We start from the raw sequence: 557,248 nt of genomic DNA, 5'->3' as shown, positions 1-557,248 counted from the left end.
TTCCCAATCTACAGGAAAAACGGAATGGAATGGGATTTATTTGTAGGAAATGGATTACCGGTAATTTGCCTACTTTGGTATTTGGAACAAAGAAATAGAATTTTACTATGACAACAGAAGAGAATATTTGAAGCTCAGGGTTGAAATGAGAGCTCCTTGGTGATCTCTGAGCTGGGTGGTTTCCTTGCAGACGTTTCATTGGCCAACTAGGGAACATCATCAGTGCTGGAAGGGAGTGGGGTTCGCTCTCTGTTGATATACAAGTACTGGTGGGAGTGTTCTTGGCTGTCAGACGATTCAACAGTAAATAGCCTAATCAAGGATCCATCAAGCAAAAAACCACCAGCACCACTGGCAGGGCAGGCTGGTGTATATAAAACCACGGCACAATATACACACCCCCTTCCCTTCTAGCAATGATAATGTTACCCATTGTGGGTCATGAAACATCTCCAAAAAAACAAGCAAGTTCAGGAAGTACCAAGGACTTCACAATTTTAAAATGGATAAATGCTAGTAGAAAGATCATATGCGCTCGGTTGCAAGGAAGGAACGATGGTAGGAAAAGGCTTCTGAGAATGTGCATGTGTGTGTGTGTTGCGTGATGAAACAAGAAGAGTCGATTTTAATTTTAATTATGTTTACAATTTTTAATTTATTTTTAATTTTAATTTATTGCACAGATGACTTTAATTTTAATTTTATCTTAATTTCTGTTATATGTTATTGTTGTTAGCCGCCCTGAGTCTTTCGGGAGATAGGGCGGGATATAAGTCCCATTAATAAATAAATAAATAAATAATGAGGGGCGCATGAATGTACTGTAGGTTGAACAGAAGAGAGTACAGAAATGAAAAGAAAATACGTTGTGGGTACAGGTAGTCCTTGATTTATTTTATTTATTTATTTTATTTTAATCCCATTTATAACCCGCCCTTCTCCGAAGACTCAGGGCGGCTTACAATCTAAGCACAAATCAAATGTGCTTAGCAATAGCCTTCATTCTATGTATATGCCTGCTTATTAGGGCTTTCGCCCCCCCCCCCAAGCGGCATTATTACAAAGTCAGCTTATTGCCACCAACAATCTGGGTCCTCATTTTACCTACCTCGGAAGGATGGAAGGCTGAGTCAACCTTGAGCCTGGTGGGATGCGAACCTGCACTAATTGCAGGCAGCTGGTGTTACTTAAGGAGGCATTAGCCCACTGCTCCACCAAGGCTCACATTTAAGACCACAATTGACCTCAAACTTACTGTTGCTAAGTGAGATATTCGTTAAGTGAATTTTGCCCCGTTTTACAACCTTCCCTGCCTCACAGCTGTTAAGTGAAACATTCCAGTTGTTAAGTTAGTAACGTGATTGTTAAGTGAATCTGGCTTCCCCGTTGACTTTGCTTGTCAGAAGCCGTCATAAATATGAATCAGTTGCTGAATTTTGACCATGTGACCATGAGGATGCTGCCATGCTCGTAAGTGTGAAAAATTGTCCTAAATCATTTTTTCCAGTGCCGTCGTAACTTTGAATGGTCACTAAACGGACTCTTGTAAGTCAAGAACTACCTCAACTTACAACATAACGGCAACTTTCATTTTATGGCTTTCCAATCGTTCTTCCATCAAAAACAAAAGGAGAGGATGAAGCACCAAGAGGACAGGCTAAAGAGGCAGCAGCGATGGCCGGTCAGAGGCGATGAAATCCTGAGAAAGGGAAAGCGGAGAAACTCTGGAAGTAAAGGCAGTGCTCAATACTCTCCACGGACCTTGAGAAAATAAACAGGTTTTGCAAAGGGGCAGGGAAGGATATTACTGCCAAATTGGCGTAAATTGGTTTTTAGTTACCTTTTTCACGATTGCATCTTAATTGAAATGTAATTAAAGTTAATGGCTGTAATTAATATATTGGATGGGGCTATTCTGCATTTTTAAAATAATTCTGCCAAATTAAAAAAATTTGCACTTTGACGGCAGGTTTGAAAAGCCTTCTGGGCAAGTGCCCAAATTGGGGCCTTCTCCACCTGCAGCCAAAGCATAAATTTGAGTCTGTTGCTGTGCATCTGAATCTTGATCACGTGATCACGGGGATGCTGCAGTGGTCATAAGTGAATAGTCATAAGGTGAAGCCTGCCCCCCCAAAAAACACACACACACCCTGAGCAAAGCAGAGTCCTGGGAGAAAGTCTTCTCAGGCTAAGAACTGACTGGCCCCTGAGTTGCAAAGTTCACACCAGGTCTTTTGCAAGGCTGAGAAGATCTGGGCCCAGATGACCTCTGGGGAGCCCCATCCTTTCACCCACAACAGCAGCTCCCTCCAAGGACAGAGAGTCCTCAACTTACAGCAATTCATTTAGTGTCTGTCTGAAGTTAAATGGCCCTGAAAAAAAAATGGCCTATGACCGTTTTTCACACTTACAACCGTTGGAGCATCCCTGTGGCCACACGGTCAAAATTCAGACACTTGGCAACTGACTCGTGTTTATGACGGTCACAGCGTCCCGGGGTCGTGATGTGGTCCCCTTCTGACAAGCAAAGTCAATGGGGAAGCCTGATTCACTTAACAACCGTGTTACTAACTCAACAACTGCGGTGATTCATTTAGCAACTGTGGCAAGGAAACGTTGTAAAATGAGGCAAAGGCCACTTAGCAACTGTCTCATTCCGCAGCAGACACAGGTCGAGGACTGCCTGTACAGTGGAATATCACATGGCTCTCCAGATTCCCTGCCTCTGCAGCCATGGGAGTTGTAGTCCATGCCGGATGGAGGGCAGAGGCCTCAAGGCGCAGGGCTGCCTTGGCGAAGGGGACCCAACTCTCAGCCAAGATGCTTCAGTGCAGCCGCTTCCAATTCGCTCCTCTCTTGGGCAGCTGCCACAACGTGTGACTGACTGAGAAGGACGTGTGTTTGTGTGTGATGTCCAGAGAGATGCTTGGAGTTCCAGAGATGTTTTTGCTCTGAACAAGCGGGGATGTCTTGGAGAATTCCTACTTGGGAGCAGATCCAGCAGGAAGAGACTTGGGCACGGCTGACTCTTCTGACTCTCCTTGCAGAGAGGAGAACCGATAAGGAAGGCAGAGCCTCTAACCACCACCACCCGTCCCCCCCCCAGCCCCTGAACCAAGGGCAGCCCACACCCCCACCACCTCTTCAGTTTTTATTAGGTAAGTAAGTCTGTAGGGTAGGAGTGCAAAGGAGACCTGTGAAATGTTCGTCAACGAAGAGGATGAAAAATACAGAACGGCTGCAGGAATTGGATATGTCTAATTTAATGAAGAGAAGGACCAGGGGTGACATGATAGTAACCTTCCAATATCTCAGGGGCTGCCCCAAAGAAGAGGGAGTCAAGCTATTCTCCAAAGCGCCTGAAGGCAGGACAAGAAGGAACGGATGGAAACTAATCAAGGAGAGAAGCAACCTGGAACTAAGGAGAAACTTCCTGACAGAACAGTTAACCAGTGGAACAACCTGCCTCCAGAAGCTGTGAATGCTCCAACACTGGAAGTTTTTAAGAAGAGACTGGACAGCAATTTGTCTGAAATGGTAGAGGGTTTCCTGCCTGAGCAGGGGGTTGGACTAGATGACCTCCAAGGTCCCTTCCAACTCTCTTGTTTTGTTCCAATTGGGGATCACTAGGGGATCTCCTGTGGAAAAAGGTAGAGCCATGGCAATCTGACTTTTACCTACAGCAGTCAATCACCAATTTACACTCGGAAAATAAGTATACGTAAAGGTCTTTATTAGCACAGACGCATCAAACTCAAAGTATAGTATTAGGTTCCTTGTTAAATATTTCTTTATGTCTGAAGAGTGTTCCTTCACAACTTTAAAACCCTTTAGACCTCAAGCCCCAGAATTCCCCAGCCAACATGGTCCATTACAGGTCAACTTATGACGATGATCGGGACCATCATTTCTGTCACTAAGCAAGGCGATTGTTGTTGTGCAATGAGGTGTGCCCGATTTTATGGCTAGTTTTGCCCTGGTTCTGCATATCCGCCTCTCCCCACCAAGGACCCTGCTTGTCGGAAGCTGGCTGGGAAGGTCACAAACAACAAGCATGCGGTCCTGGAATGCTGCAACCATCACGAATACACATGCCAGTTGCCGAGTCCCCAGATTTTGATGGTGAGACTGGGGGAATGCTGCGACAGTCATAAGTATGACAACCGGTTATCAATCCCTTTTTTTCAACACCATTGTAACTTTGAATGGTCACTAAACAAATGATTGTAAGTCATTTAGTTAACAGGCTGCCCAACTCCCAGGGACACCAGGGCAGATGTTCTCGGATGCAGTAAGAGGGCAATTCAACATGGGGGAAATGCAGATTGTCCCCAACTTCACCACCACAAGTGGGACATTGCCAAGCAAAGGGCAATGTTAAGAGAGCCTTGCTTGATTTTGCAACCTTTTTCCCCTTCAGTTGTTAAGCAAATCGTTGTAGTTGTTAAGGGAATCCTGCAATGATTAAGAGAACCTGGCTCCCTCCCACCCACCCACCCTTGGCACAGCTGGCCAGAAGCTGGCCAGGAAGGTCACAAATGGGAGATCACATGGACCCCGAGGCAGGGCAATCCTCCCACCGGTTGCCAATCTCCTGAATGGTCACTAAATGAAAGGTTGTAAGTCGAGGACGACCTATGCTGACCCACCCGGCAGGTTGTTGTAAGGTTTAACCACTAAACAGTAAGGGAACCACAGGGACTTTTGAACACAGGGTGAGCAAGGGAGGTTTTCATGTCTACCGTTTAGGCTGGGGTGGGTGGGGTGGGGGTGGGGATAGGTGGCATTAAGCCATGCCCGGCTGGGATTCCTTGCCCATCAGCCTTTTGTCCCTTGTGAGAATGTGGTTTGCCCACAACCTGAATGCCGGTCTTCCTGTGGCTACTCTGCAGGGTTTAACCCCAACTCTTCCTCAGGAGGTACCGTACATGCAAGCAAAAGAGGCAGATTGCTTCCAGCGTTGTCCTCTCTGCCTTAGCTACTGTATGGGATTGAGTCCTGCACCACCAGTATGACAGACGTGCTATTAATCAGGAAGGCATTCCACGGGAGAGCCTCTTCCGCTATGCTGGAGCAAATGACAGCCTTCCTGGGCAAGGGATTTGGCAGGTGGGTGGCCGCCCATTTTCCTGGCCAAGGCTGCAGAGGCTTGACAAAGGGAGCCACTCGGCCATGAAATGGGATCCCACCAATCCTTGTTGCTGCACCCCCTCCGGAGAGCTTCTGGACTGGTGTCCACTGCCTGGTTCCCATAGTAACCTCTCAAGGGATGCTGAAGCCCAGGTGGGGCTGGAGGGGGGAGGGGGAAAGCATCTTGCCCTCAAGTTCAAATCCACTCTTTGAGTCTAATAAGAGGGAGATGTTCCAACGCTCCCCCATAAGAAATGGCCATTGGGGTGCTTAGATTCTTCCCACGGAAAGACACACACACACACACACACACACGTGGGGAGGAGGGAGGGAGAGACAGAGAGACTGTCAGATTATATGCTCTTACAGAATCCGTCTCTTTGGTGGAAAGGAAAGAAGAGTGAATGAGCTGTTAACTCCCTTCTCATGCAGGAGACCCTAGGCCAGGGGTAGGCAACCTCGGCTCTTTTATGACTCATGGAATTCCTCAGGAATTCTGGGAGTTGAAGTTTATGAGTCATAAAAGAGTCGAGGTTGCCTACCCCAGCCCTAGGCCATCTTAGACAAGTGGTTGTCCAATCTCTTCTGGAAAACCTCCAGTGTTGGGAGCATCCACAACTTCTGGAGGGAAGCCTGGTTCATTACTCTCGCTGTCAGGACAGTGAGGATGACCACCCCCACCCCCCACCACCCCAGTTGCCACCCTGCATGCCAAATGCAATGAGGAACCATCTTGACCCGGGATGCGTCTCTGCCTAGCACCACAGCAGCTGCAATCCAAATGACCCCCCTCCCCCTACACACACACACACACAAACACGGACCGTTCTTTCCTGTATATGTTCCCTTCCGCAGCACAAAAGCCCTTCCGAGGCCTGGCAGCCAGGCAGATTTCTCTGAAAAGCCCCACAGTTTGCCCTCCTCCTCGCTGAAAGACTCCCCACGGAATGTCCTCGGGCACCATCCGCCCCACACCCACCCCTTTCCCTGGGGAAGCCTTTCAAGGCAGGCATTTGCAAATGCTGCTGATAGGCCTGGCCGAAAGTGGAAGACTAAAGGCTTCAGCGGCAATGCAGGCCCCCCACCACCACCCTCCCTGCCGCCCACAGGAACAGCCCCTTCCCCTCAGATCTGGAGGTCTCCCTCCCTCCCAGCATCCAGGAAGGGGGCTGAAACCCAACGGTTCAGAAGCCCTATCCAGCTCGGGTCTTCAATTTCTACGATAGCATATTTACGGCTACATCTTCACTTTAGGGGTTTTCACCCTGTGAGTCACCAGGAGTCTGTTGAGAACAGAGGGGGGAGGGGGGGAATAATTAAATTCAAAAGGAAGAGCCCAGGCAAGGAGCGGAAGGAGTCACATTGCGAGACAGAGACCCAGGCTCAGCACCAGGGACCAAAGAAGACCGTTTTGTGGGGAGGGCGGGGAAAAAACCAAGGATGCAAATACTAATCACCACGATAAGCAGAGGATAGAAAAGACATGGGGGGACCTAATAGCAGTCTTCCAGTATTTGAAGGGCTGCCACAAAGAAGAGGTGAGCTCAAAGCACCTGAAGGCAAGACCAGAAGCAACAGATGGAAACCAATCATGGAGAGGAGCAACCTGAAACGAAGGAGAAATTTCCTGACAGTGAGAACAATTAATCAATGGAACGGCGTGTGGCTGCTCCATCGCTGTTAGACTTTTAAGAAGAGATTGGACAGCCATTTGTCCAGAATATTATAGATCTTCTGCCATGGGAGGGGGAGTTGGACTAGAAGACCTCCAAGGTCCCTTCCAACTCTTATTATTCTGTTATCTGGAGAAGAGCCTGCTCAAAATACTCCTCAAAATATCAAAATCCTCAGGAGAAAGGGGAGTTCAGAAGGGCTGGGAACATAAAAACCAAAATATATTGGAAATGCAACAGTGCACACACACCCCACCCCCGCCCAGTGAGAAGCCAAATGGGGGAGGAAAGATCCTGAAGAATCTTTGACTGCTTAAAAGGAAGAAGCAGAGGGAAGGTAAGAGGGAGGAACTGCCACGAGACCTACTGACGAGAACCCAATGGCTGCAGAAGGGAAGTTAGGCTGAAACGCTCAAGGGAAAGTAGAAGCAGCCAAGGGGTCTTTGGGGCTATAGAAGGAAGGGGTGGGGGGTCCTGCTTGGAGACGAGGGCAAGATCGGAGAGGCGGCAAGGGAAGACAGAGCCTTCTTGCCAAAGGGAAACAGTTCAAACAGTTACAAGCAGAGCAACCAGGAGAAGAGAAGATGGGGAGCGGGCACAGATGCGTGCCTTGGAAAACCTTGTCCATTCTATCTTCTCTGGTGAGAAATTAAGGAGGATGGGCAAAATGCGAAAGGAGTGGAGCAGAGCCAGCGCTGGTCCTGTCAACCGGGAACAGAGTGCCAGGGTAACCAACTTGACATCAGTGCTGGTCAAGACTCTGCAGGAGATTAATCAGGAGCTGGCTTGTGCACATTTTGAAAAGAAAGGCCACCTGGCAGAAATTCCCAGGAATATATCAACCAGGCCAGCCCGATCTTCATTTTCTGACAGAGTGACCACTTTAATTGGTCAGGAGAGTGAGTGAACAAAGCCTGCCTCGTCTTCAGCAAAGCACCTGACCGCGTCTCCTCGAAGGTCCCCGCAGAGAAAGCGGCAGAAGCCAGGCCGGTCTGCCCTGCCAGCAGATGAAGACGGAGCTGGTGAACAATCGCATCCTGTGATTGCCCATCGATGGCTCTGCAGGTAGATGGAAGAAAACCTGGCAGAGCTGTGCCAGAGGCCCCGTGCCATGCAGCGTGTGCGCTCGCGGTCTCCAAGAGGAAATGCTGCCATCGGATTTGCAGGTGACAGGTCTGCAGAGCCCCCTCCTCCCCGAGACTGGGCCATAGCAAACTTTAAGAGGATAATGTCAAAATTCAAGAGGAAGTTGGCAGGCAGGGTCACTGGGCAGAAAGAGGCAAGATGAACGGAATGGAATGGAGAAAGGGGGAGGGCAGGGGGGGAAGACAGGAGAAGAGAGAGAGAAAGAGTTGTGTGGGAAAGAGAAGGAGGGAAGGAGGGAGGGAGGAGAAGGGGAGGGCAGGGGAGAGGAGTGGAGAAGACAGGAGAGGAAAGAGTTAGATTTAGATTTATTAAATTTATATGCCGCCCTTCTCCCCAAGGACTCAGGGCGGCTCACAACAATAAAAAATTAAAAAAACAGAAAGTACAAAATTTAAGAAAGAATTAAACAATGGGTGTAATAAATAAATGACAATTTAACCCAATAAAAGCCAAATTTAAAACCACAGTCAGTCCAGGCCCGCTTTGTTGGAACATCCATGTCTTCAGGTCATGGCGGAAGGATCGAAGGTCACGGGCCGTCCACAGCTCCAGGGGACAATTCATTCCAGAGGGTCGGTGCGCCCACAGAGAAGGCTCTCCCCCTGGGGGTCGCCAGCCGGCATTGCCTGGCGAACGGCACCCTGAGGAGGCCGACTCTGTGGGAGCGGACCGGGCGATGGGAGGTTAACAATGGCAGCAGGTGGTCTCGCAAGTACCCCGGGCCTAAGCCATGTAGGGCTTTAAAGGTGATTATCAGCACCTTGAATCGCACCCGGAGGACAACCGGAAGCCAATGCAGCTCACGCAGGAGTGGTGTAACATGGGAGTACTGAGATACTCCCATAAGCACCCGCGTGGCCACATTTTGCACCAGCTGAAGCCTCCAGGTGCTCTTCAAGGGCAACCCCATGTAAAGAGCATTGCAGTAATCCAGGCAAGACGTGACGAGAGCATATGGGAAAGAGAGAAGGAGGGAAAAAGAAGAAGGGAGGAAAGAGTAAGGGCAGGGCAGGGCAAGGGAGGAGAGGAGAGGAGAGGAGAGGAGAGGAGAGGAGAGCTTGGTAGAAACCTTGGCGGTCTTCTAGTCCAACCTCCTTGTTAGTTGCGAAGTCGTGTCCGACCCATCGCGACCCCATGGACAACGTTCCTCCAGGCCTTCCTGTCCTCTACCATCTTCTGGAGTCCATTTAAGCTCACGCCTACTGCTTCAGTGACTCCATCCAGCCACCTCATTCTCTGTCGTCCCCTTCTTCTATTGCCCTCAACCTTTCCCAGCATGAGGCTCTTCTCCAGTGAGTCCTTCCTTCTCATTAGGTGGCCAAAGTATTTGAGTTTTAGCTTCAGGATCTGGCCTTCTAAAGAGCAGTCAGGGTTGATCTCCTCTAGGACTGACCGCTTTGATCGCCTTGCAGTCCAAGGGATTCACAGGAGTCTTCTCCAGCACCAGAGTTCAAAGGCCTCCATTCTTTGGCGCTCAGCCTTTCTTATGGTCCAACTTTCACTGCCATACATTGCAACTGGGAAGACCATAACCTCCTGCTCATCTACAATTGCACCTATGGATACAAACTGGGCACCAATGCCAGAGCCCGTGGTGGCAGGCGCTTGACCACCAGAGCTGCTGCTACACCACTTGTACCTTCCAGGGGCAACAGATGCAGCCCGGGCTAGAACCTCCCGCAATAATCCCCACGGCAGTCATCAAGGCAGAAGCTACGGAGTTGGCTGATGCGCCAGGAAAAGTTGCCGTGGGTGCGTTAAGTGGAGATGGGCAAAGGCCCTCCTTACTTTCCGGAAGATGCCCCCAAGGACCACAACGGGAGCTGGGGGTCAAGAGTGGGGAGGCCTGACCCCGCCCAGCTCTAAAAAAAGGGATCCTCCCCGGAGCCAGACGCCTTCCTATCCCAAAGCCACCCTGTCCAGCTGTTTTGCTGCCTACGCTTGACAATCCCAGCCAGACCTTGACATCCCCCAGGCCCCACTGCAAATGCCTCAGGACCAGTTGGGTCTCTCTCATCAGAAGATGGATGGTGCCTGGCTTTCCGCCAATCGATGGCCTTGCCCAGCGCTTTCACGGGGATCTTAGCCAGGGGTGGGGAGAGCACCAAGGCCTCTGCCCCTCCCCGCTCAGGAAGGAGAGCCCTTGCGATACTGGGTCATCCTGCCGTTATTATTGGTGGTCCCCAGCAATGCCAGTAGGTCCCTCTTGTGCTCTGCAAACTCAGCAACTTTTTTAAGACTTGTGGACTTCAACTCCTAGCATTCCCCAGCCAGCATGCGCTGGCTGGGGAATGCTGGGAGTTGAAGTCCACAAGCCTTAAAAGTTTGCTGAGTTTGGTGAGGCCTGCCTTGTGCTAAAGATCACCCCAAGCACGCCCAATCTTGGCTGACCCCACGAAGAGGCCAAGGGCTCCAATGCCAGGCAGCTGGCAAGCCTTGGGCACCTCTGCAAACATTCCCAGCCCCAATGGCCGGATGGAGAGGAACAGCCAGGCGAGGGAAGACCAGGGCGGGCTCCGGGGACTCCCCAAACTCTAGAGAAAGGAGACCCCGAAACCGGCAGGGCTGCCCCTGTCCCGGGGTCCCTTCGGAGGGAGAAGCCAAGCCTTGGGCACCTCTGCAAACATTCCCAGCCCCAATGGCCGGATGGAGAGGAACAGCCAGGCGAGGGAAGACCAGGGCGGGCTCCGGGGACTCCCCAAACTCTAGAGAAAGGAGACCCCGAAACCGGCAGGCCTGCCCCTGTCCCGGGGTCCCTTCGGAGGGAGAAGCCAAGCCTTGGGCACCTCTGCAAACATTCCCAGCCCCAATGGCCGGATGGAGAGGAACAGCCAGGGGAGGGAAGACCAGGGCGGGGTCCGGGGACTCCCCAAACTCTAGAGAAAGGAGACCCCGAAACCGGCAGGGCTGCCCCTGTCCCGGGGTCCCTTCGGAGGGAGAAGCCAAGCCTTGGGCACCTCTGCAAACATTCCCAGCCCCAATGGCCGGATGGAGAGGAACAGCCAGGCGAGGGAAGACCAGGGCGGGGTCCGGGGACTCCCCAAACTCTAGAGAAAGGAGACCCCGAAACCGGCAGGGCTGCCCCTGTCCCGGGGTCCCTTCGGAGGGAGAAGCCAAGCCTTGGGCACCTCTGCAAACATTCCCAGCCCCAATGGCCGGATGGAGAGGAACAGCCAGGCGAGGGAAGACCAGGGCGGGCTCCGGGGACTCCCCAAACTCTAGAGAAAGGAGACCCCGAAACCGGCAGGGCTGCCCCTGTCCCGGGGTCCCTTCGGAGGGAGAAGCCAAGCCTTGGGCACCTCTGCAAACATTCCCAGCCCCAATGGCCGGATGGAGAGGAACAGCCAGGGGAGGGAAGACCAGGGCGGGGTCCGGGGACTCCCCAAACTCTAGAGAAAGGAGACCCCGAAACCGGCAGGGCTGCCCCTGTCCCGGGGTCCCTTCGGAGGGAGAAGCCAAGCCTTGGGCACCTCTGCAAACATTCCCAGCCCCAATGGCCGGATGGAGAGGAACAGCCAGGCGAGGGAAGACCAGGGCGGGGTCCGGGGACTCCCCAAACTCTAGAGAAAGGAGACCCCGAAACCGGCAGGCCTGCCCCTGTCCCGGGGTCCCTTCGGAGGGAGAAGCCAAGCCTTGGGCACCTCTGCAAACATTCCCAGCCCCAATGGCCGGATGGAGAGGAACAGCCAGGCGAGGGAAGACCAGGGCGGGCTCCGGGGACTCCCCAAACTCTAGAGAAAGGAGACCCCGAAACCGGCAGGGCTGACCCTGTCCCGGGGACCCCTTCGGAGGGAGAAGCCAAAAGGCGCGCAGGACTCTTCGGGCTGGGGAGGGGGCGCTGCGCTTGGAAGCCACCTGCGGGGAGCACCTGGGCTAAGGTAGCCGGCCAAGGCAAGGGGTCTGCCCCACCATCCTGAGACGCCGGCGGGGCCAGGGGAGCATCGGATCCCCCGCGCGGAGCCTAGCAGGGGGCGGCTGACGGGCTTTGGGGAGGGGGGTGGCTGCCGGAAGCCGTTTCCCGCGCGGCGGGGTTCACTGCTGGGGTGTTGTGGCGGGGGAGGGGGGGCTCCGCCCGGCGTTGTGTAACTTCCAGCTCCCCCGGAGTTGCTGCCGCAGCTGAGCAACCGAGGAGGGGGCCAGCGCCACGCTCCCTGGGGAAGGGGAGGCCGGCGGCTCCCCACAAATGAGGGGGGGCCCTCCCCTCCCCAGCCCTGGTTGCCAAGCGCCGTTGGTTACTAAGGTTACGGTATCTAGGACGGCATTGCATCCTCCCCCCCCCCCTCGGCGGCCCTTGCAGCAGCCCGGGGGGGGGGTGGGATCCGTCCTTCCCGTCTCTGAACTAGGACGGGATCTCCGGCCCCCGATTCCCAGCGGCGTTTCTTCTAGAGTAGCCGCTTTCCCCCCCCCCGAAATCGCTGGTGGGAGGTGGCGCTCCAGGGAGGGTCCCGGGAAGGGTGGGGTGTCTTTCCAGCCCACACCGGAGTGGGAGACGGATGGTCTCCAGGGGGAGAGCCAAGGTGACCTTCCCCCAGGACTGGGAGAGGATCGGGGCCCTTCAGCCCCCAAGTCCTTCCAAGGATGCTGCTGCTGCTTCTCTCGCTCAAGGGCTTCCGTGCTCTGCTGGGTTCCCTCCCCCTCCCGAGGAAACCCACCATGGGTGAAGCAGCAGAGTGGGAACCTGTGGCTGAAGCATGAGCAGGTGTTGCAAGTGTGGCTGCAAGGGGGGGGGAGAGGAGGAGCACCTGGGCAGATGGTTCCCCCCCACCCCAGCCTTCGGGCTGGCAGGCAACCCGCTCTTTGCAGGAGCCCCCACAGCCTTGGCAGGCAGCGATTCCAGCGTGGCTCTCCTACCTGAGCAGCAGCTGCCAGGTGAGTGGGAGGTGCCGTGATGCCACTCAGCATCTGCCCCACGCTGCTGCCACGTCTCACTTCGCACCTGAGTCCCACGCTCGCTTGACACAGATTAAGGGCCCGCCAGCCTCCACACCACCACCTTCCCCCGCCAAGAGTTTCTCACCCAGCTGGCTTCACCCTGCAGGTACAGCCAGTGGTTTTGCCCCGCCCCCCCATCAGAGCCCTCTGGGGCTGCCCATCCAGACAGGAGCCCTGGAGTGGCCTCCCCTGAGCCTCCTTCTGGGGCAGCCCAGGGACCCCCCTCAAAGCAGAGAAGGGAGGCAGCTCTTTTCCACAGTCTCACCCTGCTCCTCCCTAGACAGGCCACATTCCGGAAGGCCCAGTTGTGGGCCCACCGGGCATCAAGCAGCATCAGGCAGAGCCAATTTGCTTTAGTGGTGAAGGCAGCAGGCTAGAAACCAGGAGAGCCTTGAGTTCTAGTTCTACCACAGGCATCAAAGCCGGCTGGGTGTCTCTGGGCCAATTGCCCCTCTCTCAGCCCAACCCATCCCCCAGGATTGTTGTCGCGGGGAAAGAATGTTCATCGCCTTGAGGCACCTGTAAAAAGAATAAAAGCGGGATATGAATAATTGAATTATAATTTATAAATTTATATGTGTGTGTGTGTGTGTGTGTAAATTGTTTGGGTTGCTAACAAAGAATAAAGGGAGACCTTTGTTAGCAACCCAAAAAATTTACACAAATATGAGCTGCCACTGCTGTGGCTACTGCCTGTAGATGGCCTTGGGCTAAGCTGAAACAGGAAATAAGATTTGTCCCGTGTCTGGGACTAAGCAAGTGTATTCTGAATGCTTAACAAACATTTAACATACATACATACATACATACATACATACATACATACATACATATATAAAGGAGGCAGGACCAACCTAATGTAAATATGAGAGCAGCATCAGAAGAAAAGAAAAGATGGGTCCCTGCTAAGTTGCACTGAGCTGCCAGCGGGAGAACCTCTGTGGGGTTCAGATGGCACCTGCGGAGAGATCCTTGCTACAAGGAAGGTTTAATGTTAGTGAGAGCAAATAGGCGACAGCCAGGGGGGTTCAGAGAAGTTTCATATCAAATGGTATAATATGACTGGTGATGCCCTGAAATCTCCATTTTGATACTGTAGCGGTATACATTTTGAAGGCCAAAAGTTTGTCATCAACCCTATCGCAAGAAGCGGACATTGCTGCTGGAGAAAACGTCACCAGTAAGAGGGTTAGATCAGACGATTTCAGCGCTACTCGAGGTGTATAACTGGCTGGTATAAACCTTGATAGATCTGAAAACCTGTGGACTTCAACTCCCAGAATTCCCCTGCCAACCATGCTGGCTGGGGAATTCTGGGAGTTGAAGTCCACACGTCTTAAAAGTTGCCAAAGTTGGAGACCTCTGTGCTAGACAAAGGATTCCAGATCTGGATGGTCAGTCTGGCTTCCAGGCATGAAGAAGAGCTCAGGACTGTGTGGAAGAGGAATTTTAGATGACTTGGGCGGAGTCGTCTATGGGGTTTATTTTATTTATTTATTCAAGAAAATTTACATGGTCACCTAACTCAGTGACTCTGGGTGGCTTTTACAAAGATAAAAACCTAATAGAAAACAATAGAAAGCAACCACCCCCACTCCATGGATGCCCCTATAAATATATTAATAAATAAGGGCCCATATAACAAGCCATAAGGGACGCGGTGGCTCAGTGGGTTAGGACACTGAGCTTGTCGATCAGAAGGTCGGCAGTTTGGCGGGTCAAATCCCGAGTGCCGCGTAACAGAGTGAGCGCCTGTTACTCGTCCCAGCTTCTGCCAACCTAGCAGTTCGAAAGCAGGGTAAAAATGCAAGTAGAAAAATAGGGACCACTACGGTGGGAAGGTAACAGCGTTCCGTGCGCCTTTGGCGTCTAGTCATGCCGGCCACATGACCACGGAGATGTCCTCAGACAAGCGCTGGCTTTTCAGCTTTGAAACAGAGATGAGCACCGGCCCCTAGAGTCGGAAACGACTAGCACGCATGTACGGGGGAACCTTTACCTTTACCTTTTATAACAAGCCAGAGTTGACAAGGCAGCGATGGTTGAATGTGTTGTCTCGATTTGCACAACATGCTAAGACAACATGCTTGAACCACAAACTCCTCCAACCCATCTGAGCCCGGTCGTGCGTGACATGTGTGAGCCCTGGAATTTCTTTATAAGCTTGTGGCCTTTTGGCTTGTTCCACTTGCTGTGTGAACCCAGTCCACCTGCCAGCGTGGATGGTTTTCGATTCTCTGCCAAGCTCCAAAGATGGGGGGGGCTTTTTCCTCCTCCCCCTGACAAGCAAGGTGCCCAAGTGGGGTTCGGGTCGAAAGAAAGAGAAGCAGAAACCTAGGAACCTGGAACGGCAAAGGGGGCTTGGAAGGAGTCTCTCTCACTTCTGATCAAGGTGGGCACCAGACAAAGCCAAGATGTTAGGAAAGACCATCAACTGGGGCGCCCGTGTCCCCCCCCTGAGCTTCTTCAGGAACCAGCTGGGGTGTGTGTGTGTGAGAGAGGGGATGGGGGGCAGCTTTGCTCCCCTTCTGCTCTGCCCCAGGTCAAACCCCCCCCCCTTCGAGGGAAGGAAGCGGCTTGGGGGAGGGGACAAGCGCTGGCTTTGGTCTCCAGCCTGCGTGTCTCCACAGACAGAGCCACCAGCTTGCCTTCCCCCCCCCCCACACACTCCCCTCCGTGCTTGATTCCCACCACGCACGGCTTTCGTAAGTCGTGGGCAGAGCCGCGCGGGGGAAGCGCATCGCCGAGCTGCCTGCGTGCCTGCCGTGCTCTGGCGGCGTAAAGCAGAGGCGTCTGGCGGGATCACTTTCCTTGCAAAGCTTGCAGGGCCCGGTCGCGGGTGGGCGGCGGAAGCCGGGGCTGAGCGACGGGAGCTGAGGGGGAGCCAAGGCTGCGCTGCTGCGTGGGAACGCGGCTCCTCCAGGAAGGCAGCTCCCCGCCTGTCTGGGTGCCAGATGGCGGAGCAGCTGCCGGCGTGACGTCCCGGAAGGCTTTCATCATTCCGTGGTGCCACTAGGAAGGTCCCTCCCTTCCCCCCCCCCCAAAAAAGAAGAATGGATTACGCGGTAGAAGAAGGCATTCTGCCCATGCTCAGAGGACCTCTTGCCTGGAGGGATGCTAGGCAGGCATCCCGGGGAGAAGGGCTGAGTGAAGGAAACACCAGAGACGACGCAGGAGTAGCTAGGGGTGGAGGGAGGCCGCCTTATCCCCTGCCCAAAAGCAGCTTCCAATTTGGGGAGGGGGCGGGAAGAAGCGTCTTTCCTGCACTGGGGGGGGCGGGGGAGTGCGGGAAACAAGGGTTGCTGGCGCTGCTCATATTTGCCAGTGAGGAAATGTGGGAGGGGGGGGGGAGGACACAGGCGAGCCCCAGAAATGCAGCGTCCAGACAAGACAAAGAGGGCCCTGGGGGTCTCTGCAGGGACAGACAAAGCAGGGGCCGCTGTGACTCAGCCTCTCCTGGGCTGACCTGGTTGAGGCTGTGGGAGGTGCAGAGGAGGTGGCAACGGAAGGCACAGGCCCGCAATCACAACTCCAGACCAAGCCCTGTCGGAGGTGGGTGCCAAAGAAGCTGCTGGTGGTGCTGGAAGGAAAAGGGGGGTGGTGTTAGAGAGGGCTCCGAGTAGTGGGGGAGCCCAGTGACCCAGACTGGAAGAGCAGGGGGAGGGGGGGCAGGAGTCTGTGCCAATCCAAAATGAGGGCACCAAGGCGATGGAATGAGGTGCCAATGCCCTCCTTGCAGACCCCAGGAAAGAGGATGCTCCGTAGCTCCTGGGCGAGGGGCTCCCTTGGCACACTGTGATTGTGGCAAGAAAGGTTCTCCTGAGGGCACCAGGCAGAGCTGGCAGGCCAGCCAGGAATTCACCTCTCCAGTCAGGGCGGCTGGGGGGACCAGGTGTTTCTCGAGCACTGAGGGGTTCTTTCAGGCACAAGATGCCAGAACCAGCCAGGAAGCATCTCAACGGGAGACCCTTTTATTGCTAGTCAGATGTCTTAGAAGAATCTCGCCAGGCTGGCAGCGTGTTCCTGGGAAGGCTTCAATACACTGCTTTCTGCAGTGCAAGGACTCTACCCTTGCCCCCACCCCACCCCTCCTGGAGGGGTTTAAGCTGGAGATTCCATACAGGGAGGGAGGAAGGAAGGAAGGAAGGAAGGAAGGAAGGAAGGAAGGAAGGAAGGAAGGAAGGAAGGAAGGAAGGAAGGAAGGAAGGAAGGAAGGAAGGAAGGAAGGAAGGAAGCCATTTTCTGTAGTGCAAGAACTCTAAGCTCACACACACCCACACCCCAACATCTCCCTCCAGTCTGGCTGGAGATTGCACTACCAATCTCCCCTGCATAAAAAGGGGAGGGGGGTTATATGTAGCAGGGTTTCTCCACCAGTGGGAGTCCATGATCCCCCAAATGAATGTGTTTTCCCTGGGATTAGGCCTAGGCAACAAATAAATACATCACAAATTAAAAATACATTTATAAATGAAATAAAGCAGAGGCACAACTGTGAAGCTTTATATAAAACGGGGACCACCTGTGACTTCCTCCACAGACCCTCCAAAAATGAACCACACAGTCGAGATTCTGCAAAGACATCACTACAGGTAATCCTTGACTTACGACCACAATTGAGGTCAACATTTCTGTGGCCAAATAAGACATTTGTTGGGATTTTTACCCCATTTTACCTTTCTCGCCACAGTTAAGTGAAACCACTGCAGTTGTTTAGTAACACGGTCGTTAAGTGAATTTGGCTTCCCCATTGACTTTGTTTGTCAAAAGGTCGCAAAAGGGGATCCCGTGACCTCGGGACACTGCGACCGTCATAAATATGAGTCAGTTGATCATGTAACCATGGCTTTTAAAGGCCTCAAACACACCATTTCACATGGACTTTTAATCACCATTTCATTTTAAAATGCTGAATCCAACTTTTAATTAATGGTTTGATGGCCCCCTCACTGCACGTTCCTAGCTAAACTAATACACTTTGAACCCTTCAAGGGCTCCTCCAATTCATTAAACTGTGCACCCCCAAAAAAGCATCACCAATCTTAAAATAATCCGATAGGGAAGCGTGTGTGCCACCCAGTTTGGCGTCTGCTCTTAGCGAACACCCAAAGATGCTTTCCCCCCCCAAAAGGTAACTTAAGAGAACTGAGGAAGCTTCTAGGATGTGAAGTGAAACGTTTTCAAGAAAGTCCAGTTTCCTGTTGGAAAAAGCACCTTGACAGCCGTGACCTGGTGGACGGAGACTCTCCATAGACTCTTGGCAAACAGTTATTCTGGCTGTTATCCTGGCTAGAGGCCACGTGTGATGATGGCTCAGAGCCTGCGGCTCTTCTCCTGGAACACTTCTGACAGCCATGCTCTTCCTGGCTCATGGATTCCTCCAGCTGGGCACCACTTGCCCCCAGCCCTGGATCATAGGGGTGGGCTACTCAGGAGCCTCTCTCATCCCTTCCCCCCCCCCCAGCAAATAAGTCCATCGTACCCAGCGCCGCCCGGGGCGCCTCCACGCCCCCGCGCCTCCTCCCGGGATTATTATTATTATTATTATTATTATTATTATTATTATTATTATTATTATTATTATTATTATTATTATTATTATTAATTTTATTTGTATACCGCCCTTCTCCCGGAGGACTCAGGGCGGTGAACAGGGCAGTAGTACATGTTAAAAGACAGAATACAAAAATTAAAAGAGATTAAACATAGTGCCCACAACTCTTACAATAGTAGAGTAGCCAGGCCAAACACAAGGGGAAGGGGCTTCCCCCTCCTGCCCCCAGAAAGTGTGAAGGAGCGGGGCGGGGCGGGGGCTGCTGGAGGAAGCTTATTTTGCAGGCCCCGCGAGGATTTTACTTGGTCTCGGCAGCGGGGGGGGGGGGGAGGCAGTTGCTCTCCGGGTTGTCTTTTGCAGGCAGCTGGTGGGAGATTCTTCCCCCTTCTCTCCCAACGGGGCCGTTGCCCGGCTCAGGTGCTTCCATCAGCTGCAAGGGGAGGGGGCGAAGCCAGCCAGCCAGCCTGCTTGCCTGGCTCCACAACTGGGGGGCCCGCGGATGCTTTCCCCAGGCAGGGCCGGTCAAGCTCTCCCGGGAGCGCAGCAATCCGCCTTTAAGCCGCCCCGAGCGGCACCTGAATCCCATCTCCGGCCGTCGCAGGTGCGGCTCCTTAAGGCCGGCCGGCCGGCCCTGCCCGTTTCACCGGCGCCGCGATGAAGCCCCTGCGGGGTCTGGCGGGCCAGGTGTCGGCCCTCGAGCGCTCCCTCCGCCTGCTGCTGGGGCTGCTGCTGCCCTGCCTGCTCCTCCTGCTCCTGCTCAGCGCGCTGCTCCTCTTGCGCTGGCGCCTGTGCCGGAGGGTGGGGGGTCCCAGCGCCGCCCGGGGCTCCTCCACGCCCCCGCGCCTCCTCCCGGGAGCCCCCAAGGCTGCCGTGCTCGGGCACGATCCGGCCGGCGGGAGGGGCAAGCGGCAGCTGGCGCAGACCGGGGGTGCAGCTCCGACGGGCCCCGCTGGCCCGCGGGCGCCCTGTTGCGGGAGGAGGGCGGCCGTGTCCTACCTGCCCGGATCCAGCCCTCGTTTGCTCCGGCTGGAGCGAGGGACGCCGCCGGCGGCAGCCGGTTCGTCCGCCACCGACGTGGAAAAGCACCCCGTCTTGGTGCCCCCCAACTCTCCCGTCACCTCCTCGAGCACTGGGGTAAGTAGGGGGCGTTTTTTTCCGGAGACCCCTCTTGCCTCTTCCTTTCAGATTTAATGGGCTGCCTCTTCCCAGCCAAGCTCCAGCCAGCCATGGTTGGGGGGTGGGGGTGGGGTGGGGGGTCGAACCTCCTACTTAAATGGTGACTTTGCTTCCCCTCCAACCTCTCAGCAAGACTTTTGAGGACCTCGCTGTGGAATGGAGCCTGCCGTCATCAAGGGCCCACTGATGGGACCCCCCCTCTAAGACCCCTAACCCTTAAAATGCTGCTCCACTTCCCCCTCCTTCAAGGCAGGACAGCCAGGCTTGGGATGGAAAATACCCAAAGTGTCCCTTGACTGGATGGAGGGGGGGAGACTTGGTTAATTTCCCCTTTTGTCCGCTTGTTCCTGCCCAAAACAGGGTGAACAAAGGGATCTTGGTGAGAGTGGGAACAGATCCCGGGAGATCCTTGGCAACTTGCTCCCTTCTCCCTAGGGTGTCCTGGAGAGGGTCTTCTCCAGCTGCCACACCAGCACCCAGAGGAAGCCCCGTAGATGCCGTCGGTTGGCATCAGGTACCCATTCCGGCACTGGGCCTTTTGAGTTTGGCAGCAGCATCCGGCCTGGGGACAGGAGGGTCCATCTCAACTCTGCCAACTACACGGCCTCCCAAGGGCCTGGCCTCGACTCGGACTTTGGCGCCAGTGCGGGTGAGTGGGGGGGGCGCCAAGAGGGGATGAGATGATGAGCTGCTTCTGGTGGGTCCGGGTTCTTGGCCCCCCGAGTGCCTCAAAGGCAGCAGATGAGTTGGAAAGGAATCTGAGGAGGGGGGGTGGGCTTCAAAGCCATGGGTCATGCCCACAAGAGGGTCCTCCTGGAGGAGATGGCTGAGTTCATCCAGACTGGCTGCGTCCCCTTTTCCAGAGGCCAGCAATTAATGGACTCCGAAGGAAAGGCAGAGGGAAAAGAGAGGACTTTGTGAGCTTCAGAGCAGCACAGCCACGGCACAGGCTGATCCAAGGGCTGTGAAGAGGGGGGCCATAAGGCAGAAGCCCCAGTCTGGGGTGGGAGAAAGGGTCAGGTGGCCCCACTGAACAAGGAAACGCATTCAATTTTGCAGCTATTAAGATTGTTGGATGAGCAGGCACAAAAACAGCCAGGGAAGTGATTGAAGTCTGGGAAATGGGCCCCTTCTCAGTCAGCAGGCGTACTGATTTACTACCAGCCTATAAAGTACTTAGAAGGCCAAGGCTGGGCAACAGAAGGACAGCTAATGATTTAAAAGCCAGCCATCAACACACTTTAATCAACAGCTAAAAAGCCACTTACGACGGGCACTATAAATGCCACACACAGAACAGTACACGCACTGCTAGAGGAGTTCCTCGAGGATGGGCTCCAGCATGAGTCCAAAAACTCAGAAGACAAAATCTCTGGTCCCAGTGACCGATCCAGATGGGATCCTGCAACTTTTTCCTGGGACACACATATTTGCCTTCATTCGTGTGCACCTAGGGTCAGCTGAGTGGCCAGTGTGTATGAGGTTCACCATGTCTAGGTATGACATAAGGCAGGGGGAGGCAACCTTGGCTCTTTTATGACTCGTGGACTTCAACTCCCAGAATTCCTGAGCTAGCACGGCTCAGCTTGGAAACCTCTCCCTTTTCCCTCAGCATAGCTGGCTCAGGAATTCTGGGAGTTGAAGTCCACGAGTCATAAGAGCCAAGGTTGCCTACCCCTGACCTAAGGTGTCAAGTGACCCACGCAGACAAAATTACCACCATATTTGAAGTCAGAATTCCTAAGTCAGAATCTTCAGGGGTCTAAAAGGAACTGAGCACTTCTCACAAAACCCTTGTCCCAACGTTATCATCTGGGGAGTACCCACAAGTCTCCCCGACCTCATAGGTCTCTGCCAGGTCAGAGAGGCCACAAGAGGCATGGCAGAGCTTGACCATGCCACTGGTGTTCGGAAAAGGGTCCTGAGCTGTCGGGCTTGGCCACAGCTTGTCTTGTTATTTACAAGGCAAAATGGGCCCCTGGTTAGGTTTAGGTATTATACAAACACAACCCTTTTTGAACTAAGTTGAGCACATTGTGAAGACCAAGTCAATTTCTCAGCCTCGTCAACTTTGAAGTTGTATGGATGTCAACTCCCAGAATGCTGGCTAGGGAACTCTGGGAGTTGATGTCCACACATCTTAAAAGTTGACGAGGTTGAGAAATTCTGGCTTAGAAGGTTGGCTGATGGCGTTGACGGGACTACCAGCCCAACCCAACTCAACAGCCCTGGTTGGATCTCCTTCCCTGTGACAGCTCACCCAAGGCCGTTTGAGCTGCGATGGCCACAACCTGGTCTTCCGAGCTAGTAATTCTTCTGACATTTCGAAGGCGGCCGCCTTCCTCGGCTTCAGCTGAAGGACGTGATTGCTTCTGACACCAAACCTCTTTAAGCTCATGACAGATCTACCAACACTGAACCAGATTGTCTTCCGCTAGAGAGAGGGTGATTAATAAAGAGGGATGAGACATAAGGAGGGTGGTGTTGTGTTTTTTTAAAACATCTCTGTAGTACTCATCTCTGCCAACAAATACGTCATCTGGATATGAGAAGCCGGGTATAGAAAAGGCTTCTTGGACACCCTTCCAGACGGACAGCAGAGTGGAAGAGGGAAAGCTAAAACAAAACGGATCCAGAGGGGCAACCAGCCGCGTTTGCCCCCTTTTCTCCTGGCACACGGAATGCCTGGCTCTTGCTGAGAGGTCTCCCCCGGGGTCTTTTTTTGTATTTCTTTCCTTCCTCCTCGTAATTCTGCAGACCACCCCCGTGCATCGCTAGCACGTTTTGCCCACATCAAGGCTTCCTATTTGGAGGATAACACAGAACCACGTAGGCTGTAGGTTGATAAAATAACGAGGCTGCTGGCAGAGTCACTGGATGACGAGGCGGCTTCTCTCTCTCTCTCTCTGCAGGCATTTCTGTCCGGATCTTGTCAACCGACAGCGAAGGGAGCCCCAACACACCCATTGTGCATCCCCAGCAAGCGGAGCACTTTGAGTGGGACTACTATGACCCCAGTTACAAGAGGAAAGCTCAGCTCCATCACTCCCTGCCTCCCATCTGCAGCAAGCAGTACTGGTTGTAACCCAGGAGAGTGCACACGGTGTCTTTGCCGGGCTTTGTATATGTGTGTATGTGTGGAAGAGAGATGGCTTGTTGGGATTGATTGTGCTGATTGATTTTAGTTGTCTGTCTCTCTCTCTCTCTGGCTTGCACTCTTAGTGGGAAAGAATTCCTGCACCAGTTGAATGTCTCTCCAATGGGAGTATTTTCACAGCACAAAAAGCTTCGTTTACACCTATCTGCACTCTTTATGCCAGGGGCGTCCAACCTTGGCCGCTGTTAAGACTTGTGGACTTCCAACTCCCAGAATTCCTCACCTGGCATGCATTTCTGGGAGTTGAAGTCTTAATGTGGCCAGGGTTGGATACCTCCCCTGCTTTATACAGTAATTCTGTGCCTAAATATGGACACTTTCAGCGTTCCCGGTGTGTGGCTGCCCACTTCATTCATCACAGTCTGTTTTCGCAGTCTTTTCAAGTACAAGACCCACCCCGACACTCGGCTAGGTAGCACTGAATCGAAAAACGTAGCAAGAATGCCACCCATCTAATCTCAATAACCCAAAGTGATGAACTCCTCACTAGGGATGGATGCATGCGGAAAGAGACACAAATCAACCCCACAGGTGCTCATTATCCTGCGCAGCAGCACAAGCCTAAGCAAGAGCTGCAAGGAGAGAGAGCTGGTGGGATACAAACCCAGATGCAGCGCGTGATGCTGATTTTATACGGCGTTTATTAAAGATAACTGAAGTTTTTCTCTTCCATTTGGTTTCTTTTTAAACGTGTATGAAAGCAGAGGCTGAGCTGATGTAACCTCTGTGTCTGTGGTCTGTCTTCCTGGGTGTGCACAAGACACACGGCCACAAAACAGCCATGTTATAACAAAGGTTGATGCGCTAAGGAGAACGCAATAGGTTGCAAGAATGAAACTTGCAAGACGAGAATCCAGTGATTGTTCAGATTACAGGGGTCTTCAAACTTGGCCCTTTCATGACTTGTGGACTTCAACTCCCAGAATTCCTCAGCCAGGCACGCTGGCTGAGGAATTCTGGGAGTTGAAGTCCACAAGTCATAAAAGGGCCAAGTTTGAAGACCCCTGGTTGAGAAGGTAGGAGAGTGTGACCCGAACCTCCTAATTTCTCGAACTATCTGTCAAATTTATGTTTTAGTGTGGGGTTTTCTCCCCAATAGGTTGGCTAAATCAATACCACCATTCTCTTATCTAGCGTAGCTTTTCCCCTCCTAGCAAGCTCTGGTGGAAAGAAGAAAACATACTAGCGCTGTCAATTTTAGGTTCAAAAGGAAGGATCATGATCTTTAAAAACAGGGCATTAAATAATAATGTTAAAGAAATGCTGAACACACATACATTGCAGGTGGTTCAAATACTCTTTGAAAGGTGAACTGCAACTGAATACCTGAAGGTATGCAGAGAGGAACTTTGATGTACCTCTTAGAAATATTTTCTAAGTGAACTGAATAAAACCTAGGAAAAAACTGACAACATTTTGGCAAAATCTTTGCGCTTCATTTGAATTCTGGCAAGCTTCGTCATCTCAAAAGGGCTCCTATTCCTGGAAGCCTACACACAGATCCTGCGAGCAAAAACACTGCACGACAAAAGAAAACATACACAGCTTTGGCAAACTGACGGAAGACGGTGCGCTAAACGGAGCTGCTATCCGAAATGCTAGAGGCTCACATCAGCGTCTAAATTGCAAAAACCATGACATTCCACTCTAAAGGATCCCCCCCTCCCATCCCGTTTTCTGGGAGTTTTCCAGAGGGAACGGCTAGCTCTTTTCATTCACTGTTTTAAGGATGGCTTGTACAGGAAAAAAAGATTACAATGGGCAGAGCCCAGAACAAACCATACGATGTCCCAGCATGTGGTGTGAAGTCAGCTGTAACTATCTGCCAAAACCTCGTGTGTCCGCATGAGACACCCACAGCTACAGAGCTTGTGGAAAGAGCAACCCCTCACTTCAGGCATGGTCTTGAGCTCCTTAACCGTCCCCGCACCTTTCAGTCAGGAGTGTGCAGCCATGATATTCCCCTAACTTCGGCAATCTTGCTATGTTTGGTTTGGAAAGACATCTGAGTTCAGCCAGTGTAGAGAGATCATGGGTGGCTTAGTTTCAGCGTGAAGTCAGCCTGTGTTGGTATAGATTACATAGTTCCACTGGTCGATGCCTAGAACCCAAACTCATTTGCTACACCAGGTTTCCCGGAAGAGTTTTCCACCCTGTAAATCCGAAGTTAAAACAGCAGCAGCCTCAGGAAGAGGCTCTCCTTCCCAGAGACCCAGGCAGCCAATCAACACTGGAAGGAAAGAGGGGAGGGGGGGGGGGGTCTGGGTGGGAACGAGGGTCCCTATTCCTGAACTTATTTCAATCCAGACAGGAGGTTTGATTGCAACAAACGTCAAATCGGATAAGCGTCTTGACTTGGGATTTGCTGAAGATGTTTAGCCACCTGACAGCCAGAGAGGCAGTTTACCGGAAACATCCAGAGTTTTGCTGAAGAGGCCACAGCCAAACAGCCGTACAGACTGGCCTCCTCGCTTAAGGCACGACATGGGATGCCCACCCCATGCGAAGGAGCCCTGCTGGTGGGGCAGAAAGGCTATACAGCGCTATAAATCAAAGACATAAAACAAATGATTCCAAACCCCACGGTGGTCTCGGACACCATGGGGCTTGCAAACCAGTGCTTAGTGCTTCTCTTTACCAATGAAATCAAGCCGTGGTTAAGCCAGGGATAAGCCTAAGGTATGCAAGCCATCTTTGTGAGGGGATCAGAAGACAACGTTCACCGCGGGCTAGAGCTGCACCTCAGTTTCCATCCTTTGACTGTGTTTGTTAGAAAAGGGAAAACCAGGCCAGCTTCAGCCCTTCTTCAGGATGAAGAAAGCCGTAGTGCAAACTTTCTGCTCTGCAGCCATCTTCCTCTGTATAGTACAAAGCTCTGAGGCTCACATCAACTTTAGGGTTCTTCAGAAAAATACATTATAAATACAAATAAAAACACGGAGCGCCATTAAGAGAGTTACTGAAATTAGGATAATTGGCCTGTGGGTGGAATGCGTCCATTGACCGACAAAGGGTGAATACAAAAAGAAGAATTTAAATCAGGAGATAATGAGGGGGGGCAGCCTCTCGTTAATTGCACCCAGCTCCTGCTCCAGAGCTGTGTTCTGTGAAGTTCCAGCCTTTTCTAAGAACTCCAACATTAAAAAGGGTTTTGTGTGAAGACTATTAAGCACACTTAGTCACATCCTACATTTAACGTTTTGTGATTCTGGGCTTTGGAGGGTACACAACCACTGGGAGCGTCTTCTATTCAAGCTCTCCCAGAACACATTTAATTTCTCCACATGCTTCAAGTGAATCATGCATCAAGTCAGTAACAGGCCAGCACTGGGATGAAGGTTAACTAAAGTGAGTTGACTGAGTTCCCGTTCGGAGGCCTTCGAGGGAAGAGCCGTACCCCCAACAGATAGTGCGGTGTGAAAAAAGGAGCAGGCGAGCTGCTCAGACAAAGCTCTCACGTCAGACCTTCATCCAAAGCAAAAGAAGAAGACCTGATGAGGCCAGTGAGCTTCACGTAAAGCCTAAGCAGTAGATACATCCCATGCTGGACTTTGGATTTTGTTTTTTTTTGTTGTTGTTGTTTCTCTTTGAAGATCTTTCACTTCTCACCCAAGACGTTTCTTCAGTTCTAACTCTGAAAAAGCTTCTTGGCTGAGAAGTGGAATGTTCTCAAGGAAAAAAAGAAACCACAATCCAAGAAAGTCCAGTTGCCTTTTGGAAAGGCACCTGAGGGACAACCCAGGTATGGAGGACGGAGACCCTCCCTAGACAAGCAGCAGGGACACACACACACACACCAAATGCAGGTAGGAGAAAAGCAGCAAAGCCCAGCGGGAGGGCAGGAGGAAGAGGCCGGCACAGCAGAGGAAGGCTCTTCCTCGAGGAAGTACTTGAAGCACAAACCACACAGCCACGTCCTGCCCACGGAAAAGCAGCTCCCGTTTCCTCTGTGGAAGGCGTCACCAGAGGAACTGGGTGGCCTTGGAGGAAAAGCTCCAAAGTCTATTTCCATCTTCCCCCAAGGGGGGAGGAGAGATTGCCAAACGAGTTTAATCGGGAACAAAGGAACAACATCTAGGCCAGCTTGAAGTTATGGGACTTTTTTATTTTTGTGGGTTTTTATCAATTTTTTTTTTACAGGCTATTGTTGCACCCGTTGCTAAAGCTGCTGATTCTGCCATAAAACTAGAACAGAAAATTTCCCAGAAGTCAGTTCCCCTCCTCCTCCTCCAACTGCCTGCCTACCTTCCAACCAAACCAGCCAACCAACCGACCGCCTTACATTTACAGCAGGCTCAGCTTAAGAGAGCCTGAGACGCAGCTACATGAGTCTGACCAAGGAATGAAGAAGCCAGGAGTCCGCTGGCCGTTAGGACCGCCCTGTACAATGTGGCCTGTTCTGGAGTTTGGTCCACTCTGGCTGCACCTTAACCATAGAGATCGTCATCGTTGTCTTCGCTGTAAACGTTGCCGCCGCCGCTGCCTCCGGTGCCCTGGCTGGGTCCAGCACCACCTTGGTTACCTGACGGGAATCTGCCAGGAGAAGCAGAGCAAGGGGGGGGGGGCGGGGGAGAGAGAAAGCAGGTGAGCAGTCATAAGAACAACTGGACTTCAGGCCAGATGTGGGGAGCCATGACTCCTGAGCTGGAGCTTGGAGATAACAGAAGCCGGATGCCAACATCTGGAAAGCCAAAAGGGATCCCCCACTACGGGACAGACTCTCCTAAGCTCAGAGTAGGTTCAGAGAGCCCCACATAGGGGAGGCAGACCAATGCAGGAAAAGCCTTTCTTGTTTATTAGATCTCTTCCTTCCAACTTAAGAGGTGTTCTTGCTTGTTTTCATGCAACCCCCTGTTCTGTGTAGACCTCAAGGAACCGGGGGTGGAGTGGGGAATCTCCGGATGCAATTAGAGATATGGAAAGAAACTGGGAGCACTGAACTGGGAGATGATAAGAGGCCGAGAGAACCAGTTGCGTGTGTTGATCAAGCAGTGAGACTGGAGCTAGGATGAGCCAGGTTCAGAGGCCCCCTTGGCCATGAGGTGGGGGGATAACCGGGAGGGTTCGGGCCAGGAATCCCAACTTATTTCACTCAACTCTTTTAGTAAAAAACTGGAAGAGGGAGCACCAAGGACACTACCTGGAGAATACGTGAGACAGAAATCTAGGAAGCAGGTGAGCAGAAAGCAGAGGAGAACCTCATCTGGTTGCCTGTTAAAAGTTATGGATGTCCAGACCAGCAGGCACCTGGCTTGGCCACCCACAAAGAGAATCCCTCCCCATTATCCCCTGCTGACTGAGGGTGTTCAGGAGGAGGAGGGGCAGGAGAGGAGAGGGCACTGGCTGTTGAGATGCCAGGTGAGATGCCCCATAAAGGCAGGTTCCCAAAACACGCCTCAGCGTACCTGAAGCTGCCAAAGCCACGGCTCTGCTGCAAAGTCTGTGCAAACATCTCGTATTTGCGGATGTCGTTGTCGCTGACTGACCGGCGGGCAAAGCGCATGGCTTCCTCAAAGTGGTCCCGACGGATCTCGGGAACTGGGTCGTCCTCTTCGACCTCCTAAACCAGAGAAAGTTTGGCTGTTAGCATCAGGGGACCCGGGAAGGTATCCAATCCTTGAATACCAGAGGGCGGACCTCCCCCGGCTGCAAGGCCTCACCCAGGAGCAGCCGCTCACCATGGCCGAGGGGTTGGTCTGCCTCTCTCGTTCCCGTCTGATCTCGCTCTCAATCGACTCGCGGATGGCCAGCTTGCAAGCTCGCTGGCAAATCTCTGTGAGGTCAGCCCCTGAGAAGCCATTGGTCATTTTTGCCAGGAACTCCAGATCCACATCCTGGAAGACAAGGAAAATTCCCACGTCTCGCATATGCCCATCAAGTCCCTGCTGACGGCTGGCTTTTATTCATCGGCCTCATGAACAAGAAACAGTACTCCAGGGAAAAATAAGAGAAATTTAAGTAATAATAATAATAACAACAGCTGCAACTGTAGGAGATACAGAGCACATTTTAACAATCTCTTTTCTACAGCTGTGAGCAACGGGGAACTGAAACTCTTCCAGTAGTGCTGGGCATGGCTCAACTCTTAAGATTCTACCAACGGAGTAAAAGACAGGAGAGGGTTACCAGGGCCTCAGAAGAAAACCAGACCTTGGAAAACAAGGAAGGTGCCTTGTTCACCTGCACAGAGGCTGGCCGGCCGGCCACCTGGCTGGCTGCAGCTCAGAAGTCTCTGCAAAGATTGCCTTTAAAAGGGCTTCAGGATTCCTGTTTGCTGACTGCTACTACTGATTTACAACCAAGATTCATGTTGGGCTTAAGCTTAGTGAAGGGGGAAAAAGAGGAAGCGTTGCCTTCTCGAGGATTCTCAAAGAATTGTTCTACTCCTCTGAATAGGTATTAAAGCCAAATCAGGATCTGAAATTAAACACAGACAGTCCTTTCTCTCTCTCTCACACACACACACACAAACACACTTGCCTTGGCGACAGGTGATTTCCGCAGGTTGGCTTTGAGGATGGCCACACGAGACTTCTCATCTGGCAGAGGAATGTAGATGAGCTGGTCCAGGCGCCCAGGGCGCAGGATAGCCGGATCAATTATGTCTGGCCGGTTGGTCGCACCAATGATGAAAACGTTCTTCTTGGTGGACATGCCATCCATCTCTGTGAGGATCTGGTTGATCACTCGGTCAGCGGCGCCGCCACCATCACCAATGTTCCCACCGCGGGCCTTGGCGATGGAATCCAGCTCATCAAAGAACAGCACGCAGGGAGCGGCTTGGCGGGCCTGCCGAGGAAAGGACACGGGCATCAGTTGGCAATGCACAAGAGGTCACCTCGGCTTGGGTGCTGTAATGGGCTGGTTGCCGATTGCGCCAGGCCCCGAAGGGCTCAGACTTCCTGGCAACGGTTATCGCTGTTGGTCTTCAGGGGCCACAACCTCAAAAGCTCTGCTATTTTCTTTGTTCTCTCACTCTTATCCCTGAAACCTCCAGGACTTAGAAACTGCTGGCCAGTTTCATAATTTCCAGATTCCCTGCAAACGTTTGGATACATCCCTACAGTCATCGGAGCAACCGTGATGCCCCTACCTCGGAGAAGCCTGAGGTAGGCAGTACTTGCAGGTACAAAGATGGTATGTTGGACTTTTTCAGTTTCCAACAAAACAAAACAAAACCAAAGCTAGAACTCTTTACAATTATTTAAATGTTGCACAGAGCTCCCAAGGATTTTTTTTGGGGGGGGGGGGGGTTAGGGGATTAATTAACAATGAGGCAATGAATCCTGGGTCAGAGGAGGAACTGGGACCTTTTGACAGGGATGGCACATCTCCCTCGGCATGCTTGGAGAGGCCAGGGGCTGAGGATGATGGTGTCCCAGGCCACTCAGGCACTGGGGGAGGCGGCTGATGGGAGGGAGAGCTGCCTGCGCTCACAGACATGAAGGAGGATCGGCTGCTGACAGGCAGTGGTGTTCAGAGGCCTCCCCCACTCAATCCAAGGACACGGAGAGTAGAGAAGAGGCAAGCTCAAAGGAGGGCTGCAAGGCTACTCCAGATAAAGGTCACCTCACCCCGCCCCACAAGGAACACCTGGTGTGGGCTGGCTTGAGGAGAAGCTGTGGGGAATCTGCCTTTTGCCAGGAACAATTGTTTGCTTTGGCCTGCACTACCCCGGCTTTAGGAAAACTCAGCCTTGACTCTTCTTTCTGCCTGAGCCTTGCCTCTGCCCTGTGGACCTTGCCCTGCGAGTGTGCACTTTCTCTTTGGACTTCCTTCCTGCCTTTGCAAATTGGCTTTGGTTGTTGACCGGCTTGGGTTTGTGGGACTGAGGGTGGCTGCCTTCAGGGATGTGTGGGTCCATTGGACAGCAACCGTTCGCTGGGGCAGCTAAACAGGGCAATGAAGGACTCTTATCGATGCCTGCTTCTGCCTAGGCCAGAGGTCCCCAACCTTTTGGGCACCAGGGACCGGTTCTGTGGAGAGGGGTTTTTCCGCAGAACAGAGGGGGCGTGGTTTTGTGTGCTGCCTGCATCTTGCGGATGGGGCTTTGTTTGTTTGTGCGGACCGGTTGCTGGCATGCTGCGGCCCGGTACCGGTTCCACAGACCAGGGGTTGGGAACCCCTGGCCTAGGTGACCTGGGTCATTATCACCAAGCGCTGCACTGAGACCTCCAAGTGAAATGGGGGGGGGGGAGAAAGAGGAGAAAGCGGAGACTCACCTTGTCAAAGATCTCACGCACGTTGGCCTCGGACTCTCCAAACCACATGGTGAGCAACTCTGGGCCCTTGATGGAGATGAAATTGGCCTGGCATTCATTGGCAATGGCCTTGGCTAGCAGGGTCTTACCACAGCCAGGGGGCCCATAAAAGAGAACCCCTTTAGATGGGGTCATGCCAAACTTAAGGAATTTGTCAGGATGCTCCACTGGGTACTGGAGAAGGAAGGGATTCAATGTCAGCTCCAAGAGGAGATAGGGAAAGAGAACAATTTGGACACCAAAATCGCCTGCCCGTGGCTTCCGGCAGGATAAATCAGATCAAACCAAGGACAGTAAAACTAGTTCAAAACTACTGTTTATTTATACGGCCGCTCATCTCCTGGAAAGTGGCTCTGGATGGCATGCAACCTTTATCCTCCCTCCCATCAGTGTGTAGATCCCACTTCTACTAATGATTGCAGCCATTGTCAGCAAAAATCACAAGCTATTGTCTCACGTTTACAACAAACACACTAGAGGTAGGTGATTTAAAGATGAAGCAGAAGGTAAACCATGTTATGATGAATGTAACAAGCATCAAAATAATTCTGCAGCTGAACCCATTAATTTACTCTTCTGGAATTTAGCTACTACAGCCCCCAATCTGACGTTGACAAACGCTTTTAAAACAGCTCAATAGCTATTTTTTTGGCTAAGGTGGGAGTATACCCAGCCAAAAGCTCATATCACAGGGCCTGGCTGTGTTCCAAAGGGCTCTGAAATCCTGGCTTTTTCCCCAGGCTCAAAGCGTGTGTGTGTGTGTGTGCGTGCGTGCGTGTGGGGGTCTTGTGTAACTGTCTTTTATTTTTTGCTTTTCTTCAAGACATTTGGGTTTTTAACTGTTTTTTATGTTTATCACAAAGTCTTGTTATAGAGTTGGGTGGCCTTACGCAGTCAACAGAAATCAACAAACAGGGGGATCTTAAATTTCTCTAATGATTTCACAGGCCCTGAAAACAGAACCATTGAAAACATAAGACTTACCAACTCTTTCAAAACTGAGACTAATTTTTAAGAACATATGCTTTTAACAGCTAAGAGGGAAAAAAAGCAGACTCTGACCCCATGGTCTCTGCTGCAACCTCCAGCTAGCAAGCAGCTGAGGAAATGGCACAAAACGGTCTCACCTGAACCAGCTCCTGCAGTTCCCGCTTGACGTCTTCCAAGCCTCCGATGTCTTGCCAGGTCACCTGTGGGACTTCCACTACGGTCTCGCGCAGTGCTGAGGGATTGCTCTGGCTTAGAGCCCACTGGTATTTGCAAAGAGACGAGGAGGGAGAGAACGTGTGGCTATGTTTGATCAGGGCAGTCGCTCCGGATCGAGAAAGGGGAAAAAAAAACACACCCCACCCCACGACTGTCTTACCCGGAAGTCATCCATGGTAACTGCAAGAGAGTTCATCACTTCAGCATCAATAGTCTCATCTTCAAGGTCAATCAGGTCCATCTTCTTCCGAATGGCTTGCAGGGCCGCCTCTGAGCACAGCGCGGCCAAGTCAGCTCCCACGTGGCCGTGGGTCTCATTGGCCACCTGAAGCAGAGGAGGAAGAGAGGTAAGCATCCGCTCCTGCCTGGAGAAAGTGGAATCCGGCTTCTTCCACCGGAAGGAAGGGATCCAGGACGAGGCCTAGGCTCACTCGGCCCTCACTGACACCCAGGTAAGCAGAGATGCTCCTTGAAATGCTCTCTGGCTTTGGACAAGGCAATTCATCGAGATTTAGCCCCGTTCGGCGAAGTATTTCTGAGAACGCCAAGTGCAGAAATCTGCCGTGTAAAATGTCAGGCTTGACCCAGTTTGAGAACTCTCAAATTCTACTGGTCTTGTGCTCCCTCTTCTGGCCGTTTCCTTCACATCAGTCAGTTCCTGGCTTCGTTGTCTCATACCTGCCGCCACATTCGTAACTCACTTCACTTTTTCCACCTACAGATCTAGGTAAGGGCCAGGCCTGTGGGTCTTGGGGCAGGAGAGACAAAAGGAGCTAGATGCAACTAAGAAAAATGGGGGCCCATCCACCCAGGAAACTGACCATTCTCAATGGTGGTGTGGGACGCTTTCTGGTGGAGACGACCCCTCCCTTTAAGAACTGCAATGCACAGCCCAAAACTATTCCCGGGCTAAATAAAGGACTGGTCTTCCCAGTTGCAATGTATGGCAGTGAAAGTTGCACCATAAAAAAGGCTGAGCGCCAAAGAATTGAGGCCTTTGAACTATGGTGCTGGAGAAGACTCCTGCGAGTCCCTTGGACTGCAAGGCGATCAAACCGGTCAGTCCTAGAGGAGATCAACCCTGACTGCTCTTTAGAAGGCCAGATCCTGAAGTTGAAACTCAAATACTTTGGCCACCTAATGAGAAGGAAGGACTCACTGGAGAAGAGCCTAATGCTGGGAAAGATTGAGGGCAAGAGAAGAAGGGGACGACAGAGAATGAGGTGGCTGGATGGAGTCACTGAAGCAGGAGGCGTGAGCCTAAATGGACTCCAGAAGGTGGTAGAGGACAGGAAGGCCTGGAGGAACGTTGTCCATGGGGTCGCGATGGGTCGGACACGACTTCGCAGCTAACAACAACAAATAAAGGACTGTCTTCCTCATTCTTCTAATCCTGTGGAGGTTCACGACTAACATCACAACGGTTCCAGCACAAGATCAGCGCTTTAAGCTCCCAAGGGGAGGGAATTTAGGTAAGCAATAATAGCTTTTAGCACCATTAAGCGTTAACTGCCATGCACGGTCTCATTTCACGTGGTTCCGAGAGAATCTGAGCCCGAGCAACGGCTTTAGCCAGCTGGGTGACTTTGGCCAGGCACTCTCAGCATAACCCACCTCACAGGGTTGTTGTGGGGAAAATAGGAGGAGGAAGGAGTATTAGATAATGTTTGATGCCTTGAGGGAGGGAGAGAAAAAAAGGGAAGGAGGGAGGAAAATAATAATTTTAAATGAACCCACCTCACATTTTGGCATGATTGTTTGATCGCTATTATCGTGACCTGCTACTAACTTTGCATTGCAACGTTCTAATTACAATTTTGAAGGAAAACAAACCAACAAAGCAACCCACCTGCTCCAGATCCACATCATCAGCCAACTTCATGTTCTTGGTGTGGATCTGCAAGATCTCCAGGCGGCCGGTAGCGTCGGGGATGCCAATGTCCACCTCCCTGTCAAAACGACCTGCAGGGGACCAAGAGCAACCGTCACCTTTCCGTCTGCCTGGACAGACCCGCCCTCTGCAGCGTCCAAGAGTTGACAGACCAGCAGGGCTCAGACCAGGCTCAGCTGAGACTCCACACCGCCGTCTTGACACACACACGGGGTGGGGGGGAGAAAGAAGGACTGAAGCTTTACAGCCTTTGGGGATAGCTCCAGATCCCCCACTCAGGAAGGCCTCTTGCAGCTTGGACAGTGGCCAGCTATGAGCCTCATTCTGTGCATGCCAAAGCCCCAGAAGGCGGGACAAGAAGCAACGGATGGAAACTAGTCAAGGAGAGAAGCAACCTAGAACTAAGGAGAAACTTTCTGACAGTTAGAACAATTAACCAGTGGAACAACCTGCCTCTAGAGGTGGTGAATGCTCCAACACTGGAGGTTTTTAAGAAGAGACTGGACAGCCATTTGTCCGAAATGGTATAGTGTTTCCTGCCTGAGCAGGGGGTTGGACTAGATGACCTCCAAGGTCCCTTCCAAGATTGATGATGATGTCTCCCAAGCACCTCTCTTTGCCCGTTTGCCACCACTGGCAATCCAGGTTTGCTGCTGGCGTGACCACCGACTAGCAGCTGATGCTCCTGGACTTCCTTCTCAAGGCTGGGGGTGGAAACAGCCAGAGCCATTTGTGGCCTCCAGGCCCTCCAGGGCAGTCACACTGTGATTGGGGAGTTTGTGGTCTGGTCCCTGCCAAACTGGTACCCCGGCACAATGGGTGAGGGGGGGGGGCGCATACATTTGATCTGGTCTTCCCTTTTGAATGAAGGTGAGACACGATCTGGACGCCCGTTTTTCTTTGCTTTGATTGGATCACTTCCTTGTCAAAAGGCAGCTCATGGCAGCCGTGGGCCACTGCAATGTATTGTCCACTTTTTCTGGATGACATCATTGTCATTCTCTTTTTTTTAAAAAAAAATTTAATCTGCTCTGATGCCTCACCTGCCCAAACGCCGCGAGGAATGGGGTACAAATACAGTGAGACCCAAAAAATTCTGGTCGCTAAATACATCGTGGATAGGTCTGAAGTGATCAAGAGTTCAGAAATGGTGATGCCACCACCACCCATTTTGCTATGGGGCAACTAGGGCCCCTGAAGCACCTGATACACTGACCTCAAGCCGAGAGGCCTCACCAGATGGACCCTCCCCAATGGGGCAGATTCCCGGGTTCTAGAAACCTGAGGAGGAGTAAGAGGGAAGGGCGGCCTACGGACATTGGAGTAGGCTCTCCCTCTCCAACCGACACCCAACAGCCTCTTCAAGGAAGCAATAAATATTAGCGTTGCTAAACGGAGTTAGAATTCTCTTTATGTGCGGTTGTTGCTTTATCTTTTTTTTTCCCCTTTTACATCCTCCTTTTCCAAAACATTTCTTTTTTATACCTAGAAATTTGGCTTCCCTGATTTTATAACGGGATTTCTCTTTAAAATCTTAAGCAAGGCAGGTCACATCCTGCATCTCTGGACCTCCAGCAGAGCAATCCCAAGCAGCTGCCTGCCTTTTTCTCCCCGGGGCTGGGCTGAAGGGAGACCTCCTAGGTCAGGGGTCGGCAACCTAAAAAAGAAAAAGAGCCACTGGGAACCGGTTCCATCACAAATTAAAAAAAGAGGGAGCCGCGTGCGTGTGTCCATGCACGCGCATGCGCAAAAAGGTTTTTTGCGCATGCGCGGACGCACGCGGCTGCCATTTTTTAAAAAATGAGATGGAACCGGTTCCCGGTTGCCTGATGGCGACGGCCCGTCTGCAAAGCTGCCGCTTTCGGCAGCTTTGCAGACGGGCCGTGGCAGCTTCCGCAAAGAGCGGCGCCCCTGCCCATTCCGAGAGGTGCGCGCGCACCTCTCCGAACGACCGGAGGTGCGCGCGTACCTCCGCGCGAATGGGCAGCGGTGCCGCTCTTTCAGGAAGCCCGCCGCGGCCCGTCTGTGAAGCTGCCGAAAGCGGCAGCTTAGCAGACGGGCCGCGGCAGCTTCGGCAAAGAGCGGCGCCCCTGCCCATTCCGAGAGGTGCGTGCGCACCTCCGGTCGTTCGGAGAGGTGCGCGCGCACCTCTCGGAATGGGCAGGGGCGCCGCTCTTTGCGGAAGCTGCCACGGCCCGTCTGCTAAGCTGCCGCTTTCGGCAGCTTCACAGACGGGCCGCGGCGGGCTTCCTGAAAGAGCGGCACCGCTGCCCATTCGCGCGGAGGTACGTGCGCACCTCCGGTCGTTCGGAGAGGTGCGCGCGCACCTCTCGGAATGGGCAGGGGCGCCGCTCTTTGCGGAAGCTGCCACGGCCCGTCTGCTAAGCTGCCGCTTTCGGCAGCTTCACAGACGGGCCGCGGCGGGCTTCCTGAAAGAGCGGCACCGCTGCCCATTCGCGCGGAGGTACGTGCGCACCTCCGGTCGTTCGGAGAGGTGCACGCGCACCTCTCGGAATGGGCAGGGGCGCCGCTCTTTGCGGAAGCTGCCGCGGCCCGTCTGCTAAGCTGCCGCTTTCGGCAGCTTCACAGACGGGCCGCGGCGGGCTTCCTGAAAGAGTGGCACCGCTGCCCATTCGCGCGGAGGTACGCGCGCACCTCCGGTCATTCGGAGAGGTGCGCGCGCACCTCTCGGAATGGGCAGGGGCGCCGCTCTTTGCGGAAGCTGCCGCGGCCCTTCTGCTAAGCTGCCGCTTTCGGCAGCTTCACAGACGGGCCGCGGCGGGCTTCCTGAAAGAGCGGCACCGCTGCCCATTCGCGCAGAGGTACGCGCGCACCTATCCAAAGGTTTGGGGAGGTGCGCGCGCACCTCCGCCCATTCGGGGAGGTGCGCGTGCACCTCTCCAAACGGGCGGTGCCACTCTCCATTTGGAGAGGTGCGCGCGCACCACTGCCCGTTGGAAGAGGTGCGCGCGCACCGGGCGGCTGGGAGCCGCAAGAGACGGCTCAAAGAGCCGCATGCGGCTCCGGAGCCGCAGGTTGCCGACCTGTGTCCTAGGTGAAGAGTAGAAAAGCCGCCCCCCCGACTAAACTGACTAAAGACGGCCATCTTTCCCCCATGGAACCCACGGAAAGGGGTCCACCAGAGAGAATTCCAGTTATCCTCCTTCCAGCTCAGAAGAGCCACACGCCACATTTTCCCGGGTCTTATGTTAATTTTTTGCTCCAAAAGATACATTAGGGCTTATTTTCCGGTTAAGTCTTATTCTCGGGGGAAATACGGTACTAAATACGGTACTCTGGAAAGAGTACAGAGAAGAGCAACGAACACAATTAGGGGACTGGAGGCTAAAACATATAAGAAACGGCTGCTGGAATTGGGAATGTCTAGTCCAGGGGTATCAAACTCAATTTCACTGAGGGCTGCATCAGCATCGCGGTTGCCCTCAAGGGGCTGGGTGGGTATGGCCTGGGTGTGGGCATGGCCAGGGTGGGCATGGCCTACTGGGTGGGCATGGCCAGCTCTACATCGTTTGCATCAAGGGTGCCTATGGAGGCCTGGGCAGGAGTGGGACAGATCTGAGGGTCTCTGGTGGAAGGAGGGTCTCTGGGCCAGGGCCAAGGCAGCGGGGGCCGTTCCCTCACTGTTTCCAGGATGGCTTCGCGGGCCACATGAAACCACTTCGCGGGCCGAATCCGGCCCCCAGGCCTTGTGTTTGACATGTCTGGTCTAGTCTAATAAAGAGAAGGACGAGGGGGGACATGATAGCAGCGTTCCAGTATCTCAGGGGCTGCCAGAAAGAAGAGGGAGTCAAGCTATTCCCCAAAGTGCCTGAAAGCAGGACAAGAAGCAACGGATGGAAACTAATCAACGAGAGAAGCAACCTAGAACTAAGAAGAAATTTCCTGACAGTTAGAACAATTAATCAACCTACCTCCAGAAGCTGTGAATGCTCCAACACTGGAAGTTTTTAAGAAGAGACTGGACAGCCATTTGTCCGAAATGATATAGGCTTTCCTGCCTGAGCAGGGGGTTGGACTAGATGACCTCCAAGGTCCCTTCCAACTTTATTATTATTATTATTATTATTATTATTATCAACCCCAGAGTTCACAAGTTCATAAGCAATGAAAGTTTGAAAATTCCACAGGAATTTTTGACTACTGGCACCCCTGGACATGGCTGTGCTAGACAGTCTTGACTGTTGCAAAAGGACAGTCCACCGACAATCAGCAACACACACACACACACACACACACACACACACACACACACACACTGCTAGCCCACACATCCCAATATACAGCCCTCCCCTCCCCCCTCCTGAACGGAGCAAGCTGAGTTACCAAACCGCCGGAGGGCTGGATCGATGCTGTTGGGTCTGTTGGTGGCAGCCATGACAATGACGTGAGCTCGCTGCTTTAGGCCATCCATGAGGGTCAGCAACTGGGACACAATGCGCCGCTCAACTTCCCCATGGGTCTACAGAGAAACCGGTTGAGTTAGGCTTGGAAGGAAAGGGCTTGGCCCCGAGGAAGGGACGCCAAAGAGAACACCTAAAAGAAGGAAGGCTTAAAAGCAAACAAAATGGGGTTCCTCCTTTGGCAGCCTAGACTAGAAGTGGTTAATCCAAAGAACAAAGAAGAAACATCTAAAGACTCTGAATGTTAACACTGGTCAGGAAGTTACAAGACAAGAATTCCAGGAAAATCCCACTTGCAAACAAAACTCTCCCTTCAGGCAACCTTGGGAGGGAAAACCCTGTGGTTGGCGTCCCCACATTTCCTTCACACAGAGGGGAAGGGAAAGGGAAAGGCTCCCCCGCACATGTGTGCTAGTTGTTTCCGACTCTAGGGGCCGGTGCTCATCTCCGTTTCAAAGCCGAAGAGCCAGCGCTTGTCCGAGGACGTCTCCGTGGTCATGTGGCCGGCATGACTAGACGCCAAAGGCGCACTTGCATTTTTACGTGCTGTCAAACTACTAGGTTGGCAGAAGCTGGGACAAGTGACAGGCGCTCACTCTGTTACGCAGCACTCGGGATTTGACCCGCCAAACTGCCGACCTTCTGATTGACAAGCTCAGCGTCCTAACCCACTGAGCCACTGCGTCCCTTTACAGAGGGGAAACAGTTCCCCTATTCCTCCAGGTAGGATGAGCTTCATCTCTCCCTTATTCTGGCAGGGATTCTTCCTTCAGCAGAGAAAGGACTCTCAAGCCAAAGGGGCAGCTTTGACCTGGAAAGCCTGAGGCAGCTCAGCGCCATTGCTGCCCTCCAGCTTCAGCTTGCCCTGCCCTAGGAGGCCCAAGAAGGCCCCCACCCCCTCCAAACCCAGGCTGACTCTGTAAACCGCTCAAGAGGGCTGTAAAGCACTATGAAGTGGTGTGTAAGTCTATGTGCAGTAGCTGTTACAAATGTCGGTCACGTGACTACAGAATGCTGCAACTGTCATGTGAGCTTGCTGTCACGTGCCCAGATGGCGACCACATGACCACCGAGGATAGCTGAGTGTTTTGAGGAATTCTATTACGATAGGCGTTAAGACGAGCTGGACAATTTTTTTTTGACAGGTTTTCCCAGACCGACATCAGGCAAACTCAGGAAATAAAAACCACTTGGGTTTCCGGAATGATCTGCCGTTGGGTTACCTGGGAACATATGGAAAGCCCGTCGAAGCAAATTCTTCAGCTCGACTTCTACTTAAGGCCGAGTCACTCTGAATCTCTTTCTTGCATTCGCCCCCGAACCCTGGGGGCTCAGGGCTATTTCCCATCCCCTCTGTGTCCCGAAGGCTGCAACACCCCCACACACAAACCTTCTCTCTCTTTGGAGCAATGGCATCCAGCTCGTCAATGAAGATGATGGCGGGCGCATTCTTCTCAGCTTCCTCAAAGGCCTTGCGCAGGTTGCTCTCCGACTCCCCTGCTAACTTGCTCATGATCTCAGGACCTGTGGAAAAGCAGGGAGAAGGCACTTGCCTCGGGAGGTAGCCCAAAAGAACATGCAGTTCCTCACTCTGCTTCAGAGGGGCACAGCCTGGGGTCCCAGAGCGCACCTGGACCCAGAGACCTCCAGTATCTGTGGCTGAAATTGAAAACCAGGAAGCACATGGCTGGGCAGCCCTCTCATCCCATCCCATGGATGCTTCATGCTAATTCAATAGAAATGGACGTGAAATGAAATTTAGCTTCATTTTGGTTCAGGTCCTCACCACTACTTTGGAGAGCTTAATGCCACTGCAGACAGCCCTCGGCTTGCAACCACAACGGAGGCCCAAATTTCAGTTGCTAAGAAAGAGCGTTGAGTTTTGCCCCGTTTTACGACCTCTCTTGCCTCAGTCCTTAAGTGAATCGCTGCAGCTAAGTTAGTAACCTGTTTGCTAAGTGAATCTGGCTCGCTCATTTAGTTTGCTTCTCAGAAGGTTGCAAAAGGGAATCAGGTGACCCCGGGACACTGTAACGGTCATAAATATGAGTCAGTTGCCAAAGGTTTGGATTTTGATCACACGGCTGTGGGGATGCTGCAACAGTCGTTAAGTATGAAAACTGGTCATGTTACTTTTATCAGTCATGTTCTAATTTTGAACGGTCACCAGATAAGCTGCTGTAACTCGAGGACTACCTGTACTATTCTAGCAAACAAGCAGTGCTATGGGCCACAAAGCCTTTCCAACTGTTTAGCATTACTTCAGTTAAGTCTGGACAGAGATATAACTTAACATACACACACAGCCTAAAAAAAAAAGCACCGTCTGCTTCTTTTTGACTGGCATTAACTGCACTGTGAAGCCTGTGCACCTCCTTTTAAGTTTCCTTAAAGGCACCTGGAGGTTTCCAAGGATACCGGCTGGCTTCAAAGGCAACCGAAAGCGAGAGCATCTTTCAAGCTCGAGTACGAAATGCTCAGGAGAACTCAGAACAAATCAGACTGTGTCACTAAAAAGACAACTCTGTTTTACATTGCGACTCTGACTTTCCCCTGTGGTGTTTTTAAACTATTGCTTTTGATCTATTACTGTCTTGCTTGTTTTTATTGCATTATTAGCTTTAATTTTGCTTGGGGTTATTAACGAATGGGAGAATCTTTGTAATCAAAATTGGAAGAATTAAGGAACTGCACGTTGAAGGTTCGGTACCTGCTGGCAGTCCTGTCTTGCGTTTCAGCCACGCAATGCACACAGTTGAAACGGTCAACACAAAGCTACTCACCATTAATTAGAAAGAAAAATGCTCCGGTCTCATTAGCCACGGCTCTAGCAATCAAGGTCTTCCCGGTACCAGGCGGACCGTACAAGAGGATTCCACGGGGAGGCTGGAGAGACAGACACACATTTAGCCTTGGCACATTAAAGGACCAAAGACTTAAAAAGACTCCCGGAATTCTGCGAGTTGAAGTCCACAGGTCTTTAAAGCAGCCAAAGTTGGACACCCCGGCTTCAAGTTTAAGCACCAGCATAGATATTGCGTAGGGTAAAGGGGGGGGGCTCACTCAGTTCCCCCGGCCCACCCCGTGGATCTTGATTTCTTCAACGTAAGGAGCAGCTGTACGGTAGAGGGTCTGCCTCTAGTCAGTGCAGCTCACGCTTCAAGGTCAGAGAAGTGCCTCACCTTCACCCCGATTGCCTTGAAGAGAGCAGGGTGTCGAAGAGGGAGCTCCACCATTTCCTTGATCTGAGCCAGCTGCTTTCGGCAGCCTCCAATGTCATCATAGCCCACTTCGTTCAGAGACTCCTCTTCGTCCTGGCGGGCAATAAATATGAAAAGGAATGTCAGGAAAAACAAGGCGATCTTCACGATGGTTGCATCTCATCGGCTTGGAAGAATTTAGTCCACAAACCCAGAGTGTCTGCTTTAGACACAGATGGTCCTCCTAGAACAGGGGTGAGCAACTATGGCCCCCGTACGACCTGTGGACTTCAACTCCCAGAATTTCTGAGCAAGCCATGCTGAAGTCCAGAGGTCGTAAAGAGGTCATAGTTGCCCAGCCTAGAAGGGTGAGCTTGGAATCTCTTTAAAACAGGACACTGAGGTAGCCCATGGTAAAGTTGTCAGATCTTACATTTCTGTAGTTAAGGTTATAATTTTCATTGATTTGAATGAATTGTATCTTATAAACCTGAGAGTCTTGAGCATCTGTGTTTCAATCAATCAGAATAGAGCTGAAAGGGACGTTGGAGATCTTCTAGTCCAGCCCCCTGCTCAAGCAGGAGTCCCTGTTTCTTTGATGAGGAATCCACTGGTCACTGTACATTTAGTCCTCAACTTATGTCCATTTGTTTAATGGCTCAAAGTTAAGACGGCCTTGGAAAAAGTGACTTACGACCTGTATTCACATTCATGACTGCTGCACTAGCCCTGAGGTCATGGGACCACAATTCAAGTGCTTGGCAACCGGCTCACAAATGATTGCAGCATCCTGTGGTCACATAATTTGCAACCTTTTCTGCCTATTTCTGGCAAAAAGTGCCCACTGGGGGAAGCTGGATTTACTTAATGAATTTATGACTCACTTAATGTGTCATAAAATCAGGTTACGAGCACAGTGACTCACAACAGAAATTCCGCTCCTAATCGTTGTCATAAGTGAAGGACTACCTGCAGTTGTTTACGCCAATAAAGCCTTTGTTGTGTTACCGCCAATTGTTTGGTTCCTAATTTAAGGGCACATTTTACTACAACAGCTCTGGCAAAGTTTCCCATCCAAGCTTAACAATCTTGGGATTAGCATATCTGTTTTATGGACCATCTGTTTAAAAAACATGGAAGGTTCAGAAAAGACAATTTACTAAACTATTCAGCGTGACAAAACTAACATGATTGTGAAGAGTTGGAAGGACCTCTTTTAAATTGGGTCAATAGCCCAATGGAAAATGCAACACGATACAATCAGGTGCTGTGATGTACTGAATGTTTCACATACAACGTGACCAAGTCTTCACACAGCAATAAAGAACGTGAAATTTATAACGGGTGGTTCCATGAAGACGTTAGCTGTAGGCTTGTTCATTTTAACAGTTTTAAAAAGGGTTGGTTACATTCATGGAAGACACATCTACTGAGAGCTATTAGCCATCAAGAAGCAACGGATGGAAACTAACCAAAGAGAGAAGCAACCTAGAACTATAAGGAGAAATTTTTTGACAGTGAGGACAATTAATCAGTGGAACAACCTGCCTCCAGAAGCTGTGAATGCTCCAACACTGGAAGTTTTTAAGAAGAGACTGGACAGCCATTTGTCTGAAATGGTATAGGGTTTCCTGCCTAAGCAGGGAGTTGGACTAGATGACCTCCAAGGTCACTTCCAACATCATCATCATATTATCATCATCATATTATTGCTATTATTATTATTATCATCATCCCTCTCTAAGCGGTTTAGAGTCAGCCTATTGCCCCCAACAATTGAATGGAAGGCTGAGTCAGCTTTGACCGAACTCCTAGCTGTGGGCAGAGTCAGCCTGCAATATGGCATTCTAAGCCCACCAGGGCTCATCATAAACTGATGGTTCCGTTCAGGGATTTCCATTTTGAAGACTTCAGCACCGTCTCCCGGTTCGGGACATGTTTCCAAATCCCAACTGCAGGGGAGCAACAATACAAGGGAAATGCATCTCTGCGTTTGTGGGCACCTCTGAGGCCTCCAATGGTCCAACATGAAAAATAAATGCTGAATTATCTTTGCTTGACCTAGCAGAGCTGTTCTTAACAATCTTATGTTCAAAATGCAATGCTCTCTACATGGGGCTGCCGTTGAGGACCATTCGGAGACTACAACTGGTGCAGAATGCGGCCGCGCGAGTTGTGATGGGGGTCTCCCGATACTTCCATGTAACACCTCTACTCCGTGAGCTGCATTGGCTTCCGGTTGCTCTCCGGGTGAGATTCAAAGTGCTGGTGATGGGTCCGGGATATTTGAAGGAACACCTGCTGCCAGCATCAAGTTCCCTTCGTCCAGTGCGCTCGCAGAGGGAGGGTCTTCTCAGGGTGCTGCCGGTAAAAGATTGCCGACAGATAACACCCAGGGAGAGGGCCTTTTCTGTGGGTGTGCCTGCCCTCTGGAACCAGCTGCCCGTGGAGCTCAGGACTGCCCCTGACCTATGCTCATTCCGCCGGGACCTGAAGACTTGGCTCTTTGAGCTCTCTGACCCAGGCTGAGAATTTTAACTGGGGTTTTATTTTCAGGGATAATTTAATCTTTTAATTCTCTTTTAACTTTGTATTTTATATTGATGTGATTTTAAAATGCCCTGTAAACCGCCCTGAGTCCTTCAGGAAAGGGCGGTATATAAATCTAATAAAATCTAAATCTAAAATCTAAAAAACATGTTTTACAAGCTCACAGTGATTAGATTCATACTAAGCCAAATCTAAATCTTCTTCATTATGGTTAGTGCCAAAGTTCATGCAGGCGTACTTGCAACTATACTTCTGATGCCTAAATTCCTTCCAGGTGAGCAGCTGTTTGGACAGCTCCCACCAAAGCAGCCTTCTCAATCTCTGGCTCCAACCATATTAACAGAACAACAGAGTTGGAAGGGACCTTGGAGGTCTTCTAGTCCAGCCCCTGCTCAAAGCAGGAAGACCCTCTATCATTTCAGACAAACGGCCGTCCAACCTCTTCTTTAAAATCTCCAGTAATGGAGCACCCACAACTTCTGGAGGCAAGTTGTTCCACTGGTTAACAGCTCCCACCGTTAGGAAGTTTCTTCTTCCTTCCAGGCTGGTTCTCTCATTCTTCATAGGAACATTTGACCAAAGCCTCTTCCAAAAGGCTGCGGGAGGGGAATATCCACAAAGATCCATCCTCAAGGCTCTCCTCTCTCTCAGTATCAAATGACATTGTTCCTCTCTCTCAGTCCTGCCAGATCTCTCAGTTGAACTCACCTCTCGCTTGATCGGTTCTCCCTCACAGTGAATCACAGTGTCTGGAGCGACTATGCAGTAGGGGCTGGGGTCTGTCTCCACCACCTTGAATTCCACTGCGCGCATGCCTCCACGCACCAAGAAGATGTCCCCTGAAATCATTACCACATTCGTGACAGCCCTCACGCTACACCCGCCTCCAAAAACAAGGCAGCCTATCACCAATCCATTCATGAGCATTGATGTTTTAGGCCAGTGGTGGCGAACCTTTTGGAGACCGAGTGCCCAAACTGCTACCCAAAGCCCACTTACATATCGTCGGGTGCCTGGTGGGCGTGGCCCATTGGGTGGGCATGGCTGTGGTGGTTACGGCAGACTGGGTGGGACTAAAAAGTTCAATCAATCAATTCCAACTTTGCGAGATCTTTTTTTTTCCCGTGAGAAGTTGAAATTGATTGAACTTTTTTTTTTTTTTGCACACGGTGGCGGAGACCTAAAGCGAAAAACTTTTATAAAACCCAGTTGAAGGCCTAGGACTGGGGCGACGGCGTGTGTGCCCAGAGAGAGGGCTCTGCGTGCCACCTGTGGCACGCGTGCCATAGGTTCGCCACCACTGTTTTAGGCTTTTGCAAGATCTGGCAATATAATTTACCTGAAACATCTAATAATATCTGCTATTGTTTAGTCTGACTACCATGGCAGCCTCTAAAATTATGGTGACTTAGAATACAGAAGAAGAAAGGTTTTTATAGAGGCAAAATAAACCCGCGTTAATAGTAACAGTCAGATCTCATAAAAGTAAGTCTGGAAGATAAGCAAGAAGTTAGGAAGGAAGAATACCATAGATTACAAAAGGTTTAAGCCACACCAAATATATTTTCTTTTTACTGGACTACCCAATGGAAGTTGAAGAAAGCATAGTTTTGATCTTCTCTCTGTTAGACAGGTAAGAAAGCGGAAGGTTATTCCATGATTTGTTCATGTTCACAGGTACTTTCCCTTTTAAGGAACATCAGTGGTACGGGAAATCAGGTTCCTTGAAGGAAGGATGTTAAAAGCTATTATCTCCTCAAACCTGGTCTACGTGTAAGGAGTTTTAGACAGACCACGCTTTCCCTGCTGCAAAACGATTATAACAGGTTCCTTAAAGGCGGAGGAGCCTTGCGCGCCAGCCTTTAAAAGGGTTAGCTGAGTGGAAAGATCCACTTCATCTTTGTGAACTGGATCTTTATCAACAGGTAGCACGATATCACGAGATCGAGAATAAATTCGTTGTTCGAAATTTGAGATGTAGTAATTTGCATAAAGGGATAACTGTGATTCCTATTATCATGGAAAAAAGTAAACTAATTCTGTTTTTATTTTATTTTCCTTTCCAGTTAATTTTTCACATTTATTTTAATCATTAGCCTGCTTTATTTAATCTTTTTACATAGAACCGTGCTTGAAATGTTTGTATTCACACATTTTGCATTTTTTTTATCTTCGCTTATTAATAAAAAAAATCAATACAAATATTGGTGGCTATCACAGCTGTTATTCTCCCCGAGAATGCTCAGAAATATCCTCCTACTGCCAAATCCAAGAGGCACATAAGCTCTTACTCTGGCATCACTGAGGAAGGCAGCACACTGATGTTTCCTGGCATTTACTCAGTGCTTTGCAAGGAATCAGAACCTTTCAAATACAATCCCTGAACAAGAATAATCCGGATTACATCCAGAATAAATATGGGACTAAAAAGTTTCATTTAGCATTTGAATAAGTATTGATGTGATATTTATATTGCTTGTAGTCATTTTACAAGAGTTAAAGTGCGACAGACTTAACTTATTGTCGTTAGCATATGGTAGATTATGATTGTTTTTACTTTTATACCTTGTATTTAGCTCTGGGAAGTCGGGGAGGGGGGAAGGGGAGGGAGGGAGGGTTGGGTTGGGAAGGGGTGGGTGGGTTGGGAGGGGTTTTGTTTTGTTAAAGATAAAATGTATTGAAAAACTTTTCAATAAAAATTTTTTTAAAAAAAAAACAATAATCCGGCATGGAACAAGAGCCGTTATCCAATACTGCAAACAGAAAGGCAGAAACAGCTTGCATGCCTGTGTTAAGTCTGGAGCTTCAGGGATGAAGGCAAACGAAATTCAGTGCACGTAAGCCCAATCCATCCAACCGTTTTCTTTTACAACGGATTTTTCCAAATTGGGGATACTGCGTATAAAGTCCCCTCACCTTGCAATCCCACAAATTGTTGAGCTTTTCAACATGTTTTGGGGAGAATGTCCCTCTATGACATCATGACCATGCTCCCAGCAGCTCTTGGGCATGGCAAAGATATAGGTAGCCTGCTAGCTGAGAAGGGCGGTCTGCCTCTTTTGGACAATGCATTCTAATCTCCATCACTTAAAGTTGCCAGACTGACAAGACACCTTGCCTCCCCACATCCTGCTGCCTCCCCCTAGATCTTCATGCTTGTTATGGTGTAAAAAGAAAGGTTTCCCCAAGTCCGCTTGTGTCTGACTCTAAGGGACAGTGTTCATCTCTGTTTGCTAGCCAAGGGAGCCATCGTTGTCCGAAGACGTTTGCATGGTCACGTGGCCAGCGTGACTATATGCCAAGCCACTCGGGGGACCTATTTAACTACTTGCAGTGGCATGCTTTCAAACTGCTAAGTTGGCAGTTTGATCTTCTTCTGTACTTAAGATGCTGTGCTTTGGAGGCGTAACAGAATATACGCAAGCATCTTTTAGCTCTCTTTTGACTGTTGGAAAGAGACCAGGGACTAATACTAGCAGAAGAAATCAAGAGGTACTCAGGCACTGTAACCTTAAAGAAACTCACCAGCAACAAGCCCCCGCCCCGCAATCTTGCCACTCCCAAAACACACTGGCCAGAGACAGATCCAGACCCAGCCAGAGAGGATTCCTACGCTCTTGAACCCTTGTAAACAAAATCCTTTCATGGCCTAGTCCAGCTTTCAACAGCACAGGCCCTTTTGACTACAAATCCCACAATCCCTGATTTTAAGGTGACTGATGGGAGGTGTGGTTAAAAGCTCCCCCTCTGGATATTGCAGAGCAGGGACAGGAAAGCCATGGCCTTCCAGGTGCTGCTGAAAAAAAGAGTAACAGGAGAAGGCCAGGGCTGAGGGATTTTGTGGCTCAATGGTCATCGGATGATCAAAGGCTCCCCAACCCCTTTCTCTAGCGGATCCTTTTAAGCAACATCCCCTTCGGGTCAGCTGGCGGGAGCCTGCAGGCCTCTCTTTAGGGTATAGAAAGGTCAGGAGACAATATCCCAGGTGAAGATCTGTGGCAAGCGCCAAGTGTCGCTTCTCCACAGCCGGCTCACAGGCCTGGGTGATTACCTTTTCTGATGGGTCTGTAGGCTTCCAGGAAGTAGGGCTTGAGATAGACCTCAAAGAGGTTCCCTGTGATCCCTTCCACGGTGTCATCAATGGGCAGCACGTGGATGCGCTTGCCGTACTTCACATCCGGACAAGGCTGGATGCTGAAAAGCAGAAGTGCTCCCCTTTATTCTCAGGTGTGGAATTTTCCTTCCCGGCCTCAAACAATCCCCCTATTTCCAGCCCTTGGCGGGCCAGGTTTGCCCCTGCTGAGGATCTGAGAGGGCAACCATTCCTCTTCTCCTTGCCTTAGGTAGCGCCTCACTTTGGTTAATAAACACAGGTAGTCGAGTTACAAAGGTAACAAGAGCCTGCCCATTCCATTCGTAACTCGAGGATTCGTAGGAGTGACTCTCGTACCCTGAATGTGATTTACTCCCAGCTTTCGCCCACGCATTCGCTAATTTAATGCCTGGGCGAATGCGCTCCACTCGTTAAGTGAACATGAGGTATCTCAGGTTGGGGAAGGCCCGGGGGGGGGGGGGAGGTAGTTATGAAACAGGCCATCTTCAGACCACCCCAGGCCTCCCCCGACCCACTGAAATACCTCATGCTCCCTCCTCTGGGAGGCCAAAATTCTCCCCCCCCCATCCTGCCACACTGGGTCACTTACATTGTAAAGATCTGTCTCCTCTCCAGCTTCTCTGTTTCTTTCTCTGCTCCCAGTAAGAGCAGAGGGAGGCCACCGAGGCCCAGAATGGACCTCCGAAAGCATGTGGCTGCCTCCCCGGCCTCCATTCTGGGCTTCAGAAGCCTCCTCTAGGCCTCTGAGGCCCAGAACAGACCCCTCCGGAAGCATGTGGCTACCCAGAAACTCCATTCTGGGCCTCAGAAGCCTGGAGGAGGCTCCAAGGCCCAGAATGGGCCTTTGGAGCCCTGGTAAACCATCCCCTGCTGTCCTTTCCAGGCGGCAGCAGCCCGGATAAGAAATCTGATGCTCAGATGCTGAAGCGTCTCCTGGCATCATTTCCGGGTGTTGGAGGCCTTTTCCGGGCTACTTCCGCCCGGAAAGAACGCCAAAAGATGCTTCAGCAGGCTTTGAAGGCCCAATCTGGGCATCAAGAGGCCTTTTCTGGACTGCTGCAGGCCGGAAAGGACGCCAGGAGACGGTTCAGCGGTCTCCAGGGGAGGCTTTTTGCGTGCCTCCGGAGGTCTGTTACAGAGAGAGCACACAAGATCAGTAACGTGAGATCTTGTGCCACTGATCTCGCATGATCTTGGGTTACTTTAGGGCTCTATTCTCTGCGAACACATCAAAGGAAGCAGTGAAACAGCCAAAAAAGCGAAGGATCTCTCAATCTTTGCAACGTGAGTATCCACTAGTGCAGGGGTAGCATGGCTGGCTCAGGAATTCTGGGAGTTGAGGTCCACGACTCATAAAAGAGCCAAGGTTGCCTACCCCTGGCCTAGGGAGACTTGGGGGAGGGGAGGAGGAAGAGAATAGCCAGAGTGAATGTTGCATGCCACTGCAATCGTTCATAAGGGTGAACAACTGCCATGGTGCGGCAACCTTCATAATTTCAGGACTTTTTTGTAAACACCAGGGGGCGCTTATCGCGTCACATTCGCTAAGGGAATGGGGCTGGGATCCTGCCAGACGGAACTCCTTAGCAGAAGCAGCAGCCTGCCTCTTTTACTCAGCCTGATGGGATGGGTAGCTGTGATTGGGAAGAGGTGGTCGCTCTGACAGACCGCCTCATACCTTGGGGAGGGGGCATTAAAGGTTAAAACCAGCATCTTGAATTGCACCCGGGAACAAACCGGCAGCCAGTGCAGCTCTTGGAACAGAGATATGCATGTCATCCTACGGGCACACATCACTCTCTGTGCAGTTCCTCATCCAACTAAGCCAGCGTTTCTCAACCTTGGTTACTATAAGCACAGTGGACTTCAACTCCCACAATTCCCCAGCCAGCTATGCTGTGGGAATTGAAGTCGACACCGCTTAAAAGTGGCCGCGCTTGAGAAACGCTGCACTGTTTTTCCACAGCAGATTTTGAGGGTATGCATAAAACTGGGGAGGAAGGCGCCCGGCCGGGGGGGGGGGATCTGTCATTGGAATGAAGGTCTTCCTTTGTGAGCAGAATATTGGCTTTCAGCTACTCATCAGTTCAATAACTTTGCAGGCTAAAAATCCATCAATTCCTGGCAACTTCATAGTACATCTTTATGTACTTTTCCTGAAAACAGCGTGGAAGTGGATCTGACACTGCCATTAAAGCTGAGCCATTAAGAACAGATCAATTTACAAGGAAGAGGCACATTTTCCAAAGTCCAGCTGCATTGGTAGTTTACACAAAAATTAGAGCTTCAACAGATGCCTTTGTGTTCGTCAGCCTGACAAACTCTTTAAAGCAGGGGTCTTCAAACTTGGCCCTTTTATTGTCATAAAAGGGCCAAGTTTGAAGACCCCTGCTTTAAACCCTTAGAATACCCAAGTCCTTCTTGCAGCCTCACCTGATGACGTCTCCTAGGCGCACCCGTAGGTTGTTGCGAACCACTCGGTTCATGCGGATTTTCTCATCCGAGCAGGTGTCATCAGAGAGCACAATGCAGACGGCCTCTCGCCTTTTCTTGCCTTTGAGTAGGACCGTGTCTCCCCTGAACAGCTGCAGTTCATCCATCTTGGCCTGGAAACAATGAGTAGGGAGAGAAAAACAACTACTCAAAACCGGGAAATCTGGGAATGAACTTTGTTTGCTTGAAACTGGATATCCCTTCAACTTACTAGGTCAGGGGTAGGCCACCTTGGCTCTTTTATGACTCGTGGTCTTCAACTCCCAGAATTCCTGAGCCAGCATGGCTCAGCTTGGAAACCTCTCCCTTTTCCCTCAGCATGACTGGCTCAGGAATTCTGGGAGTTGAAGTCCATATGTCTAAGGCAAAAGTAGGCAACCTTGGCTTTTATGATTCGTGGACTTCAACTCCCAGAATTCCTGAGCCAGCCATGCTGGAAAGGGAGTGTTTCCAAGCTGAGCCATGCTGGCTCAGGAATTCTGGGAGTTGAAGTCCACGAGTCATAAAAGAGCTGAGGTTGCCTACCAGATCTAGGTCAACCTGACCGATGGGACCTGCTCTAGAGGAGTGGACATTACGCCTTCTTTGGGCATTCTGGCTGCCAATTAGCAAGCTTGTGTCCCAAGAAATCCTGAACAGGTTAATACAGGTAGTCCTCAACTTATGACCACAACTGAGCCCAAAATGTATGTTGCTAAGTGAAACATTTGTTGAGTTTTGCTCCATTTTATGACTTTTCTTGCCACAGTTAAGTAAACCACTGCATTTGTTAAGTTTGTAATGCAGTTGTCAAGTGAATCTGGTTTTCCCATTGACTTTTGTCAGAAGGTTGCAAAGGGGGATCGCCGTTGACTCTGGGACACTGATATGACCCAGTTGTCAAGGGTCTGAATTTTGATCACGTGACCAGGGGGATGCTGCAACTCTCGGAAATGTGAAAAATGGTCATGTCACTTTTTTCAGTGCCGTTGTAACTTCAAACGGTCACTAAACAAAACTGTTGTAAATTGAAGACTACCTATGCAGTTGAAAAGTTGCATTAACTCAACAGAAACAGCAAAAGAGAGACAAGCACCTTTCGTAGGATGGGAATTCATTCTGATCACGCCAGACTACAGAGACAGACTTTCCAAACGCGCATCTATGTTGTATTTTGGTAAGACAGGATTTCGACCATGAAAAACACCAGTAGCCAAACAACAGAGGCTTGTGGAAATCTTTTAGCTTTTCATGGTGGAGAGAAGAAACTGCTCCAAGGGTCATTCAATGTTTTTAATCTTTTTAGTGATCGCTGCTGAGAGATGCATGCTGCCCTCCTCTGCAACAGGGAAGAACTCTTACGCTATAACAGGGGTGGGGGGAAAAATACTGCTGCATGGACCAATTGCAAGGAGCCCAATTTTTGTTGAGAAAGGAAAGGAACAGAGAACAGGAGAGCATCTTATCAATAAAGCTCCCCCACAAACAGCTTGGAGAAGCAGGCTCGCTTCCTTCTGGGAAAATGTCCATTCATCTGCTAACTAGCTCCACTCTATTATGCAGCACACACACACCTGCGACAGTGACACCACACTGTTGTCCTCATTGATTGCTTCATCAACAATTAACCGATTGGGCCGGTTCTTCTGCTTCAGAATTGCAGTTGATAAGTCATCAGCTTTGGAACTGTAAACAGAGAAGAGTTGCTGGTCACTTTAGAAACAGAGCCACACCCCATTCTGTTTTTCATTCGTGTGCTATTGCTTTTACTCTTAAACAAGCACGTTATATTAATACAACACAAAGGCTAAAAGTATTTTAATAGGCTCTTCAAATGGGTTTCTGCTAAGCGGTTATTGATCAGAAGCGTTCACGAATCACTTACTACAGGACTAGCAATTTTGCTACGAGAAAAAAAAGTGTTTGCAGCAGCCTTTTGCAGCAAACGTTTATTTAATTTTCAATATGAGAATTTCTGGCCAATTTCAAATACGGGCAAACCTTTTTCCTTTAAGCCTCTCAGTTCACTGAAGCCTTAAGAAAGAAGTTACGTCATTAAAAAGAAACCATTTCTAGAATTTCCAAAAGGCATTTCAGGCTAGCTTATGTCAGAACTCTGTACAGCCCTTCCTACCCCTTATCCTTGTTTGCAGTTCTCACAGAGAGGGCGCTCGGACATCACCAGACCAAGGAAGGACGACACTTTCATTTACCTACGTGGACAATTTTCAAAACTTCTTAAAGATTGTGACTCATAAAGAGCCTAACCTTTGCTCTGGAAGTGAAAGTGCAACTCCACTGGTGCACAGTGCTCCCTAGCAACCCAACTCCTGAGCAGGAGTTTGCATCCAGCTACGATCTTTGCCCTCACAAAAAGGGATTACTTTGTGCCTTCCAAGTGTAGGCACAGAAACTTCAAGAACCAATTTAAGGCCGACAACTTGAGGATGATGGGCCTTCTTCCGAGGGCATGTCTTCTTTTCTGGCACATGTCCCATCAAGCATTACTCCACTTGTCTGTCCCAAAGGTGCTTTTCCCAAAAGGACTTTCCCAAAAGGACTTTCTTGGGGTTCCCCCCCCCCCACCTTTGAAAACGTTTCGCTTCTCATCCTATAATAAGCTTCTTGGATGAGAAGCAAAACATCTTCAAAGGGAAATCACCAAGAAAGTCCAGTTGCCTTTTGGGAAAAAAACACCTTTGGGATAACCATGACCTGGACGATGGAGAATCTCCATAGACATTTACTCCACCTGCAGATTCCGGGATGCTGAATTTCGAACAGCTTCTGTAAAGTCTCCTTCAACCACCTGAGTAAGATTAAAGACTACAGACCCAGTCAAGGTGGAGTCCAGGAGGAGGACAGAGGGAAGATCCCAAGGGAAGGAAGTTCAGCCCCTCAATCACTAGTTGCTCCAATGTGATTGGCTGGCTGGCTGGGTTTCCTGAAAAGGGTCTCTTGCAATTCTTTCATAGCCAGAAACAACAACAGGCTATTATGAAAACCCACTAAATTCCTTATACAAACTTGTTACTTTATCTTCAAGCAGAAGCTGAAATACTACTACACCCCCCTTTACATATTTCTTCTGAAGTGTTTGATCTGATTTCTAATAACACCAGTCACAAGGAAAAGAAACAGTAATTAAAACAGTATTTTAGTCCACTCAGATGACAGGCAAAAAGCTCGTGAAGTGAGCATATCCAAACTGACTAGGTATCTTTGGATTAAAATTTGGTTTGGATTAAAATTTGGTGGAACATGCAGAAGATTTTTAAGAAAAAGATAAAAGATTTTTACCACAATTGTTTTTGTTGGGTATTATCACTGACTGTACTGTTATAGAAACTAAATTGATGCTGAATTTAATAACAGCTGCAAGACTTTTGGAAGCGCAATACTGGAAGAAGGAGGACCTGCCTACTATTGAAGAACGGACTTTGAAAGTTTCGAACTTGGCAGAAATGGCTAAAATCTCGGCATATGTGAAAGATCACTTGCAACAGAGATATATAGTGGAATGGAAAAGATGGATTGATTTTATTCAGAACAAATATGGGACTACAAAGTATCATTTAGCATTTGAATAGTTATTAGTTATTGTAATTAGAGGCTATATTATTTTTCTTTTCTATGGTTAAGAAGAGTTAAAGTGCGATAGGATTTAAAGAGTACTGTATTTTCTGGCGTATAAGATGACTTTTTTAACCCATGAAAATCATCTCAAAAGTTGGGGGGTCGTCTTATACGCCCAGTCGTCTTATATGCCGGAAAATCAGCGAGCCCGGGAGGGCACGCCCTCCCCTCTCACTGTGGAGGAAGCAGGGCAGGCTGGCGTCTGGTGGGAGCCGGCAGGGCAGTCCTGCGCACACACGCGCTCCCCGGCTATTAAGGAGCACTCCTTAGCAGCTGGGGAGTACACGCGTGTGCAGGACTGCCCTGCTGGCTCCCGCCCGACGCTCTTCCCTCTTGAGGCAGCATCCCCGAGGACTCCTTAGGAGCCGGGGAGTGATGCTGCCTCAAGAGGGAAGAGCGTCAGGGAGCGCGCATGTGCGCAGGACTGCCCTGCCGGCTCCTGCCAGACGCCAGCCTATCCTGCTTCCTCCACAGTGAGAGGAGAGGGCGTGCCTTCCCGGGCTCGCTGATTTTCCGGCGTATAAGACGAAAAATCTTGAAAATCATCTCAAAAGTTGGGGGGTCGTCTTATACGCCGGAAAATACGGTATTTATAGTAATTAAAATATTTTAGAGTAAGATTGTATGATGTAATACCCTGTATTCGGCTCTGGGAAGTCGGGGGGGTGGGGGTGTTGGGATGGGAGGGATGGGGAGGGGTAGATGGGGTATATGTTTCAAAAATGTATTTTAAAACTTTTCAATTAAAAACAAACAAACTGACTATGTATCGTGGTTTGCAGCTTCTGTGTTATCTGACTCAAGTGTCTCCAGGGCAATAGGTAAGAAGGTAAAAATGCTGAGGATACGAGTCCCTCAAATAAATAAATAAATTCAGCCAGCTGAGCCAAACTAGACTGCCAAACTAGAGTCATATGGAAGAGATGTTGACTGCATCAAAACATCCGCCAAACTGAGGTAATAAAACAGAAATAAAGCAGATGCAGGAAGGACACTGTGAGAATCAATACAGCCCTTTTCCGACTTGCCCAAACCCAAGGCCATCTTAATTTCCCAATCGTTTAAGGGCCCCTGGCAAGCAACAGAAAGCTGTTACCGTCATTCAAACCCTGATGACACAGCAGTAAATGACCAGGTTAGAGGGATTTGTTGACTTGGAAGCTGCTCAGAAAGCTGTTCCTGGAGCCCCCAGGGCAGTTACTAGCTGGATAAAATAGAAGGCAGAATCCCCGGAGGAGGGGAGGGGGGGGCAGAAAGCGCCTGATTCAAGGGGCCGGCTGCGCTTGCTCACCTAACATGGCAAGAAAGCTTTTGCTAATAAAAGGAAACTGGCCCTTTAAGCTGGGCTTTTCTCTAAGGCAGGTGATGCTGACACAAGAAGATTCTTTGGGTTGTCTGCTTACTATTAAATCATAGACAGAAAAGACTTTCTGTGCATTTATTCTGAGCCTCTGAGAACATAATGCATAATAAACCTCAAGAGACGAGTGAAGAGCTAACTTTTTTCCAAGGATGAGCCCTCCATCCTATATAATGATATTAAATACCTGCTGACAGCTATCTTCCTTCCATGGGATCCTTGGGCTTGACCTCGGGCTCAATCCTGAGCTACAAATATCCCCTCCCATCCGTATCTTCCTTCCCTAATTTCAAGTTTTTCCATTTATTTATTTTTTAATGAAACTTGTTGAGCGGGCTCTGACTTTTTACGTGATGTCAGTCTGCCAGATTATACCTTCTCTGTCAAATGAGCATCTGGAGTGCTTGGCACCAGAAAGGCATTTACAGTACAGATTAGCAAAGCAGTTTCAGGGGCATAAACCCATTTGGGCCTGCGAGACAGCCTCTATAAACAGACCTGGCATTAAGCAGCCATGCAGAAGAGGCAAGATTTCTATGGAGTCAGAAATGAAAGACAGAAGTTAAGTTTTCATCGGGGAAAGTTTTCAACCGAGGTGTGAGGTGATACTGCATAAAGTTGGCTTGTGAAAGACTCCGTCCCTGCCCTCTCCACTCACAACTGGGAAAGCTTGAAGGCCGACAGAGTCTGGGCAGACAACCAGACAAAGCAGGCATATACATAGAATGAAGGCTATTGCTAAGCATATTGGTTGGTGCTTAGAGTGTAAGCCGCCCTGAGTCTTTGGAGAAGGGCGGGATATAAATGGGATTAAATAAAAAAAAAAGCATTCAACTGCCAGACTAACACCTGCCTGGGCTCTCCCCCACTGCAGCACCTGCTTCAGCTGTAATTTCAAAGGTGAGATTCTTCTGACTACATAAGCAGCCAAGGACAGCCCTTGAGATAATTAAGTGGGCTGTCCCTGCCCACAAACCCAAGGAGCTCTGGGAGAGGAAGCAGACGAAATGCCTAGAGAGATGATGACACCAGAAGCCATGGGGCACAGTGGTTAGGATGTAGTATTGCAGGCTAGCTTCACTGCCAGGAGTTCAATCCTGACTGGCTCAATTGTGACTCAGCCTTCCATCCTTCCAAGGCTGGTAAAATAAGGACCAGATTGTTGGGGGCACCATGCCGACTCTGTAAACCACAGGGGGCTTCAACCTTGGCAACTTTAAAACTTGTGGATCTCTCTCTCCCCCCCTCCCCCCCCTCTCTCTCTCTCCCTCCCTCTTTGTGGCTTTGAAACACAAGGCTGAAAGCCCTGCGACTGAGCTGTTGTGAGGCATCTGGTAGATCCTATCACTTGCACCTTGTCAGAGCTGGAGGCCAGCTGAGCAACCTCTGCTGAGAGGATCTTGCTTAGTTACCTAAGATCAGTTTGGATCTTGAGGAAGTGGACTAATAGTCCAAACTATTAATGCTGCCACCTATGAACTTGAATCCTGTCCTACCTGGTCTGTAAAAGTTGCCAGGGAGGTGACAGGAAGCTGATTTGTATAGTTCCAGCAAGGGGTATTCCCTTCTCCAGAGGTAATCACACAACCTACCTGTTTTAGGCAATTATTGCATACTCCCAGTCTTGCCTTAACTTAAACTTGCTTGCAAAGTGTTTGGCCAATAGAGAATCCTAAAGGAAAAGTATGATCTAGCTCTTATCAGTTGGGATTCAGACACAGGCATGGGAGACACAATGCACTAGGCATCCTAGGAGATAACCTGTGGTGGGATGAGAATAGAGGGATATGACACCCTTGGTCTTGCAATATATTTTGGTAGCTTGTCCCAAAGGTGCTTTTCCAAAAAAGCAAGTGGACCTTCTTGATTTTTTTTTCTTGAAAATGTTTTAATTTCTCATCCAAAAAGTTCTTGGAAAAAGCACCTTTGGGACAACCATAACCTGGATGATGGCAAATCTCCACAGACATCTTTGGGAGAGTTGAACCTGGCATAGCAATTGGTGGTCATGGCCAGCACGATTTTTACACAAATACGTACATCTTGTGCCAACTGTGAATCGTAAAACTTTTCTGGACAGCCATTCAACCCCTCATCACTTCATGACTCAACTACTGCGATTCACTCTACATGGAATGGCTCTTGTGACTTTTAAAGCAAGCTGTATTTTGAGAAATATGCCTTCCTGTTTAGATTGATATGTGAGGGAGACAGTGGCCTCCACATCTCCCAATTCTAAACCATATAGCACTCTAAAAGTAATGCAATGTTCTCTATACCCGGCTTGTGTTATCAAATTACCTATTGATTGTGATTCCACATTAGTTTCTGAATAATCTTCAACAGCAGCTCAGTGAACAATTCACTGCCACAATTGAGACATGATGGGCCATTTTAGCCAGGTCCCACTTCTCAAGGAATAAGATGGAGCTGGCCCACCAAAGACGGCCAAAAGCATTTGGTGTCAAGAGTCAAGGTCTGTGAAAAGTCCCTAAATTACAAACGTGGGCTTTCAAAGGGAAAGCCACTCACTCCAGACCAGTCAGGTCTCAACTGCTGACTCATCAGCTCCACTGATCAAGCCATGTCAGGATTCCATCTTAGCTGATCCCCCTCTCATTGCTATCTGTATGTTTTTCAACTCTGACAACTTTAAGCATTCCCCACCATGTTTGCTGCCAAATTCTGGGAGTTGAAGTCCCCACATTTTAGAACTGCAGGGGTTGAGAAACACTGCTCTGGTCCGTGGCTCAGAGCTTTAACAGCTTCCATGGGATGCAACTGAAAAGAACTATAGAAATGGGTGATGGTTGCTGACTGATGGAACTCCACCAATACTAAATCACCTTCCCCAGCAGTTTCAAAAGAAACCTGAACAGCCTGTGTCTTACAGAAGAGAATTCTGCAGCTTTTTGTGAGTTACTGGCCACAGGCTATGTAGTCATCCCATAGTCCTAGCTACCGAGATTTGTCTTTAGGAAGGCCCGAAACTATCTGTTATACTTCTAATCTTTGCAAGGGATAATGGCCAAATGGTATCCAAACCTGCTGAGCCATCCAACAGAACCACAACAAACACACCCCAATCACTGTCCAAGCATAGACCACTTACTAAGTTGGGGGGGGGGGGAAATGGTCTTAATCTCAAGACTGGGAGACATTCAGGAGACACAAGGATGACTGGAGCTACTTTTAAAAAGTAGTTTTTATAATAGTGTCCAGAGATCTCAAGAGAGAAGGAATCATTCTGCCAAGAGATCAAAAAGAAACAACGGGGAGAGATACCCCCTGCCTATTTTCTAACTGTAGCGATTCACCTAAGCAACTAGGAATATTTCTGTCTAAAAACTGAAGAATGACTAAAAGGGATCTAGGCTTACTCAGGTAACAAGCAAAGACAACTTCTTTAACAAATGTCTTAATGCCACTTACCTTAAATAGAAGAGAACCTGTCCAAATGAGGCATTTACAATTTCCATTGTATGCTTGGCTAGTCCTTTTCTAGCAACTTCCACAAGCCAAGATGGACAAGAATCAAAGCAACTTCTTCCTCTAAGCACCCACATTTTCAAGTCCAAATTCATGGAGGAAAACCAACCCTCTGCTAATTCAATCAAGTCAAGAAAACACACTTCAACGGAAGAGAATGCACGTAGCTCAGGGTTGAACTGTGAAATCCTGGAACTAAACTCAATCCGTATAAATAAGCTTGCCAAAGTGCAGAGAGTCCCAAGGGCTTCCAAAACACACTTCTGACCCAAATCAGTAGAGGTAAAAGCCCCCGTTTTTAGCTTGGAGGCCTGAGCAGAGCATCTTATCTTTCTAATCGCCCAAACCAAGTACACCCAGTGGGGTGGCACTTTATGCAGGCAGGGAAGACAAAGCAGAGAGAGAGAGAGAGTGGGTGTCTGTTGTCTTCTCACTCATTCATCTAATCATCGGCTGAAATACAGCACTGCCCTAAACCAGGGGTAGGCAACCTCGGCTCTTTTATGACTCATGGACTTCAACTCCCAGAATTCCTGAGTCAGCTATTCCTGAGTCATATAAATGTCTTCAGTCTTCAGGGGTGGGGGATTGTATACTTAAATGTCCAACCTAAATTTCTGGTAGATGTGAATAAGTTAGTGAAAATAGATACTTCCTACATTGTGATAGTGCTCATGCCTGGTTAACCTGTGGAATGTGGCTACAATTGCTTCTAAAGAGTACCTTTATAAAGGTACTACTTTATAAAAGTAGTTTTTATAATAGTGTCCAGAGATCTCAAGAGAGAAGGAATCATTCTGCCAAGAGATCAAAAAGAAAACACGGGGAGAGATACCCCCTGCCTATTTTCTAACTGTAGCGATTCACCTAAGCAGCTATGCTGACTCAGGAATTCTGGGAGTTGAAGTCCACGAGTCATAAAAGAGCCGAGGTTGCCTACTCCTGCCCTAAACCAACCCTGGAACTCCCAGCCGTGATTGTGCAGGTTGTGGAATTCTGGGAATTGAAGTCTTTTCTCTGGCCGGCCTCGGGGTGGGGATAGGAAGGAACCACCACACAGTCTCTGGAGTCCCGAAGGGGTTTCCCACCCACCCACCCCCCAAGAGGCACCTGGACTTTTCTTTTCCTTTGAAGTCGTTTCGCTTCTCATCCGAGGGGCTTCTTCAGTTCTCGAAGTGCTTGAAGTGAAGGAGCCCCTTGGATGAGAAGCAAAATGTCTGAAAGGAAAAAGAAAAACGTTCAGGTGTCTCTTGGGGGAGGGGGGGACGGACGGAAGCGCCTTTTGAGGCAACCATGAAATCTCCCGGGGCCACCCGAGGGACGGCTGGGGCAGGAGGGCCCGGCTCTCCTCGCCAAATCTCCCAGGAAGCCCCACGGGGGTCCACGCGGCCCACTCCAGGAGGCTTTGGAGGGTTCTCCAAATAAGCCCGGCTGAACCCAGCCCGGCCACCGGCCTAGTCACGCCGCTTCCCCGCCGGGTGGGGAGGCCCCCAGAGGGCCCCCGGCGCCGACAGGGCAGGCAAGGAGGGAGGCCTCGCCGGCGCCCCCCGCCCCGACCGGGCCCTCCAAACTCCCCTCCCCGAGGGCCTTCCTTGCGGGGGCGGCCTACCCCAGTGCCCCCTCTCGGCTCCCCACAGCGAGGTGTGTCTCCCGGCCTCCAAGCCGTTCCGGCCGCCGCATGCCGGGCCCCGCTAGGCCGTTCCGGCCGCGGCTGGGAGAAGCGCCGCGGCCGGCAGACAAAGGCGCCGCGGCAGTTCGCTCGATAGCCTGGGCAGGGAGACCAGCGCCGCGGAGCCAACGTCGCCGGCCGCAGCTCTTCTCCTGCCGGCGCGGAGACAAGGGAAGGCCGGGCGGGCGGGAGAGACCCGGGGGGTGGGGGCAGCGACGGTGGCTGTTGGTGGGGTCGGGTCGAGGCACTTACTCGGCTCCCGAGGCCATGGCGGCGGGCGGCGATGTGGGCTGGCGCGGTGGCGGCGAGGGTCACTTCGGCTCTGCCTGCTCCGCGCTGGGTTTTTCCCCTCAGCGATCAGCGCCGACTCATCGGGGGTGACGCTCCGCCCGGCGCGCTAGGCCGCACTCTGCCTAGCAACAGGTGGCGCGGCGACCAATCCGAAAAAAATAGAGACGGCCACGCTCGGCCAATCGCAGCCCCGAGCTGAAACGGCTTTCCGCCCTCCGCTAAAGACGAAGCGGGCTCCTCCAAGAAGGCAGAACCGCCCGGCGACCGGACGGACCAATCAGAAAAATCGGCCGACGTCCGAGGCGGAGCCTGGAAGATTTCAGGCAAAAGGCCAACTCGAAGGCCCTTTCCGGCTAGCGACGCAACGCTGATTGCGGGGGGGGGGGGGGGCGGTAGGTCGAAAGAATTCGCAGCCAATCGAAAAACGCAGAGATTGATTGACATGACGGCACTCTTATGGAAATAAGCCCCTTGCGCCAGCGTGGGATGAGCCGGGCCGTGGACGACCCCGGAAGTAGTCCGCCGGCGTGGCATCATGACGTTGGGGAATTGGAAACCTGTTTCTAAGCATGTGCTGCTGTGGGGGGGGGGGGATGGGCCTTGTAGTCGCTCGCGTCTGAAGGCTGCCCGGGTGGCGGCAGATCCGGTGGTGGGGCAGCCGTGGGAATTGCTGTCGCGGGTGGGCCGTGGAGAGGAGGCTGGCAGGGCACTCCTTTGCCCACCTGGAGCCAGGCGCCGCCTTCTGTTCGTTCCTGAGCTGAATGAAAGTTCCTCGTGACACATTAACGGGCGCCTAGTGCCCCTAACCCAGGGGTAGGCAACCTTGGCTCTTTTATGACTCGTGGACTTCAACTCCCAGAATTCCTGAGCCAGCTGGCTCAGGAATTCTGGGAGTTGAAGTCCACGAGTCATAAAAGAGCCAAGGTTGCCTACCCCTGCCCTAACCCAATATTTCTCAATCTGGGCCATTTTAAGATGGGTGTATTGGAAAAAGAATATATTTTTTCCCCAAGAAACTGTAGAAGGGCATGCTAACCCTTGGAAGAATACACTGTATTTATTCCTAATCTCATAGATTCTGTTTAAGCATGGAAATTGTAGGGATCAGAGGCCCCTGCTAGGCTCAAAGCCAGTTTTAACTATAATTAATTGGCATGACCGTTGATTCAGAGACAGCCCTCGGGAACTAATAACTATAAAAGGTAATTTGTAAATAAGGGTAGGGAATGATAGAATTTGAGGAACGGGAGATGTAATCAGGAGTGGAATAATGTGTTCACTTTAGGCGCTCCGGATAGGTTGTGATGGTTTGAGTACTCAGCTAATGAGGAAAAGATGGGAAGTAAATTTGCCACGGCGATAGGGGGTATAAAGAAAGCATATAGATTTAAGGTGTGCCACTGTACCTGCGAGCATGTGATAACACCCTCTTTGCAAAGTAGTAAAAATAAAATACCATTGTTTTCTTTTGGAAGTTTTGGCTGGTGATTGTTTATTCCAAATTAGACAATGAATTCTGGGAACTGAAGTCCACCCACCTTAAAATGGCCCAGGTGGAGAAACACTGCATTCTGGTCTCCTTAGGGTCTTGAACAGCCAAGGCTAAATGTTACCTTATAATCATTGTCAGCAGGTCTTAAAGCTGCCAAGTTTGGACTCCACGTTCCCAATTCTCTTTGTTGCCTCTAATTTAAATACCAAGTCACAGGGATTGAGAAGAAAGGCAGAAAGAAATGCAACATCTGGATGCGGGCAGAGAGAGGAGAATGTCTGCTTTTCCTCTAAGTCTTTTGCTTTGCCGGCTGCCTGGAATTCCCCTGCAAATCATTTCACCAGCCAAGATGACAACCAAATCCTTTGTTTCTATTCTCTCCCTTCCGTGGGGCTTTTGCTCAAGCAAAAGTTAAGACTACACGAAATGAAAAAGCGTGGTTTTGGCCAACCCGTGAAAGAATGGATGTGGCTGCACCACCTCTTTTTTTTTAACACACACACACACACACACAGGGAGCAAGTTGTGAGAGAGGAGGGGAAGGGCCTCTGCCCCTCACCTGGCCTGCTGCAAGTTAAATGGATCTCTTGAGCTTCTGAACAGCAGCAGAGACAAGAGTTGGGGGTTAACTAGCCTCTCAGGCATCTCTCCCATCTTTTCTCCTTCAAATACGATGAACATCGGCACTGAGAACTGGCTTCTGCATACAAGTCGGCTTTTCAGAGAGATGGGTGGCATACAAAGAATACCAATTGTTGTGCAACAAATACGAGGAATCCTCAACCTATGACCACAATTAAGCCCACGTTTTCTGTTGCTAAGTAAGACAGCTGTTAAGTAAATTTACCCCACCGTACAATCTTGCTCGCCACCGTTGTTAAGTGAATCACTGCAGCCGGTAAGTTGATATCAGGGTTGTTAAGTGAATCTGGCTTCCCCATTGACTTTACATGTCAGAAGGTCACAGAAGGGGATCACATGACCCTGGGATGGTGGAACCATCGTAAGTATGAACCAGTTGCCCAATGGCTGAATTTTGATCATGTGACCATTTGGATACTGCAATGGTTTTAAGTATGAAAAATGATTAAGTGCCATTGTAACTTTAAATCACTCAATGAACATCTGCAAGTTGAACACACTCTGTAAGGCGCACTCTTGTTTTACAACAGGAAATTGCTACTTATCGGGTATTCTTTTAGCACAGTGGGGAGCAGATCCTTTAACAAGGGCTGCTTCTGAGTTCAAATCTCCAGCAAAGACTCCCCTAAGCAATCCCTATCAGGTGGCCCTCCAGAACCGTCCTGAAAGTTATACCACTTTTCAAGGGGAACAGCTTTTCTAATATTTACAGCAGGGGTCTTCAAACTTGGCCCTTTTATGACTTCTGGACTTCAACTTCCAGAATTTCTCAGCCATTGTGCCTGGCTGAGGAATTCTGGGAGTGAGTCCACAAGTCATAAAAGGGCCAAGTTTGAAGACCCCCGATTTTCAGAATCATAAAATTTAAGGAAATCTTGTTGTCAAATCCAGTACACAAATTCATTAAGACAGCATTCCCCCTCCAGATGACCATCAACCTTCGCACTCAGCAAAGAAAGTCCAGATTTTTTCCATGGTCGTTTTTAAAATGGGATTTACGGAGGCCTGAAAAACTCCACTAGAGGGTTAGGTTAATATCTGCGCCAGGTAAGTGGGTAGAGAAGAAAAAGTCCATTAAAAGCACCTACAGCAGGCATGTCAAACTCGTGATGTCACATGACGTCGCGAGACGTATCATAACTTTTTCCCATTGCCGAAAATGGGATGGGCGCGGTTTCTCCGTGACGCTCCGGCCCATGGGCCGGCAGTTTGACAACCCTGACCTATAGGAATGAGCCTTTTTGGAGGAAGATCAGCTTGGATTCTGCAGAAGAAAATCTTGCTTCATCAACCATGGGGAATGGAGTCAGCCCTCTGGAGGTTGCCTTTTTGGCATGCCAAAAGGCATTTGAAGACATTGCCCACCGTCAGAGGCTCCCAAGAAAGTTGAGCAGCCTTGGAATAAGCTTTATTGTGGTCTTACAAAAAAAAGACCAAACAGAACAACAGAAGGGAGGGCCTTCTGTGTGGGCGCCCCGGCTTTGTGGAATCAACTGCCGGTTGAGCTCCGGATGGCACCGGATCTCCGCTCCTTCCGGCGCGGGTTAAAGACCCATTTATTTGAACAAACTGGCCTGGCCTGATGGGGAGTTAACTCAAGGTTTTAATATTTGTATGTTTTTACTGTTTTACTTTGGGCAATAATTTAATTCTTTTTTAACTTTTGTACTTGTGTATTTTTGTTTATGCCCTGTTCACCGCCCTGAGTCCTTCGGGAGAAGGGCGGTATAAAAATTTAATAAACTTAAACTTAAATCACCCTGGCTTAGAACTGATAATGAAGATAACGAAGTGGTGGATGGCTTCTGCTTTTGAGGCCAGACTACTGTGTTTCCCTGAAAATAAGGCTTATCCTGAAAATACGCCCTAGCTTGATTTTTACCTGTGCCTAACACCTCCCCCCCCCAAAAAATAAGCCCTAGTTAAGACCCCGCTCACTCCATTGCATTGTCTGGTTTACAAGCTGAGGCAAGGCGCATGCGTAAAAATCAAGTTGCTGCCCCACGGCTCCCTGCACCTGATTACCTCAGGACTGCTGCAGCCAGGCCTCTCACACCCTGGCACCTGCCTTGCCTTGCCTCGCAGCGGCAACACCAACAGCCCCATCCAGGAGCCTGCATGGCCACGGCCGGCCCACCTCTTCTGTGGCCGCTTGCCACCGTTTGGCGCATCAGCCTCGGCCTCCGTTTTGCCAACAGACGCCTTCAAGAGCTCCGTTCTGGGCTGCAGAGGCCTTTCCTGGCGAGGCCGGGGCGACGCACGTGAGCTGCAGCGAGCAGCCAAAGAAGGCCCGGTGGCGGCCATGTGGGTTCCTGTTGGACAGAGTTGTCAGTGCCGCTGCCGCAAGGCAAACCAGTGGAAAAGACATCCCCCACCCCAAAAAAAGACTGATGTCTCTTTTGGAGGCAAAAAAATATATAAGACTGGGTCTTATTTTCTGGGAAACACAGTATCAAGAGGCAGTAAAGGAACCAGGAGTCAAGAAAAACGTTGCAGATCAGTTCTTGATAGAACAACAATGGTTGCGGTATCTCAGGTTGATGTGATCACCATCTGCGGGCTTTCCAACTGGCTTCCAACAAGCAAATAAGCTGGATTCACTTAACGATGTGGTTCACTTAAGAACTGCAGTGATTCGCTTAACAACCATGATAAAAAGATGTCATAAAAGTGGATGAGATTCACTTCACAACTGTCTTGCTTAGCAATGGAAATTCTGGTCCAATTGTGGTCGTAGGTCGAGGACTACCTGTATGGGGGGGAAAAAAAGTTTGCCATTTCTTCCTTCTCACCAGGTGGGCTTGGCTGTTGGCCCTTCCCTGCCATCCCGTTTTCCCCACCCCCACCCCTACTTCCCAGTTTACCCAGTTTTTTCCCCCTACTTCCCAGTTTACTTCCCAGTTTACCAGGGACTCCTGGCAATTTTTCATGGAATGTATTAGCCAAGCACAATCCTCAGCTTTTCCAAGATTAATTAGTTGCTGCCATCTGGTGTTTGCCAGTCACTGCTTAGACAAAAAGAGAACGAGGAGACGTGGATCAAGCTGTGAAAATTACACATCATGTATTGTATACAGAAAGGGGATAGGGAGAAGGAATCAGGTGGTATCTGAAAAAATAAATTAGGGCAAATAAAAAAAAGTACTTCTATACACATCATTCCCATTTTGACCTGGTGGTCACTGACTTCGATGAGTGTAATGGTTAAACCAGGGGTAGGCAACCTTGGCTCTTTTATGACTGGTGGACTTCAACTCCCAGAATTCCTGAGCTAGCCATGGTGAGGGGAAAGGGAGAGGCTCAGGAATTCTGGGAGTTGAAGTCCACCAGTCATAAAAGAGCCAAGGTTGCCTACCCCTGGGTTAAACAAATCATGGAAGCCTATCAAGACCACTAATTTGGAAGACTTCACTGTTGTTTCCCCATATAGGGGGAGAGGCACGGAGAGAAAAATGCTGGTCAGGTAGATCTTGGCTTGATGTAAGGACTGCATGCACAGTACTTACATTCCATTCATCATTCAGTTCTCGAGAGGAGAAATTTGGGAATTTGACTCTTAATTTTTCAGCAAATATTGGGTTATCTAACGGTTCCTATTACCACTAGAACAATCTTGGAAGGTGACTTAGAAAGGAAACATTTGCATCCTATGCCTGGGTGAAGGGGGCTACAGTCAGGTCCCCAAATGGCCTAATTTGGTTCTTAAATCCTTTTAACCTTAACCAAACGATCTCAGGAGGGTACTTCCATACTCAGGAATCTTCTTTCTTTGCGGTGCATCCCAAAGTCTTGCTTTGTCTGCTACTTTAGAACAGGGCTCTCCAAACTTGGTAACTTTTAAGTCTTGTGGACTTCGACTCCCAGAATTCCCCAACCAGCATGCACTGGCTGGGGAATTCTGGGAGTCGAAGTCCGCAATTCTTAAAAGTTGCCAGGTTTGGAGACCCCTGCTTTAGAACCACTCAATTTTCCTCTATGTCCACATTTCAGTAGGTCTCATCCCAACAGGACGCCTATTTGAAGTTCTTCCTGGTCTTTATCCAGACTCTGGAAACGGATGCAGAAGCTCTGGAAACCAAGACTGTTCCTCTAAACTGCCGCCCACTGAGGATCCCCCATTCTCCTCCATTACGAAAGGGAGCCGCGTTCTCCGTGCCTGGGTCTCTTCTCCACTTCCCACCGAGTGTGAAGCCCTCCTGAGTCACACCAGCCAGCTCCACGAGCCAGAGCTCCTGGGCAGATATTCATGTGGGAGCCATTAAGAAAGGTCACCCCTCCCACTCCCCTGCCCCCTCCCCCCCCCCCGAGAACTCAAAACAGAACGTGTCGTCTTCTTCCCACAAACTCCGGAGAAGCCCTTTCGAAAGGGAGTGAAGCAGCTGAGACGAAGGCTGGCAAGGGGAGAGAAGCCACCGCAATACTAAAGCACCTGGCCATTTCCCCCAAGGTAGCTTTTTATATCCTTGGCAAAGGATTCCTTGTGAGGAAACGCCATCTGTTTCATGCACGATCCCAGGTACAGGGGGAAAGATCTGGAACACAAAAAGGAGGGGCGGGAGGAGGAACGAAAGGAGCAGGAGGTTGCGATGAGCAAAGATGGAAGCTCAGCCTGCCCCCTCTCCTACCCCCCCCAACCCCCCCAGCCTTCTGCTGCACAAACCGCAAGGCCAAAGCCGGAGAGGAGGGAAAGAAAGTGCCCTCTTCATGTTTATGCCCAGAATTACACAAGCACCAACTGGCAGCCAGAAACACTTCACCAAAACACCTTCATTTCGCAACACACAGGCAGGCTTAAGCACAGTTTCAACTGGGAAACTGTTACCATCTCAGATCAAGCCAAATTCAACAATGCTAGGGAATTCCTTGAAGCTTGCCCTCCCCAACGACATCACCCATCGACAGGGATCCAGGGATAAACCTTGTTTACATGCCATTTAAAAGACACATTCAAACTTCTAGGAAGAAAGTCAACGGCCCCGGCAGACAGGCCCTCCAACAGCTGCCACTCAAGATACACTGGAAACAGGCAATAAACCCTAACCAAGGCACCACACCATCCCCAAACCCGGCAGGGCAAGCTACTCTACATAAACAGCCAGCAAATCCTCCTCTGCCTTGCACTGAGGATGTTACCAAGTCTGGTCATGAAACGTCTGCAGGAAAACAACCAAGCTCAAAGAACCCAACGGTTCAACCTTTAGCTACAGAAATTCAGGGAAGGCAGCACCAGGAATTTCCAGAAAGGGTTAGGAGTTTGGTGGAGTGGGGAAGGAGCTGGCCTAGAAACCGGGAGACGGTGAGTTTTAGTGTCTGCCTTGGGCATGAAAAGCAGCTGGGTGACTTTGGGCCAGACCCCCTCTCCCAGTCCAACTACCTCACAGGGTCGTTGCCGTGGGGAAAATAGGAGGAAGGAGTATGATGGATGTTTGCTGCCCTGAGTTGCCTATATATATACATAGGCACAATAAAAATAAATCTAATAATAAATAAAATTCTTTTTGTTTTAGTTTTTTTTTCCTTGTCTGGGTCACCAGACAGAGCAGCAGAAACCCCCAGTAGAAAGGAAGTGTTTGTTGTGCGTATTCGTAGCCAGGAAGCAGAACTAGACCCAAACTGAATGCCGTTAAGGTGGGTGAGAGAAAGAGAGAGAGAGACTGGATGCAACCTTCATAGACTGAGTTTACCTAGAAGGACAAACCCAAAGGACACACACCTTCCTGTGTTTTCCTCCATCAGGCCAGATTCTGATGGGAGCTTAGGCCAGTGTGCAACCACCTCCTGCTTCCGGTCAAGTTTCCAGAGGGTGTGCAATAAGTACAAGGTAGACGTGCAGCTGTCTGTAAGACAAAAAGGAAGAGATTGTAGGAGAAGGGATGGCAGAACCTGTGGTGGAGTGAAAAGAGGAATCAGCCTAGATGTCAGATTCTGGCATGATGTCATGGTTCCAATAAATGAGACAATTCAAACAAACTGCAGGCATATTATTTATTTAAAAAGTCTTAGTAATGAAACGAAACATCGGCACTCATGGAGGGATGCCAGAATCTGAAATCTCCTCCCCCCAAAACCCATCATAACACACACACAATCCCCGCCCTTATCTACACGTCATAAATCACATTATCCAATTAGTTTTACGTATGAGTTTTCACTTCCTATTCTGTACACGGGCTTTTCCAATCTTCTCACAACATCCAGGTAGATGTGTCCCCCCCCCCCATGAAGCAATTAAAGTAACAGGCTGTCTCTTATATTGTCAGTGCAAAAACATGTCAATGTTTGCAGCATTGACACTAGAATCCCTACATGGCCATACGCAGGCTACCCTTGAATTCTGTTGATCCAAGAAGATTCCTGTGAATAGGCATCAATAGCAATAAATCAGTTTAACTGGATTCTGTGCCTGACCAGAGATGTGATCACAACCGACCTCTTGGGTATCAGCTTCCTCTCAACCAAATGCTTACCTTGTCCATGGTCTTTGCCACTTTCCCTGTCACGCACCCAGATTCTGTGGCCTTTGCCAAGTCCCCCTGGCACACACAGAAATGCCAGTTCAATAGACTCTGACCTTTCAGAGCAGGAATTTCATGCTGAAGGTACCTGGAGAGACCTGCAGGCTGTACTGAAAATCCATCAAGGCTTCTTTAAACTTCCCCAGCTCCAGAAACTGGATCCCTCTTCCCGTCAGGGCCAGGAGTCTGATTTGGGGAAGCTGCTCTGCCTCAGGTATGGCCGTCTTCTCCCTTTCTGATTCAGCTCTGCAGCTGCCTGGCAAGAGAAAGAATGCCAACAATCCTTGCCCATGAACCAAAACAAGGCCAATTCTTCTATTTTTCAGGGACAGCCAGCTGCCAAATAAACCCACGCCAGGGCAAAGTTGGCAAAAGGGAACTCCTTGCCGGAGGGAAAAGAACAGGAAGCAGAGACATCTCAACTGCCTTGTAGACCCCCCCCTTTTTTTTTTCTCTTTGAGGAAGTTCAGCACTAGGTAAATTGCGCCCTGCACCTTGTGTGAAGGAACCAGCTGATGGCCGGTCTCCAAACCTGAAGAACTGACATCCCTCACTGAAATAAAGAGAAGACTCAGGGAATTAAGTTGTTTGCTTTAGATTCTGTGCCACCCGGGGTCGTGATGGTGACGTACAAAAAAGGAAATGTAAATTGCATGGCCTGCAGATAGGCCAGTCTGAAGTGATCCTGGGAAGATCCCAAAGGGAACCATCATGAAGACAAAGTGGTAATTTTCAGAAGTCAGTAGGGTTGTCAGTTTTGATTGTGCACTTCTCAGGTAGACTGTCATGGTTCCGACTAATGAAACACTTCAAAGAATCTTCAGGCATTATTTACTCTAAAAAGTCTATAATAATGAGAACAAAGCCTCAGCAGGGCATGGCTGGATGCCAACATCTGAATTCCCCTCCAGCACCTAATATCTGGCACAGTTTCCTCCTCCAAATTAGCAATCATAAATCACATTCTCCAATCAGTTTGTTAGGCAAAGCTCATTTCTTATCTTATTAAAAACAACCGGAGTAGCATTCTCCTCCTCCCAGCTTCATCTAATTCTCAGAGCAAAACAATTTAAAGGAAAAGGCTGCCTCTTATGTTGTCAAAGCAAAAACATCCAATGTTTGCGTTGACAGAGATTGCACAGGCATAACGGAGCTTGTCTTTTTGTTTGAGAAAGACTGTCCATCAATAGCTCATCACATTGGAGAAGGGCAGCTCATCAGGTGAAGAACCACTCATGCCTCCCTCTGGGCTTCAAAAGTTTAATAATTTAGTTGGAGGAGGAGAGGTTCGACAAATCTGCAATTAACACAAAATTAGGGAGGATAGCTAGTATCTGGAATGCAGAAATAAAATTCAAGGCCAGGTTACCAGATTAGAACAAGATTCCACAAACTTTATAAACTGGGAATTGTTTTTAATCACTCCCTCCTTGACCTAGTCCTCTGCTACTTTACATATGTACAAAGAAGACGAATGGATTTTTAAAAAAACATTTTAAGGATTTGTACAACTAATTTGGTTGGAGGCTCCATGGAAAAGCTTTCTTCTTCCTCTCTAACCAGAAAGGTAGAAAAACTGTGGCTCTAGGGGTTTTTTGTTTGCTTGTTTTTATTTATACAATTATTTATAGACCAGCCAGCTCCCAAAGGATTAGTGTTTATAAAGGTAAAGGTAAAGGTAAAGGTTCCCCCACACATGCATGCTAGTCGTTTCCGACTCTAGGGGCAGGTGCTCATCTCTGTTTCAAAGCCGAAGAGCCAGCGCTTGTCCGAGGACGTCTCCGAGGTCATGTGGCTGGCATGACTAGACGCCAAAGGCACACGGAACGCTGTTACCTTCCCACCGTCGTGGTCCCTATTTTTCTACTTGCATTTTTACGTGCTTTCGAACTGCTAGGTTGGCAGAAGCTGGGACGAGTAACAGGCGCTCACTCTGCTACGCGGCACTCGGGATTTGACCCGCCAAACTGCCGACCTTCTGATCGACAAGCTCAGCGTCCTAACCCACTGAGCCACCCACTGTACAATACAAATACAGCAATTAAAAACCTCCAACAATCTGACTAGCTAGTTAATACAGCCCAATGCTATCAGCACCGAAACCCTCTGCAGAATGAAAAGGGTTTCAAGGTTGTCCTAAAAAAACGTTTGGGAGTATTATCTGGGGAGGCAGGTACCTCAAAGGCAAAGCCAGCCACCCAAAAGGGGAAAGGGAGAGAACTGATTTCTGCTTTGGTCACATACCCCATCTTGGGTACCACATCCAAATTATATTTAAGAAGATTCCAGAGAATTGGAACAGGTTCACAGAAAGGCAACCCAATTTAGGAGAATTGAAATAAACCCATGAAGAGAGACTAAAGGAAATAGGCACACTTGATTTTGAGAAGACTTTTAGAACAATTAATCAGTGGAACAACCTGCCTCCAGAAGCTGTGAATGCTCCAACAGTGGAAGTCTTTAAGAAGAGATTGGAAAGCCATTTGTCTGAAATGGTATAGGGTTTCCTGCCTGAGCAGGGGGTTGGACTAGATGACCTCCAAGGTCCCTTCCAACATCATCATCTTCTTCTTCATCATCATCATCATCATTATTATTACATGACAAGACGGAGAAGGGATATGCCAACACCCTTCAAACACAGGTAGTCCTCATTTAACAACCACCTGTTCAATGACTATTCAAACTTACAATTAGGACTGGTAGTTATGACCAGTCCTCAGAGTTCCAGCTGCCACTGTTCCTATGTTGATGTGATTGTGATTCGGCACTTGGTTTGTGAATACAACTTTGCCATGAAGCATAGTCACACGTTGATTGTGATTCCTGACATTCCCCACTGGCTTCCCATAAAGTCATTGGGGAAGCCGGCAGGAAATCAGAAGTCAACCATGTGAAATTCTCATTCAACGATGGTAACTGGAACGGTTATCGCTAAGCAGTGTGATCACATAACATCACACTGGCAATTCTAGTCTCAATTGCTGTCATAAACTAAGAATTATTTATACATGGGAAAGTATCAGAAACGAAGGCCAAGACATTTCCTTGGTCTTCCCAGAGTGCACAACACAGAGGATGGATTTAAGTGACAAGGCGGCAAATTCCAAATCAGTGGTGGGGAAAACCCCCTGTAACAGCAGTTCAGTAACAGAACCATAAATGGAAGGCTGTCCATTACTGGGTGGACCCAAATTTGGACTCTTACACTGAGTGGTATTCGTGTATGTGCACGCATGTTCACTCATGGCATGGATCACCTAAATCAATCCCTTCAATCCTGTGATTCAGGTGAAGACCATTTGCCCTGGAAAGGGCCTGCTGGAACTCAGGAAACCAAGTCAAGGAGGCAGAAAGCAGGCAATGAATACCTCTGGCCATACCTGTGCTGACCAAATGGACTCTCAGGAGATCATTAAGACACCTGTTGGAGAAGGATTGAGGTGCCGTTATTTCTGTGCTGCCAGAAGAATCCAGCCCCATATAGGGACAGAAAAACCTATTTTGCTGATAAAGCCCTATTCTGCTACTTTGAAAGAGGGCTAAGAGTTTTCTTTTGCTACAGTGAGACGATGGATGGATTTCTTACCTCTCCTTTCGGAAACAGTTTCTACCTTTCAGAGATTCCAAAGGAGGCTAGAGGTTGGAAGGAAACCTTCGCTATTTCTCTGACTCTCGGCCACAGATAGTGCAAGCAGGGCAAGTAGAATCAAATGGAGGAAATCACATTCAAAATGTGGAGAATATCCAAAATATAACTCTATTCCTCCTCAGGGGACTGTTCCTGACTCCACAAAATGAGGTTAGTGTAAAATGAGCCTCTCCCCTCTAGCCAATACCCAGCTGTAACAGTGCAGAAGGGAGAGACAAACCAGTCAATGATCCTGACTTGGATCAGGATCCACTCAGATTTCAGTTACCTGCTAAAGCTGTTTATGGCTTCCTTGGTTTCTCTCAGCCGGGCTCTTGCCCACCCCTGGATCAAGTGGGCAGCTGCTTGCCAAAGGACACAGCGCAGGCTCTCTCTCTGCTCTTCCAGGACAGCAGCAGGAGATTTTGCCAAGGAGGACCTCTCCGCCCCTATGGCCTTCTCTTCAGAACTCGGGTCCAGCACAATGCGCAGCCTAGCCGGGATTAGCCTGCTTACATGGGAGACCACCTCTTCGCACACCATGATGGCTTCCTGGTGCCTGGCTGCCTCCTCCAGAGCAGAGGCCGCTTCCAGGAAGACCTCTGGAATTCTGGGCACGGCCAGCTCACTGCAGAGAGACACCTGGAAAAAAGAAAAAGCACCCCATCCCACCCACGGCAAATGAGTCCTGCTCCAGGAAACAATATTCACAGATGAGAGCGGAGATAATCACCTCCTCCCGAATTCAACCTTGGTGCAACAAATCCAGCCCAGGACCCTGAATGGAAGATCTTTTGGGATTGCAGCAAATAAAATGAAGGTCCAGTACTTGTTTTAACCCAAAGCTCAGCAGCAGGATTCATTTTTGCGCCCACCTTCTGTCCACAACTGTAGGTGGTTTTTCTTTGTCTCTACTCTTTTTAACACAGAACATACACGAGGGCACCAGAATCCCTGGGAAAGGGAGAGTTCAGTGGTCACAGAGACCACATTTTAAATATCTCTGCACTTGTGAAGAAAAAAATCCAGGAGTCCGATGGCCCTTTTCTAACTTGTCCTTGACTTATGACTGGTCACTTAGCGACCATTCAAAGTTATGAAGGACCTACCTTGGGGTAGCTATGATCCAGAGTTCCAACGGTCACACACAACCCACATGGTCACGTGACTCCACTTCAGCTGCTCTGCAGCCAGGGCCCTTTTATGGTTATTCTAGCATCACATGGTCATGCAACTGCATTTTATGATGGGTTTGGCTGAAAACAGGCATTGACTCCTGGTTTTCGGCAAACCGTGCCCACGGTTTGCTTATCTACTGTGGTGTTCACTTAATGACCACTTGCATAAAATCATCCTGCTTATACGACGACCATGATTGGCACGCTCCATTATAGTTGTAACTTGAAGATTATCTGTAGGCATACTTTATTAAAAGGCATCAATTGTAGTTTGTGAGAACGTGTGCCTTTTCACAAAACATGTTAGTCGGGAAAAGGCTCCACCAAACTATCATGGCTCCCCTCCTGCAACCCCTCCACCTGAGAGAGAAACTGAAGGTTACCGGGTGTGGGGGGGTAGTCACTGGAGTTGCATTAACACACTCAAGCAAATATAACCCAATGAGCTGCAACCTACCTGGGGAAGAGGTCCTTCCTGAAAGAGAGCCAGAAGGTCCAGGTAATGTTCTGCAGCCTCTGTTACCCTGCAGGAGACACCCCCCACACACATCAGGAAACATCATCCATCTCCGTGGCCTGCTGTCCTATCAGCCCAGGGACCCCCTCCCTCCTGAGGCACGGACTGTGAGCCAGGAACAGTTTCCTGCCACTGGGCTCTCGCTGGGTTGTTGTTTTTCCAGGCCTCTGGGATTTGGAAAGAAAAGGCTTCTCTTGAGAAAGTGGGGCCAACGCTTTCAGCCCAGCCCCAGGGGTCTGGGAGGAAGGAGGCCCCCACCTCTCCGCCTGCAAACATCTCTTGGCCAACATGTATTTCACTCCTGATGGGCAGCTTGGGGCAAGGAAAGCAGCCGGATGGCATCCGCTGGTGAGGAGCTCTGTTCGGATAAGGAAATGGAGGTTGTGGGGCTCCAGGGATACCTCTGGAGGACTCTCCAGAGCCTGGGAAGAGAAGAAAGAGGGTGAAGGAAAAATGCCGGATCCTGTAATGAACTTGGGCCTTGCTCAGGTTCAGCACTACTATGTTACTGAGCCACGGGCATGTTCCTACTACCCTTCCCATTTTATCAGACTTATTAGAATCTGTTATTTCCTAATCTTGACCCCTTGAAGATCTGTGGGCTTCAACTCCCAGAAAAACTGGCTGGGGAATTCTGGGAGTTGAAGTCCATGCATGTTCAAGGGACCAAGGTTGGGAAACACCGTATTAGAAGAATGCAACGTGCATCATTGAATCTGACAGATCCCAGGCAGCTTACAGCATTACAATAATAAAACACCCTGCTAGCATTTGCTATGGCCTTTTCCCTCTTCCCAGACTGACAGAAAGGAGAGTGGCGCAGTCGGTCCCCCTCTTCCCTGGGGAGGGAAGGCGGAGAGGCCATCGCTGGGTCATCCTCTTGAGACCCACCTGACAAAGCAGCAGCAGAGCTTCCAGTTCTGCCTCTGTGAGCCCCAGTTGGTGGTACACGAGAGCAGCTTGGTACAAGGCTGGCAGGAAGGCGGAGTCCATCTCCAGGGCTTGCTTCAGATGGTGCAGCGCTGTGTGTGGCTTGCCCTGGAGATCCAAAAGAGGGAGAGAATTGAGGACCTGCTTCTCACCGTAGAGCGTCTACACCAATTGGGTTCACACAACACATTAAGCTGGAATAAAACAAGGCTCGGCAGTTGTGTCTCGATGTTTTGAGGGAGCTGTTTGGAGCCGAAAGGATTTCTGGGAGGTTGCAACAAACTGTTCTGAACTCAGTCAAGCCATCCTTGCTTGGATGGTCCACAAGCTGTTCCATAGGAGGGGAACTTCAGTAAAGAACACCCACCAATGGGGACCCTCCTATCATAAATGGGATATTCAGCAGTTGCTCCCCCTCCTTATCCTATTTTGTAATCCAAAGACTGGAGTGATAAGCTGGCTGGGAAGGACCAATGCACAGAGAAGTCAGTCAGGTTACAGAACCAAGGATTCCTGGGTCTCTGTAGAAACATTCCAAAAACCAGGAACAAGTTGGAAGAACTGGAATTGCTAACGAGGGGAGGCCAATACAAATAGTCCTCGACTTACGACAGTTTGTTTAGTGACCGCTTGAAGTTACAATGGCAGTGAAAAAATGTCATTTAAAAAGTGATTTTTGGTCTCGTGAACAAAATTCCAATGCTTGGCAACTGACTCATACTTATGACGGTTACAGTGTCCCAGGGTCACGTGATTCCCTTTGGCGCCCTTCTGACAAGCAAAGTCAAAGGGGAAGCCACATTCACTCAGCAACCCTGTTCCTAACTTAACAACTGCAGTGATTCAGTTAACAACTGGGGCAAGAAACGTCATAAAATGGAGCCAAACTCTCTTAAGAACTGTCTCACTTAGCCACAAAAATTTTGGGCTCAATTGTGAGGACAGGAGGAAGGCACCGTATGTCAGAAAAGGTCATGTATTGGGATATAGGAATTGGAGCAGGAGAACATCTGGATAAGAATAGAAGGGAGGAAGACAATATTGTTGTGGATGCAATACAAACCACCAGGCTAAGGAGAGGATCAGGAAAATGACTTCCCAGATTAAATCACACTGAACTGAGACACAGCAATAAAGGAATTGCTGAACCACCCAGATATTTGCAAAGTTCCAACAATTCCTCAGTGGTCTGGTTAGCCGTTTCAATTTGCAGAAAGATGATGAAAAGACCTGGAGATCAGCATTCCTTGATCTCTTCCTTGACTGGCAGGGAAGATCTAGTGCACAGGTCTGCAACCCGCGGCTCCAGAGCCGCATGCGGCTCTTTCAGCCATCTCCTGCGGCTCCCAGTCCTCTGCCATGTGAAGTCTAAAAAAAAAAGTGGGACTAAAAAAGTTCAACCAATCAATTCAAATATGCGGGGTAGGTGCATATCTCGCCTTGGCTCCACTCTTCAGTCAAACCCTGTTCTGCGCATGCGCGCATGTACGCGCATGCGCACACATTTTTTGCGGCTCCCAGTTTTCCCTTTTGTGAGGGAACCGGTTCCGAGTGGCTCTTTCACTGTTTCAGGTTGCTGACCCCTGATCTAGTGGAAAAATTAAGAGCAATGGGAACCCTCCATCTATTATGATTCAGGATTCTACAGAAACGCACACCAACTACAACATTCGCTAGACAACACATCGATCAATGAAAGGCAGATGCACCGTGAATTTCTCAAATGTAAGATCTTGGAAATACAAGCACAAACCATTCTGATTAGAATAAAAAGGGGCTGCTTAGGCAACTGCCAGATATGTGCAGCAAAGACCTAAGAAAACTAAGACTTGACATGTATGAAGATGTAATCACCAAAAAGCGGCGAGAAGCTCTTATTTGCAAAAAGAAAGCCAGAAAGGCTAAAGCATAAAGGCAACTGAAGGTTGTGAGAAAAGCTAAAAGCAACCTAAAAGACTTACGGGGATGACAATAAAAAGGAAAGAAAAAAAAGAGAGGGAAGAGAAGGGTGGTGGAAGGTTAGCAGAGATAGGAAGAGGAGGACTACGGTAAGTTCTCCTATCCTCCTTGCTTTTATCTTCTCCCAAAGGGGAACTGCGTTCAAACGAATCCAACAACTGCCACAATTTGGGACTGGCAACCCAAGGACAGAAAGAGACATTTAGAGTAGCAGGCTACCGTGAGCTGGACTAATTATATTCGAGAGTCCTGAAGAAGCCTGCAGTCTGAGGAGATTTGAGAATGACCTTGAGAGACAGGAGGAAGAACTGGCAAGCGTTTCAAAACACCAGGCCTCTCTAGACACCAAAAAGAGGAAATAAATTACTTTCAATCTTACGAAATTCTGTTTAATGTAATCCTACGGCAAAAGCAGTGCTGGTTGTGCTTCTTCTCTGGATTACTTCAAAGGCCTCACACTGTGGGTACAAACCTGGAGCCCGGGTTGTGGCATACAGCACCAGTTCAGGGAAAATGCTGCCCTCTTTTCAGAAAGGAAGAAAAAACCTGGATATTCGCTTCAACAATCCTAAGCAAAACTCCGGAGCAGATTATTTAGCAGTTTGTGGGCATTTAGAAAAACCAAAGCATGACTTGACAGCAGCCATCAAGAACATTTATCATGCCAAACCACACTGATCTCCTTTCTTCACTAGTGGCCACGTGGACATAGTGCAACTTCAGCAAAGCGTTTGACAAAATTCTACCAGAAAAAAAGGGCAAAATGTGATTCCCATTAAATGCAGAGTTAATGGGACAGTTATAGCCAGCAAGGGTTATATTTCATCACGGTAAGAGTCATGAAAGTGGAAAAAGAAGTCAAGTACTATATTTACATGGTTTGATTTTAAGTCCTGTACAGGTAATCCTTGACTTAGAGCAGTTCATTTTTTTTATTTTTTTTTTAATTTAGATTTATATACCGCCCTTTCCCGAAAGACTCAGGGCGGTTTACAGGGCATTTAAAAGAAAGTCAATACAAATGTTAAAACAAATTAAAAAAGATTAAATAAAACCCTGAGAAAATTAAAACCCAGTTAAAATTAAAATTAAAACATTCTCAGCCTGGGCCAGAGAGCTCAAAGAGCCAGGTCTTCAGGTCCTGGCGGAATGAACGGAGGTTGGGGGCAGTCCTAAGCTCTGCAGGCAGCTGGTTCCACAGGGCAGGCGCACCCACTGAGAAGGCACTACCCCTGGGTGTTACCCGCCGGCAATCTCCTGAGGAGACCCTCCCTGTGGGAGCGCACTGGACGAAGGGAACTTGATGCTGGCAGCAGGTGTTCCCTCAAATATCCCGGACCCTCGCCATTTAGGGCTTTATAGGTCATCACCAGCACCTTGAATCTCACCCGAAGGGCAACTGGAAGCCAATGCAGCTCGCGGAGTAGAGGTGTTACATGGGAGTATCGGGAGACCCCCATCACGACTCGCGCGGCTAGTGACTTTTCAAAGCTACAATGGCACTGAAAGGGACTTATGACCATTTTTCACACAACCGTTGCAGCCTCCCCATAATCACATGATCAAAATTCAGATGCTTGGCAACTAACTCATTTTTTTTGACGGTTGCGGCATCCCAGGGTCACATTATCCCCTTTTGTGACCTTCTGACAAGCAAAGTCCACGGGGAAGACGAATTCACTTAACAACCATGTGACAAACTTAAGAACTGCAGCGATTCACTTAACCACTGTGGCAAGAAAGGTGATAAAATGGAACAAAATTCACTTAGCAACTGTCTCGCTTAGCCACAGAAATTTTGGCCTCAATTGTGGCCGTACGTCAAAGACGATCTGTACTTTTCCAGATATGTATGCATTACTTGGGGAAATGGGAAGAAGCTGGTAATGGTAAAAACTGGCAATATGAACTTCAACGTAAACCAAGTTCTAGACCTTGACAGGATAAATCAGGGTCGTGATGCAGGCGGATTATGTGCCATCAAGTCACTGTCAGCTCTTAATGATCACATAGTTTTTCTTCATAATAATCTGCCTCCTCCAACCTGGCCTTTCAACAGCTCACCCTTCACTGCAGTAACTGAGCGCGTCCCCCGAGTGCTGCTTCTCGTTCCCCCCATGTTTCCAAGCAACAGAGCAGTGGCTCTGCATTATAAGGAAGAGGATCTGATTGGCCATCAGGAAACTGTCCCAACTCCAGCAGCTATTGGGCAGCATCACAAATTGCTTTCTTTTATTGGAAATTATTCATGGACGGGCCTCTGTCAGGGACAACAAATTTTTGCACTAGTTGGTTTCCAAAGTCCCTTCCCATTCTTATATTTGATGATTCTCTGGCCTAGATTTTTTTTCATTTTATCCACACTCCTTAGAACACATAATGTTCCCTTACTAGTTTCCCGTAGCAGCTTCCCATTAAGGTGAAGATCTGGGCAAGGACCCGCTTAGAACATAGCCCTGACACAGCCGCTTGGAGGAAGACAAGGGCACGGTGGGGGTTGTCAGCTTCCAGCTCCTGAACACCTGGAATAGGCAAACAGGCATCAAAAAGTCTAATTTGATTCAGTTTAATGTGTATGTTGCTGCATGCTGAGATCTCTGTGCCAGTTATCTAAAGAGAACTACAGATAGTTCCTTGACTTACAACCTTTCATTTAGTGGTGACCTCTTGAAATTACAACAGCACTGAAAAAAGTGAGTTATGAACGTCTTTCACACTTACAACAGTTGCAGCATCCCCATGGTCCCACGATCAAAATTCGGACACTTGGCAACTGACTCGTATTTATGACTGGCTGCAGTGTCCTGGGGTCACGTCATCCCCATTTGCGACCTTCTGAGGAGCAAAGTCCACGGGGAAAGCCAGATTCACTGTAACAAGTGTGTTACTAACTTAACAACTGCAAAGGCTCATTTGACAATTGTGACAAGTAAGGTCATAAAATGTGGCAAAGGTCATTTAACCAATGTTTTGTTTAGCAACAGAAATTTTGGAATCAATGGTGGTGGCAAGTGGAGGGCTGTCTCTGAAATTACAGAAGTGTTACTGGCAAAAGGAACAGGAGGGCAAAGGTGAAAGTTCAAAGGATCATAAAGCCTGCAGAGAATGGAGGATCTCACATTTACCTTGCAAGAAGGCAGCTGAAGTCCACAGAGTCTCTTTCAAATTTGTGGTGGTTTGCACCACCAGGGGGTCAGACTCTCCCATTTCAAGGGGGTGCCACATCTGCAGCAGTGAAAGGAGCTCACTGTCACAGCCAACACAAGAAGGGTCTGGGATCTGAAAAGGAAACAACAAAGAATTCCAAGAGTGCCTGAATAGAGGAAGACCAGCCAACCACTCCCAAGCTGTGAAGATGGTCAGAGAGAGAGAACAACGCCTATCACGATATAATCAATTCGCTGAATCTAATGGGTGGAACTAGGGAAGCATTGAACGGGATCCTCATTACTTTTGTTGTCCTTCTTGATACCCACTTCTGTCTGCTGTTCTGCCTCCTCCTACTTAGGCTGCTAGGGGGGAAAAAGGCCTGCTTTTACCAGAGGTTTGAGCTGACTGTTAGTCAAGGGATTTAATATCAGGCCAAGGCTCCTAAAGGCTGCTGAACAATAAGAGTTTATAACAGTTATCCATGCCCCTCCCCATCACAGAGAAGGCCCTGTGGTATTGGGACTTGGCCTGTGGCCATCTTTTAATGCTGGACTCCGAGGCTAGCAAGGCATTTTTCTCAGCAATTCACCAGGACCTGATTAGCTGCTACTCTAGTGTAAAGCTCCCACTTATCCCGGCTTTCCTCAGGGAAGAGACAGCCAGGGTCGCAGCCCCAACACAACCTTCTCCTTCTCTTCCTCACCTGGCCACCGTTAAGGAGCAGCAGGAGGTCCCGGGCTCTCTCCAGCTGGTGGCCGGCCAACCACGCCGCCGCCTGCAGACCCGCCAGGTGCTGCAAGGGGGCCCGGAGCTCCTCGGGCACGGCCTGCTGGAGGACCCTCGGCCAGAGTTCCCCGCAATCGAGACCCTCCTCGGGCGCAGCGAAAGCTTCCAACACTGGCGGGAGGGAAGGAAGGAAGGAAGGAGAGAGGGAGGGAAGGAGGGGGCCGTTGGCCGAGTCTCCCTTCCAGACCAAGAGCCCCCCCCTTGGCCCGTTCCACTTCTTACCTCGCCGGAGTCCCCGCTTGATCCAAGCCGAGGCGCGCTGGGGGCCGCCGCCGGGCGGGCGCATCTCGAAGGGCAGGGCGTTGCAGAGGACGGCCAGCTCCAAGGAAAGGCTCGGGAGGACAGCGGGGAGCCCTGCAGAGGGGGGGGCGCACACCCGAAAGCTGAGGAGGGAAAGGGGAAGGAGGGGGGTCCCGGGGAAACCCCCCGCCCCCCAGGCAGCCCCCGCCCCCCGCCTGTTCGCTACCTTGAATCTTCCTGAGCAATTCTGCGAACTGCTGACTGGGAGCCGGGCCGGCAGGGGGCACCGCCTGTAACGGAAGCACCAGAGGTTAGTCCCACTAGGCCAGGGGTAGGCAACCTCGGCTCTTTTATGACTCATGGACTTCAACTCCCAGAATTCCTGAGTCAGCTATGCTATGCTGACTCAGGAATTCTGGGAGTTGAAGTCCATGAGTCATAAAAGAGCCGAGGTTGCCTACCCCTGCACTAGGCCAAGGGAAGGCAACCTTGGCTCTTTTATGACTGGTGGACTTCCAACTCCCAGAATTCCCGAGCCAGCCACGCTGAGGGGAAAGGGAGAGGTTTCCAAGCTGAGCCATGCCGGCTCAGGAATTCTGGGAGTTGAAGTCCACAAGTCATGAAGGGGGCCATAGTTCCTCCATACTGGCTCAGGAATTCTGGGAGTTGAAGTCCACGAGTCATAAAAGAGCCAAGGTTGCCTACCCCTGGCCTAGGCCGCTTTATGACTCGTGGACTTCAACTCCCAGAATTCCTGAGCCAGCCACGTTGAGGGGAAAGGGAGAGGTTTCCAAGCTGAGCCTAGGCCGAGCGCACCCCGCACCCTCCCTCTTTTTCTCTCCGCCGCGCACCCTCCGCCAGCGCCGGGCCAGCCGGTCGTTCTCATCCCGCCACGAGGCCCAGCACCCGTCGCCGCCGCCGCCGCCGCCCGCCATCCCACACGCTAGGGCGCACGCTCCTACCGCGCCGCCCGATTGGCCGGGACGCTTCCGTTGCCGAGGCAACACCGACCGGCGGCAAACTCGAGTCCTGCAGGGGAGCCAATGGGCGGGCCCGCGCACGAGGCCTCAGCCAATGAGCAGCGCTCGCTGGCCACGTGCATTTCCTCCTGGCTGAAGAGGCAGAAAAAGGGGACCTGGCTTTCCCTGGTGACGGCATCGGCCCCACCACCTCCCCTTTTACTCGAGGTTGACGGGCAGGTCCTAAAGCCGACCTTTACTATGTTTATCTCCTAAACCAGGGGTCGCCACACTTGGTAACTTTAAGACTTGTGGACTTCAAATCCCAGAATTCCCCAGCCAGCATTATATTTCATAGCTGGCCGGGGAATTCTGGGCATTGAAGTCCATAAGTCTTAAAGTTCCCAATCGTAGAGGCTCCTGTCCTAAGTTTATCTTTCAAGAATTCACTGGAGACCTCCTTTGAAAAGCTCGATTCTTTTGCACTCTTAGGGAGCAGCAGGTTTAATTCATCCAAATGTTGAAGGTAGCAGCAAAATGCTGGTCGGTTGCAAAAACACCTTATTTGGGGGCTGAAAATGCACTTTTGCAGTCAGGCTGCCCAGTGAGGCTCTGGGCTCTGCCCAAACAGCCTCTGTGGTTTAAAGCAGGGGTCCTCAACCTTGGCAACTTTTAAGAGTTGTGGATTTCAACTCTCAGAATTCCTCAGTCAGCTTGCTGGCTGAGGATTTCTGGGAGTTGAAGTCCACAAGTTGCCAAGGTTCAGGACCCCTGCTTTAAAACACTCAGGGATTAGGAAGCCCTAATAACAAGGGACGCGGTGGCTCAGTGGGTTAGGACGCTGAGTTTGTCGATCAGAAGGTCGGCAGTTTGGCGGGTCGAATCCCGAGTGCTGCGTAACAGAGTGAGTGCCTGTTACTCGTCCCAGCTTCTGCCAACCTAGCAGTTCGAAAGCACGTAAAAATGCAAGTAGAAAAATAGGGACCACTCCGGTGGGAAGGTAACAGCGTTCCGTGCGCCTTTGGCATCTAGTCATGCCGGCCACATGACCACGGAGACGTCCTCGGACAAGCGCTGGCTCTTCAGCTTTGAAATGGAGATGAGCACCAGCCCCTAGAGCCGGAAACGACTAGCGCACATGTGCGGGGAAACCTTTACCTTTTTAATGAAAAGAGGCATAGCCATCTAATGAGCCACTCTAGAGAAATGTGTTAACTGTAAAAATAATGTCTGCTTTCTGAACCATTATGCTCCTCTGTGGCTCATACATCCTGTAATCACACACCCCCAATTATTTAGACTAGGAATATACCTGGCCTTTTCTGTAAGCTAAGAAGGAAATCATTTCAAGCGCACAATATCATGCGGAGGCAGTTTCTGGAATTTGCAGTCCATTTACTTCCTTGTGCTCATCCGTTCAATTTCAAAATTCTAAATCCCCTCTCGTGACTTCTAGCATCCTTTTTGTGACAGCCATCAAAAAAGATCTTGGGTAAACCCTCTGGTGAGCTGCCCTGGACTGACAAAAGACACGGCAGCAGGCAACCCCAAAGGGATTTCAGACACCGCTGCAGTTCAGAGCTCCCACAGATCTCTTCCCATGAAGACTTGCATTAAATTTATAATGTAATAAAAATAATACAATTAGTTAATCAATAGCCTACATCTCCCCTTCATGGATTACTGCCTTGTCGTGGCGAAGGGGCTTGCGTAATTCAATGAAGCTATGAGCTATGCCGTGCAGGGCCACCCAAGACGGACAGGTCATAGCTGAGAGTTCTGACAAAACGTGATCCACTGGAGAAGGAAATGGCAACCCACTCCAGTATCTTTGCCATGAAAACCCTATGGACAGTACCAAAAGGCAAAACGATATGACGCTGGAAGATGAGCCCCTCAGGTCGGAAGGCGTCCAATATGCTACTGGGGAAGAGCAGAGGGCTAGTACTAGTAGCGCCAGAAAGAATGAAGCGACTGGGCCAAAGCCGAAAGGACGCTCAGCTGTGGATATGTCTGGTGGTGAAAGGAAAGTCCGATGCTGTAAAGAGTTTTTCTCCATAGGAACCTGGAATGTAAGATCCATGAATCAAGGAAAGCTGGACGTGGTCAAACAAGAGATGACAAGACTGAACATCGACATCTTAGGTATCAGCGAACTAAAATGGACAGGAATGGGTGAATTTAATTCAGATGACCATCAGGTATACTACTGCGGGCAAGAATCCCTCAGAAGAAATGGAGTAGCCTTCATAGTCAATAAAAGAGTAGGAAAATCAATACTGGGATACAATCCTCAAAATGACAGAATGATCTCAGTTCGAATCCAAGGCAAACCATTCAATATCACAGTAGTCCAGGTCTATGCCCCAACCACCAGTGCTGAAGAGGATGAAATTGACCGGTTCTATGAAGCCCTACAGCACCTTATAGAAGTAACACCAAAAAATGATGTCCTTATCATCATGGGGGATTGGAATGCTAAAGTAGGAAGCCAAAAGATAACTGGAATAACAGGCAAGTTTGGCCTTGGAGTACAAAATGAAGCAGGGCACAGGCTGATAGAATTTTGTCAAGAGAATACGATGGTCATAGCAAACACTCTTTTCCAACAACCCAAGAGACGGCTCTACACATGGACATCACCAGACGGTCAACACAGAAATCAGATTGACTATATGCTCTGCAGCCAAAGATGGAGAAGCTCTATACAGTCGGTAAAAACAAGACCAGGAGCTGACTGTGGCTCAGACCATGAGCTTCTCCTTGCAAAGTTTAGGCTTAAACTGAAGAAAGTAGGGAAAAGCACTAGGCCACTCAGGTATGAATTAAATCATATCCCTGTTGAATATACAGTAGAGGTGACAAATAGATTTAAGGAATTAGATCTGATAGACAGAGTGCCTGAAGAACTATGGACAGAGGTTCGCGACATTGTACAAGAGGTAGCAACCAAAACCATCCCAAAGAAAAAGAAATGCAAGAAAGCAAAATGGCTGTCTGAGGAAGCTTTGCAAATAGCTGAGGAAAGGAGGGAAGCGAAAGGCAAGGGAGAAAAACATAGATATGCCCAATTGAATGCAGAATTCCAGAGAATAGCTAGAAGAGATAAGAATGCCTTCTTAAATGAACAGTGCAAAGAAGTAGAAGAAAACAATAGAATAGGGAGGACCAGAGATCTTTTCAAGAAAATTGGAGAGATGAAGGGAACGTTTCATGCAAAAATGGGCATGATAAAGGACCAAAATGGCAGGGACCTAACAGAGGCAGAAGAGATTAAGAAGAGGTGGCAAAATTACACAGAAGAACTATACAAGAATGAGCTTAATGTCCCAGATAATCACAATGAGGTGGTCACTGACCTCGAGCCAGACATCCTAGAATGTGAGGTGAAGTGGGCCTTAGAAAAGCTGAGCAACAACAAAGCTAGTGGAGGTGACAGTATTCCAGCTGAGCTATTCAAAATCTTAAAAGACAGTGCAGTAAAAGTGCTACACTCAATTTGCCAGCAAATTTGGAAAACTCAACAGTGGCCACAGGATTGGAAAAGATCAGTTTACATTCCAATTCCAAAGAAAGGCAGTGCCAAAGAATGTTCAAACTATCGCACCATTGCACTCATTTCTCATGCTAGTAAAGTCATGCTTAAAATCCTACAAGCTAGACTTCAGCAGTATGTGGATCGAGAACTACCAGAAGTACAGGCAGGATTTCGAAGAGGCAGAGGAACTAGAGATCAAATTGCCAACATACGCTGGAACATGGAAAAAGCTAGGGAGTTCCAGAAAAACATCTACTTCTGCTTCATTGACTATGCTAAAGCCTTTGATTGTGTGGATCATAACAAACTGTGGCAAGTTCTTAAAGAGATGGGAGTACCAGACCATCTTATTTGTCTCTTGAGAAACCTATATGCGGGTCAAGAAGCAACAGTGAGAACTGGACACGGAACCACTGATTGGTTCAAAATTGGGAAAGGAGTCCGGCAAGGCTGTATACTGTCGCCCTGCCTATTTAACTTATATACAGAGCACATCATGAGAAAGGCAGGGCTAGATGAATCAAAAGTTGGAATTAAGATTGCCGGAAGAAATATCAACAACCTAAGATACGCAGATGATACCACTCTAATGGCAGAAAGTGAAGAAGAACTAAAGAGCCTCTTGTTGCGGGTGAAGAAGGAGAGTGCAAAACTTGGGTTGAAACTTAACATTAAGAAAACCAAGATCATGGCATCTGGCCCTCTCAATTCTTGGCAAATAGATGGGGAAGAAATGGAGGTAGTGACAGATTTTATTTTCCTGGGCTCCAAGATCACTGCAGATGGGGACTGTAGCCAAGAAATTAAAAGACGCTTGCTCCTGGGGAGGAAAGCCATGGCAAATCTAGACAGCACACTAAAAAGCAGAGACATCACCCTGTCAACAAAAGTGCGTATAGTCAAGGCTATGGTCTTCCCAGTTGCAATGTATGGCAGTGAAAGTTGGACCATAAGAAAGGCTGAGCGCCAAAGAATTGAGGCCTTTGAACTATGGTGCTGGAGAAGACTCCTGCGAGTCCCTTGGACTGCAAGGCGATCAAACCGGTCAGTCCTAGAGGAGATCAATCCTAACTGCTCTTTAGAAGGCCAGATCCTGAAGCTAAAACTCAAATACTTTGGCCACCTAATGAGAAGGAAGGACTCACTGGAGAAGAGCCTAATGCTGGGAAAGATCGAGGGCAATAGAAGAAGGGGACGACAGAGAATGAGGTGGCTGGATGGAGTCACTGAAGCAGTAGGTGTGAGCTTAAATGGACTCCAGAAGATGGTAGAAGACAGGAAGGCCTGGAGGAATGTTGTCCATAGGGTCGCGATGGGTCGGACACGACTTCGCAGCTAACAACAACAACAACAAGCCTACATCTTCCATAGAGCCACCTCTCCTTTCCATTCTGACTGCAGGTAGACATAGTGAATCCAAAAGGCTGTTCTTGCCACAAAACAAATCCACAAGAAGGGAAGGAGGGACAGACGTTACAAAGGCTGCCAACTCAAAGGTGAGAGACAGGTTCTCAGGGTGTGTGTCTGTGTGATATGACCCTTTCTTAGGGTCTGTAGAACAACGGCTAATGACCCTCTTTTACCGGTCTACTATAGAGAGCGTCCTCTCGTACTGTATTGTGGTTTGGAATGCTGGTCTGACAGCCGCGGACAGGAAAGTATTACAGAGGGTGGTGAGCACAGCACAAGACATTGTGGGCTGTTCCCTGACACCACTGGATGACATCGCCAGGGCTCCTTGCCTTGGAAGAGTGAGGAAGATTCTCAGGGGTGACTCACACCCTGGACGGTATCTCTTTACTCTCCTACCATCCGGTAGGAGATATAGGAATATAGCCAGCCTTACCAACAGGCTGGAAAATAGCTTTTATCTGTGGGCTGTTAGGCTTTTAAATGGGACATAATCTTATGCAGAATTGACTTGGGAGGCCGGTGTGTGATGTAGTTGTTTCACATAGTGTGGTGGGATGGAGGGTTTGTGGTCACTGTGTGTTGGGGGGAGAGAGCATGGGGGAAGGCTCAGCTAATCTCAATGTACACATGTTGTACTTTGACAATAAAGGTTTATTATTATTATTATTATTATTATTATTATTATTATTATTATTATTATTAGATACTATCACAGGCAGGTGGGAGAGATTCTGAGTCTCTGGGGGTGCTGCAGACTGAAATCAGTCGTAGTTAAAATGCTTTTCTCCCTGCGCTAGTCCAAAACAGGATCAGTCCAGCCCCAGCTCAGTGGATCTAGGCAAGGAGAAGCTGAAATCTGTTAGGGATACCTGGCTGCATTGAGCAGCGTGTGGAAGAGCAAGTGGGAAGCCAGAGCACATCTTCTGCAGAGAAACATGCAGGCCAGGCCAGCAGGGAGTGACACTTGTGGGGCAGAGAGGCAACTGACTTGGCACCCATGCAGCCTCTGATGTTTCTTCACTGAACCCCAAATCAGGCAAGTGGCTCCTTCTTAGTTCTCCAAGACCATATGAGCAGCCATTGAAGCTACGATTCCAATCTGAAAATCCGTACTTTTATTTCAAAAAGCCAAATCCAAAACCCGGAACCCAGAATCTAGCATCCCAACTTGATAGCAGCAATGATCTTCAAATACCTGGCCATGCAGCCTTCAAGCCTGGCCTTGTGTCTCAGAGCCCCTGAGCCAGGCGAAGCACCAGCGATGCGCCTTTCCGGCCGCTTCGCCCTGTTGGAGCATCCCTCCCCAGAACACTGTTCAGTACCACCCGGGCCTGGGACGCCCTGGGCTGCTAAAGCGCTGCCAAGCCAGTCTGCTGCACACTCTCTTCCCGAGGTAGTTGCTGAATCCTCCAGAATTATAAAGAAAGAAAGAACTGCCACCCAGTCATTCCCCACAAGATGTCTGTGTACCCCAGGCACCCAGCGTGCAGGGGCCTAAAGTTCTCTTTGGTTTCATCTGGTGCTTCTTCCCATTCCTTGGCAAGCCTTGCCAAGGGCCGTTCCGTTGCAACTGCCTGCCACTCATATGGTGCAACCAGGGGTCCCTCCTTTCTGCTGCTCCCAAAGTCTCTGTCCTTGGCAGAGAGAGGAAGCAGACAGCATCTCTCCAGGGCAGATCGGGTCTCCTCATTGCAAGCACTGACTCGACCGACACTCCTTTGCACTGCTGCGCTATCTGGACTGCGCAAGGATGACCTGCTTGAACCACTTGCTGACAGCACAATCCACACGCATCACCAGGCCAAGGCCCAGGAGGAGAAAGACGCAGCTCACCACAAAGCCCACCGCTTCGAAGAGGAACCTGCCAGGGTGAAGAAAAGCACAGGGTGAGGTCACGGCAAGTAGGCAACCAATGCTCAGTGGGCCTCGGGCAGATCTCCCCGCCAGCTCTCTCTGCAGGAAGCTCAGCAGTCTTTCACTGAAGAGGACAGAACCTGGGGAAGGACACGGACTCCTCTGCAGTTGGGGGGGGGCAGTCTGTGCTCAGGACAAATGGAGCCTCATCTCATCAAGCAAAGGCCAAAGCCCCCAGGTATGCCCTGAAGTTCAGGTGCAAGAAATCAAGAACCAAGGGTGTTCAAATGAGTATATGTTTAATCCATGCTGTCTCTAAACAAGAATCTGAACTACTGGTAAGAGTCAACCGAGTTCAAGGAGGGCTGGACTTAGCCAAGGGATGCCAAACTGATGACAAGCTTGACCCCGCCCTCTCTCAGGCTCAGCCTGCTACTCTCCTGCATCCTGAGCAACACCCGCCAGTGTCTCAAGAAACCAGACAACCTAAGTCAGGCCATCCTGGGGCTGACGTTACAGCCTCCCTGTTCTTCATCAATTCCCCATTTCTTCTGCTTTTGGCTGCCTGAAGCTAACAGAGTTGGGTGTGCAGTAAAATGAGAAATCTGGCAAAGCAGCTGACCTCTGATCAGCTCAACTGCAGCTCTTCCACACACCCCACACACCTCACCTCCAGCCCAGGCTGAGTCCTACCCTGACTCTTCCTGTGTGGGTTTTTGGACTGGGAGGAGTTAGAGAAAGAGCTTCTCACCACGTAGCACCGGCTTAGCGGGGACTTACTTTGGGGCAAAGACCTTCCACACCATCAGATGTCTCCTGAGAATTATGGCTGCCAAAACAGAAGCCAGAAGCTGTTGGGAGAGAAGAGAGGGAAGTGACTCAGTCCAGCCAGAGAGGAGAGAGCTTGGTTACCAGCAAAACTAGCCGAGTGAAACAACTTTATTAGGGAACTCCGGAGGGGTCTTCCGTAGGAGGTGCTGCAGCCAGCAAGGAACCAGGTGCCCTGTCCCTGGGTAGAAGCCTGCTGGCCTTCTCACACCTGAGCCAGCAACCTCACCAAGGAAACATAGAGAAGGGACAGAGAGCTCATCTCTCTCCCCACCCCCCAGCAGCTCATCAGCTGGGCCAGCAGCCCTGGATTCAAGCAAGGGAGAGCTAGAGACGGTTCAGGAGAGAAGGGCCCTCTGGGAGACAGAGAGATCAAGGAAAGGCAGCCTCTGGCCAGAGGCTGGGTGTGGCTTTTCAGGGACAAAAGGAGGCCTCTCCCCTGTTACATCTTTGCTTTGGTAAGGCCACACCTGGAATACTGCATCCAGTTTTGGTCGCCACGATGTAAAAAAGATGTCGAGACTCTAGAAAGGGTACAGAGAAGAGCAACAAAGATGATCGGGGGACTGGAGGCTAAAACATATAGGGAACGGTTGCTGGAATTGGGTATGTGTAGTTTAACGAAGAGAAGGGTGAGGGGTGACATGATAGCAGTGTTCCAATATCTCAGGGGCTGCCACAAAGAAGAGGGAGTCAAGTTATTCTCCAAAGCACCTGAAAGCAGGACAAGAAGCAACGGATGGAAAATAGTCAAGGAGAGAAGCAACCTAGAATTAAGGAGAAACTTCCTGACAGTTAGAACAATTAACCAGTGGAACAACCTGCCTCCAGAAGTGGTGAATGCTCCAACACTGGAAGTTTTTAAGAAGAGACTGGACAGCCATTTGCCTGAAATGGTATAGGGTTTCCTGCCTGAGCAGGGGGTTGGACTAGATGATCTCCAAGGTCTCCTCCTCCTCCTCCTCCTCCTCCTCCTCCTCCTCCTCCTCCTCCTTCTCCTTCTTCTTCTTCTTCTTCTTATTATTATTATATCTACTCTGCCCACCAGGAGGGGAAGGCAGGGCACCTTACAAGCCCCATCAATTATGAACTGTCATCTGGTGGGGCATGAAAAAGGCTGTTCTTGGTGGTGCCCCTTTCTTCGTGGAACATTATTATCCCACCCCGCCCAGGTGCAGTTATCCCCTTACCCTGCTGCTTTTCCAAAAGCCCTAAAAATGTGGCTTTGTGGGCAGGCCTGGGGACCCCAAATGGAGATGGAGCCGATCAAGTGGCTGATTAGATTGTGTGGCTGCTGCCATTTATGAGTTTTTATTGTATGGTAGATTTAAAAAAATTTGCAAGCCGCCCATAGTCACCTGTGCGTAAGTTGGGAAGCTATATACGTTTGTTTAATAAATCGATAATGAACGTTCCTGATCTCCACTAAGTCACAAAATGGACATCCTGATGGATCTACCGGTTGCAGATGAAGCAGGTGAGGCTCCCGGGGGCCACCTGTTGGCACTGAATCCCCATCAAGGCCTTCTCTCACAGTGGCTCCCACATGCACACACCTACCTGAAGCCCCAAAATAAGCAGGTATCTGAGGCCCAGCTGCAGCAGGGCTGCTGAAAACCGCTCTGGCGCCTCCCGGAGCCTCATCTCCATCATCGGCTCCTCCCTGTCCTGGAGTCGCGTCTTTGGCCTCCCAGCTCCGGAGGTGCTGGCCTCACAGACAAAGGGCCACAGCAGGAGTAATGGGCAGCCAGCTGCCTCGGGAGAAAGAGGATCCCCAAGAGACATTTTATTTTTTTTATTTTAATTCCATTTATATCCCACCCTTCTCCGAAGACTCAGGGCGGCTTACAAACTTAACAGTAGCCTTCATTCTATGTATATGCCTGCTTATTAGGGCTTTCACACACACCCCAAGCGGCATTATTACAAAGTCAGCTCATTGCCCCCAACAATCTGGGTCCTCATTTTACCTACCTGGGAAGGATGGAAGGCTGAGTCAACCTTGAGCCTGGTGGGACTCGAACCTGCACTAATTGCAGGCAGCTGGGGTTACTTAAGGAGGCATTAGCCCACTGCTCCACCAAGGCTCATTATGGACCAAAAGCCAGATTATACAGGAGAGAAACTCAACGCAGAGTGGCTGGCGCACACACAGAGGAAGAGAATCGGGAAGCACCCCTCCCCCTCCTCAGTTGTGGGCCAAAGAGCTTGGAGAGGCCAGACGCAGAGAGACCCTTCCTCTTTCTTCCGAAGGAGGGCCAAAGGGCAACTCTTGACTCGCCATGGATGCCGGACCCTTTCACAATGCAGAGAAGGCCTGTCCCCAAGAAGGACCCGAACACACACCCCCACCGCACCCTCTGCCAGGGCTCGTTCTTTGACTCCCACCCTCAGGTTGCCAGCCGTCGCAGCTGCCATTCCCTCGGGAGCCCATTTCTCTCTCTGCTGGGCAAGAAGCCGGGCTGGGTCCCCGAGGCCATCTGAGAATCAAGCTACTCGCAAGCACGGAGCTCACCTGCCAGGAGGATCTGAGAGGCGAAGGTGTTGGCCCCAACGAGGAGCGCAGGCAGCAGATTGGTGGCGTGTCCCTGCTGGAACCCCACGAAGGCCGCGTTCCAGTGGATGGCGGGGAAGACGGGCTGATGGCCAGTGGTGTAGAAAAACTGGGCGGCAGCAAGAGCCCAGGCAACCAGGGCTTCCCACGGCACCACAAAGGGGTCTGAGGAGGAGGAACACTAGTGAGAGCCCAGGAGCCCACCCACCCCGAAACACTGCTCTCCTTGCTAAGGAACACAGTGCAAAGCCGCCTCCCCCCACACACGGAGAGTTCAGTAGGAGATTCGCATGCCCCTTGTTCCTGCCTCCCAGAGGCACAGCAGCATCTACGGTTGCTGCTCACAGCCCAGAGGCTGTTGCTAAATCTTTGTGCACATCTGGCTGGTCCGAGGGCTGCTAGGCCCCAAAGTCCCGCTAAGAACCTCTCTCGTGGGCCAGATTTCTAGCTGCCTTTAAAAGAGCTCCCTCGGCTTGCTAGAAGCTTGGGTAGGGGTGGGGGGTTATGACTGGGCCTCTGGCTACTCTTTTCCCTTAAAAAAGTCTCCAGGACTGCACCAAGCAAGGGAGACTGTGTTCATGACAGGTAATATCCACCATCACCTTTCCTGCCTCACCTGGCTGGTTGCCAAGTATTCCTCAGGTACCATTCAAGATGCTGGTTTAGCCTTAAAATCCTAAAGTGCTTACAACCCAGCTGTGACGCTGTTTAACTCTTTACGAACCTGCCTCCAGGATAAAGCTGGACTCGCTTCCCCAGCTCTGTCTGTCTGTCAGACAAGTAGCTGCCTTTTGTTCCAAGATGCCAACACCTTTTTTGCAGGCCGGACCCCCAGCCCTATTGGCCTCCTTTCCTGGGGGGTTTCTCTTAAGCTGAGACTCCTGGCTTCCGCTACTCTGCACTGAGTTTAACTACGTTCTGAGAACGTGCTTTGCTTTTTGACGATTCCTTTCAGGCCCTCCGGCCAGGGCCGAGCCAGAATTCCCTGACTCACCCGAGTGTGCAGAGAGGGCCCTGGCGCAGGCGTGCATCCACAGCAGGGCGAAGGCCTCCACGAACAGCAGGAGGAAGGCCAGGCTGAGCCGCTCCGTGTGCAGAGTCATCAGCAAGAAGCCGAGCAGGGCCAGGGAGATGAGCAAGGCCGCCGAATAGACGCTGCCCAGCCCATAGGCGGTCACCGTGGCCTTGCGGCCGCCCGGCATTTCCTCCAGCTGGCTTTTCAGGGACTCCTGGATCCGGCGGTACAGCTGGGGGATCAAGGCCTCGGAGGTGGAGGACACAAGGGGGGGGCCTTGGCTGCCTTCCAGAAAGACGGTCATGGGTTTCCACAAAACCAGGACCAGCCCCGCCATCGCCAAGACGTAAATTCCACGGGGGAACGCCTCCAAAGCCAGCTGGGCCCAGGCGTGGCGTTTGATCAGCATCTCCTCGGCGCCAGAGGTGATGGCCCAGTAACCGGCCAGGGCCAGAGCCAAGAGTGGGAATCCCCACCGCACAAAAAGGACCAGGGCGCAGGAGCTGTTCAGATTACCGTAATGGCGCAGCCAGCAGCGGGTGCCCCACACCAGACTGGCCAGCGCCCCCACACACAGGCCGTAATAGAGGTTCTTGGTCCTCGGTTCCTGCACGCTGGAGAGAGGCCCCAAGATGGAGGCGGTCTGGCAAACGGGGGTCTCCTCGCGGCACTTCCGGAAAACCCCTGAAAGTCGTGCACACACCACGACAACGCCCAAGGTGGCCAGCAGCTGCCAGCAGAGCAGGGAGCCGTCCAGCCTGCCCTTCCACTGCAGCTTCAGAGCCTCCAGCAGCACCAGGGAGGTGAGCAGGAAGGGTACCACCTCTCCCTCCGCCACGACAAAGCTGTCCGAAAGCATGGCTGCGCAACGCAGGAAGAGGATGCCCAGGGACAGCCCCGCCCAGAGCCTCGGCTTCAGCCTGAAACCCTCCAACGGGGGGCAAAGGCCAACCGTCCGCAGGGCTGGGGGGCGCCTGGTCCACCAATGCCAGAAGAAGCCCAGTTGGGAAGCCGCTGTCCCCCAGGCGGACAGCATGAGGAGGTCAGCTCTGGCCCCCCTGAAGACGTGAGCCAGCCCCAACAGGGCCGCCCCCGCCACCCCCCAGAGCAGGGGGTAGAGGAAGAAGTGGCGGTAGGAGAAGTCCAGGCGAGTGGCCAGCTGGGAGGCCATGTAGCACAGCAGGCAGGAGGAGGTCAAGAGGGCGCAGCCAGCCACCATGCAGCCGGGATGGAAGCGGGCCCAGGACTCGGCACACACGGCCCGGGCTTCCCGCAGGTACTGCTGGAAACGCGCCCGGAGCCCCTCCAACTGCGGCAGGACCAGAGAGGCCTCCTGGGCCAAGAGGCGCTCGTGCTCCTCTGTGGCGGAGTGAAAGAGACGCTGAAGGTGCCGCAGTTTCTCCGCTGGGAGGTCCTGAGCGGCCTCTGCGTAGGAGTGCAGGAAGCGGTCCACCTGCCCAGGCAAAGAGATCGGTCGCTCAGAGCGCTGGAGAGGCTGCTTCAGCAAGGTGGGGAGGGGGCCCTTCACTAAGGGCCTCCCAAGCTCAGCCTGGCCTCCGGAGCCTCACCCAAAGCCTCTCAGCCTGGTGACTGCTGGACCAGCTGTATCTGCAGGGCACACAGGCTCAGTGACAGCTTCTGTGCTGCGGGGGGCAACTGGAGATGCCACTGTGCCTCTTGCAGGCAGGACAAGGGGAACGTAAATCCCCTGGCTCCCCTGCTGAACTCACTCCGAGTGGGGTCTTTTGGGCTGTCTTAACAGTGCTTAGCAATTCCACTGAGACTCATACACCACTTCAGTGCTTCACAGCTCTCTCTGCCAGAGCTTTACAGAGTCAGCATATTGACCCCAACCATCTGGGTCCTCATTTTACTGACCTTGTGGAAGGATGGAAGGCTGAGTCAACCTTGAGCGGGTCAGGATCAAACTCCCGGCAGCAGGCAGAGTTAGCCTGCAATACTACCTTCTGACCACTGCACCAAGACCTCACTTTTGAAGGCCCCCACCCACCCCCACGGGAGGGGATCCACTCTTACCTGCCTGGCATTGATGTCGTAGGCTGCCAGCTGGGCACGTAGCGAGGAGGCTGCATCCCCCTCGCTTGCAAAGAGGTCAGCCATCACTTCCCCAATGTTGCTATACGGCACTGGCACCCCCAACAAGAGAGCCAAGGTCGGCACCAGGTTCACCTGTGGGACCGTCTGGGGCTCCTGAGCAGGAACAAGGAACAAGCAATGGGGCAAAGAGGGAAGATTCCCCGGGAAGCCGCCCACTTTTTCATCCAGCCACCTGGCGCTGCCTGCCAGGTGGCTGGATGTGGCTGCTGACCTTGATGCTTCCATCAGCACCACCAACGCAAGGAATTCTGGGAGCACCTAGAAGGCTGCAGGTAATCTGCCCTTGCCGAAAGACACACCTTATCGCAGCCCAGGGGTTGTCCTTCCTCCCAAAGATGTCACACACCAGGGAGTGCCAGCTCTGTCTTGGCAGGGCTGCTCATGCTGGCCAGTTGCCCTTCTGGCTCACCTCAGGGGGAAGGTCCCGGAAGAGCGGAGCCTTGCTGTACACAAAGAGAGCCGCATCGAGTTCCTCCTCGCTGTCTCCACCGTGGTCCCCGGTCGCCGTCATGCCGTGGTCCCCTGCCACCAGGAGGAGCGTGTCATTTTCCAGGTGGTCAACCAGTGAACTGTCCATCAACAATATAGAACTTAAGCTACACGCTCTTGGCCAGCACCAGCGCGAAACAGACTGGTGGAAATGGTCAACTTGCACTTTTAGAAGCCACACCAAGAAGCCACAGCCCTGGCTTCAACTGGGGCTGGGTTGCTGCTGTACCTTGCACTAGATGAGGGCAGCCAGTAGGAAAGCTGCCTGCCATTCTGCCAGGTGAGGCTGGGGTCAGGAGGGGCAGCCATACTGGGGAAGCGCGGGGGGTGGGGGTGGGCGTCTTCCCCTCCAGTTCCAGTTCCAACTCACCTGAGCATCTCATCCATCTGGGAGAGCTTCTTGGCCATTTCAGGGTGATCTGGTCCATGTTTGTGACCACAGTGATCCACACCCAAAAAATGGGCAATAAGTAGATCCCATTCGCCAACATCCACTGTGCCAACAGGAAAGAGGGGAGAGAGGTCAAAGGTGAAAAAGGAGCACTGCATTTTAGGGAGGGCTGGAAGGAAGAACAGAGGCTGCTTGGAGCCTTCTCTCCATTGCAGTGCAATTGCAGGGTATGGATTCAATGAGGCAAGGTACCAGGAAGAGGACAAATGCAAGAGAGGGGAGGGAGAAGAACTATATCTGCGGCCCCCAAATTCCAGATTGTGGCCCAGTACCAGGCTCCAGCCTGTTCAGAAGCAAGCTGCGGTGGTAGCGGGTAAGCGTGCACACGCAGCTCCACTTGTGCGCGCAGAGGAACCAGCACAGCTCCATTTATGCAAAAGCGGTGGGGGCATGTGCTCACTGCTTGGTCAAACAGAGTTGCGCGTGCGCTCGCATGGAACCATCCCCTCTGCCCTTCTCCCCCCCCCCCCCCCCCCGCTGTCCACAAAGCCGGAAAGGTTGGCAGCTGCTGAGCTAAATGCAAAGAGAATCAAGGGCAGTTGAGGCTGGGACTACCTTGCCCTGAGCAAACAACATTCGTGCCATGGAGAATTCTTCCGTTCAAGGGGCGGGGCAGGGCAAGAACGGTGAAGGGAAAAGAACCTGTTCTTATTTGTGAAACTCACAGAAATTTGATTGTCGGCTTTGGGTTTTTGGTTAAAATATGCTATTTGGCCACCATCGCTGGTTATGTTACGGAAGCAATTAAAAAGCATGTGGTTGTTTTTTTTTTAGCAAAACCCAGATCACTGTCTAGCTGGAGAGATCCTACTCCCTCCCCAGAGTTGTCCTTCCATTCTGACTCTGACTTTACTCATCCCCCATTCTCCCACCCAGGACCAAACCTGCTCACCTGTCTGGTACAAATGCTGCAAAATCCCGTTGTCCACCGTGTGCAGATCTTTCACATTAAAAGAAGGGAAGAAGTGGGCCCGGTGGAAGGCCTGGGGGAAGAGGCCGTCCCAGGTGTCGTCCCCCATGAAGACCACTTTTTTCCCTGAAAGAGGAGGGGGGGGGACGTTGACAGAGGTGTGAGGAAGCGGGGTTCACAGCATGGCAACCAGCAGGTGGCAACACAGCCCTAAGCATAAAAGCTGCTGCTGCTCCACCATCACCACCGCCATTCCGGGAGGCTTTATTCTTGCTCTTTCTCCAAGGGGGTCTCTCTTTTTCAGGGTTAGGGTTAGGGTTGGAATGGAATCAAATGGATGACATGTGAGACCATTCCTAATTCTTTCTTCTTTTATTTTCCCTTAACAAATGTAGGCCTGAAGCATCTTTTGTGTGCCTTGTTCAACCATTCTTGGTGGTTAATTAAAGTACATCTGGAAGGTTAGGATAGGATAGGATAGGAAATAGGATGGGATGGAATAGGAATAGGAAAGGATAGAATAGAATAGAATAGAATAGAATAGAATAGAATAGAATAGAATAGAATAGAATAGAATAGAATAATAATAAAGTTGGAAGGGACCTTGGAGGTCATATAGTCCAACTCCCTGCCCAGGCAGGAAACCCTACTACACAAATGGTTGTCCAGTCTCTCTTTGAAAACCTGCAGTGTTTAAGAAGAGATTGACAACAATTTGTCTGAAGTGGTATATGATATAGGGTCTACTCACACCCCGAGTCCAAAGTTTGGGTGGGTGGGCGGGTGGGCTGAGGGATCAACAGCTAGATTTCCAGCCAGAATGAACACTGTTTATGTCTGACAGGCTTTTTGTACTGACATGACTGTGTGAACCAGAGCCATGCCGAACTTCCAAGATTTCTGAGGAAATGACATCTTTTCAGTCGTGATAAGTAGACAACAAAGCCTAGAAACACAGTCCGTGAACACCTTGAGGTACGGGGACAGCTACACCGTCCTGACTTTGCACCCAACATCAAAGTGCTCAAAGGTCCTAGCACAGGGGTTTTCAATCTGTGGCCCATGGATCCCTGTCATCACAAGGGGGTGGGGGGGTGTTCCACCAAGGCTTGGAGAAATGTTATGATTTAAATCTTAAGTCATGGGGGTCCGTGGCCATGGTCCATGGCCACAAAAGGTATTTGAAGGAGGTCCATGGTGAAGAAAAGGTTGAGGACCACTGTCCTAGATCAATATCGGGGGGGGGGGGGACACACACCAACACCCCCAAGTCAAACGTGCAGGGGCAGACCCCGGAGCCTCAGATCATGGGCCAAAGGTGGAATGGCACAGCCCAACCGCCAACCAATTCCCTTTGCCCCAAAGAGAGACAGAAGGCCGGGCCGTCTCTTTCAGGTTGCTGGGCCAGTTCGTAGAGCCGGAAGGGTAGGGGAGGTCACTGGGGCCAGCTGATACCTGGAGGGGGCTCTTGCTCAGCTTGGGACCAAGAGCTCGAGCAGCCAAGACCCGTCCCAGAGAGGACCGGAGAAGCTTGGGGGCTGCTCAAGGGGCAGAGACTGGACGCCCGGCGAGGAGGGCACCTTCAAGAAGGGGGTCGGGGTCGGGGGGGTCCTTTCCAGGCTAACCAGCAGCAGCGATTAGGAGATACCCCCCCGCCCGCCCATAAAGAAGCGTTTGCGAAGCCCGCGGAAGCAGGAGGAGACGCTGAGCGAGGGCAAGAGAGCCCGGGCAGACTTCAGCCTTCCTTCAAGAGGACTAGCGCCCCACCGAGCCGCTCCCCTCCCTCCGGCCTCCCACCATTGCTGGCCAGCTGCCAGAGCAGGTTGTCCTCGCGGATGGCGTAGGAGGCGAAGTTGCTGCCGGCGTCCACGAAGGTGGGCAACGAGCCGGTGGTCAGCGCCTTCAGCCGCTGCATCGTAGTGGTCGGCGGGTCGGCGCGGAAGCGATAGAGGCGGCCGTGGCGAGGCTGCTGGAGCGCCAGGCGGTGCAGGACGCCCAGCCGCTCCTCGAAGGGGCGCGGTGGGCCGGCCGAGGGGTCGGGCCGGGGCCGCGCGAAGTCGAAGCGCAGCGCGTCAATCAGCACCAGCGCCGCCCGGGCGAAGCGCGCCGGCAACCAGCAGGAGCTCCCGGGCGGGCGGACGGGCGCCGGAGAATCGCCCGGCGGTAGGGCGCAGGCGCTGCGATGTCCCAGCTCCAGCCGCACCAGCAGGAAGCCGCCGGCGAAGAGCGCCAGCGCCGAGCAAAGCAGCAACCCGACCCAGCCCACCAGCAGCAGCCCCGCCGCCCGCCGCCCCGGCATCCTGCGCCCTTGGCCGACGCCCGCCCGCTCGCCGGAAAGGGCACGGCGGCCGGAAGAGGGCAAGCGAGAGGGCAGGCAGAGCGGCCGGAGGGCGCCCTCTTTCGGCGGGAGGACCCAAAGGCGCCGGCTCTCACTTGCTGCCGCCCCCCCCCCCGCGATCCCGGCCCCCCCCCTCCTCTGCTGCAGCCGACACAGGCTCTGCCATCTCCTTTTATTGCAACATGATTCAATCCAATCAGAAAATAAACAGGGGTGCGTCTGGGGCTCCTTGGGGGCCAGTCCTTTTGGGGGGGGGCCCTGGGGGCTCTGGCTAGCTGGTCCTCGACTGCTCCTGCTCCAGCTCCTCGTAGCCGGTGCTGAGGGACTGCTGTGCCAACCGGGGAGGGTCAGCGGGGCCCTCCAGGCTCTCCGGAGGCTCCTGAGTCTTGTTCAGGGAGGAGTAGATGGACAGGGCCTGCGGAAGAAGCAAGCAAGGGGGTCATCACCAAGGATGCGGGATTGTGATTGTGCGAGTGTGTGTGTCCCACCCCAGCTGCTGAGCCCCCCAGGAGGAAGGCCCTTCCTGGGGGGGGGGGTTGCTGCTCCTTCCCCACCCCTAAAGCGAGCCTTGGAGGCAGTCCATGAACCCTTAAAAAAGCTGCAAAGCACCTCAATCCTTTGGGGCTCCAAAGGAGCCTCTCGGCCTAGGCCCCACCTAATCCTGGGGTCTTGCTCCCCCCCCCAGGGCCCTTTTCCCCATATATTAGTGTCTCCCCATCTCACCTAAGATAGGGGGACCCCCACGCCTAAAGAGAGCTTCCCAGATGTTGCAACTGCCATCCCAGCGGTCATCCCAACCTCTGCAGCCAGCCAGCTCCCCCTTTCTCCAACCTCCCCTCCCCCATCCCTTCTCCAGCTAGGATAGGGGTAGACAACCTGGGCTCTTTTATGACTTGTGGACTTCAACTCCCAGAATGCCTGAGCCAGCACAGCTGGGTGTTGAAGTCCACGAGTCATAAAAGAGCCAAGGTTGCCTACCCCTGAGCTAGGAGAAGCAAGGCTGCCACTGCCATCTCCAAAGCAGAGGCTGCCAGGGCCCTTGAGACACCATCTCCTAACTCCCACCACAAAAGAGAGTCCCCAAGACTGGCTGCAGCAGATATACCCCAAAACCCAAGACCCTCCCTGCTGCGGTTGCCTTGATTTCTAGTGCCCTCCCAGCCCTCCACCCCCCGGGCAGCTGGCTCTGTTGTTCTGCAGTTATGGCTGGGGCTTCCCTCCCGCTGCCTGCTAGACCCACAGATCCCACCCTCCGCCCGCCCAGAGTTCCCGCCTGTGCTGCAGCCTGCATATCCCAGAGCCCCCTCTTGTGCTCCAGACTGACCTGGGCAACCATGCTGGTCACATCTCCGGTGCTGGTGGGCAGGAGGATGGTGTTGGACTCTTTTGCCAGCTGGGAGAAGGCCTGCACGTACTGCTCAGCCACCGATAGGGAAGCCGCCATGTTGCCATTCTGAGAGGAGGACAAGAAGCATGAGCCAAAGGCAGTGGGAGGGGGCTCTGGGGGAAGAAGGACCTTCCTGGCCTTCTCCCACCCAGCCTTTCAGAGAGAGGCCACCATTTGGCTCTTCACAGGAATCTTTCTTTCCCTTCCTCGCCCAAAGCAGAATAAGCAGGCCCCTCCTGACTCCACCAACCAATGTCATTCAGCCACTTTTTCATTTCTGCCCAGAGGATGATCGGGACGGCTCTGCTTGGGCGCCAGGAAGGGGGTCTGCATGCCTGGGGCCTCCAACCTGGCAATATCCAGGCCTCCCCTTACCCCACCCCCAATAGTCAGTGGGTTGACTGTGAAATGGGTTGGGCTGAGAGAGAGTGTGAGTGGCGGGACTTGAACTCTTGGGTCTCTGGTTTTCTAGTCTGGTACCTTAACCACTAGACCAAAACACTCTCTTCAGAACCCAGGGTCTCCAACAGAGACAGACACCCCCCCCCAAACTCCCTTTGGCTCTCTTGAACACGGACTCGCCGCCAGCAAGCAGCCCAGCCCCACCCAAAAGCTTGCTTGGAGCCCCTCTTCAGTTGCAAAGAGGGGCAGCCCCCCGCTCCCCGACATGGCCAGCCCCTTCTTCCTCCCTCTTCCCTACTATTACCTGCTGGGTCAGAGCCAAGCTCAGAAGTCCGATGGCCTTGGCCTTGGCTTGGGCCTTTGCCAGGATGGCGTTGGCCTCCCCTGAAAGAGAGACCGCCCGTGGGAGTGAGGTGGCCCACAACAAGGTCAGCTCTGCCCCCAGATGCCTCATCCACCCCCTCAGGGGGCCTTTGGACTGAGGAAGGGGGGGGAATAAATTGCAGCTGCTTTCCTCCCCAGAGAAGAGTGGGTGCAGAGGAGGGGAGGGAGGCGGCCTGGGTCTTCCATGAACCAAGGGCAGCACCCTTGCTCCAGGCTGCCTGGAAGGAGTCTTCAGCTGGAGTGCCAGGCCTCCCTCGAAGAAGGCCGGGACCTCCAGCATCTGTGCTTGCCCCAAAGATGTCTCCTTCTGGGCTCCCATTCCCTCAGTGCTTCTGACCCACCCGTGCCAGATATATGGGCACCCCACACGGCAGAGGAAAACACTCGTGCTTTGGGCCAAGCCTCCTTGCCGTGAGCTGTTTCTGAGCTCTCCGTACCAGAAGCCTGGTTGATCTGCTCTATTTTCTCAGCCTCTGAAGCCAGGATCTGGGCCTGCTTCTTCCCCTCAGCCACGTTGATGGCCGATTCTCGAATCCCTTCGGACTCCAAGACGGTGGCCCTTTTGCGCCTCTCGGCCTCCACCTAAGAGCAACAGGGGGGCTTTTAGTAGGGATCTTCTCGCCTCTTGGCAAAAGGGCCTGTCTGGCCGCACAAGGACCCCCCCCCCAGGCCAGGGGTAGGCAACCTTGGCTCTTTTATGACTCGTGGACTTCAACTCCCAGAATTCCTGAGCCAGCATGGCTCAGCTTGGAAACCTCTCCCTTTTCCCTCAGCATGGCTGGCTCAGGAATTCTGGGAGTTGAAGTCCACGAGTCACAAAAGAGCCAAGGTGGCCTACCCCTGCCCAAGACTGCAGGAGGTCAGCTGTTGCTGCTGCCCTGGGGCTTAGAAGGCATTGCTCCCCACTCTGGAAGTCCTGAGCCCCAAACCGTGTGCGAAGACAGGGCCAAGCCAGATCAGGGAGGCCACTCCTGTTTGGATAGATGACCTGCATCGCCCATTTCAGTAACAGCCAGCCAGCCAGCTGGTGAAAGGAGACGCATCCGAATGAAGAAAGCCAAGTACCAAGCGGCTCCGCAGCCCAAGGACGGTGCCTCCTGGAAAGGCTTCCTTTACCCAGGAATGCCACACACTGACCTGCATCTGCATGGACTCCTTCACCCGGGGGGGCACATGGATGTCCTTGATTTCGTAGCGCAGGCACCGGATGCCCCAGCAGTCTGAAGCCTGGTTGATGGCGTCCACAATGTTGGAATTGAGGGATTCACGCTCCTGGGCAGAACAAGGTTGAGTCAGAGAGTCCAGCAAGGGCAGAGCAGAAAGACAACCCTGGAGCCAGTGGTGTTCCTTGGCCCAGCCCTGCTCAGGCCCACCGAACCGATGGACCAGAAGCAGCCAGAGTGCAATTGGGCAGATTAAGCATCTCAGCGTGGATTCTGCAATCACCCTCCACATTCTTCAGAAGTTGCTGACCTGCCTCTCTTTGGCTTTTGCCTCAATAGGTTTTTTAGTCAAAGGAAAAGGAGGCCAGGTAGCTCTCTTCAACCAAACACCCTGTGCACTGACAGCTAGCTGGTTAATTCAGATTATTTACATAAAATCCTGGGGAGGCTGCCCCTGTGTCAGGTCTGCCATCTTCAGCATACCTCACTTAGCTGGCATCCTGCCCTAAAATGGGGGGAAGGATGGGGGTAAGATTAGGGAGATAGGAGGGGAGAATGACAGGGCAACAGGAACCAGAAGTGTCAATCCAGAACAGACCGGCGGCTGATCAAGCACGGCCAAAACTCCACCAAAGAGGCGCCAACCCTCAAAGCCGTTCCCAAAACATTTAATTCGAACATTATTGGAGACTGGCAGACTGGTCAAGGGCCAGGGGAGAGGGAAAAACGCAGGCTTTGCACGGGAATATTCAGATCCAGCTTTGCTTATGCTGTAATGGCTTGACTTTAGTAACAGTAAAACTTTCACTTCACAAACGGAGTCGGGGGTCTTTCTTTCCTAAATGTCCAAGTCGAGACAAGCCTGACACTCTGCTCTTCCCACTATTAAACAGTGCATAGCGGGATGTGTGTGTGTGTCTTCCTTCACTTCTGTTGCTTACCCGGAAGACTTTATCCAGGGAGAGCTTGCCCAGCTCGGATCGCATGGTAGTCTGGGCAAGCTGTGTGACGGCATACTCAGGATCCTCCACCCCGTAGCTAGCCTAGAGGAGGAAGAGAGACATCGGACGGAAGGAACCAGAAAATATGTGAATTTCTTCCAGGCCAGGCAGAAGGGCCAGACCCACAATCAAGGGGAAAAGGCCTTGACTTTCTGAGCCCAACGTCATCCTGGCCCTAGAAAACGTCAACCCAAGAGAGATCCTTCTGCTTTCATCTGCCAAACCTCCAAAATCCACCGAGGAAAAGCAGTTCTGAGAGCCCCACAGCCACTGAGAACCGTCCCCATTCTGTTTGGAGCTTCCGCTTGGTACCTTGTAAGGATCCATGATGCGCAGGTAGAGGACCCCGTCGATCTGGAGGGTCACGTTATCTGCAAGGACACAGGAATTCTTTCAGCGGAAGCAAAGGGAACGTCTATCATCTGTACGGCAAAGCTTTAGGGAAGGTCCAGATGACAGAAAGCAATCCAGCACTTGGACCGCTAACACAAGGCTCCTGGCTTTTTCAAGCAAAACAAAGAGCAAAAGACCCCACAAGCACCAAACATCCAAGGCACTGGGCTAAAGGCTCAGGTCAAGTGGAGTCCAGCCTGACCCGTTTCTGCTCTTATGTTTAGTCCAAGGACATCAGTGGCCCTCTGAACACCCCCAGCTTTCTGCTTTGTCATTCCGAAGGGGTTTTTTAAATCATTGCATGCGGCTTTGAATAATTTCAATTAGGCAGCCCCAAATTATTATCATTGCCACAATGTTTTTTGTCCTGGAAAACTTTACTGTTTTTATGCTCCAACAAGGGTTATGAAACAAGTACAGGCAGTCCTTGACTTAGGACCACAACTGAACCCAAACATTTCTGCTGGTAAACAGGAGTGTTGTTAAATGAGTCTTGCCCCATTTTACAACATTTCTTGTCACAATTAAGCAAATCACTACGGCTTCCAAGTGAATCGCACAGTCGTAAAGCGAATCCGTGCCCTCCCCCCCTGACTTTGGTTGTCGAAAGCCAGCCAGGAAGGTCGCAAAAAGGGATCATGTGACCCCAGGACTCTGCAACTGTCATAAATACGAGCCAGCCACAAGGTGTCCCAGTTTTGATCACATCTATGTTGCGATGGTGGTTAAGTGTGGAAAAACGGTCCCAAGCCAAATTTTTCAGTGTTGTCGGAACTTTGAACCAAATGAACTGCTGTAAGTTGAGGACCACCTCCATTGAGTTGTGACCCCTTCCGTGGTGCAGCTTTTCCCTGAAGGAACTAACAGAGCTGGCAAACCAAAAGAATCAAGGCTGCCTCAACTCAGTTGGGCTGATCTCTGAATACACAGCAAATCGGCCCCTTCTTTCCCCCCCCCCCCACCCCAGGGCTTCTGGTCCCCCAGCTCCAACTGTCCCCCAGTCGGGCCCTCTCACCATGTGTAACAGCCGACTGCTCTGGCACGTTGATGACAATTTCCTTGAGGCTCTGGACGTAGCGGATGCGGTCTAGGAGTGGGATGAGGAAATTCAGTCCCTGGCAAGGATCAGCAAAGGACAAGAATCATCCTTTTCTCTATCTATAATCATCTTAGGCTGTTCAACAATCGCAGCATCACAAGGTTGGAGGGACCCAGGCAAAAGCCTGTCCAATCTCTGCTAGAAAACCTCACGATGAAACAGCCACCATCAAGATCATCTACTCCGGGGGTCCCCCAACCCCCAGGCTGTAGACTGGCACCGGGCCGCAGCAAGCCAGAAACCGGGCCACACAAACAAACAAAATCCCATCCATGGGATGGAGGCAGCACATGTAACCACACCCCCTCCAGTCCACAGAAAAGCCTCCCTCCATGGAACCAGTCCCTGGTGCCCCAAAGGTTGGGGTCCTCCGATCTAGCCTAACCCTCTGCAATAGGCTGCAAAACTGTCCGGCCTCTTCTTAAAACCCTCCAGGCTGCTGTCAGCCCTTGGGAAAAGCAGCAGCAGCAGCAGCCAGGCAGAAATGTTTCTCACCCTCTTCCACAAGGCTTGGCTCACCCCGCATCCTTTGCCCCAAAGTGTACAATCTGAGAAAGTTGAGATTAGCTGGGCTCATTTATTCCCCACACAATTTATACTCACAAGCATCTGCAGTGATATCCAACTGTCTGGCTAACTGAGCCGCACTCTGGCATCTTTTTTAGGAACGTGCTCAAGTCCATAGGCGGCCCACCACCACCCTCAATTGACAAAGATAAACCAAGCTCCAACTTTTTCTGGGTATGTGGGAGGAAAGGGAGTACAGGCAGTCCTCAACTTACAACAGTCATTTAGTAACCGTTCAACATTACAACGGCACTGGAAAAAAGTGACTTATGAACGTCTTTTCATACTTATGACTGTTGCAGCATTCCCACGGCCAACGTGATTTACATTCAGATGCTTGACACCTGACTCCTATTTATGACAGTTGCAGTGTCCCAGGGTCACGTGATCCCCTTTTGTGACTTTCTGACAAGCCAAGTCAAAGGGGAAACCTGATTCACTTAACAGCCACGTTGCTGACTTAACAACTGCAGGGATTCATTTAACAAATGCGGCAAGAAAAGTTGTAAAATGGGACAAAACTCATTTAACAAATTTCTTGCTTAGTAACATAAATTTCGGGCTCAATTGTGGTCGTATGTTGAGGACTACCTGTAAGAAGACAGCAAGCAGACGAGGAAGTGGCATGCCATCTCTTGAGCATGGAACAGGAAAGCAAAAAGGCTGCCAGGACCCCAAGCTCTTGTAAACAGCTCCTTGTGCTGCGACTCCTGCCTGGAGGCTCAGTTGGAGCGCTCAATGGCAACAAGCCCCTTTCCCTGTCCCCATTGGGGGAGAGGGAGGCCCCAGAGCAGGGTAGCCACCCTGCTGAGGCAGCATCTGATGCCAACAAGTGCAAGAACGTTTGGAGGAAGGCAAAAGCTGGGAGGCCTGTTCGCTTGAAGGACGGAGTATTATTTACGTGGCTGCACCAACTTGCAGAGGCTCAGCAGAGCAGAGGCAGCACATAGCAACGACCCGTTTTTTGGGAGAGGAAGCCTCCCTGGACTACGAGGGAGGCCCTCCCCGCGATCGCCGGGGGCTCAGAGAGGGCTGCGGCGTCCAAGGGCTGCGGCTGCTGTTGCTACGAGCTGAAAAGCACACCCAGCAGGGCCCGATCCTCCGGCCCACCGATCAGGGGGCTCAGCAGAGGACCGTGGGGGGACCCCCACTGTACAAGCGGCCGGGGCTCGCAAGAGACGGAGATCCTCGGGCGGAAGCGGGCGCCGCTTCACTGGAGCGCCTCCCCACTCCCAAGACCGGCCGCGGCAATGGAGCCCGACTAGATGCCCTCCAGGGGTCTCCCCAGCACACACACACACACACCCGCTGCCCCGCGGCTCTCACCGGCTCGAGGATGCGGTGGAAGCGGCCCATGCGCTCCACCACCCAGGCCTCCTGCTGCGGCACGAAGAGCACCACCGTATTCACGGGCAGCCCTGACGCGCTCCTCCGCGGCGACGACCCGGGACCCGCCCGACGGGCGCCCTGCAAGGACCACCAGGGAGAGGATGGGGAAGGGGAGTGCCAGAGCCGCCCCCTCAGCGCTCGCCTCCTCAGCCTCCCCTACCCCGCGGCCGCCCGGCCCGGCCCGGCCGCCCACCTCCCGCAGCAGGAGCCGCAGTCCGGAGACCCCGCGCGCCGCCCGCAGCCCCAGCATCGTGACGCCGGCCAGCCTGGAGCAGGTCCGCCTTTCCCAGGCCTCCGCCGCGCTTCCGCTTCCGGGAAGAACACCCCCCCCGTGCGCCAGACCGCCCCTTCCGTTTTCCTAACCAATGGGATGTCGGCCGCTCGGTTCATCCCGTCACGCTCCGGAGAGGAAACCGATCCGGGCGGCCCCTGGTTCCGCCCCGCAAAAGAGCCCGGCATTCCTCCGGGCGAAAGTCCCGGGAGCCTCCGTCGGGGCGGGGAGGCGACGGCTCGGGTCGCCGTCCCAGAGATTTCCGGCGCTTCCGCCTCGGAGCCTGTCCGTGGCTCGCCATCGCAGGCCTTGCCCAAGGCGGGCAGAGCCGCCGAAGGGTCCGAGAGGGAGGGATGCAGCCAGGCTGGCCAGTGGAAACGTGGGCCGCGTTCCCGGTCTCAATGCAGGCGAAAATCAAAACTAGCGCCTCCCGGGAAACGCCTCTTGTCCACAAGGGGTCTCAGCAGGGGGGGGGGGAAATGCGACTGCCAAGCACCGGATTTACCGGCCGGAGCCCTTCAAACCTGCTTTCCTCCAATGAAAAAATGCCCACGCGTGACGTTGGCCGTCTTTCCCTCCTCCCTTTGCTTGCAAGTACTTGCACAGCCACCCTTTAACCCACTTTGGTCGCTCAGTAGTGTCTTCCAGGAATGAAGCCAAATAACAGCAGCGCTTAAGACTTATATACCTCCACAGTGCCCTGCAGCTCTTTTTAAGCGGTTTACAGAATCAGCCTGTTGCCCCCAATAATCAGGGTCCTCATTTTACCAACCACCGAAGAGCAAGTCTGAATCAACTTTGAGCCCCCTTAGGATCGAACTCCTGGCTGTGGGCAGTTTGCCTTACAGTGCTGCATTCTAACCACTGCGCCACAATGAAAGGTGTCTTCTTTCCAGTTGCTTCTCACCTGGAAAATTGCATGCTGTGGTGCGGCACAGCTAGAAGCCTCCAGAGGTTGGGAGGGGCAAGACAAATCCGCCACAAATCTTATTGGCACCAAAGGCATGGCACTTTCCTTCCCACACTACCCAGTCCGGCCCAACTCCTGCTGTTATAGAGAATGAGGCCTCCTTAAGGAATTTGGCCAACAAGATAGTTCAATAAATCTCTCACGTGGCACGACTGTCCTCCAATTGAAATGGGCTGATTTCTCTCCCCCCCACCCCACCCCCCGAAAAAAATATCAGGTCACCCAACAGTCCCAACCTGCTCAACTGTCTCATTTCAGCCCCATCCCGTTCAGTGGGATCAGACCCTCTTCAAAATATCAAGGCAGACAGACATTTTTTCCAAACACACATTTATAGATTTTTTTTCCTGTTTCAAAAAAAAAAGGAAAGAGAAGGGAGAAAGTATTCCATACATTTCTGCCTGTCTCTCTTTCTTTCCTTTTAAATATAAATATTTTCAAGTCTCTGTAATTGTAGCCCCTTTCATCACACCTGCTCCCTCTTGTGAGAACAATGTAGGAGATGCAACCCAAACCAAAATGATACCAGAAGAACATAATGCTTGGGGCAACAGGGAGCAGAACCGTCCCTCACGAGGCCTGGGCTACACAGCAATGCTTCCTTTCTTCTAAACTGGTGCAGCTCAAACTAGGACAGATTCAAAGCTATCCATGGACCCCTCAAACAGCTCTCAAACAGCTCCTCCTGCCTTACCATCTCCGGCTTGGTTGGTGCCCTCAGAAGAAGCACCCACACGTGTGGTGATAGTTCAGTTCACAAAGGAAAAACTTACACCGATTCACAAACCCTGCTTCATACCTCTAGAGATCAACTGTCTGAATTCTCTTTGGGTCATACACGCACTGTGTGTGGACCAGAACCGGGGGCTGAGAGGCCAGCGTGAGCCTCTCTAGGTGACCCAAGGACCTAGTGTTGTACAGCTGGTCCAGGGGAAGAGGAGGGCGCCTGAAGCAGCAGTCAGGAGGAAAGACACCCCCCCTCTTTGGAGTGTTACAGCTTTCATGGCTTCCTGGGAAAGGGGAGCAGTTATGCTTCATCTGTTCACCTTGCATGGCTGTCTTCCAACTCCCTTCTCCAAACTAGCTTGGATGGGGCTCCAGTGCCTCTCCTGCATGGTGATCCAACTCCATTCCTAAAAAGAGCACCTCCCCCATGAAGTCCCTGGAGACAAAGATCACCTCCCAGTTCTGCACATGCTTTTGCGTGGCCCAAACTCCTAGGCACCCTGCCCGCCTACCAAAGCCAACAGGAGCCCATTCCCTATGGCAACCTGCCCCCTTCTTCTTCCCTTTCCACCCAGCCTCCTGCACCCTGCACAGAATTGTACCAGCCACCAAAACAAGAGGTTGAGATGTGCTGCATTTGTGATCCTGGCTGGGCTGGATCCAATGAGTGAAACACTGGGAAAGGCATGGCTCTCCCTGCTCCAGCTGCGCGGAAGCAACTCCAACCCCCCCTGCCCCATCTCTGCTTGGGCAAAATGCTGCTCCCCGGCTCCCTCCTTCAAGCCCGGGGGGAATAGCAGGGGTTGCGGGGCAGTTCCGTGAAAGACTTCAGCTCGTAAGGGATCCCAGAGTCCATTTCGATAGACTTGCGCGAGAAGAGTAGCCGGATGTTGTCGTGCAGGTAGATCTTCCCCGACTTGGAACTGTGGAACCTGGGAAAGGAAACAAGAGACTTTTCAGAAGGGCCTGCGAGGTGGGGAGATCCAAGGCTGCTGCTCCAGGGGGTGGGGAGGACAGGGGGTCTATTTGGGAACCAAGGCACATTTGCCTGCAATGGGGGTGGGTGGAAAGAACCTGGGCAGCCAGCACAATACTCTATACCAGGAATAGGCAACCTCGTGGACTTCAACTCAGGAATTCTGGGAGTTGAAGTCCACGGGTCATAAAAGAGCCAAGGTTGCCTACCCCTGCTCTATACAATCCTCAACTAACAACAGTTCATTTAGTGACCATTCAAAGTTACAACGGCACTGAAGAAAGTGACTTATAACCATTTTTTCCATACTTATTTCTACTGCAGTATCCCCATGGTCACGTGATCAGAATCCGGATGCCTGGCAACCGGTTCATATTTATGACGGTCGCAGTGTCCCTGGGTCATGTGATCCTTCTTGTGACCTTCGGACAAGCAAAGTCAATGGGGAAGGCAGATTCGCTTACCGACCGTCTTATTACCTTAACAATGGCAGGGATTCACTTAACAACTGTGGAAAGAGCGGGCGTCAAATGGGGCAAAATTCACTTAACAATTTTCTCGCTGAGCAACAGAAGCTTTTGGCTCAATTGTGGTTGTGAGTCAAGGACTACTTGCATATAAACTCAGGGCCCAGTGAGAAGAGCTGCCTGGGGACAGAGGCCAGGCGAAGGGCAGAACTGCCGTATCCTTATCCAGCTGCTGCCCAGAGACCCCCAGTGAGGGAAACTCGCAATCAGACACAAGGGAAATAGCAGTTCCCCTGTCATCTGTTTGTGAGCTTAGAGCAATGAAAAGGGACGCAGCCCTAAGATAATGCTTGTGGGTCCTTCTGAACCAGTTAATCCTGGTTCATTGGATAAGGGCGCAACTGACTGGTTTAGGCAACTCAGAAGGAAAAAGACAGAGGAGGTTCGGCCAAGGTGTGGCATGATCCCATGCCCTGCTTTCCATGCCCACTTTGGTCTGGGCAGCGGAAGAGCCCAATTCTTTCAAACTGGACTTCTCCCCTTTCCCAACCAGCTCTCTCAGCGGATCCCTAACAGGGAGACCCAAATCAGCTGCACAGGAAAGACAGCCCCCTCCCCTAGTCTCTCTCAGCAGCTTCACCATGCCACGGTCCCTGAGCCCACCAGTCTGGTTCAGGTTAATTTTATTTATTTATTTAGTTTTATTTATGAAATTTGTCGGTCATCTCGTATCCGACAACTCTGGGCGGCTTGTTCTAAAATGGTGCTAAACCATATCCAAAATAAGCCGAACCATCAGCTGAGGTGGGGCACAGAATGTTTTCACGGCTGCCTCCAAAGGAGGCCAAAATCAAACCTCTGTGCCAAAGGAGGTCCGACTCTCTGCTGGTATTCGAACCCACCTCCGAATGCACCTGCACGAACCCAGAACAGGTGGCGATATATGGCTAAATCTGGCCTCTCTCTCTGCCAACACCTGCCTCCTGCTTCCCCCTGCCCAGCCCAAATCTGGGAGGGGATTTGGGGGTGTTTTCGTGGGGGCAAACCACAGTGGGATGGGGTGGGCTGGAAGAGTGAAATCTAATGGAATCCACCAACCCCTCCCTCCCATTCCCTGGGCCACTAATGAAAAAGGCCGCATATTTGCCCTCATTATGCCCAAGGTGGGGACAGTGACCGCTGCCGGACAGCAGCGTGGCCACGAGAAAGAGCTGAGAACTGCTCCGAGCACAGAAGGTTCAGGCCCTGCTCCCCCAGGCCTCAGCGAAGCCCCAGATGCAGCCCCACTCGGCTCCCCTGTCCTCTCACTCACCTCAGGTGCATCAGGTAGCAGAGGACCCGCTTGGGCTGCTCTGCAAGACCCGAGGCGGAGGCCTCCCCCTCGCCCACCGGCACCAGGAAGATGCGATGGCGCAAGAAGGTGACGTGGTTGGCAGGCATGTCATGGAAGTCGTAGGTCACCAGGAACATCTTGACCACCGTCTTATTGGGGTTGAATAAGGTCTGGAACGGGAGAGGAGTCAGTGGGGAGGGAAGGAGAGGAGGCCAGCAGCTGCTCGTGGCTCTCGTGGGTGTTGCCGACCGAGGAAGGACGGAAGGCAGGAGCTGCCGTGACATGGCTGGGAGTGGGGCTCTTCGCCCAGCCTCCCCCTGCCACGTCTTCCGTCCTCACCCGACTCTCTCTGTAGAGAAGAGAAGGGGAGGGAAGGAAGAGGAGGAGGGGAGAAGAGAGGCAGAGGAGAGCCAGGCTGGCCCCAGCCCCAGGCTGTTCCCCACAAGCCAGAGTCCTCTTCATTCCTCCCACCGCCACTCACCACTTGGATGGTGCCCGTCCTGGGGATGCTGTAGCCCTTCTTTCCCAAGGCTTCCAAATCAATGACTCCCTACGGCACGAAGGAGGCACGAGAACATTGTCAGAAAAGGCAGGATGTGGCCGGCTGCCACATGAAATTCCCTTGGGGAGCCCCTTGCTGGTGGAATGGGGGGGGGCCAGGAGGAAGCCCATCCTCCTCAGCTGGGTGCTCCTACAGCAGGTTGCCTTCCCTGGGCCAGTCCCCAGCACGCCCCCCCCCTCCCAAAGTCTGTGGCATTTGTTCAACCGCCCGCACAGACCCTGCGGGATCTTGAAGGAGGGCAGTACAGGCCTCTGCCAGCTGCCTGCCTGCTCACCTCCAGCCTTCCAAGAGCAAATGCAGGGCTGGTTTGGGGCTCCCCTCCAACCCTTCCTCTCAGCAGCCACTCACTAGAAATGGGGAGGGGGCGTTGTGCTCGGCTATGTCGAAGTAGGTGACCTCCACCGGCAGGGTGGCGTGCTGCGGGCAATAGGATCCGCTGGCCCCGATCTCTGCGGTGAAGCCTTCGATCCGGCCGGAGGGTGGGAAACGCCCCTTCAGCATTGACTCCTGCCAGGAGGGAGGGGGCGCCGTTTTCAGGAGACCGGGAGCTTGGCCAGGATGCGGCCCCCCCCCCCACATATCCCAATGAGGACCAAGCTTTTCTCAGCTCAGCCCCCTTGGTGGAAAGGAGAGCGCCACCCCACAGCTTCGCGTTCACGTGGGACATTTAACAGTCCTGCAGGTGGTGGTAGGCCAGGCCACACTCAAGGCCTCCCCAGGCCTGCTCAAGGACCTCGGTTACCTCAAAATTCCCCAGAAGGGCGTGGCTGATGGAGGTGGTGGGGGGCCGCCTGCCCAGGAGAGCCCTTCCGGGGCTACTGCGCAGCTGCCTCCTCCTGCTTGGGGCAGAAGGGAAGTTTCACTCCAGGGGGGCCTCCTCCTCCAGCCCCTCTTGACCCCTGCCGAGATGTTGCAGCCTTGGGGAGCTCTGTGGACAGGCCCCGGGGCCGTCCCACCTTGCTGCAGAGTTGGGAGGCTGCCGTGGGCTCCCTGCATCAAAAGTGGGGAGGAGGGGGGGGGACTCACAGTTTGAGGTGCAGCCCCGTTTTCAACTGAGAAGCGCCAGTCCTGCTGCTTGCTGAACCCTGCAGGGGGCAGACCGGAAGGGGAGGTCAGATCCTACCGCTCCACCCAAAGCCCCTGCCTCCAATCCAGGACCCCCTCTGGAGTAATTGTTCCTCCTGGGAGCAGCTGGGCACTCACAGCTCCATCGCCCCACTGAGAGGCGAGGAAGAGAGACAGCCCACACGGGTCACCTCTTGGAAACCAGTCGAGCGTTAGGGAAGGAGGCTGATTTTCAACCTGCCCACCCAGCCAGCCTGCCTTCCAGCACCAGCACCATCGGATGGACCCGCCTGACAGCTGCTCTAAGGGAAAACCAGTCTAGTTAAACCAGTGCTTCTCAACCTCAGCCACTTGGAAGATTCATGGACTGGCTCCCAGAATTCCCTGGCCAACCTGTCGGTTGGGAAATTCTGGGAGCCAAAGTCCACACGTTTTCAAGCGGCTGAGGTTGAGAAAGGCTGAATTGTCTCCAGTCCCCCAGAAGGCCTTAGGGACATCTGAACCGTTTCCTCTCCCCACAGCAGGGCTGGTTCAGGAGGACAAAGAAGCCGCAAGCTCCAGCAGAGAACAGGAATGGGCCAGGGGACACGGCTGCTCCAGCTGCTGAGGACTGCCCGAGTGGGAACCTCAACTCAGTGTCTGTTTGTAATGAAGCATCCACTGCAGCCTTGGCTGCTCATCAGGTTTGAAAGACCAGGCCCAGAGAATGAAGGCCCAGTTAAACTGACTTATTGCTAAAGCCCACTCATAGGACTCTTCTCAACTTGAGGGTCAGCAACTGGTAAGAGTGAGAGAAGGGTCCATGGGATTCAAAGGGGGTTGGACTAAGTCTGCTTATGACTACGTAGGGATTCTAGGTAGATTCCTCTTTTCACTCCGCCCTCAGGTTCTTCTGCCACTCCTTCTCCTACACTGCTAACAATATGAAAGCGGGCTATTTGGGGTATCCTCTCTTGGCCCTGATCACCCAAACTGGGCACGCAGCAATCTGAGCACTGGTGACACCCAGGAACAGGAGTGGAGCTGCCAAGCAGCTTCCGGTTGGTTTCACCCTTTACCGGGATCACCCACTGCAATTAGATTCTCATAATCATTCATTCATTCTCTCTCTCTCTCTCTCTCCACTGCAATTAGGTTCTCATATTTATTCATTCATTCATTCATTCATTCATTCATTCATTCATTCTCTCTCTCTCTCTCTCTCTCCACTGCAATTACTCATATTCATTCATTCATTCACATTCATTCTCTCTCTCTCTCACCCACTGCAACTAGATTATCATATTCATTCATTCATTCTCTCTCTCTCCCACTGCAATTAGATTCTCATATTCATTCATTCATTCATTCATTCTCTCTCTTTCTCTCCCACTGCAATTAGATTCTCATATTCATCCATCCATCCATCCATCCATCCATCCATCCATCTATCCATTCATTTTCTCTCTCTCTCTCTCTCTCTCTCTCTCTCTCTCTCTCTCTCTCACCTACTAAAATTAGATTCTCATATTCATTCATTCATTCTCTCTCCCTCTTCCCTCCCTCCCTCTCTTACAATTATTTTTTTTACTATACTTTAAATTTGCTGCTTTTTGTTCGGACTTTTTAATTGCATAGGAGTGTGTCTGTCAACAGCCAATTAGATCGCAGTGGGGTAGAAGTGCAGTAAATATGTAAACAGAAGGCCACGCATTCTCCCGCATCTCGGAAAAAGCGGAATGTCTGCCCCTCTTAGGAGAGATCCCAGAACTCAACCCAAGCGGTGGGGGAGAAAAAGCAAAGAGGCAGGGAGAAATGGAGCTGGGGGATGAGGATTTGGGGGGGGGGCTCTTCCTTTCCTTCCAGGACAGAAGGAGAGAGACATCTAGCACAACCCCCGGGCTGCAGCCAGTTTGGAAATGGGCCACACAAGAGGCAGGCAAGTGTGTAGATGCGTGCAGCTCCATTTGCATAAGAGGCGCATGTGCAGAAATGGGAGTGCGAGATCATGCGGGTGGACTTCCACTCGCATGGAATCGTCCCCTGCCACCCCCCACGCCCCCCCCACTGCTCTGCCAAGCCGGAAAGCTTGGGGACCGCTGTCTAGCAGGATTTACTCAAAGGCTGGAATAGCCCAGGTGCTTCTGCCGCTTACAAAGGCTGGGTCTAATTAGTGGCCTGGCACCTCTCTTCTCAGCTCTAAGCGAGGGTCCTTTGCAGGACTGCAGGGAGTGCCTGAACTCGGGGCTCTGCCAGCAAGATGGCACCCCTTGGACACCACAGAAAGGCAGCTCTCTACGGCTCCTCACCCCCGGTCAGTTTGGGGAGACAAATGGTGCCCCCTCCTTGCCCCGGTTCCTCACCTTGGCTGCTGGAAGCAGGTGGTTCCAGAAGGGGGCGCCCTTGGCATCGGTGCTGCGGCAGGAGGCTGGCACTGTGGGAGAACGCAGGGCCCTCCTTTTGCGTGCTGGTGGCAGGCTCTCTTCCTCCAGGCTGGCGGCTGCCCTTCCTTCAACTGAGGGCAGCAGCTTCCTCTTGGCCGGGCAGCTGGTAGGGCTGCCTCCCAAGAGCTGGCCGCTGGAGCAGGGCGTTTTCTCGGCCGAGCAGAGCCCGTTGGTACCCAAGCTGGGGGCCTCCGGAGGAGTGTTGGGGGCCTGGGCCTCCAGGGACGGCTGTCCTGGCGGGGAGGATGGGGGTGCAGGGCTGTGCAAATCGTGACTGTGTGGGAAACGGGCCCCCGCGTTCCCTTCTGGCCTGGAGTCCATGGCGGGCTGCTCCCCCCACAAGACGGGGGCCGAGTCTCTTGTGTGCAAAGGGGTGCAAAGCCTGGCGGGCGCCAGCAGCTCCCAGCCTCCGTGCTGGCTGGGACTGGCCTCCCGTCGGTGCTCTACCACTCGCAGGCCGCTGTGAGAGAAGTGCTGGGCGGCGCCCCCCAGGGCCAGCCCATCCACCAGGAGCCCGTCCTCAATGGCCTCCTCCTCCTCCTCCTCCTCCTCCTCCGTGCCCCAGTGGGCCCTCTTGGCATCCCACTCGCCGCTGTCGGCCACCCACCGGGGCTCCGGGCGGCCCCGCTTGACAGGCTGCCGTCGGGGCCCCCTCTGCTGCGGTAGGGCAGGGCCGCCGCCCCGGGGAGAAAAAATGGAGAGCTGGTAGACCTTCTGGCTTCCCAGCTCTGGCGGACTGCAGCCCATCTGGAGGCCATGATGCTTCCAGGGTTGCTGCTGCTGCTGCTGCTCTTCCTCCTCCTCTTCCTCCTCCTCCTCCTCCTCTTCCTGCTGCTGCTCCTGGCTCAGGCCTGTGCTTGGCTGGCGGGGTGGTCCAGGCTCAGCCGTGAGGTGCCTCATGGGGGCCGAGCGGGAGGACAGGATCTAAAGTGCCGTGTGGTCAGGGCGTCCGGCCGAGTCTCCTGCTAGGAAGTGGGCTGCACAGCCACATCTGGAAGGAGAGGGAGAGAAGGCGGACTTGAGCAACGCCTCCTGATGGCCCCTCCCTGCCATTCCCCCCCAAAGGGTGCCTTTCCAGGCCTGAAGCAGGAGCCCTCACCCTGCCCTCCAAGGGGCAGCCCCAGACCCACAGATTTCTCCTCCAGACAGCCTTTCTCAGCTGCAGGTGCTGCACTTCTGGGGAGCCAATTCTGGGCTCCTGTCCCGCCCCAGTTTGCCAAACCCCGGGGGTGGGGAGGGGGTGTCCTGGTACCAGGACACTTTCTCCAAAGCCTCAGAAGCTGGACGGCTAAGGCCTTCCTGACCCTCCAGCCCTATTGCAAAGTCCACAGCACCACTCACAGTTTGTCCCCCTCCCCTCAAAGAGGTGCCACTGCTATGCACTCACCCCACTGTGCAGGGTCCCGTCCCCTGACCGGCGTGTTCTCTTGCTGCAGCAGCCGATGGTGACTGGTGAAGCTGACTGGGGACACCTGCCACCCCGGCACTCCCCAGAAGCGGCGCGGCTGCCGGGGGATGGTTCCCACCATCACGGGCTCCGGGTCGGTTCTGTCCGTAGAGCACCACAACGTCCCCACCAGTCCAACAAAGCAACTGGGCAGCAGCCCTGAGGAGAGAGGATAGAAAGGCCGCCTGTAGCCTCTTCAGGAGGGAGGGGTCCATGAGGGGAGGTCAGAGAATGCTCCTGGCAGGGAGAGAGGGAGGGTGAAGGAGAAGGGGGGGTGTCTCTGGACCTCCTTGATGAGGAGGGGGTGACCAGGGATCTTCAAACCAGAAAAGGATTCTCTGGCCAATCCACAAATGTCTCCACATAAATCCACCGGTGGCTTCAGGAATGAAGGATTTCTTAAAGGAGGAACATACTTCCTCTGTAAAATAGTGGCTTATGCTTCATCTGGGAAACATCTGAATTCCCTGCGCAAAACCTAAATTGGTCGTTTCAGCGATCTGCCTCAGGAGTCTCCAAACTTCAACATGGCTGGCTGGGGAATTCTGGGAGTTGAAGTCCACTCATCTTAAAGTTGCCAAGTTTGGAGACCCCTGATCTAAATGCTTATTCCTAGGTTCTCTTTTCGTCCCTCCCTCCCTCCAGACAATTCCATTGGAATCAAGGGGGGGGGAGGGAAGGAGCAGCTCCTCGCAGAGCAGGGAAAGGCAGGCGCCCTACAAGGGGACACTGGCGGCAGCCCACAGCCACCCCACGGAGACAGGACGCCTCCCGGTCCTCCCAGGGATGCCCACCCCCAGGGAGATGGGATGAATGAGGTTGGCTTCATTCAACCCACCTGGCGAGCTGGGGACAAGGCTCCTTTGGTAAACACGGTAAAAAAAAAGGGTTGCTTAACACCCCACCCTCCGCTCACCTTGGGGGTGAGCTGGAACGACGGGTCCAACCCCCACCACTGCGGAGGGGGGAGAGAGGAAGCCAGGAGGAGAGGAACAAGAGGTTACCTGCCAGCAGGGAGAGCGGCTGAGAGGGCCTCACTGAGGACTTCCTGGAAAGGTGTTTTTCGCCAGGTGTCCCGGGCGCCGTCTGGCTAGGACCAAGCCAGCCCCCACAAAAGTGCAACCGACCCGCTTTCAAAGGCAGGACAGGAGCAAGAGAGGAGGAGGGGGCTTTCACAAAAGGCCTGGGTGTGCCTGAACTCTAGAAGCCCCATCCTATGTTCCCCGAGAAAAAGTCACCGGGCTTCAACCCTCTTTGGGGGACCCACAGACCCCAGAGGGAACCCGAGGCACGAAGGTCCAGGCTTTGGATCCCACCCCCAGGGCAAGGCCAAAGCACAGCCGACATGTGCAGCAGCCCCATCAGAGGACAGGCAGAGCAGGGAGGGCCTGCAAGCCCAGCATATCCCAGCGTTTGCCCAGAGAGACATAAGAGACATAATGTGGTGAATGGCCTCTGCCCACATGCAGAGAACAACCACGCGCAACCTCTATTCCCAGGGTTCTAAGCAAGCAACGAGGTGAGTGAGCCAGACACACACGGGGTGTAGCTGTGCCCCCCTATCAGGGGTGCCCCAAGGAACTACCCCCTTTCCTGCCGTCTGTAGAGCGATTCTGCCTAGAATTCTCTTGCAGGACCATCCAGACTCCCACATGGCCACCAGGAGGAGTCTGGATTGTTGGGGCGTGGGCTCAGCTTTCTCCTAGCCCCCAGAACCTCTGATCAAACCTGCACACCCCAGAAAATGTGGTTTCCTCCAGCTAAACTTTTGCGAGATTTCAAAATATCATCTGCTTCTTGATCCAATCCATCTTGAAAGAGGGAGGCTTGGGCTCCTCTAGAGCAGGGGAGGGGGTGTCTCCAAACTTGGACACTTTTTAAGACTTGTGCACTCCAACTCCCGGAATGGCTGGCTGAGGAATTCTGGGAGTTGAAGTCCACAAGTCTCAAAGTTTGGAGACCCCTGCTCTAGAGTCTAGACCAGGGGTCCTCAACCTTGGCAACTTTTAAGACTTGTGGACTTCAACTCCCAGAATTCCTGGCGGAAGTCCACAAGTCTTAAAAGTTGCCAAGGTTGAGGACCCCTGGTCTAGACCACCCTGGGGGACCACAAGCAAACCACCATCTATGGCAGCCATAGAGCAAGGCAAGAAGAGCTGCTGCCAGAGGTCTGAGCATCTCCCCTCCCAGAGGCCTGGGTGGCTTCCAGCACAGGGGCTCTTGTTTCCAGGGGTCGTGGGCAGGAGTCCACTTAAAAAAAAGGTAAAAGGTAAAGGTTCCCCCGCACATGCGTGCTAGTCGTTTCCAACTCTAGGGGCCGGTGCTCATCTCCGTTTCAAAGCTGAAGAGCCAGCGCTTGTCCGAGGACGCCTCCGTGGTCATGTGGCCGACATGACTAGACGCCAAAGGCGCACGGAACGCTGTTACCTTCCCACCGTAGTGGTCCCTATTTTTCTACTTGCATTTTTTACGTGCTTTCGAACTGCTAGGTGGGCAGAAGCTGGGACGAGTAACAGGCGCTCACTCTGTTACGCGGCACTCGGGATTCGACCCGCCAAACTGCCAACCTTCTGATCGACAAGCTCAGCGTCCTAACCCACTGAGCCACCGCGTCCCCTGGAGTCCACTTGCCCCCCCCCAAGTAGTTACCCAGGCCAGCTGCTGGTGCAGTCCCAATGCCAGGGGGGGAGAAGGCCACCCCAGAGGCTGGTCCAGCTTCCACCTTCCCTGGACATCCCCATTCAGCCCTGGTCACCATGACACCCCACCCCCTGCACCTCCCCTGGGCTGAGCCAGCCAATGGCAGCCCAGTATGTAAATCAGCCCCGCCACAAGAGAATGGCTGGGGGGGGGGCAGAGGTGTGGGGCAGGCAGGGGAGGCCAAAGCTGGGGCCAGGAATTTGTTTCCAAGGTCCCTCGGAGGGCAGTCACCTCCAGAGGCTCAAGGACAGGGGTAGGCAACCTCGGCTCTTTTATGACTCATGGACTTCAACTCCCAGAATTCCTGAGTCAGCTATGCTGACTCAGGAATTCTGGGAGTTGAAGTCCATGAGTCATAAAAGAGCCGAGGTTGCCTACCCCTGCTCAAGGAGAAGCAGGAAGAGGGACACTGCCCCCCACACACCTGGGGCCTCCTCCAGCCCCTCTTCCGAGGACCCCACTGCCACGACTCACAGGAATGTCCCTGTGAGCGACCCTGATTGAACTGGGGGAGGATCGCAGGGAAGATGGCCTCCTTCCTCCTCCTCTGCAGCAGCCCCAGCACGGTCAAAGTGTTCTGTGTTCAACTGCCCATCTCTCAACTCTGCTGTGCTGTCCACTAGGCCCCCAACCTTTTGGGCACCAGGGACTGGTTCTGTGGAGAGAGGTTTTTCCCGCGGACCAGAGGGGGTGTGTGGTTTTGTGTGCTGCCTGCATCCCGCGGATGGGGCTTTGCTTGTTTGTGCGGACCAGTTGCTGGCATGCCGTGGCCTGGTACCGGTCCACGGACCAGGGGTTGGAGACCCCTGCACTAGGGGACCTAAGCGATTGCCAGCATCACCAGAGTGAGGACAACTCCCTGTGGCCAACTCCCCGCGGTTAATTCACTGTGGCCAACTCACCACAGGACAACTCACCACCAAACAATTCCACGCGGGATAACTCAACGCAATCAATGTTATCCACCACTGTTTTTTTAGACGTTATTTCCATTTTTGCCAGCGGAAATAATGTCAGAGAAATAGTGGCAGGGATAACATTTATCGCGCCGAGTTATTCCGCATGGAATTGTCTCGCAGCAAATTGTCCTGACGTGAGTTGGCTGTGGCAAGATGGCCGTGGCGAGTTGGCCACGGTGAGTCGTCCCATTCGGGGCCAGCCAGAGCAGAAGCCAGGCAGCAGCTAAGAGTAAAGAAAGGGGAGAGAGGCAAGAACTGGGGGTTAATACGCAGCAGGGCGTGAAAAGGGCTAGACTGCAGCTGGGAGACAACACCGGCCCTCTTGGGTGCGCTGGAGGCAAGAATCGCCCTGGGGACCGTGGGCTGAAGGAGAAAAGAGAGAGGAAAAAAGCTGAGCTGCCGCTCAAAAAAGAAACAAGAAGCTTCTGCCCATGGGCTGTGCCGCCCCAGTGCAAGAGGGAGCGACAGATGCCAGGCCCAGAATTTCCCAGGAAAAGGGTTGAGCCGGGAATAAAGACCCAGAGACCCATCTCAGATGAAAACGTGTGTTTGTGTTTGTGTGTGTGTCCCTGAAAGCCCCAATAATGAAGCTGAAGCTTTAAACAGCATCCCTGGTGAAGACCCAGATGCCTCTCAGATTGGAGGCAGACCGACGAGACCGATGGCTGGACCTGTCCCCGAAGGGGCCGGCAGCCCACCTGACAAAATGCTGACCTCCTCAGGTCCCAAAGACCTGAGACCAACTGAAGTGCAACATGATGAGATGTTCACATCTTGCAAGCATCTCCCCCACCCCACCCCGCAGAGCGATGCCCTCCCCAAGCTGCTGTCCTTTGATAAGGGCAGGACGAGGCCCCACAGCCACCACTTCCACGCCGCCCTTAGCACATCTCCCTCTCTCCAGGAAGCTACTGCGGCCTCCTCAAACTTGCTGCTGCAAGAAACTGGGTTGCAGGAATTGGGTAAGTCTACTCTAATGAAATAGGGACACGGTGGCTCAATAGGGATGTGGTGGCTCAGTGGGTTAGGACGCTGAGCTTGTCGATCAGAAGGTCGGCAGTTTGGCGGGTCGAATCCTGAGCGCCGTGTAGCAGAGTGAGCACCTGTTACTCGTCCCAGCTTCTGCCAACCTAGCAGTTCGAAAGCACGTAAAAATGCAAGTAGAAACCACTACGGTGGGAAGGTAACAGCGTTCCGTGCGCCTTTGGTGTCTAGTCATGCCGGCCACATGACCACGGAGACGTCCTTGGACCAGCGCTGGCTCTTCGGCTTTGAAACAGAGATGAGCACCGGTCCCTAGAGTTGGAAACGACTAGCACGCATGTGCAGGGGAACTTTTACCTTTACCTTACTCTAATGAAGAGAAGGACTAGGCCACTAGGGCATGGGCAGGCAACCTTGGCTCTTTTATGACTCGTGGACTTCAACTCCCAGAATTCCTGAGCTAGCCATGCTGAGGGGAAAGGGAGAGGTTTCCAAGCTGAGCCATGATGGCTCAGGAATTCTGGGAGTTGAAGTCCACGAGTCATAAAAGAGCCAAGGTGGCCTACCCCTGGACTAGGGAGTTGTCACAGACAGGAGGGGCTCAACCCACTCTCCTGAAGGCAGGACAAGAAGCAATGGCTGGAAACAGATCAAGGAGAGAAGCAACCTAGAACTAAGGAGGAATTTTCTGACAGTGAAGACAATCAACCAGTGGAACAGCTTGTCTCCGAAAGTTGTGGGTGCTCCAGCACTGGAGGCTTTCAAGAGACCGGACAATCATTTGTCTGGAAATGCTAAAGGGTCTCCTCCTTGAGCAGGGGGTTGGACTAGAAGACCTCCAAAGTCCCTCCCAACTGTGTTATTTTGTTCTCAGAAGCCCCAGATGATCGCTCCTAGAGGATTAACCCCACAGACCCTCTGTGGGTCTTTGACCATTTTTAATAGAAATTAATTTGGTGCCATTTTTCTGGTCAGGCCTACCCAAAACAGTAAGAAGAACACAGCAATCCTAGAAGAGCTCCATGCAATTGAAAGGTATTAAATGGACCTGAATCCAGCCTTTCCAAAGCCCCGCCCACGGGAAGCAACCAGAAAAAGACCACCAAGGACCAGCAAGGTTGGCATTCCTAGAAAGGCTTCAAGGCCTCCTGAAAAGGGCAAAAGAAACTACAGACTTCCCATCGCACAACTCCTCTGCCAATGGGCACCTGCTGGACCCAAGCTCAACCTTCTGGCCCCTGACCCAGAGCGCCCTCCCAACCAGGCAGCAGGTCAACGTCACGTAAGGAGGGATGTACAGGCCCCTTTCCTTTGCCAAAACTCAGTTAGCAGCACGGACCGCCTAAAGCAGGGGTCCCCAGTACCGGGCCGTGGCATGCCAGCAACCGGTCCACACAAAAAAGCAAAGCCCCATCCGTGGTATGCAGGCAGCACACAAAACCACACTCTCCGGTCCACAGAAAACCCCTTTTACCATGGAACAGGTCCCTGGTGCCCAAAAGGTTGGGCGCCTCCGGCATAGAGTTTTGGGGAGAGAAAAATTCTTCCCCCAGGTAAACCAACGCAAGCAGACCAATCAAACGCAACATTAGTTTCCAATGGACCAATAGGAAATGCCTTTGCAGCACTCATAACAGTTTTCTTTTGGACCTGTTTGCGAAATGAAAGGTATATGTGCCATTGCAAACCTCAGGCCTTATTCTGCCAGCATGAAAAAGAAATGCAAGATTTTCACTGGGATTAAAAAAGAAAAAAAGGAAAAAAAAGCATCGACTAGCTTAGATATTTCTTCAGGTTGATATTCCCATTCAGTCCTTAAACTCCCGGGTGGGCCTTCTCTTCCCAGTAACCCTCCAGAGATGGTTCCCATAATCCCCAGGCACCGTGGGGCTGACACTCTGGGGAAGCTGAGGCACAACCAGCCAAGAGAGGCAAAGAAAACTCTTGAGCTAACATCCCCCACTAGGCAACTCAAACGTTAAGGAATCATTGCAAATTAAACAATAAGTTAACAAATGTGTTATGGATTACTCAGCTTCGAGAAAACATCTGCTCCAGCACCGTCTGTTTCCATTCCAGTGGCGTGCGCGCGCACACACACCCACACCCACACCGAGAGCCCCTGTCGTTCCTTGCGGGGGGGGCCTTAAAAAGCGCAGGAAGACGACCGGTTGGGCTTCCCCCTCCCTTCAGCCTTTGTCCGCAAGGAGAGCATCACTGCTTGCCAAATGACAGCGGGACTCTGCTGCTAACTTGCAAACCGAGTCAGCAAACTACACCTCCCAGCCTTCTCCTCTTCCAGGATGCAGAGCAGTGCATGCTGGGATTTCTACTCCTCCTGGTTCCCCCAAGGATGAGTGCGTGTCCTGGCTTAACCCCAGCAGTGCTCAGCTGGCCCCGAGCGCATTACGGGTGAGAGGAAGGAAGGCTGAACACGCTTCTCCTCCCCACAGCCGCCCCCACACCGGGGCCCTCCCGCCAGGCAGGCTCAGGGAGAGGATGCCAGTGATGATTCCCAGATGGGCGGCAAAGGCGGGGTGCGAGGCAGCGCCTTCCCCAGCGGAGGCACAGAGCCCTTGGAAGCATTTGCTCCGCCCAGGGGGAATCCAGCAGTCTGAGGTGGCCGGAGCCACGCAGATCATCCAGCTCTCCACCCACGCCAAATAGCAAAGGCTTAACCAGCAATCTAAGCTACGTAGCCCACCACCCACCCACCCAATTCAAAAATACCTCGGCAGCACAAGAGAAGGAAAAGCAGAGGCAGGAATCAAAGGGGCTTGTGTGCAGATGCAGAAGTCCAGAGTCAGGAATGCTGGAAGAGAAAAACATCTCCAGAGTTCCCCCCCCCTCAAGGTTGGCCAAGTGCCCACAGACCCCAAGGAGCCCCCAGGCTTGCGTCTTCCCTGCAGCGGCATCACTTGGCGATTGTCCCCTGCTGGGAGCCTCCTCCTTGGATGACCCTGCAGCGGCTGAGCCCAGGACAAGCAGGAGGGCCGCGTCAGCATCTCGCAAGATTTGCTGGGGGGGGGGAAAGTACCTTCTGAAGTAGCAAAGGCTCTGGGGACAAGATGCAAGAGCTGTACAGGTAAAAGAAGAGCAGTGGAGCAATCTTTCCTTAGTATTGGAGACTACCGTATATCTCTGGGTGACTGGTGGGACAACACTTGCCTCCAATGCTGATTAGGGCAAAATTTGCTTTCATTCTGCCCAAGTCTGCACTTAACAGACTCAATGGAGTTGGTAGTACAATTCTCTAGTTTTAATGGTTGCCTCCTTCCAGCACAATGAGGAAAAAAAACACAAACCCGTTTTTAATTTGCCTATGGAGACTCTCAATCATCCAGGTCACGCTTGTCCCAAAGGTGCTTTTTCTGAAGAATTGTTTCCCTTTTCCCTTAAAAACATTTCGCCTCTCATCCAAGAATCTCCTTTGGTTCAGATGAGAAGTGAAACATCTTCAGGGGAAAAATAAATAAATTAAAGTCTAGTTTTCTATGGAGATTCTCAAGTCACGGCTATCCCAAAGGTGTTTTCTCAAAAGGCAACTAGTGAAATGAAGGCCCATCAGGTCGGACAACTGGAAAACCACGGCTTCTGGAAGCACTGGGGGCCACACCCAGGTTCTTCAGGGCCTCCATACGTGCTTGCTTTTATCTGCACCCACAGTCACACCCCACAGAAACCAGAACTCTGAATCAGCTGCCTCAGCCTTCCCATTCTAAATTGCCAAAGATGGGAGATACTTCCACATTTTGTATCAGAAACCAGTGACACAAACCAGGAATTCTCCTGTGTTTCCCCTTTAACAAGCCAATCAGTAGCCATGTTTGCTTTCACTTGCCAGTTCTTGACTTACGGGAAAAATTAAACCAGAAATGTTGGCTTCGTGACAGAATAGACCACAAAAATTTCAACCCTGAGATACGACTATTCTCCTCTATAGGTGCAGAAATATCCTCAACGGCTTTTGCCGGCAAGAAGTATGTGGAGTTCATTCACACCAATTGATGTGTGCTAAGAGGCGGATTCTACTCTTAGTGACCACACAAATAGATTTTCTTCATGGCGATTGATCTCCAGCCTGGTCGTTCAGGTCTTCCAGTGGTGCCCCATCACCACTGTAATCAAGTCCATCTGCCTTCATGCTGGTGGCCACGTTCTTCTCTCTCCTTTCATCATTCTGAGGAGGCAGAGTGACCTCCAGACAGTGGTGGGATTCAAATAGGTGAACCACCGGTTCTCTGGGTGGATGCCACTTCCGGAAGTCCATTCTGGGCCTGGGCAACAAAAAATTAGCTAACAATTCTGCCAAAGTGGTGCGAACCAGCTGAATCCCACCACTGCCTCCAGGTCTTTGTGGACATTCTGTGTGGACTTGGCCACACAGACAGGTCCGATCCAGCAGGAATCCTATCTTCAGGAAGACAAGCTATGTTGTTGTTAGCTGCGAAGTCGTGTCCGACCCATCGCGACCCTATGGACAACGTTCCTCCAGGCCTTCCTGTCCTCTACCATCTTCTGGAGTCCATTCAAGCTCAGGCCTACTGCTTCAGTGACTCCATCCAGCCACCTCATTCTCTGTCGTCCCTTTCTTCTCTTGCCCTCAATCTTTCCCAGCATTAGGCTCTTCTCCAGTGAGTCCTTCCTCCTCATTAGGTGGCCAAAGTATTTGAGTTTTAGCTTCAGGATCTGGCCTTCTAAAGAGCAGTCAGGGTTGATCTCCTCTAGGACTGACCGGTTTGATCGCCTTGCAGTCCAAGGGACTCGCAGGCGTCTTCTCCAGCACCATAGTTCAAAGGGCTCAATTCTTTGGCGCTCAGCCTTTCTTATGGTCCAGCTTTCACTGCCATACATTGCAACTGGGAAGACCATAGCCTTGACTATACACGCTTTTGTTGGCAGGGTGATGTCTCTGCTTTTTAGTGTGCTGTCTAGATTTGCCATGGCTTTCCTCCCCAGGAGCAAGCATCTTTTAATTTCTTGGCTACAGTCCCCATCTGCGGTGATCTTGGAGCCCAGGAAAATAAAATCTGTCACTACCTCCATTTCTTCCCCATCTATTTGCCAGGAATTGAGAGGGCCGGATGCCATAATCTTGGTTTTCTTAATGTTAAGTTTCAACCCAAGTTTTGCACTTTAGACATGCTATAGAACCAGGCAATTCCTTTGCCCAGGAAAGGATTTGGAATCTGCTCCCGGGCTCAGTGCATGACTGCAGAAAACTCTCCAGAGGAGTTTGATGAGAGGGATCCTGTCCTCTGAGCCCCCCCCCTTCCATGAGGGCTCCCCAGCACACAACTGGGGCATGGAAGAGTCAAGCTGGCAAAGGACACTCAATGCAATCTGGCGTTCCCCAAGAGGAACCGATTCCCTGGCAAACATTAGCCGAATTCCTAATACTCAGGGCTCAGTCAGAAGTCAAGCAAGAAGCCAGAGCATATCCTGTGATACCTCCATGTAATGATGAAAGCCCCAAAGCCAGGAAAGGAGGTCTCCAAGGCGTATGGAAATAGAATCCCCTTGTGGCAAGCAAATTTAATAAATAGATAAAATAAAATACAGAAAAATAAGAAATAGTAGCTTCTTTCATTTCCTTCTGCCAAAGAAATGAAACAAGGAAATGGTTTTTGCCTGTAAGGTGTCAGCTACCCAACCAAGATCCGCGGTCCAGGGATACTGGGCAGGGAATTAGCTCCTCCTGCACACCCACACCCACACACCCCAAAAAAGATCATGAAGGAGCATCTGAAAGGGCAGTTGCACCAGAAGCAGCCTCTTCCTGCCCACCTCCAGCCTAGAAAGCAGAGAAGGGCACCCTCTGTGCCATTTCCGATTACAGAGGGAGGGAAACCCCAGCCTCTTCCCTGCAACCGAGTCTGCCAGCTGCCCAGTCCATGAAAGAAGCAGCAGCCAGGCTAAGTGGCCAGAGTCTGCCTGGGCAGCATCACCACGAGCAGCTCAGGGTCCCAGGCAGAAGGGCTGGAAGAGGCTCCTCCAGCCCAGGGAACAGCCCTCTCCCGTCCCAACCCAAATCCCAGTGCTGGGCTTGGCATGGCTCGGACAGGAGCACCCCCAGAGCTCTCTTCATCCAGCTGCTCCCGAGCAAGGGCAAGGCTTCCCACCCAAGGCCTCTCTGCCCAGACCGGCTTCTGGGGGCAGGGCTGGCGGTTCCTGCTTCCCTGCTGACGCAAGGCTTCTGTCCCAGCCTGGCCTCCTCCCTGCCTGCCAGCTGACTCACTTACAGCTGGGCTGCCACCAGGAATGCCACAGGCAAAAAAGGGCTTTGCCAAGCGCTTCCAGAAAAAGCAGGGAGCCCCTGGTGCCCCAACCACTGACTCCTGGCATCAGCAGATACAAGGAGGGACACCCCCCCTTCCAGGAAGCCAGACTGGGGGGGTTTGAGGGTGTGACAAGCCCCCCTCCCCCCAGGACCTGTGCACCAAGGGGCAGAAAGTCTGTGTGGGGAGAGGAGAAGGGAAGGGGGAGACAGGAACAAAGGCAGGTGGCTCAGACACCAACACACACACACACACACACACACACACCTGGCAAGAACTGATGATCTCACAGTCCCCAGCAGGGTGGGAATCCCACAGAACCAAGACAAGAGCCCAGCAGAGAAAAAGGCTGGCCAGGCCGGGAAGCAGCCAGCTCAGCTAAGCCTGGCAGAAGTGGGGGGGGGGGGGGAAGGGGATTGCATTTAGACTGTCTCTGAAGGAGGGGCAGGGAGAACGGCTGGGAGGGGGAGAACTGGTACTCATAGAGCCCTCCCCTCCCAGCTGGCTGTGATCTTCAGGGTCAGCTATTAAAAGGAATCCCTCAGTAGTGTGTGTGTGTGTGGGGGGGGGGGAGTGTTGGGGGCTGAGAGCCAGTTCTTTCTCCTGCGTGGCACCTATGGAGACTGGGAGCAATGGGGACGGTGCATGCACCCCTTCTCTTCCGCCGTGGGGAGCGGGAAGGCCTTCTGCAGACCCTGCCCGGGAAAAGCAGTTGCCAGGCACCCCACCCCCACCTGTCACTGGCAGGTCTTCTGGCTCCTCTGGGACTACCACCGCCCCCCCCCAAACAGGTGCCAAGGGCTAGGCTGCCATCCGGGGCAGCAAATGGCTACTTAAGACAACCAGCCCGGTGGAAAGGACTTACCACCCTGGCCAGCCCTCCCTCTCCCCCCAGGAGGGCACAAAGTCCAGGCTGCAGGGAGGGGGAGGAGGAAGCAACCCCCGCGTCGTCCCCCCCCCCCCACTTCAGCCATTCTGCCCAGTTCCAGAAGGCTCTCCTGCGGACGGCGACGGCAGGGCGGGGGGGGGGACAGGAATAATGTCGGGCCATTGAAGAGGAGGGGAACAGAGGCCAGCTCCAAAGCCCCCCCCCAAGAGCCCCCTCCCGCCTTGCACTGCATGCCGACTTCGGCCCTCGCGACGGGGGCGGCATTCCAACCCCCCCCCGCGAGCTCCCCAGCCCGGCCACGTCGTCAGGAGGCCCACAGAAGAGGGGGGAGGATCGACTCCGTCCAAAGGAAGCCCTCCGGGTCCCTTTCTCCCCCCCTCCAAGCCCCGCTCCGGTCCTGCAGCCAAGCGGGGGCCCCGTCCGCAGGACGACCAGCGCCGGCCCACCAGCCCCTCCCCCCACCCGTCCAATTGGAAGCCCCCCTCCCGCTGGGGGCGAGTCCGCCGGCCCCCCCCAGTCGCGGTGGGGGACTCAGCCGAGCCAGGCCGCTCAAGTGCTGCCACCCCCTTCCCCCCCCCAACTTGGGGCAAAGAGCAGCCCCTCCCGGCAATTCTGACCAGACCCCCCCCCGCCGCCCCCTCTTCCTCCTCCTCCTCCTCCTCCTCCTCCTCTGCCCAGCCGCTCACCTCGGTCGCATCGCGACGCAGCCGCCCCCGCCGGCCGCCCCCGCTAAACCGAATCGAGCAGGGCCGCCTGGGCCGGGCTGCCGGGGCCCGACCCGTCTCCGCCCCGCCGACGGCCGGCCCGCCCCCGACCACGCCCCCCCCGGTTCCCCCACGCCGCTCGGTCGCTGCTCGGAGCCGCGGCCGAGGGAGTCCTTCCCCCCCACACGCCCCCCGCTGGGCCGTGCAGCTCTTTTCGACCCCCCCCCCACTCTCTTGGGGGCGCCGCTGGCCCCGGTTGGCACAAGTGAGCCGAGACACGCGCGAACGCACCTGGCGGGCGAGCTATAGGCCGGGGGGGGGGCAATTACGGCCGGGCCAGCGGATTCAGCAACCTTTCCCGACCGCCCTGCCCAGCCCCTGGGTGGCACTACAAACCCCAGGCTGCCCAGCCCCTGGGTGGCACTACAAACCCCAGGCTGCCCAGCCCCTGGGTGGCACTACAAACTCCAGGCTGCCCAGCCCCTGGGTGGCACTACAAACCCCAGGCTGCCCAGCCCCTGGGTGGCACTACAAACCCCAGGCTGCCCAGCCCCTGGGTGGCACTACAAACCCCAGGCTGCCCAGCCCCTGGGCGGCACTACAAACCCCAGGCTGCCCAGCCCCTGGGCGGCACTACAAACCCCAGGCTGCCCAGCCCCTGGGTGGCACTACAAACCCCAGGCTGCCCAGCCCCTGGGTGGCACTACAAACCCCAGGCTGCCCAGCCCCTGGGTGGCACTACAAACCCCAAGCTGCCCAGCCCCTGGGTGGCACTACAAACCCCAGGCTGCCCAGCCCCTGGGTTGCACTACAAACCCCAGGCTGCCCAGCCCCTGGGCGGCACTACAAACCCCAGGCTGCCCAGCCCCTGGGTTGCACTACAAACCCCAGGCTGCCCAGCCCCTGGGTGGCACTACAAACCCCAGGCTGCCCAGCCCCTGGGTTGCACTACAAACCCCAGGCTCCCCAGCCCAGAGAGTGAGCGAGCCAATTCCCCATAGAATTGTTCACATAACTATGAAGGCTTTGTTACTGAACCTTCCCCCCCCCACACCCATCCGTCTGTCTGCAAAATCGCAGGGTGGGGGGGGAAGAGAATAGGGGCGCTGCCTCCTCCCACCCGCTCCTGCGCAGAAGGCAAGCCTGAGGGAAGGGGGGGGTGGGGGGGTGGGGGGGAGAAACAGGAGACAATCAACCCAGCAAAAGCCCATTTGGGCACCCGGGAAGGAAGGGCTCTCCCGAAATGAGCAGCCCAAGGGGAAGCTGAGTTGGGGGCGTCTGGGGGGGGGGGCTGCTGTCTGGTCACAACCCCGTGACCTCAGGGGATGGGGCTGCCCCCCTCCCCACAGCCACCCTGCCAGGCTTTTGTCCTTGCAAGCTAGCAGGGTTGCCATAGTGACTCCCCCTCCCCTACCTCATGCACTGCCCTCCTGCCTTTGTTTTGGCAGCTGCAGGCAGCCACTCAGCCCGTCCAGCCCAAGGACTGGAGGCATCCACAGCTGGCTCCTGGGAGGGGGAATCCAGCGGCTTGGAGGGGGCACTTGTGGAAGGGGAGTGTCCAAGTGCTGAAGGGCCCCCTGAAATCGGAGACCCCTTTGGACACCAAGGAAACCCCTTATCAGATGCAGGTTCTTACCCCCTTGGACACTTAAGACCCCCCCACACACACACACACTCACCCAGGCGCAGGATCAGGATGGGAGTTAGCCCAGCTTGTGGGGTTCATGACACAGCTTGGGAATGAGAACAGTGTCAAAGGACCCCCGGTGTCCAGCCGGCCATTGGAGTGGGGGTGCTTACACACCCAATGGTGCAGGGGTTCCCTGAATGCACCTGGTTGCCACAAACTGGTCAACCACATTTTCAACTGGGAGATTGTGCAAATTCAGCCGGGAAGAGTGCACAAAGTTTCGTCACTTGCATTTCCTCCACAGGCCAAGCTAACCGCCCTGCGCTTCTACCCGGCCTCTTCGGCTCTCCTGTCTTGGTCCACCAGGGTCCAAAAATCATGCACCCCCCCCCCCCACTGCCTGATGTTGCCATCTTGTTCCTTCCACCCCTTTGGGGGGGAAATTGCCTGAAAGAGTATGCCAGTCCCCCCTCCCTCCACCTCACTGGACTCTACCAATCAAGGTGCCAGGCTAGGAGATGCCAAGGCCACTTTAACTTTTCAGTGATGGGTAGGAGATAAACTTGTATTTAATTTTTCTTCAGAGTTTCCCCTCAGGTTCCCTATCTGCACAGAGTTCAGTAGCAGCTCTGAGGCCAAGTGGCCAGGAGGATATAGTGACCAAGCCATTTTTCTTCCTTGTAAAGAAGATGTACGTGTAGAGAGGTTACAGCAATGTCTGTCCCAGCTAATTATACCCCACTTGGCTGAAGGACAAGCCATACCAGAGCTGTTGCGTGTGTGCCACACCTCTGGACCCCTTCATATATTGCACGGAAGTTCTGTAGACACCCAACTTTGTGTGTGTGTGTGTGTGTGTGTGTGCAAATCCAGACTTCCCGTAACAGAAGCCTGCAAAGGTTGCACAAAAGTGGTTTTACTTTCTGCCATTTCAGAGCAGAAGGCTGGGGAAGCCCCTTCTCTGGGCAGCTGCTGCCACTCAGCCTTTCCCTCTTCTGGATCCCTGGGACTTTGGCTCCCACCACTCCACCGCCTGTAGGTTGAGGCTGGGAGGCCAGCCTGAAGACCTGAAGAGGACTATCGCTGCTTCCTCCAGACTCCTGTAGGCAAATATGCTCAGCCAGATGGTCAGCTGCCTCTGGTGCCAGGGCCCGCCAGGTAATGGGTGTTTGTGTGAGAAGGTGCTGCAACAACCTTTTCCTCCACATGGAATGAGGACTTGGATGGGGGTGGGGGACGGGAACTGACGGGCTCTTTGGAACATCAAGAAACCCCCCAGGGGAACACTGGATCAGCAAAGGGGCTTCCTGGCCCCTCTGTAACCTCCCTAGAGGCCCACAATGTCAGCCCTGGCTTTGTGCTGCAGAGCCAATGCCTCTCCCACAAGGCTGTTAAAAGGCCTCCAATTCAAGCCAGTTCCTCCCCCTCCCGACGCCCCCCCCCCACTTCATCCTGCTCAACTGGAAGGATGAGCAAAGGGATGGCAAGGAGGGAAGCCATAAGGCAGCTGGTTGCGGAGCCCAAAGCCTCAGGACCAGTTTGGGGGGGAAGGAAGGAGAGGCTGGCTGCCCAACAACCTTGGACGAGCAAGTTCCCTCCCCCACTTCTGCCTTTTTCAGGAGCGTCACAGTCAGTCTTGGCACCGGGCATTGCAAAATGGGTGCTTCTAGCATCTCACCATCCTGCTGGCCACCACGGCAAAGATGGTGTGTTTCCTTGCAGAAAGAAGCTGACTGAGCCTCCAGACTACCCCCCCCCAGCCCCGCTGGCATCTCCTCTGTCCAGCAAGGGAATGCTCTGCCCCTCAGACACACCCTGGAAAGCCTGGCAGAACAAACAGAGTGCCCGCATGTCCACCAACACTACTCCCCGGTGCTGACTCACTCAGGAACCTATTCTCAGGCAGGCCAAGGAGCAGCTGGTGGGCAGGGCTTCCCCCACTCGCTGCCTGTCAGGGGATGCTCCGTGTCCCCCCCCCCCAGGGCAGGCAGGTTCTGGCAGGGCAGCGCCTTAGCACTCTGAGCAGCTCCAGCAGAGCTACTGGTGAAGGACATTGCGACTGGCAGCTGCCCCCTCCCCCCCCCCGGCCATTTCTTTCTATTGTACCTGAAGGGGCTCTCTCTCAAAGCCAGGCCAACTGAGCCCCCATTCCTCAACTGGCCATGGGGGTTTGGGGGGTGGGGAAACCAAGTCAGATGGAGAAAGAAGCTGGGGGGGGGGGGCTTCCAGGGCACAACATGGAAGCGGTTCTCTTGGGCTTCTTCTTTCAGGCCTTCTTCGTGAAGCGAAGGCCTCGCTCAACAGGCTCAGATCAGCCCAGGTGGGAGAGAGTAACGTTGCCCCCCCCCACCCGGCAGGAGAAGTTGACTTCCCTCCTCCCTCCCTGAATTTGCCCCCCACCCGGCCCTTGTCCGCCTTTTGCCTGCTCTCGGGGCAGCCCCTCTTCCCTGGGGGGGGGGGTCGAGACCACCCCTTCCTTTGCTGTGACCTCACTGACACACACACACACACACACACACACACCCCGTGGCGCCCCCAGCCCGCCCAACCCCCTCAAGGCGCCCCGGGCGGACTGAAGTGGCGGTGGGAGGAGGCACCTCCTGCCGGGAGCGGAGCAGGGCGAAAGGGGGAGCCGGGAGGAGGCCGCACCGCGCCCGGCCCGTGCAGGAGAAGATCCGCCAGATCCGGAGGGGCCGCGGGGGAGACCGCCAGCAGCGGCACCCGTGCCTTACCTGCAGGCCGGGCTTGCCGCTGCCGCTGCCGCCCGCGCCTTGCTCCGCGCCGGCCGGCCGGGAGAGGCTCCGGGGCGCTTCCCGCGAGGACTGAGGGGTCCGGCAGGCGCGGCGCCCCCTTTCCCCGAAGCGGCTTCCGGGCCCCGCGAGGCTCCGCCCCCCCCGGCGCGTATTGGCTCTCCGGGCGAGCCCCGGAGCCCCCGATGGCCAATGGGCGGGCGCGGGGGCAGTGGCCACGCCTTCTCCACGTGCAGGACCTTGGTGACAGCGGGGAGGGGCGGGGGAGGGAGGGGAGGCGCCGGGGCTGCACTGCTCCGCCAGGGATTCTGGGAATTGTAGTGCCCGTCTCCCCTCCGGACCGGCGAGGTGGGAGAAGCCGTCCGCCTGCTGGCCTCTCTCCTGCCTGCCCGGCTCTTGGAGAGCGAGAGGGTCGGGAAGGCGCCGACCCTGGAAGCTGCAGGGAAAGCTTGGGGCTGTCCTTTCAGGAGGGCTTTTTTATTCATTTCAACTTCGGGCTTTGGGGTTTCAGGGTGGTCTCCCATCCAAGGATTAATGGACCAGGCTCTGCTTAGCTTCCCATGAGTGGGAGCTGAGGTTCCCTGAGGAGCCAGAGCCGAATAACAAGCTGGAAGCAAAAGAGGCAAACCACCTTCATGAATTTGCCTTCATCGTGAGTGTCTCCAGTCCCTGTGGCCGGCAGAGGGTTTGGATGCACCCCAGGCAAAATGGGGCGATGGCTCCAGTAGCCAAGAGGCGGCGCAAACAAACACACACACACAACAAATGAGTCCTCCCCTTGCTTTTCCCAGTTATCTTTTCTCTCTTGGGCTCTCCAACAGCTGTGGGGGTCCCAAGCAGCCCCTTTAAATCAGAGCGGCCAGAAAGAACTGGGTGTCCCTTGCCTCTGTCCAAAGCTTTTGGAGCTGGAGCTTTTCCAGCTGCATATGTTGGAGAAGAAACCTCCCCCTCCCCAGTTTTTAAGGCTGCTCCCAGAAAGCACCTTCAGGGCAGGCAGAGGATCCAAGCCAAGGCACATCCTTTGTAAAAAGTTAAGATGGCGGCCCCTACACCGCCATCAAAGCTACACCAGTTTCTGGTATGCCTTGCCCATAAAACACAGGCAGAGCTTCAGTTGTGTTGTTGTGGACTGTGCCTGCCGACATCCCTGCACAGAAGCCTGTTTCCCCCAATTCAGCTTGCAAAGGATGCCGTTCTCAGATGGGGAGAAACGTTCAGTGGACATAAAGCACAATAAACAAGACAAAATATAAGATACCCTTTAGTGAGCAATCCCCGGCCTGCCAGGCATGAAAGACCACGTCCACACATGAAGGCCCAGTTAAACTGATTTATTGCTAATTATAGCTATGTTCAGGAATCTTCTCATCCAACGGTTAGCACCTGCTTAGGAGTTACATAAGTTTCAACAGCAATCAAGGGAGGTTGGGCTTAGTTCAGGTGGGGTTACGCAGGTATTCTAAATCAGGAGTCCCCAACCCTTCTGGATTGGCAGCCTGGGGTGGAGGCGTTTTTACGCCTGTGAGCACGCAAACATGTGAATGGGGCCAAACGCACACAGGGCTGTGATTGCTTGTGTGACAAACGGGGGCCACAAGTGCCCCTGTGATGCTCAGGCAACGCTAGCACCCATGCAATGCTGCAATGCTAGCGTGAGTGGGGATGTTGCGCTTGCAGCAACAATAGCACCAGCACGATGCCACAACGCTAGCACGAGTGGGGGTGTGCTCGTGGCAACGCTAGCGCCCACGTGATGCTCATGGCATTGCTGGTGGCCACGTGACACCATGACACTAGCACGAGTGGGGGTGTGCAAGTGCACACACATGCATGCACTAGCCAGCCACTCATGAGGCCGTGGCCAAAAGCCCACAGTTTGGTAGTGGGCCACAGACCACAGGTTGGTGATCCTTGTTCTAGACCAGGAGTCAGCAACCTGAAACAGTGAAAGAGCCACTCGGAACCGGTTCCCTCACAAAAGGAAAAACTGGGAGCCGCAAAAAAAGTGTGCGCATGTCCGTACATGCACATATGCGCAGAACAGGGTTTGACTGAAGAGTGGAGCCAAGGCGAGATATGCACGTACCCTGCATATTTGAATTGATTGGTTGAACTTTTTGAGTCCCACTTTTTTTTTTTGGACTGCACATGACAGATGACTGGGAGCCACAGGAGACAGCTGAAAGAGCCACATGCGGCTCCGGAGCCACGGGTTGCAGAGCTGTGTTCTAGACTGAGCCCTCTTTTTATTCTGCCCCAGGCTCTGCCACTCCTGAGACCATGTGGAGAGTCCTTGCTTTCTTTTCATAAAAGCCCCGTAAAGGGACTAGTTGCGTCAGGCCTTTGGAAATGTCTGCTGCAATCTGTTGGTCTGGAAACCATCTTTATTTTATAAGAACCTTAAGGCTGCACAAAGAAAGGAACCACCTCTGAATGTGATCCATCTCCCTGATATTATAAGAAATTATAATTTCTGAGCACTTCCCAAAGAGGAATATTGGACTTAACCAGGAAGAATTCTATGGTTGAAAATTCAGGAAGGGAGCTGCTGCCCTCTTGTGGCCAACCACCAGAATTTCTTCAAACAAAGCTTCCAAACAAGAGTAATACAATAAATAATAAGTAGATCTGTGACTCAGCTCGTTTAATAGTGATTTCCTGAATAAATCACAAGTGCCTAACAGAAACCTGTAACTGTGACAGTTTAGCAACATCCCCACAGCAGAGTTTGCACAGCATGCCCAAGTAAAACCCAACCAACTGACTCAAGTGTAGAACGTTTAATCAGTTTTGGGCCACACATTTTAGGAAGGACATTGAGAAGATGGAACATTTCCAGAGGAGGACAATTGAGACGATCTGGAAGGAAAAATGGATGGAAAAGGGTTAGAAGTGATGGGGAGGCTCCCCTTTCTTCCCAGAGCTTAAAGTTTCAGACTCCTTGCTGAAGGGGGGAGAGCTTGTCCAATCAGGAAGGCCGATCCAGACTACCATCAGCCATGTTGTTGCTGCAAGGCACACACACACACACACACACACACGTACACACACACACGCGTACACACAAAGACAGTGGCTCTTCTGCCAGGGATAGCCTTCCTTCCTGGACCAAAGGGTCTTTGCTTGACGGAGGGTGAGAGGACGACCTTTTGGGAGAGCTCATTTCACAGGCTGACCCCTAAGGCAAAGTGACAACTGACAGCACACCCACCCCTTTCTCTTGCCTAGTTTCTTTGGGAGCCTCTTGGGGCTGGCAGTCACTTGACCAGCCCAAACAGCCTTCCAGCTCCTGCAGGAGACCTGAAATCGCGCTTCCTGTTCATTCAGCTACAGGAAAGATGGCCGGGGGCCTTGGCTGCCCTTCCAAGCCCCAAGGAGATGCTTCAGGATGAAAACAGGCAGGGGAAAATTTGTGGCAGACAGGAAGCACCCCACTGCCTTGGCAGGTGCCTCAGCCTGGTTGAGTCAGGCAGTCCTTTGACTCGGGCGCTTCCAAGCCCTTCGGAAGCCCAGCGCTACCCTGACGTGGTGACACTTAGTGCCAAGCTTCATGTGATTTTGCAAAAAAACATACAGGGACTGGTTATAAACCCAATTTACAAACTGGAATAACTTTATTCACAACCTGCTGTACCCAAAACCATTGCCTTCGGATGCCCAGGCACTTAGCAGGCTGCAGGTTGGCATTTGTGGCACCGCAAAGCTTGAGAAGGCCTGTGACGTCTAGATAAAGTTGACTACTTGAAAGTGGATTTACTTATTTTTTTTTGCCCAACCCAAACACCCATGAAATCTTTAATGCCATTTAAGGGGAAGTGGGTGGATTGTCTTAAGGGGCACAGAGCCTCTGCTCTCTGTGTCTTTTGGCGCTCTGCTTAGTCTGGCCCTCCCATTTGTAACCGAGTTTATGGCTGAGCAAAAGATGGGGAACCACTCTCCCCAAAGGACTGGTGGATGAAGAGCAGTTTTAGGAGGAGGGATCTTCAGCTTCCTGGAATCTTCTTCTCTTTGAGAGGCTCTTAGGGGCCAGGATTGGGGCTACAGCTTCAAAGTCTACAGATGCTGGCTGTCTTGTCAACGCTTCAGCACCCGAGTCTGTTTGCTGTGGCCCACCAAGGAAGCCGCCTTAATCCTTAGCCGAGGGAGGGGCCTTTTCTCAGCACAAAGACCTTCACAGTCTACCATAAGACAAACAGCAGGTGAGGATGAGGTAACCCAAAGCACAGCAAGGTTCTGCATGAGTTGTTTGACTTTAGGATTTCGTGATCACCTGAGCTGGGTTTTACATAAAGGTTCTCAAATAAATACCCTGGAGTTGCAGAAATGATTGTCACACACACACACACCCACAGCCCAAGAATAGGGCTCTCCAAACCGGGCAACTTTAGGACAACTCCCAGAATTCCTCAGCCAGCGTGAAGTCCACAAGTCCTACACTTGCCCAGTTTGGAGAACCCTGCCCTAAAATGAAAAGAGCCAATCGCTTGGGGGCTCCAGAGGGGATCCATTGCCAGTTTTGCACTCCCCTTGCAGTACTGGCTGAGCTCAGCTCTTCCTGGCTGTAAACCAGGGGTCTTTAAACTTGGCCCTTTTATGACTTGTGGACTTCAACTCCCAGAATTCCTCAGCCAGCTTTGCTGGCTGAGGAATTCTGGGAGTTGAAGTCCACGTCGTAAAAGGGCCAAGTTTGAAGACCCCTGCTCTAAACAGTGGCTGTGCCACATGGGTCATCTTGCTGGCAGTCTGTGCCAGTGGCCCCAGACATCAGAGCAGGGCAGCAAAGGAGCCCCCCCCCTCGAGAATTCCCAGGGAGGAGGTTCCAGAGATTGTGGCCTTGGGTAGCCACGTAAAGGCAGCGAACCGGGCGCCCCCGAAGGCCTCGCTCCTTCCCTCCAGGCAGCGGGCCAGTTGCGGGGGGCTCCAAACTTGAAAACCCGGCTGAGCCCCCACCCCCGTCTCCCCAGGCCCACATAACCCCTCCCGGGAACGCGCGGGAGGTGCCTGGGGGGGTGGCGGGAGGGCCGCTCGGGGCTCCTCCCCTCTTCCTCCGTTGCTCCACCCCCGGTTGGCTTTCTGGGGCGTCCCTGCCACCCGTCCTCCTGCAAGCGGGGACTCCTTCTTGGGAAACGGACTGTATTCCAGCCGCCTTTCCCGTTGGTCTCTCTCCCAGCCGGGCCGTTGCAGCCAACAGCCGGCGAGCAAACAGGGCTGGGCCCGAGGCGGCCACAGCGGCTGCTTCTCCCGCGGACGGCGTCAGGCAGCTGCGGAGCGGACGAACCCAGCCGGCCCGCCGTAGGGAAGGTCCCCAGAGCCGAAACACGTGGCTGTGGGCGGGGATCCGCCGGAGCCCCAACGGGAACGAGAGTCTCTCTAGGCCAGGGGTAGGCAACCTCGGCTCTTTTATGGACTTCAACTCCCAGAATTCCTGAGTCAGCTACGCTGACTCAGGAATTCTGGGACTTGAAGTCCACGAGTCATAAAAGAGCTGAGGTTGCCTACCCCTGCTCTAGGCCAGGGATCTCCAACCTTGGCAACTTTAAGACTTGTGGACTTCAACTCCCAGAATTCCTCAGCCAGCAAAAGCTGGCTGAGGAATTCTGGGACTTGAAGTCCATGAGTCATAAAAAAGCCGAGGTTGCCTACCCCTGCTCTAGGCAGGGATCTCCAACCTTGGCAACTTTAAGACTTGTGGACTTCAACTCCCAGAATTCCTCAGCCAGCAAAAGCTGGCTGAGGAATTCTGGGACTTGAAGTCCACGAGTCATAAAAGAGCCGAGGTTGCCTACCCCTGCTCTAGGCCAGGGATCTCCAACCTTGGCAACTTTAAGACTCGTGGACTTCAAGTCCCAGAATTCCTCAGCCAGCAAAAGCTGGCTGAGGAATTCTGGGACTTGAAGTCCACGAGTCTTAAAGTTGCCAAGGTTGGAGACCCCCTGCTCTAGGCAATACAGAGACAACCGCCCGCCTAGGAGCCCTCCGGCCGGCAAGCCCTGCCCCGCCCCAGGGGGCGTGTCCGGAGACGGCGGCCTCTCTGCCGGGCGCCAATTGGCTGCAGCCACGCCCCGCCCAGACGGCCACCGTGTTTCCCACCCCCCCACCCCCACCCTCCGCGCTCTGCCCGCGGCGTCGCCCGTAGCGACGGGGTCTCCCGCGCGGCGCCGGAGGGGTGGGCCCCGGCCTGGCCGGCGGGCGTACGCGAAGGCGGGCGCGGCCAGGAGGAAGCAGCGGCTCTTCTCGCCCCGCCGGGCGGCGCCATGTCCCTGCTCTGCGTCCGCGGTGAGTCGGCGCGCTCCGGCCAGGGCCCTCCGGGCGTGAGGTGGGGGTCCCGCGGGGGTTCTCGGCGCCGTTCCTCCGGGGGTCTGGCGGGAGAGGGGGCGCCTCTTTCCTCGGGCAGCCTTCCCGGGAATCGCCGCCGCCGGGGAGGCGGGGCGCCGGCTGCTTTTCCTTCGCGTCTGTCGGCAGGGGAGGCGGTAGGGCTGCGGCCCCGCCCTGGACGACCCTCCCGCCGGTAGAGGGATCCGGGGTCCCCCGTGGAGCAGAAGCGCGGGTGGCTGAACGGAATTGCGCGAAGTTGGGCAGGCTCCGGATCCAGGAAGGAAAGATGGAGAGAAGGAGGGAGGGAGGGAGGGAGGGAGGGAGGGAGGGAGAGCTGCTGGCTAAAAGGAGGAAAAGTGCCGGGAAGCGCAGGGCTGCCTTTCGGTAGGGAAGGCGTGATGGAGCCGCTCTCGGTCAGGCTGCTTGAAAAGCCGCGGGCGGAGGGGGTGGGTGGGTTGCTCGTCGTCTTTGCAGAGGTTGGGGTGGGTGGGTGGGAATCTTAGGCAGAGCGCAGCCCGGGGGGATTAATCGGCCGGCATCTACCTGGAGAGTTTGTGGCTGTGTGTGTGTGTGTGGGGAAATCTAAATAAAATAATAATAATAATAATAATAATAATAATAATAATAATAATAATAATAATAATAATAATAATAATAATAATAATGAAGAAGAAGTTGGAAGGGACCTTGGAGGTCATCTAGTCCAACCCCCTGCTCAGGCAGGAAACCCCATACCAGGGGTAGGCAACCTCGGCTCTTTTATGACTCATGGACTTCAACTCCCAGAATTCCTGAGTCAGCATAGCTGACTCAGGAATTCTGGGAATTGAAGTCCATGAGTCATAAAAGAGCCGAGGTTGCCTACCCCTGCCCTATACCATTTCAGGCAAATGGCTGTCCAGTCTCTTCTTTAAAAACTTCCAGTGTTGGAAGTTTGTGGTTTATGTTTTTTGATTTGTTGATTTGATTTCTACAGCCGCCTAGCTCTGCAAAGGACGTTGGGTAGGCTCACAATCCAAAAACGTATACTGCATCACAATGCAAACCTTAAAAACATTTTAAACAATGGAAAATGGCAAAAAAACATTGAAACAATAAAAAGCATGAAAACATTTTGCAACAAGTTCCCGCCATGAAGCTGACTGCCATCTCTTCTGCTCTGTTTCCATGGACACCTTCAAACTTCATCATGTCTCTTTTGCAAAGGGATAAAAGTTTATGTCCAAGATAGCTGATCCCATTCAAATCTAAACGGAGATTTAATAATAATAATAATATAAAGTTGGAAGGGACCTTGGAGGTCATCTAGTCCAACCCCCTACTCAGGCAGGAAACCCTATACCATTTCAGACAAATGGCTGTCCGGTCTCTTCTTAAAAACTTCCAGTGTTGGAGCATTCACTGCTTCTGGAGGCAGGTTGTTCCACTGGTTAATTGTTCTAACTGTCAGGAAGTTTCTCCTTAGTTCCAGGTTGCTTCTCTCCTTGACTAGTTTCCATCCGTTGCTTCTTGTCCTGCTTTCAGGTGCTTTGGAAAATAGCTTGACCCCCTCTTCTTTGGGGCAACCCCTGAGATATTGGAACACTGCTATCATGTCACCCCTCACCCTTCTCTTCATTAAACTACACATACCCAATTCCAGCAACCGTTCCCTATATGTTTTAGCCTCCAGTCCTTCCTCGTCCTATCTGGAAACCCCCCCCCCCCAGTCCTTAGGGCAGAGGAGCAACAGTTGCCCCCCCCCGAAAGTTATGGGGCATGGGGTCAAGGCCCACTCAAGACCAAAGTCACCGCCTGAGGATGGATGATTTCCGCTTCTCCAAACCCCCCCTCCCCGTACAGCAAGCTCCTCAGGTGGGTTGGCCATGTCTGGCTGCGGGGAGGCAGCCTCGGGTCAGCTGGGCCAGAGTTTGGTGGGCTGCCTTGGGGCGGGGTGAAGGATGCTAAGTGTTAGGGAAGCCTCGACTGAGAAGCCGATCCTGGGTGAGGGAGAAGGTTGGGGGGGTGGTGGTGTTCCAGGCTCTGCCCTGCAAAAGGTTGCTGGAAGAACCGGATGTTTTGCACCTGCACGCCACAGGGCTGTGTGCTTAACCCCTACCTGTACTCTTTATACAGGTATGATTGTGTATCATCTGACCCATAATCAAGTTCGCAGATGATACAACTGTGGTGGGTCTTATTACAGGTAGGGATGAGACAGCATACAGGGCAGAGGTACAAAAACTATCCATATGGTGTAGTAACAACAACTTGCACCTAAACATCGGCAAGATGAAAGAGATGGTGCTAGAATTGCCCCACTTTACATCGGGTAGGAGATATAGGAGTATAGCCAGCTGTACCAACAGGCTGAAAAACTGCTTTTATCCGTGGGCTGTTAGGCTTTTGAATGGGACATAATCTCTGTGAACTTATGCAGAATTGACTTGGGAGGCCGGTGTGTGGTGTAGTTGGTTCACATGGTGTGGTAGGATGGAGGGTTTGTTGTCACTGTGTGTTGGGGGGAGGGAGCACGGGGAGAGGCTCAGCTAATCTCAATGTACACATGTTGTACTTTGACAATAATGGTTTATTATTATTATTATTATTATTATTATTATTATTATTATTATTATTGCTGCTATTATTGCTATTATTGCTATTATTGCTATTATTGCTATTATTATTATTATTTTGGCTGGTGAGAGCCAACATAATCTCCCCTTGCATTAGACAGTAGTCCTATATCCTGGTGATTATTTGCTTGTATTAAAACTGGCAGCAGTTGAAAATGCCTGCTGCCTGCCTGAGCTGGGTCTTCCCTTGGTTGCTCTGGCCAGGAATTGGGGTGAGGGTCAGAAGGCTGTCCTGAGCCTTAACCCTCTTGAGACAGGCACATCCAGAGCAACGGATGCAGTTGGCACACAATCTGGAGTTGAACCCATGGCATGGGAAGCCTGGTGAATTGGAAGCCTGCCCTTCTTTCGGAGGCTGAAAGGGAAATTCTGAAGCAACAGAGACATTTCTTATTCTAGGGCAGGGGTCGGCAACCTCGGCTCTTTTATGACTCGTGGACTTCAACTCCCAGAATTCCTGAGCCAGCATAGCTGGCTCAGGAATTCTGGGAGTTGAAGTCCACGAGTCATAAAAGAGCCGAGGTTGCTGACCCCTGTTCTAGGGGTTTGGTTTTCTAGCAGAAAAAAAACGCCTTGGTTTAAGAGGTCTTCGGCCTGATTGCCTGTGGGGGGGGGGCTTCAGGGCTCCCGCTGCCAGGCTCCTATCAGGTTTCTCCTGGAAATGATCCCCCCCCCAATAATCTTTGAGTTCAGCTCAGCCATTGGGAGAACTTTGAAGCATTAATATCCCCCCCCCCCAAAGAGTTTGGGAATCCTGTGGAAAGGAAGCCTTTACAAGTGTTCATTTGTCAGCTTTCTCCCTGCCTCAGTGCTTAAGGTAGAGACCTTAAGGGTGGCTTGTTTCTTGAAGGGGTGGTGGTTTAGGAAATAGCTTCCAGCCCAGCTCCCTGAGCCCCTTCCTTCCCTCCTGGAAGGACTTACAGGGCCTTGCTAGGCCCTGGGGTCGAGGGGATCAGCTGGCCTCGTCTTCTCTCCTGCACGGTGGCGGCGGCGGTGGATTGCAGAGGCGGCAGGCTGGGGCTGTCTTGGCGCTTGGACATGGGTCTAAGGATCAGCACCAAGGGGACGCTGACCCAGCTAGGAGCTTGGTGGCTGCCTTTGGGCTTTGCAGCTTTCCAAGAGAGCCCCGTGCCCAGGACCGGTCTGTGGGTCACGGGGGAAGAAGGGCGGAACACCTGGTGGCTGGCGGTTTCATTTCTTTTACCTTTTTAAAAAAGCCTGATGCTGGTTAACCAGAAACCCCAAACTCTTCCCCCCTCTCCCCATTGCCCCACCTTTTCCAGCTGGAAAGCTTCTTTGGAGAAGCTGGCGCTGGAGAAAGAGGTTTTAATCCGAGAGGGTCCCTTGGGGGGACAGATTTTTCTGATAGGGAGACCGGTGGTAGGGAGGTCTGCCCTAGCGCGTCGGGGTGGGGAGGCCTCTCCCGCTGCGACCCTTTGGAGATGGCCGAGGGCCCCCCCCATCTGACAGACAGGATTCCCTTTCACTGGCTGAGTTAAGCAGATCTCTCTATTACATCATATCTCTGAAATGAGCGCACTGTCTTTTGAAATGTTAATAAAGGGTTCTTGGTAATCCTCTTTGAAGCGGGTTCTGACCTTCTACCCTTCCGACAGGCAGAGGTTTTTTTAAATGTAAAAGTAAAATTTCGGGAAGAAGGAAGTTAACCCCTGTGGAAGTGCCACACCCCCCCCAAAAAAACCCCCAAAACCATAATCCTTGGCCTTTGCAGGAGGCCACTCGTGAAATCGACACCCTCCGCTCAGGAGAACAAGGAGTCCCTTGTGGAGAAGAGGGTGGCTCTCCTGTCCCCTGGGGTGGAAGGCAGGGCAGGATCCCTCCCACTTGCTCAGGAAGAACAGATCTGAAGAAGGGAGAAGCTCAGGTTAGGAGAAAGCGGCTTTTCTTAGACTTTATCCATGGAGATGCTCAACCATGCAGGGTCACTGTTGGTCCAAAGGTGCTTTTTCTAAAAGGCACCTGGACTTGCTTGGTTTGTTCTTATGAAAATGTTCTGCTTCTCGTCCAAGAAGCTTCTCCTGAGGAAGTTCAAAGAAAGAAAGAAAAAAACCCAAGGGTTCTGTCGGACTTCTCTCCCCCCTCCCATCTTTTTTCATGGAAACAGCTGTTCAGCTGTGGAACAGGCTGCCTGAGAAGGGGGCGGTCTCTCTTCCTTGGAGAAGTTTCAAGTGGAGGCAGCAACCATGGATCCCCACACTAGGCAGGAGGTTGGACAAGGATGATGGAGGAACCCCCCCCAAGCCTTTAAACTCAGGGCCACTGATGATCTTTCATGGAACAACTTGGTGGAGCAGTGGGCTAATGCCTCCTTAAGTAACACCAGCTGCCTGCAATTAGTGCAGGTTCGCGTCCCACCAGGCTCAAGGTTGACTCAGCCTTCCATCCTTCCGAGGTAGGTAAAATGAGGACCCAGATTGTCGGGGGCAATTAAGCTGACTTTGTAATAATGCCGCTTGGGGTGTGTGTGAAAGCCCTAATAAGCAGGCATATACATAGAATGAAGGCTACTGCTAAGCTTGTTAGCCGCCCTGAGTCTTCGGAGAAGGGCGGGATATAAATGGAATTTAAAAAAAAACAAATGCCTGAGTTAATAATAATAAAGTTAGAAGGGACCTTGGAGGTCATCTAGTCCAACCCCCTGCTCAGGCAGGAAACCCTATACCATTTCGGACAAATGGCTGTCCAGTCTCTTCTTAACAAACAAACGCTGGGCTTCCGCTTTACTCCCAGGTTTAACAGAGAGATTTCCAAACTTTTTCCCTTCAGAGTTGTTGGGAGTCAGGCGGCATATGCATTTGATAATTATTTTTTTTTACATTCCCCTTAGGCCAGACCTCTAAACCAGGGGTCCCCAGCCCGTGGGCCGGCCAGAAACCGGGCCACGCAAACAGGCGGGCCGGCCAGAAACCGGGCCACGCAAACAGGCAAATCCCCATCCGTGGGAGGCAGGCAGCGCATGAAACCACGCCCCCTCCAGTCCACAGTGGAAAAACCTCTTTCCACCCGACCGTTCCTTGGTGCCCAAAAGGTTGGGGACCTCTGCTCTAAACACCGGGAGCCAGCTCCACGTGGGAGGCATAGTTGAAAAAAAAGTAATCCAGGAGGAATTGAGCTCTGGTCTTGGGAGACAGGAGGGAGGGGAAAGAGACTTTTGAGATTCTGTTATGCTATTCTGTTATTCTGTAAGTAAAGTAAAGTGCATTCCTTGGTTCTTGTCCTACCCTCCCTCAAAAGGGCTGGCCTGTATCTCCTGAATGCAGGATTTTTTGGAAGCTTCCCTTTTTTTTGTTTAGTGCACAGGTCTGCAACCCATGGCTCCGGAGCCGCATGCAGCTTTTTCAGCCGTCTCCTGCGGCTCCCAGTCCTCTGCCATGTGCAGTCCAAAAAAAAAAAAGTGGGACTAAAAAAGTTCAGCCAATCAATTCAAATATGCAGGGTAGGTTCATATCTCGCCTTGGCTCCACTCTTCAGTCAAACCCTGTTCTGCGCATGCACGCTTGTATGCGCATGTGCACACATTTTTTGCGGCTCCCAGTTTTTCATTTTGTGAGGGAACCGGTTCTGAGTGGCTCTTTCACTGTTTCAGGTTGCTGACCCCTTGTTTAGTGCTATCAATAGCCCTTAGACTTATATACCGCTCCATGGTGCTTTACAGCATTCTCTGGGCGGTTTACCATGCCAGCATCTTGCCCCCAACAATCTGGGTCCTCATTTAGTGAGGTCCGGAGGATGGAAGGCTGAGTCAACCAGTTAGGATCGAACTCCTGGCTGTGGGCGGAGTCACTCTGCAGTATTGTATCCTAACCACCTGTGCCACCAGGGCTCCTCCTACCTATTTTTATACAATATAGGATAACAGAGTTGGAAGGGATCTTGAAGGTCTTCTAGTCCAGCCCCACTGCTCAAGCAGGAGACCCTATATACCATTTTAGGCAAATGGATAGCCAATCTCTTCTTCAAAACCTCCAGTGATGGAGGACCCACAGGTCATTCCATTGGTTAATTGTTCTCACTGTCAGGAAATTTCTCCTTAATTCCAGGTTGCTTCTCTCTTTGGTTAGTTTCCATCCATTGTTTCTCTTCTTGCCTTTTGGTGCTTTGGAGAACAGGTTGACCCCCCCTCTTCTTTGTGGCAGCCCCTCAAATACTGGAACATTGCTGTCATGCCACCCCAGTCCTCCTTTTCATTAAACTAGACAAACCCAATTCCTATAGCTGTTCTTTGTATGTTTTAGCCTCCAGCCTTCTAACCATCTTTGTTCATAGGATAGAAATAGGAATAGAATAGAATAGAATAGAATAGAAACAGAATAGAACAGAACGGAATAGAATAGAATAGAATAACAGGGTTGGAAAGGACCTTGTAGGTCATCTAGTCCAACCCCCTGCCCAAGCAGGAATCCCTACACCATTTCTGACAGATGGCAGTCCAGTCTTTTCTTGAAAGCTTCCAGTGATAAACCTCCCACAACTTCTGAAGGCCAACTCTTCCGTTGGTTGATTGTTCTCACTGTCAGAAAATGTCTCCTTATATCTAGGTTGAATCTCTCCTTGATCAGCTTCCACCCATTATTCCTTGTCTGGCCTTCAGGTGCTTTGTAAATAGGTTGACCCCCCCCCCTCCTCTCTGTGACAGCCCCTCAAATATTGGAACACCACTATCATGTCACTCCTAAGTCCTTCTTTTCACTAGACTAGCCATGCCCAGTTTCGGCCAGCGTTCTTCATATGTTTTAGCCTCCAGTTCCCCTAATCATCTTTGTTGCTCTTCTCTGCACTTTTTCTAGAGTCTCAACATCTTTTTTATAGTGTGAAGACCAAAATTGGTTGCAGTATTCTAGGTGTGGTCTTACTAAGGCTCTATAGAGTGGTGTTAGTACCTCATGTGATCTTGATTGAATCCCTCTGTTAATGCAGCTTAGGATTGCATTGGCTTTTTTGGCTGTTGGCTCATATTTAATTGATTGTCCGCTAAGACGCCAAGATCCCTCACACAGTTACGGCTATTAAGCCTGGTGTCACTCCATTTTTTTGAGACTCTAGAAAGAATGCAGAGAAGAGCAGCAAAGATTATTCTCCTCCCGCTGACCAGCGGTTTGTTTATTTGATATATTTAGAAATTACCTATCTCCCTCTCAAAGAGTTTCATTTCTGCGAAGTCAGGTGTGTTTGTCCATCTTCCCATGATTGTGATAGTTTTGGAATAATGTGAGGAATGCCAGACTTTCTTGCATTTTAAAAGTCACAGACTGCAGCAAAATGTAATTATCAGGACAAAGCTTTTCCCTTCAGCATTCTGAGGGCAGAATGTTTAAATATCTATCAATTGTAATACTAATTCCAGTTCTGGGTTCTCCTCTTCTGAGCCCAAACTTACTCATCCCCCTGGGTCTCGCGTTATTGATTTTGGGGGTGTGTGTGTAAACCATTGGATGGTTCATCAGCATACATATGTAAGGGAGTCATTTATTGTAGTCCTTAAGAAAAGTATATGTCCCCACTTCCTTAAGAGCTCTGCCTGGCTTATAAAGATATTGTAAAAAAAAAACACCCATAAAAGCAGCATTACCGTGGAAAGGAAAACAGGAACACCCAAAGATTTTTTAAGGCCTGAGCGAACAGCTCTTAAACTTCAAAATGCACGGAGGGGCAGGTCTGCCTCAATACCATTGCAAGTTAGCCCAGGGTCCATTGTAGGAGCAGCCAAATGTGGGTTGGTACTGAGGTGGTCTGTGGTGGGGCCTGCAAGTTGCCCCATTGAAGGGCAATCCGGAGAGGAAGCAGCAGCCTCAGGGGAACTTGGTGGAGCAGTGGGCTAATGCCTCCTTAAGTAACACCAGCTGCCTGCAATTAGTGCAGGTTCGAGTCCCACCAGGCTCAAGGTTGACTCAGCCTTCCCTCCTTCCCAGGTAGGTAAAATGAGGACCCAGATTGTTGGGGGCAATTAAGCTGACTTTGTAATAATGCCGCTTGTGGGGTGTGTGAAAGCCCTAATAAGCAGGCATATACATAGAATGAAGGCTACTGCTAAGCACATTGGTTTGTGCTTAAATTGTAAGCCGCCCTGAGTCTTCGGAGAAGGGCGGGATATAAATGGGATTAAAATAAAATAAATAAATAAACTGGGGTTCCTGCCTGGGGGGGGCCAGGACGGTCGCGGGAGGTCTCCCAGGGTGGCCCGGCTGGGCCCCCAACCCATCCAGCTGCTTTAGAGTTTGCTGTAGGTCACTCTTGCCAGGATGTGAAGTGACCGAAAAAGGGGTCTTTTCCCAGAAGAGGAAGGGTTCGGACGGCTGCGATGGAATTGTGCAGATAGGATGGGGTGTGAGCAGGACCCTTCACGGCAGCTAGTCCCGGAGATGCTCTGCCTTTTCCTAAAGCCCCCGTCCTTAATCTGAATTAAACACAAGAACAAGCCAGGATAAGCAAGAGCTGGAAGAGGATCTAAGGCTATTACAGGCAGTCCTCGACGTACAACAGTTCGTCTAGTGACCGCTCAAAGTTACAGCGGCACTGGGGGAGGAAAAAAAAGACTCGTCACGAACGGCTTTCGTAGTTAGTTGCTGCCTCCCCCTGGTCACGTAATCAAAATTCAGACGCTGGCCAAGCCACTCCTATTTACTGCTAAGCTTGTAAGCCGCCCTGAGTCTTCAGAGAAGGGCGGGATATAAATGGAATTAAAATAAAAATTAAAATAAAAAATTTATGACGGTGGCAGTGTCCCGGGGCTGTGATCTCCTTCGGGGACCTTCAGGTTGACTTAACGACCGTGTTGCTAATTTTAAGAACCGCAGTGATTTGACTAATTGCACTAAAACCAGTTTGGCAAGAAAAGTCGTAAAACGGGGCAGACTCACTTAACAAATTTCTTACTTAACAACATAAACGTTGGGCTCCGTTGTGTTCGTAAGTTGAAGACTACCTGCAGTTGCTGAAAAGGAAGAGATGCAGCTTCACTAACAGCCCTGGTCTGGAGTCGGCGCTGGGGATTTTCAAGTTGAAGGTCCTTCAGCGCTTGGAGCTTTACTGCCTCTAGTTGCTGCAGAAAGATGCTTCGGAGCAGGACTGGTCACTCCCTTGAGCTTGGTTCCGGGCAGGCCCTGGGCCCGAGGCCCCTCTCCCACTGTGGGCCTGGTTCCTCACCCGGGCTGGGGCCTTGTGCAACGGCAGCCAGGGGAGATCGGGGCTGGGTGCTTTTCCTTCAGAGATATTGGTCCCCGTGGATGCCGACCTGAGAAACAGCTGAGGGACACCCTGGGTAAGCCACCTTGGCTCTTTTATGACTCGTGGACTTCAACTCCCAGAATTCCTGAGTCAGTATAGCTGGCTCAGGAATTCTGGGAGTTGAAGTCCCCGAGTCATAAAAGAGCCAAGGTTGCCTACTCCTGCTTTCTGTGCCACTTCCGAGATGAGCCGCTCTTTTGGATCTGGGGGTTATAGGGAGTCCTCGACTTACAACAGTTCATTTAATGACCGTTCAAAGTTACAACGGCACTGGAAAAAGAGTCTTATGACCAGTTTTCACACCTGTGAGCATTGCAGCATCCCCAGGGTCATGTGGTCAAAATCCAGACGCTTGGCAACTGGTTCATATTTATGATGGTTGCAGTGTCCTGGGTGCGTATGTGTGTGTGTGTGTGTGTGTGTGTGTGTGTGTGTGTGTGTGAGACGTGATCCCCTTTTGCAACCTTCTGGCAAGCAGAGTCGATTAAGTTCAACAACTGCAGTGATTTCACTTAACAACTGGTGCAAGAAAGGGGCAACAGAAATTTTGGGCTCCACCGTGGCCGCAAGTCAAGGAACTACCCATAATTGTCCCTGTTTGACAGCAGCAGGATGGTGGCTGGCACAGTCGCAGCGGGAAAGGGAAGACTGTGGCACAGGGCTACACAGGAGTCCAAGCAAGCTTACCCGTAAGGCGCCTGGATCCCGATCAGTGTAAGATCAGTTTCAGCTGAGCACTCTTGATCTCTAATCTAGTCAGCTTCAGAGCTGGATCTAACCAGATCTGGCCTGCATGATTTGTCTAGGAACCTGGCCAGCTGTTGCTCTGTGTCAGTTGGCTCTGAAGGAGGAGAGAGAGAATCCAAGTCTCCCTGCCCCACAATGCACCCTTTCCCCACGGCTGGGCCTGTCCATGAGAGCAAAGCAGCTCTTCTGTGCGCCCCCCCCCCGTGGGATTTCTGCCCCTTCCAAGGTGAGAGAAGCAGCTCAGGGGAAGGGGCATCAGCTCAGGTGTGTGTGTGTGGGGGGGGCAGAGGCAGGCTGCCTATCCATTAGCGGTCCTGAAGGGCTCTGGGTGGGTGGGGAGCATGCTTGGAATGCCCACCTGGTGAATCTCAGAAGTGTGATACAAACCCTTATGACAGGTTGCATAGTGACTGTTCACAGGTTGTAGCTTACCTGGAAAAAAGGGAGTTAAGATGTCCCAAATTCTGATAGTTTCTCCCCCTCCCAGTCACCTGACCACAGTCGGGTGCATTTACAGCCAGTTTCTCCAGCCGCATGACTGCATTTTGTAGTTGTTTTGCCGAAAACCAGATGTACTGTTTTCCAGCAAAATCACTCTGTAGCAATCAGTGGGTTCATTTACCAGCCACTTAACTGTAAAAAGGTCAATGAACGGGTGACTTTTACGCTGGTGTGCAGCCCCCAAGAATGAGGCATCTTCTGGGGAAGCAGCCGCCGAAGGAGGGGCAGAGAGCTGCAAGATATTTGAGCAGGGGGTGTCCAAACCTGGCAACTTCCAAGAGTTGTGGACCTCAAACTGCCAGAATTAAAGAGTCATTCAATCAGAATGGAGCTGGAAGGGACCTTGGAGGTCTTCTAGTCCAACCCCCTCCTCAAACATGATACCCTATACCGGGAGTAGGCAACGTTGGCTCTTTTATGACTCGTGAACTTCAATTCCCAGAATTCCTGAGCCAGCATGGCTCAGTTTGGAAACCTCTCCCTTCAGCATGGCTGGCTCAGGAATTCTGGGAGCTGAAGTCCACGAGTCATAAAAGAGCCAAGGTTGCCTACCCCTGGCCTATACCATTTCAGACAAACGGCTATCCAGTCTCTCTTTAAAAACTTCCAGTGTTGGAGCACCCACAGCTTCTGATGGCAAGCAGGTAATTGTCCTCGCTGTCAGGAAGTTTCTCCTTAATTCCAGATTGTTTCTCTCCTTGATTGGTTTCCATCCATTGCTTCTTGTCCTGCCTTTAGGTGCTTTGGAGAATTGGTTGACCCCTCCGCTTTGAGGCAGCCCTTCAAATAGTGGAAGACTGCTATCATGTCCCCCGTAGTCCTTCTTTTCTCTAGACGAAAGGTAAAGGTTCCCCTGCACATGCGTGCTAGTCGTTTCCGACTCTAGGGGCCGGTGCTCATCTCCATTTCAAAGCCGAAGAGCCAGCGCTTGTCTGAGGACGTCTCCGTGGTCATGTGGCCGGCATGACTAGACGCCAAAGGCGCACAGAACGCTGTTACCTTCCCACCGGAGTGGTCCCTATTTTTCTACTTGCATTTTTACGTGCTTTCGAACTGCTTGGTTGGCAGAAGCTGGGACGAGTAACAGGTGCTCACTCTGCTATGCAGCACTCGGGATTCGACCCGCCAAACTGCTGACCTTCAGATCGACAAGCTCAGCGTCCTAACCCACTGAGCCACCGCGTCCCTTTTCTCTAGACTAGCCATACCCAATTGCTACAACCATTCTTCATATGTTTTAGTCTCCAGACTTTTAATCATCTTAGTTGCTCTTCTCTGTACTTTTTTCAAAAGTCTCAACATCTTATTTTTTTTGTATAGATTTTATTAATTTTTATAGCGTTAGGAATAAGGTGGGGTTGGGATTTGAGTTTGGGTTAGGGTTAGGATTAGGTTTAGGGTTGGGGTTGAAGTTTTTCCAAATAACATTCTCAATATTTAGCAAACAGCATCATGTCTGGGTTCATGTGTTTAACAAACAATAATAGATAATAGTTACTTGTCATAAACACTATGTTAATTAATCACTCAATAGCCTTCTTGCTAATACATATTCAAAATTACATGTCACATTCCTTTCTCACTCGTTTTTCTAGCCGTTGATAGAAATTATCCCATGTTCTAAAGTACAAAGTCTCAACATCTTTTTTGTAATGTGACCAAAACTGCATGCAATATTCCAAGTGTGGTCTTAACTAAGCTTTAATAAAGCGGTACTGATACTTCATGTGATTTCGATTCTGTGCCCCTGTTTGTGCAAGGATTGTATTAGCAATTCTTGTGGACTTCAACTCCCAGAATTCCCAGCCAGTGTTGCTGGGGTACCCCCAATGGTCCTTTCTAGTTTCCCTGTCCCGTCTGCGCTGTCTTCCTGGTGCTTGGCTAGGAAGACGCGGGCTGTTTGCTCAAGGGCTCGCAAACAATGTCTTTGCCTGCGTCATCCTTGGCTCAGTCACACAAATGCAAACAAACAGGGATTTATTTGCAGCAGATGGGAGCCGTCGGACTTGCTGCGTGGCATCTCTCCAGGCAGGTGGACAGCCTGGGCGTGAATGGCCGTCCGTCCATCCAAGGAGGCAGAGTATGACATTAATGGGCTCTCCTCCTGCCTTTGAATGCCTGGGCACCAAAAGGGGGCTTTGCCTCCCCCCCTCCAAGGATAAAGAATACTTAACCACCTTCAGAAAGCTCTGATTTCTGTTTTTGAAACTAATTACCCTCCCCACAAACCTTTGAGGAATGCAAGTCCTAGAAATCTTGATAGTTTAGACTTTCTCCTGCAGGCAGTCCTCGTGACTGCAGTTCAGACTTAAGATACTTGTTGCTAAGACAGGCGATTGTTAAATGAGTCACAACTGATTTTAACCACCTTTTCCACCAGGCTCGTTAAGAAATGACCACGGTTATTAAGTAAGTCTCGTGGTTCTTTTTAAAATTGCATTTAAAATAGTGACAAAAGAAAAAAAGATACAAGGCACGGGGAAAAAAATACAGGTAATCCTCGAATTATGATCCACAATTGAGCCCACTGTTGTTCAGGGAAATTTTGTTTAGTGAGTTCTGCCCCATTTTACGATCTTTCTTGCCACAGTTCTTAAGTGAATCACTGCACTTGTTAAGTAACAGACAGCGGTTCTGTCTTAACAAGAATCCAAAAAGAGCCAAGGAGTTGTGAGTGCTCCATCACGGGAGGTTTTCAAAAATATTGGGCCAGGGTAGTATAAGATCTCCTGCCTTGGTCAGGGGGTTGGACTAATCCAGGGGTCCCTGGACCAGTACCAGGCCACGGCATGCTAGCAACTGGTCCACACAAACAAGCAAAGCCCCATCCGCAGGATGCAGGCAGCACACAAAACCACGCCCCTTCCGGTCTGCGGAAAAACCTCTCTCCATGTTACCGGTCCCTGGTGCCCAAAAGGTTTGGCACTTCTGGACTAGAAGACCTTCCAGGTCTCTTCCGGCACTAGGATTCTATGTTCTGTGCGCTATATGTATATTGTCGGCTTCTAGGATTTAATTCTTGACAATAGATAACCTTGATGCAGCTCCAGAGTTCTCCCTCATTAACTGGTAATTGCATTTTTTGTAGAAATATTCTTGGAATCGAAAAACCCCACAGACATTTTCTAAACAAAGGTTTTGATTTTCTGAAAATACTTCCTGGACATTTGAAAGTGAATCTTACGGTCTCTAAATGAACCCAGCTTCCCTCGTTGGTTTTGCCTGTTGGAGGTTCTCAGATGGTGAAAATATGATCCTGGGATGCTGCAGCCATTGGAAACGCCGGTCCCAAGGGGGCTTTTTCAAGAGGCAACTGGACTTCCCTGGGTTTTTTTTTCCTCTCTAAGAAGTTTTGCTTCTCATCCAAGAAGCTTCTTTAGTTCTGAAGAAGCTTCATCTGTCCGAACTGATGAAGCTTCTTGAATGAGAAGCGAAACCTCTTCGAGGAAAAAAAAAACCAAGGAAGTCCAGTTGCCTCTTGAAAAAGTCCCTTTGGGACAACGTGATTTGGATGGCTGAGCATCTCCATAGACATTGTAAACGTGTTCGGGTTGCCAAACTCCTGAATTTTAATCATGTGACCACAGGGAATGCTACAATGGTTCAGAAGTAGGAGGACCAGTCATAAGAATCAGGACGGGTCATACGTGACTTTCTCCAGCACTGACGTAACTTCAGATGATTGCCGAATGAATGGTCGTACGTTGAGAGCTACCTCTACCGGGTCTCTGTTAGTGGCAGCCCAGGTTGCCCCCCCCCCCCCGATGCCCAAAAGGCACGGCTGAAGCCAGAGGATTCAGAAGGGACTTTTCCAGTTTTCATTTTGAGAGCGATCTCCGTCTCTTATTCCTAGAAATTTTAATCACTGGATTGTTAATGAAATATTTCGTGATGCCCTCCCGCCACTTTACTCCCCCTGAATTGTTCTTTTGTTGTTGTTAGCTGCGAAGTCGTGTCTGATCCATCGCGACCCTATGGACAATGTTCCTCCAGGCCTTCCTGTCCTCTACCATCTTCTGGAGTCCATTTAGGCTCACGCCTCCTGCTTCAGTGACTCCATCCAGCCACCTCATTATCTGTCGTCCCCTTCTTCTATTGCCCTCGATCTTTCCCAGCATTAGGCTCTTCTCCAGTGAGTCCTTCCTTCTCATTAGGTGGCCAAAGTATTTGAGTTTTAGCTTCAGGATCTGGCCTTCTAAAGAGCAGTCAGGGTTGATCTCCTCTAGGACTGACCGGTTTGATCGCCTTGCAGTCCAAGGGACTCGCAGGAGTCTTCTCCAGCACCAGAGTTCAAAGGCCTCAATTCTTTGGCGCTCAGCCTTTTTTATGGTCCAGCTTTCACTGCCATACATTGCAACTGGGAAGACCATAGCCTTGACTATACTATTGTTCTTTTATTATGCTGTAAATATGGTTGGGGTTTCACTTGCATCATAAGCTTCCTTAGGACGAATCTTAAGGAGGGCAGCAGTGACCGGGCCATACAAAGGTCAGGCATGACCGCTCTTCACCAGAATCCCACAAGGGGGGAAGGGTTGTGTAAGGGTCCTGCTCCTTTGTTGGGGGCTTCAGGCGGGAGGCAGGCCTACGGTGCCTCTGGCGCCTTCTCCATGTGAGTAGGGAGCTCCGCCGGTTCATTTAGGCATCTGGTTCAGCCTTTGGCGGAGCTAAGAGCCTCTTGTGGCTTGACCTTTGAGGACTGGGAAGCCAAGATGTGTCGGCCTCAGTTTCCCAGACGTTGGTGTAGCGGAGCAGACGTGGCCTGCCAGGCCTCGGTTAATTGGGGCAGGGATAGGGAGGCTTTGACGCAGAGGGCTGCTGTTGCTGTGAACATATCCATCCGGCAGCACCGCAAAAGAATTTCATTTGTCAAAAGTCCATGTCAGTTACATTTTCTGCTTAACGGGGGCTTTGCAAGCAAGCAAAGGTGGTGGGGAGTAGGAAACCCCCCCCCCCCAGATCAGCCTTTAAAGCAGGGGTGTCCAACCTTGGCCACTCGTGGACTTCAACTCCCAGAATTCCCCAGCCAGCCGTGCTCTGCAAGGATGGCTGTGAGAGCCACAAGAGGCGGAGCCTTTGACTTCTGCCTGCCTGCCTGCCTTTCTCATGCGCAGGTCCTCATGAGCCGCTGGCTGCCTTTTACCTGTTGGTTTCCTGTTATTCTTTCATTTTTCTGCCTCCTGGCTTGGGATAAGCGATGCCGCCTCCTTGGGGTTTGGGTCTAGGGTGCCTTCAAGACAGTCTCAGCCTCTGGCAACTCTACAGAGAAGTCCAGTGACTGGTGATGACGTTTTTGGAACTGTTTTGCCCCTCTTCCTAAGGGGGAGATGGAGAAGGGGGGAGGGAGTGGCCCCAAATCACCCAGCTGGCTTCGGGCCTGAGGGAGGAGCAGAGCGTGGGTTTCTGATTAAATGCCCTAACCACTAGACCGCGTATGAAACCCCAAAAGGAAACCGTGCAGCGCCTAACTTGCGGGTCAGGCTGCAGAAACTATCCTGGGGAAATGTGCCCAGAGGAACGACAGACAGCCCAGTCAAAGGAGTGGCAGGGGGTGGGAATCTGGAGGCTTTGCAAGGATGAACCCGAACTGATTGGAAAGTAGTTTCAGATGAATTGGGGGGGGCACTGAAGCAGCCCCAGCAACTCACAGTCAGTGCTGGGACTGGTCAGTCTCCCTGTCTTCCCGCCCCTTCCGGGAGGGGGCCTGCCATCTCCCCAGCCAGATCCTTCCAAGGCCTGGCACTCTCCCACCCCACCCTCAGGACTGGGGAGTCCTTAGAAGGCTCTGGAGCAGGGGTCCTCCACCTTGGCAACTTTGAGACTTGTGGACTTCAACTCCCAGAATTCCCCAGCCAGGAATTCTGGGAGTTGAAGTCCACAAGTCTCAAAGTTGCCAAGGTTGGGGACCCCTGCTCTGGAGGGCGGCAAAGGACATCCAGAAGGAGAGGAGAGAGACGCCAGGAACGCTGGGGCTGTTCATGTGCCGCCAACCTTGGCAGAGGATTATGGTCAGCCAGTTGTCCAGACTGGATTGGGCGCTTCCGTCCACCTCTTGAGTGCTTCCCAAGGAGCCAGGAGAGGCCAGTGTGGGTACTGATGGCGTGTCAGGCCTTGTCACAGGACGTCAGGCGTTCCCGGTGAAGCTGCTCTTTGCAATTGACCGAGGCTGGTTTTGTCAGCCTAGAGGAAAAGTATCTTGTGTTATGACGGACACTGGCTTAGTAGATCAGGGGAACGACACAAGCGTCGTGTGCCTTGACTTCAGCAAAGCTTTTGGCAAAGTCTCCTCCTCATATAAGGGGAAGATCTGGGCTCCGGGAGTGGGACCGCTGCCCTCACCGTGGCCCAAATGGCCCCACTGAAATCCTGCTCATCAGCGTGGGCTAAAGGGGAGGGCCAGGGGGCTGCCTAGGTGCGTTGAGGGACCCCGAAATCTTTGCAGCTGAGACTGGGCTGGGGCGATGGCAGCCAGCAGGTGAGCTGAGAGGGTAGCTCTTACTTTAGGGCAATGAGATATGTGGGGGGGCCCTCACTCAGTGGCCCCCAAAGAAGGGGAAGAAGGTCACTTTCTGGATGTTTTTCTGGAGGAAACGTGTATCTCGCATGGGGGAGAGCGGGGTTGGCAATGGGGCCCCTGAAAGGATCTAGGAGTCCTTGTGGATCCCACGTTAAAAGAGCCAGCAGTGTGATCTTGATGCTGTGTTCTCTTGGGGTGCATCAATAGGAGCCTAATTCCAGCTCAGTGGAGGCAATTGTCCCTTTCGGCATGCAGTCTGTGAATACTGGCTCAGTGCCAGGGAAAGCCAGCCTCCTCCTCCTCCTCCCCCTCCTCTTCCTCCTCCTCCTCCTCCTCCCCCGGCATCGGACAGCATTGTGGAGCCTGGCTTGGGTCCTCCAGCAGCTGGGCTGAGCCAGAACCAGGCTGAGGAGGACGCTGGTCTGCCAGGCACTTGATCTGGAAAGGCAGTTAGTGCTGAGGAGAAGCAAACTCTCAGGACGGAGGGATTGGCTGTAATTTCCACCCCAATCCAGAGAGATCTCCCTCCGGAGGGAGGGAGGGAGAAATTAATGCCCAGTTCCTAATGAGGCGGAGGAGGGATGGGGCAATGGGTCTTCTGCCCCGGCTGGGCTACGGGAGAAACAAACCCTTGGCTTTTGAAGCAGTCACTTTGGTTTTCCCCAAGCACAGTCCTGTCCTGAGACTGAATTGAATTGAATTGAAGACTTTATTTGGCCAAGTGCGATTAGACACACAAAGAATTTGTCTCCGGTGCAGAAGCTCTCAGGGTACATGCATGCAGAGCAACATAACAACAAGAAAAATAATACCAATTAAAAGGGGGAGTAAAGAAGATAACGTTAAGAAGGATAAATAATAATAATAATATAATACCGCAGCCACGCCACATGGGTTAATAGATGCAGACATTACTGAGAGTTGAATAAAGAGTTGGCCTCTGTGGGAGTTCTGCCCCCTCCTCTTTTGGGGGGGGGCTTTTTGGATTTTGTTTGGGGAAGCCGCCGCTTGCAAGAGTTGCCCCTTTGCCTCTTGCCGGCCTGCGTCAGAAGGATTAACTTCCTGTAATCTCCGTGATTGAATTGGGGATGGTGCCGCTGCCCCGGCCCTCTGCTGAGACCGGCAGTTGGGCAGGATCCAATCAGCCTGGCTCAGGGACAGCCTTTGATCGCGTCCTTCCACCAGAGGAGCACATCTTGTCTGTCAGCAGGCTGATGGCACCCAGCCTGCTTCGGAAGCAAGCGGGCGTTTTTCTGCAGGATCCAATCTGGGTTGGTCACTGGGGACCAGAGGTTTAGTCTTCCGAGCTTTCGGACTCATCCTGTAGCCCTTCCTTGGGGGAGCTTTTCTCTCTCCTGTGTCAGATTCTGGTGAGAGAGACGTTCTCCGCGGATGGGCTCAGCACGAGTCCGAAAGCCTGAATCTCTGGTCCCGGTGACCAACCCGGATTGGATCCTGCAACATTATCTTGGGACACGTGGATTTGGCTTCATCTCTAAGCAGACAGGTACCGAGAAGAGCCCCTGTTTTCTCAGATTCCCTCACCTCATCTCTGCCTTTTCATTCGTGCCACCTAGCAAAATGATGGATGAGGTTTGGAACAGTTTTCCCAGTTAATTCCGAATCTTCTGCTACCTGGATTCCCTGGAGGTTCAAATGCTTACTTTCTGGCACACCTTTCAACCTTTTAATTCAGAAGTGAACTTAGACATTCAGTTCCTTACTTATATTCCACCCTACTTCGTAAAATCCGGCCATCCTAATTCAGCCCCGCTTCCCTTTTCTCTCTAGAAGATTTTAGTTTAAGGTTGGGAGGGGGGACGAGTAGGATTGCACCTTCAAGGCCATTTCTCTTAACTAAAGAAGATAAGGCCTCCGCGGGTCTTCTAACGGAAGGGAAACTGATTCTTTAAATTAATTGTAGAATGTGATTAATGACAAAATTAGAAAGGTGGAGAATTGTGTTTTAATGTATCGTGCAGGGGGCGGAGATTTCAGATTCCAGCTTCCTTCGAGCAAGCATTTGCCGGTGTATTAGGCTAATAAAAGACTTTTAAGGTAGACAATGCCTCAGAGTCATTTTCGGAAACTTGACACCTCCAGCATCTCTGCTTTCTTCCCTTTCTGCTTCATTTTCAAATTCCTGCTCATTGATCTTCCGAGTCCCAAACTTACCTATCCCCAGTCATGAGCCGGAAGGGCCTGGAGACATTGCCTCCTTCCACTCATCCGCCAACTCAGAGGCGCGCGCGCTAGTTGGACCCTGTTCAGATGTTGACTCCCTCTTGATGGCGCTCCGTGTTCTTACTTCAGGCATCTCAGGGTCAACCTTTGCATCGTGAGAGCCGCTTTCTTCTGATCCTAGGTCTACACGGAGACCTAGGCACAAAATTTATAAATGGCCCGGTTATGGCATGTGAGCAGTCCACTGTTTCTTCCAGAAAAAATGTATTTGTTTATTGGATTTATTAAATGCCCCCAAGCTCAAAAAGGGACGCGGTGGCTCAGGGGGTTAGGACGCGGAGCTTGTCGATCAGAAGGTCAGCAGTTTGGCGGGTCAAATCCCGAGTGCTGCGTAGCAGAGTGAGCGCCTGTTACTCGTCCCAGCTTCTGCCAACCTAGCAGTTCGAAAGCACGTAAAAATGCAAGTAGAAAAATAGGGACCACTCCGGTGGGAAGGTAACAGCATTCCGTGCACCTTTGGCATCTAGTCATGCCGGCCACATGACCACGGAGACATCCTCAGACAAACGCTGGCTCTTCGGCTTTGAAACGGAGATGAGCACCGGCCCCTAGAGTCGGAAACGACTAGCACGCATGTGCGGGGGAACCTTTACCTTTACCTTTAAGCTCAAAAAGACTCTGTGCAGCTTACATATGACCAACATAAAGACAAGTGAAACCACTTGAGTGCCATCCCCACCCTTTAGCCTAGACATGCCTGGGCTCTCCCAGGCACCCTAACTCCAGCAAATTGTTGCTGAAATCTAAAGTGTCACAGCTGAGTGCCTTTGAAATTGCTTCTTGTCCTACCCTCAAGTGCTTTGGAGAATAGGTTGACCCCCCTCTTCTTTGTGGTAGCCCCTGAGATATGGAAGATGGCTATTGTGTCACCCCGGTTCTTCTTTTCTCTAGGCTAGCCAAACTCAAATCCTGCAACCGATCTTCATATGTTTTAGCCTCCAGTCCCTCAAATCATCTTTGTTGCTCTTCTCTAGAGTCTCCACATCTTATTTATGTCCTGGCGTAAGCGTGGTCTTACCAAGGCCTTATAAAGTGGTACTAACACTTCACATGATCTTGATGGAGTCTAGAACTGTGACACAGTCTAGAACCGTGCTGGCTTTTTTGCAGCTGCAGCACGCGGCTGGCTCATATTGAAGTGATTGTCTCCACTAGGACTCCAAGGTCCCTCTCACAGTTACTGCTGTTGAGCAAGGTATGCCACAGGTGTGCAAGAGCAAGAAACTGGCTCTGCCTTCCTACGGTTAAAGTGCTGGATGGCTGGAGCAAGGGCCAATGTGGTCCCTGTCCTGAAAGAGGAGAAAGGAAGATCCAGGGAGCTGCAGACCAATCCGTCGTCGGACCCTGAAATCTGAGAAAATGCTGTTCCTTTGGGGATGACACAAGCAGCAGGCTTTTGTGGGTTGGGACTCAGAGCGATGCGTGAATTGGATAGACCCGGCCCTGGGGAATGGGTAAAGGAGTGAGTAAAGAGGGGGGGCAGGGTTCAGAAGGAATCATTCCATCCTGAGAACGAAACAACCCCCCCCAAAAATGGCAGACCTGGATTTTGTTTGGCCTGAGACAGAGGGACAGAGAGAAGGTCTGAGAGGCTTCCAAGGTTGATGGCGGTCCTCGTAGGTAGACCGGGCGAAGGAACGGAAGCCGCACAATTGGCTCTTCAGGATCGTCAGGTAGAATACCTGGTCCTGCATCTTTTTGGGCCAGCTGGCCCAGTCTGGCAGCCAGGCTGGAGCTGCTGAGAACCTGGCTCGGAGGCCACCAGGGACATCCCAGGCCTGTGGGCTGGGCCCGGGCTTTGAACCCTCCTCCATCCCAAACAGAGACAGTGGCCGAACACCTCCAGATGGCTGCCCCAGTTCCCTCCCCCCCATGAAAATGCCCCCAGGAGCCGAGCTTGCTTTGAAGGACTTAACTGTCCCCTCCAAACAAGGATAAGTTGGCATGTTCCTCTTAAGATGCCTCTTCAGTCCTGAGACGTGGGCACCCAGCATGGCACCCGAGCTTCTGAGGAGGGGAGCTTTTTCGGGCCACCCTGGCTGCTGGACTCGATTGGCAGGGGTCTGGGGTCCCGCAGGGCACTGCTGAGGCTTCTGGGCTTGGTCCTATGCCAGACGCAGCTTCCCTGGAATTGGTGAAAGGATGAAAAGCAGCCCCGGGGGAGGTTTGGGCCAGGAATCATCAACTGCCAGTCCAAATATCTTGCCGACATGGCCAGTGCTGAGGGAGGAGGTTGTGGGGCGCCCTTTGGCCCTGTTCTCTAGGCCGAATTCCACTAATGGTTGCCCTCTCACCCGCCACCGCAGGAGCTTCCTCTGGCTTAGGGCAGAGGGCTGGCAAGGCTGTGTGATGGGGCTTCTCCACCCTGCTCCAGGCAGAAGGAAATGGGCAGAACCTTCCAAGCAGGCTCTGCAAATCAAGGCTAGATTTAGGATGCCGTGGTTGACCATCTGCTCCTTCCTTCCTTCCTTCCTTCCTTCCTTCCTTCCTTCCTTCCTTCCTTCCTTCCTTCCTTCCTTCCTTCCTTCCTTCCTTCCTTCCTTCTAGTTGCATCCACTGTCTTTCGTCAAGCAGAGCTGGAGGCAGCACACGGGCCAGACTGGATGCCCAGCGGCCCCTCCTGCTCACTGTCTCTGCTCTCCCCCCCCCCACTTTCTGGAGAATGGGGCAAAAGAGCAGCTGTGGGGTGGAGAATGTGACGGATCAGGTCTGGTGGTGGCACTGAGGGGCCCAGATGGTTCAGGCTGCAGCACGCTCTGCCCTGGTGCCTTTTCCTCCCAGCACAAAATGTTGGCATGAGCCATCTTGTGTTGTCAGGTCGCCCGTTTCTGCTTCTCCCAGCTGGTACCCTCCGAACATGCCAGACCGCACAGTTGCCGTGAGCGTTCCCTGGCAGGTCCTTGTCCCGAAACCTTCCTTGGTGCTTTGCAGCTCACCGGCTCTGTCCGGAGAGTCTTGCGTCCGGCAGCCTTGTGACACCCTGGCGCACAGTGCCAGGCACACCCGCTGCCCTTCCTCCCTCCTCAGGGCGGCTGCTGCTCTTCTCCCCTCCTTCCTGGTGGCTCTGCCCAGCTCACCTCGGAGGCCACCGCCTGCCTTCTTCCCTCCCTCCCTCCCTCCGTGGCCCTCCCCCGGGGGAATGATCCTGCCAGCCTACCTGAAATGACACCAGGTGCAGCAGCGCCCTCGCCCACCACCTGATGCCCTCCTGAAGCCTGCCAATTCCTCCCCGTTTGTGTGTGTCTCTGTGTGTGTCACTCTGTGTGTGTGTGTGTGTGTGTGCGTGCAGCAGGAGGCTGGGGATTAGATTGCTCTCGGTTAAGCTGATCAGAAAGCCTCGTCACTGGCTGGAGGGTGCTGGGGACACGCACATCTGGAGCTGTGCTCTCTTGAGAGTCTGGCTCTCTTCCAGCCCTCCCCCCCCTCCCTGGTCTCTCCCGCTGGCCTAAATGTGAAGAAAGTGCCCAGGGCCAGCAAGGGGGTGGGGGGCTGCCTCTCCCAGACCCCAAAGCAATCCCACCCCAGTGCCAAGGGACGATCCCTGTTGTTTCCTTCCAGAGAAACTTGGCTCTGTCATCAAGGAAATGAGAAGGTTCCTCACAGGAAACTGGCTGGCCTGGAAGTGGGCGAGCCGTGGTCCGTGGGCCCTCTGCCTCCTGCCCTTTCCCACTGCCTTCTAGAGAGGCCATTGGGGTGGGGGCAGATTGCTTCCCCCCACCCCACTCCTCTCACTGGACCAGAATTCCCCTTTGGGGGCTTCTGGGACAAGGGGGGGGACCAGAATATCCCCTCTGGCTTGTCTGGTGATAATGGTAGAAATGGCTGTTCTTCACCAAGAGGGGAGATGCACCTCTCCATGCCACAAACCCCAGAGCGATGGCAGTCATGTGCTCTGTGTCTCTGTGTGTGTGTGTGTGTCTGTGTCTGTGTCTCTGTGTCTCTGTGTGTGTGAGTGAAAGAGAGAGATTTGCATTAAGGAAGCTTTTCCACAGGGGAAAAACAATGCAAATTTTAAGTTTAAAGGCAAGAGAAAATTAATAGAAAAAGTGAAAAAGAAAAAGAGATGGAAAAGAAGGAATAATGAAAGACGTGGCTTCCCGTCTGCTGAGCAGCCCTTATGAATCTATTTATATTTTTGCCTCCCCTCAACCGCTCTCTAAGGTTGCCCTAAAGGTCCCTTCTTTCCAAATCTGCCACAGCCCCACTTTTTTCTGGAGGGAGTCGGGGAAGAGGTGAAAGGGAACCTTGTCAGCCGGACGCTTTTGCGCCAGAGATGAGGCTGGAGGACAGCTTGGGGGTGGGGTGGGGGTGGGTGGGGGGTGTTCTTCCTCCTTTTTCTCTTCTTCCAATGTCGGACACCCGGAGAGGAAATGTGTTCTGGGACGGATCGATGAACTTGCGCTCTCTTTTTCTTTCCACAGTGAAGAAAGCAAAGCTCCAGGGACCCCCAGGTAGGTGCACGTTGGCTTTGGGGCGGCCGCTCACGTGGGCTTTACTTTCTGTCTCCCGCTCTCGAGGAGGCCTCTTCTGGCATGGCCTCCCTGCACCCCCCAGACAGGTGGGGAGAAGATGCCAAGGTAGAGCCTGGCACTCTTCCTGCCTCTCCTTGAGGGCCCTCTTGGAACAGCCTCCCTCTGGAAGTGGGACCGGCCTCTGTGGGGCTGCCCACGGGAAGCTGGTTGGGATGGCCCTTCTTCCAGAAGGCATTTGTGATCTGCTCCGTATCGTTTACTGTTGTGGGTCAACTGCTCCCTGTGGTTTCTCGTGCTGCGCTGCTACGCTTGTGCGTCTGAAGATCTGGCAGCAAACAGGTTTAGCAAATAAAGTGCAGAACTTAACCTCGGCCTCTGGAAAGCTTCCAAAGACTGAATTCTCAGGCATTCTTAAAGCTACTTTAAGCGGCCCTCAGGCCTTCCCTCGGTGGAAGTTCCTAGCAGCGTCTGCCTTCGGCCACTCTGCTGGCTTCTCAGCAAGGAGCGGGGTGGGAGGTATTGGTGCCAACCTCTCGGGCAAAGAGAAGGCTCAGGAGAACTCCAGCCCATGAAAGAGAGGCCTGGCCTTGCTTGTGTTTTCAAAACCTAGCTGGGCATTGAGGAGAAAGTTCCCACCTTAGAGACATAGCCAGCTGGGCTGTATGTGTGACATCAGCCGTGGACCTAGAGCCAGAGGTGGAGTATCGCTCATAAGACTCTGATGGCCTCCAGGATTGCGGCTCTGCAGATCCCGTTGAGGAAGTTGGCCTTCAGGGAGGAGAGGGGGCTGCTGCTGATATACCAGCCTCCCTCAGCATGGGAACCCCCAGCCTGAGCTAGCCAAGTGGTTGGTGGGCCTTTTTGTGCTTATGGCATCCGTGCGCTTCAGCCTTCCTTTCTTGGGTGCGGATTTGAAGGCAGCCATTAGGACAGCCATTAGATCTGGTTGTAATCCCAGACAGTCACGTGATCTGGAATTGTGGGGTGCTGACCTCTCCTCTAGCGGGGCTGTTCTTTAAGCTGTGCTCCCTGACACAAGGAGACGGGATCTGTTTGGTCACTCTGCGCCAGGTCGCTCTGCTGGCAGAATGGGACAACTCTCTGCGGGATTCAGTTTCATTATTTAACATAAATAAAACTCATTTTAATGTTTGCCATTCACATTTCATTCTGTCCCTTCTTTTGCCTTCTTTCTTTAAAGATTCTCTTCCATATGAGCGTAACTCGTTCTGCTGCAGAGAGTTGTCCTAGAGCCAGGGTTAAGCAACCTTGGCTCTTTTATGGCTCGTGGACTTCAACTCCCAGAATTCCTGAGCCAGCCATGTTGAGGGGAAAGGGAGAGGTTTCCAAGCTGAGCTTGCTAGCTCAGGAATTCTGGGAGTTGAAGTCCACAGGTCGTAAATTTGCCAAGGTTGGACAGCCCTGGTTTAGATGACCAGCTTCCTGCAAATCACCTACCAAAACTGAAGTTTTGGAGACTTAAATTTATATACTTTGAATTTATTAAATTAATAATAAATTTATTAAACTTATATAATTCTGTTGGATCCGGCAATTGCGTCTTCTCAGGACTTTCTCAGCCTTCCCTAATCCACACAAACCCTTTCTGATAATTGGAAGTCAAAGTGGAAAAGCTTGTGGTAATTTTAACCAAAGTTGTTCTTCTGAAGGGCCATTTGTCAAATTTTTGTGGTGGTGGTTGTGGTGTCAGTTTTCTGTTTTGTGTTGGCAAAGAGTTAACCGATATTGGCCTCATGAAAAAAATATATCTCCCTCTGTCCAGATAAATTCAACACCTACGTAACCCTGAAGGTCCAAAATGTCAAGAGCACCACAGTTGCTGTTCGCGGGACCCAGCCGTGTTGGGAGCAGGACTTTCTCTTGTAAGTGAAGCACCGGGAGACCAGTTTCTCCCGCCTGACACACACACACACACACACACACACACACACACACACGCCTTTCATGCACCCAGGCCTTTCCTGGCAGTGGATCTGTTCAGGTAGATTCCTGCCCATCCTGTGCCGAGAAACCAGGATCTGAACACCTTTGGAAGTAGAATCGGACATTCCCCCTAGTGTCTCTCAACAACAGGCTAGGCCAGGGATAGGCAACCTTGGCTCTTTTATGACTCGTGGACTTCAACTCCCAGAATTCCTGAGCCAGCAGGAATTCTGGGAATTGAGTCATAAAAGAGCCAAGGTTGCCTACCCCTGGGCTAGGCAAATCTTGTGTCTGGATCTGAATTTGTTCCATTTTATATAATTAACCGAGTTGCAACTCATTTCTAGTGGAGCAAACTGGTGGGTTCTAAAACAAATGGCCTTAAATCGATGTGATTGTTTTTGGCTAAGCAGGGGTAGGCAACCTTGGCTCTTTTAGGACTGGTGGACTTCAACTCCCAGAATTCCTGAGCCAGCCATGCTGAGGGGAAAGGGAGAAGTTTCCAAGCTGAGCCATGCTGGCTCAGGAATTCTGGGAGTTGAAGTCCACGAGTCATAAAAGAGCCAAGGTTGCCTATCCCTGGGCTAGAGTTAAAACCAAGAGCTTTTTTTGCCTTTCTAGAAATTCCATCTGATGCTTTTCCCTGGAGAATGGTTGTCATCAGCCCTGCCTAGGAAGCCTTGGATTTCTGGGTCTAGAGCGGCCTCTAGTGGCCAAGGAGCATCAGCACAGGGCTGGGTCTTCCCTTGGGCCCAGCCAGGGTTTCCCAAAGAGTTGACCTTTGCCTGCAGGGAGGGCCCTGTGGTCCAGAGGGGCATTTTGGGGGAGACTCCCAGGTGAGGAATTCATCCCCCCCCCAGGTTGCTGACATCTCTCTCTTCTCTCCCCCTTCCCGCTCCCTCCGGACTTTGCAGCGAGATCAGCCGCCTAGACCTGGGCCTGACTGTGGAAGTGTGGAACAAGGGGCTGATCTGGGACACCATGGTGGGCACGGCCTGGATCGCCCTGGAGACCGTCCGGCAGTCTGATGAGGTCAGTGGCTCTCCCAGCCCAATTCCTTTGAGCCAGTCTCCTCTCTTCAGGGTCCAGGCTTTATTGTTCTCTTCTACAAGTAGCCCCGCAACTGTTCGCAGTCCCTCACAGCCCCACAACTTCTCGATGGGGCTTGTGTGCTGCTCTCACCCACCCTCCTTGGCCCTCTCCACACCTCCCTTGTAGCCTTGCACACCCGTCGCATACCCTCGCATCTCCACACCCCCTCCCTGACCCTTGCCAGGACTCCCTTACACCCTTGGGCTTCCCATGCTCCCTTGCACAGTCTCCCTGGTGCCCCCACGCATCCTCCCCGTGCCCCCCCGCACAAAATTCTACCCCTTGTCATGCCTCCCTGGCACCCTCCCATGCCCCCTCGCAGCCTCCCCCTAAGCTTTACTGTACCTCTTTTGCAGCCCAAGACATTCCCTATGTTAGTTTAAGCCTCCCCACGCCTCCTTCCCGTATCGACCCCCCCCAGCCTCACTGCACCTCCTTCAGCACACCCCTCCCACTTTGCAGCACTGTCCCCCCCACTCCCCCACCCCAAGCAGGAGCCACCTACCTGCTTGCTGCCCTGAGACTTGCAACTTCCTGCCAGCTTCTTCCCCACTGACTTGGTTGTGGGGAGCCGGCAGGAAATTGCCTCGCCTAATGTCCATGGGAACAACAGAAATTCCTGCCCCAATTGCTGCCGTAAATTGAGGACTCCACTTTGCATACAAATTCATTTTGATGGTAAAAATAAGGCGGTTATTCGCCAGCTGCTAAGACAAAGATAAAGCTAAATATACTGTAGTATTTTTTTGGGGGGGGGGGAGGGAATAGCACTACTATAGCCAGAGCCCTTAGACCTATATACCGCTTCACATTGCTGTACAGCTCTCTCTAAGCACTTTACATACTCAGCCTATTCCTCTCCACACACCCCCACACCCCCACCCCCACACCCAGCAATCTGGGTCCTCATTTTACTGACCTTGAAAAGATGGAAGGCTGAGTCAACCTTGAGCCCCGTCAGGATCAAACTCCTGGCTGTGGGCAGCATTTTTCCCTCCAATCCAGCACCCTCACCACTGTGCCACAGGTTTTTTTTTAAAAAAACACTCTGACCTGAAAATTGATCTTTATAATAGAAGTGCCGACTGCACTTGGGTTCTGGTTCCTGAGTGATGGTTGAATGAATGAAAGGGGGAAAGTAGGCTGATGGGCTAAGCCACAGGTAGGCAACCTTGTCTCTTTTGTGACTCGTGGACTTCAACTCCCAGAATTCCTGAGCCAGCCATGCTGAGGGGAAAGGGAGAGGTTTCCAAGCTGAGCCATGCTGGCTCAGGAATTCTGGAAGTTGAAGTCCACAAGTCATAAAAGAGCCAAGGTTGCCTACCCCTGGGCCGCTAAGCCATAGCAGGAGAAGCCAGGAGGGTTTAGCCAAACTTGGATTTCGTATAGATTTATCAAAACCTGAACTGAGGTTTTTGGGCCCTGCAGCTTCAAGAACATTTGATAGTTTCCTTCCCTGGAGTTTTAGTCCTTGAACCACGACGGTTTGAACGGCCCTGAAAAAAAGCGATTTACAACTGGTCCTCACACTTAAACGACCATCGCAGCATTCCCACAATCACGTGATCAAAATCTGGGCACATGGCTACCAGCGTGTAGGTCGCAGCGTCCCTGGGTCTCTCACGTGATGGCCATTTGCGACCTTCCCAGGCCGGCTTCCGACAATCAGAGTCAATGGGGGAAGCCGGATTCACTTAACGACTGTAGCGATTTGCTTAACAGCCATGGCAAAAAAAAGGTGGTAAAATCTGGTGCAACTCCCTTAAACCATTGTCTTGCTCAGCAACAGAAATTCCGGTCCTGGGTGTGGTTGTAAGTCAGAGACCACCTGTATTTCCAAGTGCTTCCCCTCTGAGGTGCGGACCATCCCTCAGCCATGCTGTCGGATGGTCCGGCCTCTGAGGACAGAGACATTCTCCCTGAGATCAAAGGCGAGCCCGTCTCTTCCCAGGCAGCTGTCCGTCTGCTTGTCTTTCTCCTTTGCCTCCGAGGCTTTTCTCACTCGTGAGCCCGTCATTGACCTGCAGGGAGTCCTCGGCTTGCGACCACAACTGAGCCCCCAATTTCTGTTGCTAGGCAGAACGGTTGTTAAGTGAGTTTTGTTCCATTGCGCGGCCTTCCTTGCCACAGCCGTTAAGTGAACCACTGCACTTGTTTCGTCAGTAACGTGGCTGTGAAGCGAAGCTGGCTTCCCCCTTGGCTTGGCTTGTCAGAAGGTTGCCAAAGGGGGTGATGCCACCCCTCCGGGAGGCTGCAACCGTCATAAATGTGAGTCATTTGCCAAGCATCCGAAATTGACCGTGGGGATGCTGCAACGGTCATAAGGGAGAAAATGGTCATGAATCATTTTTCCCCAGTGCCCTTGTAACTTCGAGCGGTCATTAAATGAACTGATGTAAGGCGAGGATTACTCGTATTTGACTGAAACGGCTCCCCCTTCCTTCCCGTCTCCAGATTCGATTAAATCTGGTCTCTCCCGACTGCTCCAGGTTTGAGTCTTCCAAGATACGTGCAGTCCCGACTCCTCTTGCAAGCTCTTTTCTTGTGGATTCCCCTCCTGAGTGAAGGGGGGCACCCAGGGAGGGGGAGCAGGGGAGGGAGGTGCTGGGAAGCGCACCCCTTTCTCAACCCTTTCTCAAATGTCTTGGTCAGGGGTCCCAAAGGTGCTTTCTTGTTCCCCCCCCCACCCCTTTGGAAACATTTCGCTTCTCATCCAAGAAGCTTCTTCAGTTCTAACTGACTGGTGGAGGATGGAAGGAGTCAGTTCAGTTCTCCCATTCATTTCTTGGATGAAAAGTGAAACCTTTTCCAAGAAGAAGGAAAAAAAAGCCAAGAAAATCCAGTTGCTTTTTGGGGGGAAGAAAAAAAAAAACCATCTTTGGGACAACCATGACCTGGATCAGGGGTAGGCAACCTCGGCTCTTTTATGACTGGTGGACTTCAACTCCCAGAATTCCTGAGTCAGCCATGCTGAGGGGAAAGGGAGAGGTTTCCAAGCTGAGCCATGCCGGCTCAGGAATTCTGGGAGTTGAAGTCCACCAGTCATAAAAGAGCCGAGGTGGCCTACCCCTGGCCTGGATCATAGACGTTGGTCGGGTGGTTTTTCCCACGGACTAAACATAGTGAATTCTAGTGGCTCTCCAAGGATAGAGAAGATTTCCATGGCCTGGGGAAGATGTCTCGTTCCAGCCTTGGAGTGGTAGAGGACATCCGGACAGCAGCTGGCAGGGTACCGAACGGCCGGCCAATCCGAGGGGCTTCCCTGGTTTCGTCTGTTCTCTCACGAGACTGGCTTCCTCCGGGCCTTTGGTCCCTGCTGGCTTCTGGCCTTCCGAGTCTGCCGAAGGAGGACCTCTCACGCCAGCCTTTTCCTCACTCCAGGAAGGTCCCGGGGAGTGGTCGACCCTGGAGGCAGAGGTTCTGATGAACGGCCAGGAGGTCTGCGGCACGAAAAACCCAACGCAGCATCAGATTTTGCTGGACACAAGATTCGAGTTGCCTTTTGGTGAGTGTGGCTGAGTTTTTCTTCCTGGGGTCCTCCTCCACCGTCATGTAGTGGGCCATTTAGTGGCAGGTTCCTTTCTAGGACTAAATTCCAGGGAAAGAGCTGTCCAGGGCAGAGGTCAGCAGGAGCTTCACAATCCCTACAGATCCTCCTCCTGCTGCTGCTTTCAGCAACTCATCCAAGAACAGGCGAGAGCTAGAAAAAAAATCCTCAGGGAGGTTTCGCTTTCCCAAAGGTTGAAGAAAGGAGAAGACTCGGCTCTTCTTGGTCTGGTCTTTTTTTTTTTTTTATTAAAGAGTTTTACAAAAACAAAGTTTTACAATATATCCCCAAATCCCTCCCACCCCAAACCCGCCCACTTCCCCCCCCCCACTTCCCAGAGCTAAATACAGGATTATAGTTATAATAATCATATTCTAAATAAAAATTATGCATAATATACAATTAACCAAATTCATAATGCGCTTTAACTCTCTTTTAACATAACTACAAACAAAGTACCAATAACAATATCCCACTAAAATCTACTCATAAGCTAAATGGAACTTTTTAGTCCCATATTTGTTCTGAATATAATTTATCCATCTCCTCCAAACTGAGATATATCTTTCCTGTGAATGATCTTTCAAATAAGCAGAAATCTTAGACATTTCTGCAAGATTCGAAACTTTAAACACCCATTCTTCTATAGTGGGCAAACTATCCTTCTTCCAATATTGTCCCACCAGTAACCGTGCTGCTGTTATCATATTCAACATCAAGTTAGTTTCTTTAACATCACAATCTACCACAATACCCAATAGAAAACTTTATCTTTCTCTTAAAAATCTTTTGAATGTTCCACCAAATTTTGATCCAAAAAGCTTTTATATTTCTACAAGTCCACCACATGTGAAAATAGGTAGCTTCTAAACTACCACATCTCCAACATTTAGACTGTAAATTAGGATACATGTTGGACAACTTCTTGGGATCCAGATGCCATCTATAAAACATTTTATAAAAAGTTTCTCTTAAATTTTGAGCCTGAGTAAATTTAACATTTCTAACCCAAATTATCTCCCAAGTATCCAACGGAATTGGTTCCTGGATGTTTTGTGACCACTTTATCATACAGTCTTTAACCAGTTCCGTTTCCGAATCCAATTCAATTAAAGCATTATATATCCTCTTTATATGTGCACAATTTAAATCTCTAATTTGTTTTACTAAATTTTGATCTGTAATTGTGATGCCAACCTTTTGATCTGACTTCCACCTAACTTTCAATTGGGTACATTGAAACCAAGAGTAACTTATGTTTTCTTGTCTCAACTCCTCTAATGATTTAAGTTGCCAATCAGTCCCTTGCAATCTAAGTAGTTCCTTATTTCTTGGTCTGGTCTTAAGTGAGAGGGGTTGGTTGAAAAAAAAATAGAAAGCAGCGGGAACGTTGGGAAGACAGAACTAAGTTACGTCGAGGTGTAAATATCTACGGGCGGAAGTCAGCAGGCTGACTTAGATGAACCAGCCATGCCCAATCCTACCACCAATCAATCAATCAGGATAGAGCTGGAAGGGATCTCGGAGGTCTTCTAGTCCAACCCCCGGCTCAAGCAGGGGACCCTCTACCATTTCAGACTGGTGTGGCTCTTTCCAGTCTCTTCTTGAAAATCTCCAGTGATGGAGGACCCATCATTTCCAGAGGCAAGCTGTTCCACTGGTTAATTGTCTCACTGTTAGGAAGTTTCTCCTTAGTTCCAGGTTGCTTCTCTCTCCTTGATTGGCTTCCATCCGTTGCTTCGTGTCTTGCCTTCTGGTGCTTTGGAAAATAGGTTGTCCCCCTCCTCTCTGTGACAGCCCCTCAGATATTGGAACACTGCTATCCTGTCACCCTGGTCCTTCTCTTCACTGGACTAGCCATGCCCAGTTCTTGCAACCATTCTTCATAGGTTTCATCCCTACAGACCCCTAATCACCTTTGCTGCTCTTTTCTGCACTCGTTTTTACATTTCTGACAAGCGGCTGTCCGGTCTCTTTTTGAAAGCCTCCAGTGATGGAGGACCCATCATTTCCGGAGGCAAGCTGTTCCACTGGTTAATTGTCTCACTGTTAGGAAGTTTCTCCTTAGTTCCAGGTTGCTTCTCTCTCTTTGATTGGCTTCCATCCGTTGCTTCGTGTCTTGCCTTCTGGTGCTTCGGAAAATAACTCGATCCCTTCTTCTTCGTGGCAGCCTTTCAGATATTGGAATGCTGCTATCATGCCCCCCCCCTGGTCCTTCTTTTCTCTAGACTGGCCATACCCAGTTCCTTTGGGTAGCAAAAGTCAGAAGGTGCGCCCGACAGCAGCGCTTGCAAACAGGACCCGTGTTTTAGTGGATCCCAGGCTGAGTCGGAGCCACGAGTTTGATGCAGCTGTAAAAAAAAAAAAACATAACTCACCCTACCTTACACCGACAGTTATGTAATAGCGAGATCCAGAGTGGCCATCACTCCTTCACCCTGCATTGAGGAGGCCACGAGTGGATCTTTGCCCCCAGTTTGGGCACTGCCTTTGGGGCAGGACGTTGGCCAATTGGGGCCTGTCCAGAGAAAAGCAGCCCAGAGCGGACAGAGGGAGGTCCACGGAAGGGAAAAGCTTGAGAGGAGCAAAATGGATTGATTGACTGATGAATTTACTTACTTTTGTCCATAAGGGTCAGGGCTATCTGTTGGAGTGGATGTAGGTGGCTTACAATATATGAAATTAAAAAAATCAGCCACGAAAAACATCATACAAACCACAGTAACCATTAAACATTGTTAATAAATCATTATTTTTTTTTAAAAAAAAAGTATTCTGTACCGGTTGGGTACGTTGAGCCCAGAGAAGACTTGATAATTGCTGTGGAGCATCCCAAAGGGCTGTTTTGTCCAGGGTGGGCAGGGTTCAGGGTTCAAATTACAAGAAGGCTGATTTTGGCGGGGCGGTCATGCCAATTTCCCCACAGTAAGAGCTGTTCAGCGGTGGAATGGACTCTCCCTCGTTAAGCATGTTCAAATAAAGGCCGGGTGGCCACTTGCTAGGAGGCTGCAGCAACGGATTCCTTCACCAAGGCGGGGGTTAGACTGGATGATCTCCAGGATCATTTCCAACCTACGGTTCTGTGCTCTGCCAAACTTTTACTAGGAAACTTACTGTATAGGCAAGTTGTTAGCAGGAAAGAAGAGGCCTCTGAATCTGGGGTTTGTCTGCCCCGGAGTGCTCCGCTTTGCCTTGCCGTTTCTATTTCTGTCCTTTACCCCAGTAAAAATTGTGGAGTTGCTGGTTTTGGAGCTCCGCCTTCACTGCAGCGATTCCAATGTCCGTTCCTATTAGGAACACGTCAGGAAAATAATTGCAGCTGCCATTGTTGCCGACGGCCGCCTCTGTCTGGAGGCAGCCCCTGGCCAGCTCTGATCCTGCCCGGAGCCTGTGCTTGGGGGGCTTTCGTTCCTTCGGCTCCTCGGCCTAAATGGGAGGCAGAAGAGGGAGCCTTCATTAAAGCCAGGCTGCTGTGTGTGTGTGTGTGTGTGTGTGTGTGTGTGTGTGTGAGAGAGAGAGAGAGAGAGAGAGAGAGAGAGAGAGAGAGAGAGAGAGAGAGAGAGAGAGAGAGAGAGAGATATGCCGAGGGCTTGCGGAGAAGGGAAGCGGCTGCTAACGGGGAGATTGGCAAGGGGTTGCCCAATATTTGGGGTGCCAAGAAGTCTGCCCTTTGGGCCACAGAATTCCATGTCTGTGCCTCTGTGTGTGTGTGTGTGTGTATGAGAGAGAGAGAGAGAGAGAGAGAGTCTATGCTGCTTATCTATTTACATCTGTTAGTTTCTCAAAATACGGTTCCCAAGGCAACACGGAAAACTTTTACTTAAAATGTAAAATGCAACGACGCAGCCCACTTTCCCACCACGGGCCAGAGGGAACCCCGAGAAAAAGGTCCTTCTGCTGACCAGAGACAGCCATTTAATCGGAAGAGCAGAAGGAAAGCAACTCCATAAGCCCCCCAAATATAGCCCTCAAAGAAGAAATAATATTTATTTTTTTTAAAAAAACAAACACACAATTTAAAGCCATAAAAGATCCTGACCGTGGTGAACGCCTCCTTAAAGAGGCCGGGGCGAATTCCACAGGAGGGGTCTGTGGTGCCAGAAAAGCCTCAGTGGAGACGAAAGGGAGGCTTCTCTGCCGTGGAAGCCCCTCAAAACCAACCCCCCCACCCCATGACCAGGCTCCCACCATCCGACTGAGGGGACAGGCGCCAGGCCTCAGGGAAGAGGCCCTGAGGTTCTTCACCCGTTTGCTCCAGCGGGGGCATCCCTTGCCAAGACCCAGATGCCAAGGCAGATCAGATGGGGTGGGAGGGAGCCAGGGGAATCTCCGGCAAGGGCTGGGCATCTGCCCGGTGGAGCTGCCCTCCGCTCAAGGTCGGTGCCTCTTTGCTCGTCTGCAGACATCCCCGAAGAAGAAGCCAAATACTGGACCAAGAAGCTGAAGCAGATGAACTCGCTGGAAGAGGAAGAGGAAGAGGTGGGTCTCTTGCCAAGTTTCCTGGAAGTCCTCTTTACGTTGGGGGCTCTTTCTAGCTGCAGCACGGCCAGATCCTGAACTGCCGCTAGCCAGACTCCTAGGAGAGGACTTGCCACCGGGGCTGGGGTGCGCTGCCTCCTGGAGTTTCCCTGGTGGCAGAGTGATTAAAAGTGCGACGTTGCAAGGCAAACTCCGCCGACCGCCAGCAGTTCGATCCTGGCGGTGGTTAAGGTTGACTCAGCCTTCCGTCCTTCCCGGGTCAGTAAAATGAGGGCCCAGATTGTTGCGGGTGACAGGCCGAGTCTGTAAACCGCTCGGGGAATGCCGTAAAACACTGCGGGGGCGGTATATAAGCCTAGCGATGCAGCTGTTCTCCTGGAGACCTCAGGAACGTGCTGACATGATAGTAACCCAAGTTAATTAAACCCAGGAAGTTGGGAGGGAGTTGTCGGCCTCGTGTGCTTTCCCCCTGGGCAGAGTGGACCCCCTGGGCCAGCTCCACCCAGGGTTGGACAGTCTGGGCATGGAGCAGAATGCAAAGGCTTTGCCGACAGGCATACCCCCCCCACCCCCGGCCCTGGTGGTGGAACTGGAATGCAGGCCTTCGCAAGGTCAGGTCTGAACCGTCTGCGCGTTGTTCCAAGGAGGCTCCCCTTATTTCAAAATTTTTGCAAGAACGCATGTCACGTTCAGGAGCCCATAATTACACCGAAACAATCGCGTGAGTAATTCAAAAACCGTTTCGGTATAATCGCTGAGCAACTCAGTTAAGTCTCAAGACAGATTGCAGTCAATAGAGTTAATTTGCCTTTTGTGGTTTCTTGATCTTTGCATGACAGTGCAAACTCACTCTGTGGTGAGCGGGGGTTTTCTCTCTCCCCCCCCCCCTCCGTTGTGCTGTTTTGTAATTTTGGCCTTTTTTGAGAAAGAATACGGAAGAAATCCCGATCCTAAGAGACCGAACCTTGCAGCGCAGCTCCTGGGTGATTGGCCAGGGGGTGGGGGTGAGGGCAGGGGGGGGCCTTATTTTGTGGGGGGATGTCGCCAAGCTGGGGGAGTTCGTGGGCACCCGTGGCAGAGGCTGCCTCAGTGGACGGCCCCGTGGCAGGGGTGGCTGCCTGTGGGGTGCTCCTGCAGGGCTGAGACGGTCAGGGCCGGGCACGCCCAGGTGTGAAGTTCCCGCCCTTTTCCTTACCTATACAGGTAGCCCTCGGCTTACAGCCATTCATGTAGTGACCGTTCGAAGTCACCACAGCACCAAAAAGAGGGACTTGAGACTGCTTTTCACACCCGTTGCGGCATCCCCACAGTCAGGCGATCACAATTCGGACACCTGGCGACCGACTCAGATTTATGAGAGTCGCAGGGTGCCTTGAGGTCACGTGATCCCCTTTTGCGACGGTGGAGGGGCCGGATTCATTTAACAACCGCATCGCTAACCGAACAACTGCAGCGGTTCACCTAACCACGGTGGCAAGAAAGGTCATAAAAAAGGGACAAAATTCAGTTAACAATTGCCTTGCTTAGCAACAGAAATTTTGGGCCCAGTTGTGGTCCTAAGTCAAGGACTACCTGTACTTTAGGCCAAACAATGCACAATAGTTTTGGGGTTTTTTTTGAAGATGTTAGAGGACTATTTGGGTGCCCGGAGAGAGAGAGAGGCTGAAGGTCTCCCATAATATTATTTATCAGCCACAGGTGGCTGCCGTATGAAGAGCAGCACAGGACAGTGTTACAAGGGAAAGAACAAGGCCCCCCTGGAGGGGAATAAAACATTCCCCCACCCCGCAGGTCTGGTGCTGTAGGGGGCTCGGCCCAGCCGGTGGGGACAGACCCTTTAAGGAAGGACAGGGGAGGCTGTTCCTGGGGGAGGCGCTGCTCCCCGAGTTTCAGCAGGTAACGTGGCCTCGGCTTCAGCCGGTCCCCGGAGGCTGACCCTGGCCTAAATGGGGGGCTAGGGCTGCATAGGAAGATAGGAAGCAGCTTTTAAGATGCGATATCGCTCCCTCTCCCTCCCTCTTCCTTCCTTCCTTCCTTCTTCCTCCTTTTTCTTCCTTCCTTCTTGCTTCCTCCCTTGTTCCTTCCTTCCTTCCTCCCTCCCTCCTTCCCTCTTTCTTTCCTTCCTTCCTTCCTTCTTCCTCCCTCCATCCCTCCCTTCTTCCTTCCTTCCTTCCTTCCTTCCTTTTCCTTCCTTCCTTCTTTCTCCTTCCTCCCTCCTTTTTCTTCCTTCTTGCTTCCTCCCTCCCTCCTTCCTTCCTTCCTTCCTCCTTCCTTCCTTCCTCCTTCCCTTCTTCCTTCCTTCCTCCCTCCCTCCTTTCTTCCTTCCTTTCTTCTTCCTTCCTTCCTTCCTCCCTCCCTCCCTCCCTCCCTCCTTTCTTTCCTTTCTTTCTTTCTTTTCTTTCTTTCTTTCTTTCTTTCTTTCTTTCTTTCTTTCTTTCTTTCTTTCTTTCTTTCTTTCTTTCTTCTTCCCCCCTCCCTCCCTCCCTTCCTTCTTTCTTTCTTTCGTTTTATGCTGCCCATCTCCTCTATAAAGAGGCTCTGGGCAGTTTACAAGGATGCCACGTAACCGTGGCTTCACTCTTTGGGGCTGCTGAGGAGCAGGCTCCATGGTGCAAAGGGAGAGCATTGCTCAGCCAGCTGGAGGGAGACTTCCTTGCCGGCTCCAGAGGCCCTGGCCAAGTGTGGTGCTTCACTCCAGAGGCGGCGGGAAGGGGCACTGGCAGGTGCCAATCGTCACTCCTGTAGCTCTGGCGGCCTCCGAAGGTGGCTCTGTGGCGGGTGGTTGAGGTGCCACAGCCGGACCCAGAAGAGCTTCCTCTGCCCTTACATTCTCCCTCCCTCTCTCTTTCTCAGCCGTCTCCCACAGATGACCAGAAGCAGCTGATGCCCCCTGCGCCCTCCCAGTGTTGTAAGTCAGGATCCCGTTTTTTCTATTATCTATGACATTTTAATTTAATTCGCCTCCCAGCGACTCGGGGTGGGGGTGGGGGGGCTAACAAGGAAAACGCAAAAAGCCGGAAACAATGCAGTGAGAAGCAAAAGGAAAGAATAAAAGATGACCAGAAGGAACAAAAAAAGAAATAAGGCCACCTCATCTGTAGGGTGCTCATGTCACCCTCCTCTGTGGCCTGGACAGAGACGAGCCTTCGGGGTCCTTCGAAGCACCAGCAATGGCGGGTAGGGGTGGGGCGTCTTTTGAACGATAGGGAACCCCATTCCAGAGAGGGCACCCTTCCGGGGTCCCAATAGATGACCTTGTTTAATTGAGGGGACCTGGAGCCGGCCTCTCCTGCTGGCTCTAACAGGATGTGTCGATGCAAATGGGGGGGGGGAGACCTCCCTCGAATATCTGGGCCCCAGGAAGGCCTCTGCAGGTAGCGGCCATCACCTGGGAACGAGTGGCACAGTGCAGCTTGCAAAGCAAAAGGGTTGCCTGGGCAAATTACCAGGGCATGCCCGGATTCGTGGCAAGAGGTGATTCATGCTGCTGACTTTGCAGCATCTGGGAACCCTGGAAAAAGTCTTTTAAGCTGGGTCCTTTTGGGGGGCGGGGGGGGGGCATCATGCTCAGAAATTGCCTGATGCAGAGAAGGGGGCGGGTCTTCGGTTGGGTGGAGCTGCGGTTTGCCGTGTTGACCTGCAGGAGACGGAACAGGGCGCCCTCTGGTGGGGAAGCCGGGATCAAGATGCAACCCTAGCGGTTTGGCCTTCTCTTACTTAGCCTTAGGGAGATTTGGGGAGAGCAGCTGGTCCCATTTCCTCTCTCCTCCTGAAGAAAATTAGTTTAGTTTAGTTTAGTTTAGTTTTATTTGATTTCTATACCGCCATTCTCCCTAGGGACTCAGGGCGGTTCACAGGGCATATATAAATAACGATACAAAAGTTAAAAGGAAATTAAACCAGTGCCCGGTAAAAAAAACCAACAATAATAAAGTACTAAAAAACACCAATTTAAAACCCATATTCCCCCATCAGGCCAGACCAGCTAATTCAAATAAGTGGGTCTTCAGCCCGCAGCGGAAGGATCGGAGGTCTGATGCCATCCAGAGCTCAACCGGCAGTTGGTTCCATAATACCGGAGCGCCCACAGAGAAGGCCCTCCCCCTGGGGGCCACCAGTCGACATTCCCTGACCGGAGGCACCCTGAAGAGGCCCTCTCTGTGGGCACGTACTGGGCGGAGGGAAGTTGACGCCGGCAGCAGGTGATCTGCTGGAAGTAGCACCCTGAAATTCACTGTAGCAAGCTGGGGGTATTTGCAGGTGGAAATGGGGTGCTTTGCCTCTCAGAGGCCTCCCACGTCCCTTTTTGTCCTCCTTTGAGAGCAAACACCTCAAATTTGCAACATGGAAAACTGGCCATCTTAGGGCTGGGATGGCCACGATCCACCGCCCGTGGGTTGGCCATCCCCATCCTAAAGCTTGCAAGGGGCTGGAGAGAGCCGTGCTTGTATGTCGCAGGAAGAGCCTGTGGGGGGGGGCAAGGGGCGGGCTCCTGCTTAGCTCCTGCTGCTGGTGTGGGCGAGCCAGCCAGAAAACAGGCAGGCCTTGGTTGTAAAGAAAATGGGCAGAGCCAGAATTGGCCCAGCCAAAGGAGGTGACCGACGGACGGACGCTGGCCTCTTCTGCTGGACGGGCTGGAGCCTGGGCCATTTAGACGGCTCCGGCTCCTTCTGGCAGGTTGCTAATCCACTAAGCCAATTAGGGGCTCTTTCAAAGAGGTTCACCCTAGGGACTTTTAATTACTGTCAGAGGGGATAGGCAGTCCAATTATCCAGCAGCTTAATCACTTTCCCTTCAATAGGCCCGAAGTGTTTCTCAGGATCTCCTTAAAATCTCACCTCCGGTCTTGAAAGGAAAGGGAGCTGGGATGCGCGGAGGGGCCGAAGGCCTTCCCGGCTGAGGGGTGGATCCTGGGGGAAGAGGAGAAGCCGTACTCAGAAAGAGCTTCTTCCCTCCAATTTCCTTGAGTCCTTCTTGGACAGGGCTGGGCAGTGGTGGCCCCTTTAGCGCCAGCCCCAATGGCCAGTCTCAGTTCTCCTCTTGCAAAGAAATTCAGCCAAGTGCCGGGTCCAGGCACCAGTCGGACGTCTGGTCGTCCGGAAGACCCAGAAAGAAGCAGGCTGGAAACTGGATTGGTCCTGATCACCCAGGTTCTCGGACAGGTTCTCCCGAGTGCTGCTGCAGATGGTGCTGGGCAAGCCCGAGGAGGCCCAGCAGGACCCCTACTTCTTCTGCAGATTTCCTCCATCTGCAAAGGGCAAAGGCCGGAAGGGCTCCCTAGACCAGGGGTAGGCAACCTCGGCTCTTTTATGACTGGTGGACTTCAACTCCCAGAATTCCTGAGCCAGCCACGCTGAAGGGGAAAGGGAGAGGTTTCCAAGCCGAGCCATGCTGGCTCAGGAATTCTGGGAGTTGAAGTCCACCAGTCATAAAAGAGCCAAGGTGGCCTAGCCCTGCCCTAGATGGAGATGCTGAATGAAGAAACAGGTCAGGAGGGCTGCAGGTCCTGAGAAAGAAAGAAAACGGGGGGGGGGGGCTGTTGATGCATGCAGTTTTCTGAAGTGCAAGGAACAAAAAGACAGGTTTTTTTAAAAAAAAGTCAGAGCCAGTTTCTTTCTGTTGCACACCTGTAGCGTATCTGGCTCAATAGCAGCAACTGTGAGAGGGACCTTGGAGTCCTAGTGGACAATCACTTCAGTAAGAGCCAGCAGTGTGCGGCAGCTGCAAAAAAAAAAAAGCCAACACAGTGCTAGGCTGCATTAATAGAGGGACAGAATCGGGGTCATGTGAAGTGTTAATACCACTTTATAATGCCTTGGTAAGGCCACACTTAGATCGCATCTAGTTTTGGTCACCACGATATAAAAAAGATGTTGAAACTCTGGAAAGAGTGCAGAGAAGAGCAACAAAGAAGATCAGGGGACTGGAGTCTAAAATATACGAAGGAACGGTTGCAGGATTTGGGTATGTCTAGGGAAAAGAAGGACTAGGAGAGACATGATAGCAGTCTTCCAATATTTGAGGGTCTCCAACAAAGAAGAGGGGGGTCAAACTGTTCTCTAGAGCACCTGAAGGCAGGACAAGAAGCAATGGATGGAAACTAATCAGGGAGAGAAATTGTCTAAAACGGAGAGATTTTCTGACAGTGAGAACAATTAATGAGTGGAACAGCTTCCCTCCAGAAGCTGGAGGTTTTCAAGAAGAGATTGGACAACCATTTGTCTGAAATGGTATGGGCTCTGCTGCTTGGGCAGGGGGTTGGACTAGAAGACCTCCAAGGTCCCTTCCAATTTTGTTCTTCTGTTACCATGGGTGCAAGTGGCAAATTCTGCCCCCGAAGCCAAAGTCAGGGTCCTGCCCATTTTCTGTTGATGGTTGCCTCATTCCTTCAGCCGCTTTGTTAGCTGTGAAGTCGTGTTCGACCCATCGCAACCCCATGGACAACGTTCCTCCAGGCCTTCCTGTCCTCTACCATCTTCTGGAGTCCATTTAGGCTCACGCCTCCTGCTTCAGTGGCTCCATCCAGCCACCTCATTCTCTGTCGTCCCCTTCTTCTCTTGCCCTCAATCTTTCCCAGCATTAGGCTCTTCTCCAGTGAGTCCTTCCTTCTCATTAGGTGGCCAAAGTATTTGAATTTCAACTTCAGGATCTGGCCTTCTAAAGAGCAGTCAGGGTTGATCTCCTCTAGGACTGACCGGTTTGATCGCCTTGCAGTCCAAGGGACTCACAGGAGTCTTCTCCAGCACCACAGTTCAAAGGTCTCAATTCTTTGGCGCTCAGCCTTTCTTATGGTCCAGCTTTCACTGCCATACATTGCAACTGGGAAGACCATAGCCTTGACTTATGCACTTTTGTTGGCAGGGTGATGTCTCTGCTTTTTAGTGTGCTGTCTAGATTTGCCATGGCTTTCCTCCCCAGGAGCAAGCGTCTTTTAATTTCTCGGCTGCAGTCCCCGTCTGCAGTGCTCTTGGAGACCAGGAAAATAAAATCTGTCACTCCCTCCATTTGTTCCCCTTCAGCCGTCACTGAGGCGAAAGCTCTACTTGGCTCCTATTGGGGGAGGACAGGAAGTGCCTGGCAGGTTTGGATTAATGGGCTGCTATGTTCGCATGGAAGATGACATTGGGCACCCCAGGAGCCTGGCCGGGAAATGCCTTCAGTAAGATCAAACCTGCTGCACAGAAAGAGAAGTAGCTGTGTTGGTCTTTTTAATTTGGGGTTTCCAGCTTGATAAGGAAGATTGTTCCTGGCATGCCACCAGAGAGAGGAAGGCCTCTGGGGCAATCTTTGGAGTATGACACTGATGTTGCTCCGTTTGGAGAAGACATGCAGCTCCTGCCTCACATGGAGGACCCTTTTCTTGCTGACGGGCCCAGACGCTGATCACCCAACATGGCCCTTCCTGAAAGAGAAGAACCAGGGTTGAAAGGGCAGTTGGGGCACCGCTGCTAGGTAAATTGTGGGGGATGGAGCAAAGTCTGTTTGGGTTTACTAGGAATCCTCCCTCCCTTCCCCTCTGCCTCTCTCCATTTTCGGTGAACGCACACAAAAGGACCCCATGAGCGCGGTGGCCTCTTTCTTAGCTGCAGAATGCTTGCCCCTTTTCCTGGCTGTCATAGCTAACGAATGAGCTTCCATTTAATCAGTGAACTTATTTTTATCTGGGAGTTCCAGTCTCTAACCCAACTTCCATCAACACATGGGGTGAAGGTTGGATTGTTCAAGTTCGGGGGAGATCCTTCAAAAAATTAATGATGCAGAGCTTCCCTCTCTTTACCCCATCCCAGGTTCCTCAAGTCCTGGTCCAGCACCCTGGGATGGCCTGGTCAGTCCTCAAAGCACCCCACTTTCTGGTGGGTTGTCACGAAGACCTTAAAGTTGATGGCCTGGCTTAGCCCATAAAACCTCCATCTTGAGTTTCTGGCTACCTTCCTACTGTATAAAAATGAATTACAGTTGATCCTTCCAATGCGGTCTGTGGTTGAGGGCACCTCCAGCTCGGCTTGGTATCCTCTGATGAACGTTGAATCTAAAGACGGGGATTATGCAGTTCAGACAAAACAAGTCACAACTGCTTTCACTGAGTCCGCTTTGATTCCGTCGCCTCTATTTTTAAAAGAAGCTTAACCATTGTTAGGCTGACAATCCATCTTCTCTCCCCGATGCATCTTCGCCTCCTTTCTTGCAAAGTTAACTGCTGTGATGAGGGGAGTTAATAATAATCGTGCCACCAGTTCAAGTTGTTCTCTTCACTTTTTTTTTATTTCTGGAGTGCATTTTAAACAAACAAATGCAGACAACCCTGTTTGCCAGCTAGGAAGAGAAAAACCAGACAAAAAATAATAGCAGAGCAATGACTGTTTCTGTGTTAGCTTAAATCCCCCCCCCTTTTCACTACACGGTGATAGGCTCCCACCTTCAATGTTTGCCTGTAATAAATACCACATGGAGTGGGGCATCTCAGACACACACACACACACACACACACACACACACACACGTGAGTGCCAATGGCTGAGAGTGGACTGGACTGAATCCCAGCCCAGCACCTCATCCGCAATACCTGCTGGCTGCCTTAAGGTGGACCTCAGGGTCCAGGGGGAGGAATGTCTGCCCCCCTCTAGCTCTCTGTCCATCTTTCTTAGTTCTTGGCTTTCAGAAAAGGGAGCCGTTTGCTACCTTCCCCTCTGTGCCATCCCTTGTAATTCCAGAACGTTTGTAGGCTGATATCAGAATAAAAGAGTTGGAAGGGACCTTGGAGGTCTTCTAGTCCAACTCTCTACTCAAGCAGGAGACCCTATACCTTTTCACCCATTGTACCACTTTTAGGATATGGCAACCTCCGAGTACCACCAGTCGCCTAGCAAGGTGTCAAAAACGTGATGACCAAAAAAAAAAAAGGGGGGAAAAGTGATGAAGTACAGGTAGTCCTCGACTTACAACAGTTTGCTTAGTGGCTGTTTGAAGTTACAATGGCACTGAAAAAAGTGCCCCCCCTAAGCCACAGCTGAGCAAGACACCTGCCTGCCCACCCAGCGGCGCTCTTCTGTCCGAGGTTTTCATTGTTGTGAGCCTTTCTGTTGAGGATTGGCAGCGGGGGGGTGGGTGGGGTGGGGTTTGGTTTTTATTTCCCCCTTCTGCTGGGTGGTTGCAGCAGGTTTTGGTCACTTCACATGACCCCGGGACCCTGGGACCGTCATAGATATGAATCAGTCGGCAAGCATCTGAATGTAAGTCACAAGACCCTGGAGATGCTGCAACATTCCAGCTGATCGGCGCTTCTTTTGGGCTCAGAAGCGCCAGGATCAGCACCAAGCTCCAACTGGAGCCTGGTGTTTTGCTCAGGCTTGTGCGGTGCTGCCACCAGTTCAGCTCATTCCCCTCCCCCGCTACCACTTTTCTAGGATGGTTGCGTACCACCTGCCAGGTGCCAATGTACCACAGGTGGTACCCGTACCACTGGTTGAATAGCCCTGCCCTATACCATTTCACAAGTGGCTGCCCAGTCTCTCCTTGAAAACCTCCAATGATGGAGCACCCACAACTCCTGAAGGCAGGTTGTTCCACTGGTTAATTGTCCTCATGGTTAGGAAGTTTCTCCTTAGCTCCAGGTTGCTTCTCTCCTTGATGAGTTTCCATCTGTTGCTTCTTGTCCTCCCCTCAAGTCCATAGACCAATACCGGGCCGCACAAACAAGCAAAGCCCCATCCACGAGATGCAGGCAGCATAAAAAACCACGGAAAAACCTCTCTCCACAGAACTGGTCCTGGTGCCCAAAAGGTTGGGGAACTCTGCTTTGGAGAACAGCTTGACCTCCTCTTCTCTGTGACAGCCCCCCAGATATTGGAACCCTGCTGTTATGTCACCCCCTAATCCTTCTTTTCATTAAACTACTAGACATACCCAGTTCCTGCAGTCGTTCTTCGTATCATCTTGATGCTATCCCTCTTTTGACGCAGCTTATCTTTATTATTAGACTTATATACCGCCCTTCTCCCGTAGGACTCAGGGCGGTTCACAAGGTTTTTAAAATAATACAACAATTACAAAAATTAAGAACAGTTAAAATGATTACATTTAGACCTTGAATAAATATAAAACCCCAATTAAAATCCAATTAAAACCCCAATTAATACTCTCAGTCCAGGCCAGAAAGCACAAAGAGCCAAGTCTTCAGGTCCCGGCGGAATGAGCGAAGGTCAGGGGCAGTCCTAAGCTCTATGGGCAGCTGGTTCCAAAGGGCAGGCGCACCCACAGAGAAGGCCCTGGGTATTATCCGCCGGCAATCCTTTACCGGCAGTACCCTGAGAAGACCCTCCCTGTGGGAGCGCACAGGACAAAGGGAGCTTGATGCCGGCAGCGGGTATTCCCTCAGATATCCCAGACCCAAGGCATTTAGGGCTTTATAAGTCATCACCAGCACCTTGAATCTCACCCGGAGGGCAACTGGAAGCCAATGCAGCTCACGGAGCAGAGGTGTTACATGGGAGTATCGGGAAACCCCCATCACAACCCGCGCGGCTGCATTCTGCACCAGCTGAAGCCTCCGAGTGGTCCTCAAGGGTAGCCCCATGTAGAGAGCGTTGCAGTAGTCCAATCGGGAGGTCACGAGCGCATGAGTGACTGTGCGCAGGGCATCTCGGTCCAGGTAGGGCCGCAACTGGCGCACCAGGCGAACCTGGGCAAAGGCCCCCCTGGTCACGGCTCCTATATGGTCTTCAAAACTGAGCCGCGAATCCAGGAGGACGCCCAAGTTGCAAGCCCTATCGACGGGGGGTAGCACCTCACCCCCCATCATTAAAGGTGGAATGAACTGGTTAGTCCGAGATGCCGGTATGCACAGCCACTCAGTCTTGGCGGTCTTAGGACTGCATTGACTTTTTTGGCATCTGCGGACCACTGTTGGTTCATACTTAAGTGATTGTCCATGATGTTCACATCGCCTTGGTCATCTCAATATTGAATATTAAGATATATCTCTTCGGGTCGTCCTTCCTTTCAGCTGAGAAAGTAGGATCCTGCGTATTTTTCCCCATTGTCAGTGTTGATGCCGGCCCTGCCATTCCTACATTAACTTACCTAAGCAAGCAGAAGTTAAGCAGATACCTGCAACACTTAACCAGGGGGCTCTTTCACAAGACCGTTTTTTTTAATTTTCTGGGTGAGCTGAAAAGTCGCTGACCTACTTGCCTGCTCAGTCGCTCCTCCTTTCTGCTGCATCTGTCAGTTAAGCCACCGGTTTCCAGAAAGCCTTTTTTTTACCCCTCCAGGGTTGCTCGTCTCAATTTAGCAGGTGGGGAGATTAGGTAGAACATCTGCCTTTTCTCTTCTGCTGCTGCTCAAACACCGTCCTGGCCGTCCTTGGCATGTTCCCGTCTCGCTCTTCTTGTTAGTTCTTTGAAATGTTCAAAAATCCCATTATACGTGTTTCGTTAAGCTGGAAGCTCGTCTTGGGAAAAGCAGCAATGGGAACTCCAGAGAAGAGGAAAGAGTAACCATTTGAGGAGGGGGGTGGAGGAAAAGCAGACCTTGGACTTGCTGCTGCTGGCATGGAAGCAGAAGAGGGGGGGCCCTGCGAGGGTCAGCCTGGCTGCCGGATCCACCATGGGGGACCCTCTCAGCTGATGAAATCCCCACTCATGAAAGGGGGGGAGGAGGGGTTTGAATTGATGGGTTACATTTTCTGCCCCACTGGCAGGGTTGCTTTGATTGGGGTTCCTGCCCTGGGCAGAAGTTGGATGCAGAGGCATCCAGGCCTCTTGTGGCTCAAGGAAGGGACCCCAAAGCAAAAGAACATCCCACCATCCTATTTCCTTGGCTCGAAGTCATTTAGAAACGAGTCACAGCTGCCCCCTGAATGCTTGGACAGACTCACCAAAAAGCAAGCACAAAACGCTGCGGTGAAATCTCTTGAAGGTGCATGCAAAACTTAATTGCAAGGATGGCAGTTAGGGGCCTGGGGGCTCCCTTTGGGAAGCTCCACCACCAGATGGGGTGGGGAATTAGATCTGAAGGCAGATCAGACCCATTTCTGGAGCGGGGCAGGCACCGCTTTTGAAGGCGCTCCAACCCCGAGGCGGTTCTCGGGAGCTGCAGGGATGAGGAGGGGGGGAAGGGAGGGGAGGGGTCCAGCACCCTCTGGGACCACCCGTTTCTTTGAAGATGAAAGAGAAGCTGGGCCAGGAAAAGGGGTGGTGGTGTTCGCTCTGATCTAGAGGAGGATGTGGCTCGGTGGACCGGCCATGTCAAAACGTCTCACTCCTGGCTGGCTGGGTCCTCACCGGCTGCCAAGTCAGAGCCCAAAAATGGCCCAGAGGCTGACCCTGACCTGCGGCCCATTCACACGTCTTGTACTTAACTGCTGAGCAAATGAGAACCAGGAGAACAGACAAAGTGTGCGTAAAGGGCAATGTTAACAGACTAACAGAGTTGGAAGGGACCTTGGAGGTCTTCTAGTCCAGCCCCTTGCTCAGGCAGGAAACCCCGTACCATTTCAGACAAAGGGCTGTCCAATCTCTTCTTAAAAACTTCCAGTTTTGGAGCACCCACAACTTTTGCGGGGAATGTTGGCGTTTGACCTGTTATTGCCAGCTTTCAGAAGGTTGCTGAAAATAGCCTCACCGTTAACATGAAATTAAAAATGTTTATTTCTTTGTTTTATTTTTATCCAATGACTGTGTTTAATTAAGTGCCCTTCTCATTGCTTCTCTTTTTCTGTACTTTTTCCCATTTCTGTTTTTGCTTCCCTATGTTGCCTGCAGGCACCTGGAGCTATTTCAGCTGGGGAGATCAGAGTATGTAACGGCTCCTTCCTTCCTTCCTTCCTTCCTTCCTTCCTTCCTTCCTTCCTTCCTTCCTTCCTTCCTTCCTTCCTTCCTTTCCTCCGGTCCTGTGGCTGCCCAGGATCCAGGCTGGTTATGTGTGGCAGATTCACGCACGGGGCAGGGAAGAGGGGCCGGAGCTGATTAGCACTCATTATCTGGGCTTTGTTAATTTCGCACTGGGGTCAGGATGCCCAAGGAAGGGCAGAGGAGGAGCTGCCTCTCCTGTTAGCATCTTGGGTATCTTTGTTCCTAGAAATGCAAGTCTCGGCCCTCCCGAGTGAACCAGACAAGAAACACAAATAGACAGGCTAAATTTACTTTATTGTAAGGCTGCAATACCAGAGTACTACCACCACTTTTAACTGCCTGATCCATTAGGGCAGGTCCTTCCTTCCTTTCTTCTGGTGGTTCTCTCGGCAGTCCTTCTTCCCCTCGTCCCCCGAGGCCATCCATCTTGCCAGGTGGAGCCACTGCCCTCTCCCACCTCCCCCTGGCCCTCTGCCATGCCTGAGTTTTCCCCTGGGGAACCCTGGGATGGGTGGGGGCCGATACTGGTCTGGCAAGATCAGTTACATGGCAAGATGTTACAAGATGCTCTAGACCAGGGGTAGGCAACCTCGGCTCTTTTATGACTCGTGGACTTCAACTCCCAGAATTCTTGAGCCAGCCACGCTGAGGGGAAAGGGAGAGGTTTCCAAGCTGAGCCATGCTGGCTCAGGAATTCTGGGAGTTGAAGTCCACGAGTAATAAAAGAGCCAAGGTTGCCTACCCCTGGCCTAGGCCTAGGCCATTTTATGACTCGTGGACTTCAACTCCCAGAATTCTTGAGCCAGCCACGCTGAGGGGAAAGGGAGAGGTTTCCAAGCTGAGCCGTGCTGGCTCAGGAATTCTGGGAGTTGAAGTCCACGAGTCATAAAAGAGCCAAGGTTGCCTACCCCTGCTCTAGACCTTGTTGGCTAGTTTATAATTTGCCCGCTAGAAGGAGGACTTCAAAAGTGACTCCGGCTTGATTTAAAACGCCCCAATGTTGGTGGTGTCTTGAGAATGGTGCAGTTTCTGGGCAGCTGGACAACTCCTTCACCTCTCCTGTTTAGGAGGAGTGAAAATGCCAAAGGGACGCAGAGGGTATTTCTAATAAATCTGAGGAGGGCCTTGGGGTCTCCTGTGACCCAGTCAGATCTTTCTGTTTGTAGAGGCTCTCCCCATGGCATGAAGCAAAATGTTGCTACTGTTTTATGCTTTTTACGGAGAGGTTTTAGATAAAAGACAAATGCAGAAATATTTAAAGAAAACAGAAAAGAAAAAGTGCAGAAAACAATACAGAGAGAAAGAAAGAAAAGAAAGAAAGAAAAAGAAAGAAAGAAAGAAAGAAAGAAAGAAAGAAAGAAAGAAAGAGAGAAAAAGAAAACCCAGAAAAAGATAAAGAAGCATCTTCTGGCCTTGATAGCAATTAGAAACTCATTCATTAGCCTTCCTCTTTCCTTAACATTACAGTAATCCCTTCAGGGTTTTTTTTTCCAGTCATCGAGTGCAAGAAATCACTCTTGCACTTTTCAGCAAAAAGTCCACCAAAGGTTTCCAATCTTTTACAAATACTTACTGTTTTATCCCTGACCAAAGAGGTCAGTTTTGCCATTTCTGCTAAATCACAGCCCTTTCCTCCTCTGTGGGTATTCTTTATATTTCTCCATCTCTGTGCAGGTAATAATCTTGCTGCAGTTACCGTACATAAAATCCGTTTTCCATAAATCTTATCCTCTTGGCTGTCCATAAATCTCAGTAAGAAAAATTTCTGCTTTTAGTCTGGAAATCCAAGGATATGTTGCCTGCAAAGTGGTGGTATGGTGGTATTACAAGGGGAACTGGGTGCAGATTATGCTTTATGTTAATGGTTTTTAAATGCTTTTTAAATTATTTTTGTTGATATCTTTCTGGTTATTTTGTTGTATTGTTTTCTGTGTGGGGTCCTTGGTGCTCTCCGAGCTTGGTTGTTTTCTTGCAGACGTTTCATTACCCAATTAGGTAACATCATCAGTGTTAAAGGGAGGGCGCGGGGGGGGGGCGGTTTGCTGTCTTTTTTATGTTTTTAACTTTCTACCTCGTTCAGTCACATGTGAGATGGCCAGCTATATAAATTTAACAAACAAAGAACATCTACAGCCCTTTGATGGAAGTGGGATAATTCTGAAACGGGTCTTATAACACCTCTCTCACTGAACAGAAGGAAGAACTTTGCTGTCTCCGAGGACAGGAAATATACCAATTTGAGGGCCTCGTTTAGGAAGGCAAATATAATCTCATGACAAACAGAGGCCTGGGGTCAAGATTCCCATGACTGGGGGTAACATTGTAGTTACCTGAAAAGAAATCCCGGGAAAGAGAGGGCGCCTTGTATGTTAGAATCACCTGCAGCTGGTCAAAAGTCTAAGCCAGGGGTCTCCAGACCTGACACCTTGAAGTCTTGTGGGTTTCAGCTCCCAGAATTCCCCATCCAGCATGGCAGTTGAAGTCCACAGGTCTTAAAAGTTGCCAGGTTTGGCAACCGCTGGTCCAAGGCAGGGGTAGGCAACCTTGGCTCTTTTATGACTCGTGGACTTCAACTCCCAGAATTCCTGAGCCAGCATGACTGGCTCAGGAATTCTGGAAGTTGAAGTCCACGAGTCATAAAAGAGCCAAGGTTGCCTACCCCTGGTCTAAGAGGACGACCTTAACCGTTTGGTATAAAGCAACTGCCTTGAAATAAATGTAGGGATGACTCCAAGCAGTCCTGCCCTGCTATTACCCACCCATCCAACCAAGGAGAGGTGGGTGGTGTTTTCCAACACCAAATTGCAGGTCTTTAAAGTCCTCCATCGTCATTCCATCGTTCCTCTTTGAAAGAGCTGCAGTTGTTATCCCCAGCACGTGCCGGGACGCAAACTCTGCCAAGCATGCCTAGAGAGATTCTCCGTCATCCAGGTCATGGTTGTCCTGAAGGTGCTTTTTCAAGAGGCAACTGGACTTCCTTTGTTGTTGTTTTTGAAGACGTTTCGCTTCTCATCTCAGAAGCTTCTTCAGCTCTGACCAGATGGTGGGGAATGGAAGGATTTATACTCCTTGCAGACAGCTGGTCATTTGCCTTCTTTTAGAGAGTCCACAACGACCAGTAGTCTGCATGGCGCATAAATCCTTCCATTCCCCACCATCCAGTCAGAGCCGAAGAAGCTTCTGGGATGAGAAGCGAAACATCTTCAGAGTAAAACAAGAAAGTCCAGTTGCCCTGAAACAAGCACCTTCAGGTCTGCCAAGCATGGGCTTTCCGGGATAATTCAGGACTTCTTCTACTAACCATTTTCTTATTCAGAGGGTAGAGGAAGGAACAGTGTCTAAGCTTGTAAGCCGCCCTGAGTCTTCGGAGAAGGGCGGGATATAAGTGGAATTAAAATAAATAAATAAATGTCATCAGCTACCAAGGAAGACTTAGTTGACACAGTAGAAGTAAATGAAAGTAAACATCCAGTAATTGCAGGAGCTGGGGATGTCTCGCCTAAGGACTAGGGGTGAACAGGATAGCTCTCTTCCAGTATTTGAGGGGCTGCCATATAGAAGAAGAGGGAGTCAAGCTATTCTCCAAAGCACCTGAAGGCAGGACAAGAAGCAACGGATGGAAACTAATCAAGGAGAGAAGCAACCTAGAACTAATGAGAAACTTCCTGACAGTGAGAACAATTAATCAGTGGAACGGCTTCCCTCCAGTAGTTGCGGGTGCCGTAACATTGGAGGTTTTTAAGAAGAGACCGGACAGCCACTCATCTGAAATGGCAGAGGGCCTTCTGCTCGAGCAGGGGGTTGGACTAGAAGACCTCCAAGGTCCCTTCCAACTTTATTATTCTGTTAATGCTAGGATTCTTGATTTTAAGGGAACAGAATTTCAGAAAAAAGGGTGGGGGTGGTGTTAAAAAAGAGCAGTTATTCTACAGTAGGAAAAACAAATTAAAAAAGGATCACAGAAGGAGTAGGAGTTCCTAAAATAAAATGATATTGGGGGAAAAACAGTTCCAGTGGGGGGGAAATTGTAGGCAGAAAAATCAGCTAATGAGGCTTCACAAAAAGGTTCGGAAAAGCAAAAGAAGAAGGAAGAAAAAGACAGAGGAGATGAAAATAGGGGCAGGTCGCAGCTCAGGAGGGTAGAAAGCTAAAGCTCAAAATATGATGAGTTTTAGAATTTAAAAAAAGAATTAAGGAAACCTTGAAGAACTAAGGAAGATTTGATTTCAACCCCAAAGAAAATTCTAGAAATGGTAATAAAGAGGTCACTCTGCAACCACCTTGAAAAATTAATTAATCAGAAGCCGACATGGATTTGTGAAAGAACAGGTGTTGCTAAACTAATTTAGACTGTTTTTTTTTTAAAAAAAAATCAGGTAGCTTCCTTTTTAGATTGAAGGTATGGTGTGGATATAATTCATCTTGATTGCGATGAAGCACCGAATAAAGTACCTCAACATGTTTTGATTAACAGCTGTGGCAGCCCAAGAGGAGGGTTAAGAGAGCATAGCAGAGCTGGCTTGAAAATAATAATTATGTCAGGACCCACCCCAATCCACGTCTTAGGAAAACAAAAACTCTTGGAGGCAGTTCTAGTCCAAAAGGAATTTTTACTAGGACATGTTTGGTTGTGGAAATACAAGACAGGACCTGGTATTGTTTTACAGATTGAGACTTTATAAGGAGTTCCCGGTTCAAACCCCCCCCTTCCCTCAACCCCATTTGGTCAGGCCCCCCCCATCATTTACTTCGTGTCATCCCTTTCGTGGGGAAAAGGGATCTTCGGATCTTTACGGTTATTGCCTTCTTCCTTTACAGATTCAGATGGAGACACAGGCCAGATGCCTCCTTCCCTAACCCTCCCCTTTGTTCCCCCAGTTCAAAAGGTTTCCCTTGGTCTTTGAAATAACCTAAGGCAGGCTGAATCCACATCCGCTCCTTCTTCCTCGGGAGATGGCAGAATCCAGGAGTGTGGCGGGGGGGGATAATGTTTTAAACACACATTTATGAATGTGATATAAATGGATTGTGACAAATTATCAACATCCCAGGCTTACCCACCATCTTTAGTCAGGCTAAAGTGAAGCTCTGCACGGGGTGTCACAGGGTTCGGTCCAGAGGCCTCTTTTTTTAATATTTTTATTAATGATTTGGATGAAGAGGCAAAGGAAATGCTTACCAGCCTCCCAGATGACACAGATTTGAGTGGGTTAGCCAATCCCCTGCAACTCGTGTAATAGAACGAGGCAGAATCGCAAGAGCTGGAAGTGACCTCAGAGGTCTTCTAGTCCAACCCCCTGCTCAAGCAGGAGATCCTTTGCCGTTCCAGACAAATGGCTGTCCAATCTCTTCTTAAAAGCCTCCAACAATTGAGCACCCACAACTTCTGGAGACAAGCTATTCACTGATTAATTGTTCTCAATGTCAGGAAATTTCTCCTTAATTCCAGGTTGCTTCTCTCCTTGATGAGTTTCCATCCGTTGCTTCTGGTCCTGCTTTCAGGTGCTTTGGAGAATAGGTTGACCCCATCTTTGTGGCAGCCCCTCAACTACTGGAAGGCTGCTATCATGTCTTGCCTAGTCCTTCCTTTTCACTAGACTAGACATGCCCAATTCTTGCAACCGTTCATCCTATATAAAGGTAAAGGTAAAGGTTCCCCCGCACATGCGTGCTAGTCGTTTCCGACTCTAGGGACCAACTCCGTTTCAAAGCGCTTGTCCGAGGACGTCTCCGTGGTCATGTGGCCGGCATGACTGGACGCATCCTATATATTAGTCCCCTAATCATCTTTGTTGTTCTTTGCACTCTTTCCAGAGTCTGAACTCTTAGACGAGTCTCTAAATGATCTTGAGTGAATAGAGAAATGAAGTGAAAAGGGCAATATGAAATTTTAATACAGACAAGCTCAAAGCATTTCACTTAGGGGAAAAAAAAAGAAATCTACAGATAAAGAGAGGGGAATATCCAGATTATTGATAGTAGATGGGGAAAAATCGTATTAGGAATTCACTGCAGATCGAACCAGGAGCCAGTAATATGAGGCTGTGGCACAAAGTGCTAGCTGCAGTTCTTGGTTAAACCAAGACCCAATTTCTAAATCATAGAAAATTATAGCTTGCTTTCTCCTGCTTTGGTCAAACTGCTTTTGAGTGTGGTGTGCAGCTTTCAGACCCTGACTGCGGGATTCAGACAGAGGCTTCAGAGAAGGGCAGGCAGTATTATTTAATTGACTAAATAAATAATAACAATGCAGGAAGTCTATTTCCTTTGAAGGGAGAGTGAAGGAACTGGAAAGTTTTTGTCTATAGAGAAGGGGTGGGGAACGATGGCTCTTTTAAAAACCTGTGTACTTCAACTCCCAGAATTCCCTAGCTAGCATAGCTGACAGGCATAGCTGGCTGGGGGATTCTGGGAGTTGAAGTACACAGGTCTTAAAATGGCCAAGGTTGGACACCCTGATCTAGAGGAAATGCCCAACAGGAAATAGGATGACATGTTTCAAATATCTTGAAGGATATCGTAGGAAAGGACAGAGTATAGACCTTTTCTGCAACATACCTGACTGGGGACATAAAATAATGCCTTTAAGGTGCCGGAAGCAAATTTTAGGGAATGTTGGGAAAATCACCCTAACCCAAGAGCATTTTGCCAATAAGATGCCCGGCCTGGAAAGATGGCGGGCTTCCTTTTGCTGAGGCTAGAGGGGCAGCCCTCGTTAAGGGAGTTTCCCAAACTGAGCAGAGGGTGGACTAGATGACCCTTTAGTGGCCCTCTCCAAAGTGGTGGGACATTCTACGGGACCATCAACCTGATAAAAGAAACGCTGCATTTTGAGGGGGAGGGGGAGTCCATCATGTCACCGAGGTGATCTCCATTTTAAATTTCTAGAATCAGATCTGCTCAGCGGCTCTTCGCGCATTTGAAGAGTTCGCATTTGGGGGAGGGCGGCCCGTTCGATGTGAAAATATTCATGCAATAATGATATTCTTGCTGGAAGGAGCTGCCTTCATGTATAAAAATAATAATAATTCCCTTTGTGTAAATCTGGAAATTTCCAGGCAGTGAAATTGGCCCCTCCGGTGGGGAAGCTCATTAAAAGCGCTCCTTTCCACGCTGCTCCCCTCCTTAGTGTGGACAATCAAATTACTTTGCAGGTCCCTTTGAAGTCAGACGCTTCCTCCCCCCCCCTTGCCTGCCTTTGAATCCCATATAAGGACGCCTCTCTTACCTCGGGGAGGCCAAGAAGCGTTCTTTAGAATTAAATCAGTCAAGGGAGACCGAACATGCTAGGAATCTCGCTTCTCTCTGCAACGGAGAACGTTTACCCAAACATTGTTTTAACCTGCTGAAGACCAAAGAGGCAGAAGGAGCGGGGGGGGGCTGGCCCCAGCATGCAAGATGGAGGGGAAGGGGGCAAATGCTTCACACCCCAAAGTCTCCCCTGAGCTGGCCAGGTGGCTCTGGACCACTCCCCATCCTGGATCTGAACTGATCTGAAATGTATGGCTGTTCCCTCCTTGCTAAGGAGGAGAGGCTGGAGTCATTTTGATTTCTTCTCCGGTCTTCTCCTCCTCCTCCTTCACACACACACCCCCCAGCAGTGGGGCTGCCTGAAGGGTCCCTGTTTAGCCCTCCCCGTGGAGGAGCAGGCAGACCCACCAACCCCACCACCTGCCCCCCTGGCCAGAGCTCCCCTCCGCTGGGGCTGGTGGGCCATCTTAGCCCCCGAGGGCTGAGGGGCAGGGGTGGAGCAAGGGTGGGTTGGCAGTGCTAAAAAACTTCAGAGATGAAGTGTCTATGGAAATTCTCCATAGTTATCCAGGTCATGGTTGTCCCGAAGGTGCTTTTTCAAGAGGAATTTCCCCACCATCCAGTCAGAGCTGAAGAAGCTTCTTGGATGAGAAGCGAAACAGCTTCAAAGAAAAACAAAGTCCAGTTGCCTCCTTGAAAAAAGGTACCTTTGGGACATCCAGAGAGGCAGGAAGCCAGCCAAACACCCTGCACACTCCATGCTTCTCCTTCTGCACAGGAGTCAGCCTAGCAGCCCCCTTCCCTCTGCTGTACCCCACTTTTTGCTCAGAATAAAGCCAGTGCTGCCTTTACCAAGGGTCCCTCTCGATATAATCAAGGTGTGAAGTTGGCAGCAAATTCGGCAGCACAGAGAAGACCCCGAATGTGCCATCTTAGCCCCTCCAACCTCCCAGATAAAGAGTGCCTGCGCTTCACTCTGAAACTGTTTGGGGTGCTCGCACGTGTGTAGTGTCCTCCATTTTGAGTTGGACCCAAGGCCCTGCCTGTCTACCCAACATCTTGTGTCTCGCAGCTTCGGAAGGCCACGAGAGTGCCGTGGAAGACCGGGATAGTGACTACCGCAGTGAGACCAGCGCCAGCCTCCCCCCTGCCTACTGCACCACCTCCCAGCCCAACACTTTGGCACACCAGTTCCGGGGGGCCTCCCGTCTGCAGCAGCAGGGGGTTTGCGTGGAGCCCCTCCGCGGCTACACCTCGGACTACCACGAGCGGACAGGCATAAGGTGGGTGCTCTTTGGGACCGGTCTCCGAAGTGGCCAAAGAGCCCTTGCTAATATTCTGACTCAAGTGATCTGGCAGAAGAAAGGTTTTGTGGGCAAGGACCGGACACTAAGGACGTTCTTGGAGTCAAAACTTTTCTGCCCCGCAAACCCTCCTGCCCTGTGCAGGCTTCCTGAGTGCCCTTCAAGTGGTATCAGCAAACCAAGATTGGGGGTGGTGGTCTTTCACAGTGGGTGGACCCCCTCCTCTTGCAGAAGCCTCAAGGGAGGCGACTCATATTTTTCAGGAGCCCAATAACACTTGTTGTTTGGGGGCCTGGAGGATGAAGAAGGTGGGAAATTCTCCCTCTGTCAACTTCCAAATATTTTGCTACTGTTTTAGTAACATGCAAGTGTCCAGTTAGGAAGAATTATGAAATAATGTTCATGCTCGGCGCATATTTGAGGGCTCCTTCCAGAGGGTGGGAAGGTCCAAATGGACCTGAGAAACTTCACACAGCATCCTCTGGATGTGACTCTCATGGGGCAAGGAGTGGAGCGAGCAAGCCACCGTTCCACACCCCAAGACCTGCTGCCCCTCACGGCCCCAGTCTGTAAGGTGGGTCTGGTCCCCCACTGGCCTCGGGGTCCGGTGGGCGCCGTCAGGGCCCCGCTCTGCAGCTGGTCTGCCCTGCAATCACCTCCATGTCCTGTGGTGCAGCCCCTGGCCGCTCTCAACTTTTTTCACTGCTTTCTATGCTTCCTGTCCCCACTTCGGCTCGGCCTTCTGAAGACGATACGGCAGCATAGACTCAACTGGGAGTGGCCGGACCGACCTGGAATCCGGATCGCATTCCAGCCAAGTGACCAGTCGCCAGCTGTCCCTAGAAAGCCGGCACTCCTTAGAGTTGTCGGATAGGTGGGTGGTGCTGCCATAGCCGCAGCTTCCATGTCGTGTGTCCTGTGGCATGGCTGTGCTTGGCGGGGCGGGACGGTGGTGGTCGTGAGCTGTCCCTGTGGTTGCATGGCCTCGTTCTGTTGAAAGGCTGCCAGTGCTGCTCCTGTAGGTGTTCTTCTTTGGGGTTCTGTCTTGGGGTCCAAGTGGGTCTACAACAACTCACCACGGTACAACTTGCCGCGGAATAACTCGTCGCGGGACAAGAGTTCCACTAATATCAAAGAAATAGAATCATTAAAGAAAGGATGCCGAAGGAGGAACAAAATGAAATGTGAATGACAACAATTAAAATAATCTTTAACTAATTTAAATAATTAAATTTAATTATTGAATTGTCCCGCGACATGTTCGCTGTGGCGAGTTGTGCCATTCCTGTTCCAAGTGGCCAAGCACTGAATGACCCCTTCAAATAGTGGCCTTAATTCAGCCCTGCATTGATTTACCTTTTGGCTGCTCCTGATAAGGAGCGTGAGAAAATGTGCACAGATGGCTTATTGATCTTAGGCTTAGTTTAATAAATAGTGTACTTTACTATTAAAGTATCTTAAGTAGTGGGTTATAGATACTGATTTGTGATAGTCTGAAGGCTACTGCAATTTTGTTCAGGTTCGCCTGGTGCGCCAGTTGCGTCCCTATCTGGACCGAGACGCCCTACGCACAGTTACTCACGCGCTTGTGACCTCCCGTTTTGACTACTGTAACGCTCTCTACATGGGGCTGCCCTTGAAGACCACTCGGAGGCTTCAACTGGTGCAGAATGCGGCCGCGTGAGTTGTAATGGGGGTTTCCCGATACTCCCATGTAACACCTCTACTCCGTGAGCTGCATTGGCTTCCGGTTGCCCTCCGGGTGAAATTCAAGGTGCTGGTTATCACCTATAAAGCCCTACATGGCCTGGGTCCGGGGTATCTGAGGGAACACCTGCTGCCGGCATCAAACGCCCTTCGCCCAGTGCGCTCCCACAGGGAGGGTCTGCTCAGGGTCCCGCCGGTAAGAGATTGCCAGCGGGCGACACCCAGGGATAGGGCCTTCTCGGTGGGAGCGCCTGCCCTCTGGAACCAGCTGCCGGTGGAGCTGAGAACTGCCCCCGACCTCCGATCATTCCGCCGGGGCCTGAAGACCTGGCTCTTCGAGCTCTCGGGCCCAGACTGAGGAGAAATTTTTAATTTGGGGTTCTTTTTAATTGAGTACAGGGTCAATTTAATATTTTTTAATTTGGTTCTTAATTTTTGTATTTTGGGTTTTTAATTCCCTGTAAACCGCCCTGAGTCCTCAGGGAATAGGGCGGTATATAAATATAACTAAATAAATAAATAAATAAATAAATAAATAAATTGGACTAATGATTTTTGTGGTTAGCTTGAGAAGGTCTCGCTGCTCATCCAAGCAGCTTCATCGTCAGAGCAATCCAGTTGGGCAGAAAGGTGTTGGAATGTACCAACTCCTGCTATGATTTGTGATAGGTGTTTTTTTTTATAGACACTTCTAATAGGCCACTGTATTTAATAAACGCTTCTAAGTAATATATCACCGTGGTTATTCTGTTAAATTGCTGTACAGGTAGTCCTGGAGTTACAACTGTAGTTGGTCCTGCTCATTGCAGTCATACTTCTTGGTGGCAACAATGCGGGGCAGCCACCTGACCAACCCAATGTTTACCACCACCTGTGTCATAGCGGTCTTTAAGCAGAGGCTGCTGTTGTTAAGTGAACCAGTTCTTCGCCACAGTGCAGAAATAACTGCTCCGTTTTGGCAAAAACGCCATAAATGTGTTCAGGTGCGGGTGGGATGCTGCAAAGATCTGTAAATGCAGCCTGGTTGTCAAATGACCGAAAGGCGGGGGGGGGGGGGGCGACAACTGTCTGAACTTCAAATCCAGTTCGTAAGCAGCGCCCAGGTAGGTCTGACGGAGCCTCCGGTCATCACTGAGCGACCGGTCATAAGTCAGGGACTTGCCATAGCATGCTTTGCTCAGTCACTCCACTGAGCCTCCCCCAGTCTGGTCGGGGTTGGAATTGCCCTGGGAGTGGAGACCCCCCCCCCAAGGGAAAGAGCCTGCTGAGGGAGGCAGGGGTGGTTTTTCATCCTGCCAGCACCCGGATGAAAAGGGTCGGGGGATTCTCCGGGAGAATCGTCCTGCGGGGTCTGGAGGAGACCAGAACTGACCCCCATCCTTCGTGACGTCTTCCCATCGTTTCCCCGAAGGGCAGCGAGAGTCTGGCCCTCAGCTCTTCTGCTGCTTCCTCGTTTCTTCTGCAGTTTTGTGAAAGGATCATAATAAAGCGAGTGCTTTCTAAACGTGAAACGTGAGAATCGAAAGTACGTGTTTTAATTATTTTGTATTTGTTTATTTTTTATTCCTAAACGTTCACGTATTTATATGTTAAAAGATTTTTTCCCCATCTTTCTTGCCTTTTCCTTTCTCCCCCCCTTCTTTTCCGCCCCCTCCCCCCCCTTTTTTTTACATTACCAGTCCAGGATCTTTGATTAGCAGTGGGAAAGTCAGGATTATTCCTTTTGACCACGGTCTTGACCAAGAAGAATGTGTCGAGGACTATGACGAATTAGGCAAACAGTTAATAGAAGATTTTTTAGAGAAAAGGGCTAGAAACTGGCAGGAGATAAGGAGGCCTCGGTTCTCCAAACAGGGGCAGGGTAGCCATCTGAAAAACTCCAGGTCCTCACACAAGCTTTGCGTGGAATTGGAACGTCCCAGCGCTCTCTCCTATCCAGCGGAGTACGATACCATAGACAGGAGAAGAAAAAAGAAACGGAGAGACAATGAAGCATGTGAGTGGAGAAGGCCTCCAATCAACGGGAGGCTGAGACTTCCCCACGAAACTGCCATTTCTGCAAGCAGCATGAAAATAAGAACCAAACGTGACGCAGGTTACGATGACGCTGACCTGTATAGCAGCAGCCCCTGTGAAGTTGGGGCACAGCAGCCTGGGTTTCGGGATTTGCTCCCCTACGGAAACACCGTCCTGGTCCAAAGCAGCTGGTTCTCGGAGAGCCGAGAGAGAAGCCACGACCCTCAGCCAGGCCGTTTTGCGGGCAAGGATCCGCTGCACCCAGAAGAGGCGGATGGTTGTTTTCAGCCGTCTGGAGATCTCGAGGAACTGAAAGGCAGCAGCTGGTCTGAAGGTCTTCGGGGCTCTCCTGCTTCAGACGAGGAAGGGAAGGAGGAAACGGCCCAAGTCTCCCCAGCCTGGTATGAGCCCACCTGCAGCTCTCTCAAGGAACACGGGGCCTTCTTGCCTGTCCAAGCACCAACGGAGGGAGACCTCAGTGCGGTGGACGAGCTGCAGTGCTTGGTGGAGACGGTGTCCGAATACCTGGCCGAAAAGGAGGAAGAGATTAGCAGTTGGGAAGCCTTTCCAAAGCAGGAAAACAGGAATCAGGGCCTCCCCGTCCAGGTGGCGGAGGAGACAGCCCAGGCAGAGCAGGCCGAGTCAGCCACTCCTGTGGAGGAGAAATGCGACAGCCGAGGAGAGGTGCTATCGGACTTTCTCGGGGTGAAAGACACAGCCCAGTCCTTCTTCAGCTTCCTTACGGGGAAAGTGAGCTCGGGAAAGACGCTCCTCACGTCGTCCGTGGAGAAGTTCGTATCTTCAGCGGCTGAGACGGCAGATGCCCCCGCGAGGGACTCCTCAAACCAGCCTCATCCGGATGTGAAGGCGGAAAGCAGGACTGATTTCGGCTTGCCTGAAGAAGGGCTGGCTTCCCTTCCCGAGCAGAGTTGTGGAAAAGTTGCTGGTCCTCCCAGCGTGAATCTCCCACAGACCTCTGACGGGGATGACGAGGCTTCTCCGGCTCCCCCAGTCCTCGATTGTCCTGCAGATGACGCCGAGAGCCAGTCGGCCTTTCAGAAGACCAGCACGGCTGTGAATTCTCTCTTGGGCATGTTTGGCTCTTTAAAAATATTGGCGGAAAGGAAGGAGCCAAAGAAAGAAGGAACAACCGTAGCGGCTGAACCGTTGCCTGTAAGTGGAGCTGAGGCCAGAGAGAAGCCTGGCGAAGAGGGCACAAAACCCAGAAGCTACTCCCTGGAAACAAGGAAGGAGGAACCAGCAGCTGGCCCCACGGGAGGCCTGGCGCCCCCCATCTCCAGCTCCTCTGCTGACGTTAGCCTGAACGTGGGTTTTGATGGCACGGCTGTTCCCAGGGGGCCAGTGGACTCTCCCAAAGTCCCCTGCCCCTCCTGGCGGCCGGATAAGGCAGATGAGGGAATCCCTCCGGAGCCTTTAGCCCTTCAACCTCCTGAGGACACGGCGCGGGAAGGGCCGAAGGAGGCCGCCACTCAGCCTTCAGAACAAAGAGAATCTCCCATCAGTTTTTTGAGTCCTCTTAAAAAATGCTTCAGCCTGTTGCCACTTTCTGCTCCTGCTGACCCCCTGGCCAAAGAGGCGTCCTTGGGTGTGGGGAAACAGTGCAAGTCCGAAGACGATGTCGGAAAAGCGAGTCCCGCCAGCAGCAGAGCTCCCGTCCCGTTCCCTGAGAAGCTGCAGGTTTCCTTCCTGAGCAGCTTCAGCTTATCCGACAAACTGCAGGAGAAGAAGGAAAAAACAGGATTCTTCTCTCCATTCTTGAAAGTTGCTTCAGCTGAAAACCCAGAAGCTGCCAAAGAGGGACATCCGGCGAGCAGTTCAGAGGCTCTCCAGGCTTTCTCCTCAAACTCTCCGCCAGAGTGTAAAGAGGAGCTGAAGGGGAAACTGGAAGCTGGTCCTTTGGGACCAAAAAGTGGCCCTCAGAAGAAGGGGGTGGCTGCAGGCGCTTCAGAAAGTGCGGAGGGCAGACGTGGCCACGGTGACCCAAGCGATCATGATCTAAAGAGCGTTCCAGGCAGAGAAGGGGCAGCAGCCACAGCCACCTCCCAAGGTGGATCTGGCCTGGATCCGGTGGGAGAAAAACCAGAGGCTGCTAGTGGAGTCGGCAGGGTCAAGATTGTGGGTGATGCTCAGGACGGTTTCCTTTCGGGACTTTTCCGCTCTTCTCTGCCTGGCAGTTTATCTTCCAAGGAAGGACAAAATGCTCAAGACAGCACAGACATCCAGAAGGACCATCCCCCACCTGGTTTGTTTTCTGGATTATTCAGATTTGGTTCAGGTGAAAACAGCTCTCTGGGTAAGGTGGACAAGCCAAATCTGAGCTTTCTGGGTGGTTTGGGGCAGATCTTTGAAAAGACTGTGGAGGAGACTAATTCCAGAGTGGGGGATTCTCACGTGGCACCCCAAACTCAAGAAGGCACCAGGGGCCAAGAGGGTGCAGGCAGCTTCTTAATGAACTTCTTGCACCAGGCAAAAGAGAAGGTTGAAGAGAGAGTGGCCCAAACTCCCAAGATGAATGCTGGTTTGCCTAGCACAAGCAAGGAATCCATTGCCCTCCACGAAGGATCCCTCTCTCTGAACAGTTCCCAGAAGAAGACAGATTTATCAACAAAGCCAGTCCTTTCTAGAAAAAATACAGAATCGCACATTCATCCAGGGCTTCCCCATGAAAAGTTGGATGGACTTCTCAGATGTTCCTCACAGAATGCCAGCTTGCTCAGCTGGTCAGGAGAACCTCCCACTTCAGAGGAGATCAGGATAGGCTCCACCTTGGATGGTGACTCTGACCCCAGGGGTTATCCAGCAGAGATGGTTCAGACTTCTGTGCCTCTTTATTACATCTTAAAACAGAATCCCGTCTCTTGGGATGAGGTTCTGACCTGGTCAGAATCTAGCAACAACGTAATGAATTTGTGTAAAAGGGATGGGAATACCAGTCCAATCGATTGGAGAGCAAGTGAGAATTTTGATCCATCCATGACTAATTTTAATGCTGTGTCATGTAGATCACCTGATTTTTGTCTGGGGGAAAACGAAATGTGGGCAACTCATTATTTGAATGGAAGTCTTTCTCCACACAACTTCAACTGCATTCTGGAAGACAGGCCAATAGATTTAAGTTATTCATCTCCTTATGACGCTAATATGTGGGCCATAATTGATCAGGCGCCCATGAATATGGATGATCCATGGCTGTGCCACTGTCAGGAGTACCTGGATTGGCTGCTGCCGCTGCTGCAGGGAGTGTGGTGGCCATCAGAAGATGGTGATTATGGTTACTACATATATACCGATGGTCAGTATGTTTATTCTCTACTCACTGATTCTACCGGGCAGTATATTTACCTCTGCACTCCTGACCTTTACACCCATCTGGACAGCTGGGACTATGATCTCAAGTCCTCTTTGCAAATGGTTGTGATGGAAGGGGACGTGTTTTGTGGCTTCAAAGTGCCTCTTGAAGATGAGCTATTCTGGTCTGCTGAAGAGGAAGAGTTGGATGATTATTTTGTAAACAAACCTCTTGATTTGTCTGTAGCTTTTCAAAGAAGGGACAAGTTTATGGACGTAGAGACCTTTTCTCAAATGTTTGAGGAATCTGATTACTACCAGAAAGAGAAGCCTTTGGATTTCTCAGGGTACAGGCTTCTGAAACCTAACAGGATGGGCTTTAGGCCTGAGGAGAAGAGGGAAGGGTATGTAGAAGATGCGCCCTTTGACCTCCGGGCACATTTCAGGATGGCCTCTAGTGGGCTAAAGGAGGAATTCCAACCCAAGTCACTGGATATGGCCCCTAGGACTTTTGTTTCAGAAAGCAGGCAGGCCAGACCACCTGGCCTTCAAATCTTTAAAGCTGCTGCCAAGTCTGATCTCCCACCAGTGTCTCTTGCCGAAGCACAGAGGGCTGAAGAAGATAAGAAAAGCAACAAGGTTGCCTCTTGGCTTTCCTCTTTGGGTGGGCTGATGGGTCAGGGTTCGGGGAAGGGAGAGATGCTGGAGGACACGGCAGTGAAGGACCAAGGCCCACAGTCAAAGTTTCCTGCAAAGGTAGCCAGGTCTGGAACACCACCCAGGAAGAAGGGACAACCTCAACCAGAACCCCTGCCTGTTTCCACTGAGGTTGCTCCATCTACTACTGGGAAGAGAGCTCCCCTACGCAGATCCACCTCTCAGTTCAGCCAGGGTCTCACGTCCGACCCATTAACCCAACCGGACAGCAATGCTAAGGCAACTCTAGGGTCTCTGGCAGAGCCTGAAAACAGTTGGGCAGTCCTGGGCCAAATAGCTGCTAAGGCCAAGGAGACTCTTTCTAAGAGTGACCTCAAAACAGATAGCCCCGGAAAAGACCCACCGGTCCCTACGGAATCAGGATTCCTCGGTTTCTTTAAAATGCAGGGAAGCAAGTCTCCATCGCCACCTTCCCCCACCTCTAAGCCAAGTCTGGTAAAAAATGAAAGCCAGAGCAAGGCAGAGCTCCCAGGCGCTCCGTCCTTCTTTGGTTCGATCAAAGACTTTTTCACCATAGAGCCAGCCCACTCCCCATCTGACACCTCTGTCCCACCACTCAGTAATGGGCAAATATCCCAGGAGCTTGCTCGGGAACCCACTAAGGGTCCTGCTTCTGAGGTGGGTGTCTCTTCAGAGCCACCTGGGGCAGATATTGCCAAGAAAGACCTCTTCCCTAAGGAACAGCCCCACGAAAAGGCCGGAGAGGATGTGGGCAGGGTCAAGGAAGCGCCACCTGCAAAGACTGAGCAGGCAGCCAACTTGCACCCAAGTCCTGGAACAGGGAGGCGCAGCCCACCACCGGAAGAGGGAGGCCTGCTTAGGAGCCTCTCTGGATTGCTGGGGGACTCAGCAGCAAGGAAGTCCAGTTCCCTGAGCACCATCCAGTCCTTCTTGATGGACAAAGAGCCACAGGGAGTCCGGCCAGACAAGGCCAGACAGCCATCCGAGGAACCTGGGTTCAGACTCCCCTTTGGCTTGTCCCAAGCTGCACCTCCAAAACCTCAGCAGACAACCAGCAGCTGGGATATCTTCTCTCTTTTCCCTGCCTCCAAGAAAGCCCCAGACCCCGCCCCAACCCCGGCCCCTGTCCAGACGGCAAAAGGTCCAGAGACAGAAGGTTTGTTCAAGATCCCCTTCTCTGCCAAGAAAGGGCTTCCAGACAGCTCCAGCTTCAGCTTGTTCAGTTGGGCCTCCTTCCGCCCTGAAGAACCACCGCCTCCTCCTGACAAAGGTCCTCTCCCCAAGCCAGCTCCATTGCAAGGAAAGGAGGAGCCAATCCTGGGGCCATCTGCTTCTGCTGACGCTGGCCTTGGAACAGCCAGGAAGCCACCCGTGGAGGAGAAGGGGGCCATCTCCGGTGTTATAGATGCTGTGCTGGACAAGCAGGAAGCCTGTGGCTTGCAGAGCAGGGCAAGTGAAGGGGCTGAGCAGGCCGGGGAACGTGCCTTGGCAGAGCGACTTACGGCCAGCCCATCTCTCAGTGATGCAAAGGAAGAAGGCCAGCCGGTACAGCTTGATCCTGCCTGCGAAGGTCCTGAAATCCAGGAGGAAGGGACTTTCTCCCTTCCAGAAGTTCCAGAAGTTCCAGAACAGCTGCCCCAGAGCTCATCTGAGTGGGATGAGAGGAGGGTGTCTTTGTCTGAGAAGGAAGCTGTTCCTACTCCAGAACACTCGGGTTCAGTTTGTGTTCAGACATCTGTAGCCCAAAGGACAACTGCTCTCCGTGTCTCAGGCCAGGAGGTAGTACCGGAGCCCCCGCAAGGATTTGGCCTTCCTTCCCATGCTGGAGCCCAGCAGGCTCAGGGCCAGAAGCCTCTCCCCACGGTCCCACCTGGGGAGCCGGATGGGTTGAAGGTGCCCGAAGAAGCTGCAAGTAACAAGTCTGTTCTAGATTCCTCAGTGGAAAAGTTTTCAAGCTTCTTCACCAAAATCAAACCCACGAAAACTTTCTCTGATTTTTTGGGCAGCCCGCTCCAAGCTCCAGATGCTCCTGGTTTGCGGAAGAAGAGCGCCTCCTTTTTTGGCAGCGCGTTTCAGCCAAGTGGGCCTTCCTCAACATTCACAGGCGGCATCTTTGGTTTTTCTAAAGGAGGAGTGGAACAGCCCCCTCCGAAAGCTTCGGTGCCCTTGAGACCTCACCGTGTGGACTCCGAGGTGAAAGAAGCGGCAGGCTCAGTTCCAGAGAAAGACCTCCTCATCCGAGAAGACGAGGCAACTAGACAGGAGGGTTCAGAAGGAAGCCGTTCATGGAAGCAGCAAGTCAAGAGCCCTGGAGGGGTGCTGCTGGAGACGGAGGCCAGAAGTGGTGTGTTGAACCTGGCGGGAGAAAATTCCACAGGAACTCTCAAAATGGACCTGGAAACGGAAGCCAATCAAAAGCCGGACAGTTGCCAAGAGCCTGTGCCAAAGGCCCTGGATATCTTGAACTCAGAGGAGAGCCGAGGCTCTGAAGCAGGGCAAGGGGACTTCCTAATCTCTGAGGAAATGAGGGATGCTGATAGGTCCAGTCGAGGTCTCAACAAGGTGGTTGCGGCAGAATCAGCTGCGATGCTGGAAGAGGAGGCTGACCTTCCTACTCAAAAGCAACTGAATCTAGAATCCCAAACTGGCAACCTTCCTATTGGCCAGGAAGGTTGGGAAAACACGCCTGGGCTGGACGCCAAGACGGATGACAACATGAGCGAGTCAGGCTTGGATACCGTCGCTATGTCTGAACACGCAGCCACAAAGGCACAAGCGCAGGGTGATAGTGGTCCACCAAAGGGACGTGAGAGCTTAGGAGCGGAACCCGGAACGGTTCTGAATGAGACCCCTGATTTGCACCACGAGGGTGCGGACGCTATCCACGGCACGAAATCTGACCCAGGTGAGGAAGAGGAGGAGATTCCACCCCCGAGTGAGGGGCCTTTGGAAGCTGAGGCCCTGAGAAGCACCACGTATGATAATGGGCCTGCCGGTTCCCCTGCTGCAGAGGTCAGCAGCACCACATCTGTATTTGAGATGTTAAGTCGCCCCGCATGGCCCAAGTTCGGCTTTGGGTCTTCAACCAGCAGCATCAAACCGATGGGCTCCTTCTTCTCCCCCCCTTCAGCGAGCAAGACCGGTGCTGAGCCCGGTCTCGGCTCCAGCTTGAGCAGTGTGTCTTCCGTTCTGTTTGGTGGAGGAAGTGAGGAGAAGGTGGAGAAAGCCGGCAGCATCCAAGAGACGGTGTTTGGGAGGAAGCTGGACTTCTCCCTTCCTTGGCAGAAAGGCCCAAAGGAAAAGGAGGGCAAGAAGGCATCGGAGGCGCCACTGAAACCTTCCTCCAAGCCAGAAGCCCCGTCGACAAGTGGCCCACCCCGGCCCTCATGCAGAGCCGAGCAGGCTCTCCCCAAGGAGAGCGCAGACCACTTGGGGGATCTAGTCCCCGGCTGCAGCCTTCCATCCGTGGAGATGGACAGTTCAGGCGAGAAGTTCCAAGAGGCCAGAACTCTTCCTGCCGAGGTTGAACCTGGCCAAGGCCTGGAAGTTGCAGGTAAAGAGCAGGAAGACGACCTGAGGGCCATTCCCCACAGCCCTCCTGCCCCGACCTTGGAAAAAGAAGCAGAAGACACGGCCTCTCTTCCTAGTCCAGCAGAGCAGAAGGGCAGCGTCGTTGCTTGCCCACAAGCTGGGCCACGGCTGGTGGAGGAGAGCAGCCCACGACACCCCCCGGAGCACAGGCCAGTAGCAAATGCAGCCAATAAATGGAGGCAGCCGGTCCATTTATGAGCCAAGAGCCACAGTCAGAGGCCTCTGACCCCTCCCTCTGGCCCCGTGCTGCTGCCCGTGGCCATCCCTGAGGGGGAGGTGAGGGGTGACCTCTAGCCTCGGCTTGTCCCCCTCCCGGCCCCCTCCCTCCCTTTCCTTCGCTTTGGGTGCTCCCCCTTTGTGTGTCGGTGAACAGCTTTGAACCTGGACTTTGTTTCATTTAGTCCTCGCAGACCTGAGAGTGGGGAGGGGGTTTCTGAGAACAGCCCACAGCTCCCACTCGCCGGAAGAGGCCCTTTGAAACTCCTGCTGTGGAAAGACAGCTCTGCCCGTCTGCAGAGGGCTGAATTAGGGGATGTAAAATACTCACAGGTGGATCGGGAGCTGCAAATGCTGTCTTGGGGCACCCCGCCCCCACTATCCCAGCTGCCATCCATGCTGCTTTTCCTCATGGCTGCCCAGCTGTGTCCAGTTGGGAGAGGCCAGCGTGGCTGAGCAGTAGCTCTGCGAGGCCTTGTTATGGAGGGGCCAAGGGGATCGGGCTGGGCATCCCAGGGGTTCTCTGGTCTTCCCAGAGGGGTTCAGGGGTGTGAGCTCATCACTTCTGGGCCCATCCAGAGCTGCTGGCGCTGCTGGGCTGGGCATCCGGCTTCTGCTCTGCCTGCCCACAAGCAGCTCCTTGCCTCCCATAGCTGTGCGGATGAATTCTGTGGATCTCTCAAGGTCAGGCCCGCCGTGCTTGGATCCTGCGCAGCCCCCTCGCCTGCTCTCTTTCCCCTTCTCCACTTCCCTCCACCTTGCTAGCTGCAGCCGTGTCTTTTCCAGACCGCCAGGCTGGAAAGAATCCCGATTGGTAGACGTTCTGACTAGCCAACTCCAAACACCATTATGCACATTCCCCCCCCCCCGGGCGCGTTGTTACCCTGGATCTGGCGGTCTCTTCTTCTGGTTGGGGATGAAGTAAGCCCCGGGAATCTGCTCAGGAGCCCCCTGGGCTGACCTGGTCTGCAGGGAAGCAGAAAGACTTGGGGTGGGGATGTGGAATCTTCCTGCTGAGTCAGCAATTCAGCATAGGGGAAGTGGGCCTGGACTGCCCGGGTGGGGGAGATGGGAGACCCCCATTTCTGGGCGGCAGATCAGAGGGAGAAGCTCAAAACGTTTCAGCAGATGTCCAGGAATTGGGAAGCCCTGCAGACTCTCCACCACCGGATGGGGAATGCGGACAGATGTGTTTGGTAGCCAGCCCTGCTCGCCCTCCCCCAGCTGCTGCTCCGTTCCTTGGCTGCCCACTCTTTGGGCTTTGCCAATTCTGCACACTCACCTGCTTCCTCTCTCTCTCTCTCTCTCTTCCCCCACCAGTCCTGCCAGCAGCAGCAAGTTTGGCTCCTCCGGCAACGTCAGCCCGGGCAGTTCTCAGCTGAGCGAGCAGGAGCAGGGCAGCCCCCCCGGCTCGGAGCAGGAGGAAGAACTCCCAGAAGCGGGGTCTGTAACTCTGACCCTGCGGAACGTCCAGGAGCCCCTGAGCGAGCCGGCCAAGTCCCAGGAAGCAAGCCAGGAAGGAGAAGAAGAGGAGGCCAAAGAATGTGGGCTCTCTCAGCCCCCAGGAGAGGGAGAGGACACCCCCAAAGCTGCTCCGGAACCCCCAAAGAGGTAGGAAATTCTGCGTGCTGTGTGCCCTGGGTCCAGGGTATCCGAGGAGCTGTCTTGCTCCATGGGATCAGCCTGCCCCACTCGATCCAGGGGAAGGGGCCTGCTTTGGACTCCATGAGCCAAGGAATTTTGGCTGGGTGTGTGTGTGTCCATGAAAAGGACCTTTTCTGCTGTGGTCCTGGCCTCGGAGAACACTCTGCCGCCAGAAGTGAGATCAAAACCTGGTTTTGCTGGTTGGCTTGGAGCCCCAACCGGGGCTGGGTGGGGTGGGGGGGTACTCACCACTGTAAGCAGTTGACAAAAGTTGATCTCATCCTTGTGCCCCCCCTTCTCTTTGGTTCTAGTTTTCAATATAGCATGGTTGTCATGGTTCCGATTAATGAGTCAGTTCAAACAAAATTCGGGCATTTTTTATGTGAAAAGTCTTAATAATGAAACACAGCATCAGCACTCATGGATGGATGCCAGAATCTGAAATCTCCTCCCCCCAAACCCATCGTAACACACACAGTTCCCACCCTTGTTTACACGTCATTAATCACATTGCCCAATTAGTTTCACATATGAAGTTTCACTTCCCTTTCTGCGCCTGGCTATTTCTTACCTTCTCATAATAGCCGTTTGACATTTCCCTCCCTTCTGGGATTCAAAGCCAAGCGTTTTAAACAAAAGGCTGCCTCTTTTAAACAAAAGGCTGCCTCGTATATTGTCAGTGCAAAAAACATGTCAATGTTTGCAGCCTCGACAATAGTAATCTGATTGCAAAGCCAGCGTGGCCTTAGGTGAGAGAGGCAGCTTGAAAACACAATAAGTCCTTTGGGTTTCCCACCCCCATCTGAGGGGCTCTTCCTCTTCCTAGGAATCTCATTGGCTGGCCAGGGAGGTCATTTGTCCCTGGCTTCAGTTAAAAGGGCAGCAATGGACGTCAGAGCCGAATCTTAGATTATCTGACAGATGACCGTCCGGTCTCTCTCTCTCTCTCTGAGGACTTCCAGCAACGGAGAACTGTCCACCTTGTCCTTGGGATAAAGGAGAAGAATTCTGCTCCCTCTTCTGTCTATCTGACAGCACTTCAGATCTTCAAAGGCAGCTGTTCTTCTTGCCTCGGCTGCTCTTTTGTAGGCTGAATTGTCTTCCTGCAGAGCCCTGGGGTTGAAGACCCTCCACCCTCGGGGCAGAGCGGAAGAGTTGCCTTCTCTGCTTCTCTCAATGCAGCCCGAGGGAGCTTTTTTCCTCTTCAGCAGCACCCTCCCACTGCTGGCTCTTGTTTTGAGGTGGGATCTACCAGATCCAAAGTTGCATTAACGGAGAGATTGGCTCAGGATCACGTGAGGTCCTAGCACCGCTCTATAAAGCCTTGACAAGGTCATTAGTGCAGGTTCGCATCCCACCAGGCTCAAGGTTGACTCAGCCTTCCATCCTTCCGAGGTAGGTAATATGAGGACCCAGATTGTTGGGGGCAATGAGCTGACTTTGTAATAATGCCGCTTGGTGTGTGTGTGAAAGCCCTAATAAGCAGGCATATACATAGAATGAAGGCTACTGCTAAGCTTGTAAGCTGCCTGGAGTCTTCGGAGAAGGGTGGGATATAAATGGAATTAAAAAAAATTTACTTGGAATATTGCCTCCCGCTTTTGGTCGCCACAATGTAAAAACGAGTGCAGAGAAGAGCAGCAAAGGTGATGAGGGGTCTGTAGGGATGAAACCAATGAAGAATGGTTGCAAGAACTGGGCATGGCTAGTCCAGTGAAGAGAAGGACCAGGGTGACAGGATAGCAGTGTTCCAATATCTGAGGGGCTGTCACAGAGAGGAGGGGGACAACCTATTTTCCAAAGCACCAGAAGGCAAGACACGAAACAACGGATGGAAGCCAATCAAGGAGAGAGAAGCAACCTGGAACTAAGGAGAAACTTCCTAACAGTGAGACAATTAACCAGTGGAACAGCTTGCCACCAGAAATTATGGGTCCTCCATCACTGGAGGCTTTCAAAAAGAGACCGGACAGCCGCTTGTCAGAAATGGTATAGGGTCTCCTGCTTGAGCAGGGGGGTTGGACTAGGTGACCTACAAGGTCCTTTCCAACTCTGTTATTCTGTATTCTGTGATCCTTTCTGGTGCCCCATTGCCAACCCTGGTTTCTCCCACTCAAGGTTCGTGCTGAAATGTTTCCTCCAGAGAAACAACCAGTAAGTGATCTTCATCCTCTTCGTTTGGGCCCACTGTGTGAGGCCCACCCCCGTATCTCACTCCCCTGTGATATTATAGCCACCCATCTGGTATTCAACAACTCTGGATAGTTTACAAAACGTTAAAAAACACTAAACAACATTAAAGCCATCAACTACAAAATAACACCGCAGACAAAATCATGAACACAAGATGGGGGAAAAGGAGGGAGTTGGATGGGGGTGGGTGGGGTGGGAGGTGGGATTAGATTTGAATTAGTCAACCACCTCCAGTGTGAAACGCCCCCATTGGTACCCCAAGCCATCTGGTCTTCGGGCTCTTAGGAAAAGGTTGGAGGGTAGGAATCCATCTGAGCCAGATGTTCCGGAGAGCAGGAGCCACGGTAGAGAAAATGGCTATAAAGCATGTCCCGTTAAAATGCTGATTGAAGGAGCGGTGCCTTGCTCTTTTGCTGAGAAGGGGGTCGTGGAGGGAAGGGCTTCTGCCTTGGGGTTGTCCTGGTGGGAAGTGTTGTGATTCAGGGTCAGCCTGTGGGTTCGGCAGTTGGGTCGGACGATTCAGAGGAGGAGGAGGGGGGTGTTGGAGAGCCTGCAGAGAACAGCCCTGAGGCTTCGCAGAGCCCTCAGCCAGGCCCCTCCAATCTGGTCACTACGCAGAACCAGCTGTATGAGCCTGAGAGCGTGGATGAAGATGACCCACAGCTGGCCCTGTTCAAGGACGCCCGATGCAGGAGGCAGTCAATCAGGAGTAAACAGAGGAAGGCAATGGGGCACCTCGGAAGGAGGCAGAGAGAAGCCACGCCCTGAACTGTATAAAAGGGGAATGTGTGGGAGGGCTGGTTTGCTGAAGGCAACCGCTTGAACAGCTCCTGTTTCATGGTTCGTGTCTTGTTTGCTTTTGTATCCATAAATTTGGCAGGCTTAGTTCCAGCCTCTTGCCTTTTTGTAAAGGGGTTGTCCCTGCCTTATCTGCAGGGCCAGTAGTAGGCTGGTACAGAACAGGAAGCCTGTTGCCCTCGGCCCACCCAGGCCAAGCGCTTGGCAGGAGGGCCTCTGCTAGCCGTCTCATGAAGGCTGATGCCCAACGCAGCCCTCCTCTTGTCTTGGGGCGTTTACAGTTGAAAACCCACCGTTGGGTGGAGCCTGGAATCGGCGGCATCTTTGTCCCTTTGACCGATCAATGTTATCAATACATTTATGTTATCTTACATTACTGCTAAGTTTGTAAAGCCGCCCTGAGTCTTCGGAGAAGGGCGGGATATAAATGTAATAAAAATAAAAAATAAAAAAAAAATAAAAATTTCCGTGCCGATAGTGTAAATATGCAGCAATGTTAAGTATGAATCCCTCTTGATGCCGGTTTTCTCAGAAAATACACACTTTCGTGTTATCTCTCCTTCATTCTTTGCGTTCTTCGTTTCTCGCCAGCCTCCTGGATGAAAATGAGTCTCTCCTGTTTGCTCCTGCAAGAGCCCGTTGGATCCGAGCTATCACCAAAGTCCGGCTCCAGTTTCAAGAGGTAAAGTCACTTTTCTTCCTCCCTCCCATTTCTTTGCATGTTGGGGTGTGTGGGGGGTGTGGGTGTCTTTCTTTGAAGGCTTTTTTTGGTGGTCCAAGAAGCAACTTCGGCTGAGGCCAAAGGTCTTTCCTCAGCCCTGGGATGCCCAGTCTGTGTGAAGACTCGGTTCTTCCGAAGGATCAAGACCTCGGAGGGGAATCTGTGTTTCCGGGCATCCCAGTGGATCCCAGGTACGCAGACAGATGTTTGGACAGATGTCCAGACCTGCGCTAGACACGTGCATGCTTTTTGGGCACCGCTTCGGAAGAAGCTCCAATGTTGTGTAGAGGAGGCTGGCTGGGGAATTCTGGAAGTCCAGAAGTCTTTAAAGTGGCCACAGTTTGACACCCCTGGTGTAGACGTCAATCTGGGGGATTCCTGAAAAACTGCTTCGGACTGTTGACCAGGTTCCCTCTACAAGCAACAGTGGGGTCCTTCTGTGGCACCCAAATCAAAAACGGGCCTCTGTTGCTCCGAGCACCCCACCCCACCCTTTGTCCGCCCCTTGAAACAAGCCAGCCACCTCTTAAGCTGCACTGAAGGAGCTTCTTCCCTAGGTTGGGAAATGCAAGTTCTTTGGAAAACTGTGTGACACACAAAAGCTTTCAAAGCAAGACCTGGTGAGTTTTGTCAGCGCTGACTTTGGGGGAAAAAAATCTGGTTTAAATAATGTACACAGGATTATAGTTAAAGCGCCAACGACCGCCGAGGGGCTCGGGGGCTTCCCTCCCGCAAGTTTGGGCAAAGGAATTGTTTTGCTTGAGTCGATCACCTCAATCTCTTTTGTGGGGAAGCAGAAGCATTCCTGCCTTGAGGTGGGAGATGCGCATAGAACTTTGTGGGCGTCTCGGGCCTCTTAAACCAGGGCCTCTTGAGGCTGCTGGTGTCCCTGAGAAGAGGGTGATTCAGGGGTTGGGGCATCGTAGGGGGGTGAGGCCGAAGCTGATTCGGGGATGCTGAGCGGACACCTCCCTCTGACCTGAGAGGTAAACCTGGGCATGACAGAGACCCCAATTGTGACTGCTGGGCTTTGTAGTGGCTTTGCTTCTTCCTCCGTGCGTATTGGACTTCTAGTCCCACCCCAGGCCTTTTCCCATTTACCCTCAAGAAAAGAGCCTCTCTTGAGATCTCAGGACGAGGCAGCGGCCGCCCTGCGGCTGCATTTTTCTGTCTCTTCCTGTCTTCATTATTTTATTTAAAATTATTTAATAAAATAAAATAAAAATAAGGGCACAACATGAAAGGATGCGCAAAAGCCTCCCTAGTGAGGGCAGAAAGCTTCCGGCATCCAGGAAAGGCTGCCGGGAAAGTAAGGGAGCCCCCTCCCCTCCCCCGTGTTTTAATATTTAGGCCAACGTGACTATAGCTTTTCTTTATTCTTCTCAGAAATCAGGTAAGGATTTTCTGGCAGCCTGCCCTGCTCGCCTAGATGGCCCTCACCCATAATGAGCTTTGCGTGGTTTGGGATTAGCTTTTTCTACAAACTCATCCCGCGAATTAAATCTGCCCACCGGGAGGAGGAATCGTGTTGCATCTCCCCGACGCCAGAAGGAAACGCTCTGTGGTGGTTGGGTGGGTCCAGGATGGGGGGGGGAGGGAAGTGAGAGAACACCCCACCCCCACCCCCCACCCCCACCGCCTTCTTCCTAAGGCTGTCGAGCTGGCAAAGAGGCCTCGAATGAAGAAAATGGGCTGCGGTGGGAATTGTGTGGCCGCCTGGTTGTGACTCTGGCTGTATTGGACTGGATAGCCTTTGGAGGGCCCTCCTTTCCAGTGGCCTCTTTCCTCCCCCGGTTTCCTATTTCCGGTGACTTCTAACATCTGGTGGGCTCTTGCTTGGAAGAAAGGCTGTGTGTGTTTGTGTGTGTTGATGTGTTTCGGGAGGGGCGTTTGATGCTGCTTCATCCACCGGACGTCCCCGCCATCTCTCCACTTCCAGACCAACTTCTCCGAGGCCCCAGCGGCTCTGCCTGCTTTTTGACCTCCTTTTTCCATCCTCCTGCCAGTCTCTATCCTGGTTTGATTCTCTCAGAATTGGAGGGGGGGGTCCCCTTTCACCAGGTTCCTTCCTTGTCTCCCCCATTTCCTGACCCCAGACCGGCCGGGCATCCCCCCCACCCATCCATCAGAGGCTGGGGTAGGGACTGTCCAGGACCGAACATTTTGCTGATCAGGCCCCAAAGGAAGAGTCGGGCCTTCTGCTCTTCCATACCTTTAATCATTCCTGGTTTGGCATTTTGTTTTTTAATGTTTCCCAAGATGGGCAATTAGCTTAAAGTGATCAGTTGCCGCAAACTTTCCTTTCTTGCCTGCTGAAATGGTGTAAAATGAGTTTTAGGTGCAATTGTGCTTATCTAGCATACGTTTTATCACGCGTTCTCCCAATCTGGGTTCATTCAGTAACCAAGGTAGAAAAGTGGTAATTAGCATGACTGTGCCCTGTGGTGTTACATACACACACACACACACACACACACACACACCATTCCATCATCGAAGGATGTATTCTGGAGGGGATTTTCCTACCAGGAAGACCGTTCCTGCTCAAGTGGGCCAGCTGTGACTATGGGGCGGAGGGCCAGAAAGGGAAGACCCTCGTTTGGGGTGGGGATCAATCATAGGAAGGGGCGCTTCCGTTCCTGCTGCTCTCCTGCCGTTGCCCCTGCGCATTCAGGGAACAGCCTCTGTGCTCAGGTGGGCTGACCCACTGGGGTGGGCCCCTAATACACTGCACCATTCAATGAACCTGGCAGATTGGATTTATTTTATTTATTTATTTATTTTAATTGCATTTATATCCCGCCCTTCTCCGAAGACTCAGGGCGGCTTACAAGCTTAGCAGTAGCCTTCATTCTATGTATATGCCTGCTTATTAGGATTTGTCCTGCCTGTCATCAAAAAAAACCAAGCAAGGGTAATCGGAGTCCTGTGTGTTCTGCGATTGCATCTGCCAGGCCTTTAGCTGACTTGGTTGTCAGTTCATTGCCTTGTTGGTGCTGGTTGTGTGAGTCCACCAAGGATTAGCTAAGTGGGAGAAGCCGGACTTCTGTCCTGCCCACGAAGCGATTGACAAGCATGTGGGGGAAAGTCCCCTTTAGGCCTCTGCCCTGGCGGCGGGTCTGGCTGCACCCAGAAAGCATGCTCGCCCAAGACTTGTTACAAACAGGGTGTGTGGACAAAGATGTGCTGCCCAGGTTCACACACGAGGCTAAGTCATAAACCATGGTTCTCAGTTGACAGGGAGGTGACTCATGGACCGTGGGGAATCCAGCGTGGGCCTCCCTGTCCGTGGCATAAGATTGCTGCTCCCGGCACAAGAAGCTTTCTTAGGAATCTCTTGCATCTGAATTAAAGCCTGCTAAAAAAAAAAGCTTCTGGTGTCCTGGCAGATGTTCTTCCAGGTGCCGATGACCACCTTTGAAGGCTTCCGTGCCTATAGGGGGCTGGCTGCTTGCAGGACAGCCAAGGATTCCTGCTCATCCCACCAGATCTGGTAGCCTTGTGGGCACACTCCAGGTTCCCTCTCACAAATGTTCTGAGATCCGGGAAGCGGTTAAAACCTGGCTTTCCCTGCAAGCATGAAAGGGCCATGGAGATACGGCTGTGTTTGTTGGGCTAAATGCTGCAGGATTGCAGGCTCTGGTTTCGTATCGGTTTGCCCATATGGTCACCGCCCAGAGTTATCTACTTAAGATCTACATAACTAACTAAATAAATATTCAACTAATTTGGGGGAGATATTAGGTACCAGGATTGTCCCAACTGGACTTTGGATGCCCAGAAAGGAGCGAGTTCAGATTGGGGAGCTGTCCAAAGCACGTTTGTTGCGCCCCAAAGGAGGGAGCCAGCCCTCAGATCCGCAGCAAAGGGACACCCGTGCAACGGAGACATGTCCCAGCCTTCTCCCAGGATGGAGTGTGTGTGTGTGTGTCGGGGGGGAAATCGGGCTGCACACCATGAATGCAGCTACTCTGAAGAGAAAAGAAAACAGGAGGATCAGAGGATTTAGTAGAGAAGAAAATGAGCGATGATTACTCTGGAAGAAGAGTCTGAAATCAAAACACGTCTGTCATTCTCTTGGAGCAAAAGAAGGCCTCCGGTCCATCCTGCAAGGGCCAGAGAGGAGGAGGAGGAGGAGGAGGAGGAGGAGGAGGAGGAGGAGGAGGAGGAGGAGGAGGAGGCCTCAAGACCTGCTTGCATTCCTAGCTGCCACCTGCAGCCCATCCGGGAGCTTGTGGACAGAGCACGGAGTTTGCAAGGACACAAAAGAGCCGGTCCAGCCGGATCCTGCATGTGGTCCAGCCAGCGAGAGAGCATTTCTCCCCTTTTAATGGCTCTGGTGGTTGTCACAGGAAACCCCCCCCCCTCCTTGTATCCCACTCGGTCATCAGCCCGTTCCCACGAGGCTTCGGTCTGGCGATGAAGGCATGATTGGAACAGGCGGGAGAAGAGGGTTAGCAGGCAGCACCACAAAGCACTTGGCTGAATCACCGCACGTTTCCTCTGGCCTCATCCTACGCAGCGCACAGGCAGCCCAGTTCCGGCTTTCTTTTGTTCCCTTGCAGGCCTGCCGGCTGGGGAATTCTGGGAGTTGAAGTCCACACATCTTAAGACAGCCCAGGCTGAGAAACTCAGTCCCTCCCGGCAGTTTTGTTCCAAATTGCTTTCCCGACTGATCTGCCCTGCCCTTCGCTTCCTTCTGTTTGATCCCTTTGTGAGCTCTCAGCCTCTCAGCCACGGCTGCTTTCCCAGGGAGGCCCGCTCCAACAGCATCCATGGGGCTGTCCATTGTTTCTGGCCCCGCGGGCTGAATGAGCCTCCTTTGCCAGTTGCTGCTACCTCAGCCAGACCGGGGTGGGGTGGGAGGGAGTTTGTCTTTGCAGCTCTACAAGGTTTTTTTGTTCCCCTGGTTTCTGCTCGCCTTGGGCATTGGGGGCATTCACGCTGCGCCATTGAGCGCCAACACCCACCTACACCTTCCCATTTAGGGAAGACAGGTCTTGTGTAACTGTCAATGATGCCCAGCAGCCCTGGTGCCAACCAGAGAGGATCTGGAGGGCCCCTAAGCTGGCTTCCCAGAAAGTGGCTTTCTTGGCCGGAAAAGCAGTGCTGGCAAGGAGCGACGAAGAGACCATCCAAGCCCTTGACACAGAGGAGGCCAGGACAGCCGAGGAGGCCCCAGCAGAATCTCTCGGAAGCCGCCCAGCCCACAGCGTGGAGGATTGGGGAGGGGTCAAGAAGTGCCGTGTTGTGGACCAGCTTTTTCCCCACTCATCTTTTGGCTCCCTGGAGCTCTGGAGGTGGCTTCCGGATGACGGTGCCTGACGCAACCAAGGTGACAGGCAGAGTCCATCCCAGGACTTCAGATAATCGGAAATGGCAACGGGTGGGGAAGGACAGACTTGGTCCCTTTGGAAGAAAGAGCCCAGGACCACAGGAGAACCCCGGCTGGGGCAGCCTCCTTCCGTGCTACGATGGGGAAGGGGGCTCTGGGGCATTCGGTCCAGTGGGCTGAACCCGAGCAGAGTCAGCCGACCTCTGACTGTCCTCTAGCCGAGGAGACACAAATTCCTCTACTAATGCCGGAAGAATCTGGGTGGAAAAGCAGATCTCCCCTTTCCCCCAATTATGCAATAGCAATCGGCCCCAGCCCCCTCCTCAGAGTGTGGAGATCAAGTGCCGAAGAGTCCGGCCAGAGGGGGCGCTGCTCCACCAGCTCCCGCTGCCTCCTGCTCTGCCAGCCCACCGGCCCCCTTTTTTCCGGAGGAGCTGCCTGCGCTCTGGCTCCGCCGTTCTTGCCATGCAACAGCTAATAAGACGGAGGGATTAATTTGTTCCTGGGCGGGTGGGTGAGTGGGCAGGCGGGGGAGGGTGGAGCTGCTTTGGGCAGCCAGCGAGGCGAGGCAGCAGCACCTGAGCACGGCAGTTGCTTCCTCCTCCTCCTTCCGAAGTCCGGCACCGAAGACAGCCTGAAGTTAACAGTGCTCTGTGAGCATCCTGGGTCTTGGACCACCGGCCGAGTCTGTTCCTTTGAAGGACCCTGGAGAGATAGAGATAGAGGGAGACCAGGGGGAGGGGCTCTCCTGGGCTTGCCTGGGACTGGGGGGCAGCTGCTCCCCCCCCAAATGTAGCACTTTTGGCAGCCTGGGAATGCAAAGGAGTCCCAGCACCAAATGGCTCAGGTTGTGCATCGTCTGTGTGGCCGGCAAAGGAGCCTCTTCTTTCTCTTTGATTGCCTGAATTTTCTTGGGGGTTTTCATGCATCAGCTGTGAAGGTGAGTCCAGGCAGGGAGGGGGACGGATCTCCGGCAGGTCAGAGTTCTGCAGGAGCCGCGGGGAGGTCTCCAGGGTGGGGAGACGATGTTTGGGGCGACTGCCGGAGCGCCACCCTATCACCGGAGAAGCCCCCTCCCCATCTGTGTCTCCAAGGAGGAGCTGCTCCCTCGGGCATCCACCCGGATCCATGTCTGTCTTTTCCCAGCTGAGCGTCTGAAAGGTTCACGGTGGAGAGTGTTTACTTTTGCTTTGTTCGTTTCACTTGTCTTGGTTTGTTTTATTCCTAGCTATTTACGTTCACGTGTTCTGGTTTCAAATGAGCATTTTTAAGGGCTTGCTGTTCAGGAGTCAGTTCAACCATTTCCCCCCCAAGAACAACTTCCAGAAATTAAATGCAGGGGCTCTGAAACTGCGAAATGGAAATGCAGATATTTCCAGCCCGTCCTTTGGGGATTCAGTCCTGCCGGAGGGAGCTTGAAAGCCCTTTGTTGGTGCTGGAGCTGTCCCAAAAGGGGTCACGGGCCGTTCTCCCCCTTGTGCCTCAAGCAGGGGATCTCTGGGGTGAGGGGGGGGTGGTCTCAGGGACATCTCTGCTGGAGTTGAGTGAGCAAGCAGGGCATGGAGAGGAGGCCGAGGCTCTGGTGTCCCTCAAAGAGGCCAGCGCTTCTTTAAGAGGAGGGGCTGTGCCTGCCCATGGCAGCGGGTGTTGCTGTTAGGATCCCCCGGGCTGCTGATAAAGACCAGCCCAGCATCCCTCAGAGAGCGGGTGGCTCTCTTCCTCTGTCCCCCAGCGCTCGGCCTGAGACTCAGCGCAAGGCAAACTTTGGTGTGTGTTTGGAGTGTGCAGCTGAGTCCCCCCAGCAGCCTGGCCGGCTGTTCTGCGCAGGGGACACCCGAAGCTAGCCATTGGCTTTTAAAATGAGGCATTGGTGCCCATTTCTGAGCAGCCTGTTGAAACAAGGAGCCCTTCAAGGGGGTGGGGTGGGGGTCAGGAGCTGCTGGAGAAGAGGGGGGGGGTGTCTCAGGAGAACTGGTGCCCTTTGGCGTCCCAGCCCTGTTGGCCTTCCCCAGGGCAGATTGCTTTGTCTGCTGAGACACTGAGAGTCACTTAGACGGATCCGAAGAGTTTGATCCCGGACTTTGGCAGGCTGTGTTCGTACAACATGCTTAACCATCTCTGCGCAGCGTGCTAAGTTTAGCTAGGATTAATCGGGGATGTGGGGTGTGGGTTGTTTAGCACATTATGAGAACCCACCGTCATTCTTCATACAGCAGTTGAGGATTTTGTCTTGAATCCAGGAAATAGGTCAGTTCAGTCACCGGTGTATCACTGGCGTGCATTCTGGGTGTGGTGGACACTCAAGTCGACTTGTTTAGCTTGAGGCTGCTTGGGTGGCGCAGAGCCAGGAGGTCAGTAAGCCAGTGGGCACCGGCTGAAGCCTGTGGCATGAGCTCAGCATTTGGGCGTCAAGTTGGATGCCCTTCCTGTGATCACTCACCCTTCCTGTGACCACCTGTTTTGCCCCTGCTACCCTGTTCTCACTTACCTGGGGAACCACAGCTCCCATGGTCCCCAGCCAGGCCGGCCCCTACAGCCGGCTGGGGTCAGCTGGGGGAAGATTGAAGAGACACCAGGACAGGCTCAGGTTGGTTTGGTTTTGCTGGGCTCCCTTCGGTGCTGGAGAAATTCTGGGCAATGGGTGGCTGTGCCAGCTGGGCTCCCTTCCGTGGCTTCTTCTTCTCCTCCTCCTCCCCCTGCCTCTCCGCGTTTCCTCATTTGCATTCCTTGCACTTCCAAGTCTTCCTGCAATCAAGATTTAAGTCACCTTCCGCTGTAAATATTTTGACTTGAGCCCGTGTTCCCATAAAGCAGAATTCTCTCTTCCTTGAGTAGAAAAACGCGCCTTTTAATTATTTTCCCAGGTGAGAATTCTCAGTTCCTGAGTCTCTCTCTCTCTCAGGGTAGGCGGGCTGATTTTGTCAGCCTTGGAAGAAACTGCCTATGAGGGCCGTCTGCTCATTCTGGGGTCTTGCTTTGGGAAACGAGCGGCTTCGGGAAGGGGGCCACAGGATGGAAAGGCCTCCACGTTCGGCCTCCACAGCTTGTGGGAATGGTGGCCACACGAGCGTGAACTGGGAGGCAGGAAGGACCAAGCATGTCTTCCAGGCGGCTTTCCTTAAAAGGCACTCGGTCCTCAGGAGCTGTGTGGAAAGGGTGTGCGAGAATTTCCAGCAAACATCAGCGTTGCAGCCTGTTGAGAAGGGCTGCCATGGCAACGCTCCCTTGGGCGGTCTCTGGCACAGCCTTCCCTGAACCGGTGGCTGCAGGGGGTGAGTCTCAGGGTCCTCGGCATCCTGGGGGTCCCTTGCGTTGCAGTGGAAGAAGACCGCCTCGCTGCCTTAGACCGAGGGCCAGCCTCAGCCAGAGGCCTCCAGGAAGCTTGGTGGCAAGGTCCAAGAAGGGAGGCCTCTCCCAAGTGACCATAGCAGGCTTGACCACCGGGATACGTCCAACAGGATGATGCTTAGTGGTGACAAAATTAACCCAAAGGACTTTCTTGGTTTTTTTTCCCCTTTGGAAACGTTTCGGTTCTCATCCAAGAAGCTTCTTTAGCTCTTGGAAGTTCTCGAGTTGAAGAAGCTTCTTGTACGAGAAGCAAAATGTTTTCAAAGGACAAGCCAAGAAACTCCAGTTACCTTTTGGGGGGGGGGAAAGCACCTTTGGGATAACCAATTGGACAACTGGATGATTGAGAATCTCCATGGGGGAAGGTTCAGCTCCTCCATCTGGGGAGAAAATGTCAGATGCACCGGCTGGAAGCCTTTGCTTGGGAGCTGCAAAGGGGGAAGGGTTTAGGCCAGCGAGTGGATCACCAGCATGGAAACAGGAGCTGAAAGGACCAGGGCGGCCTTGGGGTAAACGAGCAGAACTAGGGCATCTGGACCCATGGGCCTCTAAGCTGCATCTGTTGCGCTTGGAGTTTGTGGGGACAGGGAGAAGCTGGAGTAGAGGAGAGCGACCAGCATGACAAGAGACTGGTAGAGTTGAAGCACCTTGGCAGGTTGACTTGAGCAAGAAGCCCAACGACCAGCGAGGAACCTCTTAAAGGCTGCCCCAGGCTAGCAGGCATAGAACTGACCTCTGCCTCAATCAAGAGCAGCACAAGGACCTTCCAGGTTTGAAGCTGAAGGAGATTCAGAGGGAATTTTAAGAGGAATTTCTGCTTGGGAAGCCGTTGGCAAGTCTACCTAGAGCACCTCCCCCTTGCTGGAGGGGTCCAGATGGGCTGATGGGTCTCAGTCTGGGTGGCTTAACGAATTCCTGCTCGGAGCTGGAGCCGAACTGGATGACTGTGGAGGTCCTGCAACTCTCTTCTGCCCATGTTGTCCCCCCCCACACACCCCTTTTTATTTAGCACCTGTAGGCTAAATGCAACCTCAGAGCTCTGTTTGTGGGGGGGGGATTGCACCACCAGAGGAAAGGGGCTGTGCTGTCCCTTGCTGTCCTGCTGTAGACGTGCTTTTGGCATCCCCCACCCCACCCCACCCCTGTCTGTTGGGCAGATGAATTACAAAAAGGTCCCTTGTCCATTCCCCAAGCTGCTTAGTCTGCTTCCTCTGCCAGAACAGGATCCTCTGGAGCGCCACCCATAAGGCCTTGCTTGGGGCTGGGGAAGAACCAGAAAGAGACCAGCCTCTGAGGACCATCAGCTCCCTCAATTGTGGTCTCCCCCCCCCCAAAAAAAGGAACCCGTTGTTTTTGCCCTTCAATCAGAATTATGCTGTTTCTCCATCAACGTATCACTGAGGGGAACGTGAAATTCCAGGACAGAAAGGTGTGCTAGGTGCCTTGGCCCAGCCCTATCCTCCGAGGGTCCCCCTCGGCCCCTAGCATCTGCCTGGTGATTTGTGGTCTCCCTGGTTGGCTGGAGTGACCGCTTGATAGGGGCAGCTGGCCTGCCAGCCTTGTGGGGCAGCTGCCTGGAGTCTCTTTCTTGGCCAGGCTTGTAAGGCGGGGGGGGGCTGCCTTCAGGTGGTCTTATCCTTCTTGCAAGAGCGCATGGCTGCCCCTCCAGGAAAAGCTCTGTCTTCTCCACGTCCTTGGGCTGGAGCTTCAGCTCCGTCAGGGTGGATGGGAGCTGCATCTTGAGGCATGCCTGACTCCATGTCCCTTCCCATGGCTGCCTCAAGGAACGGGCCACGCCGCGAGGTCAGCCGCTCTGGAGGTCAGCCCCTTAGAGAGGGATCAATTTCAGCCATTGGGCAGGCATGGCTGTTGGGTGGAAGGGCAGAAATAGCTCTAGGCACTCATTTCCGCGCCCCCCCCCCAATAACAAAAGAGCAGGAGGGAGGGAGGGAGACGGAGGGCCAGGCTCAGCGTCTAGGGAAAGCAACTAGCTCCTGGCACATTCTGCACAGACCAGGTGCAGGAAAGGACAGCCCTTTGTGCTCCAAGGCAAGCCCACTCCTTCTCTGGAAAAGCCTTCTGTGGCAGGTGGGCTCCGTCCTTTCAGCCCATAGAATAGAATACAGCTGGAAGGGACCTTGGAGGTCTTCTAGTCCAGCCCCCTGCTCGAGCAGGAGAACCTATACCATTTCAGACATGATCAACCACAAGGGAATCGGCCGCATAGCTGAACACGGCCCAGCATGACAGCAGTCACCACCACAGGATCGAAAAGGAAAAAGTCTGCCAGACATTGGGGGTAACAGACAAACCTGCAGAAAACAGGATTAGAATACATTTGTGGGGAGATTCTCAGTGCTTTTCCAAAAGGCAACGGGACTTTCTTGGTTTTTCTTTGAAAACGTTTCACTTCTCATCCGAAAAGTTTCTTCACTTCCGAAGAGTAGCTAGATAAGGAGCACGACCATTGGAAGCCTCATCTACCTGCTGAAGACCAATGGAAGCCCCCAGTTTATGCATTGACAAACGCAGCTTAGTGATCTGATGCTGCAAATCATGTTCAGAAATATTCTCCCGGCCACCCCTTCTCAGGCAAAGAGATTAAGGTGCCCCAATTCTCGATAAATTATAAATATTTAGGATACAGTGAAGAACAGATCATCTAGATCAGGGGTGTCAAACTCAATTTCATTGAGGGCCGCATCAGCATTGCAGTTGCCCTCAGGGGGCCGGGTGGGCGTGGCCTACTGGGTGGGCGTGGCCTACTGGGTGGGCGTGGCTAGAGTGCGTATGGCCTACTGGGTGGGCGTGGCCAGCTCTACATCGTTTGCATCAAGGGTGCCTATGGGGGCTTGGGCAGGAGTGGGACAGATCTGGGGGTCTCTGGGCCAGGGCCAAGGCAGCGGGGGCCATTCCCTCACTGTTTCCAGGATGGCTTCGCAGGCCGCATGAAACCACTTCGCGGGCCGGATCCGGCCCCCGGGCCTTGTGTTTGACATGTCTGATCTAGATCACGGGGGTCAAACTGTCCACGTCACATGACCTGTCGTGAAGTATCACGACTTTTTTTGAAATGCCAGAGCTGGGGTGGGGGCAGCCTCTGTATGATGCAACCGGCCCACAGAATGGCAGTTTGACACCCCTGGTCTAGAGCAACCGTGAGCATGATATTGTTATTATGGCTGGTCATGTATTTAGTCAGATGTTCAGACCGCATTTGGCATTTTTGTCCACCTATCGAGTCTTTCCCAAAGACCTGGGAGAGGCAGACGTCCTTCCATGATGTTAACGGTATCATTGCAGAATGTAGTCTGTTTCCCAGTAAAATTGCCTTTTGCAATTGACTGATGTGAACTTGTCGGTGTTGATGGTGTTCAAGTGATGCTCCAGATGTTTGGGGATTGCACCCAAGGCACCGCTGTTAATGTTGGTGCTACCTTTGCTTGCTTCTGCCACACTCGTTCTGTTTCTGTTTGCAGGCCTTTGTGTTTTGTGATCTTCTTCAGTTCTTTCTCTTCCCTTCTGCTGTATCCAGATACAGCCACGTCCACTACCCAAACTTTTTTGTCTTATTGACAATTGTTAAATCTAGGCTGTTGTATGTCTGAATTCTAAAATCCCAGGGCAATTTAGCTTCTTCATTTTCTATGACATTCTCTATTTTTGTTGTGATTCAGGGTCAGCCTGTGGGTTCGGCAGTTGGGTCGGACGACTCAGAGGAGGAGGGGGGTATTGAAGACCTTGCTGAGGGGGTTGGAGATCTCGCTGATGAGAGCCCTCATCCAGGCCCCTCCCACTTGGTCACCACGGAGACCCAGCTGTGTGAGCCTGACAGTGTGGATGAAGATGACCCACAGCTGGCCCTGTTCAAGGACGCCCGACGCAGGAGGCAGTCAATTAGGAGTAAACAGAGGAAGGCAATGGGGCTCCTCGGAAGGAGGCAGAGAGAAGCCACGCCCTGAACTCTATATAAGGGGAATGTGTGGGAGGGCTGGTTTGCTGAAGGCAACCGCTTGGATAGTTCATGTTTCTTAAAGCTCCTGTTTCTTGGTTTGTCTTGTTCCGTTTGTTTTTGTGGTAATAAATTTGGCAGGCGTAATTCCAGCCTCTTGCCTTCTTGTAAAAGGGGTTGTCCCTGCCTTTTCTGCAGGGCCGGTAGCAGGCTGGTACAGAACAATTTTATGGTCCCACCAGTTTTTGCTTGCAGGCAAATAGTATTTCTTGCAGATCTTCCCATGTACCATTGTTGCTGTTTGGTCATGCTGTTGCTTGTAGTCAGTCTGGGTGATCTTCTGGCAGCAGCTAACTGGGTGATCCACTGCTCGTTCAGCTTCTTTGCACAGGCAGCACTTGCTGTCTGCTGCTGTCTTCTCAGTTCTGGCTTTGCATGCATTTGCCCTTAAGATTTGATCTTGTTCAGCATTTAGGCCCGCAGTCTCTTTCTTCAATTCCTCTGCTTTTAGTTATTGTCAAGTCTCGCTATTATCTGCTTGGGTTGCTGTTGTCTTTAATGTACGAGCCCTGTAATGCTCTTGCCATGCCTCTTTTCAATTCTTCGTTTAGTCTTTTTTATGGACCAGGCTGGTCTCTCCAGCATTTAGGAAGCCTTCGTGGTGTCCTAGCTTCAGCGCTTAGATCAGACATGTCAAACACAAGGCCCGGGGCCCGGATCCGGCCCGCGAAGTGGTTTCATGCAGCCCGCGAAGCCATCCTGGAAACAATGAGGGAACGGCCCCCACTGCCTTGTCCCTGGCCCAGAGACCCTCCTTCCGCCAGAGACCCTCAGATCTGTCCCACTCCTGCCCAGGCCCCCATAGGCACCCTTGATGCGAACGATGTAGAGCTGGCCACGCCCACCCAGTAGGCCATACGCACTCTAGCCACGCCCACCCAGTAGGCCACGCCCACCCTGGCCATACCCACCCGGCCCCCTGAGCGCAACCGCAATGCTGATGCGGCCCTCAATGAAATTGAGTTTGACACCCTTGGCTTAGATGCTCAGTTCTTCTTCGTTTCGGCCCCTCTCGTTTTGTAGGGGGTTTTACCCTTTTCCGAGGAGAAGGTAGAGAGTGGTGCCCAGTCTTGGAACAAAAACTACTCGGTGGAGATGCTGCCGTCCTCTACCCCTGATTTGCCTCTGCCGTCTGAGCTACTCCTGGCAAGGCTGCGGTTTCTTCACCCCTGGATAGACTTTTGCAGTTCTTCCAATTCTGCTTCTGTGAATGAATTCTCTATTCTGTATTGTAAGTCAGCGCTGATCTCGGCCTCTGTTTCTGGATGTTGCTCTATCCAGAATCATGGCATAATTTTCAGATATCCTTTTCTTGCTGGATTTCATTTGTAATAGCAGATCTTTATTTCGTTGTTTTCAGTCTGTGTGTATTTGTGACAGGAAAACACTTTTTCTTCCAGTAATCCTGCAGCAGCCACCCTGCTGGCTCAGCCCCTTTTCACCAGTTCTCCAGAAACACCAGCGGGCGATAATTGATCTGGTACGAGTTTCTGTAAATTACCAGTTCTGGAAAGAACAACATCCACCATATTGTTTATGGGATTGGCACTTGGCTCTCTGATGTGATCTGTCCACTATTACAGAACTACCAAACAACAGAGCTGGAAGGGACCTTGGAGGTCTTCTAGTCCAACCCCCTGCTCAAGCAGCAGGCCCTCTACCATTCCAGACAAATGGTTGCCCAATCTCTTCTTAAAAGCCTCCTGTGATGGAGCACCCACCCACCACTTCTGGAGGCAAATCGTTCCCCTGGTTAATTGTTCTCACTGGATTAAACTGAGTACGGTTGAACCTGTAGTTCTCATCTTTTTCAGAGCACACAAGTTTATATTTAATTTAAATAAAAATACAACATTTTTTATTATTTTAATTTAGATAGCTGCCTGTGTCACATATGTGATTCTTGTTCACCTTCAAATAAATTGCTGACAAAGTTGAAATACAGAATGTAAAATAAAATACAAAGCAGCCAGCATCATCCAATTAGCTATAAACACATCCAGGAGATAAGTTCTCTTCTCTTCTCTTCTCTTCTCTTCTCTTCTCTTCTCTTCTCTTCTCTTCTCTTCTCTTCTCTTCTCTTCTCTCTCTCTCCCTTCCTCCCTCTCTCTTCCTTTCTCTCTGTCTCTCTTCCTCTCTCTTCCTCTCTCTCTCTCTTCTCTCTCTCTTTCTCTCACACACATACACACACTATCACACACACACACACACACACACACACACACACACACACAGTGGCTGTGCGGACTCTTGTTTGAACCTCATCAGCAAAACAGTTTGCTGCTGGTCCATCATTGAACACAGACATGTCAAACACAAGATCCGGCCCGTGAAGTGGTTTCATGCGGCCCATGAAGCCATCCTGGAAACAGTGAGGGAACGGCCCCCACTGCCTTGGCCTTGGCCCAGAGACCCTCCTCCTGCCAGAGACCCTCAGATCTGTCCCACTCCTGCCCAGGCCTCCATAGGCACCCTTGATACGAACGATGTAGAGCTCGCCACGCCCACCCAGTAGGCCACACTCACCCTGGCCATTACCCACCCGGCCCCTTGAGGGCAACCGCAATGCTGACACGGCCCTCAATGAAATTGAGTTTGACACCCCTGATTGAACAGCTCTTAATGTTAGGAGATTCTCGCTGATGTTCAACTAAAATCTGCTGTCCTATCATTTAAAGCCCCCGTTCCTTGTTTTCTGCGATGACAGAACAATTCTGCTCCTCTTCTGTTTGACAGCCCTTCAGATGCTTGAGGACAGCTATCACGTCTTCTCACGGCCCTGTCTTCTGCAAGCGCCTCCAACCTTTCCTCCTACATTTTTCCTTTCAGGACACCCCCCCCCCTCTTTTTTTCATCTTGTTTGCTTTCCTCTGGACACCTTCCAGATTCTCGCTTCTTAAAATGTGACATTGAAAACTGAGTGCGGGATTCTGCTGTGGCCTGATCAGTGCAGACTAGAGAGAAGTGATGACAATGTACTTTTGTTATATTCTTTCGATGCAGCCAAGGATGGTGTCTGATTTTTTTAAAAAAATTTTTTGCAAATACTGTTGACTGACATTGAGCATTTCATCCGCTGAGACAGCCAGATCCTCTTCAGATGTTCTGCTGACTGAAGTCCTCTCTCCCATCTGGGCGTGTGGATTCTTCCTACTCAAAATGTTCGGCTTTGTAGTTCTCCCTGTTGAAATTCATCTTGCTGGTTTCTGTCTGTCCAGCCTGTCGGGGATGACCCAAATTTTGATCTACTCTCTGTTTTCACCCTCCCTCATCATTGTGTCTTTCACAAATTAGCTAACCATATTTTATTCCCCCTCATCAGAGTCGGTTAACAATCTGTTGGCCACACAGAGCCCAAAATGGAGCCGTGCCAAACACCTCCCAGTATTCCTTGTTGGATTAATGCAGAGTTATTGGCATGCTGTTGTTGGGTGCAAGTGATTAACCAGTTCTGCATCTATTCGATGGTAGCATTAAATGGTACCTAGCATTTTTGAATGGTATCTAGCAATGGTATCTAGCAAAGGGTGGCAACAGAGCCTTGGAGCAGTGGGCTAATGCCTCCTTAAGTAACACCATCTGCCTGCAATTAGTGCAGGTTCGCATCCCACCAGGCTCAAGGTTGACTCAGCCTTCCATCCTTCCGAGGTAGGTAAAATGAGGACCCAGATTGTTGGGGGCAATTAAGCTGACTTTGTAATAATGCCGCTTGGGGGTGTGTGTGAAAGCCCTAATAAGCAGGCATATACATAGAATGAAGGCTACTGCTAAGCTTGTAAGCTGCCCTGAGTCTTCGGAGAAGGGCGGGATATAAATGGAATTTTTAAAAAAAAACTAATCAAGAGAGAACCACCCTAGAAATAAGGAGAAAATTGCCTGTCAGTGAGAATAATTAATCAAGTTGAAGGGCTTGCCTTCAGAAGTTGGGGGTGCTCCCTCACTGGAGGCTTTTAAGGAGAGACTGGGCAGCCACTTGTCTCAAATGGTATGGGGTCTCCTGTATGGGGTTGGGCTTGAAGACCTCTAAGATCCCTTCCAGCTCTGTTATTCTGTTAATTAATCAGTGGAATTGCTTGGCTTCAGAGATTGTGGGGTGTTCCATCACTGGAGGTCTTCAAGAAGAGACTGGACAACCATTTCACTGGGATGCCATAAGGTCCCCTGCCTTGGGCAAGGGGGTAGACTAGAAGACCTCCAAGGTCCCTTCCAACTCTGTTATTCTGTTATCTATACCAGAGGTCCCCCAACCTTTTGGGCGCCAGGGACCGGTTCCGTTGAGAGAGGTTTTTCCACGGACCAGAGGGTGCCTGCCTCCCTTGGACAGGGTTTTGCTTGTTTGTGTGGACTGGTTGCTGGCATGCCATGGCCCAGTACTGGTCCACGGACTGGGGATTGGTGACCCCTGATCTAGACCACATTTTGTTACTTTTTTACTAGGATCCTATGGGAGACCTTGTTGCTGTCCACCACATTCCCCGGTCAACTAAACATGGTTAAAAAAAAGCAGATTTTGACAAACCACCCTGATTTCTGCCAAGCGGTTTCTCAAACAAATTTTCTGTTGAGTCCACAGAAGAGCAGAGCTCTGAAATTATTCCAGCTAGTAGCCAAAGTTGAAATAAGCCCTCAGTAATAATTCTGAAAGTGTGAAAAATGAAATCTACCTTTCCTGGCAGGCAGCCATAATTTATGGCTCAGAGAGGCTGACCCTGCCAAGAAAATGGCTGCAGGGCAGATAGGTTTGCTTAAAATAATGCGGAGGAGTGAAAAATGAGATGACATTGAAAAATATAAGTTCCCTTGGAATTAAAATTAATCCTTATCGCATTTATCTCCTCTCCTGGTCAAAAGAATCCCTATCCATCTACCTAGATCAGGGGTAGGCAACCTTGGCTCTTTTATGACTGGTGGACTTCAACTCCCAGAATTCCTGAGCCAGCCACACTGTGAGGGGAAAGGGAGAGGTTTCCCAGCTAAGCCATGGTGGCTCAGGAATTCTGGGAGTTGAAGTCCACGAGTCATAAAAGAGCCAAGGTTGCCTACCCCTGGTCTAGGCCTAGGCCACTTTATGACTCATGGACTTCAACTCCCAGAATTCCTGAGCCAGCCACGCTGAGGGGAAAGGGAGAAGTATCCCAGCTGAGCCATGGTGGCTCAGGAATTCTGGGAGTTGAAGTCCACGAGTCATAAAAGAGCCAAGGTTGCCTACCCCTGGTCTAGGCCTAGGCCACTTTATGACTCATGGACTTCAACTCCCAGAATTCCTGAGCCAGCCAAGCTGAGGGGAAAGGGAGAGGTTTCCCAGCTGAGCCATGGTGGCTCAGGAATTCTGGGAGTTGAAGTCCACGAGTCATAAAAGAGCCAAGGTTGCCTACCCCTGGTCTAGGCCTAGGCCACTTTATGACTCATGGACTTCAACTCCCAGAATTCCTGAGCCAGCCAAGCTGAGGGGAAAGGTAGAGGTTATCCCAGCTGAGCCATGGTGGCTCAGGAATTCTGGGAGTTGAAGTCCACGAGTCATAAAAGAGCCAAGGTTGCCTACCCCTGGTCTAGGCCTAGGCCACTTTATGACTCATGGACTTCAACTCCCAGAATTCCTGAGCCAGCCAAGCTGAGGGGAAAGGGAGAGGTTTCCCAGCTGAGCCATGGTGGCTCAGGAATTCTGGGAGTTGAAGTCCACGACTCATAAAAGAGCCAAGGTGGCCTACCCCTGAGCTAGATAATTGTTCCTTCTGAGCTTCAGATGGATCAGTAGGGAAAGCTTTCTGGAAATTGTGTCACTGTGATGACCGAGCAAACCAGTCTTTGCTTCAAGAGGGCAGAAGAACTCCAAAGGCCGATGGCACCAGATAAGATTCCTCCCAATGCCTCAGTGAAACGCTGAGATAAATGAAGTCTTAATAGAAAAGGATGTTTCTGGCTTATCTATAAAGCACGAGGCAACGTCTGCATCTCTAAGGTTGTTACATTCTTCCTCATTTGCTACAAGATCTTCGACAACATGGGAATTTCCATCAGAGTCCCCACTGGGAAGAAAATGAAGCCACCTCTTTGTTGAGGCGAGAAGTCAGGGCTGGGGCTGGGGGCTGCATTTAAAGGCCACATGCAGCCCACAAAGGCCCCCTAATACTTCCATGGTTTTTGGCCAAATTGTAATGTATTTATTTATTTTTTATTTTAATTCCATTTATATCCCGCCCTTCTCCGAAGACTCAGGGCGGCTTAGCAGTAGCCTTCATTCTATGTATATGCCTGCTTATTAGGGCTTTCACACACACACACACCCAAGCGGCATTATTACAAAGTCAGCTTAATTGCCCCCAACAATCTGGGTCATCATTTTACCTACCTTGGAAGGATGGAAGGCTGAGTCAACCTATTATTTGGTCAAAAAAAGAAAACGGATAATGACATGACCAGAGAACGAGCTCTTAGCTATACTTAATTCCTGATATTTCCTGCCCCCCCTCCCCATCCCCCAGCCACCCTGTGGGGGCCTAGCCTCTGGCACTGCCCACAAGGGCTTAGGGCAAGAAAGCAGAGCCCTGCTAGCGATACAGGAGGAGGAAGGGTGAAGAATCGTCCACCACCCTTTAAATAACCAGCTTAGCCATCGGGCATTCAGACGGCAGCGGAAAGAGGGAAAGGCTTGGGTGAAGACCCCGGCAGCTGGCCTTCCTGAGGCCTGGGCCCTATCCCTAAAAAGATTTGCCGCACTGGAGCCTCTTACTTTATTTGCTGTTGTTCCCATGAAAAGTGACTCTGAGCAAGAGCCGGTCTAGGATTCGTTGTCAAGCTCAAGAAATCCAGGCCATTCGGATGAATAAATAGGTTTATTGCAAGCTAACGCTCTCTACAAGAATCTGAACTACTAACGCTTAAAGCGAACGGGCAGCAGATAAGAGTCAAGGGAATTCAAGGCAGGCTGGACTTAGGTCAGGTGCTTGGCCCTCCTCCCTCCAGCTCAGCCTGGCCCTCTCCTCCATCCAGCGTACTGGAGATGCGGGACCAAGTGACCTTTGGGGAATGCAGGCCTGCTTCCCCCTCCCCGTCTCACAGCACAGCACGGGGGGCTCAATGTGGCAGATGGATAAAGAAGTCTTGGGAATGTTCTGCAGGCGTAAATGTGTAGGATGGAAAGCCTCCCTAACCTTCCGCATGTGTCAGCTGGTTGCTTCCCTTTCTGTCACTTTCTCAGGTAGCTGTGAAGCCCTGAGGCCAGAGGCACCCTGGCCATGTGTGAAGGTAAAGGTCTATTTGGGCAGGGGGTGTTCTGTACCAGCCTACTACCGGCCCTGCAGATAAGGCAGGGACAACCCCTTTACGAGAAGGCAAGAGGCTGGAACTAAGCCTGCCAAATTTATGAACACAAAAGCAAATAGAGCAAAACAAGACACAAACCATGAAATAGGAACTATTCAAACGGTTGCCTTCAGCAAACCAGCCCTCCCACGCATTCCCCTTTTAAACAGTTCAGGGCGTGGCTTCTCTCTGCCTCCTTCCGAGGTGCCCCATTGCCTTCCTCTGTTTACTCCTGATTGACTGCCTCCTGCGTCGGGCGTCCTTGAACAGGGCCAGCTTTGGGTCATCTTCATCCACGCTGTCAGGCTCACACAGCTGGGTCTACCTCGTAACCAGGTGGGAGGGGCCTGGCTGAGGGCTCTCATCAGCAAGCTCTCCAACCCCCTCAGCAACCTCTCCAACACCCCCCTCCTCCTCTGAATCGTCCGACCCAAATGCCGAACCCACAGGCTGACCCTGAATCACAACAGGGGGTTTCCAACCGTGGCAACTTGTAAGACTTGTGGGCTTCAATTCTGCCTGGGGAATTCTGCAAGTTGAAGTCCGCAAGTCTTGGAAGTTGCCAAGGTTGGAGACCCCTGTGCCCGAAGACACCCCTGTGCTGCCTTGCTGTGGACCAGAAAGAGCCTTGTGAAGCAGCTGCCAGTTGGGATAAAGGCCAAACGCTTCCCGGTTGCTGGGCTGGGTTCAGCCGAGTCCCCAGACCTCCTTGGAGGGGAAGGGTAGTTTGAGCGCTTTCTGGTTTGGTTGCAGGCTGGGATTCGGGGCAGAGGTGGCCTGGGGGTCCCTTTGGGTGGGGTGGGGGAGCTGTTTTTACTCTTGGTCAATCACAAATTTGGGGGGGGGGCGGAACCCCGTTCTGTTGGGATTGATTTTCCCCAAGTGAAGATGAGCTCCTTGCAGAGCTATGCGTCTTTTTGTTTCTCACATGGATAGGAAGATTTGGGGAGCTCTTGTCACGTAAGTCGGTCCCGTTTGGCTCTGTTTCTCAACCGGTGTTCAGGAGTCATTTGTTCTCTGGGAACTGAACGAGGGTTAAAGATCTGAAGACCTGCCTGAAGAAGCAGACGGACGTTTTTTGGGTTCTCTGGGGTGTGGTGTTGCTTTTGAGAAAATCGGCCAGCTACTCTTGACCGGCTTACTGTCCTTTTACTGTAATCCAGAGTGCTCAGAAGCTCAAGCAAATGCAGAAGGCAGCGACCAAACTCAACGCCTGAGATGTGTGTTTTGTTGACTAGGTGATGTTCGTCTCCTATCAGTTGCGCAAGCCAGCCGTTATCTTGCTCGTGGTGACTCACGTCTTAGTCACCTTCCCTTTGAAGTACTGTAACATGGCATGCACGGGGCTGCCCTTGAGCAGCAGTCGTAAGCTAGAGCTGGCCCCAAACGTGGTGGCGTGGGCAGTGTTTGGCACCGCTCGCTGCAGCCATGCGACACTGCCATTCCACGCGCTGCGCTGGCTTCTGGGCATAAGTTGAGGTGTCAGTTGCCACCTACAAAACAGGACCAGGGCCAGGAAGTTTGCAGAGCTGCCTTCTTCCCTCTGCTCTTGCTCACCCCACCAGGTGTAGCAAGGAGGGTGTACTCTGGGTCCCCTTTATTAACATCATCACCTGTGGGATCCAGGAGCAGTGCCACCCACCCCACCCCCAGAATTATGGATCCCTGACCCTGTTAGCCTTTCCTAAGCCTCTGAAGCCTTGCTATCTCTCTTGGTTTTGCCTAGGAATAGCTGGTGTCGTTTTACAACCGCAAGATATCGTTTACCTCGGCCATTGTGGGTTACCCAATTGTGGGGTTCCTAGTCTTGAGATCCCACCCAGTCACTGTTGTGAGATATGTGGCCATGTAAATTATTAGCATAAATAAAACAAGGTGTCCCTAGATGAAGGGATTCCGTCTCTTACAGCCACAGGAATGCACACTATTAGGTTACTATTGTATAGTACTAACGTCTTTTTAATGCCCCACTGCGCTGCGTGCATTATTGTTTCTGCCACTGTCATTTCGTTTTTCTTGCTGTGACCCCTGCAAAGTCAGCTGCCCTGAGCTATTTTGGAGATTGAGACCGGGGGAGGGGGGCACACTGGACCTGTCGATCAGCCCATCAGTCAAGGAGCTTGTTCTTGGGAAGCCGTCAGAAAGGCTGCCACGTTCCCTTTTGTGAATGCTGTCGTGGGAGGCCTGGTCCTGAGGTCCCTCCGGAGCCTGAGAGCCACAGTTCCCTTAGATTCAATGCTCTTTGATGCCCGAACGTTTTTGAACGTGTCCAATTGGAACTTATAGAATCTGTCTTGTTTCAAAAGCAGCCTGAGTATATAAATCTCTCCCTATCTCTCTATATTTTGTGTGTGTGTGTGTGTGTGTATCTATGTATTGGGCAGGATTTGGTGAGGGCTGCACCGAGCGTCTAGATTAGAACTCGGCTGGTCCTGTGCCAGCCAGAGTTGATACAGCAAAAAGGATTTATGGGCATTCCTCACGTGGACTCATACCCAGACCCTCCTCCTTCAGGGGCTCTGTTTCATATTTGAGGTGGGGGAAAGAGGAAGGGAGGGGGAGGAAGATGAATGCCTTTGGCTGACCTTCATGGATCTCACTCGGCACTGCAAGGAGGATTAAAGGGCCTTGTGGCTTCCTTTAACTTACTCTCAGTCAGTGCCCTGAAAGGACAAAGAGGAGTCCTGTTGCCTGGGAAACTGGAGGCTCTCCTGATCACCTGGGGTGCAGGTAAGGCCTCCTGGGTGTCCCCCGCCTTGAGGGAGAAATGGCAGCACCCGAAGCAACCGTCCAAACGTCAGTGCTCTCAGAGTAGGGTATCTGCCGGTGCTTAGAGTTGTAACTCAAACCCCGGCCTTGGCAGTGAGTAAGAAAAGATTTCCTCCCCAGAGGTGGGCAAAGGAGGATGAGGCTTGGAAGCGCCACCGCCACTGAGTGACTGCAGGAGTTCAGCTAGAGCAAACAGCCCGTTGATGCTTCAGGATACTGACTTGTCTAACGGATGCAGATTTGGGTGACTCCATGGTCAACGCTATTTTGTGTTTGTGTGTGTTTGTGTGTGTCTGTGTTTTTCTCTCCCCTGACCAGCATCCCATGTTTCTGTCCCTTTTTCTCGACAGCCGCGTTCTGGGCCATGTGAAACTCTGCCCACGAGGGCCGCCTGCCCAAGCAGGGAGGGGCTCGGCCCTCGGCTGCTCTGTAGCCTCCTGGAAGAGAGAGCGAGAACCAGGCTGGCCTCTGATTATGCCCGTTAGCGGAAGAGAGGATTGCCTCTGTGTCGGAAAACTCTGCTGCTCTTCCCAGCTTCCCAGCTGCCCCAGAAGCTGGTTTGCCGGCTCTTTGGGAAGATGAAGAAGCTTCTCCCAGCCGCGTCCCGAGAGCTTCCCCTGGGCCAGAAGCACCGCCCCCTGCTCCCCTTAATGGAGACGGAAGTAGCCCCCTTGGCCTGCCAGTTCCCCCGGGAGGACCCCAACATGGGCGTCCCTGACAGCCTGGAGAGGAACTGTGGCTGCAGGAAGGCCGGTCAAGATGAGGCCGAGGAGACCCGGCCATGGCAGGATGGGTGCGCCAAGGCCTCCTGCAGGAAGGAGCCCCAGGCGCCAGCCATGGTGGACCCCGGGCAGCTGGGCAAGAGCCCCGCAGTGCTGGGTATTGGCATAGGGTGCAGGGCAGCTGCCGAGGAGGAGCCTCTTCTGCTAGGTAAGCCCGCCTGCCCCACCCGGACCAGAGACCACTCTGCCGACGTCATTGATTACATTGTGAAAGAGCTGCAGGGAATCAGCCGCATTCAGACCGAGATTGCAGAACTTCAGCAGCACCTCACCTTGATCAAGGGGTCGGTGGACGAAGTGTCCACCTGCGTGGACTCCGTCTTGAGCGAGATCGAGGGCCTGCAGAGCAGCGGCGGGACCACCAGCAAAGCCTCCAACATGCGGAGAGGCCCAGAGGCCTTTGTTGGGGCCCCCACCAAGGAGCCTGTGTTGTACTTCTACGGCATCCCTGAGCAGGAGGGGGAGAACACAAAGGAAATTGTCTGCCGCTTCCTCTCCGAGTATCATTGCTTCAACGGTCTCCAGCGCATCAAGGAGGCTTACAGATCGGGGGCGTCCGTGGGGGTCCCATTCGCACCTCGCCCCGCTGTTGTGAAACTGGCCACGGCCGAGCACCGAGACTTCATTCTCCAGAAGTCCATCCTCTTGCAGAACGCAGGAATAACCATTGCTGAGCAGCACGGCCCAGTGAGTCTCAGCGGGCAGCTGGGCATGTTGCCATCCTCTGGCCTGAGACCCCAGCCCTGGGACTTCCCCAATTCACAGGGAGAAGGAGGGAGGAAGGATGGGGACGGTCAGCTCCGGAAGGACTCCTGCCAGGCTCAGCGCCAGAAGCAAGGCTGCCTAGGTGAGAGGGCTGGCTTGCCACAAAAGTCCACTTTAGCGAAGAAGAGCAGCTTAATTTCTGAACTTGAGGAAAAGATGGGGAGGGTTGTGCAAATCATCAGCAGCAGCGAGCAGGCTTTGCAGAAAAACCACTCTTCCGCCAGCATCTCCGAAGCCCCCCCAAAACTGCTAGAGGTCTCAAAAAACCACATGGGGAAGTCCTGGCCTTTGGGGGAACTCTTAAATCTCAGGGGCTTGGAGGCTGCTCTGGAGAAAGTAAGAGACCACGGCTCCGGGGCTGAGAATGTGACCAAGGACCCCCCCTCCTCCTCCTCCTCTTCCTCCTCCCCCCCCACCCCCACTGGTGTGGGCAAAGCAGGAGGGCTGGTTCCAGGGGCGAGGAAGACCGTCTGTGTGGGTCTCAGTCCTGAGCAGGTCAATCTCCATGAGGAGGAAAATGAGGAGAAGCAGGAGGCACCCCGCAAGGGCGTGATCCTGCCAGGCTGTAAGGTAGCCATGCACAAGTTGACGGGGAGCAGCGAGACCCTCAAGGACATGATGGAGATCGACCTGAACGAGCAGGATCCCACCGATCACGTCTTCCGGGACGTCTTGGAGAACTCCCAGTTTTTCCTTGAGCATTCCCAGGGCAACGTTGACCTGGTGGACATGAGGTTCTACACCAACAAGCTGGGGAAGGCGCTCAGCCACTTCAGGTCCGCCCTGCAGGTGGTCTTCCACAAGCTGGAGACGGCCGACTCGGAGGTTGTCCTCGGAAGTGACCACGGCTTCCCGGTGGCCAGTGAGCCACTCTTGGAGGCCCACGCCAGCACGGAGACCTTTGCCGAGAGCCCGCCCAGCCTGTCTTCTGAGAGCCAAGCCAACACGGCCGTCAGCAGCGACAGTATGGGACCCCCGCAGAGGCCCCTCCCTAATGGCTCCCCCTTTGCTGACGAAGCTCCTATCCTTCCTGCGGTGGCCTCTCCGGACTCCGGGAGCTGTGCGCATCAGCCTTTCCCCGCTGAGCCTTCCCAACTGCCTGCCCCGGCGGACCCCCCTGGGCCGAGACCCCCCCTGAGTCTTGAGAAGGTGTGTGCAGAGACCATTTACTTGAACAAGTGCATCAACAATTTCAAAAATGTGCTGAAGGAGAAAAGGCAAATGCGCCGGAGGTGCTTGAAGGAGCTGGCCCAGGAGCCGAGCTGGACTTCTGCCGAGGAGACGCCTGCAGGTACAGGGCCCCCTTGGACACCCCTCCCCAATGCTTCCCTCCCTCCAGGGCAGCTTCTTCTGTGAAGCGTCTTGCAAGTTGGTAAGATGGAGCCGAAGCGTTGCCCGCAAACACAAAAGCGACTTTTAGACAAATGCAGAAACCCGAGCGGTCTGTCCGAGGAAGATGCTGGCCCTTTTCTCGGGCTCTCAGCCAGCCCGTGGCGGATGAGAAAGAGCCTTTGCAGCCCCATCACAGGGCCCAAAATGGCATGACGTCTTGGCAAGGGGAGCTGCGGTTGGCTGGTTGGGGGAATCCCCCCCCCCTTTGGGCTGCCTGAAATGCACATTTGACTAATAGCCTCCTTTCCTCTCCCTGCCAAGGTGTCCCTTGAGGGCCCACATGAAGCACAGTTCTGTCCCAGACCAAACTGACGTGGCCTGGGCCTCAGCCAGACGTCCCCCAAGGGCAGGGCTAGGCAACCTCGGCTCTTTTATGACTCGTGGACTTCAACTCCCAGAATTCCTGAGCCAGCCACACTGAGGGGAAAAGGGAGAGGTTTCCATGCTGAGCCATGCAGGCTCAGGAATTCTGGGAGTTGAAGTCCACGAGTCATAACAGTGCCGAGGTTGCCTAGCCCTGCCCGAGGGGGCTGGAGGGAGAAAGGCCCCCTCAAGCCTAGCAGCTGGCAACCAGTGGATGGGGGTGCTTGAGATGTGGGTCGCAGCCTCTCTGCTGCTTTGGCCAGGAGGAAGGGTGTGGACGGAGAGGTGGCACGAGGCTTGGCCTTGGAAGAGCCACCAGGGATGGGGATGGGGACCGGGAGGAGCTGCGCCCACTTCGCCCCTTTGCCAGACTGGTGTGGCCCCTGCCCAGAGCCCTTCCTGCCGTGCACGCCTTCCTTGGCAGTCTTGGACGAGAGGAGGATGTGGGTGTCTCAAGTGTCCCCTGGTTGCTTGTTTCCATAATGGGAGGGAAGGGAGTCTCTGGCTAGCCGGATGGCACAAAATGGCCTGGAAAGCAGCCAAGGCAACATTCCCCCCCTCCCCACCCCTGGTTTGGTTCCCACAACCTTTCAGGAAAAAGCTGCGCTGGACCCAGGAGGCTCACTGCAGGCCCCAGAGACTGTAGAGATTTGGGGGTGCTGCCATTGGCAGAGAGTTTCAAGGGCAGGGAGAGGGTTCAGGAACCCCGCCCTTGATGCTGTGCCCAGCACGGAGCCTAGAAAAGCAGGAAAGTGTTACAGAGCGTTCCCAGTTCCTCCTAAATCTGGGGACCTTTAAAATACCTGCCAGAATTAGAGGTTCGTGTAAAGGCTTTTCTTTGATCAACCGTGGGGGCGTACACTGGCTGGAGGGGGGAGCCTTAGCAGCTGAGACTCCTGTTAGAAGCCCACTCTTTTCCCCGATCATCCTGTGGCTGGGAGACAAGCGTAATGTCCTCCATCCGTCCATCCATTTCACATTCTGAAAGAGAGAAATCTCTTCCCATGAAGTCCGAGTCCCATCCCACAGCTCTTGAACGTTGTTGTTGTTAGTTGAGAAGTCGTGTCCGACCCATCGCGACCCTATGGACAATGTTCCTCCAGGCCTTTCTGTCCTCTACCATCTTCTGGAGTCCCTTTAAGCTCACGCCTACTGCTTCAGTGACTCCATCCAGCCACCTCCTTCTCTGTCGTCCCCTTCTTCTCTTGCCCTCAACCTTTCCCAGCATTAGGCTCTTCTCCAGTGAGTCCTTCCTTCTCATTAGGTGGCCAAAGTATTTGAGTTTCAACTTCAGGATCTGGCCGCCTAAAGAGCAGTCAGCGTTGATCTCTAGGACTGACCGGTTTGATCTCCTTGCAGTCCGAGGGACTCGCAGGAGTCTTCTCCAGCACCACAGTTCAAGGGCCTCAATTCTTTGGCGCTCAGCCTTTTTCATGGTCCAGCTTTCACAGCCATACATTGCAACTGGGAAGACCATAGCCTTGAACGTAGGCAGATGTTATCCCTGCTAAAAAAGCCACAGAAGCAAAGAGCCGCTGAGCCTCTTGCTCCCTCAGGATGTCTGACATGTAAAGAGCAGCCACTTAGTCTCTCAAGGCTGTCCGATCTCCTCAGGCCATGTCTGCAGCCTCGGACACGCTGGGCCGTGCTTGGTCCCGGAGAGTTCGCAGCTGCCTGCTCGTTTTCCCACATGGGGAAGACTGACTAGGGATGACGGGGAAACCGGGGCTGGCGTGTGTGGTTGGCACAGCACGTTTTTCTCGTCGTCCTCGCAAAAGAGCAGGATTGGTTTCCCCGCCGATTCTTTCCGTGTCTTTTGAGTCAGGCCAGTTTCCGGACTTTTTATTTATTTATTTATTTTAATTCCATTTATATCCCGCCCTTCTCCGAAGACTCAGGGCAGCTTACAAGCTTAGAAGTAGCCTTCATTCTATGTATATGCCTGCTTATTAGGGCTTTCACACACCCCCAAGCGGCATTATTACAAAGTCAGCTTATTGCCCCCAACAATCTGGGTCCTCATTTTACCTACCTGGGAAGGATGGAAGGCTGAGTCAACCTTGAGCCTGGTGGGACTCGAACCTGCACTAATGGCAGGCAGCTGGTGTTACTTAAGGAGGCATTAGCCCACTGCTCCACCAAGGCTGCTCCACCAAGACTTGGATTTGAGTTGCTGGCTGAGAATGATGGAAGGTCTACCACGAGACACCTGGAACACAAACTCTTCCCCCCAAAGTTGGGAAACTCTGCATTGGGCGGGGTGGGGGGGGAGTTAGCCTGTGAAGAGCAGGGGCGGGTGGAGGGAAGAGGCAGGCCCAAAGCACCACGGATTTTCCCCCAAATGCCAAGAGCTCGATTGCCCCACATTGGTGCATTCGGAGCCTTCCGATGTTTTGCTGAGAACTCGTCCTTTTGTGGTCACCGAAAGTTTTGTGTTTCCCCTGGGCCACACCTGGCCAGGGCTTCTCTGCTGTTTGCCGCTTTGTGTCAGGGTCAGACTCTTTTGAAGTATCAGCTGGTTTGTCATATAGCCTCTTTGCCTTGTTGCAGGCCAAACACATCCTGAGGGTCCTGTGTGCTCTCTGAGCTTGGCTGTTTTCTTGCAGACGTTTCATGACCCAACTAGGGAACGTCCTCAGTGCTAGAAGGGAGAGGGGTTTTCAAGGAAGAGGAGGAGGGAGGAGGACTGTCGAGTCCTTAGTGCTTTCTGAGCAGGGTGGTTTTCTTGCAGACGTTTCATGACCCAACTAGGGAACGTCATCAGTGCTTGTGATCATCATAATCAGACTAGCACAGTAGTTTGGATAATGTAACCTCTGCAAGAAAACCGCCAAGCTCAGAGAGGGCCAAGTACCCCAGAGTTGAACTCTGAGCTACGAGTATTCTCCTGTATTGCATCCTGGGGTGGTTTGGCAATAGGCCACATTACGCTAAAGGTACATCCTTCAATTTGCTATTACGGATGCAGATTCTTCTCCTTGCAGAAGACTTTCCTCAGCCACATTTGCTCTCGGAGTATATGAAGTATTTGGTCATGTTAGTGGTGCCCCTTTGGGTTTGGGGGTCTCGTGGACTTGATGGTCACAGCCCTGGTACAGATCAGGTGGGGGGGGGGTCTTCTGTTGTCTGGTTCAGGTGGAATTTGGAAAGGAGAGGAAGTGGAAGAGAGAGCAGATAACTTGATGTAGCCCTGGCCAGAACCAGCCAAACAGCTGTCCCGAAGGTGCTTTTTTTCTCTCAGAGGCATTCAGTTCTGACTGAATGGTGGGAAATGGAAGGATTTATACTCCTTGCAGTCATTCTTCCATTCCCCAGCATTCAGCCAGAACTGAAGAAGCTTCTTGGTTGAGAAGCGAAACGTCTTCGAGGAAAAAAAAAACCCAAGAAAGTCCCGTTGCCTTTTGCAAAAGCATCTTTGGGACAACCGTGACCTGGAGGATGGAGAATCTCCATAGATATTCAGCCAAACATCCCCACCCTGGAGAGGGTGAAGAGCCACATTTTCCCTCAAATAGGCCCTTTGGGAAAAAGATTTATTTCTCAAGCTACTTTTGTTTGAAGAAGGCCAGGATCTCTGCAGGTAAAACCAAAGAGTTTTGCGTGGATTGGTTACCGTTTGCTAAAGTTCATTCTTAGAGCTTCTAACTTTGACATCCGTTTCAGGTTGTTGTTTTTTTTTATTCTTGAGGTAGAACCCCCCCCCCCAAAAAAAGAGTCAGTCTGGAGCTGGGTGACACCAAAATCAAATCAGTCAGTTTGTGAAAATCGACTTTGAGCTGCACACAAAGAAGAGTAGCCAGAGGGGCAGGAAGGCCCAGTGGAACAGAGCACTAGCCAAAACATCTATTCACAACTCATAAACTGCCATCCAACCACGATCCAAAGCCTCAATGACATCAGTTTCAGACCCTTCCAGAATGCTGGGTGGCAGAGCGGGGGGAGGGGAGGGGTTGATCTTATGTTGAGGCATAACACAACAATTTGGACTTTCTGTTCGTTACGATATCAGACCCTAAACCAGGGGTAGGCAACCTTGGCTCTTTTATGCTGGCTCAGGAATTCTGGGAATTGAAGTCTCCGAGTCATAAAAGCGCCAAGGTTGCCTACCCCTGCCCTAAACCAAGCAACTATAGCAACTTCATGACCACTGGACTTCAACTCCCAGAATTCCTGAGCCAGTCATGCTGGGTCGGGAATTCTGGGAGTTGAAGTCTCCAGGTCCTCAGTTATGAGTTGCCCTCCCCTGCCCCTGTGGGTCACCACTGCCTCCCTGGATACTTCCATACTGCAAGAAGCCCCCGTCCCCCAGCCTCGCCCTGTGGTTACTGACGGGGTCCGGTGGGGAGACTCGCCCCATGCCAGGACTTTATTGGGATCCCTGGTCCAGAGTCAGGGAATGGGATGGTTTGGGTCGTGATCTCACACTTTGAGGAGAAAGGATTTGGTTCTGCTTGTTGCTATCCAGTAGTAAAGTTGTCTTGTGTAATGCGAAGCAACAATAAGGAATGTTTTTACTGAAAGGCAAGCAGAATCCGCATGGAAAACATGGACCCAGCATCTCAGGGCCCCCCCCCACCACCACCACTTGCCAGCCTCCCTGGTCACTGCAATTCCACCAGCTGGGCCCTCTCCACCCAAGAGGGGGATTCTGGGTTGACATCCCGGGGGTCGGGGGCAACATGGCTGTGCAAGTTTGCGCCACTCGCCAAGCTTCACCCGTAACCGATACGTGTTCTACTAACCATGTTTACTCTCCTTTCCTCTCTCGCTTTTTCCTCCTCCTTTGCAGAAAGAAGTAGAGGAGAACTTCAGGTTATTGACTCTCCTTTGTGTGTTTCTGACTGACTCTGGTGTGTGTCGTTCTTGCATGTCCCCTCAAGTTGCTTTGGCTGAGGCTTGATGTGTTTGGGGAGGGTTGGCATGAGCCGGCTTCTGGAGGCATGGAGAGACGACCTGGCGCCTTGGCCTGAAGGAGCAGCCAAGAGCCGATTCCCAGCCGAGATCCCTGGGTCACACACACACCCCCGCCCAGTTCCCAATGAAGACGTGGGTGCTGCATGACACAGAAAGGCTGGGGGGAGCCAGGTGGCCTTCAGGGCCCTGTAGAGATGGGGATTCTCTTCCGGCCTGCCTCTCTGCACCGTCCTGGAAGGGATCTGCTGGAAAGACCACCACATGCTCCTTATTTAAAGATAATGAAGAAAGAAATATAAACATGGCTGGTCTGAGAGAAGAGCGCTTGTTTCTTTGCAGTGCTCTCTGGCAAATGAGCAAAAGCATGTGCTGCTTCTTTATAAAGGCTGAAGAAGGTGGATTGTACGGAACCCCTTGACCCAGCTGGGGGAGGGGTGCATTTCTCACTTTCCGGCGTGAGAAAATCCGTGGGTACAAAAACAGCCCAGTGCCCAGCGGGGCTGCCATTTGCACCGAGGTCCCCTTTTATTTGCAGAGGCAGCTGATGCCCCAAAGCCCAGTTCTGTAGGAGATCCTTCAAATTCCTTGTTTGGTTCTCTTTGCAGTCGGGAATTGATGTAAGGCTTGGTACTCCTTAGCCCCCCCCCGATCCCGTTTTCCCCAGGAAACGAGACTTGCAGGAGATCCACATTTGTGGGTGCCAGAGAAGCCAGGGAGAATGTCCCAGTTCGTCTGCCACTGGAGCCACAAAGGAGCAGCTGGAAACGGGGGTGGGTGGGGAGAAAGACCAGCCGCTTCAGCTTATGTTGCCTCTATTATTATTTTCTTTTCTGAAGGGCTAAAGGCACACCAGGGTTTGTGCAGTGCTGCAGTGAACAATGCCAGCCAAACTCAGAAATGCCGGCACAAATGTTTTGGCCTCGGCTATGAATGGGGGAGGGTCTTTTTCACTCCTGTCTTTGGCGGGGGGGGGGGAGCTCCTGGATCAAAGGATGGACTTTTTGCTGGCGGCTAAAACCTTTCAAAGCGGTAATCCTTCTGTTTTCCTGGAATCTCTTTCCTGCTGGACATAAAATGGGCAGAGTGATATCTGGAAGGCGGCCATCGGTGGGCTGCCAAACCAGCAGGATCCGTGGTCTTAAAACCAGAAAGGCTGGGGGGGGGGGGGTTAATTTACTGCAAATTGGATTATCTCCCGTCAGGCCAAGTACAAGGAAGCCGTGAAGACCGTTGGCTCTTTGGGATGGAGATGTTGGCAGTGGCTCAGATTACGTCCAGCAGAAAGTCAAGCGGATCTGCAGCCAGTGGTGGACTAGACCGCTGGAGGCCAAATTGGGGGGTGGGGGAGTTCCAATGGTGGGGGTGGGGCGCCTCACCACCCAAGGGAGAAGAAAGCTGATTTATGTTGCTAGCTGTCCTGTCTCCTTTGCGCTTGGAGACGGTTGTGCGAAGTCTTAAAATAGGGAACGAGGAGTGAGGCAGTGCAGGGTCGGTCATTATTTCTGGAGCCGTTGTGAGCTGGCTGTGTAGGTATGGGAGGGGCTCACACTGGGGGGGAGGGGGTTGCTTTGACTGACCCTCTTCCGATAGCTTCCCAGCCAGCTCCTCTTTAGCAGCAGCAATTCCTTTGCTTTTTTAAAAGACAGATGTTGCTCGGACGCTCTGCGCAGGGCAGGGGTCTTCAAACTTGGCCACTTTAAGACTGGTGGACTTCAACTCCCAGAAAAGCTGGCGGGGGAATTCTGGGAGATGAAGTCCATGGAACTCAGAGTTGCTAAGGTTGGACACCCCAGCGAAGGGAATTGCACCTCCTCTTGGTCCTGGGGGGGAGAGGAGGAGCCCCCTCCAGCCCCTCTTCTCTAGAAGCTAGAGACCGTGACCATGAAGAGGAGTGCTCCTGCTGCTCGGAGTGGGTGTCCGGAGCTGCACTGGAGGGTGACCGGCTGCTGGATCACCCGGCTGTTGCCTGCCACATAAAGCCCCTGGGGCTCAGGGTCTGCCCAGGCCTGGACTCCCAGACTCCACCATCTTGGGTGAGGCCTCAGGGCTCACCTGGGCCTTTGCCAGCGCCCCACAGCCCTTCCTAAAGACGCTTGCAGGTGCCGCTCTGGCTGCGGGTGCAAGAGACTGGTTGGAGAGGTGAGGGCCTTTTGCAAAGAAGGGGCCACTGGGGGGCTTCGGTGGATGTATGTGGGATCCCCACCATGGTCTTTACCAACCTGGGTGAAAGGTTTGCCCTGGGCAGGCTGAGATTATACAAGAAAGTTTCCCCTTCCCCTTCCCCCCCCCCCCGGTTGCACCGAACAGGCTGCGTTTCCCTCGTGTCCACACCGGTGTCTCCCATCAGCCCCACCCCCACCCCCCCAATTCCTGCTGTGGACCGCTGGCCAGGGAGCACCTGCCTGTGTTTTTATGCATGGACCTCCTCCTTGAGTTCATCCCTTCAACTTGCTGGATGGGAAGTAATTCTGTCGTTTTCTCTTTTCCATCACTGAAGGATCTGGATGATGGCAACTCTTCAACGTCTCCATGGTTCAAAGGAGGGTGAGTAGCCTTTGAGGCCCCTGCAGCGCTCTCTCTCTCCCTCCCTCTCTCTCTCTCTCCCTCTCTCTCTCCCTCTCTCTCTCCCTCTCTCTCCCCCTCTCTCTCCCTCTCTCTCTCTCTCTCTCTCTCTCTCTCTCCTCCTCTCTCTCTCTCCCTCTCTCTCTCTCTCTCTCTCCCTCTCTCTCTCCCTCTCTCTCCCTCTCTCTCTCTCTCCCTCCCTCCCTCTCTTTCTCTCCCTCTCTCTCTCCCTCTCCCTCTCCCTCTCTCTCCCTCCCTCTCTCTCTCTCCCTCTCTCTCTCTCCCTCTCTCTCTCTCTCTCTCTCCCTCTCTCTCTCTCTCTCCCTCTCTCCCTCTCTCTCTCCCTCTCTCTTTCTCCCTCCCTCCCTCTGTCCCTCTCTCTCTCTCTCCCTCCCTCTGTCCCTCTCTCTCTCTCCCTCTCTCTCTCCCTCTCTCTCTCCCTCTCTCCCTCTCCCTCTCTCTCTCTCTCTCTCTCCCTCTCTCTCTCTCTCCCTCTCTCTCTCCCTCTCCCTCTCTTTTCTCCTCTCCTCTCTCTACACAGAACTGCTCTTTCCATGGGGCTTCCTTCCTTCCTTCCTTCCTTCCTTCCTTCCTTCCTTCCTTCCTTCCTTCCTTCCTTCCTTCCTTCCTTCCTTCCTTCCTTCCTTCCTTCCTTCCTTCCTCCATCTTTCCTGCACTGCTGCTTTCGAAGCCGGGCTCCCCCTCAGCCGAGCGCTCCCACTCCCCTTCTTTCCAGCGTGACTTGGGGGCCTGCCAGGAGAGAGGCGGAGAAGCCCCCCCCCTTTTCAAGCTGTTTGATTTTCCGTGTGTGACTATACTTGAATAGAGCCAGATGGCTTTGATCGGCAACATTTGAATTCGCTTGTTCACAACTGTTGGGGGGTGGGGGTGGGGGGGAAGGAATGGCAGGGAGGGGGCACAGCAGCTCCAACGTGGACTGAGACTGGTCCAGGCAGGGCATGAAGGGGGCGATCTCTGGCCCAGCCCTCCCCACAGACCTCAGGAGCCCAGAGCTGCCTCTGCCATTCATGTTTGGCATCAGCAGGAAGGAGCTTAATATAGCTGCCGTGGGGGTGGTGGGGAGGAGGGTTGATTTTGAGCAGAGGGCAAAGAAGACCCCCCCCCCTCATGCTTCTGGAGGATACCACGGTTGGGGGGGGCGTCGTTGAGGGGATCTTACAAGATGCCAACATTTTAGTCTTGAAAGGGCAGCTGGGGGACACCCTGTGCCTCCCTCCCTCCCTGGTAAATCTGGGCAGGTCACGGCTCGGCCAGCCTCTTCTGGGGCAAGTGGAGAGCGGCCCTGGTTTAACAATGTGTGTTTGCCGTGGGAGGCAGCTTGAGGGCCCTTGGAGAGCCGCAGGCTGAAGGCTCTTTCTGTGTCCAGACCCACAAAGGCTCTTGCCATATCCCAGTCCTCCCTTGCCTTGGCCGCCGATGTTCCTGGATGCCACCGGGGCTCTCCCACTCACCCCGCGCCCTTTATGGCCAGGCAGCATCCGGCGGGGTTTCTGCCACGTTCCCCCTTGCCCGCCCTAACGCCTTCCACCCCCTTGTTGCTTCTAGGCCAGCGGGTGGCCTGTACGGCATCGACAGCATGCCTGACCTACGGCAGAAGAAGCCCCTTCCGCTCGTCAGTGACCTGGTGAGAGGACCCCACCCCCTCAGTCACACCATGCCTCCCCCCAAGCTTTGGGCTATGGGTTGCTGGCCACCATAGCGGCAGAGTTTCCCCGGATCACAGATGGACGTTCTGCTGGTTGCGGGGGGTGGTGGTGGGGGTGAGGGGTGGAAAGGCACTTCCACATCCTACTCTCGAGTAGCAAAGAGAGGGGCAGGCAGCAAGGAAAAGCACCCTTGGGGCCTTCCACATCTCCGTTGACTGCTCAGCGTGCCCTTTCCTCAGGGTTGCAGGGCAGCGGGATGGGGGGGGGGCTGGAACCACTTTGCTGTTCCTGGGTAACTCATTTCCCCCCACCCGAGTTCTTTTGAGTGTGAGAAAGTGGAGCCTTCGTCCACAAAGAAGCAGCTCTTGTGACCAAACGTGTTAAAAAAGACATCTAGTTTGGGGGGGGGGTGTGTCTTGAGAATACCTCCCTCCCCCCCAACCGCGGCCTCTTCTCCCAGTGAAAGCAGGGAGGGGGAGAGAATTGGGACAAGAGGTGATTGGCCAGAAACAGCCCCATGTCAGGAAAATGGGATCGGGAGGGGGCCTTTGGAGCGTATTTCCGTGGGGGAGGGAAGGTTTCCCTCTGTACTTCCAGGTGGCAGAGGTAAACAGCCGGGGTGGGGGGGGGCAGTGTTCCAGCTGTGGGGAAGCAAATAGGAGGTGGGGAGGCTCCGCCTACCCTTCTAGGGGACTAGGATGGCTGCAAGCCCTGGGGGTTGGTCCTGGGGCTTGCCGAGGGTCCCCCTCGGTTGGGGTCCGGTAGCTGAGGGCAGGGTGGCATTAATGTGTTCTGCTTCTCTTGGACGCTGGCGCTTCCCTCCCGCAGGCCATGGTAAGTAAGCGGAGAGCAACGCCCAGCTTCCTTCGCCGAAGGGGTGCTCGCTCCCCCCCACACACTTTTTCCTGGAGCGGCTTGCGGCCCCTACGCCTCCTGGCCCATGGGGGACTTGGCCCTGGCGGCCTCGCTGCTCCCAGCCTGCTGACTGCTTGGCACCTGCCTGCCTTACTGGACTGGCTGACTTGCCCGGGTGGGGGAGAAGGAGGAAGAGGGCCTGGGTGGGGGACTGCCGGGGGCCCTCCAGGCATGGGCGGTCTCTCCCAGCAGATGGCCAGTCCAGCCAAGGGCTCCAGGACAGGGGACCCTCCTTCCCACCCAGAGACCCTCTGTGGGTGGGAGAGCTGGGGAAGGCCCCCCAGGCGGGGGTCTGGAGCTCCAACCGAGAGATCCTCCCCTGGGCCTTTGGGGGGGGAAGGGGAGAATGGTGATGGCGGCTGAGGGTTGAGGGCTGAGGGGATGGGGCAGGCAGGGTAGGAGGGCTCAGATGGTTTTCTCTTGAGGGGCTTCCATGCCCAAGAGACACTCCCCCCCATGCAAAGAAGTGTGCCCTCTGAAGCCCCCAATAACTGATTCCTTTTCCAGTCGCTGGTACAGTCGCGGAAGGCGGGCATCACTTCGGCCATGGCCACCCGAACGTCTCTCAAGGACGAGGAGCTGGTAAGGCCGGAGAGCAACTGGGCCAAGAGATGACTGGCGGAGGGGCGGGGTCAGGTCCTGAGCACGGGCAGGGGGGTCCTCTGAGGCCGTCCCCGAGGTGCATCAGGTGCTGCCCTCCCTTCCTCCCTGGCAGATGAGCAGAGCCGAGGGTGGGAGCCTTTCAGCTATACAAAAGCCACTTTGGGTGCCCCCACAGCAAGTGGGGGGGCGTGTTGGGGCTCTTGCTTTATGCGGGACCACAGTGCTCAGGAGAGATGTTTGCTAAAAGATGGGAGCCCACTCCTGCCCCTCCTTTGGAGCTGGGGAGCCATGTGGGGGGGAACCAAAGGAGTTAAGGGGGGGTCGGATTAGTCCCTGGCTCAATAAGCCAAGACTTGTGGCAGTGGCATGGGGAGCCTGGGTAGCATGTTATCCTACCCAGGCTGGACTTTGCAGAAACCTCCCGGTAGTTTGCAAATAGGGGTCTGCTCCAGGTATATCCATCTCACATCCCCAGGATTGGTGGGGGTGGGGGGGTGTTTCTCTCCTCTCCCAGCGAAAAGGGGGTTTCTTTCTTGAACCCTTTTTGTTTCAGAAATCACACGTGTACAAGAAGACCCTCCAGGCCTTAATCTACCCCATCTCCTGCACCACACCCCATAAGTTTGAGGTGTGGACCGCCACAACCCCCACCTACTGCTACGAGTGCGAGGGGCTCCTGTGGGGCATCGCACGCCAAGGGATGCGCTGTACGGAATGTGGGGTCAAGTGCCACGAAAAGTGCCAAGACCTGCTGAATGCCGACTGCCTGCAGAGTGAGTGGCGCTCTCTTTCCAGGCAGGGGGGGGGGAGGGAGGATGGAGACCCCTGGCTCTTGTGTGGGCTCTCCAAGCAACGAGAGGGGAGAGGGCCTTTCTTGAGCTGTGGCTGGCCAAAGGACCACGAAGGACTATTTTTGCACCCTAGCAAAGACCCCAAACCCTCCAGGTTGCCACAGTATCCTATTGTGCATATTGCTAAGCACATTGACTTGTGCTTTAGATTGTAAGCCACCCTGAGTCTTCGGAGAAGGGTGGGATATAAATGGGATTAAAAGTCTAGACTGCTGTAATGCTCTCTACATGGGGCTGCCCTTGAGGTCCACCCGGAGACTCCAACTGGTGCAGAATGCAGCCGCGCGAGTTGTCTTGGGAGTTTCCCGATACTCCCATGTTACACCTTTGCTCCGCGAGCTGCATTGGCTACCGGTTGCTCTCCGGGTGAGGTTCAAGGTGTTAGTTATGACTTACAAAGCCCTTCATGGCATGGGTCCGGATTACCTACGGCAACACCTGCGGCCGGCGTCAACTTCCCTCCGTCCAGTGTGCTTCCACAGAGAGGGCCTCCTCAGGGTGCCTCCGATCAAAGAATGCCGATTGGTGACCCCCAGGGGGAGAGCGTTCTCTGTGGGCGCGCCAGACCTTTGGAACCGCTTACCGGTTGAGCTCCGGATGGCCCCCGACCTTCGCTCCTTCCGGCGCGATCTCAAAACTTTCTTTTTCGAACAAGCTGGCCTGGTCTGACGGGATGGGGTTGGGTTTTTAAAATTAGTTTTAACTTTAATATGTATTGATTTTATGGGCATGATGTTTAATGGCTTTTTAATTTTTGTATTCGATTTTTATTGTGTATTGCCCTGTTCACCGCCCTGAGTCCTTCGGGAGAAGGGCGGTATAGAAATTAAATTATTAAATTAAATTAAAATAAAATAAAATAAAATAAAATAAAAAAATCCCCTTCAGCTTGCTGTTCCTGCTGTCAGCAAAGGACTGCTGGTGTTGTTTGAAGTTGAACCTCCTCCTGCCCCCCCCCTTCAGAGGAAGGAGGGAAGGAAGGGAAGGAGAAGGGAAGGAAGGAAGAGGAAGAAGGCAGAGAGGGAAGGAATTGTGTTAAATAAAACAAAACGGAGCACTTGGGAGATAAGCCTGGATGCCCTGCTAGTGAAGGACAAGTCACGTCCGAAAGGAGGAGGCTGACTGCCACACCCTCCCGGCTGGGGACCGGGCTCTGCCCCTTTCTCCGCCCTGGCAGCTCCTTCCCTGTTGCGTGGTAAGGAGATGCCCAGGCGGAGAGATGCCCAGCTCCACCGAGGAGGAAATTCCCGGAGACGGGAGAAAAGGCGGCTTTCTCAGTCAGGGATCGGGTCCGAGAATTTATGAGGAGAGCATCAGCAAAGATGGAAGAGGGGGGATCCTCTAGGAAGCTGAATCTCGGGGTTCTGCTCATGCGCCCCTCTTCACGGCAGGCAGGGTTCCTCCGTAGCTCTCGGCCTTGATTGTCCCTTCGGAAGGGCCCTCCTTGGGGAGGGGCTGAGGGGCTTGGCCTAAGCCCAGGGAGACCTGGATTCGAAGCCCCTCCCTGCCATGGAAGATCTGCCCCCCCACCACCGCCCACTCAGCATGCGCCCCCACCTCCCGCCCCCACTCCCCTTGGAGGAAGGCCAGGGCATGGAAGAAAGCCTGGCAGCCCTGCAGCTTGTGGAAGGAAGGCAGAGGAGACCGGGTGCTTCTGGGCCGGGTGGGCGCCGGAGGGGCCTGTGCCAAGCTGGGAAACCCAGCTCGGGGTCCCTCCGTGGGAGAGGAGGGGGCCACCTTTCTTTTTGGCAGCCGTGGCGCCGAGTGTGGAAGCGGTGATGAAAGCGCAGCCTTGACAGGTGCCCGTTTCCTCAGAGTCCCTCTGTCAAGAAATGTTTGCACAGCAGCCCGGGTGCCAGAGAAGACGGGTTTTATTTTAAGTGGCAAAGCCTATTTTCAGTTCCAAGAACAAATCATAACGCAGGCCTTACCCTCCCACCCAGCAGATGTCCTCCATACCTCCATACGGGGGAGAGGCAAACTTTCTGAAAGAGCTGCGGGGCTTCCCTTCTCGCCGGAGGGAGACGGGCCTGGCCACCCGGGCTCTTCTCCAGGCAGGGCCCAGCAGGGGCCTTTCCTTTCGGGAGACAGGCGCCCGGCTCTCTCCGCCCGGGAGTCCTCCAGCTCTCTCTTGCCCCAGCCAGCGGCCTCCTTCCCATGGCTGGACTACAGTTCCCAGATGCCCCCGGGACCAGGAATTAGGAGACCTGCAGTCAGGCTTCTCAGCAGAGCAACCCCCGGGAGAAGACTGCTCAGCCCAGCAGCACGGCCCTCATCCCCCATCATGCACATCCACCCGCAAGCTGTCTGTGGCCCCTGCAGGCTCACCTGGGCTTCCCTGCACACACCTGCGGCCCTCACTGGGCTGCCCTTCCACCCTGCATCCCTTCCAAGCCTCTGCGGCATCCACCTGCCTCCCTCCCCCGTTCTTGCCTGAGACTCACAGGGTCCTAAAGTTGTAATGGCAACTTGGACTGCTGGGATTCAACGAATCAGAATAGAGCTGGAAGGGGACCTTGATGGTCCTGTAGCCCAACCCCCTGCTCAAGCAGGAGACCTTTTACCGTTGTAGTCAAATGGCTGTCCGGTCTCCTCTTGAAAACCTCCAGTGTTGGAGCACTCACAAGTTCTGAAGGCAACTTCTACTGATTAATTGTCCTCCCCACCTGGAAGTTTCTCCTCGGCTCTAGCTTTCCTTCCCTCCTGGGGGAATTCCCATCCATTGCTTCTGCCTTCTGGTGCTCTGGAGCAGGGGTCCCCAACCCCTGGTCCGTGGACCAGCACCGGCCCACAACATGCCAGCAACCGGGCCGCACTAACCAGCAAAGCCCCATCCGTGGGATGCAGGCAACACACAAAACCATGCCCTCTCTCTGATCCATGGAAAATCTTTCTCCACAGAACCGGTCCCTGGTGCTCAAAAGGTTGGGGGGGGGGGGCTCTGCTTTGGAGAACAGCTTGATTACCCGCCCTGGGGGAGCCCTTAAGTACTGGAATAAGGTGGCCACCTTGTCCCCAGGCATTTAAGGGTTAGGATTGCTGACCCTAAGCAATGCAGTCACCTGGCACTGCACTTTGAAACCGCATTGCTTAGCAACCACAATCCTGGTCCCAGTTTCCATTGCAACCTGGAGACTGACTCACCTCCCCCGAGTCTTCTCACCTGCAGCCCAGGTAACCGGGGGGGGGTCCCTTCGGTGGGCTTTGCCAGCCCCCTCTCCCTTCTCTGGGCCAAACTGCCTCTTATCCAGGTGCTCCCCGAGTGTGGCTCTTCCCCCTCCCCCCCAAGGTCACCCACACATTCCCTTCCAACTGGACAGAGGAGCAGGTGCAGTGCAGACAGGCCAGTCCCGGTGACTCCGCCGCACCCCTCTCCTCTTCACTCCACAGGAGCCGCCGAAAAGTGCTCCAAGCACGGTGCCGAGGATCGGACCCAGAACATCATCATGGCGATGAAGGACCGTATGAAGATCCGGGAGCGGAACAAGCCAGAGATCTTTGACCTGATCCGGGACGTCTTCGGGGAGAACAAGGTGACCCACGGGCAGCAGATCAAGGCGGTGAAGCAGAGCGTCTTGGATGGGACCTCCAAGTGGTCAGCCAAAATCACCATCACAGGTGAGGGAAGAAGCAGAGGCCTGGGGATGGGGCAGGAGGGCAGCCCTCCTGAAGCTGCCCCAGAGCCAGGGACTCTGCTTCCGGGGCACTTCCTGGCCTCCCCCTCACCCCTTCCTCTTCCTCCCCCTCCCCCTCCCGGCAGTGGTTTGTGCCCAAGGCCTGCAAGCCAAGGACAAGACCGGCTCCAGCGACCCCTATGTGACCGTCCAGGTGGGCAAAACAAAGAAGAGGACCAAGACCATTTTTGGGAATCTGAACCCCGTTTGGGAGGAGAAGTTCCATTTGTAAGTATCGGCGTCCTCGGTGCTGCTTCAGGTGCTCCCTAAAAACATGTGGGTGTTTGCACAGAGGGGCCGTTGCACTGGGCATCCCTTGTTATTAAGGGGAGGGGGACTCGGCATTGGGAAGAGGGGAAGTCAGGAGCGACCCCTGCCTCCCATCCTATGATTCAAGCAACAGGTTGCACGTAGATGTCTTTACTCCTTGGATTTATGTGGCCACCCAAATCCCAGGAGGGATCCATCCAGGGCTTCTCGCCCAACAGAGGGTCCCTAAAAGGAGGGCCCACCTCCCAAGCAAGGACTCTGTGTGAGGGAAGGCAGGGGGTCCTTGGACCCGGGCTCTGAGGCTCCTCAGTAGGGCAGGAGGGCCGTTCTGGGGTGACCCCCGTGAGGGGTGTGCCTGGAGCCTTCCCCTTCACCTCCCGCCTGCAGCTTCTTCTCGGGAAGAAATGAACGGGCGCCTTTCTCCTCTTCCTTCTGCTCCCTGGACCTGACTGGGCCCCCTCAGAGCCTCAGCCAAGCCCAAGGCAGCTGCCAGGAAGTGTGTGCCCAAGAAGAAAGGCAGGAGGCGGAAGGCTGGCTGTGGGTGGCAAAAACCTGCCCTGAATGGCGCTCAGGGGGTGCCTGTGATTCAGGAAGCAGCCCTGCGTCTCTCCGCGGACCAAGCCAGCCGATTCGGCTGCTCAGCGCAGGTGTTTTTTCGGAGGGTTGGCCGTCTTCCTGCCTTTTTCCTCCAGAGGCATATAATCAGCGGCTGATTGCTCTGGCAGAGATTGGAGCCCCTGGGCTCCCTTCCTGGAGGTGGCAAATAAAGGAGGCGAGGTAATTAGGATAATGAACCCTCATTATGCCAAGAGGGGCCGAGATGGCATGGCTGGGAAATGGCATGGCTGCGTCAGGGGCCCTGCGTGCACGGATCCTTAGAGAGTTTTCTGGCCTTTTGGAGCCAAGAATATGTGAAGTTTGGCACCAGCGTGTTGCACGTGGTGCGAAGAAAATTCCTGTCTGCACACACAAATAAATGGGACTGTTACTAGCAGGGACTGATAAGGGGAAGCAATTAAATGGAAGTGTCCAAACAGCGTCATCAGCTGTGAAAAAGGCCAACAGCTCGTTGGGTATCGTAAGAAACGGTGTTGAAAATAAACATATTGAAAATAGAGGTGCCAATATTAGGATGGCCTTGCATAAACCAGTGGTGCGACCACATCTGGAACATTGTGCACAGTCCTCAGAAGGAACATTCTGGAGCTGGAGAAGGTTTCTTGGGGGGACGGAGAGCTAGCTAAGTGATCGGGGGGGAGGGGCAGCTAGAGCAGCTTCCTCAGAGGAGAGGTGTGGCGGGGGGGGGACGTTGGAGGCTTTGGGCCCTGAAAAGAAGTGAACGAGAAGGGTCGGGATGGAGGTGTGCGGAATTATAGATGGTGTGGATAGAGCGAGCAAGGAGAAACACCCAAGCAGAAGCCACCAATGGACTTGAATCATGGAAGAATCAGGATGGAAAAAATGGGAATATTTTTTGTACAAGGTGGAACTTTGTTATATGGCGGCTCCCAACTTGGTTAGCTTCAAAAAAAAAAAAGGCTGAATGAATTTGGAGTGGTCCTGGGGAGTCAATGGTTGATGGCCGTGGGGCTCCTCTGGAGGCATCTGCTGGAGATTAGTGGGCTTCCTTCTGCAGTCACAGTTGGCTCCTGAAAGGACAGACTGCTGGACGAGATAGGCCAAGCATGTGAGGAACAGCTTAGTTCTTACATTCTGCATGCAACTTCATAAAACAGCAGAAGTGGAGGGCAGCTTGAAGTGTTATTAGGATGTTATTAGGAAGCATGGTTGGCCTTTGGGATGCCAGAGCTATAAAAACTGGCTGTTTCTTTGATTTGCTTGTTTTCCAAATAATGAGAGAGAAATGCTGTTATTATCCTTTATTACATATGCAGGGATCGTAATACGATACGAAATCTGATTTCCTAGGATACAAAATCTGATTTCGGAGCCATGTACCGGCATTATGGGGCTTGGAGTCCAGCCTCAAAAAGAGAGGGGAAGTGGCGGCCTCTTTGTCCCAATGCATTGAAAGCTCCAAATTGCCCCGCTGAGTAAAACGAAGTCTCTTTCACACGGGACACTCAGAGAAAAACCGAGGTGTAGTCTAAGCTGCCAAGGCTGCTTCAAATGTCTGCGATAATTGTTCCCGTAAGTCAGCCCCAGATGCCTCCGTCCCCAGCCTGGGTCACTTCTGCCCCTGATGTCAAGGCTTGTTGGCCACGTTCTGTTTCTACAAGTAGTTCTGGGAGAGGAAGATGGTTAAAGGTGCAGTGGTTGGTGGAGGGAAGAGGGGAGAGCGAAAAGGGGGGGGGAACAAGGGGTCAGAAGCAACAGAACGTAGGATCTGCAGATGGTGAATACTTCTCCCGTTTGTAAAGGAATGTTAGTTACCTCTGATGTCCCAACTTATAAACTAAGCAACTAAACAACCAAAGCTTTCCAGGGGAAGAAACGCCAAAATCCCAAAGCAATGGCAAAACGCTTGTGCCTCGTTTCCGACGGACAGATGAGTTTTCATAGGGTCTGAAGTAAAGGACCAAAATGACTTTTTCTTTATCTGGCAGCAAACGTATCAGATGTGTCTGCTCCAAAACGCGTCAGCCTTACCAGGTAGACCTGTCAGGAGAGACACAACCAGTTGAGCTGATTACATTTCACTGCAAAGCAAAAATGGACAGAATCTTGCAAGTCTGGAAGCGTGGTTTCCTTCCTTTACCTCCTGAGAAATTGGAGAGGGTCTCCTCTGGGCCCCTTGCCCTGCTCAGGATCCAGCTCTGGGCTAAGCTGCCTCTTTGCTGCATGTTCCCCTGGCGTCTTTCTCCTAAGCTGGTTCCCTCCCGTGTGCCACTGCAAGGAGAGGCATCTGGCCCTTGGCATCCCTCAGGCAGGGGAAGGTAGGAGGGGGACCTGGTGCAGATAAAATACCTGTTGAAGCGTTTAAAGGTGCAGGAGAACAGACAAATCTGTCCCCAGGCTATAGGGCCTGGTGAAAGGCAGGGCAGCGTGGATCCTTCTTGCTGATGGGAGATGCAAGGGAATACCAACGGATGATCCCCTGCCCCAAAGTCCTTGGTAGGCAACAGTTTCTTTCAGATCTTCCAGGGAGCACGGAGGAGCACGTGGAGAGGGAAACGTTCAGAGAAGGCAAGATGAGAGGGCGGCCCTCAGAAGGCTAACGGGGAGAGCGAGAGAATGCGGGAAGAAGAAGAAGAAGACGGGTTACAGCGAGGTCCCAAAAGGAGCCCTATTAGGGCTCCTCTGCGGAAAGCCAGGAAAGGGTTGCTTCTGAAGACTGAGAGAGAGAGAGAGAGAGACTCCGGAGGGAAGGAGGCCCATTATCCCCATCTAATGCGAGTACATTGTAAGAATGACAGAACTGGAATCACAATAGAACAGGCTGACATTCTTCCAATCTGAGAAACGGGGGGGGGGGCAGGTGTCAGTCTGAAAAGGAAGCAGGGCTCATTGTGAACGCATCAAGGGAAAGGGAAAGATTTAGATTAATATTAAAGAGTTAAGAAGACATGGGGAGCATCAGCCAGCTTGCTCAGGGGACCCACAGTTGACACGGTGGTGCTGGTGAGCGAAGGTGGCAAATTGGCCTTGCCCAGGGGTCGTGTGTGTGTGTGTGTGTGTGTGTGTGTGTTCTCTGATCCGCAAGAAGTTCAGAGACTCGGCTGCTGAGAAAAACAGCTGGCTTGGCAAGACCGAGGGGAGTGGAAAGCAGATGTGGAAAGCACAGCTGGCGAGTGGGCTACAGGTTATTGCTGGCAACAGGTCAAGGTGCCAAGCGCCTGGTTTCACCATCACTGAGAGTTACCCTTCCTCAGTAGTGCCTGGTAGCGTAGCGCCCCCTCAGAGATTTGGCTGGGACCCCATCGAGGAGAGTCGCAAGCGATAAAGAAAATGGCTAGCCAGGGTCTTTCCTGGGTGGGTGCCAGAACCGGAGGGACGCCTGGCATTTTAACCGTTCCACCAGGCCCCCACCAGACCTCCGTGACAGAACTGTTTGAGGGGGTGGTGGTGGTCTGAGCCATTTCATCCTCCGGTATGGCTTGGCAGAGGAGTCATCCGGTCAGCATCTCTTCCCATCCGGTCAGCATCTCTTCCCCCATCGCCTCTCGTTCTGAGCTTTAGCTCTTCTGAGAGCCCCCTCCCCCCGTCTCTGGGGATGGTTCTCCGGCTCCTCTTCCTTCACGGGTTTCTTCCTGTCAGAGCCTCTGGGCTTCCTGGCCAAGATTTCTCTCGCTTTTCCTCCCGACGGGAATCGCTGGCTCGTTCGGTTTGCTCATGTGGCAAGATTTCCCTTTGTGTCTCTTTAGAGCTGGAACCATTGGATCAAATCTCTTCCCGTGAACCAGCCTCTGCTCTTCGGTTGGTTCTCCTCTAGATGCCACAGATTCAAGGGCAATGAGGTCCCCAGGTGCCAGTTACCGTCTCTTCTTTGGCCGTTTCCTGGCTTATGTTATGTCCAGGTTAGCAGCACCCTTGGCTCTTTCTTTCACTTTCTGACAGATGAAGTTGTCATCCAGGGAGGACCAGAATGAGTTGGGCTTCTGACCCTCAGCAGATGCCAGGATAATTGTCTCCCCCCCCCCCCGCCCCCCTTATCACTCTTGCACGGCCTCTCTCGTAGCCTCTCTGCTCATCTGAGGCAGAAAGACCTGGCCTGTATCTTCTGCCTGCCCAGAGGGTCCATAGTAACCTCCTTCGGCATGATCCCATATAGGTTTTCTTTCTCCTCTTTCACTCCTGCCCAAATCCTTTCAACACAGTCTGCGCTCTGATTCCCATATGTCGGTGCAATGTCAGAGGCCATTTCTGTGGGTCCCCACAGAGTTTGAAAAGCAGCCAAACCCCTGATGGGGTTGGGGCAGGGCTGCGGAGATGTGTGCCGGGCCCCCAGTCCTAAAACCCGTCTCATTGGGGAAATTTGTGCGCCATCGGGTCAGTGTGTGGACTCCCAGAAACCCCTTGACAAAACTGCCTCCAGAATGTCAGGGAGCAATCATGCTAAAAAGCCCAGATTGCGGGAGACATTGTAAGTTGTCTGGGTCTGACAGGGAAGATGAGGGAGTCAGCAAAGATTTCCCGAGGTCTCCCGTGTAGATAACAATCCAGTTGGCCTGCGGGATGTGATTGTACGCCAACATGGATTATCTGCTGCAGAGAAGCCTCCCTCCTCTCCTCGGCTGGGATAAACATCGGCAGGAGGGTCTGAATTCTTCACAAGGGATTAAGGGGGCTGAAAGACCTTCCAGGATCTTCCCGTCACAGCCGTTCCTCTGGCAGGTCTGCAGCAGTGAAACTAAATGGGGGACAGGAGGGGGGGGTCTCTCTTCCATTTGGCTAACACACACACACACACACACAAACACCCCAGATCCCGGGTTGGGAGGTGGATGTCCTTCCCCCAAATGTATTTATTTAAACAGTCTGCATGGCCAACTCCCTCAGTCCAGGATCATCCCAGAGGTCAGGGCTGCTCTTGGGTAGCCAGGCTGGCGGGGACACGTCCTGGGGGCTGGGGAGTCCCTGTTGAAGAGGAGAGGGCTGTGTAGTCAAATACAGGCAGTCCTCGACTTGCAACAGTTTGTTTAGTGACCATTAAAAGTTACAACAACGCTGGGAAAATTGACTTATGACCATTTTTCACACTTACGACCTTTGCAGCATCCCCCATGGTCACATGATCAAAATTCAGATGCTTGCCAGCTGGCTCATATTTATGACGGTCGCAGTATCGTGTGATCCCTTTTTGTGGCCGTCTGAGAAGCAGAGCCAAAGGGGAAACCTAGGTCCATTTAACAACCAGGTTACTAGCTTATCAACTGCAGTGATTCACTTAACAACTGAGGCAAGGAAAGTCGTAAAAAGGGGCAAAACTCACTTTAAAAATGTCTCACTTAACAACAGAAATTTTGGGGGTCAGTTGTGGTCATAAGTCGAGAACTACCTGTGGTGAAGCAATCTTCTTTTTTTTTATTAAAAAGTTTTACAAAAACAAAATTTTACAATATATCCCCAAATCCCTCCCACCCCAAACCCGCCCACTTCCCCCCCCACTTCCCAGAGCTAAATACAGGATTATAGTTACAATAATCATATTCTAAATAAAAATTATGCATAATATACAATTAACCAAATTCATAATGTGCTTTAACTCCCCTTTAACATAACTACAAACAAAGTACCAATAACAATATCCCTCTAAAATCTACTCATAAGCTAAATGGAACTTTTTAGTCCCATATTTGTTCTGAATATAATTTATCCATCTCCTCCAAACTGAAATATATCTTTCCTGTGAATGATCTTTCAAGTAAGCAGAAATCTTAGACATTTCTGCAAGATTTGAAACTTTAAACACCCATTCTTCTATAGTGGGCAAACTATCCTTCTTCCAATATTGTCCCACCAGTAACCGTGCTGCTGTTATCATGTTCAACATCAAGTTAGTTTCTTTAACATCACAATCTACCACAATACCCAATAAAAACAATTGCGGAGAAAACTTTATCTTTCACTTAAAAATCTTTTGGTGAAGCAATCTTCGAGCCGCCCTTCAAGCAGACTAAAACCGCTTCATTCCTGTCAGAAACAGTGGCAGTCTGGCGGCCTTGTGAGTGTGTGGGCTCAGTTTGCCCCCCCCATCTTTTAAATATGTTTTAAGCATAAAATGGCTGAATTGGGGCCACAAGTGCCAAGTGGCCAGGAGGAGCAGGGCCGGAAGGCCGAATGGAAAGAATGTTCCAGAAAAGACGCAGGAGTCTGGAGGGGGCAGAGGCCCACCTGGGCCAGGGTCTCGGAGGAGCCGGACGGGACCTCCTGACCTGCAGGGCTGGCAGGGGGAAGGCAGGGCAGGGCTGGTGGGCAGCGTGGGGGAAGCGCCCCTTGTTTGGGCACCGCTCTGCTTGACAAGGCTCAGCACATTGTGCGTGACCCACTTTCTGACTTTCTTCCTCGTGTTATTTGGGTCGCTTGGCAACAGGCAACGCCTTCATAAAAAAAGCCAGCGAGGGCCGCCGCGGAGACGTGGCCTCCCTGCTGCGTGGCCACAAAGCAGCCAGCTTCCACCTGGCCTCTCCGCCTCTCACTTTGGAAGCAGCCAGCCTCCCTCAGCCCCGGGGAGGCACTGAGAGTGTCTCCCACACAGGAAGCACCAGGCCGTTGTTGCTTTCTCTCCAGGCGCATCCCAGGAACAAACCATACAAGGGCAGAGTTCTCCCAGGGGCTCCCAGCCATGAGGTTTTTTTCCCTTCCACCTTCTCCCAGTTTCTGCTAAAGGTCCTGAAGAAGCAGCCACCAGGTTTAGGTCCAGGATGGTGCATTGGGAGAAATGGTGGTTTATGACTGGAGGCCTTCAGCCCCTGAAACTCCCTGTGTGACGTCAGCCCAACAGCCCCACCACCACCACCACCACCGTGGCTTGGTGAGAAAGAGTTGCCCCAAGGACCTACAGAGGTTGGGTAACCGAAAATAACAGAAGGACAGAGTTGGAAGGGACCTTGTTAGGTCATCTAGTCCAACCCCCCGTTCAAGTAGGAGACTCTATACCATTTCTGACAAATGGCAGTCCAGTCTCTTCTTGAAAGCTTCCAGTGATGAAGCTCCCACAACTTCTGTAGGCAACTTCTGTTCCACTGGTTGATTGTTCTCACTGTCAGAAAGTTTTTACTTACTTCTAGGTTCAATCTCCTTGATCAGTTTCCACCCATTGTTCCTTGTCTGGCCTTCGGGTGCTTTGGAAAATAAGTTGACCCCCTCTTTCTTGTGGCAGCCCCCTCAAATACTAGAAGACTGCTATCATGTCGCCCCTGGTCCTTTTCTTCACTAGCCTAGCCATGCCCAGTTCTTGCAACCATCCTTCATAGGTTTCAGCCTTCAAGCCCCTAATCATCTTCGTTGCTCTTCTCTGCACTCTTTCTAGATCTAGAGTCTCAACGTTTTTCTTTTTTTAAAAAAAGTTTTTATTTTTTAAAATACAGTTCAAAAGTACTTATTCAACAAACGTGTTGTCTGAGATTATCATTCACTAATACAAATTGAATTCCTAATCCCTTATTCTTTCCCCCAGCCATTGATAAAATAAGTGCCAAGTCTGAAAGTATATTCTGTTTCTTCTTTTTCTTTCAACCTCAAAGTAAGTCTGCCCATTTCTCACAGTCTAGTATTTTTTTAATTATTTCTTCCTCTACTGATATTCCTTCATTTTTCCAATATTGTGTGAAATGATTCTTGCCGCTGTTACCACATATAAAATCAAATATGTATTTTGTTTGTCAAGCTTTTCTGGCATTATACCTAATTAAAAAAAAATCAGGTTTAAAATCTACATGTTTTCCCAACATCTTTTCTAGCCAAGTATGTATTTTTGTCCAATATCTCTTTGCTTTGACACATGTCCACCATACATGATAATAAGTACCTGACTTGTGATTACATTTCCAACATCTATCTGCCATATTTTTAAAGATTTTTGCTAGTCTTGCTGGTGGCAAGTACCATCTGTAAAACATTGTATATACGTTTCCTTTGTAAGAGGTTGACATTGTCAATTTATAATTTTTTCCCCACAAGTTTTGCCATTTGTCTAAATCTATATTGTATCCAAAATTCTTTGCCTATGGTTATCATTGTTTCTTTTACTTGTTCATTTTCCACTTTCAAATTCAGTAAAAAGTTATACATTTTCTTAATTAGTTTCTCATCAGAGGTTAATAATATCTGATCAAACAAGGTGTCAACGCTGCTAACATTGGATCTTCCACAACTGATGAAAATGCAGCCATTTTCTCTGTTCCTTTAGCAGAGGGGGGAGGGGTTGGGATGAGAGCTCAGCTAGCCATAACATAACGCTGCTGTGGGAACCCAAGGACAAGCTGATAATGTTTTGGCGGGCTGTGGAGCTGAGGAGAAAGCCTGACGCTTTAAGCTAATTAGGGAATGTGATTTATGACTTATTGGGGGTGGGAATTGCACTTTGTTACTTTGTATCAGGGGGAAGGGAATTTAGTTTTGGGGTTCAACTATGTAGTGCCAATACTTTGTTTCCCGAGTAAAAGATTTTTTTGAGGAAAACAATGCCTCAAAGTTCTTTTGAAGGGTTTCATCTATCGGAATCATGACACCAGGTCTGCTCTTTATAAAATCCGTACAGTTTAACATCTTTGTCACATCTCACTTGCATTTGTAAATATTGAATTGAAAATGTTACAAGAAGCTAAGGGAAATGGAGGTTTTGGCTTGCCAGAATGAGTTTTTATATTACCAAGCATCAGTATTAACATGGGTAAAAGAATGGATAACTCTTAGAAATAAAAGATTGTGGTACTTGGAGGGACATGACTTACAGCTCGGTTGGCACGCTTTTTTATGGTATGGGAAAAATAAAATTCATAAACATTTTCAAAACTATTATGTTAGAAATGCATTATTACTAACATGGGAAAAAATAAAATGTAAAATATACTTGAAAAATCCAGGATGCCTCTCAACAATGGAAGCATTTGTACATCCACATTTAGTCAGTCTTGAGAAAATATGGACATACAAAGATATTCTAAACTCTGGAGGGAATTTAAAATCTAAACAAGAGATGGAAAATCAGGGTATTGATATATCTTGGTGGGCATATCAACATTTTTTTTCCTATCCTGGCAACAAAACTGGATGCAGTATTCCAGGTGTGGCCTTACTACAACTTTATAGAGCTGTATTGGTACCTCACGTGATCCTGATTCAGTCCCTCTGTTAATGCAGCTTACTGTTGTGATTCAGCGTCAGCCTGTGATACTGGCAGCTGAGTCTGATGATTCTGAAGAGGAGGAGGAGAAGGGGTTTGGAGAGCCTTTGGTGTCAGAGGACTCTCAGCCTGGCCCCTCCCGTCATGTTCCTCATCAGACTCAGCCGTGTGAGCACGAGGTATTGGAAGTAGATGATTCACAACTGGATCTATTGAGGGATGCTAGGAGCAGGAGGCAATCCAGCAGAGTAGAACAGAGAAAGGCAATGAGGCAACTCGGTGAGAGGAGAAGAAGGCAATGAGAAGCCACACCTTGGGACTGCTGATAAAAGGGGAAGGTGTGGGAGGTGCTGGTTGCTGAAGGCAACCATTTGAAGATCTTCTGCTAGAGTCCTGGTCTGTTATTCCTGTTTAACTCTTGTTTGCACTTTTGATTTCTTTGTAAATAAATTTGGTTGGATTATTCCAGCCTGTTGACTATAAAAAGGGGTTGTCCCTGATTCAAACAGGGCCGGTCGTAGGCTGGAACAGAACACCTATGATGGCATTGACTTTTCTGCCAGCTGCCGTACTACACAGCTGGCTCATATTTAAGTGATTGTCCATTAGGACTCCAAGGTCCTTCTCACAGTTACTGCTATTGAGCCAAGTTTCACCTAATCTGTACTTGTACTTTTGGTCTTTCTTGCCTAAGTGTAAGACTTTACTTTTCTCTACGTTGAATTGTGAAGTCTTACACTTTGGAAAACTTTGCCCTTCCCAGTTGGTAGCTGTTATTCCCCACTGCTTGGGGCCTTCCAAGCACAGGTCGTGGCCTTTACAACCTGCCCCCCTCCCACTCTCAGCTGCCTTGTCTTCCGGGTGAGATTCAAGGTACTGGTAATGGTGTTTAAGGCCCTACATGGCATGGGTCCGGAGTACCTTAGGGAGCACCTGCTGCCGGCATCAACTTCCCTCCGCCCTGTGCGCTCCCACAGAGAGGGCCTCCTCAGGGTGCCACCGATCAGAGAATGTCGATTGGTGGCCCCCAGGGGGAGGGCCTTCTCTGTGGGCGCCCCGGAGCTATGGAATCGGCTGCCGGTTGAGCTTCGGATGGTGCCCGACCTTCGCTCCTTCTGTCGCGATCTGAAGACACTCTTATTTGAACAAGCCGGCCTGGCCTGATGGGGGATGGGTTGGGTTTTATGGTCATTTTTAATATTTGTATTTACTGTTTTTAGTCGGGCATATGTTTAATTTTCTTTTAACTTTTGTATTTTTGTATTTTTTATATATTTGCCCTGTTCACCGCCCTGAGTCCTTCGGGAGAAGGGCAGTATATAAATAAAATTATTATTATTATTATTATTATTATTATTATTATTATTATTATTATTATTATTATTATTATTATTATTATTATTATTATTATTATTATTATTAAAAAGTGGGGTTCCAAGACCCAAGAACAGTCAGCCCGCTGAGCCTGGAGGGGCCTGGATTGCTTGGGGGCTGTGCTGGGGCGGGTGGTACGTTGCCTCCCTGCCTGTGGCTGCCTTGGGGCCTGGGCAGAAAAGAGCACAGACCTTGTCCTCTCCCACCCTTTGGCCTTTGCAGCGAGTGCCATAACTCCTCTGACCGGATCAAAGTGCGGGTCTGGGATGAAGACGACGACATCAAGTCCCGGGTCAAGCAGCGGCTCAAGCGGGAGTCAGATGACTTTTTGGGGCAGACCATCATTGAAGTCCGGACGCTGAGCGGAGAGATGGATGTCTGGTACAACCTGGGTGAGTCCCTCCTGTCCGCAGGAGTTTCAGGGGGAGGGGGGGAGGGAGTCGAGAGCTTGGCAGAAGAGCATGGTGGGAATCCTGTGGGATGGTGGGGGTCTGGGGAGGGCAGGGATGCTTCCAGGGAGGCAGCCTGGAGGAAATTGGGGTGGCCTAGCTGAGAAGGACAGAAGGGGAGTTTGGGGTGTCGGAGGAGGCAGAGCCCAGTGCTGGGAGGGTGAAGTTGCCCCCCCCCACATACACACACACAAAACTCGACAAAATAACTCCTGTCCCAGACCTTAAGGGGGGAAACCTGCTGGCAGGAGTCAGAAAAGCAGCTTGTCTGGGCTGAGGCAGCAGAAAGTTTTTCGAGGAGAAGAAAGGGGAGGGTCTCATTCAGAAAAGAAAAGGGAATACTACTCAGGCCTCAGAGAATGTGGCCCCAGAAAGGCCCCCTTGCAAACCAGATCTGTAGCCAAAGTTAAGGGGTGGAAGAAAGAGACTGGCAAGCCTGGAATTCCCGTCCTTTTCAAAAACCCTTTTGGGCCTCCGTGCCATCTGCTTATCACTGCTCAGGAGCCCTCCAGAAGCACTTGGGTTGAGGGTCTTGGTGAAAAAAAATGTGTGCTGGGAAACCTGCCTTGGAAAATGAGGAGCGAGTTTAACATTTTGGGCAGGGCTGCTGAATTCCACCCACGGAAGCGCCTCTCGCCAACTCGGTGTCCTTCAGACATCCTGCAGGCCAGCAGCTCTGCCTCATCCGGAGACCCCTGCTTGGGAAATGGGAGTGGAGCGCTCCCCCCCCTTTTCTTTTGGAGAAGAAAGAGGGCCTGCAGCCTCCTTCAGACGGTTCTTGTGGTGGCCCATCCAGGCCCCTCTCCTGGCCTCCTTGGGGTCTCTGGGTGGGAAGAGGTGGGGTCTGTCCTCTCAGCAGGTGCAGATGGACCAGGGGGTCTGCCATGCACATTGTCCTGTCCCAGTCCTCCAAAGGCAAGCTGGAGGAGTGAGGGGGTGGTGGTGGAGCCACCACTTCTGTGGGACCCACGCAAGCCTCACAGCAGCGAGGCCACGGGGGCACAACACCCCTTCTGGCCGCATCTTCCTGCCCCTCTTTTGCCCCAGGACAGACTGGGTAGCCTGGAGCCCGTGTGCCACTGGCTGCCAACAGGTCTGCAGAGCCAGCCTGGTCTCCTGAAAGGCGGGGGGGGGGAGAGATAGAGTAGCTGCGTGGGTGGCTGGTCTGCCTTCCATCACTCTTGGCTGCTGGAGGCCCCCGGCTGGCAGGGATGAGAACGTGGGGGTCTTCCTTCTAGAAAAAAGGACGGACAAATCTGCCGTCTCGGGCGCCATTCGACTGCAGATCAGCGTGGAGATCAAAGGCGAGGAGAAGGTGGCTCCTTATCACGTCCAGTACACCTGCCTTCACGAGGTAGGCACGGCGGCCGGCTGAGCTCTCCTCCCCAAGAGGAGGCCCACATGGTGAACCCCCTTTGCTGAAGATGCTCCCTCCACTTTAGAGAACTCGGGCCCCTTGGCTCATTGCAACTTCAGTGAGGGAAGAAGAGCTGGCTGAGCAGCCTGGGAGGTCCTCTCAATGCGAACAGACTCCACTCTGGTGGGTTTGGCCCTTCAGCCAGTCCTGGCTTATCCTTCCCAGAAAAAGCCAAGGAGGTTGGCCACTTTTAGAGTACAGAGACGTAGCTTTACAGCTTTGCAGAAGTAGCCTCACACCCGTGGTAGGCAATAAAGGTAGAGCCTTGGTGGAGCAGTGGGCTAATGCCTCCTTAAGTAACCCCAGCTGCCTGCCATTAGTGCAGGTTCGAGTCCCACCAGGCTCAAGGTTGACTCAGCCTTCCATCCTTCCGAGGTAGGTAAAATGAGGACCCAGATTGTTGGGGGCAATTAAGCTGACTTTGTAATAATGCCGCTTGGGGGGTGCAAAGCCCTAATAAGCAGGCATATACATAGAATGAAGGCTATTGCTAAGCACATTTGATTTGTGCTTAGATTGTAAGCCGCCCTGAGTCTTCGGAGAAGGGCGGGATATAAATGGGATTAAAATAAATAATTAATAAATAAAAATAAAGAAGGGCAGGTTCTGGTGGAGGAAGGAGAGAGAGAGAGATGTTCTGAAGGCACTGATGAAGGAGAGTATCGGCAGCTCAGGGTTTGAAACGAGGGCTCCTTGGTGGCCTCTGAGCTTGGTGTTTCATGACCCAAATTACGGTAGGTAACATCATCAGTTCTAACGTCAGATGTTCTTGCTTTGACTACACGTGGAGAGGCAGCTTTGCTTCTTTTAAGACGTGTGTGTTACGTTTAGAGCTAGAATTAGTTGATGCTGGGGGGGCGGGGAGTGGGAAGAACGTCTCTCAAGGCTGTTTTGAAATAAGAGAAGATAAGAATTTGGAGGGTTGTTTAACAGGAGGGAAAGCTTACAATTAAAACTAATTGGAGAATGTGACTTATGACGCTTAATTAGAGGGAGGAACTGTGCTTTGATACTGTGTGGTTAGGGGAAGGGAATCCGGATTTTGGCCAAGCTATGCTGTTTTGATTAAAGAGTCCTTAAGGTAAACAATGCCTCGAGGTTCTTTGAAGAAAAATTGCATCTGTCGGAACCATGACAGCTAGTGATCACCATCCTCAGACTAGCACTGATGATGTTACCTAGTCTGGCTAATGAGAAGCCCCAAGCTCAGAGACCACCAAGGACCCCTCATGTTATGAAGTTCAGCTGGGCAGCATCCAGCAGAGGCCAGTTTTGTGTATTGAAAGAAAGTCTGGCTGAAAACTCTCCATTGTCATCCTTGCCCCCTCCCCCTCCCCCCATGCCTCTGTTTAATAGCCAGAGCTCAGCAGCAGATGAAACCCACCCAGGAGCTGGACCAGCTAGGATCCCACAGAGGTTCCAGTCAGCAGGGGTGTCATGGGGACACCCGAAAAGTAGGGGGTTAGTCAGTGGCTGGCAAAGCCACAGGAGTGGCTCTAGTGACAACCTAGAAGTGGCAGCAAACTCAGAAATCTGAGAAGCGCAGAGAGCAGGACCCCCACCTGGGCTGGGGTGAGGGAAGGGGGGGCCAACCTTTGCGTTCTCTCCAGGTATTCCTTCCAGCACCTGAATCCCCAGTGGAGGAGTGTGCCAGCCTTACTGGTCTGGGTCTGCTTCTCCCCCCCTCCCCCTGCCTTGGGTGGGTCCTTTCCTGAGACCCTCTTTGGGGCAGCTGTGGGTTTCCCTTCCAGAACCTCTTCCACCACCTGACGGACGTCCAAGGAAACGGGGTGGTGAAGGTCCCCGATGCCAAAGGGGACGACGCCTGGAAGGTTTACTTTGAGGAGACCGGCCAGGAGATTGTGGACGAGTTCGCCATGCGCTACGGGATCGAGTCCATCTACCAAGCCATGACGTGAGTCCCCGGTTACACCCAGCCCTCTCCTCTCCTCTTAGACCCAGATATGCCGCCTGCGCCAAGCGGCTTTGCCGGCCTCCAAGAGACGGGCTCAGCGTTGGTGCAGCCAAGTCAGTCTGGGGCGGGTCGAGATCCCCAAACGCTGGAGAGAGTTGTCAAAGGTTCTTGAGCTCTGATGATGAAGGGCCATGCTCCAGACTTCATGCTTCATGCTTCAGACTTCCATGCTCTTCCCTTCCACCCCAAAGCTGCAGGAGATGAACGGGGGCAGGGGGGAGACTCTGAGCTGCTGCTGGGTGCCAGGATCAGGGGGCAGCTTTTTCCTCCTCTTGTGGCTGCAGGATTCCCACTCAGCCGCCCGGCGGGGCCTGCAGACCCCCTTAATTCCTTGGGCTCCTCCTGCCATCCTCGAGAAGGAAGCAGCCCCCGTGTTTGGGTGTTCTCCCTTCTTGGCTCCCCAGAAAGGGCCAAGAGAAGAAAGTCAGAATCCCCAACGGGGTTTCGCTAGCATTTGGGCTGGGGGGGGAGGGGGAGGTTTGGTGGAAGTCAGGACAGAACAAGGTGAACCAGGGAAGGTGGTGCGTGGAAAGGAATCGCCTTGCAAGATCGACCGGGAGGGAGCGTGTCCTCTGTAACAGAGCTGGCCCTTGCAAGCGAGCGAGGGCAGGACTGAGAATAGGGGCTCTCTTGGGCCACTCTGGGGTCCCCGTCCTGGGGAGGGAGGTGCTGAGCCACCTCTGCTTTTGCCTGGGCCCCTGGCAAGAGAAGGTTTTGCTCTGGGGCTCTGGGCTTGGTCTCCCCACCATTGGGAACACCTGGAAGGAAGGCCGAGGTTGGGGGGGGGAACGGTCAGAGACGGGGCCCAGGTGCCACTTTCTTGCTTTTGCACAATGTCCAAGAGGGGGTTGAATTGGAGCCGGGGGGTGGACTTTGCTGAGGGGGGTGCGTGTCTCACTCCAGAGCTTTCTTTCAGCATTGTCTGCAGCAGCAGCAGCAGCAGAAACGGTCAGAGTTGCCACCTGCAGGTGTCCGGTGGCCTTGGTGCTTGCTGAGTTTGGGGCGGCCTCCAATGGCTCTGTGGGTGGGGAGGGGAGGAGCAGTTAGCTATGGACAGAGAGATCCGGGAGCCGTTCGAGGAAGGGTCCGGCGTTCCTGCTTCATGGCCCCGGGACTTCCTCTGCCTGACACACACACCCCGTTTCCTCTGCTCTCCCCCCCCCCCGCAGGCATTTTGCATGTCTTTCGTCAAAATACATGTGCCCCGGAGTGCCGGCCGTGATGAGCACCTTGCTGGCCAACATCAATGCTCACTACGCCCACACCGCAGCCTCCACCCAGGTCTCCGCCTCGGATCGCTTCTCGGCCTCAAACTTTGGGGTGAGTCTCCCCAGCCGCTTTCTGGGTCCAGCCCGCAGTTCAGCATCCACCTGGCTTTCTTTCCGGGGAGGGGAGGAACCCCTGGCTGCTTCCGCCCAGAGGGGTTGTGGAGCAGTGTGCCGTTGTAGTGCCAGAGGGGCTCTTTTAATTAGTGAGTGGGCCGGCAACGAAATGGATCCCGGTGATGTTTGAACAGCTCAGAAAGCCTGCCGCGTTGAGCAGACAAGGAAGCCACCAGCCCTTCTTTGAGACTGGGACACAGAAAATACATTTTAAGCTCTCCGGGGTTGCTCGGGCGTAGGGCAGCCCCACGCTTTTCTGAGGTTGGATTTGGCAATGTGACCTACTGGAAGGGCAGCTGCTCCTCAAGCCAAACTCGGCCTTTCAACCTTCAGAGACACGGGCTGTGTAGGTGTGCGTTGAATTCCCCCTGGAATTGGCTGATGTTTCCATCTCGCTGGTGGCCCCCAGAGATGCAGGAAAGAGAGGCCTTCCCAAGAAATATCAGGAGAAAGCCCTTTTGACCCCTGCCCTCTTCTCTCCTGCTGCCGACAGAAAGAACGATTTGTGAAACTGCTGGACCAGCTGCACAATTCCCTCCGGATTGACCTCTCCATGTACAGGGTAGGTGCTGCACCTGGAATGTCGCGTTTCTCCGTAGGGTTTGGGCAAAGCCTGCCTGGGCCTTAAGGCCCCATGACCCCTCCGGCAGCGAGGGGGCATGATCCCTGGACTGGCCAGGGTGGGCCCGGAGTCGGGCACTTGGGCTCCCAGCAGCCCCCAGCCTCAATTGCACAGGGGGTAAAGTTCTGCGTGTTTCTCCAAAGTGATGGGCTTTTGATCTGGGTAAAAGAGGCAGACGGAATATTTACCTGCCTTATAGAAAGGACTCAGGATACCTAACAGGTATCCCACCTCCCCTCCCCCACTCCATCCCTCCCCTCCCCATGTCTCCTTGGTTTTATTTTTTTTTCTGTTTCTAACTATTTGTATAAAAGTAAGCTGCCCAGAGTTATCCTGTGGTAAGATGGGCGGCCAGTAACTTTTATAAACAAATAGATTTTGTAAATAAATACATTTTATAGATAAATAAAATAAGCAAAGGAAAGCAAAATCTAAATAAATAAATAAATAAATAAAATAAACAGAGTGAGGGTGGGCAACATTGGGGGCCTCTGGTCTCCTGGAGACCTTTCAGAGGCCATCCAGGAACAGCCTGAGGAAGAGCAGGGTTGACATCCTGCAGTCTCTCTATCCAGAAAGAAACGGGGTTCAGAAGCAGACCACAACTATTCCTACGTATCGCCATCCCTCCCACCGCAGGGCCCTAAATCAAACTGGTTTTGAGGGTGGCCGGGATCCAGAGGCCCCTGGGTCTGCCTTCCAGGGGAGACTGACCAAAGGCATTCTTAACTGGATTTGGCAAGTGCGTGTAAGCAGCATCTTATTTAGTTTTTTCTTAATAAGTTGTGGGAATATTGCTTGCATTTGCGCGTGCGTACATGCGTGTGCTCTTCAGTATTTTTATTAATGACCTGAAGGAAGAGAAGGAAGGAATGCTTATCCAATTTGCAGATGACCCAGAAGACAGAAAAAATAAAATTCGAAATGGTCTTGGTACCTTAACGAAATAAGCTGCAAGTAGCGCGCCGTAATGAAATTCAACAGAGACAAGGGCTAACCTCTCGCCTGAGGGGAGAGAAGCCTGCGCTGTCAGAGAACAGGGTCACCTGGCCTAGTCACGGTTGTCGCGAAGGAGCTCCTATGCCAGGACCTGCCTGCAAAATTGGGAAATGGGATGTGGTCGGTTGCGAAATGCAGTGTGACGCAACTACAAATGAGCAAGCGCCATAAAGGGGTATTCCGCTTTGGCCAGGAGTCCCGTGTCCACTTAAAAGAACAGCCCAGAAAAAAATGGAAAAGGTTCAGGGAAAGGCAGCAAGTCTGATCAGAGGACCAGAAACTCTGCTCTCCATGGAGAGGTGGAAGGAACGGGAAGCTGAGCTTGGAGAAATGGCAGCTGAGGAGGAATATGGCCGCTGCTCACCGTTGTTTTTAAAAGACAGGCCAGAACAAGCTGCTTGTTTGTGACAAGCAGCCACAGGAGCTGAATAGCACTGTAGGGGTGTGTTGGTTATGGAAACGTGGCTTAAGGGGGGGTTGGTGGTGGTGTGGCAGCCTGTGATGGAGGCATCAGCTGGAGAAACCTCAGGCGTGGGCCTCCAGGCGGCTGGAGAATGTCAGTCTTGGGGGTGGAGAGCGAGAGAATCTCAGCCTCAAATTCGGGGCATGGCCTGCGCCCAGAGCCGTTGAGCCGCTATGGAGGAGATCACTGATCCACTGTGCAGATGGGCCCTTCTGAGGGAATGGCAGCAGTTGGTGTTGGTGGCAAGAGTGGACCTGGCTGGCTTTGTGATGGTGGAGATGGGGACTGGTGGTGCACTGGGGGCCACAGGTAGCTGAGCGGACACCAAGGAAAATGGAGCATGGCAAGAGAGGACAGAGGTTGAGGTCGGACTGGAGTTGGCGTAGGTAGGAACTGGCTGGTTCTTCTCTTGGTGCAGGGACACCCCCTGCAGCCTACTGGCGTCCATGGAGAAGGGGGTGGAAGCCCTGGCCCCACCAAAACATTGGTCCCTTGAGAGCAAGTTCCCAGTTGAGGTAGGAGGGTTTATAGGAGGTGGGTTGGGGGGCTCGGGCTGGCAGGAACTTCTCAGTTGTGGGAAGAGGAGGTATGACGGGATGTGGTGATCCACCACGGAGAGAGCATGTTCGGTGTTTGGTTCTAGGTCGGTCTTCCAGAACTGCCGCCTCCTCATCAACTCAATCTCAGTGCCTGACCGCTGGAACCTGTGTGGTCAACCTGAGATAAATCTCTCCTCAGGTGTGATCTTTTGAGGGACAAAAGGCCCGGCCTGGCACTAAGAGCCAGGCGTGCACTATGTTGAGTGTGCTCCTTTAGAAGATGTGCACACTCTTCAGTGACCCAGAGCAGAGCCTGTATTAAGGACTGCAGCCTGACCATAAGAGTGGGGAAACCCCTCTTGCAAGAGGACCTGGTGCAGGAGGGGAGGGCCAGAGGGGGCATCTTATTCTAGGCCTCTGTTGGATACCCTCACTCTCAGTTAGGCTCTGGCTGGACTGAAGCACTGGGCCTCTTCTCCCTCCGTTCCCCACCCTCACCCCATCTTTGCTAGGAAAATACGGGGAACGCCCGCTGAGAACTGCAGGCAGTTCCCGCTGTTTGAATTCGTGGCCGGGAAAAGTGCTTAATGCTTGGATAAGAGGCTTGTTCCTTCGACCGCTTGCACCCGTAATTGGATGTAGTACAGCCAGTACAGCTCGGTCCAATTAAGCCTTGTTTGCAACGATAAGCATTGAATGAGGGAGCTCTTGATTGATCTCCCCCAACAGGTTTGGTCTCAGGTAGCAAAGGGAGACAAGGCTTTTGCCACCAATAATTTTCACGCTCGCAGGGAAGGATGTTCTCTGTCTGGAAGAGCGGCTACTTTGGCTGTCTTGCTTTCTGCTCACAGGCTGCTTTGGAAGAGGCAATCCAGAGGGCTTGGTCGGCAGAGGGAACCCAGCCACCGTTGTCAGCCCCTGGCTGGGCTTAATCCTGCCTGAAACGGATTGGATGCGATCCCACCCCCACCCCCGCCTTCCCTCTTGGCCCAGGACCAAGGGTTGGTTCCCCTGGCGCTCCTTGGTGCTGGTCTGCACCTTTGGGGGACACGGTCAGGGGTGCCTGACTTTTGGCCGGCATTGGAGGAGGGGCAACTCAACAAATGTCTCACAAATGTTGGGGCTCAGCTATGGTCATAAGCCTTTGGACACCTATGTGCAGGTTCTTGAAATGCTGACCAGGGGGTGCTGCGAGAAAAATCTGACACCCTAAAAGCCCATTAACGACATCCTTAAAAACGAGGAGGGTGTGTTTTTGTGTGTGTGTGTGTTATTCATTAAAAAAGAATTGAAGCGCATCCAAACCGTGTGCGGAGGGATTGGAATAACGCAGTAAACGGAGCGTGTTAATAGATCGAGGGAATTAAATTGACACACAAAACAGAAGAAGCTTGTCCCAGGGAGCGAATACGGCAAGAGTCGTCGGAAGCAACGTTGGCATTTATTGAGGCAGGCAAGTAGAAAAATCAGATCTCTGGCGTTCGTTCGAGTCCCAAAATGTTTCCTGCTGAAGTTTTCCCTGTGAGACAGTCACCAAGCAGAAGAAAAGAGCTCAGGAACTCTGGTGGGGATGGAGTGACTTTTTCTGGCCTCCCCCAGACCTGAGGCAAGATTTTCACACCTTCACCATAACTTAGGAGTGACCCAGGTATCAAAGGGGTGCATGTGTGTGTGTGTGTGTGTGTGTGTGTGTACACCAGTAGAGGAAGCATATCGCATCACGGGAAGGTTCAATCCAGCATGGTTCCTCCCCCCACCCTTGTAGGTGGGGGAAGAGAGGGGCAGGGGTCTAAAGAGCAAATGCTGGACCCCCGGGCTGGTCTGCACCAGCTCCCCTCCCGTAGGGCCCCTCCCCAACCTTTTAGCCCCAGCTTCTCCTGGTATTCAGCCCCTCCTGATGCTGCAGCCGCGCTGCGCCCCCCACCCCAGGAGCAGGCTTGGTGGGTTCCTGACAGGGGTCCCCAGGCCTTGAAAATCCCCCCTGTGTTCCTGCCTACAGAACAACTTCCCCGCCAGCAGCCAGGAGCGTCTGCAGGACCTCAAGTCCACCGTGGACCTGCTGACCAGCATCACCTTTTTCCGAATGAAGGTAGGACCATTCTTTCCGAGATTCTTGGGGTCCCAGGCCTTTAGGGCTCATACTCCCCACATCACGTCCTTCGTGGACTTTGAAACCTGGGGAGGGAGAGGGATTTCCTGACTTTGGAGGGGGGGAGTCTCTGCCTGGGCGGAGGGGGGTCTGGTCTGCGGGAGGCCTCCCCTGCCCTCTTCCTTCTGCTCCGGCCGGGTTGCCTCTCTTAGCCCTCCCAGCTCCTGCCACCCCAGTCGGTCACGCAAGGCAGGGCAAAGCCGAGACCTGAAAGGGGGCAGGAAAGAGATAGCCCCCTGTTTCCCCCCCACACACACACACACTGATGTGGGTCTGCTGTGTGCTTCCCCACCCCCTTCCAGAATTCAGAGGCTGCCCTGGCCATCCCAGCCAGTCAGCCGCCTCTGCTGTGCCCCATACATGGCGGAGCGTGAAGCACTCCGACCTAAGGGATCCCGTGTTCCTCCTCACCCATCCCTCTTAAGCAGCCGTGATCTCAATCCTGGTGCTTTTTGAGGGACGGGAGATGATGGCTCTTTCTTGAGTCTTCTTCGCCTCTCTTCCTGCACAGAAACGCCCCTAATCCCAGTGCAGCCTCGTCTGCTTTTCTGCTTGTGGAGAGAGACCCCCCCATTTCAATTCCCTCCAGCTCTGAGATGTGATCCCCTCCCCTCCCCCCCTCCCCCCACCCCTTTTCTATCCATGAAAGAAAGGAAGAAATCCTGCCCGGCGGAAAACTTAGCCTAATCCTCTCTCTCCCTGTCTCCCTGGACTTTCCTTCACGTCCGGCAACAAGAACTCTGCAAATCCAGCAAGAAATCCCTCCCTCTTTTGCCGTGGTCAGCCTGCTGCCGCATCTATTCCCTGGCAGTCGGGCGACGAGCTTTGCCCCCACCCCACCCCATGCTGGCAGGCTGCCAAACACTGACCTGCCAATTAGTTGAACTCTGGCAGGGAGGGGGCACCTCAGGGGGGGGGAGGCAGGAGGAGAGCCAGGAACAAGGCAGCTCGTCTTAGGCGGAGGAGGAGGAGACGCTGCCTCTCCCCAGCAGAGGTGGCTGATTGGGCGTGAAATTTGTGTTTGTCTCTTTTCAATTAATAGGAAGCCTGTGAAATGATTTCTGACAAGCCAAACTATTCACATCCCGCTGTCAGGAAGGGGCACCGAGCCGTGTTTGCTCCTGGAACATTCCCTTTCCCCCCCCCCCACTCCAAGCTGTCAAGTTGGCTTTGTAGAGCAGGCATCTGGATATATTTAAGGCAACCCCTGTGGCCCTCTTCAGCTTCTGCTTCGTGAAGATCACCCCTGGAAGGGCTGAAAAGTCCCCCCCGTGGACTAGGTCCAAAGAGGCTGTCTGGCAGAGCCTCGCCGGGTCATTCCACTTGCGGACAGCAGGCCGAGGACTTTCCCATCCCAAAGAGGAAGGGAGGATGGGAACTGGCAGTGAGGTGGAGGGTTATTCTGCGTCCACATTGCCTCTTGAGACAGCGCCCCACGCCCTGGTGTCCTCGGGGTGGGGGGTGGGCTTGTACTAGAAGACCTCCAAGCCTCTTCAACCCCACGACTCCTCTTATGATATTATAACCCATTTGGAGGGGGGGTCTCCTCTCCAGGGTGGAGAAGACTCTTTCAGGATGTAACAATGGGCCTTCTGGAGCTTGAAGGCGCCTAGAATGGAACCCTGCCCCTGTGTGGCAGAGGAACATGGTGGTGGGAGAGGGCCCCTCTCTGCAAGACGCTTCTGGACCAAAGTCCTGCAAGGATCAAGTCTTGAGGCAGCCCCTGGGAGGAACTTCTTTCGGCCTCTCCTGGTCCAGACTTTGCATCCAGATGTGGCTCTCGGCTCCCTCGAGAGGTGCTTCCACGGGGGCCCAAGGGGGAACGTGGTGCCCTGAGCAGCAGGGCTGCCCCGAGAAGAGAGGAGAGAGAGTTCAGAATGGAAATGAGAGGCCAGACCCTCCTCAGGGCTTCTCCTACTCACCTCCTTTCCCGCCATCTCCCCAGGTCCAGGAGCTGCAGAGCCCCCCGCGCGCCAGTCAGGTGGTCAAGGGCTGCGTCAAGGCCTGCCTCAACTCCACCTACGAGTACATCTTCAACAACTGCCACGAGTTGTACAGCCAAGAGTATCAGGTGGACCCAGTACGTAAGCGTGTGCGTGCGTGTGTGCGTGTTGGGGCAGACAGGTGAGCCAGGCTTTCTTGAGAGGAGAGTCTAACCCCCCTCCCCCAAATCCCTGAGGTAGGAAAGGGACCCTTTTGGTGGCAGTATTAAAAGAAGGACAGTTTCTGAGTCCTGGTGGCGCAGAGGTTAGGATGCAGGACTGCAGGCTGACTCTGTGTTCCCACTGCCAGCAGTTCGATCCTGACCAGCTCAAGGTTGACCCCCACCTTCCATCTTTCCGAGGTTGGTAAAATGAGGACCCAGGCCTATATAGGCTGACTCTGACTCTGTAAACCGCTTGGAGAGGGATGTAAAGCAGTGTGAAGCGGCATATAAGTCTAAGGGCTACTGTTATTGCTATTGCTTTCTATCTTTCTCTTTTTCTCCTCTCTCTCTCTCTCTCTCTCTCTCTCTCTCTCTCCCTCCCTCCCTCCCTCCCTCCCTCCCTCCCTCCCTCCCTCTCTAAGATCCATGGGGGGGCAATGTTTAGAATACAGTATTACAGGCAAACTGCTCACAGAATTCAGTCGTGACCGGCTTGAGGTTGACTCAGCCTTCCATCCTCTATGAAGCGGTATATGTGTCCAAGTGCTATTGCTGTTCTCATTAATCCTAGCATAGTAAGGCTGACCCTCAAAAAGCAAAGGGAGAATCTAGCCAAGAAGGGATTCTCCTGAATAAAGGGTCCCAAACGAGGGGCTGGGGAGGGGGTTGCTTCCTTCTGCAGCAGAGCACCTTCTCTGCCCAAACAGCCTCTGCAGGTCTCCTCACAGCCCCCACTGGGGAGGGGGGGAGGGTACGTGTGTGGGTGTGTGAATTTGGGGCTTTTCCCAGGGTAGGAGGAAAGGGGTGCCCTCGTCTGAGGAGTGCCCGTGGTCTCCCCTAGAACAAAGCGCAGGAGGTGCCTCCCGAGGAGCAGGGTCCCAGCGTCAAGAACCTGGACTTCTGGCCCAAACTCATCACCTTGATCGTCTCCATCGTGGAGGAGGACAAGAACTCCTACGCCCCCGTCCTCAACCAGTAAGGGAAGCTCTCCTCGGCACAAAAACAGCCGGCCGGAGCTCTGCTGTCCCTCTGTCCGTGGTGTCCTTCCGCAGGACGTGTCTATATTGTCCGTCTGTGTCTGTCTGTCCGTCTGTGGAACAGTAACTGTGTAGTTGAGATGGCGGCTTCCGGTTAGCGCCCAGGAGAGGGGTGAGAGCTGTTCCTCGGTCCGGTGCCCCTTCCCCACCCCCCCGCATGCCAAGGCCGGAGGCCCCAGGGCTGGGGGCTGCATGCGCTCGCTGCAGTGGGGATGCAGGGGCACGAGGGAAGCAGGCGGCCCCGGAGCGGTTCTGAAGAGGGCCTGTGCTGAGGGGCAGCTCCTGGGCGGTGGGCGCAGCAGCAATGCTGGCAGCCTTTGGCCTGTTAGGGAAGACGTCGTGCACCCAGGCGCACGAGACCCGAAAGCCTCCACCGCCTCAGGGACACCCTGAGCCCTTCTCTGGAGGATATCCGGCTCGGTTCTCTCTGGGCAGGCAGCAGCCCTGCAGGGGGAGGAGTTCCTCCTTGGCAAGGGGAGGGCCAGGACGTTCCCCCCCCTCCCCAGAGCAAGGGGCATCCCTTGAACGCCTCCTCCCACTCCTTGATGCAGGTTTCCCCAAGAACTTGCGGTGGGCAAGATAAGCGCGGAGGTCATGTGGAATCTTTTCGCTCAGGATATGAAATACGCCATGGAAGGTGAGTCCTTGGGCCACTGGCAGCAAGGCCACGTTTTGTGGAGAGCTCCCGTGGCCCTTGCCCACTGCTGGTGATGAAAGAGTTAAGGGTATCTGCGTATTAAGGCCGTTCAAGTAATGAGGGGGAGCATTTGGTCTAAGGGAACATGGGAATGATGTCGGGACGGGTGAACCTCAACTGATGACCAGTCTCCTAGTGGCCATTCAGAGTTACAAGCTACCTGAAAAGGGGGACTTTCCCAAGTTGCCACACCTTGCCCTCTTTGTGACCAAACTTTGAGCACTCAGCAGCCCAGCCACATTCACATTCATTTGCTGTGTCCCACAGTCCCGTGACCGCTTTTTTACAATGGATTTTCCGCAAAAACAGCACACGCTTCCAGTTTTCAGCAAAACTGCACCATAATGAGCCGTGGGTTGCTTAACCAGTCATGGTGTTTGCTCTCACAACCACGGTATTTGCACTGATGACGACGGTATTCGCTTAATAACCATCGCAAAAGTCATAAAATCAAGTCGCTTATTTTATTTTTTTAATGTCTGTTGCAACTTATGACCCTAATGGGCAGGCTCTGCTGAGTCTTAAAACTCAAGGACTTGAACGCTGGGCCTTATTCTAACAAAATGAAATTCATTGTAGAGAAAAGTAAGGTTTTACACCGGCAAAAAAAACGAAAACAAGTGTACAGGTACAGATTAGGTGAAACCTGGCTCAATACCAGTAACTGAGAGAGAGAGCTTGGAGATTTAGTGGGCAGTCAACTATGAATGAGAGCCGTGTGCGGTAGCCGCCAAAAAAGCCATTGCGATCCTATGCTGCCTTAACAGAGCCAGCATAGAATCAAAATCACGTGAAGTATTAGTACCACTTTATAAAGCTTTAGTTAAGACCAAACCTGGACTACTGCATCCATTATTGGTCGCCTCGATATAAAAAAGATGTTGAGACTCCGGAAAGAGTGCAGAGAAGAGCAACAAATGCGATTAGGAGACTGGAGGCTAAAACATACTGTACGAAGAACAGTTCCAGGAATTGGGTTTGGACAATCTAGTGAAAAGAAGGACTAGGCGCAGAGGGGTAAGCAACCTTGGCTTTTTTTTTTTATGACTCGTGGACTTCAACTCCCAGAATTCCTGAGCCAGCCACGCTGAGGGGAAAGGGAGAGGTTTTCAAGCTGAGCCATGCCGGCTCAGGAATTCTGGGAGTTGAAGTCCACGAGTCATATAAAAGAGCCAAGGTGGCCTACCCTAGGAGCTAACAGGATAGCAGTCTTCCAGTATCTGAGGGGCTGCCACAAAGAAGAAGGTGTCAACTTCTTTTCAAAAGTACCTGAAGGCAGGACAAGAAGCAACGGAAACTAATCAAGGAGAGAAATAATCTAGAACTAAGGAGATAATTTCCTAACAGTGAGAACCATCGACCAATGCTCATCACTGGAGGCTTTCAAAGAAGAGACTGGGCAGCCGCTTGTCTGAAACGGTACAGGGTCTCCTGCTCGAGCAGGGGGTAGACTAGAAGATCTCCAAGGTCCCTTCCAGCTCTGTGATTCCGTGCTGTATAAACCTTGGGGATCAGTCGTATCCCTATCGGTTGCTGCTCAGTTGTCAGGCTCCAAAAACCGGGATAGACCCATTGAGATTCTTCTAAGCAGATTCCTTTATTGATGCCCCGCCCTCCCATGCAGGTACCATATTTTCCAGCGTATAAGACGACTGGGCGTATAAGACGACCCCCCAACTTTTGAGATGATTTTCAAGATTTTTCGTTTTAATACGCCGGAAAATCAGCGAGCCCGGGAAGGCACGCCCTCCCCTCTCACTGTGGAGGAAGCAGGGCAGGCTGGCGTCTGGCGGGAGCTGGCAGGGCAGTCCTGCGCACGCGCAGCCGGGGAGTGCGCGTGTGTGCAGGACTGCCCTGCCGGCTCCCGCCCGACACTCTTCCCTCTTCGGGCGGGAGTCGGCAGGGCAGTCCTGCACACGTGCACACTCCCCGGCTGCGCGTGCGCAGGACTGCCCTGCCGGCTTCCGCCAGACGCCAGCCTGCCCTGCTTCCTCCACAGTAAGAGGGGAGGGCGTGCCTTCCCGGGCTCGCTGATTTTCCGGCGTACTGGGCATATAAGACGACCCCCCAACTTTTGAGATGATTTTCATGGGTTAAAAAGTCGTCTTATACACCGGAAAATACAGTAGTCCTCAGTTATGTGTGGGGAGGTGATCACATGACCCCGGGACAGTACAACCACCATAAATATGAACCTGTTGTCAAGTATCCAAATTTTAATCACGAGGCCACAGGGATGCTGCAACGGTTGTGGAAAGAACGGTCACTTTTCAGTGTTGTTGTAACTTTGAACGGTCACTAAACCAATCCTGGTAAGTCGAGGATTGTCTGTAATGGAGGCAAACCGATGTCGGTTTCAGATTTCGCCCATCTTGGGGCTGCCGGTGATGGGGGAAGCGGCTTCAGATGGCTGCCTCCTGGGGACTGGAGAGGGGTGGGCTGGAAGTGGTGCTGCCAGACAGGTGGGGGTTGCCCCCCCGAAGAACACAACTCTCTTCATCTCTGGACTTGCCAGACCGCAGAAATGGAGGCCCTGTTTTCTCCCCTTCTCCCCCCCCCCCCACCGTCTGGAATGGCCAGGAACTATTCAGAGTTTGGGGTCCTGCACTGGACCTTCTGCTTGGCAGCTCTCTGGAAAAATGCCGTGGCAGTGCCCGTTGCCCCCTGACTGCCTGGTCACTCTCTGCCCTCCCTCTCCCCACCCCCTTTTCTCCAGAGCACGAGAAGCAGCGGCTGTGCAGGAGCGCCGACTACATGAATCTGCACTTCAAGGTGAAGTGGCTTTATAACGAATACCTCTGCAGCCTGCCAGCCTTTTCGGGGACGGTGCCCGAGTACCCAGCGTGAGTTGCTTCCCACCCCTCCCCAACTCTTCTCCCTCCCTCCTGGGACACTTTTGCGGCTTTTTCCCAGGGGGAGGAGGCCATCCCTTGCCTGGGTCAGGAGGTTTGGGGAGACTGGCGAGCTGGGGCTCCCTTGGGGAGGGGTTGCAGGAGGAGAACTGCGTTCAGGCCAGATGGAGGAGCTGAAGAAACGGCACGTGGGCTGCACGGGCTCCCTCTTGCCCAGAATGAGCAGGAGGGCAGCAGCCAGAAACACTTCTGGGGACCCCTTTGGGTGGCTGGCTGAGAATTCAGGGCTCTCCGGACACCTTCGTGCCGGTTATCAGCATTAAGGCTCTTTGGAAGAAGCCCTCTTTCTCTCCAGACCCTGCCCTGCGTCTCCTTCCCCGGGCTGGTTTTCCTCAGCAGCTGCTTGGGGGTCTCTGGCCTGCACCCCAGCACCGTTCGTAGACCTGAGTACGAAGATTGTTTCAGTTGTGCTTGTGAGAATAGCAAAATAACGGCGTAGCCCTCGTCTTGGGCATATGCTGCTCGTCCACCCTTGTGTCAAGCCAGGAGTGTGTTGCAGTGCCCAGAACTTGGGACAAGGTGTTTGGCTTGGATCTGTCACTAAACTGCTTGGCCTCGGCTGCGGGGCAATGTGGACCGTTGGCCAAGCTGCCCCCTGCACACCGAAAGGGGTCCCAGCATTAAGCATTGCCAGCTATGCTCATTGCTGAGGCCGCTGTCGGGTGGGCTAAGGATTGGGCCCTAGATGGGTCTCAGGGCCCCTCGGCTCTCCTGGGACCCCCCCTCTCGCCTGCCCCCTCTTAACTGAGTGCCTGTCGGATGCCAAGGCACCGGCACCGCTCCATTTTGCAGCTCCATCCGATATTGGGCTTAAGCACCAAAGGGCAGGACAAGAAACAATGGTTGGAAACTGATCAAAGAGAGAAGCAGCCTGGGATTAAGGAGAAAGTTCCTAACAGTGAGGACAATTAACCAGCGGAACAGCTTTGCCTTCAGAAATCGTGGACGCTTCATCACTGGAGGTTTTTAAGAGGAGGCTGTTCTGTACCAGCCTGCTACCGGCCCTGCAGAAAAGGCAGGGACAACCCCTTTACAAACGGCAAGAGGCTGGAATTAAGCCTGCCAAATTTATTAAGATAAAACAGAGCAAAACAAGACACCAACCATGAAACAGGAGCTATGAAACAGGAACTATTCAAGCGGTTGCCTTCAGCAAACCAGCCCTCCCACGCATTCCCCTTTTATACACTTCAGGGCGTGGCTTCTCTCTGCCTCCTTCCGAGGTGCCCCATTGCCTTCCTCTGTTTACTCCTGATTGACTGCCTCCTGCGTCAGGCATCCTTGAACAGGGCCAGCTGTGGGTCATCTTCATCCACGCTGTCAGGCTCACACAGCTGGGTCTCCGTGGTGACCAAGTGGGAGGGGCCTGGCTGAGGGCTCTCATCAGCAAGATCTTCAACCCCCTCAGCAAGCTCTTCAACACACCCCCCTCCTCCTCCTCTGAGTCGTCCGACCCAACTGCCGAACCCACAGGCTGACCCTGAATCACAGCAGAGGCTATAGACAGTCACTTGTCTGAGATGGTATAGATTCTCCTGATTGAGCGGCGGGCTGGACTAGAAGACCTCCAAGGTCCCTTCCAGCTTCTGTTATTCTATTCTGTTCTGTTCTGTTCTTTGCTGCTTCTGTCCCTCTGAATGGGAGGAAAAGCCCACCACAATCTGAGCATCCGTTTATCTTGCTCCCCCTCCTGGGGGGGGCACTGACTGGTCAAAAGATGAGCATCCAGGTCAGAGCAGGCGGGCAGAGGCCAGACTTCAGAGAGGCCTCCCCTTGCAACAGGGCTCCGGGCACAGCTGCCTGCCTGGCTGAGCACGCCTCCCTTCCAGCGCCTTGTTGGAAGACTGTTTTTTTGGGGGGGGGGAAGGGGGGGCTTTTTTCTATCTAGGTGCCCAGCCAGCAAGCTGCTGTCTTCTGCTTCTCAGGATAGCAGTTTTCCAAGCCGCCATAGACCGCGCGTGCCCTCTTGCCTTCCTTGGTTTTGGGCCCCAGGAGCGCTTCTCCGTTCCAACACAAGCCCAGGAGAGAAGGGTTATTTCAGGCTGCCGGAGTAGTGTCTCTCACCTCCTTCTTCATCACCTTTGCACGTTTAAGCAGCCCATAATTAGCACCAGGAGTATAAACTCTGCCGCTGCTGCGGGCCCAGTGCAGCCGTCAGGTGTCGGGAGCTGTCTGGTTCTGGGTTGGCTCCTTCCTTGTTGGCAAGCAGTTTGTTTGGGTGGCACTGAAAGAATGCCGGTGGCTCTGTGCCACTCGGGGGGGGAGGTGGGAGGGGGCCAAGAGACGTTGGGGCTGCTCTCCTCTCTCCATCCTCCCAGCTATCCTCTGGGAGGGGCAGGGAGGGAGAAGCAGGTTGGGGGGGGAAGGCCAAGGGGGATGAGTGGGAAGGAGGGGCGGCAGTTGGGCTTTGAGGGGAGCTGGGGGGGCAGGATGGAGGGGGGGGGGGACTGCTGCGGCTATCCCTAGCCAAGCTATCTGACCCCAGCACTAATCCGACACGCACACCCCCGTTTTCCAACTTCACTTAATTATGTTCCTGCCTCAGTTGATGATTCTTTTTACAAACAGCCTGTTGTACCTTTCCCTAGGAATAAAACGTGTCCCTTGTCTAAAGCCATCCTGCATAATTGAGGCCTGCGTGTGTGAACCTGTCGGCGCGGGCATGAAAGAGGGCGCCTGGCAGAGACCGGGCAGAGCCTCTGAGCCAGGGCTCCAGCATGGAGACGCAGACCCTGCTGTCAGCTCCCTCGGCTCTTCTCCCGCTGTGAGAGGAAAGGGGGGGGGACAGAGATCTGCTTTATTTTCCTCCTCCCACAACCTTGGGGGGGTGGGATTTTTACGTCCCCCCCAATTCAAGGCCTGATGCTGCGTAGCCCCTGTTGGCAGGCTGGATCTTGGGCATCTCCATTAAAAGGGCCCCAGCCTCATCTGCGGGGGGGGGGGGGGATATCTTCCTGTGCCCCAGGGAATGCATGGGAAAGCCAGCTCCTCCCACTGGTGGCTGCTGCCCAGCCATTGCTTGCCACCCACCACCCCCGCCACCAGCCTGGCACTTGGCCCTTTCCGCTCTTCCGCTCTTGAACGGGATCCAGTGGACAGCGACCCCTGGCAGGCACGAAGCTCTGGGAGGGGGGGGAAGGGATTTTATCTTGTTTACAGGAAGTCCTTGACTTACGACTTACTGAGCCCAAAGTCATGAATAGTGACCGTGTAAATATTTTTTACTGTGAAAAAAAATTTTTTTTTACATCCTCTTTTGTAGTAAAACCATCACAAATCACGGTCACTTGACTGCGGGTCACTGCAGGGGTCCATAAACCCGAGGCTCTTGCTGAGTGGCCAGGATGCGGTCACGTGACCAGGGGAGTGGATGTCATAACTTTGAATCTTGAGTTGGAAGCCCAATTTCCAGGGCCTTGTCGCAGCTTCGAACGGTTGCTAAGCGAGCGGTCATAAGTGAAAGACCGACCGTGCTTAGCCCAGGAGCTGTCAAAGGAAACTTTTCAGAAAGGCAGCCTCCATTCCATTTCCCTGCCTGCAAACAGCCAAGCCGAGGGACCAGATAGGCGAGTGGGGCCGGGAGTCACCCCACCTGTGGGTTCCCTGGGCTTTTCAGAGGGGGGGGGTGTCGCTTCAGGCTGGCTTCACACAAGGGAGGCCAGAAAGAAAGCCGTGGGGGGGCAGGAACGGGACCCCCCCAGGTCGCAGGTCTACCCGACAGGGCAGGGCAGGAAGGTGAGACTACTTGGGGACCTTGTGCTGGGAGGGGTTCCTCTTGGGAAGCAAAGGAGGACAGGAGGAAAATCTCTGGGAAAACAGCTGGGATGCGTCTCAATTGGGGTGGGGGGGTTCCCTAAGAAGACATCTCGGCTGCCTAGACAGGTGCCCAGGGTCGGTCCCAGACAGAGCGCAGAATTGCTCATGCAGGCATCTCCCCCTCCCCCCAACCACCATCTGCAGATGGTTCGAGCCCTTCGTGGTGCAGTGGCTGGACGAGAATGAAGAGGTCTCCCTGGAATTCTTGCACGGAGCTCTGGAGCGGGACAAGAAGGACGGGGTAGGTCCTTGGGTCCTGCGGCCCCTGGGTGGGAGGGGGCAACAGCCCCAGGCAGAAAGGGTTGCAGCTGCTGAAGCTGAGAAAGACACAGCCACCCCTCCTCCCCCCCTTTCCTGGGCTAGAAGTCCTGGCTTGTGGGAGGGTGTTTCCGTTGTGCCAGCCTGGTCGCTCGCACACATACGCACCCCGCCTGTCTTCCTGATGAGCCAATGGGCGAAGGGGATAGCCTCTGGTTAGCCTTTCGCGTTGTGCTGGAGGAGAAGCCTCGGCCTCAGGGCTCCATTCTCCTTGGTTTGAATTGTCCTGGCTCTGGTTTGCTGGCATTCGGAGGGTGGCAGCAACGGGTGCGTGAACAGAGAGCAAAGGGGTGGGTGGGTCAGGATCAGAATTCTCGTGAGGACAGTTGGGCGTTGTGGGGTGGGCAAAGGCATGGAGGCGTGTTTCGATCTCTCACCGACTATGCCAAGTTTCATCTGACCTGGATTTTCCAACCAGGGACTTCACCCAGGAGCTTCACCTAGTCAGGGGTAGGCAACCTTGGCTCTTTTATGACTGGTGGACTTCAACTCCCAGAATTCCTGAGCCACCATGGCTCAGCTGGGATAACCTCTACCTTTCCCCTCAGCTTGGCTGGCTCAGGAATTCTGGGAGTTGAAGTCCATGAGTCATAAAGTGGCCTAGGCCTAGACCAGGGGTAGGCAACCTTGGCTCTTTTATGACTCATGGACTTCAACTCCCAGAATTCCTGAGCCACCATGGCTCAGCTGGGATAACCTCTACCTTTCCCCTCAGCGTGGCTGGCTCGGGAATTTTGGGAGTTGAAGTCCACCAGTCATAAAAGAGCCAAGGTTGCCTACCCCTGACCTTGATGTTGAATACATGTGGGGAGGGCCCTGAAAAGGGGCTGTGCATTAGGCCTCTTCCCCCTCAACTGTAAGCTGCCCAGAGTCACCAAGGCGATGAGATGAAATAAACTGGGACCAGCCCCAGAGGAAGGAGGAGACGCAGTGTAGCACTGTCTCCTCCGCTTCCAGTCCCTCCAGACCATCCCAAGATAGTCATAATAATTGTGCCAGCCTATAACTAATGGCATTGAAGGTGGCTAAGAGGCCAAGGGGAGCCAGAACAGACCCCCTTCCTGCTCTCACCAGAGGTCATCCCCACGTCTGATCCATGCCATTTTAATCCAACACCCAGTCCTGAAACCTGACTGATAATCCTCCAGAATTCTCTGCGGTTGCCGTGTGAACACTCTCAAAAACCTTTCCTGAAAAAGGAATTTGGAGGTTGTTGAGAATAATTGCATCTAGTGATGGATTCTTGCAGAGGGGATAAATCACAGCCTCCTTAAGTCATAATGGCCTTTCTCAAAGATGAATTTGTGATGCCTAAGTGCCTCCCCTCGCCACCCCCCACCCCCCAGAATCTTACCCTCTAGGCCTTAGCCAACTAGGAAGGATCTGGATCTCACCCACAGTGGCCCCACGCACATCTTTGAGAAACCTGCCCACCACCTCGGGAGTCATGGGGTCAAACTCTTCCCAGAAAAGAGTTAAGCCAGACTGAGCCTTAAATCACCTCCATGGGACTTGCTTCAGGTGAGTCCAACTTGGAGCAGAGCTGAATGACTTTATGGCTAGGTGTCTGTCACAGTGACCCCGCAGATGAAGCTCTGGTCCCACTGTGCCCAGGAGAATCTGGGCCACCTTAGGGCCACCAGTGGCTTTCACAGGTGCGATAAGGGTGGAGAAATACACACATTCTGCCACCCTTTCTTCTCCTGAGCAGCTCCTGCTCATTTGGGTTCATTCCTTGACGTCCTCCAGCCGCTCTCCAGCCATCTCTTCTCTAAGCACCCCTTTTATTTTGCCTTTTGGCCTAGTCATGACTAGAGCTCGGGGACCGATTCTCACAGCACATTTACCTAAATGGAAAACTTTCTATATCCGCATTTGCCCTGCTGGCAAAGCTGGGCGGCTTTAATCCTGGTGGGGTGTTTTGCTGGTTCATTGCTGTGTGAACCCAGCATTTCCAAATCCAGGTTGGCGTGTTGGGTAGATTGTTCCAGAATGTGATTGCTCTCTTGTTTGGGGCTTAGTTTCAACAAACGTCTGAGCACGCCCTCTTCTCCTGCTCGGTGGTCGATATCTTCACCCAGCTGAATCAGAGTTTTGAGATCATCAAGAAGCTGGAATGCCCTGATCCAGCCATTGTCGCTCGCTACATGCGGCGTTTTGCCAAGGTACCATTCTCCCCCACCCACCCCCTTTGGTCTTTGCCAAAATGCCTTCCAGGGTAGTCCATTGTGCTGCTCCTCAGAAGGTTGAGTTAAGGTCTCTGATCTCCTTGTAGACCATCGGGAAGGTGCTGGTGCAGTATGCTGATGTTGTCTCCAAGATCTTCCAGAGCTTCTGCTCCAAGGAGAAGGTGGTAAGTCCCTGGCCTGAGTCGGCCCAGGCATTGACCCGTCCAGGAAAGGGGCTGCCCTTTGGCCAGCAGGCAGCCGGCATGTCGTGGCACTAGCTATAGGCCAGTCAGCGGCTCGTGCTGTAAGAGACATGATCGGGGCAAAGCTATCTGGGCAGCTTCTCAAAGTCCTTCTCTGCTGGAGCAAAGTCTCCAACCGGCCTTTCTCCATCTGGAGAACTCCAAGGCTCTGGTCCCAGCGGACAGCTGTGGTGGTCCAAGGGCCAGAGCAGCTTCCCTAGGAGGAAAGGCGGTGACGTTGGGGGCTTTCTGGTCAAGAAAGGAGGCAAATGAGAAAGGAGGGAAGTGTTCAGAATTGAACAGGGGTCAAGTGGGCAAGGAGAAGCTTGTTCTCCCTTTCCCACAGTATTGGAATATGGAATAGAATGAAACAGAATCCTGGGATAAACAGGGTGAAGAAAAGGCAATACTTTTTAGTGCAAGGTTAGATCAGGGTTGAAATTCACCATCACAAGACATGCTGGTGCCAGCCTGGCTGGCCTCAAGCAAGGGGTGGACCAGTGCAAGGAAGTCCTGGGCTCTTAGTCCTGAGGGCCACGGGACGGCCTTGGGAGGCATCTGCTGGGAAAGTGGGGGTGGGGGGGGGCTTCCTTGGGCAGTTCGATAGCCCCTGTGAGAGCAGACACTGGAACGGGTGGGCCAGGCCTCCAGTCCATTCTTACAGTAATATAAATGGATCCAGCTTGGAGCAAGAACCACAGACAGATGTCCTTCTTGCTCCTGCATCATCCCTGGGACCAAGGAAGCAGAAATGGGTCTTTCGGTCCTCTGTTCATCCAGACCTTCTTTAGCGGTTGGGCTGCTTTGCTGCCCCAGATGGCGCCGAGGAAGGTGGCTACTTGCAGGAAGGTGCCTAAACTGCGTATCTCCCTCTTCCTCCTTGAAATCTGATGGCCTTTTCCCTCCCTCCCTCCCTCCCTCCCTCCCTCCCTCCCTCCCTCCCTCCCTCAGCCCTGCATCCTGATGAACAATGTCCAGCAGCTGAGGGTGCAGCTGGAGAAGATGTTTGAGGCCATGGGTGCTAAAGAGGTGAGTCCCAGGTTCCTCTTTGACTGGAAGGTAGGAGAGAGGGCCTTCCGGGGTGGCCAAGGCCATCAGTGGGGAGGGGAGGGGGAGGTTCACTTTACGGCAGCAGAAGATCATCCTCAGCTGCCAGCCGAGATGGCCTCCTTCAGAAGATGAATGGGGGTCTTTGGGAGAGGCTGGGTGGGCTCTGCTCCCCTGCCTCCCGTTGCAGGAGGTCCGTCTCAGCGGGCATGGCGGGCATGGAAGAGGGCACGTGGGTGTCGCTCCACCTCTCCCTGGGATCTCATCCAGCAGACGGTCTCTCGGGTGGGGTGGACTTCAAAGGGAGCTTTCCCTGCCGCTTTGGGTGGTCGGCCAGGCAGAGCCCCTGAGAGCAGCCGGGCGTCTCTCGGTAGCCCTGGAGCGCGTCTCTGTTGGGCCCCCTCTTCTCTTGGGCCTTTCCCTGCAGGGCCTTGAAATTCTACGTGCTCCTGGGAGGGGGTTGCCCTGTCTGACCCACGCTCTCTGATCTTTCCCTGGCTACCCATTTTGGATAGTCATGGTTTTCTCCCTTGCCACAAGACCCGTCTTTTGTTTTGAGCTCCCTCCTTTGAGGAGTCTCTTAGTCAGGCATTTTTCTCAGAGGCTGCAGAAACTGCCCCTTTTCCCTCCGGAGCAGCCACCCTGCTGCTCCCGCTTGAGTGCATTGCATGCCCTCCGTGTTGTGGGCAGACGGGCAGGCTGAGGCTTGCACTGGCAGAGGTGCTCCTACCAGAGGAAGGAGACCAGTGAATATCTAGGAAGGCCACGTAGCGACGTTGGTAGCCAACGGGGCGGGAAGGCGCCTCTCCGTGGCTGGTCTCTGGGTTTTCGACAGTAAGAGAACGAGACCAGATTTCATAACTACATGGATGAGACCCGTGGCAACCATTAAGTCCCACCCAGTCTTGGGCACGAAGCCAGCTGGGTGCCTTGGTCCGGCCCTCCCAGTCAGCCCGCAGGAGGAAGGTGGCCAGGGCAAACCACTTTGGACAGTCCTGCCAGGAAAACTGCAGGAGTTGTGCAGGTGGTCACTAGGAGTCGAGGCTCACCGGGAGACACACAATTTGTATCTTTTTTTTTTATGTGCCTAGATAAAAACACTTCAGGTGGATGGGAGAGGGAGGTTTGCCTACAGTCAGAGGCTCTGCATGGCCACCAGAAGTGCCTGTGGTCATTTTGCTGACTCCTTTCTCACGGACACGGTGGTCAGCTTTTTCCAAAGCGACGGCTGCTTAACAGGCACAAGGCAGGCAGGGCTGTGTCACAATGTGCCTGCAAGCAGTGTGCCCTGTCCCTCTGCTTCTGTGGCTGCCACATTAGTGGGTGTACGATTTGTCTGTTTTTTGTGGCCGGACCAAGCCCTCCGAACCCTCCGATTCCAGGCAAGGGTGGAGATTTTGTTCTGATCCAGCCTTTCCTGCTCATTCCCCCTTTGGGGAGGAAAAATTGGGGAGGGGGTCCCCTCCCCTCCCCTTGGCTCCTAGCTGAGGGATGAGTCGGTGGCAGCTGAGAATTGAGTCATTGGCTCTTAAACTGAACCGAAGGAAGAAGAACACACACACACACACACACACACACACATCAAAGTCGAGTAAAAATTCCCCATTTCAAGGCAAGGAGGGAGGCCCGGCTGCGGACCTCTGGTTCCCGGCCCCATCTGGAGATCTACAGGACACACCTGCCTGTAGAGACAAACATATTTTCCCGTGTTAAGAGTTAGCGACATCTAAAACGACATTTCTTTTGACTGAATTATTACTGATAAAGATGGCTGCCCATAAAATAAGAAGTCTGGTCACAAAACAGATCGATGCGTAAATGATAAAACAGCTGCTTCCTCTCCCACTCTTGTCCAGAAACACGCAAGAGCCCACAGACTCCACAAAAATCAGTGGGGGACAAACGCAGGTGAAAGTGGGGTCAGAGGAAGAGAAGGGGCGAGGGAGGTGGGCAAGGGCCCCTCCCCAGATGGTCCTAAGCCAGCAGCCTCATGCCGGACCCACCTGTTGCCAAGGAAGGGGGAGAGGGGAGAAGCATTCCCTCCTGCCCCAAAGAGGGCGGCTTGTGTAGCTTTCACTTCGCATCCCGTCTGTGGGAGAGGAGGAGGTGGTGCAAAAATTGGCACCGATTTCAGTATAAACAGAGCTTGCATTAGACGAATAAGGCAGCTAGGGCATCTCTGCCTCTTGAATGCTCTGGCCCCTTTCAGTGCCGGAGGCCCTGGGTCCAGCCCAGCTTGCGGCGGGGGGGGGGGGGGGGGATGGAGTTAGAGGAGGCGAAGTGACCGGAAGAGAGGAAGGAGAGCAGCCCCATTGAAGCCCGTCACAAAAGGTTCTGTCCCCGGCTTTACTCAACAGCTTCTCTTCTTACCAGCCCTCTCCCTTCTGCTTTCAAAGGCAGCTCTCCCTGCACCCCACCCAGCCTTGTTTCCGTGCACCTTCCCCAGCAGTATCCCAGAGGTGAACCTGATGAAACACACACACACACACACACACAGATGGAAGTGCTCTCCTGCTGTGCAGGAAAGTCATTATTGCCTAAAGTCATTATCATTATCGCTCTTCCCTTCTCCCTGCCTCCTCTCCTCCCCAACGCCTAAGGGAAATTTTAAGGAATGTGCACTGCGCGAGGCAGGTCAGGCGCTGCCTGGGTGCAGCTCTCGCCTAGATCCATGCAGGCTTCTGGGAGTGGGATCCTTCCCTCGTGAGGGTCCCTGCCCAGTCTGCGTGCAAATGAGCCGTGTAGTAGCTGTGAAGTTTTATTTTTATTTATTTTATTTTAATTCCATTTATATCCCGCCCTTCTCCGAAGACTCAGGGCGGCTTACAAGCTTAGCAGTAGCCTTCATTCTATGTGTATGCCTGCTTATTAGGGCTTTCACACACACCCCAAGCGGCATTATTACAAAGTCAGCTTAATTGCCCCCAACAATCTGGGTCCTCATTTTACCTACCTGGGAAGGATGGAAGGCTGAGTCAACCTTGAGCCTGGTGGGATGCGAACCTGCACTAATTGCAGGCAGCTGCTGTTACTTAAGGAGGCATTAGCCCACTGCTCCACCAAGGCTCTTTTTAAAGCCCTGATGCTCTTCTTCGCCTCCTGCTCTCCTGCAGGGCCTCTGGCAAAGGGTCTCGAAGTGCAAGCAGAGTGGAGGCGATGCCTGGATTTGCTCACAGCTCCTCCCTTGGCCTTGGCACTCAGTGCTGTCCACAGGCAGCAAGAAGGAAGCCAGAGGGCATCTTTGTCCTGGGGGGGGGCCCTGTGCCTGCTTGCCCCTGGGCAGCGTGGTCCTCCCCAGGGCCCCCAGCAGCATCACAGCAAGGCTGCATTGCTTCATCCAAATGGTTGAAAGAAGCCCCAGCACAGCCAGTCCCTTCCGGTCCTCTTCGGAGTGGGCAGTCTGCCCTGCCCTGCCCTGCCTTGCCTTGCCTTGCCTTGCCTCGCCCTGCTGCTTGTGACCCATGCAAGCCAGGCCCAGGCTGTCTTCATACAGCAAGACCCTCCGGCTGGGTTTCACCACAGGCAGGCCCAAATCAATAAGCCACATTATGCAGAAATGTAACAGTCCAGTTCTGGCTCTCGGGCCTTGGCACTTAGGAAGTCTCTGGCGCCACGCAAAGACCCCCAGGGCTTGTTCCGGGTCAGCTGAGCGGTACTGAGGTTCCAGGCCCTTTGTGGGGCTGGAAGGAGGTTGGACAGCCCTGCTCTGAAAAGCAGGGAAGCCTTGCAGGGAAGCGGGCATCATCGAGATGGACTGAGCTGTCACACACACACACACACACATGTCCTGCCTGCGCTCCTAGTCTGGGCGATGGCCGAAGGCGGCAGGCGAGGGCAGCCTGGTAGGGCAACAGAAAGTTCTCCAGCCTCGCTCGCCACTCTTAGCTGCCGGTGGCCTCAATGCCACACTGGCCTGTTCCTGGCAGGGAGTGGTCCTCCGGCCCCACCGCTTGGTCTGGTGCCTGAGGAGGCCGGGGCCCTCTTCCCAAGTGCAACCTTGCTCTTTTTTGCAGCTGGACCCCGAGGCCAGCGACTCCTTGAAGGAGCTGCAGGTGAAGCTGAACAACGTGCTGGACGAGCTGAGCACCACCTTCGGAAACAGGTGGGCACCCTCCTTCCCCCCCTCCCCCACCCGCGAGGCCCCTTCCCTCCGTCTGGCTTGACACTGAGCCCCAAAAGAAGAATTTGCGGTGGATTCTGATTTTTTGCTGTTTTTGCATTTGTACACCCCACCCCACCCCCAAAAAGTGGACTGATCTGCATTTGGCTCTTGCAGCACAGTGGAAACATGAATTCCGAAGTGTGAAATCCGTCTGGATTTCTTAGTTTAGATTTTATCACAAGTTGAGCAAAAATATATATATATCAAGGTGTCCCTGCGGGTTTTCCTCCACTAGTTGTGACCGACTTTAGGGGGTGGTGCTCATCTCCATTTCTTAAGCCAAAGACCCAGTATTGTCCGGAGATGTTTCAGCTGTCATGTGGCCAACATGACGTCACGCTGCAGCAGAAGCGTACGGTGAAACAGGGAACGCTGCTACATTTCTTATACGGCTTATCCGTGCTACCTATTGACCTACCTGTATATTTACACGGTTTTGAGCTGCAGGAGCTGGTCCCGGAGGCGGTAGCTCGCTCCGTTCTGCAGCAGCTGGGTCTCAAATGGTAGATTCGTAGACCTTTAACCTTCTAAGATCCAGCGCCTTAACCACTGAGCCACCGCGAGTGATTTCCCGGAGAGTTGGGGGCTGGGAGAGCAAAAGCTAAATCTGAAGGGAGATTCTCCCCCTTCTTCCCACCCCCACCCCCGCCTCGGATGTGAGTCGAGGGGATGGCAGGCATCCGCCTCCCTGAAGCTGGCTGGAGTGGAGCCACAAGTGCCGCACTCTGTGCCGGAGTCCGGCCCAGAAGGAAGGTGGTTTCCTGGCAGGGGGTCGTCTGGACTTGCAGTCTCCCAGGCCTCGGTGTGAAAGAAGGCCCAGCCCTTCTGGATGGAGGAGGAGCCACGTGGAGAGCCCACTCTGTCCTGAAGCTGGCAGCCGTCAGCTGGGCTGGGAGCGACAGTGCCCTCTTCTGCTCAGTTTCCAGCCCCGCATTGAGGAGTGTGTGAAGCAGATGTCGGAGATCCTGTGCCAGGTGAAAGGGGCTGGCAACAGCGCCCCCAACCCCGTGGCCCAAGACGCGGACAACGTGCTGAGGCCCCTGATGGACTTCCTGGATGGAAAGTAAGGACGTGGACGAGCGCCTCTTCCCAGGGAACCCTCGGAGGGGCTCCGGGGCCATGGCTAGGGGGTGGGGCCCTCAGGAAGCGGGTCCTCCGTGTGGCTCTTGTAGGTCCGTCTGCTCCCTCCGTAGCAGCCTCCGTCCCAGCCGAGGGCAGGAAGGAGGGAGCAGCCTAGGCCAGGGGTAGGCCACCTTGGCTCTTTTATGACTCGTGGACTTCAACTCCCAGAATTCCTGAGCCGGCATGGCTCAGCTTGGAAACCTCTCCCTTTCCCCTCAGCATGGCTGGCTCAGGAATTCTGGGAGTTGAAGTCCACGAGTCATAAAAGAGCCGAGGTTGCCTACCCCTGGCCTAGGTGGTCACATGGCTTCTCTGGAGCGAGGAGCTGCTGGGGGGGCTGCTGGGGGGGGCAGGCAGAAGAGGGGGGGGCTTGGCCTAGGTGCAGGTATTGCATCCCCAACAGGAGCTCCCGGCTGAGCTGAAGGCTGGCCTTGGGGGCTTCAAGGGCCCCTCCCCAACCCAAGATTTTGAGGGGCCGGGAAGCTGGTACTCCTCAGTCCTACTGGCCTGCTCCACAGAGCGGACACCTTGGTGCTTCTCACATGTGTTGTGAGCAGATTTAGTGGGTGAAAACGTGGGAGAGGCTCTGGCACACTCGATGGCCTCGCAGAGCTGAGCGGTTGAGAGGCCCAGCAGCTTCTCCGGTTCTGCTAAGGCCACGTTAGTTCTGCTCGCCCCCCCCCCATAACCCTTTCATCCTCTGGATAGACCTGGGTGCCTGTTGGGAGCCCTCCCTTGGGCCAAAATTTTGACCCCCGCTAGATCCCCCATCAGCCCGTCTTGGCCCATGTGCAGAGCCCCAAGGTCTCTGCGTGGCACGCCAACCTTCAGCGCATGGCAGACGTCAAGGGCCCCCTGAGAGCATACAGTCCAGCCCCTGCTTAGGGCTGAGGGCGGATTAAGGCTTTCAAGACTTACAGCTCACCCCCTGCACCCCCTTCCTCCCCACAGCCTGACCCTCTTTGCAAACGTCTGTGAGAAGACTGTGCTGAAGCGGCTGCTGAAGGATCTGTGGCGGGTTGTGATGGACACCCTGGAGAGGCTGATTGTGCTGCCTCCCCTCACGGATAACACGGTGAGTTCCCCCCCCCCCCCCAGTTCCCTGTCTGGAGCAGGCTCCGCTCGGCCCCCGGAGCTCTGGAGAAGAGGCTGTGGGGCCAGAGTGAGGCAGGAGGGGCAGGCCTGAACTCCGGCTGCCAGCGTCCTTCCTAGCGCCTCGGGGCCAACCAACCGTGGGCCCTTCCCAGCGGGGACCTTGAGGTGCTGCAGCTCCCACCGAGTTGGAGGCCAGGAGGGCCTAGCAGGGAGCCTTCTGCAAAGCCCCTTTCCCCGATCCGAGTGTTCTTTCTTAGCTTCAGAAACCTTAGCTTTAGCAAATAACGCATTGAAGATTTGTAGTATAGAATGTACACGAGAATGCCATATTTTGAAGAAGAAAACAACATCTCTTACACAGTCAGTTTAGATGGTGTAGGTAGGGGGGGAACCTTACACTGAACCAAGGAAAAAGAAAAGGGGAAAATTGCAAAACGAAAATTAAAAACCTAAACAGGTATAGAGAAATCTCCCTGGATGAAGTTCGTAGTATTCCAAAATGTCTAAAATCATTCTTAGGTCGTTTTTTCATTTCCCCTCCTCCCATTGCACACAAGGGGGAAACGCTCCTTTTTTTTAAAAGCTGAAAAGGCGGCACAAATTCTGTTTCTTTCTTCACTGCCTTGATTCCGTTTCCACTTTTGACCCACGAACAAAGCCGGCTCCGTGTGAATCGCTGGGCCTAATCCAGCCAGTCCTCCTTCAGGCCAGGTTGGCAGGGCCGCCCTTGCCAGGGCCTGGAGGACAAGGGAGGGTGAAGGGCTCCTGGAGGAGGGGGCTGCGACTCCTCCCAGAGTTTGGTGTTCGGTGGAGGGGGGGGCCCTCCAAGAAGCTCCAAGGACCAAACAGAGGTTCCTGGTAGCATCAACCGGGGTGGGGGTGGGGGGAGGCTCTTGGGGCAATTCGCATCCGGCTGAGGATTGCTCGTGTCCAGGGCAACGCCACGTTTCGCTCCCCATCAAATTTTTAATCTTTTTTCTTCTGTCTTCTCTTGCTCGTCCTCGCCAGGGGACCCAGCTGATTTTCAGTGCTGCTAAAGAACTGGGCCATTTATCCAAGCTGAAGGTATTAGGTGTGGGGGGGGGAACAGAGCAGCTCACACATGCATGCCCCCCCAGCTCCTCCCCGCGTCCTCAGCCTTGCGCAAGAGCCTCGTGTCGCATGTCTGTCAGAGCACGTTCGTCCCAGGTTCACCACTTCCGATCCATACCCAAGCTGGCTGGGGTAGAGTTGACTTTTCATACTGTCTCGCCTCTCCAGCGTCGTCCCAGCCCAAGTCAGGCCCCTGAACCACCCCTGCCCCAGGTGCTTGCATGGGTGTTGGCCTTCAGCAGGGAAAACGGGGCCTGGGGGAATCAGCAGGAGGGGTCTTGGTAGGTCAAGGCCTTCTCCAAGGTGGCTGGCAATGGAGAGGGCCTCGGCACCAACTCTCCTGAGATGGAGGGGGGATCGCTGCAGGTCCCTGGGGTCTCCAGCTGCCTCTCCTCCCAAGGGGTCCTGCAAGCAGCCTGGAGGGAACTTGGTGCAGCCATCCCAGCAGGCCGCCTGAGAGCGATAGCCCTGGGGAGGGAGGGGGGAGGGCTGATCCCTGTTCTGATGCCCCCGTGCCACGGCTGGGCTCTTGAGGTGAGACTGGGTGGCCTCTCTTGGGGTGCTCATGGCTCCCCTTCTCTGGGAGGCTTCGTCTCAGCTCAGCAGATCTGCAGCAGAAACCAGCGGCACAGCAGTTGTGCTCTTTTGGACACGGTTTGGTTTGGCCAGGGAGGCGTCCCCCCCCCCCCCGGTCTCAGGAGTGACCGCCCGCTGGGGTCCCTCGGCAAGAGGGGGAAGCAGTGGAAGCACCACTGGGGAGAGGTGAGAGCCAGGCCAAGTGAGAGAGGGCGGTTAGACTTCTCTGGGCTGGAGAATCCCACCAGTGCAGCCTGAGATTTGGCGGCCATCATCGGTTGTGGCCCAAGCAGCTTCCAAGGAAACACAGGAAAAAGTGGACGCATCTCCTGGGCCTCCGTTGGTGATGGCCTCCCCCAAGCTCAGGGACAGCTTGGCTCCTGCAGGGTTTTGGCCCTGAGAGAGAAGCATCAGCAGCGAGTGGCAGAACATGTTTCCCCAGTTTCCTCTCATTGTGCGTGGGTGTCTGGAGGAAGACCCCTCCCAGCCACCCCTTGTGCTGCTTGTACTTCCCCCCAGCTAATTGTGCCCTTTGTCCGCTGCTCCTGCTTCTCTTCCCCCCCCACCTCTTCCTAGCCTGTTAACCCCATTACCTCGGCCCCCAAAAAGCCCCTGGGGTGGGCGGCCCACTCCCCATCCCCGCTCACCCAGCAGGTTTCCCTTTTAGGATCACATGGTCCGGGAAGAAACACGGAGCCTGACCCCCAGGCAGTGCGACGTGCTGGAACTGGCCCTGGAGACGATTAAAGTGAGTCTCTTCACTCGCTCACACACTCTCCTGAGAGAGCGGGCAAAGCCCAGCAACCAGCCCAAAGCAGGAGGAGGGGTGGGTGGGTGGACGGACAGACGGACGGATGGATGGATGGATGGATGGATGGATGGATGGACGGATGGATGGATGGATGGATGGATGGATAAATGGCTAAACAGATGAATGAACGGATGGATGGATGAACAGATGGATGGATGGATGGGTGGAGCAGCCTTGACTTACAGCATGTGGCCAAAGATAGGCCTAAGTCAGGCAATCCACTCCCTGTCATCCCATTAAAAATGCTGTATTGGAATCTGTAAGTGGGAACTGAAGGAATCCTTCAGAATAATAAGGATTATTATTATCACTGCTTCATCTGAAAGTTGCAGAGTTGCCTGCCTTGAAGGTTTGACCCTGGCAGAGAGGAAGGACTAGAAGGGGAAGGGTCTGCCGAGGGTCTGGAATCCAGCAGGACCATCTCCTGGGAACTGAATGGGGGGGTTCCACAACGGCCAAGAGAATGGGGGTGACAGCCCCCTTGGTGGCCCCTGCAGTCTATGGCAGGGGTGATTCATGGGCTCACTCGGGGTGGTTCAGGGGCAGAAGGGGCTGCCCTGCAGAGGGGCCTTTGTTCTGGGCGCTTCTTGCATTGTGGACGTGACCCTCTTTGTCTGCCTCTTATCTCTCCCGCCCCAAGCAATACTTCCATGCCGGTGGGAACGGGCTGAAGAAGGCCTTCCTGGAGAAGAGCTCGGAGCTGCAGTCGCTGCGCTATGCCCTCTCCCTCTACACCCAGACCACCGACACCCTCATCAAGACCTTCGTCCAGACCCAGACAGCACAAGGTTTGGGATTGTGTGTGTGTGTGTGTATGAGACTTGTTGGCATGCTGCCCCCCTGCCCCCATCTACAAACAGCTTCCCACATTGGCCACATTCACGGAGCAGCTGAACCCCCAGATGCGTGCAGAGACTGGGGGGAGACGCAGGCTGGTCTGCAGTGGGACAGCCGCAGGCGTGTCAAGTGATTGTGGGGAGGGGGTTCCAAGAGGACGAGCCGCCTCCAGCTCCGCTGTGCAGCAGCTGGAACGGCAATGACCATCCTGGAATCACAGCGTGGCTTTGCCCAGGAAGCAGTTGAGGATTGTCTGGAGCAGAACTATCCCTTCTGGTCAAGTCCCTGGGGCCCCGTCTTCTGCAGCACCCCAAGCAAAAGGGCCCCGGGGCTGAGCAGCCTCAGCTGGGTTCAAGTCAGGCAGGATGGGCCTCCCTGCCTCTGAGGGACTAGCTTCCCACAGATGCCTGCTTGAAAGCCTGGCTTCAGGTGGCAGGAGATGGCCTAAGGGAGGCAGGGGAGCATGGAGTGGCATCCAGTTGGGCTGAGCCCTGAGGGGGGAGCCAAAGCCCTCCACTTAGCCTCCATGGCCCCTCCCTTGGGCAGTAACATCCTCTGCTCATCATCATCCCCAACCGCCACTTCAGGAAAGTGCCTCATCCTCCAAGAGGGGCAGCCCTGTGCAAACAGCCCCCCCCCCCCGCCCCAAGTGGCCAGCAAGCCCATTGTTTTTTCCCCTCCTCCCAGGTTCTGTAGCAGAGGACCCCGTGGGTGAAGTCTCCATCCAGGTGGACCTCTACACCCACCCAGGCAGCGGGGAGCACAAGGTCACCGTGAAAGGTAACCAGGTGGCATCTCAGCCGATGGCATCTCGGCATCCTTGCCTGCCGGGAAGGGCCCTGCCACCAGCAGGATGAATGAGGGGCAGGTAGAGCTCATGGGTATCTCTCACTCCAGAATGGGGTGCCCTTTGCTCAGTGTTGGGACCACAGTCCCCCCCCATTATGTGGCGCATGGGGGAACACCCTGACCAGGATGGGGGAGGCCTCACCCCTCTCCCCTTTTGTTTCCCACAGTGGTGGCCGCCAACGACTTAAAGTGGCAAACCACCGGCATGTTTCGCCCCTTCGTGGAGGTCACCATGATTGGGCCGCACCAAAGTGACAAGAAGCGGAAATTCACCACCAAGTCGAAGAGCAACAACTGGGCTCCAAAGTACAACGAGACGTTCCACTTGTAAGTCCCCCGGCCTCTTTCCTAGGGGCTGGGGTCTCTGCTTCCTCTGCGGCTGGGCACACGTTTTCACCTCCGAGGGGTGCCCCACCTGCACCCTGGCCCGCCCCCTCATTCAGTGCCCTGGTCTTTCCCAGGCAGGCAGTTGTAGGTGTCTGCTCCGCACACTCCGCCCGCCTCCCTTCTTTTGTCTCACGTCTTCCTGAAAGATTCTCCTTCTGCAAGGGGCAGGAGGGCACTTCCCCAGGGATAAAGGACCCAGCCAGGGGCTCTGCTCAGAGGGGCAGAGACCCGCTGCCTCCCTTGCCCGCCTGCCGTTGCCCGGCTGACCCTCTCTCGCCTTCTCCCCTGCAGCGTCCTGGGCAATGAGGACGGGCCGGATGCCTATGAGCTGCAGGTCTGCCTGAAGGACTACTGCTTTGCCCGTGAGGACCGGGTGCTGGGCATCGCCGTGCTGCAGCTCCGGGAGGTGGTGGAGAAGGGCAGCTGCGCCTGCGGGTGCCCGCTGGGCCGGAGGATCCACATGGACGAGACGGGGATGACCATTCTGAGGATCCTCTCGCAAAGGACCAACGACGAAGTGGCCAAGGAGTTCGTCAAGCTCAAGTCCGAGTCCCGCTCCCCGGAAGAAGGGAGATGATCCCGGTCTCCATCTCGGACTGCTTGGACCAGACGCGCGGAGCAGCGCCCCTTCCCCTGGGCACCCCAGGCGGAGCTTGGGGGGGGGACTGTGAAACCTTCCTTGCTAAGGGAGTCTCTGGAATGGATCGGACCGGGGGGGTGGCGATGACCCCTTCCTGCTTCAGCAGCTGTGCACAAGGAGCGGGGGCAACATGCGCCCGCCAAAGGGAGGGGCAGGCGACCGAATCTCAGGCTGGCAGGAAGACCCGGCCCCACGTTCCCTCCACTTGGGCGAGCCGCAGGCAGGGAGGGAGGGAGGGGGCTCCCGAGCCAGCTGAGCCTTGACCAGGCAGTGACGAGGAGGGTCTCGGAGTCTGGGAAGGATGCTTGCCTGGAGAGGCCGGTGGAAGGAGCCCCAGCAGGCCCTTGGCACCTGGTTGGTCTCCGTGGGGGCAGAAGGAGGGAGCGTGCCTGGCGCAAGCTCTGCTCTCCTCCGGTGCGGGTGAGGATGAGGAGGGGCTTCCCTTTTTCTCTTGACGTTGTACAGCTTCCCGGTCTTTCTCAGAACGCTTCTAGATGCTGCTTAGCTGTCGTGGGCGAGTGTGATTCAAAAATACTGTCGCGAATTTTTAACCCCGTTGAATGTGCCACCGTTGCAGGAAGTGTAGCCTTTAATAAAGGAACGTTAGCGGCATTCGCACCTGTTGCCTTTGGTTGGGCTGGGCCACCTGCTGCTGGGAGCGTGCGGCCCTCGGGCATTGGGGGGGTGGGGGTGTTTCTGACATCGCCCCAAAGCCTTTTGGCACAGCAGCTGCCGAGGAACCGGGTGGAGATGGGGGAAGCGCTTGAGTTTACACTGGCCCAACTCTGAAGATGGCGGCGGTCTCTCTCGCCCACCGTCTGGAGCCCGAATGCACCCCGTCCTTATACATAACTTTGGGGCACCTTCCTGTGGGTGATCCAGCTGGCACCGGTCCTCACGCCCAGGCACTGCTGGTGCCCTACCTGGAAACCGGCCTTGTACTGGGGCGCAGGAGGGTCATTTAGCCAGTCGGGCAGCTCTGTGCTTCTGCCTAGTGCGGTTCCTGGAAGGCCCAGAGGCCCTGGGGGCTGTGCCCTGCTGGGGCACCTCTTGGGAAGAGTGGGCGAAGGTTCAGAGCCCAGAATCAGCTGGCAGTTTCCGTCCTGCGCCCTGAGATGGGTTGAGCCAGACTGTTCAGCTGGAGCACAGTGGAACTCGGAGCAGAAGAGACGCCCAAGGGTCAGCTAGAATGATCTCTTGGCTGGTCTGGTGCTTTGTGGCTCCAGAAGGGTCTGTTGGATGAAGGTTTAAGTTTAAAACATCTGTATAGCCACTGGAGTTGAAACCAAATGGGTGAAATGAAAAGCCAAAACAGGGGAAAAAAACCCCACGCTTCTCATCCTGCCCTGAACTCGCCCCATCCCAGCACCTGAAGGTGCCTTGAGTTCTGTTGCCCCAGGAGAGCCAAGGCCTGTTGGCATCACTGATCCCCGGATTTCCTAGCACTCCTCCCCGAGCGAGGCTGCCTTTGGGGTGTGAGAAGGCCGATGCTTCACGGGGGGGGGGGGGGGTCTTGGCCGCTGCTGCACTTGGTGGTGGGTCCTTTTCCAGCCTCTTTGGCTCCTCTGAGGCTCCAGTCGCTGACTCTGCAAGCAGAGGTGGGTGTTTTCCCCTGGGCACCCCAAGCTCCTGCACAAGAGAAGCAGGTGATGCCAGGGAAGGAATCTGGTGGTCCACAGCCGCCATGTTGGATCAAGTCCCAGGGGGAGGGGTGTCACAGCAGCCCACTCTGAAAGTTGGTTAGCTGCCTTGGCCTCCTCGGGTTGCTTCCCAACTGCAGAGTCTTCCCAACCCTCTCTTCAGTCAGAGAAGAGCCCGGCCCGTGGGCATGGCCACTTGGGGAAAATGCCAAGGTTCCTCCTCCTTTTGGGAAAAGACCATCCTTTGACCTCCGTTAATTCAGGGTTGTGGGCAAGCTCCTCAGGATGGTGGCAGGGAGGAAGAGGGGAAGACGTAGCTGGCCTCTTCCCAGCCAGCCAGGGTCCTCTGGCACAGCCCCTGAGCTGTGGGAACTCCCGCATCAGAGCCCCAGAGCAGAGGGGGCCGTTCCAGAGGCGGATGCGACTCGCTGGGCACTTGCAGAGGGAGTCTTGAAGCGTGCCAAGTGCTGATCTTCTCCGGCCTCAGGTTTGGCCCTACTGCCAAGCACCAGCCGGAATAAAACATTGCAAATCCCACCTCCGCTAATGCACAATTCCCGTGGCTCCCATTGACTTTGCTGTTGAGCAGCTGGCAGCGAAGTTTGCAAAGGGCAAAGGTCTGGCGGCAATCTCATCGGGGCAGACAGACCCACTGCAGTCCCTGTCGAAGAAGCAAGGGAGGCCCAGGGGGCTAGGGGCCATTGAGGCCCAACGACGCTTCAGCCATTGCTAGCAGAAGCCCAGGCCAGCTCCGGCTATGCGGCCTCAGCCAGGCCTCTCACCACAGGCAGTGGCAGCCCCAGCCAAGCCAGGCGTGGCATTCTTCTGCTGATGTGGGACACTGCATGGCCAGCTGGCCAGCATGGAGCGGTCAAGTAGTCCCCATAGGATCAGCTTGTGAAGGAGGCCAAAGGATTTGCAGAGGGGGGGGGGGTTTCACAAGGGGATCTCACGTCTAGCCTTTCCACTTGCTGGGGCCGCCTTCGGCTGAATCAACAGTGTCTCACCAGGCCTGTCAGCTCCTGCATGCCACAAATTCACCCAAGGCAGAGACCACTGACCATCATCCTTACTGCATCATCATCAATACCAGCCCCCCCCAGCCCCTCATGCTGCCCCTGCCCTCCTCCCCTGGAGGGTCTCCTGCATGGCTGCTGAGATTCTCTCTCTCTCTCACACACACACACCTACCTTTGCTCCAGACTGGTGAACGTGAAAGTGGGGTGCGTGGTGAGGAGTGCCCTGGCCACGGCATCTTTACATTCCTCCGGTGGGTCCCCACGGGTGGCAGATCAGAGAAGCTGAGCTGTGGTCTGTAGTGGGACCCCTCGCCCGGGGGTGGGGGGTGGGTTTCTTTGCATGGGGCAATGAAGACCCTGATCTCCAGTGGGTAATTGGGGCTCCCCCCCACCCCGCTTCTCTCCGAATTCGCTCTCTTGGGGTGCATAGGTTCAGCTCCCACCCACCCACCCCACCCCCGGCACAGCATACACGGGTAGGCGGCAGAGAGCGGGGCGAGGGTCTCTCAGCTAAAGGCCTCCGGACGCCCCCGCAGAGACCACTGACCATCATCCTTACTGCAGCCACCGTCTCAACACCAGCCCCCCCAGCCCCTCATATGCTGCCCCTGCCCTCCTCCCCTGGAGGGTCTCCTGCTTGGCTGCTGAGATTCTCCTCACTCACACACACACCTTTGCTCCAGACTGGTGAACGTGAAAGTGGGGTGCGTGGTGAGGAGTGCCCTGGCCACGGCATCTTTACATTCCTCCGGTGGGTCCCCACGGGTGGCAGATCAGAGAAGCTGAGCTGTGGTCTGTAGTGGGACCCCTCGCCCGGGGGTGGGGGGTGGGTTTCTTTGCATGGGGCAATGAAGACCCTGATCTCCAGTGGGTAATTGGGGCTCCCCCCCACCCCGCTTCTCTCCGAATTCGCTCTCTTGGGGTGCATAGGTTCAGCTCCCACCCACCCACCCCACCCCCGGCACAGCATACACGGGTAGGCGGCAGAGAGCGGGGCGAGGGTCTCTCAGCTAAAGGCCTCCGGACGCCCCCGCAGAGACCACTGACCATCATCCTTACTGCAGCCACCGTCTCAACACCAGCCCCCCCAGCCCCTCATATGCTGCCCCTGCCCTCCTCCCCTGGAGGGTCTCCTGCTTGGCTGCTGAGATTCTCCTCACTCACACACACACACACACACCTACCTTTGCTCCAGACTGGTGAACGTGAAAGTGGGGTGCGTGGTGAGGAGTGCCCTGGCCACGGCATCTTTACATTCCTCCGGTGGGTCCCCACGGGTGGCAGATCAGAGAAGCTGAGCTGAGGTCTGTAGTGGGACCCCTCGCCCGTGTGTGTGTGTGTGTGTGTGTGTGTGTGTGTGTTTCTTTGCACGGGGCAATGAAGACCCTGATCTCCAGTGGGTAATTGGGGCTCCCCCCCACCCCGCTTCTCTCCGAATTCGCTCTCTTGGGGTGCATAGGTTCAGCTCCCACCCACCCACCCCACCCCCGGCACAGCATACACGGGTAGGCGGCAGAGAGCGGGGCGAGGGTCTCTCAGGCCTCCGGACGCCCCCGCAGCGCTTTCCGCCAGCACCGGCCCTGCCCGCTTGCTGGGCTTCGTTCCGGCTCCGACTCCCCGGCCGGGCGAAGGAAGCCAAGCGAAAGCACTTGCCTATCGACAGGAAGCAGGGAAAGGACCGGCCCGCCGCGTCCCCACCCCGAGCGGAGCGGAGGGGCGGAGGAGAGCCGTGGGCGCCCCAGCCCGCCCCGGGCACCGGAGCAGCGGCTGCCAAGGAGGCCACAAGCCGGCCCGACTTCTGCCCGGCCCGTCCGGCAGCAGCGCTCGGAGGCGAAGGGAACGACGCGCGGAAAAGCGGCCGCGTCAAGGGGGCCGGGCGGCTGACGGTGCCCGGACGGGGCAGAGCCGCCGACGGTAAGCGACCCCCGGAACCCGCGGCGGCCGGACTAGCCGGGAGTAGCGGGGGAGGGGGAGGCGGGCGGGGTCCCGGGACGCTTCCCTAGAACAGCGTTTCCCTACCTTAGGAACTTGAAGATGCGTGGACTTCAACTCCCAGAATTCCCCAGCCAGCATAGCTGAAGAGAGTTGAAGTCCACGCATCTTCAAGTTCCTAAGGTTGGGAAACGCTGCCCTAGAAGAGCCGCTGCCCTCGCCAAAGAGGCGCCCGCGGGAAACCTGCCCTGGGGAGGAAGGGGCGGCTGGAGGTGCGAGGCCGGGACGGGTCGGGCGCCCGGCGGGCATCCGGAGCGCAGCTTCGTGGGGGCCCCGAAGAACGCCGCCTTTTCCTCAAGGGCCCCTCCGGCCCTCGCCGGGGGGGGCAAACCGTGGCGGGGCGAGGGAGGGGTCCTCGTGGGCGCTTCTGGCCCCCTGAAGGCTAATCATCATCATCATTATATTATTATTATTATTATTATTATTATTATTATTATTATTATTATTATTATTATTATTATTATTATTATTATTATTATTATTAATTTTATTTATATACCGCCCTTCTCCCGGAGGACTCAGGGCGGTGAACAGGGCAAATATATAAAAAATACAAAAATACAAAAGTTAAAAGGGGGAGCGTAGGCTTGGGGTCGGGCCGGGCTTCCCTTGGGGGGGGGGCCGGCCGGGCTGCGGATAGGCAAGCTCCGGGCCGGCCGTCGGGCATGAGCGGATCTTGGTTTATCTCCCCGGGCCGGAGCCCCCGAACCTCCCCGGGCCCCTTTCCCGCCGCGCAGCTTGGCTGGGCTCATCTATGCTGGCTGGGGAATTCTGGGAGTTGAAGTCCACGCATCTTCAAGTTCCTAAGGTTGGGAAACGCTGCCCTAGCAGGATAGGGCACATGCGACCCCTCCCCAGCTCACGCTCATTCTGTCCCCAGCTGGCATTTCCCTCCCCCCTCCAAAAAAAAGCTGCCTGTAAAAGTTTCCAACCTGGCGGAAATGGCAAAGATCTCAGCCTACCTGAAAGACTATTTGCAACCGAGATATATTGTGGAGTAAATATGGGGCTAAAAAGCTTTATCTAGTATTTGAATAATGATTGATGGGCTATTTATATACTGCTGGTAGTTATCAGAGTTAAAGTGCGATAGATTTAATAGTTTACGGTGGTTTGCATAAGGTAGATTGTGATCGTTTGTATTTTTACACCCTGTATCTAGCTCTGGGAAGTCGGGGAAGGGGAAGGGAGGGAGGGGCAGGGGAGGGCTGGGGAGTGGGAAGGGGGTTGGGAGGGGTTGTGTTTTGTTAAAAATAAAATGTATTGTAAAACTTTTCCAAAAAAAAGCTGCCTGTTGCAGCTCCTGATGTTAGTGGGAGAGGTGGTGTTGGGGGTGTGTGTGGAAATGTCTCTCCCCCACTCCCCCGCTTGGCTTCCCAGCCTGTTTCCTCCCGGAGCACCCAGCGGCTCCTCCCTCCCGAGGCTGCCGGAGAGCTGCCGGCGCTTCCATCTAAGGAGCGGCGCTGGGCGGCCTCGAGAAATGGGCTCCGCGGGTCCCTCCGTCCGGGCTGCCCGCCCAGAAGGAAAGCCCTGCCGGCCAGCACAGCCGGGCGAGCCTCCTTCGGCTCCTTGGCCCAGAGGGGGATCGGTTGATCCCGGGATGGGAAGAAGCCCGCTCCCCCAAGATAAAACGGGAAGGCAGAGGGGCAACCACGCAAGAGGGGTGGGGGGGGGGGGAGAAGCAGAAAGGCGCTGCCTTCCACAGCGCCACTTCCTCCTCTTCCCTCCCAGCCCAGGATCTGACGGTGCAACGTTTTCTGGTCAAGTATTAAGATTGCTGCCTCTTTGCCTACTATAGAAGAATGGGTGTTTAAAGTTTTGAATCTTGCAGAAATAATAATAATAATAATAATAATAATAATAATAATAATAATAATAATAATAATAATAATAATAATAATAATAATAATAATAATAATAATAATAATAAATTATTATTATTATTATTATTATTATTATTATTATTATTATTATTATTATTATTATTATTATTATTCAATTTCTATTCCGCCCTTCTCCCGAAGGACTCAGGGCGGTGTACAGGGCAATACAATAAAATACAACATACAAAAATTAAAAAAAAATATTAAATATTACAGCCCAATTCAATACAATTAATACAATAACATTAAAATACCCCTAAACCCATCAGACCAGGCCGGCTTGTTCAAATAAATATGTTTTTAGGTCACATCGGAAGGAGCTAAGATTTCTGCTTACTTGAAAGATCATTCACAGGAAAGATATATTTCAGTTTGGAGGAGATGGATAGATTATATTCAGAATAAATGTGGGACTAAAAAGTTCCGTTTAGCTTATGAGTAGATTTTAGAGGGATATTGTTATTGATCTTAGTGTTGGTACTTTGTATGTATTTATGTTAAAGGGGAGTTAAAGCACATTATGAATTTGGTTAGTTGTATATTATGCATAATTTTTATTTAGAATATGATTATTATAACTATAATCCTGTATTTAGCTCTGGGAAGTGGGGGAGGGGGTAAGTGGGTGGGTTTGGGGTGGGGGGATTTGGGGATATATTGTAAAATCTTGTTTTTGTAAAACTCTTTAATAAAAAAAAGATTGCTGCCTTAAGCGGTTCTTGCCCAGATGTCAGTGGTGACATGACTGGTGCCCGTGCAGGCCTTACTCCTCCCTCACTCCCCAACGCAGCGGGGAAAAGCAATGGCCAGAGGGTTTTCTCGCTGCTTTCATGGTGCTGGTTACTGTCCCAGCTTCCTTTGCCAGTTCCTGCAGATGGTGGCGTCCACCCAGGCTAAACACAGCTGGCTCTGGACCGCCTGGAGAGGCCAACCCCGAGTGGTCCTGTTGGGAGGGACTCGGACCTGTCACCCATCATGGTGCCAGGCTGATTTCTTGTATCTTGCCTCTGCCTGGGGGGAGGCTCTGTGGGCCTTTCAGGATGAGCCCCTTCCTGCCAAGGGATGATGTCAGTGGTTGTGTATCACAGTTTCTAACAAGCACAAGGTTTGATGAATAAGCCACAAACCCCCATTCCTGGTCTCATTTCAGTACCTGAGCTTAGTGACCTGCCTGGGGTTGGTAGGTTGAGAGAAATCGACCTTCTGCCCACCCCAAAGTTGGACCCACAAAGCGGATGCGGCTTTTGAACTTGTGTTCAGAGTCTCTGTTTGCCCTGTGCTAAAATACTCAGAGCCTGTTTCGTTTTCATTCTGTACGTCTGACTGGAAACTGGTAAATTATCATTTACTATCTTCTTGGGCAAAAGGGAAGAAGATCAAATAAGCGATATAGAATTTCTTCATGTGTTGGATAAGGTAAACACAATTAAGAGGGATTTAGCTATTTATATTTTAAAAGCTCTGCCTTTTTTTATCCCTTCATACTGATTAGCGTGAATTTATAGTCTATCCTTAAAGTTTCGAGCCGAAACGTTTTTCAGAATCTCGCATGGAAATTACAGCTATCCGTTGTCAAAGGGGGATCCCATTTTCTATCATTTCAGGCACATCGCTGGGCATTTATTTTTAGCACTGATTTTTCTCGGGGAGGAAAGGAGGAATTTGGAAAAGCCAGTGTTTACTGCAGATGATGGGCCATGGGGCTGTGGCTCACCCTGCTGCTCTTAAGGCTTTTACGCTATACAGGGATGCCATCTAAAAATACCTGGCAGATCTTGGCGTGGGGGGGGGGCGGGCAGAGGGGCTAGGCAAGGCTTTTCTGATTTCTGAAGAAACTCTTTACAAAGGTTTGCGTAGAACTTCAAGCTGTGTCCAAAGTGGTTCCTGGCATGTTCTTCGCTTCGGCGCCAGCATCTGAGTGGCAGGGCAGCTGGACTTGCCTCTTAGCCAGGGGTCCAGGAGGCATCCATTTAGACTCTGAAGCTCGCCTGTATTTCTAGAAGATGTTGAAGGAAGGCGATAAAATTGACATTAACTATTTATGTGACCCTGGGGACAAGCAGCTCGTATCTCCCGTTCTTGTAAAACAGTGTGAGGCTGCCTTAAAGGATGTAAAATTAGTTACATTTGATCTTAAAGTGAGGTTAATACAAAGAAGGCAAATTATATAACTAAATATCAAAAACAGCAGCAGTACATTCAGGGCAAGTGCATCTGAGATTCGTTGTAACTCAGCACGTCTGGCTTAGTTCAGTGCAACACCTGTTTTGCAGCTGTCTTTCGCAGTACCCTTTTCAAACTTGGAAACTGTCCTATCTGTAAACAAATCACTAGTCTACAAGGACAGATTATTTATCTAGGGTCTGTAATCTGTGCTCTTCAGGCAGAAATTGGGTGTCCAGTTCAGCCCTTCTACCCTATTGAGCCTCAGTGCTATCAGCCCCCTCTACCACAAAGATCCTGCAGGAGAAGGGCAGTGTGGACAACCGTGGGATCTGGCAGGGTAAGATCTGTGAACCATAAACCCAAAGCTTTCGCTGTGTCCCTGCACAACAGATACAGTGCCCTTTCTGACCTTAATAAGGACATTAAGGAGACAGGTAAAGGTATCTGTGATAATAACTCAAATAAGCAGGGGATGAAAAACTTGTTTTTGACAGGGAGAAGTGTGAATCTGGTATTACACACCAGTCATGCAAGAACAGAAAGGCATCCAAAAAGAGAAGCCACCTTCTGGTTGGTGATTCAATTATAAGGGATGTAAATTTAGGAAAGGACACAGTGGTTTTGAAAGAGGTCAGGTGTCTTCCAGGTGCTACTGCCAGTAGGGACAAGAAGCGTATTTCCAAAATAATCAAGAATGCCAGCAAGGACTGTGATGTGGAGGCTATTGTACATCTTGGCACTAATGATCTGTCCCAAAAAGATGTACTCTCTGTGCAGAATGATTTCCAGAGGTTGGGGCAGGAACTTAGCAGAATAGGCTGTAGGCTTACTTTTTCAGAGGTTTTACCAGTGTATAAGGAGCAAAATGGAAAAGGCCAGCGTATAGCAGAATTTAATATGTGGCTAAAGGAGTGGTGTAAAGGAGAAGGCTTTGGTTATATTAGTCATGATGTCTGTAGCTGGTCCAATGAAAAAATGTATAAAAGAGATGGTCTGCATCCATCCAAGAAAGGGACTGAGTTACTTGGCAATAAAATCACAGCTTTTTTGGAGGAACATTTAAACTAAATAATGGGGATAGTGAGTTAATTGATACAGTACATCACTGTCCCCGGCAATCTAAGAAAATAGGGGAAGCCAGGCACCACACAAGTTATGCAGCAAGTAAACACAGGTCAGTCATAAAGGACTCAAATGTCTATACACTAATGCACAGAGTATGAACAGTAAGCAGGGTGAACTAGAAATTCAGGTAAATGAGGGCAGATATGATATTGTTGCCATTACGGAAACATGGAGGGACGAAACCTACAAATGGAACACACAGCTAGAGGGATTTAAACTATTTAAAAGAAACAGACTAAACAAAAGAGGAGGAGGAGGAGTTGCTCTCTATATAAGAAATAACTTTATCTCGACAGAAATAGAGCACAACAATGACGAAAACTGTAAACTTGAATGAATTTGGGTCAATATAAAAGGGGGGAAAAATGACTGCCATAGGTGTATACTATAGGCCGCCCAACCAAGCAGAGGAAATAGATGAACTTTTTGCTAGTCAGCTAACTAAGGTATGTAAGAAGCACATCACAATAGTAATGGGGGACTTTAATTACCCTGATATCAACTGGGAGACAAATTCTGCACCAAGTGGAAGATCTAACAGATTCCTGACAAACCTAGCAGACAACTTTCTCTCCCAAAAAGTAGAGAAGGGAACTAGGGGATTAGCCATATTGGATTTAATTCTCACTAACAGAGATGAAATGATAGAAGGTGTCGAAGCCACAGGAACCTTGGGGGGAAGTGATCATGCAATATTGGAATTCAACATTCTGGAGGCACAAGCAATAGAACACAGCCAAACTAGAGTCTTGGACTTTAAAAGAGCTAATTTCAATAAACTTAGAGAGACCATGGGAAGAATTCCATGGATGAGAATCCTAAAGGGGAAAACAACTCAAGAAGCTTGGGAAATTTTGAAAAGTGAGATAATAAAGGCCCAGTCTAGTACAATACCAACAAAGAACAGCTCTCAAAAGAAACCAGCATGGCTGCATAAAGAACTCTCTGATAAATTGAAAGATAAAAAGGACAAGTATAAAAATTGGAAAGAGGGGCACATAACTAAGTCAGAATATCAGCAAATAGCCCGTGCCTGCAAAGATGAAGTGAGGAAAGCTAAGGCTCAAAATGAACTAAGGCTTGCGACCAAAGTCAAAAATAACAAAAAAAAAGCTTCTTTCAACATATAAAAAACAAGAAAAAAGTTAAGGAAATGATTGGTCCATTAGTGGGGGAAAGTGGCAAGAAGGTGACAAGCAATAGGGAGAAAGCAGAACTATTTAATTCGTTTTTTGCATCTGTCTTTACACAAAGGGGAAAAACAGTGCAACCTACCCAAACCAGTGCCATAAAAAACAGAATAGAAACACAAGTTAAGATAGGCAAGAAAATGGTAAGTGAGCACCTGTCCAGCCTAGACGAGTTCAAATCACCAGGACCAGATGGATTACACCCCAAGGTTCTCAAGGAACTGGCAGACGTGATCTCAGAACCACTGAACTATATTTTTCAAAGATCCTGGAGCAATGGGGAACTACCAGAGGACTGGAAGAGAGCTGATGTAGTTCCCATCTTCAAAAAAGGGAAAAAAATAGATCCAGGAAACTACAGACCTATCAGCCTGACCTCAATACCTGGGAAGATTCTGGAAAAGATAATCAAACAACAAATCAGTGAACACCTTGATGCGAACAAAGTTATCACTAAAAGCCAACATGGGTTTGTCAAAAACAGACCATGCCAGACAAACCTTATTGCATTCTTTGACCAAGTGACAAAACTAGTGGACCAGAGGAATGCTGTAGATATAATTTACCTGGACTTCAGTAAGGCATTTGATAAAATAGATCACAACCTACTACTTGATAAGATAGAAAAATGTGGGTTAGATAGCATTACCACCAGATGGATTCGTAGCTGGCTGACAGGCCCTTAGCGTGTGGTCCTCAATGGAACTGCATCTACATGGAAGGAAGTGTGTAGTGGGGTGCCCCAGGGCTCTGTTCTGGGCCCAGTGCTCTTCAATATCTTCATTAATGATTTGGATGAGGGGATAGATGGGGAACTCATCAAATTTGCAGACGTCACCAAGCTGGCAGGAATAGCCAATACTCCAGAAGATAGGCTTAAGATACAGAAGGATCTGGACAGACTCGAACACTGGGCACTATCTAACAAAATGAAATTCAATGGTGAAAAAAGTAAGGTTCTACATTTAGGCAGGAAAAATCAAATGCACAGGTATAGTATAGGTGGTACCTTGCTCAATAGTAGTAACTGTGAGAGGGATCTCGGAGTCTTAGTAGACAATCACTTCAATATGAGCCAGCAGTGTGCTGCAGCTGCCAAAAAAGCCAACACAGTGCTAGGCTGCATTAACAGAGGGATAGAATCAAGATCAAGTGAAGTACTAATACCACTTTACAATGCTTTGGTAAGGCCACACCTGGAATACTGCATCCAGTTTTGGTCACCACGATGTAAAAAGATGTCGAGACTCTAGAAAGGGTACAGAGAAGAGCAACCAAGATGATTAGGGGGCTGGAGACTAAAACATATAGGGAACGGTTGCTGGAATTGGGTATGTGTAGTTTAATGAAGAGAAGGGTGAGGGGTGACATGATAGCAGTGTTCCAATATCTCAGGGGCTACCACAAAGAAGAGGGAGTCAAGCTATTCTCCAAAGCACCTGAAAGCAGGACAAGAAGCAACGGATGGAAACTAGTCAAGGAGAGAAGCAACCTAGAACTAAGGAGAAACTTCCTGACAGATAGAACAATTAACCAGTGGAACAACCTGCCTCCAGAGGTGGTGAATGCTCCAACACTGGAGGTTTTTAAGAAGAGACTGGACAGCCATTTGCCTGAAATGGTATAGGGTTTCCTGCCTGAGCAGGGGGTTGGACTAGATGACCTCCAAGGTCCCTTCCAACTTTATATTATTATTATTATTATTATTATTATTATTATTATTATTATTATTATTATTATTATTATTATTATTATTATTATTATTATTATTAAGCTGGATGGATGGACAGACAGATAAGGATAGGGAGGAAGACATTGGGTTGCTCTCTCTGTCCTGCTGTTGACGTTCAGAGTCAAAGCTAACCGATCCGGCCTGACCTCATTCTATTTTTCTATTATTTTTCTGTTTGGGGTTGAAATCCTCAAGTTTGTTAACAGAGTTTGAAATCAGTCAATGTCAGCTGAGGTTGGACATGTCCTCATGCGGCCCCTTCCTCGGTCTCTGGAATGTATGAGGACATCTAGAATTGTAGACTTTTTGTGTGGGGCAAGTGGCCAAGGAAATTATGCAAGCCCAGACAGACAAATTTGCATCTGATTTTCAGTGGGAATTATGGATACCCATTGTATGCCCTCGATGCTCTTGGCTCCGGAGGGCAGGACCCAGCGTGGTGCATTATAAGAAGAGGTTGTCCTTTAAATTCCTGGGCTGGGGGTTGAAATGGATGGTCTCAGGGACCATGTTCAACTCCAGGACTCCATGAGTTCTCTTGGTTAGGTAAAAGACTCTTTAACTAATTGGCAAAGGAAAAAAAAGTTATTTTGTGGGTGAAATGTCTATGGATCTTCTCAATCCTCCAGGCCATGGTTGTCCCATAGCTGCTTTTGCAAAAGGCAGCTGGATTTCTTGGTGGTTTTTTTCCCTTGAACTGAACTGAAGAAGCTTCTTGGATGAGAAGCAAAATGTTGTCAAGGGAAAAAAAGTTGTGGATGAAATATTTTCCAGGTCTTTTAAAATACTGATGAGAAGTCACATTGTTAATATTGTCACACGTATATTTTCCCTGTCATTTTGTATTAACCCTCCCCCAATCTTTAAACACGTCTTGGGGTCAGGGATGTGTGGACAGCAGGAAGGAGACTGTCCAGAGAAGAAAAAGCAGAAATGGAGAAAGAGAAGTGACATAATATGTTGCAACTGTTTTTAATGGTCTTATGTCACTGGTTTGAGATGGGCAACTACAGAAATTGAATAAATAAATAAGTAACGTGTGCATTTCTATCTGCTCCCATTTTTACTAAGCAATTCATGGCACTGGTCAGCCAAGAGGGGAAGAGGTGCCAGGCCAGGGATGTGAGGCTGGTGGTCAGGAAGGACAGCCAGCAGCCTCACTGGCCATGGGCTGCCCTTCACTCAGCCCCAAAGAGATTCCAGGCTAGCAGAGGGGGGGCCTTTTCTTGGACACCCCCAATGCTGCCAGGAGGGAGAGCTTGCAGGGAATGCAGTGGGTGGGTGTGTCAGCAGGGTGGGGCGCTTTGAAGAAATGTGTTTCCAGGAACAGCAGCAATTGGTTTGATGGCTAGATGGGCAGATGTTCTCTTGGCTCAGAAAGACGTTCCTGTGCCTGCTGCTGGCAAGGGGAGCTGGACTGGCACCAGGGTGAGGAAGCCCTCCGCCTATGCCTCTTCCCACCTGGAATAGGCAGGACAGGTAGCCCCCTCCTATTTTCGAGGCACCCCAGAGCAAGCCACCTGCTTGACACACACCTAGCCAGATGGTTGCAGACAGGTGTAATCGGACCTGCCAAGTGACCCGTGTCTGCCTCCCTCTCTCCCTCCCTCTCTCCAGCATGAGCAGAGGGCCCACCAGCCCCTCCAGTGACGTCCCTCTCTCTCTCTCTCTCTGGCCCAGGAGCTGAGCCTGTGCTGGTGGGGCTGCTGACGGGATGCCCCTCTTTGCGCCATCCGCGGGCAGGAAGACCTCAAAGGGTGAGTGAGCAGAGCGCCCCCCCTCAGGATCTCCCCTGCTGCCTTTGCCTTCTGGGGGTTGTGGGGTGGGCTGGGTGCCAGGAACCCCCACCATCATCTATCAGGAGAACGAGGTATGTGGAGACCCAGAGTGAAGGAGATGTGGCCAGGTGGCAAGTGGGCTTTCCGGCACCTTTATTGGAGAGACACCAACTCCTGGCACAAAGGAAACAAGCAGGGAAAGCAGTCTGTGTGTGTGTGTGTGTGTGTGTGTGTACACCTGCAGAGTATTTCTCTGAAAGCATCACAACATCGCCCTGGACTTTGCCCTCTCCAGCAGGACTGTGGATGTTCCAGCAGGCCCTTGTTTGGGCAAAATTCCCCCATTTTCTTCCATCGTCCCTCTTCTGCAGAAGTTCAGAATCGGGCCCTTCCCCTGGGCATCATGCCCGTAGGTGAAAGCCAAGGTGTGGGGGGGAGGATCATGGGCCACTCTTAGTCCAGTCAGGCAAGGCCTGGGAGAGTTTGAATTTGCAGGATCCGCTGAGGAAGCCCCACAGAGCAGGGGGAGAGCAGGGCAATGCCACTGCGGTTCCCAGGGTCGCTTGCTCCCTGCTGTGAGTGTGGCCAGAGAACGGCAATCTTTGTTCACACTGAATCTCATCGCCTGCAAGAGCCCCATTCCTCCCGGGGGGCTGTGGCCGTGCTTACACCAGGGCACACCCTGAGTGGCAAACCCGACTTCCTTCCTGCTGCCTCCGCTCTGCTCAAAGTCACCCAGGGGTTTGCCAGGGGATTCAGCTCACCCCACTACTCTTCTGATCAAATGTCCAGGGGAGCAAAAGACCCCTTGGGACCGGATGTCCTGAGGACTTCTCCGTCTCCTTCCTTGTGGGGCTGGCGTGAAGGCAGCCCAGAGGGTTGCACAGGGTCAGCCCGGCCACCTCTACAGCTAGATGTTACAAGCAGGAACTGGGGAGTCCTCTGCCCATCCCAATTGGGGTACCCCAAAGAGGAGGCCCTCCCTGTTCTTCTCCCCAATTTCACAATCACCTTTGATGATAGGGAGCCTTCTATTCGTGAGGAAGAGACTCCCACAAGCAGGAGCCCAAGGGGAAGCCACCCCACAACTGCTGTCACCTGAGCTGCTTCTGGAGCTCCTGGTCTGGCCCCATTCCTGGGCTCTGCAGCGCCCCCCCCCAAGGCGGACAGGAGCTCCTGTGACACCCTTTTTACCTCACATCCTGCAAGCTCGGCAAGGCCAAAGCCCCACGCCTGTCCTCCCTCGCTGTGGCCATTGAGCCACTCCGGATTTCGGAAGCCACGTTTGACCGGTTGCCTGAAGCCCTTGGCACAGGGGTCTTCAAACTTGGCCCTTTTATGACTTGTGGACTTCAACTCCCAGAATTCCTCAGTCAGGCATGCTGGCTGAGGAATTCTGGGAGTTGAAGTCCACAAGTCATAAAAGGGCCAAGTTTGAAGACCCCTGCATTCGCATTTCAGGGTGTTGCTTAAATGGGCAGGTAAATCCTTCCGTGAAGGGCATCCATTCCTTGCCCTCCGCTCAGCCTCCTGCAAATGCCAGGGAAGGGTCGGTGGGGGGGGGATCGGCAGTTCCTCCTCCTCAGCTGGTCCTGCAGAAGGAGGGGTCCTGCAGTGCTGGGGCAAGGGTGGGGGGACATCACATCCATTGACTTGGTCTGCAGAGGGTCTTCCCTCAAGAGTCCCAACCCCACAAAGCATCTTTTTGGGGTGAGGTTTTTATCCATCAAAATGCAGGGGGCACAGCTAGTAAGTTGGATTTGTACATTTGTGTCTGCACGCGAAGAGTTTCCTGTCAAACTGTGAGGTGATGCCCTGAAAATAGATGGTTCAAACCACTCCCTCCTCCCCCCAGTTCTTGAGGCACTGCGGGGGGGGGGGGAGCTGGACCCCGATGGGGGCGGGTCTCTCCGTCTTGCGGGGAAATGAGTCAAGTGTTTGTGAGGAACAAGGGCACTGCCACAGAGTGGCTGATCCATTGCTGTGCCAGCCGCCTGCCAAGGGGACCCAGGGCAATGCCCAGAAAGCCCCTTTGGGGGCCCAGAGGTGCCCCCAAATTTCCAAACTGCCACCAGCCCACCTCCTCCTCGGCTCCTTCCACAGAGACTTGTCCTGGCTGTGTTGGGGGAAGCCAGGAAGGGGGCATTGTTGTTTGAGTCACGCCTTGCTTTGTCCAGGGCAGCCCTCAGTCTGGCAGAGAGGAAGTGGTCACAAGCAATTTGGGGGCCACATAAGCCCTGGTGTGAAGCAGCCCGTTTCCCCCCCCCCCCCGGTGTGCCTAGGGATCCGTTGCTTGCATTCCCGGCTGATCCCAGATTTCTCAAGCTCCTGAGACAAACACAAGCCGAGTTTCCCACTTTGGGAAGCAGCAGGAACAGACAGTGGCTCCCCAGGCAGGCTGTCAGGACCCCCAAACCCTCCTCTCTTTCCTCGGCCACATATTCTGCTTTTGGTGCCTGCCGTTCTGTGGCAGGGAGGGTGAGCTTGCATCTACTTGGGATAACTTTCGCTTTCTATATTCCACTCCTACCTCCATCCCCTTGAGATAGGAAAGTGTCTCCCTTTATCAGGGAGACGGTGGCAGAGAAACGAAAGCGGAGAACACCGTTGAGATGTGCGCCAAGTGTGCCAGTTACCCGCCACATCAGACCACCTGTGGATTAGCTGGATTTCCAATGAACATTATGACTTTGCTGGGAGGAGGGATATTGCTTGCTTAACTATACTGTTTCAGCGGGCTTTTCCCCAGATCTCGCCTTGACTTCCCCACTGTCACTGACCCCTAATAAAAGTATCCACAGGCTGTTCATTTTTGGACCTTCGCCCCATTTTCTGCTAGGAGCCAGCCCAGCCCAAAGACCTGGACGTGGCTGAGAAGTGGGAGAGCCGTGTAATGTAACAGGCATGGAAGCGGATTTCTTTGTGGGTTAAACCATAGGCAGAAAGCCCTGGCTCGTGTGACCCGGGGGCCACTGATGGGAAGGGCTTTGCACCCTCCCTTGGGGGTCTTGGGGGCCCAGTGTGCCTGCCACCCACTTGTGGGCAGCATTGCAGCCCTCTTGTCTCCCAGCTGACCTTCCTCTCCCTCCAACTGTCACCAACCGACTCTCCCTCAGATTCTCCACAGCATTCCAGGCCCCCCCCCACCCCGCAGACCCTCGCTGCTTCTCTGGGCCCCAGGGTGTGGGTGCATCACCCATCCCCACCCACCCACCCACCCTGGGCTGAACCAGCCGGCTGCTGTGCTGACCATGCGGTCCCCCCACCTGAGACCTCGACTGCCTGGGGCGCCGGCGGCACGCTGGGCATGACCCCTCCGGAGAGTCCCAGGCCGAGAATCCCAAGCGTGGCCCCAGGAACTGGTGAGCAAAGAGGGGGAGGCGGGGGGGCAAGGGGAGGAAAAGCCCATTCTGCCCCCCCTCCAAGACCCCACCTGAGCCTTCATTGGTCTGGAAGGGGGAAGGGCCTCGGCATGAATGAGGGAGAGGCTGCTGGTCTGCCCTTCCCAACTGACCTCTATGCCAAAAGAGGCTGGGGGTCAGCAAATAGAAATCTGGACACACACACACACACCCAGCTCTACTTTGATCCCATTTGTGTCATGGGAAGGGAGCACCGAGGCCATCTTGACCCCACTTTGCCGGGGGTCCCTGGGGGAAATGGTAGCCCTGGTCCTCACCCAGAAGGGCACCCATCAAGACTGGGGCAGAGACTCCTGGAAGAGATCCCTAGAGCAGCTTCCAGTGCAGCCCCCACCCTCAAGGCTTTTGGAAGCCCATGTGGGGGGAGGGCTTCCCACTTCCCCTTTGGCCACCACCTGCCTTCCTCCCAAAGGGTTCTTGGCCAAAACGACAAGCAGTTGTGTGGTTTCCCACACTTGGAGTCAGTCTGAGGGCTGCAGGCTTCCTGCTGGCCCATTCAACCCGCCCCCCCACCCCAGCAGCAGCCAAAGCCGCCAGTCAGTTTCCTGCTTTTCTTTTGGAAAGAACGACTTTCCGACGACTTTCCCTGAAGGCAAACACACTGGTGAGGAAGGTCCAGACTTGGAAAACCCCACTTGCCCCTCGCCCGGCCTAAAGGGCCGGACTCTCTCCCTTCCTCGCTGGGGACAGGTGGGCCCGGGCCTTTGGCTGTGGAGCCCCTTTGCAGGGAGGAGGGTTGGTTGGCAATTCCCACCCCCCCACCCCCGAAGAGGGAGAGCCCTGCCTGTCTAGGGCAAGCGTCTTGCAGCACCTTGTTTGATCAAAGCCCGCCCCTCAAAGGCTCACCGTAACCCCCCATGTCAGAGAGCTGCAGCCCCTGAAAGCCACCCGAAACAAGGCAGAAAAGATGCTGCTAGCTCCTTCCCAGTACTCCCATGGGGGTCTCCCCCCCACACACACACACACTTAAACCCTGGACTCTAGCAAGGTGCAGGCCAGGCATTGCTTGGGCCTTGCCCTGAGGCCACAGCTGCATCCGGTCCCAACTCAGCGCTGATTCCTCCCTCCCAGAGATCCATCCCAAGTGTTGCCCACCCCCAACCCACTTGAGATCTCTTTGCGGGGAATGCGAGGGGGGCGGGGGAATCCTCCTGCTCCAGGAGGGAAGGAGCGGGTGAGGGGAGGGGGGCCAGGAAGATGTTTCTGCACCTGCCGCATACCAGCCCAGGGACAGCCCCCGGCTTTGGGTCCCTCAGAGAAGGGAGGCTGAGGGGGCATCTCAAGGGGGCCCTGGGGTTTGTTGAGGAGGGGTGGGCAGAGGATGGCACCCTCAATCTTCAAGGAGAAGCAGGACAGTCTTTGGGCTGGACTGGACAGAGTGGGCCAATGGCCGAGGGTGCAAGCAGGAGGCTCCTCCTCCTCCTGCTGCCATCTGGAGGGGGCAAACTTCCCGGCAGCCCAAATAAGAAAGCTGTGCCACTCCCCCATCAGCAAAAGTGCCAGGTGCTGGGAGGCATCCCTCTGGAGTGCCTCTTCCTCCTGGCCCACGGGGGGGGGGGCTCCCACTATTTCCTGGGAGAGAGCCATCAGCCTCCCGTTCCAGGCCAAGAAGACAGCAGGCAGGGGCAGGGGTGCCCGCAGGGACATGGGATTGCCACCTAGTTTTAATATGTGGCACAGGTCCATCACCCATAAAAGCAGGCAGAGCTTCCAAGCATCAGGGTGGCTGCAGCGGTCACCCTGGCTGGAGATGTTCCCATGCCAGGAGCAGCCTTGCTGCTATGCCCCCAAAGCCTTGCCCACCTGCGGATCGGGCCCCTCATGCCCAACCAGCCAAGGGGTATTGGGGCTGGGCTGGCCTGGCGGTGCAGGGGAGGGAGGGAGTGCTGGGTGGGTGGGAATATGAAGGAAGGAAAGGAGCTTTGTGGCAAGTGTTGAAGCCGAGGAGAAAAGGGAAGATGACTCACAATGTCACCTTGCGTTGAGTTGGGTGAGTGAGGCTGTGAATCACTTTCAGCTCTCCTCTCACGCCTTCACAAGCAGGACTGTGAACTACCCATAGGTTCCCCCTCTTCGTGAGCGAAGGACCCCCCCCCACTACCGATGGCCCTCCGGCCTAGCATTTCCTGTGGGGCAGTTCAGGAGTGGGCACTTGTGTCCTCCCTTCTATTTATACAAGCTGTGCCATCTGCAGTGCTGTGTGTGTGTGTGGGGGGGAGGCCTATTCAGCTGCTTGCCTGGGGGGGGTGTCTGTGTGGGACCAGTCACCAAAAGGGCAGTGGAGGCGAAACAGAAGGGAAATCCTGGGATTTTTTCCAGATTTCACCATCTGCAGTGCTGGAGTTGAAACGCCAATATGCCTTGGGTGGGATTCTGCCCTGCTTTCCTAATGGGCAGGCAGGTGATAAAGCTGCATTTGCTCCTCTGAATATGTCCTCTGTCATCTTTGGACACCACCACAGTGTGTGTGTGTGTGTGTGTGTGTGTGTGTTCATGACACCAGAGACACAAGCAACAAAAGGTAGCTTTGTTGTCTTCCCCTGGACGAGAGAACCTGGGACCACCCTAATTTCTGCCCTGTGCCAAAAGGCTTGTCTGATGCTGGGGACTTCTTGGGGTCTCCCAAGAAGTGGGGAGAGGTATTTTTTATTTTTTTTAATTTTAATTCCATTTATATCCCGCCCTTCTCCAAAGACTCAGGGCGGCTTACAAACTTAGCAGTAGCCTTCATTCTACGTATATGCCTGCTTATTAGGGCTTTCACACACACCCCAAGCGCCATTATTACAAAGTCAGCTTATTGCCCCCAACAATCTGGGTCCTCATTTTACCTACCTCGGAAGGATGGAAGGCTGAGTCAACCTTGAGCCTGGCGGGATGCGAACCTGCACTAATTGCAGGCAGCTGGTGTTACTTAAGGAGGCATTAGCCCACTGCTCCAACAAGGCTCTAAGGTGGGTATGTGGGGGCTGGATTATGGGGGAACAGCCAGCCTGCTCTGAAAGCGCTTGCTGGGGAATCTGCAAGCGGATCAGGCTGCAAGCGGATCAGGCTGCTGCGGCAGGCCAGAGCTGGTCTGGAAGGGCTGAAGGCCATCCCTTATTGGAAGCTGCAGAAACCCAGTTCCGCTTCTGGGGCCTGGGTGCTGGTGGAGGGGCCACAAGGGCTGCTGAAACTGGACTCAGAAGGGTCCCTAGACCAGCATGGGAACTGAGGATGTGCCTCTGAGTGTGCCAACACCGTGTTTTCCCATATTATTGCATGATCGAGTTAAAATTACATCACCAGGATGGTGATGCCCTTGGCAAAACCTGAGTAATGATTGACCGCTCCCTGGAGAAGTGGCCTTGATCCTCTGGAGGTCAGTGGGATCCCTTCCTGGACATTGTGCTGTTCTGGGTGGGATGAGTTTGCACTGTGGTAATAAAAAATGGCTGGAACCGCCCCCTTTTTTGTCCCAGCGATATGTTGTGAACCCTTGCTGAAAGGGGGAGGGTCTGCCTCCTCTTATGATTTTGTATTATTATTATTATTATTATTATTATTATTATTATTATTATTATTATTATTATTATTATTATTATTATTATTATTATTATTATTATTATTGCAAGCCACCTAGAACAGAAGTTTCCAACCCTGGGCAACTTTTACAACTTGTGGACTTCATGGCTGGCTGAGGAATTGTGGGCGTGGAAGTCCACACGTTTGTACAGTCGCCAAGGTTGGAGACCCCTGACCTGGAAGCCATGGCACAGTGCAGCCACGGAGTTATCGGCGCCTTAAATGGAATTGTTAGCTGGACTTCTTATTTAGAAGCTCAACTCTCCCACAGGCATCTGTGCTATTCTGGGGACTCTTGCGAGCAGCAGCATAATAATTCCTTTCTTCCTTTCGAGAATTAACCGCTGCTTTGGAGCGAGCAGCACTAATAAATCCCTTGGCCCAAGAGGCCTCCTTCCTAAGCCAGAGTCCGCCCAGTGAGGAGCTCTCCCTGTTCACACTGGGACCAGGATAGACCAGGGCTTTCCCCTCCCGGCTGCTGCTGCTACGTTTAAAAGTGGGGCAGGGGCCTCAACCCAGAGATAACTTCCAAGGAAGCCCTGTGACATGGGGGCGCGGGGGTGGTGGTGGGGTGCTGAGTACTTACCTATTCTTGGGGACTGAAACCCTGACTGGGCTGCCCTCTGCAGTGCCCCTCCCCCACCTTGTGCTCACCACAGTTGGAAGCTGATGTTGGATGCAGACCCACCCCGTCTTTCAAGCATAATAAGACCTCTGCCTCCCTTCTAGCCGTGCTTTCTCTACTGAACAATCAAGGGTGATACGGTAGCTGTCTTTTCAGGGCATGAGGGGCTTCACGGAGAAGAGGAGGGGGGGGTGTCAAGCTATTCTCCAAAGCACCTGAATGCAAAACAAGAAACAATGGATGGAAACTAATCAAGGAGAGATGCAGGCTAGAATTAAGTCAAAAAATTTTTTTCCTGACAGTTAAAAAATAATAATAATCAGTGGAAGGGAAGTTGCCTCCAGATGTTGTGGGTGCTCCATCACTGGAGGTTTTCGAGAAGAGATTGGACAGCCATTTGTCTGGGATGGTATAAAGTCTCCTGCTTGCGCAGGGGGTTGGACTAGAAGACCTCCAAGGTCCCTTCCAGCCCTAGGATTCTCCTCTTTCTGTCCAGATGTTCTTCCAGCAGAGAACTAAACCATCAGGGTGGGCTGGAGCAGAACAGAACGGCGTGTTCTTTCTTTTGGCTAAACGCTGGATGGCCGCCTTCCCAGCAGCTGGACGTGAGCGTTCCTCTCTAGGTTTATTGTGCTTCTCTGCCAGGTCATTTGGAAAGACCGTGTCCCCCAGCCTCCCCCACTCGCCCCCTCTGCAGGAGCCTGGCCCTATGCCCGTCAAAGCCCCCAAGTTGTTTTGCCAGACAGCCCCACCGGGCGCCATCTTGGCCAGCTCCTCCAGGCCAGGCAGAAGCCAGAGAAGGGAAAGTGGCTCCTTGCTTTCCCTTCTTGCGCTTGCAGCTTCCTACTTTCCGTCTCCTTCCTTGTCAGAATCTCCGCATTTCTGAGAAGAGGCCTCAGCTGACAGTGGAGTGTTTCTGGCATCGCTGAACTCTTGCTTAACATGCAGCCCCAGAAACATCTTGCAAAGTTTGTGGCTGGTTTTTGAAACTTTTTGAATTGCGTTGTCTGGTTGAGGTTTTTTCCGTAGGCGAAGCAGCTGGAAAGTTTGCGTACATACATACGTTGGTTTCCTTTCTAAATGCTTACTCTCTTTGCTGGCTTGATTACTTTTACAGATTCTCCCTCAATAACCAAGCAAGCCAGTCAAGCCCGGGGTGACCTCCCCCCTCCACCCCCCCACCGCCCCTAATCAGGCTACCATGAAGCATCTTTGCATTTAGAGAGTCCATCAAGCTTCTGCCAATCAATGCATCATTATCGGATCCGTCTCTCGTCTCCCAGCGCAGCACAAAACGCAGTGGAATATTTGTTCATTTTTGTTAAGCGGTGAACTTGTTTAAGAAAGACAGGGGGGCTTCAAGTGAAGCCCCCTTGAGGAAGAGCCTGACTCCCTCCTTCTGTCGGCCTCCTTGGCAGTGCCATGGCTCCCCCCCCAATCTTCCCCTGGTTTTTCAAGGCTGGTACTCCAGTTGTGGGTGTGGGGGCGCGGGGGTGGGTGGGTGGGTTTCCAGAAGCGAGTGGGGAGATTTTGTCCAGAAACCATAAGGCTGGTCCTGAGAGGTAGCCAGAGATCAGTTATGGCAGAATCCGCTGCCACCCTGGGTGTGGGTGCGGGTGTGCTCTGCAGTGGTCGATCTGAGAGGATCTGCACTGATCCTGCAGGGAGGTTTGTGCGATGGGCTTGGGAGGGTCCCTCTGCTGGGGGGGGATATCTACACGGAGGGGTTTGCCTTATTCCAGGCCCTGGAGCAAATTGACACCCTAAGACTCCCTTGAACTCAGTTGCCTCTTGGAAAAAGTATGCCCGATACACAGCTGCCCCCCCATCCCAAAAAGTCCTGCCCAGCACTGCTTGACCAGGGAGCATAACACCTTCCTCCCAAGATGGGACTCCCCCCGCCTACCACAATGCCCTCTCACATGCTGTTCAGAGGCAGACTCTGTGTGTGTGTGTGTGTGTGTGTGTGTGTGTTGATCAGAAGGAAAGCCACAAGATTTGGGCCGCAAAGGGCATCATTGTGGCTCCCAGATTTCTGGAGGCAGCAGAAGGGGGGGGGAAATAAGTTCACTGAAAATTAGCCAGGCCTGCTGGCTGGGGGTGGGGGGTGGGCTGGCTGTCTACCCACCCTCCTGGGCTGCCTTCCTTCTCTTCCTCTCCTGAATGTTGCACCACAATGCCCCCCACCCCAGCCAAGAGGTGGGAGAGGCCAGTCTTGCCACCTGTTGCCTCACCCTCCCCATCCTGACACTCAACTCACACGCTTGCCTTGCAGAGGAGGAGCGGTGCCTGCGGGCAAACGACCGGGCCTTCAACCTGCAGTTTGATTATGCTGTAAGTAACCAGCCCCCCACCCCGGCACCCATTCCTCCTCCCCCGTGGCAGAGACACGGGAGCTGGGGGCCTGTGGGAACAGGACCCTGGGGGTGGCAATGCCCTCTCTCTCCTCTTTGCCACCCAGGCACTTCGGGAGGGCTTCCTTGCCCACTCAGCCCTCCAGCGTTTCATGGGGGGGGTGGTGAGTCGTGCTGCTCCTCTCCTGCCCTTTTCACGGCTCTCTTCTGTCCACAGAAAAACTCCATTAAAACCTCCAAGTACAACCTCTTCACCTTCCTGCCTCTCAACCTCTTCGAGCAATTCCAGCGCATCGCCAATGCCTACTTCCTCATCTTGCTCATTCTGCAGGCAAGTCTTCCCTTCCGGCTCCCTTCTGGCATGGCTGTGGGCAGAGATAGCAGGGTGGGCACCTGAAAGAGGGGGCACTGTCTGGGGAGGACCCTGAGAACATCCGTGGATGCAGTGGCTCCTTCCCTTCTGAGGAACAAAGGTTGACCGAGTGGCTCCTGAATCTTGGCAGTCCTCCATCTCACCTGCCCGGTGGGAAAAGCAGTTTCCCCCTTTGGCTCTCCGCCCTTTCCCTGCCCAGGAGCAACGTCCACCACCACCACCCCCTGGCAGAGGCTGCCTCCCTGCACTTGTAATCTCTGCCACCCATCGGGGTCCTCAAGGGAACTGCTTTTCCCACTCCTTTTCCGAGAGTCGGGCTTCCCCTGAGGACAGGACCCAGCCACTTGTAAGAAGGGCATAGGTGAATGATATCCACCCCTAGTCCTTGACCTACGACCATTCGGTCAGTGACTCTTCCAGGTTAAGATGGCGCTGAACGAATGATGGTTACAACCGGCCCTCACAGTTCTGGCTGTCCCAGAACCCCCAAACTCTTCTAACCTTGATCTGGGTGCTTGGCAACCCATTCATACCCACCACTAGTTGCCAATTTGCAATGGGGAAGGTGGCTGGTTGTTGGTGTAGCCCCCCCCAATTGTCCACCTTCCCTTAGCCCCTTATCACTCACACTCGCACTGCACTGGCCACTTGTGCAACCCCACACACCCTCCCCAATTCTCACTGCAACCCACAAATTCCCCGACCACTGCACCACTTCACGCAATCTCTCCAGCCTGTGCGTTACCTCTTGTGAACCCTCTTACATATCGTCTCTTGCATCTTCCCCATGCTGTGCCTTTTCGGCACCCTCCCTGAGTCTCCCCTCTCCCCTGCTCCCCCACCCCTTCTTTTGCTCCTTTCCCACCCCCCCCACCGCGAGCAGCAGCCATGTACTTCTCTGCCTGCAAGCCTGGGACCTGCAAATTCCTGCCAGCTTCCTTGCTTATTTTCCTTGTGAGAAATGGGCAGGAAGTTGTTGTTGTTATTATTATTATTATTATTATTATTATTATTATTATTATTATTATTATTATTATTATTAATTTTATTTGTATACCGCCCTTCTCCCGAAGGACTCAGGGCGGTGAACAGGGCAATACATGTTAAAAAGACAGAATACAAAAATTAAAAAAGTTGCTTCAGCCAATGATCGTGGGATTCAGTCAACAACAACAATTGTGGCTGTAGGGATTGCCGTCACTAAGTGACGCTAGTGCGCTTAACGGCTGCATTGCGCTCAGCAATGGAAATTCCAGAACCCGATTGCTGTCATAAGTCAAAGACTTCCTGTACTGATGAAAGCTACACATCAAAGAACTTGAGCAACAGCTATGATTCTTCGTAACCTTTAATCTTCTTGCCGTTTCCGTCCTTGCCTTATCTAACAGCCTGCTTCACTTCCGTCATCAGTCTCCGTCTGGCCTCCATTTTTGGAGCCTCCCTTGGGCCGGTCACTCCCTGCTTTCCACAAGTCCAGCAAGTGACCGGATTTCTCGCTTTTGTCGCGGCTCCTCTCTAGCAGGCTGGCACCTTTTAATTTCTGTTTGTGGGGAGCTGCTTTGCTCAGTCGGATGAACCTTTATCCCTCCTCTGAGTTGAAGGCGCACTGCTCCAACCTTCTCCGATTTTTCGAAGGACAAGCCGGGGAGAAGCGCTTTGGCGGTTTCCCCACAAATTGTCAAGTGTACCACAACATCTGCAGGTCCCCCCTCCCCGCCCGCCCGCCCTTCTGCTCCATTCTTTTTTACTTTTGTTTCTCACGGCACCATTTGCAGAACAGTTTTTATGCCTCCTCTTCCTGGTCTGTTTTGATTAGTCATGTATGCTGTACACAACTTCCCCTCCAGCGGTTGTGTGGCTAACCTCCAGTTGGCTCCCTTCCGTTTGTTCACACCTGAGAACTGGATGCCTTGTCCCCTTCTCTGGCCTCTGTGGCGGTTCTGCTTTGGCAGCAGAGAGCTGCCCTGTCCAAGGGACCATGGGCGACTCTCTCTCGCAATCCACAAGGGCTTCTCCTCAGCCGGCCTCCTTCCTGCTCTCCCGGCACAGGGAAAGCGGACTAGAGGTGTCAATTGAAAGCCGTGGGGGAGAGGCCAGTTTCCAGGCTTGGCATCTTCTTGCTGCTGGTCTCCCAAGCTGGCCCTTTATTTTTATTTTTTTATTTTAATTCCATTTATATCCCGCCCTTCTCCAAAGACTCAGGGCAGCTTACAAGCTTAGCAGTAGCCTTCATTCTATGTATATGCCTGCTTATTAGGGCTTTCACACACACACCCAAGCAGCATTATTACAAAGTCAGCTTATTGCCCCCAACAATCTGGGTCCTCATTTTACCTACCTCAGAAGGATGGGAGGCTGAGTCAACCTTGAGCCTGGTGGGACGCGAACCTGCAGTAATTGCAGGCAGCTGGTGTTACTTAAGGAGGCATTAGCCCACTGCTCCACCAAGGCTCCTCTCTGCCTGCCAAATCCGGGTGGAAAAATCCCTCCGAGCTTTGTGGGCATCTTGATTTCTCTCTCTCTCTCTTTGCAGCTCATCCCTGAGATCTCCTCCCTCTCCTGGTTCACTACCGTGGTGCCCCTGGTCTTGGTCCTGACCGTGTCCGCAGTCAAGGATGCCATGGATGATGTTGTAAGAGTCTGGTAGCCATGCCCATCAGGGCTTTCCCCGTGCCCAACCCTCAGCTGGGCCCAAATCCACTCTGAAATCATCCCAAAGCAGCCGGGATCCATCGCCTGCCTTTGTTTCCAGAAGGAGGTGTCAGCAACAGACGAGACTTCCTCTGGGTCTGGGGGCGGGGGAGAGGCAAGGGGGCATCTGGAGGAGCCTTTAGAGCAGCTGCTCTTGGCCTCCACCCAAGTCCAGACCAGGCAGGCAGTGAAGATTGGAGAGGAAGGGCAGTAACTGTTCCAGGGAGGGCACCCCCTTCTTGGCATCAGCCGTCCTGCCAGTGAAATCTGCCCACAGCGCCCCCCCCCACTCCCTGCTTTCAGGGCTCCTGAAATCCCGCCCTCACCAAAGAAGGTTAAGCAGATGCCAGGTTGGCTTTTTCTGCTGCTTTGGGTTGCAGGCAGTCTAGGGTGCCCTCTCTATGGCTTGGCTGATTCTAGTTTTGTGTTCTTTTTGCAGAATCGCCACGCAAACGACAAGCAAGTCAACAACCGTCCAGTTAAGGTTCTGATTAATGGCAGGTGAGCGACCTATAGGTCATCCAGTGAACAGCTGGCAAGGCCCAGAAGCTCCATAATGAGAAGTTGGAGGGTTTTCCCCAGTCGGGTCTGAGGACCCTTGCGGGGGGGGGGCGGCTAGGGAAGTTTCCACAGCCAGAGGAAAGTTGTGTCGAGGATCAAGGCCCTCAGATGGACCCAGCGTCCTTGGTGTGTTTGTCCACCCGCTCAGAGGCTGAAGACGCATCTCTGAACACCACAGCTCCCCCCAGTTAAGCTTCTTCAGGTGGCTCAAAGGTGGGATCAAGGCATAAACAGGATGCACTTAAATAAGTCCCCCTGCATCGGAGGTGGGGGCTTCTCCTTCTCTGAAGCCAGAGGGCTCCTGGGGGGAAATCTCACTTTGCACTCATGTCCCTGACAGAGAATCCGTTAATTGGAAAAAGTGTGAGGCTGGGTAAGGCTCTTGGCCCTGGAGGCTCCTGCCTCACCTGGTGGCCAGCTGGGTGCAGCCGGGAAGCTCACACACCTGGTTCGGAGGGCAAGGACCCCTCCCAATGTTGCTTCCAAATTACAGCCCACCCCTAGATTTCAGCCAATGGGAAATCAGGAATTCCTGCTTAGCTCACTCCCATAGCTGGACTCTGCTGTGGGCAGAAGAGCCCACTTCAGTTGGCCTGAGTCTCCTTGCATTTCAGGCCTGTTGCTTGATTATCTTTTCCAGAATCTTCCCAGGTATTGAGGTCAGGCTGATAGGTCTGTAGTTTCCAGGATCCATTCCCCCCCCACACACACACTTTTTTGAAGATGGGAACTACATCAGCCCTTTTCTAGTCCTGTGGTAGTTCCCCAGGATCTTTGAAAAATACAGTTCAGTGGTTCTGAGATCACATCTGCCAGTTCCTTGAGAACCTTGGGGTGTAATCCATCTGGTCCTGGTGATTTGAACTCGTCTAGGCTGGACAGGGGCTCACTTACCATTTTCTTGGCTATCTTAACTTGCGTTTCTATTCTGGTTTTTATGGCACTGGTTTTGGTAGGTTGGACTGTTTTTTCCCTTTGTGTAAAGACAGATGCAAAAAACGAGTTAAATAGTTCTGCTTTCTCCCTGTTGCTTGTCACCTTCTTGCCACTTTCCCCCACTAATGGACCAGTCATTTCCTTAACTTTTTTCTTGTCTTTTATATGTTGAAAGAAGATTTTTTTGTTATTTTTGACTTTTGTCACAAGCCTTAGTTCATTTTGAGCCTTAGCTTTCCTCACTTCATCTTTGCAGGCACGGGCTATTTGCTAATGTGCCCTTCTTTCCATTTGTTTATACTTGTCCTTTTTGACTTTCAGTTTATCAGAGAGTTCTTTATGCAGCTATGCTGGTTCCTTTTGAGAGCTGTTCTTTTTCTTCTTTGTTGGTATTATGCTAGACTGGGCTTTTATAATCTCACTTTTCAAAATTTCCCAAGCTTCTTGAGTTGTTTTCCCCTTGAGGATTCTCATCCATGGAATCCTTCCCAAGCTCTCTCTAAGATTATTGAAATTAGCTCTCTTAAAGTCCAAGACTCTAGTTTGACTAAGTCCTATTGCTTGTGCTTGCATAATGTTGAATTCCAATATTGCATGATCACTACCCTGCAAGGTTCCTGTGGCTTCAACACCTTCTATCATTTCATCTCTGTTAGTGAGAATTAGGTCCAATATGGCTGGTCCCTTTTCTACTTTTTCGGAGACAAAATTGTCTGCTAGGTTTTCAAGAATCTGTTTGATCTTCCACTTGGTGCCGAGTTTGTGTCCCAGTTGATGTCAGGGTAATTAATGTCCCCCATTACTATTGTGATGTGCTCTCTACATACCTTAGTTAGCTGACTAGTAAAAAGTTCATCTATTTGCTCTTGTTTGGTTGGGTGGCCTATAGTATACACCTATGGCAATGTCATTCCCCCCCCCCCCTTTTATATTGACCCAAATGCATTCGACATAGTTTTCATCATTGTTGTGCTCTATTTCTGTAAAGATGTGTTGTTAGCTGCGAAGTCGTGTCCAACCCATCGTAACCCCATGGACAACGTTCCTCCAGGCCTTCCTGTCCTCTACCATCTTCTGGAGTCCATTTAGGCTCACGCCTACTGCTTCAGTGACTCCATCCAGCCACCTCATTCTCTGTCGCCCCTTTCTTCTCTTGTCCTCAACCTTTCCCAGCATTAGGCTCTTCTCCAGTGAGTCCTTCCTTCTCATTAGGTGGCCAAAGTACTTGAGTTTCAACTTCAGGATCTGGCCTTCTAAAGAGCAGTCAGGGTTGATCTCCTCTAGGACTGATCGGTTTGATCACCTTGCAGTCCAAGGGACTCGCAGGAGTCTTCTCCAGCACCATAGTTCAAAGGCCTCAATTCTTTGGCGCTCATCTTTTCTTATGGTCCAACTTTCACTGCCATACATTGCAACTGGGAAGACCATGGCCTTGACTATACGCACTTTTGTTGGCAGGGTGATGTCTCTGCTTTTTAGTGTGCTGTCTAGATTTGCCATGGCTTTCCTCCCCAGGAGCAAGCATCTTTTAATTTCTTGGCTGCAGTCCCCGTCTGCGGTGATCTTGGAGCCCAGGAAAATAAAATCTGTCACTACCTCCATTTCTTCCCCATCTATTTGCCAGGAATTGAGAGGGCCGGATGGTAGAGATGTAGTTATTTCTTATATATATATATCTCAGCACCTAATGTGACCACTTGCTTAAAACGTTTCAAAATACACCTCAGTTTTCCTGAAATCAGAATCACGAAATCCTCCCGAGCTGAAAACCCCAGGATGCATCTGATACCAACCAGGCTTCTCGCCAAAGCTGACCCACAGCTGCTCCCCAAAACTCCCCCAAAGAGGACGGAGGCTTGCTAAGGGATGCCCTTTTCTCTGGTGCTTTTGTAACTGGGATTTTCTTCTAGTCTGAAGGAAGACTTGTGGCTCAACGTTGAAGTGGGAGACATCATCAAGCTGGAGAACAATAATTTTGTGACAGTAAGCGATGGCAGCTCCTCCCCCACTCCCTCATGCCATGGGTGTCCCAAGAGGCTCTGTTACCCTGGGCCAGTCCAGTTAGCACTGACCAAATAAAGGCCATCATGGAAGTTGCTGTCTTGGGCAGTCTTTGAAGGAAGCCCAGCCTGGAGCAGGAACTTTGGAGCCGAGCTGGAAATTAACTCAATGTCAGAGAGGCCCTTGAGCCGAGACAGATGCAGCCAGGCCTGGTCTGTCTCGCCACCCTGCATCAGCAGCTCTTGGCACAGCGGTCGTGCAGCATAGGGGAGTTTTGGATCGGGGGTCCTCTCTGTATCTCCCACCTGCAACCTTTAGGCGTGGCCAGAGGGTCCCTCAGAGGCCTTCCGGCACATCCATAGTCCCCAAGAGGGCAGCTGGGAGGACAAACAGCCAATGCCTGGGCAATCCATTGGCACTGATCCGCCATTGCCCATGTTGCAGAATGACAGCTCCTGCACTTGGTGTCGTTGGTCAGATGGTGGCGGGGATCTAATGGGACTGAGGTCAGCAACCATGAGCCTGCCTTGACCTCCGGTTGCCGGGGTGAGGGTCCTTTCCCTTGAAAGAGAGACCTTGGCCATGATTTGGGGAGAGAGGGGGCAGCCGACATCCCCTACCTGCCATTTCTCACCGACTCTTCCCCTCTGCAGGCGGATGTCCTCTTGCTCTGCAGCAGTGAGCCCCACAGCCTGACCTACATTGAGACGACGGAACTGGACGGGTAAGGGTCTGAGCCCCCCTCCCTCTCGGTGGGCAGCCTGACCCTCTGTCCTGCCTCCTGAGAAACTTCCCATGATGCCCTTGGTCTGGAGCCTCCCACCTGGGTGATCTCTGGGTGGTGCATCCTCCCTCCCCTCTCTTGTTGCAGGGAAACCAACCTGAAAGTGAAGCAGGCACTGACCGTCACCGCGGCACTAGGGGGGGACCTGCAGGCCCTGAGCAACTTTAATGGTATGTAGGGGAGAGATGCCTGGCCAGCTGGGCAGCACTGGACCTCTGCCACCGGGCTCTGGAGACCCCTTAGACCCTGCCCTTGGAGCCCCAGAGAGAGAGGTTGAGGGCAGCTGTGGGGCAACTCTTGGATCTGAAGCCCCCTTGGACTCTGGTGTTACCCCACCTGCTTTTCCCTGGCAGTTTTTCCCTTCCATCTCGAGCAGACGGTCCATGAGGATAGCAGGGTTGAGTGGGAGTGGGACCCTGGAAAGCGGGGAGTCAGGCCGGGGCCCTTTGGGGGGGCCTGGGGGGAGGGCCCTGAGCCACCTGCTAGGGCTGTGATTGGGGTGCTGCCTGCATTAGAGGTTCTCCCCTTGCCTGGCCAGAGAGATGCCAATTCAGAAAGCACAACCGGGCAAACATTTTGTGGGATGCAAAGCTGGAGAGCATCACATCAGGAGCGGTGGATCCCAATTCCTCAACTTGTGCTGCTCCCACCCTGAGGATGTTCTCCCAGCCTTGGTAGGGTGGTGGTGGAGGCCTGCCAGTTGCGGCTTATGTGTGATGGGGTGTGGTTGTCTGAATGCATAGGACCTTGTCTTCACTGCTTTCTGCTTTTTGACTCTTAAGTCAACCTGGATTAATAATACTAACGACAGGCATGCCTGAGGGCAAAGGCTGCAGACGCGTTGCACGCTCTCCCTTGCACTAATATATGTGTCCACTACTACCCACTGCTGCACAGTGTGGCCTCCAGTCTCAAGAACCAACCCTCCCCCCCCTTCAGCTCTGGGCTCTTCCCAACTGTCTCTCTGCCTCCTCCCCCCACCCCCCACCCCAACTCCCCCCTTTTCTTCACAGATCTTTGCACTCTTTCCTTCTCTTCCTGTTTCTCTTCACTCCTCTGAGGGCCGAGGGGTCTTGGCGTGACACTCCGGCATGGCAGCACCTCCCAGGGTGGGTATGCTGGCAGGGCCCTCGCCCATGGGGTCCACCAGCCCCATGTGGTTGGCGGTGGGGGGGGGCTGGGCCAAGAAGAGAGGGGTCTCAGCCAGAGCAAAGGAGGACCCCGTTGTGCACTGCCCCTCCGGAAGGCAAGCTCTCTCTTTGGTCTCAGCTGCACTCTGGGACAGCCTGCCAGAAAACGGCCAAGGGAGGGAAGAAGCATAGGCAGCTGAGGGGACGGGAGGATCCTGCCTGCGGGGAAGGGGCTGGGAAGGGCATATGGGGTGGGTGGGTGGCCAGGATGATTTTTGGAAGCCCCGGGGGGGGGCGAAGGAAGGGCTGGGAGTCATCGTCCTTTCTTCTGCAGGGGAAATCCGCTGTGAAGCCCCCAACAACCGGCTGGGCAGGTTCACCGGGACCCTTTTCTTCAAGAAGGAGAAGTTCGCCTTGGACAACGAGCAGCTGCTGCTGAGAGGCTGCATCCTCCGCAACACCGACTGGTGCTTCGGGCTGGTCATCTTTGCCGGTGGGTGAGGAAGAGTGGCTGGCCCTGGCCGGGCAAAGTCTGTGGGGTGTGGGGGGGGAGGTTGTTTGCAACCCCAGCCCTCATTGACCTCTTCTCTCTTGGGATCCTCACCTGCAGCCCTTATTCCCTCCCACCCACTTCGCCCTCTTCCTTGTACCGGAGGGCTGGCCACTTCTCAGGCAGGTTCCGGAGGAGCAGCGCAGCATGCCTGAAGGCCACCCCCCCTCCAAGCAGCCCGTGGAGGGCAGTGGCCTCCTGGCTTCCCTCCTCCCCCAGGCCAGTTGCAGAGCTTCACCCCTGAGTGGGGGGAGTCACCTGAAGGGATCACCCAACTAATCGACCGCTGCTGTGGTTCTGTAGTTGATCCTAAAGGGGAAAAGCTCTTCACCACTTGGATATCTTCACTGCCCATTCTAAGGCTGGTTCTTCTACTGTATCTGTTGCCATTCGTTTGGCTTTCTTTATATTTGATTTTGGTCCCATTTTTTTGCCTTTAGCTCTTTGATTTTCAGTACCAGAGCTTGCAGGTCCTGCTAATGTCAGCACAGGGCAGGTTATGGATGTTTCTTCCTTCAGTTTTAAAACCTCACTCTTCTTCCTCTTCCAATCCAGCTATATACTGTATATTCAGTGTAGGCCATGAAAGATGCTTGGTGCGGCCAGCTTGCAAAGGCAACTTGAATTAAAATTTGGAACAAATTAATAGGCTGGAGGGCTTGGCTTTGCCTTGTAGCATAACTCAGATCCTGGGTGTATTTTAAGATTTCAACGATTAGTGCTCACGGATCTTTATGGGCACTTATCAACCACTCTGCTACGTGAGCATGCCAAAAGGCGTCCATTCACCCCTCTGCAGCATTTGGGAAACTGGTTCCCCAAAAGGGCAGAGCCCCACTCCCTTGCAGAGGCCCCACTTCCCTGGGCCAGAGCTGGCGCCAGAGGCTCCTGTGCCTCTGGTGCCACAGTTGTGGCACTGCTGCATTCAGTCACCCCATGGCCTGCTTCACAAAAGGGAGCCTGCGTAGCTCCAGAGCCCCTTGCTGGGGTCATTTTCTTGTCTTCTCCCTCAGAGTAAGCACCGCCCTTCTTCTGCCCTCTTCAAATTCATTTCTCTCCTTTCCATCTGGGGATGGATCGTGAGATGGGAGTCTGGGGACAAGGGACAGGAAAGGCTCCTGTCTTTCTGGATGCAGAACATGTTGATTCCCAAATTAAAGTAAGCCCACCATGGTTGGTTCCCCAGGGCCAGATACCAAACTGATGCAAAACAGCGGAAAAAACATTTTGAAGCGGACCAGCATCGAGCGTCTCATGAACTACCTAGTCTTGGTGGTGAGTCCTGCTTGTTGGGTTGGGCTTCATAACTTGGGCTGCCCCATGGGTACAGCTGGGTTCTCTGGTAAATGTTGGTCTTCCTCGGTCCAAATGTGCCTGCCTCCCTCTTGGAGACCTCACATGTAAAAGAGGGAAGGAGACTTTGCAGAATAACAAGAGTTGGAAGGGATCCTGGAGGTCTTCTAGTCCAGCCCACTGCTCAAGGTTGGTCCAACCCTAGACCATTTCAGACACGAGGCTCTCCGCTTATTGGGTTCTCAATGTTCTCTGAGCTTGGCATTTTTCTTAACAGACATTTCATTACCTCAGTCCATAACCACTTCAGTGGGTGCACGCAAAGTGAGGTTTGGTATCTCTTTGGATGCAGCAGTTGGTCCTTGCAGGCCTTGTGTGATGCGGCTGTTGTTTCTTCTTGATCGCTTTTCCTTAAAGGGGGCTGGTTCCCACTTATCTGGTGTTGCTTTAATGGGTGTGTGATAGGAGGAATTAATTAATTAATTAATCAGGCAAGTCATAGAAGAAGAATGTGTAGCCAAGCTATGCCAGCAAACCTGGAGAATGACAAACTATTGATCAGATTGGAGGAAGTCAGTCTGCCTATCACAGGGGTAGGCAACCTTGGCTCTTTTATGACTCGTGGACTTCAATTCCCAGAATTCATGAGCCAAGGCTGCCTACTCCTGGCCTATCAATACCAAAGAAAAGAGCTTTAACAGAGTCTCCTTAATACAATATCCTTAATTCCTCATGCTGGCAAAATAATGCTCAGGATCACTGTCAGGGAATTGTGCGGCTGGTGTTCAGATGAAGTCAGAGACACTGACACAAACGCGTAGTTTTATATGAATAAATACATTTTACATAAATATTTTCAGCACAGGAGCATCCTGAGGTAAATCGCAGAGCACAAAAGGGCCCTCCACACCCACAGCAACCAATCACAGCGCAGATTGCCTCACGCAGCTGCCATCAATCAAGCACAATTGTTTGCTCTGGCTCACTGCACAACCTTTCACTGCCCCAGCTACTAAATTTCAATACCTTAACAATCACTCAGTGTAGATCAGGGCCCTGCATGGGAAAAGAGATGCTAGATGTTGAAGCTGGCTTTCACGCTGGACCCTCGAGAGCGCCAAAGGATACCAAAAAGAAGTCACAATTTGCTTCATTGATTATAGGAAAGCCTTCAATTACGTTGATCATGCCAAGGTGTGAAGTGTGCTCATAAAAATGGCATTCCCAGAAGATCTCATTGTCCTCATGGGAAACTCATATACAGGTCAGGATGGACCTTCAGAATGGACAGATCCTGCTGAGGCAGACAGGCTCCAGGTTGGCAAAGGACTAGGCCCCACACTCTCCCCCTATTTATTCAGCCTATATGTTAAGGGAGGCCGGATTGGAAGATGAGCCTGACTAGAAAATTGGAGGAAGGAACATAAATAGCCTTTGTTATGCTGATGACCTCATTCTAATAGACAAAAATTCAAAGGATCTGCAATCTACCAATAAAACTCAAGGAGTAGTGTGGGGAAAAATTGACCGGAATTAAATACAAAGGAGATCAAACTAAGGGCAACAGGTGGAACAGCCATCCTTAGAGCTGACAATGAAAGTATCAAAAAGCTAGATGGTTTCTGCCTTTGAGGATCACCCACCAACGTTAAAGGAACAAACAGTCAAGAAATAACGCCAAGGATTAGCACTTGGTGGAGCTAGACTACTGTACCGGAAGGCCCCAGAAAAGATATTCAAATGTCTTGATGTGTCTCTGTTGACGAAAGTCAAAATTGTGCAGTCCATGGTATTCCTTGTGACACTCTCTGGAAGCAAAAGCTGGACCTCGAAGAAGATGGAGAGAACAAAAGAAGGGCAGCAAAGTGGATGGACTCAATTGCAGGCGATGGGTTTCACCTTGGTAGACCTGAAGGGCCAGGTTGGAGGGCCAGATCATCTTGGAGAAGGTTTCTCGGTGGGGTCACCATTAAGAGTGGACACCATTCTTATATTCAGTGGGGGAGAATGAACTCAGAGTCTCTTACCTTTGACCTTTGGTAGTTCTTTTTTGAATGACTGATAAACGGTCAGTGTTTATATATGTCTGTTGACTGATTGGTCCTGGGGCAAAGCTGCTAGGAATTCTCTCGGGGAATTCTTGCTTGGTGTAAAGCAGGGCTATCCAACTTTGGCAACTTTAAGACTTGTGGACTTCAACTCCCAGAATTCCCCAGCCAGCCATGAAGTCCAGGTTGGACACCTGTGACATAAGTGTCTACAGTGTGCCGGTTGCAATTGTAACTGAATTGAAGGGAAACTCATCAAATTTGCAGATGACACTAAACTGGCAGGAGTATCCAACACCCCAGAAGACAAACTCAGGATCCAAAAAGATCTTGACAAACATGAACAATGGGCCCTATCCAACAAAATGAATTTTAATGTGGAGAAAAGCAAACTTTTATATTTAGGCAGGAAAAATCAAAGGTACAAGTACAGACTGGGCGAGACCTGGCTTAAAAACAGTAATTGTCAGAGGGACCTTGGAGCCCTACTGGACGATCACTTGACTATGAGCCAACAGTGTGCAGCCGCCGCCAAAAAAGTGGGTTGTATAAACAGAGGCATAGAATCAAGATCATGCAAAGTATTAGTACTGCTTTATAAAACCCTAGTAAGACCACACCTGGAACACTGCAACCAATTTTGGTCACCATATCACAAAAAAAAGATGTTGAGAGTTTGGAAAAAAAAATCAGAGAAGAGCAACTAAGATGATCGAAGGCCTGGAGACTAAAACATACGAAGAACGATTGCATGGGTTTGACTAGTCTAAAGAAAAGAAGAAATAGGCGTGACATGTATTTGAGGGGCTGCCACAAAGAAGAGGGGATCACATTATTCTCCAAAGCACCAGAGGGCAGGACAAGAAACAATGGTTGGAAACTAATCAAAGAGAGAGCAACCTGGCATTAAGGAGAAACTTCCTGACTGAGGATAATCAACCAGTGGAACATCTGGCCCCCAGAAATTGTGGGTGCTCCATCACTGGAGATTTTTAAGAAGAGGCTAGACAGTCACTTGTCTTGAGACAGTATAGGTTCTCCTGCTTAAGCAGGGGGGCTGGACTAGAAGACCTCCAAGGTCCCTTCCAGCTCTATTCTATTCTGAATTCCTCTGTGTTGTGAAATTAAACATGTTTCATTATGTCTTCTACTGACAACTGATGTCCATGCAATCCTCTAACTAGTGGGGGGCTCATTGGCTGCCAGCTGTGAATGAGGCTGGCTTTGTCTCCTTTGGCTTTTGGCTAAAGGCCTTTGGGTTCACCTAGGGCGGGCTTACCTTGATAAGCTTTATTGGATGATGGCAAAGGTGTCTTTTTAGAGCCAGGAGCTGAGCTGAGAATTATTGCCATCTATTGTATACATGTATGCATGTATGTATGCATGCAGTGATTGATTGATTGATTGATTGATTCTTGTTAAATTTATCTCCTGCACATTTCGCTATCAAGCAAGGGCTGGGTTTCTTTGCCACAAGGATGCCAAGGGGTGATTCAGTGATGAATATGCTTGATGAGGATGAAGGGGGAAATTTGTTTTTCTTGCTTTCTCCCTCTGGGGGAGGATTTTATTTTTCCTTTTCCCACAATTTTTAATATTTTTTTTTCTTCTTTCTAAATATATTTTTGTATTATTTTGCATTTGTTTTATCGGTTTAATATAATTTTGAATAAAACTACTGCACAAGAAAAGTTGCAGCAACATAACCCAAAAGGAAGCAGCTGCCTGCAAACAGCGACCAAACCTCACTCATGTCAGTGCTCTGATGTTGTTGGAAGTGAAATGTTTGGAACAACACCAAGAATCCGCTTTTGCAAATTGGCTGGATAGTATCTCTGACCCAACTGGGATGACAGTTGCGTTGTCAGCCAGTGGAGAAGACCCTCCCTTGATGCAGGAAGCACTCTCCGTTGGAGGTCTTCAAAGAGAAGGTCTCTAGTGGATCCATCCCTGAGCAAAAAGGCTGGACTAGATGTCCTCTTCTAACCCTTTGATTTGGTGTGACAGACTGGTGTGGCTCAGGCACTCGGGAGGGAGGGCTACCTGGTCTGGGCCATGGCTGCTCTGGGTGAAGGTGGTAGGGCTAGTCCCCAGACTGGAAGGTCCTTCTCTGCCACCTACGCTGCTACCAATTTCTCTCCCTTGGTAGATCTTCCTCTTTTTGGCCATCATGTGTTTGATCCTGGCCGTCGGCAACTGCATCTGGGAATACAACCAGGGCTACCGGTTCCAGGTGTACCTGCCCTGGGCAACGGATGTCAAGTCATCATTTTTCTCTGCATTTCTTGTGTTCTGGTCCTACGTCATCATCCTCAACACCGTGGTGCCCATTTCTCTCTATGTCAGGTAAGAGGGCAACTGGGGGGCCAGACCAGCCTCCCACCACCCAGCTTGGAAGGAGAACCCATTGAGCCTGGTGGTCTGAGCCTGGTGGGGCGGGGGCAATTTCTCCCCTGCTTCTGGAAGAGCTGCCATCATGATGGGATGCTCCGAGCAGCAGGCTCAGTTGGAGGAGCCACCCAGAACCCAGGTCCCTTGGATCACTGCCAAAGAGAGGCCTCTCCTGTCACCACAGACTCCCGAGGGGATGTCCCTGACTTGACTTGGGGAACAGGAGGAGAGAAACGTCTCCATTCACCAGCCAAGGGGCCTTGTCCCTTCAATACAGGGGACAGTTCCCAAAGGCATCAAGGGCACCCCAGCCATGGCCAGCAGTGACCCTTTGCCGTCTTTGTGTGTGGCTTGCTGCTCTAGACAATGTCACATCAGCTGGAGGCACAGCTGGCTGAATCATATCGCCTTGCCAGGGTGGGAGCGAGCACCGGACACTTCCCTCCCTGCCAGGCACCCAGTGTGTGCCTTTCTTTGCTCCAGCGTTGAGATCATCCGCCTGGGCAACAGCTTCTACATCAACTGGGATCACAAGATGTACTACCCACTCCATGATATGCCTGCCCAGGCCCGCACCACCACCCTCAATGAGGAGCTGGGGCAGATCGGATACATCTTCTCAGACAAAACGGGGACCCTCACTAAGAACATAATGACCTTCAACAAATGCTGCATCGCTGGGAGGCTCTATGGTAAGATGGGGCCAGATGGAGAGGCGCCTCACTGTAGGATGGCAAGATGAAAGCAGATCAGAGCCAGCCCCGCTTTTTCTGGAGAAAAGGAGGAGATAAGGGAGAGGGGGGGGGGCGTTTCCCAACCTGCTCCCAGCACTTTTGGCTCTCTGGCCCCCAAATCACTTTCAGATAAGGGATGAAGGCCCTTTGCAAGAGATAGAAAATGGCAAGCAGGCATTCCTGACCGGAAGTATTCTAGTCATGAGGCTCATTACTCTGGAGGCATCGTCAGGCATAGTCAGACTGCGCCCCCCCCACCATGCTTCTGTCTAAGATAGGCTCAAGGGTGGCCAAGAGGTGGATACAGCAATTTGGGGAAGGTCTCCCTCTGACTGTAGCGTGTGCTTAGCATGAGGGTCGAGCATGATGTCTCTGTCTTGACATTCTTGGTGATGAGAGCCAAGGTTTGGAAGTTTCAGAACAGAAACGGAGGAACAGGAGCCCCCCACCACCACCGCCGCCATGTCCCCTGGAGCATAGAGGCCCTGGTTGTCCTTCAAAACTGGTCTGTGATTTTTCTCTCCCACAGGAGATATTCTGGATTCAGATGGATTCCTGGTGGAGGACTTTGAGGTAAGGGACGCTCCACCAACCCTCTTTTGAAATGGGGCTGGTTGTATCCCAGCAGTGGCGGCTTCTAGGCTGCCATCCAGGCTTAAGGGAGAAGACCAAGTCTGGGGCAAGGAGAACTCAGCTCTCCCGTATTTTGCAGTAACCTTGTTCCCAGGCTATCTGCTCTTCTGCACAGCAGCACTTGAGTGCCGTCGCTGAAGGTGGAAGAGTCTTCAGCGGTGCCTCGCCCGCTTCCAGTTCCCCCAACCCTACCTCAGCCTCGGGACCAAAAGGGCATCTGCCCATAGGTGGGGTGAGGGAGGCAAGAGATGGGGAAGCCCCTGTGGCGCCATTTACTGAGAGAGCAAGATGCACAGGTCTTGTGATGTCCACTTCCTTCCCATTCTGGGTGACCAGGGGACAGTGGGGGAAAGAGGCTTTGGCCACCTTCCTGTCCAGCTGGGCTGTTTTTGGACAGGAGCTTAGTAGTCTTGTAGAGTACCGTCCCTTGGAGTAGAAAGGAAACTGGCACGAGGCTGATCAATTTGCCTCCAGCTCACCTCCCCATATCTTACATCACTGAAGAGGCTGGCAGCAAGCAGACCTTAAGAGTAAGAAACCCCACCCCCACCCCCTTCACAACACTCATGTTAAGGTATAAATCACCTTAATAGAGGGCGAAGGACCGTGCTTCAGAGAATGCATGATGTGCATGAAGGAAGGAAATAAAACACGACGCATAATCTTACTAAATACCTTTTAATTACAAAAATATAAAAACTAAATATATATTATAAAGAGAGCTAGCTGACTACATCCTAACGTAACAGACAGTAACAGCAAAGTGAAAGACAATAAAGAAATAACTGTGAGAACTTTTTCTAGACATGCGCACTAAACAGTCTGAAACCATAACATAACTAGTCATATGGGATTCACTATGGTTACCAGATAAGTTATCACAACAGGTGCAGAGAGCAGGGGAAATGTACAGTTAGAAATGAACTTTCTGATGAACAAAAAAAACGTGCAGTGACAACTCAGGTGGGCTGTTCCCCACTAGGGGCAAATGCAGATTCCCTCCTTACCGGCAGCTGAGATCAGCCTCTACAGGAACCAGGTGCTGGGTGCGAAAGGAGAGCGGCAGCCCAGGGCGGCCTTGCAAAGGCCTTCTTTCCGGAGGGAGGCAGAGATTTTTCCCCTTCCAGCAGCTGGGATGAAATTGCATGGAGGAAACTTCCCAGGCACCAGAGGCCCTCTCCAGGAAAATGTTACCCCCCCCCACTCCCCGGCCATCAGAAGCTGGAAAACATAACTTTTGGCCCAGAGGAAGAGACAATGGGTGAGGCCAGGGAGGGTTGAGGATGGCATTAGTGTTGGCATCTCCTCAGGAAGTAGCTTGACGGGGTTTCTTCATGGTGAGCCAAGCAGTATGTATTCAGGAGCCCTGAAAAGTAGCTTTACCTCCCTGCTACGGGGGCTGGCTGGTGTCCAGAGAAGGTCCAGCTCAGAACAAATGAGGTTGACCCTCCTCATTTCCTCCGCAGGCAATGGACAAAGTTGACTTTTCGTGGAACCCTTTGGCCGACCCAAAGTTTGTCTTCTATGACCACAGACTGCTCAAAGCGGTGAAGGCCAGAAATGAGTCCACACACAGGTTCTTCCGCCTCCTTTCCCTCTGCCACACGGTGATGCCGGAAGAAACCAAGGAAGGTGAGGCTGCGCCCCACGGCAGAGCCGGCAGGGGAGGACGTGGTGGCTGCGGGGGGGGGGCGCTCACGCTTGCAAAACAACCAGTACCTTTCCTCGCCCGCAGGCACGCTGGTCTACCAAGCCCAGTCCCCAGACGAGGGGGCCTTGGTGACTGCAGCCCGAAACTTCGGCTTCGTGTTTCGCGCCCGCACCCCCACGACCATCACCGTGGTGGAAATGGGGGAAACCATGGTGTACGAGCTGCTGGCCATTCTGGACTTCAACAATGTGCGCAAAAGGATGTCCGTCATTGGTGTGTCTCTCTCCCTTCCCACTCTGCACACGGGTTGCTCGAGCTCTCCTCCTGCCCAGCGGTTGCCTTGTGTCACAGGAGAAATTGTCATTCCGCACAACTCCCAAGACTTTGGCTGGGTTCCCCTGGTTGGATGTGCAAGTGGGGTCCTTGGTGTTCTTTGAGCTTGGTGTGTCTCTTGCAGATGTTTCATGGCCAAACCAGGTAGCAGCATCAGGGCTGAATGTATTGCCTAGTTGGGTAATGAAATGTCTGTAAGAAAACAAGGTCAGAGAATACCAAATACCCTGGGGTGGTGGTGGTCACCATTGTCCTCCTCCTCCTCCCTCTCCTCCTCCTCTCACCATCCCTTCTAGCACTGATGATGTGATGGGTAATGAAACGTCTCTAAGAAAACATCCAAGCTCAGAGAGCACCGGGCACTCCACAGTTCTCCTCTCCTCCTCTCCCTCCTCCTCCTCTTTTCCACAAACCCCCCCTCCCTTCTAGCACTGGTGCTGTGACCTAGCTGGGTCATGAAAAGTCTGCAAGACAACCGCCAAGCTCAAGAGAACACCAAGGAGCCCACAGCTCAATCTAGAACCAGTTATTCTCTTTTATCAGTGATGTGCTAGTGTAATTATTGAGGAACAATTCAGACAACCCGTCAGCAGTGCAGAAGGACTGGGACCTTTCCGATAGGCCACCTGGGGCATGTTTGGTGATTTGGAGGAGGAAGGCCAGAGGGGAGGGAAGAGAGATGAGGAGGGAGGGGGGGGCTTCCGGTTTGGGTCTCTTTCTGAGCTTCATCTGCTGCAGTCTCACCTTCTGCCCTTCCTGCCTTGTTCCCAGTGCGAAACCCGAGAGGTGAGCTGACTCTGTACTGCAAAGGGGCCGACACCATCCTGTATAAGCTCCTCCACCCCTCCTGCAAACAACTCGAAGAAGAGACTACCGAGCACCTGGATGTAGGTGCCCCTGTCCCAGTGGAGACGCAGCTGGGGGCTGCCCTCCTGCTTCTTCCAAACGCAGGCAGGAACCTGGCTTGCTCGCTTGCCACCTTCTTCCTGGCCCCACCGATCTGTCAGCGGTGCTGCTTCCTCCAAGCTGATACAAAGCTGTGTGCCCTCTACCCCTTCCCTGTTCCCCAGGCCTTCTCAGTGCCAGGAACAGAGCTGGGCACAGAAGCAAGAAGGCAGCTGAGCTGCACAGTTGCTGGCTGGCCTCCCTCTGAAAGCCCAGGGCATCTGTTCCAGCCTCCTGCTTAGGCCTGGGTCCCCCGGAGCACCTCTGATGGGCAAGCATCCGGTCTCCATTGGGGAGACCTCAGGTGTTTCATGTGGCAGCTGCTGGGACTCACTGGCTGCTCCTCTAGCCTGGCCTGGACCCTCTTCTGTGTGGGCTGATTTCCCCAGTTGCGCAGAATCCTGCTCTTTGGAGCCATAGAGATCAAACCTGCTCCCTCATCTTCATCGTGAGTCCATCAGGACTGTACCTTTCCAGGCTGTGGGGCAAAGGGCTCCCAGAGGAGCCGCTGTCAGGCCCCAAGGCAGCCCCTTTGGCACAACCGTCGGATGGAGGCCCCGGCTCCAACTCCTGGAGTTTGGCTCTGCAGGTTTGCAGCCAGAGGCGCTCCTGATCTGTGTCCTCCCTCCCCGCAGGCCGGATGCAGGGCAGCAGCTCCCAGCAGCCCCAGGAACAGGGTGTGTGTGTGACAGGCCCCGTGTGAGTGGTTTGGGACTCAGAGCCTGCTGTCTTCCTAGGAGTTTGCCGGGGAAGGTTTGCGGACCTTGGTCGTGGCTTACCGAGACTTGGAGGAGTCCTACTTTGAGGGGTGGCGGAAGCGTCACCACGAGGCGAGCACCAGTTTGCAGGACCGAGAGGGAAAGCTGTCCAAGCTGTATGAGGAGATCGAGAGAGACCTGCAGGTAGGCTCCCAGCAAGAGGTGGCCGGCAATTGGCACGGTGGGAGCCATTGCCTTTCTTCACTCACCCCAGCAAATGCCAGTTGGGCACCACGTGCTGCTGCTCCCCAGGGGAATCCTCCGATGCTCTTGAGGCACCCAGTGCCTTGTGGCACCAAGTTCTGCTGAAAGGTTTGGTGGTCATGGAATTTCTCCTTCAGTGCTCTTCTTGAGAACTCTGCCAAGCAGCTAAAAAGTATATAGAGAGAGGGAGGTAGGGAGGAAGAGAGAGGGAGGGAGGGAGGGAGGGAGATTCATCTGCAACATGGTAAATTACAGGCAGATTCCCCAGAACGTGATCCAGCTTGGATGACCCTAAAATGATTAAGCTTATCGCAGGGGAGGATTATCTCCTGAGAGGAGACCACAAGGACATTTTATGCTCCATTATCCATTTCTTGAGCACTGGTCAGTCTGGAGAAGGAGAGTGTTAGGTGCATGGGGCCTGGATTCTGGGCATGCATGCTATTCTGGATCAAGCTGTCATATACAGGCTGAGAATTTTTTAATCTTAATTTTAACTGGGTTTTAATTTTCTCAGGGTTCTATTTAAGCTTTTTTAATTTGTTTTAACGTTTGTATTGACTTTCTTTTAAATGCCCTGTAAACCGCCCTGAGTCCTTCGGGAAAGGGCGGTATATAAATCTAAATAAATAAATAATGATTTTTCCCCTTGCTAAGATCCCTGTACTGGTCTGTATAGGCGGATATGATCACTGATAACAGCTCTTGCCAGATAGCAGAACTCATGAAAATATCTTTTATCATCCAGAAATACCTTTATTTGCATGCAGAGTAGATTACAGCAGATGAGGTGAATTAGATGATAACGCACGATATTTCCAAGGTCAAAAGACAGTATCGACTCACAGTGTCTGCGCGTGTGTCTGCCGGTTATGGAGGAGGAGACTCCCCAGGGAGAAGGAGGAGGAAGTCCATCCCAGAAAGGGGAGGGGTGTAAGGCACATGATCAGGAGAAGGAGGAAATATGTCCTAGGGAAGGAGGAGTTGGCTGACCAGGTCAAGATAGCATATTATAATTTCCCCAAACAACCACGTGGTGGCAGCACACATGCCTTGCCTTTCGAAGTAGGCCGTGTGATGCACAGTGCAGGGAAGGAGTCAGAAGGTCTTCAGCCAAGGACATTCAGGGCACGAGGGGAAAAAAAGGACGAACCTGAGACCTATTTACACCAACTCTGTCCCGGTGGCCCTCCCTGCCTTTCTGTCACCATATCCGCCCACCCTTTGCACTGACCTCCTTTGGATCTTTAAGCATCTCCCTTCTCTCACTAGAGGATCGTGCCCCCTTCGTCCCTCCATGATTTCTTTCCTCCCTCTGGGCTCCCTCCTTCCTTCCTTCGGTTATGGGGTCCTTCCTCGTTCCCTCCCAGCCACCTCAACACCTGCCCTGCTTATCTCACCGTCGCCCATTCATTCTGGTCTGTTTCAGCACGTGCTTATTGGTTCCACCACATGAAACTGACATGCGCAGCACTTGCTCCCATATAATGGGTCTCATGTGCACCCTTTTCACTGTTTTAGAGAAATGGGCCTTCCTTGCAGGTGCCACCCGTCCCCTTTCTACCAGCACTTGTATGCCTTTAAAATGTCTAATTTAGGAGTTCCCTTGCAAGTGAAGACGTATTGCTCAGATCCCATCAATCTGGAGGTGTCTTTTCACCGCCCTGCTCAGTCAGAACTGTTGTCCTTTCCTTCTGGGGCACCGCTCTGGGTGCTGCAGAAGTTCTGGCCTGCAAGCCTCTTAAAATGTTCGGCTTTCCCAAAGCTACATGGCATTACAAGGGATTTTCTTTTTCATTGCTTGCCTGCAGTGCAATACCAAAAGATTACAGGAAGGTCACAGATCCAGTGAAGGCTCGCTTGAGAAAGGCCAGCCTATGCTGGGCCCTGATTTGATGACTCCCTCTGCCCAGTTTGTCCTGCCCTTTCCCCGATACACAAACACAGCTAGCATGAATACTGAGTGGCTGGCCTGGCAACAGACGGCTCTTTGGAGAGGGCACCAGTGGCTTGAGAGGCTGGGCCAGGATTGTGGCAGGCGAACGATGCTTGCAGCAGGTTGGCGGAGGCATCGCACCTGCACCTCTCGGCTCACCTTTCCTTCTCTCCCTAGCTCCTTGGTGCCACCGCCGTGGAGGACAAGCTGCAGGAAGGGGTCCCCCAGACCATTGAGATCCTGGAAAGGGCAAATATTAAAATCTGGGTGCTCACCGGTGACAAGCAAGGTACCGGCTGGGGAAAGGGGTGGGAGGCTGAGGCCCAAGCTCTGAGAGAAACAGGTGGCACCCCAGAACTACCATGGGGGGGGGCTTTCAGGGCACCTGGACCTCCCTGCTGGTCTTCTGTCATGACAAGAAGGGTCCTGCTCCCACACCAATGCCTTGCTTCAGAGCCCCTGCTGCCCTGCTCCTGAGCAGACGCAACATATTTTCAGGGTCTTTCCTGTTGGTGGGAGGGGAGGCAGGGGGGCTGGGGTTGCCTCGATGGGCGACCGAGAAGCCCTCCTGCTTCCAGGAGCAAAGAGAGAGACAGGCCAGCCAGCTTTTCAAGCCAATTTCTGGCCTGCTGGGAGCCAGGATCAGGAGAGGAGCATGGAAGGAGGCGGGGTGGGGTGGGGATGATGGGGAGGAAGCAGAAAAGCTGCCTAGTCTTTGAGGAACAGGAAATTGCACAGCCAAAAGTAGAAGAAAATGGGTTCTACACGTGGGCAAGAAAAACAGGTGGTGGGGCAGAGAGAAAAGTGCACAAGTTGGAGGTAGCTGAGTCCGGGGAGCTAGCAAAGAATTAAGATTATTCAGCCGCAGAAGATCCATCTGCTGGGACGGTGGGTTTAGTCCTTTGGCTGGCGTGCCAATTTCCCCCTCCCAGCCCCATATAGAAAGGCAACTGGGGACCAGAGGAGAGAGCTCCCTATGGGGGAAAGAAGGGGGGGTGTATTTCTCCTTCCTGAAAATAATGGACCTGGTCTGTGTGTGGGGGGGTGTCTGTTTTTTCCAGAGACCGCAGTGAACATCGGCTATTCCTGCAACATGCTGTACGATGCCATGAAGGACATCTTCATCATTCATGGCAATAGCTGGGAAGAAGTGGAGCAGCAGCTCATGTGAGAGAGAGAGCTCTGCCCCCCCCCCCGTGTTCTGCTGCCCCTTCTTTCCCATGCCCATCTGGGGGGGAGGGTAGTTGTTCTGAGGGGGGGGGAAACAGCTAGCAGAGAAAGAGGCAGAGGAGACGGGCCTCCTTGTGAGAACCTTCTCCATCCAGTTCCTGGAGGGCCTCAGGCTCTCTGCCGTCTCATTGGACATGCCAGCTGTGACCAAAGGTGGGTCTCTCTGAGGGGGAAGACCACTCCCTCCTCTCTTGCCCCTCCCGGACTCATCTTGGGTGTCTGAAGGAGTGTTTCCTAGGACTCCCAGACAGGAAGGGGTCCTCTCCTTGGTGTCCCCCCATCTCCAAAGCGTGTGGGTGGGTGAGTGGCTGGGCCACCATATCAACCTTCTAAACTTTGCCTCCATACAACCTGCTTTTCTGGGTTCATCCAGCACAGTCAGATGCAAAGGTTTGGGTGGTGTTAACGGCCATCGCTGGGTCTTCCTGCGATGATTGTGTCCACCCAGCCATCTCTCGAGGGGGAACTGAGGCAGGGTGATCAGCCAAGCACGCTGGCAGAGGCTGCTTCTCAATTGGTTGGCTCATTCAGACATTTTCTGAACCAGATTGGACCCAGATTGTTGGGGGCAATTAAGCTGACTTTGTAATAATGCCGCTTGGGGTGTGTGTGAAAGCCCTAATAAGCAGGCATATACATAGAATGAAGGCTACTGCTCAGCTTGTAAGCCGCCCTGAGTCTTCGGAGAAGGGCGGGATATAAATGGAATTAAAATAAAAAAAATAAAATAAAAAAAATTCCTCTTAGGTTTCTCTGACCTGGGGCCATTTAGTGGCTTAGGCAATTTGGAAACCCCACCCCACCCCCTACCCCACCCCCTACCCCCACCAGAGCAAATACATCTTAATGATAATAGGACTAGTAATAAGAGTGGACCATCAAGGCAGCAGTGGCTCCATTCACAGCTCAGTGGGGACATGGTTTTGGCTGGAAAGTTGCACTGGTTGGGTCATGGTGCTGGGGCTCTGACAGCAAGTAAGTGTGCCTGGTGGCCTCCTCCCCTCAAGCCATGTCAAGGGCACAGTTGTTTCTGGGGGGTCATCCTCCCGGCTCCCATATGTCCTTGGCCCCGTCCATAGGAGCATCAAGGGGCACCCTGCATGGACTGTCCCTTCTCGCTTCATACCCTCTGTTCTTTTTCAGGACAGCCAAGGACAGGATACAAGAAGACCTTGATGCAAAGGCAGAAAAGTTTGAAGTCAAGAGGTCAACCTCCAGCTTATGGAACAAAGATCCTGGCACTGGAGACTACGGCCTGATCATTAATGGACACAGCTTGGTAAGGTGGTGCCTGAGGCCAGGCCCCTTTTGCAACAGACCAGGGGACAAACTGGCGTACTCAGCCCTCCCGGCACTTGGCCAACAAGTGGGAACTGGCAGGAATGCCATGCCCTTGCCCTGAGACCATGTCGGTCCCGATCCTGCCAGTCACGTGGCATTGAAGACCTGGAGGTGCTCCAGGTGGGGTGTTACTGCTGTTGGGGGTGTCACGGGCTCTCGTTTTGGCAACCACCGTAGGTTTCTAATGTGAGGTTTGATGCTATGAGGAAGGCAGCCATATAAATCGATTTAATAAATAAATTAAGTGCCGCTCCAGGACAGACAAAGGGCTGATCCTCAGAGAGGTGGAGGTGTCTGGCCCCTCAGTCAACCCAGGACCATTGGCCTTTTTCTTTCCTCCAGCCTTGGGAAAAGGGCCATCCTCTCTTGCATTCTCACGCACCCACTCTGCCCCTTGGCAGGCCTACGCGCTGGAGGGGGAGCTGGCAGAATTGCTGGTGGACACAGCCTGCATGTGCAAAACGGTGATCTGCTGCCGGGTGACTCCGCTGCAGAAGGCCCAGGTGGTCGATCTGGTGAAGAAGTACAAGAAAGCCGTCACCCTGGCCATCGGAGATGGCGCCAACGACGTCGGCATGATCAAAAGTGAGTGTGGCAGGGGCCGCTCAGTTCTCAGCCAGGCCCAGGGGAGAAGCTGCAGGAGCAGAGGGAATCCGGGCATGACAAGCCAGGCCGAGGGGGCATGGAACAGAAAGCAAATCCAGCGGGTGGCCGTGGCTCCCGTGGCTGGCCCTCTCTCTGATTTTGGAGGCCCAGCAGAGCCTTAGCCTTGGATAAGCATCTTGCGTTCCCTTGAAGGCCTCTGCCCGAGTCTTCCTGTTTTTCCTGTGCCCCATCTCTCTGGGGCACAGCAGCTGTGGGGATACGTGGATCAGGCGCCCACCAGCTTCTCCTGGTCCTGCTCCCTGCTGAGGGCCTTCCCGTTTGGTCTTCTAGCTGCCCACATTGGCGTTGGCATTAGCGGCCAGGAGGGGATGCAGGCCGTGATGTCCAGCGACTTCTCCTTCGCCCAGTTCCGCTACCTGCAGCGGCTGCTGCTGGTCCACGGCCGGTGGTCATACATCCGCATGTGCAAGTTCTTGTCTTACTTCTTCTACAAAAACTTTGCCTTCACGCTGGTGCACTTCTGGTACGGCTTCTTCTCCGGCTTCTCCGCCCAGGTACTTGCCTCTGATAAGGCCAGGCTTCCACCGGAGAGGTAGCCGACTGGGGAGGGTAAGGGGGTGGGAGGGCAGAGTATTTCCACGGCCTGCTCCAGCTAGTGGCCTATGCCTAGGCATCTCTTTTCCTATTCCTTTCAGATGAGTGGCAATTTGGTTTTCAGGGCCAGGTGTGGCTTTGGTCAACAAGTCAATTGCTAAGCACATTTGATTTGTGCTTAGATTGTAAGCCGTCCTGAGTCTTCGGAGAAGGGCGGGATATAAATGGGATTAAAAAGAAATTCTCACATATTTTCAGTAAAGACAAAAAGGGTAACTAAGTGACCAGAGTTCCCTGGATGGATATTCAGTAAGGACAGGATTGGTAGGTGTGTAAGCTCACACTGTTCTAAGGCAAACCAGGTTCTCTGCTGTAGAGTCGGCCTTGCAAGCCAACATAACAGTTGCTCATTTACAAAGAAGCCTATGTAGTATGTACTGACCCACAGCCAGAATGCAAAGAATTGTCCTGAGGATAGAATGGGGAGAAGAGCAGGATATTGAGAGTCACCTGTGGGCAAGATGGGTGTGATAAAATTTTAATAAATAAATTGTATCCCTCTTTGACAAAGGCAGAACACCACATCTAAGCAACAGGAATCCAGAAAGAAATACGGGCATCCCCTCTCCATCCACGGATCTCCGGATTGTAGGTTTGGTACCATTCCACTTTCCTGTCTCATGTCCTTCCCTCTTTCCCTGCAGACTGTGTACGATGAATGGTTCATCACCCTTTACAACATGGTGTACACCTGTTTGCCAGTGCTTGGAATGAGCCTCTTTGACCAGGTAAGACTCGCTCGTGGTGCTTTGGCGAGGTTTCAGGCCGTGAAAGTGAAGGAAAAGCAATGGAAAAAGGCTCCCCCCCCCCGGGGCCCTCTTTCACGACACAGTCTCATTTATAGAGTATAGCCGATATCTTTAAAATTATTTTCTGAGCCCAGTAAGTCCTAAATTTCTCTCCAATGATCCGTTAATACATTTCTTTCTTTCTGGTGCCCTCTAGTGACCAGCCTTCAAAGTCACACTATCAGTTTATCTATCTGTCTGTCCTATCCTATCCTATCCTATCCTATCCTATCCTATCCTATCCTACTCCACTCCACATTTTCTATTCTATTCTATTCTATTCTATTCTATTCTATTCTATTCTATTCTATTCCACTCCACTCCACTCCACATTTTCTATTCTATTCTATTCTATTCTATTCTATTCTATTCTACTTCTATCTACTCCACTCCATTTTCTATTCTGTTCTATTCTGTTCTATTCTATTCTATTCTATTCCACTCCACTCCATATTTTCTATTCTATTCTATTCCACTCCACTCCATATTTTTCTATTCTATTCTATTCTATTCTATTCTATTCTATTCCACTCCACTCCATATTTTCTATTCTATTCTATTCCATTCCACTCCATATTTTCTATTCTATTCTATTCTATTCCACTCCACTATTCCATTCCACTCCACTCCACTATTCTATTCTATTCTATTCTATTCTATTCTATTCTATTCTATTCTATTCTATTCTATTCTATTCTATTCCACTCCACATTTTCTATTCTATTCTATTCTATTCTATTCTACTCCACTCCATATTTTCTATTCTGTTCTATTCTATTCTATTCTATTCCACTCCACTCCATATTTTCTATTCTATTCTATTCCACTCCACTCCATATTTTCTATTCTATTCTATTCCATTCCACTCCATATTTTCTATTCTATTCTATTCTATTCTATTCTATTCTATTCTATTCCACTCCACTATTCCATTCCACTCCACTCCATATTTTCTATTCTATTCTATTCTATTCTATTCTATTCTATTCTATTCTATTCTATTCTATTCTATTCCACTCCACTCCACATTTTCTATTCTATTCTATTCTACTCCACTCCATATTTTCTATTCTGTTCTATTCTGTTCTATCTATTCTATTCTATTCCACTCCACTCCATATTTTCTATTCTATTCTATTCCACTCCACTCCATATTTTTCTATTCTATTCTATTCTATTCTATTCTATTCTATTCTATTCTATTCTATTCTATTCCACTCCACTCCATATTTTCTATTCTATTCTATTCCATTCCACTCCATATTTTCTATTCTATTCTATTCTATTCTATTCCACTCCACTATTCCATTCCACTCCACTCCATATTTTCTATTCTATTCTATTCTATTCTATTCTATTCTATTCTATTCTATTCTATTCTATTCTATTCTATTCTATTCCACTCCACTATTCCATTCCACTCCACCCCATATTTTCTTTTCTATTCTATTCTATTCTATTCTATTCTATTCTATTCTATTCTATTCTATTCTATTCTATTCATATGGAGATTTTCCCATGGTAAGGATTCTTAATTCATTAATTAATGAATTAATGCCAAAGTCTTAACTGAAGTCCAACTGGATTCTTATTCCACTTTTTAAAATCAGCCCTCTATGTTCCCCCCAAAGTAAACCCCGGTGTCATATCCATTCTTAACACAGGCCATCTCATGATCCAGCTGCACTTGTCTATTTCCACTTAGTTGGGGAAAGCCTATAGAGAGGAGGGCTGGGGATCAACCCCAGAGGAAACGGATTACCTGGAACCCTTTCAGGCCCAGTATTAGACGAAACAATGTTGGTCACTCTGCTCATGACCCCTATTGGAAGTAAACCTCTCCTGGTCCTCTGAGATCTCAGCAGCATGTTATAACATCAAGATGGGATCTTAGCAGGCTTCGTGCAAGGATTGGTGATCTGGGGAGTGGAGTAATCCAACCCTGTGTGGGGAGCCACAGACCTTCTGCCCTGTACTATTTAGCATCTATGTGAAACTCCTGGCAGAGAAAGCCTTCAGTTCAAAGTGAGGTACCATCTGTGGCCAGGCCAGCAATGTTGTGGGGGCCTAGAAATGGTGCCTCATTATTAGGGTCTGGATGGGGAGAAAGCAGCTGAGATGAACCCCTAAGAAAGCAGGCCTGCACTCTGTCCACAAACATCTCGTCCTCTCTGAAACGTCATTTCTAGCTGTGGTTCCAGATGGGCTCAAACTCACTCCAAGAGCAGGTCCATGACTTGAGGGTCTTCCTAGCCTTCCAGGACCTGCTAACAGTGGGGGGCAGCTGTGCCAGGTGGGGCTTTGCCCAGCTTTGGCAGGTATGCCAGCTGCAACTCTCCTTGGAGCAGGGGCTCCTGTGGTCATCACCAACTTCTGTACTCCTGCAAAGCATTCTAAAGCCAGCCGCGTCTTCCCTCAGTCCAGTGGTTTGGTGACACTTTGCTTGGTCCAGAACAGAGCAGTCTACAGGGCTGAGTCTGGGAGGAGGTGCTGCTCCATCACAAGTGCTAGTTGTGGAACTGCTTTTTTCTGGAAGGCCCACCTGCCCCAACCCTGTTGGCCTCCCAGAAGCAGGAACAAGCGTGGCCAACTCCTGGGCTTTGCCTTTGTTTGGAAGATGGGGTTAGGGTTTAGGCTTCCTCTTTTTGCTGCCAGGATGTGGATGACCGCTGGAGCCTGCAGTTTCCCGAGCTGTACCTCCCCGGCCAGCAGAACCTGTACTTCAACAAGAAGGAGTTTGCCAAATGCATCCTCTACAGCATATACAGCTCCCTGGTGCTTTTCCTGGTCCCTTACGGAACCAGTTTTGATTCCGTGCGGGGCGACGGGAAGGATGTGGCCGATTATCAGTCCTTCGCCCTCATGGTGCAGACCTGTCTGCTCATCGTGGTGTCGGTCCAGGTAAGGGGCTCCGTGTCGCCACCTGCTCCAGTTCTGTGGGCCCCCCCCCACCCCCAGAAGACAGGTCCAAATCCTGACATCAGGATTTAGCATCAGCCCACTCAGCTCGTGAGTTAAGCAAAAGCGGGTGTATAGTTTTACTGGCAGCGCCCAGCCTTGTTGGCTTGCGTTAATCCTTGGTTTACCATTAAGCTGCACAAAGGGGGGGGGGGTAAGGGGGGGGTTCAAGTCTGGGAAAGCTGGTCCACCAAAACAACAGAAACCTAGCAAGGAAGCCAAGCCCCCCCCCTTCATTGCCCCAGGCAGCCCAAGGGGAGCAGCTCAGCTGAAGAAGGGAGCGCTGAGGCTCCGGTGAGGCATCTGAGTGCGGCTGGATCCTGTGGCTGCTGCCTGGAGGGGCTTTCAGGGCATGTGGCTTTTCTCAGCCAGGCTGGCAGATCCAGTGTGAGCGTGGGGGGTGGGGTGGGGTGGGGGTGAAGACAGCTAGCCCCAGTTCACGGAAAGGGTTGGGGTCCTGTTCAGGGAGACAGAGCAGCTGCTGCTACCACTGCTACGTCAGCCAGGCTGTCTTTTTGCAGATGGGTTTGGACACGGCCTACTGGACGGCCGTGAACCAGCTCTTCCTCTGGGGCAGCCTGGCCATCTACTTCATCATCACCTTCACCTTGTACAGCGACGGCACCTACCAGGTGTTCACCTCCTCCTTCCCCTTTGTCGGTATGTTCAGAAGCGGCAAAAAAAACATCCCCTTGAATGTCGAATAGGTCCTCCCCATCCCTGGAGGAAGCTGCTCTCCCGAGGGGGGGGCTTTGCCTCAGGAGCAGGGCAGCACCACAGTGGGAGGGGGAAGCGCCTACGTCCCCAGGGTTGGCGGAAGAAACTGGTTGCCTGCATTCGCTTTGAACCCCGGACAAAGCGAGGGCACCTCAGCCCAGCAGGGCAACTGCAACTGGGGCTGTCCATCTCTCCCCCTCTCAGGCACCGCCCGGAACATCCTCAACCAGCCCAAGGTGTGGCTCTCCATCTGCCTCTGCATGAGTCTCTGCGTCCTGCCGGTCATCGGCTTCCGGTTCCTGAAGATGCAGCTCATGCCGACCTTCAGCGATCAGGTACTCCACGTGGCCCAGAATTTGGGTAGCTGTTGGGCCCCAGGAGGTCCAGGGCAGGGCCTTCCTTCCCCTTGGCCTGGGGCCATATGCCACTGCCGCCACCCGTCCCGTGCTGAGGCCGCTCCGAGGTTTGCAGCCGGGAGCAATGCCTGGATGACCGTTGTGCAGAATGTGGGCAGGAAAAAAGAGGCTCTTCTTAAAAAGGGGTGCCAGCACCGCACCGTGCTTGGCGATGGAGGAATGCCCCTTTCTGCCAAACGGCGTCGTCCTTCTGAGGGAATTTGTCTGCTGAGGTTTTCTCTTTTATTCGAGAGCTGATGGCAGGATCGCAGCCCTCCCCTCCTCCTATTTCCCCCACAACAACTCTGGGCTGGCTGAAAGGGACTGGCCCATGGCTGAGGGGGGGGGGCTGGATCCCGGCTCTCCCCACACCCAGCCCCTGTGTGGCTCCAGCCTCTTTGGGGGAGCCTGTGGCTCTATAGGCCTGTCTTGCAAGAGGAACTGAGCAACCTTGGTTGAAAGACGGTGTGTGTGTGTGTGTGTGTGTGTGTGTGTGTGTGTGTAAACAGGTTGGGTGGGCGGGTTCTCTGCCCACCACCACCACCACCACTGTGATTGACTTGCAGAGTGATCATCAGGAGGCTCCTTAAGTTGTCTAGAAGCGGGGTGGGGGGATTTGGGGATATATTGTAAAATTTTGTTTTTGTAAAACTCTTTAATAAAAAAAAAGTTGTCTAGAAGCAACTGCAGTGACTATCATGTGGTCCTGCTGCCCCCTAGTAATCATTTGGGGTACCTCACCAGTCCTGACAGGCAGAGCTGGTTCTGTGGGTCCCCCAGCCCTCCTCTTTCTGGTACTGCTGGCTTCTTAGAAGCTGGGAAGAGTTGCCCGGCACCAAGATCAAGAGCAGAACTGCCGTACCTGATGCCCAGGTACTCGGGGCAGGCTGCCCTGGCTCTCTCACTCCCAGAGCACGCAAACGCTTTTCAACCAGGGGAGCTAAAGGCTAGACAGGGTGGGGGTGGGAGAGCCCCAGGTTGTCCCAAAGGTCAGGCGCATCCCATCAGCCAGACAGGTGGGCTGTGGAGTGATAACAGGCATTAGCTTCTGAATTTTTTTTGGGGGGGGGAGAGGAAAGAAGGGGAAAAAAAGAAAAGGAAAGAAGTGAAATCCCAGCCCCCTACAAGGATGAAACCAGGATGACTTCAGGAAGAGAGAGAGCCAGTATGGGAAAAACTAGGAAACTTCTCTCCTCCTCCCCCCCCCGCCCCCCAATGAATGGAAAGTGGTGAAGCTGCTCAAAATCTGTCCAGGGTGAGCCAGGGAAGGGCCTGGAGTGTGATGGGGGTGTATAGCCTCCTCCTACCGACCATCGGGCGGGTGACACAATTGGGGGAGGGGGCGCCACCCACTGTGCCTCCATCAGCTGGCCACTCAGAAGCTTGGCCCGGGTGTGTGAGAGAGGTTCAAAGTACTCAAGAGACCCAAATGTGCAGGGGAGTTAAGTGTGTGTATCCTCCCAAACACCCCCCCTCCTCCCACCCACCCACCCGCCTCCCAAACACCCCCACTCCTCCCACCCACCCGCCTCCCACCCACCCACCCTGCCTCCCAAACACCCCCACTCCTGCCACCCTCCCCGCCTCCCAAACACCCCCACTCCTCTCCCACCCACTCGCCTCCCAAACACCCCCCCTCCTCCCTCCCACCCACCCACCCGCCTCCCAAACACCCCCCCCTCCTCCCACCCACCCACCCCCTCCCAAACACCCCCACTCCTCCCACCCACCCCCCCGCCTCCCAAACACCCCCACTCCTCCCCCCCACCCACCCCCTCCCAAACACCCCCACTCCTCCCACCCACCCACCCCCTCCCAAACACCCCCACTCCTCCCCCCCACCCACCCACCCCACCTCCCAAACACCCCCACTCCTCCCTCCCACCCACCCACCCGCCTCCCAAACACCCCCCCCTCCTCCCACCCACCCACCCGCCTCCCAAACACCCCCACTCCTCCCACCCACCCCCCCGCCTCCCAAACACCCCCACTCCTCCCCCCCACGCACCCACCCCACCTCCCAAACACCCCCACTCCTCCCTCCCACCCACCCGCCTCCCAAACACCCCCACTCCTCCCACCCACCCCCCCGCCTCCCAAACACCCCCACTCCTCTCCCACCCACTCGCCTCCCAAACACCCCCACTCCTCCCTCCCACCCACCCACCCGCCTCCCAAACATCCCCCCTCCTCCCCCCCACCCCGCCGTCTCAGCCGGCCTCTTCTCTGCCCTAGGTGGTGCGCAAAGTGAAGCAGCTCCGCAAAGCGCCCGGCCCGCCGGCCCTGAAGCGCTACCTGCAGCGCAGCGCCTCCCGCCGCTCCGGCTACGCCTTCTCGCACCAGCAGGGCTTCGGCGACCTCATCACCTCCGGGCGGAACATGCGCCTCAAGGGCCCGCAAGCCGGCTTGGTCTCTTTCGCGCCCTACGCCCAGAAGTACCGGCCGCGCTTGGAGATGACAGAGGCGGGCGCTTCCTAGCCCCTCCGGCGGGCGACCTTAGGGCGGCTGGGCGGGGGGGGGGGGCCGGAGGGACCCTTGTTTTCGCCTGCGGAGATGGGACTTGGCCGGCCGCGGAGCGCTTACGGACAGCCGGCCGGGGCAGGAGGCGGTGCGGACGCGGCCCCCTCCCCGAGACCCGGCAGAAAAGAAAAAAGAGCAGGCGGGGGGAGGGGGAGCCGCTCCCCCACAAGGGCCAGGCTGGCGAGGGGGCTTCTAGCAGGCTCAGGGCGACAGACCCCCTTCGCAGTTCCCAGGATTCGACCTCGGCAAAAGCTCATCCCCGGCCGTTCTCCTGAAGTCTTAACGCTGACCCGCCGCTGCTTCTGAAGGCTTCCCGCGCAGAGGAGGGGGGCTGAAAGGGGCCCTGCCTGGGCAGAGACCACCACCCTCCCCCGGAAGGCCGGGGTGGCGGGGAGGTCTCCCCCGTCTCCAGCCCAGGAGAAAGGGGGGGGGGTAGCGTTGCGCACGCTGCCTGAAGAAAGATGCCACCTAATGGACCCAAGCGGAGGGAGCGGGTTCAGGTCCAGCAAAGGCCTGCGGGCTCCTGGCTCAGGAAGATGGAAGCCCCAGAAGAAGCTTGGAGGGGCCCCGCAACTGTTCTGGATGCATCACCTGCTGGTCAAGTGGGGAAGGAAGCCTGGAACAAACCCTTCTTCCCAACAACTGGGCGGGATGTGCTACTTTCCACTTGCTAAAGAGCCTTGGGGTGTGTGTGTGTGTGTGGTGGTGGGGGGGCGAGGGAGAAAGAGGCTGCCTCCTGAGATTTGCTCACCTAGTCTGCAGAAGATGCTGGGCCCGCTGGGCCGTCTGTCCTGCTGGTCCTACACATTCTGTGACCCGTAGCACATCTGGGCTGTGGGGCCAGAGTTGGTGGCTTGAACTTTGGGGCCTCAACACTGGGTCAAACTGGAGGCCAGAAATGCTGTTGGCAACCAGCAGGTCGTTCTTGTGGGGGTTCTGGCATCTTTACAACCTTAGAAGGTTGAGGGCCATAACAGGGGCGGGGGGGGCTGGTAAAGGAGCCCCTCCCAGCCAGCCCCCCTTGACACAAGAAAATCTGGGATGCAGGAGATAGGCATAAATGGGCCTAAGGTTGACTCCAGAATCGGGGTGATAGGTATAAATGGGCCTAAGTTTGACTCCAGAATCGGGGTGGGTGGGCTTGGCGACAGGCCCTTCTTCTATAATGGAGCAAGGATGGACAGGCAGGATGGCTGGCTGGCTGGAGGGGGGCGGGGTAAAAGAGATGTATTCATCTTCTGGGCTAGAGATGCCTTGCCTGCTGGAAGAAGCTACAGTCCCCTCCCTCCCCCACCCACTGCTGGGGTGGTCAAGCATCCATCACTTTCAGCAAAGCTCTCCAGCCTCTGGGTGGTTTTTTAGTTGACCAGGCCACAAAGCTCTGCTGCCCAGGCCACTCGGAGGGCAGGCACCCGACCTAGTGCCCTCCCTTTGGGGGGGGCATCCCTGGGGTGGGGATGCTGTGAGGTGGGAGCTTGCTGGAAAAATTTGTCCCACAATGTTCCCCTGCTAAGGTACCTTTCTCCCCTCCCCCACAAGCATTTCTGTTTAATTCTTAGAACAGCATTGCTTCATCCAAAATTATTGCATAAGACAGTTATGGAAATTACGCTCAGCCAGGATTAGGGAACGGAAGGGATATTATGCCAGTCAAATCTAAATCCAGTGTTGTAAATTTTTTACGCCCATATGTTTATGCACACAGCAATTGAGGCTTGCTGAGGGTAATATATTTATAATGTTGAGCTCTTAAAAAAATAAATAATATAAGGGAAGTCTCTATTATTTATTTGTCACATCTCCAAATAATTGCAAGCACACTCGTCTTTTGATGTATTTGAAAATAAAACCACCCCAACTACCCCTCTGCATCTTTCTATTCCAAAGTAGATCCTGGGGTCTCTAAAGGCAAAACTCGCTTCTGAGGAATTGTATCATTTGTTGCTCTTAAGTGCCTTTGGGGTGTTTCCCCCCTTAATTTTTTTTATTCTGCTGCTCTTAGCCATGGGGGGGAAAATCAGCTATTTGTGGAGCAGCAAAACTGACCCGGCATGCAGTTAAAGCTTTGCTGGCTGAAGACACCCAGACAGGCAGCAGAGAGTTTGGGCTTTCTAGAACAGCTGCAGCTGCTGCTCTGTCTCACTCATTTCGCACGGCAGGAGCCCCTGAGCAATGCTGGGACTGGGGTTTGTTTCTCCCCCCCCCCAAAATGTCAATCTCACACCAGCCCTGGGAGTCAAGAATGGCTTGGAGACGGACAGCGTCTTAGCCTGGGGACTGAAGCAGCCCCTTTCCTGGTTGGTAGAACTTGTGGAGCCATTAAGCACTCCGAGGAATCCCCGAAAGGGGAAAATAGCCAGGCTTCACCTGGTGCATTGTGCAGACCTTCCCGTTCCAGTTTGGGAAGGAGGAGGCCGCGGTCCAGTTTGCCAGATGCGTCTCTGCGGGCTGGTATGCAACAGCTGAAGCATTCCCTTGCTTTATTGATTTACCCACCCCCACCCCCAAAAAAGCAATTAGATTTGTCTGTTTACTTTCACGAAGCCCAGATAGTTCTTCGTATTCACCTTCTTCCTTTCCGGGTGCTTGCAGACCAACCGTTTGATAGGCTGTTCTAGGATTTTGCCAGGTATGGCTGTCAAGCTCTTATTTATTTATTTATTTTTTATTTATTTTTAATTCCACTTATATCCCGCCCTTCTCCGAAGACTCAGGGGGGCTTACAAGCTTAGCAGTAGCCTTCATTCTATGTATATGCCTGCTTATTAGGGCTTTCACACACACACACCCAAGCGGCATTATTACAAAGTCAGCTTAATTGCCCCCAACAATCTGGGTCCTCATTTTACCTACCTCGGAAGGATGGAAGGCTGAGTCAACCTTGAGCCTGGTGGGACTCGAACCTGCACTAATTGCAGGCAGCTGGTGTTACTTAAGGAGGCATTAGCCCACTGCTCCACCAAGGCTCTTAGTCTTCATGTCCTTTTTCCTTGACTCTTCACTGAACTCAGAGATAAGAGATGCTGCCTTGCAACAGCTCTACGAGAGTTGGTTTGGCCCTCCCAAAACAATAAAGAGATCGGCAGGACTTAAGGATGACACACCTTTCTTACCAGGTGGGACTGCTGTCCCCAGATTACACCATAATAAACAAGTCAGATGATGGAGATGCCACCAAGAGCCTTGGTGGAGCAGTGGGCTAATGCCTCCTTAAGTAACACCAGCTGCCTGCAATTAGTGCAGGTTCGCATCCCACCAGGCTCAAGGTTGACTCAGCCTTCCATCCTTCCCAGGTAGGTAAAATGAGGACCCAGATTGTTGGGGGCAATTAAGCTGACTTTGTAATAATGCTGCTTGGGGGGTGGTGGTGAAAGCCCTAATAAGCAGGCATATACATAAATGAAGGCTATTGCTAAGCCCATCGGTTTGTGCTTAAATTGTAAGCCGCCCTGAGTCTTCGGAGAAGGGCGGGATATAAATGGGATTAAAATAAAAAATAAAATAAATAAACCTCACTTTTTGGCTTTTTTTTTGTTAGGGAAAAGGGTCTTCCCCATATTTGCCAGCCGTCTCTGATTCTCCAAACAGACCCCGAGCTCAGCAATGCTCGTCTCTCGAAGGGAACAAAAAGAAGATATGATTTGGTTCAGACCTTGTACTTCAGACAAGCATGGCTTGCTCTATAAACCACATCTGGCCAGGTTTCTACTAAGGCAAGCCAGGAATTGGAGCCGAATAACAAAATAACAGAAGAACAGAGTTGGAAAGGACTTTGGAGGTCTTCCAGTCCAACCCCCTGCTCAAGCAAGAGACCCTTTAATGTTCTGGACAAATAGTTGCCAATCTCTTCTTTAAAAGCCTCCAGTGTCAGAGCATTCAAAACTTCTGGAGGCAGGTTGTCCCACTGGTTAATTGTTCTCACTGCCAGGAAAATTCTGCTTAGTTCTAGGTTGATTCTCTCCATCCATTGCTTCTTGTCCTGCCTTCAGGCGCTTTGGAGTTGAGTGCTCTGCGCCACCTCAAGTTGCAGGTGCATTTGGGGGAGCATTTGCACATGTCTGTCCCGTTTGCCACTCATTCCGGCAGAGCCACTAAGCCTGCCGAGACTGGCCCTTTGCCCAAAGGAGGCGTTTCTCCCACCCTATTTCTGCAGAGCCCACCACCCCAGAGAACCCTAGCTGGGCTGCAAGGAGGGTCAGGCTGTGCTGCCCCTCCTGTGTTTTAAAAGCCAGGGCGCCCCGGTTCGTTTAAATGCCCTGCCAGGACTTGCTTTGTGCTCCTTTTTATTTTTTTAAATCCAGTGGCTTTTTTAATCTGCTGACAAAGTTTAGGCTGTTTTTTTTTCCAGGGCCCAAATGCCTTAAAATAGTGCTAGTGCTTTTCCTCTGGTTGGAAGTTAGGCACTATTATTAGATTTGGAGCGTAAATCTTTTGGCAGCCTGACTGCTGGGTGAGGAACGCGCCAAGCATGCGGCTGTGGGTTTTTCTGTTTTTTTTTAAGGCTTTAAATATCACCTGACCTGATGTTGTTGGTCTAGTTACAGAGCTGAGGCTTGCTCTGAGTCAGAAACCCAAAGCTTAAGAATGTTCTTGGAAGTCTCTGAGAGGAGGAGGGGGGGGAAAGTGCTGCCTCCCTTATGGAGTGGCCAAGAGATGAGATGGAGTCTCCCACCTGGCCTTAGCATTGCACAACATTCCCACCTGTCAGAAGATTAAAAACTTGGCTGCCTCCTGGGAGCATCTTCTCAGGAGCACTCGACAGCAAAAGCCTAGGACCAGGAGTGGCTGCCACCTCAACCTGCAGAGAAGGCCAAGGAGGCCGAGGTCTGCAAGGAACGCCAACCCCACAAAGGGATTGGCAGGTGCTAGGCAAGTTGGAGAAGGTGAGAGGGTGACACGTACCAGGGAGCAGGCTGATCGGGCCCTCCAGGAGGAATCACAGTTGTTGGAAGAGCCACGGCCACTGCTGGTCCTGCCCTCCATGGGTCTGCAGGCACACGGAGAGAAAGCTGGTGCTTTGGGCTCCAGTCCGGGGCTCAGCGCTCCAACATATTCATCAACAGAGGAGGGAATGGAAGAGTTGCTTGGCCCTTTAAAGGGTGGTAATAGGAAAGTGAAGAAATAATGACCTTAAGCACCAGGCAGGGGATGCAACTGTTGATTGGATTTGTAACCTGTTGGATTTCCACACCCAAAGAATAGTCATAAATAGCTTCATTGCAGCTTGGAGGAAAACATCAAGGGGGGGAGGGGCAATGGGCAGGGAAGGGATCTGGGGGTCCTTGTGGATCCCATATTAAACAAGAGCCAGCAATATGGTGGTGCTGCTAAAGAGGAGGATGTTGTTGTGCTCTGTTGGGATGCATTGGTAGGACCCTAATTCCAACTCAATGGAAGAAATTGTTCCTCTGTCTCTTACCTGGACTTGGTGTTCTGGCCAGCGCAGACCAAAGACAAGGCAAAGAGGGGGTGAGCTTGGAGAGAAGGTGGGGAATCTGGACCGAGCAATGCCAAGATCTGGGTATGTCAGCCAGCAGAATGCTGAGCCAAACATCTGAAGGAAGGTTTTTCCTACGTGAAGGAGTATATTTACTCTCTCTGCCCTTGGAAGGAGCAGCAGAACCAGCAGGCCTTAATGGGAGATGTTTCCTGATGTTGACAACCAGCGGTGGAGCAACTGCTTGGTCCCAGAAGCCCTCCCTCCCCTGGCATTGGGTGGTTTGGGCCCCAAATACTTCAGCAGATTTTGCAGCAAGCAGGGGATGGGACTGGATGATCTCTGCGGGCCCCTTCCGCTGCGTATGACTCCAAGTGCCTGGAGGGTCCATAAAGGCACCAGGATTGTAAGATGGTCTCACGATTCGTTAAGGTGCTTCCAAGTAAAAGGCATCACGCAGGAATGCAATTATTCAAAGCTTTATTTAACGATAAATAGAAAGAGTTCCCTGGCATGGAGGCATCCATGCCTGGGTTGAGCTCATGGATCAGCAAGCAAGCAAGCAGAAGAGAGAACAAAGAGATCAGAGAGAGAGCAGCCCCTGAGCAGAGGTTTTTATGGGGGGTCTCAGCCCCTCCCTTACCAATTAACTCTTGCCAATGGGGGCTGCAGGGGCCGGGGACCCCTGACCCATCAGTGGGAGCAAAGAAGCCTCTTTGCTCACTCCCATCTGATGACCTTTTTGGGGAACTGCCATGGCTGGCACAAAAACATCTAACAATTATGGAGGGGGATGCTCAGCTGGAAGACGAGTCCCGTCTATAATGCTGGGGGTCTTTCTATAGGAGACAAGGAAGGAAGGGGACACAGGGTGGGAGGGTCACCGGCCGCCACCCCGGAGCGGCGAAGAGACCGGGCTCTTTCGTGGGGGGGGGAAAGGGGGGTGGCAGCATCGGCGGAGCGAGCGACGGCCCGGGCCTCCTCCTTCCCAGGCTCGGAGCCGAGAGGACTTCCGAGCGGTCGTTCTGCCACTCAGCCCCGGCGGCCACGGAATCCAGGCTCCCCGGGGAGCTTCCAAGGCGCTCTGCGGAGGTTGTGGGGCTTGGCTGCCGCAGGCCTCTTTGCGCCGATGATGCATCGCTCGCATGCCGGGGTGGGGCGCGCCGAGCCCGGCCCTTCTTAGCGCCCGCCCTCCCCCTCGCTCGCACAGGAGCCAGCCGGGGCCGCCGCGATCGGCCAGCTGCCCCGCCGGAGGATGCCCGCGCGGTGAGTGACGGGGCTGGGGGGCGAAACTCGCCGGCCACCCGCCGTCCTGGAGCCTCACTCGGAGCCGGCTGCAGCTGCGCCGGGCTGCCGGAGGAGGGTGGCCGCTTTGCGGGCCTGGGGAACGGGCCGCTGGCGGGAGGGAGAGGGGATGGACAAAGGAGGGAGGCATGGAGGTGGCAGCGGTCGGTGGGCCTCCGCGCTTTCCCCGCACCCGCGCGGAGAAACGGCAGCAGGGAGCCTTGATTGGGCGCAGCTGGTACCGAGGGTGGGGAGAGAAAGCGCTGGCCCTGAGGCGTGGGCGAGGAGCCAGCGAGGAAGCTCCCTCACCTCCCCCATCTTCCCTGGATGTGGAAGCCGAGCCAGGATAACACATGGAACCTCCATACTCAGACGCAATCTATCTGAGTGAGGCCAGGGCCTTGTGAGCTGCTGAGAAGGACAGGCCAGCATCGCTTCAGGAAAGGCAGTTCCTGCATTCCGAGACTTGGCCAGGAGGAAGTGAGTCAGGCTGGCATGACCTCCGATGTGGCATGTCTGGCCTGCTGATTCCCCAAGGTGCATCTTAGGCTCCAACCATTTTATTTCCATCGTTTATTAGATTTAAAGGTAAAGGTTCCCCTGCACATGCGTGCTAGTCATTTCCAACTCTAGGGGCCAGTGCTCATCTCCGTTTCAAAGCCAAAGAGCCAGCGCTTGTCCAAGGACGTCTCCGTGGTCATGTGGCCGGCATGACTAGATGCCAAAGGTGCACCGTAGTGGTACCTATTTTTCTACTTGCATTTTTTTTACGTGCTTTCGAACTGCTAGGTTGGCAGAAGCTGGGACGAGTAACAGGCGCTCACTCTGTTACGCGGCACTCGGGATTCGACCCGCCAAACTGCCGACCTTCTGATCGACAAGCTCAGAGCCCTAACCCACTGAGCCACCGCGTCCCCTTATTAGATTTACAAACCACCTTTTCTCCAGTAGTGCAATGTAGAGCACTTTCATGCCGGCTTCTCTCCCCTAGACACCCTCCTGGGGCCGCTTGTAAGAAAAGGGAGACTGTCCCCGTGGGCCTTTCCCACTCAGGAGCCTGGGCTTCCGCAGCCTTAGGAGGACCCATGGCCTGCTCGGTGGATGAAATAACCGGGCCCACCGGAGGCTAACCAAGCTTGGCAGATGCAGCCACCGACTGTCGGTGTGTGGCGCAGACTCAGCTAGTTAAGCAGGCATGGGGGCTTCTCGCTCTGGCAACCCCTGGATGCCCCAAGAGGAGAGGGTGCATGGGCTGCCAATGGAAAGATCTGTGCCTTGTGACGGAGCAAGTGAGGTGGGCATACGTGTTTGTGGGTGTCTCTGGGTGAGAAAGAGAGTAAACATCTCTCCCTGGATTTGTGGCTGGTGCTATTAATGCCAGTTGGCAGCTGGCAAAGATGCTGTTGTGGACAGAAGGTTGGACATAATCTACTCCCCCCCCCCAAAGGCTCCTCTGTTCAGGTGCTGGAGAATCTGGATCAGAGCAGATAGCCAGTTCTAAAGAGGCCGCTCAGTGTCTTGGCACCTACATGATCCACAGTGCAGTGGTCATGCATGACTAGGAATCTGGTCCATCCAGCGGGGTGAAAGCCAGACCCTTGCAGGTGCTCAGGGATAGCTCAGCATCTCTACCGCATTGGCCCTTTGTGCTTTCCTCTTCACCTCCTTTTTGGCCAGGCAAAAACTCCTGGGCTGACCATGGGCTGGGATGGGCAGCGGAGCCAAAGGAATCAGCCAGGTGGAATTAGAGCAGAGCGGCTGGCAGCCTCTTGGTTCCACACAGCCACCGGTCAGCCAACGTTCCATCCCAGCCAGAGGTGTTCTGGGCAGGGCGTGGAGGTCCATGTTGAGAGAGCCAGCAGGGCCTGTGCTTCCTCTCGAGTGACTGGCATGGCTTCAGAGACACCCCAGGACCAAAATTGGGCCAGCATTACAGGCCCACCAGCTTCTCACCGTGATTCTGGCATTGCCCGGGCCGAATCTACCTGCCCCCACAGAAGCCCCCTTCTGGCGAGGGACTTGGGCTGTTCAGCAGGCCACAGAGGAGATGCCCCCCCTTCTCTGGCAGGGTGGGCGGCCCCACCTGCCTGGCTGAAGTCTGTCGGCCCAGATTTTTCTTAGGAGGAACCTCCTTCAGGTCTTTGGGTTTTATTCTGCTTGGTTTACTATTAGACCCGTCATTCTGCTCTCACCTGCTCAGGCTCCGTTAGGATGGGGACAAGTTGTAGATACTGGAAAAGGAAATAAGGAAGCGGAGAAAGAGAGTCATCAGTCAATCAGTCAATTCTCTTTCCACCTCGTGCAATTCTTGAATCAAAGCTCCGGTTTGGGTCTTGGATGGTTGGGCTGGGCTGCCCCATCCTGCCCTTTCCATGGGGCCAGCCGTGCTTTCACCATCTGAGCCCCTTTTGGAGCAGCTGCTTCCTTGCTCACTTGCAAGGAGTGGCTGAGCTGGCAGGCAGGCAGGCAGGCCTGAGTGGTGATGACAGCGAGAGAGGACACCTGAGTGTTGATCTCTGTTGTTGGGGTGGAAAAGGTGACCTTGAGGATTGGTGGGGTGGCTTCTGCTGCAAAGAGCCTTGGTGGAGAAGTGGGCCAAAGCCTCCTTAAGTAACACCAGCTGCCTGCAATTAGTGCAGGTTTGAGTCCCACCAGGCTCAAGGTTGACTCAGCCTTCCATCCTTCCCAGGTAGGTAAAATGAGGACCCAGATTGTTGGGGGCAATTAAGCTGACTTTGTAATAATGCCGCTTGGGGGGGGTGAAAGCCCTAATAAGCAGGCATATACATAGAATGAAGGCTATTGCTAAGCACATTTGATTTGTGCTTTAAATTGTAAGCTGCCCTGAGTCTTCAGAGAAGGGCGGGATATAAATGGGATTAAAAAAAGAAAAGTTTGCTCACCTGGGATTCTAGGGGTTCCTTCACTGATTGTCCTTTTCACCTTCTGAGTCATTCACTGTCCCTTGCTCACAGGTCTTCAATTCTGCACCTTTTCCCCCAGGAGCCCGACACACCTTTGCACAGCCACGCTCCCAGATTCTTGGTGGACTTCAAGGATGAGCTCTGCCTTGGGTTTAGTTTGTCTTTAGTAGTGTTATCAGTGTTAGATCCTTGGCCACTTTCTTTCTCTCTCTCTCTCTTTCTCTCTCTCTCACTATTGCTTGGGCTTATCACAGAATCATACAGTGATGGACAGAGTAGATCGTGGTAACCAGCCACTACAATCCCCTGCAGTGTTCCAGGAACTAACTCGGGAGGTGAAGAATCCATAGCCTCATAGATAGACTCTTCCAGGGCTGCACAGATATTACTGCCATATTTTTCCTTTCTAGATCAGGGGCCTTCAAACCTGGCCCTTTTATGACTTGTGGACTTCAACTCCCAGAATTCCTCAGCCAGGCACGCTGAGGAAATCTAGGTAGCTGCAACTTATGCCTGTTATTTCTGGTCCTAGTTTCCATCATAGTACCTGAATGCTGCTGTCTTGTCTCATCATGGTCTTTCCTCCAACTGAGCATCCCCAGTTCCTTCAAACCCCATAGGACCCGTCCTCCATCGGTCTCTCTCTTCTTAGCCCTTCTCCAGCATCTCCGTATCCTTCTAGGAAGGTGGTGCCCAGAATCATTCAGAGCACTCCAGGAGTGGTCTCCTGGGGCAAATAGAGAGAAATAGTAGTAGTAGTAATAGTAGTAGTAGTAATAATAATAATAATAATTAATAATAATTAATAGTAAATAATAATAATAATAATAATAATAATAATAATAATAATAATAATAATAATAATAATAATAATAATAATAATAATAATAGTTGGAAGGGACCCTGAGGGTCATCCAGTCCAACCCCCTGCTCAGGCAGGAAACCAACCCTATGCCATTTCAGACAAATGGCTGTCCAGTCTCTTCTTAAAAATTTCCAGTGTTGGAGGCAAGTTGTTCTACTGGTTAATTGTTCTGTCAGGAAGTTTCTCCTTAGTTCTAGGTTGCTTCTCTCCTTGACTAGTTTCCATCCGTTGCTTCTTGTCCTGCCTTCAGGCGCTTTGGAGAATAGCTTGAGTCCCTCCTCTTTGTGGCAGCCCCTGAGATATTGGAACACTGCTATCATGTCTGCACCTGTCTTTCATAGGCTGTTCTAGCCCGAAATACACCAGCTCTTCTAGCCACTATCTCAGAGACTGCTGAGATAGTGTTCCACTTGGGGTCAATGACCACATCCAAGACTTTTTTTCAATGCAGTGCTGCCAATAAACGAAACCCCTCCCCCCTTGTATCTATGCACCAGCGGTCAGTGTGTTGTGTTGGGAGATCCAGAGTCATCTTGTCACATGTTCAGCTTGTTGTTGTTACCACACCTAGGTCCTCCTCTGACGTAATTCTTCCCAGCCACGCGACTTGCTGTGTGCATGTCTGCCCGTTTTTCTCCTCCCTCAATGAATGCCTGGCATTCCTCTTTGCTAAAGGCCATCTTGTTCCTCTCAGCTCAGCCCTCCCTTCTCCCTGTCCGGATCAAATTGCAGTCTTGTCCAGCCATCCTGGGTATCACGCAGCTCTCTCACTTTTGTGTCATCCATAAGTTTCATAAGCTGCCCCTTGATTCCATCATCCAGGTTACTACTAAAAATGTTGAATATTATGGACTCCAAGTTTGATACTGCTGGGCTCTGCTGGCTACTGCTCTCCAATTTGAGGTAGAGTGATTAGTGCCAACTCCCTGGGTGTTGCCAGCTATGGGCCCACGAGACTGTAGTGCCACCCAAACTACACAGCTTGTCAGTGAGAAGGAACCTCATCAAAAGCTTCGCTGTGCCTGAGTAACTCTGTCCACAGCAGGGGTAGGCAACCTTGGCTTTTTTATGATTTGTGGACTTCAACTCCCAGAATTCCTGAGCCAGCCATGCTGGCTCAAGACTTCTGGGAGTTGAAGTCCACGAGTCATAAAAGAGCCAAGGCTGCCTACCGCTGCTCCACAGCATTAATCTCACCCACCTTGTCAAGGAAGGAAAAGAGATTTGTTTTTTGCTATCCTGTCATTGTCTTCAAGATCCTTCCAACCCTCCTGCTAATGTCTTTCCAGGGTTCAATGTTAGGATCAGGGAGATTAGGATTAGGATCCTTTTCTCCTTTTTTTTGCAATTGGGGGACTACAATCTGCTCTTCTGGCACCTCCCAGAGACATTGGAAGAGGTCTGGCCAGCTCTTCAGCCAGCTCTTTCAGTTCACTGGGGTGGATTCCATCCAGCCCTGGAGACCCAGGGTCCTTCATCTTAGCCAGAAGATCTTGACCAGGGCTCTTCAAACCTGGCCCTTATATGACTTGTGGACTTCAAGTCCCAGAATTCCTCAGCCAGCATGCCTGGCTGAGGAATTCTGGGAGTTGAAGTCCACAAGTCATAAAAGGGCCGAGTTTGAAGAGCCCTGATCTTGACTGACCCCTGGCTTCCACTGTTTTGGTCATTCCCAGTAAATGCTCCTCTCGTCAAATTTCGCTTAACTAATTTGCTTTCTAAGAGAGAGGATGGTAGGAGCTGGCTTTCTCCTGGCCATCGGTCAAGAAGGGAGTCTCCTGTCAAGGTCAAAAGGCCTTAAGCTTTGTTGCTGTATCCAATCCCTTCCTCGCCAATCAGTTACTCACTGCTGTCCTTACCGCTCCTGCTCCCCTGAGTAGCCATCCGCCAGAGAAGTACCTTTTAATAAGATGCACTTAGCCATTACGCCTCTGCAAGGCAGCCTCTCCTCTCCAAACCTCTGTGGCTTCCATTAAGGTTGCAAGTTCATTCAACTTCACTTCAGCAAGGCTTGCATAGAATCCGGAGTCTGATCGCATGTGGGCATCCTCATGAGAAACCTGGATGATGAATGGCGGTTTTGTCCCTCTCAAGAGCCACTGCCTCCCTTCACAGCTTCCCTGGACAATGAGTCTAGATCAGGGGTAGGCAACCTTATCTCTTTTATGACTGGTGGACTTCAACTCCCAGAATTCCTGAGCCAGCCACGCTGAGGAGAAATGGAGAGGTTTCCAAGCTGAGCCACGCTGGCTCAGGAATTCTGGGAGTTGAAGTCTACAAGTCATAAAAGAGCCAAGGTTGCCTACCCCTGGTCTAGATTGATGAAGCAAGGGGAGGAATATGGTGGGAGGTGTTTTCTTGTGGGTCGCTCATGAAGGTGAAAGCTGCTTTGGGGGGCAGAGATTGGAATGGCTGCTGGGTCTTGGTGTTTCCGATGGGGCGGTTTTGCCAGTGGCCTTCATCCTGTCCCCTTTGCCAGCTTCCGATGCCTCTCCTGGCACCCAGCTCCTCTTCAAAAGGTCTTGGCGTCTGCTCTCCATCACTCTTGGCTTTCATAGGCTGACCACGGATGAAGTCCGTTAGACGTCAGGGAGAGGTCAGAGACGGTACCCCTGCCAGAACCCCATCTCTGGCTGTGAGGTCACCCCCATGCTCTGGGGAAAGGAGGGGAAAACAGGTTTGCTCAGTGGAGGGTGGAGTGGTCAGGCAAAGAGTAACGCCTTTGCTGCATGTGACTTCCCTTCTCCCAGAATGTGTGAGGCGGGCCTGCAGGTGACCCTGTGTGTTTCTTCTGCCTGTTTCATTTATCTATGAAACGAGCTTATGCAGTGCCCGTCTCTGGCCTTGGCAGTCAGGATTGACTTTGGTCAGAAGACAAATGGCACATTGTCATGGTATCTCTCTCTCTCTCTCTCTCTCTCTCTCTCTCACACACACACACACACACACACACACACAGTGTGCTTTGTCTCCTCCCTTCCTGAGTACTAGGCAAGGACTGGGTGCCGCATCTTGTCCTGTGAAGTAAAGGCATAGCTCTGGCTGGGTTAATGTTGTGAATCCCCTATCGTTGCTCCCTCCGGCTACTGGCATCTAGGGTAACAGGGCAGATTAGGGACTCCTTCCGTGGGGACATCCATGAGCGCTGGGAAGCCAGTCCCAGGATGGGAAGGTCTCCCTCAATTCCTTCCCAGAGGCCCAGTCCTTGCTCTTCATTCTGGCCAGGGAGGGGGCCGGGCCCTACTGCTTGGTTGCGGGGCCATAGGGAGGGATCCTGGGAAGACGGAGAGGAGGAATGATGGATTTGCTGCAGATCGCCCCAGCTGCTTCCTGGAGGGGGTGCTCTGTGTCTTTTATTTGCATCCCCCCCCCAGCATTTTCCTGCTGCCGAGGATTTTCTCTGCAGGGGGAGACAGGAGAGTGGCAGGCTGAGGAGGCCCCTTCCTTCCCCTCTGCACAGGGGCTGGGGGCTTTGGGGGGGCTTTTCTGGACCTCCCCTTTGCCAGAGAAAAGGAGGGGCCTCCACACCCTTAGAGGAGCCCCCCCAAAAGAAGCCAGTGCAAGCAGATGGGGATTCTCTGGAGCAGGTACAGCCCTGAGGCTCTGATGGAAATCCTCTGGACAGGCCGTGGCCTTCCGTGGCCTTTAGTGCTACCCGCTTCCTGCTGTCTTTGCTGGTGAAAAGGTGGTTTTCCTTTTTTTCTTTTTTCTTGTTCTAGCAGGCGTCATTTCCGTCCCTTGAGCAGCAAGTTGAGCAATCAGCTTAGAGAAAGTTCTGCCTCTCCTGCCCTTCCCTTCCTGCATTTCCCCCCAAACCAGCCAAGATGCCCGGCTGCCTGGCGTTGGGTCGGGCGCCAGGATGTGGAGAGGCGGGCCTGTTTATTTTAAGGCTGCTGCTCACCAGGAACTGCCAGCCAATCAGTGCCTGCCTTGGCGGCCAGTAGATGGGCACCCAGCCAAGCAAACCAATCAGTGCCTGTTGCCAGGCAATAAATGATGCCTTGCCTACCCTTGAGGGATGCCTTCCTGTCCCCCCCCCCAGCCTGGGGGAATGGTGGCTTTCCTTCCTTCCATGCCTGGCTTTCTGACCGCAAACGCCCAAAGGAGCCATCCTGCCTGGGCTCCCTTGCCCTCTGTGCCAGCTCAGGAGGCAGCAAGCGGTCAGATCCCTTCCCCGAAGGGTCCAGACTGCACAGGGCAGGAATTCTCTTTGTTCCTCCTCGGCAGCTCCTCATCCTGCTGGCATCCAACCGAAAGAAAAGCCCTCCCAGCGCTGGCGACTCCCTTGGCGCTCCTGGGCTGGCCTTGCCCTGCTGCCCCGCTCTGCCCGTGAAGCTGAATGTGGCTCCCTTCTGCTCATGCAGTCAATCAAGTCCACTCTTGCCGGACCAACCCTGTTCCACAGCTGCACAGATGTTTTGGCGGGAGGGGGGATGGTGAGAGGGGAGACCCCTGTGAGTGAGTGTGAATACAAAGCAGAGGCTGGGTGCAAACAACCTTCTATGGAACATAGGTAGCTATAACACAGTCTCTAAGTCTTGGCATAATTGGGTTTAATTGGATAGCTATTTGTCTGAAATGGTATAGGGTTTCCTGCATGAGCAAGGGGTTTGACTAGATGACCTTCAAGATCACTTCCAACTACTACTACTACTACTACTACTACTTATTATTATTATTGTTATTATTGTTATTGTTATTATTATTATTATTATTATTATTATTATTATTATTATTATTATTGATCATTGCACAGTCAGCCAGATGTTTAGACTAGATTTGGCATTTTTGTCTACCTACCGAGTCCTTACCAAGGACCTGGGATAAGCAGATGTGGATGTTTGATGGTATTACAGGTATCGTCGCAGGATGGAAGCAGTTCCTAGTAAGGCCACCTTTTGCAATTGACTAATGGCGAATTTCTCAATGCCAATGGTGTTCAAGTGGTGCTCCAGTTGTTTTGGGATGGCACCCAAGGCGCCTACTGGAGCACCACTTGAACACCATTGGCATTGACAAATTCGCCATTAGTCAATTGCAAAAGGCGGCCTTTATATTCTTATTCTTATTCTTATTAAACTTTTATTCATAAAACATGAAACAGTCAAATGAACACTCAAATTGACTGGCACTAATGGTTGACACGGGCTGCTGCCAGCATCCTAGGTATCAACCAGGTATCTCCTTAAAATGTAAGATGTTCCGAATAGTGCATTTTTTGTAGCTTTGCTGGAGTTGTTGTTGTTATTATTATTATTAGGCATTTTCTGCTTTGCAAGGAAGTTGGCCTCTTAATTCCTTTTTGTATGGATGGCTGATTTGGGGTCAGCGAGACACTGCCCTGCAGAATGAAATATCCCTCCTCTAGTTTTTGGATGTGGCCAGTTGCGATGGCCGATTTCAGCCCACATATTAGCCAGTTTGCCAACTGTCAGCTAGAGCAGGACGTTGCTGAATGATTGTGAGCCAATAGCAGAGTCGGGGAGTCAATCAACAGGGCTGGGAGGCAGGGTTGATCCTGGAGTGTCTTAGGCCAGTTCCTGGTTCCCTTCTCTCCTTCCTGGGGTGCTCTGGGGTACCTCCACTGAGGCTGATGGTTCTGTCGTTCACCTTCGTTCCTAATGTGAGTTGCTCGGTGTTGCCACTTTGCTACTGAAGGGGCCTAGAGGAGGCTGACTGGTTAATTCATTCCACATGGGAGGGAATTAGTACCTGGATTTGAATTCGCTGCCTCTCTCTCTGCAGGGCAGCCTGGGGCCGTCCTGAGTCACGGCGTGTGTGCAGACCCGTGTGTGCAGACCGGCTGCAATTGCTGTTTGAATCTTAGTTCGGGTCTGATTCAGCTGATTGGGAAAATCGAATGAATCCGATGCTTCATTTTAGAAACGTCTCTTTTGGATCATTTTGATTTCCCAGACTTAATTCGGAAAAGCTTCAAAATAGATTTGGAGGAATCCAATTCAGTGATTCTGTTTGGCATTCCATTTTGATTCAGAGACTTGATCCAGTTTGCTCCAAACTGAAGCGCTGCCCAGTCCTGTCCGGCTCACTCTTTCAGGGTGGGGGCTTCTCTGCAAGGAAGGGCAGCCCCATCTCAAAGGCCCTAGAAAGAAAATGAGCTGGGAAGTGTGGATGCCACCGCTTAGTGGAAAAGGCTTCAGACCCACCGGGCACAGAATTTTGAACGGCCGAGTCCAGGAGGGGAGCCTTCTCTGCTGTGGCCCCCACCCTCTGCAGGCGAGGGCCGCCCACACCTTCCTGGCCTTCTGGAAGAGCCTTCAGACCTGGCTCTGCCACCTGGCCTGGGGCTCCCAATAGAGCTGTGCTATGTTCAGGGTGGCTAATGAGGTAGGCAACCTCGGCTCTTTTACGACTCATGGACTTCAACTCCCAGAATTCCTGAGTCAGCATAGCTGACTCAGGAATTCTGGGAGTTGAAGTCCATGAGTCATAAAAGAGCCGAGGTTTGCCTACCCCTTGTAGGAGATTCCCCACCCCTTTGCCCATCCTCTTGTATTAAGATTGTTCTATAATTTTAATTCTTTTGTATGATCTTTTAAGGGACGCGGTGGCTCAGTGGGTTAGGACACTGAGCTTGTTGATCAGGTCGGCAGTTTGGTGGGTCGAATCCCGAGCGCCGCGTAACAGAGTGAGCGCCTGTTACCCGTCCCAGCTTCTGCCAACCTAGCAGTTCGAAAGCACGTAAAAATGCAAGTAACAGTGAAATGGTTATAGGAAATAATAAATAAATAAATAAAGGTGGGGCTTCTGAAGCCCTTGGTGGCTTCTGCTTTCCCCAGTCAGCAGCATTTTTATCTTTTTAAAGGGCTCGGATATCAGCGGCTCTGGGCGGCTTAGATGTGGGTGCTCTCCAATGTATCCCTTCTCTCTCCCCCCCCTCAAATTCACCAAGCTCCGCCCTCTTCTCAAGTCTACCTTCCACTTGCAGCCCCAGAGAGGACCCAGGTGTGTTTCTGCTTACTGCTCATCCTGGCAAAGAAGCAGCCACTCTTCATTTCACATCCCGAAGGCTCTTGTTGCAAGTTGTCCAGCTTTCACCCCCCCCCCCAATGGAAAGACCTGGCCTTGGGCAGCCCGGATCTTTCTGTGGCTTGCTCTGAGCTCACTGTCCTCCCTTTTTCTCCTCCCTCCAGCGTGCAACCTCTCCATCAGTTCTGGAGCAAGGAGAAAAGGAAGGGTCCACATCCACATCCTTCGCTTCTTTACCATCAGCTGTCAGTTCACCGGCTGATCTTTCTGCATGTAATATGCACCTGGATTTTTCGCTCCCCAGGTTTGCCTTCACCTGGGAAAGGCTCTAAGGCCCGTCATCCCTTAGAGCAGACATGTCAAACACAAGACCCGGGGGCCAGATCCAGCCCGCAAAGTGGTTTTATGCAGCCTGCGAAGCCATCCTGGAAGCAGTGAGGGAACGGCCCCCACTGCCTTGGCCCTGGCCCAGAGACCCTCCTCCTGCCAGAGACCCTCAGATCTGTCCCACTCCTGCCCAGGCCCCCATAGGCACCCTCGATGCGAACGATGTAGAGCTGGCCATGCCCACCCAGTAGGCCATACGCACTCTAGCCACGCCCACCCAGTAGGCTGCGCCCACCCTGGCCATACCCACCAGGCCCCCCCCCAGGGCAACCACAATGGTGATGTGGCCCTCAATGAAATTGAGTTTGACCCCCCTGCCTTAGAGGTTTGGACCATTGAACCCCCCAAGTAATTCCAGCCGCCACCTTTCCCCTGCCTGCCCTCTTCACACTCCATGGGCCTCTGCGGCTGGGACAGGGGGGGGGGACACAGCAGACTCCTCTTCTCCCCCATGCTGGAAGCTCTTTCCAAGCTCCATTACTTGCATCCTCGCTGGAGCCAAGGAGAACTGGCCCCCATCTGGGCCTAAATCTCCATTCTCCCCCCCCTCCCCCGGTGCAAAAGGAGGCGCAGGCCGTTGTCCCGCCCAGAGGAGCCCTCTTGGGCCTGATCCCTGATCCTGTGCCGGGGAGTTCCGCGGGTGTTTGCGGGCAGCGGGGGACGTTTCGGGAGCTCGGGCGCAGTTTCCACCGCCGGCTCTCCCGGCGGTCATCAGTCGCCTCATCCTCAGCCGCAGCATCCGGGCCGCCTCGCTCCACCTTTGCGCTTCCCGGCCGCTCGGCGGACGCTGCCCGGGCCGGACCGAGCCTCCGGCGGGGCCGATCGCTCCGCTTGCGAGGCTGCGCGGCGGCGGCGGCGGCTGAGCGAGCTGTGGGCCGGCCCGCGACGTCACGGCGGCGGCGGCGGAGCGGGATTGCGCAGCCCCGCCGCATTGCCAGGGATGCGAGGCTGAGCCGCCAGGCGAAGGCGAGGGCGGCGGCGGCGGCGGAGGAGGAGGAGGAAGAGCCGGTCGCGGCCGCATCGGAGGGAGCGCGGCGGACCGAGGTGAGCGCCAGGAGGGGGTGGGCCGCGGCCGGCGGGTCCGCAGCGGCAAGGCGGCCGCCGGTCGGGGCTGGGCTGCGGCCGGAGGGGCTGCGCCGGGAGGGGAACCGGGGGTGGCGGCTGATCGCTGCGGCTGCGGCCGCCTTTGTGCGCGGCTGCTCAGGGCGTGTCTGAGGCCGCCATTGCGGAGCCGGGCTCGGGGGCCGCCGCCGCCGCCGCCGCCGCCGGGCTGCTCGGGCTCGGGCTCGCTCTGTGCCGCGGCGGAGAGGCGCGCCCTTCCCCCTCCCACCCTCCCCCCGGCCGGAGGAAGACGGAGGAAGATGCTGCGCCGGAGGGAGGGAGGGAGGGAGGGGCAGCGGCGGGGCTTCGGCCAAGACCCCGCTCTGCTCCATTGCCTGCGGAGGGAAGCGCCGGATCCTTCCCCGGCTACCCAGCTCGCTTGGCAGCGCCTTCGGAGGGGTGGGGGAGAGGGAGAGAGAGGCTGGTGGCCCCGTCTGGACCTTAACCGGGACCAGGACCCCCAAAGCCGAGAGGAAGGACGGCCATCAGGTGGCGAGGTTCGGTTTCCGATGTCTGCAGGGAGCGCGGGCTGGACTAGATAGCCTCGGGGATCCCGCCAGCTGTCAGCCTCCAGACCGGAAAGGCCTCTGCTCAGCGGGCCGGAGCGTACCTGAGGGGTGGGCGCCGCTTTCTCAGGGCTGGTTGCAGCTTCTGTGCTCTACCTAATTTCTGCCCGGGTTCCCACAACCCCAGAGCTTTCCGAAGGTTCTGGTTCCCTGTGTTGTGGGAATTACCCCCGTTAAGCCAATTACCGTTAGGGCTGGTTAATTTGGTCAGAGGTGACAGTCCTGCTTTCTCAAAGTTTGCCTCTAGCAACAGCGTTTAGTTCAGCTGAGATGGGCTTGGTTAGGACTTGGAGGGGGGACCACCAGGAGACATTTGTAGGTGATGCTGGGAAGTTCGGGAAGTCTGAAACCTGCTGAAAGAAGTTCTCCTTTTAAACCCGTTTTAGTGTTCAGCATGTTGTGTGAGCTGAGGTGGGCTGGCAAAGATCCATTGGTGAGCCCTGAAGGGGGCAAGTTGACCAGCTGTGGCCCTGCTCTCTCATTATGGGGTCACATACCCCCCAGTTCTTCCATGGAGACTCTTCCAACCTTTGGAAGCTGCACGCAGAGGGATTCTGGTCCAGAGCCCTCTCCTAAACTCTGCTAGAACCCTCCATTTGCCAGAGGGCACCTGCAGGCTTCTCTTTCTCTACCCTGCTGCCCCCTGGCATGGGCACGTGCCAGGAAGGGATGGGAGGATGGACTGGGATGGGTCAGGAGCTGAATAGCTGCTCCCCATCATCAGCTCCCTGTACTTACACATCCTGGTTGGGCTGCAGTAGGGGGATTACTTGTGCCCAGATGGCAGCCCCGGCGGTGCCATGGCTGGGAGTGATGGGCACAGCGCTCCAGTTCCCCTGAAGCTCAGCCCAGTTGGCACTGACTGGGGGCTGCTCTCTGGCTTCAGAGGGGCTTTTTCCCGGCCTGCCCCAAGAGTGTGGGGCTGTGCCCTGCTCCATCTGACCCGTTAGGGAGGGCTGGTGGGTGCTTTGTGCTAGAGAGGCCGGCTTGTGTGGTACAATCCTTGCATGGATTAGGAAAGTTTCAGAGAGCAAGGTGGCTGCAGCTGGCCAGCCAGCCAACCTCCTCGCAGAGGCCTGAGCCAAGCCGGACTTTCACTGCTGGGGGCTCAGAAGGGCCAGGGGAGAGTCACCTGGGCACCGCAGCAGTGCCACTCAGCTGTCTGAAAGCAAAAGCTTGGTCGGCAGTGGCAGGAGGGGCGGGAAGAGGCAAGGGGAGGGGGGCCCTCAACTGGGCTGGCCTTCCCTGGCTTCATTGGCATCTGAGGCACGTCCAGCTTGCGGCCATTTCGCCTGATTCCCACAAGGAGGGGCTGCTCCAGAGCTGGCTTGTCCTGCAGAGCCTGCCCTTCCCTGGCACTGTGGAGAGAGGGGGGGGCAATCTTTGTGAGGGGTGGGGGCAGGAGGACAACACAATCCGTGGAGCCATCACATTGCTGGGTGGTTGGAGGTGGGCGTTGGGTCATCTTCAGCGGAGAGCCTAGTCTTGACAGCTCTCCAGCGGAGGTTTTTTTGGGGGGGGGGAGGAAAGCTTTGACTCTTCTTCCTTGCATGCCTCCCCCCTATCCTCCTGCACTGGTGAGAAAGCAGGTCCCTCCTTGGGGAGGGAGCCCTGGTCGGCTGCACTGAAAGAAAGGCGGCTTTGTGGGGATTTGTTCTCGGAGGGAGCAGGCTTTGCAGGACGGATGTTCCCCATGGCAGTTCCCTCCGCCCCTCTCCCCCCCCCCCCCCCGCCTAGGCTTTGTGCTCTGCACAGTGGCAGAATTGGATGCAGGGAGGATGTGAGCATCCCCAGGGCTTCTTTCTGCCTGAAAGCCTCAAATGATGAGGCTTGATCAGAGCCCCACCACTTCCCTCCCTTTGCAGCCAGGCCTTTTCCAGCTTGGCGTGACTGCTGTCCCCTCCCAGTGCAGGGAGAAGGGCAGGCAATCCGACCCTCCCCAGTGGCAGAAGATCTGGATGTGCTGAGCTTTCAAGAGAGAAGCCAGAGGGGAAAGAGAGGGAAAAACTGCCATGTTGAAAGCGGGGGTGGGGGGTGGGGGGCAGGCCAAGGAACCCTGGGCTGAAATGAGCAGCCAGGAGCCTGGGCTGAACAGCAGCAGATGGGAGGGCAAGAGGCAGCAGCCTTCTTGGAATATCTTAACACCCCCTCACCCCACCCCGTGGGCTTTATGGGCTTTCAGATGAGCTTCCCTGGGGCTGGGGGGGGCTTGCTGCTAGATGATGAGCAGGGGGAGGCCTGGGGGCGGAAAGACCTCCCCCTTGGATGGGCATTCTGGAGCATCAGCATAAGCCAAGCTGTGGGGCTAGCACCAAGAGGGGTAGGGGGACAGCCATGGAGCCAGGGCTCTCAGCAGCCACCCCCCCACACACCCCCATCCTGGCGTCCTGCGGTCATTCTACTGAGAAAGCAGGAGAGCAAAGGGAGAGGGATCCAAAGACGATGGAAATGGGAGGTTGCGGACAGAGCAAAGGAAGCTATCCTGTATTTTGCGATGGCCTGAATTTTGGAACTCATTTCCATACAATGGAGTGATGATACAGATTTATTAACAAAGACTAAGAAAACCCCCAATCCCAGTTGGTGAATGCTTTGGCAGAGCCTGTCCCAGTGAGGGCCTGCAGCAGGCAAATCCCACTCAGCCAGGGGGCGGCACGAAGGAAGGAGCAGCCTGCAGAGTTGGGCTGAGGGGCAGCGAATCGAAGCTCCGTCAGCAGGATTTAAGAAGCAGCCAGTGCCCAGCTCTGGTAACTGCTTGTTTGCCGAAGAAGCTCTTCCTGGGGTTGCACAGTTGCTGGCTGGGTCCTCCTCTGCTCCCACTAGCAATGCTGGAGTGACACCGTACGGTACCCGCCTTTTTTTGGGCCCTCCCAGGGGTAAGGAGTCGTGTCTGCTTGTCGGTTCCTTGTCACAGGCAACCTCAAGTGGTGTGGCCTGGGGTCTAGGGATGCAGCAAAAGTCCCGTCCAAGCAACAGTAGCTCAGGAGGAGCCAGGAGGGCCCAGCTTGCTCCTGTCCTAAGAGGGCAGAGTGGGAGTCTGTCCTGGGTGACAGCTAGCCCCAGGAGCTTTCCGGAACAGAGAGCTCTGCCAAGCACCAACTTGGGTTTCTTGGCACCAACCGCGGCATTTGGAAGGGGCTCCGTCATCCTTATTGACACCTTTCCTCAAGGAAGCTCTGGAAGCCATAGAAAATGACAGCATGGCAAAGCCCCTCTAAATTGGGGAATGTTGGTCTTCCCTTTTAAGGAAGGAAGGAAGGGAGGGAGGGAGGGAAGGGAAGGGAAGGGCCCAGCCCTTCTAGCCCCAGGGCAGCTGTGGCTTTTCCATGGGCTTTCCTGGCCTTCTCCAAGCCAGAGACGGGAAGGCCCAGGGCTGTTTCCTCACCATGATTGAAAAGACCCTTATGTAGGCAGCCAGGAGTGGAAAGCTGCCACTGAAGATGGGTTTGACAGCCGTGACACAGGAGCCTGATCTGGAATTGACAGCTCCCTCCTCCCCTCTGGCCTCTTCTTCAGTACCTGTGGGCCAGAGCCAAGTGAGTCCGCCATCTGTGCCCCTTGAAGGGTGGAGCTTTCTTAAGCTCTGGCCATGACGGAACTGCCCCCTTGGTTGGCCTTTGGGCTGCCCCAAAGACAGGGCATCCCAGCAGCTCCCTGGTGTTTTCCTGGTCTTTGGGCCAGCTTCTGAAACCCATCCCCACCGGCTCCCCTCTGCAAGGGATGTCCGCTAAGGACGGAGCTGTGGGTCAGGCCAGTCTGGGGCAACCAAACCCATTCTGGGAAGACGTGGGAAGGGGCAGTCACCATATCTGCTCCCAGCCAGGATGGCAGGCGTAGCCATGCCTGAGTCTGCCCAGGGCAGGGGGGCTTTGCTGATTAGGTGCCATCAGGTTGTGGCCGAGTCTTAGAAACCACCCAGATTTTATTTATTTTTTTATTTTATTTTTATTCCATTTATATCCCGCCCTTCTCCGAAGACTCAGGGCGGCTTACAAGCTTAGCAGTAGCCTTCATTCTATGTATATGCCTGCTTATTAGGGCTTTCACACACACACCCCAAGCGGCATTATTACAAAGTCAGCTTATTTGCCCCCCACAATCTGGGTCCTCATTTTACCTACCTGGGAAGGATGGAAGGCTGAGTCAACCTTGAGCCTGGTGGGATGCGAACCTGCACTAATTGCAGGCAGCTGGTGTTACTTAAGGAGGCATTAGCCCACTGCTCCACCAAGGCTCCACGACGGTGTCTGGAAATTGCCCTCCTGCTCTTGTAGGCTTTGTCTTCCCCAGACTGAAATCCAGGAGGGGTCGGTCATTTGGGAATTGTAGCCCGACCCCTGGATGGTCCTCACCTTTTTCAAAAGTTTGAAATGCTTATCCTGCTGCTCCTGGCTCCCGGGTGAAAAATCAGGATTTGGGTGGCCTCTTTTTTTGAGTTAACAGATTGATTGAAGATACCAGCTGTTGTGGGATCCTTGCTGGTCTCTAAGCTGAGTAGTTTCCTTGCAGACGTTTCACAGCCCAACTAGGTAACATCATCCATGTTAGAAGGGAGGGGAGGCTGCTCTCTGTTTATATACTAATGGCTTGCTCTGTCAGTGTTGGTGGGAGTATTTTCTTTCGGGTGGTTCCTTGATGAAGCTGTTGCTTACTCCCTGGAGCAAATCCAAAGGGTAATGAAGCAACATTAAGCTCAGAAAGAAAACAGCCAAGCTCAGAGAGCACCGGAGCTCACCAAAGCTGCTGCTTTTCAATAAAATGGGGAGTTGCAAAAGGAGTTGCCAGACTCCTCCTGATTTTTGCCATCGTGGACTAACACCTTCTCCTCCTCCATCGTTCGCATGCCTTTTCTTTCTCAAAAAGAGGCTTTTAAAGGTGGTCTGTATTTTTGAAGCCAGGTGTTTCTGGCGGAAGATTTGAGCCCCAGGGCCAAATCCAGGGGAATTATTTTTGTTCTGGCAAATAGTGGAGAGGTTTTAGGGGAGGCATCATCCCATGGGGGTGCTACGAGCCGGATTGTGGACAATAACACGGAATGCTGTAGATGAGAAGGGAAGCAAAGCCATCCCCCAAAGGGCCAGGCCAGAAGGAGGAGAGGCGTCTCCCTCTGATCTAATCAAGCAAGGCTAATGTGGAGCCTCTGGCGGTCCAGCTTTCGACAGAGGAAGGAAGAACTCCATTTAGGCCTTTTTTGCTGTGTTTGTGTGTGTGTGTGCGCGCGCGAGCTTGGCCTCTTGAACTGGCTCCAAGACAGCCCAGTAGCAGCCCATCTCTCTGGACCCTGCAATGGGAGGAACAGGAGGCGGAGATGGGTGTGTGTGTGTGTGTGTGTGTGTGTGTGTGTGTGTGTTGGTCTTGATGAGGAGCAGAGTTGGATCGTGGCAGGCGAAGAGTCCTGGTTTTAGGTGGAAGCAAGTGCGGAAGCCCTCTTATCCCTGGCTGGCTTGATCTGCCTTGGTGTGCCCTGTGCGTACGTATGTTGCGATACCTCGGATTTCATTCTCTTTTCTTCCGTTGAGCTTTCTCTTCCCCTCCCCCCTTAACGTTGCTCGGCTTCCTAAAGGCTTTCCTCTTTCTCAGCTCAGCGCCCTCGCCCTGAAAGGCTTTCAGACGTGGCCCAGACGTGGCCTAGCTTGTTCAGCTCCACAAATGGACGGGAAGTGACCAGGGCAAATAGGGGCTTTGTCTGGATGGCCCTAGATGGGGCAGCCGATGGGTGCTGAGAAGACACGGGAAGGCAGGTGGGCTGGGTGTGTTTCTTCCCATTTATCTTAGCTTCTAACAAATTCCAGGGTTTGGGACCGGACAAAAAAGCTCATAGCTTCACCGCGACAAAGTCTACCCGGTTTGAAGAGAAGAAAGATAATGATCAGATCCAGAGGCAGCTACGGTCCAAAAAGGCAAAATGCGGGTGCTGTCAAGGCTCTGCCCATTTTTGCATCAACATGCTCCAAAACCAGGGGGAATTTTGACTGCATCATCGTGGCCACCATCTGGCCTTCTTGGACCATCCCTGCAGACCTTCCTAATCAGACGCAAACCAGGTTAAATCGAAGCACGTTGCTCCTTTCAGAGCTCGTGCCAGGAAATCTGGCAGCCGCTATGGGAAGGTCTGGAAAAGCCTTAGGCCTTGTTTTCTTTATTTGTTATGTTTACTTATAAGTGACTCAACCTGACCCATCACAGACCCTCACTTGACATGCCCACACCTGAAGCCTTTATAAGCAGAAGCATACTGATATCCCCTAAACCAGGGGTAGGCAACCCTGGCTCTTTTATGACTGGTGGACTTCAACTCCCAGGATTCCTGAGCCAGCGTGGCTCAGCTTGGAAACTCTCCCTTTCCCCTCAGCGTGGCTGGCTCAGGAATTCTGGGAGTTGAAGTCCACGAGTCATAAAAAGAGCCACGGTTGCCTACCCCTGCAACTCTGCTGAAGATGTTACCACACCTGGTAATGAAACGTTCAGAAACCAACCCACAAGCTCGGAGAACGATCCTTCACCCTTATTTATAGGTTTACATACCTCCAATGTCACCATTGAGTGACTTTGGGCACTTTTTGCTTGATCCTTGAGATCCACTCTGGGCGTAACACACAAAGAACATTGTTGTTGTAAAGGTCCTGTGCCATTTTATGGGAATGATTTCAGAAGGGGTTTGCCCTTGCCTGCTTTCCAGGGCTGAGAGAGAGTGACTGGCCCAAGGTCACCCAGCTGGCTTTGGGCCTCAGGCCGGACAAGAACTCTCCTGGGTTCCTGCCTGGTGAATTCAGCACCACACCACACTGCCTCCCTCAACAACTTCTGTACAACCCTGTCAGTACAACAGAGTTGTCCATTTGGCCCATGGGAATGTTAGGGGAGCGGGATGAAGTTCAAAATGGCGGAAGCTGTGGGGATAGAGCAAGATGGGGGTCTTCTTCCCGGGTCTGGCCTTTGATCTTCACTCCAGCAACCCCTTTCTAACTGGTCTTTTGAGAGGACCACAGATGGAGCAGGTAGAATGCCAAGTGTGCAACCACATCAGATTGCACCCCAATCCCTTCCTTGCTGGGCTATGATTGGGTTGCTGCCTAACCCATGAGAGCATAGACGGACCTGCTGGTCCCGAAGACCCCACCAGATCCTGAGCCAGGTCGTAAACCAGAGTCACCAGAACAGGCTTTGAGACTCCCACCCCCACCCTACCCCTTTATGAAAGGGAGGCACCAGGAAGGCTGGGGAGGTGGGGGGAGCTGCCTATGGTGTTTGGTGAGGCTCCTGTGTGCAAAGACGCACCTGCAGAACAATTGTCCCGTTGCCCCCCTGGTGGGAGACTCCTTTGTAAAGTCCCGGGAAGGGGCTGCTGAGGTGTTCTCTGAGATATGGCTGGGGGTGGGAGAGCTGCTGAAAGCTGACTTTGTCCTCGGTGACTCTGAGTGCCGTTTTTGTCTCTGCCAGGTCTTGGGCTGCCTTGAGGAGTCGTCTTCTGACAGCCTGCTCTTTCCCCCAGGGCCCTTCCATGGGTAGCTTCAATGCCGCAGGTGCCCTGGCGAATGGGACCGAGGATGGATAGCCCCCCCAAACTGACAGGAGAAACGCTGATAGTTCACCATATTCCCCTGGTGCATTGCCAGGTCCCGGACCGGCAGTGCAGCAGCAACAGCCAGCGGACCAATCCTTTCTTTCCTTCTGACTTGGGGTTTGGGGGGACCGGTTCGCTCCCCGAGAGGACTCTCCTGCAGGCGGACACGCTGGTCTACAACAGTCTCCTCAGGGCATCAGACGAGCCTCCAGAAAAGAGGCCAGTGGGTGGGCAGAGCCCCTCCCCAACCCTGGCTGCCCCCGCAGCCCCTCAGAGGCAGAACCCCTTCCTGCTGAGAGATGGCGAGGTCTGGGATCTCTGCGAGGATGACCCAGGGCAGAAGTCCTTCCATCTGCATGTTGCCCAGTCCGCCTTCCGCCTGCATGAGCCGGCACTGCCTCCCTTCCATCTGCATGGCAGTAGCTCCGTGGTGAGGCCCTGGTGTGGCGGCCACCGGGTGGATGTGGTGGAAGGCCACGCTGACCTACCGGCCGATGAGGAGACACAGGACAAGGGCCAGCTGGCAACAGAATGCATGGAGCTGGACGAGTACAGCTGCCACCGTGGGGACCCCTCCAGCCTCTCCCTGGAGCAGGAGTGGGCTAGCGAGTCAGACGACCTGATGAACAACCCGGAGGCCATCCGCAGCCGGACGTGCAGCTGCTCCAACTCCGAACTGCAGCGCTGCCGGTGCTACAGCCTCTCGAGCCAATCGGAGCCCCTGGACCAACAGATGGGCTACGTCAGCGACTCCTCCTGCAACAGCTCCGATGGTGTCCTGGTCAACTTCAGCACCCTCTACCAGAGGCGGAACGGTCACCCTCACACCAACCTGAACTCGGGTCCCTTGTCCTGTGACTCCTCTTCGGGCAGCCAGTCAGACATGGCCGCCTTTTACCTTGACCTGCACTCCTCATCGCAGGAGTCAAAGATGCCTGGAGAGCTGCAGGATCTGGAGGGGCCAGGGAAGGCCTGCGGGTGTCACCATCCCTCTTCTCCGGTCCTGGATGCCAACTGCAACTCCTATCCACCACTCTGCGATCCGTGCCCATCCGATGGCTCTGACCTGACCGCGTGCTTCCAAAGCCAGGCACGGCTTGTGGTGGCCACCCAGAACTACTACAAGCTGGTGACGTGCGACTTGTCCTCCCAGTCTTCCCCCAGCCCTCCTGGCTCCTCCATCACCAGCTGCTCGGAGGAGCAGGCCAGGGGGAGCCCCCTCCAACCCACCGAGTATTACCTCTTCCAGAGACCCGAGGAGAGCGACACGGAGGGGTCCCGGGATGAGTCACAGGAGGAGTCAGAGAAGAACACCATCGAAGGACAGGTCTACATCAATGTCTCCCCACCCAGCCTGGTCGGAGGCAGGCAGCGCTCACGGAGCTATGATCGCCACCTGGACCGCAGCCCCTCCAGCCGTCTGGGCTCCCTGGAGCGCATGCTGAGCTGTCCGGTCAAGCTGAGCGACAGCCCCTCCTTGACTCTCCAGAGCTCCCCTCCCAAGCGCGTCACCTCCTTTGCAGAGCTAGCCAAGGGCCGGAAGAAGAATGGCTCCTCACCACCCATTCGAACCAGCCGCGACTCCTCCCTGGAGTTCTCGCCCATCTCCGAGGGCCAGAGGGACAGCTCCGTCTTTCTAGAGAGTCGGGAGCGGCACAGCCAGAGCCTCCCACCCCTGCCGTTGGCACGCTCTGAAGGCAAAAATGCCAGAAAAGCCCCTGGCTCCAGGGAGATGCCCACCTGTGGGCAGGAGGGGGGCGAACAGCTCTTTTTCTCCGCAGTGTCAGAGACGGGAGCCGTTGGCAGCAGCATTGTTGGCCAGAAGGACATTCGAGCCCGCGCTGATGGTAAGCCCACCCACCCACCCCCCGGTCCCCTCCCCACTGCAGATGAATGCACTGTGGCCTCTTTTTCACAGCTGGTAGAGGGAGAATGAGTGGGGTTTTGGTCAGGAGAAGCCCCTTTCCATTGATAAAGTGCCCCCAACTCCATATTAGGACAGGGCCCAGAGATACCCCCATGTCTATTGGCAGGGAAGAGCATGGGAGTTGCTGCAGGGATTGATGACCAGATGTCCCGGCCAGGGCCCATCCTCAGTCGCCAGGCGTTGCGGCGAGAGCCTCCAAGCTGGGCAGGTTGAGAAGGTTAGATGGATTTTAGATCAATGAAGGTGAACCATTTGGACCCGGAGTGTCCAAAATTGAGAAAATGCCCACCATGACTCTGCTGGCGAGTCGTCCCACCCGCTTTGGACAAAAAGGGCCTCTCCGGATGCTCCTCTCCTTTGGAACTTCTGAAGCCTCCCAAGAGAGCCCCTGTTGCCACGGGGCCTCGGGAAAATCAGAAAGTTGCACCAAAACACTTGCATGATTGTTGGATGCCTCAGGACCTTCTCGTATGACCTCCAGAGGGTCCAGAGGCCGGGCATGTCACCAAAAAGTACCATGGTGTGTCACCTGTGATACACGTACTCTAGGTTCACCATCACTGTTCTAGATTCTGAGGAGGGTGACTCTGCTTCCACAGCACTTTATTGTGGCTGGTTCAGTCGGACAGGAAAACTGCTTTCTACCTGCAATTGAGGGAATTGAGGCTCAATGTCCACCCTCCAGCCACCGTCCCGTCCTGGCTGAGGGCTCCTGAACTGCCCGATGCACTTTCTTGAGACAAGTCTGAAGAAGACAGCCAGCACCCGGTCTCCAAGCCCAGCCCAGGTGCAGCGCTTTTCCAGCGTTTACAATCCAGCTCCTGCTCGGCCTTTATGTCTGCCTAGGACCTATCGGGCAGGATGGGAAGAAGGAAGTGTAGACAGCTGTTGTGAGCTTTGTGAGCAACACAGTGAGTCCATGAAGCCACAGCTATGACCGCTGGTTGTCCCAAGGACTGGCTGGGCAAAGAGGTGCTCTACAGCAGGGCTTTTCAACCTTTTCACCCATTGTACCACTTTTAGGATATGGCAACATCTGTCTACCACCAGTCGCCTAGCAAGGTGTCAAAAACCTGATGACCAAAAAAAAAAAAGTGATGAAGTGCAGGTAGTCCTCAACTTACAACAGTTCGCTTCGTGACTGTTCGAAGTTCCAATTGCACTGAAAAAAGTGCCCCCCAAGCCACAGCCAAGCAAGAGCCTGCCCAGCAGCACTCTTCCTCCTGTCCGAGGTTTTCATTGTGAGCATTTCTGTGTGAGGATTGGCAGCGGGGGTGGGGGTGGGGTGTTTGGTTTTTATCCCCCCCCCTCTGCTGGGTGATTGCAGCTGGTTTTGGGCACTTCACATGACCCTGGGACACTGTGACCGTCATAAATATGAATCAGTTGCCAAGCATCTGAATGTAAATCACAAGACCCTGGAGATGCTGCAACATTCCAGTTGATTGGCGCTCCTTCTGGGCTCAGCAGAAGCGCGAGGATCAGTGCTGCTTTCCAGCTGATTGGTGCTTCTTCAGGGCTCAGCAGAAGCACCAGGATCAGCGCCGAGTTCCAGCTGGAGCCTGGCGCTGATCCTGGCGCTTCCACTGAGCCCCGACAGCCCCAAAGAAGCACCAATCAGCTGGAAAGGGGCACTGATCCTGGCGCTTCCGCTGAGCCCTAACAGCCCTGCAGCTCCAGCCATCTTTCCTCAAGCTTGTGTGGTGCCACCATCGGTTCAGCTCATTCCCCTCCCCCGCTACTTTTCTAGGATGGTCGCGTACCACCTGCCAAGTGCCAGTGTACCACAGGTGGTACTCGTACCACTGGTTGAAAAGCCCTGCTCTACAGCCCTGGGGAGGGACTGAATCATCGTGTGGGCAGGAAGCCTCTGAAGGCTTCTGGTCTGAGAACAGGATCAAAAATTAGAAAGCACAAGTCTAAACTTTGAAAGAGATGATGGGGCAGTTCAGAAAAATTGAATCTGGATGTAAAAACTGACGTCCTGGACTGCAGAATGAAAACTCAAGCCAGTTTCATTGAGTTGGAGAAGTGAACTAAAACGATAAAAGGTAACAGGGCAAATGAAGAGATCTCCAATGAAGAAACGCAACTCTAACACCCAAGCCTAGGCCTGGGAACTAGGAAGAGGTGGGGGAAGGGCAGGAGATGGAAGGGGCTCGGAGACCAAGGCTTCTCTTGACAACCTGCTTGACTTGTGGCAGTGGAAAGCACCTTGGCACCCTGTTTGCTGAGGAGGCCTCCCCACATCCTCCTGACGCAAGGGGGGAGGACAGATGGACAGTGGACAAGCCTCTCTAGGACCAGGGATGGAGGGGATGGCCCTGCTCAGGCTTGAAAAACACCAAAAGGGGACTCGCCGCAAGCCCTGAACTCCTTCAAAATTCAGCAAATGGGCTGGTTTGGGCACATGCTAAGCCAGTCTTAAACCTCTCGCCCTAGCTCCCCCTGGCTTGGACTGCTGGGTAAGGCAGTGGCCAGAGCTTCAGCTGAGCTGGCTAAGTGGGTTGCTCCAAGTTGGCCATGAGGGGAACAATCAGCCAGGGGTCTCCCCACCCAGCAGGGTCTGGGGGAGAGGCCTTAGGGAGTACATAACCTGCTGCTCTGGGGTGTGTGTCAGGGGCTGCCTTTTCTCCTGTGCCACCCCTCCAAGAACATCAGCCCATCCACCAGGCCAAGCAGTGCAGAGCTGGGCAGTGCAGTGCAGGCCAGCTGTGCAACCTCTGCCCTCCTTCCCTTCTGCAGGTGGCGTAGCGGATGGCAAAGTGGTGCGCTACAGCAAGGACCAGCGCCCCACCACGTTGCCCATCCAGCCCTTCATCTTTCAGCACCACTTTCCCAAGACGGCGAAGGGCCGGGCCCTGCACAGCCATTTGGCCTCCAGCCTTTCCCAGCTCTACGGCCTCTCGGCCACCACTGCCACTCGCCCAGCCAGCCGACCCCTCTCCTCTGCTTCCCAGTCCTCCACCTCCACCGAGGGCCCTGTGGGGCAAGGCCAGCGTTCTGCTGACGGGGCGGCTTCTCTGGGCGACGGCCATGCCAAGAGAGGGCCGGGACCGGAGACCACACGCCTTTCTCCGCTGGGCAGCTACTCTCCGGTGCGCAACAACGTGCCTTTCTTCCAAAACGGGGAGTCCTCCTGCTCACCCACCCCAGAGACGCAGCCTCCCCGGAGCAAGTCCTGCCCAGTCTCTGCCAACCTCCTGCCCAGCAACAAAGCTTCCCCAGCTGCTGGCAGCTGTGCCACCCAGAGGGATGCCGGGGCTGGTGTCCTGCACAAGCAGAGTGAGAGCTCCTCACCAGTGGCCAAGAAGGAGGAACCCCCCAGGCCCTCTGCACCACCGGCCAAGGACCGGCTCCCCGGTGGCTCCCTCCTGCCGTTGTTGTCCAGTGGCTGGAGCCTGGCCAGAACGGGGAGCCACAGTGAACCCCACTGGTGCGGTGAGGCGGCCAGCTTCAACTCCTTGGGTGTTGGTGTCCCCCGGCCCCTCAATGGTAGGTGGGCACCACAGGGAATGATTTAACTTTGCATGCCTGGAATGTATGTGTGTCCTATGGGTCAATAGCTTGGGGGTGGGGGGGCATGCAGATGGGCCTGGTTCTGTGTGATGGTCCATTTCTCACCTGAATCGCTCTTTGACCCGAGACAAAGTGGGGGAGGGGGTAAAAGGCCTCTGTTGGGCAGGCAAGCAGTCTGACCTCAGGGCCTCCTCCACACCCTCTTTTGGCCTCTATGATGATGCACTGGTCAAGTTGCTCCCCTGCATGAGGGTGGGGAGGGAGTGTCTCCCGGGCTCTAATGCTGCTTCTGCTGAGTTGCTGCTCAGTCTGCCCCTTTGTCTCTGTCTCCTCCTCTGGTTCGGCTTTCCCTCCCCCGCCCCGACTGGCCTGCTGCGGCCATAGCCAACCACCTCTCTCTGCAAGCCCTGAAGTGGCGGGAGTACCGGCGGAGGAACCCCTTGGGGCTGGACCGCGTTTCGGACCTGGCAGGGCTGACTGGCCACCTGGACTGGAAGCAGCCGGAGAGCAAGCTGCCCTGGAGAAACCCCCTGCTGGAGATGCCGGCTGGCCGCCCTGGACCCAAACTCCACGGTGCGCCTTGGCCAATGCAGGCTCCCCTTCCCGTCTCCCCTTGGCTGCTCGGTTGGTCAGCCCAAGGAAAGGGGGCCACGGGGGCTGTGGACTTGACTTGCGGCTCCCTGGAAGTCTGTGTGTGTGTGGGGGGGCTGCAGTGTCGCCTGCCACCCATTGCTTATTTCCCCTGGCGCGGAGTTTCTGTGGGGGTCAGAGATATCCTGGATGTGATTTATGTTATATATTTGTCCAGGCATCCTTGTTTCTTTCAACTGCCTATTTGTTTCGATGCTCTAAGCCGCCCAGAGACTGTCTGGAGTTGGGCAGCCTCCGAGCCCAATAAAGTAATAGGATGGTCATGACGTACCCGCCCCCACCCCCGGCTGTGTCTTGCAGGGCCAGCAGTGAAACAGCCACAGCACAGCTGCCCCGACTTCTTCCCCGACTATTTCTCCTTGGCTGAAAAACCCCCCGCTGAGTTCTGCCTGTCCCCTGACAGCAACGCCGAGTCTGTCTCCATCGATCTGTTGCAGAAGAAAGGTCAGTCTGGGGTGGGGTGGGGAATGAGAAGGGCAGGGGACCCTGGGCACTTGCACCATTCCAAGGTACCTTCCATATGAGCTAGGGGTGCCATTTCCTGGGGGTGGGAGCCTCCTCAACAGCTGCTGCTTGTTGGAGGTAGAGGATGGAGGGCAGTGAGGAAGGCCCAGCTCCCCTTGCAGTGAATGAGGTTGTGCCCCTGGGCGCTTGCTCAGGGCCAGAGGCTGCATGGGGGCTGCAGTCATTGCCTGGAGCAGAGCTGTTTTTTGAAGGGGTGGGGGGTGGGGAACAGATCCTTTGGGCATGGAAGAAATCCAGTATAGTCAGGAGAGGAGGCTCTGAACGCCCCCATCTGTTTCAACATTTAAACTCCCACAAATACATCCCTAGTTAAAACAGGTGGCTGTTAGGCATGGAGAGCGTGTTGATGTGTGGGGCGGACAAGGAGTGGTTGCAGCCTTTTGCCCTGCATCAAGCAGTAGGTATCTAAGGAGCTCCCTCATCTGCTCTGCTTTCAGCTCCCCCCCCCCTTTATGGCTTGAGAGGTAGATAAAGTAAGGTTCATTTGACACAGAAACCCCCCCCCCACACACACAAATGTCTGTAGCCAGACCAGGCCCTCCAGAGCCCTGGAGAGGAAGGGGGGGCCGAGGGGTCTGTTCGGCTGTTGGGCGAGCTCAGCCTCCTTACTTCTTCTGCCCACCAGGTCTTGTCAAAGCAATCAATGTGTCCGTGGACCTAATTGTGGCCCATTTTGGGACCAGCAGGGATCCTGGAGTGAAGGTGAGCTGGCTTTCTTCTTGGCTTCCTCTCCCTTTAGTGCCTCCATCGTTCCAGCGATAGGCCTTCCCTGACATGTCCCTCATGGGCACTGCCAGTGGTGCCTCTGCCACCTTGGGCAGTTGAAGGAGGCAGGAAGTGGGGTGGCCTTGGAAAAGATGGAAGCATCAGCCCTGGAAAAAAGAGGGGCAGGTGAGGAGGAAACTCAAGTGGGCCCGTCTTGAGTCTCTCGGCTACACGATTCTGTTAGACACAAAAATAGACACACATTGAAATCCACTCTGTTTGAGTTGCAAATAGAAGTTTGCTAGACTTCACAACAAAGTCTAAAGAGTAACGGTCTGCAAAGCGTGGTGGATTCAGGAAGGCAAACAATGCAATGTAGCCAAGCATTGAACCACACCCCAAATTCCAAAATCACATATTATTATACATCCTATCGTGATGCCCCATTCCCTCCCCCATGGCCCCATTGGCTTAGAAGCGCCTAAACAGAATACATTATCTCCACCCCTGTTTGCTTACATTATACTAATAAGATCCCTTTCCTACTGTCCTGTTTACTCAGACCATATATGTACATGCTTATCAATTCTAGAGGAGAGATGTCTCCCATCTTCTACACCTGCCAGGGGTACCAGGCACCAGAAGGTACTTAAAAAACGATTCCTAGATGGTGACTCACACTGGGCCCCATGGTAACTCCTGTCCTCCCCCTCCCTCCACTTGAGGCTTGTATTTTTCCCCCATATACTCAAAGCATCTACTCAGGCAATTGATTATAAAATGATTATTATAAAATATAAAATGCGATTACATGATAATACTAAAAGCATATATATTTTTATTTTTAAACTTCCTCACTACTTCCAGTTCTTTTCCACAATTCTGTGATTATAACCATAAAAAAGCATTGCAGAAATTTATGTGGCCTACCTTAGAGGGCTGGTAGGCATTCAGACCAGAATGTGGGGCCAAGAGCTTGCCCCTCCCCCACCTCCACTCACTCGCCTGGAAAGCTATCTTATCCCTGGTGCCGAGCCCATTGGGTTTTGCCTGGGGGCCAGTCCAGGGAGGGTCCCACGCCCCACTGGACATGCACGCCTTGTGACCGGAGGCAGGTTCTTTGAAGAGCAGCACCCTCCAAGGCCCCAGCTGAGCTGGGCTGCCCCCTCCCCCGCCAAGCAGAGGTGTGGGGAAGGGTGGGGGCTGCTGCTGGGGATCTGGGTGCTTCCTTGTTTCTCCTTTTGAAAGGAAGGGCGCAGCTTTACCTGCCAATCAACTCCCCACCTTCTGTGTTGTTCCTGATGGAGGTCTCTGCAAACCCTGCAGTGGGGGAAGGGGGAGAGGAAAGGCACACTTTTAGGGAGGGGCTGGGAGGGCTGGGGGGGGCGGGTAAGGGCAGGGGTGGCTCCCACCATTTGATCTCTCCTCTCTCCTCCAGGCCAAGCTGGGGAACAGCTCGGTGAGCCCCAACGTGGGGCATCTCGTCTTGAAGTACCTGTGCCCAGCCATCCGGGATGTCCTGAGTGATGGGCTCAAGGCCTACGTGCTGGACGTGATCGTTGGCCAGAGGCGGAACGTCCCCTGGAGCATCGTGGAGGCCTCCACCCAGCTCGGTAGGAAGCTTCCACCCTCCGGGAAGGCTCAACAGGACCCTCAAGGTTGCCATTTGCTAGGAGGCTCAGTCTGGGCCTCCGAGGGTTGCCTGCCCTCCTTCTGCCCTGGGAAAGCCCCGGTCTCCTTTCCCAGCACTGGCCAGCCCTTGCCTGCTTGGCTTGCAGGCCTGACCCAAAGGAAGAAGCTGGCACCCCTCAGCCTGGGACATGGGCGAGGGCTGTCTGTGGCACCTGTGGCATTGCAAAGCAGGTAGGCTTGCCAGAGTGCCAGCAAAGGAAAGCTGATCTATCCCGCCCCTCAGCTGCTTAAAAGAGAATCGGCCGCCAATCAGAGGCAGTGGGGAGCAGCGGGGGGGGGGGAATACTGGCTTGGACGTGCACTCTGGGGCTCCCCTTTTGGACCTGAGGGACTGGGGGCTCCCATAACTGAAGCCATAACTGAAGGGAGCCACAGTGGCCAAGCCCTAGCACCCTGCCTGCTTTTCTGATGCCCCCTCCTCTTTTGCAGGACCCTCGACCAAAATCCTGCACAGCCTCTACAGCCGCGTCAACCAGTACCCGGAGCTCACCAGCCACAGCATGCGCTTCAACGCCTTCATCTTCGGCCTCCTCAAGTAAGCAGGGCTGTTTCCGCCCACCCCATTGCGGCAAGGACAAGGAGGGCAGGGGGTGTGGGGAGCGTTGCTTTGCTTCCGGGAAGGAGGCAGCACGAGGGAGGGGTCCTCCTAGAGCAGTCTTTCTCAAACTCAGCAACTTTTAAGATGGGTGGGCTTCAACTCCCAGAATTCCCAAGCCAGCCATACCTCAACCTCTAACACAGGCATGCTGAATGGGGAATTCTGGGAGCTAAAGTCCACCAGTGAGAGGCCCAGAATGCTGGAAGGGAGAAAAGGCTTACACCAGAAAAGAGGGAGCCTTCGTTAGCCATCAGCCTTCTCCTGAACCTAAAACGGCGAAGTAGGATTTTGTACTAATATGGGGTAGGCAACCTTGGCTCTTTTATGATTCGTGGACTTCAACTCCCAGAATTCCTAAGCCAGCACAGCTGGCTCAGGAATTCTGGGAGTTGAAGTCCATGAGTCATGAAGGGGCCAAAGTTTCCCCCGTGCTGGCTCAGGAATTCTGGGAGTTGAAGTCCACGAGTCATGAAGGGGCCAAAGTTCCCCCCATGCTGGCTCAGGAATTCTGGGAGTTGAAGTCCACGAGTCATGAAGAGGCCAAAGTTCCCCCCGTGGTGGCTCAGGAATTCTGGGAGTTGAAGTCCACGAGTCATGAAGAGGCCAAAGTTTCCCCCAAGTCCACGAGTCATGAAAGGGCCAAAGTTTCCCCCCGTGCTGGCTCAGGAATTCTGGGAGTTGAAGTCCATGAGTCATGAAGGGGCCAGAGTTTCCCCCAAGTCCACGAGTCATGAAGGGGCCAAAGTTCTCCCCGTGCTGGCTCAGGAATTCTGGGAGTTGAAGTCCACGAGTCATGAAGGGGCCAAAGTTTCCCCCAAGTCCACGAGTCAGGAAGGGGCCAAAGTTTCCCCCGTGCTGGCTCAGGAATTCTGGGAGTTGAAGTCCATGAATCATGAAGGGGCCAGAGTTTCCCCCAAGTCCACGAGTCATGAAGGGGCCAAAGTTCTCCCCGTGCTGGCTCAGGAATTCTGGGAGTTGAAGTCCACGAGTCATGAAGGGGCCAAAGTTTCCCCCAAGTCCACGAGTCATGAAGGGGCCAAAGTTTCCCCCGTGCTGGCTCAGGAATTCTGGGAGTTGAAGTCCACGAGTCATGAAGGGGCCAAGGTTTCCCCCAAGTCCACGAGTCACGAAGGGGCCAAAGTTTCCCCCGTGCTGGCTCAGGAATTCTGGGAGTTGAAGTCCACGAGTCATAAAAGAGCCAAGGTTGCCTACCCCTGGGGTAGGCAGTTAAAAGGACCGAATCTGCCCCAACTCCGTATTGCTCCAAGGCAGCTCTGACAGGCAGGGCCGAGAGGCTCCTTGGTGGAAAAGGAAAACTGGCAAGTGGTGTCAGGAGCCCCAGGTGAGGGAGGTCAGCAGTGCATGGACCTCGGTGGAGGCACTGAGGGAGGCGGCGCCACACGAGGTTTCCAGCTTTCCATAATGCAGCGTGAGCAGCCTCTGTCCTTGGGCCAGACTGACTGTCTTTGCAGGTTGCTCTTCCCCAAACGGTGCTTTGCTTAATAAAAGCGCAAGGAGATGTTTGTCTGCAAGCCACGATGCAGAGCTTCATTTGACTCTGTTCTTCAACGTGCCACCATTCTTCTTTATTCTTAAGCAAGCATCCAGTTGCATACATAGCTTACGTACAACTGCGGTGCCAATTACCATTCTGTTCTCGGATTCTCATCCTGCTATCATTTTTCCATATATATTTTTTTTGTCCAAATCAAGGCTGCAAACATACCTAGCAGTCCTGCCACCTGTCTTCCACCCAACTACAGCCCTGTGAAGTGGGTTGGGCTGAGAGAGAGGGGCAGCCCCAAAGTCACCCAGCGGCTTTCCTGCCTAAGGTGAGACTAGAACTCACCATCTCCTGGTTCCTAGGCCAACACCTTCACCACTACACCCAGTGCCTGGCTTGTGTCCCCCAATGGTTCTTCTTGCAACCCAGCCCTGGCCCGGCACTCTTGCCTGTTCTCACCCTCTCTCTCTCTGCTCTCTCCACCGACAGCATCCGGTCCCTGGAGTTCTGGTTCAACCATCTCTACAACCACGAGGGTAGGTCCTTGGCTCCTGACCTGCGTGGGGGAGGGCTGTGTGCTGGGGGAGGCTCAGGGGTGTCGCCCAGGGGGTGGCAGGTGCCCTCAGGAGGCTCATCCACTCTTGACATACAGACCCCTGCCATGCCATGTGACCCTTCCTGGGCTTCTGAAAGAAGGCAGGAACGGGGGGAGGGGGGCGGTGGGGCAGGGGAGGGTCCTGATCTCCTTTGGCTGGCCTGGCTGGGGTTCTGAATGCTCGAGCTGCCGGGGGGCCCTGGTGACGGTGCCCTTCTTCCCCCCCCCCACCCCCAGATGTGCTGCAGGCGCACTACCAGCCGACAGGCTTCCTGCCTCTCGCGCACGGGGCCTGCCAGGGCCTCTTCGAGGAGCTCCTGCTGCTGCTCCAGCCGCTCTCCCTGCTGCCCTTCGGCCTGGACCTGCTCTTCGAGCACCACCTGCTGCAGGTGGGCAGGTGGCAGCAGCAGCAGAAGGAACTCCTGCGAGGCCAGCAGGGCCTGCTGCTCTCCGCGCACTCCACCCTACAGCTCATGCGCACCCAGCGGGCTGGCCAGGGCTCCCGGGGCCCGCCCCCCTCGGAGAGAGCGGTGGAGCCGGCCAAGGGGGCCCCGGAGCTGAAGAAGGACAGGCAGGCCAGCTGGTGGCTGCAGCTCACCCAGAGCTCCCAGGTCTACATCCAGGACTCGGCAGAGGGCGCCCGCCTCGCCCACCACGAGCGCAAGAAGAGGGCGGGGACCAGGCCGGCAGAGGCTGGCAGGGGCCCTCCCCCGAGGGAGGGGGTGGTGGAGGGTGCAGAGGCCTGCCCCCCCACAGAAGCCCCCCCAGTCAGAGAGAGGCTCCCGGCTGAGGAGGCCAAGCCACCCTGCAAGCCAGGCCCTCCGGCCAAGGAGGAAGGCAAGGAGAAGGGCCGGTCCTTCTGGATGGGCAGCCCCCCGGATGCAGTGCTGGCGGAGCTGAAGTGCAGCAGGGAGCAGGACCAGGCAGCTGCCCTGGGGAAGGATCAGCCCGTCGCCCACGTCCCCAGCAGCGGCCAGCCCAAGTGGGCGCACCTCTTTGGTTCGCGCCAGGCACCCAAGGAGCCCAAACAGGCCAACAGGTACTGTCCTTGGCGGTCCGGATCGGGCTCTGCCTTGGAGGCATTGCTTTGGGGGGGGGGGGGACAGCCTGGACCCTCAAGTGGGATGAGCTGAGGATGGCCGACTTCCAGCGTGAGAGCTGCACCCTGGACTCTCTGGCCTGCCCAGTTCTTTCTAACAGTAGGCCCTAGGAGGGAGGGGGCGATAGGAGGGTTGAAGCAGGGAGGGGGGCTGAACTCCCCTTTGTTAAATTGTGACTAGGGCAGGGCAGTGGGGTCCTTGTGGCCCACCCTGAGAGAGAATTCTTACAGGAGACCTCGATAAAGAGACGGTCTGTGTCCTCTCCAGGTTTGCTTTGTGGGCATCAGTGTCCTGTGGCAACATTGCCCAGCTGCTCAGGGCAGAGCCTCTGTGTGTGTGTGTGTGTGTGTGTGTGTGTGTGTGTGTGTGTGTGTGTGTGCAACTGCCATCTCTGCTGGCAGATATGCTGGGGGGACCTCACCTAGAGCCCCCTGCCATTCCCAGGCAAAGCTGCAGTGCCCACTGCCCCCCCAGCCTGACTGCTGCCTTCTCTGCAGGCTGCCCTCCGGCTGGCTGAACTTGGACCGCTCCATCTTCCAGCTGATGGCCCAGACAGTGGGTGCTAGTGTGTGGCGAGAAACCGAGATGGCGCCCAAGCAGCTGCCCACAGCTAAGGGGCAGCCGTCGGACAGGAGGGCCTCCCCTGGTGCCCCATGGTGAGTGCCCTGCGGCTGGGGCTGGTGTGCTGGGATGCCCCAACCTGCCTGGCTCTGCTCTGGGACTGGCAGACCCTGGACGAGGCCCCTACTGCCATAGACCCCATCGCAGGCTGATGCTATGTGGCTGTCCTCGGCTGGCCTCCCAAGCCCTTTGGGCAGCCGATCTGTGGAAGGCAGGGAGGGGGCTGCCGGCCCTTAAGCGCGCTACTGAGTCTGCTGAGCAGCAGGATGGGGGCAGCCAATCTCACTCCAGAGCCTGCTGGCCGGACCTCTTTTGCACTGGCTGTGGCGACTTCTGGCACCATGCCCTCCTGGTTCCCTGACAGAAGAGGGTGGGCACAGCTGGCTGGAAGGCATTTTCAGGAAGGGCTGCCTGAGCATCTGGTCCTTGGAGGGTGAGACCCCCTGCAGGGTGGTGTGATAACCCAAGAACAATGGAGGGAGTGACAAGTGGGGCAAGAACGGGACTGAGTGCTGGATTTTAGCCTGGCAGGGGTGGGGGGACCCAGCTGGTCCCCTGCAGTCAGCAAGACCCTTGATGGTTGGGGGCAGCTGTATCAATGCAGTAAAAGCTTTAGTGGGAAAGCCAAAGCTTACCCCCCCAGGTGGGAAGGAAGCCGGTTCAGACTGCCTGCTGCATCTCCAGGGCTGGGTGGGGAAGCGCCCAGCCCCTTCGGCATGCTCTCTTTCCCCCAGGGCGGTGAAGGCGCTTTGCCACCACATTGCCACCGAGGCCGGGCAGCTGAGCTTCAAGAAGGGAGATGTCCTGCGGGTGCTGGGCAGGGTGGACGCCGACTGGCTCCGCTGCAGCCGCAGGGAAGGAGCTGACAGCGGGCTGGTGCCAATCATGTACGTCACCCACCTGGAGGATGCCGATTATTGATGGGCAGGCGATCCCTGATGATGCCCAGGAGCCAAGCCGGCCAACAGGCCCCTTGCCAAGATTCAGCCAAGGACCCAGCTTCTCTTGCCTGCCCTGGGCGGGGTGGGTGGGTGGGTGTTTCCTCCTCTGCGCGGGGTCTCCTGTGGCCAAACTTTCCCTTGCATGCGCCTCTCCCCTTCCTCTTCTCCACGGCTCCCACGCCTGGTCCAAACAGGAAGGGGGCCCCTGCAGTGGGCCCTCGGAAGGCCTGCTCCAGACTTTGGGGGACTGTGGGCTAACCTGTATTAACGTTGGGCAGGGGGAGGGAGGGCGGGGGAAGCGAGACGCTGATGGGAGCAGCGCGGCCTCTGTGCATGTGTGTGTGTGTGGACAGGGCTGGTCGTAGTCGGTCTCTGCAGGAGCAGCTGACCAGTCAGAGAAAAGCGTGTGAGACCAGCCGGCTTTCCCACCGAGGGTGGAGGCTTTGAAGACAGAAGGGGCGCCCAACGAAATGGCCCTCAGAGCACAGGTCGGGCGGCGTCGGTGGAACCTCTTGACTAGATGGGGAGAGGGTTTTCGTGGGGGAGGGGCTGGAGCGTTTCCTGGGTTGCGTTCTGACCATTGGGGAGGAAGGGGGCTCCCCTCCCCCACAGCCAGCGGGCAGTGCCAGTCAGTATTTGGGGCTGGGCTGGGTGGGGCTTCTGCCTGCCCGCCTCGTCCCCTCAGAGGACCCGGAGGAGAATTCAGGAGTCAGTCCTGCCGGCGTTGTGAGGGTGGCGCCATATTTAATTTATACTTCCGGCGTTAGAACAGGGTGTCTCGCCTTTATTTATTTCTTTATTTATGACACGTATTAATAAAAAAGGTGCTGATTACGAGGTCCCTTGACAGCTGTGCCTCATGATTCTCCCCCCCCCCCCAATTCCCGGCTTCTACGCAGGGCCAAGTCATTGGTTCTCTCCCCCCTAAAAAAACTCTAACCCCCAAAACTCCCTCCCATTTACACAATTGAGCTCTTTTGATGCTTCATTCAGAAGGAATTAGCTGGGCTGGTGTCCCTTTTGAGGGGTCACTCAAGGAACCCCAAGGAAGGCAGGTCAGCCTTTACGTGCCCCGAATGTGCTGTAGCAGTTGGACAAAGGGGGAGGACAGGACAGGAGCAGGGGAGGGAGGGGGCCTTCACGCTGCTGCAAGCAGGACAGAATCTCTGCCCAATGAGTGTGCCAATGGGTCCACCTTGGCATCTGAACTCCTTTTTCAAGCCCTTGGAATCAAATGTTTCTAACCCAGCAGGCTGCTTGGGCATTAAACCCACTAGGGTTGGCAGGCCTGGTGTTTTAACTGACCAGGTTAGGCTTGTGTGAACCTGCCAACTGGATGTCGCTTATTTTCAAGAAAAATGGCCTTATTTATACCCTTCACCCAAGTCCAGATAAAGAGCAGCCCCCCGCTTTTTTCCCCTTGGTGCCCACCACCCTGGCTGGCTGAGGAATTCTGGGAGTTGAAGTCCACAAGTCGTAAAGCTGCCACTGTTGGAGAGCCCTGCTGTAAAGGGTTCCTTTTCCATGGGCAGAGCTGCAGGTATGGCAAAGGTGCCAGGGATCAGCTGGCAGAGAACTGGCTGGGGGCCTGGAGGGAGGGGCCTCTGATCCTGGGCACTCAGATGGTGTGCTCTCAGCTGCCACCAAAAATGTCTGAGTGAACCCCACAGGTTGCGATGATGGAGTTTGCCGTGGAGTTGGCTTGTTCCTTGTGCCACCATTCTGGCTTAAGCGTCTGGGAAGCCATGGTTTGAATTGCCGTTGAATCGTGTCCTCCCAACAAGCGCTCTGTGCTCCATGGCTGTCCCCAGGAGGTTACAAGGAGGGAGGGCCATGCTGCCAGGGTAGACCCATGGCCTTGGATACATCCCCTCCCACAGCACCCCAATGCAGCAACCACAATGGGGTCAAGTTAGCATCAAGGACAGCCCCGCCTACAATGGATTGCGATCACCAAAGTGTGGGTTAACATTGTGAGGAGGGTTTTTGCCAGGGCCCGTATCAGGCTGGCAAAAGGCCCTTTGTGCCACAGAAGGTCAGAGGGGGATCCAGATGCCACCCGAAGGGAGAAGGCCGTTGCAGCCCATGTGGTGAGAGGGTACGGCTGGCCTCCACTGAAGTAGAACAGGCTCCCACCACCACCGCACCCGCCAGCTGCCTGGTCTGTCTGGAGAGCCTCTGGCAGCGGCACCCCAGGGCCTGCCTTACGTGGACACGGCCCACCCAGGAGGGTGAGGTGGGCCTTGGAGGGGTGCTGGGGAGGGAGCCACGGATTCCCCTACTGCGTGACATCCAGCACCTGCTTCTCAAGGGTGGTTTGGCCTAGGGCGTCATGGGTGAGATGGCCGTAGGTGTGGCCAAACTGGAACTTGTAACCTGAGAGAGAGAGAAAGGAGGGAAGAAGTGACCATTGTCGGCAAATCCGCAGCCACAGCTAATGCCATCAATGCCTGGGGGTCTGCAAAGGAAGCTCTGAAAGAGGCACGGGACTTCTGAAGGGGAAGCCGAAGGAGGCTGGCAGATAGACATAATTGTGGGAATGTGATTGACAGCACACTGAGGTGGACTTCCCTGGTCTGAGCTGCAAGTGGTCACAAACGTGGCTTCTGCCTTGGGAACAGGGTGGGGAGGAGGCACTGACTGCATATGGGACTGGGGATTTCCCCCTCTGTGTCTCCTCCCTCAGCAATACCTGTTGGGGAAAGCCCCCTTCCCCCTGGAGGAGTGTACAGCATATCCAGAAGACCCTGCTTGGACAGCCGCCTGAGCAAGAGGGGGCAGCGTGAGGGGCTCTATAACTGCTGGGTCCGTTGGGGTTCCTGAAAGAGCCCCAACCTCTTGTCTAAGATCTGACCAGCTGAGGGGTTGCAGACCCTGTGTGTGTGTGGGGGGGGATGGCGCAGGAAGGAGGGGCCCATGAGGAGCAAATCAGCTGCAAGGCTGCCAGGGACAGTCCTGCTGGTCACGTGCCCAGAAGTAGCCGTGCAGAAGGCAGAATGAGGTCCTCACGCCCACCAACCCAGCTGCACAAAGCCCTTGTTTGCAGATGCCATGGAAAATGCCAGGGGGCCAGACTCCAGCCATGTGTTGCTGGCAGAACGCAGCTTCCTCTCCTGCCCAAAATGGGGCACTGAGGCTTTTCTAAGGGCCTGCTGCCCACAACGCTCTCCTCTGTATGCCTGCAGCCCACCGGAAGGGGCCCCTTCTGCTGAACAACCAGGATAATGGTCTGCGTGCATAAGCAGAGCTCTGGCCTTGTGTGTGCATTTTGTTTCACTGCTGCCAGGTGCCTACCAAGGGGAAGAAAACAACAAAGTCTGCTTCCCTGGCACAGGCGGAAGGGGCATGGACACCCCTCCCCCAGGACAGAATTCATGGCCTCCAATGTGGGGTTGCATTCTAGAAAGAATTAGGCACAGGAGACAAGCCCTCGTTTTCTATGGGGCGTCCACACAAGACGGGTTTTCTAGGGAAGCCACAATGATCAGTCACACATGAGGCTTATCTAGTTACTATATCAGAGTGCCGAAGTTCAGTTTGTTTCATTGGGTCAAAAGTGTTGTGAGCTGCAGCTGTGTCCTTCTGAATCCAGTTAGTCTGGGGCAGGAGTGTCCAATCTTGGCCACTTTAAGACCTGCGGACTTCAACTCCCAGAATTCTCCAGACAACATGGAGACCACAAGTCTTAAAGCTGCCAAAGTTGGACACCCCCAGTCTAGGAGCTCTGGGTTAAATGACCCCTATCCCCTTGGCAGCATTTTGTGAACAGTCAATCAAAATTGGACAGTCCGAAGGCCTCTGAGACAAAGAACTGGGGGGAGGGGCTGAAAAACAGGGCTCTCCTTGCCCTCCAGAGAATGCTGTTTTGCTGGTCAGCCTCATTGGGCCTGCAGGGGCTTGTGGACCCTGGCACCTTCTGGAGGCCCAGGGTGAAGACCCTGCATCCTCCCGAGTGGGCAACTTCTGGCTGCTGTGGCACTGGGCTGTCTAGCCCATTGGTGAGGGGGTTTAACTGGATTAGTGGCTGTTGTCCCAACTGAGTGTATCAACTGTGTGTTCTCAGGGCCCCCAACCCATAGCTGGACTGCCTGCAGTTCAAGGGATCCTCCCAGAGAAGCCCTGGCACCCTTTGCAGCTGGGCTGGTGGGAATCTGTGCAAAAGTGGATTTGGATCCTTTTTTTCCAGGAATCTTCTTTATGGGCCTCTCAAGGGGGCTGTGGAAGAGACCGCTCAGAAGGGGGCCCGGAGGGTGGGAGCAAGCCAGCCAAGCCCTGGAGTTTCTGCCTGGCCAGTTGTGGCACAGCAGCAGCGCTTCATTCCACTGTGAATGCTTGCCACCCCTGCCAGTTCCCATCTCTGGCATCAGAGGTGCAGCAGACCAAAATCCCACCTCCGGTGCTGGGGTTGCTTCTTTGGCAGGAGGTCAACTTCCCCAGAGCCGGTTGAAAGATGCTGGGGCCGTGCAGGGTGTGGTGGGGAGGTGCAATCCAAAGGATGGGGGGGGCAAGTGGGAGGGATAGGAACTCACCTGGCACGTAGCCTCTGTAGTGGGGCAGGAGGCCCCTGTCTGTGGGGTACGTCTTGGCCAGGGGCGGGAGGGGATCCCCCCTCTGCGAAGAGCCTTGCCCCGTTTTGTGCAGCATCTCATCAAACTCCATCATTGCCCGGTGGGCAAGAATGGGGTAGCTTGCTCCAATCAGGAACTGGAGGCGAGGCACGAAACCGGTGAAGCCTGCATGACAAAGTTGAGCTTAAACCTGCAGCCCCCACCCCACTGCGAGGGAGCCCAGCCCTGGCCCTCCCGCAGGCGGGCAACCTGGCCTCAGCAGCAGCTTGGGCTGGTTCCCGCCAGCCAGGCGTTTCTGAACCTGTCGGCATCGAGTGTCAGTTCCGCTAGGCAGAAGACTCCCTCTCGCTTTTGAACCCCCAAATGCATACCGCCGGACCCACACTTGTTCCCGGTAATTGCCTCTTTCTCAGAAGGCAAGCTGGCACATTTCCACAAATGTGCCTCTAAGTAAATACCCTTAACTGGCGCCTCTGGATTCACTCTCCCTCCACTCGGTCTTCTGTGCCAGCCCCTTGGCTCCCAGGCTGCCTTGGAGCGCTCTGCCTGCAGAGCCACACACCCTGGCACCCCGTGCCCCTGGCCCTAACAAACAAGGCCCTGAAACCCGCCCCCCCCCAAGACACTCGCAGGCCCTGGCTCTCAGTAGGCTGTGGCAGCAAGGAAGGGGGGCAGGGAGGAAGAGGCTGGGGAGCCTAAGGGCCAGTGCTTTTTTTGTAAAAGAAAAAGGTGCCGGAACTCACACACGTCATACAACCCGCCTTGCCTACCCTACAAGGTTCCATCCAAAAAAAGGTGCCGGAACTCCGTTCTGAGCGTTCTATGAGAAAAAAAGCCCTGCTAAGGGCACAGATGTTGGCCTCTTCTGGGCTGGTGGGAAGGGCCCTTTCAGCCTCTCCTCCTGCGAGACTGAAGGAAACCCCCCTTGCTCTCTGGGTCGCGCTTGCTCCCTCCTCCCCTTGGGGCTCCTGAGTCCTCTGCAGTCTGACCTGAAACAAAGCTTCTCTCCAGCGCAAGGGGCGTTCCTGGGGACCGGAAAGCCGGGGTGGCAGCAGCGGCGGCGGCAGCAGCAGTAGTCCCAGCTTTGGGCAGGGCAGGGAGAGGCTAGGAGCAGAGCAGAGCCAGCCGTGAGTCCCTGGAGGCCTCTGGACACCTGCCAGCTCCTCCCAGTGAAGCAGCATCTGGCAGAGGAGGCAGAGGGCCCCAGGAAGGGCCCCCAGAAGAGCAGTGGCCCCACGCACTGCCTGCCTGCAAGACTGGAGGCGGCTCCTAGCATAGGTCCTTTGAAGGGTTCAAGTGCTCTTTTAGTCTTGTTTTTCATCGTTGTTCTGGGGGACACCGATGCAGAGAGACACAAAGGCATCAGGGAGGGAGGGAGGGAGGAAGGAAGGAGAGGGAGGGAGGGAGCGAGGGAGGGAGAGGGTTGACCCATAGTGGGAGACTAAAGCACCCCCCCCTCATGTCCCCCTACTCAAGCCATGACCCAGTTGGGGACCCTCTGCTGGGGTGTGAAGGACAGAGGAAGCCTTCATTTGCACAAGCCTTGGGAGGAGAGCTCAGGCTGTGCCCCTTTTTTGTCTCTCTACCCCAAGCCCCCTCTGGAACGGGCAGGCATGCCACGGACCTCTCCCCCTGCGGCTGGAGGAGAGCCCCTCAGTGAGGGGAGTCAGTCCTTCTCCAGGAGATGCTCTGGAACCCCCCACCCCCACCCCTTGGCTGGCACCTGCCCTGCCTGCCACTTACTCTGCTTTCCAGCTGGGGGGCTTCAGTCGCCTTCCTGGCTTGGCCTCGGCCATGGGCTCCCTGCTCCTGCTGGGGCATAAACTCCAGCCAAGCCTGCCTGCAGATTTCTCCGTAGGTCTTGGCAAAGTGGTGCTGGGCCCTGGGGATGAATCCTGCCAGGAGACACAGGAGAGCCGCTAGGATGCAAAGTGGGGCCAAGGGAAGGCACTGCGCTCAGCTAGGAATTGGTTAACTGGCTTCTCTGCTCTGGGCAGTGCCATCACCATGGGGCACAGCTGGTGGGCTGGTGCCCTTTTCCCACCCTCTGAGATAGAGGGAAGACTGGCTTGCTGGCACTGGCTGCTCTGGCCCCGTCTGAGGTGCTCAACATTGATGGGGAGGCTGTGTCTAAGCTACCCCCCCCACTAGGACTCCCAGTCCAGCCTTTCCCTCCCCCCCCCTTTGCTTTGCTGAGTCTCGATCATCCCCAACTGCAAGGGACCCAGAAATGTCTTGTCAGCCCCCCCCCCAATTCTTCAGCTGACCTTCCTGACCCTCTCAGCTGGGGGAGACCCGACCTCCCAGCGCCACTTACCCGTATAGCCGGGGATCGCGCTGCAGCCTTTGCCCCGGGACCCCCGGCCTTGCCCCGGTCTCTCTTTTGGGGCGCAGAGGGAGCAGTTGGGCAGCAAGAGCAGCCGGCCAGAGCGGGCGGGGGCGGCCAGCAGCTGCGACGTGAGCTTCCCGTAAGTCTTCCCCAGGGTGAATTTGTAGCGGGGACAGTAGCCGCCGTAGCTGCAAGGACAGGAGCGGAAGAGGAGACCCCCCCCCCCGCCCAAAGCCGCCGTCAACTTTCCTGCCCGTCAGCGCTCCCGGGCTCTGCGCCCCCCCCTCCCCTCCTCATCCATCCTCGCTAAGTTCAGCGGCCGGCCTCACACTGGCCCCGTTGAACTTGCCCGAAAGCCAGCCGAGAGCCGGAGGGCAGAGCCCCCCCGCCGCCGCCACTGCCCCGCTGAAAGGCTCTAGGCTCCGGCCGGAAGGTGTTGGGGGGGGGTCCCCGCCGCCTTCCAGCGCCTTCGCGGCGGATTCCACGGACTGAAGGAAAGAGGCGCCCTTCTTCCTCGCCGCTTTCGCGCCCCCCTCCTCCTCCTCCTCCTCCTCCTCCTCCTCCTCCTCCTCCTCCTCCTCCGCCACTCGTGCACCCGCGAGTTAAATTTGCACGCTGAGCTTCGCCCTCGGGTTGCTATGGAGGGTCTGCGCCCAGAGAACTGGCGGAGGGGTGGGGTGGGGTGGGGTGGGGGACTAGTTTGCGTGGCCTGGAAGAGATGCCCTCCAACGCCCTGGCGGGACATTTCCGACCGGCTTCCCCATTGCGGGAGCCCCAGCCAGGCTCTTTCCCCTTGACCCCACTGCCGTGGAGACGCCAAAGCCAGACCCGCAGAAGGGCCAGGGGAGCCGGGGACTCGGGAAGACTCTTACCCAGGGAGGTAGTGGGGCTCTGGGGTCATCAGGACCTGGCTGAGTTTGGGGGCGAACGCCGTCGGGACCATGATCGGCGGAGCGGCTGCCGTGAGCCCTGGCTGGGAAGGGCTTTGTATGTGTGGGGCGGGAGGAGCGGAACGGGAGCTGCTGCCCATGGAAACCGTCGCCAGGCAGAAACTCGCCAGCCTTGCCAGGCCGGGGTGGGTGGGTGGGATAAAGGCAGGCCACACAGGTGCAGGGAGTAAGCGCAGACCAGCCGCCTGATGCATGTGTGTGTGTGTGTGTGTGTGGGGAGCGATCTTGGCCGTCTTCAATGCTGGGGGAGGGGAAAGAGACCCCTTTCTCCCCACAGCAGCCTTTCGTTAGAAGTGCCCTCAGAACATCCCCCTTCTTCTCAGGAAGGGCCAGGCTGGCAAGGTGCCCTTGGCCAAGGTAGCTGGGTCTCCCTCAGAATTTCTCGACCTGGCAGCCTGCGTGGCTCTGGGGACAGAAAGGCCCGGACAAGAAGGCAGCTCTGGGGGGCAGCGGGTGGAGGGGAGGGCAGGCTGGAAAATGGCCAAGAAGCCTCCCTGCCCCTTCCCCTTTTAGAATCCCCCCCTCCTACCTTCAGGCTTTCTTTGCTACCCCCTCAGTTGCTTCTGCCACACATTCCTGCTTTGCTTTGAAGTATTAACCATTTGCTTCTGGAGGTCCATGCCTTGGGCTTCTCCAGGGGGTGTTGCAACACCACAGAGATATCACTAACACACACACATACACACCATGTGCGCACACACGATGAGGTCATCAGAGAAAGGATTCTTGGTTTGCTTGCGTAGAAATCCTAATGTGGAGAAAGTTAGCAGGTGCCATCAATGGGCACACTCAACCCTCCCCCCTTCCCCCCTTCCTCCCCCCCTCCCCCCATACCTGCATTCACTGCAGAGGGATTTCCCCAGCATTCCTGTTGCTTTGGTCCTTTGCCACCTCCAGAGAAGGGTGGCATCCTGAGGTCCCCTCGGCCACTTGCCTTGTCTGAACCGGGCTCTCCAATGGCCACGAGCAAAGGCAAAGTCTCCGATGTGCCCAATGGGACGAAAACAGAGCCCATTGGGATAGGCATAAAACATGTATTTGGAAAGAAAAGCAGAAAAGGTTGGCAACCAGGGCTCTTTGGCCCGTCTTGAGGATACCAGTTAGCTGAGCTTTGCCACCCCAGCCCCCCGCAAGGCTTGCCAGCCCCCCCCCCTTGGCCTCACCACTGATGCCTCACCTCCGGCCTTGCCTGTATGCTCCCTCAGGCCCACTGCTCAGCTCAGCTCAGGCCCTTATGAGGGTCCTCCTCAGGAAGGGTGGGGGCGGTGGGGTCCCAGCAGTTTCTCATCAGCCTGAACATTGGGGAGGGGGCTCTAGATGGCCTGGGGTTTCCACAGGATCTCGGCCAGGCCCCTCTACTGCTTCTCCGGGGATGGGCTGCCCCAGAAGGGTGAGTTGTTTGGAGAAGCGAGAACCTTCGCCCTGCCCGAGAAAGGCATTTGGCATGTGACAAACACCGATCAAAGAAAAGGGGCCCCCTGTCTCCACGGGAGGCTTCCTCTGCGGTAGCCCGTCACTTGCCCTTGGGGGGGGAGGTTTCTGCAGCTGACAGGCCCAGGGTCCCCCCAAGTGCTAATGCTGCTCTCGGTGCCGGGCAGGTTGAGACATACACACACACACACACCACGCAGCCTGAGGGCAAACACTCCCCCCCCCCGCCATGTCTGAACTCGGTGATCAGTTTTGCTCACAGATGCCCTGTCAAGTCAGCCCCTCTCCCCTCCCCAAGATAAGGGGCCACATCCCCCTAGGAACAAGGATAAAGAAAGGAGCCCTGCCATTCAGAAGGGTAAAAACCACAGCAGTCTCTGCAAGCCATCTGCCCTCCGTGGTGGCTTAGGGCCTGGATTCATACCTCTTTCCAGCAGGAAAGCCTCAAATCACTCAGAAAAGGGGTCTTTCCACACCCACTCCAGCCAGTCTGGAGAAGAAGCAGGGAGGGAGGCCCTGGAGGCTGGAACCCACTCCGCAGCCCCCATGGCATGGATTTCAGTGGGCACTGCCAACCCAGGGGCCAGGGGCAAAGTTCAGTCTGTTGGGCTGAGACACCTGGGGTGATGGAATGTGGGGCTGAGTGTGGGGGCCTTGATGGGGCTGGCCTGAGACCTCCACCACTCCACCCTATTGATAAGGGGGCTCATGACCAGCCAGGGAGCACCAAAGCCTTGGAAAGAGCTTGGGGGGCGCTTGGCCGAGAGGGGGCAGCAGTGGGGACTGCTGGAGTGAGAGAAGTCTCTTTGCTGGGGGCGAGGTCAGAGAGCAAGGACTGAGGAGGGGACACACGCCATTGGAAAGGGAGGGTGTGGGGGCAAATTGAGAGAATCGGGGTAGGGGTGTTAGCAACAAGAGTCTGGGTGCTCACCCACTCTTGGCGATGTTTGTTAGGCTACTGAGGAGAAAGAGTAGAGGGGAAAACATTTTGGGGGTGACCAGTAGGGGAAGACCTAGTGGAGCCCTAGGCAGGGGTTTCGGGGAGTGGAAATGAGCAGTTGGGTTTTGGCTTCCCTCCGTGGATCCAGCTGGTGGCACCGCTAGAGACCTTGGCCCAGGCTGCAGTTCTAGGCAGACGGCAGTGCCATTTCCAAGATCAACTTCACTTGGAGATGATGGATGGATGGATGGATGGATGGATGGATGGATGGATAGATGGATGGACAGTCAGTCCTGGCACATATTAGGAAATCCTGGCTGAACAAGGATGGAAGGACTGTCCTGTTTTAAGTCCTCTTAGCCCTAGCCCCCAAGTGATGATCCTCCTGGAATTCGTGAGGTGGCCAGAGGCCCTCTCAATGAGGTGGCAGGCTGTGGGTGACTGTGGCTGAGACGGGTTGGGGATCCTCTCCTGTGCCACCTGCTTTGCTATGTGGCAGAATCCTTGGCCAAGCTCCTGCACCTGAAGGTTGGGCAGACGGGGACTCTCCCCAGAGGTTGATGCTGGATGACCTCCATCCCCATCTTCTGGGAAGCATTCAAGGAAGACTCAGGAGCCCTTGGGCCCGATGTTGGGCTTCTCCAGATGGCTCTAGCCTGACCTGCACAGGTGGTCACACAGTCCCCGTTTTATCTCACAGCAACCCAGAGGAGGTCGTGCCTTTCCTGTGCTGTGATCAGGTCCCTCCCAGAACCACATGGAGCTTTCTCCCCGCAGAGTTACAGGCTGGCTGGCTAGGGGAAGTCTTCCAGGAAGACAGACGGCAGCCAAGAATTCTGCCACGTAGTGGGTGGCACAAGAGAGGATCCCCAACCCGTCTCAGCCACAGTCACCAGTTGGGGGGCCTGCCTCAATTTCCCTACTGTGAGCTGCATGGGTAAACACTTCCCTGATGAAATTTGTCTCTTTGGCTGTAATCTGCCTTCTGACAAAGAGGCCTTTTGTAGGATTATCTGGGTTGAGGTGAAGACAAGAGGACTGTTTGCACATGGATAAGGAGGGTAGCAACCAGTGTGAAAACACCCTCCAGGTGCAAGTTGGCTCATGTTTGGTAGAGAACCACGGAGATGACCTTGGAGAAGGCAAGAGGGGACAGCTGGCAAAACATGGACCAGGCCTAGGAAGGGAGGGGGTATCGGTGGGAACTACAGTAAAAGGCTCTCTTTAGGCCAATGGCGGGGGGGTGGGGGGGAGGAGGAAAAACTGCCAGGCTTCTCGGATTCTGTTTCTAGAGCCCTGATCAACAGGGCAGAATCCCAGGATTTCAGGGGCGGCCTCTTCCTGGCCTTCTCCCTGCCTTGAAGGACTGACCTGTTCTTGCAGGTGGTGGTGGTGGTGGGGGGGGGCAAGAGGCTGCCTGTGCAGATGCCCCCACTAAAGAAGAGAGAGACTCGCTGTCATTTGCTTTGAGCAACGTCTCTGACCGGCCCCTCCCTCTTTTTCTTAATAAACCTAAATAATGCCCGAGAAAAGTGCCTGGCACTCTGCCACGCCATCCAGCGGAGGAGTCCCCGTCAGAGGTGGGTGCCCTCAAGACGGAAGCATACACTCCGGAGACCCTGCCTGGTCTTGGCATGAAGACTCCTCCCCAGCACCAATTTATCCACTTTCAAACCTTGCATGGGGGGGGGGGGTTGTTCCTGCCAGAAGCATTGCTGGAGGGGCGCTCCGGAGAGTCACAAGGATCCTGGCAAAGGGCAGGCCTTAAAGGACCCTCTGGAGCTACTGGTCAATGCCAGGAACCCATCTGCTGATTTTGTGCCATGCGCTTGGAGCCCAGCAGGGGGCAGCAGTCCCTCTGTTTGGGCAGCCTCTGCTCAGCTAGAGCAGTGTTTCCCAAACTTAGGAACTTGAAGATGCGTGGACTTCAACTCCCAGAATTCCCCAGCCAGCATAGCTGGCTGGGGAATTCTGGGAGTTGAAGTCCACGCATCTTCAAGTTCCTAAGGTTGGGAAACGCTGAGCTAGAGATCAGCTTGATCCCAGGGGTCCTGGTGACCCTCTTAGCCAGCCTTCCTGGACCTGGTGCAGCCAAAGCAGCCAGTGAGTCTGGCAGCACTTCAAGGAGCCCTGCTTGTCCCACGCCCTCTCCCCCCCCATCCCCAAAGGGTCCTCAGCTCTGCTTCCCAAGCAGTTTGAGCAGGGGCCATCAATGGACGTTTAGCTAAGGGTGGGCGAAGGCCGGCTGAGGGTGCCCTGAGCACAGCGGCTGTGTCCAGCCAGAGCTGCTGAAGAGAGTCTGGCTGAGCTGCTCCTTTGGACAGCTGTGGGGGTGTCTTGCACCCCATTTTGACCACTCCTGCTTTTCCCTCTTGTTTGGGCGGTGGGGGGACATCTGCGTAGAAAGATCAGTCCACCGACTAATCTTTGGGGTTCTGCCAAGAGGGTTGGTAGTTTAACCTTAAGTATCACCAGCCCTGATAATCCCTTGAGGCTGGCTGATTGGACCTAGGGCAATTCTAGGGGTGTTCACGGGCCCAGTGAAGCCCTGGGCCCCAGAGGAAGTGCTTCAGATGGACGAAGGGGCACGAAGTCACGCGCAGGTTTATTTCCAGTGCCTGTCCGGAGGATGACAGACACCAAACCTGCCTTGTCCCCAAGCCATTACACCTGGAGTTGAGGTTTTCACCGAGCTGTCTCTAAATGATTGATTAGCCAGGGGATATCCTCTTTCATCTCCTGCTTCAACTTACACTCTGACTCATTTGTCCGATTTTCATTTCACTTTGACGTTCGATTTTTGCTTTGATCCAGCTCATTTTTAAACAGATACCTCCTGACTGAGGTGGCCGCCCAGAAGACAACTTGTTCGACTGGCTGCAAAGACTTCAAAAACCTCTACCTGGAGGGAAAATGAAGGAGAGAGTTGTGCTACTTGCCCTGACCCCAGAAACCCGAAGCCAAGAAGCTGGTCAGGACTGAATTTGACCCTAGATCAGACATGTCAAACACAAGGCCGGCCGGATGCGGCCCGCGAAGCCATCCTGGAAACAGTGAAGGAACGGCCCCCACTGCCTTGGCCTTGGCCCAGAGACCCTCCTTCTGCCAGAGACCCTCAGATCTGTCCCGCTCCTGCCCAGGCCCCCATAGGCACCCTTGATGCGAACGAGGTAGAGCTGGCCACGTCCACCCAGTAGGCCATACGCACTCTAGCCACGCCCACCCAGTAGGCCACGCCCACTCTGGCCATACCCACCCGGCCCTTTGAGGGCAACCACAATGCTGATGCAGCCCTCAATGAAATTGAGTTTGACACCCCTGCCCTAGATGAACATCTGGTCCTCCTTCAAACTCAAGATGTGGGGGCAACGGGGGGGCGGAGGGAGATTTGACACCACTCCTTTCTGGACGCTCCTCTTTCTGCTGTGCTTGGCGTTCAGCTGCAGGCGTTTTGTTGGGCCCCCTTGGCAGAGGACTTGTGCAAACAGCGAGTGGTGATCTTCAGGTAATAATATAACGTAACTCAGCGGGAAGGAAGAGGATCCATCAGGCAAACAGTGGTTGATTTTCCAGCTTTCTCTGAGGATGGAGAGGAGCGAGCAGAGCCTCCCGCCCACTCCCCATCCACAATGGGGGCGGGGTGGGTGGGTGGGGAGGTCACGACCTGGGAGGACAGAAAGGAAGAAAGACCCAGCCTCATGCACTGCATGCAACCTGGAGTTCTCAAAGAGATTAAACAGAAGAGACATCCCACAACACATACCTATTTGAAGGGGGGGGGTCTCTTTCTCCTTGGGCCCCAAAGTCTCCCTCCTGAGCACTGGATTCAGGGGCTCCCCCAGAGGAAGGGGGGAGAGGAGGGGCTATGAGGAAGCTGGGCCCTCTCTGGTTCCTTCCTCTGCCTCTCCTATCTCTGGATTCCAGCTACCTTATGGCTTGCGCTGCCTGGAGCACCTGGAGAACTTTGATGAATGGTTCAGCACGGATAGTCCTCGACATACAACGGTTCATTTAGTGACTGTTCGAAGTAACAGCAGCATTCAAAGCAGTGACTTATGACCGCTTTTCAGACCTGCGACCGTTGCAGCATCCCCAGGGTCACGTGATCGAAATTCAGACACTTGGCAAATGACTCAGATTTATGACAGTTGCAGTCTCCTGGGGTCACGTGATCACTCTTTTGTAACCTGAGAAGCAAAGTCAATGGGGAAGCCAGATTCACTTAACAACCCACGTGACTAACTTAATGACTGCAGTGATTCCCTTAATTTTGATTCTTGCTGTAGCAAGAAAGGTAATCCAACGGGGCAAAATTCACTTAACAATTGTCTCGCTTAGCAACAGAACTTTTGGCTGAGTTGTGGTCCTAAGTTGGGGACTACCTGTACAAACATCTAAGACATAAATGAAATATCATTCCAGCATTTTCTGAGTAGGTCTGAGCGCCCCCTTCATCTCTTCTTGGTTTCGGGGTTTTAGGCAGCAGGATGTTGTCTTGGAAAGTAACGGCTACGTTGGACAACCTGGCTTGTACAGGTCCTCGAGTTACAACTGTGATGGAGCTGTGATGATGATCATAAAAAGCTCAGTCCTGTGACCACACCGATTGTATGTCTTTTTGGGGGACAACTGATCAGCAAATGGCACGGGTGCACTTTTGCTGAAAATCCGAAGTAAATGCTGGGTTTTGCAAAGCCATCCTCAAGTGGAGTCGTGTGAGCCTGGGAGTTTGCAAATGGCCATAAATGCAACCCGGTTGCTGAGCACCCAAAATGTGGTCATGTGATTGCAGGGGGGAGGTGACCACCAGACTGAGTCCAGATCATTAAGGATCCCCAGGTAGATCTATTGAAACTTCAGAAGGTCACTGAGCAACAGGTTGTAAGTTGAGGAATACCTGCATTTGATAAAATTCTGCTTTAGTTGCACTTGTGAAACTTTTTTAAAGTAACTGGAATTTCCTGTGCTGGGTCTGTGGCGGTACATGGCACAGGTATGGCCGAGGCAGTAACCTCGACATTCTTACTCTGCCACAAAGAAGAGGGGGTGGGGGTGGGGAAGGGAGGTTGGCCTCTTCTCCAAAGCACCTGAGGGCAGGAGAAGAAGCAACAGATGGAAACTAATCAAGGAGAGAAGCAACCTGGAACTAAGGAGAAATTTCCTGACTGTCAGAACAATTAATCAGTGGAACGGAAGTTGCCTCCAGAAGTTGTGGGTGTTCCATCACTGTATGTCTTAAAGAAGAGAATTGGACAGCCATTTGATTGAAATGGTATAGGGTTTCCTGCCTGAGCAAGTGGGTGGATTAGAAGACCTCTAATTGATCCCTTCCAGCTCCGTTATTCTGTTTGTAACCTAACTAACAATAACTGAGCCTTGATTGACAATAGGCACAATAGGCAGCCCTGGTCAATATTTATGGCTCATCAGATGATGACAAAGACACGGAATGCAAAATATAGAAAGCGTGAATTAACCAATAATGTTAAATGTTTGAGCTGGCATTAAAGAGCTCTGTGTGTTTGTGTGTGTGTGTGTGTGTGTGTGTGTGTGTGTGTGTGAGAGAGAGAGAGAGAGAGAGAGAGAGATGAATGCATGCAGATGATGATGCTATGTTGTCAGCTGAGAATCTGGATTATTTGTATTAAATGCTAAACCGTAAGAAACCACGAGAAGGAGGGCTCTGAAAGCAATCAGGGGAAACGAAGGGAAGACTTGCAATTTCTGGCAGAAAACCAGAGCAAGAACTGCCCCCCCCCCCAGTCTATAGAAATGGAAGTAAATAAGCGGAATAGATTTGTGCAGGAAGCAGATGTTTGCTGGGAGAAGGATGGTGCAGGAGGGGGGAAAGGGAACGGTGCAAATGGGGGCAGCTGGTGAGTTGGGTCTAGGAAGGGAGAGGGAATTTTGGCTGTGGTTGCACCAAGTTTTTGGGGAGAGAGGGAAGGGGTTTCAAGAAAGGAGGGCAGTTACCGGTGGGGGGGTGAAGTGGAAGGAGAGATCTACCGATTGCAGGGCTAGAAAGCTACGGAGAGAGCCACTGCAAAAACTTTCTGGCTGATTTATTGACCACTTTGGTTTCCATAGCTGCCCTCTCTCCCAGGGGTGGCACTGGGGTAACTTCGCAATGAGGAAAGAGGGATGGGCTTTTGCCGCCTCTGAATCTGTCAGGAGATGGTTACAGTGGGGAAAAACAAAACCGCCCCTCTTTTTGCCCCACTGGAACAGCGGGTGAGAAGATGGAGAGCCAGAGGGAGGGAACCCAGGAGAGTGCCAAGCCCCCAAAAGAAATATGGGGCAGGATCGGGGGGGGGGGGGCGCAAGGGAGGGGGCCTGAAGCTGCAAGGACAGACCTCCAGGCCCGGACACCTCTGGCGAGCTGACCTCCAAGGTAAGGGGTGGGGGGCGAAATAGAACAGTTTTTGCCCATCCTTGGAACTGGAGGGGGCTGGGAGGAGGAAGTGGAAGTGGAGGGACCATGTTGTAGTAATTGGCAGGTGGGGCAGGACCACCTTGGCCTGAAAAGAGAAAGTGCCAGGTTGTGAGACCTCAATTTTGGATCCTTCCCCTTCTGTGGGGCAGGTGCAACCAGCATTCACATGGGCACTTGGCTCAGAGCCAGCACAAAACCGTCTTGCTCCATTTGGGTCTCAGTTAAGAGGCTGCAATCCTCATGGCAGACCATGGGATGGATGCGCCCTTCGAGGTAGGCCAGCTCAGGAAACGGATCCCGCAAAGACTCGGGGAAAGCTGCTTTATTGCAGTGGGTGTCACAGCCGCATCTTGAAAGCTGTCTCCTACTACTACAAGCAAGGGTGGGGAGGGGGCTATCTTGAATTTCTTCCCACCAGGAGTGAATTGCCAGTTCTCCTCCCTTAAGCCAGCCTGCCTGCCTGCCTGCCTTCCCTTCCCTTCCCTTCCCTTCCCTTCCTTTCTTCTCCTCTCCATATTCCTTTATGACACTCCTGTTGCCCCTCGAAACTGGAAGACATCCAGGGCCCCAACCAGCACCTTGGATTGCACTAAGGGACACACAAGTGATCAGGGCATCCCTGGGAGGGTTCTGGTCCAAGGCTGCTTCATAAGCATATGCTCCTCGGCTTCTGGCATTAGCCTATATTTCTGGGTGGTCTTCAGGGGCAGCAGCCCCCCCCCACCGTAGAGTGAACCCTAATGATCTAGTATTGAGAGGTCAGAAACCTCTTTCAGTGCCTCCTGTGCCAGATAAAAGTTGCAAATGGACCAATGCCAGGGTCCTCGGGCTGCAGCTCTCCCACCCATGAAGGAGCACTCTTGCCTGGTGACCGCTCCATCATTCCCTGGATTCTGTCCTCATGGCTATTTTGTCCTCAGAGCTATTTCCCTGGGGACCTCACCAGCCAGAGGACCCTAATCGTGCTCACAAGGTCTTCTGCTTCACCCCTTCTAAGCATGGACATCTGCTCGTCCCTCAGCAGTTGCACTAAAGGGCAGAGGAATAGACCATGTCACCCTTGTTATTGCCACAGAGCAGAGCAGAGGTTCCGTGGGTGCATGCTTCCTTGGGCCACTTTGAGCAGGCTATGCATGTTTGTCTTCTGCCAGTGTGTTTCATCACCCACTTCATGTCCTGAAGCTGCTCAGACCAGAGGGCGGCGTGGGACTGGCAGGTGAGGATTGGCCAATCGGAGCAATCCTGCCTAGTGCCCTGCCTAACTCTGTATTCCAGAGGTTGAGGGTGTTCATCAAAGCTGTTCTGGAATGCTGGGAAACTCCCTGGGCACCAACCTGGGCACATCTAGAGATACATCGGATGCCTGGCAGCTGAATCACTCTCCTCTCTGCGGAGGTGGTGGCTCCACTTAATTTGCCTGGTCGTGCACCAGCAATCTGTCCATGAAATGTTCCCAGCACTCTCATCTGCTCCCAGGTAAACACGGCGCGAGTCATGCCAACAATGGCCCGGACAAGCTAAGGCTTGTGGTGGTGGTGGTGGCAATGGAGACCTCCGCTGTCTCAAGCCCCAGAAAGGAGGCTAATTTTGCTCCTCATGGCCCTGGGAGGTAGGCACCACCTGCCCATAATCCCCCATGCTGACTGATGTGACGTCATCTAGGATTGAGGAAACCAAGGGACTGGATAACATCCATCTCTGGTGTGAACATCACTCCCTCTGCTTGCAATCACGTATGTCCTTCAGGCAGCTAAGAGCAGAGCGCAGGGCTGGATTGGAGAGGGGATGGGATCGGACCCTCTGGGGGATGAGCTTTTCTGGGAATTTCTCAGTCCATCATCCAGGACCACCTGCAGAGACTGGTACCTGGAAGGACCCAATTGAGAGTGGCTCAATTCTACTCATTAGCTCAGGGAGGAGCTGGTTGGCCGTTGAATTCCCACAAGGGGCTCATATGGCTGATGCTGTGTTGATTTGCTTTGCTCCTGTTGTTTGAAATCCTCATTTTGCCTGGGTTGAACACTGCCTCAGAAGCCAAACAGTTAAATAAAAAAATTAGTATAAAATAAAATTAGTATAAAAAAACGAAGGCAAGAGCCCCCTTCCCAGGACTTGAAGGAGGACACACCTGGCCCTCCAGCATGGAACCCCCATGATTTCCTGTCAGCACACCTGGAGAAGCCAGTTCCACAGGTGAACAAACACACCGCTCTCAACTCCTGGAGTCGCCATATGCAGAAGCAGCTTTGCTCTGCCTCTAACATCTGGGGAAAAACAGCAGGGACGACACCTGCTCGGCCGCTCCATTAACAAGGCAGCAGCCTGGCAGATGTTGCCTCCTTACGGCCAGGATGTCCGGTAAACGCGGAGACTTTCCGAAGGGGCTGGATCCTTACTCGGACGAGCCGTTTCCCGGCTCGTCCGCGGATCAGGGCGGCTCTCCAGATGCGCTGGACTCCGGTCCCAACATCTGGAGAGCGCCAAGGCCAGAGGTCCTCCACCTCCGCCATTCAGGCCGGGGCGCGGACTGCGTTCCGTTCCGCGGCGCCGGGTGCAAGCGGCCGGGCGGTCCGGGGCTGAGCAGAAGGCAGGGGCGAGCTCGGCCAGGGCCCAACGATGGGGCGCCGGCGGACGGGCGCGGCCCGCGGAGAGAGGCCGGCCCGAAGCGGGCTCAGGCTGAGCCGGAGCCGCGCTTCCCGGCCGCCCCCGGGAGGACGCCGAGCGCGGTCAGACGCCGCCGCCGCCGCCGCCGCCGCGCTCGGCTCCAGCCGCGGCAGCCGAGGAGTTAAGGCTCGCTCCGCCCGCCGCGGCTCCGCCTCCGACAGGCGGCCGCTAGCGGGCCGCAGAGCCACCGAGCTCTCCGGAGGCCGAAGCCCGCGGCGTCCGGGGGCGCAGCGCAGCCGCCCCCCTCCCGCCTAGCCTCCCTCCCCCCCGCGTCCCCGCGCATGGCCTTGGGGAGCTCCGGGCATGGAGCGGGAGAAGCTGCCGCGGCGGCCCGGGCTCTCCCTGCGGCTGGACGAGGTCGAGGGGGAGGCGCCGGGCCCGGGGGGCTGGCAGGCGGGCGGGCGGCTGCGGCCTTCTTCCTACCGGGCGCTGCGCAGCGCCGTCTCTACTCTGGCGCGCCTCGACGACTTCTACTGCGAGAAGATCGGCGCCGGCTTCTTCTCCGAGGTCTTCAAGGTGAGTCGCGCCGGCCCCGACGGACCCCCCGCCCGCCCCGCCAGAGCCTGGCAGACCGTCCGTCCGTCCGCCCGGGCGAGCGAGCGAGCCAGGGGGCCGGGTGGGCGGAGGTGGGCAGCCGCCGAGACGGGAGAGCGCCGCCGGGAGGGGCGGGCAGGCCTGGCTTGCCCCGCGCGGGGAAGAGCAGCTCTCCCCCCCCCACCACCACCCCGCTGCCGCTCTGCCGCCCCCTCCCCGGAGGCCAGAGGGAGGCTCGGCTCTGTTTACGTGCCGAGAGGCTTCGTGGACGGGGGGGGGGCGTGGGCTCGAAGGGGGCCGGGCCGGATTTGGCAGCCGAGAGACGGAGGAGCTACGAGGGAAGCGCCAAAGACTGGCGGTGGCGGTTCCGTTTGTAATGTCGCGTGCTTCACATAGAGACGGACACAGAGCTGGGGTAACGATGAGTTTATTCTGAACAGAACGAACTGGGGAAAACAGGGAAGCCTGGCGTCTATTTGTACCTGCCCAGGTGGATGGCATCCAATCAGTTCAAACCTGGGCTTCCTGCCAGCGCAGGTGACAATGGGTGTAGATCCTGGCTTCCCACCAGGCTGACCATGCCTGGGGCTGTCAACAGCTTAAGTCATTAGGCTTATCCTGAGTGAGCAGTCATCGCCCGGAGCTGTCCAGCCCCTCTGCTGATCTGCACCATCAGCCTCCTGCTGTGCTGTCCTTTGTGTATGCTGGGAGGCATACACTGCACCGTTCACTGGCCGGGCACCAGGCACCCCACGCTTGCACCGGGTTTGCTCTCAGCCGCGGCTGCTTCCTCCGGATCGCTTTGGGCTGACAGCGGGGGTCCCTCGTGGCCCCGGAAGGGCCCCGCAGCCGGCAGCCTTGGCTGAAGCCCCCCCCCCCCAGTTTGCGCTGCAGGTCAAGCTGCCGCGGCGGGGACCAGTCCCGTCCTGGAGGCCGACTCCGATCTGGCTCGGGGAAGAGGGTTCAGAGGGCTCCTGGCCCAGGCAGCCAGGTGTTTTCCATTGGATTTGGCATTTTTATCCAGCTGTGGAGGCCTTCATTGTTAGGCCTGATGAATGGGCAGGGCTGCGGACTCTTCCAGCCACTCACTCTGCCTTGGGATGCTTGGCAGGTTCTGTGGCTCTGGTGCCCGCTGCTCTCCTTCTCCCCCAGGGAGGGGCAATTTGGAGGGGGCTTGGAGGCAAATTCCGAGGTCACCAAGTGACAGATGGCTGTCATGATCCCCTTGAGGCAAGGAGCCCTAAAGTTGGGCAACCTGACAGGAAACCACTTGCCTGTGTCCTGCCCAGAACCTCTGTGCCCCCCTTCCCAGAAGGGGGCTGGATTCTGACACAGTTGTTTGCCCCTTCTGTTGCTCAGCCTGGAACAGATGGCCTCAGTGTCAGCTTACGCTTACTGTCGATGTAGCCCTGTGCCCTCTGGCCCTTTGCCAGCTGCCGGTCCTCTGTCCACGTGCAGAGTTAACAAGAGGGATCTGCAGCCCAAGACAGCTGCTTAGCATCTTGGCAGAGGTGAAGCCATGGCAACCAGCAGCGGGCAAATGGTCTCCTCTAGTCCAGCCAGCCAAAGACCCCTTCCTTCGAACAGGTTCCCTGGACAGGACTTGCCATGTTCCAGGATGGGGGTCTGCTGACAGCCTTGGTTTGGAAGGTTGCCCTGCGTGGCACAGCCATGCATGATGGCACATATGACCCCAGTGGCCGGACCAGTTGCCAGCCGCAAGAGGCACAGGAAGGCTGTGAACATGGCAGAGTCTGTGGTGACAGGAGTGGGGGGCTTTGATTGAGCTGAGGGGAAGCTGGGGGTCCAAGTCATCTTTGCTGCTGGAGGTGGGGCAGAGGTCCCAGGACAGGCTATGGCTCAGTCAGTTGGAAAGCTCTGATCTCCTCTTTTGGGCTGATGCACGGAGAGGCCTTGGCTGGCCAACCCTTCCTTCTCTCGTGGGAGGGGAGGGGAGCCGGTCCAGCTCTGCTCTGGAGGGGTCATCCCCCAACTCAGGCAAAGACAGGAGGGAAGCCAAGGCTGGCCAAGTTGGAAGCATTTCTAGCTGTGATGGGGAGGGGACCTGTGGGGAAGGGAAGGGCCTCTTTGGCCAGGCAGAGGAAGCTGATGTGGGACCAGGAGGCTTTTTGCAGGGGAAGGGCCAGTCCGCTTTGTGCACTTGGGGTGTGGGGTCTCTCTTGTCCAAAGAATCGTTTTCTCTGGACTCTTTGGCGCAACTTGATTCTCTGGCTTTCCCGGAGATAAGCGCCTCCTGCTGGCTGCAGGGAGAAGTGCTTCCAAAGGGTCCGGATGGTCTCTAGGTGCTGTGCCCCTCTTCTGGGCACGCTCCAGCTCCCCTGGATTCAGTGGGGTCCTCTGCTGGGACCGGGAGGTGGGCCTTCTCTGACCGTCCCCAGAGCTCTATCTGTTTCTGTCTTTCCCGGGGCTTTGTGTGTATGTGGGGGGAGGGGCCCTCTTTTAGGATGCTTTATATCCCTCTTTCTTCAGAACTGTGTGCTGCTCTTTTCCGTAACTTTGGCTTCTGCTCTTGTTAGCTTCGCTTTGGCCAGGCTATGCACTGAGTAGATGTGGTGACACCCCTGGGTGGAGTGGGTGAGGGGTGGGGGGCTGTTAGCCCGGCCAGCGGTGAGCAATGCAGGGAGGGTGGTGGTTGAGCAACAACGGGGGCCGGGTGTGCGTCTGTTCCATCTCCCTCTGGAATGAGCCTTTGCAAGTCCTCCAGCCTGGATCGGGGGGGGGGGCTGCTGCTTTTGTGGGGGGAGGGGGTTCTGAGGCCTCCCCGTTGTTCCTCTCTGGGCCAGCCTCATTTGGGCAGCTCCTCCTGCTACCGGGCAGGCAGCCAGATGGGGAGGTCGGCTTGGCTGTTCTGCCGGCAAGGTGCCTGTTGACCCCTTTGCCTGGCCTGGCTGGCTGCCGTTGCTAAGAGGTGCCTTTCAGCCCACTCTGCTGGGTCACGGGCCACCGGAGCCCGCCAGCCGGCCGTGATTGACCAAGTGGCCACTGCTGAATTCAGATAGGCTGGGCTGATGGGCCTTGGAGTCCGGCAGCCTTTGTTGCTCACAGCAGGCCCAGTGCGTGAGGCTTGGCTTGTTCTTTGGAGGCAGCCGGCTTGAGTTCACACAACTCACCCTTATCCGTTCAGGCCCAGTGGCTGCATTGCTCCAGGTGCTGAGCTTGGTTGGCGATGGTCCTGGTTAGTTTTTCCATTGGTCTTAATGCCCCTTGCTTAGCGTGCTGTGAGAGTCCAGTTTTTTCGGTTGGTTCCTAGTTTAGGGCAACGTGAACCAGAAGCTGGGTTAATGCTCAGGAACCAAGTTGGGTGTGTTGTATGAACTCCGTCCTGGGAGCTGTGCCAGGCTCCCAGGCCAGCTTGAAACCTGGTAATGCCCTGCTGCCATCTAGCAGTTGCCGGAGTTTGGCAGCCTCTGGCGCTTGTCCGGGAGACGCCCTGCCGAGGCTGTGACCTGCATGGGGTGAGGAGCCTGGCTGCTCTGCTCTGGCTACCACTGGGGACCTCGGGGCTGAACCCTATCAGCATCAGCTGGGGAGGGGGAAGTTATCTGTCAGGACAGTTTGCTCCAGGGAGGGGCCGTGCCTTCGATTTGGAAGGGTTGCAGCCTCTGGGCAGGAAATCCTGTCCGGCAATCTCGGGTGTGTGTATGTGTGTGTGTCTCCCTTGGGCCAGTATTGGGGTTATCAGGTCAAGTGCTGAGGCCGTGCCAGACCCTCAAGAGTAGCAAAGTGGGGGTGGGTGGGAGCTGCCCCAGAGACTTAGCTTAGGATGCTGGCTCTGCCTTCAGCTTGCCGGAGTCTGAGTTCTCTCTCTCTCTCTCTCTCTCTCTCTGTGTGTGTGTGTGTGTGTGTGTGTTGAGCAGGCTGAGAGTGACGGCAAGCAGGGAGAGGCCTGCCCTGGCGCCTCAGACTGACTCATGGACGGGCTGGCATGGGAGCAGCCCCACTCTCTGGGACTTGGGCGGCGGTGGGGACAGGGGGCCTGGAGGGAGGGCCGGGTGCCCTTGGGGACTGAGGGGTTCTATGTGTGTGTGTGTGGGGGGGGGGGAAATGCCAATGCTGCACTTCAGCTGGCTGCCTTGGAGGTAGGCAAGTGGCTCTTATGGAGCTCAGCTCTAAAAATGTGCTGGGATTCTAGGCCGGCTGCCAGGGTGGGCATGGCACGCGGGCATGGGTGGGTGGCCGGGAGGAGCTGCTTTCTTCTCTGGCTCAGCCGGGAAGCCGGGTGTGCCCGGAGTTACTCCCACACAAGGCTGGACAGAGGCCTGGGGTTGCCTGTGGACTGAAGGCAGTGGGGGGAGGGGATGCATCCTATCCCCCCTGGGGGTCTTCAGGGCTGCCTTCCAGGTGCATTGGCAGAGATCCTTGATTGCCCAGTTACTGCCCTCCCTGCCTGCCTTTTTCAGGGGCCACCTTAGTACTCCCTTTGCCAGCCCTGTCTGTGAAGTGGTGAGGCTGTGCCAGAGCAGTTGGCCCCCAGCCTCCGAGGTCTCTGTGCTGGGAGGGGAGGTGGGCTGGATCTCTGCCGTGCCTCCAGCTCCGGAGGTCGGCTGGCGCAAGGCTGGCACAGTTGCTCTGCACTGCCCGGCTGGGGCTTTGCCTTCTGGGAAGCTTGAGCAGTGACTGGAGTGGGAGGGGCTTGGTAGGGGGCAGAGTGCCTCCTGGGGGTGGGACTTTTCAGGCTTTGGGCAGGCAGAGGGAGCTGAGTCAGAACCCATCTCTGCCCTCTCCGTCCCTGCCTGGACAGGTGGGGGCCGCCTTGCCCCTTGTTGGGCCTGTGGCCTGGGCAGAAGGGGGCTCGCCTGGAGCAGTGCGGAGCTTTGGGGCTGGGGCCACTCCCGGCCTGCCCCTTCCTTGGGCAGCTCCTCTGCCAGCCACTTTCCATCTTCGAGCGCACAACCTCTGAACGGACCAAATAGGCTGGATTCTCTCCAAGTACCTGTTTCACCCATGCCAAGGTGAACATAGCGTGAAGGCTGTTGTGTGAATGTACCTGGGTAAAAGCAAGATGAGGAGATTCGGAGGCTTTGAACAGGGTAGTGGGGTGTGTGTGTGTGAAGATGAAGAAAAAGAGGCCAGGGTCAGCTCTTACAAGTGGGGTGATGCTCCGGTGTATCCGGAGGTCCGAGCCCCATTGTCTTCCTGGGACTGGCTCTGTCCTGGCACTCTCCGGCATCTTTGGGGTCCTGCAGCAGTGCTAGGGCTGGGCCAGGGGCTCAGTCCTCTTCCTGAGCCGACAGGGGCTCAGGGTCGCTTTGGGGGCAGCGATGTCTTGTGGGTGGATCAATGGGCAGCAAGTCTGGCCTTCCGGAGAGCATTCTCGCCTTTGTATTGTTATATATTCCCTTTTGCCATGGCAAAGTGACAGGCCAAGGCTGCGTTCTGCCAGCCCGGGAGGAACTCTCAACCTGCAGGAAGAGAGCTGTCCTCTGGTGGGGCTGGAATCGCTGACCATTGCAGTTCAGCAGCCCGTCCAGCTTCTCTGGGGAGAACACTCTCCTGATCACCCTTCCTCAGTGGTGCAGCTGCTGTTGGGGCCCCCGGTGGGACCAGGTGCCCCAGAGAGACGGGGGACATTTGGCTCCTCTTCGGCTTGCCTGGCTGCTGTGCTGCCGCATCACAGGGCCTGCCAGCCTCTGTGGCATCAAAGGGTCGCTGCAGTGGGCCTGCATCTTTCTTCCTATGTGCTCTCTCCCCAAGAGCCCTCCCCCACGGCATTTGCCTGTTTCCTTCCTTCTCCCATACTCTCAGCATGTGTGGGACAGGCCTGAAGCCCATGTTGACCCTTCCCCAAGGCCCAGGGGGTCTTTGCCTCAATACTCCCCATATGCCCTTCTCCCACCTGCTGCAGGCACCGTATCCACCCCAGACACGGAATCCAGCTTGTCTGCTGCACTTGACCTCCCACGGCCACGGTTTGGGGGTACCCTTCAACAACTCCATCCAAAGTGACCCTGCTGGGGGTTCTGGTTGGGAGCGGCAGCCTGTTCTAGTCCCCTCAACTGAAGGTCCCGGAAAGACCATCCCTGGACACCGAGAAGTGCAAGGGCTGGGCCTGCCCCCCGCGTGGGAGCAGCTTCTGTGCTGGGGAGGCAAGATGGGGGAGGAACGTGCTGTCCTTGCTGCCTGCTTCAGTGGAGTGACAGTTCCTGGCAGGCAGCTGTTCTCCAGCTGTGGGCCTGGGCTGGCTGGATGCCACAAGGGGCCCTCTAAGCCCTGGAGGCCCTGTCTTCCCAGATCTGCAGGGGGCTTTGATGGACAGGATCTGCGCTCTGCTGAGAGCAGAGGAGCTTGGCTGGCAGGAACATTGCCTCTCGTGTGGAGGCGGGGGAAGCAGGAGACGTGCCAGGCTTTCCTCCTTCCGAGGCCCTAGCTAGCTCAGGCCTACAGAGGCAGCTTGAGGGCAGCCAGAGGACGGGGTCCCCCTCTGGGTGACATGACCCCGTGTGACCCTGGGCCTCCCCTGCCGGCACAGCTGGTGTGCTCAGCCTCAAGTCTCACGGCTCCTTCTTGGGGCAGAGAGCTCTGCCAGGCTGGGCATGGGATGGATGGAGAGGGGGCATCTGGAGCTTTGGCATGGAGGTACCCCCATCCCTTGCTGAGAAAGGGGGTAGTGGGCTCCAACCAAAGAGGAGGGGTGTGTCCCCCACACTTCCCACCCAGGGAGAGAGACTTAACTTGGGCTCCTCCCGGTTGCACAACCCAGCCCCTTCCCGGAATGGGGGGGCAGTCATATCCAGGGCCAGAAGGATGGGGTGGGGGGAGCAGGCACAGCGGAGGGAGACTCAGGCATGGACTAAAAAGGACAGGAATGATCTCTGGTTGCAGAGCCCAGGAATTTGAGAGGGAGGATGCACCCGCAGGGGGGGCGGTGAGACGGCTGGGCCTGTCCGGGCAGCTGTTCAACAGGCCTGCCTTGCCCAGGGCATGAGGGCCTGCAGACTGCTCCTAGGCCCTGGCGGGTGGTGGTGATGGGGGGATGCTGCTGTGGCTAGTACAGATTCATCCTCCGACTGGGCTCAGCTCCTGGCTGAAACTCTGTCCCTGGGAAATGACATTTCCAGCCACTTCCCCCTCCTTCCAGTCCTGTCCTGGCTGGGCCCTGTTGGGGAAAGGCCTGACCTTCCACAGTGGGGAAACTGTACCCCTAAGTCTGTGCTCCGGGGTGGGGGTGGGGGCGAGACTGGGTTTCTTTTAAGGTTTCTTTAACGGTTTTATGCTAGGCTGCCCAGAGCCACGTTCGGTGAGGCAGGTGGCTATAGAAATATGATCTATAAATAAATAAAGGGGCTCCTTTTGGACTGCAAACCTGGCAGCAGCCTATGGGGCTCTTACTCTCTGGGCAAAGATCCCGCTGGGCACCTGCACAGCCTTTTGGTTGGCCACTGTGGTGCTATGAATGGAGCCAAGGGGGGGAATGCTGGAGTTGGCTTTGGGGTCACCAGCAGAAGCTCCTGGCTCTGAAAGAGCACCTGTGTGCCACCTGGGCAGGTGCCCTTCGTCTTGTCCTTGTGCCTGGTTGATGGCAGTGCTGGGGGAATGGGCTCCTGAGCGTTGGTATGCTTGCCCTCCCCCAATTTTCCTGCCCCGTTAGCCCTGTGTGGGGTGCTAGAAGCTTTTCCGATGCACCCAGATTCCTGTCCTAAAGCAGAGGTCGCTGGAGGGTCAATGAGGGAAGGGGAGCGGGTAGGGTGGCAGGCTGGCACAGGAATTGTGGGGCATAGGCATCACCTCCTCTCAACGCGCCCTGGCTTGGTGAGCCTCCCGAGGCCCCACCAAAGTCCTGAGTCCTCTTGACCGGTTCTGCCCTGCCCTTCTGTTTCGCCAGCCTGCAGGCAGGGACGCCACATTCATCTCTGTGCAGCTTCAGACAGTGGCTGGCGCAAAGGCCATAAATCAATAAAAAATACAGCTGCTCAGCAATTTCCAGATGAAATCTGCAGTTATGCTAGAATATGAGAAACCTTTGGAACGAGGAAGGTCAGGAGAAGCCATCGCAACCTGGGAGTGGGAGGGAGGATCCTCGCTTAACAGCAGGGCCCACGTGTGTTTTCTGGGCTACCCCCTTTCTGCCGCTCCCCCTCTTTTGCTCCCCCTTTTGCTCTTCCCTAATGCCCACTCTTTGGGCCCTCCTCAAAGGGGTGGTGGTGCCCTCTGCTTCCCTGAATGTGAGCCCATTGGCAATTTTGGGGAGGGAGCTCCAGCAGAACTGGGTGTGTGTGTGTTTCCCATGATGCTTGTGTCAGGTGTTTGGAAACTTTGGCTGAACTGTTGAGAGCAGCTTTTCCAACCATGGCACTTGAGGAGGTGTGGACCCCCAGAATCCCCCTAGCCAGTCTGCTGATTGAGGAGGGGGATGAGACCATGCTGGCTGGGGCATTCTGGGGGTCCACACCCCCTCAAGTGCCATGGATGGGAAACCCTGGGGCAGAGGCCATGTCGGGGCGGAGATTGGCCCCAGGCTCTCAAGCATCTCCAAAGCTTTGAGTCTGTTTCTGCCTTTCTGGTTTTGGCTGATTCTGAAGCTGGTACTCCATCTCCTCGGAACATTTAACTTTGGTTCCCATGATTCCCAGCCTAGGGACAGGTTGCCTGGGCGTTTCAGGGGTTTGGTTCAGCGTGTGGAAGCTGGAAGAGCTCTGCTCCCCCAGGGCCTTTGGGCACGGACTGCTATTGGGGCTGGTTCCACGGGGTGCCATCCAGACTGGGCTCAGAGTTTTCCCTTTGCGCCAACTACGGGGCCAGGGTGACCCAGAGTGACGGACAGCTGTCCCTGCAGGTGAGGCACCGTCAGTCGGGACAGGTCCTGGTGCTGAAGATGAACAAGCTGACCAGCAACCGAGGGAACATGCTGCGCGAGGTGCAGCTGATGAACCGGCTCTGCCACCCCAACATCCTCCGGTACGGCACAGGGGCTGGTGGATCTCGGGGCTTCCCTGTCTGGAAGAAAGCAGCCCGCTTGGGTGGGGAGGAGGCCCCAGCATATCTGGGAAGCTGGGAAGGCCAGGCATAAATGCTCAGGGGTGTAGTGGAAGAAGGGCTGGGAGGCTCCACCACCTGCTCCCGGCCCCCTCTTGCCAGGGGTCTCCTGGTGCCACCCCGAATGGCTTGAGAGAGACCCACCCGGAGCTCCTCATGTGTAAGCACCCTCTGGGAGTGGGGAAGGGGTGAGCATGGCCTCTGGTGTCTGTGGCAGAGCAGGGGGCAGTCCTGCTCCTTTTTATCCAGGGGTGCTGGTGACAGAGGGAAGCTAAGGGGCGCCAGGCAGGGGTCTCACTGTTGATGGCTCCTCTCTTCCTCTCCAGGTTCATGGGGGTCTGCGTTCACCAGGGCCAGCTGCATGCGCTGACAGAGGTGAGGTGTTAGGGGCTGGGCATCAAGGATCAGCCAAGGGCCTGGCTGTTCTGGGGGACCGAGGCCCCCCGCAACTTGCCCTTCTTTCTCTCTCCGCAGTACATCAATGGGGGGAACCTGGAGCAGCTGCTCGACAGCCCCACCCCACTCCCCTGGCCCGTCCGCCTCAAGTTGGCCCTGGACATCGCCCGGGGGCTCTGCTACCTCCACAGCAAGGGCATCTTCCACCGGGACCTGACCTCCAAGGTGGGGGGGGGGCTCTGCTGCACACCCACACCCACATCTGTGCCTCAAAGTGGGCAGGGGATTCAGCAGGGGAATCCAACACTGGATCTCGGATGAGTGGTGGGGTAGCTTGACACCAGGGGTTGTGCTGATTGGGGAGGGGGACCTTGAAGGGCCTCCCCTGAAAGGTGGGCTGGAGAAAGAACAGCTCCTGCCATGGGGTCCCCCGAAGTCCTGGACCCGCCTTTCTAGGGCCCAGAGAAGGGATAGCAGAGTCTTTTGGCACCTGGGAAGCCTTTGATGTGGTCGTCCCCTAAGCCCCTCTCCTTATTCTCTGGGAGGGGGTTGTCTGGTCAGAGATGCCCCATCCTGGGAGATGCCTTTTACCTGGAATAGCCTCTCAAATGTACCTTTCTTTCCACCGCCCCCCCTCCAGAACTGCTTGGTCAGGTGTGAGGACAATGGCTACACAGCAGTGGTGGGTGACTTTGGCCTGGCAGAGAAAATCCCCACCTACAGGTGAGTTTGGCTGTTGCTCCCTCTGTTCACCCACCCCCACCCCCAAACTCCTGACCCTGCATTCTCACAGCCCCTCCTCCTTCTCCTTCCAGTGAGGGTAGCGAGAAGGAGCCCCTGGCCGTGGTGGGCTCTCCGTACTGGATGGCCCCCGAGGTCCTGCATGGGGAGCTGTACAACGAGAAGGTGAGCCCCGGGAGAAAGAGTGACAATGAGAGGGAGACGGGGCAGGGTGGGGGAGCATGAGGGTGCCTGCTTTCCCCCCTCCCTGGCTCCATTCTTCCTGGCCTCCCTGCTCTAGGGCTCCCCCGGCCCCTCCAAGACCACCCCATCCCTGTCTCCTGCAGGCGGACGTCTTTGCCTATGGCATCATCCTGTGTGAGACCATCGCGCGAGTGCCTGCCGACCCCGACTACCTGCCTCGCACTGAGGTAAGCCCCCCTCCACATCCTTCTGCAGACCCAGCAATAGGGGAGACTGCCAGCCCCCTTGGGGAGAGAGAGCTTAAAGCGGACAGACGGGTTGGCAGAGACGAGCCCCGGTCCTGCGCAGAGCCTTGGTGGAGCAGTGGGCTAATGCCTCCTTAAGTAACACCAGCTGCCTGCAATTAGTGCAGGTTCGAGTCCCACCAGGCTCAAGGTTGACTCAGCCTTCCATCCTTCCGAGGTAGGTAAAATGAGGACCCAGATTGTTGGGGGCAATAAGCTGACTTTGTAATAATGCTGCTTGGGGCCCCCCGAAAGCCCTAATAAGCAGGCATATACATAGAATGAAGGCTATTGCTAAACACATTGATTTGTGCTTCTTAGATTGTAAGCCGCCCTGAGTCTTCGGAGAAGGGCGGGATATAAGTGGGATTAAAAAAAAAAGAGAGTCCAGGAGCTTGGAGGGGTCTGGAAGGAGCTGAGCTCCGAGGGGCTCTGAGGGGGCTCCTTCCTCCAGTCAATCCCTGAATGCTTTGTCCTTGGCAGGGGATCAGATTTCGTGGGGTGGTGGTGGAGAGGAGGGGAACGGTGCATGTGTGAACTAACTTGCAGCCATGAGATGCCACAAAGAAGTGATGGAGCCCGGCTCCATCTGGCTCCCTCGGCGTCAGGAGTCCTAGTGGCAGGAAGCCTCGCCAGTTTTACCCCCTGGCTAGTCTTGCACCAGGGCAATTCCTGAGCCACCCGTGGCATTCGCCCAGTCGCCTCTTGTGACTCAGGGGAACGCGGCTTATTCAGCCAGCTCATGGACGAGTGGATTTTTTGGGGGGGAGGTTAATTGAATCAGCACACTGCTTAAACCCAGTGCATCTGTCAAGACCAGCTTGCAAAGGGGGTGCAAGAGGGGCCATAGTTCCCGTCACTGAGCTTGGCTGGCAGAGGCTGCCTTGGCTTAAGTGCCGCTTACCTGCCACTCTTTGTGCCTGGTGCAGCGGAGAACCATCTTTCCCTCCCGAAGCGCTAAAAGCTATGGAATGATTACAGCAAGCCGAACGTTGACTGTGATGCTAAAATGTACAGAGGGTCACTTTTAAAAGCCCCCCCCCAAGCCTCAGGCTGCCCTCCAACGTGGGGTCTTCTTCATTGCTTCTCAGAGGCCTTTTCCTGCAAAGTTACTTGCTGGCATGCCATGCTGTATCCTGGAGGCATCTTGACCCCGGTTCCCCCCTGGCACCCCTATTTGGATGCCTGGGTCTTCGGGCAGGGTCCTGGAGGGCATGCAGGGTAAGGCTGGCGCTCTCTGGGTGAGCTTCTTTCATTTGGGAGCTCTAGCGAGTGCACGTTCCTGCCAGCCTATTTGCAGCATAAAACCCAGGGGGCTGAACCTTCCGTGCCCAGCCAGCCCAGAAGCAAACTCCTGGCTGAGGAATTCTGGGAGTTGAAGTCCACTAGTCATAAAAGGGCCAAGTTTGAAGACCCCTGAGCTAGATCAACCTTTTCCCCGGACTGGCAGCTTCCAATTGTGGAGACAATGCTGTGTTCAGGGTAGCCTTCCCAGACCAGACCAAGCCAGTTGGCAGCTCCCTCATTTGTGACACCTGATGATCCCTGGTAGGTAGATTCCCACCCTGGGAGACCCCAATAAATGTTTGTTTTTTGTTTCTGAAGAAAGTCTCTCTGCTGTAATGCCATTTATATAGCAGCCCAAAGGTTGAAGAGCAGACAGGGTCTCACTGGAAGCACTCTGTATTGGGGGGGGCTCGTTTGGGAAAGGCTTTTCAATCCCCTTGAATTTCTGAGGGGGGGGGAAACATGGTTGCAATTGGGTGAGTCCAGGCAGTGTGGCAGCTAGCTGCCTGGTCCTGCCTCCCAAAGAGCATCTTTCTTTTGGGGGGAGGGGAAGATAGATCTTCCCCCGCCCCTCCCTCCCTCCCTTCACCCTTTCTCTCTGCAGGACTTTGGCCTCGATGTGGCTGCATTCTGCAACCTGGTGGGAGCCAACTGCCCAGCGGCTTTTCTCCATCTGGCCTTCCACTGCTGCAAGGTGGGTCCTGGCGCCCCTTCCCCCCCCCCCAAGGAAGGTGGGATGCTGCTGAAGCCTGGCTAAGAGAAGAGCCCTGGAAGGGACACTCATGCCAGGTGGGGTCCCTTGCAGAGCTGCCTGTTCCGCTGCGCCAGAGGGAGGGAGTGGTCCTCAGAGGAGCTGCGGGTAAAGCTGCAGCTTTACCATCCAGGGGCAAAGCCACCAGGCAGCCTGGAGGGTCCCGCCTATCTTTCTGAATTCCGTGGGGAGTTTTTCCGGGGATGATGAATTGCAGAGAGCAGGCTGAGCTGGAGGGGAGGGGTTTCCTAAGGAGGGGAGGCCAGCTCTGCTCCACAGGTAAAGGCAGAATAGGGAGCTGGTGCGGAACGGGAAGGGCCAGGGGGACCACTGAGATGTGCGGAGGCCTGCTTGCCCATCGCCATACACTGGGCCTGCAGCTGGACCCGAAGGAGAACGAGCCGGCCCACGTGCTTCCTTCTCCTGCCCCCAGATGGAGCCCACGGCCCGGCCCTCCTTCCTGGAGATCGTTCAGCGCCTGGAGGCGATGCTGCTGTTGGCGGGAGACCCTGGCCTGGCCCTGACGGACAACCACGGGACAGCCCTCCCTGCCAACTCGGCACCCGCACTGAACGGTGAGCGTCTGTCAAGACGGGAGTTTCCATGCAGGGAGGGGGCGGATGGGGAAGAGGTGGGAAAGTTGCCCCCCTTGGAAGAGGGATCACGTGGTTGGGTTTTGTTTTGTTTACAATTACGATTACAGGAACCGTCTCTCCGGTGCTGGGAAGGGGCGAAGGTAGGAAGGATGGAAATAGGCAGCCTCGGAAGGCCTCGCACCCTCGGCTTGAGTTGGGGGCAGAGGAGGGCTTTTCTCCTGGGCCTAGGAGCAGTTGGGGGGCAAGTGGAGAGAGATACGCACGATTCTCTGCGTGTGCCAGGGCAGTTACTTCCCAGCCCTTCAGAACGTGGTGCAACTGAGCTGTTTCCTGGTCTAGCTTCAGCTTTTGCAGTGTGTAGGGCAGTCTGAGTTGCCATTCTGGGGTGCCTCTAACATGCCCACCCTTCCTTTTGCATCCAGGTCAAACGGCCAAGCAGCTGTCCTTCCCCAACGCCCCATCTGGCCTGCTTGGCCAACAGCTCTTGACCCCAGAGCAGCCCCTCTCCCGCAGCCAGTCGGACATGTTCCGCCCTCGGTCGCCCACCTTGCCTCGTGCCCATGACACTCCACAGCGAGTCAACCCCTTTTCCCAGCGACAGGACCTCAAGGGAGGCAGAATCAAGCTCTTCGACACGCCCAGCAAGTCCTTGATCTCCCTGACCTTCAACCTGCCACCCCCCTCGCCTCTTCCACCCGGCACCCCCATCACGCCAGAACCCGCCGTGGAGATGCAGTGCAACTTTGCCGAGCCCATCCCCATCTTGCGCAGGTGTCGCTCGCTGCCAGCTTCCCCAGAGCTGCCTCGCCGGGAGCAGGCACCCCACAGCCCGCTCTCGGCCCTGGACCACACCCCTCCGGACCCCCCTGTTTCCTTTGCCGGCGAGTGGATGGACTGCAGTCCGGACAGCCCGGTTCCAGCATCTTCCAGCCCAGCATCCCTGTTGACCAACGGTAGCTTCATCAGCACGGCTGTGTCGGCAGCCCAGCCGTGGGCCCCCAACGGAATACTCCTGAACAATAACAGCAAGCCGCAGGGCTGGGGCAGGGGCTTCTCTGAACTGAGTGTGCCCCCCACGGTGGAGAGACCGCAGACGGAGTGCCCGGGGACGGCGCTGCCCTTGAGCCCCTCCAACAGCAGCTGCGTGATGGAGCAAGACGAGGTGCTGGCCTGCCCGGCCTGCTGCCTGGTTCCCTTTAGCTTCAGCTTTGCTTCTGTCTGCCACCGGCCGGCCGCCAGCACCCCCCGTTACCAGAACCTGAACTGCGAGGCCAAGAGCCTGCAGTGCCCGGAGAGGCACCCCCAGCATTGCAAGGGCCTGGCGCCGGGCCTGGCAGAACCCAGCCTCAAGTTGCCGGAAGCCCAGTCCTGAGGCTGGCCCTGCGGTGGAGGTGCACTTCAAAACCGCCTGGATGTCCTGGCTGCCCTTCAGACCTCTGGGAGCTAGGTGGGCTGAGCGGGTGGCACTGCCCCATTGGGACAGGCAGGTGCGATGTTGCAGGCAGGGCTGCCAAGCCCGTCAGAAGGCAGGAGGAGCCGTCTGACGCCCAGCCTGGTCTCTGTGCAATAAGGGGCTGCTGCTGCTTTGGCCCTCCCCTGCCTGGCCCCGTTGCAGCCTTGGGGTCAAGCCCTTGGTTCCCCGACCTCTTGCTCAGGTGGGGCGATGCCCTCCAGCATGGGTGGGTGCTGAGAAGGAAGATGCAGGGCTGGGGTGAAGGGAATTCGGGCTGGGGGCGCCCCCCCCGTGAGGCTGGCAAGGGAAGGGCCAGCTCATTCTGCCATCTGGGCGGGACTGGCACACCCTGGGCATGGCACCATGGGGTGTCCCGGAGGGATGGGGCTGGGAGACAGTCAGGATACATACCTGGCCCATCCCCTCCTGCCTTGCGTGGGGCGGGTTCAGTGTGGGTCTGCCTGGCGTCTCGGCCCTTCTTCTCTTCTTGGCACCAGTGGAGAAGGCAGCTGCGTTTTTAATAATACTTGGAAAATACTTGTTAATATATTCAGCTTATTTAATGTGTTGGAAAAATAAAATAAAACCTGATGACAGTTCCCCCTGTCCTGGCCTGAGTGGTCTTTGATGAGAAGACGAGAATCAGGGAACCGGCAAATTGGGGGACGGGGGTGGGCACCTCTGTCTTTTGGACTGTGGCTCTGCCCCAAAGCCCATAAAGCCTGTTTTTGCCTGGATTCTGTGGATTTCTGATGGAAAATGGAGGGAGCAAAAACATGGAATAGTCAACTACAAAGAAGAAAATTATCCTTTATTTTGTGTGAAAGCAACTTGTGGACTGGGGGATGTGTAGATTCTAAAGAGGGACAAAGAATAAAAAGGAATTATAGTGTGAGAAAATATTTGGAATACGATAAACATATACACACTGTGAACAATGTCATGTAGCATACCAATTATTTTCTGGTAATATTTCCAAATGCATTAGTGCAGGGCTTTTCAACCAGTGGTACGGGTACCACCTGTGGTACATTGACACCTGGCAGGTGGTGCGCGACCATCCTAGAAAAGTGTTAGCGGTGGAGGGGAATGAGCTGAACCGGTGGCAGCACCGTACAAGCCTGAACGAGAGATGGCTGGAGCTGCAGGGCTGTCAGGGCTCAGTGGAAGCGCCAGGATCAGCGCTAGGCTCCAGCTGGAGCCTGGCACTGATCCTGGCGCTTGTGCTGAGCCCAGAAGTGTAGGTCAGCTGGAATGTATGGTCACAGTGTCCCAGGGTCATGTGAAGTGTCCAAAACCTGCTGCAGCCATCCAGCAGATGGCGGGGGGGAATAAAAACCAACCCCCCACCCCCAACCCCACTGCGAATCCTCAACAGACATGCTCACAACAATGAAAACCTCAGACAGGAGGAAGAGCACCGCCGGGTGGGCAGGCAGGTGTCTTGCTCAGCTGTGGCTTGGGGGGCACTTTTTTCAGTGCCACTGTAACTTTGAACAGTCGCTAAGTGAACTGTTGTAAGTCGAGGACTACCTGTATGTACTTCATCACTTTTTTCCTTTTTTGGGGGGGGGTCATCAAGTTTTTGACACCTTGCTAGGCGACTGGTGGTACTCGGAGTTTGCCATATCCTAAAAGTGGTACAATGGGTGAAAAGGTCGAAAAGCCCTGCATTAATGAAAAAAGCCACAGAAAACTCTTGTATATTTTAGGGAGAAGTCAGACTGCATCCCCTGGTCTTTGCTACATCCTTTCAGATGATGGAACGAGGGAAGTTTTTTCCTCATCTCCACCGTCAGTGCAGACTGCAACCCTGCAAGCCATCTGCAAGGAAAGATATGCTGAGCGTTTGCACACAACCGCAAGTGTCCATTGTGGGTCCCCAAGGAGCACGGGGGGTCGTGCCAGGTCTGGGAGGCTATTCGGTCACTCTGCGTTTTCCTCTCCAGCCCAGCTGGAAGACAGCAGCCTGTTCTGGGGATTGCTGCCAATTCATTCAGGCCCATCTGCTCCTTCCTCTGCTGCCTTCACCTGGCCCAGACCCAAAGACCTCCCCCTCTGAGACCCCCTTGCGTGCTTGGCAGAAGGCAGAAGCATCGTGACATCGTGGCTTCTTCGGTAGCATAGAAGGAAAAGGAGGAATTCCCTCGGGCACATTCCCTCAGCAGCCTCCTCCTGCTGTCTCCGGGGCAGGCGAGTGTTGGGTATGTCGACCACACACAACACCAAACAAGCTGAAGGCCCTCTCAGGTGGCTTCGGTCTGTGTGTGTGATGAAAAGAGACTGAACAAGGTCAGGGAAATAACGGCTGCTGAAGGAAGACGAGCGGTGACCCACAACAAAGATAATTTGAGATGGTTTGATGAGGAGGAACAAGCAGGAGTTTAAATTGCAAAGCAAAACCTGAGAGGGAGAGAGGAATGAAGCATTGGATCCCGCGGGGATCTGTCTTGTCCTTCAATGTTTTTATTAAGGGCCGGATATTTATTCAGGGGACTGACGGGCTGCTTTTCAACTCTGCAGAGGATCCAAGAAAAGAGAAGGGGGATGGTCAACCCCAGGGAGATGGAACAAGCCTGCAATCCAATCTGGGCTTGTTAGAAGGCTGGCTGTGAGGACAAGATGTGCTTCCACAGGGGGAAAAAATAAGTGGGAGACGACAAGGCACACTGGGGGAGCAGGGATGGCTTGGAAAAAAGGGACATCAGGGAAGCCCTTGGGATGGGGGTGTGTGTGAGCCAGCTGTTTGAAGGGCTGGCACAGTTTTGGGCTGCATTTAAGAGACAGGTGAGGTCCTTGCAGGATCTGCTCTTACTGCTCTGGTGAGGCCACATCTGGAGGCCCGTGCCTGACGCTTGGGCTCTGCACTTTCAGAGGGAAGTTGAGAGATGCTGAGCAAGGTGATCCCTGCCCTAGTAAGATCACACCTGGAATACTGCAGCCAATTTTGGTCACCATATCACAAAAAAGATGTTGAGAGACTGGAAAAAATCCAGAGAAGAGCAACTAAGATGATCAAAGGCCTGGAGACCAAAACGTACGAAGAACGGCTGTGGGACTTGGGTTTGGCTAGTCTGAAGAAAAGAAGAAATAGGGGAGACATGATAACAGTCTTTCAGTATCTGGGGCTGCCAGAAGGCAGAGGGGGGAAGGTTGTTCACCAGAGCACCAAAGGGAAGGACGAGAAACAATGGTTGGAAAATGATCAAAGAGAGAAGCAACCTGGAATCAAGGAGAAACTTCCTGGTAGTGATGACAATCAACCAATGGAACAGCTTTGCCTCCAGAAATCATGGACGCTCCATCACTGGATGTTTTTAAAAAGAGACTGGACAATTATCTGACTGAGATAGTATAGGACCTCCTGCTTGAGCAGGGGGCTGGACTAGAAGACCTCCAAGGTCCCTTCCAGCTTCTATTCTATTCTATTCTACTCTATTCTACTCTATTCTACTTCTATTCTATTCTATTCTGTTCTGTTCTGTTCTGTTCTGTTCTGTTCTATTCTATTCTACTCTACTCTACTCTACTCTACTCTACTCTACTCTACTCTACTCTACTCTACTCTACTCTATTCCACTCCATATTTTCTTTTCTATTCTATTCTATTCTATTCTATTCTATTCTATTCTATTCTATTCTATTCTATTCTATTCTATTCTATTCTATTCTATTCTATTCTATTCTATTCTATTCTATTCTATTCTATTCTATTCTATTCTATTCTATTCTATTCTATTCTATTCTATTCTATTCTATTCTATTCTATTCTATTCTATTCTTCCACAGTTCAATGACTCTGAGGGAAGGAAAAAAACTTGAGAAAACTTATGTTGGAACTGATGAGATCCTGAAAAGGAGACCTGAGAAGTTTAAACCACCAGATGGTGCCTGTTTGTGGAAAATGGTGCACAATGTGGTGTTTGTGTAACCACATTTTAGATATCTTTGTTTCCTCTCCTCCCATCCCCCTGTCGCGCCCCGTGGGCGCGACACTCACCAGCGCCGGTTGCTCCTCCTCCTGCACGGCCCGGGAGAGCGCCTGGCGGCCTGGAACGACGACGGCCTCCTCCTTCTGCCGCCCATCAGCTGCGACGGCGGCCGAGCCGGTTGAGGCCGCCCGACAGCTGCACGACGCCCGGGCCGGTGGAAGCCCTGAGACACTCACCAGCGCCGGTTGCTCCTCCTCCTGCACGGCCCGGGAGAGCGCCTGGCGGCCTGGAACGACGGCGGCCTCCTCCTTCTGCCGCCCAGTTGTACGACGTCCGGGCCGGGCCGATTGAAGCCCTGAGAGTGCGCACGCGCTACGTGCACCCCGGCCCCGCCCTGCCAGCTACGGTGGCCTCACAGGACCATGAGGCCAACCCAAAAGAACGCTCGGCCTTTGCGGCGATGGCGGGCGGGGCCTTCGGCAGCGGAGCCCGTCTGCGAGAAGAAAAGACTGGGGGCTTGCCTGTACTGCAAGGGGAGGCCGGGCGGCAGGGCAGCGGTGGGTCCGTGACAGGAGGGAAGGTGCCGGGTACAGGGACGGGGGTGGGGGTGGTGGTTAGCGGCAATGGGGAGAGCGTTCGCGGGGAGATTCACCTGGGAGGGAGTGGGTGCCGGGTGACAAAAGGAGGTGTTTGGGAGAAACGGGAATTAAGTAGGGAGCGGGCGGAAGTGGGTGCGGTTGGGTGGGGCGTGGGTGTATACATGAAATGTGTATTTAAAGGCGTTGGATGCGGGTAGCAGCCAATGCTGGCTTTGTTCCGTTTGAAGATCGTTTGCTTTGCTTATTAAACCACTTTGGAAACTCAGCTTACGTCTCGGTTGCTTGAATTTCCTGCTCTCCGGACGAGGTTTGAGAGAAAGCCAGCATTCACCTCACCCTTTCATTATTTCCTTCCGAGCGACAAGTGGGTGAGTTGTATGGCGGAGGGATCGCAGGGGCCCGCCTCGGTGGCTGCTTCGGAGAAGGAGGTCGGGCCTGAGATGGGGGCCGGGGCTGGTGTAGCCTCCCCCAGGACAATGGATGTAGGAGAGGTTGTGCTTCCGGCGGTGCGGCCTAGGCAGCGGCCATCGTTGCTCGAGGATCACTCAGTGGAGCCAAGGGAGGCAGGGGCCCAGGGCCACGGCAGAGGGAGGAGGCCGGATCTTGCCCTGGGCCAAAGAGGATATGAGGGGGCTCATGAACCTCGGTTGAGGGGTCCTTCTTCAGTATGGAGGGAGCGCTGCCTTGTGGAGGACGAGGGGGAGGAGTGGAGCTATTCCACCACCCCTGGTAACCAGACCATGGATATTCTGCGAACCAGGTTTGGGGAGGCTGGTGGCCAGGGACCGGGCCAATGGTCCCCTGCCGGGACTCCACCTTTGGATGCGCCATCCCACCTGACCCAACCTGGTCTGGGCATGCCCCGTGAGGGCTCTGCTCCTGTAGGCCTCGGGCGAGGTGCTGCAGGGATGTGGTCAGGGACGGACGACAGGCCCGGGCAGTCGACAACACGGCTAGTTGGAGCTCCTCCTGTGCTGGGCCCGCAAGTGGCTTCGTGGGGACCTGGAATGGTATGGGGACCTCCACCTCTGTCAGTTACTTATGATGGCCACCCTGACCGCCTGGCCATGTTCCTGGGCCAGGTGATAGGACATATGGACCAATATGCCCAGGCTTACGTGTCCCAGCGGGCTATGGTGGTGGCAGTAACAGCTTGCCTGCAAGGGGAGGCAGCGGCTTGGGCAGCCGATTTATACACCGACCACGCTCGGGAGCTCGGGGATGTTGGCCTGTTTTTGGAGTCGTTACGGGCCCGTTTTGAGGACATTTCCCGGGTACAGCGGGCTGAAGCCGACATCCTTTCTCTGCGGCAGCGAGGTCGCTCGGCGCTGGAGTACGTAAGGGAGTTCCGTAAGGTGGCCGGGAAGTTGCGTTCGTGGCCGGAGCGTCTTCTTGTCCACCATTTTAGGGCTGGCCTGGACGGGGCTCTCCGTCGAGCTTGTGTGGTCCGCGGCGTTCCAGCACGACTGCAGGAGTGGTACCGTGTGGCCGTGGAGCTGGATGTGGGTTTGCAGGACGTGCGAGGCCGGTTTGAACCTCCTTCCGGAAGCCGACGGCCGGCCGAGAAGACGAAAGTGGCAGAGCCACCCGTAGCAATGTCCACACGACCTTCCTCCCAGCCAGCACGGGCTGCTCTGAGGTGTTTCAGATGTGACCAGCCAGGACACCGAGCAGTCGATTGTCCTCTGCCTCCTGCCCGGCCAGCCCCTGTTTCCCCAGCACGGGGGACCGGGACTCGGAGATCCACAGAGCGGACACGGGCCGCTCACCAACTGGGCGGAGATGTCTCCAGGCCAGCTGCTCCTGTTCGGGTGGAGACGCCGTTAGATACCCAGCCTCCTCCGTACGAGAGTGCAGAAGAACAGGATCTAGACGAAGATCCGATGGTAAGTGCTCCGGTTTGTCCCTTTGTATTCCCTGTGGTGTTGGTCAGTCCCCGCACCGGACAGAGGACGGCATATAAAGCCCTCGTAGACTCAGGTAGCACACGGTGCCTAATGAGCCAGGCGGTGGTGGCAAGGCTGGGGGTTACGGTGAAGCGATTAACTAGCCCACTACGCTTTCAGCAGGTGGACGGGTCTCTTTTGGGCGGGGCACCTGTCACTCACGTCACCGAACCGATCCGATTGGAGATGGGCGATCACTGGGAGACCTTACGGTTTATAGTGGTGCCTTCTATGACCGAGGCGGTTATTTTGGGGCTCACATGGTTGGATCGGTGGGGTCCTACGATCTGGTGGGAGGGGGGTAGCCGCCATCTCCGGTTGGGGTTGGGCCCACAACCCCCGCGAGAGCACGCATTTTTGGGGCCACTACGCACGGGGGAACGGGAGAGGGTCTGTGCGGGTGAGTTAGCGCAAGAGGCTCAAATACCCCGTGAATATTCCGACCTGTTGGACGTCTTCAATGAACGGGAGTGCGACACGCTACCACCTCATCGCTCCACGGACTGCGCCATTGAGCTGGAAAAGGGTGCTAGGTTACCAAAACCCCGGATGTACGCCATGTCCCCAAAAGAAATGCAGGAACTCCGGCGGTACATCGACAAGAACCTGGAGCGGGGATTCATCCAGCCTGCACGGTCCAGGATGGCGGCGCCCGTGCTGTTTCGTGAGAAAAAGGATGGTGGGCTTAGACTATGCGTGGACTATCGTGGTGTGAACGCGGTGTGCGTTGAGCACCTTTACCCGCTCCCACTAATGAAGGACCTGTTAGCCCATCTGGCTAAAGGACGGGTTTTTACCAAACTGGACCTCAGGGAGGCCTACTATCGTGTTCGAATCAAAGCAGGGGACGAATGGAAGACGGCATTCAACTGTCCTCTGGGTAGTTTCCAGTTTAGGGTGATGCCGTTTGGGCTACAGGGTGCTCCCGCCGTCTTCATGCAATTGATCAACCAGGTCTTGCATGAGTTCCTATATCGTGGGGTCTTGGTTTACCTGGATGATATCTTGATTTACACCGAGACGATGGAGGAGCATGTCGCCTTGGTCAGGCAGGTATTGAAGAAATTGCGGGACGCACGGCTCTTTGTGAAACTGTCCAAGTGTGAGTTCCATCGGCAGCGACTTGATTATTTGGGGTACAGAATCTCTGCAGGTGGGGTAGAAATGGACCCAAAAAAGGTGGAGGCCATCCAGCAGTGGCAGGCTCCGCGGACACGGCGGCAGGTACAAGCGTTTCTGGGCTTCGCGAACTTTTATCGCCAATTCATACCCAGTTTTGCGACCATAGCCCTGCCACTTACGGACCTTCTTCGCACACGACAACTAACTGTACGACCACGTCCTGGGTTACGGGTGGGGTGGACTGCAGAGTGCCAACGAGCTTTTGATACGTTAAAAGCTCTTTTTGCTAAAGAACCAATCTTACGACACCCAAACCCTGCCCTGCCTTTCGTGGTCCAAGCCGACGCAAGTGACGTTGCCCTCGGAGCCGTCCTTCTCCAACGGAACAACGACGGGGTGCTTCAACCATGCGCTTATGCGTCTAAAAAGCTGTCTCCTGCAGAACGTGCCTGGGCAATATGGGAGAAAGAGGCTTTTGCGGTACGCTGGGCATTGGAACTGTGGCGACATCATTTGGAGGGGGCTGTCCACCCGTTTGAGGTGTGGACGGACCATAAGAATCTGATGGCATTACAGACACCCCGACGGCTGTCCCCCAAGCATGTGCGGTGGGCACTGTACTTCCGTCGGTTCCGCTTCACATTGAAATATGTTCCGGGGGGGAAAAACTTCCTGGCAGACGCATTGTCACGTATGCCACAGTTTGAGGGGAAGAGGGAGGATGTTGTACAAGCGCTAGTGCCTACCAGAAGTCCAGATCAGGAGGGGGACACCGCTTTGGCAGCACAAGACGAGTTCTGTGAAGAGCTCCGGAAGGGCCTTCAGGGGGATACCTGGCTACAGGCCCACCCAGAACTCGTTGACATGCGTGATGGCTTGGCCTGGCATGGGACCCGACTTTACGTGCCAGCCCCTTTGAGGGGGCGTGTGCTGTATCGGTGCCACGACACCAAGCAAGCTGGACACTATGGGTTTCTGAAGACCCTGCATTTGGCACGTCGGCAATTTTGGTGGCCGCATATGGCAAAAACGGTGGAGGACTATGTACGGCAATGCCACATTTGTGCCACCACAAAACCTATGGTGGGAAAACCATTGGGTCTCCTACAGAGGGTGGCTGATCCTACTCGTCCATGGCAGGACATAGCCATGGACTTCATTGTTGAGTTACCCGACAGTAAGGGCCATAATGTTATTTGGACGGTGATAGACTTATTTTCAAAGCAGGCCCACTTTATTCCCTGTAAAGGGTTGCCCTCAGCACGTCGATTAGCTTGGCTCTTCGTAACCCACGTCTACCGTTTACATGGAGTGCCACGCCGTATCATTTCGGACAGAGGAGTTCAGTTTACGGCACGTTTCTGGAGGGAATTTGTTCAGTTCATCGGGTCGACTCAAGGACTCAGTACGGCGTACCACCCTAGCACCAATGGCGCAGCAGAACGGGCCAATGCTGCCGTTGAGCGGTATCTACGTTGCTACGTTTCGTACCAGCAAACCAACTGGGTGGATCTCTTAGCGTTTGCGGAAGTAGCGTATAACAATGCTGTACATAGCAGTACGGGGTTTTCCCCTTTCAAAGTGGTTATGGGTAATGATTTTGTCCCCATCCCCGAATGCAGCCTGGGGCACGAGGATCCCTGTCAGCCACGCGAATGGATGAGGCAGATTGAGGGGGTTTGGGGTGCAGTGAAAAAAGCGTTGGAGCAGGCTGCGATAACGAATAAGGAGCAGGCTGATAAGAAGCGAAAAGCGTTCGCAGTCCCAAAGGTGGGGGACCTGGTCTACTTGTCTACTAAGTATCTGCGTAGCCAGGTTCCCTGTAAAAAGCTAGGGCCCAAATACATCGGACCGTTCAGGGTGGTACAGGTAATTAACCCTGTAACAGTTCGACTACGACTGCCAAAGATCCTAGGCAAACTTCACCCAGTATTCCACAGTAGCCTTCTGAAACCTGCCACCTCAGGCGCAACAGCTGTGGGGGAGGGTGGGCCTGGGCCCACCCAGGGCGATCATTATGAAGTCCAGGAGATCCTTGACTCCAGAGCTCGTCGGGGGGGCGTCCAATACCTCATCAGGTGGAAGGGATATCCTGTGGAAGAGGCGACGTGGGTGGGGGAGGCAGATGTTCATGCTCCTCGGTTAGTGCGGGCGTTCCACCGGTTGCACCCTGGGAAGCCGAGGGGTGGACGGGGGGACACCGCGGACAAGGTGGACGTTTGCTTACCTCTTGTGTCTTCCCCTGCAGGAGGGGCCCTGGTAGGAGGGGCGGCATGTCGCGCCCCGTGGGCGCGACACTCACCAGCGCCGGTTGCTCCTCCTCCTGCACGGCCCGGGAGAGCGCCTGGCGGCCTGGAACGACGACGGCCTCCTCCTTCTGCCGCCCATCAGCTGCGACGGCGGCCGAGCCGGTTGAGGCCGCCCGACAGCTGCACGACGCCCGGGCCGGTGGAAGCCCTGAGACACTCACCAGCGCCGGTTGCTCCTCCTCCTGCACGGCCCGGGAGAGCGCCTGGCGGCCTGGAACGACGGCGGCCTCCTCCTTCTGCCGCCCAGTTGTACGACGTCCGGGCCGGGCCGATTGAAGCCCTGAGAGTGCGCACGCGCTACGTGCACCCCGGCCCCGCCCTGCCAGCTACGGTGGCCTCACAGGACCATGAGGCCAACCCAAAAGAACGCTCGGCCTTTGCGGCGATGGCGGGCGGGGCCTTCGGCAGCGGAGCCCGTCTGCGAGAAGAAAAGACTGGGGGCTTGCCTGTACTGCAAGGGGAGGCCGGGCGGCAGGGCAGCGGTGGGTCCGTGACAGGAGGGAAGGTGCCGGGTACAGGGACGGGGGTGGGGGTGGTGGTTAGCGGCAATGGGGAGAGCGTTCGCGGGGAGATTCACCTGGGAGGGAGTGGGTGCCGGGTGACAAAAGGAGGTGTTTGGGAGAAACGGGAATTAAGTAGGGAGCGGGCGGAAGTGGGTGCGGTTGGGTGGGGCGTGGGTGTATACATGAAATGTGTATTTAAAGGCGTTGGATGCGGGTAGCAGCCAATGCTGGCTTTGTTCCGTTTGAAGATCGTTTGCTTTGCTTATTAAACCACTTTGGAAACTCAGCTTACGTCTCGGTTGCTTGAATTTCCTGCTCTCCGGACGAGGTTTGAGACCCCCTTTGTCTTTTCTCCTCTCCTTTCCTCTCCTTCCCTCTCTTTTCCTCCCCTCTCTTCCCCTCTCTTTCTCTCCCTTCTCCACTCCTCTCCTCCCCTCCCCTCCCCTCCTCTCCAATAGGAATAACATATAAGGAAGAGGACGGTAAGTGAAACCCAAGAAACCTCCTGCCATCTCTCTCTCTCTCTTTTGTCCCACCATCTTCTACTCATCCTTTTTTTTCCTCATCAGCTTTCTGAGGCTGCACAGATTTGTGGGTAGCTACAGAAGTCCAGGAAAGAGGAGGGGAGAAAGCTATGCGCCCCCCCCACCTCTGTAGCCCAGCACCTGGCTCGCCATTCCCACAAAGACCAGATTGAACCCACTTCCGCTGAAATACTTCCAGGATGGCATCTGCTGCCCATGCCCGGCAGGGCATGTGCCCCTCTGATGAACTTTCCCACCCTGCCCTTTCCACCCAGGGCTTTGGCCCTGCCCTCCCTTGTGTTTTCTCACAATGACCAGCCAGCCCCCCTTCGCCCGCTCCCTATGAAGGCTGGGGCTGGTGTGTGTGTGTCCCGAGAAGGCCTCCCCTGAGTGCCCCTTGTTCAGAGAGAGACGTCCCCTTGTTTTGAAGAGGAGGAGGGAACATGGTTGAGGCAGGAGGGCATCATGGAGGAAGGTCAGTGTGCTGGACCAGTATGTAACCATCTGGCCAGAGCATATACTTAAGAAGAGTATTTAGCATTTACAGGGTTAATGTTGTATCCTTGGCAGAATTGTATGAAAGAACATGTAGCATTTACAGGGTTAAAAGCTATTTCCTTAAGAGATGGTTTCTGGGAAATGTAGTCTAGTTTTTAGTAAATGCTATAGCTTATCTAGAACAGTGGGAGGAGTTTCAAAGTTTATTGTTGGATATCCTGGCTACGTGCCATTGCATTATCTCTCTGCATGAATCCAAGCCACGAGGCTTCTTCGCTCCGTGCAAACATGGGGTGAATTTCCCTTTTTGTTTTACACTGCTAGAATGGACAGATATGCTCATGAACAGGTGAACCTAACAGCAAACGTTAAGTCTGCCTAGGATTCCTGATCAATAAATATTTGTTTAAAACTGTTCTGCAGAGTTTATGTGAAGTGACCAAAACATGCTGCAACCACCCAGCAGACGGGGGGGGGGGGGAATAAAAACCAAACACTCCCCACCCCACCCCCGCTGCCAATCCTCAACAGATGTGCTCACAACAATGAAAAACTCGGACAGGAGGAAGAGTGCCACCAGGTGGGCAGGCATGTGTCTTGCTCGGCTGTGGCTTGGGGGGGGGGCACTTTTTTCAGTGCCATTGTAACTTTGAACAGTCACTAAGTGAACTGTTGTAAGTTGAGGACTACCTGTATTTCATCACTTTTTTCCTTTTTTGGGGGGTCATCAAGTTTTTGACACCCTGCTAGGTGACTGGTGGTCCTCGGATGTTGCCATATCCTAAAAGTGGTACAATGGGTGAAAAGGTTGAAAAGCCCTGCTCTATATCCCTTTTCCAATAATTTATGTATCCAGGAATTTGGTCTTGTTGATTTAATAAAGATGTTTTTCATCGACCTTTGCCCAGGTCTCCACTATACTTCAAGACTGGCACCAGCTTCTCAACTTCCTTGTTGTCTTCTTGCTGTCATAGAAGTCTTTGGCAGAGAGCAAAATTTAATTTATTGAATTTTCAAACCAACCATCTCCCTCACAGACAAACTGGGCCGTGTTCAGATAAAATATCACAACATAAAAACAGTATATAAAATTTAAAAAGGCAAGGATGAATTCAACATCAACATGAAAATTCATTAAAAGCTGAGCTTGTAGCCCACAGCTGAAGCCTCCTACTGTATATGAGCCCCACAGAAGGCTACAGAACCATGTTTTATGTCTTTAGTGAAGGCCAGGAGAGTGGAGGGGGTGGACCTGTCTCATCTCCCAAGAAGCGAATCTCCCATGGGGGGCGGGATAACAGCAAAAAAGTCTTCCTTCCTGGACCCGCCCCCCCTGTTGGAGTTCTGTGATTGGTGGGGTCTGCAACGTATCTTCCCTGCCTCGCCAGGTGGGACCAGCTGATATAACAGACGGCTTCCTAGGTAACCTGACCCCACGGCATGGGGGGCTTTATAGGTCACAACCAACATCCTGAATTGGAAGCAAACTGGCACCCAATGCAGCTTGCATGGTAAAGCTGATATGTGAGCCATTCTTGGGGCACCCAGGATGGCCCCCACGGCCTCATTTTGCAGGAGCTGAAGCTTCTGGACACTTTTCAGGGGTAGCTCCCATGAAAAGCGCATTGCAATAATCCAAGATGTTTCTCCCCCCTCCCAGCTATGCAAACCAGGCAGATGGCTGGGGGCTGCGTAGATTTCTCTTTCCTTCGGGAACCCCTGGAGGAGGGGGCTGGCCAGGGGTTAAATTATTTCCCTCCCAGTTTGCAACTACTGGACATTTTGCTTTTGGTCACCTCAGCATATTTGAAAGGCATCAAGGGGTGGCGGGGTGGGACTGAGCTGGAGGCATCAAGAGCTGCATGGACAACATGGTCTCTATGAACTGCCCAGAACAATGAGGGTGAAGCCCCCTAAAAGGGCAAAAAGTCTTTCTTTGAAACGAGAATCGGGGCAGCGGGGACCAGGGGCCACGAGGCTTTGTGGTTTGTTTTGGGAAGGAAACCCAGACTGAAGGGGGGGGTTCAGTCAGGGGAGGAGCAGCTTGGAGTGTATATTGCACTCCAGACCATCTCAAGAGCTGGTTTGGGGTGGCTAGCTGGGAAAAGCTATACCAAAGATGTGGAGCTGTGGGGGGACAAGGCACCCCCTTCCTCCCTCTTCTGACCAGAGACCGTCTGGGGGAGAGCCAACTTGGGTAGCCAGACCTTCTCTGCACCCCCGGAAGGGGAAAGTGGAGGCCCTCTTTCCTTCTAAGTCACAGGTCTGCAACCTGCGGCTCCGGAGCCGCATGCGGCTCTTTCAGCCGTCTCCTGTGGCTCCCAGTCCTCTGCCATGTGCAGTCCAAAAAAAAAAAAAGTGGGACTAAAAAAGTTCAACCAATCAATTCAAATATACGGGGTAGGTGCATATCTCACCTTGGCTCTACTCTTCAGTCAAATCCTGTTCTGTGCATGTGCGTATGTACGCGCATGTGTACACATTTTTTGCGGCTCCCAGTTTTTCCTTTTGTGAGGGAACCGGTTCCGAGTGGCTCTTTCACTGTTTCAGGTTGCTGACCCCTGTTCTAAGTAAAGGCCAAGCCAACCGCTCTGGGTCCTGCTGGGAAGGGATGTCAAGGTTGAGTCTCCTGACGGGCCCCTCTTGGCGAAGAGTGGAAATGCTTCCTCTCTGGGCGGCTCCCCCTGCGCCCCTCCTTCCTGGGAGTTTAGGGAGGGTTTAATCTGGATAGGGTGTAGCCTCCGGCTGAAGTCTCAGTGCTGGACCACCAGATGGGGGGAGGATCGTGTGCCGCAGGAAGCGCAGGAAGGACCGGGGAGACTTGGGGTGGGGGCAGCAAGCTGGCAGTGAGCCAACAGCGAGGTAGTTGCCGAAAGGAAATAGCAAAAGTCATCCTGGAAGGGAGAGAAAAAAAAACCCCATGAGAAAGTGCCCAAAGGCAGGAGAAGAAGCAACGGATGGAAACTAACCAAGGAGAGAAGCAACCTAGAACTAAGGAGAAACTTCCTGACAGTGAGAACAATTAACCAGTGGAACAACCTGCCTCCAGAAGCTGTGAATGCTCCAACACTGGAAGTTTTTAAGAAGAGACTGGACAGCCATTTGTCTGAAATGGTATAGAGTCTCCTGCCTGAGTAGGGGGTTGGACTAGATGACCTCCAAGTTCCCTTCCAACTTTACTATTATGATTATGATTATGAAATGGTGGAGTCCTCAGCTTCCTGTGGCTGAAGTGGAAGGGAGGGCAGAGCTGGTGGGGGAGGCTGCTCCCCACCCAACAGCCTGGGGAAGGGAAGGGGAGGAGTGGGGGGGCTGGAGGGTCTCTTGCAGCTGCTGGAACCCTTCATCAACTGGAGAAGACAGTTCAGGCAATTCACTTTAATTAAGTGCAAGTGGTCCATACTGGGACCACACACACACACACACACACCACACACATCCCTCTGCAGAAATAATCCTTGACTTACAACCATTCATTTAATGACCATTCCAAGATAAAACTGTGCTGAAAAAGTGATTTACAAGCAGACCTCGCACTTACGACTATCACAGAATTCATGCAGTTGCTTGGCAACCGACATGGATTTACAACAGTTTCAGCATCCTGGAGTCACGTGACCCCCCCCACCCTTCTGCGACTTTCCCAGACCATCCTAGGTGGGATTCTTTTGTTTGGGAAAAATGGTGCAAGGGGGGGGGGAATACCATGGCATGGCATGGCATGGGCGGAGAGGAATCGCTTCTCTCCCTCCAAAGCCAGAATCAGACCCCACCTGTGAAGCTTCTGGGGTGGGTGGGGGGAATTAGGACAGAGCGAGGAAACCGTTCTTCACAGACAGAACTCAAGGAATTCACTGCTCCGAGATTTGGTGATGGCTAATATTTTTTTTAAATCCAGCCTGCATGGTTTCCCTTCCGCCAGAGGGGAGCCCTAGCCCTTTGCACAGCACCCAAACATCAGAGGAGCCGGCTGGGTCAGGGCTGGGCCCATCTTGGCACCCATGGAGGCTTCCAGCTACTAGCCAGGGGGAGAAACCAAATGTGCCAAGGCTGGGCTTAGCAGGGCTGCTCTGGCGTTTGCGTTGTCCTTCGGGGCTCAGAAAGAACATGCTAAAAGAGGGGCAGCCCTTCCTCCTCCTCATAGTGCAGAGGAGTCCCCCAGCAGCTCTGAGCCCCCCCTTTTGTAAAGATGCTGACCAGCTGTTTCCACTGTCAAGGTCTGCTGGCTGTGCAGACCTTGGGCTTCTCTAGCCTTCCAACTTGCCCTCCGATTGAGCTCTAAATGGGACCTTTGGCATCCTCCGGAGTCTTCTCCCGCAGGCTCCGTAATTGGGCTTCTGGGCTCTGCCTGGCAGGGGAGTTCTTGAGGGCAGATAGCCCCGTCTGGATGGGGCCTCTCCAGCTGAGCCACCCACCCCCAACTCAGTTTGAGAGGCGACTGGACTCACAACAAGCATTGGAAAATGAAGATGCTCGTGACTGAGCAGCTCCACACAGCCCCCCCCCACACACTCTGCTAAAGGGAGAAGAATGGGGGGAAAGCCGACCCTCATAAACAGAGCACGCCCAACTGAAGAAGGGGGTGGTGGTCTCACCTGTGGGCTCCACTGTGGTGGCAAGCTTCTCGCAAATATATTTTTTCCATCCCTCACAGGAACACAAATGGACAGCTCCCTCATGCAGGTAGGCACAGTCGTGTCTATATCTTATTTCTCTACACTTTGGACTCCTGGCAAATAGATGGGGAAGAAATGGAGGTAGTGACAGATTTTATTTTCCTGGGCTCCAAGATCACCGCAGACGGGGACTGCAGCCAAGAAATTAAAAGACGCTTGCTCCTGGGGAGGAAAGCCATGGCAAATCTAGACAGCACAATAAAAAGCAGACACATCACCCTGCCAACAAAAGTGCGTATAGTCAAGGCTATGGTCTTCCCAGTTGCAATGTATGGCTGTGAAAGTTGGACCATAAGAAAGGCTGAGCACCAAAGAATTGAGGCCTTTGAACTGTGGTGCAGGAGAAGACTCCTGCAAGTCCCTTGGACTGCAAGGCGATCAAACCGGTCAGTCCTAGAGGAGATCAACCCTGACTGCTCTTTAGAAGGCCAGATCCTGAAGCTAAAACTCAAATACTTTGGCCACCTAATGAGAAGGAAGGACTCACTGGAGAAGAGCCTAATGCTGGGAAAGGTTGAGGGCAAGAGAAGAAGGGGACGACAGAGAATGAGGTGGCTGGATGGAGTCACTGAAGCAGTAGGCGTGAGCTTAAATGGACTCCAGAAGATGGTAGAGGACAGGAAGGCCTGGAGGAACGTTGCCCATAGGGTCGCGATGGGTCGGACATGACTTTGCAGCTAACAACAACAACACTTTGAACTAGGAAAGCAAGGAGAGAAGCTGGCTCTGGGTCTCTGCTCTGCCCCTGCTCCTGCCTCTCCGCAACACCACCCCACCTGTGTCAGGGACCCCTGCCTCTCCCACAGCACCACCCCACTCATGCCAGGCTGCAGAGGGAGGTGGGCAAGGCCAGCCAGAGGCAGTGGTTAGCCAGGAGGCCCCTTGGCCGGGTTGCATCCTGCCCCAAAAGAAGGAGGGGCCTTAAGGGAGGATTCCCTTCCTTTCAGATGCTCTGCCTATTTTGCCAGTGGATTCCACTGACCTATTACTCAAGGGAATCTGAAGAATGACTTGGCAGTTCTTTTATTTATTTCATAAGCAAAGCAAAGTGCCCCCACTCCCACCCCCAGCCATGACTCCACCACATGCAGGCTGGATAGGTGGGGTGAATGTTTTAGTGAGTGCAAAAAGCAGAGCCTCCAATAAGTCTATTTATGTCCGGTGTTCTATACGAAAAGATTCACTCCATACTTCTGTCAGCTAACAACCCCACATCCAGCCGCCAAACCTCAGAAAGCTCAAAGGCGGTTCGGTTCCCCTTTTCCAGAGAGTTGCAGGGTGTCTTTTAGTCCCACGTCTTCCCGTCAGGGGCCCAGGAAGAAGGGGAGGGAAGGGGAGGGCTGGCTCTGCCACCATCAGTCCAACCTTGCCCTTCTCAGCTTCAAAAGAGAAGCCCCCCCATCCCGCTCACTGCTGGGGCCAAGCCTCCCAGCCCTCCCCTCTCCCCTTTGGGTCAGCCCCTTAGGCAAAGCATGGAGCAAGAGGGGCCCGTGGGAAGCCGAAGCCTCTAACTGACCCCAATGGGGATGAACAATGGGGCATCCCTGGAATGGCCTCCATCCCACTGGGGTGGCATTTCAACCCTGTGGAAATCTGGAGTGGTGAGAAAAGGCAACTTGGTCCAAGCACAGATTCTCCCAGGGGCTGGTTATGCAGTCACAACTCACCTGTCTGAAATCCCAGAGGCAGGGGATTGATCAACCCAGAAGAAAGAACTCCTTGATTTTTTTAGGCCAATCCAGTAATCATTTGATTGTTCAAGGCTCTAAAACAAAACAAAAAAGAAGATGCTGAGTGAAGAGATATCAAATCAATCAATCAACATCAAAATGCAAAAGCGGGAGGTCCCTGAGCATCCTAGGAGAGAACACACACACACACACACACACACACATACACACGGTCCCAGGGGAGCTTTTGCAACCTTGATGGAGCCACAGTGGGCCGATGGGGAGCCCCCACTAGTGACTTGGAAGGCATGGAAACCACACGCTGTCTGCAGGGGAAGAGTTGCCTCTGGTTTGAGGGGGGGTTCTTTGTGGGGCTGGGGGTGCATAAGCAGGACCTCTTGGAGAGGTGCTGAGAGAAGCCATGAAAGAAAGGCTGATTACATCAACACCAATTTCCTACCAGGTATTTGATTTAAATGTCCACTTAATTACATTGTTAAGAATGGAAACCAATGAGCAGGATTCTCATGCCCACCAGTCAGATGTCTCCCCCCCACCCACACACATACATAATTAGACACAGAAAGACCTACGGAGAGACCACTGCCAACAGGCTTCTAGAGGGAGAGGGAAGCCAGGGGCATGGAGGAATGAGATGTCAGGGCCTGTTGTGATTAAGTGTCAGCCTGTGCTCCCAGCAGCTGAGTCCGATGAATCTGAGGAGGAGGAGGAGGGGTTTGGAGAGCCTTTGGTGTCAGACGGAGGCTCTGATGCACTGCAGGACTCTCAGCCTGGCCCCTCCAGTCATGTTCTTCATGAGGCTCAGCTGTGTGAGGAGGAGGTGTTGGACTCAGAAGAGTCACAGCTGAATCTGTGCAGAGACACTAGAAGCAAAAGGCAATCCAGCAGAGCAGAGCAGAGAAAATCAATGAGGCAACTCAGTGAGAGGAGGAGAAGGCAGTGAGAAGCCACGCCTTGGGACTGATAATAAAAGGGGAAGGTGTGGGCAGGGCTGGTTGCTGAAGGCAACCATTTGGAGACATTCTAAGGAAATCCTGGTCTGTTCTTGCTACTTCTGTTTAACTCTTCTTTGTTGACTCTTGTTTGATATTTTGATTCATTTATTGAAGGAAATGTTCTGTTGCTTTTTTGTTTGAACTGTAAATAAATTTGGGTTTGGTTTTTCCAGCCTATTGATTGTAAAAAGGAAAAAGGGGTTGTCCCTGACACACAAACAGGGCCGTTCGTAGGCTGGAACAGAACAGGGCCCCTCAAAAAGCTCTTTTCCAAGCAATGATGGTGCTGACTGGAGACTTGCAGCTGAGAAAGACCAGAGCAGACCCATTGGTTGTGCTGCTTGTGCGAAGACCACTCAGAGCTACAACTGGGCTGGAATGTAGCCATGTGGGCAATGATGGACAGGCCACGGTGGGCAGCCTCTGGCTCCTTAGGGGAGCACCTGTCTTCAATTACCTCTGCCCAGGCGGTGCAATTGGGCTGAGTGGAGCCCTTGTGGTCCCTTCGGTGAAGCACTACCGTCTCTTGGGACCGTGGGGGGTGGGGTGGGGTTTTAGTGGGGCTTTGTTAAATTTAATTCCTTTTAATATTTGTATTCATTGTTTTTATTGTTGTTTTTATTGTTGTTAGCTGCCCTGAGTCCTTCGGGAGATAGGGTGGCATATAAGTCCCATAATTAAATTAAATTAAATCTATCTATCTATCTATCTGTCTGTCTGTCTGTCTGTCCCTAATCTATCATTATCTCTAATCTATCTAATTTACCTATCATCTATCTAATCTATCATCTATCTGTCTCAATCTGTCTTTCTGTCTGTTTATCTATCTATCTATCTATCTATCTATCTATCTATCTATCTATCTATCTATCTAATCATCTCTTTAATCTATGTAATCTCTCTCTCTCTCTCTACCTACCATCTATATCTAATCTACCTATCATTTATCTATCTAATCTATCTATCTATCTATCTATCTATCTATCTATCTATCTATCTATCTAATCTAATCTAATTAATCTATCTATCTATCTATCTATCTATCTATCTATCTATCTATCTATCTATCTCTAATCTAATCTATCATCTACTGTCTGTCTGTCTGTCTGCCTGTCTCTCTCTCTCTAACCTAACCTATCCTCTCTAATCTATCTAATCTACCTATCATCTATCTAATCTATCATCTATCTATCTCTATCTATCTGTCTGTCTATCTATCTAATCATCTATCTCTAATCTATCTAATCTAATCTAATCTAATCTAATCTAATCTAATTATCTATCTATCTATCTATCTATCTATCTATCTATCTATCTATCTAATCTAATTAATCTAATCTATCTATCTATCTATCTATCTCTAATCTAATCTATCATCTACTGTGTCTGTCTGTCTGCCTCTGTCTCTCTCTCTAACCTAATCTATCCTCTCTAATCTATCTAATCTACCTATCATCTATCTAATCTATCATCTATCTATCTCTATCTATCTGTCTGTCTATCTATCTAATCATCTATCTCTAATCTATCTAATCTAATCTATCTATCTATCTATCTATCTATCTATCTATCTATCTATCATCTATCTATCTATCTATCTATCATCTATCATCTATCTATCTCCCATCTATCTATCTATATCTATATCTATATCTAATCTAATCTAATCTAATCTAATCTAATCTAATCTATCATCTATCTATCTATCTATCTATCTATCTATCTATCTATCTATCTATCTATCTATCTCTAATCTAATCTATCATCTACTGTCTGTCTGCCTGTGTTTCTCTCTCTAACCTAATCTATCCTCTCTAATCTACCTATCATCTATCTAATCTATCATCTATCTATCTCTATCTATCTGTCTTTCTGTCTACCTATCTAATCATCTATCTCTAAACTATCTAATCTAATCTAATCTCTCATCTATCTATCTATCTTCTATCTATCTATCTATCTATCTATCTATCATCTATCTATCATCTATCTATCTGTCTCTCTCTCTAATTAATCTATCATTATCTCTAATCTATGTAATTTACCTATCATCTATCTAATCTATCATCTATCTGTCTCAAACTCTCTTTCTGTCTGTTTATTTTATCTATCTATCTATCTATCTATCTATCTATCTATCTATCTATCTATCTATCTATCTAATCTAATTTATCACCTACTGTCTGTCTGTGTCTCTCTCTATAATCTAATCTATCATCTCTCTCTAATTTATCTAATCTACCTATCATCTATCTAATCTATCATCTATCTATATGTCTTTCTATCTATCTATCTAATCATCTATCTCTAATCTATTTAATCTAATCTATCTATCTATCTATCTATCTATCTATCTATCTATCTATCTATCTATCTATCTATCTATCTATCTATCTATCATCTAATCACCTATCATCTCTGCCTTCTATCTATTGAAGGAAGGATCAGGGTGTGGTTTGGTCAGATCCCCTGATGTCCCTTTTGGCTTGGACCCACTGGCTTGCCTTTAGCCTTGATCCTGCCCAGGAAGCCTTTGCTACTCACCCCAGGGGACCAGATGTCTCCAGCATCCCAGGGCTCCTTCAGAATAAGCAGCTGAGAGGAAGCGTCATTGCAGGCCCGTTTGCTGTTCTCCCAAGTCCCCTCTCTATCAGAAATCCGCAGACACTTCCACCTAAAGAGCTTCCATCCCTTGGGACAGCAGCCTGGGGAAGAGACCAGAGGTCAAGAGTCTTCAAAGAAAAAATAAAAAACTGATCGCCCCAACCACATGCAGCCTCACCCCCTTTGCAACACTGCTGCCCCCACCGGAGAACTTCCTTCCCCTATGAAAGATTTGCCTACCACTTCATGCAGAAGGCCCGCAGCCTCCCCCCAGCTGCTGCTGGGTTTTCCCCAGAGGGGCTGCACAAAAGCCCAGCTGTGGCTCGGAGGGAGGGGCTCCCTCAGCAGCCTTCCTGTGGTTTCCTACTCACACGCAAACCTGAAGGGCTCCCACAGTAGCCAGAAACGGGCTGCAGAGACTCCCCTGGACACCCCCCAGACTCAGAAGGGGAGCTTGGACCAGGAACGTACCAATCTGCCTGCAGGAGGTGGCCCGGCTGAGATCGGCCTTCAGGCTCTCCCTCTCGCTCCGCGAGACAGCCAGGCTGTGGTTGACTTGGCCCAGCAGGCGCTCCTGGTGCTGCTGCTGCCGCCGGGTCTGGTTCTCGGCCACCCGGCTCTGCCAAAGGGCCACCCGGGTGGAGTTGAGCTCCTTCTCGGTCAGGTGCAGCAGGTGCCGGCTCTCCTCCAGGCCGGCTTGCAGGATGTGGCGCTCGGCCGTGTGGTCTCGGGAGGCTTGCTGGAGCTGCCGGGAGGCCTGCAAGTCTAGAAAGAGAGGGGGCAGTCGGGGAAGCAGAGCATGGGGTGGGGGGCACGGAGGGAGGGGACCAATCACTGGGCAGGTGGGGAGCCCACTCTGAGCTCAGGAAATGGCAGTGCAAGGCGTGGGAGAAAGCAATCTCTGCCACCCTTTCCCCCAAGCAAGCTGCAGGTGGAGGGTCAAGCCTGAGGTCTCCGCGACTCACATTGCACCCCAAGACTGACGCTGATGATGGAGAGAAGAAAGAGGCCAATGCCCAGAACTCCCAAGGCTACACCCCTGGTTCGTGAGCTCCACCCTGATGGAGAAACACACCACTCCGGACATCCTGGGAAAGGAAGAATTGGGGTAGGGTGGGGCTCAAAGGGGAGCTGGTGGTTGCAGAGTTCTATCGCCTGCAGCTTCCTGCTCTGGTGGGGGACACAGCAGAATTTTGTGGGACCTGGAAGGACACCTCCCCCCCATCCAGATAGACAGAAACTCTGGAGAGTCTCAGGGCGGGGGAATTTGGGCCAGCATCCTGAGCATGTGTTGGTGGCAAACTGCACTTCCCTCCAACCGTGCGGGATGCCTTAGGTGGCCTTGCAGCTGAATTGGTTTTTCCCCCCCTCAAAATGACAAAACTGCCTTGCGTTAGGGTGATGGCCTCTTTCATGCTCACCTGCGCAGCCCTGACGCCCCTGGACAAGGGCACTCTGTGTCCTGGTAGCAAACTGCTGCTTCTGGGGTTTGAGTCCCTGGGCCGCTGCAGGCACCCCTGCCTTGAGGGGGGTCTCTTGAGGAAGACTCTGGTCTGTGGAGAAGAGCAGGACGGGCTTGGAGGGAGCCAGACTGGGAGCGAAAGGTGCAAAAACCAGGTGACTGGGGTGCTGTGCTGTTCTCCCTTTGAAGCCTCCCCCCCCCAGTTAGGGGCTGGGCGGCAGGGAAGCCCCGGGTTAAGGATGGCCTGGGTGAAGAAGGCATCCCTTGCTCTGCCCAGCTCTCCTGGGGAGGGGGAGAAAAGACCCCTCTCTGCTCAGGTTTGCCATGCTGTGCCGTGCCCCCCCCCCCATGAGATGACTCTCAATTACTCAAAGGAAACCCCCTCAATGGTGCTGAGCACCGAGCCCAGCCCCAGAACTGAGGGGCTGTACGCTTCGGGCAGCCAAGGGCTTCCTGAGCACTCACCTTTGCCCCCCTGGGCGGCTCTGGGTGGCAAATCCCCCTGTGCCCGGGGTCCCTGGAGGTTCTCATAGGTGAACTCCCCCTCGTCCGGCTCTGGAAAACAAGTGGAGGTCAGGGGGCAGGAAGCACGAGGGGGGGGGGGAAGCCCCAAGAGGGCTGGCCTGGCTGGCCCCTACCTTCCCCAGGACTTTTCTCCGGAGGACCTCCTGCAAACTGCAGATCTGCGTATGTCACAATCTCAAACATCCGTGGTCACTCTGCCTCTGTGTGTGTGCACGCATGTGGGTCTGTGTGTGTTCCCCTTGGAGTGGCAGAGAGAAAGGAAGTGCAGCTGACTGGCTGAGGGGGCTGGCCAGAAGGGAGGCTTGGAAAGCAGAAGTCGAGGGCTGTGGGAGAGCCAGCCCAGCATGGGGGTTCCCCAAAAGGAAACTGAGAAGGGCGGAAGCCGCTGCTGCTGACATTGAGACACCAGAAGTGTGAAGCACAACCCTGGGGAGAAGAAAGTGTTATGCAAGTGCCCCCCCCCCGGGTTCACTTCTGGACATTCGCTCACACGCTCAAAGCCCTGGAGCACAGCCAGACTCAGATCATTTTCAAGCAAACACAGAGGCACAAGCCCTTCTTTAGAGTACCCAGAGACCAAGCCAATTTAAAATAACAGCAAAACTTTATATACGTTTCTGTCACTCTCTCTCTCCCTCTCCCTCCCTCCCTCTCTCCTTCCCTCTCTCTCCCGCTCCCTCTCTCTCCCACTCCGTCTCCCTCCCTCCCTCTCGCCCTCCCTCCTTCCCTCTCCCTCCCTCCCTCTCCCTCTCTCTCTCTCCCACTCCTTCTCCCTCCCTCCCTCTCTCCCTCCTTCCCTCTCCCTCCCTGTCTCTCACTCACTCTCACTCACTCTCTTTCTTACACACACACACACACACACACACACACACACACACACACACACACACTTACCCATATCTTTCTAAACTAGGTTGCAGGCACACAGAAGCTGTCGCGTTTGGATCCAAAGATGACTCAAAGAGTGGGAAGGGGGCTGCAGGACCCCCTTTGTCTCCCCAAATGCTTGTTTTGTTCATTGACAAGTTGATTGACGTATGGTAGCTTTGGATGGGATTTGGGGAGGGGCCCCATGTGCTCAGGCCCAACCTCTTTTGTCAGCTTCAGGTGACATTTGCTTCTTTCGTTTCCTTAAGGGCTCCTTCTTCTGTACCTCCTGGAGGGACCTTTCAGAGGAGACACCCCCCCCCTCCACCCCTACACACACACACACACACACACACACACCCCGGCTTTTGCCCACCCTGATTATGTGCCTGCTTCATCTTTAGGCAGGGCCAAAAAAGCCAACACAGTGCTAGGCTGCATTAACAGAGGGATAGAATCAAGATCACGTGAAGTGCTAATACCACTTTACAATGCCTTGGTAAGGCCACACCTGGAATACTGCATCCAGTTTTGGTCACCACGATGTAAAAAAGATGTCGAGACTCTAGAAAGGGTACAGAGAAGAGCAACAAAGATGATTGGGGGACTGGAGGCTAAAACATATAGGGAACGGTTGCTGGAATTGGGTATGTGTAGTTTAATGAAGAGAAGGACGAGGGGCGACATGATAGCAGTGTTCCAATATCTCAGGGGCTGCCACAAAGAAGAGGGAGTCAAGCTATTCTCCAAAGCCCCTGAAGGCAGGACAAGAAGCAACGGATGGAAATTAATCAAAGAGAGATGCAACCTAGAACTAAGGAGAAACTTCCTGACACTGAGAACAATTAACCAATGGAACAACCTGCCACCAGAGGTGGTGAATGCTCCAACACTGGAGATTTTTAAGAAGAGACTGGCCAGCCATTTGTCTGAAATGGTATAGGGTTTCCTGCCTGAGCAGGGGGTTGGACTAGATGACCTCCAAGGTCCCTTCCAACATTATTATTATTATTATTATTATTATTATTATTATTATTATTATTATTATTATTATTATTATTATTATTATTATTTTATTATTATTTTATTATTATTATTATTATACTTCAGCCTTGCCTCAAAAGAGCCTGCTCAACACATGCCTGTTTTAGAGCAAGGAGGAGCCCCAAACCATAGGAAACCAGGGTCTCCAGGTGAGGAATTCCCAGGGCCAGTTTGGGGGAGCTGAGCAGATCCTTATCCCTGGGATTATTTCCCCTGTTGGGCTGATTGGGGGGAGGGCAGCAGTACTGGGGAAGCCCCTACTGAAGGAGATGGAAGGCTGACATAAGGGGTGGGGTCCCTGACTGAGGGTGGAACCTCTCACCCAATTACTATTTTGCACCCCTTGTTCAGCTCCCCTGTGAGTGCTGAGGAGGCTGCTACTCCTCCTTAGAGGGGCTTGCAGGCGTTTGGGGGTGGGTGGGCGTTGTCTGGGGCCAGGAGGGTCAATCTGGTCTGAGGGATTAGGCAACCAGAGGAGCTGGGCTGATCCTGGTCACCCACCTCTCAGAGAGAGGGAGGGAGGAAAATCGGCAGCTTCCACTTTCTTTCCTGTGGATCTGGGTCCCAATCCGATCCAGGTTTCTGAAATAAGGTGCCAGGCCTGCTGCTGTGGAAAGGAGGTGATCCATTTATTCATGAAAGGAACAGGTTCGCTTCGGGGGGGGGGCGGTTCTATAGAGAAAATGGGGAACTGAGAGGTTTTCTTTTTTTAGGGGAACTAGTCCTTCGTGCCAACTTGGGGGTGGTGAGGGTGTATGTAAATGTTGATTTTATTATGTGAGACTCCAAAGGTCAATCTTAATTGTCCTTCCTTGTGTCTTGCCTTTGCTGTGTATAGATGGTGTCTTGGCAGCCTATTTGTGGGTTTGGAGGTGTGTGAATGAACAGGTATTTTTTCTGGCTAATTAGAACATAAAATAATAGAGTTGGAAGGGACCTTGGAGGTCTTCTAGTCCAACCCCCTGCTTAAGCAGGAGAGCTTAGACCATTGCAGACAAGTGGCTGTCCAGTCTCTTCTTGAAAGCCTCCAGTGAAGGCAAGCTGTTCCATTGGTTGATTGCTCTCATCCTTAGGAAATTTCTCCTTAGTTCTAGGTTGCTTCTCTCCCTGATTAGTTTCCATCCATTGTTTCTCATCTTGCCTTTTGGTTGTTTGGAAAATAGTTTGACCCCTCATCTTCAAATATTGGAAGGCTGCTATCATGTCACCCCTGGTTTTTCTTTTCATTAGAGTTGTTGTTAGCTGCAAAGTCGTGTCTGACCCATCGCGACCCCATGGACAATGTTCCTCCAGGCCTTCCCGTCCTCTACCATCGTCTGGAGTCCATTTAAGCTCACGCCTACTGCTTCAGTGACTCCATACAGCCACCTCATTCTCTGTCGTCCCCTTCTTCTCTTGCCCTCAACCTTTCCCAGCATTAGGCTCTTCTCCAGTGAGTCCTTCCTTCTCATTAGGTGGCCAAAGTATTTGAGTTTCAACTTCAGGATCTGGCCTTCTAAAGAGCCGTCAGGGTTGATCTCCTCTAGGACTGACCGGTTTGATCGCCTTACAGTCCAAGGGACTTGCAGGAATCTTCTCCAGCACCATAGTTCAAAGGCCTCAATTAGAGTAGACTCAGTAGACTTCATTAGAGGAGACTCAGCCAATTCCTGTAACCATTCTTCATGTTTTAGCCTCCAGCCCCCTAATCATCTTTGCTCTTCTCTGCATCTTTCCAGATGTCTCAACCTCTTTTTTTATATCATGGTATCCAAAACTGGATGCAGTATCCCAGGTGTGGTCTTACTAAGTCTTAGTAAAGAGGTAGCAGAATGTGATCTTAATTCCATCCCTCTGTTAATGCAACCTAGGATTGCATTAGCTTTTTTGGCAGCTGCAGCACACGGCTGGCTCACATTTAAATGATTGTCAGCTGCCACCTTAAGTTTGCTAGTGCTTCGCTGTTTTGTGGTGACATTTGGCCATGAACTATGGGGAGAGGCAATGAAGGGAGGGGGTGCTTAGGGGGAAAAAAAGTAGAAAACCTGCTGCCTTGGCAAATGCTTCAAGGTCACACAACTGGAAGAAGGAGGGAGACACATAACAACTTGTGCTCAGACTGATTGTTATGAAAACATCTTTCACAAACTGCTTTGGTCAAAATGGGGCATGCAGCAAGAGGCAGATGGGGGAGGGAAGTATTTTGGCCCACGAATCTCAGTTCCGGCTATGCATGACTGCAATACATTTGTCTTCTAATAAAACTATACCTTTCTCAAGAATTGGAGCTGACAAGGATGAGCAGAGCAACTCTTGAGCGAAAGAGAGCTTGCACAGAAAAAGAGAATACTGAGAGTAGTTAAGTTTACACAGCAACCACACAGATACACTGAGGTGTGTACAAAATTTTACTTGTGGGATAAGACAATAGCACAGTCCAGGAAAAAACAGTCCAGGTCATACACGAGTAATGAAATGATAGCAGATAACAACAGTCCAAGGATTATCCGATACAGAGTCTTCTTACCAGTCTGTAAGTCAAACACAGTTCTACAGGTTTAGCAAAACAGTAGCAAACCCACAAACCATGATAAACAGCAAGTAGCAGCAAGGGAGAGTGAACGTAACAGAGAGAGAGAAGCTATGTCTCTAGCTCCCTCTTATGGCCGTAGGAAACAGCGCTGGCCAATCATTAGAAGGTATGATGCAATACATAACATAGTTAAAGTGATACATTACAGTTCTATAACAATGATACAATCGTAGTTCATATATATTGCCAACCCAACCAGTTAGGCCACAGACATATACCTAACATTCTCCCCTTTGGGTAGGACAATATATTGGTTTTTAAAACCTTAGGCCATAATTTTCACAACAAGCTTTGTGCTTAACTGCACCCTGGGCTTTAATAAAATGATCTGCAATGTTATCGTCGGTTGCACAGTATTCCAACCGTATTAGTTTATCTTTTATACACTGTCTGACGTTTAAGTATCGTAGGTCAGTATGCTTAGACCATGTTCTGATGGCTGCGTTCGTTGCCATCTTAATTGCAGATTGATTGCGGGTGAGATTCAAGGTGTTGGTAATGACTTACAAAGCCCTACATGGCATGGGTCTGGATTACCTACGGCAACACCTGCGGCCGGCGTCAACCTCCCTCCGTCCAGTGCGCTCCCACAGAGAGGGCCTCCTCAGGGTGCCTCCGATCAAAGAATGTCGACTGGTTGCCCCCAGGGGGAGAGCGATCTCTGTGGGCGCGCCAGACCTGTGGAACTGCTTGCCGGTTGAGCTCCGGATGGCCCCCGACCTTCGCTCCTTCCGGCGGGATCTAAAAACTTATTTATTTGAGCAATCTGGCCTGGTTTGATTGGTTTGGGGTTGGGGTTTAAACATGGTTTTTAATTATTGTATATATCGGGCATAACATTTAATTGTTTTTTAACTTTTGTATTTTGTCTTTTAATACTTATTGCCCTGTACACCGCCCTGAGTCCTTCGGGAGAAGGGCGGTATAAAAATTTAATAAATATAAATATAAATATAAATGAGAAATGGATTTTCTACAGTTAGTCCCATATCCATTAATACTTGTTTATAACATAGTAGTTCGGTACACAAAACAGACAAACAGGAAAATTCAGCTTCCATTGTGGACAGACTGATATGTTTTTGCCTAATGGATTTCCATCCTATTAGCGAATTACCTAACATTATCACCAAACCTGATGTAGATTTCCGAGTAGTTACATCAGTAGCAAAACTCATATCCGCATAAGCAGTTAAAACCAGATCACAATTAGGTTCTAAATATAACGAGTAATGTATTGTTTGTTTTAGATATCTTAATACCCGCTTCGCTGCCTGCCAGTGCCTAACAGTAGGTTCGGCATTATATCTAGCTAATTGGTTAACGCTATACGAAATATCTGGCCTAGACCAATTACCTAGATATGAAAGACTACCAATCAAAGACTGATACACTGTTTTGTCAAATGCAGGATTTTTTATATTAGCATGTTTAAAATCCTGTGCCATTGGAGTCTTTGCAGGCTTATAGAGTTCCATGTTGTATCGCTTCAGCAGTTGGCTTATCTTTCCAGCTTGCGATATCTTGTAACCTTTATCGGTCTTCACAATATCCAGACCTGAATAGTGATTGATTTGACCTAGATTTCTAATCCTGAACTTCTTTTGCAGTTGAGAAACGATGTTAGTTGCATCCTGTTCAGTCTTAGTAATAATTGCTATGTCGTCAGTAAATAGCAACAACAAAGAAATTACATCATTATCTTCCTTCTTAAACAAACATGGATCTGTGATGCTGGCAACAAAGCCCATTGCAGCTAACTCGTTTACAATACACTTGTTCCATTCATATCCTGATTGTTTCAAGCCATAAAGACACTTCTTTAGTTTCCAACAATCAGTTTTCCGGTCTGTTTTTACACCTAGTGGTTTTGTTATATAGATAGTGTGTTGTAAAGGCGCATGCAGATATGCTGTTTCTACATCTACATGGTTTATTTTGTACCGATTCTTAGCTGCCCAAACTAATGCTGCTCTCAACGTAATAGCCCTCAGACTAGGTGCAAACACTTCATCATAGTCCTTGTCTGACTGAGCAAATCCTTGAGCAACTAAACGTGCCTTATGGGTAACAGTCCCTGATGCAGTTCCAAAAAAATCAGCTCCTTTTCATGTAGCTCTTGCAGAGTTTTCTTCATTAAGGTTAAATCAGCTAACATATCTCCACCTTTCAGAAGACGAGCTCTAAACAATCTACGTGTAAGGTGTATATGTGCACCCACACTATCACGAACATAGATACAGTACGTCTTAAAGTGTCCCCACACCTAGCAGTAGACTCCTCACCACGAATATGGACAAGCTGCTGGTCATTCAGTGTTAGTCCAATTATGCAAAGAGCTCTTTTGTTATCCCGGGTAAATTGTGCTACCTTCTTTGCGTCTTCATCATCTGCTGGATCCCAAGCAGGCACATCCGGCGGATCATGAACTACAGCCCATAGCCCTTCCTTTCGCAGAAGTAAGCAACATTTCGTAGAGCAGGAAACATAGTTTGTTCCGTCTAACCGGGTAATCATGGAGATACTGGTTGACTGTTCATGTGCCATTTTCAGTTGAACAGATAACACAAACCCAGCTATCTGAATATGGTACTGTGTACACTAACTCTCAATATGTCAAATATGTTAAAAAGAGCCTTGGTGGAGCAGTGGGCTAATGCCTCCTTAAGTAACACCAGCTGCCTGCAATTAGTGCAGGTTCGCATCCCACCAGGCTCAAGGTTGACTCAGCCTTCCATCCTTCCGAGGTAGGTAAAATGAGGACCCAGATTGTTGGGGGCAATTAAGCTGACTTTGTAATAATGCCGCTTGGGGTGTGTGTGAAAGCCCTAATAAGCAGGCATATACATAGAATGAAGGCTACTGCTAAGCTTGTAAGCTGCCCTGAGTCTTTGGAGAAGGGTGCGATATAAATGGAATTAAAATAAAATAAAATAAAATAAAATAAATGTCCTGAGCCCATAACCAATGACAAGGATGAGCAACCTTATTTTTTTGTAGGTGTTTGCAGATCTGTTGCCTGATTATTTTTCCCAAGATCTCCCCAGGTTTTCATGCCAGGATGATTGGGCTGTAATTTCCTGGCTCTCTCCCCCCCCCTTTTTTTTTTGAAGATGGGGACAAGATCAGCCCTTTTCCTGTCCTCAGGTAGTTCCTTGGTGTTCCAAGAACTTTGAACTATTATGTTTCAATGGTTCTGAGATTACATCTGCCAGCTGCTTCAGAACTCTGGAATGTGGTCTGTCAGGATCCAGTGATCTGAATCTGTCTAGAGCTGACAGATTATTTTTGCATCTTTGAACTTGGATTTTTAACCTGTCATTTACAGTTCTGTTTCGGTTAAGTATTGTTTTCTTTTTGTGTGGAGACATGCAAAGTATGAGTTTAGCAGTCCTGCTTACTCTCTACTGCCTGTTGCTTCTTTGTCCTCTTTTCCCATTAGTGGACCAATTGTTTCTTCGACTTTTGTTTACTCTTGCCCAGGTAATAGCTTTTACTATTTACCAGTTGATTGTTTAGTGAAGATTAGCAACAATCTTTGTTAAAATGTATGTATTTGATTACAACACAATTTCTTGCCCTTATTTGTTATAGATGGCTTTGGGGCAGTGGGAAAGAATCAGTAAGGCTGTGATTATTCCCACCCGCTTCTCTTTCTTCCGAGGAATCCCATCAGCCTCCTCTGCTGTCAGGCCCAGCAAGAGCTGCATAAAGGTGATTCCGTTTCCCCTTCTCTGAAATGGGCCCTTGCGCCCTGCCTGGCTTGCCCTGACGCGGTTCCCCACCTAATCTGCACAGGTGTTTCTGCCTCCCATCAGCTTTCAGAGCTGAGGCTGGAAACCCCTCCGTTTCCTGCAGAAAGCCCGGCTGCTCAGACAGCGGACCAGTGCAGAGGCTCTTTGCTGGCCTGACCTGTGAGAGGTAGGTAAGGAAAATAGAATAGGAAAAAATAGAATAGAGTAGAGCTGGAAGGGACCTTGGAAGTCTTCTAGTCCAGCTCCCTGACCAAGCAGGAGAACCTGTACCATTTCAGATAAGTCTCTTCTTAAAAACCTCCGGTGATGGAGTGCCCACAATTTCTGAAGGCAACTTCTGTTCCACTGGTTAATTGTCCTCACTCTTAGGAAGTTTCTCCTTAATTCCAGGTTGCTTCTCTCCTTGATTAGTTTCCATCCATTGTTTCTCGTCCTTCCCTCTGGTTCCTTGGAGAGAATAACGTGACTCCCTCTTCTTTGTGGCAGACCTTCAAATACTAGAATACTGCTATTGTGTCACCCCTATTTCTTCTTTTCTTTAGACTAGCCAAACCCAAATCCTGCATCCGTTCTTCATATGTTTTAGCCTCCAGGCCTTTGTGTGTATTCTAAGATGTGTATTCTGAGCAGGAGACCCAGGAAGGGAGGTTGTATGGGGTGGGTAGGGGTGGGGCAGAGGGCATCAAGAGGATATGCTGTTGGGTGTGTGTATGTCCATCTCTGGATCTGACCAGGAGAATGTCAGATCTGCCTTCAAAGCACTTCTTCACTTCACTTTGATGGCAGCCTGCCATAAAAAGTGAGGAGAGGGAATGGGAGGATAGGAGGGGGGGGGAAGAGAATGACAGGAACCAGAGATGCGTTTGAGGAACAACTGAATGATCCAAGGACCCGAGTCTTGTGTACTGGGTTCTTTTCTTGAAGCAAGAGACAAGGCGAGAGAGTTCAGGCAGGAACATGCTTTATTGGAATGCAGGAACTGAACTGAGAACCAGGGCTGCAACGCAGCTATTTATACTCTGGCCACTAGGTGGCAGCCAATAGATTTAAAGCAACCTATTGCCGCCCTAGAGCCAACCAATGGTGGTCCTCGAGAATGACTGACTGAGGAGCTGACGACCGTTACCTAGCTCCCTGCCTAAGCAATCTCACAGCAACCAAACCCATGTGGTACAACTCAGTTAAACTAGGCCCAATACTTTACACCAAGCCTGGGAATGGAATGCGGAAGGCCCATCCAAACAGGTGCCAAAATGAGGAACTGTTATCAAAAGACCTAATTTGAACCTTATTGGACACCACCAAGATGACCAAGGGGGGAGAGCTTGGGAGAAGGGAAAACTACTGGGGTTACATGGAAAATCCTCAGATTTGGCTTTGCTTGGCTGTAACTGCTGGCCTTTAGTAAAAATGAAGCAGGGGATCTTCACTGCAAATGGAGTCGAGGGTCTTTCTTTCCTGAGGGCCCAAGCTGGGACAGAGCTGACAGAGAGACTGATTGGGGAAGAGATTTTCGGCTAACGGTAAACAGTCAAGGAAGCTATAGACACAAAGAGCATCTTTGTTCCTATGTATATACCCTTCTCACTTGTGGTCTCACACTTCCTCCCAGAAAGCCTGGGCCTGGGCCTTTGATGCTGGATCCTGGAGCATCTGGCAGACCCAGGTCCGGTCCAGCTCTGCCTCTGTCCTGGGAGTTGGCCCTGGGCCCTGCTGACCTGCATTCCTTGAGGAGTTCACACAAGGTGCCTTCTGTCTGGGTCACTGCCCCGTCTCACTCCATTCTTCACTTCTTCCAGACCAGAGAGGCTCATGGCCAAGAGCCCCACTACCAGCTTGACGGCCATTTGGCAAAACAGCGGTGCTCCTAGATCTCCCTCCTAGAGGCATTGGATTCCAGTATCTATAATTCCCAGCCAGCAGGAGGACGCGCCAGCAAATCAGAGGCAATTGCCAGGGGCCAGGAAGGACAGAGAGGCTATGAAGGCCATTTGCCCTATTTAGAACCTGGAGGGGCTTTGCTACAGATGGGGGCCGAGATCACCGAAGAGCGTCAGAAGGATCTTCTGGTCTTGTGGGTGAAGTTACAGGGCCTGTGATGGGGCGGTTGATGGTGAAAACAGGGAGGGGACAAACTAGAGATCAGCATCCAGTTCCTGTCTTGGTCTGACTGTACTGTGCTTTCTTGACCAATGGGGCAAACTCTGCTCAAAAGACTTAACAGAATCAGGTTTGGCACCAGGACTTTGTACAAGAACCTCTTAGGTGCTCTGAGCTTTGCCTCCTTCCATCCTGAAGGAGAAGCTGCTCAGGCATTCCAGGTCACCCCAGAAAGTCCCGGCAAGCATGAAGGCCTCCGAACACACTTCCCTCCTTGTTGGACCGATTTATTGGATTTGCGGGGCTGGAGGCTTACAGGAATGGCCTGCGGAGGCCTGCCAGCCCTCGTATCTCTGACCAAGACAGCAGCAGCCCCAGGAGAAAGCAGACACAAGCATCTTCAAGGGCAGATCCACACGGGGCATTTTGCAGTAATCCAACTTCGAGGTTACTGCTGCATTTATCTTTGGAGCCAGGCATTTCTCTCCTCTGGGTAAAGCCGAGGAGCTACCTACAAGGGCCATGAACCATGTCAAAATAGTGAGCACGAGCAGAACTGCAAGGCATGTTGCATGCTCCCAAGCAAATAACAAGGGGTGGGACTTTGATTCCCCACCCTCACCCCGGTCAAAGTGATGACCACCATTTTGACATGGTTGACAGCCCCGTGGATGGCTCTGCCATCCACTCTGCCATGGTCAGTTCTGGAAGAGGAAGATCCTGGCTGTGACCCTCTCCCTTAGTGGAGGCATCTACCTCTTTGAAAGAGGGCTTCATCCGAGCTCTGGAGCTGGCAGCCGGGATCAGCCACAGCTTCGAATAGTGCAAACTCAATTTCAGTTTGTTCTCCCACATCTGGCCGTTTGTGGTCCAGAGCCTCTCAAAAGTCACTCCACAACCTTGAAGGAAGAAAGCAGAAATGTTGTCAGTGGGAGGGAAACGATGTGAGGGAGACCACTCTGAGCAGCTGGACTGAATAGGACATGCTGTATATGAAAAGGGTCTGGGGTCTCAGTGGATCACAGGCTGAGCATGAGCCGGTGGTGTGATGCAGCAGCAAGAAGGGCAAGGACAGTTCCAGGCTGGATTGAGAGAAGCAGAATATCAGAGTCAAAAGACGTCTTTGCTCTTCTCTGTTCTGCATGCAGCCCCATTTTAGGAAGGATTTGGGCAAATTGGGGTGGGTGGGGGGGGGTGGGGAGAGATAACAAAAGCAGTAGAGATTGGGGGGACACATAGAGTGGCTGAGTCTGGAGAGACAAGCCTGAGAAGGCCTGAAGGGGCAGAGACTGAAGCTAGGAACAGAAATTTTGGGCTTCAGTTTCAAGGGAGCAGATTTTGGCTGAACATCAGGAAGAATTTCTAAGGGTAGAAATTGGTCCTGTTGGGCCAGACAGAGCTCAGGAGAGGGAGAGAGACTCTCCTTCCAGAGGGACTCTGACCAGAGGGTGGATGACCATCTGCCAGGAAGTTCCCAGGTGGATTTTCCTCTGCAGCCGCCTAATGGAGGGGGGCGGGGGCGGGAAATGAAATCCAGAGTCCTTATGTCACCTTCTGTAGTGTGCTTATTATCCTGGCTATGAAATTAACCCATGTTCTGAGTTCACAAGGTACCCTGAGTTAAAAACTGACCGAAGGGGCTGAGCCCACAACGCACATTAAACCACGAGAAACCAACTAAGGTTAAAACTAACCAAGTTTGGCATGCTCAATCTTAGTTAGCTTAAAATCAGAATTCCCAGATCCCTGATGAAGGTTAGGAGTGTGCACAAAACATCACCCATTTTGTCCTTTGCAGGGAGCCGTCCCATTCTAGACTGATCTGGTTCAGGCAGGTCACGATCCGGCCCAAATGAGCCCCAGATTTAGGGGATCGGCTGACCTCTCTTTGGGCCAAGACAAATGCAAAGGAGTCTTAAGTCAGGGGAGGCTGGTGCCTCTCTTTCTGTCCTCTCCCTGCCCCCACATCATGGCTGTGTGTCAGATGCCCCCCTACTCCCCCTATGCCTTCCTCCCCTCTCCCCATTCTGGTTCCCCCAACTCTTCCACCCCACATTTCTATCACTGCATGCCACCAGCCCACCTTTTCTCCATGGGACTCCTGTACCAGAACATCCATCATGCTTGTGGTGGGGGGGCAGGGGTGTCTCCTGCAGGCTTTGGTCAAGGACCCTCCACCACCACCACCACCACCACCGCTGCCTGATTCCTGCATGGAACATTCAGTCGCTCCCTAGAATGTGCCTGTTGGTTTCCTTAAGGGGGTTGCGTACCCATCGCTCGGCGGGGGCTTTTCAGGACTGGCTGCTGTCTCGCAGATGAATCTGAACCTCAATGAAGATCTCCTTAGTGACAGTTGTCCATTGCGCATGACTGCATAGTAGTCATAGTCTCTATCAAGCAGAGTTTCACTTCTGGAATGTTCAAAAGACACTATTGAAGAAACTCCAAACAGTTACAAGAAAAACAGCAATCTTCAGAAATTGTGCAACCCTTGGCTTTAGCAGAAGAAACTTCGACTCAAAGAATAACACGGGCTGCATCTAGACGTAAGGCACAACAACAACAACGGCAACAGGATCAATGTTTGATGATTACAACTCAAGAATCAAGTGAAGCAGTGGGAGGAGGGAGGCAGATTTCTAAAGATCTTCAGGCGGTCCTGCGGAAGCTTCAAGTCGCAAAGGATGGCGACAAAATTCCTGACCTGGAATGTTAATGGCTTGAATTCACCACAAAAGAGGAAGAAAATATTTCAGTATTTGAAACATTTTAAAAATGATGTTGTATGTTTGCAAGAGACGCATATTCGTGTATCTGATCAGAAATATTTGATAAATCTGAGACTGGGTACACAATTTATTGCATCCGCTCCAGAGAAGAAAAATGGTGTAGTAATATATGTGAAGAAGGGTTTGATAGCCAAATTAATAGAAGCAGATATACAAGGAAGATATATTATTATTGAACTTTTGATTGAAGGGAAGAAAATACTTTTAATTGGAATATATGCTCCTAATCAACAACAAGAAGAATTTTATAAATTGCTACATAACAAAATAATTCAATGGGATTACAAGTCTTGTATTTTAATGGCAGACTGGAATGGTGTGATGGACATGCAGAAGGATAAGAAAGGTTTTTTTTAAAATACTCCTAATCATGCTAGATTGCCTAGATCTTTTTTTGATTTGAAAGATGATTTGGAATTGAGAGACATTTGGAGAGAAAGAAACGTGGATGAAAAGGATTTTACTTTTTTTTCTGACAGACATCAATCTTTTTCGAGGATTGATTTTATATTGATTACTAATGATTTTTTTTCTAGGATTAAGAAGATCAAGATATGTCCAAGAACTTTATCGGACCATAGTCCAGTTTGGATGGAATTGGATAATGGTAACGGTGATAGAAGATCATGGAGATTAAATGAAAATTTATTTAGATATGTAGAAAATGTGGAAGAATGTAAAAAGCAGATGAAAGAATTTTTTATTATGAATATGCACAAAGGCACCTCTATTGAAATGGTATGGGATGCAAGTAAAGCTTACATGAGAGGTGTCTTGATATATTTGAATAATAAATATAGACGTAGAATGGAACTTAAGCATAAAGAAATAGAGGAGGAAATAAAGAGGAAAGAGAAAGCCTTTACTATGGATCCATCTGATAAAAGGCTAAAAGAATCAATTAATTTGTTAAGAAGTCAGTTTGATATGTTAATGGCAGACCAGGTGGCAACTAATTTAAGATATGCTAAACATCATATTTTTAATAATGCAAATAAACCTGGCAGCTGGTTAGCTTATTTATTAAGGAAAAAACAAAGATCTCGTCATATAGATAAGATAGAATATAGGGGTAAAGAAGTATTTCAGCAAAATTTTATTAAAAAGGCCTTTGTTGAATTTTATTTGAAGTTGTATGCAAGGGATAAAAGTCAAGGTGTAGACATAGATAGTTATCTGCAAGGAGTGAAGATCCCGGCGCTCACACAAGAGCAATGGGAAGAGATGAATCAATTGATAAACACTGAAGAAATTATTCTAGCAATTAAACAATTAAAAGTAGGAAAGGCACCTGGGACAGATGGATTGACTGCTACTTATTATAAAAATTTACAATTAGAGATGGTGGAACCTTTAAAAGAATTGTTTAGAATGATTCAATCTGGAGGGGAGGTACCTCCATCATGGAAAACAGCATTTATAACGTTGATTCCAAAGGAAGATCAAGATCCTGTACAAACCAAAAATTATAGACCTATATCGTTGTTAAATACTGATTATAAGACATTTGCAAAAATTTTAGCAAATAGATTGATGAAGGTTATGCAACAAATGATTTATACTGATCAAACAGGATTTATAAGTGGTAGGCAAATGAAAAATAATGTGAGACACATTGTAAATGTATTAGAATATTTAGAAAGAAATAACCAAGTCCCTGCAGCGCTGATTTTCTTGGACGCTGAAAAAGCTTTTGATCAATTGAATTGGCAATTTTTATTTAAGGTGTTAGAGAAGATGCAGTTTGGGGATAAGTTTCTACAACCTATTAGGGCTATATATCACAAACAAACAGTTCAAATAATAATTAATGGTAGCTTATCAGAAGTTTGTAAATTTGAAAAGGGTACAAGACAGGGATGTCCATTATCACCATTGTTGTTTGTTTTAACATTGGAAATATTATTGATTAAAATACGTGATTCAAAAAAAATACAGGGAATTAAAATTAGAGATCAAGATTATAGATTGAGGGCGTTTGCAGATGACTTGGTTATTACGTTAAGTCAACCAATTCAATCAGTTTTGGATTTAATGGAAATAATTTTACAATATGGACAAGTTTCTGGATTTAAGGTAAATAGACAAAAACTAAGATATTGTCTAAAAATATGACTATAGAACAAAAGGTAGGTTTAGAAAAATTAATGGGATTTGAAATAGTTAAAAAGGTTAAATATTTGGGGGTATATCTTTCAGCTTCAAATACTAAATTATACAAGAATAATTATGATTTTTTATGGTCAAAAATACAAAAAGAGCTTGATAGCTGGAGAAAATTACAACTGTCTTTATTGGGAAGATTTTTTTTTAAATTCCATTTATATCCCGCCCTTCTCCGAAGACTCAGGGCGGCTTACAAGCTTAGCAGTAGCCTTCATTCTATGTATATGCCTGCTTATTAGGGCTTTCACACACACCCCAAGCGGCATTATTACAAAGTCAGCTTAATTGCCCCCAACAATCTGGGTCCTCATTTTACCGACCTCGGAAGGATGGAAGGCTGAGTCAACCTTGAGCCTGGTGGGACTCGAACCTGCACTAATTGCAGGCAGCTGGTGTTACTTAAGGAGGCATTAGCCCACTGCTCCACCAAGGCTCTTGCAGCTGTGAAAATGAATGTTTTACCAAAATTTTTATTTTTATTTCAAATGATACCTGTACTTAAAAAAGATTCAAATTTGGAGGAATGGCAGAGAGGTATTAATAAATTTATCTGGGCAGGGAAGAGACCGAGAGTTAAATTTAAGATAATGCAAGATGTACGTGAAAGAGGTGGTCTCAAAGTGCCCAATCTTAAATTATATTATGAGACGGCAGCATTATCGTCAATTAGTGATTGGTTTAATTTAACACAAAGGAGTTTATTGAATATTGAAGGGTGTGATTTGTTATATGGGTGGCATGCTTATTTATTGTATGATAAAAAAGTGGATAAAGTTTTTAAAACACATATATTAAGGTCTGCCTTGTTGAGAGTTTGGAAAAAATATCGATACAAGTTGAATTATAAAATTCCTATTTGGGCAATACCTAAACATGCAATAGAAAATATAAATGTGGGATTTAAACATGATGTGATAACATATAAAGAAATTCTTAGATTGGAAAAGAATGAATGGCAACTGAAGTCTTTTAATATTTTAAAAGAAGAAAAAATAGTACAAACTTGGTTTCAGTATGGGCAGTTACAGGCTAGATGGAAAGAAGATCAGAAAATTGGTATTTCAATATCAGATGGGAATTTGGTAAAGCAAATTAGAGATCAAAGTCGAGTGCATATAAGAAGGATATATAATGCACTGATAGAAATTGATTCAGAAGCGGAATTGGTTGGGGACTTCCGGTGGCGGCGCGGCGCCGAAGATAGCCGTTTCGGGCTGTCCGCTTCGCAGCTGTGTTTTTCCACCGAAAACAGCGCCGATCAGCTGTTTAGGTGGATTGGAAGCCCCCTCCTCGGGAGAAGAGGAGGGGGTGAGGCCCCAGGTAGGGGTTGAGTTCTCTGGGGCCACCTGAGCTGAAAGCTTGGGCGGCTGAAGGATTGAGCTCCCCCGCAGCCTGGGTTGCTCTGAGCTGCTTAGCGTCTCTGTTCCGGGATTTTTGGAGCAGAGCCAGGCGTTTGCGACCACCCCTGCCAGAAGGAAAGACTTTGGAGTAAAAAGGAGCAGGCAGAGCGGTACAGGAGGTTAAGGTGAAGAGGATTTTTATTCTTACTCCCTAGCTCAATGGACTTTATAAACTTAAAGTGAAAGTACGCAACAAGTGAAAGTGGGGAAAGATGGCGGCTAAATCTTCCTCTAAAATTCTTCAGAGTGCGGGAACTTCCCCGGTGCAACAGACATCGCTGCAAGCTTTGCTTCCTCCTGCACCTCCTGTGGCATTGACGCTTAAGGACTTACAAGATGCCTTTGCAAAGCAATCCCAGGTAATGTCAGAAATGATGGGTGATAAGATGGCAAAGTTGGAGGAGAAACTGGAGAAAATGGAGGAGAGGATGGAAGAGAAGTTTAATGTAATGGAGGAGAGGATGGAAGAGAAGTTTAGTGCAATGAGGGTAGACATCTTGTCTACAGTGGAAAGCGTGGCTGAATGTGTGCAACGTTTGGATGAAAAAGTGGAGGATCTTAGTCAAAAGAACTCTATATTAGAAGTAAAGGTACTGGAGAATGAAAATTTAAGGGATAAAATGGACGGAGAATTGAGCCTTGTTCAGTATCACCAGATGCAGTATGATATTAGAATCAGGGGCTTAAAAGAGAATCCTAAAGAAGACTTAAAGCAGCTGATTTCTGAGGCTTTGGAAGCAGTATTGGGCCAGCCAGCATCTGAAATAGAGGGATGCATGGATAAAATTTTTCGTGTAAATTCATGGATTGCAAGGCAGAGGAAGCTACCTAGAGATGTGGTGGTTTATTTTACAAAGAGAGCAACTAGAGATGAAGTTATTCAAGCTGCTTATGATACTAAAGTTGTGGTCGCTGAGCAAGAAGTCCTGGTTCTAAAAGAGATTCCTCCAAAGATTTTAAGGAGAAGGAAAGATTTTGCATTTCTCGTGCAGGAACTTAAGCAACGTGATATTAAGTTCAGATGGGAGATTCCAGTCGGATTGGTGGTGATGCACGAAGGTAAAAGATATCGTCTGGTTACTGTGACTCAGGCGCGTGATTTCTACAGCAATGTTTTAAAAGCAACCCCTCTATCACTCCTGGAAGTTGCAAAGGGATCTGGAGAGGGAAAACCTCAAGAGGCTGAAGGTGGACAGACAGAGGAGAATGGTGCTGGAGGGGATCAAATTATAGCTTCATTGACTGCTGCTGGAGAGCAGAGGTTGACGCGTGCCGCTTTAAAACGAGCAAGACAAGTACAAGAGCAAGACCAGCAGAAGTTTATGGAACTTTCAAAGCGTACTTACAGTGAAGCTGTGGGAGGAGCGCGGCCCAAAGAAAATACAGGGGCTATTGAAGACGTGCTCCAAAAGCTTCGGGGCGCCACGCATGGTGACTAAATTTCTAACCTGGAATGTTAATGGATTAAACTCACCACAGAAGAGAAAGAAAGTTTTTCAATATTTAAAACAATTTAAGATTGATGTTATATGTTTGCAAGAAACGCATATTAGGGTTATGGACCAAAAGTATTTATCGAACTCAAGGTTGGGCACGCAATTTGTTGCTTCTGCGATGAATAAGAAAAATGGAGTGGTTGTCTACGTTAAAAGTACTCTAACAGCGGAATTAATTGAAGCAGATAAGCAAGGAAGATATGTTATGCTAGATTTGCTGTTAGAAGGTAAAAAAACGCTTCTAGTTGGACTGTATGCTCCTAATCAACAACAAGCTGATTTTTTTAGTTTACTTCATACAAAGCTTACTCAATTGGATTACAAATCGTTTATTTTTATGGGGGACTGGAATGGTGTTTTGGACGTACAGATGGATAAGGCTGGTTCTTTTAAGCGTGTTCCGAGTCATGCCAGATTGCCTAAATCTTTTTTTGAAATGAAGGACGATTTGGAACTGCGAGATATTTGGCGTGACATACACCTACATGAAAAGGATTATACTTTTTTTTCTGACAGACATCAATCTTTTTCCAGGATTGATTTTATTTTGCTGACTAATGATTTTTTTTCTAGGATTAAGAAGGTAAAGATCTGTGCAAGAACTATTTCGGACCATAGTCCAGTTTGGTTAGAGATCAATAAGGACAATAGGGATAGGCGCTCGTGGCGCGTAAATGAGAATTTGTTTAGAAATCAGAGAAATGTGGAAGAATGTAAACAGCAGATGAAGGATTTTTTTGAAATTAATATGAATAAGGATACCTCTATGGACATGGTTTGGGATGCTAGCAAGGCCTACATGAGAGGGGTGTTGATATATATGAATAATAAATACAGACGTACTTTGGAAGCCAGAAGGAAAGAATTGGAGAATGAAATTAGGGAAAAAGAAAAGGCCTTAATTTTGAACCCATTGGATGTGAAGACTAAGGAGGTTATTAAGCTATTAAGAGGACAATTTGATAAATTGATGGCTGATCAAGTGGCAACCAATTTGCGGTTTGCTAGGCATAATACTTTTTGCAATGCTAATAAGCCAGGTAGATGGCTAGCTTACAGACTAAGGAAAAAGCAAAGGGCTTCTAATATAAATAAAATTGAACATAAGGGAAAGGTTGTGTTTCAACAGGATCTTATTAAGGAAGCCTTTGTGGATTTTTATTCTAAATTATATGCTAAGGAGAAGATTAATGAAAAAGACATTGATGTATATTTGGAGAATGCTAGCATCCCGGTTCTTACGCAAGCACAAAAAGAGGAGATTAACCAATTGATAACAGAAGAAGAAATTCTTATAGCAATTAAGGAATTGAAGATGGATAAAGCGCCAGGTACGGATGGTCTGACTGCGGTTTACTACAAAAATTTACAAATGGAGTTGATAAAGCCGTTAAAGGAACTGTTCCAGACAATTCAGAGAGGGGGAAAGGTGCCTCCGTCTTGGAGAACTGCTTTTATCTCTTTGATTCCGAAGGAAGATCAAGATGTTACTCAAGTAAAAAACTATAGACCGATATCACTTTTAAATACAGATTACAAGATATTTGCTAAGGTGTTGGCTAACAGATTGATGAGGGTTTTGCAACAGGTGATTCATGGGGATCAAACTGGGTTTATTAGTGGTAGGCAAATGAAAAATAATGTGAGGCATATAGTTGATGTGTTAGAGTTTTTGGAAAGGAACAACCAGATCCCTGCGGCGCTAATTTTTTTAGATGCTGAAAAAGCTTTTGATCAATTGAATTGGCAATTTTTGATGAAAGTTTTAGATAAAATGAATTTTGGGGATAAATTTTTGCAACCAATTAGGGCATTATATCAAAAACAAACTGCCCGAATAATAGTTAACAATAGTTTGACTGAAGCATGTAATATTGAGAAGGGCACAAGGCAAGGGTGTCCGTTATCGCCTTTACTATTTGTGTTAACATTGGAGATATTACTGGTAAAAATATGGAATTCGGAAAGAATTAAGGCTATACAAATTAGAGATCAGGATTATAGATTGAGAGCGTTCGCAGATGATCTGGTTGTTACGGTGACCCAGCCGGAGAACTCTGTTGTGGACCTGATGGAGATAATAATGCAATATGGGAGGGTTTCTGGATTTAAAGTTAATGCACAAAAAACTAAAATTCTGGCCAAAAATATGACAGTATCGCAAAAGGCTCTTTTAGAAGGATTAACTGGATTTGAGATTGCTAAAAGGGTCAAATATTTGGGGGTGTTTTTGTCACCCTCTAATACAAAGTTATATAAAAATAACTATGAAAAATTATGGGGAAAAATTCAAAAAGAAATGGAGAGTTGGGAAAAATTGCAATTGTCTTTGCTGGGAAGAATCGCAGCAGTGAAAATGAATGTCCTGCCTAAATTTTTATTCTTATTTCAAATGATACCGGTTCTTAAGAAAGATTCTAATTTGGAAGAATGGCAACGGGGTATCAATAAATTTGTTTGGGCAGGGAAAAGGCCACGAGTTAAACTTAAGATTATGCAGGATACTCGTGAAAGAGGTGGTCTCAAAATGCCCAATCTTAAATTATATTATGAAGCTGCTGCGTTAGCAGGAATAAGTGATTGGATTAATTTGACACAAGAGAGATTATTAAATCTTGAGGGCCATGACTTGTTATTTGGCTGGCATGCATATTTGTTGTATGATAAGAAGGTAGATAATGTGTTTAAAGTGCATATTTTAAGACAGGCATTGTTGAGAGTTTGGAAGAAGTATAGACATAAGTTAGACTGTAAGATGCCATTGTGGGCAATTCCAAAACACGTAATAGAAAACATAAATGTTGGCTTCAAACATGACATGACTACGTATAAGGAGATCTTAAGCTTGGAAAGAAGTGTATGGTGTTTAAAATCGTATAACCTCTTGCGAGATGAGAAGATTGTTCAAACCTGGTTTCAATATACTCAGTTACGGGCCAGGTGGAAAGAAGATCAGAAAACTGGTTTTGCAATGACTGATGAAAATTTGATAAAGCAAATTAGAAATCAGGGTCCAGCACATATTAAACGGATATATCTTGCATTGATAGAAATCGACTCAGAAACAGAACTTGTTAAAGATTGTATGATAAAATGGGCCCAGAATATCCAAGAAGTTATTACAATGGACACGTGGGAAAAGATCTGGGTGAGGAACGTAAAATTTACACAAGCTCAAAATCTAAGAGAGAACTTTTATAAAATGTTTTATAGATGGCATTTAGATCCTAAAAAGCTTGCAAGTATGTATCCGAATTATCAGCCAAAATGCTGGAGGTGTGGTGGCGAAGATGCAACATATTTTCACATATGGTGGACCTGTAAAAAGGTCAAGGCTTTTTGGATAAAAATTTGGTGGAATATGCAGAAGATCTTTAAGCAAAGGATAAAGTTTTGTCCGCAATTCTTTTTGTTGGGTATAATTACAGATGCTACTGTTGTGGACACTAAGTTGATGTTGAATTTAATTACAGCAGCAAGACTTTTAATAGGTCAATATTGGAAGAAGGAGGAACTGCCGACTATAGAAGAATGGACTTTAAAGGTTTCTGACCTGGCAGAAATGGCAAAGATCTCGGCTTATTTGAAAGATCATTCGCAAGAACGTTATATTATGGAGTGGAAAAAGTGGATTGAATATATCCAGAACAAATATGGGACTAAAAAGTTTCATTTAGCATTTGAATAAGTCTTCCTTTCTATTTTCTTTTTTTCTATATGAAATATTAGTATTGCTTGTAGTTATCTTATATGAGCTAGAGAGTGATAGATTTAAGAATTTATTGTTGGTAGCATATGGATGCTTATGATTGTTCTTTGTTTTTTATACCCTGTACTTAGCTCTGGGAAGTCGGGGGGGGGGGGAGGGGGGAAAGGGGGGGAGGGGTAAGGAGGGATAGGTAGGGGAGGGGGAGGGGGGATTGTTAAAGATAAAATGTATTTTAAAACTTTTCAATTAAAAAAAAGAAGCGGACTTGGTTAAGGATTGTATGATAAAATGGGCCCAGAACTTTCAAGAACCAATAATAATGGACATTTGGGAGAAATTATGGGTTAGGAATGTCAAATTCACACAGGCACAAAATTTAAGGGAGAATTTTTACAAAATGTTTTATAGATGGCATTTAGATCCCAAAAAATTAGCATGTATGTATCCAAATTGTCAGCCAAAATGTTGGAGATGTGGTTGTGATGATGCAACATATTATCATGTATGGTGGACTTGTAAAAAAGTTAAAGCTTTTTGGATTAAAATTTGGTGGAATATGCAGAAGATTTTTAAGAAAAAAATAAGATTTTTACCACAATTGTTTTTGTTGGGTATTATCACTGATTGTACTGCTATAGAAACCAAATTGATGCTGAATTTAATAACAGCTGCAAGACTTTTGGTAGTGCAATACTGGAAGAAGGAGGACCTACCTACTATTGAAGAATGGACTTTGAAAGTTTCGAACTTGGCAGAAATGGCTAAAATCTCGGCATATGTGAAAGATCACTCGCAACAGAGATATATAGTGGAATGGAGAAGATGGATTGATTATATTCAGAACAAATATGGGACTACAAACTATCATTTAGCATTTGAATAGTTATTAGTTATTGTAATTAGAGGCTATATTATTTTTCCTTTCTATGGTTAAGGAGAGTTAAAGTGCGATAGGGTTTAAAGAGCAATTATAGTAATTAGAATATTTTAGAGTAAGATTGTATGATGTAATACCCTGTATTCGGCTCTGGGAAGTCGGGTGTGTGTGTGTTGGGATGGGAGGGATGGGGAGAGGGGTGGGGTAGATGGGGTATATGTTTTAAAAATGTATTTTAAAACTTTTCAATAAAAAAAACAACTCCAAAGTCAACATCTGCACAGATTGCTTTCTTTCTCTACTGAAGGTGAAACACAAACCCTGCTGCTGCTGAATTTCCAAAGTGGACTAAACCACCAGCAGATAAATGACGTCAGAAATGGGGCAAGAGAGTTTGACGCTGCTGAGCAATCGCAAAGACAAGAGTGGGGATCCTCGTGCCACGCAAACATGGGACTTGTGTTAAAAGGTGTGCAATGGCAACCCCCTCGGTGGGCATTGTTTCCCTCAAAATATGAGGAAGAGCTTTTCACTGCACCCCTGTTGTGGTGCCTTTGAGCCACTCTTGACACCTTCCTCTGTTGCAGTTTCAGAGGGGCCCTGCTCTGCCCTCCCCCCTCCCCAGTACCAGCCCCGGGTCACCTGAAGCAAGACTGGGACTCACATTGTCCCAGTCTGAGGCCTTGAACCAGTGCAGCACACTGGCTCTCTCGCCTGGGAAATAAAGGTAAAAGTTTCCCCTGTCCAGTCATGTCTAACTCCAAGGGCTGCTGCTCAACTCTGTTTCTTAGCTGAGGGAGACAGCGTTGTCCAAAGATGCTTCCATGGGTCATTGGCCAGCATGGCTATACTCCATGGCCCATTCCCACCGAAGTAGCACCTATTTATCTCCTGCTAAGTGGGCAGCACCTATTTTTCAAACAGCTAAGTGGGCAGGACCTGGGGCAGGTAATGGGCACTGACCCCATCACGCGGCACTCAGATCTTGAACCCGGGCTGTCAGCTTTCTAGCTGACAAGCTCAGCGTTTTTAACCACTGAGCCATGGCAGTAGAGCAATATAAAACCACAGTAAACAAATTAAATAAGAAGGGAGCAAACAGGTCTTCCATCGGTCCCAGAGAGAATTGGGGCACTGAGAGCTGTTGAGAGCCTTATTGCAAGAGAAACAAAAGGTAAGAAACGACAAATGAGGTTCCAAGAAAGAGCAGTACAGCAGTTGGCATATGTTTCAGTGCATAAAACAGGTTAAATCTGATCTCTCCAGGGAGATCCAGATAAAATGCTCCTCCCCCCCTCCCCAGTAAGTTGTGCAAAGCAGCCTAGGCAAGAGCCCTGGGCTAGGAAATGCAAAACTGGGCTGGGTGGGTGGGGGCATCAGGGCCCAAAAGTCTCCCTGCAGAGCTGATGTGTTGTGATTCAGCGTCAGCCTGTGGTTCTGGCAGCTGAGTCTGATGATTCTAAAGAGGAGGAGGAAGAGGGGTTTGGAGAGCCTTTGGTGTCAGAGGAAGGTTCTGATGCACTGCAGGACTCTCAGCCTGGCCCCTCCAGTCATGTTCCTCATGAGGCTCAGCCGTGTGAGTACGAGGGATTGGAAGAAGACGATCCACAGCTGGTTCTGTTCAGGGACGCTAGGAGCAGGAGGCAATCTAGCAGAGCAGAACAGAGGAAGGCAATGAGGCAACTTGGGAGAAGGCAATGAGAAGCCACGCCTTGGGACTGCTGATAAAAGGGGAAGGTGTGGGAGGTGCTGGTTGCTGAAGGCAACCGTTTGAAGATCTGCTAGAGTCCTGGTCTGTTATTCTTGTTTAACTCTTGTTTGAACGTTTGGTTTAACTCGTTTGAACTTTTTGTTTTTGTTTGAACTCTTTGTAAATAAATTTGGTTGGGTTTTTTCCAGCCTGTTGACTATAAAAAGGGGTTGTCCCTGACATTCAAACAGGGCCGGTCGTAGGCTGGAACAGAACATGATGCTTCTCTATACCAGGGAGAGTCTCTGCCCTGGTTAACCAGGGAAGGTCCTTAGAGCACCACTTGGAAAGAGACATGGCAACCAGGTGAGTCTTTGCTGGTCACCTGCTCTGGGGATTCCAGCTCTCACCTGAACTTGAACCCTTGAAGAGGCAACAGGCAAAGACATCTTGACCACGTCCAACCCCAATCCCCTCGAAGGACTCTTCCTCCAAGGGCTAATTGGTTAGCTAAGGTGTGTAGGAAGCACACACCATGATTGTAAGGGGGGACTTGAGCTACCCTGCCATCAACTGGGAGATGAGCTCTCCATTCAAGTGGAAGATTGAACAGGTTCCTGATGAACCCGGCAAACAACTTTGTCTCCTAAACGGTAGAGAAGGGAACTAGAGGGTCAAACAGACTTAATTCTCGCTAACAGAGATGAAATGATAGAAGGTGCCAAAGTTACAGGAAATTTAAGGGACAGTGAGCATGCAATATAGGAATTCAAGGTTTTGCAAGCACAAGGAATAGACAAAGTCAAACTAGAGTCGGGTTTTAAGGGAGCTGATTTCAACAAACTTAGAGAGGGCTTGGGAAGGATTCATGGATGAGAATCCTTAAGGGGAAAACAACCCAGGACGCTTGGGAAACTTTGAAAAGTGACATAATAAAAGCCCAGTCTACTACATCACTGAAGAATAAAAATAAGACATCCAGGTGATGAACAGGTGTAGGAACTGAGTAAGGCTAGTCTAGTGAAGGACTGACATCTTCTTCCAATATCTGAGGGGCTTCCACAGACAGGAAGGGGTTAGCCAGTTCTCCAAAGCACCAGAGAGCAGGACAAAAAGTTACAAGTGGAAACTAATCAAGGAGAGAAGCAACCTAAAACCAAGAATGAATTTCCTGAAAGTGAGAACAATTAATCAATGGAACAGAAATTGCCTCCAGAAGTTGTGGGTGTTCGGTCACTGGAGGTTTTTAAGAAGAGGCAGGACAGTCACTAGTCTTGGAAGGTTATAGGGTCTCCTGCTTGAGCAGGGGGCTGGACTAGAAGACCTCCAAGGTATCTTTCAACTCTTTTTATTCTGTAAGGCTGGCAGCTGGACAGGCATTGCTTCCTCAGGCTGGGGCTGGGGCTCACCTCAAAGTGGCCTCACTCCCTCCCTTCCTCCTTCAAAGCCCTCCAAAGGGTGGTGTGCAGGAGCCTGAAACCCCCTCCTGGGCACCATCCCACTCCCCTCTGCTGATGAGGAGCTGCTTCTACATCCAGGGAGAAGATGCCCCCCCCTCTTTTACTTCCAGCCGAAGAACAGACCCTGAGGAAGCACCAGGGTCTCCAGTGGCCAGCAGAGTGGCCATCAGCTTCTCCAGGACAGCCTCCTCTGCCATTCCCCCCAGCCTCCATAGGCGCCGATGGATGGAAGCCCAGAAAAGGCCTGTCAGCCACACTCACCCTTTGTAGCGGGAGCCATCCACCCACTTCCACACCCAGCTCGTTTCCTTGTCGTTCCAAAGTCCAACCCAAAACGACTCCGCGTCCCAGGGATTCTGCAGGGTTTGAAGAGGCAAATTTCTGCTCATGCATTCTAAGCATAGGTCGGTGCTGCTCCGCTGAGGCTGGGTATGTGTGTGTGTGGAGGAGGGAAATCTGTCCCAATCAAACTGAATTTTATGGAGAGAGCACATCCACCCTCCCAAGAGGTGCCTTGCACCCCCTTTCTCACCTCAGAGAACCGCTGGCCAATGACCTCCCAGAGCTCTCCTGCCGTCCAGGGCGCTGGGAGGACCAGTAGCCGTGTGGACCTCCACTCACAGTGCCTCCTGCTGTCCTTCCAGGTTTTCTGCTCGCTTGACACCCTGAGGCACTTCCAGCGGAAGAGGATCCATCCGGGGGGGCAGCATCCTAGAGCAGTGATGGTGAAACTTTTAGAGACCAAGTGCCCCAAAACCACCCCCACCTCCCCACCCACCCCCGCTCTGCACCCCACCTCCCCGCCGACCCCCACTGTGCACCCTCCGCCTCCACGGCCCACCGCAGCAGATTGCCCAGGCAGCCCGGCAGCGCCATGGCGGCCACGCCCTCTGCCCATGCCCTGCAGCATCATCTGTGTGTGACGGGTTGAGGGCACAGTCTTGTCCCCTGCTGCCTGGCTGCCATGCCTTTGGCTGTGCTGCTCTGCGTGGACCGTCCTCAGGGGCAACTCTCCTCCGGGGGGGCTGCTGGTGAGGAGGGGGCCGTGGGGGGAAGTGGGGCTGGGGGGTGCCAGCCCTGGCACGCATGCCACAGGTTTGCCACCACTGTCCTAGAGAGAAGGCTCAGAGTAGGACTTGTCGGGACTGGGTGAGCAGCATCTGCGGTAACTTCCTCAGGTCCGCCCAGCCCAGCCAAGGCCAGCACAGACACCCCGCCCGAGGTCAGTGATGGCCAAAAGGGGAGGGAGCTCGGGAAGGGTCGGTGCCACTCCAGGACCCACCCCTGCCCCCCAGTCCATGCCCCTGTTTCCTGAAGCGCCACTCGCAGCTTGTGAGAAGTTTTATATCAAAATGCATTTTACTCTTTATAGTGTTTCCATTTCCCCTTAAAAATATTAACAGAATCCACAGGTGTGTGTGTGTGTGTGTTTGTGTCTGAGAATCATTCTCTCCACTAGATAATTGATGGTCAAACTGAAATTAACTTAATCAAGTCAAAGAGCAAACAGGGGGAAACCCCTTTCTCAAACTTCCTCAAACCCCAAAATAATTTACTCAGACCCAATCCACATATCGAAGGAGAAGGTCTGCAAACACAAAGCGAGATAATTAAATTAGGTCTCCCTAGAGGAACTGCATGTTCAGAAAAATAAACCTGTCTACACACACACACACACACACACACACACACACACAGAGGTGACATCCCGGACAAGCTCCCTCCCCATATAAAAATCTCCTACTGTACCCCATTTCTCTGCAGCTTGCCCTTAGAGGCGAACTGTTTTGCTTTTAGGAATAAATATTTCTTCTTTCCTCACAGCTGTCTGGATCTCATTTTTATTCTCCTGACAACGGGTAAATTGGGGAGGAGGCGGGGGTGCAACCAGCATCTCTGGGGAGCCCCATGAGAAGAAGGAAGAGGCGTTTGCAACACCTTCAGAGGAAGCTGGTCATGCTCAAGTCACCTGGCTCAGCCAGAGGAACTGATACTTATTTGGGGGGTGGGTGGGATGGTGCTCAGTGACACCAGAGTCAACACTTGGGGAGAGCTCATCCCAGGAGGTTAGCAAATGTGGAGAAGCAAGCCCACCCCCACAAATGTGGGATTTGCCTGCCCAGACCCTGCTGCCTGCTCAGGGAAGCCCCCCCCCAACAGTTATCCCCAGCCATGCAGACTGTTCCACTGAAAGAAGCAGGCAGAGGGGAGCCCAGACAGAGCCCAGAACGTACCAATCTGCTGGCAGGAGGTGGCCTGGCTAAGGTTGGCCTCCAGGCTCACCCTCTGGCTCTGCAGGAGAGCCAAGCTGTGGTTGGCTTGATCCAGCAGGAGCTCCTGGTGCCGCAGCTGCCGCTGAGTCCGGTTCTCAGCCACCTGGCTCTGCCAAAGGGCCACCAGGGTGGAGCGGAGCTCCTTCTTGGTTGAGTTGTGCTCCTCCTCGATCAGGCGCAGCAGTTGCCGGCTCTCTTCCAGGTTGGCTTGCAGGAGGTGGATTCTTTCTCCCAGGAAGTGGTTCCTGGTTGCGTGGTCGTGAGATGCTTGCTGGAGTTGCTTGGTGGCCTGCAAGTCTGGAAACAAAGTGGCTGTGGATGAAGGTCCAGGATTCTGGGCTGCGAGGTGGGAGGCAGCCCCCAGCGCAGCAGCCCTGCCTCTCCTGGTGGTGCCCTGGCCTCTGTGGTGATGAGCAGGAGGTGGGGGGGGGACCCAGAGCAGGAGTCCTGCTATTCCACAGTGGGGAGGCTGAGCCACAGTGTGGCTTGTCTTGGCCTGGGTGAGGACTTTACCTCCCTCGGGTGCGGAGCGGGACATGACACTTCCAGAAGTCCCTTCCTCTCCCCCCTCCCAAGAATTGGGGGGGTCTGCCCCCTTATTCCTGGGAGACTGTTGGGGTGCAGGTTTGAGCACCAAGCAGCTGCTACTCACACTGGAAGCCAAGCGCGATGTTGGTGGCCAGAAGGAAGAGGAAAATAACCAGGGCTCCCAGCTTTGGCCGGTTTGTCACTGAAAGAAAAATCCAGATTCCTTCTTGATGCGTCCTCAAAATTCACTTTCTTCCATGATGTGGAATGGAGGAGGGATCACCTGTGGTCCTACTTTCCACTTTTATTCTGCTGCTACTGAAACAATTGCTGCGCTTATCCCGCAGCTGAATAAAGCTGAAATAACGTCCAGATGATAGGATGTGATAGAAAAATATTAAATCAGGAAACTCTTCTCCACCCACCCCCCTTTTTCCTTACTTCTCTTCCCCCCCTTCCTGTTCCAAACTCTTTCCCCATTTGCCTCTGCTGTCTTTGCCCCCCCCCCACTTGCACACCTAAACTGGACCAGCCACAGAATAACACCCATCCCACACACGGTTATGTTTCTGCTGCCAAAATAGCCTTTTCATCCTTTCTCAAGGAGAACAATGCAAAACGCTCCCCTAAAAAAAAGTTTACTTAGGAAGCAGGAGGTGAGAAATCGGAGATATTCCCTCCCCATCAAGTGTGCCAGCTTGGGGTGTGTGTGTGTGTCTCAGTATCCCCTCCTTTTAATGGTGGAATCCGCAGCAGCTTTGCTTTAAAGACTTTTCCCCTTTCCTTTGACCAACTTCTCTCACTTGCTCAAAATATCCCCAGCAATCAGCAGATTTCTCACCCTCAAGCCCAAAATATGAAAAGATCTCTGCCTTTTTATTGTCCAGGGTCCCCTTTTCTTTCTCACTTTCTAGCCCAGCGTTTCCCAACCTTAGGAACTTGAAGATGCGTGGACTTCAACTCCCAGAATTCCCCAGCCAGCTATGCTGGCTGGGGAATTCTGGGAGTTGAAGTCCACGCATCTTCAAGTTCCTAAGGTTGGGAAACGCTGTTCTAGCCGACCCAATGATGCTTGACTAAAGTTTCTCCTCAGCATCGTGATCCTTTCTTTGGCAGGGGAAAAAAATCCAGGACAGGGCATTCTTGAATTAAATATTCTTTCTTTCACCTTTTGTGTGAATCTATCCGTCTGTCTTTCCCTTTATTGTCTCTCTGCCTCTGCCTCTGCCCCCTCCCTCTCCTTTTCTCTGCTTTTTCTCCTGTTTTGCCTCTTTTAGTCCTTGCTGGTGTCTAAGCATCCAGCTCCTTTTTCTCAGCTGAACCGAGCGTGTGGCTCTGCCTTGGAAAGAGGGACTGGCTGGGCAGCTGCAGCCTCCTTCTAGCTGTGCAGCCATTGGCAGGAGAGGCTTCAGCCAGCCTGGGGCATTGGGAGGGGGCACAGCTACTCACCAAGTCTCCAGTGGTGACAGCAGGTGGACCACCAGGGCAGTTCTGGGGTATTCTGTAGGGAGCCACACACTGCCACCTCTTTCTCTGGGCCACGGGGTCCTTGGAGGTTCTCATAGGTGAGTTCCCCCTCATTGGGCTCTGGAAGACAAAGGGGGTCAGGCAAGAGAGGGAAGAGGGGAGCCCAGAAGGACCCTAAGCAGGCTGACCCCTACCTTCCCACTGGTTTTTCTTCGGAGGGCTTCTTGCAAACCTCAGGTCAGCGTAGGTGATGTCCCCGGCCATCAGGACATGCCTAGGGCAGCCCTGGAGCAGCAGAGTCAAAGGAACTGCAGCCAGCTGGCAGAGTCTACTCAATGCTCTCCTGGGGCGGCAGAAAGCAGAAGTAACTCTCTGGTGGGTGGGGAGCAGCCAGCCAAGCCCAGCCCCAAATTTCTGCAACTCTGGCCCTGCAGGGCACCCAAAAGCTTCATCTCCAGGGACTGAGCTGGCTGCCTACTGTGGACTTTCCCGGCCCAGCGAGACACGAGTATTTGGCTTCCCCACAGTGAATGCATCTCTTTGCTGCCTCAATGGCAGTGAGCCATAAGTTCTGGGAGGGGATTGCTTGATTCTGCTGCGCCATCATCAGCTCTTAGTGACCACATTGACCCCTCTGCAAAGATCACTGTCCCTCCCTGGTCCTCCAATCTCCCTATGGTGCTTTCATCATCCACCACCACCACCCCAGTTTGCTGGCCCTCCTCTTCTCTTTCCTAGCCTCAGAGCCCACTCCGAAGAGCTGGGTCTTTGCAAAACAGGTCTAAACTATGGCAATTTGTGCCTTGTCAGAACTCAGGACTGATTTGTTCCAGGATCCATTCTTTTACTTGGCTGTCCACCATATAATCAGAAATCTTCTCCAGCACCAAAGTTCAAAGTCATCCATGCTTCTGCTTCTTCTGAGTCCAATTTCTGCTTCCATAGAGGGTGCCGGAAGATACTGTGGCTCTCACGATTCTGATTTTCGGACTGAGCCTGTTCTTTCCCAGGCACATTCTTGCCACTCTTCGTGATGTTAGTAGGTAGAGACAATCATAATATCCGAGGATCTTTTCCAAGTCCTTCAGGGTTGACCCTAGGAAACAGCTTTATGGCCAGTTCTAAGGCTGTTGCCGTTTGTTTTGTCTTAGTCCCGTTTTTACTCTGCTCCGTGCAGAGCTTGCAGATCACTTGATGGTTTCAGCCCTCAGAGTAACGTCCTCGGCATAGTTATTGATCTCCCTTCCTCCAGTTTTAAACCCTGCTAATCTTGCTCCAGTTCAGCATCCCTCAATCCCCATTCTGCGTCTAAATTAGGGGAGAGTATTCAGCCTTGTCTTTTTTGCTGTTAAAATAAAGGCATCCTAGAGGGTCCTCCACACAGAAGAAGTACCCCCTCCCTCCCAACCTCAACCTGGCACTGGGAGTGCAACTCAAACTACAGAAACAATCAGCATGCTCTGCCCCACCCCCCACCCTTTGCTATTAAGTTTGATGAAATGTGCTTGGTGTTAATTAGAGAACAAAAAGTCTCCAAAATACCAGGAGTCTCCTGGATAGCATTTGCCAGCCCAGCCTCTGCCTCCTCGGAAGGCCAGTGTTACTAGAGCCTTGAACCATTCCACACTGGGCTTGGTTTCCAGGCCTTCTGTCAGGTCTGCCATTTTCAGCTTGGTGCCACGTTGACATCCTGTCATTAAAGGCTAAGGGGAGAGGAAGTGTTGTGTAGTGAGTTCTTTGGAGGCAGTAAGCAAGACGAGAGGTTGCAAACAGGAACACTGCTTTATTGAGGCAAACAGGAAGAGAACTGAAAGAGTGGTTGCTGTGCAGCTACTTATACGGTTGGCCACTAGGCGGCGGCCAATAGGTTTAAAGGAACCCCTTCCCGCCCCAAATCATCCAATGATCTTCTTGGAGACAGCAAGTCTGGCTAGTCAGTGACCGTTACACAGACGCACCCCTTGAGCAACCTTAAGCAGCATTCAAACAGACACGTGAACACAGTTCAGGTAGAATCCCAATATGTTACAGGAAGCACAGGGGAAATAGTGGGCAACAAAACTATATTAGTTGTGCTGGTACAAAGGAATGAGAGGAAGTGACAGCTTGATGAAGGCTAGAGGAGTTTGGACTCAGTTTGTGCCAGCATCCAAGGCCAGGCACCCTGAAAGTACCTGGACTACCCCAAACTCCTCAGCACTCTCAAACCACCCAAGCAGATCTTCATTGGCGGAAGACAACCTGGTCATGGGGAGAAGGCTGGGTTGAGGGGAACCTTTTTTGTATCCTTTTAGCACAGGAAAATCCAGTTCTAGCCTGACTTTACTGCAGCCAGCATCTTTCAGCAAAAAGACCCTGACCACTTCAACCAAATGGAGTCGAGGGTCTTTCTTTCCAAAGAGGTCAGACTGGGGCAAGCCTGACACCTTCACCCTCTTGGTTGTGTTCCTCCTCCTCTGAACGTGCTTCCATTTGTTACAGTCCCTTTCAAACTGGGGTGCCCATGGCTTCCAATTCCTGAGGCGCTGCCACAAGGAATCCAGGGGGCAGGGGGGGGCAGGGTGTCAACTTATTTACCAAAGCACCAGGACAAGAAACTATGGATGGAAACTAACCGAGAGAAGCAACCTAAAGCTAAGGAGAAATTTCCTAACAGTGAGAACAATTAATCAAATGGCCTGCAGAAATTGTGGGTGCCCCAACACTGAAGGCATTTATTTATTTATTTATTTATTTATTTATTTATTTATTTATTTATTTATTTATTTGATTTGATTTGATTTGATTTGTATACCGCCCTTCTCCCTAAGGACTCAGGGCGGTGAACAGTGACATAAATAACAGAATGCACAATAGTTATCTTAAAACAATAATTAAAACAGAACCCGTCAGACCAGACCGGATTGCTTAAACACATATGTTTTTAGGTCGCGTTGGAAGGAGCGAAGGTCGGGAGCCATCCGGAGCTCAACCGGTAAACGGTTCCATAGGTCAGGCGCGCTCACAGAGAACGCCCTCCCTCTGGGAGCCACCAGACGGCATTCTCCAAACGGCGGCACCCTTAGGAGGCCCTCTCTGTGGGAGTGCACTGGACGGAGGGACGTTGACGCTGGCAGCAGGTGATTCCTAAGGTACTCCGGACCCATGCCATGTAGGGCTTTGAAAACCATTACCAGCACCTTGAATCTTACCCGGAGGACAACTGGGAGCCAATGCAGTTCACGGAGTAGAGGTGTAACATGGGAGTATCGGGAGACTCCCAACACAACTCTCGCGGCTGCATTCTGTACCAGTTGGAGCCTCCGAGTGGTCCTCAAGGGCAGCCCCATGTAAAGAGCATTGCAGTAGTCTAAATGAGAGGTCATGAGGTCACGAGTGACCGTATGTAGAGCATAGGGCCGTAATTGGTGAACCAGGCGAACCTGGGCAAAGGCTCCCCTAGTCACAGCTGTTATGTGGTCTTCCAAGGAAAGCTGTGAATCTAAGAGGACTCCCAAGTTGCGAGCCCTATCTGTGGGGGGTAATAACTTTTAAGACTGGACAGCCATCTATCTGAAATAGCATAGGTCTCCTATGAGAGCAGGGGGTTTGACTAGATGACCTTCAAGGTCCCTTCCAACTCTATTACTGTTACTGTTACATCCCAGGTCCACAACTGTGAATAGAGCTGCAGTGGAAACGCTGGCCAGGACAGCCAGGTTCTGCTCATGAAAATCTCTCTGGAGGAAGACGAGGTTATTGGGATTGCCCTTGGAGACCATAGGAACTGAGTGTGTTGTGCTTGATTATGAGTTGAGTGGTTTGGGAGCTGAGGTTCTTCAAGGTTGAGCCTTCGTGGGCATCTCACCTGCAAGAGCCTCACTTTTTAAACCAGCTTTGGACTGAATTACTTTGCAACCTAAGAGAGAGATTCCAAATGGCAGTGAAGAACAAAGATCTCAATGAGTGCTTTCTTTGTGATATTAGAAAGAGGAAAAATTGAAAAGATTTTAACTTAAGACTTTAACTTAAAAAAAATGACAGGATTGTGAGTTAAGAAAGTTTTAAACTGATTAAGGTGATAGTTTTTTTTTTAAAGAAGACATTTTTTTCTGACAAAAGTGCCTTGAAAATAGCAATAGAATTTAGATAAACATACCAGGGCATGGTGGGAATGTTGTCTGTTTATCATTAAGGAGAGCAGGGAGTTGGTGAAGAGAATTAAGAGGGACTAAAGCGCTAGAGATAAAAAGAAGCAAAACATAAAAAGGAGGGTTTTTATTTCACCAAAGTAACTGCTATACTTTTACTTTCTCACAATGGCAACCACAAGAAAAGCTGCTGAATTAAAATAAGGGGTTTGCTAGAATCTTAACACATAAAGGCATTTCACCAGATTTACTGCACAAAATGTTTGACTAATTTGGCAAAACAGTGACAGAAACCATTAAAAAAACGGAAGAAAGATGCACAGGGATGAAAAAAAAATATGTACAAGTTGAGAAAATTGAAGAATTTGTAGAGGAACTAGATGCAGACTTAAAACAATTTGCTTCCCCTTCCTCAGAAGAGACACTGATGTTATCACTAAAACACACACAGACAAAAACTGGGCTGCCCAGAATTGCACAAGACAGACAGACAGACACACACACACACACACACATACACACGCTGCCTGCTTTTCTTCCGGCAAGCCTCCCAGGGGCAGTCCAGAGAGAGTAACAGGATTCCTGGCCGGACTGCTGGGGGGCAAGGCTGGGCAGGACCTGGGGTCCCTCTTAAGTTGTGAGGCAGCCCAAGGCAAGCAGCCAGATGATCCTTGTACCTTCAGCCCCCTTTTCTCCATTGCAGAATCTGCTCTGGAGTGGGGGGGGGGGTTTCCAAAGGCCTCCTATGCTTTTGCATGTGGTGCCCCATGGCTGACCGGTGGCACAATCTTGCCCAAGCTGGAAACCTCTGGCCCCAAGCAGGAAGGCTTGGTCCGCTGAGATTTATAGGGGTCTTCCATCCCTGGGGGGGGGGCAAGTGGCTCTGAGGTTCAAGTTACAAATGGGAGGAAGCCCCCGTTTGCTCATTCCCAGCCAGAAACTTTCAAGGGCATCCTGGCACAGGTTTTCCCTGTGTTTCCCCAGGTGGGGATGGTGCTTCTGCTTGGCAGAGTGGGTGCTTGCTAGCGGGTGCAGCTCAGTCCGTTTAGCTAAAATGCCCAGATAAGCATCTTCTCCCCAGGATGGGGTGGACATGCTTACCAGCCCACAGGTTCCCCACGGCAGCATCCAGGGGAAGGAGACAGTCAGTGTTGCTGGCATAGGGAGGGCACAGCCATGCCTCAAAATGCACCACTGGCTGCTGGGCTGCCAGTTGCCTCTTCGGTTCTGCCAGGCCCTGACCTGTGGAGGAACTCCCTTTCCCTGAGTCCACAGGATTCCACCCTCCCAGCCTTCTGGAAAGCCCTGAAGACCCAGCTGGCACAGGGCCAGGCGGACAAGAGGCTCCAGAGAGGAACTGCAAGTGGAAAGTTTGGTGCCAGCCTTTTAACCTAGCTCAGGGGTAGGCAACCTTAATAATAATAATAACAATAATGATAATAATGTTGGAAGGGACCTTGGAGGTCATCTAGTCCAACCCCCTGCTCAGGCAGGAAACCCTATACCATTTCAGACAAGTGGCTGGCCAGTCTCTTCTTAAAAACTTCCAGTGTTGGAGCATTTACCACTTCTGGAGGCAGGTTGCTCCACTGGTTAATTGTTCTAACTGTCAGGAAGTTTCTCCTTAGTTCTAGGTTGCTTCTCTCCTTGACTAGTTTCCATCCGTTGCTTCTTGTCCTGCCTTCGGGTGCTTTGGAGAATAGCTTGACCCCCTCTTCTTTGTGGCAGCCCCTTGGCTCTTTTATGACTCGTGGACTTCATCTCCCAGAATCCCTGAGCCAGCATGGCTCAGCTTGGAAACCTCTCCCTTTCCCCTCAGCATGGCTGGCTCAGGAATTCTGGGAGTTGAAGTCCACCAGTCATAAAAGAGCCAAGTTTGTCTACCCCTGACCTAGATGGTTTTAGTAAATACATATATTGTTTTATTATTGTTTTACCAGTCCAGTTTCAGACCCAGTTACAGCACGGAAACGGCATTGGTCACACTGGTAGATGATCTCTGGCGGGCCTGGGACAGGGGTTGCTCCTCTGTCCTGGTCCTACTTGACCTCTCAGCGGCTTTTGATACCATCGACCATGGTATCCTGCTGCGATGGCTCAAGGGGTTGGGAGTGGGAGGCACTGTTTTACAGTGGTTCTCCTCCTACCTCTTGGGCCGTTCGCAGTTTGTAGTGGCAGGGGGGCACAGATCTACCCCGAGGCCCCTTTCTTGTGGGGTACCTCAGGGGTCGGTTCTCTCCCCCCTCCTGTTCAACATCTATATGAAGCTGCTGGGTGAGATCATCCGTGGCTTTGGGGTGAGGTATCACCAATATGCCGATGATACCCAGTTGTTTTTCTCCACCCTAAGCCAACCCAGTGATGCCCTTGACATGATGTCCCGGTGCCTGGAGGCGATGCTAGTCTGGATGGGAAGGAACAGGCTCAGGCTGAACCCCTCCAAGACCAAGTGGCTGTGGATATTGGCATCTCATACTGTCCAACAGGTTCCATCTCTTCTGATGGGGAGGAGCTATTGCCCCCCTCAGAAAGGGCCCACAACATGGGTGTCCTCCTGGATTCACGGCTTAATCTGGAAGATCATCTAACTGCCATGACCAGGGGGGCTTTTGCACAGGTTTGCCTGGTACACCAGTTGCGCCCCTTTTTGGACCGAGATGCCCTATGCACAGTCACCCATGCCCTTGTCACGTCTTGCCTGGATTACTGCAATGCTCTCTACATGGGGCTGCCGTTGAAGTGCGCCCGGAGGCTTCAACTGGTGCAAAATGCGGCCACGCGGGTGCTTATGGGAGTATCTCGATACTCCCATGTTACACCACTCCTGCGTGAGCTGCATTGGCTTCCGGTTGCCCTCCGGGTGCGATTCAAGGTGCTGATAATCACTTTTAAAGCCCTACATGGCTTAGGCCCGCGGTACTTGCGAGACCACCTGCTGCCAATGTCAACCTCCCATCGCCCGGTTCGCTCCCACAGAGTTGGCCTCCTCAGGGTGCCGTCGGCCAGGCAATGCCGGCTGGCGACCCCCAGGGGAGAGCCTTCTCTGTGGGCGCACCGACCCTCTGGAACGAACTGCCCCCGGAGCTGCAGATGGCCCCTGACCTTCGGTCCTTCCGCCGTGACCTGAAGACCTGGTTATTCCAACAAGCGGGCCTGGACTGATCATAGTTTTTAAATTTGGTTTTTATTGGTTTAAATTGTTCTTCTTGTATTGTTTAATCCTCTTTTAATTTTTGTATTTATATCTTTTAACTTTTATTGTTGTGAGCCGCCCTGAGTCCTCAGGGAGAAGGGTGGCATATAAATTTAATAAACCTAAACCTAATTCTGGAGTGGGAGCTGCTCAGAGTTTGACCGTCAGTTCTGTGTTTTAAATTATTTAACTTAACAGACTATTTTTAAAAAAAAATAAGAAAAGAAAAAGAAAAGGGAACCAGCACAGAGGCCACTCCTGAGGGCTTTTCCCTGGCCGGGAACTTGGGGAAAACACTCTGGGTTGACAAAGTTCTTGTAAATCATTTTGAGGATGTAGCTGGGCTGCCACTTCTGAGCAGCCCGTGAGGGGCCACAGCAGTTCCCTACCAGGATGTCTCCCTCAACCCTCCTGGGAAAAACCAGACGGGAAATTTGATTAGATAAGCCAATTCCACTTTTATTGTAAGGCTACCTTGACAGACTCTTTTAACTATCTGACCCATTAGGGCGGGTCCTTCATTTCTTCCTCTGGCCGTTGAGGCACTGGGGGCCCCTGCCCCTCTTCTCTGAGGGTTCCCTCAGCAGCCTCTCTTCCCTGGGCGGGGGCGACCCAAGAGAAGGGGGTTCCTTTGGCAACCTGAACAGGCAAGGCCGTAATGGGGGAAAAGACAGGCTCCTGATCCCAAGCCAGGCGTGGGTCACAGCCCTGAATGGAACACATCACGCCAGGGTTCAAACTCGGCACTCCTGATTCTGGCAGCCCCCCGAGACCCGTGGCTGGCACTGAGGGGTGAAAGCCTGAGCACTGTGTCAACGCTGCTAACATTGAATGTTATTGCTTGACAAGAGATGAAGAAGTAGCTATTTCATGTGTTAAACTTGTGTATTGCTTTAAGACTTGTGTATTGCTTTAGTTTAAAGTTGGGAGGAGGGACGAGTAGGAATGCACCTTCAAGGCCATCTCTCTAACTAAAGAAGATAAGGACTCGGGTCTAATGGAAGGGAAACTGATTCTTTAAATTAATTGGCGAATATGATTAATGACAAAATTAGAAAGGTGGAGAATTGTGTTTTCATATATTGTGCAAGGGGCGGAGATTTCAGATTCCAGCTTCCTCCGAGCAAGCATTTGCCGGTGTATTAGGCTAATAAAGGACTTTTAAGGTAAACAATGCCTCAGAGTCACTTGAAAAGCCCATACGTCGGAAACTTGACACACTGAGCCTGTGCAATAGGACAGGAAGTGCACCTTCGGCTTCCAGAGGTGCCAGAGGGTGATGGTCCATTCCTTGGTAGACTGCTCCTGCAAGGAAGGCTCTTCTGCACTGGCCTAGCCTTCCTCTACATGGAGCCACCTTCCATAGTTTTTGTGCCTTGAGGGCAACTGAGTGGGAGGATAGGGGAGCTGTGGGCAGAGACCATGGAGGAGGGGGGGGATTCTGCCAATGCCACCATGCTTGCAAGGAAGTTCTGGCCTGAAGCAGCCTGTGTTTCACTTGTCCACTCGCCCCCCACCCCACCCCCAGCGTTTGTGCTGGTCACTGGCTCCGTAGATGCCTTTGCCAGGACAGCAGCCAATCCTGGTGCTGAGCTTGGGGGTTTCCACAGGGCATCCTCAGGCAGGGTGCTGGTCCCTGTGGCTGCAACCATAGCAACCCTACCCATCTCCATGACAACCCAGCATCCTGCTCTGCAGCTGCACGGCCTGCCTAGCAACCACTTTGGCACCATATCCACAGCAGCCCTGAGGGTGGGATGGCCAAAACTGGAGGCTGGCTGCCACCCAGCACACCTGGAATGGACGAGGGCTTCACTCCCAGAGGCTGTGCGCCCGTAGCCACAGCTCAGAACAAGGCAGTGGCATTCATACAACCGACTAAACTAAGACTAACTTGGCTAGGGATATTTTATTCTTTAAGCTCAGGATGTTGAGGGGGGGGGCCTTGCTGAATCCCGGTGCCTGCTCTCCGAGACTCCACACACAGTACCCCTGCTCCTGCCTTTTCTTGTGAGAAATGCCCCTCCCCTGCCAATTTAAAAAAGAAAACCTTCCCATCAGGGAATAAAACTCACATTTGGTTCTTCAGCTGGCATCAAGGCTGCAGGATCAAGGACCACCGTCTCCCTCCCTCTTTCTCTCTCTCTCTCTCTCCTCTAGCCAAGAAGGGTGGGGGCATCTATCTCCTCCCCCTCACAGGCTGCTCTGCTGCCCCCCTGTGGCACATCAGACACATGGCTTGCTGCTTGAACTACTAACTCCTTAAAGGTAAAGGTAAAGGTTCTGCCGCACATGCATGCTAGTCGTTTCTGACTCTAGGGGCCGGTGCTCATCTCCGTTTCAAAGCCGAAGAGCCAGCGCTTGTCCGAGGACGTCTCCGTGGTCACGTGGCCAGCATGACGAGACGCCAAAGGCGCACGGAACGCTGTTACCTTCCCACCGTAGTGGTCCCTATTTTTCTACTTGCATTTTTACGTGCTTTCAAACTGCTAGGTTGGCAGAAGCTGGGACGAGTAACAGGCGCTCACTGCTACGCGGCACTCGGGATTCGACCCGCCAAACTGCCAACCTTCTGATCGACAAGCTCAACATCCTAACCCACTGAGCCACCGCGTCCCTTACTCAACTCCTTACTTCTTACTCCACCAGAATTCCCCTGAAGACTTTCTGGGCAAGCCAGCCCAGGAAGGGCACCGAGGGTTGAAAAACACGGCACATGGCAGAGAGAAGATGGTTATCTGGAATCTAGGAGGAGCAACAAACCACGGCAAGACTTACTGAAGGAGGAGACAGAAAAGGGAAAAATAAGGATAGGATCCAATAGACCTAAAATTGACAATGCAGCAAAATGAAAGCAGTTTGATTCTAAAAGGGTTAATATGTACCTTGGCCAGCATGAATTCACCAGGTCAGCTAAATGTTCATGGAGATTCTCAGTCATCCAGATCACTGTTATCCCAAAGATGCTTTTTTACGAGGCAACTGGAGTTGGTTTTTCTTCGAAGATATTTTGCTTCTCATCCAAGAAGCTTCTTCAGCTCTTAGCTGAAGAAGTTTCTTGGAGGAGAAGCGAAACGTCCTCAAAGAAAAAAGAAGAAAATCCAGTTCCTTTGTGAAAAAGCATCTTTGGGATCACCAGGTCAGCCTTTTTCAACCTTTTACCTTGGAAGAACCCTGGAAATAATTGAAAAGAGGAGTCAAAGGCACCATCTGGGGAAGAAACATCCTGAGTTGACGGGAGAGAGGAAGCGAAAGAGCTGAACCAGGACAGCCTTTGCCACTTCAGGAAAAAAGTCTGTCCCGAGTCTGTGCTAGGAGTATGCATACCTGTTCACATGTGCACCTGGGTAAGGAATGAAGAGAAAGCTGAAAGCATGGTTGACTTTTATTGTTCAGAGTTGAAATCCAAGGATACTGACCATGGAAGTGACCGCTTTTTTTGGCAGTGCCAAGGGAGGGCCGTGGAAATGCTGGACGTGGAAGGGGGAAAAGCTGAGAAGGAAGCGCCTGTGGAAAGAGAGACGGGACGAATCCTGCATGAAAAGTGGGCAGGCAGGTGACAGGAGGCTGCAGAGGAGGCTGGGAAAAGAGGGAGGCTACGGTTGCACCCAGGGGGAGCATAAAAAAAAAAGAGACCGCGGGATGAGGAAAAGGCTGTTGATAAGCAAAAACGCATGTAAAGGAGGCTTGTTGCAAAAATGAAGAAAAAGATTGTACAATGTTTATAGAGTTGAGGCCTCCAGCAGAAGGGAGGGATTTAAAAATAGAAGGTATTATGGCGAGACTTGGGATCCATCTGAAGCTCCGCAGCTGTGGCCTGGGCCAAGCCATCTTCGATAAATACCAGAGGGAAAGGGGACTCGTACTTAGGCTGGCCCTGTGACCCCTTCCTGATGACCTCCAGCTGACAGGAAGGGGCTGTCTTTAACCAAGGACCAGCCCTGCCCTCCAGGGCTACAAATTGGCCAAAATAGCCAGTATCACTGTTTGTCTTTGGGGTCTGATAGCCCATGCTTGAATTCTCCCCCCCCCTTTGCACTTCCCTTCCTGTTAGCTGCTAAGGCCAGGATTCGCTTCTTCTCCCAGCAACACCGCCTGTCACGAGCTGCAGATACACCAACCTGCTCAGACCATGTACATCTAGAGTAGGGGTCCCCAACCCCCAGTCCATGGACCAGTACTGGGCCGTGGCATGCCAGCAACCGGTCTGCACAAACAAGCTAAGCCCCATCTGTGGGATATAGGCAGCACACAAAACCATGCACTCTCCCATCCGTGGAAAAATCTCTCTCCGTGGAACCGGTCCCTGGTGGCCAAAAGGTTGGGGGCCTCTGATTTAGATGACAGATGACCTTTTAGAAGTCTGCTGAAAGGAATTACTGGAGAATAACCTCTCCCTCCCCACCCGACTCTGGAGGATACAGACCCAAGAGAATGACAGAAAACGGGAACCCAACATAACTTTTACGATCCCACATGCCCAATCTTCTCCCTCCCCCTCTTACATTAAAGGTAAAGGTTCCCCCGCACATGCATGCTAGTCGTTTCCGACTCTAGGGGCTGGTGCTCATCTCCATTTCAAAGCCGAAGAGCCAGCGCTTGTCCGAGGACGTCTCCGTGGTCATGTGGCTGGCATGACTAGACGCCAAAGACGCACGGAACACTGTTACCTTCACACCGTAGTGGTCCCTATTTTTCTACTTGCCTTTTTACGTGCTTTCGAACTGCTAGGTTGGCAGAAGCTGGGACGAGTAACAGGCACTCACTCTATTACGCGGCACTCGGGATTCGACCCGCCAAACTGCCAACCTTCTGATCGACAAGCTCAGCGTCCTAACCCACTGAGCCACCTCCCATTACGGTCTCCCAATAATAGAAAATCAACACAAAACAGCACAGGGTGTGGCAGGGGTACATTTATGCAATGATCACAAGCATTTCCTCCTCTGAACTTGTTTTTACACCCTCGACAAGTCAACCAAAATCATGGTGACGCTATTCAAATCCCTAAAAGCCTACTGTCCATTCCTCAGTCTTCCTCCAGCATGGAGCCCCCCCACCTTTCTGCTTACAGCCCCCTTCCAAATTGACCAAGGTGACCAGCTGACGTTCTGAGTGGCCCCATTTCCCTTTGCTCGGGGCTGCCGCAATCCAACCAAGAGGCCCCAGGGACAAAAGGTTGTTGCCCTTTTCGGCTTTAAAGCAACGGATGTCAGAAAGTCACGGCAGCCCAAGGAACAAATTGATGGAGCCTCGACAACAGAGGCTTCCAGCTTAGGTGGAGACGATTCCAGCAGGGATTTCCGAGGAGGGCCGCATTTTTATTAGCACAGGTGGTGAACCCTTGAACAAGAACACCGGACCCACCACATACATCCATTCCAGTCATCGGCAGGGAATCTTTGCCTTGAACAGGTTTTTGCATTCGGAAGCTCTTAAGCCCACATAACAAACATTCAGGGCACTGCGAGTACCTCCAGGGTGGCATCGGGATTTAAACTTTTACCAGGAAAAGAACCCAAATTGTTAGTAAAGATCTGCAGCAGAACGTCCAGTAATATATACATTTCAGGACTGAATTATGACCAGTGTGCAGAGCAGAGGAAGCTTCACAGTTCATTGTGCTGAAGGCCTCTAGAAATTCTGCTGGACAAATCTTGCAAGTGTTTCTTGACCTGGAAGGACAAAATAGATTTTATTCAACCTAAATAGATTTGACATATTAGTCATAATTTAACTTAATTTATTTAGTTTAAGTCTTCCAATTTCAAACAACTCCGCTGTTTCACTTTTTAAAAAATGTGTAACATTTCTGCTTCAGGATTTTAAAACTACAGGGTATAAATTTATAAAGTAAGAAAATAAACAGATTTTCCACTGAAGTCCACACTCAGTTTTTAGTTTCTGAAAACATAAAACTTCTTTTCTTGCTTTTAAACTGGGTATTTTTAAACTTTACAAATCTCAACCATGAAGCCATTATTGCAATGAACTCAACTGCAACTCGAAAGAGGCAGCAAGTCCTCTGAACCAGGGGATGCCGGCACCACTGCCAACCTGACAAAAGAATCTCCCAACATCAGCACCCTGAACTTGGCTTGGAGCTAACCAGACCAGCCGCCTGTCCAGAAATTAAAACAGCTCCATGAAAGCCATACATCCAATTGGTGCTTTGCAGGCAGGCTGAGTGGCCAGGCAGCCTTGCCCCTCGCAGGCTTTTCTACCAGATGAGGCCCAGCAAGCTTGGCTGCTGTGCGTTTCAGGTAAATAACCTTCTAATTCTGGCTCCCTTGCTCTGAAGGTCCACGCAGGTGCTCTGAGGAAACATACTCCTGCTGAAGGGCAGGCGGGAAGGGGAGCTTTCTGTCCTCTGCAGGGCTTCATGGAAGATGCTGAACTCAGTAACTGCCAGGGGGCCCTCAGTCGGTCCCCAAAGGGCCACATCCCTTCTGCTGCCATGGTTTCGCTCTTGTTGCAGCCCTTCCCCGGGACTTCCAGCTCAGGCTCAAAGCCTACTTGCCACATTGGGGTGGAGGGAAAGGGCTTCCCCTAGCTTGGGGCAGTCACAGAGGGGCTCTGGCCCAAGATGGAAGGGGCTTGGAACCACCTTGCCCCAGACCAGCGTAGCTGCTCGACCCTCTCAATACATTTCAATGATAGTTTAGTGATACCCATTTTAATTCGTGATTTCAGTTATAATGATTTTATGGTTTGAGATTTTTTTTCCCCTTCGGCTTGAACCCCGGCAAGAGACCCAGTCAAGAGCAGACAGGGGAGGACGCAGCAGCTCCTTGGTCCCCGAGGAGGGGCAGGCGGCCACGGCAGAAGCCTCCCTGCTGCCCACCTTGTAGCCCAGCTCTTTCGTCTTCTCTTCCAGCATGGCGTATTTCTCTTTGTTTTGGCTGAGGTGCTCCTTGTCCCCCGTTCCTTCCACGTGCTTCAGTTTCTGGTGGGAGATCTCCAGTTGTTTCTGATAATGGTGGTGCTTTTCCACTTTGGCTTCAAAATGTTTCAGTTCTTCCTAGAATACAAAATATGCCCTCATCAAAATGGACACTCGGCAAGCAGCCATCAAAACGAAGCTAGGTCAGAACAGCTGTCGGGGCTGCCATTCAGCTACTCTATGCATTGCCTGCCGACAGCCGGCCATAGCAACGGGGCGGGAGGCGATAAAGGGAGGGTTAGCATGAGGAATCAAAACTAAGCTTTGGACCATCCCAAGCTGCCCACCCATTCCAAGGACACACTAAGGAATGCAGAACCAACCAGCCTGCGAAGACAGGGACTGTTACCCTGGACACGTGTTGATAACCTGGGGGAAGGTGGGAACAAGGGGATGTTAACTATATGCTTTGGGCGTGAAAACCTCAGATCCAGCTTTGCTTCATCTGTAACCACTTGGCTTTAGTAAGGTGTACTTTTGCCTAACCACGGGCCTGAGAGTCTTCTAACTGACCAATTTGGGACAGTCAACACCAGCACTTGCCATCTTCCACGTGCACTGCAATACAACCCCACAAACTGTCTCAGGTACAAACAGACCAACCGCGAAAGCCCTTTTCAAAGAGTGCAAGGGTGGGGGGGAGGCATGCTGGGGCAGGCAGAAGACAGCCGATCTAGTTATGGGTTCGACTTCCTAACCACGCCAGAGAAAATACATTAGTAAGTCAGCTGAGATCACCCCAAATGTGCAAACTTACAAGTTCCAGAACTTTCATCGGACATGGTCTGGACATCCACCTGTTGGGGACACCTCCAGTGGGACTATGCACTGAACGGGGGGGGGGGGGAAGGCGGGGGGGCTGGATTCAATGGCCCCTTTCCATTCTATGAGCCAGCCACAAGTCTGCAGGCACTTTCAGGACCCGTGGGAAGAGGAAAGAGCAGACCCCCTTGGGACAACTACGCCTGCCCTCTGTCTGAGGCAAAGGGCCCTGGGGGCACCACTGGTGTCTCTGGCAATAAGCAGCCCTGGTCTGTGAGAGAACCGCCCTATTCGAAGGGCAGAGGTCCGGGCAGGGGGCTGGCATCTCACTCCAAAGACTGAGGATGAGCAAACAGAGGTTATAAATACGCCCAGGCTGCCTACCCGAAGTGATTCAAGCTCTTTCTCTGTGAAATTAGTTGACTGAGCCAAATCCCACAAGTCAATCACACGGGGCTCTTCGAATTCTGGAGGAGGAAAGAAAGGCACATTTTCAGGAAGGAACACATCATCAGCTGACTCTACTTATCTGTGTGCATCGAAGCTCACTGGCACTTCCCTCCCTCCCATCCGGGACATAGCACAGAAGCGTTGTTTGAGCAAGATTGTCTGGGACGCGACTCATCCTCTTCACGACCTGTTTTCCTTGTTACCTTTTGGGAGGAGGGGGCTTCGTGGTATCCGTAGCAGAACATCCAGATTCAGCCATAGTTTCATTCCATACAGCATTAACCTTGTGAACTCTCAAGCTTCCTCCTTCCGTTATATATTCAAGATGGACAGTATTTTAATATTTGTTCGTTATGTATATGTAGGGGTACGGGTCTATACGTATTTTGTATATAGGACGTTTAGATGCGTGTCACGTATATGTTCACTTTGAAAGCGGGCAACTAAATTTCTTTTTTGATGTGTGCCGTTGTGCCCACAGTAAAAAAAAAAATGACAATAAAGGTTATCTTATCTTATCTGGGAAAGATTTCTGCAAGATGCATTTGCGATGGGACATTGGAAGAGGCGGCCAAAAAAAGTAAGACCTCTCTGTGAAAAAAGGTAGAGAAAGAGCACAAGGCCCCTTGGGCACCGGGCAGGGGCGTTTAGAACTGGCTTGGGAGAAGGGCTAAGACCCTCTCGCCTTTCCCGGCCAATCAGAGGTCCTCCCAAGGACGTTCAACCCGGCAGACTCTCCTTGGGGCTGGGGCTCCTCTCACTGCCTGCCTCCTCGCCCAGGCACAGTTCCTTGGGGCCCCTCCTGCAATGTAGTGGACCTCCAGACCAAGTCTTTTCAACCAGTGGTACGGGTACCACCTGTGGTACATTGGCACTTGGCAGGTGGTACCCGACCATTCTAGAAAAGTGGAGGGGAATGAGCTGAACTGGTGGCAGCACTGCACAAGCCTGAGCGAGAGACGGCTGGAGCTGAAGGGCTGAGAGGAAGCACCAGGATCAGCGCCAGGCTCCAGCTGGAGCTCAGCACTGATCCTGGCGCTTCTGAGCCCAGAAGAAATGCCGATCAGCTGGAATGTTGCAGCATCTCCAGGATCTTGCGATTTACATTCAGATGCTTGGCAACATATTTATGACGGTCACAGTGTCCCAGGGTCATGTGAAGTGACTAAAACCTGCTGCAACCACCCAGCAGAGGGGGGGAATAAAAACCAAACACCCCCCCACCCCACCCCCGCTGCCAATCCTCAACAATGAAAACCTCGGACAGGAGGAAGAGCCCCGCCGGGTGGGCAGGCAGGTGTCTTGCTCGGCTGTGGCTTGGGGGGCACTTTTTTCACTGCCATTGCAACTTCAAACAGTCACTAAGCGAACAGTTGTAAGTCGAGGACTACCTGTACTTCATCACTTTTTTCCTTTTTTTGGTCATCAAGTTTTTGATACCTTGCTAGGCGACTGGTGGTACTTGGATATTGCCATATCCTAAAAGTGGTACAGTGGGTGAAAAGGTTGAAAAGCCCTGCTCCAGACAGCCAGTGCCCCTGCTAGCCTCAGAGCAGCTGTAGACCTGCTGCTCCCTCAGCTTCCTTTGAGAGCCTCCAGGCAGCAAGTCCCACACATTTGGATGTTACATCAACTTAAGAGGGAGTCCCTGCGCCTGGTGCTTGGCCACCTTCCCCTCCCCACCGCCTGGTTAGCCTGAGGGAGCCCCGGGGGGGGGGGGGGAAGAGGGAGCACTTACCGCTGGAGGAATCGTAGCCCTGGTGGCTGACTTTGCGTAGGCGCTCGAAGCCCTGGTTGATGCTGTGCAGCTGCTCCTTGAGCTCTGAGTGCTTGCGATGCAGCAGCTCTGTCTTGGCTACGCTCTCGTCCTCCACCGGGTTGATCATGTTTTTGTGGACATCTGCAAGGAGAGGAAATGGCACCAACCTGAGGCCCACCCAGGGCCTAGACAACCGGTCTCACAGCACGGGTGGATACCTCGCTAACCCCACTTGGATAAACATTCACAAAGCTAAGAGGAGAAAATGCAGGCCTCTCCGGTTCAGAATCAGAAAGGGAGAAACACCTGACAATTCGTCAGAGAAAGACCCCGCCTGGGTTGCCTGAATCTTCAGCAAACAGGGCTGTCAACGCTGCTAACATCAAATGTTATTGCTTGACAAGAGATGAAGAAGTAGCCGTCTCATGTTAAACTTGTGTATTGCTTTAAGAGATTTAGTTTAAGCTTGGGAGGGGGGATGAGTAGGATTGCACCTTCAAAGCCATCTCTCTAACTAAAGAAGATAAGGCCTTGGCAGGTTTTCTAAGGAAGGGAAACTGATTCTTTAAATTAATTGGAGAATATGATTAATGACAAAATTAGAAAGGTGGAGAATTGTGTTTTAGTATATTGTGCGAGGGGTGGAGGTTTCAGATTCCAACTTCCTCCGAGCAAGCATTTGCCGGTGTATTAGGCTAATAAAGGACATTTAAGGTAAACAATGCCTCAGAGTCACTTGAAAAGCCCATACGTCGGAAACTTGACAAGGGTGATGACAGGAAGGAGAACAGTGGCTCCCTTGTGCCCTCATGCCAGGTCTTCTTCCCACTGGGCAGCAACCTTGAAGCCAAAAGGGCAAAACTGATTCATCTCGTCAGGCTGGAAAGCAGCCCCAGTCACTGGCTTCCCACTTAAGAGTAATGTAATGACAGAACTGCAAGTAACAACTGTAACTAAACAAGGACCACCTGTGTGTTCTAATGTGAGACTCAGCCTGCCTATCAACAGCTCAGGGGGCCTTGCTGCCCCCCCACCCGCCACCGCCCCCCCGTGGCCAGCTCTTAAGCTCACCGAGCCCTCTCCGTACCTTCTGTCCGGCTCACGGTCTCCAGCAGAATGTTATATTCGTGGACTTTCTCTTTGTGGTGCTGAAATTCCCTCCACAACTTCTCCAGTTCCTCCTCCGAAAACTTCCCGGAGCTTTTGGCCTTGAAGGGAGATAAAAGGGAAAAACAGAAAGGCCACTCCCACAATGCTAAAAACAAACAAACAAAGGTCTCTCCCTGCTCGGTGGAATAATCACTCCCCAAAATTATTCAATAGGATATTGGAAGATACATTTTCTGGGGGAATCTAAAATTAGACATTTAATATTTTAGTGATAATTAATATGAAAATTTAATATTAACATGAATACTTTAATATTTAAATTTTGCTACTGGGCCTCACTCCTGCCCCTAATTGCAACGGAAGGAGCTGCTGGGGAAGGCAATTCTTCGGGGCCAGCAGGAGGCAACATTCCAGCACCAGGCAGCCCAACAGGGTCTCCCAAAGCAGCCCAAAGGGACTCTGCGAAAGGCAAGACCGGCTCCCACTGGCCCCATGGCCAAAGTCCCGGCGGGACACAAAGGACAGGAAGTGGCCGGATCGGGAATAGGCAGCCAATCTCTACCAAACGGGCCTCTGGGGAGCATGAAACTGGGGTGTATGTGTGTGGGAGGAGGGAGAGGGGAAGAGTATCCTTGTAGTACCATAAGCTCCTAAAAAATGGAGGCCTTAATATCCCACCCAACCGGGTTTTAGCGTGAAAAAAGATCTTTCTTCTCCTTGCTATGAAGCTGGGTGTCTAGTTCCCCCGAAGTATGATTTTTTAAAATTCCAACTTTTAGGGAAATAGTAAAGAAAACTCTGAAGCAATTAAAATCGAAAGCCCTCCTCTAAGCTCCTCCACACCTTCCCCCCCCCCATCCCTGCTTTGTGGCTCCAGACAGACCTTGTTCCAGAGTTTCTCCAGCCGGGGGTCATCCAGGTCATCCTTCGCAAAGCCTTCCTTGATGTGGTTGGTCTCCCGCTGCTGCCCCTCCTTCTTCCCACTCAAGCCGTATTTGGTCATAATTACTGGAGGGATCAAAAGAAGAACAAGGTGGTGATTTGGGCACGGGTCGCTAACATTTTAATTTCATGGTTTTGCGAAAGTGGGAGTGAGCAGCCACTAGACCATTTAGGGATGTCAGGAGGATCTAGTCCAGTGCCTTCTGTATTTTGGGAAATTCCACCCAACCATGAGAGTGGACTGACCTTTAGTCTGATTCAGCAAAACAACATGCATATTTTTTGACAAAAAAATGCACACTCAGGACCATTTTAGTTAGACATTAATTGCTACAATTGTCAGCTGCCACCTCAAGCTTGCTTGCGCCTCGCTACCATGGGTGGCAGTCTGCCATGGACTCAGTGGATGGGAGGAAGGGATACTTGGGGAAAGCAAAAGCAACTGCGGTATCTCCCCGAGACACTGCTTCAAGGTTACTTGGCTGAGTGACCGTTGTGAAAACATCTTGCTTCATCCAGATTTGGGGGGAAGGGGGGGGGAATCAGTGATGGGAGGCAGTTTAAGGGAGTGAAAAGCTGAACTCAGGGATTTGGGCACGTGATTCTCAGTTCTGGCTAGACTTCTATTAAACTATATCTTTCTCAACAAACGGAGCCAAGGATCGGTTCTAATGTTTAAGCGGTGGCAGGTCCGACAACAATTAAAGATCAACAGGTTCATGCTTTTTAAAAAAATGCAGTTTCTCTGATCACACGGTAATACTGAGGAGAGGCTTGCAGGTTCAGGAGGATTTTGACCAGCTGGGAAAATGGGACAGATGCAGCCGGGTAAATTGCAGGAACAAATGCAAAACTCTTGATTTGAGCAAGAAGTATCAAGGGAGTGAGCATAAATAAATGGAATTCATCCAGAATGGCAGTGTGTAAAACGGACCCGGGCGCCTTTGGGATCAAAAGCCATACAGAAGCCAACAGCGAATGCACAAGCGTATAAAAAAACACAAAGTGACCCCTGATGTGTCCAAATAAGTAGAATGCAAAGACTCCGGGAAGGCACAGTAGAAGCTGGAGCCAGTTCTGGGAGGACCTTGGCAAACTAAAGCACCCAAAACAGAGGTCCCACCTGAACAAGGGGCCAGGAAGGAAAAACGGAAAAGCAAAATAACTGGTTTCAATCCAGTTGTACATTTAGAGTGAAGAAGAGGGCAGACAAGGTGTGTGTCTGTGGGGGGGAACTGCTGCCTTTGGGTATCAGAAGAGCCATCATGCAGAAGTGTTTAGGCTCCTCCAGAAGATAAAAAAAAGAAACAATGACTTTAAATCGCAGACATCAGGACAAAAATTCCTGACAGCCAGAGCTGCTCCCAGAGGTACAAGGGTCACAGTTTGCCCAGATGATCCCCATGGTGGCCTGATTTTAATTTCAGAGCACAATACATTTTTAAAAAGACATAGGGAAATTTCCTAACTTTCTTAAGAACACCACATCTCTAACAATTAATACAGTGAGAGAATTTTTTTTTGATCCCCTGCTGATTTTGAACGTTTGCCCACCGGCAGAGAAATGATCAGTCTGTAATTGTAATGGTAGGTTTATTTTAACAATGAGAGACAGAATAACAACAACAACAAAAATCCAGAAAAACGCATTTCAAAAAAGTTATAAATTGATTTGCATTTTAATGAGTGAAATAAGTACTTGACCCCTATCAGTCAGCGAGATTTCTGGCTCCCAGGTGTCTTTCGTACAGTTAATGAGCTGAGATTAGGAGCACTCTCTGAAAGGGAGTGCTCCTAATCTCAGCTTGTTACCTGTATAAAAGACACCTGTCCATAGAAGCAAACAGATTCCAAACTCCCCACCATGGCCAAGACCAAGGATGTCAGGGATAAGATTGTAGACCTACACAAGGCTGGAATGGGCTACAAGACTATTGCCAAGCAGCTTGGTGAGAAGGTGACAACAGTTGCTGCGATTATTCGCAAATGGAAGAAACACAAAATAACTGTCAATCTCCCTCGGTCTGGGGCTCCATGCAAGATCTCACCTCGTGGAGTTTCAGTGATCATGAGAACGGTGAGGAATCAGCCCAGAACTACATGGGAAGATCTTGTCAATGATCTCAAGGCAGCTGGGACCATAGTCACCAAGAAAACGATTGGTAACACACTACGCTGTGAAGGACTGAAATCCTGCAATGCACACAGGGTACCCCTGTTCAAGAAAGCAGATGTACAGGCCCGTCTGAAGTTTGCCAATGAACATCTGAATGATTCAGAGAACTGGGTGAAAGTGTTGAGGTCACATGAGATCAAAACAGACCTCTTTGGCATCAACTCAACTTGCCATGTTAGGAGGAGGAGGAATACTGCCTGTGACCACAAGAACACCATCCCCACTGCCAAACATGGAGGTGGAAACATTATGCTTTGGGGGTGTTTTTCTGCTAAGAGGACAGGACAACTTCACATCAAAGGGATGATGGGCAGGGCCATGTACCGTCAAATCTTGGGTGAGAACCTCCTTCCCTCAGCCAGGGCATTGAAAATGGGTCGTGGATAGGTATTCCAGCATGGCAATGACTCAAAACACTCAACCAAGGCAACAACAAAGCGGTTCAAAAAGAAGCAAGTTAAGGTCCTGGAGTGGCTTAGCCAGTCTCCAGACCTTAATCCCATAGAAAATCTGTGGAGCTGACAAACGTCAGCCTCAAAACCTTAACGACTTGGAGAGGATCTGCAAAGAGGAGTGGGACAAAATCCTTCCTGAGATGTGTGCAAACCTGATGACCAGCTACAAGAAACCTCTGATCTCTGTGCCAACAAGGGTTTTGCCACCAAGCACTAAGTCACGTTTTACTAAAGGGACAAATACTTATTTCACTCATTAAAATGCAAGTCAATTTATAACTTTTTTGAAATGCGTTTTTCTGGATTTTTTTGTCGTTATTTTGTCTCTCACTGTTAAAATAAACCTACCATTAAAATTATAGACTAATCATTTCTTTGTCAGTGGACAAATGTACAAAATCAGCAGGGGATCAAATACTTTTCCCCTCACTGTACATCATAATCTTCATAAACGATTTGGATGAGGGGATAGAAGGAGAACTCATCAAATTTGCAATGACACTAAGCTGGCAGGAATAGCCAACACCCCAGAAGACAACCTCAGAATCCAAAATGATCTTGACAGACTTGAACAGTGAGTCCTATCCAACAAAATGTAATCTAATGTGCAGAAAAGCAAGGTTTTACACTTAGGTAAGAAAAATCAATTGTATAGGTACAGACTAGGTCAGGGGTCAGCAACCGGAAAAAGGAAAAGAGCCACTCAGAACCGGTTCCATCACACAAACAAAAAAGTGGGAGCCGCAAAAAGTGTGCGCGTGTGCGTCCTCATGTGCATGCACAAAAAACATTTTGCGCATGCGCAAAATGGGAGGCACCTGCGCGGCGACGGGTCTCCCCTTTGGAGAGGTGCGTGCCGTCCCGTTTGGAGACCTGCCGCGTTCGTCAAACATGGACGAACGCTGCAGCTGTACAAACGGGATGGCGGCGGCTTGGAGAGGTGCGCGCACACTCTCCAAACCGCCGCCATCCCGTTTGCACAGCTGCCATGTTCATCAATGTTTGACGAACGCGGCAGTTCTCCGGACGGCGGCGGCTTGGGAGAGGTGCGCGCGCACCTCTCCAAACCGCCGCCATCCCGTTTGCACAGCTGCCGTGTTCGTCCATGTTTGACGAATGCGGCAGGTGTCCGGACGGGATGGCGGCGGCTTGGAGAGGTGCGCGCGCACCTCCACCCTTCGGAAAGGTGCGCACGCACCTCTCGGAACGGGCGGTGCCACTCTCCATTTGGAGAGGTGTGTGCGCACCACTGCCCGTTCAAAGAGGTGCGCGCGCACCAGGCGACGGGGAGCCGCAGGAGACGGCTCAAAGAGCCGCATGCGGCTCCAGAGCCGCGGGTTGCCGACCTGCGGACTAGGTGAAACATGGCTCAATGCCAGTAACTGTAAAAGGGACCTTGGAGTCCAAAGGGACAATCACTTAAATATGAGCTAACAGCGTGCTGCAGCAGCAGCCAAAAAAGCCAACACAATTTTGTGCACTTAGTCTGCATCAATAGAAGTATAGAATCAAGACCACATAAAGTATTAGCACCACCTTACAAAACCTTAGTAAGCCCACACTTGGAATATTTTTTTTTAATCCCATTTATATCCCGCCCTTCTCTGAAGACTCAGGGCGGCTTACACTCTAAGCACAAATCAATGTGCTTAGCAATATTGCATCCAGCACAATGTAAAAAAGATGTTGAGACTCTAGAAAGAGTACAAAGAAGAGCAAGAAAGATGATTAGGGGACTGGAGGCTAAAATACATAAAAGAAAGGTTGCAGGAACTGGGTGTGTCTAGCTGAATAAAAAGGACTAGGAGTAACATGATAAGTGTTCCAATATCTCAGGGGCTGCCACAAAGAAGAGGGAGTCAAGCTATTCTCCAAAGCACCCGAAGGCAGGACAAGAAGCAATGAATGGAATCTAATCAAAGCAACCTAGAAGAAGAAATTTCCTGACAGTTAGATCAATCAGTGGAACAGCTTCCCTTCAGAAGTTGTGGCTACTCCATCACTGGAGGTTTTTAAGAAGAAATTGAACAGTCATTTGTCCAGAATGGTATAGGATCTCCTGCTTGAGCAGAAGGTTGGACTAGATATCTCCAAGGTCCCTTCCAACTCTGTTATTCTGTTATTTAACAAAACAGGTATTGTGACAAATATCTATGGAGATTCTCAGTCATCCAGGTCATGGCTGTCCCAAAGAGGCTTTCTCAAGAGGCTTAGAAACCTGGAACTGCCAGATGGGAAAAGGTGAAATGGGAGAATTTTGCCCGTGAAAAAAGATTCAGGCCTTTGGATGGGTTAGGACTCGAGACAAACCACCTTTCCACCCGCTCAGTATATTCTAGTCACCCAGTTAACATGTAACTAGGTCGTCAAACAGCTGGAGTTGATATATTAACGCCGGTAACGTATTAACTGGAAGATGGAACCCACCTCACAGGAAATAAGGAGGATAACCAAACAGCTAATAAGTAAATAAATGACCCAGGATCCTCTTTATCTCGGCTTCACCTGATTCCAGGCGGGATCCTGCACTCTGTCCCGAGCCCCCTTTTTCCCCTCTGCAAGAGCAGCTCGCCCAGCAAAGGGGGGGAAATCGAGGGGGGGGGCGCAAGGGTGTCCAGTGTCCAGGCCGGGGGGGGGGGGCGAGAGAGGGGGAGGGGCGGGGAAAGAGGGGAGCGGGGGAGGGGAGAGGAAAGCAGCATGAGAAACGAGGCTGGGCAGGCTCCCCCTCCCGCCCCTCCTCACCCTCCAGGCGGCGTCTCAGGCGGGCCTCCCGCTCCCCGTCCTCGTCCAGCCCGGCGGCCTTCTGCTTCTTCCAGCTCAGCTCGTCCTTCTCCTGCAGCCGCAGGTCGCTGTGCAGCTCGGCCAGGCGCACCGCCGGCAGCCCCACCTGCGGGGGAGGGTGGAGGGGAGAAGAGGGAGGGATGAGGAGGCCGCCCAACCCGCCCGTCGCCTCGCCCGTCCTCGGCCAGCCCGGGCCCGCCACACTCACGCGCTGCGCCTTCTCCCACAGCTGGTTCAGGCGCACCAGGCGGAACTCGGCGGGCGGCGCGGCGGCGGAGGAGGAGGCGGCGGCCTGGTTGGCTTCCCGCGAGTAGAGCCCGCCGCCCGCCTCCGCCCTCGCCAGCACCACCACCAGCACTAGCAGCGGTAGCAGCATCGGGGCCGCCATGGCGCTCCTCGGACTACGACTCCCAGCAGGCACCCCGTTTGCGCTCTCTCTCTCTCTCTCTCTCTCTCTCTCTCTCTCTCTCTCTCTCTCTCTCTCTCTCTCTCTCTCTCGGGAGCGCCGCCGGACCAAGCTCCGCCCCTGCGCCTGGGCGGGGCCTCGGCGGGGCGCCACTTCCGGGAGGGCCGAGCGAGCCGGCGCCCCTTCTTCCGGTGGGGGAGGGTCCGCTGCGTCTCTTTCCAGCGGCTGTGTCCCCGCAGAGCAGACATTTTAATAATAATAATATAAAGTTGGAAGGGACCTTCGAGGTCATCTAGTCCAACCCCTGCTCAGGCAGGAAACCCTATACCATTTCAGACAAATGGCTGTCCAGTCTCTTCTTAAAAACCTCCAGTGTTGGAGCATTCACCACTTCTGGAGGCAGGTTGTTCCACTGGTTAATTGATCTAACTGTCAGGAAGTTTCTCCTTAGTTCTAGGTTGCTTCTCTCCTTGACTAGTTTCCATCCATTGCTTCTTGTCCTGCTTTCAGGTGCTTTGGAGAATAGCTTGACTCCCTCTTCTTTGTGATAGCCCCTGAGATACTGGAACACTGCTATCATGTCACCCCTTTTATTTATTTATGTATTTAAATTCCATTTATATCCCGCCCTTTTCCGAAGACTCAGGGTGGCTTACAAGCTTAGCAGTCAAACATGTCAAACACAAGGCCCAGGGCCGGATGCGGCCCACGAAGCCATCCTGGAAACAGTGAGGGAACGGACCCCACTGCCTTGGCCCTGGCCCAGAGACCCTCCTTCTGCCAGAGACCCTCAGATCTGTAACACTCCTACCCAGGCCCCCATAGGCACCCTTGTTGATGTAGAGCTGGCCACGCCCACCCAGCAGGCCATATGCACTCTAGCCACACCCACCCAGCCCCCTGAGGGCAACCGCAATGCTGATGTGGCCCTCAATGAAATTGAGTTTGACACCCCTGCCGCAGAGGCTGCCAGGAAGCGGTGGGCGGCCTGGCCGGGAGCCGCGCTGGGGCAGCGATGCCAGCGCGAGCGGGGAAGGAAGGGGCCGGGATCCCGGAAAGACGCCGCCCCTGTTGGGAGAAGCGCCTTTAAGAGAACCCGAGGCGGGCGGGCGGGTGGTCAGGGAGGCCGCGGAAGGGAGCGGGCAAAGCAGGGGGCCGTAGGGGTGGGCAGACCTGCTCCGCTTCCCGCGGCAAGCCCGGTTGGTTGCGGGGGGGGCTGGGCCGGGCTGCCTTGCCTGTCCCACCTGGAAGCCGCCGTGGAAGGGTCGCGGCTTTGGGCACTGCCAAGGGCGGCGTGGAGAGCGAATAAATCGACTCTGAAGTCCCCCCCGAGGCGCCTCCCCGGAATTTCTAGCTGGAGACGGTGCCCCGTCGCCCAGAGCGGGCGCAGCGGCCTCGGACTGCCCTCCCCATCAGCCACAGCCGGCACGACCCGCCGTCCTGGTGGAACCGGGATGTCCCAGGCGAGTGCTGCCCCTCCACTCGAAGGCGTCGGGGCCCTGTCCCCCAAAACGCGGGCGGAGCCGGAGCAAAAACACATTTGATGTGCATTTCAATTTTAATTCAAATTAAATACAGCGAGTGCAGTTTTCTCTCGTGTATTGGCTAACTTTCTTCCTACATTAAAAATGAAGATTTGCTGGCACCTTTTGGCGGGCCTCTGGGACACCCCCTCCCCTGCTGCCCCGGAGCCCCTCTTGTAGAGTCCTGTCTAGGCCGGAGAGGATCAAGTGCCTTCGCTGACCCCTTAGGGATGTGCTTGTCTTCCCAGCCCCTCTCTCTGGGGCTCCAGGGGGAAAGAAGCCACAGTTAATACTGGATGTGGCCCTTTTGTTTCCCCTGCAGCAGCGTGATAGGCCTGGAAAAGTTGCCAAGCCTGGAACTTGGTGGCCCCCTGCCCAGATAAAGACTAGCCAGCTTAGAAGGCTCCTCCCGCTCCAGGCAGTCGGAGCTGGTTCCTTGGAGGGCTGTGTCAGGTTTGGCTGGGAGGTGGGAAAAGGAGGGTGCCCAGGAGACTTTTCAGGTGTGGGCAGGAGCTGGCTAGCCCAGCATCTGGATCTCAGTGAGTAAGGTGGCTCTCTGCAGGTCAGGGATGACCTCTGGGGAAAACTCACCGTCTGCATATGTGTCTCGGGGGAGCAGATGCTGGCTCAACATGCCCAAAGCGAGGAACTTTTATCAGGGCCTGCCCGGGCCCCAGCCCAGCCAAAAATCAGAGGTGCTGATGTTCTGGCCGGAGTGCATGATGGGTTTCCCCTGCCATCTGGAATGGAGACACTGTTCCCCACAGACAGGCAGGCAGGGGGCCACAGGCAGCAGCCTGGCCTTCCTGTGTGGATCTGGCCAGACCAGGCAGGGCTTGGGCTTCCCTATCCAGCTCTGCAGGCCGCCCCAGACTTCTGAAGCTGGAAGCAGCAGCTGCTTTGCCCCAGTTGGTTATTCGTTCCCCTCTGAGGATGCGAAGGCCTTCAGCTTGCAGGAGTGGGGGGCTGTTCCGCCTCCCTCCAGAAATGATCTTGCAGTGCAGTGTGTGCATATGGGGGATGGGGAAGCAGAAGGGAAGGGTGTTGTGGGGGAGCCTCGTGATCTGGGAGGAAGACTCTTCTCCATCATCCCTGGGCAGGTAGGCACGTGACAGTCTCCCCTCCCCCGGCTATTGGAGGTCCTTGGGCCAAGGGGGAGGGGTGTTTCATGGTTGGCACAGAGGCCAGAGCAAGAGTGGTCCGGCCGGGGGGCTCTGCATCCTGGCCCCCCGTCTGTCTAAAGGCCCCTAGGCCGCTGCTCTGCATCAGCTGGTGCAGACGCTGGTGATGGAGACGCCAGTGCCAGCAGTGCCGGGGTCCACCAGGCCGAGCTCCTCCTGCTCATTGATGCAGAGCTGATAGCCGCAACCCTTCCGGCGAGGCAGGGGTCCCGCCAGCCTGGATGCCTCCGCCTTGGCCCGAGGGGGCAGCAAGAAGCCCACGCTGCCGGCGATCAGCATGTGCCAGATGCTGTGGATGTAGAAGTAGTTCTCCTCCGTCTCCACGAAAGCGTAGAGCAGCACGGCTGAGGCGGCGATCAGGGCCCCGGGCAGCAGGTAGAAGGTCCAGCGCTGCCAGGTGGGAGGGTAGCAATGGCGCCGGTGGATGCTGCGAACCGTCTGCAGGGGGAAAGAAGGTGGCAGCCAGTCTGGGAGGCAGCCTGGCTGAGGAGCAGCTGCTCATGCCCCTCGGCCATTCTGGGGAGCTCCAGCCACCCCTGCCCTGCCGTCGGTGCTCCCTGCCATAGAACCCTGGCCAGAATAGTTGCTGGAAAGCAAGTCCTCCCACCCACCCCCATGTTTGGGGGCCAGGCATGGGCAGCTTGGCTCAGGGAGACGCAGGTGCCTTGTGCTCAGCCCCTCTTTCCTGCAGAGCAAGGAAGGGGCTGTCCCCCAGAAGCCAGGCTGCCTCTTGAAGGGGCTCTCTGTTTCACTGGACATGTTTGAGGCCCTTGCTGGGCACCCAAAGGTCTTTCCATCTGGAAGCACCACAACGAGGCTGGGCAGCCCAGCCGGGGCCTCAGGGTAGGGGAGGGAGTCAAGGGCCTAAGGTCCTTACCCAAGCAATGGCCATGACACCCACGGCGAAGAGGCTGGGCCCCAGCAGGTTCCAGAGGCCGTGCCGGTCCAGCTGCAGGGCCATGGAGAGGAGCATGGCTCCCAGTAGGTACAGCACCTGCTCAGGGGAAAAGCACAGAGAGTTCTTCATGGGTGAGGGGGGTGTCAGTCTGCTGGGTCAGAGGCCACAAGACAGCCAGGCCGAGTGGTCCCCGTACTCTGCCTGTTCTGGCCTCCAGCTGTCCCCAATCGGCGTTCTCCCCATCCCTCCCTGCAGCAGAAGAGTTAGCCCAGCAAGCGAGCCCTGAGCCCCACAAGTGGCCAGCAGCAGCATCCCTGGATCTTCTCTGGAGCTACCTTGCTGGTATGCCAGGCTTACCGCTCCTCCTCGCCTGCCTGAGCCTTATGGATGCTGGGGCTCTCCTGAGCCTTCAGGAAGGGGAGGAGGGCCCCACAGCACCTTTTCCTTCTGATCCTGAGTGAAGGTGGGGCCTATTCCCCACAACAGCGCAAGGAGAGGGCGATTCCCCAGTGCATTCATTTACTCTCGGGGGTTGGGGGGGGAAAAGGTGGGAGTCAAAGCTGAGGTGGTGACAATTTCTTGCCTTTCCTACATGAGCCAGGGCAGCATCCATAAGGATCCCTCTTTCCTGTACAACAACCCTGTGAGGGAGGCTGATCTGAGAGGACCTCGTTGAACCTTTCTAGGAAACAGTCTCTGGCCTCCCCGCCTGCCTCTGGGCCAGAGGGCAGCCCTGGCACCCTGACGTTTTGCCGAGCTGGTCTCTATTTCCATGGGTGAGACGTCGTCCTGCAGGGCATTGTGTACCTTTTGTTGTGTTGTCTGCCCAGAGTCTGCCAGGATTGGGCTGGGATACACCCGTGGGGAGGAGTCAGGGGTTGCTGCTGCCCCAGACTCTTTCAGGCTCCTGCCCGCCATCTCTCCTGCTCGGGGATCAGTAGTGCACTGCCAGCTCATCTCCCAGGGCCCGCCTTTTTCCAGCCTGGGGTCCGAACTGCTTCTTTCAGTAGCCCTGCCCTCTTCTCTCTACCTGTTTGATGACGGGCTGTAGGCGGGCCATGGCGATGACAGTGACCCAGACAGACATGAGGGAGCCCAAGAAGTCACAGAATTGCAGCACGTCATAGTCCATGATGCAGAACACCACGATGCCCGGCTGGTCACAGGCATGGTAGAACTGTCAGAGACAGAAGGGGTCACTCCATCAGGAGAAGGACTGATGGCTTGCCTCCATCCGGGCCAGCCCTTCCAGCAGCCTGGCTTCCCCTCCTCGCCCTGCAACGCGGCCAGGTGGTCTAGCCCTTGGTGGCTCCCTTCAGGGCGAGACCCCCATAGACCGCATCAAGCAGGAGGTTCCAGCTCAGGGCGGGGCTGAGGCTTTGCAGGAGAATCTGGCTTCTTCATCGCTGACCCACTGGATCTTGGGCCAGGTGGAGGGAGGGAAGATAGATCCTCCCCAGGACTCAAGAGTTCCACCTCAGGGGAGAAGGAAGCACCTTTTCTGGCACGCTGGGCAGCCGGACTGGCCGTTGTGGCTGTTTGGGGGAGGGTTGCTGGGGAGACTTTCCACTTTGCCAGGAAGACTCAAGTCTTTGGCCAAGAGGGCAACAGAGCTCCTTCGGAGCTCATCCAACTAAGTGGGTCACCGGGAACTAGAAAGGCCACGAGCCTCAGTGGCTGGCCAATCCCAGGCGTAAAGCCACTGCGACAGCAACCCGCTTTAGATAAGTTTGCACATCAGAGCGGGCAGCATGAGGGACAGCAAGGCTTTTTTTGTCATAGAACACTCAGAACGGAGTTCCGGCACCTTTTTTGGATGGAACCTTGTAGGGTAGGCAAGGCGGGTTGTATGACGTGTGAGTTCCGGCACCGTTTTCTTTGACAAAAAAAGCACTGAGGGACAGTCAAAACTTCCTTCCACCCCGGGGTGAAGCCAGACTCCAGGCGACCTTCATGCCCTCCCCCTCCCACCTCTCTCTTGCGGGGGTGGTGGTGGTTCCATCCTGGTAGCCCTCACCGTGGAGAAGAACATGGTGAAGATGTAGATGGCTGCCTCCAGCAGATAGCCGGTCCGCACCGCAATGGCCACCGGTGGGACGAACATGAGGTTGCTCAGGCACAGCAGGAGGGTGGAGAGCAACTGAAAGCCGTAGGAGAAGGCGGCTGCGTTGTCGGTGCAGCCCCAGCCGCTCCAGCCTGTGGGCAAGAACTGGCATCAGGGTCAACCCCCCCCCCCCCGCCCAGAGGGTGTGCTCTCCCCACTGTATTTCAAGTCAGAAGAGTAGCAGCCTGGAGATGGAGAAAAGTGGGAACAGAGCCCCCCTGCCCCGGACAGCTAGTCCACTGCCCACTCACCTGCTTTGCACTCGCAGGCCGCATATAGGTAGTTGTTGGTGCGCAGAAGCTTGCACTGGCCATAGGGGCCGCAGTCGTTGATGCAGGGGGAGAGGAAGGCGCGCAGGTACACTTCAGCGGTCAGGTTCCCACAAGACGAGGGCCTGCAGGGAGGCAGGCCAGGTCAGGAGGAAGCCTCCTGGCAGCATCCCATCTGCCACTTGAGACCAGGTGCCTGGCCCCAGCCACATGGAAGTGAGAAAGTGCCCAGCCAGTTGGTGGAAGAGCAGCCGAGCCAATCCTGAGCTTGTGGGGCTGGGCCTAGTGAGGGGGGCACAAACAGCTAGCTGGGGGGGGATCCAGAGTCTCTTCCTGGTATTGGGGGGGGTCACCCAAGAACTACCAGACTCTCACTGATGGTGTGAAAAAGAGGCCTCTTTGGGTAATAAGCAGTGCCCTTGATTAATCATCACCCAGTGCGTTCACACAGAGAGGGCCTCCTCAGGGTGCCCTGGGCTAGACAATGTCGGCTGGCGACCCCCAGGGGGAGGGCCTTCTCTGTGGGAGCGCCAGCCCTATGGAACCAACTCCCCCTTGAGCTTCGGATGGCCCGGGATCTCCGGTCCTTTCGCCGCGGCCTCAAAACACTCCTCTTCCATCAGGCTGACCTGGACTGACAGGGACTTTAATTATGTTTTTAATTTTTAACTTAATTTTAATTTATTCTACTGAGGCTATTAATTTAATTTCTTTTTAACTTTTGTATTATTGTATTTTATTGTTGTTAGCCGCCCTGAGTCCTTTGGGAGTGTTGTGACTCAGGGCCAGCCTGTGGGTCCGACAGCCGGCTCCGACGTATCGGAGGACTCAGATGAGGGGGAGGAGGGAGACGAACCGGCTGATGATGGTTTGGAGGCTTTGCAGAGTCCTCAGCCGGGGACCTCTTCTCAGCTGCGTGAGCCCGAGAGTGCGGAGGATGATGACCCACAGCTGGCCCTGTTCAAGGACGCCCGACGCAGGAGGCAGTCGAGCAGGAACAAACAAAGAAAGGCTATGGGACTCCTCGGGAGGAGGCACAGGGAGACCACGCCCTGAGCTCTCTATAAAAGGAGTGTTTGGGGAGGGGCTGGTTGCTGAAAGCAACTTTTCCGCTTGAGAAGACAAGCTCTAGTGTTTTTGTTAACTGCGTAATTAAATCTTGGCAGATGCCTTTTAGCCTTGGACGCTCTCCAGTCTCTTCTTTCTGATAAGGGGTTTGCCTTACTACAAGGCCAGAAGGGCTGGTTCAGAACAGGGAGATAAGGCGGCATATAAGTCCCAATAATAAATAAATAAATAAATAAATAAATAAATAAATAAATAAATAAATAAATAATATTTTCAGTTTCTTTAAAGAAAGAAGAAATTGTTTGTGTGGAATATAGAACTTGGATAATTGTGTAGAAAAGTGAACTCTAGTAACTCAAAAATTCATTATAATGGCGAAATCACACCTCTTGAGTAGTCAATTAGTTATTAACGAGCCCTTGCTAAGAATATTATGGGATAGTATGAATTGTTGCACGATACATATATAGTTGCTGGGCATGCTAGTGGATGCTTGATGATTGAAATGGTGCTGTTCCAATTGAAGAGCGCATTCCAAACCCAATATGTTTGGAAGTGTATATAAAGTGATTTTCCCCCTTTCCTAAGGGTCTTTCCACCTTGTACCTGTGGGAGACCTAGCCCTTGCTTATGCATAAATAAAAGGTATTAATCTACCTTTCTGACTCGGTTGCTATTTTGACCAGGGGTGCACCAGCCTAACACCCTTACTGTGTGAGAGCTCCCAGCAGCTTCTCCTGACTCCACCTGGCTGTCTCCTGCTAGACGAGGGCATCCAGCTCTCCCCCCACAGCTGAACCCCTCCCAGGTAGCCCCACAGAGAGGCCCATAGGAAATGGGCCACCTCCCACCTTGACTGTCACATCACCCACATCATAGTGGGGTGTTCTGGAAAGTTTCTGTGACGCAGATTCCATCACTCCTTCAAAACGGTCTGCATCCTTTCATTTTAGCCATTTAGCCATTTTAACTGGCATAATATAAATGGCAAACAACCTCTCGGATTGTCTCTCCTTTACTGAGAGTAGTTTTCTCCCAGCTGCCAGGCATGTGGGTGGCCCTCCCAGCCGTTTTCCCAGACCGGGAGGGTCCTTCACCACCAGCACCGAGTGTGGACTGGGACCATCCCAAGCAGCAGGCCCACACGGAACTGTGGTTACCTTTTCTATGTTCTGCTGCTCCTTGGGGGGATGCCCGGCCAGGATGACTTACCTTCGGTCCGTGGTGCAGAGTGAGCGCAGACTCAGGTACCAGCTGCCCGTCTGGGGGTAGGGAATCCGCAGTCGGGTGAAGGGAGAGGTGGCATTTATGGACAGCAGGAACCCAGCCAGCAGTTCTGCCAAGTAGAAGCAGTGGCTGAGGCCAGCTCACCTGCCTTGCGAGGGCCGCCCCACCGGTTGTGCAGCAAAAGCCCTCTGCAAGGAGAGTCCCTGCTGGTCAGTGCAGATGCAGGGGAGGTGCTGGCCTTACCTGTCTGGCAGGTCACTGAGGAGTCCCCTTCTGAGGCCAAAGGCACCTCGTGGTTCAGACACGCAAAGATGGTGGCATTCTCCCCGCGCAGAGAAGACTAAGGGAAGAGACACGAGTCTGCATTATTATCCTGTACAATGTCTCCTCTTGTTCCCACATTCAGGTGTGCCCCTTTGTAGCCTTGGGGGTCCCGTTTGGGGCAGCGGGTGGTTGGAAGAAGCCAGTCACGGAGGCTGTCTCTCCAGGCCTGCCTGCACCCGGGCGCCAGGCCCCCACCCCCTGGCCACCCAGCTTCTGCATCTCTGCCTCACAGCCACTGACCACTGTTGAGCCGCCCCCCCCTTACACATACTGAAAGATCTGGCCTGGACGCACCACGTTCAGCTTCAGCTCCAGGTTGAGGATCCCTCCGCTGTCCAGCACAGGCAGGAGGTTGATGGCAAAGACAGCTGGCCGGTCAGGGGGCACTGACACATTGGGCCCAAAAAAGATGTAGAAGTGCACTGAGAAGGTGTCCAACTCGTTGCGCAGAGTGGGTCGGGTGGGCCAGCAGTGCTCCCCCCCTCTGGGAGGCCTGGGGGGTGTGGGGGTGGCTGGAGGCTGGAAGCTGCTGGGGAGGGAGGGGGGCAGGATGTCTGTCAGGGCCAGCCCTCCCGTGGAGCCGAAGGAGTGAGGCATGTTCAGGTGGGAGGCAGGTAGCTGGGCTTCACCCAAGCCAGTCCGGGAGCAGTCTGCAAAGACAGGGAGGGGGGCATTTGGATCGTGGCCCATCCAACAGCCCCTCCCCCCTTGATAGGACAGCCTTGAGCCTCCCTTGTTCTCCTCCAGGAGACCCTCTTTGGGTTCCCGGATCCAGTCCCAGTGGAACTTTCTGTTGAGGGGTCTTCTTCACATAAGGGGCAGAGGTCTCTGGGACTTCGGGGCTCCCCTCCCTCCCCATCAGGCACCCCCACTTGAAGCTGTTTGGCCTGACCTGGGAGGTGGGGGGTAGTCAGTGCTTTCCCACTTGGCACTGCCAGAGAAGCAGCACCCCTCCCCCACTGCTCAGGCCTTTTCTGCCCACCTTTGCCTCTGAAGGAGACAAGGGTGGTCAGTCACACACACACACATACACCCCGGTTTCTCACAGCAGAAGAAAGAATGAGATGCCACCCTCAAGCTCACCTTGATTTCCACCCCTGACTGTGGGTGGGGGGGCAGAGAGAATGGATGAGCCCTAGATGACATGACCTGGGAACATGAGCTCAGGGGACCTTAGTTTAGGAAACGCTTCCTTCTAGGTGGGCTTGCTCAGTTCCACGAAGTCTCCCAAGACCAATTCTGCACAGCCACCTCTGCCCATTCCCTGCCACATTCCTAGGTGTCACTCGAGGCATGAAGACGGGGCTTTCCACCCCAGGAGCCCCGTCTCTTGTGGGCCAACTCACCTTTCAGCTGCACCACCAGCTGGAAACCGATCCGGTCTGGCAGTGGCAGAAGCTTCTCCACCAGGATGAAGTACCAGTTTTGCCAGAAGGGGTGCTCCAGCACAAGGCGGCAGGGCAGCTGCTCCCAGCAGTCTACGGCTGTGGAGTTGTGCAGAGGGGGAGCCTTGCCACGCACTTTCAGCCCCAGTGGGCAGCCTGGCGCACTCTGATTGCCTCTGTGACAGTTTCGCAGCTGCACAAGCACCCTGGAGGTGTAGCTGGGAACGAAGACCCTACGGGCAAAGGAAGCTCATTGCCCCATGTCTTCCGTGGCTCCTATAAGGATGGGCAACTGGCCATCTCTAGCATTTGGCTGCCCCTCCCAGAGGAGACCCAGGGTGGGCTAGCCAATCTTTCAGCCGGCCTTTTCTGCAAATTGGAGCACTGGAGGAAGGGACGGCTCCCTCTTCTTTGACCTTCATTCTTTCCAAAGCCCCCTGGTCTCCTCCCCCACCCAGTAATGCCATGACTTTCCCAGCATGCCTCCTGCTGCCTACAAAGTGGAGCCTGGACCCGAAACAGTTTTCTTCCCAGGTGAGCATTTTTGAACTGGGAGCCATGTGTGAACTTGGTGCCCTCACTGGGGTCTGTGGGGGCATGACTGGGGACTCCGGCTAGACCAGTGGGGGCCTCCTTCATTCAAGCTTCTTGGAAACATCTCCCGAGCCCCCTCAGCCAAAGGCACATGGGGAAGAGTCAAAGAAGGACGTTTTATGGGGTGGGAAGGAGCAGATCCTGCGGCCCTTACTTCGCAGAAAAGGTGTTCTTTCTACAAACTGCATCATGGAGGCTTCCCTCTTCCATGGTCCCTTTGTGTGATTTTATGCTGCCTTGGAAATACCTGGGACACCTCATTATTCCCTTCTGCTACCTCCCCCCGCAGAATGCCCGCCTCCCACACCACAAGAGAAGCCCTGTTCCTTGGCCATGACACTCACTTGTAGAGCAGGGACCGATTGTGGGAGGAGATGACGTGGTCAGTCTCATAGCCTGGATGCAGCACACCAATGCCCACCAGGCGCTGGACGATGAGCTGGGGCTGGAAGAGATACTGGCAGTCCTCTGCAAGTCCCTGTGGGGGGAAGCGGGCCCTGTCAGAAGCCCTAGCCCAATCCAGCTGTTCCCCATCCATATATCCAGCCTTGCAGGAAGGACTGAGGCTCTCGCATGAGCCTCACCCAAGAGAGAGGGGCCGGTGCTACCGGTGCTGCCCTCGAGACAGGTGTGATGCAAATGCCCTCCATGCAGCTTCTTCCCACACAAGGAACCCTTTACATAATAACCCCTTCTGGGCTGTCCCCATGGAGGGGTGAACTGAGTGCACCAGGGAGTTCAGCTATGTACCAACTGCCCCTGCCCTGATCAAGGCTTCTTCCCACAGAAGAGTCAACCCAGCCATCTCCTGGGACTTCCCCCTCCCCAAGGATTTTTTATGGAGAGGGGTTTACAAGCCTCGCATCTTCTTTGGCCTTTTTCATTCCTCAGTGGGCATGAATTAGACTACAACCCCCATCATCCCTCCCCAGTGCAGCAGATTACCTGCCATTGGGACTGGCTCCCACAGATCCCCCAGGGATCTGCCACTCTCCTGCAGCCTTAGAGCCCGCACTCACCTTGACAGAGATCTTGCCCTGTTCTCTGGGCAAATGGGCAGCCAGGAACCAGTCCCCAGGCAGGGGGCTGGTGATGTTGAAGACCCCAGTGGTCCTGTTGGGCAGCGTCCAGGTGAGCGTGAGGGCAAAGGAGCCGGGCACAGCTGTGTCCCTAGGGAAGTGCATGCCCAGTGGGTTAATGACTGGTGGCGCTCCTGAGCGGAAATACCTGCCCAGAGAGACAAAGGCAAGAGTCAGAGACAGGAGGGACTGGGTGCTGAGTTGGGGGAGTGGGGGCTCATGGGAAGGGGCTGCAAGAGGAGGAGGGAGCTGGGGAGCTCACATTTGTCTGTCAGGATGGGAATCCAAGCCTCTACTTTGAGACTGGGAAGCTTTCCCTTGCCCAATAATCCTGGCACTTCATGAGGCTGCAGATGATGGCAGGGTTGGATCTGCCTTCATCTAATTTGCCCCACAAATGAACAAATTATTAATTAAAAAAACACCCCTCCCCTCCCCCCAGCACAAAGTTTTCAGTTTCCCACGAGTCTTCTTAAGTCTCAAAGTGACTGGCAACGCTCAGAGCCTAAAGCTTTGTGCGACCAATGAACCTTGCAAAAGCCGGCCCACCCATTCCTCTGAAGGTGGGAAGAGCGGTTAAAGGAACAGCCCCCTCTACCAGAAACAGGAGTGTTACAGCTTTGCCACAGCCTGCAGCCCAGTTCCTGGTGAGAACCCAGCCTGGGAGGCCCTGCAGCCAGGACGAAAAGCCCTGCCTCGACTCACACGGTGATGCTCCGGTCCGGGCATCGGTCGCCTAGGGTGCCACCCTGCTCTTTGAAAGTGACCAGGTTCCAGACGGCCACCGCAGTGTCCTCTGGGATGCGGAAATGGAAGAGCTCCAGGCTAGTGAAGGAGCGGAAGGCATTCAGCTTGCGAGGCGTCCGGGTGAAGTAGTCGGTCACGAACAGCCCAGCTGGGGAAAGAGAGGCAGGATGAACGGTGGTTGGAGGCTGCTGGGCAGGGCAGGGGTGTGAAGCCAGTCCAAGCCACGAGGGAGCAGCTGTCACCCGATTCCCCAATGGGCCAGGATTGCTCCGCAGAGACACCCTCCCCTACACACGCTCTCTGCATCCATGTTCCAGATCGACACCCACCCACCCATCCCCAGCTGCCTTCCTTACACCCACCCATCCCCCAGGCCTGGAGAGCCTCTGGTAACTGAAGGTCAGCCAGGCACCTCCCAAGCGCGGGCCCAAGATGCAGCTAGGTGCTTTCCACCCCTGCGAAATGGATTTGCCTCGCTTCCAAAGGAGAACCAACAGAAAGTTCTGTGTGGGGAAGTCTCCATCCCAGGAGGCTCAGCTGGCCTAAGGTCGGAGAAGCTCCTGTCTCCAAACAACCGCCTTGCCGCCCCCCCCCCTGGCAAGCACACTTATGCCCTCCCCACAAGAAATGACTCTTCCCCCTACTAGGCCTGCCTTGTAGAAGAGGTTCCAGGGCCCTTGCGCACCGTATTTGCAGCAAGAAGCACTCAGCTACCAATCCTGGAAATAGCCTTTCTGAGGATGCAGCCTACAGTTGCAGAGTGGGGTGGGTGGGGACTCCTGGCCTGCCATCTTCTGGGGTGGCCAAGCACTTGCTCAACTGAGGGTGAAGGTTCTCTCTCATGCTTGGAGAATGAACCTTCACCCTCATCCTACACCCGAGCTATAGATATTACAGATATTCACCACCATTGCAAACCTACTCAACTCCTCTGAGCTGTCTATTCCCTCCCCACCCTGGAACACTTCCACACAACACTAGCTGCCCCAGATTATCTGGGCGGGAGGCAGGGCCTGTTCCTTTCTGACAGACACAGCATGGATGACATCCCCAGCCTAGCAGGCAGAAAACCAAAGCCAAGGTTGGGAGGGCGAGTGGGCTTTCTGCATCCTCTGCCAGTCTTGTGCATGGGCATGTGCACACACAGACCCTCCGGCAAGCTCTTTCTGCATTTGGTCCCTCTGCCAGTCTTGGCAGAGGGACGAAGGGCAGAAACAGCCTGATGGAAAGGGTGTGTGTGTGTGTCCATGCACACCCTGTCTCATGGCAAACTGGAAGAGACCTGTGTAGAGAGAAGCATTGGGCAGGTCAATGTGCAAGGGCTAGGCTATCTTTGCCTCTGTGAGGTTCTCCATCCAGAAGCCCCTTCTTGGTGCTAGAGGGAGGTGCCTGCTCAGAAGCCCTGCTCCACCAGAGAAGAGTGTTCTGCCTCCTCCATATGTTTTTCCCCATAGGGCCCAGGTCCCTTCTGGGCCTGGGTAAAAGCCACAACTAGGATTGTGATATCTAATTAATACATCCGGAATTCAACCTGAAACTTGCTTCCCTGTAATTGGAATCCATTGCTTTCTGGAGCCAGAGGGAGCAGGCACGCGCTGCCTTCTGTATAGCAATCTGGGTGAATTTGGGGTGGGGGTGGTGGCTTTTAAGCTGTGTTTTAATGATTGGTTTTGGTCTGGGGTGGGGAAGCGGAAAGGATCCTTCACAGTCACATCCTTAGTGCTCTCTGAGCTTGGTTGTGTGCAGGCTCGCTTGCACATATTCCACGACCCGATTAGGAAACATCACCAGGGCACGCTCGTGTGCACAGAGCAATGGTGATGCGACCTCATGAAATGTCTGCAAGCAAACAGCCAAGCAGCAAGGATCCCACAGCTAGGGAGATTCTCCTTTGAGGCAGATTTATACTGGGCAAACTAGAAGAAAAGACAGTCTGTCCTCAGATCGCCTTTTGCTCTGAGCTTCACATGCTTGGCTGAGACTCAGGCCCACAACATTCAGCTACAATAGGTCGGAGCCCCCTGGGACCGGAAAAAACACTCTTCATGGGAAGCACAAAGCAGCCAGAACAACTGGGCCTCTCTGTTTCTACTATTGCTGCCTGGAGCAAGGTTTGATTTCTTTACACCTGTCTGGCCCACGGTTCAATCAAAAAAAGTGTCAACCTTCAAATAATGCAGACAGAACTAACTGGCTGGCTGGCTGAAGTGACATATACATGAGTAACTAAAATCAGGCTAATGAGACCCCATTCCAACAGTCATACAGCACATGTTTTTGATTTGCAAACAAAAAGGATTCCGACATAATAAGAGGGTTTGGCTCACACCAGGCTGGATTCCAACAAATTCCCCAACACCATTTTAACCTGAAACAAAAGAATGAGGAACAGCCACAGCACAACCAAACCTGATCTTTAAGCTCAGTGTTGCAATGTGCTCTGACAGAGAGACAGCCTGGTCCTGAATTCTGCAGGGTCACTCAGGCCTGGTTGGTGCTGCCGTCAGGTTTAGCCTAAAGAACACTTGGGACATGGAAGTCTGTCCACACCTGATGGGGAGTGGGAAGAAGCACAGACAGGGAGGCTCTGGGGTACTAGAGGGTTCCCCTTTCCACTCCCAGCCATCAGCCAAGGCATAGAACAGGTGAGCCACCAGCATCACTTCTCAAGGTGCCCCTCCTTTCTTGAGGTGCTCTAGAAAAAGCACATAATAATGGAATAGCTCGCATGTAGGCTGGAAGGGAAGCATAGAACATAGAATCCTAAGGCTGGAAAGGACATCAGAGGTCTTCTAGTCCAACCCCCTGCTCAAGGCAGGAGACCCTATACTATCTCAGTCAAATGGTTTTTGAAAACTTTGAAAGCTATTCTATTGATTGTTCTCACTGTCAAAAAAAATTCTCCTTACTCCTAGGTTGGATCTCTTTAACAAGTTTCCACCCATTACTTCTGGTGCCTTAGAGAGTAAGTCAATCCCCTCTTCTTTGTGAAGCCCCTCAAGTATCAGAAGACAGCTATCGTGTCCCCCCCCATCTTTCTCTTTGATAGGCTAAACCAGACATGTCAAACTCGTGACGTCGCGCAACATATCAGAGCTTTTCCCCCATTGCTGGCAATGGGGTGGGTGCGGTTTCGTCGCAACGCATCCAGCCCGCGGGCCGGCAGTTTGACACCCCTGGGCTGAACATACCCAGCTCCCTCAACTGTTCATCGTCTGATTTAGCCTCCATACCTTTTATCATCTTTGCCCGCTTTCTACAGACTCAGCATCCTTTTTGTGACTGGAACTGTATGGAGTCTTTCAAGTGTGGCCTCACCAGTGTAGTATAGATTGGTACTATCATTTTTCATGATTTTGATGCTATTCCACTGATGCATCCCACGACTGCATTGGCTTTTTCAGCAGATGCCGCACACTGCTGGCTCATACTTAAGGGATGGTCCTCTAGGACTCCAAGATAGTTGCTACTGTTGAGCTCTATTCTGTACCTATGCATTTGGGTTTTCCTACCTTACTTTTCTCACCACTGAACTGCATCCTCATGCTCAAGTCTGTCAAGACTCTTCTGAATGTTGAGTCTATCTTCTAAAGTATTAGCAATTCCCACCAGCTTTGGTGTCATCTGCAAATCTGATGAGCTTCAATCTCTTCATCTAGATAATTTGTTAAGATGTTGAACAGTACTGGGCCTAAGACAGAACCTTGAAGTACCCCACTGCATAGTCCCCTCCTTGTGGATATAGTTCCCTTAAGGACTGCACACTGCTTGCACTGCTTCTGTCTTAGGCCCAGTGCTTGAACCAACTGCCTGCAGCCAATTGTGAATTCATCTGGCGGTGATACTATGTCTATCCCACATTGTTCTATCTTGCCATGAAGTAGGCTGTGGTCTACTTTGTCATATGCCTTACTGAAATCCAGGTATACTTTGTCCACAGAATTTTGCTGGTCCATTAATTTAGTCTCCTTATCAAAGAAGGATATAATTTTTGTCTGGCATAACCTGTTTTTAAGAAACCCAAGCTGGCTTCTAGCAGGCTGAGTCCTTTTCATTGGTTGGCAGGCAGGCAGCAAAAACTCCTGGCCTGTGAAGCTGAAGACAAGGAGGGCGATGCCAAAGGGGAATGGTGCCCCCTGAAGTACCAGATAACTGCCTGACGAGTTGGCAGGATTCAGGCACGGTGGGTGGAAAAGCACAGGGCCTCCTTGCCCTCGTTTAAGGCCCCGCGCCAGGACCGTTTGGCCTCGGAGGAGTGACTCTCGCTACCACCACGACCCCATCTCCGCTGACCTTCCACTGCTGCTTCCTACCCTCTCCCTGTTTGGCACCGCAAGGTCTTTGGCTGGACTCGCCATACAGGAAGAAGGCAATTATGCCTGCAGGTGCGGGGCCGCTGGGAGGCAAAATGGCCAGGCCGTTCTAGAGAGGCGCGCAATCTTCTGCGAAGCTCGGTGGAAGATGTTGCTGGGCCCCCGGAGCGCCACGGCTTTCCTCGGCTTTCCCCATCGGCCCCGGCTCGCGTTCAGCACCACGGCGGGGAACAGCTCCAAACGCCGGGCCGAAGGTGCTCCCGGCGGCCCCTCTACGCGGCTCCTTCAGCACCAGGAGCCCCGGACAGCTCCCGCCGGGCCCGGGCCCCCCGCCCAAGGGCTGCCTCCCCGCCCGCCGCGCACTCACCGGCCGGGGGCCCCAGGCGGAGCCAGGCCAGCAGCTGGAGCAGCAGCTGGAGCCGCCCGAGAGCCGCGCAGCCCATACCGAGAAGGCCGCGCCGGGACGGGCCGCCGCCGCGCTCGGGCACCCGCAGAAGTGGCCGCAGCCATGACGTCGTCGGGGCCAGCTGCAGCCCGGGCGCCGCGCCTTCCCGATTGGCCCGGCGCGAGAGGCTGCCCGGGGAGGCTGCGGATGCCCATTGGCCGGCACAGCCGCCGCTCACTCACCCGCGGAGGAGGAAGGCTCCGCCCCTGCCAAGGACTGGGGGCCGCCGGTTGTGCGCTTGCCCGACGAGGAGGAGGTTGCAGGATCGTGGAGGCGGCGGCGGCGGCGACGACGCAGGTTGCAGGCCCGGAAAGCCGCGATTTCACCAGCGAGGAGCCGTTGGCACACCGGAACGGCGGTGCCTCGGAATAAGGAATGGGTCGGCGCAGGAGCATGGGGGTCGCCTTCCAGGTCTCCGGAGGGCCCCGCAGGAAAGCCTGCAGGCGGAGAAGCACCCGATCTGGCCACAGCGGGGGCGCGGCCGGTCGGGGCAATGGCTGCCCGGAGTTGGCCGTGGGTACCTTTATAGCTTAAAACACCATCTCCAGAAGTGAGATGTCTCCCTCCACAAGGGTTTCCCTGAAACTGTTAGCTGCCAAGGAGTTGGAGACTTCCCTTGGCAGAGTTTGACTTCGTCTTCACCAATGCTGGGGGTCTGAACCTCAGTCACATTCTTCCTGCATCCCATTGGCTACAAGCCACTTGATGTTTTAGCATAAACAATGATGTAATGCCAACCCATGATGCAGGGTCGATCACACTGCCTTAATGGACAGCAGAGAAACACGGATTTCCTAGAGCTGGCAGAGAAGGGAAGCCTCCATCTCCAGTATCAATCTTATTGTGAGTAAATTAGTGGACCGAGAAAATGCGGTGAATATAGTATGGTTAGATTTTAATATGGGACTTGATGAAGTGGACCACAGCCTATGTCTTTGTAAGACAGGACAATGTAGGACAGACAGTGCAACCACCTAATGACCCTGCAGTTGACTGACCAGCTGCACTCACCCTCTGGCCCTTAAAGGAACCTGCACCTACATGGAGGAAAATGTGCAATGGGATTCCTCAAGATGCAGCTCAGTGGTGAGGAAAGGACTGCACTCAGGCAGGAAAAATCACAGGACAACAGGAAATACAGGAAAAGTCTTCATTGGGTGAGTTTATCTTCAACTCTGAACAAAAGAACAATTACACACCTAGAAAGTAAAAGAATTTGAAATAAACCGTAAAAGTCTAAATAAGATGTTGATCTAGGTAAGTTATAAGAGGCTTAAGAATCCAGATAAATTTGAAATGTTGACTATTGCAACTCTAAATTTTGGAATTAACTCCCCCCCCAAAAAAAAATAAGCAACTTTTCATGGGAAATATTTTTGTTATCGTGACAATTGCTTTTGCTTTTGTTATAAGTGAGGATTTTGGAAACTGGACACTAAAGGGGATTAAGGATTCTAAGCAGAAGGGGGAAAAATACAAGTCTGATGTCAGTTAATATTGGATCTTACGGGATGATAGAAAATATTCTTCAAATTTTTGAAAAAAAAATGGAGCCAGAAGTTAGTAACTATGATATCAACACAGTCAGTAATGATGTCTGTTTGTGGGGTCCTTGCTATTCTTTGAGCTTGTTTGATTTCTTGAGATATTTCATTACCCAAACTAGGTAACATTATCAGTGCTAGAAAGGAAGGAGGTTCACTTTTTGTTTATATACTAGTGCAGGGATAGGCAACCTTGGCTCTTTTATGACTCGTGGACCTCAACTCCCAGAATCCTGGCTTAGGAATTCTGGGAGTTGAAGTCCATGAGTCATAAAAGAGCCAAGGTTGCCTATCCCTGCACTAGTGGTTTGCCCTGCACTGGTGGGAGTGGTTTGGTGGTTACTTGATTGGGGTATTGTTTACTTCTTGACTGGTGGTCTAATGTTTATCTTAGTTTTAATCTCTGCTCATCTGGGTGTTGATTGCCGGTAGGGAGGTGTTTGGGTCTTTTGTTTCATCTGTGTGTGTGTGTGTGTGTGTGTGTGTGTGTGTGTGTGTGTGTGTGTGTTGTTTATATATTGTTTATATGTTGTTTATCTCTATGTACCATATCATGAATTTATTTATTTATTTATTAATTCCATTTATATCCCGCCCTTCTCCGAAGACTCAGGGCGGCTTACAAGCTTAGCAGTAGCCTTCATTCTATGTATATGCCTGCTTATTAGGGCTTTCACACACCCCCAAGCGGCATTTTTACAAAGTCAGCTTAATTGCCCCCAACAATCTAGGTCCTCATTTTACCTACCTCGGAAGGATGAAAGGCTGAGTCAACCTTGAGCCTGGTGGGACTCGAACCTGCACTAATTGCAGGCAGCTGGTGTTACTTAAGGAGGCATTAGCCCACTGCTCCACCAAGACCAAGACCAAGACCACTTGGTCAAGACCAAGACCACTGCTCCACCAAGACCGAGGTATGTCTAGTCTAACAAAGAGGGTGACTGTGATATGGGACTACTAGAGGGGCTGTCACAGAAAAAAGAGGCTCAACTTATTCTCCAAAGCTTCTGAAGGCAGGAAAAGAAGTAACATGTGGAAACTTATCAAAGTTATTCCAGCCAACCTGGAATAAGAAAAAATTTCCTGGCAGTGAGAACAATTAACCAGTGGAATGGCTGGCTTCCAGAGGTTGTGGCTGCTCCATCATTGGAGGCTTTTAAGAAGAGATTGGACAACCATTTGTCTGAAATGGTATAGGGTTCCCTGCTTCAGCAGGAGATTGGACCAAGACCTCCAAGGTCCCTTCCAATGATTATTCTATACCTGTTGTTACCCGATTTGTCAGAGGGCCAGGCCAGGAAGCAACACATTTTATCGTGTATGAAGGTATAGGTATCCCAGGATAATGTTGCAGGACCCAATCTGAGTCGGTCATTGGGACCAAAAGTTGATTCTTCCAAGCTTTCAGGCTCATGCTGGAGCCCATGCTCAGAGAACTCTCTCTTCAGAATATGTGCCCTGGACTGTTCTACGCATTGTATTTATATGGTTGCTGGTTGTGTGTAGCTTTTACTTATTAATTAGGGTCTTGGTGGCTTGTTATTAAGTCACAGTTTCCTTGTGACTCCTCACTGCTAGGCCAGTGGCAAATCAGCACCCCTATTCACTGACAAGAGGCCCATTTCCCAAGCTTCAATAATTTATCTGGTTATTTTTGTTCCTGCTTGGCCAACAATCGTAGCAGCTGTGAAACTGAATGCATGTCTTTGTTCATTGCAATGTGAGGCTACCAATGAGTTCAGGTCTCCTCATCTAACCACTGGCTGGTGTTCTTGCAATCTGGTGGTTAGCTTCCTGCCCACCTGTCCTACATAGTCACAGGAGCAATACATGCAGGGAATCTGGTAAACTACCTTCAAAGTTTCTCCCACTTCCAAACAACCTTTGTAGTGCACGATTTGTCATCCTATGGTTAGCCTCTGGGTGTTTAGAGAAGCCCACTTGCACAGCGGTCCCCAACCTTTCTGGCTCCCGGAATCAGTTTCAAAAGAAAAATTGTCTTCCACAGATTAGCAGTAGCGGGGGGGAGGGGGGGAGCTGGGAATGGCTTCTTCTACCCAACCCACACATGCCCAGATGAACCTTCGCACACTTGCACAGCCCTGTTCACAACAGGCTACAGACTGTTGGGCCCCCCCAAAACATGCAGATCTCAGAAACTACGTTCTGCGGCTTCTGAAATGTTTTTAATGTATGGCAGGGTGTGCCATATAATTCGCTTCGTACCTTTGTTTCTTCCTTTCTCTCCCCAGCATATTGTGCAGGCACCTTGTGATAAATCCTTGTGGGACCCATTCTGCTTGAATCGTTCACCAAGGTACCTGCTCTCCAGTTGTTTTGCTTGCAGGTTACTGCAGTGTGTGTTCTCACCCAGCCGCATAGTGTTTTGACACAATTTTTTTATGTGGCAGTGGATGCTTACTGTTGAAGCTCAGAATGTGTGGAGTCCTGGTGGCCTTGCAATCAATCGTGGTTTCTAGACTTCCATCTTCCTGTCTGTTGATAAGTGCATCGCAAACTGGCAATTGTACAAGCTGCTTAGTCTTCCATTGTGACATACAACTCACAGTGGAGGAAGAAATGGCCCGACAGAGGAAATAGAGAACATGGAACTACTGATGACAGACCAAGGGAATGATTTGGAAAAGGGTGTCTTACTGGATATTTGATTTATTTATTAAATTTATAGGCTGCCCATCTCACTGTCAAGCGACTCTGGGTGCTAGTCAAAACAACCGGGCTGAAGTTTTAAAAAGTAAAAAGAAAATACAATCGATAAATCAAGAGAATGACCTGGGAAATGTCTTTTTTAACTGAATCTACAAAAAGCCTTATTGTCAAAGCCAAACCCAGAGTGCCGAGGGGGTGAGGGGTCCTTGGCTAAATCCTCAGAGATCCAGAACCAGGCACCTTTAGCGGAAAGAAGAGAAGGCCGAGAGAGGGAGAGGGTTAGGGTTCCTCGCCTTCCTGCTCTGCTCCCTCTGCCTGCTCTGCTCCCTCTGCCCGGCCTGCCCTGTGAGAACCTGGGGAGAAGGCAGAGGAAAGATGGGGGGGGAAGGGGGGAGCCAGCAGTCTGCTGTGCTTGGTGGCTCCTGGAACAATGCCGAGGAGAAGTGGCTACTCAAGGGTCCTTGGTTGTCTGCTCTGCAAGCAAGAAACAACGGAGAGATCTTTATACTATTGGGGGTCGAGGGTGAGAGATATGAAGGAGCCGATTCCTGGGACGTTTTGAGCCACTGAGAGAAGACGGTCAAACGAAAGGAAAGTGTCTTTAAAGCGAGGCTGCTGCGGATTCCGACGTGAAGAGGAGGGGAGGCTGAGACCCTCAACCGGCACACCTGATGAGGAGGGAATATCTCCGCTTTCTCACCTCCCGCTTCCAGGCCAACTTCCTTCAGCGGAGCGCTTTGCATTCTGTTCTTCAGGCAGTCTCAACTGCCGAGGGTGGGAAGGATTCGCCTCCCTCCGGGAAGGGCGAGGAGTAAGGCGGCCAACGCAACCGGGGATGGGGAGCCGGGCTTGGCGGGGAGCGGATTCTCTCAGCGCAGCAGCCCCGCCCTTCGCCCCGCAGAGTGGCGGTTTTCGCCAGAACCGGAGAAATATTTCCCCGGCCGGAATGGAACCCCTGAACCCGGCTGCCTTCACGTCCTCACTTCTTCTCGCTCGGCTGGGTCGCTCCCGGCGCTCCTCCCCCGCCATTGGTCAGCCAGCGCTCTAGCCCCGCCCCTCACTCCTGGGCTGTTTGGCTTGTTGTTGTTGTTAGCTGCGAAGTCGTGTCCGACCCATCCCGACCCTATGGACAACGTTCCTTCAGGCCTTACTGTCCTCTACCATCTTCTGGAGTCCATTTAAGCTCACGCCTACTGCTTCAGTGACTCCATCCAGCCACCTCATTCTCTGTCGTCCCCTTCTTCTCTTGCCCTCAACCTTTCCCAGCATGAGGCTCTTCTCCAGTGAGTCCTTCCTTCTCATTAGGTGGCCAAAGTATTTGAGTTTTAGCTTCAGGATCTGGCCTTCTAAAGAGCAGTCAGGATTGATCTCCTCTAGGACTGACCGGTTTGATCGCCTTGTAGTCCAAGGGACTCGCAGGAGTCTTCTCCAGCACCATAGTTCAAAGGCCTCAATTCTTTGGCGCTCAGCCTTTTTTATGGTCCAACTTTCACAGCCATACATTGCAACTGGGAAGACCATAGCCTTGACTATAGGCACTTTTGTTGGCAGGGTGATGTCTCTGCTTTTTAGTGTGCTGTCTAGATTTGCCATGGCTTTCCTCCCCAGGAGCAAGCGTATTTTAATTTCTTGGCTACAGTCCCCATCTGCAGTGATCTTGGAGCCCAGGAAAATAAAATCTGTCACTACCTCCATTTCTTCCCCATCTATTTGCCAGGAATTAAGAGGGCCGGATGCCATGATCTTGGTTTTTTTAATGTTAAGTTTCAACCCAAGTTTTGCACTCTCCTTCTTCACCTGCAACAAGAGGCTCTTTAGTTCTTCACTTTCTGCCATTAGAGTGGTATCATCTGCATATCTTAGGTTGTTGATAATCTTAATTCCAACTTTTGGCTGCAGGGGACATTTAAACGGGGAGGCTTAGGCTGCCTTGGGCAGAGGAAGGCGGGGACGTTGCTTTGATGTGCACGGAAGGAGAGGAGAGGAAAAAAGCCGCCCTTCCCACCCTTTTAGGGGCGGTGTCTTCTCCCCCCTCCCCTCCCCTCCCCATAACGACAAGGTTAATAACGAACCGGTTAGGCTTCGCTGAAGGGCTTCAAAATCCTGCAAGGCTTCCATATATTAACGAGAAGCAGCAATGCTGAAACAATGGTTGCTGATTCCCAATTCCTTCAAATGGCAGGTCTTTAAGGGGAGAATCTGCAATCAGACGGAGGCAAGACAGCGGGCAAAAGAGACCGGGTAGTTTTGAGTAAAGGGTTAGTTAGACCCTAACCCCTCCCCCTCCAAACCGGCTCTCCCAACAACCCCGCAGGTGATTTACACCCACCCACACCCGCACGGAAACACAAGCGAAGACTCTAAGGCCTTCGCACCCCATAAACCTCGGCAGTGGGGCAGATAGGTGAGAAACAGCAAGTATTTTGCCTCGTGGTGAAGAGCGGGAAATTTGAATCTGGTCCCGCCGCAGGTTGGGAGAAAAGGGGGCAGAGGGCAAGGTCGTCCGAAAGTGAAAGGACACAAGGGAGCCTCCCCCTTCTCTCTCTCTCTCTCCCTCTCTCTCCCTCTCTCTCTCTCTCTCTCTCTCCCCCCACACACACTCTCCCCCCCCCCACTTCCCACTCTACGTTTCGCTGGAGGGAAAGGGGAGAAGGGGGGGAAAGGGAGGCTTTTGAGTGAGTGTGTGTTTCAGAATGAGAGAGAAGAGACCAAGAGGGAGCCAAGAGGGAGAGGGAAGAGGAAGAGGAAGAGGAGGAAGGCGAGGTGCCGGCCAGCAAAAGTGTGGGGAACGGCCAGCAAAAGTGTGGGGAACGGAGAGCCTCGCAGACCAAGCAAGCAAACTTACAAAAAGGGGAGCTTTCTCCCTCTCCCTCTCCCTCTCCCTCTCCCTCTCCCTCTCTCTCTCTCTCTCTCTCTCTCTCTCTCTCTGTTGCACATACACACACCATGTTTTCTCCTCCTCCTCTCTCCAAAGGCACCTGGACAAAGTGGCTGGGTGAGTACAGCCGTGCAGCGAAGCCTTATCGGATTGTTATTAAACATGTCATCTTTCTTTCTTTCTTTCTTTCTTTCTTTCTTTCTTTCTTTCTTTCTTTCTTTCTTTCTTTCTTTCTTTCTTTCTTTCTTTTTTAGATTTATATACCGCCCCTCTCCCGAAGGACTCGGGCGGTGTACAGGGCAATTAAAACACAACATACAGCACATAATATAGAAAAATTAAAATAAATTAAACCAAGTAGCCCAAGCAATAAAACACATTCTAAGATTTAAAATTTGGAATTTAAAATCTAAAACCCTGAGGGATTGCCTCAGTTCAGGCCGGCAAGTTCAAATAACCAAGTCTTCAGAGCGAAGGTCCGGAGCCATCCGGAGCTCAACAGGGAGCTGATTCCAGAGGGCAGGCGCACCCACAGAGAATGCTCTCCCCCTGGGGGCCGCCAGTCGACATTCCCTGACCAACGGCACCCTGAGGAGGCCCTCTCTGTGGGAGCACACAGGACAATGGGAAGTTAACGCCTGGGAAAAGGTACTCCCGTAAATAATCCGGACCCATGCCATTATGGGGAGGGCAGCCTCCTGAAAGCCAGTGAAGGGAAAGGCCCTGATCCTGATTCCCCCCCTCCCACTGCTTTTTTCCCCTCTCTTCTCCTTGCGTGCACATCAAAGCAACGTCCCCGTCTTCCTGCCACCCAGGCTTCCCATCCCTTGGCGTTGGCCGCCCGGCTGTGCGTTTAAATGTCCCACGCAGCCAAATAGCCTTAGAAAAAATGTCCCTCCGTGAAACGGCCGGGAGGAAGGGGCGAGGTTGGAGCGCTGGAGGACCAATGGCGGGAGAGGAGCGCTGGTGGAGAGCCAGCCGAGTAAGAATGCCCCTGTTGGGTCAGCGGCGGTGGGGTGCCCGAGAAGAAGTGCCCCCCGCGCCCCCCCCCCCCTTGCTACCGAAGCGCTGCTCAGCGCTCGCAGTAGGGCCAGCGATTTCGCAGAAGCGTCCGGCATGGGGATCCTGCCCCTCCCAGGCGCTGGGGTTGGTGGTGGAGGGAGGCGGCAGCTGAAAGGCGGGGAGAGCCGGTGCGAGCGGGGCTTTATAAGGGGCGTCCCTCCTGGGGCTGGCACGTCTAGATTCCTGCAGATCACCATGGCGATAGGCTTGGCAGCTCTGGTACTCCTCGCTTTCCTGCTCGGCTGTCCCGGAACATTTGCCGAACCACAAAACTCGGAGCGAGCCGCCAAGGTCAGATGCGGGGTAGCGGGCAGAGGGTCCCAGCCTCCCCCGAGAAAAAAAACCCCGCCACCTGCCTCTACTCGCGTGGGCGGCAGAAGCAGCTGGTGATAGCCGGCGGACTGCGCAGAGGGTGCCCTTTCCTCGGGGTTGAACGCACCCGATGCCGTCGCGCTGAGCGCCAGAGGGCCTGGGTCCTCGACGGCCGGACGGCCGAGCGTATCCTCCTCCGTGCTCGGCCGCGCCATTGGCAGCCTGCCGCCGGGCCTGGTGCTCTCGCTCGGACTTGGGGATGGCCGCCTTTGCCAGTCCCACCAGGCATGAGCCGCCTTGGGGGTCGGGCACATGGGCGGAGCAGGTGTTTTCAGATTCCCGGGAGAAAATAATAATAATAATAATAATAATAATAATAATAATAATAATAATAATAATAATAATAATAATAATAATAATAATAAATAAAAATAATAATTTCTATACCGCCCTTCTCCCGAAGGACTCGGCGGTGTACAGGGCAATAAAATACAACATACAAAAGTTAAAAGTAAAATTAAATTAATTTAGCCCAAACAATACATAGTTAAAAATAAACCCAATCCCTCAGTCCAGGCTGGCAAGTTCAAATAACCAAGTCTTCAGGTTGCGGCGAAAAGAGCGAAGGTCGGGAGCCATCTGGAGCTCAACAGGCAATTGATTCCAAAGGGCAGGGAATGCTCTCCCCCTGGGGGCTGCCAGCCGGCAATCCCTGACCAACGGCACCCTGAGGAGGCCCTCTCTGTGGGAGCGCACAGGACGAAGGGAAGCAGCAGCCGGAGTCTCTACCTGTTGGACAGCTGGGCTTGGCTAGCACCGTGACCTGTTTTCCTTCCACCTCCCGCTCTCCTTTAGTGCTCCCTGATCGGCACCTGGAAAAATGACCTCAACTCCACCATGAAGATCAACAGCGTCAGTAACACGGGAGTGTTGAGCGGAGTCTACAAAACGGCAGTCTCGGACTCCTACATGCCCATCCAGCCATCCCCGATTGTGGGCGTCCAGCACCAGGGGCGCCAGCCCACCTTTGGCTTCGCCGTCAACTGGAGCTTCGATGGTAGAGCCACTCATTATTTGGTGTGGAAGCAAATAGAACGGGAGGAGGGATTCTAGTGGATCTCCCCTTCCTTAGATCTACCTCTTGCAGATTCTTTTAGTGACTATTCCCTCACCCCCCACCCATCAGCTGGAACTGCCCAAAGTTTTTCAAGCCCATAAAACTTTCCCAAACTAAAAGTAGCATCGGTGAGTTTGGGAAATATCCCCCCCACACACACAATCGGTACAACAACTTTGACCTGCCAGTGAGTCTCTGGCCGATTCCTCCCTCAGAATCCACTGCAGTCTTTGTGGGCCAGTGTCTGGTGGACGAGGAAGGAAAGCAGCAGCTGAAGACAACCTGGCTACTGCGTATGGAGATGGGATCCGCGGCAGAGGATTGGGGGGCGACCCGGTAAGGAAACTAAACTGTGCCCCCTAACTGGAAGGGCCCTGGGCACCTCCTCTTTCTCTCTCTCTCTTCCCCCCCAAAGTGGCTCTTGAAAGGACACCCCGACGGTTTCCTCCTCTCGGGGATCTTTCCGCACCCAGGGCTGAGCAGCTCCTGCAGGAGAGGCTGGAGACTCCCACTTTCTCCCACTTCCCCCACAGAGAAACACAGCAAAGCTTTTGATAAGGTTCCCCAGGTCATTCTCACTGACAAGTGTGATTTGGGTGGCACCACAGTCTGGGTTGCCCACAGCTGGCAACCCTCAGAGTTGGCATTAATGGCTCTACTCAAATTGGAGAGCAGTAGACCAGCAGAGCCCCACATTCTGCCACTTCCCCCACAGAGAAACACAGCAAAGCTTTTCAGGAGCTTCCCCAGGTCATTCTCACTGACAAGTGTGATTTGGGTGGCACCACAGTCTGGGCCGCCCACAGCTGGCAACACTTGGAGAGTTGGCATGAATTGCTATACTCAAATTGGAGAACAGTAGCCCAGCATGGGCCCCCATGTTTGTCTGGGGCAAAGAGGCCACCTGGATGCCTTCCTGGCCTACAGCTCTTCTGCTCCTCTCCAAAGAGGCCACCTTCTTGGCCATCTGGATGGAACTGCTTCAAGGGAGGCCCCCAAAGGCCGAGGAGAATTTGCCCAGCCTGCTTTGGGTCAGTGTCCTTCCCCTAATCAGACCTTGCCTGCAATTTGTGCTTGGGGATCTACCTGGCCCTGGCCACCCCTGAGAACCAGCAGCATCCATTTCCTTTGTCCCCCCTTTTCGTTATCACGTGAGTAGGTAGAAGGAAGGAATGGGGTGGGGTGGGGGGTGGGATGCTCAGCCTGGGGGGGGGGGAAACAACAATCCTGCCACCATGAATTTTGACATTTCCCTCCCTCTTGCTTCATTGTAGCATTGGCACGGACACCTTCTACCGCACCAAGTGAAGGTGAAGAGAGCAAGGCTTCCCCAATTCTGCCTTGGGGGGACCTCGGGGGAGGGGTTGCCCTTCCTACTGCTCCCATCAGACGCTTTTCTCCAATAAAATGTTTGCCTGAGCAGCATCCTTCTCCCTGGTCTTTCAGAAGCTCTCTGGGTGGCAGTCTGCAGGTTTCCAAGAGAGGCTGGGTAGGACCCCCATCTGGAGGTGGGGCTCAAAGGTAACTCTGGGGTACAGAGTCTCTACTTGTCTTTACTCCTGCTCTACTATTGTTCTGCACTTTACACAGCCTTTGCCCTTGAAGACTTTGGATACCTGCAGCCAATCCACTGACGATCCAACTTATTATTTTATTAGAAAGTCATTAAAGGGTTTTTGCAAAGAAGACATGAATTAGCTTCACCCAGAGCTGGTCCATCCTAATCACTTGGCTGAAGCTTTGCTTGATATAATCATTGTTAGAACCAGCAGTTAGCTAGAACCTATTTCGACACTTACCTAAAGAAGCCAAAGAGGTTGGCCACAAAGGGTGAATGCTCCAACACTGGAGGTTTTTAAGAAGAGACTGGACAGCCATTTGCCTGAAATGGTATAAGGTTTCCTGCCTGAGCAGGGGGTTGGACTAGATGACCTCCAAGGTCCCTTCCAACTTCTTCTTCTTCTTCTTCTTCTTCTTCTTCTTCTTCTTCTTCTTCTTCTTCTTCTTCTTCTTCTTCTTCTTCTTCTTCTTCTTCTTATTATTATTATTATTATTATTATTATTATTATTATTATTATTATTATTATTATTATTATTATTCTTTTATTCTTTTATTCTTATTCTTAATATTATTATTATTATTATTATTATTATTATTATTATTATTATTATTATTATTATTATTATTATTATTATTAACAATTGGATTTGCAATCAAGAATTTTGCAAGTGGGGCAGTTAGAGGAACAAGAAAAAGTAATGTGGCATTTTTGCTTAAAGGTCCAGAGGCAAAAAGCTCCACCTTTCCATGTCAAAAAAAAACACCCCCAGAATGTAATAACTTTTTATGCCACCCATCTCACTAATAAAGCAACTTTGGGTGGCTTAAAATGAAATAAAAGTTACAAAGTGCTAAATACAATTGAAACTAGAATAACAAGATTAAAAGTCAAGAACCAAGGTGATGGACAACCAGAGGGTAAGAATCTTTCTACCCCATGAGACAGCCCCAAGGTACCCTACTCAGGGCCCCACGCTGAGCAGCAGAGCCAAGTTTTCAGGCTCTTCCAGAAGGCCAGGATTGTGTGTGGGGGGGGGTTGGGGGGGGGGAATCTCAAGTGAGCCAGGCAAAGAGCAGAGCTGCTACTTCCCTAGGTCTTCTCCACGAAGAGTTGGGCAGAATCACCAGCAGGGACCAGGAGACAAGAGGGGAGGAGAGACAGGGAGGGAGGGGGGGAGACGGAGACAGAGACAGAGAATGGCTGAGTTGAAGTCCAATTCAGGTTGTCCAGGAGTCTCGAAGGAGCTCTTGGGACCATCTCAGACCCATCATATTTTAGTGCTTAGCAGGAGCATCAAGGGTTTGGGGGCGACCCCAAATCAACCTGATATTTTTTAGCACACAGTCTGATTTAGTTGATTATGGGAATGCAGTGGACATAATGTACCTTGACTTCAGCAAAACATTTGACAAATATCCATGAAATCCCGGTGAAGAAGAAGAAGAAGAAGGCAACCTGTGGCTGATCTACACTACCATTAAATGGATAGAGCCGGTGGAGAGATCAAACCCAACAAAGGCTTATGGAAGGCTCCAGATCTGATTGAAAGGAAGTGAAGAATTGCAGGGCTCCATTTTAGGCCTTGTGCTGTTTGACATATTTATGATTAAGTTAGTTATTTAAGTTAAGTTAGTTAGAAAACATTGTAATCAGTTTTGGACATGATACGGAAATGGGGGGGATGTAAAATACTTCAGAGGGCAGAATGATTTCAGAGGATCTTTAAAAGATGGAAAATGGGCAAAAATCAGGAGGATTAATTTCAACAGGGATAAATGCAAAGTCCAACATTTGTGTAGAAAGAAGAATGGAAGGCATTAATGCAGGATGGCAGGTAGTAGAGAGAACCAATAAGGGATCCTGGCGAAGGAGGTTACTAGGGACCCTCTGGGCAGGCAGAAGATACAGGCCAGGTTATTCTGCATCAGATGAGCAGAGAGGCTATCAGAGAGGCGGGCAAGAGTGATGGGCTGGGTGGGTGGAATTATCCGGGCATCCTGGTCCTCCCTTGCTGACAACCTCATTTAGCGGAAGAAAGAGCAGGAGGAAACGCGATCCTGGAGCTAACCTAGAATCCCAGGCCGAGTTCAGCACCTCGGAGCTCCCTCTGGACCTTCTCAGGGCGGTCTCTGCAGCCCTCCCCAGGCTGGGCTCCTTTTCTCAAAGCTTCACAGAGCTGCTGTGGAGCGGGGGGGGGGGGACAGGGCTGGTCCTCGCGAGCCTCCTCATTCCTGTGGGTGCCGTCTGTGCCCCAGCAAGAGCTGGATTCGGAAGGGTCCAGGCGGGGACCCTGGGTTCCGGCGGGAAAAGAGCCCGGAGGATCGGAGCAGTAACACCGGAACCCAGCTGGCGGCTTCTGTGCCAATAAAACAAGGCTTCTCCTCTTGCCCCTGACACGCTTCCCCCCCCCCCCCGTCGGGGAATCCAGGCCTCCAATTCGCAGCTTCTGTTCTGCCCGACCGGGAACCCCACGGGGGGAGGGGGTGAGACCCCCGCTCAACCTCCCCTCCCGGCTGGCCCTGTCCCACTGCGCCCCTCCCGGCCCGCGAACTCGCCCTGCCCTCTCCTCCGCATCGGCAGGAAAAAAAAAACACCTCGGGGTGTTTTTTTGAAAGAGTCCAATTGCTCCGCCGGCCGGCAGATCGCGAGGCCGCCGGCAGCTCGGGGCTCAATAGGCCGGCGGTCGTTTCGGGTAAGGCGGCCCTGGCGTTCGCGCCACAAGGCACGCAACCCAGCCGACGGAAAGCCTACCGGAGGGCTTTGCACGATCTGCTGGACGTAGAGCACCCAGAAGGAGGGGGTTCCCTCGACTCCCCCGTGGGAGAGCCCGGCTGCCAGGCTCGCGTGAGCCGTCTTGGCCTCTGACTGGCAGTCTTCTCCACCGAGCCAGTGGCGTAGCGTGGGGGGTGCAAGGGGGGGCGGCCGCACCAGGTGCAACATCTGGGGGGGGGGCGCTCGCTCTCGCAGCTCTCTGCCCCTGCCTGGCTCCTGCGAATCCGATCCGAGCCGTCGGGTCGCTGCCCACTGTGGATGGGGTGTGTGCCAGGCGTGTGGTGCAGAGAGAGAGAGAGCTAAAATCCACAGGTTAGGGGGCACAAATTACTTGCCTTGCCCCGGGTGCTGACAACCCACACTACGCCACTGCGACCAAGCCCTCCCCACGCCCTTGCCCGGGTCACACGGCGTGCCCGATCGCCTCTCCTGCCTGCATCCAGCAGAACCAGTTGGTGCTTCCCTTTGGTCGCCGGCCTTTGGCCGCGGAACAGAGGGGAGGCCGTCCAGGGCCCCAGCCCAGCAGAGGAGAAGAGGGCGCCCCCCCCCGCCCCGGGCAGGAATCTTCGGAGACAGGGAGGAGGCAGCCCCTGGGCAGAGACCAAAGCTGGGTAGCAGTTTCCACAGACCCCCCAGAAGCAGCAGCCAGGCAGGGAAAGGAGGAGAGGGAAGGCGGGGCTGGAGGGCAGCAGCGGGAGCCCAGCGCGGAAGGCAGCGGACATAAAGCAAGGCTTGGAATCTTCTGAGGCTGGCTTCTCTCCCCACAGGCTACGCCAGGGGTCTTCAAACTTGGCCCTTTTATGACTTGTGGACTTCAACTCCCAGAATTCCTCAGCCAGCTTTGCTGGCTGAGGAATTCTGGGAGTTGAAGTCCACAAGTCATAAAAGGGCCATGTTTGAAGACCCCTGGGCTACGCGGTGAGGAGCCGATGTCGGTAGCCAAGGCCATGAACCGAGAGAGAGTCGCCAAAAACACCGAGCTCTTCCACCTGCAGAAGAAGGCGGCCCTGAAATCCATCCAGACAGGTGGGGGGGAGCCTCCCTGCCGGCTCCTGGGAGGCCCCCCGGGAGCCGCTGCAATGATGTCAGCCACAAGGACCCTCAGCAAGGACCCTCTTCACAGAATTCTGGGCAGGTGGGCACTGCAATCAGGGGCTGCTTTCTGCAGCTTGGATGCTCCGCTTCCTTCTGGTGATGATGAGGAGGACACTGGGCAGAATCCAAGCTGTTTCCCGGTCTGGCATCTGGGATGCCTTCCTCCTCCCCCCCAAGAGAGAGGAAGGAGTGTTGAGGCTGCTGGGTGGGATTTGACCTAGCTGAGCCAGGGATTGGGCCCCTAATGGCCATCCAAACAGCCCCCCAGCCTTCTGCAAGCACGCCCACTGAGCAGACCCCACCGTTCCTCTGCAGGTCTCTACATCGGCTGGCGCTGCCCAGGATACCTTTGGGATTGTTTCCGGGCAGGTGATGAGTCCACGTGCTTCTGTGGGCACCTGCTGAAGCTGCATCAGGTGAACGTGGGTGAGTATCAGTGCAGGAGATGGGCAGGAGAGGGCCTGGCTGAGAGTGGTGCTTGCATCCTGCATAAGACGTCAGCTGCCTTCTGGATGGCCAGATAGAGCAGGGGAGCCTTCCCTTGGCAAAGGGCAATCAGCACATTCTGCGGCAGTTGCCACATCTCAATCTCAATCTCAATCTCAATAAATCTGTCCTTCTGGCATCTGCCACCCTCCTCACCAGAGCCCTTTGCCCACCCCAGCAGCTCCCACTTCCCAGGGTGTTTTTTTCAACTGGGGAAATGAGGGAGGGGAGTTCCTGGGTTGCGGAGTTTGGCTGGCACAGATTTTCTGAGGTTGTGTAATACATGAAAGAAGCCTGAGCCACCAAATCAGCAGAAAGTCGGGAGGAATCTGGCAGCAACGTTTGACCCTCATGCTCTTTTGCCACCAAAGATGAACACGGCTTTCCTTCGGCAGAATCCACGTTTTTGCTCTTGCTGTCTATTTTAATATCGTTTCACACTTAACAGGGCATATAAAAGGGACTCACTGCAAGTAGTCCTTGACTTACAATGACTACTGCTTAACAGTGGCAATTCCAGAAATCCCAGTTTTGGTCATTAGGCCAGGACAGCACTGTTGGAAAGGCAGGACTTCGCGGCTCTGCTCTGCCACACACTCACCTTTGCTTCACCTTCCTCTCTGTCTTCTCCCATCTCTGCCCATCCCAAAGATTCTGGAGTCTTAAAAAAAAAGAGGCACCCAACCATGGCCTTAATGACACCTCCTCCCCATGTTCAGTGCAGCGGTGGGGGGCTTTTAAGAGGACTTTACACACCGCCTCTTCTATCAAATACTGTACCGTGTCTAAAATAAAGCCAAATACGAGAACTCGAGGGTCCTTTGCCTTCCCGCTTTTGTGTGTGTGTGTGTGTGTGTGTGTGTCCTTCCTTTTGGATTCTCCCCCCCCCCCAAGATGTCCTATTCTTTGTTTCAGAGAAACAAGCCACTGTGCCCTGTACTGTGGCAGGCTGCCGATGCCTTCATGCCCTGAGGAGGTGGGTGAGTTCTGGCTTCGGAGAAGAACCGGCTTTGACCTGGCAGCCTGACGAGTAAAATGTTGATAAGCAGATCCCTGGCAAGTGTATAGCTGCTTATTCTTCCATTGCGACATACAACTCACAGTGGAAGGAGAAGGGGCTCGAGAGAGGAAATAGAGAGTGTGGCATTACCTATGACAGATCAGGGGAAAGATTTGGAAAAGGATGTCTTGCAGGATATTTTATTTACTTATTAAATTTATACACTGCCCATCTCACTGTCAAGTGACTGGGTGATATTCGAAACAACCGGGCTGAAGTTTTAAAATTATACACTAAAAAGAAAATACAATCGATAAATGAAGAAAATGACCTGGGAAATGTATTTTTAATTGAATCTAAAAAAAGCCTTATTGTCAAACCCAAATCCAGAGTGCCGAGGAGACGGGGTGGGTGGTGGGGGAGGGGCCCTTGGCTAAATCCTCAGAGATCCAGAGCCAGGCACGTTTAGCGGAAAGAAGAGAAGGCTGAGGGAGGGAGAGGGTTAGGGTTCCTCGCCTGCCTGCTCTGCTCCCTCTGCCCGGCCTGCCCTGTGAGAACCTGGGGAGAAGGCAGAGGTAAGATGGGGGGGAGGGGGGGAGCCAGCAGTCTGGTGCGCTTGGTGGCTCCTGGAACAATGCCGAGAAGAAGTGAGGATCATTGAGCAAGCGAGAGAAAACCGAAAGAAAACGCCTTTAAAGCGAGGCTGCTACGGATTCCGACGTTAAGAAGAGGGGAGGCTGAGACTCTCAACCCATGCACCTGATGGGGAGGGAATATCTCGGTTTCTCACCTCCTGCTTCCAGGCCCCCTCCCCCACCTGGGTACAGCCGACCATCTCTCACTCCTGTTGTGCACGAAGTATCTTCCTCTCAGGAAAAGAACTCAGGCAGTCACGAAAAGGGTCAAAACCTGGCCAGTCAGTTGCAGGATCTTTCCACACCCAGGGCTGAGCAGCTCCTGCAGGAGAGGCTGGAGACTCCGTTTCTGCCACTTCCCCCACAGAGAAACACAGCAAAGCTTTTGATGAGGTTCCCCAGGTCGCTCTCACTGACCAGTGTGGTTTGGGTGGCAACACAGTCTGGGTTGCCCACAGCTGGCCACCCTCAGAGTTGGCATTAGTTGCTCTACTCAAGTTGGAGAGCAGTAGCCCAGCACAGCTTCACATTTGTATGGGGCAGAGAGGCCACCTGGGTGCCTTCCCTGAGCTCAAGGCCTGCAGCTCTGCTGCTCCCCACCAAAGAGGCCACCTTCTCGGCCACTGCTTCAAGGGTGGCCCCCAAAGGCCGAGGAGAATTCGCCCAGCCTGCTTTGGGTCAGTATCGTTCCCCTCATCAGATGTGGCCTGCAATGCTTGGCTGGGGACTTCCTAGGCCAGGGGTCGGCAACCTCGGCTCTTTTATGACTCGTGGACTTCAACTCCCAGAATTCCTGAGCCAGCTATGCTGGCTCAGGAATTCTGGGAGTTGAAGTCCACGAGTCATAAAAGAGCCGAGGTTGCCGACCCCTGTCCTAGGCCCTGTCCTCCTGGGAGAACTAGCAGAGCTTCCGTTTGTCATTCAATTTCCTTTGTCCTCCCTTTTCTTTGTCAGGTGGAATGGGATGGAGGAAATTGGATGCTCAGCCTTGGGGAAGGGACACCAATCATGCCACCATGAATTTTGACATTTCTGTCCCCCCTATTTCATTTTAGGGTTGGCACAAACACCTTCTACCGCAGCAATTGAGAGAGTGAAGAGAGCGAGGCTTCCCTGGTTTCTGTCTTGGGGAGAAATGTGGGGGGGTGACCCTTCCTACTTCACCCATCAGATGCTCTTGTCCAATAAAATTTTTGCCTGAGCAGCCTGGGCCTCCCTGGTCTTTCAGAAGCTCTCTCAGTGCCACTCTGCAGGTTTCCAGGAGAGGCTGGGTAGGACCCCCATCTGGGGGAGGGGCTCAAAGCTAACTCTGGGGTACAGAGTCTCTACTTGTCTCTACTACTGCTCTACCATTGCTCTGCACTTTACATGGTGTTTGCACTTGAAAACCTTGGGAACCTGCAGCTAATCCACTGAGGATCTGGCCTATTAATTTATTAGGAAATTATTAAAGGCTTTTTGCAAAGGAGCCATGAACTAGCTTCACCCAGACCTGGTCTATCCTAATCACTTGGCCTAAGGATTGCTTGACATAATCATTGTTAGAACCAGCAGTTAGCTAGAACCTATTTCGACACTTACCTGAAGAAGCCACAGAGGTTGGCCACAAACCCTTCAGTTATAGCAATTGGAATTGCAATCAAGAATTTTGTAAGTGGGGCAGTTAGAGGAACAAGAAAAAGTAATTTTTTTCTTGTTTTTTTTAATTTTTAAGCATTTTTGCTTAAAGGTCCTGAGGTAAAAAGCTCCACTTTAGCATGTCAAAAAACACCCCAGAAGTAGAGAGCTTATTTTATTTTAATAACTTTTTATGGCACCTATCTCACTCAATACCACTTCGAGAGCCTCAGAAACCAGCTGCTTTAGATCTTCCTTAATATTCTCCTTTAAACCTCTGATTCTAATGGAAACTCTGGGTGGCTTGTTGTTGTTGTTAGCTGCGAAGTCATCTCCGACCCATCACGACCCTATGGACAACGTTCCTCCAGGCCTTCCTGTCTTCTACCATCTTCTGGAGTCCATTTAAGCTCACGCCTACTGCTTCAGTGACTCCATCCAGCCACCTCATTCTCTGTCGTCCCCTTCTTCTCTTGCCCTCAACCTTTCCCAGCATGAGGCTCTTCTCCAGTGAGTCCTTCCTTCTCATTAGGTGGCCAAAGTATTTGAGTTTCAGCTTCAGGATCTGGCCTTCTAAAGAGCAGTCAGGGTTGATCTCCTCTAGGACTGAGCGGTTTGATCGCCTTGCAGTCCAAGGGACTTGCAGGAGTCTTCTCCAGCACCATAGTTCAAAGGCCTCAATTCTTTGGCGCTCAGCCTTCTTTATGGTCCAGCTTTCACTGCCATACATTGCAACTGGGAAGACCATAGCTTTGACTATACGCACTTTTGTTAACAGGGTGATGTCTCTGCTTTTTAGTGTGCTGTCTAGATTTGCCATGGCTTTCCTCCCCAGGAGCAAGCGTCTTTTAATTTCTTGGCTACAGTCCCCATCTGCAGTGATCTTGATGCCCAGGAAAATAAAATCTGTCACTACCTCCATTTCTTCCCCATCTATTTGCCAGGAATTGAGAGGGCCGGATGCCATGAACTTGGTTTTCTTTTTTTTTAATTGAAAAGTTTTAACATACAATTTTTCCCTTAAAAATCCCCCCTCCCCCTCCCTTCTCCCTCCCCCCCTTCCTCTCCCCCCTCCCCCCCTCCCCCCCCCGACTTCCCAGAGCTAAATACAAGGTATATATAAAAAAAACAATCATAAACAACCATATACTAACAACCATAAACTCTAAAATCTATCACTCTCTAGCTTATATAGGATAAAACAAACCTTAGTAATATTAAATATATATATAAAAAAACTAAGATAGAAAAAGAAAAAAAGAAAGAAGACTTATTCAAATACTATGTGAAACTTCTTAACCCTATACTTATTCTGGATAAACTCAATCCATTTTCTCCCTTCCATAATATAGCGTTCTTGCAAGTAATCTTTCAAATAGGCCGAAATCTTCGCCATTTCAACCAGGTCGGAAAGCTTTAAAGTCCACTCTTCTATGGTCGGCAGCCTCTTTCTTCCAGTACTGACCTATCAAAAGTCTTGCTGTCTTAATTAAATTCAACATCAACTTAGTGTCCACAACTGTAACATCTGTAATTATTCCCAACAAAACAAAAAAAAAAGTTGCGGACAAAACTTTAACCTCCGTTTAAAAATCTTCTGTATGTTCCACCAGACTTTTATCCAAAAAGCCTTAACCTTTTTACAAATCCACCATATATGAAAATATATTACGTCTTCATCACCGCACCTCCAACATTTAGGCTAATAATTCAGATACATACTTAGCTTTTTAAGATCTAAATGCCATCCATAAAACATTTTGTAAAAATTCTCTCATAGATTTCAAGCTTGTGTAAATTTTACATTCCTCACCCAAATCTTTTCCCACCTCCCACTGCTTGGCTGTAAGTACGTTGTGAAAGTTTCATAGACTTCTGCTGATCTTGTTCTTTTATCTTTTTTGATCGTTTTAAAGCAGCACGCGTCACCCTCTGTTCTCTGGGATCATCCAAAGAAGTTGTAACTTGATCTCCTCCAGCACCATTCTCCTCTGTCTGTCCATCTTCAGCCTCTTGATGTTCTCCTTCTCCAGATCCCTTTGCAGCTTCCAGAAGTGTTAATGGGGTTGCTTTTAAAACATTATTGTAAAAATCACGCGCTTGCATCACAGTAACCAGACGGTACCTTTTACCTTCATGCATCACCATCAACCCAGCTGGGATCTCCCATCTGAACCTTATATCTCGTTGCTTGAGCTCTTGCACAAGAAATGTAAAATCCTTCCTTCTCCTTAAAATCTTTGGAGGAATTTCTTTTAGAACCAGAACTTCTTGATCAGCAATCACAACTTTAGTATCATAGGCAGCTTGTATAACTTCATCTCTAATTTCCCTTTTTGCAAAATAAACCACCACATCTCTAGGCAACTTTCTCTGTCTAGCAATCCATGAGTTCACGCGAAACACTTTATCCATGCCTCCTTTTATTTCAGATGCTGGCTGATTCAATACCACTTCGAGAGCCTCAGAAACCAGCTGCTTTAGATCTTCCTTAATATTCTCCTTTAAACCTCTGATTCTAATGGCAAACTGCATCTGGAAATATTGAGCAAGACTCAATTCTCTATCCATTTTGTCTCTTAAATCTTCATTCTCCAATACTTTTGCTTCTAATATGGCATTCTTTTGAGTCAAATCTTCCACTTTTTCCTCCAAATCTTCCACACATTCAGCCACTTTATACACTGAAGACAAAATGTCTACCTTCATCACACTGAACTTCTGTTCCATCCTCTCCTCCATTCTCTCCTCCAACTTCTCCAATTTCTCCTCCATCTGTGCAAATTTATCACCCATTGATTCCAAAATTACCTGGGTATGTTTTTCAAGAGCATCTTGTAAATCCTTCGATGTCAATACATCAGGAGGATGCAATGCCTGCAATGATGATTGTTGCACCAGAGAAGTTCCAGCACTCCGAAGAGTTTTAGGGGGAGGTTTAGCCGCCATCTTTTACTTTCAATTGTGACGCACTTTCACTTTAAGTTTAAAAAGTCCATCAAGCTCGAGAGTATAATAAAATAATCCTCTTCACCTTTTCCTCTTGTACCGCTCTGCCTGCTCTTTTTATTCCATAGTCCTTCCTTCAGGCAGGGGTGGTCGCAGACGCCTGGCTCTGCTCCAAGAAATCAGGAGCAGAGGTGCTGGCCAGCTGGGAGCGACCCAGGCTACGGGGGAGTTCAATCCTTCAGCCGCCCAAGCTACAAGCTCAGGCGGCCCCGGAGAACTCGACCCCTACCTGGGGCCTCACCCCCTCCTCTTCTCCCGAGGAGGGGGCTTCAAATTCGCCCGAACAGCTGATCGGCGCTGTTTCGGGCGAAAATCACTCAGCTGAGCCGCGGGCAGCCCGGGAAGGCTGTCTCCAGCGCCGCGCAGCCACCGGAAGTCCGAACTTGGTTTTCTTAATGTTAAGTTTCAACCCAAGTTTTGCACTCTCCTTCTTCACCTGCAACAAGAGGCTCTTTAGTTCTTCTTCACTTTCTGCCATTAGAGTTGTATCATCTGCATATCTTAGGTTGTTGATATTTCTTCCAGCAATCTTAATTCCAACTTTTGATTCATCTAGCCCTGCCTTTCTCATGATGCGCTCTGCATATAAGTTAAATAGGCAGGGCGACAGTATACAGCCTTGCCGGACTCCTTTCCCAATTTTGAACCAATCAGTGGTTCCGTGTCCAGTTCTCACTGTTGCTTCTTGGTCCACATATAGGTTTCTCAAGAGACAAATAAGATGGCCTGGTACACCCATCTCTTTAAGAACTTGCCACAGTTTGTTATGATCCACACAATCAAAGGCTTTAGCACAGTCAATGAAGCAGAAGTAGATGTTTTTCTGGAACTCTATCTTTCTCCATGATCCAGCGTATGTTAGCAATTTGATCTCTCGTTCCTCTGCCTGTTCAAAATCCTGCCTGTACTTCTCGTAGTTCTCGATCCACATACTGCTGGAGTCTAGCTTGTAGGATTTTAAGTATAACTTTACTAGCATGAGAAATGAGTGCAATGGTGCGATAGTTTGAACATTCTTTGGCGCTGCCTTTCTTTGGAATTGGAATGTAAACTGATCTTTTCCAATCCTGTGGCCACTGTTGAGTTTTCCAAATTTGCTGGCAAATGGAGTGTACCACTTTTACTGCATCGTCTTTTAAGATTTTGAATAGCTCAGCTGGAATACTGTCACCTCCACTAGCTTTGATGCTGCTCAGCTTTTCTAAGGCCCACTTCACTTCACATTCTAGGATGTCTGGCTCGAGGTCAGTGACCACCTCATTGTGATTATCAGGGACGTTAAGCTCATTCTTGTACTTCTGTGTAATTTTGCCACCTCTTCTTAATCTCTTCTGCCTCTGTTAGGTCCCTGCCATTTTGGTCCTTTATCATGCCCATTTTTGCATTAAACGCTCCCTTCATCTCTCCAATTTTCTTGAAAAGATCTCTGGTCCTCCCTATTCTATTGTTTTCTTCTATTTCTTTGCACTGTTCATTTAAGAAGGCATTCTTATCTCTTCTAGCTATTCTCTGGAATTCTGCATTCAATTGGGCGTATCTTTCTTTTTCTCCCTTGCCTTTCGCTTCCCTCCTTTCCTCAGCTATTTGCAAAGCTTCCTCAGACAGCCATTTTGCTT

General features: G+C 52.6%; 15 protein-coding genes across 37 annotated transcripts; 5 read left to right on the top strand and 10 right to left on the bottom strand.

Annotated features, from left to right (window-relative positions):
• Positions 1 to 19,089: 19,089 nt before the first annotated feature.
• Positions 19,090 to 22,696, top strand: LOC310636589 (protein huluwa-like; the record flags this gene model as incomplete). The annotated part of the gene is made up of 3 exons (XM_083356538.1): positions 19,090 to 19,569; positions 20,047 to 20,260; positions 22,524 to 22,696. 3 exons carry the CDS (start codon positions 19,090 to 19,092, stop codon positions 22,694 to 22,696), a joined length of 867 nt encoding a protein of 288 aa, XP_083212664.1.
• A 4,162-nt stretch (positions 22,697 to 26,858) lies between these two features.
• VCP (valosin containing protein) lies at positions 26,859 to 61,453 on the bottom strand. The gene is made up of 17 exons (XM_083354811.1): positions 61,290 to 61,453; positions 52,458 to 52,569; positions 50,845 to 51,017; positions 48,349 to 48,491; positions 45,006 to 45,136; positions 41,730 to 41,861; positions 41,331 to 41,433; positions 39,938 to 40,071; positions 38,471 to 38,606; positions 34,085 to 34,197; positions 32,396 to 32,560; positions 32,157 to 32,279; positions 30,991 to 31,203; positions 29,249 to 29,557; positions 28,447 to 28,602; positions 28,174 to 28,328; positions 26,859 to 27,301 (listed from the first exon to the last, which is right to left on the bottom strand). The coding sequence occupies exons 1-17, from the start codon at positions 61,304 to 61,306 to the stop codon at positions 27,196 to 27,198; spliced, it is 2,421 nt and encodes an 806-aa protein (XP_083210937.1). The 5' UTR covers positions 61,307 to 61,453; the 3' UTR covers positions 26,859 to 27,195.
• Positions 61,454 to 67,790: 6,337 nt separating this feature from the next.
• FANCG (FA complementation group G) lies at positions 67,791 to 83,303 on the bottom strand (the record flags this gene model as incomplete). Its single annotated transcript, XM_083353533.1, has 14 exons — positions 67,791 to 67,994; positions 69,176 to 69,299; positions 70,066 to 70,233; positions 73,361 to 73,401; positions 73,898 to 74,250; positions 75,244 to 75,310; positions 75,562 to 75,725; positions 76,195 to 76,341; positions 80,584 to 80,714; positions 81,318 to 81,471; positions 82,046 to 82,239; positions 82,351 to 82,482; positions 82,595 to 82,658; positions 83,220 to 83,303. The coding sequence occupies 14 exons, from the start codon at positions 83,301 to 83,303 to the stop codon at positions 67,883 to 67,885; spliced, it is 1,935 nt and encodes a 644-aa protein (XP_083209659.1). The 3' UTR covers positions 67,791 to 67,882.
• A 6,067-nt stretch (positions 83,304 to 89,370) lies between these two features.
• On the bottom strand, positions 89,371 to 100,813 carry PIGO (phosphatidylinositol glycan anchor biosynthesis class O). 2 transcript variants are annotated; one of them, XM_083352019.1, is made up of 10 exons: positions 100,295 to 100,813; positions 98,480 to 98,623; positions 97,507 to 97,630; positions 97,057 to 97,216; positions 96,567 to 96,740; positions 94,509 to 95,982; positions 93,476 to 93,679; positions 92,521 to 92,711; positions 90,913 to 90,983; positions 89,371 to 90,139 (listed from the first exon to the last, which is right to left on the bottom strand). In XM_083352019.1, exons 1-10 carry the CDS (start codon positions 100,794 to 100,796, stop codon positions 90,010 to 90,012), a joined length of 3,174 nt encoding a protein of 1,057 aa, XP_083208145.1. In that variant the 5' UTR covers positions 100,797 to 100,813; the 3' UTR covers positions 89,371 to 90,009. The 2 variants fall into 2 exon arrangements, with proteins under 2 accessions (XP_083208145.1, XP_083208146.1); XM_083352020.1 differs by lacking the exon at positions 100,295 to 100,813 and adding an exon at positions 99,953 to 100,265.
• A 180-nt stretch (positions 100,814 to 100,993) lies between these two features.
• STOML2 (stomatin like 2) lies at positions 100,994 to 108,945 on the bottom strand. The gene is made up of 10 exons (XM_083357310.1): positions 108,814 to 108,945; positions 108,558 to 108,698; positions 106,581 to 106,680; positions 105,485 to 105,543; positions 105,113 to 105,214; positions 104,146 to 104,280; positions 103,446 to 103,590; positions 102,929 to 103,008; positions 102,160 to 102,288; positions 100,994 to 101,250 (listed from the first exon to the last, which is right to left on the bottom strand). Exons 1-10 carry the CDS (start codon positions 108,868 to 108,870, stop codon positions 101,107 to 101,109), a joined length of 1,092 nt encoding a protein of 363 aa, XP_083213436.1. The 5' UTR covers positions 108,871 to 108,945; the 3' UTR covers positions 100,994 to 101,106.
• Positions 108,946 to 110,174: 1,229 nt separating this feature from the next.
• Positions 110,175 to 135,877, bottom strand: ATOSB (atos homolog B). Of its 4 annotated transcripts, none has more exons than XM_083354068.1 (9): positions 135,737 to 135,877; positions 118,801 to 119,019; positions 117,333 to 118,404; positions 114,952 to 115,010; positions 114,668 to 114,764; positions 114,274 to 114,432; positions 113,845 to 113,913; positions 113,343 to 113,533; positions 110,175 to 111,519 (listed from the first exon to the last, which is right to left on the bottom strand). In XM_083354068.1, the coding sequence occupies exons 3-9, from the start codon at positions 118,311 to 118,313 to the stop codon at positions 111,366 to 111,368; spliced, it is 1,710 nt and encodes a 569-aa protein (XP_083210194.1). In that variant the 5' UTR covers positions 118,314 to 118,404; positions 118,801 to 119,019; positions 135,737 to 135,877; the 3' UTR covers positions 110,175 to 111,365. The 4 variants fall into 4 exon arrangements, with proteins under 4 accessions (XP_083210194.1, XP_083210193.1, XP_083210196.1 ...); XM_083354067.1 differs by lacking the exon at positions 135,737 to 135,877 and adding an exon at positions 131,357 to 131,457; XM_083354070.1 differs by lacking the exon at positions 135,737 to 135,877 and adding an exon at positions 131,357 to 131,457 and having other exon boundaries at positions 114,668 to 114,761.
• A 5,999-nt stretch (positions 135,878 to 141,876) lies between these two features.
• Positions 141,877 to 304,958, top strand: UNC13B (unc-13 homolog B). 4 transcript variants are annotated; one of them, XM_083356829.1, is made up of 40 exons: positions 141,877 to 142,030; positions 166,360 to 166,389; positions 168,194 to 168,293; positions 169,269 to 169,386; positions 172,828 to 172,951; positions 177,396 to 177,472; positions 180,326 to 180,380; positions 198,647 to 198,857; positions 199,627 to 199,752; positions 211,716 to 212,006; positions 215,622 to 215,712; positions 249,231 to 249,277; positions 250,862 to 250,940; positions 252,385 to 252,459; positions 253,034 to 253,253; positions 256,722 to 256,949; positions 257,092 to 257,233; positions 268,620 to 268,789; positions 270,085 to 270,200; positions 272,015 to 272,178; positions 273,408 to 273,558; positions 274,114 to 274,182; positions 278,243 to 278,332; positions 280,338 to 280,472; positions 281,380 to 281,513; positions 282,127 to 282,212; positions 284,989 to 285,115; positions 289,145 to 289,241; positions 291,340 to 291,483; positions 291,594 to 291,671; positions 292,680 to 292,757; positions 296,789 to 296,877; positions 297,857 to 298,000; positions 299,011 to 299,134; positions 300,163 to 300,219; positions 301,490 to 301,570; positions 302,274 to 302,421; positions 303,158 to 303,250; positions 303,487 to 303,646; positions 303,998 to 304,958. In XM_083356829.1, the coding sequence occupies exons 1-40, from the start codon at positions 142,009 to 142,011 to the stop codon at positions 304,281 to 304,283; spliced, it is 4,857 nt and encodes a 1,618-aa protein (XP_083212955.1). In that variant the 5' UTR covers positions 141,877 to 142,008; the 3' UTR covers positions 304,284 to 304,958. The 4 variants fall into 4 exon arrangements, with proteins under 4 accessions (XP_083212955.1, XP_083212956.1, XP_083212957.1 ...); XM_083356830.1 differs by lacking the exon at positions 199,627 to 199,752; XM_083356831.1 differs by lacking the exons at positions 141,877 to 142,030; positions 166,360 to 166,389; positions 168,194 to 168,293; ... (4 more) ...; positions 198,647 to 198,857; positions 199,627 to 199,752 and adding an exon at positions 210,045 to 210,328.
• A 3,802-nt stretch (positions 304,959 to 308,760) lies between these two features.
• Positions 308,761 to 363,782, top strand: LOC310636076 (phospholipid-transporting ATPase ID-like). 6 transcript variants are annotated; one of them, XM_083355569.1, is made up of 29 exons: positions 308,761 to 308,919; positions 318,774 to 318,850; positions 328,758 to 328,816; positions 329,054 to 329,167; positions 331,743 to 331,841; positions 332,340 to 332,401; positions 335,308 to 335,380; positions 336,052 to 336,122; positions 336,270 to 336,352; positions 337,647 to 337,805; positions 339,049 to 339,137; positions 343,353 to 343,549; positions 344,078 to 344,286; positions 344,858 to 344,901; positions 346,428 to 346,593; positions 346,697 to 346,885; positions 347,717 to 347,832; positions 348,628 to 348,792; positions 350,966 to 351,077; positions 351,850 to 351,955; positions 353,162 to 353,297; positions 353,761 to 353,944; positions 354,296 to 354,519; positions 355,264 to 355,347; positions 358,063 to 358,308; positions 358,887 to 359,025; positions 359,287 to 359,417; positions 361,713 to 363,068; positions 363,111 to 363,782. In XM_083355569.1, the coding sequence occupies exons 2-28, from the start codon at positions 318,808 to 318,810 to the stop codon at positions 361,953 to 361,955; spliced, it is 3,543 nt and encodes a 1,180-aa protein (XP_083211695.1). In that variant the 5' UTR covers positions 308,761 to 308,919; positions 318,774 to 318,807; the 3' UTR covers positions 361,956 to 363,068; positions 363,111 to 363,782. The 6 variants fall into 6 exon arrangements, with proteins under 6 accessions (XP_083211695.1, XP_083211690.1, XP_083211694.1 ...); XM_083355564.1 differs by having other exon boundaries at positions 355,135 to 355,347; XM_083355568.1 differs by having other exon boundaries at positions 346,678 to 346,860; positions 355,135 to 355,347.
• A 4,807-nt stretch (positions 363,783 to 368,589) lies between these two features.
• RUSC2 (RUN and SH3 domain containing 2) lies at positions 368,590 to 416,642 on the top strand. 3 transcript variants are annotated; one of them, XM_083355100.1, is made up of 13 exons: positions 368,590 to 368,700; positions 388,992 to 390,962; positions 393,788 to 394,537; positions 394,946 to 395,134; positions 395,513 to 395,656; positions 396,363 to 396,439; positions 397,881 to 398,055; positions 398,564 to 398,669; positions 400,726 to 400,772; positions 401,069 to 401,870; positions 402,429 to 402,587; positions 403,287 to 403,439; positions 416,526 to 416,642. In XM_083355100.1, the coding sequence occupies exons 2-13, from the start codon at positions 389,066 to 389,068 to the stop codon at positions 416,626 to 416,628; spliced, it is 4,602 nt and encodes a 1,533-aa protein (XP_083211226.1). In that variant the 5' UTR covers positions 368,590 to 368,700; positions 388,992 to 389,065; the 3' UTR covers positions 416,629 to 416,642. The 3 variants fall into 3 exon arrangements, with proteins under 3 accessions (XP_083211226.1, XP_083211228.1, XP_083211227.1); XM_083355101.1 differs by lacking the exon at positions 368,590 to 368,700 and adding an exon at positions 380,859 to 380,928; XM_083355102.1 differs by lacking the exon at positions 416,526 to 416,642 and having other exon boundaries at positions 403,287 to 403,566.
• Positions 404,450 to 411,335, bottom strand: CIMIP2B (ciliary microtubule inner protein 2B). The gene is made up of 6 exons (XM_083352649.1): positions 411,263 to 411,335; positions 410,379 to 410,578; positions 409,805 to 409,956; positions 409,051 to 409,165; positions 408,023 to 408,226; positions 404,450 to 405,869 (listed from the first exon to the last, which is right to left on the bottom strand). Exons 1-6 carry the CDS (start codon positions 411,331 to 411,333, stop codon positions 405,772 to 405,774), a joined length of 840 nt encoding a protein of 279 aa, XP_083208775.1. The 5' UTR covers positions 411,334 to 411,335; the 3' UTR covers positions 404,450 to 405,771.
• A 6,332-nt stretch (positions 416,643 to 422,974) lies between the features above and the next one.
• TESK1 (testis associated actin remodelling kinase 1) lies at positions 422,975 to 438,626 on the top strand. 2 transcript variants are annotated; one of them, XM_083353127.1, is made up of 10 exons: positions 422,975 to 423,324; positions 432,137 to 432,258; positions 432,663 to 432,711; positions 432,811 to 432,957; positions 433,373 to 433,455; positions 433,548 to 433,638; positions 433,800 to 433,883; positions 435,832 to 435,921; positions 436,412 to 436,553; positions 436,997 to 438,626. In XM_083353127.1, exons 1-10 carry the CDS (start codon positions 423,112 to 423,114, stop codon positions 437,944 to 437,946), a joined length of 1,971 nt encoding a protein of 656 aa, XP_083209253.1. In that variant the 5' UTR covers positions 422,975 to 423,111; the 3' UTR covers positions 437,947 to 438,626. The 2 variants fall into 2 exon arrangements, with proteins under 2 accessions (XP_083209253.1, XP_083209254.1); XM_083353128.1 differs by lacking the exon at positions 422,975 to 423,324 and adding an exon at positions 423,713 to 423,757.
• An 11,911-nt stretch (positions 438,627 to 450,537) lies between these two features.
• On the bottom strand, positions 450,538 to 461,657 carry LOC310636073 (C-type lectin domain family 12 member B-like). Of its 5 annotated transcripts, none has more exons than XM_083355557.1 (9): positions 461,527 to 461,657; positions 461,354 to 461,443; positions 460,848 to 460,979; positions 460,392 to 460,514; positions 459,898 to 460,191; positions 459,367 to 459,527; positions 455,804 to 455,901; positions 454,056 to 454,189; positions 450,538 to 452,354 (listed from the first exon to the last, which is right to left on the bottom strand). In XM_083355557.1, the coding sequence occupies exons 1-9, from the start codon at positions 461,594 to 461,596 to the stop codon at positions 452,350 to 452,352; spliced, it is 1,107 nt and encodes a 368-aa protein (XP_083211683.1). In that variant the 5' UTR covers positions 461,597 to 461,657; the 3' UTR covers positions 450,538 to 452,349. The 5 variants fall into 5 exon arrangements, 4 of the variants coding, with proteins under 4 accessions (XP_083211683.1, XP_083211685.1, XP_083211686.1 ...); XM_083355559.1 differs by having other exon boundaries at positions 460,848 to 460,974; XR_014491600.1 differs by lacking the exon at positions 450,538 to 452,354 and adding an exon at positions 456,400 to 456,690 and having other exon boundaries at positions 454,156 to 454,189.
• An 8,938-nt stretch (positions 461,658 to 470,595) lies between these two features.
• On the bottom strand, positions 470,596 to 491,935 carry LOC310636074 (B-cell differentiation antigen CD72-like). 2 transcript variants are annotated; one of them, XM_083355561.1, is made up of 8 exons: positions 491,804 to 491,935; positions 491,592 to 491,729; positions 490,267 to 490,344; positions 489,576 to 489,911; positions 487,874 to 488,052; positions 487,603 to 487,697; positions 474,025 to 474,162; positions 470,596 to 472,650 (listed from the first exon to the last, which is right to left on the bottom strand). In XM_083355561.1, exons 1-8 carry the CDS (start codon positions 491,871 to 491,873, stop codon positions 472,632 to 472,634), a joined length of 1,053 nt encoding a protein of 350 aa, XP_083211687.1. In that variant the 5' UTR covers positions 491,874 to 491,935; the 3' UTR covers positions 470,596 to 472,631. The 2 variants fall into 2 exon arrangements, with proteins under 2 accessions (XP_083211687.1, XP_083211688.1); XM_083355562.1 differs by lacking the exons at positions 470,596 to 472,650; positions 487,603 to 487,697 and having other exon boundaries at positions 474,037 to 474,162.
• An 11,893-nt stretch (positions 491,936 to 503,828) lies between these two features.
• On the bottom strand, positions 503,829 to 516,776 carry LRPAP1 (LDL receptor related protein associated protein 1). 3 transcript variants are annotated; one of them, XM_083355554.1, is made up of 8 exons: positions 516,519 to 516,773; positions 516,272 to 516,416; positions 510,840 to 510,964; positions 509,934 to 510,054; positions 508,826 to 508,987; positions 507,022 to 507,104; positions 505,777 to 505,953; positions 503,829 to 504,607 (listed from the first exon to the last, which is right to left on the bottom strand). In XM_083355554.1, the coding sequence occupies exons 1-8, from the start codon at positions 516,696 to 516,698 to the stop codon at positions 504,542 to 504,544; spliced, it is 1,059 nt and encodes a 352-aa protein (XP_083211680.1). In that variant the 5' UTR covers positions 516,699 to 516,773; the 3' UTR covers positions 503,829 to 504,541. The 3 variants fall into 3 exon arrangements, with proteins under 3 accessions (XP_083211680.1, XP_083211682.1, XP_083211681.1); XM_083355556.1 differs by having other exon boundaries at positions 516,272 to 516,774; XM_083355555.1 differs by lacking the exon at positions 503,829 to 504,607 and adding an exon at positions 506,633 to 506,672 and having other exon boundaries at positions 516,272 to 516,776.
• Positions 516,777 to 519,504: 2,728 nt separating this feature from the next.
• On the bottom strand, positions 519,505 to 532,358 carry TMEM8B (transmembrane protein 8B; the record flags this gene model as incomplete). Its single annotated transcript, XM_083351180.1, has 13 exons — positions 519,505 to 519,858; positions 520,298 to 520,414; positions 521,349 to 521,495; positions 522,336 to 522,514; positions 522,674 to 522,816; positions 524,972 to 525,095; positions 525,230 to 525,326; positions 525,605 to 525,960; positions 526,657 to 526,928; positions 527,634 to 527,767; positions 528,309 to 528,516; positions 529,074 to 529,263; positions 532,307 to 532,358. The coding sequence occupies 13 exons, from the start codon at positions 532,356 to 532,358 to the stop codon at positions 519,505 to 519,507; spliced, it is 2,373 nt and encodes a 790-aa protein (XP_083207306.1).
• Positions 532,359 to 557,248: the final 24,890 nt, after the last annotated feature.

The sequence above is a fragment of the Vipera ursinii genome, assembly GCF_947247035.1.
Source record: "Vipera ursinii genome assembly, chromosome: 2".
Classification (NCBI taxonomy): Eukaryota; Metazoa; Chordata; class Lepidosauria; order Squamata; family Viperidae; genus Vipera; species Vipera ursinii.
This window is presented reverse-complemented; position numbering and strand designations above follow the sequence as displayed.

Coding starts and splice junctions, on each gene's coding strand:
- VCP (XM_083354811.1), bottom strand. Junction 40,072..41,330: donor ATTTTTCTTTCTAATTAATG/GTGAGTAGCTTT, acceptor GCTTTTCCACAG/GTCCTGAGATCATGAGCAAG. Junction 31,204..32,156: donor AACTGCAGGAGCTGGTTCAG/GTGAGACCGTTT, acceptor TTCCTTCTCCAG/TACCCAGTGGAGCATCCTGA.
- PIGO (XM_083352019.1), bottom strand. CDS start 100,796: ATGCCGGGGCGGCGGGCGGCGGGGCTGCTGCTGGTGGGCTGGGTCGGG. Junction 97,631..98,479: donor GCAGCATTTGTACCAGACAG/GTGAGCAGGTTT, acceptor CTGTTGGCACAG/TGGATGTTGGCGAATGGGAT. Junction 96,741..97,056: donor TCCGGGACCTTCCCCCTGAG/GTGAGCCAGAAG, acceptor GTTCCTGCTCAG/GAGCCCCAGACGGTCCCACA.
- STOML2 (XM_083357310.1), bottom strand. CDS start 108,870: ATGCTGGGGCTGCGGGCGGCGCGCGGGGTCTCCGGACTGCGGCTCCTG. Junction 108,699..108,813: donor TGCGGCTCCTGCTGCGGGAG/GTGGGCGGCCGG, acceptor TGGTCCTTGCAG/GGCGCCCGTCGGGCGGGTCC. Junction 103,591..104,145: donor AGGAGTCCATGCAGATGCAG/GTCAGTGTGTGG, acceptor TGTTGCTCTTAG/GTGGAGGCCGAGAGGCGCAA.
- ATOSB (XM_083354068.1), bottom strand. CDS start 118,313: ATGAGGCACCTCACGGCTGAGCCTGGACCACCCCGCCAGCCAAGCACA. Junction 115,011..117,332: donor ACCTGCTTCCAGCAGCCAAG/GTGAGGAACCGG, acceptor TGCCCCCTGCAG/GGTTCAGCAAGCAGCAGGAC. Junction 113,534..113,844: donor GGACGGGCACCATCCAAGTG/GTGAGTGGCGGT, acceptor CTCCCGTTCCAG/ACCTTATTCAACCCCAATAA.
- UNC13B (XM_083356829.1), top strand. CDS start 142,009: ATGTCCCTGCTCTGCGTCCGCG. Junction 199,753..211,715: donor TCCTTAGAGTTGTCGGATAG/GTGGGTGGTGCT, acceptor TTCCCCCACCAG/TCCTGCCAGCAGCAGCAAGT. Junction 215,713..249,230: donor TCCGGCTCCAGTTTCAAGAG/GTAAAGTCACTT, acceptor CCATCACTGAAG/GATCTGGATGATGGCAACTC.
- LOC310636076 (XM_083355564.1), top strand. CDS start 318,808: ATGCCCCTCTTTGCGCCATCCGCGGGCAGGAAGACCTCAAAGG. Junction 331,842..332,339: donor AGGATGCCATGGATGATGTT/GTAAGAGTCTGG, acceptor TTCTTTTTGCAG/AATCGCCACGCAAACGACAA. Junction 344,902..346,427: donor TCCTGGTGGAGGACTTTGAG/GTAAGGGACGCT, acceptor TTTCCTCCGCAG/GCAATGGACAAAGTTGACTT.
- RUSC2 (XM_083355100.1), top strand. CDS start 389,066: ATGCCGCAGGTGCCCTGGCGAATGGGACCGAGGATGGATAGCCCCCCC. Junction 390,963..393,787: donor CATTCGAGCCCGCGCTGATG/GTAAGCCCACCC, acceptor TCCCTTCTGCAG/GTGGCGTAGCGGATGGCAAA. Junction 400,773..401,068: donor CCATCTCTACAACCACGAGG/GTAGGTCCTTGG, acceptor CCCCACCCCCAG/ATGTGCTGCAGGCGCACTAC.
- CIMIP2B (XM_083352649.1), bottom strand. CDS start 411,333: ATGGTCCCGACGGCGTTCGCCCCCAAACTCAGCCAGGTCCTGATGACC. Junction 409,957..410,378: donor CGCGATCCCCGGCTATACGG/GTAAGTGGCGCT, acceptor GTCTCCTGGCAG/GATTCATCCCCAGGGCCCAG. Junction 408,227..409,050: donor GGAGAGAAGCTTTGTTTCAG/GTCAGACTGCAG, acceptor TTTGTCATGCAG/GCTTCACCGGTTTCGTGCCT.
- TESK1 (XM_083353127.1), top strand. CDS start 423,112: ATGGAGCGGGAGAAGCTGCCGCGGCGGCCCGGGCTCTCCCTGCGGCTG. Junction 423,325..432,136: donor TCTTCTCCGAGGTCTTCAAG/GTGAGTCGCGCC, acceptor CTGTCCCTGCAG/GTGAGGCACCGTCAGTCGGG. Junction 433,456..433,547: donor GAGAAAATCCCCACCTACAG/GTGAGTTTGGCT, acceptor TTCTCCTTCCAG/TGAGGGTAGCGAGAAGGAGC.
- LOC310636073 (XM_083355557.1), bottom strand. CDS start 461,596: ATGTTTGAGATTGTGACATACGCAGATCTGCAGTTTGCAGGAGGTCCT. Junction 461,444..461,526: donor GGAGAAAAGTCCTGGGGAAG/GTAGGGGCCAGC, acceptor CTTGTTTTCCAG/AGCCGGACGAGGGGGAGTTC. Junction 455,902..459,366: donor GAGACATCTGGTCCCCTGGG/GTGAGTAGCAAA, acceptor GTTTTGTTTTAG/AGCCTTGAACAATCAAATGA.
- LOC310636074 (XM_083355561.1), bottom strand. CDS start 491,873: ATGGCCGGGGACATCACCTACGCTGACCTGAGGTTTGCAAGAAGCCCT. Junction 489,912..490,266: donor CATCGCGCTTGGCTTCCAGT/GTGAGTAGCAGC, acceptor CTTTGTTTCCAG/ACTTGCAGGCCACCAAGCAA. Junction 488,053..489,575: donor CACCTCCTGCCAGCAGATTG/GTACGTTCTGGG, acceptor TCACTGCTCTAG/GATGCTGCCCCCCCGGATGG.
- LRPAP1 (XM_083355556.1), bottom strand. CDS start 516,698: ATGGCGGCCCCGATGCTGCTACCGCTGCTAGTGCTGGTGGTGGTGCTG. Junction 510,055..510,839: donor TGGAGAAACTCTGGAACAAG/GTCTGTCTGGAG, acceptor TCTCCCTTCAAG/GCCAAAAGCTCCGGGAAGTT. Junction 504,608..505,776: donor CGAAAGAGCTGGGCTACAAG/GTGGGCAGCAGG, acceptor TTGTCCTTCCAG/GTCAAGAAACACTTGCAAGA.